The 446,471-nt window shown below is 49.5% G+C and overlaps 22 protein-coding genes across 48 annotated transcripts; 10 read left to right on the forward strand and 12 right to left on the reverse strand.

Annotated features, from left to right (window-relative positions):
* On the forward strand, window positions 213-21,096 carry LOC102171917 (angiotensin-converting enzyme). Of its 2 annotated transcripts, XM_018065326.1 has the most exons (25): window positions 213-461; window positions 1,087-1,254; window positions 1,873-1,966; window positions 2,374-2,517; window positions 2,912-3,103; window positions 3,622-3,719; window positions 4,068-4,240; window positions 4,591-4,814; window positions 5,154-5,298; window positions 5,584-5,682; window positions 5,932-6,054; window positions 6,600-6,811; window positions 7,465-7,601; window positions 8,426-8,584; window positions 8,905-8,992; window positions 10,767-10,910; window positions 11,064-11,255; window positions 14,128-14,225; window positions 14,425-14,597; window positions 16,703-16,926; window positions 17,232-17,376; window positions 18,080-18,178; window positions 19,895-20,017; window positions 20,285-20,472; window positions 20,638-21,096. In XM_018065326.1, the coding sequence occupies exons 1-25, from the start codon at window positions 213-215 to the stop codon at window positions 20,865-20,867; spliced, it is 3,921 nt and encodes a 1,306-aa protein (XP_017920815.1). In that variant the 3' UTR covers window positions 20,868-21,096. The 2 variants fall into 2 exon arrangements, with proteins under 2 accessions (XP_017920815.1, XP_017920816.1); XM_018065327.1 differs by lacking the exons at window positions 213-461; window positions 1,087-1,254; window positions 1,873-1,966; ... (7 more) ...; window positions 5,932-6,054; window positions 6,600-6,811 and adding an exon at window positions 6,818-7,372 and having other exon boundaries at window positions 20,638-20,916.
* On the forward strand, window positions 30,281-40,323 carry LOC106503207 (angiotensin-converting enzyme). Its single transcript, XM_018064017.1, has 12 exons — window positions 30,281-30,439; window positions 30,847-31,005; window positions 31,270-31,357; window positions 31,534-31,677; window positions 32,435-32,626; window positions 32,705-32,802; window positions 32,882-33,054; window positions 33,352-33,575; window positions 33,675-33,819; window positions 35,607-35,705; window positions 36,090-36,212; window positions 40,125-40,323. Exons 1-12 carry the CDS (start codon window positions 30,281-30,283, stop codon window positions 40,321-40,323), a joined length of 1,803 nt encoding a protein of 600 aa, XP_017919506.1.
* On the forward strand, window positions 44,211-68,404 carry KCNH6 (potassium voltage-gated channel subfamily H member 6). 2 transcript variants are annotated; one of them, XM_018065329.1, is made up of 13 exons: window positions 44,211-44,311; window positions 45,128-45,358; window positions 50,700-50,861; window positions 51,068-51,273; window positions 54,494-54,919; window positions 56,542-56,941; window positions 58,328-58,527; window positions 58,727-58,979; window positions 61,844-62,037; window positions 63,731-63,815; window positions 64,332-64,500; window positions 67,070-67,256; window positions 67,547-68,404. In XM_018065329.1, exons 1-13 carry the CDS (start codon window positions 44,236-44,238, stop codon window positions 67,829-67,831), a joined length of 2,874 nt encoding a protein of 957 aa, XP_017920818.1. In that variant the 5' UTR covers window positions 44,211-44,235; the 3' UTR covers window positions 67,832-68,404. The 2 variants fall into 2 exon arrangements, with proteins under 2 accessions (XP_017920818.1, XP_017920817.1); XM_018065328.1 differs by lacking the exons at window positions 44,211-44,311; window positions 45,128-45,358 and adding an exon at window positions 62,235-62,273 and having other exon boundaries at window positions 50,706-50,861.
* DCAF7 (DDB1 and CUL4 associated factor 7) lies at window positions 71,206-102,001 on the forward strand. The gene is made up of 7 exons (XM_005693979.3): window positions 71,206-71,601; window positions 90,011-90,169; window positions 90,837-90,948; window positions 91,324-91,442; window positions 94,632-94,841; window positions 95,768-95,885; window positions 97,109-102,001. The coding sequence occupies exons 1-7, from the start codon at window positions 71,464-71,466 to the stop codon at window positions 97,279-97,281; spliced, it is 1,029 nt and encodes a 342-aa protein (XP_005694036.1). The 5' UTR covers window positions 71,206-71,463; the 3' UTR covers window positions 97,282-102,001.
* On the forward strand, window positions 105,119-124,430 carry LOC102173687 (translational activator of cytochrome c oxidase 1). Of its 4 annotated transcripts, none has more exons than XM_013972089.2 (6): window positions 105,119-105,581; window positions 105,875-105,981; window positions 107,456-107,583; window positions 108,264-108,441; window positions 108,775-108,982; window positions 124,343-124,430. In XM_013972089.2, exons 1-5 carry the CDS (start codon window positions 105,302-105,304, stop codon window positions 108,973-108,975), a joined length of 894 nt encoding a protein of 297 aa, XP_013827543.1. In that variant the 5' UTR covers window positions 105,119-105,301; the 3' UTR covers window positions 108,976-108,982; window positions 124,343-124,430. The 4 variants fall into 4 exon arrangements, with proteins under 4 accessions (XP_013827543.1, XP_013827541.1, XP_013827542.1 ...); XM_013972087.2 differs by lacking the exon at window positions 124,343-124,430 and adding an exon at window positions 110,263-112,384; XM_013972088.2 differs by lacking the exon at window positions 124,343-124,430 and adding an exon at window positions 112,170-112,384.
* Window positions 108,916-176,971, forward strand: MAP3K3 (mitogen-activated protein kinase kinase kinase 3). 3 transcript variants are annotated; one of them, XM_018065331.1, is made up of 17 exons: window positions 108,916-108,982; window positions 124,343-124,464; window positions 126,016-126,108; window positions 135,500-135,540; window positions 140,917-141,016; window positions 146,191-146,304; window positions 153,863-153,983; window positions 163,374-163,507; window positions 167,134-167,207; window positions 169,054-169,121; window positions 169,311-169,403; window positions 170,277-170,468; window positions 170,987-171,135; window positions 171,750-171,881; window positions 172,362-172,491; window positions 172,853-173,030; window positions 174,217-174,666. In XM_018065331.1, exons 2-17 carry the CDS (start codon window positions 124,369-124,371, stop codon window positions 174,443-174,445), a joined length of 1,944 nt encoding a protein of 647 aa, XP_017920820.1. In that variant the 5' UTR covers window positions 108,916-108,982; window positions 124,343-124,368; the 3' UTR covers window positions 174,446-174,666. The 3 variants fall into 3 exon arrangements, with proteins under 3 accessions (XP_017920820.1, XP_017920821.1, XP_017920819.1); XM_018065330.1 differs by lacking the exon at window positions 108,916-108,982 and adding an exon at window positions 116,200-116,514 and having other exon boundaries at window positions 174,217-176,971; XM_018065332.1 differs by lacking the exons at window positions 108,916-108,982; window positions 126,016-126,108 and adding an exon at window positions 116,199-116,514 and having other exon boundaries at window positions 174,217-176,966.
* Window positions 178,376-180,791, reverse strand: LIMD2 (LIM domain containing 2). The gene is made up of 5 exons (XM_018065343.1): window positions 180,655-180,791; window positions 179,803-179,897; window positions 179,574-179,618; window positions 179,354-179,493; window positions 178,376-179,282 (listed from the first exon to the last, which is right to left on the reverse strand). The coding sequence occupies exons 2-5, from the start codon at window positions 179,842-179,844 to the stop codon at window positions 179,123-179,125; spliced, it is 387 nt and encodes a 128-aa protein (XP_017920832.1). The 5' UTR covers window positions 179,845-179,897; window positions 180,655-180,791; the 3' UTR covers window positions 178,376-179,122.
* On the reverse strand, window positions 179,579-210,564 carry STRADA (STE20-related kinase adaptor alpha). Of its 13 annotated transcripts, none has more exons than XM_018065336.1 (13): window positions 202,151-202,186; window positions 200,034-200,091; window positions 197,854-197,882; window positions 192,216-192,318; window positions 191,581-191,702; window positions 190,029-190,137; window positions 189,802-189,925; window positions 187,583-187,754; window positions 186,964-187,068; window positions 184,840-185,081; window positions 184,512-184,554; window positions 183,881-184,046; window positions 179,579-179,618 (listed from the first exon to the last, which is right to left on the reverse strand). In XM_018065336.1, the coding sequence occupies exons 1-12, from the start codon at window positions 202,184-202,186 to the stop codon at window positions 183,894-183,896; spliced, it is 1,296 nt and encodes a 431-aa protein (XP_017920825.1). In that variant the 3' UTR covers window positions 179,579-179,618; window positions 183,881-183,893. The 13 variants fall into 13 exon arrangements, with proteins under 13 accessions (XP_017920825.1, XP_017920824.1, XP_017920823.1 ...); XM_018065335.1 differs by lacking the exon at window positions 179,579-179,618 and adding an exon at window positions 179,805-179,897; XM_018065337.1 differs by lacking the exon at window positions 179,579-179,618 and adding an exon at window positions 210,395-210,515 and having other exon boundaries at window positions 183,186-184,046; window positions 202,175-202,230.
* Window positions 215,964-233,750, reverse strand: CCDC47 (coiled-coil domain containing 47). The gene is made up of 13 exons (XM_018065344.1): window positions 233,452-233,750; window positions 228,052-228,320; window positions 227,516-227,623; window positions 226,834-227,008; window positions 225,142-225,263; window positions 224,788-224,853; window positions 222,896-222,997; window positions 222,583-222,693; window positions 221,590-221,675; window positions 220,234-220,292; window positions 219,827-219,936; window positions 219,429-219,596; window positions 215,964-216,511 (listed from the first exon to the last, which is right to left on the reverse strand). The coding sequence occupies exons 2-13, from the start codon at window positions 228,313-228,315 to the stop codon at window positions 216,431-216,433; spliced, it is 1,452 nt and encodes a 483-aa protein (XP_017920833.1). The 5' UTR covers window positions 228,316-228,320; window positions 233,452-233,750; the 3' UTR covers window positions 215,964-216,430.
* DDX42 (DEAD-box helicase 42) lies at window positions 234,186-269,223 on the forward strand. 2 transcript variants are annotated; one of them, XM_005693992.3, is made up of 18 exons: window positions 234,186-234,429; window positions 243,323-243,559; window positions 245,275-245,425; window positions 251,226-251,287; window positions 252,617-252,653; window positions 253,490-253,639; window positions 256,162-256,266; window positions 257,729-257,848; window positions 258,908-259,084; window positions 259,606-259,734; window positions 260,622-260,721; window positions 261,318-261,365; window positions 261,879-261,976; window positions 263,349-263,625; window positions 264,380-264,606; window positions 265,931-266,041; window positions 267,085-267,186; window positions 267,603-269,223. In XM_005693992.3, the coding sequence occupies exons 2-18, from the start codon at window positions 243,339-243,341 to the stop codon at window positions 268,332-268,334; spliced, it is 2,847 nt and encodes a 948-aa protein (XP_005694049.1). In that variant the 5' UTR covers window positions 234,186-234,429; window positions 243,323-243,338; the 3' UTR covers window positions 268,335-269,223. The 2 variants fall into 2 exon arrangements, with proteins under 2 accessions (XP_005694049.1, XP_017920834.1); XM_018065345.1 differs by lacking the exons at window positions 234,186-234,429; window positions 243,323-243,559; window positions 245,275-245,425; window positions 252,617-252,653 and having other exon boundaries at window positions 251,233-251,287.
* Window positions 269,015-277,045, reverse strand: FTSJ3 (FtsJ homolog 3). Its single transcript, XM_005693991.3, has 20 exons — window positions 276,576-277,045; window positions 276,294-276,399; window positions 275,296-275,342; window positions 275,105-275,184; window positions 274,578-274,677; window positions 274,291-274,485; window positions 274,095-274,210; window positions 273,870-273,974; window positions 273,687-273,787; window positions 273,375-273,455; window positions 273,137-273,283; window positions 272,876-273,011; window positions 271,568-271,749; window positions 271,319-271,436; window positions 270,978-271,234; window positions 270,654-270,742; window positions 270,467-270,566; window positions 270,191-270,374; window positions 270,014-270,108; window positions 269,015-269,930 (listed from the first exon to the last, which is right to left on the reverse strand). The coding sequence occupies exons 1-20, from the start codon at window positions 276,640-276,642 to the stop codon at window positions 269,738-269,740; spliced, it is 2,499 nt and encodes an 832-aa protein (XP_005694048.1). The 5' UTR covers window positions 276,643-277,045; the 3' UTR covers window positions 269,015-269,737.
* On the forward strand, window positions 277,119-281,731 carry PSMC5 (proteasome 26S subunit, ATPase 5). Its single transcript, XM_005693993.3, has 12 exons — window positions 277,119-277,239; window positions 277,787-277,858; window positions 279,353-279,422; window positions 279,638-279,735; window positions 279,900-279,956; window positions 280,034-280,264; window positions 280,550-280,676; window positions 280,764-280,954; window positions 281,058-281,156; window positions 281,237-281,347; window positions 281,437-281,523; window positions 281,622-281,731. The coding sequence occupies exons 1-12, from the start codon at window positions 277,216-277,218 to the stop codon at window positions 281,673-281,675; spliced, it is 1,221 nt and encodes a 406-aa protein (XP_005694050.1). The 5' UTR covers window positions 277,119-277,215; the 3' UTR covers window positions 281,676-281,731.
* SMARCD2 (SWI/SNF related, matrix associated, actin dependent regulator of chromatin, subfamily d, member 2) lies at window positions 281,779-291,327 on the reverse strand. The gene is made up of 13 exons (XM_018065346.1): window positions 290,792-291,327; window positions 286,297-286,481; window positions 286,062-286,104; window positions 285,779-285,901; window positions 284,894-285,049; window positions 284,386-284,481; window positions 284,145-284,246; window positions 283,836-283,997; window positions 283,608-283,705; window positions 283,311-283,446; window positions 283,028-283,150; window positions 282,808-282,909; window positions 281,779-282,716 (listed from the first exon to the last, which is right to left on the reverse strand). Exons 1-13 carry the CDS (start codon window positions 291,005-291,007, stop codon window positions 282,663-282,665), a joined length of 1,596 nt encoding a protein of 531 aa, XP_017920835.1. The 5' UTR covers window positions 291,008-291,327; the 3' UTR covers window positions 281,779-282,662.
* Window positions 302,598-307,683, forward strand: LOC102172482 (intercellular adhesion molecule 5). Its single transcript, XM_013972124.2, is given in 8 exon segments — window positions 302,598-302,655; window positions 302,958-303,224; window positions 304,126-304,446; window positions 304,690-304,968; window positions 305,487-305,756; window positions 306,399-306,641; window positions 306,831-306,989; window positions 307,628-307,683. Coding segments are annotated over 8 exon segments (1,650 nt in total). The 5' UTR covers window positions 302,598-302,600.
* Window positions 317,534-319,301, reverse strand: LOC108638229 (somatotropin-like). Its single transcript, XM_018064051.1, has 5 exons — window positions 319,250-319,301; window positions 318,842-319,002; window positions 318,498-318,614; window positions 318,107-318,268; window positions 317,534-317,834 (listed from the first exon to the last, which is right to left on the reverse strand). The coding sequence occupies exons 1-5, from the start codon at window positions 319,260-319,262 to the stop codon at window positions 317,634-317,636; spliced, it is 654 nt and encodes a 217-aa protein (XP_017919540.1). The 5' UTR covers window positions 319,263-319,301; the 3' UTR covers window positions 317,534-317,633.
* On the reverse strand, window positions 322,827-324,460 carry GH1 (growth hormone 1). The gene is made up of 5 exons (NM_001285586.1): window positions 324,448-324,460; window positions 324,040-324,200; window positions 323,696-323,812; window positions 323,305-323,466; window positions 322,827-323,027 (listed from the first exon to the last, which is right to left on the reverse strand). Exons 1-5 carry the CDS (start codon window positions 324,458-324,460, stop codon window positions 322,827-322,829), a joined length of 654 nt encoding a protein of 217 aa, NP_001272515.1.
* CD79B (CD79b molecule) lies at window positions 336,694-340,665 on the reverse strand. 2 transcript variants are annotated; one of them, XM_005693997.3, is made up of 7 exons: window positions 340,487-340,665; window positions 339,994-340,103; window positions 339,304-339,357; window positions 338,029-338,340; window positions 337,682-337,800; window positions 337,402-337,443; window positions 336,694-337,277 (listed from the first exon to the last, which is right to left on the reverse strand). In XM_005693997.3, exons 2-7 carry the CDS (start codon window positions 340,058-340,060, stop codon window positions 337,179-337,181), a joined length of 693 nt encoding a protein of 230 aa, XP_005694054.1. In that variant the 5' UTR covers window positions 340,061-340,103; window positions 340,487-340,665; the 3' UTR covers window positions 336,694-337,178. The 2 variants fall into 2 exon arrangements, with proteins under 2 accessions (XP_005694054.1, XP_005694055.1); XM_005693998.3 differs by lacking the exon at window positions 340,487-340,665 and having other exon boundaries at window positions 339,304-339,354; window positions 339,994-340,128.
* Window positions 344,591-396,887, reverse strand: SCN4A (sodium voltage-gated channel alpha subunit 4). Of its 2 annotated transcripts, XM_013972591.2 has the most exons (25): window positions 396,831-396,887; window positions 377,442-378,111; window positions 377,234-377,352; window positions 376,995-377,084; window positions 376,622-376,750; window positions 376,055-376,146; window positions 373,552-373,830; window positions 371,786-371,849; window positions 371,397-371,538; window positions 369,657-369,866; window positions 368,889-369,042; window positions 366,434-366,672; window positions 364,317-364,490; window positions 363,132-363,488; window positions 356,260-356,748; window positions 354,523-354,655; window positions 353,702-353,856; window positions 353,011-353,184; window positions 352,810-352,932; window positions 351,084-351,362; window positions 350,747-350,800; window positions 350,407-350,544; window positions 349,786-349,890; window positions 348,857-349,127; window positions 346,606-347,831 (listed from the first exon to the last, which is right to left on the reverse strand). In XM_013972591.2, exons 2-25 carry the CDS (start codon window positions 377,712-377,714, stop codon window positions 346,606-346,608), a joined length of 5,469 nt encoding a protein of 1,822 aa, XP_013828045.2. In that variant the 5' UTR covers window positions 377,715-378,111; window positions 396,831-396,887. The 2 variants fall into 2 exon arrangements, with proteins under 2 accessions (XP_005694057.2, XP_013828045.2); XM_005694000.3 differs by lacking the exon at window positions 396,831-396,887 and having other exon boundaries at window positions 344,591-347,831; window positions 377,442-377,714.
* LOC102178567 (intercellular adhesion molecule 2) lies at window positions 400,383-421,558 on the reverse strand. 3 transcript variants are annotated; one of them, XM_018065349.1, is made up of 7 exons: window positions 421,392-421,558; window positions 413,832-413,965; window positions 412,522-412,626; window positions 410,803-411,060; window positions 409,218-409,538; window positions 408,374-408,557; window positions 400,383-400,570 (listed from the first exon to the last, which is right to left on the reverse strand). In XM_018065349.1, the coding sequence occupies exons 3-7, from the start codon at window positions 412,580-412,582 to the stop codon at window positions 400,531-400,533; spliced, it is 864 nt and encodes a 287-aa protein (XP_017920838.1). In that variant the 5' UTR covers window positions 412,583-412,626; window positions 413,832-413,965; window positions 421,392-421,558; the 3' UTR covers window positions 400,383-400,530. The 3 variants fall into 3 exon arrangements, with proteins under 3 accessions (XP_017920838.1, XP_017920836.1, XP_017920837.1); XM_018065347.1 differs by lacking the exon at window positions 413,832-413,965 and having other exon boundaries at window positions 421,392-421,557; XM_018065348.1 differs by lacking the exon at window positions 413,832-413,965 and having other exon boundaries at window positions 412,522-412,788; window positions 421,392-421,557.
* Window positions 403,520-408,370, forward strand: PRR29 (proline rich 29). 2 transcript variants are annotated; one of them, XM_018065354.1, is made up of 4 exons: window positions 403,520-404,762; window positions 406,782-406,993; window positions 407,136-407,206; window positions 407,381-408,370. In XM_018065354.1, the coding sequence occupies exons 1-4, from the start codon at window positions 404,670-404,672 to the stop codon at window positions 407,404-407,406; spliced, it is 402 nt and encodes a 133-aa protein (XP_017920843.1). In that variant the 5' UTR covers window positions 403,520-404,669; the 3' UTR covers window positions 407,407-408,370. The 2 variants fall into 2 exon arrangements, with proteins under 2 accessions (XP_017920843.1, XP_013827942.1); XM_013972488.2 differs by having other exon boundaries at window positions 407,136-408,370.
* On the reverse strand, window positions 424,968-430,613 carry LOC108638310 (intercellular adhesion molecule 2-like). 2 transcript variants are annotated; one of them, XM_018065352.1, is made up of 5 exons: window positions 430,496-430,613; window positions 429,217-429,480; window positions 427,483-427,740; window positions 425,909-426,229; window positions 424,968-425,248 (listed from the first exon to the last, which is right to left on the reverse strand). In XM_018065352.1, exons 2-5 carry the CDS (start codon window positions 429,275-429,277, stop codon window positions 425,133-425,135), a joined length of 756 nt encoding a protein of 251 aa, XP_017920841.1. In that variant the 5' UTR covers window positions 429,278-429,480; window positions 430,496-430,613; the 3' UTR covers window positions 424,968-425,132. The 2 variants fall into 2 exon arrangements, with proteins under 2 accessions (XP_017920841.1, XP_017920842.1); XM_018065353.1 differs by having other exon boundaries at window positions 429,217-429,321; window positions 430,496-430,612.
* On the reverse strand, window positions 433,221-438,727 carry LOC102178303 (intercellular adhesion molecule 2). Its single transcript, XM_018065350.1, has 5 exons — window positions 438,551-438,727; window positions 436,819-437,076; window positions 435,235-435,555; window positions 434,470-434,574; window positions 433,221-433,298 (listed from the first exon to the last, which is right to left on the reverse strand). Exons 1-5 carry the CDS (start codon window positions 438,609-438,611, stop codon window positions 433,264-433,266), a joined length of 780 nt encoding a protein of 259 aa, XP_017920839.1. The 5' UTR covers window positions 438,612-438,727; the 3' UTR covers window positions 433,221-433,263.

Consider the following 446,471-nt stretch of genomic DNA (forward strand, 5'->3'; position numbering starts at 1 on the left):
GTCCGGCGCCCCTGCCCGGGGCGGGCCAGGAAGCCTCGGTCCCCGCCCCGCTCCGTTAGGCCCGCGCGGCGGCCGGGGGACTTTGGAGCAGAGGAGGAAGCGCGGCGGGGCGGGGAGGTAGGGGTGTGTCGGAAGGCGGCGGCGGCGGCCGGGTTTTATAACCCGCAGGGCGGGCGCTGCGCGGGAGAAGGGGCTGCGCTGCGCACCGCACCATGGGGGCCGCGTCGGGTCGCCGGTGGCTGCCGCTGCTGCTGCCGTTGCTGCTGCTGCTGCTGCCGCCGCCGCCCGTGATCCTGGTGCTGGACCCCGCGTTGCAGCCGGGGAACTTTTCCGCCGACGAGGCTGGGGCGCAGATCTTCGCAGCCAGCTTCAACTCGAGCGCCGAGCAGGTGCTGTTCCAGAGCACGGCCGCCAGCTGGGCGCACGACACCAACATCACCGAGGAGAACGCGCGGCGCCAGGTGGGCGCGTGGGCCCGGGGCGGGGGCGGAGCCCGGGCGGCCAATCACAGCCCGGCGGCCGGGCGCTGGGGGGCGGGGAGTCCCCGCCCCGCGCGCGCGCCCCCGGCCCCGGAACCGAGAGGTCCTGGCGGGGCCCGCCTGCCTCCTCTCCCTCCGCCACCCCCCCCATTCCCACGGGCAGTCGGTTCCCTGGCCCGGTGCTGGGCCCATGGTCCTGCCCAATAAGGAACCGAATGGATGAGGCCACACTGACCCCGAGTCCTCCCAGGCGGCGGCGCCAGGGGTGCCTCCGGGCTGGATCCGCGGCAGTCTTCGCTTAGGGTGCCCGCTCTGCTCTGGGTTCTCCCCCTCTCTGGCCGCACTACCTTCCCCTCGCTCCCTGTACCGGTCACCTCTCATCGCTGTCTGATCACCCTCTCCTCTCCCTGCCTCTCTTCTGGCGCGTTTCTGCTCCACCACCTTCCTGAGGCAGACCCCCCCCCGCCCCAGTTTTTCACCCCCAGGGCCCAGTTGAAGGGAAAGTGCTCCCATCAGCCCCGGTCTCCAGAAGCCCTTGACCTTCCTCCCCTCCCCCAGCGCCATGGCCTCCCCTGTTTACCCTCTCGTGCCCTCCTGGTGCCCACAGGAGGAAGCAGCCTTGCTCAGCCAGGAGTTTTCAGAGGCCTGGGGCCAGAAGGCCAAGGGTCTGTTTGACCCGGTCTGGCAGAACTTTACCGACCCCACGCTGCTGCGCATCATCGGGGCGGTGCGCACCCTGGGCCCCGCCAACCTGGACCTAGAGAAGCGGCAGAAGGTGGGCCTGAAGGGTGGAGGCAGAATTCTCCAGGGTACCCTCCCAGTGCCTACCGTGGTGGTGAGGGGGGCGGGGGTGTCTGGCCAGGAGGGACCCCAGGATCTCTTCTGGCCCTGACTGCAGGGGAAGCCCCTGTGAGCAGAGTGCGTTCCTGAAGTATTGATTTCCCTGGAGATGGGGTGAGAGAAGTTACTTTATATTAAAGCAAGTGTCATGGAGTAGAAAGCAAAATTCAAGTAAACAATGAAAGATGAAACAGGAGTTTTCAGTTTCTCCATAGGTGATTTGTTTTAAGGGCTTCCTCCGAAAGGTGGAGAGGGTATCAAGGTCAGGGAATGAGAGGGATTTGGTCTCAGTCGGTGGTGGCCGAGCTCAAAATTGAACCCTGCTCCCTAGTTCTCAGGACGCCAGTTTCCCATTTCCACAGGCAGGCTCCAATGAAGCGAAACCCGTCCATTCACATTCAGATATGCTCCGAGTGCCACAAGGCAGTCTTGTCCAAGCCACATCCTCCCTCAGGGCATCTCCTCTCTTCCTCCCAGCAAAAAGAGGAGGGGGCTGCCGGATTACCTCTGAGGGCTGTTCATCACTAACATTTTCTCAACTCTAACTCCCCAGTACAACTCTCTGCTAAGCAACATGAGCAGGATTTACTCCACCGCCAAGGTCTGCTTCCCCAACAAGACTGCCCCCTGCTGGTCCCTGGACCCAGGTAACGGGCCTGAGTCTCCTGTTTGTCTTCCGGGGCTTCCTGCCCTTCCCTGCCACCCGACGGCTCCCGGAGGATGGCACATTTCTGCGGGGGGCGGTAAACCCAAAGGCCTGAACCTCTGATTAGGACCAGAGTGCCTGATGCCCCCACACCCTGCTCCTCCAGGCCGACTGACTTCTGGAATCTCCAGCCTCCAGCCCCAACCCCACCCTCACATGTGCTTTTCCTCCCCCATCGCAACTGGCCTTCATCGTCGCCACCTGGTTTTCCCTTACTGGGCCCTCTCATCCCCCCAAGGGCCCTCCGCAGGCCTTAGACCCCACCGTGGCTTTCCTTACAAACCTCCTCCTCTACTGCTGACTTCGAGGCAGCAGTCTCTGAACTGACCCTGCCCACCTGTGTCTCAGAGCTCACCAACATCCTGGCTTCCTCGCGAAGCTACGCCCTGCTGCTGTATGCCTGGGAGGGCTGGCACAACGCTGCGGGCATCCCACTGAAGCCCCTATACCAGGACTTCACTGCCCTCAGCAACGAGGCCTACACGCAGGATGGTGAGCACACCCACCCAGCCTCGGTGTGGGCACGACCCTCCCGTCTCCTGTCTCCACTGAGCCCCGAAACACACAGAGCGGCCATTACAGTGACTCCCTACACTGGCCCAAGGTCACACAGAGAGCGGATGGCCAAGCTGGGCTTTAGCCCCATCAGCCTCACGCTGCCCCTCCTGGTACTCCTCCCAGCTGTAGGGCTTACACGTGTCAGGATCTGTTTAGCTGGAGTTGGAGCAACCATAGTTAGAAAACTGAGTGCAGTCACCCCCAAGCTCTCCCTTGCGTGAGCAGGCATATACACTGGCCCTGAGCCAGGAGAATGGCCAGGCGATAGCTGGGGGGGAGGTGCCAGAGCCTGGGGCCTGAACTGCATCCCCAATGCCACCCCCCCAAGGCTTCTCAGACACAGGGGCCTACTGGCGCTCCTGGTATGACTCTCCCACCTTCACGGAGGATCTGGAACGCCTCTACCAGCAGCTGGAGCCCCTCTACCTGAACCTCCATGCCTACGTCCGGCGTGCACTGCACCGCCGATATGGGGACAGATACATCAACCTCAGGGGACCCATCCCCGCTCACCTGCTGGGTAAGGGCTTGGCCTCACCTCCACACATGGCCAGGGTCAGCCCCATCACGGTTCACCTTTCAGAGCATCGCATTGCTCACTCACCCGCACGTGAACCCATGAAGTCGGTGATCCTTCTCATGATCACTGCTGTTCAGAGGGGGCTTAGGATGCGCAAGGGATGTGGCACAGGGCAGAGAGCTAGTAAAATGCAGAGCCAGGAGCCACCCTGAAGGCTTTAGCTCCAGTGGAAGAGGAGAAAGAGCCCCACTTTATGCCGGTGTCAGGGCTGGGGAAGGGCAGGGACCTGGGAGTCAGAAAGGACCCCAGCTGCATCACCTGGGCACCTTGGCCTCTGCCAGCCCCAGGGAATGCAGAGCACTCAGGAGTGGGTGGGACTGCTGTGTGAGCCCGGCAAGCGGGCTGTGGCCCTGCCGTGCCCCAGGTCCAGTCACCAGGGTGCTGTTTGGTGACACGCCTGGGGAAGCAGGCCCTGGCTGGGCTGGGCACCAAGCTGTCGGCTCCCCTCCTCTGTCTAGGGAACATGTGGGCCCAGAGCTGGGAGAATGTCTACGACATGGTGGTGCCCTTCCCCGACAAGCCCAATCTTGATGTTACCAGTGCTATGGTGCAGAAGGTGAGCTCGGAGTCAGGCCCTGGCGGGGGCCATGAAAGGGAGTCAGACACGAGGAGCTGAGGATCCACAGCCTGCAGTGTGTGTCCCCACCGTGAGCTGGGTGCCAGTTCTTCCCTCAGGACCCCGCTGGGAGGGGAGAGGGGCAGTGAGCAGCAGGCCACTTTTGTGTATCCGCTGTAGCCAGTAGGGGCCTGGCCTCCGGGAAGGGAGGCCACGAAGCAGAGGTGCTCTTTGTGAGCACGGAACTGACCTGAGTGGGGGACCCCAGACACGCCCCCGGGGCAGCCGGGGTGGGCTCTAGCAGCTGGCCCCTGACCCCAGTGTGCCCCCCCACCCCTCCACCCCCAGGGCTGGAACGCCACACACATGTTCCGGGTGGCGGAGGAGTTCTTCACCTCCCTGGGGCTCTTGCCCATGCCACCCGAGTTCTGGGCGGAATCCATGCTGGAGAAGCCAAGCGACGGGCGGGAGGTGGTGTGCCACGCGTCCGCCTGGGACTTCTACAACAGGAAAGACTTCAGGTCTCAATGCTGGAGGTGGCTTGCAAGGCTCCCGAAGGCCGGGCAGCCGGGCCACAGGGAGGCCAGCTCCCAGGCCCACGTCTGTCCCAGCTCCAAGACCGGCCGGGAGGCTGGGTCTCTTCTAGGGCTGCAGCAGGCTGCTTTCACTAGGCAACTCTGACAGGCAACCAGCCTTGTACCTTGGAACGGAGGGGACAGGCCGGGTGTGGCTGGGGCAGGGTGGAGGTCTGCCTGTTTCCACCGGTTCCTGGGAATCCTGGGACAGCGCCCGCCTGGCTTCGTTCCCTCTGGCACCAGCCTCCCCGTCCTGCCCGTCCTTCGCCCTCACCCACGCCCTCTCCCTGCCCCAGGATCAAGCAGTGCACACGGGTCACTATGGACCAGCTGTCCACGGTCCACCACGAGATGGGCCACGTGCAGTACTACCTGCAGTACAAGGACCAGCACGTCTCCCTGCGCCGAGGCGCCAACCCAGGCTTCCACGAGGCCATCGGCGATGTGCTGGCCCTCTCCGTCTCCACTCCTGCACACCTGCACAAGATCGGCCTGCTGGACCAGGTCACCAACGACACAGGTATGTGGGGGTGGAGAGGACCCAGCCCAGCTCACCCAGACCCCTCTGGGTCCCCCAGCAGGACCCCACTGGTGGCTGCTCCCATCTGCCCGTCTCATTTCCGCCTCCCTGCCCCACGTCAGGCAGGTCTGGGGATCCACCCAGGCCTCGAGGCCTACCCTGCATCCCAGCGCCACTGCCCTAGCGTCCTCTTCCAAGCAGGACTGCATGGTCCCAAAGGCTCACGCTCCTTTCTCTACATCTGCTCAGCCTCACCTCCTGCCAGCCTCTCCCCCAGGGGCCCCTGTCCCAGCTGGACTCCCCTCTCCCTCTGACCTATCTCTTCTCATCTCCCAACAGAGAGCGACATCAACTACTTGTTAAAGATGGCACTGGAAAAGATTGCCTTCCTGCCCTTTGGCCACTTGGTGGACCAGTGGCGTTGGGGGGTCTTTAGTGGGCGAACCCCCCCTTCCCGCTACAACTATGACTGGTGGTATCTTCGGTGAGCAAAGAGGGATGGAGAGGGGCCTCATCCCAGGGGCCCTCGCCACCTTCCCGGGTACCCTGCCTCCTGCTTCCCTCCTCTCCAGGAACACCTCCCCCCTCCTCCTTACGGCATTCTTCTTTCCTGCCGAAAACTCCGTCGGACAGGTGGTCATCCCCAGTTCTCCAGGATGGGGAGGGACGGCCAGTGGGAATGCCTGCTTGGCAGCCTTTTCTGCAAAGGGAAAATCAGCCTGTGTACAACCCTCAGGTCCTAAGACAACTTAACCACATCCTCTTCCAGAACCAAGTATCAGGGGATCTGTCCTCCGGTTGTCCGAAACGAAACCCACTTTGACGCTGGAGCCAAGTTTCACGTCCCAAATGTGACCCCATATATCAGGTACTGCCCCCAGTTCTGGCACACCTTAGTTCCTTCCCCTATGCTGGGCCCCCATATCCCGGGCTTGTCCCCATCCTCCCCTGGACCCCCAACAACCTGGAATTTGAGTGGGCCTCTTTCCTGAGCCAAGCTCAGTTCTCAGTTCTCCCCCAAGGCAGCCCATGGTCCAGCCTCTGCCCTGTGGAAGCTAGCTGGGCCCCAGGCAGGGGGGCCTCCGCCATCCCCCTCACGCCCCTCCTGTGCCTGCAGGTACTTCGTGAGCTTTGTCCTGCAGTTCCAGTTCCACGAAGCGCTGTGCAAGGAGGCAGGCCACCAAGGCCCCCTGCATCAGTGTGACATCTACCAGTCCACCCAGGCGGGGGCCAAGCTCCGGTGTGTGGGGGCTGTGGGGGGTTGAGGGGAGAGCTCAGTGAAGGTGTATCAGGTGGGGGCACCACCACCACGCCAGTGGAGGGGGCCCTTCTCCACTCCCCCGCCTTTTCTTTCTCTCATCAACTGCTTGTTGAGCGGGCTTTCTGGCTGGTCGCTTCAGTTGTGTCTGACTCTTTGTGACTCCATGGACTGCAGCCCGCCAGGCTCGTCTGTCCAAGGGATTCTCCAGGCAAGAATACTGGAGTGGGTTGCCATGCCCTCCTCCAGGGGATCTTCCCACCCAGAGATTGAATCTACATCTCTTTCATCTCCTGCATTGGCAGACAGGTTCTTTACCACTAGCACCACCTGGGAGGCCCTTCTGGCTGGCGTGGGGCAAGACAAATGTCCCCCTCTCACAGAGCTCCTAGGCCCTGAGACTTAACGCTGCCATTCTTGCCACCCAGTGGGGAGAGAAGTGGCCAGAGGCGGAGCAGGTGGGCAGGGCAGCAGCCATAGACACTGGCCTGAGACCCTGTGCCCACAGCGCCCTCTCTGCCTGACAGGGCGCTGCTGCAGGCAGGCTCCTCACGGCCCTGGCAGGAGGTGCTGAAGGACATGGTCGGCTCAGACAACCTGGACGTTAGGCCGCTGCTCAGCTACTTCCAGCCGGTCACACAGTGGCTCGAGGAGCAGAACCAGCAGAACGGCGAGGTCCTGGGCTGGCCAGAGTATCAGTGGCGCCCGCCAACGCCTGACAATTACCCGGAGGGCATTGGTAAAGCCTGGGGCAGGGTGCCGTGGGTTCTCAGCTCTAGGTTCGGGACCCAGGCCCCCAGTTCACAGTTCCCAATCAGCTTGTCCAGCCAGGCCCTGGCGTCCTGCCTGGAGAGCCAGGCAGCCTCCTGAACACTCGGCAGGGCCCTGGGATGGAGTGGGCACATCTTTCCAGCCTCCTGGGGAGGGTGTGCCCAGATCTGAGGCCCCTGGCCAGGGGCTGGAAGGCGGGCACACTGCTCTATGAGGTCATACTGCAGGATCCGCTCTTATTGGCCGGGGGCGGGGGCTGCAAGGCTCTGCTCTCCTGCGGCCATGGGCCATGGTTGGGCTGCTCCAGGACTGCCTCGCCTCCTCCTCCTCCTGCTCTGCTGTGGGTGCCCCCTGCTGGTCCCCAGTGAGGGGACCACCAGCCAGGGGACCACCAGCCAGGGGACCACCAGCCAGGTGACAGTCAACCAGGAAACAACCAGCCAGGCAACAACCAGCAGTGAGACAACCATCCGCCACTCAACCACCCATCCCTCAACAACCAGCAGCCCGAAGAAAACCCAGAGCCCAAGTGGGATTGGCTGGGGGGCGGGGCGGGGAGGCCCAGGCAGCGGCAGGAGGGCGAGGGGAGGCCTGTCTGTGTCCCTCTGCTCTGTCCCGCAGACCTGGTGTCCGACGAGGCCGAGGCCCGCAAGTTTGTGGAGGAATATGACCGGAGATCCCAGGTGGTGTGGAATGAGTATGCCGAGGCCAACTGGAACTACAACACCAACATCAGCACGGACAACAGCAAGTTGCTGGTAGGGGCTCCTGCAGCTCAGCACACAGGTGCTCATCCCACAGGGCCCGTCCCCTGAAACCCAAGGCGCTACAGGCTGCCCTCCCATCCCCAACACCAGCCCGGGGGTACACGTTCTCAGAGTTTGTGAAACATCCCCGCGGCGTGTTGAAAAGTGTCCAATTTCAGTTTCAGGGGGGCACACACCCAGTGCCTAACACAGGTTGTCTTTCATTAACAATCTGTTGTTGGTAAAGGAGTAATTTGTGCAGAAGTAAGTGATGCCAAAGTCAGGTTTTAAAAAGACTGAAGGCTCCTGTGTGCCACCTAGCAAGGGCTACACCTGTCCCCCGACCGTGACCCCCTCCGTGTCTGTGTGGCCAAGTGGAGATCATAACCAAGGTGAGCCACAGAGAAATAATACTTCATGAAGACCCATACGCACTGGCCACAGTTCCTTGGCAGTCGACATCTGTTGCCTCGTGTATTCCTCAACAGTCTTGCAAAGCCAGTGACCTTATTCCCATTTTACAGCTGGGACCCTGAGGTTCAGAAGCCACAGAGAGAATGCCAAGCTGCCTCTGTCCCAACAGCATTCAAGATACAGGGTGGGGTTTCCTTCTCTGCCTCTCCCACATGATGTCTTGCTGGATGAGGGCATGTGTACTGCACACAGGACATCACAGACAGTCCGGGCTGAGGAATGTCTTTATAGGCAAAGGCAGCAACTTGATAAAGCCGCCCCCCGACACCCAGCCTCTTCGGCTCCCACACGATGCCTCCTCCTAGGAGCCCTTTCCAGAGCTCCTCCTGGGCCTCATGATACGGCTCCCCCTGTGCCTGCAGATGGAGAAGAACTTGCAGATGGCAAACCACACCGTCAAGTATGGCACCTGGGCCAGGAGGTTCGACGTGACCAACTTCCAGAATGCCACCATGAAGCGGATGATAAAGAAGATTCAGGATCTAGAGCGGGCGGCACTGCCCGTCAAGGAGCTGGAAGAGGTGGGGAACTGGGGGTAGGGTGGGGCAAAGGGGGTGGAGGATCCCAGGTCAGGAGAGGGTCCTAGCTCAAGGGATGGCATGTAGCCTTCATGCTGCTTCCTCCTCCTCAAGTTGTCAAGTCATGACTTCTGCCCACGTCTGCGCACACCTCCAGACTCGCCTACACACACCCTCAGACTCGCTGAGAAGGGAGGGCTTTGGGAGCCCCTTCCCCAACCCATAGCCCAGCAACCCTCCCCCACCTCCCGCCCCACGTAATGGTGCCGGGGCAAAGCAGGGCGCCAGATCTGTAGCTCGCTGCCCCTCTGCTTCCTCCGCAGTACAACCAGATCCTGGTGGACATGGAGACCGTTTACAGCGTGGCCTCTGTGTGCCACAAAAATGGCACCTGCCTGCGGCTCGAGCCTGGTGAGCACACTGGGCAGTGAGCGGGAGGCCCGGGAGGCTGGGGTGCTGTCTGTGAAAGGGAAATGTTCAGTTCTGACTCGGGAGGTCAGCACGCCCAGGAAACTCGCTTCCCTCTTCCACCCGTGGGGCTTCTCTGCCACCGCTTAGAACCAGGCCGGCTTCATCTCTGCGCTGGTTCCCCAGCTTCTGCTCCCTCCGGTCCCATCCTCCCTGTTCCACCCTGTGCTCCGCCCTTCAGAGCAGGTGTATCTCAAATGTTTCTCTCATGGGCTTGGACTCGCCTCTAGGCACCTACCTCCCCTGGATCCCACCCCACCCTGAAATTGAAGCCTCAGCCTGCAGAAGCCATTCCTGCCTCACTCCCTCCAAGGCCGGCAGGAATGGACCAGCTCTGGCGAGTCCTCTTCCTCTCGCAGGAGACTGGCCAGTCCTTCTTAACCTTCCCCTTTCTGAAGGAGTTCAGCCCTGACATCCCAGTACCTGCACACAGAGACCCCCCTCCCGCCCGCTCTGACCCACCTTCCCAGGGTCAGGGAGCCAGAGACATAAACATTTGTCCTGAGGAATCTCCACCCAGAAACAGTCTCTTCCTGGCCCTCCGCCCAACTCCCACTTTAGAACAATCACAAATAGAAAGGGAAATGGAAAATAAACAAGAGAGAGAAACAGTTTTCCTAGGACAGGGTTTGGCCCGGGGGTTGTGTACGTGGGTAGGCACGCAAGTGGGGGTGGATATACGTGTGCGTGTGTTTGTTTATGGACAAGAGTGTTACAGGGAATGTGGCCTCCACCCCCATCAGTCAGCCCCTTGATCTGGGGCTGGGCTGTCAGATCACTGCTGGTAGTAACAATAAGAGCATCCCCAAAACAGAACACTCACATCAGCAGAGGGCAGATGGAAAATTCTCAAAATGTGTTTTCCTTCAAACAAAGCTACCTTGAATGTACCTCCTCTGTGTAGAGTGGATGCTCATAGCGCATCTCAGCGCAGAGCGCGGTCAGCGAGCACTGGATCCCCGCAGGCCTCCGTCTCAGGCCTGGTCGGGCAGGAAGCGGGGCCACCTTCACACCTGACCCCCGTGCTCACAGCCTCCTCCTCCCAGCTCTGCAAAGGCCGTGTCAGCTCCATGTAACCCATAACCCAGGAGGCCACTCATACAGGCGTGGCTCTGACAGGACACGGGTCCAGGTGGTGCTTGAGCGGATCTCTGTACTTGGCCTGCACAGCGGTTATTCAGGCAGTTCAGCTACAGTGTGTGAAAGACACTGGGCCCCGTGGGGACGCAGAGATGAAGGAGGCCCAGTCCCCGATCAGGATCCTCCTGCCCCCAGGCCAGCATTATCCCCATCTTACAGACAGAGAGGTCAGGAGGAAACCGACCAAGAACCCCCATCTTTTGACCTCCAGGCTATTTCTCCCAGGGAGGGATTGCCAGGGGACAAACGGCGAGCAGCAGCTCTGGGGCCTGGGCCCTGGGTTTGTGCCCCAGCTTGGCCGCTTCCTGGCTAGGAGACTCAGCCATGCCACCAACACTTGTGTGGAAGGAGGGTCAGGGCACCCCTCACAGGGCTGTTGCAGCCCTGTAGTTCCTTGAGGTCGCGTCCGGATAGCGCTGAGCCTGGGCCTGGCACCTGTAAGCCCATAGAAAGGGCACCAGCCTGTCTCCAGTTTCCCCCAACCTGTGCTGCCCCTTCCCGTCTTCTCCCAGCTCTGGAGGAGGTGGGAGGTGAGCCAGGAGCTGGGGGCTCAAGCCATCCCCCCCTCCCGCCCCAGATCTGACCAGGCTGATGGCCACATCCCGGAATTATCAGGACCTGGCCTGGGCGTGGAAGAGCTGGCGCGACAAGGTGGGGCGGTCCATCCTTCCCTTCTTCCCCAAATATGTGGAGCTCACCAACAAGGCCGCCAGGCTCAATGGTGAGTACTCGCTGCAGGGTCACCGGGGCCCTCAGAGGGTTCCTCTGAGACCCAAGAGGTGAGGGGGGCAGTCCTTGAAGGAGACGGGGAGTGCTCCGGGGAGGGTCAGGTGTCCAGAGAGCCTGGCCACAGCCCCCACCCCCACCCCCACAGGCTACCAGGATGGCGGGGACTCCTGGAGGTCCATGTATGAGATGCCCTTCCTAGAGGAGGAGCTGGAGCAGCTGTTCCAAGAGCTGCAGCCGCTCTACCTGAACCTGCATGCCTATGTGCGCCGGGCCCTGCACCACCACTACGGGCCCGACGTCATCAACCTGGAGGGCCCCATCCCAGCCCACCTGCTCGGTGAGCGCCAGCGAGATGGGCCGCTGTGCGAGGGCAGAGGGCAGACTGGGAAGGGTCTGCAGGGGACACTGGAGCCTGGGGCAGGGGAATGTTGCCAGGCCCGGAGTGGGGTGGGGGGTGGAGGTGGGGAGAAGAGCCCCCTACTTGCACTTGGTGCCACGTTTGCTATAGAGCCACATGGCACCGGTCACCAGGGATGGGGCAGTGCACAGAGTTCACAGGCCTGTCCTGGGGAGACAGACCTGCCTCCCGGGTCACAGCACCAGGCAGCATGAGGGTGAGGAGGGGGCTGGGAGTGGAAGCTGAGAAGGCCTCCCCAGGAGGGGGCTGTGAACAAAGCCTTGAAGGGCGAGAGGTTCTGACAGCTGGAGAAAGTAGTCATGTCGGGAGAGAGAAGGGTAGACACGATGTTCAGGCAAAGGAGCTGGGAGAGTGTTGCTGTTGTTCACTCGGTTGTGTCGGACTCTTTGAGACCCCATGGACTGCAGCACACCAGGCTTCCCTGCCCTTTACTATCTCCCAGAGTTTGCTCAAACTCATGTCCATTGAATTGATGATGCCATCCAACCATCCCATCCTCTGTCTTCCCCTTCTCCACCCTCCTTCAATCCTTCCCAGCATCAGGGTCTTGTCCAATGAGGTGGCTCTTCTCATCCATCAGGTGGCCAAAGTATTGGAGCTTTAGCTTCAGCATCAGTCCTTCCAATGAATATTCAGGGTTGATTTCTTTTAGGATTGACTGGTTGGATCTCCTTGCAGTCCAACGTACTCTTAAGAGTCTTCTCCAACACCACAGTTCAAAAACATCACTTCTTCGGCTCTCACCTTACATTTTATGATCCACCTCTCACATCCATACATGACTACTGGAAAAACTGTAGCTTTGACTGTATGGACCTTTGTCAGCAAAGTGATATCTCTGCTTTTTAATATCGTTTGTCCTTTTTAAAACTAGGCTTGTCATAGTTTTTCTTCCAAGGAGAAAGTGGCTTTTAATTTCACGGCTGTCACAGCTGCAGTCACTGTCTACAGTGATTTTGGAGCCCAAGAAAATGAAGTCTGTCACTGTTTCCATTGTTTATCTATTTGTCGTGAAGTGATGGAACCAGATGCCATGATCTTAGTTTATTGGATATTGAGTTTTAAGCCAGTTTTTTTCACTCTCCTGTTTCACCTTCTTCAAGAGGCTCTTTAGTTCCTTTTCACTTTCTGCCGTAAGGGTGGTGTCATCTGCATATCTGATGTTACTGATATTTCTCCTGGCAGTCTTGATTCCAGCTTGTGCTTCATCCAGCCCAGCATTTCACATGAAGTACTCTGGATAGAGGTTAAATAATCAGGGTGACAATATACAGCTTTGATGTACTCCTTTCCCAATTTGGAACCAGTCTGTTTTTCCATGTCCACTTCTAACTATTGTTTCTTGACCTGCATACAGCTTTCTCAGGAGGCAGGTAAGGTGGTCTGGTGTTTCCATCTGTTTAAGAATTTTCCGCAGTTTGTTGTGATCCACATAGTCAAAGGCTTTAGAGTAGTCAGTGAAGCAGAAGTAGATGCTTATCTGGAATTCTCTTGCTTTTTCTATGATCCAACGAATGTTGGCAATTTGATCTCCGGTTCCTTTGCTTTTTCTAAATCCAACTTGTACATCTGGAAGTTCTCCGTTCAGGTACTATTGAAGTTTACTTTGAAGGATTTTGAGTTACCTTGCTAACATGTGAAATGTCCCCTCAACTTGGGGGCCCCCATTCTCCAGGGGTTGTAAACTCAGATGCCCTGAGTGCATGAAATGGGCAGTCGGAGACAACAAGGGGTGGAAGGGACTGGGCAAGTAGAGGCCACTGGGTTCCTGTGTCTGTTGGACCATCAGGCCCTGTTCCTGGGGGGCTCCTCACTGTGAACAGAGAGACCAGATGGGGCCACACACCGTTTACAGATCATGAGGGAGACCCCCTTCCAGCTTTGGGTCTAGTTCTTGGCAGCTCAAGAGACCAGCCACCCTCGGTCCCTCTGTGTTTCTCATTCAGACCCCCAAGAAGGAAAGCAGGTGCCCACCGGCCTGGGAGCTGGGCTCAGAGCAGAGCTTGTGCCCCCATCCCATCCTGGCTTCTCACGCACTCCAGCCCTCGCTGGCTTACACCCATGGGCTCCACTTGATGTCAGCTCAAGCTTAGTCTCCTTTGGGCCTGAAGGCGGTAGTTGCTCAGTCGTGTCTGACTCTTTTGCGACCCCATGGACTGTAGCCCACCAGGCTGCTCTGTCCATGGGATTTCCCAGGCAAGAATACTGAAATGGGTTGCCATTCCTTTTTCCAGGGGATCTTCCTGACCCAGGGATGGAACCCAGGTCTCCTGCATTACAGATAGATTCTTTACCATCTGAGCCACTTGGGAAAGCTTCTTTACTCTTGTCTTGCCCTAAATGCTGAGGCATCAACCTCTCCTAACGGAGGGCAGTTGGGTGGTTCTTTTCTTTAATTTTGGTTTTGTGCGGGGTCTCTGTTGTGACACAGGCTTCTCTAGTTGTGGGCTCGCGGGCCCTCAAACGTTCGGGCTCAGTACTTGTGGGGTGCAGGCTTAGTTGCCCCATGCCATGTGGGATCTTATTTCCTTGACCAGGGATCAGACCCACATCCCCTGCATTGGGAGGCAGATTCTCAACCACTGGACCACCAGGGAAGTCCCAGGAGGGTGGTTCTTGCCAGCTGACTGCATAAACTGACCTCAGATGACGTGGATGGGACACAGCAGTGGCTGGTCAGGTTGTGATCAGCAGGACTGGGATCTGGTCCCTCACGCTGTGTGACGGTGCCGAGCCTAAAATGCAACACTGTCTCCCTTCTCTCTGCATCTCGTCCTCTGCCTGCCTCCAGGGAACATGTGGGCACAGAGCTGGTCCAACATCTATGACTTGGTGGCACCCTTCCCTTCAGCCCCCAAGATGGATGCCACGGAGGCCATGATAAAGCAGGTCCGCACTGGCCCCCTCCTCGCACCCCTGCTCCTCCAGGACAGCCCCAGGGCGTGGGGCGGGGAGCCCTGCCCCAGGGGGAGAGGGCCCTCTAATTCAGGAGCTGCTTCCAGCTTGGCCCTCCCCCCGGGCCCTCCCATGGTGGCACACAGTCCATCTCCACCATCCCCAGCTTCTGCAGAGCTCCGTCTGTTTGCAGGGCTGGACACCCCTAAGGATGTTTGAGGAAGCAGACAATTTCTTCACTTCCCTGGGGCTGCTGCCCATGCCCCCCGAGTTCTGGAACAAGTCAATGCTGGAGAAGCCGACCGATGGGCGGGAAGTGGTGTGCCACGCCTCCGCCTGGGATTTCTTCAATGGCAAGGACTTTAGGTGTGTCCGGGCTGCAGGTCCTGAGCCCAGAGGCCAAGGAGACGAGTCCAAGTCCGAGCGGGGGGCGGAGGGTTCGGAGAAGTGGGCCTGGCCTCAGCATGGCCACCAGCTTGTGCCAGGGGAACCCCATCCACTATGCAAGGGTCTCCCTGAGCACTGACCAGCTGCGTCAGCTCAGGGTTCCAGGTCACAGTCCTGGGGGTGAGCCTGTGTGAGCCGCCAGCCAGCCTCCCTATCGGGCAGGCCCTGCGCACAGCGGGCCCTCTCCCTGCTGCGTGTGCCTTGAGACAGGGAGACACCGGGGTGCGGGGCTTCACAGAGATCTACTCTCACCTCTGACAGGGCTCAGGAGCTGTCTGCATTTGTGGACAGCATTTCAGTTACTGCTGTGTATCACGCCAGCCCAAAACCCAGGGCCGTAAAACAACTATTTGACTATGCTCATGATTTTTTATTATTATTTTGAATGTATTTATTTATGGCTATGCTGGGTCTTGGTGGCTGTGCGAGGGTGTTCTCTCGTTGAGGCAGGCAGGGACTCCTCTCCAGTTGCAATGCACGGGCCTCTCACTGTGGTGGCTTCCCTTCTTGCGGCTCACAGACTCGAGTGTGGACTCAGTAGTTGTGGCTCATGGGTTTAGTTGCCCCGTGGCATGTGCAATCTTCCCAGACCAGGGGTCAAACCTGTGTCCCCTGCACTTGCAGGCTGGTTCTTAACCACTGGACCACCAGGGAAGTCTGCTAGTGATTTTATGGGCCAGGGATTCAGGCTCTGCACAGAGGAAGTGGCTCATCCTGCCTTGTAGTGGTGGAGACCTTTGCTGGGGCAGCTCTGATGGTGGCAGAAGGCCGGCATGGCTCAGCGGGGTTTCAGTCCAGGGCTGTGCTCCTGGCTGTCAGCTGGCTTCCCCGGCTTTTCTCTGTGTGGCACATGCTGGGGCAGGGACGCTCATGTGGGTTCCTGCATTCACAAGCTGGGTGCCCGGACTGGCATGGCTGGAGCAGCCGGGGTCTGGCCGGACATGTCTCTCTAGGAGAGCTTGGATGACCTCATGGGGCGGCAGCCTCAGGCGGTCAGATTTCTTACCCAATGGCCGGCATCCACAGAGCAAAAGCAAAAGCAGCCAGATCTCTTAAAGACTAAGTTAGTCCAGAACTGGGACGGGTCACTCCTGCCTCCTTGCTTTATTGGCTAAAGCAAGTCACAAGGTTCAACCAGTCACAACCTAGGTTCAAAAGAAGATTAAGAAGTTTCCAACTCTTGGGAGAAGTGGCAGAGATGGTGAAGTATCTCTGATGAGAAGAGTGGGCTCCGGTCCTGGAACAAAGCAGGCAGGTTCACTGGCTCCCCAGGCCTTGGGCCCTTCCTTAAGAGGCATGGAGACCAGAGCTTCAGGGTGGGGTGCAGACAGACTCTCAAAGGTGAGGGCACCTTGGGGAACCTCACTCGTACAGGGAGTCCTAACAGAAGGTGGGTAGACCCCAACTTCATGTCACTGGGGCAGCTCTTAGCCCTCACCATAGGATAACAAAAAGGGGTCCACTGAGCTGAAAAGCTCTGGTTAGATCCAAGGGTGAATTTCCTCCGCTCACAAAAGGTGGAAAGGGAAGTGGAGCCCCTTCTCGGACAGCTCGGCAGATGTCCCATCAGTCCTGGCCCTGAGAAATCCTGGGGTGATCTGCCTGCTGGCATCAGACACGTGGGGTGCAGAAGAGCCCAGACACCATTGTTTCCTTCAGGAAGCCTGAGACCAGGGAGAGACAGACCGTGAGAAGAGGAACCAAAGGACCCACATCCTGGAAAGTCACTGAGCGTGACTGAGGGTCCCCGTGCCTCCAGAGCACATACCTCGCAGTTAGAAAGCCACACACACAGCAGTGCAGGCTCAAGGTGTTCAGGGGAGCTGGAGGCAGGGGAGAGGCCTAGAGGACCATGCTGTAGGAGTTTCTAATCCCCAGATCGCCTCCATTTCTCCTTTTGGTTTTTCTCCCCATGATGCTGTGTTCCTCGCATGTGATGGTCCTGAGGGCCTGCTCTGCAAGCAGGGTTAGCCGCTGCCTTTGCCCAGGGCTCCTTGTTGTCTCTCTCCCACCCCGTGCTCCAGGATCAAGCAGTGCACCTCAGTGAACATGGAAGACCTGGTGGTGGCCCACCACGAAATGGGCCACATACAGTACTTCATGCAGTACAAGGACTTGCCCGTGACCTTCCGGGAGGGCGCCAACCCCGGCTTTCACGAGGCCATTGGGGACGTGCTGGCCCTCTCAGTGTCCACCCCCACGCACCTGCACAAGATCGGCCTGCTGAGCAGCGGGGACGGCAGCTACGGTGAGCGAGGAACGGGGAGATCCAAGCGGGCAGAGGGGCCGAGAAGGGGCATCGAGCTTGGGAGGCAGAGAGGAGGCTCCGTGGGCCACAGGCAGTGCCAGGACAGAACACAAGGAGCCAGGGTACAGCTAGCGGGGAGAGCAGGGGGGAAAACCCCTCCCAAGAGGCGGGTCGCTGGACCTAAGGAGAAGCAGGTCACCCCGCCCACTCCACCCATTCCACCCACCGCACACCCGCTCAGCCCACTGCTAGGATATGGCGGGAGGCAGGCCTGGATCTGACGTCAGGCTCCCTTCTCTTGGCAGAGGAGGATATCAACTTTCTGATGAAGATGGCGCTTGACAAGATCGCCTTCATCCCCTTCAGCTTCCTCGTCGACCAGTGGCGTTGGAGGGTGTTTGACGGAAGTGTCACCAGGGAGAACTACAACCAGGAGTGGTGGAGCCTCAGGTTCTAGAGTCCTGCTGTAGGGTGTGGGCCGGGGGTCTCCATGGGGTATATGCCGGCACCTGTGTGTGTGTGCACCTGGTGTGTCTGCATGTATGGTGTCTAGGGGTGTGTGTGTGTGTGTATGTGTGTGCCTGTGTTTGTATGTACCTGGTGTGTCTGTGTGTACCTGGTGTGTGTGTGTGGCATGTGTGTGTCTGTGTGTGTGCCTGCCTCTGTGTGCACCTGGTCTGTGTGTATGGTGTCTAGGTGTGTGTGTGCTTGCGTCTGTGTATACCTGGTGTGTCTGCCTGTATAGTGTCTAGGGGTGTGTGTGAGCGATGGGGTACCTGGGGGCAGTGACTCACAAAGGCACGGCTTGCAGGAATTGTCAGCACCCTGTGCAGGCCCAGGGCAGGCACCATATTGCAAATCAAGAACAGCAATTCTCCCAGCTTGATTCTCCCCAAAAAGTGAAAGTGTTAGTCACTCAATCACGTCTGACTCTGTGACCTCATGGACTGTAGCCCGCCAGGCTCCCCTGTCCATGGGATTTTCCAGGCAAAAACACTGGAGTGAGTTGCCATTCCTTTCCCTAGGATATCTTCCCAACCCGGGGGTCAAACCCAGGTCGCCTGCATTTTTGATGGATTCTTTACCATTTGAGCCACCAGGAAGTTCTGATTGTCCCCAAACCCTCCCTCTAATGTGTCTTCCTCCTCCACAGGCTGAAGTACCAGGGTGTCTGTCCCCCACTGGCCAGATCTCAAGACGACTTTGACCCAGGGGCCAAGTTCCACATTCCTGCAAGTGTGCCTTATGTCAGGTAACAGGAAAGGGAGGAGGGCGTCCGGAGGGGCAGCGCCTCCGCATGGTGTTCAGACACCTTTGCTACCCCTTCCAAGAGCTACCTGCTCCAGGAGCTACTGTCAGAGCAACCTGGGGACCCGTGTGTGGTGCACTGCGTCTGGGCCTCTCACCTGTAACCAAGACTGACGCTGTTTCACTCTTGTGATACCCTGAGAGCCCCGCCCTCCAGACGGTTAAAAACAGAAACTTTACTATAGCTGGCTAATGGTTACAAGACCTTGGTTAGTTAGCATGAACCATGACCCACGGCCAGACCTTGCTCTGAGCACTATTTTCTCATTTTTACAGCATTCTGTTCCCTTATACGTATTGAACATATTTCCTGTGACATAATTTGAGTTGTACCTGGGGACCTTCTACCCACTGGAGCTAGGATTAGAGGCCCAGCTGGATGGAAGCCTGTATTGTTGGTGGCACGGGGTCACAGCCTTGGGATTATACAGTACAGGTTCAAATCTCATCTCCATGACTGTTCCCTTGAGTAAATCCCTCCATCTCTGCGAGCTTCCAGCTTCCTCACCCGTGGAATCCCATTTCACAGAATCGTTGCAAGAGTTCATATCTTAGCACACAGTCTTAATACAGAACATGTTTGGGAACTGGTGGCCATAACCCACCATCATTAAATCACCGTCTTAAATGGAATGTGGAAACACAGCAGCGCCATCAGTCGTGCTGCCACCACGTGGATGCACCCAGTCAGCCCCTCTCCCTCTGCGTGCTGCAAGGGAGCACTGGCTGGGAACTGGGAAGTGGGATTAGAGGAGCCGGAGCCCTCCCTCGAGGCAGGGATCTGGGGCAAAGGGCCCCTGTGCTCCCCAGAAGGCCAGTGAAGGAGGGCTTATGTCCATCGTGCCCAGCCTTCCACCCCAGCACCTGGCGCAGTGTCAGCACAGTCAGGACCTAATTAAGCATGAAGTGGGTAAGTTCTGTGCCCGAGTCCAGGAAGGAACAGAAAGCCTGCTCAGAAGCTCCAGGGAGCAGCAGGGGGAGCAGGGAGCCAAGGATAGTCAAGGGCAACTCCACACAGCCCTGACCAGCCAGTGTGCCAGGGTGACCTGCAGAGAGACCCTCCGCCCGCCTTCCCAACGGGCTTCTGAGCTCCCGAGCTGGCACTCACTTTCACACAGAAGCCGGCCCACGTGATGGCTAGCTTCCCAGCTTAGCACAGATAATTCTCCAGGAGGGAGCGGGCAAAGTGATCACCCTCCAGATTCTGACCAGCAGCCTTGGCAAAGCACATACAGAAAAGGCGGTGCACATGACTTGCGCCCAGCCTTCCCATCTGCGCTGCTGGTTCAGGACATTCCAAACCTCCCCACTTTCAGAGAGGCTGCCCCTCCTTGACCGGCAGACTTCTGCAGGGAATTCCCACTGCTTTGGGATAAAGGAGGTCATTTGGGCTGGCTTCCCTGCCTGGTCAGAAGCATGACCCAGTAGGCAACACCTTAGGGACAGAGATGTCGTTTCTGTGTCCCAGAGCAGCCCGCCACATCTCTGATGGACTCTGGCCCACTCTGCCTCACCCATGAGCATCCCTAGCTCTGAGAGTCTCTCCCAAGATGCTCCATGTGGAGGCAGCTCTGTGGTGAGAGGCAGGGAAGGAGGCCTGGATGACTCTGCAGTCCAGGACAGGCTCACCCTGACGTCATGGTCACCTGCCCTCCTGCAGGTACTTCGTCAGCTTCGTCATCCAGTTCCAGTTCCACCAGGCACTGTGTCAGGCGGCAGGCCACCAGGGCCCCCTGTACAAGTGTGACATCTACCAGTCCAAGGAGGCCGGGAAGCTCCTGGCGTGAGTCTCCTCTGGCCTTGCTCTGACCCCTGTCCTCCCCACGATGGCCTACTTCCCAGTGGAGCTCTTCCGGGAACATCCACCATGGCCTCCGCCCGGGTCACCCTTCCCCCAAAGCCCCAGACCCGCCCAGGCCCTCAGTCCCGCGGCGGGGGGGACAGGCTGGGAGGTGGGGTGGAGAGAGCTGATGCGAGACTGGGACGGGGTGGGGCAGGGAGCCTCCCAGCCTGTCCCTCTGACTCGGTTCCCCTCCTGGGGCTCCCCCAGGGATGCCATGAAGCTGGGCTTCAGTCAGCCGTGGCCCGAAGCCATGCGGCTGATCACGGGCCAGTCCAACATGTCGGCTGCCTCCATGATGACCTACTTCAAGCCGCTGCTGGACTGGCTCGTGACGGAGAACGGGCGGCATGGGGAGAAGCTGGGCTGGCCTCAGTACAACTGGACGCCAAACTCAGGTACCGCCACCCACCCCCCTGGGCTCCAGGGCAGCCCCGGGGCTCGCTCAGGGCTGGGGCCCTCCCAAGTTAAGGCAGGCTGGAGTCCGGCCTCCGCGCTCACGGCTGGGGAGCCAGCGGCGCGCCCGGCCCGGCCCAGCGCCCGCTCTCGTTCCTCCCGGCCAGCTCGCCTGGAAGGCCCCGTCGTGGGCTCCGGCCGTGTCAACTTCCTGGGCCTGGACCTGGAGGAGCAGCAGGCCCGCGTGGGCCAGTGGGTGCTGCTCTTCCTGGGCGTCGCCCTGCTGGTGGCCACGCTGGGCCTCACCCAGCGGCTCTTCAGCATCCGCCACCACAGCCTCCGCCGGCCCCACCGCGGGCCCCAGTTCGGCTCCGAGGTGGAGCTGAGACACTCCTGAGAGGAGACCGGGAGGGGCCCTGCGCTGCTCCCGCGCTCACCCCAGCCCCACCCTCCTGCTGCCCCTCCCCCTCCCCTCCCCCTCCCCCTGCCCCCCATCCCCCCTCAGGCCTCCGGACCTCGGGCCACCGTGGCCCCTGCCCCCTGGTCCCCAGAGATCCAGAGTCCCCCCTCACATGGCACCCTCTCCCCGTCTCCCTGTGGATACAATTAAAGGTCCTGCCTCCCCATCGGCGTCTGTGTCCCTCACGGGGAAGCCAGGGACAGGACGGGGAAGCTCCCTCGCTTCCTGCCAATCAAGGGGGTCACTTCTCCCGGGTCTTCATCTCTTTCCAAGAAGAGCCTGGAAAACACCTCCTAGCTCTGGCCCCAGCCCCACCCAGCGCCCAGGCCAGTACCCCCTCCAGCCCGGGCAGCTGGCCCCCGGCCTGCTGTGGCAGGCAGGCCTGGCCAGGCCTGGGCACTGGCCCAGGAGGGCTCTGGGCGGCAAAGGGGAAGCAGACATTCTGGGCTGCTGGAGCCCTGCCCCCGCTATTCCCATAAACGGTCCAGTCCCCAGTCGGAAGGCTCCCAGCTGTCCTCTAGTCCCCCGGGGGGAGCACCTTGCCGGCTGAGGGCACAGAACTGGCCCGTGCCTGCCCCAGCTCCATGTCCACTCACACACGTGCTCAGAGCCACCAGAGTACTGCCCCCAGGGCCCAGGGTCAGGACCCTTTGCCCCAGCCAGGCAGAAGCCGGTGCCGACGCAGGGACTGACTGCCGGGGGACCACCCCACCCATGCCCCCAGCACACGCCCTCACCCCGAGCCTTCCTCAGAGGCCAGCCTGGTTTTGAGAGAGTATCATTTTGAGGGACATTTTAAAATCTTTTATCTAGATGTTTACTGTAGAAAATTTAGAAAATAAAGAAATGTGTAAAGAAAAGCCTTTTATATCAACACCAAGAGTTAAGCACTGTTGACATTTGGTGTATGTATTTCCAGCCTTTTTTCCTCAATACTGTATTTTAAATCTGATCACACTGTATTTACAGCTGTGTAACCTCTTTCCAGGTAGCATGACTAGACAGTCTTTTTCTTAATATTTAAATGCCAAACCTAATGGTCTTTTTTAATGGCCAAAGCCTGGCCCCCCGGGAGGACCCTTGGCCCTGTGCCCCTTCTTGGCTTTGCAGATAAGACTTGGCCCAACCCTAGTATCTGTCCCCCTAGTATCCTTTAGGTCCACAGCTTTTGCCCCCACCCCCCTCCAGTCTCCAGCTGTTGTTGTGTCAGTGTGTGTGTGTATCTGTGTGTTTGTGTCTGTTAGTATGTGTGTCTGCGTTGGTGTCTGTGTGTTCCTGTGTCTGTGATTGTGTGTATCTGTGTTTATGTGCCTGTGATTGTGTGTGTGTGATTGTATTTGTGTGTGTGTAGGGGGGGCACATAGCTGCAATTGTGCAGGCCTATTCCATGGGTCCGGATGTGGAGTTGAGGTATTCCGGATTTGCAAGAGAGTGGAAGTTTATGATTACTTGAGACAGTGGAATTTATAAACATAGCCTCTAAATAGTTCCAAGCCTTCTACCACCCAAGACTTCTTTAATGACCCCCCTCCCCAGCCTGATGGTTTCAAAAGCTGTTTGGCAGACAGAGGTCATTGTCATGACCCCCTTCCTATCTTTATAAGCTTCAGGGGTTCCTGATGCCTGTCAGAGCCTCTGGGCAGCACTCAAAGGTCTGAGCTGCAAAGAAGACTTAACAGCTTTATCCACCAGGGCTTTTGAAATATTAAAAACGTTTAGAGTCCTGTTTCTGCCTCCCTGGATGATCGAGGTGAGGCCGTGCCTACCTGGGGGATAGCTGAGGAGGTGGTGACAACAGGAAGAGGGGCCATTCTGACATTTTCTGCCAGTGACCTGAGAGCTGATCCCTGCCCAAGGCTGCCCATCAGGGACCAGCTCTGATCCATGCGGGCCAGAAGTGATGGTTTGTTCAATCTCCGCACCCTGCCTCATGCTGCCCACTCTGGCTCTGTAGGGAATCGACTGGCTTCAGATTAGGCCTAAGTCAAATCCTATCTCTGAATTTGACCTTGAGCAACTTACTTCCATTTTTTGAGCCTCCAATTTCATGCCTGTGAGATGGTTGCTATGATGGTTCTTATGAACCCTCTCATGATTGCTGCGATTGGTCGGATGAGATAATGTAGAAATTCCTGGTGCCTAGTTTCCTGATCATCATCTCCTGATAAAGATTGCTTCGTAACTGCCTCCCACTTGAAGCATCCCCTCGAGTCAAAGCCCGAGAGAGAGCTGGAAGGGCAAAGTTAGACCAGCCCCCCACCCCCCCACCCCGCAGGGATGGAAAAAACTGCCCAGAGCAGCTCACTGCGAGCTGGATAGACGTTCTTCACAATTCCTCCCTCTACCATCGATGTCCTCCCGCTGGGAGTGCAGTGGGCTCGTTCACCTCTGGGACTGGGCTTCCTTAAGTTCTGGAGACGTTCAGCTGTCACCTCCTCGTCCTCTTCAGCCTCCTCTCCGGGACTCCTGCCAGGCCCTGCTGGGAGCCTCCTACTTTGTCCTCTGTCTCCTCATTCCCGCTCGTATTTCTCATCCCTCTCTCTGTCCTGCACTCCAAGTGATTTCCCTGGCTATATCTTAGCCTGTGCATTGAGAAGACTACTTTTCCGATTTAATTACCATACTTTTTATTTTTGCACTTCTATTAGTTTTGGACCTCCAGTGTCTTCACAAGAGTATATTCTTACTTCACAGATCCTGTTCCTTCTCTTATACTTTTAAAGACCTTATGTGTGTGGATTTATCTCTGGGCTTTCTATTTTGTTCCATTGATCTATATGTCTGTCTTTGTGCCAGTACCATACTGTCTTGATGACTGTGGCTTTGTAGTAGAGCCTGAAGTCAGGCAAGTTGATTCCTCCAGTTCCATTCTTCTTTCTCAAGATTGCTTTGGCTATTCGAGGTTTTTTGTATCTCCATACAAATCTTGAAATTATTTGTTCTAGTTCTGTGAAAAATGTGGCTGGTAGCTTGATAGGGATTGCATTGAATTTGTAAATTGCTTTGGGTAGTATACTCATTTTCACTATATTGATTCTTCCGATCCATGAACATGGTATATTTCTCCATCTATTAGTGTCCTCTTTGATTTCTTTTGTCAGTGTTTTATAGTTTTCTATATATAGGTCTTTAGTTTCTTTAGGTAGATATATTCCTAAGTATTTTATTCTTTTCGTTGCAATGGTGAATGGAATTGTTTCCTTAATTTCTTTTTCTACTTTCTCATTATTCGTGTATAGGAATGCAAGTGATTTCTGTGTGTTGATTTTATATCCTGCAACTTTACTATATTCATTGATTAGCTCTAGTAATTTTCTGGTGGAGTCTTTAGGGTTTTCCATGTAGAGGATCATGTCATCTGCAAACAGTGAGAGTTTTACTTCTTCTTTTCCAATTTGGATTCCTTAAAGACCTGCTTTTTTTTTTTAATTGCTGTAATATATACCTAGCATTTACCATTTGACCTTTTTTGTTTTTTGGCCATGACACAGCATGTGGGATCTTAGTTCTCCGCCCAGGAATCAGACCCATACCCCCTGCATTGGAAGCACAGAGTCTTAACCACTGGACTGCCAGGACCATTTTAACCGTTTTGAAGTACACAGTTCAGTGGCATTGAGTATATTCAATTACTGTGCAGCCATCACCATATCTATTCAAGTCCTCTTCTCTTGGGTACACATCCCAAATTGAAATTCCTGGATCATAAAGTAATTTTATACTCTTTTCCACAGTGGCTGCACCATTTTAGTACCACCAGCAGTGCACAGATGTTCCAATTTCTGCATGTGTTGGCCATCACTTGATGTTTTCTGTGTTTTGTGTTTTGGAGTTTGATTTGTATTTCCCTAATGAATAGTGATATTGGACATCTTCTCAAGTACTTATGATCCATTTAGAGATAATCTTTAGAAAGATATCTAGTGAAGTCCTTTGCCCATCCTTGAATTGGCTTGTTTGTTTCTTCACTGTTGAGTTTGGGGAGCTCTTTATATATTCTGGCTATTAGTCGCTTATCAGATCTAGGATTTGCAAATATTTTCTCAAGTTCTCTTGCTTGCCTTTTTACTCTGTTGTTAGTGTCCTTTGATGTGCAAAAGCTCTTAATTTTAATGAGGTCCAACTTATCTGTTTTTTCTTTTGTTGCCTATGCTTTTGGTATCATATCCAAGAAATCATTGCCAAATCCAATGTCATGAAGCTTTTCCGCTATGATTTCTTCAAAGAGTTTTACAGTCTGAGTTATGTTTAGGTCTGTAATCCATTTTGAGTTTATTTTTGCAGATGGTGTGAAGCCTAGTTAAGTCCCTTTCAGATTTCCCTAATGCCTCTCCTTCTTTGGGTGTGGTCTAATCCATTTCTGTGTCTGGAGTTTAGCACAGACTCTGGAGCCCAGCTATGTGGATTGGAGTCCCGCCTCCACCGTTTGCTAGCTGTGTGACTATGAGCAAGTTTCCCAACCTCTCTGTCCCTCCTTTTCCTCATCTATAAACTGGATGTATTGATCATAGTACCTGCCTCATAGTGTATTGTGAGGATTCATATTCCAAAAGCCCTCAAAAGGTCCCTAGCCCCTGTACAATGTTTAGTGGTGGAGGTCATTACTAACACTAACTGCGTTGGATTTCCTCTTGTACATGGTATTCTTGACCTATGAGCCATCTTCACTGGAATAGCCTTCCACAGGGGAACCATTCCCAGGCACACACCAGGTTGTGAAGGTGTCCTCAGGGTTGGTTTCAAGGTTGTTTCTTGCAGGGTCCTTTTAGAAAAGAAGCCATCTGCTGGCTCCCTGGATGGAGGCATTACTTCCACTGTGGCTGACTATTCTCAGATAGGCACTGATGCTGCAGCCCTTTGGGCATGGATGCATTTTGAGTGCTCATATGGGCTCCCACTCGCTGCTGCATGAGCCCTCCTTGTCTCCCAGGCATCTGAATAGTCCCTTTTCTTCTTTTCGTCTCAGCTCTGTATTTTGCATTTTTAAAAATACTATATTTGACCCCAAATAGCCAAAGCAATCTTGAGAAAGAAGAACTAAGCTAGAGACACCACACTTCCTGATTTCAAACTTTATTACAAAGCTACAGTAAACACAACAGTTTGGTACTGACATAAAAACAGACACATAGATCAATGGAACGGAATAGAAAGCCCAGAAATAATCCCACACATATATGGTCAATATATTTATGACAGAAAAGTCAAGAATATACAATGAGGGAAGGATAGTGTCTTCAATAAATGGTGTTGAGAAAACTGGATGGCCGCATGCAAAAGGATGAAACTGGACCCCTGTCTTATACCACAGACAAAAATCAACTCAAAGTGAATTAAGGGCTTCAAAGTAAGGCCTTGAACCATAAAAATCCTAGAAGAAAATACAGGGAGTAATCTCCTAGACATCAGTCTTAGCCAAGATTGTTTTTAAATTTGACACCTAAAAGGCAACAAAAGCAAAAATCAACAAATGATTCTACATCAAACTACAAAGCTTATGCACAGCAAAAGAAGCCATCAACAAAATGAAAAGGCAACTCCCAGACTCAGAGAAAGTATTTGTAAATCATATACTATCTGATAAAGGGTTAACTATTAAACATACATGAAGAATTCATGGAAGTCCAAACAACTACAGAAAAAAATTTGATTTAAAAATGGGCAAGGATCTGAATAGACTTTTTTTCAAAGAAGATTTACTGATGGCCAAGAAGTACATGAAAAGTTATACAACCTCACTAGTCATCAGGGAAATGCAAATCAAAACCACAATGAGACATCACCTCCCCCTCTTAGAATGGCTCTTATCAAAAAGACAAGAACTATTAAGTGAGAGCAAGGATATGAAGAAAAGGGAACACTTGTGCACTGTTGGTGGGAATGTAATTTGGTACAGCTACTTGGAAAACAGTATGGAGGTTTCTCAAAAAAAATTAAAAATAGATTACCATCAGTTCAGTTCAGTTCAGTTCAGTCGCTCAGTTCAGTTCAGTTCAGTCATGTCCGACTCTTTTCAGCCCCATGGACTGCAGCATGCCAGGCCTCCCTGTCCATCGCCAACTCCCGGAGTTTACTCAAACTCATGTCCATTGAGTCGGTGATGCCATCCAACCATTTTATTCTCTGTTGTCCCCTTCTCCTCCCTCTTTCAATCTTTCCCAGCATCAGGATCTTTTCCAATGAGTCAGTTCTTCTCATCAGGTGGCCAAAGTATTGGAGTTTCAGCTTCAACATCAGTCCTTCCAATGAATATTCAGAGCTGATTTCCTTTAGGATGGACTGATTGGATCTCCTTGCAGTCCAAGGGACTCTCAAGAGTCTTCTCCAACACCACAGTTCAAAAGCATCAATTCTTCAGTGCTCAGCTTTATAGTCCAACTCTCACATCCATACATGACTACTGGAAAAACAATAGCTTTGACTAGACAGACCTTTGTCAGCAAACTGATATCTCTGCTTTTTTGTATGCTGTCTAGGTTGGTCATAGCTTTTCTTCCAAGGAGCAAGTGTCTTTTAATTTCACGGCTGCAGTGATTTTGGAGCCCCCCCCCCCAAATAAAGTCTGTCACTGTTTCCACTGTTTCTCCATCTATTTGCCATGAAGTGATGGGACCGGATGCCATGATCTTCATTTTCTGAATGTTGAGTTTTAAGCCAACTTTTTCACTCACTTATTTCACTGTCATCAAGAGGCTCTTTTAGTTCTTCTTCGCTTTCTGCCATAAGGGTGGTGTCATCTGCATATCTGAGGTTATTGATATTTCTCCTGGCAATCTTGATTCCAGCTTGTGCTTCATCCAACCCAGCATTTCTCATGATGTACTCTGCATATAAGTTAAATAAGCAGGATGACAATATATGGCCTTAACATACTCCTTTCCCTATTTGGAACCAGTCTGTTGTTCCATGACCAGTTCTAACTGTTGCTTCCTGAACTGCATACAGATTTCTCAAGAGGCAGGTCAGGTGATCTGGTATTCTCATCTCTTTAAGAATTTTCCAGACTTTGTTGTGGTCCACAGAAAGGCTTTGGCATAGTTAATGAAGCAGAAGTAGATATTTTTCTAGAACTCTCTTGCTTTTTCGATGATCCAGCAGATGTTGGCAATTTGATCTCTGGTTCCTCTGCCTTTTCTAAATCCAGCTTGAACATCTGGATGCAATACTTGTACTTGGATGCAATCTCAAAAATGACAGAATGATCTCTGTTTGTTTCCAAGGCAAACCATTCAATATCACGACCAGTAATGCTGAAGAAGCTGATGTTGAATGGTTCTGTGAAGACTTACAAGACCTTCTAGAACTAACACCCAAAAAAGATGTCCTTTTCCTTATAGGGGACTGGAATGCAAAAGTAGAGAGTCAAGAAACACCCGGAGTAACAGGCAAATTTGGCCTTGGAGTACAGAATGAGGTAGGGCAAAGGCTAGTAGAGTTTTGCCAAGAGAACACATTGGTCATAGCAAACAATCTCTTCCAACAACACAAGAGAAGACTCTACACATGGACATCACCAGATGGTCAATACTGAAATCAGATTGATTATATTCTCTGCAGCCAAAAATGGAGAAGCTCTATATAGTCAGCAAAAACAAGACCAGGAGCTGACTGTAGCTCAGATCATGAACTCCTTATTGCCAAGTTCAGACTTAAAGAAAATAGGGAAAACCACTAGACCATTGAGGTATGGCCTAAATCAAATACCTTACAATTACACAGTGGAAGTGACAAATAGATTCAAGGGATTAGATCTGATAGAGTGCCTGAAGAGCTACCATATAATACAGCAATCCCACTCCTGGGTATGTATCCAAAGAAAATGAAATTACAGTCTTGATATCTGCACCCTCATGTTCATTGCAGCATTATTTACAATAGCTGAGATATGGAAACAGCCTAAGTGTCCACTGATGGAAATTAAAAATGTAACACATACACACACACACGCGTGCATGTACACGCACAGGAATACTATTCTGCCATGTAAAAGAAGGCAAGCTTGCCATTTGCAACAGCATGGATGGAACTTCAGAGCATTATGCTAAGTGAAATAGGTCAGACAGAGACGGGCAAATACAGTATGATCTCATTTATAGGCAGAATCTAAAATACAAAAATCTGCCCAGTGGCTCAGCAGTAAAGAATCTCCCTGCAAGGAAGGAGACACAGGAGATGTGGGTTCAATCCCTGAGTAAGGAAGGTACCCTGGAGGAGGAAATGGCAACCCACTCTAGTATTCTTGCCGGGGAAATCCCATAGACAGAGGAGCCTGAGGGCCTACAGTCCATGGGGTTGCAAAGAGTCAGACATGACTGAGCAACTGAGCACGTACAACAACAGTAAAAACACCTAAAAACACCCCCAAACAAAACAAAACAAAATTGAACTCATAGATATAGAGATGGTGAATGCCAGAGGCAAGGGTGGGTGGGTGAAATGGGTGAAGGCAGTCAAAAAGTATAAACTTCTTGTTGCAAGAAAATTAAGTCCGGAGGGTGACGTGTATAGCATGAAGATAATAGTAACCAAATAATAACCAAGCAACCAAAACGTACTGTTTTTTAAAATCCTGATAGATGGCCCCTTACCTTCTGTGCCTCCTGACAGCAAACTTATGGTCTAGGGCTCTCCCTTGGGAAACAGGTGTAAGGACAGTGAAAGAGAGGAGGAGCCCTGGGTCGATCATACTTCCCTCAAGAGAGAAAAAGGCCAAAAACTGAGAACATAAGCAGTCAAGTCAGAAGAGCATGGAAAGACAACTGTGCTTCCAGAATCCAGAGACCCAGTGAGGTCTTTTCCTTCCGTCTACCCATTCATCCATCCTCCCACTCACCTGCTCAGACGTAATGGCGGCCTGTGGAGGGAGAGGGTTCATCAATCCCTAGTCAAGATCAAGGGTGGCTCCAATGCCAGGGAGAAGTGACCAAGTAGAGTGGAACAAGCTCTGGTCTAGACATCAAGAGCCCTGGTTGTCCTTTTGGCTCTGCCGCTGACCTGGTGTGAAGGTAGTATGGCTAGACCATTCTAGACCTCAGTCTCCTCACCTGTAAAATGGGGACAGTTGGGCCAGAAGTTAGGTGGGGCCTCTCCCTTTCTGACATTCCGTGGCTGGCCCTTTAGCCCCTGATGTCACAATATGGAGCTGGACCGTGATTGGGCCACAGCGCCCTCCAGCTCTGCTGTTCTCTTGGCCATGGGAACAAGATGGACTTGCCCTGGATCTCCCCTGCTTGTGCTCGTCTGTTGTGCCGTGGCTCAGAGTGACCAGGACTCAGGTGGGGCTACGACCCAAGGGAGCGTGGGGTCAGGCCCAGGGACCAGGCAGGGGCAGGCCCCTCCCAGGACAATTGATGCCCATCTCCGTCTCTGCAGACCAGCTCTACAATGAGACTGTGGCAAAGGCCTTCCTGCAGTTTTACGACCGAACAGCCCAGGTTGTGTGGAACCAGTTCATGGAGGCCGCCTGGAACTATGTCACCAACATCACAAAGAAAAATCAAGAGGAGATGGTGTGGTACCACTTCCACCCCTGCCCCCTTCGCCCTTTGTTCTTCTCAGGGGTCACGGTGCAGGGGTGCTGGGGGGCAAGGAATCACACCTTTTGCCACTCTTCCAGAGCTAGATGAGAGAAGGAAGCCCCAAAGCACGTGTCAGAACAGACGTCAGGCTCCAGGCCTCCTGGAGCCCTGAAAGCTGTCTGGGCTAGAACCTCTAGCTTCTTTTCTCTTGTAAATATCACCTGCTTGCTTTTAGGGAGCAGGTTCCCTCCCTTCTTGCTCTTAGCAAAGTTTCAATGACTCCAAACCCTTTAAAGGGGTTTTGGAAGGAGGTTGTGGGGCTGGGCCCTGGAGTTCACTGTGACACCCTCACCCTCTCCTTCACCCTCACACGACAAATGTGATGACCGTCCTTCCAGCTGTACAAGGACGTGGAGAAGTCCCAGCACACGCTGTACTTTGGCACGCGGGCCCGCCTGTTTAAGGTCGCCAACTTCCAGGACTCGGACGTGAAGCGCATGCTGAGTAAGCTGCTGAACGTAGACAAGGCGGCCCTGCCCAAGGAGGAGCTCCGGGAGGTGATGGACAAGCCCCCAGGTCTCCAGGCACATGCTCCCCACCCCAGGGTGGGCAGGCTGCCGGGTGGGGAGCCGCCTGGGGCTGGAAAGAGGTTGGGGGAGGCAGGGCCAGAGCTTCCTCTGGGTGGGTGAGGGAGGTGAGCAGAGGCTAGTGGGAAGATGGGACAATGCCTTGGCCAGGCCTGCCTCTCCCAGCTGGTGGGACTAGCGCTGGGGGTGGGCCCATGGCTGCGGGCCTGCCCTGGGTGACACCTGTCCCCCCAGTACAACGAGATTCTGGCCTACATGGAGACCACGTACAGCATGGCCCAGGTCTGCCTGAATGAGGGGCCCTGCCTGCCCCTGGAGCCTGGTGAGCACCCGAGCCCACACCCACCCACCCGAGTCTCAGCACAGCCTGTTCCAATAGTCTCCAGATTCCCACCTTCCTCCCAGCCCCAGCTGCACATGGGGAGGGCTACCCACAGCAGGAGAGGGCAGGAGGCCGGGTGGAATGAGGTCCCACCTCGGCTCCTTTTCTGGGTACAGACCTCGAAGAAGTCATGGCCACCTCCCGAGACCAGAAGGAGCTGCTGTGGGCCTGGCAGGGCTGGCGGGATGCTGTGGGTCGCCAGCTCCGCATGACCTTTGAGCGCTACGTGCAGCTCAGCAACAAAGCTGCGAAGCTCAATGGTGAGGCCCCTCACCCCGCACCTGCCAGCCCATCCAGCTGGGCAGCCTGCAGCCTGCATGGGGCTCAGGGCAGTGCTGGGAAGGGTGAAGCCGAGTCTGGGTAGGACCTGGAGACAGGGACCCTGAGTCCTGCCGCTGGGGAGTGCAGAGCTGGCTCACTCGTCGTGTGGATCCACAAACAGCAACTGAGCACTACTCCTGGGGTGTGCCGTTGCCGGGGAGGGTCTGAGGATGCACAGGTGGAAAGACGGGGAAGGTGCCCACCCTCCCCGGGCTTACAGGCCTCTGGGAGACAGACGCTCATTTCCAGTCACCACCCAGGATAAGTGCTGAGAAGGATGGGGCTGCAGAGAGAGAAGAAGGGACCCTGTTTCAGTCAGGTGGGCGGGGAGGGCCTCGCTGACATTCATCCAAGGCCTGAAAGATGGAGCAAGCTGGGCAACAAGAAGCTCTCGGGAGGATCTGAAGAAAGGCAGCCCGGGTGGGTGGGGCTCCAGGTGGAGAGAGGAGCAGACCCTGTCCCAGAGGATGCAGGCCCAGAGGATGCTCAGTGTGTGCTTTGCTAAGTGCCTTTCCATCCCACTCTCGTCCTTTACGGATGGTGACCTTGGGAGGGTGGTGTCTTTCCTGTTTGGCAGATAAAGACCTCGAGGATCTAGGTCAGTTGGCTTCCCTAGCAGGTGCCTGGGTTTCCTGCCAGCCAGGCCAGGCTGAAGGGTGGGTGGGGGTCAACCCTGAGCCCCCTCCCCTGTCCTAGGTTACCAAGACATGGGGGCCTTGTGGCGGTCCACGTACGAGTCCGACTCCCTGCAGGAAGACCTGGAGCAGCTGTTCCAGGAGCTGCAGCCGCTCTACCTGAACCTGCACGCCTACGTGCGGAGGGCCCTCTACCGCTTCTATGGGCCCGAGCTCATCGACCTGAGGGGGCCCATCCCCGCCCACATCCTGGGTAAAGCCCCAGCTGGCGCTCAGTCGGTGGGGAGAGACGGTCTCCCGCCTCCTCTTAACCCTGCCCCTCCTCTCCCAGGGAACATGTGGGCTCAGTCCTGGGTCAACATCTTAGACCTAGCGCTGCCCTTCCCGGAGAAGCCCCCTGAGGACATCACGAAGATCATGAAAGGCCAGGTCAGCGCTTGGGCCCCGGTCTGCCCTGCCCACCCCACAGCCCCCGGGCAGGGTCCCACATGCTGCCTCTTCCCCACAGCACTGGAAGCCCGAGAAAATGTTCCAAGAGGCTGAAAAATTCTTCACCTCCATGGGGCTGCTTTCCACCCCTCCTGAGTTCTGGGAAAACTCCATGATGGAAAGGCCAACTGACGGGCGGGAGGTGGAGTGCCATGCGTCCGCCTGGGACTTCTACAACGGGAAGGACTTCAGGTGCTCACCCTGCGCAGTATCGCCCCCTTCCTCTGCTCCTTCTGCTCTCCACCTGTCTGCCTGTCTCAGCGGGGTGGTGGCCGGGGGTAGGGGGCGGTGAGCCGGCCACCTGGGGGAGATGAGTGTGAAAGCCAAGGGCCTGGCCCCTGCTCGGATGTGGCGCCTGGAGTACCGAGAGCACAAGGCCCTGCTGGTCTCCAGCCCGACCGCCCAGTCCCTTTACAGAGCCTGAGTAGGGCAATGTCTCCCTCTCCCAGGGCATCCCCATCCTCCTTGACCCCTGCCCTTTAACCCTAGGATAAAGAAGTGCACCGAAGTGACTATAAAGGACCTGCTGTCCATCTTCCACCAGATGGGCCACATCCAGTACTTCCTGCAGTACAAGAACCTCTCGGTGATCTTCCGCGCAGGCGCCAACCCAGCCTTCGAGGAGGCCGTGGGGTCGGTGGTCACCCTCTCAGCCTCCTCCCACAAGCACCTGCTCAACAGAGGCCTGCTCAGCCAACAGCACCAGGACAAAGGTGATGGGGACCAGAAGGATCCCAGGCCTGGGGCCCCCGGGCAAGGCCTAAGGGAGGCGGGACCAGAGCCGCCTCCTGACTGCCCCCCGCTTTCCCCAGAGGAGGAGGTCAATTTCCTGATGAGCGTTGCCCTGGAGAAGATCGCCTTCATCCCCTTCGCCTACCTGATGGACCTGTTTCGCTGGAAGGTCTTTGATGGCACCATCGAGAAGGACGTGTACAACCAGGAGTGGTGGAACCTCAGGTGGGGAGGACCGCCATTCTGGCCCCTCTGGCCACGCCTGGACCAGGGTCGGCTTTTGGGGCAGCCTCAAGGGGACCGCCTGCTACCAAAGGGCACCACCGTCTCGCCTCCGGGGGCAGAGCTGGGCGTGTGATGCTGCTAATCTGCGGCCACGGGGAAGCCCTGGGGTGGCATTGGCTGTCTTGTCACCAGACGAAAGTATTCCTGCTGAAGCGGGTAGGGCCAGAGCGTGGGTCTTGGGGGATTGTGTCGAATCTGGCTCCAGCACTCAGCAGGCTCGTAGCCCCTCGAGGGATCCCTGGAGGCCAGCAAGCTCGCACGGTGGTTGCACTTGGGCCCTCCAAGAATGGGATGCTGACCACCAGGCAGGCCTTCCTGCTCCTCCCCTCCCTTCTCTGCCTCCCAGTGGGGCCAGCAGAGCGGGTGTTTGGGGTCTGAGCTCTTTCCTTCCGGTGGAGAGTCCTTATATGACAAGGGCAAGCCCACTGCCCCCTTTCCTATTATCCTGACACACACACATACACAGACACACACACCTGTCTCTGACTGTGTTCCAGGCCTGTCTGTGGGCGGAACTGGCGGTGAAGGAGCCCCCCAGCAGTCGGGCAGCATCAGTCTTGAGTGAGGGGCACCCGTGTCCATCCCATCACCGACCCCTGGCTGTTAGATTGGATAATAATTGCGCGTGCACAAGGCTTCCTCTTCTCCACCAATCCTCAGACCCACCAGCTCAGGTCAGCTGGCCACAGGCACTCCTGGAGGGCCCACATCAGGCCCTTAGGCTGACTTGAGCCTTTACAACGACCCATGGCCACTCTCAGAGGAAGAACAGGTGCCCAGCCTGCGGTCACACTGCCACCCAGGGATGGCAGAGCAGGCTGCCCCTCCCTTTGTCCTCTCACCCTCCGACTCCCACCCCAAATTCAGGACCGGACATCACTGGGGGGATTGGCAGAGTCTTAACCTTGTGCCCCCTCCAAAGGCACCCCAACCAGCCATCTGGACTGAGGGACGTCACCCCCTTCCTCAGCCACACCCACCACCCCCTGAGTGATGGAAACCGGAGGCTGAGGGAGGGGGCAACTCCCTGGTCCTCGAACAGAACCTCGTGGATGAGAGAGAAGCTTCCCCGTGAAGACTGTGCAGGGCTCCAGTGGGCCAACGTGAAACGACGAGCTTTTCCATAGACTTCGTCCACCCCAAAGATGGCTCACGTTATGCCCATTTCACAGACAACACTTTACAAGCAGGCTCGGTAACAATCGACTTTCCCACAGTCACACAGCTCAGAGGGGCAAAGCCAGCAGTTACCGGGGTCTGCCCGCGCCTCTGCCGTGTCCTGCTACCAACTCCCTGATCTCTAAGCCTCGGTTTTCCTCCATACCACAGGGATGGTGCTGTGTTTTCTTCTCAGCACTTCTTACCAGATGAAACCACTTGGTTGGTTGGTCCATGGCCGTCCCCCATCGTTAAGATGAAAGCAGGGACCCTGCCTAGCCCGTTCCCTCCCGTGTCCCCAGAGCCAGGATAGAGTTGAGGGAGCCGGTGTGGAGAACTCGGCATAGTTCCTGCAGAGAGGACATGCTCGATGTTAACTCCTGTAATTGTTTAATTCTCTGATTCCCAATCCCATGTGTTTTCAACTCATTTATTTAATCAATAAAATGCATTAAGTGTCCTCCTCATGCCAAGTCGCTTTGACAGCTGTGCAAATGCTCCAGAAGGAAAAGGGCTCTGGAAATCTTACCAGGTGGCACTTTCAAGCCCCCGATTAACACCACCCCCAGGTTGAAATACCAGGGCCTGTGCCCTCCCATCCCTCGGACGGAGGAGGACTTTGATCCAGGCGCCAAGTTTCACATCTCTGCCAGCTTGCCCTACATACGGTAAGGTCTGGGCCACTCCAGCAGAAGCGGCCTGGGGGCTGGAGGTTCGGGGACACAGGACCCAGGTGGAGGATTTTCAGGAAGGCCCCAGACCCAAATGTCCTCCCCCTGCACGCCTCCCCACCTCCTCCTGTCAGACAGCACACTTTCCTGAGGGCCTTGTCCTGAACACACTGCTTTCACATCAGCTCCCCTGTGGAGGGCAGCGTGATGGGAAAGCGTGTCTGCTGTCCTGAAAGGTGAGCAGCAGGGGGGAGGGGGGGCATGAGTCCAGGTTAGGAAGGAGAGATCCTGCAGCATCCCAGGACCAGCCTCCCTGACGGTGACCACTGACCCGAGCCCACCCCTGCCATGCTCCCAGCCGGCCTCGCCTTCTCTCCCCAGGTACTTTCTCAGCCTCGTGCTCCAATTCCAGTTCCATGAAGCACTCTGCAAGGCCTCAGGCCACATGGGGCCGCTGCACCGCTGTGACATCTATAACTCCAAGGAGGCTGGGAAGCTCCTGGAGTGAGTGCCCTCCCCCTTCCCTTGTCCTTCCCTAACCTTGCTGGAAGCTTGCGCCGGGCTCCTCTGCTCACCTGGCTCCACCCCAGGTCCCCTGCACAGCGCTTCTGTTCTAGTGGAAATTCTTCCCTCTGTCAGACTACGAGAGACTACAGAGTCTGAGAGACTACAGTCTCTCCCATGTTAATCAAAGCCCATTTCCTCTTATGTAGCCCCTGTGGTCAGAGAGATGGTTTAGCCCCTGCTGCTAACATGCACACACACATGCATGCACTTGCTCACGTTGTCAATAAATCGAACTGTCCCAGATGGGAAGCCAGTGTTGGGGTCTCGCCTCTGCCTCCATCTCCCGTCTGAATCCCCTTATTCTTTCCCTGCAAGGTGCCTGCCTAGCTTCTCAGCAGCACTTGATGCGCCCTGGAGTGCACTCTGCTTTGCCTGTCTTTTCTCGGACGTGCCTGAACCCAGTTCCCAGGCTGATCCGGGTTGCTTTTGCACCAGCCTCTTGGCCCACTCTGATCAGCTTGTGGTCTACTTTGACCCCCCACCCGCAGTCTCTTTTCCCCGCTCTTGGTGTCTAGCCCATCCTTTCCATCCCTGCCTCTGTGGTGCAAGTTTCTGGCCCTGAAGGAAACCTGGAGCAGGGTGAGAGGCTGACCTGGGCTGGAAGCCTTTACTTCCACAGGCTGGCTCTCTAACAAGCGCTCTTACAGTGCTTCACATTAGCAGTTCATAACTTGCAAAGTGGATTTTATTATCCACATTTCATAAATGATGAAACTGAAGCTCAGAGAGGTATAACTGCATGTTGCTGATCTAGGAAGTGGCAGAATCATGCTTTGGGCCCCAAAGTGACTCTAGAACACATTATCTTCCACCCTGTTGCTTCCATCAGTTATAAAGGATGCTGTTTTGGTGAAGCTAGACCTGGGCCCTCTGGTCCCAAGATCAGCACTCCAGTCTCCGGGATATGGAGCCCGCCCCACTGACATAATCTTTTTCTCATTGCATTCCAACTGATTTCAGTAGGTCCATTACCATAATCGGTCAAGGTCATGTTGAGTTTTATTCCTGGTTTCCCAGAAGATGAACAAAGCCACTATGTGGTATCCTAATAATTATCCACAACAATTTGGCATCCTTTGAAAATGTAATGAGCATGTTTGTGATTCCACCATGCAGCTTGTCAGTACCCATGAGGCCAGACAGAGTTGCGAGACTGATCCTTGACTTTGCTCCCAGGAGGGCTGCACTTGACATGCCTTCTTGTCTCCCTAGTCTATTTGCTATTTCATCTTTTCATACTCCTGGGATTTATTCTAGCCAACTGCCCAGGTTTGAGCTTCTCAGAATGTGTGGCACAGAAGGGGCCTCTCGGCTCCCTGCGTTCATGTCTCTGGGTGCCCATCATTTACTCACTCAGCAAACATTTACCTGTTCACGTGCCAAACAGCCTGCCCTGCGTCCAGCAGGGGGCAATGGGCCACAGGATAAATCAATAAGCATACGCCAAGAAAGGAGCTGGTGCAGCAAGAAAGGGATTTGGTGAACATGCAAAGAGGGTAAGGAGGTCTTGCCAGGGGACCAAGGAGGGAACTCTGTCCCTCAGTGCAAGAGTACAAGAAATAGCAGACTTCTGTTTTCCATACATCAACTCTTTTTTAAAAACACACTTTAATATTCATTGGATATTTCCAAGAGTACTCTTAAGTTTGTTTTTTTAAAAATAATTTTATATTTTTGGCTGTGCTGAGTCTTCGTTGCTGCTCAGGCTATTTCTCCAGTTGTGGGGAGCGAGGGGCTACTCTCCAGTTGTGGAGATTGGGCCTCTCATTGCCATGGTTTCTCCTGTAGCGGAGCCTGGGCTCTAGGTGCTCAGGCTTCGGTAGATGTGACACGTGGACTCAGTAGTTGTGGCTCCTGTGTCCGAGAGCACAGGCTCAGTGGCTGTGACCCGTAGGCTTAGTTGCTCCATAGGATGACGGGATCTTCCCAGACCAGGGATCAAACCTGTGTCTCTTGCACTGGCAGGCAGATTCTTTACCACTGGGCCATGAGGGAAGTCCAGCATCAACTCACTTTTGACTGAGCCTTTATCCCACTTGATCGGTGAGACATTTGACCTCAGTCTTTCTCATCATTTCCCTACCCCTCTCCACCCAGGACATATAGGCTCCCAGGGTCTGACTCGGTACCAAAGCATGCCGAGGACTTGCCAGTCATCTCCAGGCCTTTTGTGGAAGAATGGGGCAGGCAAGCGCTTGCAGGCGAGAAGGGGAAGGGCAAGATTCTTGGCTGCTCTTTTCCCTGATAGAGTTTAAAACTTGATTTTGCTACTTTTGACTCATCTTCCTAAGTGTGATCACGCTGGGGCAGCCTCTAGGTTGGTGCCACTGGGAATAGAAGGTAGAAGTGGCCTTGGTCCAAGTTCCCAAATTCCCCTGGCTCACTCAGCCAGCCGTGAGGGCCTGATCCTGCCCACGGGCCCATTTCTGCCGCCCTGGAGTTGAGGGCTCCAGGCAGCGCCCAGCTGTCAGCTTTGCAAGTCTCACGTGCTGCCTGTACCAAACCTCTGTCCCACCCAGCCTGAAGGACTGTTTCTGAGTAGGCAGACTCTCAGTGGTTGAGACTTCCCCACCAGATCCTTCCTTTTTTGCAGTACCTGCCACTGGATAAAATCCTCTTACCTAAAAGTAGTTATGGGGTTTCGCTTGTTTTTTTTCCTTTCTATCTTGATGACTTTTCTCCATTTCTCTAGGATCCTAACTACATTTTCCCCCAGTGGTCTCTGCCATGCATGGATCTACTGACCTTTAGTTTCGCCACCTTATTCTTTCCCAGTTGTTTATTAAGCAGTGTATATAAGACTTTGCAAGCTACAAAGCCCTTTTTGCTGCCATTATGTGTCTTCATCCTGACCACAGTGAAATGCAGGTATTAATGGGGGCCGGTTTTACTGATGAAGAAGCTGAGGCTGAGAGAGGTTAAGTTGATCGTCTGTGGCTGTGCAGCCCATAACTAGCACTGCTGGTTCTTGAACCTGAGTCTTGATGGCCTAGATTTCATACTCTAGGCCTCTGGGCCTCTCAGCCCCACCTCTCTCCAGGTCAGATTGGGGAAGCAGGTTGAGAAGTATCACATACACCTCCTGCTGCCTCTGCGGGGGACACTGGGGTAGAGGAGCCTGGAGCCCTGGCTGCAGCGCACACTGTCCCCCTACCTGAGTGCCTGGGCCAAGCCTGAAGCTAGACCCCCTGCCACCGACCACTGGATGAGCCTCGAGGCAGCTGAGAGTTCTGCAGTGCCGCAGGCAGTGCACAGAACACATCCCATGCTTGCAGTCTCGCTAATCCTCCCAAACACTCCCTGGGAGACAGGAAGGGACTGAGCACCTCATGGGAAAGAGTGTTTCATGAATTTAGGCTTATTTGAGTCCAGGATAATAATAATCCTCAAGGCGGTAGTATTAGTAATAATAATAATAGTAATCAGACATTTATTGCCTACCTAATTATGCTCCCAGAATTGTGTTTATTTGGTCAACACAACCACCCTAAGAGGTAGGTTCTGTTATTTTCTCCATTTTATGGATATGGAAATTGAGATTCAGAAAGGTTAAGTACTTGCCCAAGGTCCCACAGCTGAGTCACAGGGTCAAGAATCAAACACAGATGAGTATTATTTCAAAGTTTGAGATTTCTTTTTCTTTTTTTTTAACTGGAAGATAATTGTTTTACATTATTGTGTTGGCCTCTTCCATACAGAGCTTGTGATTTTACCCATTATGCTGAACATCTGTTGGGAGAGTCTGGCTAGCAAAGTCAGACTCAAAAGGTGGGGCTGGGCATACTGAGGGGTCCCAGCAGCATCAGCCAATGCCCCCACACAGCCTCACAGCTGTACTTACACTCCCAGGGATGTCCTGAAGCTGGGCTCGAGCAAGCCCTGGCCGGAGGTCCTGGAGAAGATGACTGGGGAGACCAAGGTGTCTACAAAGGCCCTCATGACCTACTTCAAGCCCCTGCTGAACTGGCTGGTCACTGAGAACGTGCGGCAGGGGGAGATACTGGGCTGGCCAGACTTCAGCTGTTCCTTTGAAGGTTTGATGACCTGACCCTTGTCCTACCTCTGTTCCAGCTCCAGGCCCGACCCTAGCCTGCTTTGGGCCAGCCCCTACCACAGCCCAGCCTTCACCCCTTGCCCATCAAGGAACTTGCAGTGTGACCCTGTCTGTACCTGATATAGCCTCGGCCAAGACCACAGCCCATGCCCCAGCCACTGGCTCAGAGGCTTCCTTGCCTACTGTCCAACTAGACTTCAGGGTGGATCTGAGCACATGGGGTGGGCATCTGACCTCTTGACCCTGCATGGAGCCACTGCTGGGCTCCATGGGGTACATGGCCCTACCTGTGCCATCTGCTCCCCCTCCTCCTCCTGCTCCTCTTTCCTACCCTCCTTCCAGGGCCAGGCCCTCATCTTTGGAAGGCAGGTGCCAGAGGCTAGGGAGAATGCCTGTGGCCATCAGATCCCGTCTGGTCACCACGAGGCACCCTCCCCAGCTCCACCTGCTCCATGCATTTCCTGTGTCTTCCACAGAAAGAGAAACAAGCAGGGCAGCATTCCTGGGGATGGAGCTGAACACTGACCTGGTCAAATCCTGGCAGTGGACGCTGCTGGCCCTGAGCTTTGTCATGTTACTGGCAGTCCTGCTGCTGGGCCGCAGGCTGTACGCCCTGGAAAAAAGCTCACTGACCCAAGACACCAGTACACAAGACACCCGGTCACAGGGCACCCTGTCACAGAGCCCCAGATCACAGGACGCCAGTGCCATCAAGCCAGCATCCAAAACCTACTTTCTGGGCATAGCCATGGAGCCCCACCAAGTTGTCAAGAGACAGTGGATGCTGCTGGGCCTCTGCCTCCTCCTGACGCTGGGCTCCATTGGCCTCATCATTCGGATTTTCACACAGCACAACAGGAAGCCTCCGTGGATGAGAGATGAATGGGGGAGCTGGGACTAGACACCAGTGCAACTGGTGAGGTTTGGGGGCAGGCGGAGGGTGGCCAAATGAAGAGGGGGAGGGGGAGGGGACTGCTTGCCTGCATAGCGCCCAACTGCTATTGGGTGCAACCATGGCAGATCTGGGTATATGGGCAGTTGTGCGTTTGTGAACTATTGTATGTGAGGTCATGTGCATGGGTGACTGGGTGATTCCATGTCTGCCCTGGGTTCCAGACCAGCTGCCTTCTCCTGGGGTTCAGGATCCATAGTTTTAGTGACCCAAGGGCTGTGTCCCTCCAAACCAGCCCCTCACCCCAAAACTGGTTCTTTACATGATGTTTTCTTCAGAAATTCTACTGTGGGGCTGGACAGGGGCTGCAATGCCCAAGGAGTATCTGCCATGGTTAGAAACAGGACACTGCTTCAGTGCCTTTATCAAATGCATGCAAGTAGGACCAGACGCTCCTTGTACATCCGTGCTCAGCTCATGAGCGCTAAACTCTGTATTCTGGCCGGCACTGTGTTGGGCTGCATAATCCAGCCCCCAGAAGCTGCCTGTCAGCTGTCTGAGATGCAAGTAGCCTTATAAACTGCCCCATGGCCCATCCCGGCCCCAGACCAGGCCCTCCCAAATGCAGACAGGGGGTAGCTGGGCACCCAGCCAGGCTTGATTAATGATTGACTTCTTTAATATTTAAACAAAGCTCATCTCCAGCCACTCCACTCCAGAGATGGCCTTGTTCAACACACACACACCTGCTGCCTGGCCTGTTGCCCTGGGGATTGAGTACAGGGCAAACAGCACCTTTCCAGGCTCAGTGGAGGAGGGGAGGATGGGGAGGGAGAGCTTTAAGGAGGACATTGGGGAATGAGTGCTCTAAGGACAAGCCTAGGAAGAGAAAGGGAAGGCTTCTGCTCTGCCCCTCTTCGCCCTTTCTTTCCAGCCTGGGTCTAACACAAGGGTGCCACACCCGGTGTATGGGAACTTACTGAGTTTGGACTGAGGCCCCAGGGGCCCCCGGGAGACTGAAAATCAATGTCTGTCGGAAATTAGGGAAACCTTGAGAGGAAGTAACATCGCAGCCAGAAACCACAGAGGAGGCATCAGGGCTGCAGTTGAGCAAGCGGGAAGGTGGCCAAGAGATGGGACTGGCTCTCTCTAGATTAAAGATCTGAGCCCAGAAGTCAGGGATCAGGGTACAGAAGGACTGGGCCGAGATCTCCATGGAGCCTACCTCTATCCAGGTTTCAAGAGGTCTTCTTGAGTTCTGGCAGAGTCCGAGCACTTTCTGTTCTGACCGCAGGCTCCAGAGCACCCTCATTTGATGTCTCCGTCACTGCTGTTACTTTGCCTTGCTGTAATGTCCTTATTTGTCCTCATTACTAGCTGTCAGCTCTGTAAGGTCAGGACACAGTGAAACATCTGTAGCCAGCACAGGCCATGGCACACAGTGGGGATTTGGAAAATGTTTGAGTGAGTGAGTAAGTGAGTGAGTGAGTGTGCCTCTGCCCAAATTTCTCCTCAGAGCTCAGCACCCCATGCCCTGAGCCCATGAGAAACAGCCCCACCTTTCCTCCACAGCCAGGCTATCCCCCCTGACACGGGGCCAGCCAAGACAACTCTGCCCCCCCAGGAGGCCACACTTGCAGCCCTCCCATCCCCCAGCCACAGTGGCCAACGAGATCCCCATCAGGCATTGTGGCTCTGCATGGCAAAGGCACACCCAGCCCAGGACTCCAAGCCTCTCACCTGGACTCCAGCAAAACTCTCACTGAGCCTCCTTGTCCGTCCTCCCTCCCCCACCCGCCATTGTAAAGTTTCTTTCTTTGGATCTCCGCTGTAAAGTTTCTTTCACTGGAATATTTCCTTCATGTCTAACTGCTTAACAACTTGGTTGTCCATCAGTTAAATCTAGATGTTCAAAATGGCATTTGAGGGTCTTTATCATTCCCTTTTTCTCCCACCTCCCAGCTCAGCCCTTTGCACTGATTCCATCATCGGCCTTTGCCTAAAGTGCATGCCCTGTTGGTGCTTGCCCTCCAAGGATGGCTCCAAATTGGCTGTTGGACCCTCTGCAAAGCTTCAAGCTCACCAAGATGCTCAGTGAACAGCGGTCTCCTTCCCCCACTCCTCTCCAAGGCTCTTTCAGTAAACCTCACCTCATCCCCATCTGCTTATTCTATTGTATTCATTTTCAACCAGCACTCAGACACTTCTATCAGTGGTCACTTGCTAATCTGTGGTTTTAAATCTGTTCTCCCAAGCAGTATCTGTATGCCAAGAGCTCTCAGGCCTCTAAAGAAAGCACCTCATTGAATATTCCTTGTGCATTACACTGCCAGTACCAGGTCCTGGATGGGCTTGCCACTAGGAGGTCTGCACGGGCACTGGGATTCAGTTGAAGGGCACTTGGTAAAGGTCTATCCATACCATTGCCCGAGTCCAGTCCAATGGTCAGATCGGGAAAGAAACCTTCAGCAGAAGACCATCTGAGGCCTTTAACAACCCCTTCGGCTCCTCCTCTCCTCCTCTGCTTGAGAGAGACGGCCTGGCAATGTCCAGATTGGCCCCCTGGTACCTGAACCGGGTCTGAGAGGGCCGAGGGCACAGTCCATTGGGACAGAGCAGAAGCTCCTCAAAGAGGCCCTACCCGATTGATTCCTGGCGCCGGACTCCCGCCCAGCTCCGCCCCTTAAGAGTCAGGGCCCCGCCCCTGCCCCGTTGAGTCTCGGAAAAGTTGCCCCCGCCCCGCGGACCCCGCCCCGCCGCCGCTGCCGCGCGGCTCCTTTCAGCACCGCGGCGCGGACAGCTCCCGGGCGGCCAAGGAGGGAAGGACGCGCGGCGAGCGGCCGGCCGGGGAGGGCAGCAGAGGGGTAGACGCAGGCGGGCGGGCGGGGCACGAAGCCCTGCGGCCCTCCCCGGGGGCGGCGCCCACCGGAGCCGGACGCCACTGAGCCAGAGGACAGGCGGAGAAGCAGGGAGCCGGGGCGCTGCTGGCTCCGGGCAGAGGCCGCGGCCGAAAGATGCCGGTCCGCAGGGGCCACGTCGCGCCCCAAAACACTTACCTGGACACCATCATCCGCAAGTTCGAGGGCCAGAGTGAGTGTGTGCGGTGGGTTGGGGCATGATCTGGAGCCCTGGTTCGGCGGCAGGAGTGGCCGGACCCTTTACTAACTTCGAATGGAGCAGGGTGGGGGGGTGTCTGATGCCAAACGCATATCCTTCCCTTCAATGTCCAAGAAACACCTTTTCCTCCAGCGAGCCCCTACTTTTACCTCCAACGCCACCTCCCTTCTGCTACACGCTGGGCAAAGTGCAGCTCCCCGCTTCACCCTGAGTTGTTTTCTTGCCCGTTCTAAGCCCTGACCTCCCCTTGTATACCTGTCATGCTTCCCTCCTGACCCCTTCTCCGCCTGCAACTTCCTCCAGAGGTTTCTTTTTCACCCTCCTTTTCACCTCCTGACCGAGCCACTCTGGTCTTTCTGGGAGCTCACCCAGGCCGGGCCCCCAGCTGGTCACACCCCTGCTCCCTCTCACCTATCTCTTTCCCTGCTCCAGGAAGACTTGGGCCTCTCTCCCACTTCACCGACCCCATTACTGCCCTGGTATTCCCACAATTCCCAGGGCTGACTCCCCTTCCCCTTCTCTGATCATCGTCCTGCTTCCCCCTCCTTACCACCCCCTCATTACTCCCAGGAGCCTCATGGCCTTCCCCCATGACTCTGGCCTTCTTGGTCTTCCCACCCTCCCCAGACTTGACCTTCCCCTTCCTTCATTTTGATCACGGCTCTGCTCTGCATCCAGATCCAATCCCCCCCACGCACACAACACACCAACCGTTCCCACAAGTCCCTCTGATCTTTCCCTCCCTACTGCCTGGTCCTGGTTGCCATGGGCTTCCACCTCCCACCCCAGGTCGTAAGTTCCTGATCGCCAACGCTCAGATGGAGAACTGTGCCATCATTTACTGCAACGACGGCTTCTGTGAACTCTTCGGCTACTCCCGAGTGGAAGTGATGCAGAGACCATGCACCTGCGACTTCCTCACAGGCCCCAACACCCCACGCAGTGCCATGTCCCGCCTGGCGCAGGCCCTGCTGGGGGCCGAGGAGTGCAAGGTGGACATCCTCTACTACCGCAAGGATGGTGAGGCACCCTCAGGCCACAGATTCTGTAAGGCAGGCTCAGCCCCTCTCTTGTCCAGGCAGAGTGGTCATGGGAAGGGCACCAACCCCGGGGACCAAAGGGCCTGGATGAATCTTGTCTCCTCTCTGGGCCTCTATTTCCTCAGCTGTATGGAGAAAGTGCTGGACCCTGGGTGTAATGCCTTCTGAGGTCCTTTTCAGGGGCCAGAGACAAGGCTGAGCCACCAACTGGTCCTGGCCGCATGCAGGGCCTCCCGCACCATCGTCCCTCCCCCGTGTCCCCGGTCTCCTGGCTGTCCACTCTGTCACTGTCAGCCCCAGCTGTCAGGCAGCTGGGACGGAAATTAACCTTTCCTCATCTCCGTCTGCTCTGGGGATTAGGGGAGGAGTCACCCCCTCAAGGCCTCTGGGGCCAGGCAAGGCATGGGGGCGGCTGGCTTGAAAAGAGGGCTGGGTGTGGCTCAGGGACCCCAGCTCTTTGGGGAGACAGAGTCTGGAGTTTGTGCTGGCCCTGGAGGCTTTTCCAGTTTGGGATATTACTGCCAGCCCAAGCTACTGCAGACAGAACAGAAGCATAGGGCGGGGGCCGAGGATAAGAAATTCTGGAGCCCCTCAAGGCCCTCCCCTCAGTACTTCAGTGTCTCCACTGGGTCTGTGTAGAGAGGAAAGAGATGGGTGGGAATTAGGGTCCCAAAAGTCCCTCTGAAATCACCTGGATCAGTGGCCCCCTCAGCCTGCTTCTGCATCAGAATTACCTGGAACTTGTTTTCCAAAACACACCTTCCCTAGAAAGGGGCTGACTCAGAGATGTGAAATGAGGGCCAAACAGGTGTATTTGGAAAAATCTCCCTGGCAGTTTAGATATTCTGTCAGGTTTAGGAACCACTGGCTTAGATTAATTAATCAATCATTTCATGGGCAAAGAAACTGAGCCCCGAGAAGAAGAAAGAACTTGGCCAGGATTCTACTGCGTGGGTCCCAGCTGGGACTGGACCCCAAGTCTCTGGATTCTTCCCTCGGATATATCTGGTCCGAATAACCCCAAGAGGGGTGAAAGGAACCCAACAGCCTCTGTGTTCCGAGGTGGAACTTTTGGGGAAAGAAGCCCAAGAGGACCCTCCCTGGGGAAGAAAGCATGAGGGCCACTGGAGGGCAGGTAAAGGGCAGGCACCTTTGGACTGAGGCTGAAAGGTGCTCATAGTCATGGTTGCAGGGGCCTGGTGTATGGAGCATGAACTAAGTGTAAACCTGAGCATGTGTGTGTGTGTTTAAGGTGTTTGTGGTGCTTCTTGGGCAGGTCCTGGCTGTCCCTCTGGCTGTAGTGATTAGGGGACTAGGAAGAACCTGGCTTAGTTTGGGAGCACTCACAGGGTTAACGAAGTCAGAATATTTTTAAAAGCTGTGACCTCACCTCCTCACATCATTGCAGAGAGGAGGTGACAGTCAAAGGAGTGAGAAGGGTCCCAGGGGAACAGGATGGGACAGCAGGGAATGACGGAGGCCAACAGGTCCCTCTGTCCCTCTCCTTGACCTCAGAGCCCTTCCTGGGCCTGAGAGGTGTAAAAGCTGATCGTAGACTCCCAGTGATGTCAGCTCAGTGCTCTCAGGGTCTCCTCAGCACCCTAACTGTGCCTGGGCCAGGGGCCGAGGTCGAGGTCAAGCCTTGACCCTCTGAGATCCTCAGGTGCTCAGAACCCTGCTCTGGCATCTTCTAGCAGTCAGAAGGAGCCCTGGAGATTGAGTCTTAGAGGTTTTCTGTGGGTGGAAATGACAAGTTACCCACATACCTGTGCACTATGCTTAGTCACTCAGTCGTGTCCAATTCTTTGCAACCCCACGGACTGTAGCCTGCCAGGCTCCTCTGTCTTCCACATTGCAGGCCGATTCTTTACCATCTGAGCTACTAAGGAAGCCCACCTTGACCCATGATAGTCCAAGACCTTGAGCACCTGGGACCTACCTGAAATTGGTGTGAAACCTAGAAAAGGGACCCTTCTGGCCAGCATTCCCCTAAGAGAAGGATGTGATGCTCAGATAACTTATGTACACCCTCTGGTCCACTCTGACCACGTGATTGTTTTTTCTGTTTTGTTTTTATCATATTCACATGGCCTTTATAGCCTGCTGAAGGGCATCCTAATGGTGGTTTTTCCCTTCCTCGGGTCAATACCTCCTCTCCCCCATCTTCCATTGGTTAGAGGAAGAGTCACACCCCCACCCCCTACAGAATTCTAGCTGATTTATAATCCTCTTTTCCTCTAAAGGGGTAAACCACTGATAGTTCTCCAAGTTCAAGTAGAGAGTCTGTGGCCATACACCTCCACATTGTACATCTGTGTAAAGCTATGTTCAAAGAGGCCAGGCCATTTGACAAAAATTACCCCATGAGACAGGGCTCAGAGACCCCTGAGAAACTGGCTCTGCTGCCATCTACCTTCACAAGGAAAAGTTAAGAACCTAACAGCTAGGAAGCATGGGTATGGCCACAAGACTCAAGCCAATGAGAGTCTGGAGGGAGCCTTGGAGAACAGTCCTACTGCTGCGCCCCTTGGGGACCTGCCAGAGGGGCCCAGCCCTGCCTGCCTGCCTTGGCTGGATCATCTTCTGTGATGACCCCAAACCAGAGAGTCCCCTAATCTCCAAGCCAGACTTGAGGAAGCCTGGGGCTCCTCCAGTGCTCAGCTCCAGTTCAGGAAGAGGGGCATGGGCGGAGGTCTGGGGTCCCAGTGTCTTGTGTACACTCACCCACGAATGCCAGAGACACCCAGCGGGGAGGCAGGGTGGAGCAGCTGCACTCTTAGTGGCGGCCTTTGTGGCACCAGCTCTTCCCTGAGGGCTCACCACATGCCGGATGCAGGGTGTAAGGAGATAGGGACAACAGACAACAAGAGAGCCTCCAAGGGGAGGGGCGGGGACTATGAGAAACTGAAGGAAGGGGCACATCTACGAGGCAGAGCAGAGCCGGGAGCAGTGTGCTGTCCAGAGGGAGAGATGAGCCCACTGTCCAGGGTCAGAGAGGTGGGCCCCGAGAGGAAGCCCTGCAAGAGAGGGCAAGCAGAGCCTGTCGACCACCCTCCAGGATCAGGGCGAGGGCACAGGAACACCACCACTCCCGGGCACCCCCTAGGGTGACACATTCACCCATTTCTGGTCACCCACACTCACTCATGAGCAAGGACAGCTTGTGCTGTGCTTAGTCACTCAGTCATGTTCAACTCTTTGTGACCCCATGGACTGTAGCCCGCCAGGCTCCTCTATCCATGAGGATTCTCCAGGCAAGAATACTGGAGTAGATTGCCATGCTCTCCTCCAGGGGATCTTCCCAGCCCAGGGATCAAACCTAGGCATCGCAGGCAGATTCTTTACCGTCTGAGCCACCAGGGAAGCCCAAGACAGCTTAGGGATCAGGAAAAGAATGCTCTTATCTCGTCTGAATCCTCCTGTCTCCATCAGCCCGCAGGCAGCCAGTGGGTGTGAAGGTCAGGCAGGGGGTGTTACGTGAAGCTGCCCTCCTGCTCTCACTGCTCTGATGGGCTAGTCTTTGGTTCACTCTCAGCCTTAGTTTTCCAAAGACAGCATCAGTATGTACAGGCTGGGTCTTGGCAGCCCCTAGAAGCATAGAGCCTGGAAGCCCTGCCCAGCTCTGCCAGCTCCCCACCAGGCCAGATTTCCGCAGTGCCAGAGTGAGGAGAGAGAATGGCCTTGCGGGTGGTGTTTCAGGCCACTGGCCAAGGAGGCTTCCGGGGTGGGTCCCAGCACCCAGGCCTTGCCATGCCCTGTGCTGATGAGAGTGCCAGGCTCTGGTCTGGGAAGCAGGCCCACAGCCCTGCGAGCCCAGGAGTGGGTCTCAGAGGCGAGCGGGCGGCCTCTCCTCGGTGTGGATGTCTCCCCCGGGGCCAGTGCGGCAGCTGGCAGATGGCTGCCTGGTGCTTGGGAGTCCGGGAATCTGATCCGGGAGATTCTTGCTCCAGGGAGGAAAGTGGGAGGGAGGAGGTGGACAGCTCGGCTGCACCCCAGCACTGAGGGGGTAAGAAGGCGCCAAGGGAAGGGCGCACCAGAGGGTGATCTGGGGAAGAGGGATTCTAATGGACCCCAAAGTAGTAATAGCCTCCTATCCACTCACATTTACACTCATTCTTTCATTCACTCAGCTAACAAACAACACCTGGGACAGGTCATGGCCTCCACCAAACAAGACAGACAAATCTGCTTTCTGCTAGTCATGTTTACCCAAGTCCCCTGCCCTTAGCGTCCTTGGACCTGACACCCATCAACATTGAATTGAAGCACATGGGATGACCGGGTCCCGTGGAGCAGGGCTCACAGGGCATCCACCCAGCCTGCTGCCTGGCTCTAGGGAACATGGCAGTTTCAGCTTGTTTTGTTCCACTCACCCATGGGAGAGGGAGCAAGACCCTGGAGCAGAGAAAGAGGAACCAAAGGGCCAATGGCTGGGTCTGGGCGGCCTGTGATGGCTGCGTAAGTAGCAGGAGAGCCTGTCCCGCCCCCACCCTGCCATCTATCTCCCTCTCCCTCTGCAGCCCCCAGGCCGCTGCCCCACCTGCCTCACCCCTAGTCCCAGCACCTCTGCCTTGAGATGACAGCCCCTTCCTGGTCTGGAGCCGGAGCCTGGCCCTCACTCCAGTGTCCTCGGCCCTTCAAGTCCCCATCCCTCTCCAGACTGTTGTGTATGAGAGCGCAGGGCTCCCTGCGCCATGGCCCCAGCCCTCCCTGATGCGTGGCCCAGCCAGTCCTGGCAGGTCAGTTTCTCAGAAGCCCAGGCTCTGCAGAACAGGGGTCTGAGTACGCTCTCCAGGGCTCCACCATGTGCTACCACGGAGCTTGAGCCCTAAAGTGCCCGCGGGCTCGGTGCCCAGCACTTGATGTGTTCTCGGTGAGTTCCCTCCAGCATCAGGGGAGCAGGACATCTTTGGGGAACAGGAGCACAGGAGCTGAACCCAGGGCCAGCCAGAGCTACTTGGGGGTAGGAGACCCAGCCTCACTTCCCCACTTAATCCACCCCCATCTGCTCAGCTTTAATTACAGCAGAAGCAAACCTCAAGGTTAAGCCCCAAGCTGAGGGCCGAGTGTGGACTTGGGCCCGAGGCTGCATTATCTCCTAATGAGGAGCTTAGCGGCTTTCTCCACCTCTGCTCTGTGGGTGGGGCCCTGCTGGGCAGTGTCACCAACAGCTCTGGCCACTCTGCGGGCCTCTTCTCCCGCCCACGGCTGCTCTCAACTTGACCTTAACCCAGTCCCCTGCCTAGCTTCCCCAGGCCAGGTTCCTGCAGGAGAGGACCCCTCCGGTGACATCCCACTCTCCGTTCCCACGGTGTTTGCAGCTTCCTGCTTCCGCTGCCTGGTGGATGTGGTGCCCGTGAAGAACGAGGACGGGGCGGTCATCATGTTCATCCTCAACTTCGAGGACCTGGCGCAGCTCCTGGCCAAGCGGGGAAGCCGCAGCCTGTCCCAGCGCCTGCTGCGACAGAGCTTCCTGGGCTCGGGTGAGGAGGAGGGCAGGTGGAGCGGGCGGGGCGGGGCATGGGAGGGGGCGGGGCGGGGCGAGGGGGGCATGGGAGGGAGGGGCGGGGCAAGTGGGGGCGGGGCGGGGCATGGGAGGGGGAGGGGCATGTGGCGTTTGGGAGGTGGCAGCATCGGGTGTCGCATCAGGTCCCAGCCGTGACTGCTCTAACCCGGGCCTTGGTTTCAGATGGGTCTCATGGCAGGCCAGGGGCACAGGGGCCTGGAGCGGGCAGGGTCAAGTACAGGACCATCAGCCAGATCCCACAGTTCACACTCAACTTTGTGGAGTTCAACCTGGAGAAGCACCGCTCCGGCTCCACCACAGAGATTGAGATCATCGCGCCCCACAAGGTGGTGGAGCGGACCCAGAACGTCACCGAGAAGGTCACCCAGGTGCGGCCTGCAGGCCAGGGTGGGTGGGGCTGTGCTGGGCCCTACAGTCCCTCCTCAGGCCCAGGCGCTGGACTCCTCTGGGGCTGGATGAACAGAGGGAGCCGGCCTGCCCAGCCCCCTGGTGTCTGGTCTGAGCTCCAGGCCTCTTGTCCTGCTAGAGTCTGATTCTTTAGACCTAAAGGCCCACCCTGAGACTCCCATCCTGACTCCCAGCTCCCGGAGCCAGGGGAGGGTGGGTTAGCAGTGCCACATCCTAGGCCTGGAGAAGCCGGGAGGGGGACCTGGAGGACACCTTGGGACCCACCCAAGGCTCTGCCAGTCCCAGAGAAGGAGAAGCAGAGAGGTGTCAGGGCCATACTGAGAAGAGGGTGGGGAGCCCCAGCCCTGCTCCTGCCCCTGGCTTTTGAGGTGACAGCCAGCCCCTAGGACAGGATGCTTCCGCAGTCCAGGCAGTGGGGAGGGAATCTGGCATCTTCAGCTCCCTTGGCGCGGGTCCCTAGGGAACAGTCAGGAAAGCCTCAGCCCCTCCTTGGCCAGCCCAGGGCAAACTGCCCTGGGTCCTCTGTTCCATCTGACCACACTGTCCCTCCTCCTGGGGCCTGTGCCCCGGTCCCCAGCTGACCTCTCCAGAGGGAAGTGCAGAGAGCACTGCCCAAGGTTCAAGGGGCCTGCCACTCTCTGCTATGTGACCTTGGGCAAGAGACCTGTGCCTTGTCTGGGCCCTAGGGTCCCGTCTGGATAAATGACTTGGACCACATGGTCTCTGAGGGCTCATTTGACATTGAGGGTGCTGGCCCTAGGAGACACTGAGAGGTGCCTAGGCCAGGGCTGAGCAAGGGGGTGCAGGGCGAGGTCAGGGGCCTCCTCCAGCTCCCCTGGGACTTTGCTCCCTGAGGGGATGGAACAGCTCTTTGCCTCCCACCCCCTTTCACCTGAAGCACCCTCTGTGCTGGAGCAGGTAGGCTGGAAACTCCTTGTGACCCAGCCACTCACCAAGTGCAAGAGCCCTGGGGCAGAAAAGACCCAAGCTGTAGGGCTGGGCCCTTGGACATCAGGCGGGGAGTGGGGGGCCAGTGACCAGGAGGCCCGCCTAGCTGTGCACCTGGGGACCTTCGGGTTGGTGATGGGGTGATGGGGGCTGTCAGGCTAGAGAGTTGTGTGGTCCCTGCCCCCACCCAACTTGTCCTGCCCCCTGCCCCAGCCCCTCTTGCCTTTACTAACCCACCCCATGTTGCCCCTAATGAGGGGAGGAGCCTGCCAGAGCTCAGGGCATGGCCCAGAGCAGGGAAGTCACACCAGCCTCAACCAGAACTCAGAGGGCCTAGAGGGCTGTGAGCCCATCCCTGGGCTCCTATGTCCTGACAGCCCTGCAGCTCTGGGGTCACTGGAGAGGCCCCTCGTGCTGGCCCCGGAGGCGGTGGGAGACCCCGGAGATCTGTGGTGGAGGAGGTGGCACCCCAACTAGAAGCCCCTAGGACGGGGACACTTCTTCTGACCCCGCCCTCCGAGTTCTGACCGCCTCCCTCCCTCTCCATGTGCTCTGCTGTTTCCTCCTGGTTGGTCTTGAGCAGCCAGGGGTGGACATGGCCATGATGACCCAAGCTCTCCGTGCTCATTCAGTCCCCTTTAGTTGAGCCCCCATGTGGACTAAGAGAGGGGCATGCAGGATGAGGGAGCTGCTGCTGTAAGTCAGTGGAGATAACTGTGCTGTCAGGAGATTTACAAGGAGCCAGGAGAAAATAAAAAAACATGGGTCAGGTCTGTGCAGGGTCAGAGGAAACTTCCCAGGGAGGCCAAACAGGAGCTGAGGCCAAGGCTGAGCAGGAGGTCCCTGCAGGGTGAGGACACTGTGGCCCCTCCCAGGGGTTTGGATGGCAGATGGGGGACCGTGTGGTTGAAACCAGCCTTTGGGTGGATCTTCCATACTGTGATCCCATTTGCTAATGGACCTGGCTTTCAGGGCCAGAACCTTATGTTGCAGATTTTCTTAAACCAGAACCATCTGCAGGGCCCTATCCTGGGTGTGGGTGGGTGTGTGGTGATGACCCATGGGACACCTTTCAGGCCCCATCCTTGTCAGGGCAGTGTCTGACATGGGATGAGCGGAGAGGAGTGATTATCGAGTGTAACGGCCTGTGCCATCAAGATGTACTAGCTTGGGACTTCCTTGGCAGTCCAGTGGTTAAGACTGCGAGCTTCCAAGGCAGGGAACATGGGTTCCATCCCTGGTCAGGAAACTAAGATCCCGCATGCTGCACGGCACTACCAAAAAATAAAGATGCACCAGCTCATTTACTTAGTACAGCCAACAGCCCCGTGGAGTTTGTGGTCCTTTGTTGTCCCCTTCTGCCAGTGAGGGAACTGAGGCTCATAGAAGTTACAAAACCTGCCCCAAGACAAACAGACAGCAATGTCAGACCCCAGATCAACCTGGGAGGTCTGGCTAAAAAAGGCATGCCCTCTGCTCCCAACTGCCCAGGCTCATGCTGGGCAGAGCCTGGGCATGTTAGGCTGGGCCCTGGTGATTGTATGTTGGCTGAAACCTCAGAGGTGGGGGTCGGAGGGGCAGAGCAGAGGGGGTTCAGAATGCAATGATCAACTCCCCCTTGGACATGTGCAAAGTAGTCAAGGCCACCAGTACCCAGACCCATCAAGGGTTCAGGTTAACTATACACCCCCCAAATTTGATTCCTTCTGTGGAAGGCTCTGAGAGTTGGCCCCAGAGTGGGCCCTCACTGGTCCAGGCTCCGAGGGCCCTCAGGAATGAAGAGGCTACTTTGGGGGTGACTTGTTCCCATGAACACTGACCACTGGCAACTTCCCAAACCCACCAGACAGACTAGTCACCCCTCATCACCCCCTCAATCCGCCTGAACCTGGCCCTCCCCTCTCCCCTCCCCCAGTCCCGTCTTCACCCACTCCAGGCTGGCCTGTTTATGAGGGAGTTCAAACCTGGGGTCACTATGAGACAGAGCTTCCCTGCTCCTCTGGACCCCGCCTCCTCTTGGCACGTCCTTCCAGCACTCCTGTCCCCTTATGAACTGTCCCTGTCCTACGGGCCACACCCCCATCTTTGCATCCCCTCTCCCCTGCACTGCCCTGCCACCCACCTTCTCCCGCATCTCCCACCTTCGGCCTCACCCCTGCATCTCCACCCCTCCCAGAGCCATCTCCCCGGCAGGGGCCACCTGGCTGACCCCTGCCTGGTCCCCACCCCCAGGTCCTGTCCCTGGGAGCGGACGTGCTGCCAGAGTACAAGCTGCAGGCCCCTCGCATCCACCGGGGGACCCTCCTGCACTACAGCCCCTTCAAGGCCGTGTGGGACTGGCTCATCCTGCTGCTGGTCATCTACACAGCCGTCTTCACGCCCTACTCGGCCGCCTTCCTGCTCAGCGACCAGGACGAGTCTCAGCGCGGGGACTGCGGCTACACCTGCAGCCCGCTCACCGTGGTGGACCTCATCGTGGACATCATGTTCGTGGTGGACATCGTCATCAACTTCCGCACCACCTACGTCAACACCAACGACGAGGTGGTCAGCCACCCCCGGCGCATCGCCGTCCACTACTTCAAGGGCTGGTTCCTCATCGACATGGTGGCCGCCATCCCCTTCGACCTGCTCATCTTCCGCACCGGCTCTGATGAGGTGAGCGAACCCCATTCAGGCCGGCCCCCCCGAGGCCGTCCCCCTGTGCCCTGGGTACGGGGAGTACCTGGCATGGGGCACCTATGCCAAAGCGAGTGGTGGGAAGGAGGGACCTCAGACATCTGTCACCTCCCAGCCCTGGAGAAGGAGTATCTGGGGCTTCCCCTAGGCCTGGGTGCCCTCTCTGTGCTCCCAAACCCCGCCCCTCCTGGGACAGGCACTCCTATGCGGCTCGCCCATCCTGCTGACTTCTAAACCACAGTTACCCTGGAAATCCTTGAGAGGCAGCCTGACTGCCTCCTCAGCCCCAGCCCTTCCACTCTGCCCACTTTGCTTCTCACAGCTGACAAGAGGGCATTTTCATGCTGTTCTCATAGCTTCTAGTCCCAGTCTGTCCTTTTGCTCCATCTCCTTGGGATCAGCTTTATTGTTATTGTTGCTTTAATATTTATTTATTTATTCATTCACCCATTCATTTATTTATTTGGCTGTTGGGTCTTAATTGCTGCCTGCGGGATCATCATTGCATCACGCGAGATTTTTCGCTGTGGGGCGTGGACTCTTACTGACTCTCTCGTTGTTGCTTTTGGGCATAGGAATTGTGGCTTGAAGGCTTAGTTTTTCCGCAACATGTGGGAACTTAGTTCTCAGACCAGGGATGGAACCCATGTCCCCTGAATTGCACGGTGGATTCTTAACCACAGGACCACCAGGGAAGTCCTTTGGAATCAGATTTCCACTCAAATAGCTTGCCTCCTGTGTTCCAGTCACACTCCAATCACCTAGCCTGTCCAGCATGGAGTGTCCACTGTGACTGCATGCTCCCATGCCCACCCACCCACTTCCAGCAAATCTATCCCCAAGTGCTCTCCCCACCCTTTCCACCTGCACTGCCCCTGCCTGACACGGAGTGGCCTTCTTACCACCTCTGCCCCAGCCCCACACCTGCCAGCCTCATCCCCTGCATACAGGAGCCAGAACAAGTTTCAGATCACTTATCTGACCCTGACCCTCATTCAATCCAGTCTTCAGAACTTTCAGTGGCTCCCCAGTAGCATGGAATAAAAGCCAAGCTCTTTGAGGAGCCTGTAGCCACAGCAGCACCCCCTGCCCATCTTCCAGGCTCATTCCTCCCCACTCTACCATCTTCTGCTCTATGTTCTCATCTGCAGCACCACCTTTGGTTCCCCAGGTGGATCATGCCATTTCACACATCCATGCCTTTCTTCATATTGCTTGCTCCCTGTGCCTGGAATGCCCCTCTCTCTCCCCCCTGTCTGGAGACCCAGCTTCATCTTTCAAGACTCAGCTCCTGTGTCACCTCCTCTAGGAAGCCTTCCCTGCCCTGTCGCTGCAGACTTTTCCTCCCCTTCCTCTGTGCCCTCCTTAGACTTCTGTCCTGGCAACCATAAAGCTATTTTGAGCTTTAGGCTGAGAGCTCCTTAAGGTCCTACACAGTGTCCCGCTGCCGAGAGCCTGGCCCAAAGCAGGCTTTCCATAAGTGTTTGTTAATGATTATATGACCATACCTGCAAGGGAATAAATGTGGTCCTAAGGGACCTCAAGGTCACAGTCTCTCAAGGGCTGACCCCAGTCCCGGGGCCCCCTCCCTGCCTCTCCAGACCACAACCTTGATTGGACTGCTGAAGACAGCGCGGCTGCTACGGCTGGTGCGTGTGGCTCGGAAGCTAGACCGCTACTCTGAGTATGGGGCGGCGGTTCTCTTCCTGCTCATGTGCACCTTTGCGCTCATCGCACACTGGCTGGCCTGCATCTGGTATGCCATTGGCAACGTGGAGCGGCCCTACCTGGAGCCCAAGATCGGCTGGTTGGACAGCCTGGGCGCGCAGCTCGGCAAGCGCTACAACGGTAGTGACCCAGCCTCGGGCCCCTCAGTGCAGGACAAGTACGTCACCGCCCTGTACTTCACCTTCAGCAGCCTCACCAGCGTGGGCTTTGGCAACGTCTCCCCCAACACCAACTCCGAAAAGGTCTTCTCCATCTGCGTGATGCTCATTGGCTGTGAGTGTCTGGGACCTTACCCAAGAATTCCAGATTTAGTTTTGTAATGAAATATAACACAGTAACAATTTCTGTGATTGGCAGGTCCTAAGTTTGCAACACAATGAATATTTGCATGTGTGTACACTAACTGTGGGCTTCCGTGGTGGCTCAGACGGAATCTGCCCGCAATGCAGGAGACCCAGGTTCGATCCCTGGGTTGGGCAGAAGAAAATGGAGAAGGAAATGGCAACCCACTCCAGTATTCTTGCCTGGAGAATCCTATGGACAGAGGAGCCTGGCGAGCTACAGTCTATGGGGTCACAGAGAGCTGGATACGACTGAGCGACTAACATTTTCACACTAACTATATACAGAATCTATCGCCCTCGATATATGCCAGGGATCAGGGCCAGCTGCCTCATTTTCAGGGCCTCATGCAAAATGAAAATGTGGGGCCCTTTGTTTAAAATATTATCAACTATTTCAAGACAGTGAGAGCAGAGCACTAAACCAAAACCCAGGGCCCTTCTTAGCACAGGTCCACATCTACGAAATGTGCTCACCAGGCACTTTTCTTTTCAATATATGCTTATTTGGCTGTGCTGGGTCTTAGTTGCAGCATGCAGGGTCTTTAGTTGAGGCATGTGAGCTCTTAGCTGCAGTATGTGGGATCTAGTTCCCTGACCAGGGATCAAACTAGGGACCCCTGCTTTAGGAGCATGGAGTCTTAGCCACTGGACCTCCAGGGAAGTCCCTGCCAGGCACTTTTCTAAGTCCTTATCAGAGGTCCATGCTTTGTTCCCATCACTGCTACCTGACAGCCATAGTATGAGCTGTTTGCAGACCAAGAAAATGGACGTCGTAGCTTGCCAGGGGTTACAGAGAGACCCAATTCCAGCCCAGGGGCCGTCTCCCAGAGAACCAGCCCTCAGGGCTGTGTACTCTCAGGCCCCGCACTGTGCTTCCTGCCTTTCCAGACACGTGGCCTAGGAACAGGAGAGGCAGTGTGGAATGTTACACGCAGATTAAGTTGTCATGTTCAGAGTATTTAGAGATGTGAAAGCCCAGAAAAACAAAAACAAGGGGGGGAAAGGGGTGAAAACAGACCAAGAGTTTTCCCTTTATAATATTTTTACAGCTTGAAAGAGAAAACAAATCTGAACTAAAAAAACCCACTGCCCTAGTTCTTTCTTCTTAGGAGTTTGGCCTATGGGGCCCCGGAAGCTGCCAAGGGGCCCAGGGGTCTTTGTCCCCCCCAGACACCCTGACACCGTCCTGGACACTTCTGACCTCGCCCTAGACAGAGGGTTCCCTGGCTGGGGGATCCCAGGGTGGGGGAAGCTGGAGCAGGCCTGGGGGAGATGCTCTGGAGCTCAGCCCCCGCATCCCGCTGCCCTGCCCCAGCCCTCATGTACGCCAGCATCTTCGGCAACGTGTCGGCTATCATCCAGCGCCTGTACTCGGGCACGGCTCGCTACCACACGCAGATGCTGCGGGTCAAGGAGTTCATCCGCTTCCACCAGATTCCCAACCCCCTGCGGCAGCGCCTGGAGGAGTACTTCCAACACGCCTGGTCCTACACCAACGGCATCGACATGAATGCGGTGAGCCCCTGCCCCTCGGGCCCGGGTGGGGCGGGCCACCTCGCTCAAGTCCCAGCTCCGGCGAATGCCCCCAGGGCAGGGCGGTGGGGGGAGACCAAGGTCCCGCAGGCACTGGGCGTCCCCAGAACCCTCCTTACCTCCCGCTCCCCCAGCCCCCGCCCCGGCCGCACCCCGCTGGACACCCCCGCCGCCCCCGCAGGTGCTGAAGGGCTTCCCCGAGTGCCTGCAGGCCGACATCTGCCTGCACCTGCACCGCGCGCTGCTGCAGCACTGCCCCGCCTTCCACGGCGCCAGCAAGGGCTGCTTGCGCGCCCTCGCAGTCAAGTTCAAGACGACGCATGCACCACCCGGGGACACGCTGGTGCACCTCGGCGACGTGCTCTCCACGCTCTATTTCATCTCCCGCGGCTCCATTGAGATCCTGCGCGACGACGTGGTGGTGGCCATCCTCGGTGGGTTGGGCCGGGAGGGCCGGGCTGGGGGAGGGTGGGGTGGGAGAGGTGTCTTGCCTGGACCAGGCTGTTCCCAGGGACACCGATGGCACCTGCCACGTGCTGAGCATGTGCCACGGGGGAGCTTGACACCCAGCTCACGGAATCCTTTACACCAACCCGGGCCACAGGCCCCATTTTCCTGATAGGGAAGTTGAAGCTCAGAGAGGTCTGGTAGGTGGACAGACAGGGATTCCAGGGCTGAGGAAGTCCAGGCAAGCTGCGACTTTCTTGCGCTCTTAGGAAGCTGGGGTGAGAAGGCAGGGGCTTGTATGGGGTGGAGAGGGGGCGGTGGTCAGTGCAGCTGCAGGGACAGCTGGACTTTGGAGGAAGGATAAGGAACTCTGGACAGGGGAGAGATTGGGGGCACACACAGCCTCTGCTGCTCACGTGGGGCAGGTCACTCACCTTGGGCAGGTCACTTGCCATGTCTGAGGTGGTTCTCATCTTCCACACCTCCCCGCTGCCTTCAGCCCTCCCCAAGTCCCTGACCAGGCCGTCAGCCTCCCCGTCCCTTGGTGCCCCTGGCCGGGCTTTCCTCTACCCCTCCGCCCAGTCCTCTCCCTCCGGCCTGCCCTCGCTACATCCTCACCTGGGCCAGCTCCTTGCTGTCATCATCTCAGCCTCACCTGTGTGCCACATGGACCCCAGAGCTCCGTCCCAGCCCCAGTCTCTCCACAGACTGGAAGATTCCTTTCATCTCCAGACATGGCCATCCTTATATTCCATAGGCAGACCAAACAGCTTTATCTTAATCTGAAATCATCATCTTCCCTCAAAGGCAGCTCCATGAGCATCCCTGTCACTATGAACCTCTCACTGCCTGGGCCAGAGACCTGGGAGTCAGCCAGGGAAGTACCCTCCTCCTTTCCTGGCCCACGCCCACCATCCAGGCAGCTACAGAACCCCGTCTGTTCCCTGTATTGAGATCTCTCTGTCCAATACCTGTCTCCTTGTCCCTGCCTGGGCCCAGTCCTCACTGTGTCCTTCCTGGGCAGGTGTCAGGAGCTCCTTGCCCGCAGCCCTGAATCTGGTGTACCCCACACTCCATCTTCCACCTGCCAGTGACCTAAAATTCACATCTGTGCATGGTCTTCTGCTCAAAATCCTTTCATGGTTCCCCATGACCCATGGGGCAAATGTCAACCCCTGTGCACGGCCCTCCACATTCTGGCCACCCCTGGGTCCAGCCACCCTCCCTCTGGTGGCTCATGCTCCAGCCATCAGACTACTTAGTTCCCTGCACCTGCCCATCTGTCCCACCCCTGTGCCTCTGCACAAGCGGCCACTCCACTCGGAGTAGCTGCCTCACATCTGTGCCTGGCAGACCTCAGGCATCCTTCAGTGCTGAGCTCAAGCTCAGCTCCTCTATGAGCCTGTCCCTCGTTCCCAGCCAAGTTTAGAAGTGCCGTTCAGGTGGGAGAGATAATTATTATTAATAATTAAGAAGCCAGTCCAATTTAAGTTTCAGTTAGAGACATGAACTCTCATTTTGTCCTGAGTAGAAATGGACATTAGGTCATAATCCTTCATCTACTGGAAAACCATCACTTTATAATGTTGCCCAAATTTCTAGCTTCTGGGTTTCATATGTGACCCTGGAGAGTCCCTCCCTTCTCTGAGCCTCCTCAGTCCCTCCTCTGTGAGAGACCTTTTATCCTGTTTTCTTGGGGGCACATGTCCTGGCCGCCATCCATCACTGAGCAAACACTTAGCACCCTATGTGCAGAATGGCCAGGCTAGGGGGCTGGACTTTCCTGTGGGAAGTGGCCATCATAATCATGGTCTGTGGCACTCTGGCCCTGGATTCTCTGCCCTGAACCTTGACTGTGCTGCACAGACCACAGCCTGCGTCCTCCACCCGATTACCTTTCTCCTGGAGGACCAGCCCTCCTAGATTCTCACAGCCCAGGCTCCACCCCAGTAGCTCTGTAAGACCTCTCCCCACCTCCAACCACTCCTGGTGGAATGAACCCCTCCCTCTTCTGTAGGCCCGTTGCTCTTCGCTCCTACTTGTTCTGAGGCTCTAGAGATCATTCTATAATCTGTCTGTTGGGGATTTGGGAGGCTCCTTGTGGGTGGGACTTCTGCCCTAGTCATGTTTTTATCCTGTGGCTAGCACAGTGCCTGGCAGCAGAACGGCCCAGCACCCTCACCACCTGTCCCCGCATCCAGCCCACGTCCACCCAGTGACATCGTCCACCCTAAGGCCTTGCATCTGCCTGTCTGGTGCCTCTCGCTCTCCGAGGCACTTCCTCCAGCATCACCTCTGCTCCCCTGGACTGCCCGGGGGCCCAGCCAGGGCAGATATGGTTATAGCCATTTTAGAGCGGGGACACCAGAGTGTAGAGAAGGCCATGCCGGTCACGTGGCCCCACAGTGGGAGTGGGAACCGAAGAGAGAGAAGCCTGAGGTGCTGTCCCAGGGAGCTGGGTGGTCCTGACCCCTCGTCCCCGCCACTCTGCAGCTCCGTGGCCAGCCTGAGAGGAAGAGGTTGGGCAAGGAGCCTTTGGTGTCTCTTCTGCCTGCTGTTCCCTGGGTAGGGTGGGAGGGGCAGTTCCCAAGCAAGTGGGAAACAGAAAGGAGATTCTGGTAGAAGGTGATCCCAAGGATCCTGGAGATAGCGAGGGGACCCACAGGCTGGGGTGGCAAGGGTCTCTGCATACTCCCTGCCCTCAGCCAGCACATCCAGCCTTGTTCCAGGCCCCCGCCTGGCAGGATCCCTGAAGCTGGGTGAGGTCAAGGTTCAGAGATCCTCAGGGAGGCTTCTCAGAAGAGAGTAGGGAGCCAGGCCCTGGAGATTTCCCCGCCCCTCTGGCTGGCAGGAAAGAATGACATCTTTGGAGAGCCCGTTAGTCTCCATGCCCGGCCGGGCAAGTCCAGCGCAGATGTACGGGCCCTGACCTACTGTGACCTGCACAAGATCCAGCGGGCAGACCTGCTGGAGGTGCTGGACATGTACCCTGCCTTCGCAGACAGCTTCTGGAGTAAGCTGGAAGTCACCTTCAACCTGCGGGACGTGAGTCTGGGATGGGTGGGCCGGGTCGGGGGTGGCCCTCAGCCAGCCTGTAATGGGCCATGGCCAGTCAGCCTGCTGAGTGCTTGGCCTGCTTGGCTGGAGAGGACCCGTCTGACCGCTTCCCTTCTTTTCAACCCCGCCTCTTCATCCTTTGTCATAATCACTTCTGTGCCTCCCATGGCCAACATAATGCTAAGTATGAAGATAGCTACCAATTACGGAGCACCAACTATGTGGTAAGCACTGGGCTCCTTCTACACGATCTCATTTAGTTTTCCTGGAGGTGGTGGTATTATCCCCATTTTCCAGATAGGGAAACTGAGGGTCCTAGCAGACAAATGACTAAAGCCACAGTCACACAGTAAATCATATAGTCAGTGGTGCAGCCAAAATGGGACTCAAGTTTATGCACATCCATAGCCCAGGCTTTTCCCACTACATCCTTCTAAGCTGTAAGGGGGGCGGTGGGGGCGGGCAGCAGTGTCTGCCATCCCCAAGCTCATGGTCCAGGTCCCAGAAGTGTAAGCAGTGATAGAGCAGTCTCTCCTCTCAAATTCATCACTCAGTGGAGGAGATTATAATAACCCAAGAAGAAGAAAAAAAAAAAAAAAGAAAGAGCTAAATAGTTCTCTCTTTTTTTTTTTTGGCCTCACCAAGCAGCTTGTGGGATTTCAGTTCCCTGATCAGGGATTGAACCTGGGCCGCAGCAGCCCAGAATCCTAACCATTAGGCCACCAGGGAACTCCCAAGAGCTCCATAGTGAAGAACCAAGGCAGTCTCAAGGGTGTGCAGTGAGACCAAATATCTGTGGAGCTCAGGGTGGCCAAGGCATGGGACAGCCAGTACAGAATAGAAGTGCCCAGAAGGATCTGCATGCAGGGCAGGGCCGGGAACCAGCTAGTGGGAAGGAGGGGGCAGGCGCGCCTAGCAGGGGCCACAGTGGCTGAGGCCCGGGCACTGAGCCCCCACCCCTGGCCTCAGGTGGAGGGTTCCGCTGGCCCAGCCCCGCACCCAGCATCTGGAGGTGGAGCTGAGGCAGGTTTACCTGCTCTGGACGGCCCTCCCCACCCTGCCCTCTACTGTCCTCCCCTCCCCAGGCTCTCCCCTTCCTGCCTGGCCTGTCTAGGAGGCCTCTTGTGAGGACTCTGCCTTGGTGGGGGGCGGGGGGCAGGGGGTGCCCAGCTTCTAGGAGGCATCAGGTGGCCCAAGTGCCCAGTGGCTGGACACTTGAGCAAGAGGGCTGTGGTATCCGTGGCCTGGGACATCTGCAGCCCCTGGGTGCCCCCAAGTCCCATTACCAGGGGGGGTGAGCTGCCAAGGGCATGGATGAGAGCACCCCCGAAGGGATTGGGACTTCCAGACTTCCACCCCTCAGGGGGAATTGTCCTGTAGGCCCAGGCTGAGGGTGGGTGTCCCAGAGCCCTGAGGAAAAGGAAGGAGAAAGCTCCCCTGCCTCCCCCACCCCCAGGCTGCTGCTCAAGGCAGCCTCTCGCGGAACTCCCTGGGGTCTGCCCAGCTCCAAGCCCCTGGGCATCCCCTGCCAGTCCACGCAGGAGAGGAGCTGCCAGGAGCACGCTGGGGGTGCCCAGCCGCCTGCAACCACCCTCCCCTCATTGCCACGGGGGTAGGGGAGGGGAGAGAGGCCCGGTCCTGGCTGTGGTCCCTGTTACTTGAAGCTCTTGTTCCCCACAAGGCAGGCGGTGGTCACCAGCCATCACCCCAACAGGCTCCACGCAGTCAAGACCACCAGGGATTCTTCCTCAGTGACAACCAGTCAGGTGAGCAAAATAGGCCCCTGCCAGAGTCTGCCCCTCCCTCACCTGAAGGCCCTACCCAGCCTTCTGGCCCTTGGCAGGTCCTCCCCATCCTGCCTCTCTTAGGAGAGGCCTCCTCAGGCTCAGCATCGGAGGCCCCTGTATCCCTCCTCCCACTGTGTCCTCAGAGCCTGAGTGAGGGCTGCCCCCAGGGGTGGATACCGGCCCGTCCCCGGGGCTGCACATCAAGGTACTGCAGACCCGCTGGGCGGCAGCTCCCTGGACAGTGAGGCCTGGGCTGGACATCCCCACCCGGGCAGCTCCCCCAGGCTGGGGTCCCACCCTGCTCCCTGGGCTACAGCCTTCTGAGTCCCTGAAGCCAGGCCTCTATGGGGGCAGGACACCCAGGGAAGGAGATCTACTCCTCCCACCCCGTGTTCCCGCAGCAGGTAGGGAACAGGGCCCGGGCTCTGCTCGAGAAGGCCCAGCCTCCAGAACCGGCTGGACCTTGGCTCAAGCTTCCCTCTCCCCATCCTGCAGGTGCAGCCCCTTCCCTGAGCATCTCAGACGCATCTGGCCTCTGGCCTGAGTTGCTGCAGCAAGTGCCCCCCAGGCCAAGTCAGAGCCCCCCAAACCCTCAGGGAGACTCAGACTGCTGGCCTCGGGAGCTAGGCTCCAGGCTAGAGCAGCTCCAGGCCCAGATGAACAGGTGGGTGACCTGTGGGCAGGGATGGGGCAGCCACGGAGGGCAGGCCCGTGGCAGGCTAGGCACGGGCGCCCCCTCCTGGTGCCTCGGGGACATCGCTGCATGTCCCGTGGGTTTGAGAATGAAAGTGAAATCCTGAAAGTGAGTCATTCAGTTGTGTCTGACTCTTTGCGACCCAGGCAAGAATACTGGAGTGGGTGTCCTTGCCCTTTTTCAGGGGATTCTCCCAACCCAGGGATTGAACCCAGGTCTCCTGCATTGCAGGTGGATTCTTTACCAGCTGAGCCACAAGGAAGTCCAGTGATTTAAGAATGGCCAGCCCCTTTTAGCTGCAGACCTCCCCAGCCCTCTCACCGAGGATAGTTCCTTGGATGGCTTGTCCCAGCAAACCTGAAACATGCCAAGCGGGGGGAGAGGGGTGTAACTTCATGCTGAAACAAATTCTGTAGGTCCAGGACTTCCCTGTTGGTACAGGGGCTAAGACTCCGTGCTCTTAATGCGGGGGGCCTGGGTTCAATCCCTGGTCAGGAAACTAGATCCCACATGCTGCAACTAAGAGTTCTCATGCGGCATCTAAAGATCCTGCCGCCACAACTAAGACTCGGTGCAGCCAAATAAATAAACATTTATTTTATTATTTTTTTATAGTAGTTTTTTTTTTTTTTTTTTTTTACTTTATAATACTGTATTGGTTTTGCCATACATCAACATGAATCCACCACGGGTGTACATGAGTTCCCAATCCTGAACCCCCCTCCCCTCCTTCCCCATACCATCTCTCTAGGTCATCCCAGTGCACCAGCCCCAAGCATCCTGTATCCTGCATCAAACCAAGACTGGCGATTCGTTTCTTACATGATATTATACATGTTTCAATGCCATTCTCCCAAATCATCCCACCCTCTCCCTCTCCCACAGAGTCCAAAAGTCTGTTCTATACATCTGTGTCTCTTTTGCTGTCTCGCATACAGGGTTATCGTTACCATCTTTCTAAATTCCATATATATGTGTTAGTATATTGTATTGGTGTTTTTCTTTCTGGCTTACTTCACTCTGTATAATCAGCTCCAGTTTCATCCACCTCATTAGAACTGATTCAAATGTATTCTTTTTAATGGCTGAGTAATACTCCATTGTGTATATGTACCACAGCTTTCTTATCCATTCATCTGCTGATGGATATCTAGGTTGCTTCCATGTCCTGGCTATTATACACAGAGCTGTGATGAACATTGGGGTACACCTGTCTCTTTCAATTCTGGTTTCCTTGGTGTGTATGCCCAGCAGTGGGATTGCTGGGTCATAGTTCAGTTCAGTTCAGTCACTCAGTCGTGTCCGACTCTTTGCAACCCCATGAATCAAAGCACACCAGGCCTCCCTGTCCATCACCAACTCCCAGAGTTCACTCAGACTCACGTCCATCGAGTCAGTGATGCCATCCAGCCATCTCATCCTCTGTTGTCCCCTTCTCCTTCTGCTCCCAATCCCTCCCAGCATCAGAGTCTCATAAGGCAGTTCTATTTCCAGGTTTTTAAGGAATCTCCACCCAGTTCTACATAGCGGCTGTACTAGTTTGCATTCCCACCAACAGTGTAAGAGGGCTCCCTTTTCTCCACACCCTCTCCAGCAAAATAAATAAATATTTAAATATAAAAAAAAATAGCATGAGCCCTTGGAAAGGGGGTGTGGCCTGTGGATGTCAGGGCTGTGTGGCAGAGTGAGGGCTTAGGGGCAACACAGTCCTGGGTTCAAATTCTGGCTTGGTAACTTACCAGCAATACTGTGTATAAGTAACAACCACTCTGAGCCTTGGTTTACTCTTTTGTGAAATGGGGGTAACCAGAATACCTGTGTCAAAGCTTCATGATGAGGGCAGACTGTCTCTTTCTCAAGCACCCTCTGGGAAATAGTGATAAGGAGAGCTAAGCATTAGGCTGGTTTCTTGTAGCTGGGGGGGTGGGGGGCAGGGGTGACTTCTCTGTTCACCAAGGCAGTACAGGTGTGTTTGGGTTATCTTCACCTATTCTATAAGTTGTACTGAAACATCTACTTAAGTTCTTTCCTTAGTACCATTCCTGCAAATTAAGTAATTTGGTACCTACCCTCCCTCCTAAAAAAACTTCACTGTGAGGACTAAATGATGTGTGCAGCTGCCTGATCACTGTGATTATCAGAGTCAGGGATGTACTAAGGGGAATTTGGGTGGAGGCTGTAGATTGTAGGAGATTCTCTGGTGGCTCAGATATTAAAGAGTTTGGTCTGCCTGCAATGCAGGAAACCCGGGTTCAATCCCTGGGTCGGGAAGATTCCCCTGGAGAAGGAAATGGCAACCCACTCCAGTATTCTTGCCCGGAAATCCCATGGATGGAGGAGCCTGGCAGGCTACAGTCCATGGGGTCTCGAAGAGTTGGATGTGACTGAAGCGACCTAGCACTCATGTAGATTATAGCGGGGAGATAGCTTCATCCAGCAGGGACAGCCTGAAGCCTACAAAACTGAGGGCTGCCCTCAGGACCTAAACTGCTCTTGCCAACCGTGACCCTGACCCTGACTGTGGAGTTCTGCCTGGCAGGCTGGAGTCCCGCATGTCTTCAGACCTCAGCCGCATCCTGAAGCTCCTTCAGCAGCCCCTTCCCCAGGACCGCACTGGCTACATCTTGGGAGCCTCCCCCTCCAATGACCTGGCCTTGTTCCCTGCAACCTCAGCGACTCAGAGTCCAGGAACTCAGCTGCCCCGGAGTGACCCACCCCCGGCACAGGTGAGCAGTGGAGGGGACCCCCAGGGGCTTGCCTGGAGGCGGCTGCATGTCTTCCCCCACCCTTACCTTGGTCTCAGTGGTCACCTGGCCCAGGGCTGTCCTCCCTTACGGCCTGAGTCACAGTAGGCAGCCTGGACAGGTGGTAGCAGAGCCAAGACTGTGACCACCGACTCCACATCGGGAACAGGGGCAGCAGGATACATCTCCTGCTGGTTCCCAACCCTGAAGTCAGGGTGCCCTGGGGAGGCTCCCCACCCTGCTTGCCCCCCTCTTTTTTGCCCCCCCGCCAGATGCCCAGCTACGGTGACACGGATGAATGGAGGCCGGAACTCAGGAACTCTTCCTCTAGGATGCCCCCCTCTGCCATGGAAATGGACAGAACTCTGATACTGTCCTCGGAACAGAAGCAGCCCGAGGGGCTCCTGTCACCCCTGGCCTCCCCTCTGTGTCCCTTGGAGGTACAGGGACTTGTCTGTGGTCCCCGCTTCCCCTCCCTCCCTGAACACCTCAGCTCTGTGCCCAAGCAGTTGGAGTTCCAGAGACATGGCTCAGATCCTGGGTTTTCGAGGAGCTAGAGCCACTGTGCCCCAGGATTAAACAACAAACAAAAGAAGCGCTATGAAGGAACTGAATGTGGGTAAGGTGATAGCTAAGGATGCGGGGGAGGCAGCCAGCCTCTAAACTAGCCCTTCACCTAGAGTAGCTACAAACTGCCAGTCCAGGTGACCCCAGATGGTGCAGGTGAAGAGGCTCGTGACTTTCCCCAGCCTCCTCCAGGGCTCTCTTTAGACAGCAGGGCTGGTGGAAGGTGGATGAGCCTCAGGAGTGGAGGTAGCTGCCAGGACAGAGGGCTCAGGGAAGAAAGGAGACATTTCTGATCTTTTCTGTATGAGAGCCTGGCTCTGGGCAGAGTCCAGTCACCTCCCAGCTCAGAACTCTCCCCCACCACGCAGCCAAGCCCCCAGGGTTGGTCAAGACCTCCTGCCAAGAGCCTGGGAACCAGCTAGAGATGGGAGTGTCCTCTGCAGTGGACACATCAGGGCCCAGAACTCCAGCCCTCAGCCACCCTGCCCTTATGGTTCTGTGATGACCTTTGGGACCTAGTGGGCAGTGGAAGGTCTCAGAGCTAATAAAGTCTGCACACTTCATGTTGGGCTGGGTGTGTAATTTGTCTGAGGGTCATCAGGTCCTCGATGGGGCTGTAATCCTGACAGTTGTGATCTTCTTCCAAGGAGCTGTGTGTTAGGGACCTGAAGGTGACTCCACCGGGTCTTGGAGCCACCGGAGTAAGGGGCTCTTAGCTAGGCTGGGGTGAAGGGAAGCAGAGAGACACTGGCATGGTGGCCACAGGGAATCATGACAAGAGCTAACACTTCCAAAGCACTCTACTGTGTAAGAGGATATCGTGCTGGCTGTCCTGCAGATATTGTCGACTCTTTGCAACAAGCCTACGGGGTCAGTGTTATTATCCTCATTGGAGAGAGAGGGATCAGAAGTAGAGAATCACTAAGAAATGTACCCAAGCAAGAGGGGAACTTCTGGGGTGCTGGTACTCTTCTGTTTCCTGATCTAAGTGCTGATTGTATGAGTGTGTTTCAGGTTATAAGAATATGTGCACTTCTATGTGTAAATTATACTTTAAGAAAAAGAATATTTCTCAAAAATATATCAAAAGGAGGACATAATTTCAACCCAGATGGTCTGGTTTGAGGACATGTGCAGTCAACCACTCCACTGAAATGGGTTATTGTTCAAAAAGTCACAGGTCCTGTCCTTTTTCCCTAAAAGAATTTTGAAAATGTATTTCTCCTTTATACATTTTTAGTTGACATCTGAAGTATTCCATGATAACTTTAAATAGTTGCAAAGGACATAATTTCCAGTGTGTTGTAAATATTGACACTTTATAAACTGTTGCATTTATATTGGTCCATTTAGATCCAAATAGCAGTGATTCAGAAGCCAATATTGGGACTTCCCTGGCAGGCCAGTAGTTAAGACTGCACTTCCAATGAGGGAGTGAGGGTTCAATCCCTGGTTGGGGAATTAAGATTCCCACATGCTCTGCTCTGCCCCCCACAAAAGAAGTCAGTGTCATTCATTTTAAAAACAGGAGAATAAGCTCTTCTTTAACACTGTTCCTTTTTCTCTGCTCATGTGTGTGCTGTGCTTTGTCGCTTAGTCGTGTCTGACTTTGCCACCCCATGGATTGTAGCCCTCTAGGCTCCTCTGTCTGTGGGGATTCTCCAGGCAAGAATACTGGAGTGGGTTGCCATGCCCTCCTCCAACGGATCTTCCCAACCCAGGGATCGAACCCAGGTCTCCCACATTGTAGGAAGACTCTTTACAGTCTAAGCCACCAGGGAAGCCCTTGCTTTGCTCATAATTTCACTCTATTCCATTCAAAGTTTACCCAACATGTAATTTACTACCATGCTTGAAAGTATATTGTTGATAACCTTATCATATGTGTTTGTGACACACACACACACACACACATAATTTAAGGGTTACATTTTAAGGGTTACACTTATTAGTACTGGGTTTTTCAAAACAACATAAATACTTCTATTTAAATTTTTATAGAAACTAAAATTTTATTGACATACACCTCTTAAAAGGGGAATTTTTCTCTCAATTAGTTCATGTGAGTGGATAAATATTATTTTTTTGTTACAGTAAAACATAATAAGCCCAGAGAAAGTTGTTCACATAAGGAAGCAGAAGTTACTTTAAGGGGGTTGTTATATATATAACAGTGACACTCAGTTCTTTGAATTCTGAGTTGTGTTAACAATCACATCACTAAAAGCTATACTTAATGATGTGTTAAGTCACTTCAGTCGTGTCTGACTCTTTGCAACCCCATGGACTGTAGCCCGCTAGGCTCTGCTGTCGATGGGGTTTTCTAGGCAAGAATACTGGGCTGGGTTGCCATTTCCTCCTCCAGGAGATCTTCCCCACCCAGGGATCGAACCTGCGTCTCCTGCATTACACAGGCGGGTTTCTTTGTACCACTAGCGCCACTTGGGAAGGCCCATACTTAATGTTATCACCAACAATTCACTACAAGCCTCCTTTAGTTGTTTTGAAAGCAAACCATTGGAAACTATTTAAATTATATACAGATGTTACCTAGAATCAGACCTTTCTCCATTTCAAACTGAAGACACAGATACAGCATTTAGGGCTGGATTAGCAATTGCCTTGGTACCCTAGCGGGAAGGATGAAATGGGGTGGAATAAACAGTGAGAGCCACGCTGGTGTGGCTGCCGCCTGCTGAGGGCCGACCCTAGAATTCCAAGCGTTTTTACGATGACAAGGAGAGCGCACGAAAGCCGGACTGTAGCTGGGCCTGGGCCCGAGTACACATCGGTGTGTCCATGTGAAAACGATGTGTTCGCGGCCTGTCCTTGGGGCGTTGGGGGACACCATTACGGCTTAACTGGGACGCTGGCACGAGCGGGGAATTAAAGAGGTTCGCGTTCCGGCACAGGCCAGGCAGCCAGGCCACCAAACTCAGAGCCCTGAAATACAGCAGGTCCTCCGGTAAGGGAGAATTTTCATTTTTACTCGACAGCGTGGAGTAGCTTCTGGGACTAGCAGCTGCAGTGGGGAAATGAGAGCAAGTCACACACTTGGCCTAGAACTCCGAGCCCCACTGCCTCGCTTGCCAGCCGCTTGGCCACCCACGCCCCCATTCACCCGCACTGCGCCGTTATCTCTCTGACTGACACCTTTGTCAGCCAATGATCTTTGGGATTGTGTAAGCGCCTGCCCCACCTCCGGAGTTGGGCGGGGCAAGTGGCTGGAATGACAAACACTTAGGCCAATAGCAAGGAGGTTTCAAAAGCTTAGGGCACAATAGCCAATGAGGGGAAGGAACCGTTCGAAAAGACGTGTCAGACAGCCAACGGCCAGCGGCGCTGCGGGGGTCGCGTGGCTTCCGTTCCGAGTGGGCGGGGCAGTGTCTCAAACGGAAGGTGGTTGTTGTCCGAGCCAAAGCTGGTTTGAAACTGGGGGTCGGGCCCGGCAGTCGTTGTCTGTTGCCACCGCCCCGCTTCCGGGCTAGGCCGTCCCTGCCCGCCCCCGCCCCGCCTCCCTTCGGACCCCTGGGTCCCAGGCCCGGCTCCCTGCCCGTTTTGCGCCCGGCTCGCAACAGCCCGCTCCCGTCCCGGTCCTCACTGCGGCCCCTTCGCCTCCACCATGTCACTGCACGGCAAACGGAAGGAGATCTACAAGTATGAAGCGCCCTGGACCGTCTACGCCATGAACTGGAGCGTGCGGCCCGACAAGCGCTTTCGCCTGGCGCTGGGCAGCTTCGTGGAGGAGTACAACAACAAGGTGGGCCGGGCAGGGGCTCGGAACCCAGCTGGCGGGGAGCGGGCCCCGGGGAGCGCCCTTTCTGGGCCGGAGCCCAGACCCCAGGACCCTCCTGCGGACTTGCCTTAGCACCACGGAGCGGTTCCTCTGTGTCTGGTCCTGTGCAGAGAGTTTCGCTCTCTTTATCGCATTTAATCCTTGAAACATTCCTGGGTAGTCAGGAGTGTAGTTACCCCCATTTTACTGATGGGGAAACTGAGGCACCGTGTTGCAGCTTACCCGGGTCAGTTATTTCGTGACGGAAACAGGTCTCAAACCCAAGTTTACACCCCAGAGCTATGCCATTTATCACTAGTATCCGCTCCCCTGCTGCACTGCTTCAATTTAGGGGGCAGAAGATGGATGAGGGAATGATGGCTGTGAAGAAAATGCGCTTACGATGGTCATTCCCCTCTGGCCACACTAGATTTCTGTTAGGTCTGGTTATTGCGCAGGCTTTCTCGCCCCCTACACCCACCGGCAGGTACTATTATTGATGGATTTGTCGGGATTGCCATCGCTGTTGGGACCTCGTGTTCCTCCTCTTCACCGCGATCTCCTTTTGGAAATCTTGACCAGTGATCCCGCCGTTGTTTTCCAAATAGAGAAGGATGTTAACTTGGTGTATCTTATCTTGGCATCTTTCTTGCTAATACAGAGATATAGCCTTGAGCAGTAAGTCTTTCTGGACATCCGGAATTTGAGAATCCTTCATAGAAGGTAGTAGGAGGAAACTTTAAGCTGGTAGTGCAGTATAAATTTGTTTTTGAAAGTTGTTGAATAAGTTAGTGGAAGAATTTTCTTTCCTTTGCTCTTTAAATCTCTTCCATTTTGTATTAGAGTAAACGTGGTGATTGATCGTAATCAGAGCGACTGAGAGCCGTGCTTAGCGGTGTTTAAAGCCTGTACACCTGCTTGACACTATGAGCACTGTGACTTAGGAAGAATAGCCTATGTGGATGTTGACAGGCATGGTGCAGGGAAGAAAGGCAGGTGCTCTAGGGTTGGATGCCCTGTCTAGTCCAGTGACTGGCGATGGGGCACTGCACAGGTCAGTTTTATTATTTCTCACCCACAGATTGTTGTAGGCAAGTTCTTTTTTAAACATAAAGGTCCTGTAAAAAACATTTGAACATTGTAACTTTGTTTACAGATTTTCAGGAGCACATCTGTTTCTCTGGAGTTAAGTCTTAACCTTTCTGGAATCCTTTAAGAAATTGATGAAAGTGATGGACTCTCATTACCCAAACATCATATATACATAATTTACAAACAAATCCCAGGGAATATGCACTGATCTTGGGGCCCATCCATTGCCCACAGAAAGCAGAGAGTCCTGACAAGACTTAGCCTTAAAAGACATAGCTTTATTTCCTTTTCTCGGTTGCCTCTTTCTTCCTAATGGCCGGGTTGTGCATAGCAGAGTGGGGAATAGAATTCAAGGTACTGATGTGTGAAGTGAAATAAAACTGTTGTTTTAAGAATACATGTTGGGAAGAAAAAAAAAGTAAAACGTATCTTTCAAAGGGCTTGAGTCTTTCACACTGATTTTTTTTGCCTTGCAAGTTCTTGCAGGGTCATATTTTGAGGGGCGAGGGGGCAAAGTAGAAAAGAATATCTTTATTGCTTTGTCAAGGCAAAAGGGGCCACAGTGGGCTAATGCCCTCATAACTGTGTGTTCCAACCTGGAGGGAGCAGTGAGAAGTTTTATAGAAATGGTTCAAAGAGAGGGTGATCAGCTCGTGGGCATTCTTCCGATGGGTTGTGATTGGTGGGTGGTGAGGTAAGTGGGAGTCAGCATCATCAACCTTCTGGTTGCAGCTGCTCTGGGCTCTGCATGCTTGTGAGAGCATACCGTCAGCTTCCTCCACCTGGGGGGGGGTTTTCAGCATTGAGCCCCAGGTTCTTGATGTCTTATCTCAGGAAGAGTTCGGTGAGAGACAAAGTAATAGGTAAGAAGTGGATTTATTAAAAGAAACACACTCCACAGACAGAGTGTGGGCCATCTCAGAAGGTGAGAGTGGCCTCACAATCTAGGAGCCCCGTTTCCAAGAGGGGAGAAACTGAGCTACACCGTTAGGCTGCTGGTGCAATCAGTGGAGTTATTGGTGTCAAACCTCTGTTGCAGGAACTCCACCCCAAAGTTTGTCCTTCCATTTAGTAACTGTATGGAGCTCCTTGTTTGTGCCAGGCAACACAGGCAGTGCGGTTTTAGGGAGATGCAAACTGCTAATCCTAGGAGCAACAAGCAAGCGGTTACCTCTGTCTTAACTCACTTGCATGGTGTAGGCAATGCAGCATCTTGCCTTCTGTTTTTGTGTCCCCACCTATCTAGGTTAGAGTTCTTAACGTGTGTGTGTGTGTGTGTGTGTGTGTGTGTGTGTGTGTGAGAGAGAGATGGACACCTTTGGCACTTTGAAGCCAACAGACCTCTGTTCATAATTATGTTTTCAAATGCATAAAATACATAAGGTTACAAAGGAAACCATTGTATTGAGCTATAGTTATTAAAAACACTTTTAAAGAAGTGAAAGTGAAAGTCGCTCAGTTGTGTCTGATTCTTTGCGACCCCATGGACTATACAGTTCAGGGAATTCTCCAGGCCAGAATACTGGTGTGGGTAGCCTTTCCCGTCTATATATTTTAAAATTAACTCATTAGATGACATCATCCATTAATTTTGAAGTAGTAGCATTTCAGGATGTTCACTGTGGTGTGATATGAAAAAATGCAGTGATTTCTGTTAGTGACAAATCACAGATATTAATGCCGTGGTGAGTAACTGCCTCCATTTATAATGGATGGAGATGGTAAATTTCGGCTAGAGGTTTGTGAAAATGTGATTTTTTCCAACTCAAGTTCATGAACCTCAAGGTAAGAAGCCCTGTGCCTTGGGGCTGACGGGCAGTAAATCTAGCTGCCACACAGTGATTATCAGGCTCAGTTTTGGAAAAACCTGGCATGGAGGTGCCAGACTTGATGTTTTAGAGGAGCTTAAAAATGATTGGTTGAAATTCTCAGACCGTTGATTCCTGTTCGCTGTCAATAGTGACTGCCGGTAGAAGACAAAATAAATTGACTCAGCAAATTAACATTGATAAAAAAGCCGATTTTCCTACTCTGAGACATTAAGAAAACATGATCATAATTTAAAAAAATTTTTGTGTTAATGTCATCATACTTTCCTGTAGTAAAATTATTTGTAGTTTGATAGAATGAAATCTGTTAGTGTTTCAAGGACAACTTGACTTTTAGGTGTTCCGTCTCCTGAATAAATTTGGGAATTGCCGCAGTGTAAAGAGCTAAATTCTATCATCTACATCTGGATTAAAGAGGCCCATTATTGATGATAATGTTTTATGTTCTGTGTGTGTGTGTGTGTGTGTGTGTGTGTGTGTGTGTGTGTGTGTGGTCTCTGCTGGGGGATAGAGCAGCACTGGTGTTGGAACATGGTTTTCTAAAATTTAGCGTGTGTGTGACTTCTCTGAGGGACTTATACCTTCCTGGGCTTCACTCCTGAAGTTAAAAGACACCCAGGTGATTCAGACACAGGTGGTCCAGGTGGCGCTGCAAGACCATTTCCCTGGAAGTACCTTTCCATCTCCTGACCAGAGGCGGGAATCATTTTTTGTATCTGCATGTGCCTAAATAATGGTTCTGCCCTTCCATCCCATGAAAAGCTCAATCACCGGATAGCCTCTTTGAAGGGGCCTGGGTTGAGATCTCAGTCCTGCCGCTTCCCAGTTTTGCGTGGCCTTCGCCAACTGAAAGCCTGTGCCTCAGTTTCCTCATCTGTAAAATGAGGGTAGTGAAGAAGATGAAAGGAGTTTTAAATGTGATGGGTTTAGAAACTCTGCCTGGCACATAGCGATCACATCACTACTGTACATGTAGCCGAAATATCATCTAGGAGAATGATATGAGTGTTCGGTAAAGGTACGGCGAAAAGTCATTGTGTTCATTCTTTGACTTTTAAAGACCTGGGGGAAAAAATCCCTTGGTTCCTTTGAACCAAACCTACTTTGTGGTCTAGAAGCTTCTTGTTGTTGGACTTGGAGAACCATAATGTGCTAGTTGAAGCCCATTCTCTCTTGTTCTGCCTGGCTTAGACAAGTAACTATAGAAGAATGCTGGCATTTTTCCCGAGTCTTGACAGTATCTGTGGTCTTTAGACAAGTGGCATTTCCTTTGTTTGGTGGAGAAAGATAACTAGCAGTTCCTGGGCTTCTATGCCACTTAGTTGTATATTTCAGGGTGGATTTTGACTAGAGCTGGCAGTGTGATTGGGATTTATTTTGCACTAATAGTTAACTAGCTGACCATTTGTGCTTTAAGATATAGCATCTAGAAAACATTTTTGAGATTCTGAGGAGAAACCGTAGGTATACCTCCTGCTTTCTGAAGACTATCAGTAGTGAGTCTGAGTAAGACTGCCTTGTAATTCAAATTCACATGGGATGAATGCTTGCCTTGTCAGCCTGTGATGATTCCTATGAGATCTTTAATGCTGAGTTACTTTATCTATTTGACACATAATGATTTTGACCCTGGCATACAAGTTTTGATTTCTCAGTATTTCTGGCAGCCTTTCAGGATTCCCATTCATTTGTTCATTAATTCAATAAGTATGTACTGTGTTTTAGGCACAGTGATGATACTTGGTAACCTTCTGTATCCTTTTTAGCAGATGTGAAATTGGCAGCAATAAAGAGAAAGTGTTTTGGTACACATAAGTGTTTTTGATAGCTACTTAGAATTTTGCAGTGCGCCATCTGTCTCTGGCAAGACTGCAAGCAGGAGAATTTAAAGTATCAAACTCTCTGGTTTTAATTTCCTCCTTTTTTTTTTCTAGACAGTGAGAGCACTAATTCCTCCATGAGACCACTAGATAAAGCTTCTGCTGCTTTATTGCTTTTTGCCCTGACCTGGCTCACACAGACTTTCTGGAGATGCTGTGATGTGAACAAGGGGTGAATCTGTGTTCTGTAGGTAGCCTGTAGCCTGTCCCGCCTGGGGCTGTGGGGCCAGAGCTCGTTGGTTAGACTCAGAGTCAGGAGCAGAAGAGGCACTGTGCCAGGGCAGACCCTCTCCACAGACATTGGTCGACAGTCATCAGTCAGGAACAGGCTTGAAGGGAGGACACGGAAAAGGTCAGGAAAAGCTGGTTTATTCCGTCAGAATTTTGCCTTTAGCTGGTTTTGGTTATACTGACAATTGTGGGGAAATGTGCCGCTGACAAGAGGTGGTATTATTGATTTGGATCCCTTTTTTAAAACTACACACACACACGTGCATACTTGCGCACGCACACGCACGCACACACACGCACATGTTCGCCTTTGTGTTCTAGCGCTAGCACTGTGTGTAATTAAAGAGGAATACAGTTTCCTCCATCAAGATAGACACAGCAACTCTTTTAATTTTTAAAAAATATAAGGTATGAGTAGTGTGAGTAGTAATTTATGTTGTTATTCATGAAAGTAATTGAAAGTGAAGACGTGGTCATGCCTCCGAGGAATAAATACATAATGTTTTATACCTGCTTCTTAGGAGATATCTGACATAGTAATCTCCACAGTTTAAGTAAAAATGATCTTGTTTCAGGGTTTTTTTTTTTTTAACGGCATTTGTCTCACATGCTGGGGTAAAGTGTTGTGAAGCAAATAGTTGCAGAAGGGTAGTGGGTGTGGGAGATAGAAGTTCAGCAGGAGGACAGAGAAGACTGGAGGAAAGAAAGGGCAGAGGGGTAATAACCTAAATGTTGACAAGATGATTAAAATTGTACTTTTTGGTTATGCTCCCACAATAAGGGAGTGTAGTGAGATCAGATGGACACAATACAGGACGAGGCCAAGACAGGAGTCAAGCTTGGAACAGCACAGGTCTCCAGAACAGGGTTTTGGTGGGCAACATCAACACTCCTTGGTTTGGGGCAGTGGAAGAGGGTGCATGCCTGGCAGCAGGAGCTTCTCCAGTTCCCACCCCCACCCCAACAACCTTGGATAAGAGGAGAGCTTAGCTGTACAAGGAGACAGACATGCCATCGTCTCTAAAAGCACTGGATTAGGCAGGTTGTGAGAGACTGAATCGTGAGCAGCTTGACAGTTCCTCATCTCTGTTGCCTGGGAAGAGGCAGAAACTTCATGTGTTTATGCTAACTTGGAACAGAGTCCTGGCCTCTTTCCCATAAGAACTTCCTTGAGATCATCTAGAAGGAACTTGCCTCATTCAAAAGGAATCAGCATAGTAGCAACAGCAAGATACTACAAGAAAGAGGAAACAATGGGAAACACGTGTAGGGTAAAGTATCCACACTAGAGAATGTTTTCACCTTAATTGGACATTAATGGCCAGCCCTGCCGCCATGAATTCAGAGAACTTAAAAGAACTCCAAGCAGAGAGGGGTACAGGAGATCAGGTAAAATGAGGCATGGTGACAGGAGGAAATGGAACCACCAGCAGACAGAGTCCAGGAAAACAGTGGAAGAGAAAGCGAACGTTACCCCAGAACTAAAACCCACGCTGGAAAGGGAAGAAAAGTGAATACAGACTCCTGGAAGCAGCGAAGATTAGGGAAGGCAGGTTGAGAAAATGAAGGGGAAACGAACAATTAGGAAGAATATAGTAGATACAGAAAATAAAGAATACCTAACCGGTATAATTGGTGTCTCTGAAGAAGACCAAAGAAATGAAACACAAAATCTCAAATATATAGTTAGACTATAGAAGAAAGGTATGAAGTAATGCCTTCAAACTGTGTATCTCAAGAAAAATGGACACAGGACACTTGGCACTGACAACTTTCTTAGGAAAATACCTACATTTTAAGGGTGAAGAAAGAATCTTTTAGACATCCAGGCAAACCGATCTCTTCCTCTGAGAGGGGAGAAGGAGAAATTAGGATAGCCACAGTTGACGACGGAAGGCAGGGAGCAGTTTGTGCGAACCTGCCACTGTCATAGATCGTACTAATGTAAACACATGAGCATGTACTGACGAGTATATAAGATTATGCGGGAAAAGGAATATACTTTTTAAATAGATAATTTATAAAAATTGACCATGTATTAAGGAAAAAAACCCAGTTTTTAAGTTGAAGGAATCAGCTGATTGATAAAAGATAATACATATCAAAACGTATGGGATGGGATTTCCCTGGTGGTCCAGTGGTTAAGACTCCGCCCTCCTAATGCAGGGGGCCCAGGTTTGATCCCTGATCGGGGAACCAGATCCTACATGCCACAACTAAGACACAGCACAGTCAAATAATAAATATTGAAAAAAAAAAAAAACAAAACACCTCAAACTTATGGAATGTTGAGGAATCTCAAGCCCAGATATGCTAAGTAACTTCCCAAAGGAACATGGAAGGTAATAGCAGGGCCAGAACTGGAATAGTCTGTCTCCAGAGTCTTGACCATATACTGATGTCAAAAAAAGAAAAAAGATTGGGGGGAACAAAGAAGAATGTTTTGGAAACAGAGAGGGGAACACTTGCCTTACCAGATCAGAGTAAACATACTGCAGTTGGTATAGTTATAGCCAATAATACCGCATAGAGTTGATGTAGTCACACAGAATGTTCCAAAGCAAATTTAAGTATCTGTAGAAAAGTAGTTACTGATAAAATTCACTGAGGAAAAAATTAATACATTCTGTGGTGTAACTGGCTTCACAGGTGGCGCTAGTGGTAAAGAACCTGCCTGCCAGCGCAGGAGATGTAAGAGACTCGGGTTCCATCCCTGAGTCGGGAAGATCCCCTGGAGGAGGGCATGGCAACCCACTCTGTTCTTTCCTGGAGAATCCCGTGGTCGGAGGAGCCTGGCGGGCTACAGTCCATGGGGTCGCACAGAGTGGGACATGACAGAAGCAACTTAGCACACATGGCCTAATTAGTTTTCTACCTGCCAGAACAATTTAGAGTCCTCTATTACATGTCATATTTGTTGTCATTGTTCAGTCATGTCTGACTCTCTGCAACCCCATGGACTGCAGCACGCCGGGCTTCCCTGTCCTTCACCATCTCCCGGAGTTTGCTCAAACTCGTGTCCGTTGAGTCAGTGATGCCATCCAGCCATCTTGTCCTCTGTCGTCCCCTTCTCCTCCTGCCTTCAGTCTTTCCCAGCATCAGGGTCTTTTCTAATGAATTGGCTCTTCACATCAGGTGGCCAAAGTATTGGAGCTTCAATTTCAGCATCAGTCTTTCCAATGAATATTCAGGGTTGATTTCCTTTAGGATTGACTGGTTTGGTCTCCTTTCTCAAGGGACTCTCAAGAGTCTTGTACAACACCACAGTTCAACACCACATGTCATACATGAAAATCAATTCCAGACCAAGTATTTAAATGTAAAGAAAAGTCCCACAAACATAGTAGAAGAAAACCGAGTAGGAAACTTGTTCTGGGGCAGTAGGGAGAAGAGAGGTAAGGCTTTAAGCCAGTCATTAAATCCAGGGTCAAGTGAGGCAAAGCTGGACAGGCTCTAGTACCGTTGACCCTTGAACAGTGCAGGTTTGAGCTGCGCAGGTCCACATAAATGGACATATTTCGATGATAAGAACTACACAAGGCCCATGGTTGGTTGAATCCAAGGATGCATAGGACTCAGATACTAAAATATACACAGATTAACCACTCCCCACCTCGTGTTGTTCATGAGTCAGTTGTACATACAAATAAAACATTTTTTGTGTGTGAAAAGATGTGGAAAAAAATCAAAAGACAGATGGTAGGCCAAGGAAAGATACTTTCAAAACCTGACAGCTGGTAGGAGCTAATTTACTCACTGTGATAGCAAAATGAACAAAGCATATAAATAGCCAGTACATAGTAGAGAAAATGCAAGTGATCATGAGACAGGAAAAGACACTCAGCCTCAGGTAGTTAAGGGAAATGACCCTGTGATGTTTCTTCTCACTTTCAAATCTATAAAAATTACGTTTCTTCTTCTAGTATTGCTGAAGTATGGGGAAGTGATCACCTTCGTGATCCTGGGCAAGATACTCCACATCTCTTTTACTCAGTATCTTAATGAAAGTAGAGAGGATAATAGTACCTACCTTACGGATATGTTGAGAGGATTAAATGAGGAAGGTGAAGCCTTAAGTATATACTTGGACCATTATAAGCACTCGAATATTAAAAATGGCTCCTCAGAAGTAAAAATAATAAACAAGGATGCTCAGCTTCAGTAGTAAAATGCCATTCTTCATCTATCAGAGTAGCAAAATGTCAAAGATCATTTTCAACGTTTTCAAAGACACAGGGAAATTGGCACTCACACACTGTTAAATGAAAACGTAAACACATCTGTTATTTCGCAGTTTCTGTGGCATTAATATCTGAAATGGGTGCCGCAGTGACACTTCTGGCAACCTGTCCCAATAGCAGCATTTGCTCATAGTGTACAAAGTATTGTTTATAATAGCAAACCAGTGGGGTGTAACCTCGGGAACTATGAACAGTTAAACTATGGTGTGCTCACCGCAGCTGGCTGTGGAAGAATGAGGCAGAACTCTTTGTACTGACAGGAGATCTCCAATGTGGTGTTAAGAGCACCTCGCAGAAGGTATTTTATGGTCCAAGCCTATCTGTGTGTTGTTGTGTTAACCCACCATAATACACACATACACAGATGCAGAGAGAATCATTTGGAAAGTAGTTCATGTCAGACTGGGTTGAGAGTAAGTAGAATTGAGGGTGAGGTTAATGGGAGACTTTACTGTGTCACTCTGTATTGTATGAGCTGGACATTCTCTTCCGTTAAGTTTTTAATGATAGGCCAAGGAAAAATATTTGCAAAACATGACTGTTGGTAGGAGCTGACTGAATAACAGGGAGAGCTAATTGTTATTCCTGTCAGTACTTGGTTGGCAACGTGGAGCAGAGGAGCTGAAACAAGTTAGGCCGTGGATGAAACAGGAGTCTGAGCAGACACATGAAGTCTCTGGGAAGATCAGGAAACATTAAATCCCGGCCATTTCTTGACTTCTTCCCTGGCTTAGGGACAGCTGTGCAGAGGTTGTCAAACCTAGGTGAGTCAGATCACTGGGGAGGTTCTTAAGAATCTGGACTCACGGGCCCCAGTTGACACTTGTTGAATCAGAATCTTGGGCTAGCGGTGGGGAGCCCAGGCCTTGTAAAGCACTCTTAAGTAAATCTGATCATCAGATTTGGAAAGCATTGCTATTGGCAGTACAAGCAGGAGTCAGACATAGGCCCTGTTCTTACAGCATTTACTAAGTGAAATAGTATAAGACAGTCATGTAAGGGCTTTCATGAGGCAGTGTGGGATGAGTCATCAAATAGATGGAATAGATGAGTACCAAGGGCTTTGCAGGTGGCTCAGTGGTAAAGAATCTGGCTCCCAGGCAGGAGATGCAGGATATGTGGGTCTATCCCCGGGTCAGGAAGATCCCCTGGAGGAGGAAATGGCAACCCACTCTAGCATTTTTGCCTGGGAAATCCCATGGACAGGGGAGCCTGGCAGGCTGCAGCCCCTGGGGTCTCAGGGGAGTCGGACAGGACTGAGTGAGCACGCCTGAGAGGCCACTGTGTTAGGAAGACTGAAGATGGTTTATGAAGGAGGTGAGATGTGATAATATTAAAAGCTCATACACTGAGGAGGGCACCATGTGAGCAGCTTACATGTGAAAGGTGTTACATACAACTCTGTGAGGTATGGGTAATGGGAATATCCTCACTTTACATGGAAATAGATTTGGCAAAGTTAAGTAACGTGTCCAAGGTTCCACGGCCAGCAAGTGGTGAGTAAAGAGCCCTGGAAGCCTGATGGCCCTGCACTTTGTTAATACTGGGCAGACTTGGATCGACAGAAGGACATACGAGGCTTAGAGCATGAGGGCAGTGTAAGGAGAGGGATGGAAAGCACTGACTAGACCAGTGAGAGTGAAGATCAGGTAGGCTGGTCAAAGCCTTGAACACCTGGCTAAGTGGATCCTAAGTGGTACATGTTCCCAGGACCTGATATTTTGAGGTTTGCAGAGAAATCTCCAGTGGCCTGAAGAGCACCTTTTAGAAGTAGCAGCATTTTTCTTTTCTAATTTAGCCTTACAGTATTACCTGCATGGTTAGAGAGAGGTTTTTTTCCTTTTGTGCCTCAGTTAGAACAGTGCCTGGCACCTGACAGTCACTTGGTAAATATTTGAATAAATACCTGAATGTAGTATCTGGCTCAGAATCTACATGAGAGGCTTACTCTTTATTCTGCCCAATGAGCCACAAAATTTAGCTTCTCCTCTAAAGCTAAATTTTAGAGCTCCCTCCCCCACCAAGCGTGATCCCAGTTTTCCCTGTCCCATCGTCCTTTATGTTTTGTTCTCTGCAACGGTTAGAATGTCAGCTTTTTAATTCTTTAAGAACTGTTCATTCTGCCAAATTCACTCTCGTGTCCCTCTCTGGTTATTCCTTGCCATTCTCACTGCCAGTCACCATAAGCCTTTAACTTGCCCACCTGTACCCCTGTAGGTCTCCGGGCTGAGCTCCCCACCTCCAGCCTCTGGATCCGGTCAGTCCTGCCCAGCATTGCCAGGCCCCATACTCATACCTCATACCTCCATGGCCTGATAGTCCGGCGTTTCAGGCGCTTGCACGAGGGAGAGCCACCCTTGCCCTCGGTTGGCTCTCAGGGCTCCCCAGCCCGCTCGGGGCACGTCTCCTAGCGTTCTCAGCGCGGCTGTCTCAGGTGGTTCCTCTTGCTGCCCCCCTGCCCCAGTGGGTCATTCAGTTAGTTCCTCTGCCCCATCTGCCAGTGATGTCTTCTGTTTCTCTGCCTCCTCAGAACCGCTCCACAGACCTGTGTAGTCTGCTCAGATCCCAGCTTCTCTTCACTTGCCTACTTTGAATTATTACTCTTTCCTCTAAACGTCTGTTTATGTCTGTGCTATGAATAAGCAAGTAATCGTATATTACCTGTGACACGTCACTTGTATTGGCCTAAGACAGCCTTGGCAGGGTTGCATTTTCCGGCAATGGGTTTTCTCCTCCTTTTACATCTTCATACATTATCTTCCCTGGCCCATTGTATGATTTTTGGAAGTCTGTAGGTGCTCTATAAAAATGAATATTTAGTGTTAGTTGTCACATAGATTTTATTTTTAAGTCAGGCATGGATGGCTCGATCTATCAATATACATAGAAATATGCTTAGGAATCTACAAAACTACTAAAACTAATGACTAATTTGGCAGAGTTACAGGACCCAAGATTAATAGGCAAAAATCAGTTGTATTTTCATATAGTAGCAATAGCAATTGGAAATTTAATTTTAAAAGCCATTCCATTTATAATAATATAAAAATGCTTAGGAATAAAGTTAATAAAAGAAATGGAAGACTTGTATATTGAATGCTTCAAAACTTAGGTAAGAGAAATTAAAGAAAACCTAAACAAGTGGAGAATAGGTTCTGTTTGTGAGTTAGAAGACCCAATATTGTTAAGACAGTAGTTTTTCAAAACTGATTATAGATTCAACACAATCCCAATCAGAATCTCGACTTTATATATATATATATATATATGCACAGAATTTTACAAGCTACTTCTAAAATTTACACAGAAAAGCAAACATGTAGAATAGCTGTTTTGAAAAAGAATTGCAAAATTGGAGAACTGACAATATCTGATTTCAGGGCTTCACTAGGAAGCTGGTGTGTAGCCAGGATGCTGTGGTCCTAGTCAGTGGACAGGCATATACATCAGTGGGACTGAATAGAGTCCAGAAATAGATGCTTAAATATATGTGCAGTGGATTCTCAACAAGGAGACCAAGGTAATTCACAGGATAAAGGAAGAAGAAAACACAGGAGAAAATATTTATGAGTAGGAGTTGGGCAAAAATTTCTTAGCTCGGACACGAGCATGAACTGTAAAAGAAGAGAAATGATAAACTAATATCAAAATTTAACATTTCTATTCTTCAATAAATTCTGAAAGAAAATGATGGAACAGCCATAGACTATGAGAAGATATTTGCAAAATATAAAACCAGGGACTTGTATCCAGACCATACAAAGAACTCCCCAAGCTCAGTAAACAAAACAGCCTAGTAAAAAATGAAGTGAAAGAAACAGTCTATATGATACTGCACAGTGTGGAGACATGTCATTTTACATTTGTCAAAACCTAGAAGTTGTACAACACAAAGAGTGACCTTTCTCTGCCCAGCTTTTCTGTGAATCTAAAATTATAAAGTTTTGGAGGGGACTTCCTGGTGGTGCAGTGGTTAAGACCCTGAGTTTCCAGTACAGATGGCACGAGTTTGATCCCTGGCCAGGGTAATAAGATCCTGCATGTGGCAGGGCGCCCCCCCCCAAAAATATGTGTTTTTTGAAAGGACAAAAAGAAAGAATAAATATGCATGGCAAACAAGTGGATGAAAAGATGCTCAGTATCATTAGTTATTCAGTTCAGTTCAATTCAGTTGCTCAGTCGTGTCCGACTCTTTGCGACCCCATGAACTGCAGCACGCCAGGCCTCCCTGTCCATCACCAACTCCCAGAGTCCACCAAAACCTGTGTCCATTGAGTTGGTGATGCCATCCAACCATCTCATCCTCTGTCGTCCCCTTCTCCTCCTGCCCTCAATCTTTCCCAGCTTCAGGGTCTTTTCAAATGAGTCAGCTCTTTGCATCAAGTGGCCAAAATATTGGAGTTTCAGCTACATCAGTCCTTCCAATGAATACCCAGGACTGATCTCCTTTAGGATGAACTGGTTGGATCTCCTTGCAGTCCAAGGGACTCTCAAGAGTCTTCTCCAACACCATAGTTCAAAAGCATCAATTCTTCGGCACTCAGCTTTCTTTATAGTTCAACTCTCACATCCATATATGACCACTAGAAAAACCATGGCCTTGACTAGATGGACCTTTGTTGCCAAAGTAACATCTCTGCGTTTTAATAAGCTGTCTAGGTTGGTCATAACTTTCCTTCCAAGGAGTAAGTATCTTTTAATTTCATGGCTGCAATCACTATCTGCAGTGATTTAGAGCCCAGAAAAATAAAGTCAGCCACTGTGTCCACTGTTTACCCATCTATTTGCCATGAAGTGATGGGACCGGATGCCATGATCTTCGTTTTCTAAATCTTGAACTTTAAGCCAACTTTTTCATTCTCCTCTTCCACTTTCATCAAGAGTCTCTTTAGTTCTTCTTCACTTTCTGCCATAAGGGTGGGTGTCATCTGCATATCTGAGGTTATTGATATTTCTCCCAGCAATCTTGATTCCAGCTTGTGCTTCTTCCAGTCCAGCATTTCTCATGATATACTCTGCATAGAAGTTAAATAAGCAGGGTGACAATATACAGCCTTGACGTACTCCTTTTCATATTTGGAACCAGTCTATTGTTCCATGTCCAGTTCTAACTGTTGCTTTCTGAACTACATATCGGTTTCTCAAGAGGCATTCAGGTGGTCTGGTATTCCCATCTATTTCAGAATTTTCCACAGTTTATTGTGATCCACACAGTCAAAAGCTTTGGCATAGTCAATAAAGCAGAAATAGATGTTTTTCTGGAACTCTCTTGCTTTTTCGATGATCCAGCGGATGTTGGTAATTTGATCTCTGGTTCCTCTGCCTTTTCTAAAACCAGCTTGAACATTTGGAAGTTCACGGTTCATGTATTGCTGAAGCCTGGCTTGGAGAATTTTAAGCATTCCTTTACTAGCATGTGAGATGAGTGCAATTGTGCAGTAGTTTGAGCATTCTTTGGCATTGCCTTTCTTTGGGATTGGAATGAAAACTGACCTTTTCCAGTCCTGTGGCCACTGCTGAGTTTTCCAAATTTGCTGGCATATTGAGTGCAGCACTTTCATAGCATCGTCTTTTAGGATTTGAAAGAGCTCAACTGGAATTCCATCACCTCCACTAGCTTTGTTCATAGTGATGCTTCCTAAGGCCCACTTGACTTCACATTCCAGAATGTCTGGTTCTAGGTGAGTGATCACATCGTTGTGATTATCTGGGTCGTGAAGATCTTTTTGGTACAGTTCTTCCGTGTATTCTTGCCACCTCTTCTTAATATCTTCTGCTTCTGTTAGGTCCCTACCATTTCTGTCCTTTATCGAGCCCATCTTTGCATGAAATGTTCCCTTGGTATCTCTAATTTTCTTGAAGAGATCTCTAGTCTTTCCCATTCTATTGTTTTCCTCTATTTCTTTGCATTGATCACTGAGGAAGGCTTTCTTATCTCTCCTTGCTATTCTTTGAAACTCTGCATTCAAATCTTTCCTTTTCTCCTTTGCTTTTCACTTCCCTTTTTTTCACAGCTATTTGTAAGGCCTCCTCAGACAGCAATTTTGCTTTTTTGCATTTCTTTTTCTTGGGGATGGTCTTGATTCCTGTCTCCTGTACAATGTCAGAAACCTCCATCTATAGTTCATCAGGCACTCTGTCTATCAGATCTAGTCCCTTAAATCTATTTCTCCTTCCACTGTATAATCATAAGGGATTTGATTTAGGTCATACCTGAATGGTCTAGTGGTTTTCTCCACTTTCTTCAATTTCAGTCTGAATTTGTCAATAAGGATTTCATGATCTGAGCCACAGTCAGCTCCCGGTCTTGTTTTTGTTGACTGTATAGAGCTTCTCCATCTTTGGCTGCAAAAAATATAATCAGTCTGATTTCGGTGTCGACTATCTGGTGATGTCCGTCTGTAGAGTCTTCTTTTGTGTTGTTGGAAGAGGGTGTTTGCTATGACCAGTGCATTCTATTGGCAGAAGTCTATTAGCCTTTGGCCTGCTTCATTCTATACTCCAAGGCCAAATTTGCCTGTTACTCCAAGTGTTTCTTGACTTCCTACTTTTGCTTTCCAGTCCCCTATAATGAAAAGGACATCTTTTTTGGGTGTTAGTTCTAGAAGGTCTTGTAGGTCTTCATAGAACTGTTCAACTTCAGCGTCTTCAGCATTACTTGTCGGGGCATAGACTTGGATTACCGTGATATTTGAATGGTTTGCCTTGGAAATGAACAGAGATCATTCTGTCGTTTTTGAGATTGCATCCAAGTACTGCATTTTGGACTCTTTTGTTGACTATGATGTCTACTCCACTTCTAAGGGATTTCTTCCCACAGTAGTAGATATTTGGTAATCTGAGTTAAATTCATCCATTCCAGTCCATTCAGACATCCTAGAATGTCAGTGTTCACTCTTGCCATCTCCTGTTCGACCACTTCCAGTTTGCCTTGATTCATGGACCTAACATTCCAGGTTCCTGTGCAAGATTGCTCTTTACAGCATCAGACCTTGCTTCTATCACCAGTCCCATTCCCAACTGGGTGTTGTTTTTGCTTTGGCTCCATCCCTTCATTCTTTCTGGAGTTATTTCTCCATTGATCTCCAATAGCATATTGGGCACCTACCGACCTGGGGAGTTCCTCTTTCAGTATTCTATCATTTTGCCTTTTCATACTGTTCATGGGGTTCTCAAGGCAAGAATACTGAAGTGGTTTGCCGTTCCCTTCTCCAGTGAACCACATTCTGTCGGACCTCTCCACCATGACCCATCCGTCTTGGGTGGCCCCATATGGCATGGCTTAGTTTCATTGAGTTAGACAAGGCCGTGGTCCACGTGATCAGATTGGCTAGTTGTCTGTGATTGTAGTTTCAGTGTGCCCTCTGATCCCCTCTCTCAGTGCCTACCGTCTTACTTGGTTTTCACCTACCTTGGATGGGGTTTCACTTACCTTGGACGTGGGGTCTCTCTTCACGGCTGCTCCAGAAAAGCGCAGCCGCTGCTCCTTACCTCAGACGCCGTGTAGCTTCTCTTGGCCACTGCCCCTGACCTCCAGCGCAGGGTAGCTCCTCTCGGCTAGTTATTAGAGCAATGCAAATTAAAATACTACTTCATGCCTATTAGAATGACTTAAAAAGCTGGCAATACCAAGTGCTGACAAATACATGTGAAACTCATACACTGTTAGTGAGAATGAAAAATGACACTACCACTTTAGACACTGGCTATTATTTTTCCAAAATAGAGTTAAACATATGCTCACAATATGACCCCAGAATTTCACCCTTAGTTGTTTAACCAAGAAAAAGGAAGGCTTGTCAATTAAAACAAAAGCAGGGCCATCGCTGGCAGTCCAGGGGTTAAGATTCTGTGCCTCAATACAGGGTGCACAGGTTCAATCCCTGGTTGGGGAACAGAAATCCCATGTGCCATATCGTGGGGCCAAAAAAAAAAAAGCATTAAAAAAATTTTTTTACACATAAATGTTCTAAGCAGCAGTATTTCTAATGGCCTTAAACTGGAAGTAACCCAAGAGTTCATCATCTGGTAAATGGATAAATGTGGATAAACAAAATCCATATACTGCAGTATTAGTCAGTGATAAAAACATGGCAGAATCTCAAGAGCACCCTGCAGAAGTTGGCCAGTCCCCAAAGACTCAGCACCACGAATCCATCTGTGTGATGTTACAGAACAGGCGGGCCCATAGCCAGTGAGGCTCAGTGGGTGTGGCCTGACTGCAGAGGACCCCAGGAAAACCTGTGGGGCGGATGGAAAGAGTCTGTGTTTTCCTGTGGTTTTTTTTTTTTTTTTTTTCCGGCCCTGCTGCATGCCTTGTGAGAACCTAGTTATCTAGTCAAGGATTGAACCCAGGGCCCCAGCAGTGAGAGCTCAGAGTGCCAACCACTAAACTGCCAGGAAATTCCCCAAATAGTTTATATCTTAATTGTTGTGGGAGGTTATACAGCTCTATACATTTGCAAATGTATACATTCCAACTCATGGAAGTATACAGCTAAAGTGAGTAAATTTTATTATATGCAATTGAACCTAAATAATATCGTTTAAAAAAAAAAAAGATAGGAAGATACTGGTATCTTGAGACAAAAGATCTTGGATCTTGTTCTGGGACCAGGAATCAAACCTGCATCCCTGCATTGCCAGGTGGATTCTTAACCACTGGACAATGACCAGGGAAGTCCCACGATTGCCTTATTTTAGGTGAGACGTTACTTTGTTGGATGGCACTAAATGCCCACGGCACTTCTAGTCAAGGAGTCACTAAAACCATGGCTGTGTGTCGTCAAGGGCCTTGGGCTGCAGGAGAAGAGTGTAAGCAGCTGGGCAGATAATGGCAGCTCTGTGGTTGAATCAAGAGTGCAGAGAGTTGGATTCAGGAAGCCTGTCTTCAAATTTGGTCTCTGCCCCTTACTAGCTCTGCGGTCTTCAGTGTGACTTGGTCCCTCTGAGGCTGGGTTTCCTCGTCTGAGCAGCGGGTTGGCTGGACTAGATGCCCCCTACCCAGTTGTTCTTGACTCTGCAGTGAAGGGTGGTACAGTGTTAGGGCTGCTGACGGGCTCTGGAGTACTTGGTAACTGAGAAACCAAAGTTTACGTGGCTCCATTTTTTGGTGTTACAGGTTCAGCTCGTGGGTTTAGATGAAGAGAGTTCAGAGTTTATCTGCCGGAACACCTTCGACCACCCGTACCCCACCACCAAGCTCATGTGGATCCCTGACACGAAAGGCGTGTATCCAGACCTGCTGGCGACGAGCGGCGACTATCTCCGCGTGTGGAGGGTGAGCGGGCGCTCGACTGGCCGCTGGTGGCAGCTGTGGACTCACAGAGCGCAGCCGGGGCTGGCGGCCGGGTCACTGCAGCCAGGAGAAGCGGGTGTGGACTGAGCTTGTTGGGCTCAGCAGATGTCCTGCTCAGTCTGGCCCAGATTTCCCTGTAGTCCAGCTGCAGTCAGCCGTGGAAACTCAGGGCTAGGTGAACGTGATTTAAGGACGAGAGCCTTCTGTGGGGTGGCGACACCAGCGGCCTCTTATTCTGCTCACAGCCAGGCTATTTTTGAGTACATTGAACGAAATCCCAGGCCACTGCTTCTGTTGTAGCGTAGGAGTGGCCGGTGGGCCTCACCTCCTGTCAGCTGAGCCGTCACCGCAGCTCTCCTATAACTGGGGATGTAGCACCCGGCCAGGCAGGTACAGACACTGATTTGGGCAGGATGAAAAGACCTCTTGCCTTAGAAGGATTTGGGGGTGAAAATTTGGAAAACAGCTGGGCGGAGGAGAAAGCTTGGAAAGAAGTAGCATTCAAGTCATTCCTCTGGGCTGTAGTATTCTTCATGATAAAACTGTCTCCACACGTCTTACATTTACTAAGGTATCATCTGAAAGAGGCTTGGAAGATTTTTTGTGAAGCTAAGACTGGCTGAGTTTGTAAAAATTATTGTTCCTTCAGGTTGGCGAAACAGAGACCAGGTTGGAATGTTTGCTGAACAATAACAAGAACTCGGATTTCTGTGCTCCTCTGACTTCCTTTGACTGGAATGAGGTGGATCCTTATCTTTTAGGTAAGGAGCCAGGGAGAGGGTATCCTGGTGTGAAGAAGCAGAGATACATGTTCTGAGCTGTCTCACTGGGCCTTGAGGTACGTGCAGCCTCCTAAAACGGGGCTGAGCGGGAAAGAGGCCAGATAAGGAATCTGGTTATTAATTCCTCCCGTGGAGTCGAGCTTCCCACGTGTGCAAGTCTCATCTCTCCAGGCAGAGGCTAAGGCCCTGGGTGAGGATTGAGTACATGACGCTTGGGTTCTCCTGGTTCCCTCCCTGTACTCAAGAAGTGCTTGCTACATGTCTCCTGGGCTCAACAGATGAACAGGCACAAGGAGAGGGGCTGGCGTGGGACCTCAACCCCGGCAGCTGCTGACCTACACTGGTTGTTTGCAGGCACCTCTAGCATCGACACTACGTGTACCATCTGGGGGCTGGAGACCGGGCAGGTGTTGGGGCGAGTGAATCTCGTGTCTGGCCACGTGAAGACCCAGCTCATCGCCCATGACAAAGAGGTACTGATGCTGCTCTGCAGGTGCTTTCTCTGCCTTAGTGTGAGGTCAGACCATTGTCTTCCTTTTTTGCAAGTGACATGGAAGATCATTATATAATGCTGATGTCTTCTCATCTAAATTGAGAGCAGTAGTGTGTCAAAACAATGGAAAACAGTATATGTTCATATAAACAACTTATTCTGTAGTCTGTTGTTTTTCTTTTTGTGCCAGAGATTGCTGGTTTTTAATAACAGACTCTCTTAGAGGCAAACTTGGACCTGATGTGATTAAAAAAATAATCTTATAATTTAAGGGTAACACTTACCTTGAAATATGTTTACTTTTTTGGGAGCAGGAAGGCAAGAAGAGGGGAAATTTCCTGGCAGACAAACTAATTGATTAACTCTTCTGTAAACTTGTTTTATGAATTTCTAGTATGTTCACTTAATACTTACATGTGTAATACTATTTGGAATTGAATATGGTTAACTTTGATGGTGATGTTTCTCCTATGTGTATTGGAAGAGCTGAAGGGAGCGAGCTCTAATTGTATTTGCAGAGCCTTCTTCTGAGTGATTTTGTAAAATGGTCATAAATCTTTTAACTCCCAGAGCCACCACGTGCTGGTCCTCCACCAGGGAAATCACAGGATGTCTCCTGTGGGTAGCGTTTCCTTCTCTCTCCAACTCTTGTGCAGCGAGGAGTGTTAATGTCTGTACAGATTAAAAGGATGCGTAGACATTAGGTGAGAGCTGTGAGGTTGTCCACAGACGTTGGTGACCAGGTTATCATTCTTAGAGAGAGGTCGTCCTTCAGCTTTCTGTGCTCCCAGCGCCGAGATCTGTTAAAATCTGCTTAACTGGGTCACCATGAAACAAGGGGCAGAGGAAGAGAGCTTGACCTGCAGGGAACGCCAGGAAGGGCGTCCTGGCACCTAGTGGAGCAAGTTGCTACATTTTGGTTCTGTGACACTTAGCCCGTCGTTCTCTGTCAGGGTCCAACCCGGAAAACTAGAGCTACTCCGCATGTTTAACCTGAGGGGATTTAATGAGGAGATGGCTCACACAGCCGCTGCTGCTGCTGCTAAGTCGCGTCAGTCATGTCCGACTATGTGCGACCCCAGAGACGGCAGCCCACCAGGCTCCCCCGTCCCTGGGATTCTCCAGGCAAGAACACTGGAGTGGGTTGCCATTTCCTTCTCCAGTGCATGAAAGTGAAAAGTGAAAGTGAAGTCGCTCAGTCGTGTCTGACTCTTAGCGACCCCATGGACTGCAGCCCACCAGGCTCCTCCATCCATGGGATTTTCCAGGCAAGAGTACTGGAGTGGGGTGCCAGATGATGGTAAAGATGATGGTAAAGCTGAGGAGCCACACTGGCCACAGTGAGGTCGTCTGGGCAAGAAGAACAGCGAGTTTAACAGCCAGCAGGCCCTGAACCAACACCCTGGCCTCAAAGAAATGAACCTCAGGGTGATTGTCCGGAGAGAAACATGACACCTCCCAGCACCTTTGATTTTTCTCTGTCCGCATCTCTGTTGAAGTACAGACTTGCTCGGAGGTTCTCATTGCTGCTGGTGGGTTGGTGCAGAGGAGGGTAGCGTGTGTCTGGGAGTTGTCACCCGCTCTTGGCTTCTGATGAAATATGTGGGTGGAACACAGAGGAAGGAGCAGTCAGAGTGGCTTTACACGCTTGGCTGTACTGCCCGTGGGCACCTTATTGCTTAGTGATGCTGCCGTGGTGTCCCTGTGCCTGGGAGTCAGAGCGCCAGCTGTGGGTGCACGTGTGGATAAACACGCCCCAGCCCTGATGCAACTGGCCAGTGCCGGCCAGTGCCTGGGTCTGTCGGGTCTTGGAATGGCCAGCCTAGTTTCCTGCTGAACCACTCCTCGTTCCCACCATAGAGAGGGAAGTGCAATTTCTTCATTGTCAGCCAGAGGAAGGGCAATGTATGATGTTGATTAGAAACAGATGCTTGTTAGTCAGTGTCCCCCAGAAGGTAGAACCTCAGGAAGGCTGGAGTCACAGTGTGAGGGACAGGTTCCACTCATGTCTCCCCAGAAGTCAGCTCTTATGGTCCTTGACCCCAGGAGATGGGTTTTTTTTGGCATTTTTGTTTTTCGTTGTTCAACATTTTGTTTTTCTTTTTCTCTCTCTCCGCTTGTCTGGCTCTGGCTTTGTCGGTCTCTCTTTGTCCCTTTCTTTCTCTGAAGCCCTCTGTTGCTCTCTGCCTGTTTTCTCATAGACATTAGTGCAATACAAAGTTTGCAGCAGGTAATAAATGCATGCGAAGAGTTGACTCATTGCAAAAGACTCTGATGCTGGGAGGGATTGGGGGCAGGAGGAGAAGGGGACGACCGAGGATGAGATGGCTGGATGGCATCACTGACTCGATGGACGTGAGTCTGAGTGAACTCCAGGAGTTGGTGATGGACAGGGAGGCCTGGTGTGCTGCAATTCATGGGGTCGCAAAGAATCGGACACGACTGAGTGAACTGAACTGAATAAATGCAGAAGAAAATAATTCAAAACCTAAGTTGTTATACTTATGAACACAAACCAACTAGGAGAAACAGCATTTCCTAGGAGACCAATATTAAACCTCTTTGTAAATAAAGGAATACCCGAGCCTCCCATGATTCAGAGCGGCTCTTACCTCTTTCTTGCACATGGGTCTCAGGTCCAGGTTTCACAGCAGAACTGTGGTCAGAGGAGGGCCACTTCTGCCTCTCCAGTCGATGACCTCAGCCTTCCTGTGGTCATGGACTGCTCTGATTGTACATAGATGAAAGCCACGAGGGCCAGGAAATAAATGTCTCAAATCTCGTAACAGAGTGGCAGGAGACAGCCACTGGTTCTGGCTTCATTGAGCCTGTCCAAGCCGACCGGATAGAATACTTGCTGAGTTATCTGTGCTCTGTTGGTCAGCAGGGTGTGTGCTGTGTTACCGCGGGAGATGGAGGAAGAATACTTGGAAGGCAGCAAGTGAGAGGAAGTCTACCGGCTTCCACCGTAGGATGGTCGTCACTCTTTGGGAAATCGTTGGTGTTAGCACCCTCAGTTTCCAGTCCTCGCAGGCGCGGTGTGGCTTTATTTACCTCCTTCCAAGTCATGAGCAGGGGTTTAGATGAACCAGGGGACAGTAGGTTTCCCTGTGACATGAAAAGGAGGTAACTGACCTGAATCTGACAGTTGCTTCTTACTCACCAACAGGTCTACGACATTGCATTTAGCCGGGCAGGGGGTGGCAGGGACATGTTCGCCTCTGTGGGTGCTGATGGCTCGGTGCGGATGTTTGACCTCCGTCACCTAGAACACAGCACCATCATTTACGAAGACCCACAGCATCACCCACTGCTGCGCCTCTGCTGGAACAAGCAGGACCCCAACTACTTGGCCACTATGGCTATGGATGGAATGGAGGTGAGAACCCCACTTCGGGCTAACCTAGGCCCTGCCACTCCGCTCCAGCCCGGCTTAGTGGATCCAGGAGAGCGGTTCTCAGCTGACGGCAGTTTTCTCCCCAGAGGATTTTTGGATCCACCTGGAGCCGTTTTGGATTGTCCCAACTTCGGAGGGGGTAGGGGGTGCAAGAAGGAGTGGTGCTCCTAGTGTCTGGGAGTTGGAGGCCTGTGGTGCCCAGGACCACTCCCCGCAACACACGGCACAGCGTTACCCCACCCCAATGTCAGGAGTGCCGAAACTGAGAAAACCTGACCTAGAGTAAGGGCCGTGTGTCGAGAACTTACAATACATAGAGAGCTGGACTCAGAGCCAAGGAAAGCAGTATCTAAAAAGTCAACCAAATCATTCACGCTTCTGGTGCCGAGTAGACAGACAGGCAGTTTTCCCTCTGTCGTCTGGGCAGAGTCTTCCAGCCTTAGTGAGTAGACGGGGAAATGGCCGCCGTGTAGCCTGTTGTTTCACAGAAGCAGTCAGTTGTGGGTGCACATGACGCTGTGATGAACTGTGTTTTGAGGAAGCCAGTACCTTTTAGATTCTGCTTTGGGGTTCAGGGGAGAGGGCTCTCATCTGCCCAGCTGAGCAGGCACAGAATTCTGAGTACACCTGATGGCTCATGGTGGATTATTCACATTCGTGTTACCTGCCTGTCCGCCTCCCTTGCAGCCTAGAAGCCCCATGTGGCTTGTGATACAGACTACAAATGGCCCGTGCCTTTGTTTCCTTTTTCCTCAATCTTATAGTTACTTTGGGGACCCCTCTGTCTCTAAGGGTCTGTCAAGTCTACAGATGAGCAAGTTATATGTACACTTTTTTTTTCTCCCCTTGTGTAGTATCTTTTTTTTTTTTTTCCTGTAACCCGCCAGGGTTTCTTGTTCTTTCTGCAGGTAGTGATTCTGGACGTCCGAGTTCCCTGCACGCCTGTCGCCAGGTTAAACAACCACCGAGCATGCGTCAATGGCATTGCGTGGGCCCCACACTCATCCTGCCACATCTGTACTGCAGGTAATTACTGGACGGGGGGTGATGGGAAGGATTACTGGAGGCGGGTGATGGGAAGGGAGGTGGGGGGAGGTTTTCCTCTGGTCTCCTTAGCATCATAATCCTCACTGTATCCCAAGGAAGGTTTGAGAGATTTACACAGAGTGATGCCACTGAGAACCTCCCTATACTAGCATAGCTGAAACAGTCTGAACTCCCAGATGATCTTGTACCCTCAGTGATATCAGAGAATCTGTATACTGTCTACATCGTATACAGTTACAGGCTTGTGTTGCCCGCTGTGTGCCCCCAGAATCCTGGCTTGCACAGGACGTGCATCCAGGAATATGAGAAGAGGGGCAGTCTCCTTGGCTGTAACCTCCACCCTCCTGTCCCCCGCCCCTGCACTGAGCTCTGGGTACCTTGACGGGCCCTGCAGAACCTGACTGGATCTGCAGCATGTGATGTGTAGTTCCCGTTTCACCATCTGCTAGACCCCAAGAGTACCCCTTAAAAATGTGCTGGCCGTCAGAGTTCTTTTATCATAGAAATAATGTCTGGTATTAAAAATTAAACAACACTGAAACAATGCAGAGGTGTATGAAACAGGAGGGTGAAAGTCATCTTCCCTCCTTCCTTTCCCGTTTCCACCTTAGCAGTGTAGTTTGGTGGTTTGGGGCCAATTCAGCATGAATTTGGAAGCATGAAGCTTTTCTTCCTGGGGCCCTCTGCTCATGCCTGTCCATGTTGTTGAAGCACAGCCAGAGGCGCAGGCCCACCCACTTCCTCTCAGCCTCAGGTTGTGGCCTGCCTTCTTCACTGTGGCCCTCGCTGATGCATGTATGTCCGTAGGATGGGGGAAAATCCCATTAAATTGAATCATCAGAGCGGGATCTTTAATGACTCAGGTCCTTTACGTGGCTGAAGATGCCATGTGGGGGTCACATCCCGGCTTTCTTCCCTGGTGTCCGCCTCAGAGGAGATGAGGTGTTGGTCTGAGTCCCTCTGCCATCCCCGCTCTGCTGTGGGGAACGGGCCCTGAGATGCAGAGGTGGAGGGCTCTGCCATTCACTGGTGCGGAGCTCTGTGGCGCAGGGCACCTGCCTTAACATTTCCTCATCATTGAAACCTCCCTCCTTGGGGTTTGGGTGAGTGAGTCTTTGTAAAGTGTGCCCCCGCCCTGATGCAGGGCTCATGACCCTCACTGCCTGAGTGGTGACTTGCCTGCTGGCTCTCTGTGCCCCCAGCGGATGACCATCAGGCCCTCATCTGGGACATCCAGCAGATGCCCCGGGCCATCGAGGACCCGATCCTGGCCTACACAGCCGAGGGGGAGATCAACAACGTGCAGTGGGCATCGACCCAGCCTGACTGGATTGCCATCTGCTACAACAACTGCCTGGAGATACTCAGAGTGTAGTGTCAGTGGCGCCGTGCCCACACGGCAGGGGCTCGTGTGTCTCCCGCCTCTGCCCCACCCCCAGAGTAAGAAGACGCGCGTTTCCGGTGGCCAGTACGTCTGTCATCGCTTTGCACCCGCTGTTAGCAGAAACTGCTCCAAAGTCCCCGGCCAGCCGCCCACCGCTCGCTGTGCCGGACTCAGCGCCGCGTGGCGCCTCCTCAGCCCAGGGCTGAGTGTTTCGATTTCTCTCTCCTTTCCTCATCTCCTTTGGTTCTGCTATTAAAAATTTCTGTATATCTGTTTGTCAGCCGTCATGTTAATGAGCTCTGTGGGCAGCGGCTGTGTCTGTATTCATCTGTCGCAGATGTCTCTGTCTGCCCAAGACAGCAGTCTGGGTCCTTGTCCATGTGAGCACTTCCTGGGAACAAACACCAGTTTTGAAACTGTCTTTCTTCATGTTATCTGTGTCTCTTAACAAATTTCAACTTTGTATATTTTTTAATCTATCGGGCTAATTTTTTAACGAAAAGAATTTTACTCCCTGGCCTCTTCCTTGGTTTTATCGCCCTCCCTGTTGACACCTTCCTCTCCTCCCTCCCTGCCTGGATCTGGCCTCAGGCCCCTGACCCTCCGAGCAGTTTGCCTTTTGAATCACTGCCTGGGCGGAACATACCTGACTGGGAGTCCCAAACCTCCTTGGTGCTCTGAAGTCGGCCACCTCACACCTTTCCTTGGCCTGGCTCTTGTCGAGGGCATTCTGAGCTCCAGAATAGACATGTGACCCCTGCTCTTACTCCCTCAAGTACACACGCCTGTCCAGCCCCCCAGGACCTACTGAGCTAGCCAGGCTAATGGGGGTGCCCGACTCCCAGGGGATGGTGGCAGGAAGGCTGAGCTTAGAGCATGTTTCTGGTACACAGTTTAAGAGTCTTGTTTTTCTCTCCAAATATAAGCCCCCAACCATTCTCTTTCATGTCTTGAACGATAGGCAGGTGTGATGCATCAGCTGAACTTCAGTGTCTCTGTTTAGTTCACTGTGACTGGTGGTACGTTGGCCACCCTTCCGCTAGAGAGGAGAGAAAGCCCTCCTTGGCAGGTGCCCAGTCTGAGTGTCCATCCCAAACAAGATCTCCTCTAGGCCGTGGGAGACAGTCAGCTCTTGCAGAGGATGGATTCAGGCTGGGATCATCCCAGGCCATCAATTAACCAGAGAGCAAGAGAAGCTTCAGAGACCCAGGGCCAGCCAGTTCAGAGCCCCGCAAACCCATCAGCCCCCCCATCCCCAAGTTTCAGTTCTGAGCAGTATTGGACATGGAGGCGGTGGGTGTCCTTTTCCGTTAGATGAATGAGTTCCAGGGAGGGGTCTTGTCTGTGACTCTGGTGGTAGGTGAGTCCTTGGGTGGGCAGAGTTTGGGACACGCCCAGAGTCTGAGGGGAGTCTGGTTTGCCACGCTCTGCCAAGTGCCCGAAGGTTTCTGAGACCCTCTGAGTTGAGCAGCTGGGAGTAGAGAGTAGCAGGCCTTGGCGCCGAAGATCTTGTCCACAGGGGCTCTCACCTGCTCTTGAGAAACAAAGCAGCTAGCTTTGTGTTTCTGGGCCCTTAAAGTCTCTTGGTTGAGTCTCCCTTTTCAGAAGCAGATGGATTGGTATCCCCAAAGTCATAGCTCTTTGCTTTCACACATGGGGGCTTATCCCAAAGAAAAAGCCTCTTTTTCCTTTTCAGTCAGGGTATTTCCCCTTCTACCTTTATTCTTGCTTCTGATTTGGGGGCTCTCCAACTGGCTGTCCACTTGGCCAATCCTCCTGCGTTTACCGCCAGCTTTGCCCTGCGTCATTTTTGGACATGTGACACGAACCAGTTCTTGGTCAGAACCCTCCTTTGCTTGTTCTTGTGACTGATGCTTCCAGGGTCCTTCCCTCAAGGATAGCAAGGCTAAGTTGAATGTTGCTGGCTCTGGGAGGCCATCAGTTCCTTCCTGTGGAAAGGGTCTTGAAATGGAGTCTAGTGGGAGAGGTCGTTCTGGGGACAGGGCTTAACTCAGTGAGCTCTGAGTTAAGATCCCTTCCCTGATCTGCACTTTTGTGGTCTGAGTGGTGAGGAGATTTGTCACCTGGAACTTGAAAGCAACCTGGAGAGGAAAGTTAGTTACTAGGAATGAGGATATTTTGGACAATGTTGCTATTTACCTTGGAAACCAACAACTTTTGATTTTTTTTTTTTTTCCTTTGCCCTGTGGACTCCCAGCCCTGTCACCCACCTTAAGCCCTGAGGTGTGGTCCTCTTCCTCCCAACATCCCATCTGGGCCCAGGTGAGACTCCGCAGCTCACCTGGGGGGAGAGAGATGCACACACGCGGGCATGCATGCACTCACACACACACGCAGTAGCTGAGATGCTAGAATTTTGAAGGCTCCCTCTCCCTCCCTTCATGCCCTGAACCAGATGGCCTCAGGGCTGAGGAGGGGATTTCTGTAGTCTCAGGATTTAGAAAGCCTCTTAGTCAGCCACGCTTCTGGAAGCAGAGATCTGCTGTAGTTTCAAAAGCAAGTGTTGGTTTAATTTGTTTAGGTTCTCAGATTGCCAGCTGGAGAGAAGAGGTGGGAGGCGCTGCCTCTGTCCTTGAAGGTGAGAAGCGCCCTGGGAAGGCTGCGCTGGCGCCTATCGGCTCTGGCTCTCCCGGCTGTCGCCCTTTGATGTGGCCTTGGACTCCTGAGCCACAGCGACCTTTGTTTTCCTTGTCCTCCCTGCGGGGAGGCAGGTGCTGAATATGTCAGGCTTCAGGCTCCCCATCAGAGAGCTGGCAAAAGTCCTTCGGAAGCGTGAGTGTTTACACCCAGGAGAGTCGGAAGCGTTTCTTTCCAGGAAGGAACTAGGCGCACGATGAGGACTTGAAGAGAGAAGATGTTTGATGATGAGGGGAGAATCTCTTATCAGAACCAGGATCAACTCTCGGAGTACTGGTTGAGATTTGAGAAGAAACAGAAAAAAAACTGAGACTCCCAACAAGTTTTTGATGACAGGTGTGGCTGAAATTTTAGGAGGAGATTGAGGATGGGGGAGGAAATCAGTGATGATGAAGAAGAAAATATTCGAGGGCGGTACAGGTCTGAGGTGAGGAAGCAGGCAGGCTGTCATGTGGCCGTGGGGTGAGACTGTTCTCGGGCTGTGTCAACCTTCCAGGACCATTCAGCAGTGTCTGTGATGCTGGGGACAGGGTGACAGAGGGACCCCTTCCTGCTGCATTTCAATCCTGCTGCTGTTTGGTGGCAGAAATCTGCAGGAGTTGAGAGCCCCTCAGTCCTTTCAGACCGTGCCTCTTCTTGGTCGTAGGTTTGTAGACAGCAGAAGCGGAGGTTGCAAGGTCATACTGACTCCCCACCCCGCTGTTCTCTTTCTCTTCCTCTTACCTCCCCACCCCTTGCCCCTGTAGAGCTCTCTTCCTGCTGCAGCCTGGACCTTGAATTCCCAGCCTGCGACATATGTAGGAGCTGCACGGTCTGCCAGCTATGGGAGGCCCGCCTAGTATCTTCCCTCCACTGTCGCCAGCTCCTTTGACTGCCCGGCTTAGGGGAAGGGAGACCATTAAAGCAGAAGCCCCAGAGCGGACTCTGCCCTTTCTTGTCTGTGCTCCGGGATAAGCAAGGAAGGTTATGCTAGTCACTTCAGTTGGGTTTTCCCTGGGAGCAGAGTGGAGCCGAGCAGTCAACTGTGACCCCTGGGCCAGGCTCTCCAAGAAGGGTTGTCCCTGCACTGGCTGGGCCAGCTACTCAGTGTTGCATAGCCCTGCCCTCTTTTCCCACCATGTCATTGCTGCTAATGGTCAAGGTCAAATATATGGCCACATGGAATGGGCCAGGTCCTCTCAGGCTCATTTGTGGATGTGATTTTTTTTTTTAAAGAATGGAAACATGTAGGTGCCTTCCCGAGAGGCTTGGACTGGTGTCTCCAACCAGAAACAGATAAGCTAATCAGAGTATGGACTCAAGAGGAGGGATGTCAGCAGTCTGTGTAACAGCTGGAAAACGTCCACGTACTGGCCTTTAGGACAACCCAGGGGATCAGAACTCGGGATCCCTGCTCTTTAAAAGAACGTTCTCACCTTGGGTTGATAATGCAGTGTGTTATGAAACTTGTGGAGCTAAAGCTTGGACTTGCTGGAGTCGAAGATGGATCATTTGATGTGGTTCCTGTGTATGTGATGACCCCTGTCAGTGACCTTCCAGCCTTCCTCCCCAAGCGTGAATTTGTAGCATGGTTGTACAAATCTCTCTGTAGAAAATGGAGGTTTCTTGTTCTTTGAAGTGTTAAGCTCTAGCCAATCAGTTTCTGTCCCCTTTAGCCTAGTGTGTCTGAACTTAATTTCTCGCTATGTATTTAAACTTTTCCTCTGTATCATAGGTTTTGTGGCATCCCACGGTCAGGTGGAGAGGAAGCTGCCCCTTACAGAACTGTACTGTAACCATTTTTTAAAGAAACATTATTTTCACAGGACTGATTATACACAGGGCTTGTAAAAAAATTTTTAACACTGTGCTGTGAAACCACGCTGGTAAATCTCCATTGAAGGCTACTTCAAAGGCACCTGAAAGTGGAGTGTTATATCTATGACTTTATTTCTTGCTTCCTAAGTATATTAAACCTAATTTTCACCCTTTCATTCTGTTTCAGCCTCCTGTATAAGAAGTACCGTATTTTCTGCCCATCTTACTTTGTAATAAAACTTGAACATGTATAGACTGACTGAATTTCTTCTTGTGATAAATTCAGTTCTTCCCATTCTGCCATGGTGGTCATGTTCCAGAGACACTGGCCAGGCGATTAGACTCTACCTCAGCCCATCACACTATCTGATGGCCTAACTCATCACCTGTAACAAAACAGGGCACCTGCTGCCTGCCAGGGGCCCATGACCTTCAGGTTCCTTGCAGGGGACTGGAAGAGACATCCATATAAACAAATACTGGCCATGTCCAGTGCAGTGACTCAGATTCAGGGTTCCTGGTGGCCCTGCGGAGGAGAGGGTCACCTGTGCCTGGGTGGGAGTCACGGGATCAGGGAAAACTTGATGAGACAAAGTTGCTTGAACTGGGTTTTGAAGACTGAGTTGGAGTTTTCTGGGTATAGAGAAAGGCATTTAAGGCAGAGAGAACATGCAAGTACAGATCTAGAGAGGGTAGATTTCTCCCTCAGTCCACTGGTTAAGACCTCACCTCCCAATGCAGAGGACGCGGGTTCAGTCCCTAGTTGGGGAGCTAAGATCCCGCATGCCTCCTGGCCAAAAAAACCAAAACAGGAACCAGAAGCAATATTGTAGCAAATTCAAAAAGACTTTAAAAACTGTCTACATCAAAAAAATTTGCAGTTGCTGGAGGGAAGGGATGGTTAGGGAATTTGGGGTGGTCATGTACACACTGCTGTATTTAAAATGGATAACCAACAAGGACCTATCATAAAGCACATGGAACTCTGCCCAGTGCTAGGTGGCAGCCTGGATGGGAGAAGGGTTTGGGGGAGAATGGATACATGTATGTGTATGACTGAGTCCCTTCGCTGTACATCTGCAACTATCACAACATTAATTGGCTATACCTCAATACAAAATAAAAAATTCAAAGAATAAAGGAAAACCTAAAAAGTAAATGTTAAGGTACAGACATGTATGAAGGGGTTATGTGAACACGCAGAGGAGGGCATCTGAGCCCAAATGGAGAATTTGGAGAGTTTTCCTCTGGCGGGAAATGATGCCTGAGCTATAAATCTTAGGAAAGACAAAAACTAGCCAGAAGTGAGATTGAACAGCAGAGACACAGGTTTGTGTTTAATACAAGAATTGGGAGAAGCAATCTGGTATTTCTATATAAACTGCAAAGTACAGGGAGGAGAGTGCCTAGCCCCAAGGAGCTTCAATAAAAAAAGAAATGGAACAATTCATAAGTGTACTAAGTATGGGCTTCCCTGATAGCTCAGTTGGTAAAGAATCCGCCTGCAATGCAGGAGACCCTGGTTTGATTCCTGGGTCTGGAAGTTCCCTGGAGAAGGGATATGCTACCCATTCTAGTATCCTTGGGCTTCCCTTGTGGCTCAGCTGGTAAAGAATCTGCCTGCAATGCGGAAGACCTGGGCTTGATCACTGGCTTGGGAGGATCCCCTGGAAAAGGGAAAGGCTACCCACTCCAGTATTCTGGCCTGGAGAATGCCATGGACTGTATAGTCCATGGGGTCACAAAGAGTCGTACACAACTGAGCGACTTACATAAATATACTATTAATTACAGCTAAAAATTCAAAGAACTCAAGATCACTTTACCTGAGGTGGTGACAGCTGAACTGGGTCTTGAAGCATGATAAAGATCTTAGCAGCAAGATAGTGACATCACTCCAAGCAGAAAGGAGCCAAGAAGTGATAACTTCTATTCAGAGTACAGTGAGTAACTCCCTCTGACCTGACTAGTGTTAGGGCATGAGACCAGAAAAATGAGTAGATCTGAGTTTATGGAGATTTTATATAATAATAACAAAGTCTATACCTGTGTATTTTATCCATTATCCCATTTAATCCTGGCAAGGCTATTCCGGCCTCCCTGGCTATTCTTTACTCAGTGGTAAAGAATCTGCCAGCCAATGCAGGAAACGCGGGTTCCATTCCTGGGTAGGGAAGATCCCCTGAAGAAAGAAATGGCAGCCTTCTATAATATTCTTGCCTGGGAAATCCCATGGACAGAGGAGCCTGGTGGGCTGTATATAGTCCACGCCGTGGCAGAAGAGTCAGACAACCTTGAGACTAAATAACAACAAGGCTATTTACAGGTCAGAAAATTGAAATACAGGAAATAAAGGAGCTTGCCCAAGGTTACACTAGTAATAAACGGGGTTTGAACCCACCAGTTCAAACCAGAGGCCACAAGCTTAAGCTGTTTAACACACCAGGTCCTTTGGATTTAACCTCACCAGCTTGGGAGCCACTGGAAAGTTTTCACAGCCGTTGGCTTTGTTTCTTCTATACCTTCTCTTCCTAATGGCCTCAGTGTTCTCTTCTGGGAGAGCAGAGGGAAAACGCAGAGGGGAATTTGGCTCTTGAAAATTCTTCTGTATTTTCCTCCCTCTCCAGGATGGCAAGCGTCAGTTACTTTTAGGGACTTTGTCACTATGGTCATCTCTGCTATTTACATCAGCCCTTACTTTAAGGGCTTCCCTGGTGGGTCAGATGGTAAAGAATCCTTCTGCAATGCAGGAGACCCAGGTTTGATCCCTGGGTCGGGAAGATCCCCCTGGAAAAGAGAATGGCTACCCACTCCAGCATTCCTGCCAGGGAAATCCCATGGACAGAGGACCCTGGCGGGCTGTAGTCCATAGGGTCGCAAAGAATCGAACATGACTGAGCGGCTAACACTTTCACTTTATTACTTAAAAATAAAGCTCTAAGGGCTTACTTTGCGTTTTCAACCGTCCTACGTTGGTAAAGCAAGTAGTAGCATCCTTTACAGATAGTGAAGAGGAAGTTCAGAGAGACTAAATGACTGGACAGATCACATCTCTGCGGACGATTTCCTTACCTGTAAAGTGAAGTGACTGAACTCTCTCTTTGCAACAACAATACATTTATCATTCTAGACCTGCTCAGAGTTGGGAAGCCATTCTGAAGCAGAATCAGTTTCATAATCCAGATACATCTCTAGTAGATCGTTGTGGGACGTAAAGTCCGGCGCTCCCCAGGCAACCGAAGGGATTGAGTACAGGGTTGCCTCTCATAGGTCTGGGTTCTGCTCAGTGGGTACAGAAAAGTACGTACCAAGCTGCGGAACGGCTTTTGCGGGCGGTGGGGACGCCTTTTTGGAACGGACCAGGGAAAGGAAGTGTGTTACACCATCGAGTGTACCCTTTCCCGGCTGCCGCGGGGACAATGCGGCGTCCTTGCAGTTCTCGCTGTCCTGGGCGGGCCTGAGCCTTTGGGTCTCCGGTGACGGGCGGAGGAGGCTACCGGCTCTGGACGGGCTCGTTTCGGTGGCAGACTGACCTTGGCCCAGAGTGTCGGAGCCGATGGCAACTTGGGCTGTTATCAGCTTGAGCAGGGTCGCTGCCCAGTGCTTGTGGCCTCGAGGCCCCGGGGTCCGGGTGGCTCTTCCGTGCTCCGCCCTGGCCTTCCAGCCTGAGCCCCCGTGCTGTAGCGCCGCTGGGGGTCGGACGCTGCACCTCACGGCCGAAGTCCCCGCGGGACACAACAAGTGGTCCAAAGTCCGGCACATCAAGGGTCCCAAAGACGCAGAAAGGAGTCGCATCTTCTCCAAGCTCAGCTTGAGCATTCGCTTAGCGGTTAAAGGTGAGAACCTGGCGGTCACCCACCGCTGGTAGCTACCACCCTCACTGTGCCCACGCTCTCACTTGCCTCCCAAACCCCTATCCCCGGCCTTTCATTTCAAATGAACTGGAAACGTCTCCCAAAATACTTACGCAGCTTTCATTCAAACATCGGACAAAGTGTCCTAAACGAACCGAAATCTAAGCGGTGACTTGTCTCTATTGGCTGATGGAGGGGAGGGGAGGGGAGGGCGTGGATGTCCCTTTTTTCTCATGTCTTATTGATATGTCTCTGCTTACTCTTTTCTATCTCAGAAGGAGGCCCCAACCCTGAGCTCAACAGCAACCTGGCCAGCATCCTAGAGGTGTGTCGCAGCAAGCACATGCCCAAGTCAACAATTGAGGCAGCGCTGAAAATGGAGGTGTGTCCTCAGTTTGAGCTTCCTGTTACTGATCACAGCCCCTACCAAATACATGTTTGGAAGGCCACCACCCTTTAAATTATCAGAGAAGCGATATTGTTGACACCCTCAACTTAGAGCCTTCTGGTTACTCTTGGTCATTAGTTATGGGAGCACAGTCAGGAATAGGATGTATAGATGGTGTACAGAACTGCAGCCTAAGACTATTGAGCTGAGTTGTGAGGAGCTGGGGGAAAAAGAGAGGGCAGAGTATGAGGTTAGGTTGAGGAAGGGTTTGTTTTTCTGATATTGATACCTTAAAGGAGAAAAGCCAGTAGAAATAGAGAAGGTGCAAATGACAGTGATGATGGGAGGGGCTGGGATGTAGAACCCAGGTGTGGGAATTATCTTCAAGCCCAGGTGAGGAGACACCTCTTCTCTGGGATGGATGGGAAGGATTTGAGGAAGTAGTAGTCATCTTAGTAACTAATAGTTATTGGGTATTTGCTCCAGGCCAAGTTCTTTTTATTTTTTTTCTGGCTGCATCTTGTGGCTTGTGAGATCTTAGTTCCCCAACCAGGGATGGAACCCGTGCCCTCTGCACTGGAAGCACAGAGTAGAGTCTTAACCACTGGACCACCAGGGAAGTCTGGAGGCCAGGTTCTTTGATAAAAACTGTGTGTGCATAATTTCACTGAATCCTTGGAACAACCTCAAGTTGGTAACTGAGGCACAGAAAGATTAGGCGACTTGACTAAGTCACACAGAAAATGACCTACTGGGAACCAGACAGACCCCAAAGCCTATTTTCGAACCATCCTGCACACTGTCTTCATATCAGGTGTGTGCAGATAAGGCACACACCTTTCCCCCGCCTGGTGGTCCTTTATTTCCTTTGTGAAAGAGGGAGAGAAAAGTCATCAGTTGAATGTTCCTGGGAAGACGGCAGGGCAAGGGGACAGAGAGAGAGGTGAAGATAAGGTGTGTGGGCGAGGAATGAACAGAGGCAGCATGGGGTGTCCCCATGAGATTGGTCCCTGGAGCTTTTGATTGTTTGAATTTTGAGGCCATGCTATTCGATGAGGCCCAGGTGTGTGATTTCTCTTAGCAGTACACAGCAGCCCAGGGGTAGTCTCACAGGGGTTTCATGAAGGATAAAGTATAGGAGGATGAGTTTTAGTAGGAGTGATCGAGGGGTGGATGTGGGATTCAGCTGGGGAAGGGAGAAACCAAAACTGGGAGATGAGTGATTGATTATTCAGGGACAAGATAAAGAGATTGCCTTCCAAGGAAGGGATAGAATTCCAGTTACCTCAAACATCGATCCCAAGAGCCTCCTCTCAGAGAGGGAGGACAGAATTAAAGCCTTAAGAGCCTAGGCGTCACCCCAGAGAGCCCATTCCATGGAGTCAACTTTGTGGTGTTTGTGGTGCCTGGGCTGGCATGGAGGAGGGAATTAGGAAACAGGAAAATGTGTTTGTGTTATCTGTTGCAGAAAACCAAGGACATGTATTTGTTGTATGAGGGCCGAGGCCCCGGTGGCTCTTCTCTTCTCATTGAGGCGTTATCTAACAGTAGTTCCAAGTGCCACTCGGACATCAAACATATCCTGAACAAGAATGGGTAGGTGTGTGTCTGGGGAGAGTGGAAGGGGACAGAGTCTCTAGGTTCTGATTCTGGGAGAGGTAAGTACTGTCGTTCCTGGTGGGGTTTCAGGTTTTACACACATGTCATCCTTAGCAGAATCCAGATGGCATCATCTGTTCTCCTTTAATGTGTTCTGTAGTGGGCGGGATCCCAAGGACAGGTGGAGAAGGGGTGCTGTGTCCAGTTGTCTCATCTGTCCATAGAATGTCCAGGTCTTGAAATGTCCCACCAGCAATGTACTCTCAGTTGTACAGGAATTGATGAGCAGTCTTTGCAGCCTCCAAACTCCAGTCAGGGCAGAAAATAGAGGGTTGGGGACTTCCCCTGGTGGTCCAATGGCTGAGACTCTACACTCCTCATGTAGGGGGCCTGGGTTCGATCCCTAGGGGAACTAGATCCCACATGTTGCCACTAAAAGGTCCGGCATGCTACAACTAAGACCTGGGCAGCCAAATTTATTAATCAAAATAAAACAGAGGGTTAGTGTTATGTTCGGATTATTCCCTTGCCCAGAGGTAGCCGGATCTTCTTCAGGAAGAGAGCTGCTTCATGTCTGGTTATACTCCAGGGGTAGGGTGGGAATGAGTGCTGGGCAGTGCTGTGTGGAGGCTAAGTGTCTAAAGGGATCCATTCTGGCCCATTTCCTCGCCTATTAGGGGAATGATGGCCGAAGGAGCTCGGCACTCCTTTGACAAAAAGGGGGTGATTGTGGTTGGAGAGGAGGACAGAGAGAAGAAACCTGTGAACTTAGAGCGTGCCCTGGAGCTGGCAATAGAAGCAGGAGCTGAGGATGTCAAGGAGATCGAAGACGAAGAGGAAAAGAACATTTTTAAAGTGAGTAGTAGCCATGGTGTCTGGTGGACTTCTGAGAGGGCCCTGATAGACATGTTAAGTATTCTTCTCTCAGTCTCTTCTGTCCTGAGCCCAGGGGACAGGTGAAATAAAGAGCTCACATATTGCACAGATAATTTATTAAGTGAATACTGGATAGGACTTACTCTCCTGAGGACGAGAAGGATTCAGAAGGCTGAACACTCTGTTTCTGCCAGTGAAGACTTAGACCCAGTGATACATTTCAGGAATTTCATGCAGGTGTTTACAGACTTCTGTCCAGCTTTGTCATGTTATCTCCTGGCTCCTTACCTCCTGACTTTGCTTTGTCCCTAGTTTATTTGTGATGCCTCTTCACTGCATCAAGTGAGGAAGAAACTGGACTCCTTGGGCCTATGTTCTGTGTCCTGTACGCTAGAGTTCATCCCCAACACAAAGGTGCAGCTGGCTGACCCCGACCTGGAGCAGGCTGCCCATCTCATCCACGCGCTCAGCAACCACGATGACGTGATCCATGTCTATGACAACATTGAGTAGCCAGACTGTACGTGTCCCCAGGCGGCCTATTCTGTAGCACAAGCTTCTGTAGTGTCCCCTGAGACTCAAGCAGATCGGGGGTGGGGGGCTGGTTTGCCTAGCAGGTTAGCAAGCATAGACCTGCAGTTTTGCGGTCAGCTGACTCGCTACATGTCCGTGAAGCCTCTTTGTCAGCTCTGCTGGTGTCTGAGCCCTCCTCGGTGAGTCCCCCACATCCTTCTCGATGTGAGGGGTGTGGCCAGTCAGCTAGTCAAGTTCTGTTCTCAGGAATCTGGCCCTTGTGGAAACAGTAGGTGCCCTGAGGGTCCGTGTACTAGAAACTACTCTTCAATAATAACAGTAATTATTGGCCTGAATAGCTGCCCTGCTGTTGTGTCACTTGACTTTTCCTGGGTTTGTGTCCAGTTGGTGGGACCCTCTTGACTTTAAGTCTGTGGGCTTAGTTCCAGTACTCCAGTCCCAAGACTGTATTTTTTTGATTGACCATAGAAACGTGACTCCCTCCAGGTGCTTTGTGTTCTAGTGCTGGTCTAGAATCTGTCATTCTTTCACATACCTAATATCAATCAAACCTGGTACCTTCTGTGTACCAGGAACTGTACTCACAAGCTGTTCAACTGATGCCTTGTGCTGGATCTGCTCTAAGACATTGGACCTCAGGGAGAAGACACAGGATCTCTCTCTCCTGGAGCTGTCTGAGGGCAATGTGAACTGCTGTGCACGCATCCTTGTTCTCTTCCTGTGGCCTCTGTATCCTTCTTCTGCCAGAGAGCTTAAGGCTCTAGCACAAAGGGTGCCAGTGTAAGGGACTCCCAGGCCTTGCTTTGTCCAGGTCCGTCTGTGACGTCCTGAGTGCTTTCACTGCTGAGTGAACCTATCAGTGGGCTGCATTCAGGAAAAGAAACACCACGCTGGTTTTGAAAGCTGTCTGATGCCCAGAATGCCCAACTCTGGCCCCTCTTGATCCCTGATGCCAGTTGGATGATGGGGCACTGGGAACTGGGAAGGAAATGAGAACAGAAAGAAGGGTGAAGAGCTGAGTCAGGAGCCTGGCCAGATGGGAAATAACTTCTAGGTTTAGACACACCAGGAGTGCCAACCACCTGTGCTGGAGCCCGTCAAGTATGTGGGGCCTGGAGTGGCTTTTTGGTCCCCGTTATTCACCTTCTTATAAGTTGGTTAAGGCAGTTCTGCGCTCAGTATAATTTTCCTGAAGGAGCCTTAGGTAAATTAGGATGGAAAAGAACTAAAACCAAATTTGCTCTAAGTGACAGCTTCACTTTCTAGGAAAAACAGATGACTAATTCCATGATGACTTCAACAGCTGGAGAGTGAAGCCTGGGGGAAGAAAATCAATTAAATAATCCATTGTGGTGCCAAGGCATGCGCTCTTATGCCTCATTTCATAATGGTGGTACTACCTGGGATTTTTAGTTTTTATAGGAGATAACTCATCTAAATATCTGAATAGCATATCATTAAAACAGGGCAACATAAAGTTTAAATGCCACGTCCTAATTTACAAGATACTTTGACATTTTATTTATTTGACTTTCAAAACAAACGTATAAAATAGTCAGCCCAAATATTTTATGCACAGATGATCTCATACCAAGCAGGTGAAAACTCTGTCTTGCGTTCATAGACCTTGGTTTATAAAATAGCTCTGTTTTGTGAATGTGCAATATAGATGAATTTGGAGAAATGTGATCATTTCTGACATGAGTAGTCTTGTACTAAGGAAGCCTGCTCGAGAAGGGAACTTGGTTACTCATGTGAATAGTCCTCTGATCTAATAGATAGGATTTGTTACTGTGAATTCTGTAAACCAGTTTGTTTGCATCAAGACATGCTAGACAGCTCTGCACTGACCCCTGGCGGTGCCCTGCAGTCTTCTTGCAGTTAATATGGAAAAGGCAGAAATGAAAGCTTACTCAGACCTGTTCTGACTCTAGATCTGATAAAGAGATCCTTAGCTACATAGGTTAAATAGCTGTTTAACTGAAAATTTAAGTAAAGATTGTACGAGCTGTTTTGCCACTAGAAATTATTTTTTAAAGAATATTTTATGTCAGAGAAAACATTTACAATATAATGTTAAACGAAAAACAAAGATTAAAAACTATATGTATAGTGTGGTCCAAATTTTAAAATCTATATGATGCTGTGTATATGAAATTTTAAGAAAAGACTAGAAGGAAGTATACCAGAATAGCAAAACTGACTATCTCTGGGTGGTGATGTTATAACTGAGTTTTATTTTCATGTATTCCATTTATTAAGGAAGCATCTTTTAAAAAGAAGAAAACTAGTCACATTATCTTCCTACTAAGGAAGCAACATGTGAGCACCTGCGATTTAGGTGACCTTGAAGTCGAAAGAATGGGGTCTGGTCCTGGCTTACCTTATCTTCGGTCAGTGTCTTAACAACAAAATCATTTAGCACCTTGAGCTGGCTTGGGCTCACTTTCAAGTGTCCTTTCAGTGGGCTGAAAGTTATCAGTGACAGGCTTTGTCCATAGCCTTGACTCTCACTGGGAAACGCTCATGTAGTATGTAGCTGCTGCACCTCTGCCAGGGGCCCCGGCTGAATCAGACTGGAACAATGAGGGCTCTGCCTCCAGCTAACAATGGAAATTCAGTTGTGTGGTTACTTTTATTTTTTTCTCTTGAAAACATATAACATAGATGTCATAGAGTTGTCTTGAGAATTAAATAAGTTAATATATGCTAAGCACTTAAAACAGTGCCTGGCAGTAGTAAGTATTCAATATATGTTGGCCTTTCTTCCCACTAAGTATCAATGAACATTTTTTAAAAACATTTTTTAATTTTACATTGGAGTAGAGTCAATTAACAATATTGTGATGGTTTCAGGTGGACAACAAAGCAACTCAGCCATCCATATACATGTATCCTGAATGAACATTTTTAAAAACTGAAATGTGACCATCCTATGTTTATCTGCTTTGTAACCTGCCCCCCACCCTCTCCTTCCCCTTCACAGTATATCCTAGATGCCTTTTGGTATTGGGATGGAGAAGTCTACTTCTTTCTTTTTAATAGCTTCATGGTATTTTATTATTATTAGTTAATGTGTCAGTTTATTTAATTAGTCTCTATCAATGGATATTTGGATTGTTTATCTTACAGAAGATGCTACAGTAAATACTTCCTTTTTTTTTTTTTTACAGTGAATACTTTCTACCTTTGCTCCCTTGCAAAGTATTCTTCACGATAAATTTATAGAAGTGGAATTACAAAACACAAAGCAGTTTTTCTTTAGACGTAAATGTCAATATGTAAAAATGTGAAGATGTAAAAACAAAGCAGAGAACCTAACTGATTGAACTGGTGATCTGAATATATTCTATGTTACCTCTGAATTAAAAGAATTTTCATCAAATCAGGTGATAGGTTTTTTGGTGTATTTCTCTGTTTTACACCAAATTCACTGAGCTATCCCTTCAGAGAATTAATTCATTGGTATTTGTCGTTCCCTGCCATGTGTCCTGCGCTCTTGAGAAGTGGAAAGGAATGTGCACAGCTGGTGTGTGCGTGGCTGCTTAATGGGACCAGTACTTGGAGGCCCTGAGCTCTAGTGCTGGGTCATGAAACTTGGGGTCAGGGATGGCTCAGGCGCTTAAACAGAAGCACCTACTCAGTGTAAAACTAGGGTGATAGGCCTGAGAAGGCCTGGCCCCGTTGGGAGGCTTCGCATGGGGAAAGTGAAGGGGGAGGAGAGAAACAACATAGAAAGGGAAGATAAAATACAGAGCTAAAGGAAATAACAACAGTTAGCAACATCCCCATCAGAGGTTCACCTATTCATTCAACAAATATTTGTTTTTTGAATGTGCCAGGAAAGATAATAGGCCATCTCTTTTGCATAACACAGCTTCTATTTTTTGTTGTTGTTGCTTTTTTTTTTTTTTTTTTTAGAGGATAGTACTCTCCTGAGACGTGGGAGCAGGCCAACCCCAAAGGAGAGGCCCAACTCCTGTCTTTATGCTTACTTTCTTAAAGGCAGTTACAGTAGAGTAAGACAAGTGCTTTGATGAATAAAGTACTAGGTGCTCTGGTGCCCAGATTTAGGGCTTTCTGCCTGGAAAGGCTTCCTGAAGGGAGCAATGTTTAGGGCTTACTTCTTCCCTGAAAGAATGAGGGTGGGGGTAAGAATGGAGGAGAAGGGTGTTCGAGACAGTGAATATGCAAAGGTTAGAGGCAAGAGAAAGTCATATTTGAGGAACTACCAGTGGTTCTGTGTGGCCAGAACAGAGAATTTGAATGGTGGGGTTGTTGGAGTTGGGAAATGGAAAAACTTATGGCTGGAGAAGAAATGGTTCCAGGTCCTTAACTACAGTGATGTATTTGACTTTTCCTAAGGGTAATGGGGACTGTAAAATCTTTCAGGAGATCATGGCAGGCTCAGGGATCCATTTTAAAAGGTCACCCTGGATGGGAGTGATCTTGCGAAGCTGTTACACTGAATACTCCGAGTAATAGGCTTGGGAGGTTTGAACTAGGACGGTGGAGCTGGGACAGGGAGGGGAGTGGACAGATTGGAGACATGGCCACAATTAGCTGTGGGGGAAGGGAAGTGGAGAGGAAGAACTCTTCAAGTTTGATAACTCAAAAGCATCCAAGCTGGGGACCTGATGATGGAGAGAGCAAATGAGAACATGGAGGAAAATGATCAGATCAGTTTGGACCTGAGGAATTTGAAGGACCTGCAGAATACTCAATGGGTGATGTCTCTGAAGTTCAGAAGAAAGCCCAGTAGGGTGACTGCAGCGAGGGGATGTTTGAGATGGCTGGTTCAGTGACAGACAACAGAAATGGAGTCCTCAAAAAAAAGCAGTTGCTAGGAAGGTAGAGGGAAAATCAGGAGGCTGTTTCCAGCTAAAGACTTCTGTTGCTGTATTGCATGCACTGCTGTGTGCGAGGCACTGTTCTAAGTGTTGGTGACCAGGCAGTGAACGGAACACAGTCCCTGCTCCTACACGGCTTATGTTCATTGTCGTCGGAGCAAACTGTATAATTTCAGGCTCTGTGAAGAAAAATACGGCAGCATATGGAAATACAAAATGTTGGAGGGGAGAGGGCCTATCTTGGATGGTGTGGTTAGGCACTTTTGAGAGCTGACATTTGAGCAGACCTGAATGAAATGCAGGAATTAGCTGTGGGAAGAGCATTTCTAGGTGGAACAAAGGGCGAGTGCAAAGGTCCTGAGCCTGGTAAGCTCAAAGTATGGAAAGAAGGCGAGTGTGGCTGGAGTGATCTGAGGGAGCTGGAGAGGTGAGGTGGGAGAGGATGGCGGGGGCCAACTCCTGTTGGGCCTGGATGGCCATGACAGAGTTTGAGTCTATTCTGTGTGTGATGGGAAGCCCTCGGAGGGTTGAGAGCAGGGAGTGACATGATGTTAATTACATTTTACAAGGATCACTTTGGCTGCTGTGTGGAGCATCATTTGTTAGGTGGCTGCAGAGGAAACATGGAAACCAGTTAGGAGGCCAGGGCAGTCACCCAGTAGGTAGGGTGGTGGCTTGCACCAGGGTGTAAGTGGTGAGAAGTAATTGGATTCAGATACATTTTTAAAGGAAAGCTGAAAAGACTTGCTGGATGATTGGATAGAGGAATGTTAGAGAAAGAGTGAAATGAAGGAAGATGCCTCCTTGGTGTGTATTTTTACGACTGGGAAAACAAGAGCAAGGTTTTGTGGGGAAGGGGCAAAGAATCAAGAATTCAGTGTAAAACACATTAAACTGGAGTTGTATTTTAGACATTCCAAGAGATGCTGCTGAGTAGACCTTTGAATACAGGCAAATATTCCTAAATCTAAGATGTGGATTTAAAGGAAGAGGTCTAAAGTAATTCTTAAGAGATTTGATACCCAAGGTAAAGCCACCACTAAAGGTTCTTGGTTGACAGTTGAAAGCGACATCAGAGGAAGATGTTTTTGGCGTCTGATTTATCTTACACTGAACAGGGGCCCGAGGAAGGGAGCCCGGATTGTGGCGGCCTTGGAATCTGAAGATGGAGGTGTATAACATGCTGAACAGTGAAGGCTGGGAAAATTAATTATGGTCATCTCTATTTTGAAATATCATGCAGTCAAGTACAATCGTTTTGGGACAATATTAAGTGGCACGGGAAAACGGGGTAAAATTTAAGCACACTACAAAACAATATGAAGCCGTTTTTATCAAACGCTGTATATTCAGGTAGGAAAGAGACAAAGTATCTCTGGGGTGGAGTTTCTATTTTTTTCAATTTTAATACAAAGAGCTTGTGTTGCTTTTATGACCAGAAAAAAAGTTTTCTTCCCGAAAGAACCTCACTTAATGGTTTCGGCCCTGGCCAGCAGATTCCTAGGACCCACTTCCCGGCACTACCCCAGCCCCTTGGGGTGTGTGACTGTTGAGACCTAGGAAAAGGCAGGCAGTGGTGAACCGCTCCTGCCTCCGGGCAAGCGCAGCCTCTGGACCGGAGGACTTGCTTGGGGGTCCAGCGGCAGAGGTGGCCACACGCCGGGAAGCGCTCAGAGCCAGAACCCTCCCCGCTTATTACGCGCCGGTGTGGGGACACCGAGGGGCAGGACGTCAGCCTCAGGAACCGCGGAGAGCTGGAAGGGCGGGAGGCAATGGGGCCCCTCCAAACGTCTTCCTAAACTCCAGCCCCAAAGTAGCCGGCGAGGAACCGCGCCAGCCCGCGCGCCAGCCGAGACTTGGGTGACTGACAGGAGGTGGGAATGTGGGCGGAGCCTCTAGCGCGAGCTGTGATTGGAAAAACCCACACCTCCGGGGAGAGAGGGCGGGCAAGTTTGCGAGGGATGCGCAGAGGAGGGTGCTCAGAGCCTTCTACGTGATTGGCTAGCAGCGGAGTGAACCGGGAGCTGTTCCGATGATTGGCAGAGGGTAGACAACCCTCCGAAACTGCTTTGGCTTCGCCTATTGGCATCCTGCGAGAGTAGGCGGGATTGGTTCATCGAGGGGTGCCGTTGATTAGCTGGCGGCTGAGAGTTAGGGTGTTGGAGAGAGCTGGGGGAGGAGGGGCGGTGGGGGCAGCGACTTCTTCCTTGTTATTGGGTGGTGAAGTGAGTGAGGGGTGGCACCATGGGCCAGCGGCTGGCTAGGATTGGCGAGTACTGGGGTGAGTGACAGGCAGGGGGGCGAGCTGCGCGACCAGCGGTTTGTTTTTCGGAGCGTTCCTGAGGTGGAGAACGGCGGCCGGACGGAACGACTTCGGGACTGAGGGACTGGCGGTCGGGCGGGCCGAGCGGCGCCGCCGAGGCCGGGCTGGGCCGAGCCGAGGAGCGCCGGGGATGTAGCGGGCCACCCTGCCCATGCCACAGCGCCCGGCCGCGGGCGGAGCCGGAGCCGGAGCCTGGGGAGGCGGCGGGGGCCCCGAGCGCAGCCCGCGCCCCCCGCGCGGAGCCAGGCCCGCTGCCGTCCCCGCCGCCCGGGCCCCCGGCATGCAGCTCCGGCTGCGGAGGTGACACTCGGGCCCGAGCCGCCGCCGCCGCCATCGCCACCATGGGTGAGTGTCGCCACCGCCCCGGCCTGTGCCCGCGCTGCTTCGCGTCGCCCCGCCCCGGGCTGAGGGGAGGAGGACTCTGGGCCGCCGCCTGACAGGCATGGACAGCCCGCCCGGCCGGGGCTGCGGACCGCCGGCGCCCGCCCGCCCCGTTCGCGGCTTAGCGGCTTCGCGGCCCGGGCGGGGGTTCTGGCTCCCCCGGCCTTCAGGGGCGGCCCCGGTCCGCAGAGCCCACTCGGCCGCCTCTTTTCTGGCCGCGCGGCCAGCACATCCCGAGGAAGCGGCAGCGGGTCGAGGGCCCGTGCTCGGCGGAGCAACCCGCTCCGGGCCGCGCGAGCGGGACCCCGAGCCCGAGGGCGGGGGAGCGCGAGCGCAGTGTGGGGCCCGGGCTGGAGGCTGGTGCAGGCCTAGCTGCTGTTGTGTCTTTTCCTTGATTTGCTTTTTTTTCCTGCCTGTGTCATTTCCTTCCCTTTGCTCACACAGGCCGGCCTGTGAGAGTTCCCGGGGCTTGCTCTCTAGCCCTGTGCGCGCCCCAGCGCAGGGGGGAGGGCGTGCGGGGAGACAGGCTGCGAGGTGATTAAAATGGCAATCACTGTTATCAACCGCGCGGTTGAGAAATGCGAGCTGCACGCAGATTGCTGGAGTTTGGGAATCGGCTGCCAGTGATAATACACATCCTACTCTTTGAAAAATCTCGTTGCAGTGTTTTACATCTAGTAGTTTAATCTAGCGGTGTCCCTGAAATTATGTAACTTTTGAAAGAGAGAAGCATTGACTACACAAAAGAATCTCTATGAAATCATTTCCTTTTTAATCGATAGTTGCAATTTCTGTTGTGAAGATGTAGTCTAAGGAACGTTTTAATGTCTTCCACACGCAGCATTTGAACTGAATTATATTTCATGTCCTTTGTGGTGATTTAGCAGACGACTATTGGAGTTCACTAAGTAGCAGTAACATGTCCGATGTACTTTGCTTCTCTTGTTGGATCAGTTATTTTGATACAGTTGTCTGCAGTGGCAAGTTTTGCAAAGTATTTGTTATTGTCCTAATTAATCAAGGGGTAAACTTCAGTTAAGGGATCATTTGCACAGCCACTGATTCCATCTGTGAAGAGGGAACATTAATGTTTGCTTTGCCCTATGGCAAGGTCAAGTCGTTTTTGTAGGAGGCTAAGTGTTTGCTGTGTCACATTGGGCAGATAATCTTTTGTGGCCCATCTTTACACTCTGGCTTTGAATGAATTGCCTTGTTCTGTTCCATGCTGCCCCTCTGCAGTAAGGAATGGGTTCCTTCATTTATTGGGCTGTTTCCTTCCCATGCTTTATTTCAGAAGTGCTGGCTTTTCTGGGCAAAGTCTGTGACAGTAAGCAGAAAACGAACTCAGTGAGGCCTGGTATTTATTGAATAAATACGTAATTCAACAAATACTCGTTGAGCATTTACTGTAAATGGGGTACATAATTCTTCTTGTCCTCCCCAGGTTTCACACATTTATCTTGTGCTCTGGAATTTGATGATCACACTAAATCTTTGAATTGATTTGTGAACCTACATTTGTGATAATCTTTCTAATCAGTCTTTCCTTTTTATCCTGCTGGGACAGGCTTAAATCCCAAAGGGGAGTGTGAATACTTAAGGGTGTGCAGACCTCCTATTTTCCACTTTCTCGAGTTGTATCAGTGTCCAGATATGTTGACTACATTTCGTGCCTAATGATAAAATAGAGGTCAGCCTGTTTTCACATTTCAAAATCATTTCAAAAAATGTAAATGTGTGAGCATATGGAGAGACAGTGATGGGGACGAAAGGAACTATGTAGATAGGGTCCAGAGCCCCAAAGGAAAAAGGACCAAAAACTCAATATCTTCTCATTTGGTCCCATGTCAGTTTTTACATGAAGAAAGTGAGACAGTGAGGGGGAAATTAACTTGTCTGGTGACTGCAGTATATTAATCGGCAGACAAGCTGATTTAAGAACCCCTGCCTGGCTTTCTTCACCACTCTTCCCTCATACCATTCTCACTTTCTTTTAAGTAGATGACCTTGGCATGCACCTAGAACTAGTACTGAATTCTCTTAGAACCTGACCTTCAGTTTGCTTTGTATAGGGCTCAGCAAGGGTGTATGTACAAACACACACGGAGTCTCTCTCTTAAGTACTGGTTTCCATTTTGGTGATATAAATGATGAAAAGTCAGATTCCCAGGTTAGCATGCGTTAGTTGCTGTATGTAGTCCTAAATAAGTTCAAGGGGTAATAAGGGAGAAACATAGACTTAGTAATATTTTATTATACTTGTTAAACTCCAGCCCAGGAGGAAAGGGGTAAAACTAATTTGAGTTCCTGCCCTTCAGGTTCCTTGGTTAACAGTCATATTTTCCTGAGCTGTTCTAAGCCCCAGACTCAAGCTTGTTTGACAGCTTGGGTTGGTAATGAAAACAGGTCAGATTTTATATTGGCAGTTAGCCCCAGTAACTTTCTAGTGGAAATTACACTTATCCTTGTAAATAATAGGAAATGCTCTTTTTGTTTGTTTTTGGCCTTTTTTTTTTTTTTTTGGCTTTGATATTATGTGGTTATTAAAAAAATTGAAAATTGACTGGTCGTTTTTTCTTGGTCACACCAAAATTCCCTCCTGGTTTTAGTAATTATAGTGGCAAATGCTGCTAATTACACCTAAGGTTAATTTGCTAGTGTTTACTTGGGCTCTATAAATGCAATCTAAAGTTTGGTGGGAAGTATTACTGAAAAATATGTAACAACTTGGAAACATTACAGGAACGTGAACTGAGTGTAGGATTTAGGATGGTGTGGTTCTGGTTTGATAACTTGGTTTGAAGTCAGAATCATTGTTTCAAGGCTGTTGGAAGCTCCCAGTTATACCAGTCTCAATTCAGTTTGGCTAGAATCTGACTGCCTGTGTAGATCTAAGTAGTTGGCAACTGTTTGTTAATTGAAATTGGGATCATAGTTTAATGACTCAACATGGCTTTGTCACGACTAGACTTCTGATGTTTTACAAAATTATGGTTGGCTTTAAAACTGAATTTTAGGCATTTATAAAAAGTAAATATCAGTCCAACTGGGCATGACTTAGTGAAATACACAGAATAAGAAGCAGTTTTCTTCGTTCTGACTATCTAAGCTATCCATTTTTCCTTTGCCCCTTTTATTGAACATCTCTTCTGTGTCAGGTACAGTACATGGCCCTGTATATGTATTTATCCTGTATTTAAGAAGTTATAGTTAGGTAAGGTGAACCAGAAACATATAAATAAATAAGTGGTGTTATAGATACCTTGTCAAAACTGTAAAGATACATTGGATGGAGAGATCAATTCTGTAGTTTTGAGATTGACATGCATTATCCTATAGTCCTCAGACCTCAAAGGTTAAATTTCATTAAAATAAAATATGATGGTGATGTATGGATTCTTATGAGGAAGCAATAGCTTACTTTGTAATATGTATTTTTAAATTTTAAGTCATCAACTAATATTGAAGGACTCTTATATCACAGAAACAGAAAAATAAACCCCAGAATTTTACTTTGAGATCTAGCAAAGTTTTCAGCCAGGACCTTGAATGAAAAAGGAAAAATGTTTGTTGGGAATTGAGGATCAGACCTTTTTGCTTATACTTATACTAGGAGATGATGTTTGCCCGGAGGGACAGGATGGAGGAGAACCGTGCGGGTATGTAGCATGTCATGAACAGTCAGCCAGTAAAATCAGACTCACAGACACTGAGGCACAGGGTCTCCAGAGTGAGCAGTGTGATCGGATGATCTGACAAAGTTGGGTAGAGTAGAGCATTGCCAAGATGAAGAAATCATTTAAATGAAAACAGAGATTAAATTTGGGAGTTGTATGTATGGGAAAAAGAGTGTCTGGCATCATGCGGGACAACAGTGTTTATCCAACGACGTGTTGCTTCTGGAAACTTTTCTGGGGTTTTAGCCAAGGGAATTCATAAATGGGAGTGCCTTAAGACCCTGCTTTTAGATAGAAGTAATAGCTCAGTCTGGAAGGGTGACTTCCTGCTGGGGTTAATGAGCGAGGAGTGTGTTTGCCTGGCAGCCCCCACGCCTTAGGTCAGGATATCAGAAGAAAAAGTACTCGCTGCTGGATAATTACGGATAGCTATCTGCTTGAGACTGCTGACAGAGCTTCCACTTTTTAAGCCTGGATTGCAAACCCTGTTTCATAGAGCCCTTCTTTTTTTCTCCTATGAATACTCCTCACCCCTAGATCTTTAACCCTCTAATCTCTAAAGTTAACTTCTTCCTTTGTGCTTCTTTCTGGTAGCTTTGAAGTGTGTCATACCACCCCTGTCCTTTGGAAATCTTTTCAAGGTTATAGCATACTCTTACCTCTGCCTCAGCTTGTTCACGTGTAAAGTTCATAAAGGAATTATTGATTTCCACTACTTCTAATCTTCAGCTTCTCGATTCCCTGTCAAGATGTTTCTGCCTCTATTACCCTATTGGACCTGCCTACCCCTGCTCTTCTTTGGTCTTAGCTTCTGTGGTGTTACTTTTGTCTGTTTGTTTCTGCTTCTCTTAAAGACTTCTGTGCTGGCACATCTTCTTCCTACTCTTCTTGTTGGCGTGAGTATTCACTCAGGATCAGTCCCTGAGCCTATTTTCTTTTCCTCCACTGTTCACTTGCTTTCATGTCCCTTCTCCTCCTCAGTTCATTTATAAAGCTCTCATCCATAGCTGGAACAGCTTTCCTTTCTTCAAAACAGAAAAAAATCTTTATTCTGTAAAATTATCTATATAACCCCTTGCTACTCACGTTGTAAAAAAACTTTTTCACACATGTGTTTATGTATTCTGGTTTGTATCTTGTCTAATTCGATCTCTTTATTTGCATAACCTTGTATTTGTGTGTTGTCTGTCTTTTTACCCCTAGAGTTTGATATCGAATGTGTAATACATGATAGGTAGTCAGTAAATGGTTATTGTTAATGATTAATAAAAATTCTAAAATAAAATTAAGTATTAGGATATATTGTGGCCTCCAGTCTTTTCCCATTAACCTTTTTTTCCCCATTGATGATGATAATAGCCAGCATTTTTTCAGCATTAGGTACCATGAGGAATAATTTATAAGGTTTCTTTTTTCCCCTCTTAAGTCTCACAGCAGCTCTGTGTAATGATACTTTTATTATGTACATTTTACAGATGAGGAAATTGAGGTTTAGGGAGAATAAATGATTTGTCTAAGGGCTCCTTAAAACCCAAGTCTTTCTGACTCCAAGGTCCATATAACTGTTGCACTCTAAGAAAGCTATTTGTTAATTTCTTTCTTTTTTTTTTTTAAGGAATGCGTACGGTAGCACAGATAATTCAGTTAAAATCCCAATCCAGGAAGAAATGCCTGAAAGAACCACTTGATATGCTTCCCGTCTTTATCCATCTCCTCAGTTTGAAGTATCAGTTTAAGAACCAGTTTGCCTTTAGAAATGTATGCTCTCTTGACACAACAGCAGATTCTATAACTATGTTTCACTGTGTCAGTTGTCCTGGATTCCAGGAGATAGAGCCAAACCATTCCTCCAGTGTGTTCTCAGCGCTGGAACTACCAAACAAGTTTATCCGTTAAGTAATGCCAGGAATTGGTTAGCTTCCTGGAAACAGAATTTGTCAACCTGATAAACCAGCTCTTATAATAGCATCATCTTATACAGAATTAGAAACAATTTCTCTAGTCATGCTTGTCACAGATTTGATTTGAAAAGCATGTGTGTATCTGTGTGTGAATATACACATCCATTTTGTTTCAATATCTGAATTGAGACAGCTATTCTCAGCTCTAAGGCTGGTTTCCTTGATACTGAAAATCACATGCACTCTCTGTTAAGACTGTCAGTGGATGCTCCTCAGAAAACGCCCATCTAGTGCCATCTAGTCATGGTCATGGAGAGCCCAACTTCCTGTCAAGTGCGTGCGTGTGTCGCAGTCGTATCTGACAGACCCCATCGATTGCAGCCTGCCAGGCTCTCCTCCACGGGGTCTTCCTGACCCACGGTTGGGCCTGCGTCCCCTGTGTTGGCAGGCAGACTCTACCACTGAGCCACTCTGGGAAGCCCTCATTTACTATTATAGTTGGTCCAATAATTTCATACATATATAATATTTAATGATATACAATTTTATACATATATATTTAATTATTTATGTTAAATTTAATAGAAGTGCGTGTGTGTATGCTAAGTTGCTTCAGTTGTGTTCTTTTTGCGACCCCATGGACTATAGCCCACCAGGCTCCTCTGTCCATGGGATTTGCCAGGCAAGAATACTGGAGTGGGTTGCCATTTCCTTCTCCAATATAAATGCGTGTATTTGTATTATATGTATATAAGCCAGTCATTCTAGTTTAGGTGTTATACTCTAGTTTTAAAATCTTGGTTTGGGGGTTAAAAAACAAAATCCAAGCAAGTTCTCTTTAAGGAGCCTACAGGTAAATTGTGAGAAAATATAAAATAATTGATGGGATGTATGAGTTTTAATTTTTTAATAAGTGTCTTTGTGTAAATACCCACTTCGTCCTCATTCGTTACCTCATTTACTTCATTCATTTTGTACTACAACTGTATCACTCATACTTTTGTATGTATTTTGAAGTGGAATTAGTAAGGAAGCTACTCTAATGGTGTTTTTCTTCCAAGTCTTAAATCTAATTTTACTTTTCTGAGCAGACAGAGATCTCTCCATGGGTACCCTTCTTCCTACCTGCACCTCCTCAGAGGGCAAGTAGGGCACCTGAGCAGATTTGGTCCAGGATGAGGGGAGAGGCGAATGAGGCCATTTACTTCCTGTGCTTCGTGCTGGTCTTTCCTGTACACAGGGCATTAGAATATTTTCAAGGGGCAGGGATAAAGGGCAGAAGATAGGCACACTCTGTGGGTGGGGTCTTGTGCTTGCTTCTTTTAAGGTGTGCCCCAAGTCTGTGACTCACTTGTCAGGAAAGCAAGTATAACAGCTCATTCCTCATGTTTCTTTGCAGATCAACAGACCTGTTTGTTTCAACCTCCCACTGCTATTTGAGTGGACAAGGATCTCTTGAAGGACCTGGGAGAATTTGGCAAAATGTGGAATTGGCCTGGTTTTAGGTTCTCGGTTTTGGCCAGTTGTCTTCAATGCATGAGAACTCTAGTGCTCTATGCTATTTCAAGAAAGGGGGATTAAAAGTAATAGCAATAAGGCAGAGACAATGCACTGCTTGCTTGGTTAGGGAAGAAAAACAATAGAACTGCCTTTCGACTTCCCTGTGGGAAGCAGAAGGCCTATAAACTTGTAAAGAGTTGGGAAGGGGCATTCAAAGGCTAGGCTTGTGAAGCAACTTCTGTTTAGAGCAGCACCCTTGCTTGGTACCTTTTAAATGTGCTCTCCTATAGTACTTGAAGAATAGGTCTGTGACTGATTGTCTCATAACTGACTCTCCGTGGATTCACCTTTCTACTCAGTTCCCTGCTACACTGTGCTCTGTTGTTCTTCACTTCACTCCAACTTTTCATCTATTTTTCCTGGTTGAGTTTCTCTGGCACTGGAAGAATTGGTTTGTTTGAGCACCTCTCTCGCTCCCAGTGAATAGATAGATATTACTGCCAGAAATCCGATTGGAGAGCTGTTAGAATCTATTAAAATTCAATTTGCCAGTTATCCTCTTTTCACAGATAGCAAATTTATGTCATTTAGTTACAGGACCTGTCATTTCACCTGGGCAAAACTCCCTGAGTATGAGTCATACAATTTGTGAAAGTACTTTCTTTTGTGGTCTGTTTTAAAGTGTCTTAGCCCATGTGCTCTCTTTCTTTGCAGATGAGCAGGAGGCATTGAACTCGATCATGAAGGACCTGGTGGCCCTCCAGATGAGCCGACGTCCCCGGGTGCCTGGATATGAGACCATGAAGAGCAAAGACACGGGTCACCCAAATAGGCAGGTGTGTGCAGCTGTGGCTGTTAACTAACTTTGTTGGGGGTGAGTTTCAGATGGGAAATATGTTACAGGTTTAAATGCTGTTGGCCCCTTCCTTTCACAGTCTCTTGAATGGTAGGTAAGTGATGTATACCCACCAGGTATGGGTCATGATCTGGAGTCCCAGTGCCTTGTGCATCTGACCTGGTAAATAGTATTTCATTTGTGAAGAATAAGAGTAATTTCTTTGCTAATTATGAGGAGTATTCATAGAATTTTTCCTTTACTGATCATTTGGCAAATATTTTATCCAGACTCATGATATCTAGCTTAGAAGGTCTTTAAACAGTATATTCTCAGGAAGAATTAATTGATTTTAGTTTATTTAAATGTAATTAGGAAGGGAAATATATTTAATAAAACATCATATATTCTGAAAGGTAAGAATGAGTGATTTTGTTATTATTGTTATTTACAGCTGTTTCCCCTTGTTAACTCAGGTAATTGAGAGTGCCTGTTTTATTGAGAGCTGTGTGCTTTCTTAAGAAAACAGTTTCTATTTTGTTAACATTGCCGCTTGTACACTGGTGAGAACTTTCTTCTGTTCAGTGTTGCTGACCTCCTTGTTTCCTGGGTCCTTTGGCAGAAGAGAGGCGTGAGTGAGGGGGAGCCTTCCTTCCTAGTGGGCATCGGAGGGTTGTGTTCAGTGTGTTTGATGATTTCCTCCTTGTGGTTCTCTTGGTTGTCAGCTGACCTTCTCTCTCCTCATATGCACCTTGTCTACCAGTTCTTTAAAAGTGCTCTTGGTTCCTGGAGAAAGTAGAAGGAGCTGAAACTTTTTCTGTCTGAGGTCTGCTAGATGTAGCCTCCCAGAGTATTTCCTGCCTTTAGGAAAACTGGGGACCCCAAGTCCTTTTGTTTCAGTTATAGCGGAAGGAATAGTTTAGAGAGCTGCTTTTATTTTTTGTGGTTACCTTATAGAACTGGGGGAGCAACAGAATAGGGCCCATTCTTGTACTGCTTTCGTACATTATTCTGATTGTGTGGGTTCTCCCTTGCTGTAACCTTTCTATTCAAAGCTGCTTTTGGAAGGAACATTTTACCAGAAGCGAATCCCCTCCCCCAGACTTGAGCCTAATGACCTCACTTTCCTTCCTGTCTTCCTATGTGGAGTGTGCTTGCTAATGCTGCTCCAGTCAGCTGATCCTTCTCCAAATGGGACTGTTAGCATGGATATCAGTTAGTAGGTGAAAAGGGGAAGCTTTCTTGAGTTGGAAGCCCCGAAAGAACCCGGCCGAGGAGTGAAGTGGTCTGTTACTGTTTAGGAATCCTGCTCAGAGGATGCTAAAGCTACTATTAGAAAATCCTGATCTTCTACTGTGCCTACTGCTGTGTTCTTGGAGTAAAGGCAGTGGTTATAGCAGTAGAAGCCTGTGAAAAAGATTGACTACTCTCAGGAAATAATCTTAACAAGAAATACTAGTTATTTGGATCCACAGTTTACTTGAATATCATCAGACTTTTTCTGCAGCATGAAGGATACAAATTATTAACCTCAGTTTTTTTGTTTTTAAAGAAAAAGCACAACAGCAGCAGCTCAGCCCTTCTGAACAGCCCCACAGTAACAACAAGCTCATGTGCAGGGGCCAGTGAGAAAAAGAAATTTTTGGTAAGGAATAAAATTACCCATTAAAGCTGAAATGTGCTTTTAAATCTTGCAGTGCTGGAAGTGTATGGAATTCATATCCTGGACAAATTGTTTTAGTGGATTTGTAGGGAGCACTGGTTACTCATTACCTGTGTTCTGTTACCATTTCTCACAACAGTATTATTCATAAGCAGCCTGTATCACTGCTTAACAGTAAATTTCTGTGGTGATAGAAATGTTCTATATTTGTGCTGCCCCAGTGTAGTAGCCACTGGCCATACGTGGCTGTTGAGCAACTGAGGAACTGAGTTTAAATTTTTAGTCAGTTTTAATTATTTTACATTTAAATAGCAACATGTGGCTATTGGCTGTGGTCTTAGCACAACTTTATATAAGGGACTATTGATTTGTTGGGCAAGAAATTGAGTACATCCTTGGAGATGTGTATATTCATCCTCCATGGACTGGTCATGAGTTCATGGGTTTCTACACATTGTGATAAACTCATCAGTGGGAAACCTATCTAATAGTCTAATCCAGGGGCATGGGGTTCTGGGGAGAATGTGAAGCTGTGGAACTGTCATGGCTGTTTAGAAATTGAAGCTCAAAGTTTTATGGTAACTTTAGGTGAAAGGACAATGAAAACATCAGACTAGCTTCTGCTGTTAATAAAGTCAAGGTTGTAGAATGGTCACTTCTGGGAAGTGTAGCAGATGTTCAGCTTCTGACCAGGAGAAATATTCTTCAGCAAAATCCTGAAAGCGGAAGGAGAGAGAAAGTCTTAGTGAATGCATTTCCGAGGAAGTGTGAGATGGGGTAAGATGGGGGTGGTGAGAGCAGAGGGGACAAGTGTTTACAGCCTGATATAATGAAAAGAGCCCAGCCTAAGAGTCTCGAGATATTAATAGTTTGTTACTGTAGGACTTTACAGTTTACAAAGTGAATTCCCTTTTTAAAAATTCTTGCTTTTGTTTATCTGGGCCTGGGATAGGAATAAACAGTTTCCTCATTACCACTTCTGCCAGAACGTCCATGCTTAGGAGGAGAGAGGACTGAAAGATCAGAAACCTAATTTAAATGGCTAGGAGATGCCAAATTGGTCTAAGAAATGTCACAGTGGGCTAAAGATTCAGGTTGCAGAGTCCCGGTTGAAAGAACCCAAGTATTTTGGCCAGTAGGAAAGATGTTTGTTTGGGGATAGATTGGTGCTCACAGGGGCAAGCAGCAGCCCTCCTGGGGCTCAGACTTGGCACGACAAGGAATGCCACAGGAGCTGGGACTTCAGTGACAGAACTGGTTGGGACTGAGGCCTGGAAGAACGGGAAAGCCTAGTTTAATATCTCTGCTTGGCAAGACTTCAGACATCCTCTTCCCCGAGTAAACAAACTAGGCGATTAATTGAAAAAGGGAATGATTTGAGAACGGCTAAGTGTTCTGAGCAGCTATGGAAGTATAGGGGCATGACGTGCTTGGTTATCCACCTGTTTGCTAGAAGTTAGGATCTGTGCGGTTTGTGTTTTCCCATTAGGTCCCTGGAAGCCTACCACCTGGTTAGAGCTGGCTGCACATTTTTGGATCAGTGTGGCGCACCCTAGGTTGGGGCCCATGGACGGCTCTGTAGGCCGTAACGTGCAGACTCTTTAGAAGTCATCACTTGCAGTGCTTTAGCAACAGGTGCTATTTTTCCAACTTGACAGCTTAGTGTACTGAAAGGAGCCCAGAAGTCATTGAGTTGTTAATAATCCATTAACGTGGAATTTTACAGTTTGGAGAGTGCTGTCAACAACAACAATTAACAGCAATAACAACAATATAAGCATGTGTGTTATAGTTTAAAAATTCTCAAAGTGCTTATGCAAAGGTTTTAAGTAGAGCCAGGAAGCAAACCCAGGTCTTCTGACTCCTGGTCACAGTAGTTTTACCTACTGTAAAAGTAGTACTGTGTAAGTCTGATGGCCTTTCTGAACCTCAGTTTTTCTGTTTACCTCTGGAAGTTGTGAGCTCATAGAATATAAAGCGCTTTATACATTGGAGCACAGGGCACGGGTGTAAAGCGGTAGTGACTGCGTCACTTCTGTTGTCATGGAGCTGAAAAGGTTAAGGATTTCTGCCTTTATTGGATTGACATTACTATCAATCAGATGGTCCTTTGTAGACTTCTGCAGCTAACCTAACATATGAAAATCCCAGTGAAGGAAGAAATAGAATCCTTATTACCACAGGTTCCTGTTTTCCTTGAATCTTATCACAGAGGTAGGTAGAGGCTTGCACGGAGATGTTTACTAGTTGGTTCTTGAGAATGAAAAAGTTGTTTTCTTCATAGCAGGCACTAGAAGGGCAGGCTCTTGGTATCAGCTCTAAAGGAGGAGAATTCTGGGAGCTGTTCTGCCAGCAGGGGCAGGGACTGAGAGGACTGTCTTTTGCTTTTTACTGTGATAGACCTGACTCTTCAGGACTTCCTTTCTCTTTCAAGAGTTATTGATAAGATAGGCTGGCTAGTTTGAAAATAAAACATACAGTGTACAAGTCTCATATTCTATTTCGTAAGAAGCTTCCTTTTCTGTGGTATTTTATTAAGTAGCAGTAAATGATGAATATACCATTTCATCATTGATTTTATTCACATCCTCACTGAATGTCTTGTGCAGTGCTAGGACTGGGGACTGAGAAGGAACTGGGGCAGGGAAGACGGTTGCTTTATAATCACCTCTTCCACTGATCTCTTAGGACTTCTCTGAGTCACACAAATAAAATTATTTTTGGTGCCCTTTTCTTCTCATTTATTTACTATCTTTGGCAAAATTAGGGCTCCAGTGCCAAAGATGTGGGAGCCAGCAAAGGTACATAGCAATGTGGGAGAATGGGAGCGCTACAGAATCAGAGAGAGGGTGCCAGAGATACTGGCTCGTGGGGGCCTTCGCCAGAGCAGAGGTTCACAGACCTTTGTTTAATAAACACTTTGATTTTTTTTTTTTTTTAATTCTTGAGAATCTTCCTGGATTACATGTTCAATTGTTGAGTTCAGACTTTGAGAAGGTCTTTTCTACTTAGGTTTGGTATCGTTGATCACTCCTGTTGCCCGTATGCCGTTCCCAGATTGTAGCCCAGCCTGGGGGCCTGCACTGCCTTCTCCTGGCTATGGCTCTTACTCTTTTGCCACACTGGCTCTGGTGGGCGGGGGACTTGAACCTCCCTAGGCCTGAATTTTTGTACCAGTGCTTTTTTCTCAGCAGCTGTGGCATCTCTCCATTCACTTCAATGTGAACTTATACTCAAGCTTCTTAGACAAAAGAAATATGTTATATTCCCTGTACCCTAGGAATCACACAGTCTTATTATAAACGAGAAATATGTGAAAAAAAGAAACTAAGATAGGATGTGACTGTGCCTAAATATATGGTACAAATTCTGAGAGGTGAAGGCGGCCAGGAAAGTGAAAGGTGGGCCAGAACTTGGGCCAGAGGAGTCACAGAGCCATCTCCGGAGAAGGTGGCACCAGAGCCAAGCAGTGAAGGATATGTAGGAGTTTAGTCAGGTGGTGCAGCACCCCGGGGTGGGAGACTGCATTATTAAAGGCCTAGGGGAAGGAATGCATATGGCATATTTCAGGAAATAGGGTGCGCATTGAGCTGGCTGGAGAGAGGGTTCCCTTTGAGAACAAACAATGTGAGATGATTAAACTAAGTAAGCATAAGTTCCAGGGGGCTTTGAATAATAGTTAATAACTTAGACTTTATTCTGTAGGTCATGGGTATCGCGGATTAGTTTTTGAATAAAGAAGGGATGTGGTGAAAGCGGTGGCTAAGATGATTGAGACTGTGGAGGCATGTAGAACGTGCTGGAAGAGGGGAGCTGGGAAGTGCAGAGGCTGCTTCAGGAGTTCAGGAGGGGAAAGGGACTCGAGGTGAGTGAGGACTGAGAGAATGGGAAGCAGTCTCATCCGGGAGTCTCTGGAGGGGAGAGCAGGGTCTTGCCATCTGCTGAGAAAGGGAAAAGAGGGAACGAATCAAATGGAGCTCAGAGGTTTGAGCCTGTCGCCAGTATTATAAGTGGCACCGTTGAGAAGGGGGACTAGTTAGGGAGGGTGGCTGATTCAGACACATGACTAGGTTGAGTTTGCAATTATAGCGAAAGACTGAGCTGTGTGCGCAGGTATGTGTGTGCACTGCTTTTGCAGTTCTGAAATCCAAAGAGTACTGCCAACTAAAAGGAGCTTTTTAAAATTTATGTATTTTAAAATTTCCGGCAAACTCATTTGGCAACAAAACTTGGCCTGAATGGACACAGGGCTATTTACAGTCTTTATTTATTGCACTTATTGTGAATATTCATACTTTTCAATACAGAAACTGACTTTTGCTGTTAACAGGTAAACCGTGAATCTCAGTGACTGTACAGCTGTGTCCAGTGCAGGGAAGGAGGCGACAGTGTTCCCCACAGCCACGTCAGGACCCTGATTGAGGGTGGCTCCTCTGACCTGGAACATGTGGCTGCCAAGGAAGAGAGTGCAGAACTCAGCTTTGTCCCTAGCTATTGGTCAGAACTAGTTACAAAGCCCCAAAGTAACTTCCGAGAGGCTTAGCAGCGTAGAGGAGGGCATGAAGTGTTTGTGTCTGCCTCTGCCATGGGAGCGCCACCTGTCACCCTCCCTCAAGAGGGGCATCACTTAACATACAGAACACCAACCACTGTTCTGAAACATTTTTGGCTCCCAAGGGTTTGGCTAAAGGAAAATGGACCTGTATTTTCATTTTTTGAACATGTGTATCAAGTACCCTTCTCATAGCTTTCCCCAGTTATTTCATTTAATTATTTTGATAATTCCGCGATACAGATTGCCACTGTTTGCACTTTGCAAATGAAGAAACTGGGTCACAGAGAGTCATGTTCAAGGTTATAACGGGGAGGTTATAGAGCCAGGGTTTGAAGCCAGACAACTTGACTCTAGTGTTCCATTCCTTACAACGACTTACCTGTCTCGTTTACATGGCAGACAGATGACGTTTTGCTTGAGAAGCTGGGGCTGGACATAGAGATTTGGGAATCTTCTATTTAGAGGTGACCTGATTTTTTAATTCCTACCAAGGAGAAGAAGTGAAGAGAAGGAGAGAAATCCAGAGGCCAAAAGTTCAAACCTTGAGGCACAGTCACGTGTTGAGGGGAGGGGTGGGAGAAGGCACGAGGAAGAGGAACCAGCAAAGAAGCAGAAGTGGTTAGAGTGGTGGCAGGTTCCCTGGCTTGAGACAGAGGCACAGAGGCAAGGAGGACACAGCCACCAATGCACAATGCCTCAGAGAGACACAGAGAACGGTTGGCAGGAAGGAATCGAATCCAGTGAGCTTTACTGAGCTTTCTTGTCCATGGCTTGTTCTAGTCAGCCCTGACAGGGGAAACCCAGGGTTAGGAACTTGGCAGATTTGGGCACACCATGTGGTACATGGAAACCAGTCACGGGCCGGCATCCTGATCTGGAAATGCTGTAGCCACATCAGACACAGGACTCAGAAGACTGGGCGTCTTTGTTTACACTGCTTGCTAATCACAGGCTAGGTTAGTCTTGAGTAGGAGTGATTTTTGGTTTGAGGCAAAAGTTTAATTCCTTTTCTGACTGAATTCACGTCAAATAGCATTTGGATTATGTCCCATCATGAAATAAATGCAGTTCCTTTAGTCCCACAAAGGGACGGAGGGAGTTCCTTCCTAGGTGCATCTAAATATCGCAAGTCCCCCGCATATGAACCTTCAAGTTGTGAGCTTTCAAAGATGCGAATGTGCCCTCCTATGTTCAGTCACGTAAGTTAGTTCACATGCCTGGCGTACACGCGCGTGCATCCTCTACCAACGGCTGTGCTTTTGTGTGCTGTACAGTACTGTATGCAGTAGCACAGTATCTTTATTTCAAGCCCAGGATGTGCAGAAACAAGTGTGAAAGCAGCGGTGATGTAGCTGGTGCTACTGTACTTCTCAAGGTGCTGTACTATGAGATTAAAAATGTGTTATGTTACATTATTTGTGTGAGAAGTATAAACCTACTACAGTACAGACTATATAACTGACTGTGTTAGTTGGGTAACTAGGCTCACTTTGTTGGACTTGAACAAGTCAAACTTATGAACGTGCTCTTGGAACGGAACTTATTGGTATGTAGGGGGCTTAACTGTAATAATGTTGTAGGTGAAAGGTGTGGCACCCTACCTGTAGGGGCAGACAGGACTGCAGACTGGTGGAGACGTGGGGTCCTCTAGAGCTGGTGTGAAACTGGACAGTATGGGAAGCTGGAGGTGGCATGGCTGAGCGCGGCAGCATGAGGCAGACACTGTGCTTTGGAAGGCCCTTCCCATGGGGACTTCAGGGGAGGGAGAAAGGGAAGACAGTGGCAAAACTGCTGTCACTCAGAAAACCTTGAAGCCGCATAACTTCCTCTGTAGTGTGGCACATCTTTCCACGTGTGCGTGTGCACGCTCACACATACACAGTCTCTCTCACCTAGAATGCAGACCAGGTAGGGCACCCTGCCTTCCCATTTCACCTTCTTTACCTCCAACCATGCACAGCCCCAACCAGAGCCTCCCCTACAGGTTCCCCAGGCCTCATAGCTTCCCGCAAGGTCACCACCCTGATCTGATGCCGACTCCATTATTACTTCATCTCCTCCATGAGTTCTGAAAAGTAAGGTTTCAGAAGATGCTGTGATAGTTTCTTCTTTTCAGTGTTCCCACTGAAGCCCTGCATCTGTGAGTAAAATAAGCCTCCCTTGACTGTGTAACACTTAGGTTGTAGCCTATCTGCTGCTGCCGCTGCTAAGTCGCTTCAGTCGTGTCCAACTCTGTGCGACCCCATAGATGGCATCCCACCAGGCTCCACCATCCCTGGGATTCTCTAGGCAGGAACACTGGAGTGGGTTGCCATTTCCTTCTCCAGTGCATGAAAGTGAAAAGTGAAAGTGAAGTCGCTCAGTCGTGTCCAACTCTTTGCGACCCCATGGACTGCAGCCTACCAGTCTCCTCCGTCCATGGATTTTTCAGGCAGGAGTATTGGAGTGGGGTACCATTGCCTTCTCCTTGTAGCCTATTTAGGCTTCTTTTAAAGCATTATGATCTTGAGAGAATTTATTTAACTTCACTGTAACTCAGTTTCTCCTGTAAAATAGGGATCGTAAGAGTTCCTGTTGTGAGGGTTAGTTTAATTGATGCATGTAACATACTTAGAACAAGGCTTAGTATATAGTAAATGCTCTATAAATGTCAGCTACTGTCATATTATTGGTAATGGATAAAGTGGTCCATATGTTAAATCGAAGGATGAGTGGGCTGTATCAGGGTTGTATTTTGAAGAGCTGTCACAGTGCAGGCCTGTTACTCCAAGGAGCTTTGCTGTCTGCTGTTCAGTATGTGAATTTTAGGGGAGAATCCCAGGGACAGGGGAGCCTGGTAGGCTGCCATCTGTGGGGTTGCACAGAGTCAGACACGACTGAAGCGACTTAGCAGCAACAGCTCTTTGAGCCTCCATTTCCTTGACTTCAAAATAGTTAGTTAGAGTCTGTATTCTTATATTTCAATTCAGTGACTCTCAAGATGTGTTCTGGGACCCCTAGCAGGTTCCCAAGAACTTTTTGGGTGTCCCTCAGGTTAAAACTATTTTCATAATAGTACTAAGATGTTCCTTGCCCTTTTCACCCTCATACTCTTAAAAAAGTACAGTAGAGTTTTCCGGAGGCTACCTGATCCATGTTATCACAGCAGTTTGAAAGCAGAAGCTGATCTGAGAGCCCAGCCGTCTCCTACGAAGCCAGCATTAAAGCGTTTCCCACTCTCTTGCTTCACTTTTTCTTTCTTTCTTTTTGTTTCCCGGTATTCTGGCCACACTTTATGGCGTAGAGGATACTCCCCTGACCAGGAGTTGAACCTGTGCCTCCCCAGTGAAAGTGCCAAATCCTAACCACTAGGCCACCAGGGAACTCTGTCTCACTTCACTTTTTAAAAAACATACAGTTTTTAAAATGTGTTTATGTTAACACATAATGGTTTTAAATTATTTTTAGATGAATAAAATTTGTTTTCCTAGTTTTAATTTGTAATAAGGCAAATATCTATAGATATTATATACATAAACAAAAGCTTTTAGGGGTTTTTAGAGTATAGTTAGAGTCTTTAGAGTGTAAATTTTTAGAGTGTAGGTTAGAATCATCAGTCTAGTTCATTTGACTGGAAGAGAATTCTAGCCCTCCCATCTCTTGGAAAGGGGAAGTCCTTTGTGCACCTACCCTGCCTTTCAGCTTTCTCCTTTTTCTGTCACTTTCTCTGCCTGCTCTGTGTTCTTCATCTTCAGATATCCTGAAACCCTCTTCTTTCTTCAAAGCCACAGTCTTTTGCCTGTCTCAGTATTATTTTCATTCACTGACTATGAACTCTTTCTTACCTTTATCTCTGTTGCTTGGTGGTTTCCTGACTATCTTAGTTTTCTTTTTCCTTTGTACCTGTTCTTCTATAATATCTCTTCTCTTTTCCTGTCATTTCTAACTCCCTCAAGTTATTTGCTTGACCTTTATAGTATCTCTTCCTCCCTGATTTGTTCTTTAACCTTCTAACACCCCTTCCTTCCCTTGTTCCTGTTGCTTATACTCAACTCTGTTTTTCAATCAGTGAATTCATTTAACAAATATTGGTAAGCACGAACATTATATACCATTACATTTGCTTGTCCCTGGAGCTACGGAATTAAGAGAGGCATGATCCCTGTTCTCCCAGAGCTTAAAGGGTACCCTGATGGTCATCTAGGCTAAAACTGGGGACAGTTATAAGGTATTTGTCCAGGGTGCCACTCTACTCCCACTTAGGGCAGCCGTGATAGGGTAGGGAGATCACTGGTACCAGTGGCAACCATTTATTGTGTGTCTACTATGTATTAAGTATTATACTTAAACATTTTCTTGTTTAGTTCTCATAACAACTCTGTGAGTTAGGTATTTAGCCCTATTCTGCAGATGGAAGAACTAAGAGTTATAGAGGATAAGTAACTTGGTTGTGGTCGTGTAGCTAGAATTATCACTATGAAGAGTTCTTTTTCCGTTTAGTTACGTCAGCCAAGAAGGAGTAGTATCCTGGCCCAGAGGTGGCGACACAGTGGGAGCAGCTCCAGAGCCAGTTGTGGAAATAGAGCTTGTGAACTTAGAGATGACACGTCAGAGCAGATCTCCTGAGCTGGGCAACCCCAAGGGTTCTTGTCCCAAGACCTTTGTTGCCCCAGAGGTTAGAACTCTGTGACAGGAGTGCCTGTCAGGGCAGAGAAGCTCCAACAGGAGCCTCCAGGCATGCTGCCTAATGTTGCTGAAGGGCTGCCTGAGGCTACCTGGGTGGGGCAGGAGTGACACAGGCCAGAAAACCCGCTAACCTGTCTGTCCTTTCTTTGGCAGAGTGACGTCAGAATCAAGTTTGAGCACAACGGGGAGAGGCGGTAAGTCTGCCTTCTGATGCGTGGATGTGTCCGTTGAGCCCCATTTCTCAGAAAGCGTGCAGCTTATGGGGGCCATCGCCCTGGAGTGACTCCTGTGGGGTCCCTGGCTAGGTAATGGGGTTGATGGGGCAGAAAGGGGAATGCTGCATCCTTGGTTTGGCGTATTGACTGAAGCTTGTTTCTGGTCTTAGAGCTGCTGGTCTGGTCAACTGCTAATGTTTTACCCTTTTGCTCTTATTCTGCTGCTGTGAGGTCCACCATTGTGCTGGGGGAGGAAGTCAGGGCTCCAGCTCCACTGAGTCATAGCTTCCAGACATGCTGACCCTGTGCCAGCTGTGGGCATCAGAGGGAGAGGAGGCTTCTCCTGTGACGTGCTACCATTCCTGTCCTGAAAGAGTGTACCTGGTTTTGTCCACATCAGGGGTCATGTTGGGTGAATTGGTAGTTTCTTTAAAATGTCTCTAGGTCATGGGAAGCTGCATTAAGTCCCTCAGTTGTGAAAGATTTCAGCTCATTTGAGGACATAGAAAGAGAGAGTTCTCAGTCTGCATTCTGCATCTTACCTTGGGGAAGTGAAAGTACTGTTACAAAACCCTTGTATCCTTTTCCCATTGTCAATATTAAGGTTTTTGTAGGAGGTCAAGATAGAAGTTCTCAGTGGAGAAAAATATGACTTCACTTAATTTCTCAAGTTATTTTAAGGAAAATCTTTAAGAAAGCATATAGAACTCTGGTCAGGGGATGTTTGGGACACTTTGTGTGCATGTGTGTAGCATGTATACACACAAGCATGCTTTTCAATATGTTTCTTGCTCTTTGCCTTTCTCCCTCGTTGATAACTGCCCTGCCCTTTTTCCTTTACCATGAACATTTGGAGGGCAAAGAGCACACCTATGAGGATAAGATCCTCCTATTTTACCAGTCACCAGAGGACCTTGCATGCTTCCTCAGTCTCTTCAGTTGTGTCCAACTCTTTGCGACCCTATGGACTATAGCCTGCCAGGCTTTTCTGTCCATGGGATTCTCCAGACAAGAATACTGGAGTGAGTTGCCATTTCCTTCTCCAGGGGATTTTCCTGACCCAGAGATCGAACCCACATCTATTTCGGCTCCTGCATTGCAGGCAGGTTCTTTACTGCTGGGCCACTGGGGAAGCCCCCAGAGGACCTTAAGTGCCTTCAAACGTTTTTGTCCTGAAAGTTCTCTGCTGCTGGCATCTTTCAGCCCACTCTGAAACTAGCTCTGGATATCTGTGGCTCTGCTTTCCCTTAAAAAGATACATTCAGAAGCCTGCAAGTTGGTCAGAGGTGGAAACATTGTGCAAAGGGCCATCTGCAGAGCCAGGGCCTGCTGCTGCTAGGTAAATTCTAGGGCTGTTCCAGGCCGGGAGGGAAGAAGGTTTTCTGAGCTCTGTCCCCAGCTGTTCGTTCTAGGACCTGCCAGTAGCATGGAAGTTAAATTGTCACTTCATTGTTGCTGCTTTTCACACTTCTGACCGGACTGGATTTTGGAGGGATTGCCAAAGTCAGAGCAGCCAAGAGTTTTCAGAAGTAGATACAAAATCAAAGGCTCGATTGTGTTGGAGCCTAATTACGCAGTTACGCTCTCCTGAATTCCTGTTCCCTAAGTGGTATATAGTTACAGTGAGCGGACTTACACTGAGAAAGTGTGTGTGTTTAGTTTCAGAGATGCTGCCAGATCGAAACCACAAATATGTAAGGTGGTCAGGCAGGAATGGCCTTTTGAAGCCCCGAGCAGCAGTGTTGGTATCAAGATTTTGAGAACTGCATGCTCTTTTTATGGAGCTGTTTTCTGGAGCCGTGGTGTTTCACTGTTCGTGTACTGTGTGTGGAATTGAGGACTCTGTAAAGTCTGTGCGGCAAAGCCATGTACAAGCTGCTCTGTGCCAGACAGCTCTGGTTTCATGTATTTCATATCTTAAAGATTTGGTTGAAAATATTTCTGTGGGCTTTCTTTACTTTTTACAGGACTAGGAACAGGATCGATTTAAACGTTGTAGGTTCTTATAGACTTAGAATTTACAGAAAAGAGGAAAGAAAGAATAGTGACTTTTCCCCTTCGTCATTGCCAGATATCCATTCTGGTGGGCTGAGTTTCCCTTTGCTTTGGATGGGTGGGCATCAAACTCTGAACTTTCCTCCCTCTTAGCCTCAGGAGGGCAGAAGAGGACTGTAGACTAAGATCTCCCTCCTTGGAAATTATATTGCTGAATGTATTAGTTTATATCCACCAGGAAATCCATCCATATTGTAATCCTTATATTCCTTCCCCACCTCAAATCAACCATCCCCAGCATTAATCAGGTGCTGTCTTTAAAAAAGAGAGAGAGAAAGTTAAGTGCTACCTAGGTATGAGTTATCTAGATATGTGTGTTTGATTGATTCTTTTGAGAGAATACCTTTCTATTTATTCCTTATAGTAAATCATATCCCCTTCATCAGGACCTCAGCCACAGTTCAAAAGGGGCCTGCCTTTTGAACTGGTGGGGATGGTTGTGCTGGGTGTTAGACCTGTCTCTGAAGTACTAGCCTGAAGATGCCAGTTATTTAAGGTGATGGTGGCAGCTTAGATCTTAACTAACCTGGGAGTCCTGCTTTCTTGACTTTGATAGGACTTTTGGACTGCTTTTAAATGGTTTTGGAAGTTTTAAATGGTTCATCACCAAACCAAATGCAGGAGAATTTATCTGAGCCTGATCTTTTTCTGACAGTGTTAGGGACATCTGAGTGATCTGGTATTTTATTCAGAAAGGCGGACCCCTTTTGAACCATTGCTGAGGTCCTGATGAAGGGGATATGATTTACTATAAGGAATAAATAGAAAGGTATTCTCTCAAAAGAATCAATCAAACACACATATCTTATCTATCTTCTTAATTATTATGGAATTTAGTAATTCCTTAATTACAAAAGAATTAATAGAAAGGTATTCTCTCGAAAGAATCCATCAAACACTCATGTCTAGATAACCCATATCTAGGTAGCACTTAATTTTTTCTCTTTTTTTTTAAGATAGCACCTGATTAATGCTTGGGATGGTTGATTTGAGGGGGGAAAATATAAGGATTACAATATGGATGATTTCCTGGTGGATATAAATCAATATATTCAGCAATATAATTTTCAGAAATGAAGGTAGTGACAGATGAAGGAAAAGTTATAGAGAAATTATCTTCCTGAGATATTAGGCTTTGTGTGAAGGATTATACTAATAGCCTATCAACGTTGTTCAGTAAAACTTCCCCTCTAATAGAAATGTTCTGCAGAAATCCCTTGGTAGCTGAGAAAATTGGTTCCAGGGCCCCCCTGTGGATATCAAACTCCTCGGATGCTCAAGTCTTTTAGATGAAATGGTGCAGTCTTTGCATATAACCTATGTACATCTTTGTGTATACTTTAAACCATCTCTAGATTTCTTATAAACCTAAGAGAATGTAAATGCCACGTAAATAGTTGCCAGCATGGGGCATATTCAAGTTCTGCTTTTTTGGAACTTTCTGGAATTTTTTTTTCCAGATATTTTTGATCTGCATGTGTAGACCTGGGTATAAAAAGGGGTGACTTATAGCTGTGTTTTCCAGTATCTAGTGAGCACTTGAATGTGCTGATGGGACTGAAAGAGCTGATTTTAAATTTAATCAATTTAAATCTAAATAGCCACATGTGGCTAGTGGCTACTGTATTGAACAGCTCAGTTCTAGATATGACTTTCATGATGCCCACTGATTTCAGCCAGCCAGATTTCATGAAAATCCAATGGCTTACCTATCAAATTACCCATGACATTTTTCACAGAACTAGAACAAATAATCCTAAAATTCATTTGGAACCACAGAAGGCTAAATTGCCAAAGCAATCTGAGGAAAAAAAGAAAGCAGGAGGCATAACCCTCTCAGACTTCAGACAAATTTAAAAGCTGCAGCCATCAGCAGTTTAAATTGTTGCTGTCAAATTTGTCTTCTTCCTTTTGACTTCTGTATTTTATGTAATTTTATATAATGCTTAGGAAGACCTTCCCTACTCCAACATTTTTTTAATTCTACATTTTCTTATATACATGTACATATGTAGTATGCATATGTTTCTTTTTTATGTTCTCTTCTGTTTATCTCTTTATTTTTGTTTAAATAAGTTTTAAAGTCTTGGGTTGGACCCTTATGATACGGTCACTTTTATATGTCAAACATTGTTGACTATCCCCAGTATCCCTAATACATTAAAACTTTTTATTTAAAAAATGTCAAATGCACACAAAAGTAGAGAATGTGAAACTGAACCTCCAAGGATCTGTTACCCAGCTTCAACATTATCAACATTTTGCCAACCTTGTTTCATCTATCCCCACTTGTAAATTTTGTTGTGCTGTGTAATGACAAGTTATTTTAAGACCTCTTTGAACATGTTCCTACTCTTCCATGTGTTAATATTTATAGAAATTGTTCTTTAAACAGACCTAGTGAGTCTCTCTTGGAGAAGGCAATGGCACCCCACTCCAGTACTCCTGCCTGGAAAATCCCATGGACAGAGGAACCTGGAAGGCTGCTGTCCATGGGGTCGCTGAGGGTCGGACACAACTGAGCGACTTCATTTTCACTTTTCATTTTCATGCATCGGAGAAGGAAATGGCAACCCACTCCAGTGTTCTTGCCTGGAGAATCCCAGGGACGGTGGAGCCTGGTGGGCTGCTGTCTATGGGGTCTCACAGAGTCGGACACGACTGAAGTGACTTAGCAGCAGTAGCAGTAGCAGTGAGTCTCTCTAGAAAAATATCAATATCAATACTATTTATAGGCACACATGTCACTGGTTAAGAAAACTAATCAGGCATATAACCAACTCAAGGGGAATTCCTGTGACTCAGTGGTGGGAAATGTCAATTCTTAGGATAATCAGCATTGAGACTCCTGTGGCATCTCAAAAATGAACAGTAGAAAAGACCTTTCCAAGTCCTGGATGTGAGTCATTTAGGAGTTAAGACCATGTTTTCAGGACTGTGGTTCCAGTCTCCAGTTTTTCTTCCTAATAGGAATATTTGGAACATAGCTTTTAAAGCCAGGTGTCCTGCCATGATACTGAACTGTCGTTGACTGAAAGATCTGAGCTGAAGTGGTAGAACATTGATTGAGATTGAACACTGATTTAGCTGCCTGTGGGTACTATTAAAAAACCTGAGAGATGCGCAGAGAAAGGGTGAAAAGATAAAGGCAGATAAGAGAAGAAAAAAATACAGAAAAAGGCAAGCTACATGAAAAATAAAAAGAACTCTTGAAAAGAAAGGAAAATATCACTCAGGAGTCATAACTTCTAAACCCTGCATTTAAAATATGCAGTTAACCATGCTTCTGTTCTCTTTCAGAATTATAGCATTCAGCCGGCCTGTGAGATACGAAGATGTGGAGCACAAGGTGACGGCAGTGTTTGGGCAGCCCCTGGACCTACATTACATGAACAATGAGGTGCGAAAGGCAGCTGGCGGGGGCATGGGGAGCACCTTGCCTGCCTTTTCCTCTCTGCTTAACTGAGAATCTCCTAGTTTGTTCTTCTGATGTCATCTGCAGGTTTTCATTTTCTGGGAGCCTCTTTTGTTAATTCCGATAATTCTGGGATTTTTCTTTTTTACTGCGTGGAAGATTGCACAGCTATTTCTATTCCCTCTGCTCATTCTAGGCCAGTAGCTCTAATAACTCCATGGTGGAGTCAGGTACGGGGATCAGGATCAGAGCTTAGCATTGCCTTGCTATAGCAGAGGGTTCAGCAGGGCTGGGGATGTGGTGAAAATTGGTGGGTAGGACTGTCAACCTCTATTGACAGTCATAAATGTTGGATTCTTCTCAGAGTTTAGCTTCTGATTGTAGCTGGTGTCAAACATTAGCACCTCATCTAATCATTTCTTTAAACGCTTACTCCTCCTAACCCCACCCAATGGTCCTTATTTGTGCATACTTTGAACATCACTCAGGAAGGAATTCTTTTGAATGTCAGTTACTTGGCTGCTTTCCCAGCTCCAAGGAAGGTACTAGAGGCTGTAGTCTGCTTAGGTTGATGCTTTGCATTAGTCTGAAAGGCAACGTATTTGTGCCCAGTAAAGAGCCTGCACTTTGAGGGGCTTCCCTGGTGGTCTAGTGGCTAAGAATCCATCTGCCAATGCAGGGGACATGGCTTCCATCCTTGGTCTGTGAAGATCTCACATGCTGCGGAGCGACTAAGCCCGTGCATCACCGCTACTGAGCCTGCAGTCTTGAGCCCACAAGCTGTAACTAGTGAGCCCAAGTGCTGCAGCTGTGGAAGCCCGCACACCTAGAGCCTATGCTCTACAGCCAGAGAAGCCCTTGCAATGAGAAACCTACATGCTACAGCTGGAGAAAGCGATGAAGACCTGTCACAGCCAAAAAATAAATTAAAATCTTTAAAAAAAAAAAAGGGTTGATTCATCCCTTAGTTGAAAATAAAGGCTTAAAAAAAAAAAGCTTGCTCCTTGAGGGAACTAAGTTGAGGGGAATAGACAGGAAAGCTGGGAAATCTCATGGCTCTTTGAGAGGTCTTTCCCATGTAGTTTTATTTTAGTGGTTGAAAAGTTAAGAATTTCCTCCAGACTCTGGGGCTGAAATCTGTAGAAGCTGAGATTTGTTGGCTAAAAACTTTCTGGTCCTCTTTAAACAAAATGTACAGCCACAGTTCGGTACGCATGCTTGCTCAGTCACTTCAGTCGTGTCTGACTCTTTGTGATCCCATAGACTGTAGCCCACCAGGCTCCTCTGTCCATGGAATTCTCCAGGCAAGAATACTAGAGTGGGTTGCTGTGCTCTCCTGCAGGGAATCTGCCTGACTCAGGGATCGAACCCGAGTCTTCTGCGTCTCCTGCACTGCAGGCAAATTCTTTACGTCTGAGCCACTGGGGAAGCTCCCCAGTTGGGTATATGCTGCCATATAGCTAACAAAAGTAAGACCATATGAGCTTTTGCTTTTTGGATAAATTTTAGAAATACAACAAATTTAGAAAGTCAATAACACTATGGTTAATAAATAAAACAGATGTAAGCATTTCAAAGTATGTAAACTAACACATTTTAAATACAGGATATCAGAACCCCCAAAATATAAGTGAAAAATCCATAGAACAGTTCAAGCATCCATGACTGTATGAGAAAGTGAGGCTAAAATCAGCTAGCTAGTCAGCATTCAAGAAGGCGTTCTTTAGTTAGGAAAGATTTTTCTGGATGATTTAGCACTACTTGTTTCTCTTTCTGTTAATATTTCCATTAAGAATTCCGTATGTCCCCAAATCCATTTTCAAACTCTTTTGCCAAGGAAGTGACTGCCCAGAATGTTGGACATTCCTTTATTCAAATGTTTATGCAGATATTGATTCTAAACCAAATATATATATTTTTTAAGAGTCAGTGAAGACTAAAGTATTTGAGCATTTATTTTTCATCAGTTTTTAACTGTTGTAGTTTCTGTTTTTGTTTTTTGACCTCATTTCCCAGACCAGGGATTGAACCCAGGCCATGTCAGTGAAAGCCCAGAATCCTAACCACTAAGCCACCAGGGAACTCCCATAATTGTTATTATATTCAATCATGCATGTTTTTCCGTACTCTGCTAATGTCAATGACTAAGAGTTGACTAATCTTATTAATTTCAACTCTCTCAACCTATTTTTCTTTGCCCTCTAAACCCTCCCTTGTCAGGACTTGTGAACCACAAATGAAAAATCTTTGATTTTATTTATGTTTATATTTTTGTTAAAATAGCTTTTTTGAGATACAATTCACCTACCATATCACAGCTTTTATTTTTAAATTTATGTTTTTAAACTGTACAATTCAGTGATTTTTAGTATGTTCAGAGTTGTGTTAACTATCAGTACTGGATTCCAGAACCTGTTTATCACCCCAGAGAGAAACCCTATACTCATTAGCAGTCACTTCCCACTCCCCCTCCACTGCCTAGCCCCGGGCAACCACTTATTTACTTTACATCTCTCTGGATTTGCCTATTCTGAACATTTTATATATATGGAATGACACAGTATGTGGCCTTTTGTATTTGGCTTCTTTCACTGAGCATGTATTCAAGGCTCATCTATATTGTAGCATGTATCGGACTTCATTCCTTTCTATGGCTGGATAATATTTCATGATACGGGTATACCACATTTTGTGTATCACTTCATTCACCTCTTGATGTTTTTCTACTTTTGGCTATTATAAATAAATAATGCTGCTATGAACATTTGTGTACCAGTCTTATATGAACAGATGTTTTTAATCCTCTAAAATATACCTAAGAGGAGAATTGTGGGTCTTGTAGAAACTCCGTATCTAACTTTTTGAGGAACTGCCCAATTTCCTCATATTGGCTGGTACCACTTTACATTCCTACTAGCAATATATGAGGGTTGCAGTTTCTCCACATTCTCACCAGTACTTGTGATTCTTTTTTTTTTTTTCTTTTTTAAAAAAATTATAGCCATCCTAGTAGGTGTGAAGTGATATTTTATTGTGGTTTTAATTTTCATTTCCTTAATGACTAATGATGTTGAGTATCTTTTCATGTACTTATTGGCCACTTATTGATTTTTCTTTGGACAAATACATATTCAAATCCTTTGCCCATTTAAAAAACTGGATTGTTGTCCTTTTATTGTTGAGTTGTAAGAGTTCTTCATATACTCTGGATACTAGATCCTTATCATATATTTGCAAAATTGTAGCTTTTTTTTTGGGTTGTTAAAACATGCTCCAGTAATTTCTTTATCTTCTCTTATCTCCACCCAACACTAGCCCTTATTTATCCTTGCTTTATATGTTACTCAGAAATGAATTCTTTAAAGTGATATGATCTGTAGAATTTCATCCCATTCCATGGGTTATTTTGAGATTTTATTTTAAATACCATTTTTTACTATTTGTTATTTCCTGGCCTAGGATTTAGAGTTCTCATTTCCTTGTATTATAAATTGGGAACCACAGAAATTAATTGGATTTTTGCTTGTGTTTGCCACAGAGGTGTAAGATCTGACATTCGTTAGGTCTTAAGGCATAGCATACTTCTGCATCTTTTAATACTAAGTACTCATAGTATTTCAGAAGACTAAGATCATGGCGTCTGGTCCCATCGCTTCATGGCAAATAGATGGGGAAACAGTGGCTGACTTTATATTTTGGGGCTCCAAAATCACTGCAGATGGTGATTGCAGCCATGAAATTAAAAGACGCTTACTCCTTGGAAGGAAAGTTATGACCAACCTAGACAGCATATTAAAAAGCAGAGACATTACTTTGTCAACAAAAGCCCATCTAGTCAAGGCTATGGTTTTTCCAGTAGTCATGAATGGATGTCAGAGTTGGACTATAAAGAAAGCTGAGCACTGAAGAATTGATGCTTTTGACCTGTGGTGTTGGAGAAGACTCTTGAGAGTTCCTTGGACTACAAGGAGATCCAACCAGTCCATCCTAAAGGAGATCAGTCCTGGGTGTTCATTGGAAGGACTGATGCTGAAGCTGAAACTCCCAATACTTTGGCCACCTGATACGAAGAGCTGACTCATTGGAAAAGACCCTGATGCTGGGAAAGATTGAGGGCAGGAGGAGAAGGGGACGACAAACGATGAGATGGTTGGATGGCATCACCAACTCATAGACATGGGTTTGGATAGACTCCCGCAGTTGGTGATGGATAGGAAGGCTTGGCATGCTGTGGTTCATGGGGTCACAAAGAGTCGGACACGACTGAGTGACAGAACTGAACTCAATATCTTCTGCTTTTTAGTAGCGAGTAAGACTTATCTATATCCTCGAGAATCTTCTCTTTAATACTTCGGTGGAATGAAAACAGAGGAAGTAATTTTTGGTTCTAGTCATGGATTTTGTTTTTAACTTTTAAACATTAAGATATTAAACCTTTCTATGTGGTCTAAATTTGTGTTCTTATTTGAGTAATGTTTTCATCCTCAGTCCTCCCTCTCTTCCTCCTCCTCTGCCTTTTCTGCTTATTTTGTTAATGTCAGCACAGAGTAGGGTGGGACATGCTTCTACTGCTCAAGTTGGGAAGAATTATGGGGGCTAAAACTGTTTGGGACTTGATGCTTTGGAGTAAAGAGTATTTTGAGAGAGGAAACTCTTCTCAGAAAATATCTTGAAATAAAGTACTAATGTGCTACAGCATGGATGAACTCAAAAACACTAAGCAAAATGAAAGAAGCTGGATGCAAAAGACTGAATTGAATCGAACATACACGAATTGTGTGATTTCGTTTATATGAAATGTCCAGGAAATGCAAATCTCTAGAGACAGAAAGTAGATTGGTGGTTGCCTGGGGCGAGAGGTAGGAAAGAGGAGTGACTGTGAATGGGCACAAGAGATATTTTTAAAGCAGTGAAAATGTTTTAAAATTGAATTATGTGATGGTTGCGCAACTCTGTCATTTTCCTAAAACTTACTAAATTGTACACTTAATGAAGAAAAAAAAGAAAATATCTCTATGGCTTCAATTAGGTCTTTGAGGACTCCAGAGTATGCATTGAGATTGTTTTTCTCCAAATTTATTTTTAGTGTTTATTTTCTAATTTTTGCAGATTAAAGACATATTTTATATGATTTCCTTTTTCTGTGTCCTGTGTCACAGCTCTCCATCCTGCTGAAGAATCAAGATGATCTTGACAAAGCAATTGACATTTTGGATAGAAGCTCAAGCATGAAAAGTCTTAGAATATTGTTGCTGTCCCAGGACAGAAACCATGTAAGTAGCTCCTGCCCTGAAGACACAGCTTGCTGTCCTTCAGGAGTTCACGTTCTTCCTTGACAGAGTTTTGTGTTCCTCTGTCACTGCTAAAGCGAGAACATAAGTGTGGTCTAGCCCACTGGGTCAGCAGCCAGCTAGCCTTCTGCATTTGGTTTTACTGCAAAGCCAGACCATCAGTGTCAAAGTTGCAGCTGAAGGTTACTTGGCTTGTGGTGTGGGAGGAAGGAAAGCATTTTATGATAAAGGAGAGGATTCTTTTTCTCTATAGTTAATGTGTTTTTTTAATTTTAAACTAGACATGGACCCCAGCAAGGGAGATTTGCTTAGCGTGGGGGTGCTGATTAGAAAAGGCTTTCAAGGATTTGAGACTGTCATGCTTTGTGAACCCAACTCCCACAACTCCTCGGCAACTGTGACTTTCCCCTGGGACACATGTAGAAAACACACTTTTCCCTTCTGTTCAGTGGGAAAAAGTTCATAGACTAAAGAGCCTCTGGTAAGTTAGCATCTGCTGCCTTACCAAACGGCAGCAATCTTAGGGATCTTCAGAACTTGGGGATTTTTCCTTATAGTTTCCTTTCCTAAAGAATCCCCAAGGGCCTACGTTTCACAAGAATGCTTGTAATCTGTATCTGTCTTCTGTCTGATTCTTCTACCAGTTTTCTTCACATACACATCCCTGAAGTTTTCTTTGGTGTTCTTTCCTTTCCGTATGCTTGAAAACAGCCAACTGTGGACAGCTAGTGTTGCTGCCTGAGAACTGTGGATGTCCTATACCGGACAGAATTTAGAGGGAATGGTGCTTTATTTTTGAAGAGACTTTAGAATGTCTCTTGATTAGGGAAAGACACAGAAGAATGTAGTTAGGAAGCCTTAGAATAAAGATGTTTTCTAATACTACAGAAGTGTCCTTGCACACGAGACTGGTCTTCTCTTTCCCAGTGTCTTTTTTTTCTGAGTGTGTTTTGGGAAGTATTCTGAAGTGAAATGTAAACTTTATTCCTTCATTTCTCTGTCCCGCTTCCTTCCTTTCTCCTTGAAGTCCTTCCCCGTTGCCCATCTTGTAAGATCTAAATGTAGCCTCACACCCAAGGGTTTTCACTAACTATCCTTCTTTCAGCTCCCCAGTCTCATCTTTCCAAGTTCTTCAGCATACTTCCCTTCTTCTGCAGTTCTTTCTTCCTTTTTCCCAGACCATGGTTGTCAGCCTTTTTTAGGTTCTAGCTTGATTTACCTGCTACAGTTTGGTCAGTATTCTTGACTGAGGCCATATTGATTATTCCCCTTTCCTTTAGTCTTTGGATATAATTTGCACACTAGTTTATAGGTTGCTTAGTAATTGCCCTAAAGTTGTTGTGTATTTGTAAATTTTATCCCAGAAGATTGTAAGGTCCTTGAGAACTGGAGCTGTATCTTATTGTTCTGGAGCCCATCTTCCTAAGAGAGCAACAGTGACTACTTGAAATGTTAGCAACAGTCAAGTAGAGACCATCTTTAGCAAACCTCTTCTTTACAGAAGAAGCTGGAATTGAAATTTAATGACGTGATGGTTTAACTAGGAGCCAGCAACCCTGATGGTGATCCCTCCATTCCACTGATGCGAAACTTCAGACAACTGATTCTATACATTTGCCTCCGCATCCATCAAAGGGTGCACTCAGCTGCAGGTGCTACTACAGCACCCAGAGCTGTATGAAAGGTGACCATCTGATCTCTGACACTCATGGCATTATATTAGATGTTGCATGAAATAAATTCCATATTGATGCCTCTCTTTGTAAGGATGTATATTTTAAAAATTATAAAGTCAGTGCAACTTACTGTAAAGTTAAAATAATAAAAAAGGATTGTCTTACATAATTCTAGCACCAAAACATTGATTTTTGCATATGTTTCTCTTTGGCCATATGTATACACACTTTTAAGTGTTGTCATGGTATTTATGCAGTTTTCTAATTTAATTTTTCACTTATTGTCATGTACATTTTTCTGTTAATATACAGTCTTCATGATTATAATTTATAAGGATGCAGAAGTCCCTTGAGTGGATAGACCATAATTTTATTCAGTAACCAGTTTTGCTACTGTTAGAATGCTTAAGCTGCTCCTATTTTTTGGCATTTATAAAGATTTACATTTAAGACTAACAGTATTGGTGGTGATGAAATCTTTCCTTGGGGACTTCCTCAACTAGACTTCAGGCTTCTTTGTAAACAGAAGTATCATGATCCAAAATTGCTATGTGCTCAGGTGTTGGAGAAGGCAATGGCACCCCACTCCAGTACTCTTGCCTGGAAAATCCCATGGATGGAGGAGCCTGGAAGGCTGCAGTCCATGGGGTCACTAAGAGTTGGACACGACTGAGCGACTTCACTTTTACTTTTCACTTTCATGCATTGGAGAAGGAAATGGCAACCCACTCCAGTGTTCTTGCCTGGAGAATCCCAGGGACGGCGGAGCCTGGTGGGCTGCCGTCTGTGGGGCTGCAGAGTCGGATATGGCTGAAGTGACTTAGCGGCAACAGCAGCAGCAGCAGGTGTCCTACCCTTAGAAGAGTGCTTCTCTGTAATGAAATCTCACTTTTGTTCTTCTAGTTTCCAATCTGTCGTAGACCAGTTCTTTTTAAAAAACGCAAAAACTGAAAAGTGGACAAATTAACTAGAGACAAAACATAAGCCCACGATTTTTATTGTTAGATTCAATAGGCATAAGTCACTCTGCCAAATTGTTACCAAAGTGTTTATTAGCAAGTTACTCTTCATTTCAGTACTTAAATTGTAGAGGACTGGTTCACCACAGGTTGGAGCCTGGCACCAGCCCATAGATCATACTCTACATAACACTTCTTCAGGACACCACATCACCCCGGTCTTCATCCCCTCTTGATGATCACTGTCAGCTACTTTGTTCTCTATAGTTTCCTTCAATTTTAGCAGCCTATCACCTCATTAACCTTTTGTTACCATCTGAACATCTGGTTCCATCACTACATGGGAAATAGATGGGGAAACATCGGCTGACTTTAATTTTTTGGGCTCCAAAGTCACTGCAGATGGTGACTGCAGCCATGAAATTAAAAGACGCTTACTCCTTGGAAGGAAAGTTATGACCAACCTAGATAGCATATTGAAAAGCAGAGACATTACTTTGCCAACAAAGGTCCGTCTAGTCAAGGCTATGATTTTTCCAGTGGTCATGTATGGGTGTGAGAGTTGTACTGAGCACTGAAGAACTGATGCTTTTGAGCTGTGGTATTGAAGACTCTTGAGGGTCCCTTGGACTGCAAGGAGATCCAACCAGTCCATTCTAAAGGAGATCAGCCCTGGGATTTCTTTGGAAGGAGTGATGCTAAAGCTGAAACTCCAGCACTTTGGCCACCTTATGCAAAGAGTTGACTCATTGGAAGACTCTGATGCTGGGAGGGATTGGGGGCAGGAGGAAAAGGGGACGACAGAGGATGAGATGGTTGGATGGCATCACCAACTCGATGGACATGAGTTTGAGTGAACTCCGGGAAATGGTGATGGACAGGGAGGCCTGGCGTGCTGTGATTCATGGGGTCGCAAAGAGTCGGACACGACTGAGCAACTGACCTGAACTGAACTGAACCTTTACTTCCCTTCTCATTCTTGTTTTTAAATGTACTGTCTCTTCTCTGTGGATTCCTTTTTTATTGGTCTTTCTATGACAGATTTTAGCCTTTCCTCTGTCTTCATCCCTCAGCAAGGTGGATAGTCATACTCCTCCCATCTCACCTGGCCAAAGCCATGTCTTAGACTTCAGTATTGTTTTCACTTGAGAACACTTGGATTTTGGTAATCACAGAACTTCTGTTAGTCTGAGGAACGTTTCTCTAGCCTTGATTTTACTGCCATTTTAAGATACTTGACCACCTCCCTCCTTCAGTAGTTCTCACTGCCCTAGACCTCTGCCTTGGGCCATCAACTCTCAGCTGTTTGCTATTACAGACTGCTTTTCTAAGCATGTGTTCATCTAACTCTTAATTTATCCTTCTAAAGCTCTTGACCTTCGTATAACTTTCCAGATTTTCCACCGTCATAAGATAATCTCAAACTCAGCATTATCTTGTCACTTATAAATATTATAAAAACTAAATATCCAGGATACTCTAAATGATAATTCTTCTTATTTTTCTAAGAATAATGGGGCTAGTGCAGGAAGTTGGAACAAAACTTGGTGGCTAGAATATTTTTAGTCTGGCCCTGTTTAAAAATCATTACACATTTGGGAATTCCCTGGCAGTCTTGTGGTTAGGACTCCATGCTTTCACTGGTGAGGGTGAGGGTTCAATCACTAGTCAGAGCACCAAGATCCCACAAGCCAGTAGCACGGCTAACAAATAAATAAAAATTATTACATTTTACGTGTCTAAGGTACTTTATTTTCTCATTTGATTTTTGTGACTTTGAGGGATCCTGGTTATTGCTAATCTATACCTAGGGAAACTGAGGCCTAGAGTGATTTGCCCTGGGTGAAGCAGGTAATAGTGACAGAGTTGGTCTCGAGCCCAGATGTTCTGACTGCAGTCCAGTACATATGAGACACCATCCAGGAAAAGGATCTTAGAATTATTGTAAGATCCTTTATTATTAGGATTATTATAGTAGTCTTTGGAAATTATTATAGTTCTGGAAATCCTCACCCAGGTTCTCCCACAGTTCATTAGAAGCAGAACAGGAAATGTAATGTTGCCCATGAGGAAAACCTGTGATATGTGTCACTCTCTCCCCCTTTGCTTCCTTTCTCAACTTAGAAGGGAACTGGGCTAAGAAAGGTCCAAGACAAGACAAATTTTTATGAAGTTGGGATTAGTTTTTTACGTGAACAGCCTAAAATGCCTGGAACTCTAGTCAGGAAAGGGAGCTGAAGTATACATTCCTTTAGGCAAAGTCTGTGTAGCACTGAAGAGTGGGGACAGTAAGAGCACAGATCTGTTCACCTCATCTCAGTTTGAATGAACCCCTTGAGTATGAGGATTATCAGAGAACAAAAAGGAAATAAGAATTTAAGAAACATAAACATGTCATCCTTTATTCAAGTTGTATAGCTTCAAAGCAGATTTTTTCAGACTTTTAATAAATTCATGTGTGTTAAAAACTGTGAATTTATTGAATAATCTGGATGCTCCCACAGTGATCATAACTATCATGGTCTTCCATGCAAATGTCTCTTGGTGCCACCATTGAAACAGAGGGCCACTGAGATCCAGAGAGCCACTTCTCAGCTCACGTTCCATGAACCAAACTAAACCAAGCACATGGTTACCCCTTTTTTCCCCCTGCATCATTGAGTTCAACTGCTCCTTTTGTCTGATACACTAAATCTTTTATCAAGATAATTTGTGGGTCAACTTTTATAATCTTTTTTTTTGCTGATCTCCTGGTTTCCAGTGACTGCAGTCTGTGCACATGGTTCCCTGGTGACATTTCATGTTGTTTGTGTCGGCCAGAGCACACTGCTACCCACAGAGTCTTTCAGTGAGGTTTTCACAAAATGGTCGAGTGCCTTCTATTTGCTGTTTCTAGAATGTTCTACCAGCTACACACTTTGCACCCATTGGGACTCCTTTCACTCTCTGCAGGCACTTTTATTTTTTCCTAGTCCCACCTTCCTCCCTCTCTTTCCCACTTCTAGGTCTTGTTCCAGGTTCCTTGAATCCTTGCTGCATCCTCATTTTTGTTTACCATGTCTTTCTCTTGTCATTCCTAAAATCAGGGTTTTTCGAACTTGACCGAATATTTCCAACACTTGGGGGAGATTTTAAAAATACCAGTCCTTGGGCCTTACCCCCAGAGAGTCTGCTGTTGTTGGTCTGAGGTGTTAAAAACCCCACAGGCAGTTCTGCTGGGTAGATGGGGCTGAGAACCACTGCTTTAAACCAAATATGACTCACCTCCCAGGACCTCACTGCTCTGAGTGTGGTCCAGGTACCACCTCATCAACATCCCCTGAAAGCTGGTCAGAAATGCAGATCCTCAGTCTCACCCCAGACCTGAATCAGAATCTTGCATTTGAACAAAGTCCCAGGCGGTTTGTGTGCACGTGGCAATGTGAGAAGCCCTGCTCGGAAACCTTCGCTGATTCCCTTCATCTGTTTTCCAAAGTGGTGCTGCAGTCAGCCTTTCCTCTTAGAAACCTATGCTTGTGCCAGCTATTGAACCTCATTTCCTGTCTCAGCTTTTAGATTTGAAAATTGAGAGACTAAGATTTATATTCTTCAGTAATTTCAGATTGTGTTGCCGAGATGTACGGAGTTCCCACTCCGTGTCAGGCCCTGTGTCTCAGCAGGTGTCCTTGAAGTGCTCTGCACAGCTCTTCTCTTTCTGACTGCAGGGCTGTAGCCTTTCTGTGCCCCTTACTGACCTGCTTCCCCAGCGTGTGGCTTTGATTGTTTTTTCCTTTCTGACCCTTGGCGGAGAGCTATTGCACATCGGAGGCTTCAGCAAGAACACTCACTTCCCCTTGGTTCTGACTTCCCGTTAGAGCAGGACAGTGTGTCAGGACAGCCAGCATGTGATCAGGTCTGGCGCGGGGAGACCAGAGGAGGCTGCTTGGCAGCTGGACCCTACCCCTGAACGCGTGCGGGAAGCCTTTTTCCTGGAGGACAGGATAGTTTGTTTTGGTCGCACTTTTTTTTTTTTCTTATGGGAGGTGGGTGTGAGAGAGAGAAAAAGAGAAACAAGTAGAAATTTTGACCCAAGTTATTTATAAATTCTGAGCTCCCACTCTCCATAGCGCTCTACTTATGAGCACAGCCTGACATCACTTGTTCCCCTTCAGGCTTCAGCTGTAAACTTTCTTATGCCAGGCCCCCTTTTATTGCTTTGTTTTCTCTCTAGGGCTTACCTCGTGGCCCATCTGAGTCAGTGCAAAGTGGGGTGGATGTAGCAAGGCTGCTGACCCTGTCCTGAAGTCCTTGACCTCTGGCAGCATGGTACCTGTGATAGTCTTTCTGAGATGAACACAGTCCCAAGATGGTTCACACGTAAACTCCAGGAACATGAAGTAGCCAAGCTCGTTGTACCCTAATTTTCAGGGAGCAATGATGGTGGGGGAAGAAGAAGCATATCACGTTATTTTTAAAATGTTGTATCAACCAGAGTTTTTGATGCAGAGGTGGCCATCATTGTCCACGGTGAACCCCCACACAACAGGTGATCTCGCTGCTGAGATAATCTGCTTTTCCTGTTGTTCTCCCCAACCCTTCAGAGAGTTTTGTGAGAGGATATTTACAGCTGTTTTCTGTTTGGCACATTGCTACAGGAATGCCTGGTGTTCCTGTGTGTCTGGGTCATCACCTATTACATTGGAGCACTGGGTATCAGTGCTGTCTGTTAGTGAAACTGTAAAATGACGTTGAGCAAATAGTGATGGGCCAGATCTGATTGCGGAGTGAGGTTTTGGGGAAAGCTGAGAAGCTCATGCACTGAAAGCACGAAGGTGGCTGAAAGCATGGTAAAGTTCCAGGGAGGGGCGAGGGGGCATTTCTCAGCCTGCCTCCTTAGTGAGCTGCCTTTTTCCTCTTATCTTGCAGACCAGTTCCTCTCCCCACTCCGGGGTGTCCAGGCAAGTGCGAATCAAAGCTTCCCAGTCTGCGGGAGATGTAAATACCATCTACCAGCCCCCTGAGTCCAGGAGCAGGCACCTCTCCGTCAGTGAGTATCTCATCCCTTTTTTTTCCTCTTATCTATCTGCCTATGTTTTTTTAAAATATTCTTTTAAAAAATAATTATTAATTAGAAAACAGTCATCAAACATAATATTGACTGCTGCGCTGTTTGGAATAATCTTCCATGCCTTTCTTTGGGGAAAAGAAATAGGGATATGATTGGGATGGAGTCCTGACCCTTATGCTGTCTTGCTGTGGTGGGGTAATCAGGTCCTTTTCAACAGCCCCGAAAAAGTGATCTCAAACATCTGTTTGAGGACCTTCAGTGGCAGTGGACCCTCACTTCTGACCATACTTTCCCCAAAAGACTAAGGACTTGTGGAGGTAGAAGTCAGGTCCAAGTTTGAGTTTTGATATCAAGCCTCTTGCTTATGGTTCCAGGAGTTCTGATACTTCACGGAAGATGCAGACCAACAAAACTCCTGGAGCGTCTTAAGTTGTCTGGGAGGACAGGAGACTACTAACGTAATATGTACAGTTGGCTCATTAGTAAGAAAGATATGTAGCTGCTGCCAGGCCTTCCTGGGAAAGAAATCTAAATCAGGTCTGTGCATTACACCAGGCAGTCCAGTTTTGCTCTGGATTCCTTTTTCCACATTTGAGGAGAAAGCTCTTTTTTTGAATTGTGTAATTTGTTTCAAGGGGGAAGTCTGGCCTTGTCAGCATTTGCATTGAGGTTGCTGCCCTGATGTTGCTGGAACCCCTGCTGCTGTCCATACAGGTTCTCTCTGGGCGGGTAGAATTGCATCAAACTGAACTGCTCTCTGGAGATCTGGAGCGGAGCTGGCAGCAGGGCGGGACAGGGTGGGGGGCTACATTCTGAGCATCAGTCCTGTCATGGAGCTTGTGTGGGAATGAGAAGCCTCCCCAGGGAGCAGCAGAAAGATTGTGCTGCTGAGGCACTGACTCTGCCTCACTGAGTAATTTCTGGAGCCCGAGCAAACTCTGGTAGTCAGTGTTGCCAAGCTGGCAGTCCATATATGCATTTCATATTTCCATAGCCTTGTGGATGATTGGTGTACTTACAGTAAGCTGGTTGAGGGGAGAGCAAGTACCCCAGCAGGGAGACCTTATCCAGAGCATCTCTGGCCCTAGAATCCAGGTGTCCAGGAACCTGCATATCTCTGTTAGTTTCGCCTCTGTTCTAGAGCCCTTGTAGACACCAAGGGGCTGCAGCGGGGCAGCACTGCTCCTTTGTGGAGGAAGCAGTGAGTACTGACGCTGGGCAGTGATCTGGCCTCCTGCTCCTAAGCAAGTGCCTGTGACGTGTGTGCAGGTGGGGGCTAAATGTAAATGGTTGATCATTGTCGTAGGGGCCCGATTTGGAATTTCCTTGTCTGAGAGTGCTGAGGAGTAAAATTTCTACAAATGAGTTCTGTCTATATACAGAGTGGGCAACACAGCCTCCCAGCATGCAGAGATCCTGGGTTCCTCCCTTCAGCCAGCATTATATCCCAGGCTCTAGGCTGGTGTGGGGCTTACAGTGGAGGCGCCTGGAAGGCCACGGGTGGTATGGGGACACAGAGGAGGGAGAACCAGCTCCGCCCAGGACTTTGCTTTCACAAGAGAGGGAACATTAGAGATGACAAATGAGGGGAAGATTTACTGAGCATGAAATGTAGACAGATATTCCGGGCACAGAAAGGGGCATCTGCCAGGCATGATCACCAAAGAAGATGGTGGCTTCTGAGAACACCAGGTGGTTCTGGATTATGAGAGAGACTTGCAAAGCTGGGATGTGGCAGAGGCTATGTCTCACTAGAATGACCTGGAATTTTAGAGGTTATGGAGGATTTCCATAGGCCAGGATGAGGGGAGAGGTCATTTCAGTGATCTGCTGGTGGAGATCCCACGTACCCTTCTGACTGGACTGATGTCTGTGAAGGAGAAATAGAGAAGGATAAGAAAGGATGTCTGCCATGACCAAGGAGCCTCAACTGCACGTGGACTTGCTCTGTGGGCGGTGGGCAGCTGCTGGGAGTGTTCACCCCTGGTTCCCACCTCTGTTCTAACACTTATCACATTATCTTATGGTATCTCTCTCCCTGTCAAACAGCATTTTTACTCATTTGTTCATTTAGGAAATAATTACCTAGAGTATCTGCTGTGTGCCGGAATCATGGAAATCAAAAACACAGTTCCTGTCCCTGTGGCCCTTATATACCTGTAGGAGGTCAGATCTCACTTGTCGTGATGTGATTCATCTCTAATTATAGGCTGTGACCAAAAAGGTGTGTGGTGGTGTTAGCACATATAACTAAAGGATATAACCTGATTTTAGGGCCAGTGAAGCCTTAGGCTGTGACCTAGAGCATGCATGGGAGTTATTCAAAAGGACAGGGAGGAGAGTTCCTGGCTTCGCTTGCAGAGGCCTCACGCAAAGGGGAGTGCCATGTGTTTCAGAAACAGAAGGAAGCCCTGAGGGCTGGAGACCTGAGAACCGGGCAAGGAGGATGGGCTGAGGCTGAGGAGGAGGGGCAGAGCCTTGTGGACTGTCAGGTAGATTTCAGTCCTATGTTGAAGGCAGTGAAAAATCCACTGTAGGATTTTTAAGTGAAGGGGAATGGGTGACGTATTCGGATTTTTATTTTGGAAAGATTTCTCTAGCTACATAAGGGGTGGAGAGCCGATCCAAGAGGGTCAAGCATGGCTCCAAGGGAAAGCCATATTAGCCTATGTGGTGGTCCAGATGAAAGAAGACAGTAACGTGGATTAAACTAGTAATGGAAGGTAAAGAGGAAGGACCGGGTGGATCTGAGACATTTAGAAGGTAAAGCCGTTAGAACATGGCATTGTGGTCTGGGGAGATGGTGGGGTGGTCACTGAGATCCATTTAGGATCTGCAAGATCAGAACCTATTATTTTCATGATAATACTAAGACATCAATTGGCTTTTCACTCATTCTCTCACAAATAGAGGAATTTTCCAGAGGTTACCTGCTTGGGGGTAGTATCATTGCTCTCTGGCTAATGGAATGTGTGCTTGTGTATCAGTGTGTTTTAAACTTTCTGACCCTAATTTCTAATACAGTGAATATCAACTGGTTATAACCCCCATAAATAAAAGATCTTTGGTGTCCTCAATTTTAGAAGTGAAAAAGGGTTATAAGATCAGAAGGGTTAAGAACCACTGTGGTATTGGATTGCATTTTCAGGTGTTGAGAGAGCAGGATGGTAGGTTACTGGTTTATGGATATCTGGCAGTGCCTTTCACCAAGACAGAGATTAGAAGTGAGCCTGGTTTCAGGTGCTGAGAAGGGCATGAAATTTTAGGCAGGTTGAATTGGAGATGGATTTGAGTCAGCCAAGAGAAGACAGCAGATGGGTAGCTAACTCTGCAGATCTCTAGCTCAGAGGGGAGAAAACCAGCGGTAGAGGAGAAAAATGGATGTTATCAAGTTGAAGCCGTGGGCCCAGATGAGAGTTTCTAAACATACTCTAGAGTAAGAAGAGAAGAGGCCCTAGGACTGAGCCTTAGAAATCCAGACAGTGACCGTTAGAGGAGGATGAACCTGTGGAGGACACAGGAAAGGAGTGGCCAGAGAGGTAGGAGGGAGAGTATGCCAGGGTGGGAAGGAGGCCCTCCATGGCGCCAGCCAGGTTGGAAAGGCCAGACCAAGAGTAAAGACTTGTCCTTTTCACCCACACATCTGATTGCTCGCTCTGCTGATCATGGGGTAGGGCCTTCTGGAATAGAAGGAAACAGAAAGAGAGGAGTTAGGGTTTAAGCATGAGGGACAGGAGAAGTCCTAGCCATGCAAATGGGGTCAGATGAGAAGCCTTAGCAGTGCAACCCCCACCAACAGGAGGGTCTCTTGGCCTGCCTTCCCCACCAACATCAACATAACATGTGGGTATTGAGCGGAAAACTGAACATGCAGGTCATTCATCTCCCAGTGCGGCATTTTCAATAATGAGGAAGTGCAGCGAAGCCCAACCCAATTTGAGACAACTTTCTTTATTTGAGATTAGTCCTTATTTTGAGTTGAGATTCTGCCTTCTCTCACTTTACCCATTGACTCTAGTACTGCCCTCTTGAGCAGCACAGATAACATCTTTCATATGACAGCTTTTCAGATGCTTGAAACAAGCTATCATGTTCACCTTTGGTTTTTTCCCATCATAATATACATACCTTGAATTCCAGTTTTTTTCAATCTCATTAGCTTAAAAAAAAAAAAAAACAAAAACAAACCACGCCAAACCAAAAATAAAACCTATTAGATAATATGTTAACCCAAAAGAGAGACCCCTGGGGAAGATCTCCAGACAAGGCAAATGGAATTTTGTGTCCTTGCCCCTGGAGATTCTACCCACCGTTGGCACTGAGAGCTCGAGCACTGTTTCTTCCGTAATACATCAGGTGATGCCCTGAGGCCCTCAGTAAAGGACTCAGCCCTGCCACATCTGACTCGCATTTGGCCTAGCGCCTCTTAAGTGCCTTTGTCTCTGTTCTCATTCCATTTTGCTCCTCTTCTTGCCACTGCGACCTGCAGTGGGCAAGCCAGATTGCAACCCCTCAGGAGTGGGTAGGTGATGAGTAGAGGCAATCAGTTCTTTTTCAAAGGGTTTGGCCATGAAAGAAAAAAAAAAGAGGTGGGCTAGTGGCTTAAGGGAGTGGCAGAAATAAGGTCAGGCTATTTTTAGGCTAGAGATCTGAGTTTGTTTATGAAGGGAGTCACAGAGACAGCTGAAAAGGAGATTGGAGGCGGTGAAGAGGGGACCCTAGGGTCCTGCTGAGAGTCAACGGGGGAGTCCAGGCCGAGGGCTTAGAATGCCTGGGTAAGGAGGAAGGCAGCCCTCGTCCTCGGAGAGGAGTGTTGCAAGGATGAGATGCCTTACAGTGACACCTGGACAGTAACGAGTTAGAGAACTGCACTCAGGGCGGACCTCCAGCCCTGGCACAGATCTACAGGAGTGAGCTGCAGAGGCAGTGACCACAAACGCAGAAACAAACGGCCCGCTTCCTTCACTCCCACAGGCTTTTTCTCCTTGCTTAAAATTCTGCAATTCTGGATGAGACCAGAAACTGTGCAGTGGTAGCAGCAAGTTCAGAACAAAACGGGAGGTTTGCAAGTTGAGACACAGGGTGTTGGGGCCTCATGGGATGACAGTATCGAGGAGCTTTGTTCTGTACAGCCTGGGCCAGTGTGAGGAAATGGGGATGTATTGGTTAAGGTTTTCATTGATGAAGAAAAAAAAAGATTGGATTCCTCCCCTCATCAGCGCCCCAAGAGAGAACCAGGTTTAGAGAAAATAGTTGATGGCCAAAAACAGCTATCTCTTTGTACTTGTAGTGACCTGCACATTAACACTGACCCAAAGCCCTAGAACTCCCTGTGGAGGCAACTTCCTGACTGCATCAGCTTCCTGACAGGAGTCTCCTATGAGAAAGGCTCAAGTCTGGGAGCCTCTCTTTCAGCTTTGAGTCAGAGAACAGAGCAAAAAACTCAGCCATATCCTGGGTAAGAGTTTTGCTCCAGCTCTGCTGCCCTGGATCAAGGAGGAATGTGGCCAGCCGGCAGCGTGAGTCCTGTGTAGAGAGGCTTCGTGGGAAGCTGCGGCCACCTTAAACACAGGATTATCAGTCTGTTCTTTTGCTTCAGCTGGTAATGACGGGGGCCCCTTGGCACGAGTGGCCTGATGAGACTAGAGCAGGAGCAGGCTGGAGTGCCAAGGGAGGGTGGCCCAGACAAGCCACTCTCCCTGTCATGCCCGCTGGGACCTGGGTTGCCTGCATCCGGCCTGGCACTGTGCTCATGCCGCCTGGCTCGCTGCAGTCCTACTGGTAAACATGTGAGCATCAGTGAGTCTCTATGGTCAGTATCTTGTCCTGCTCTGGTCCCTGTCTCACTCATCCTCAGTGGCTGTTGTGTGTGTCATTAGCCCCTAATTTCTGAAATGAAGATAAAAACAAAACTGAAAATGCTCTGGAGCAGTTCTGCCAACTCCTGATTTTTCCATTCGCTTCCTCTGATAGCCATTGGTTTGGGGAGACTTCCCTTTCCTGCCCCAAGCTGTGGGCCTGTGCACAATAGCCCCTGGCCCACTGCCCATCAGATAACAAGGCTGGCTCTCAGCAGGCAGCAATGTGTATTGGAAAAAGTGAAAGTCTCTGGCTGGAAATAAAAGCTCAGAAACCCTCTGCTGTTTTCCCCCAGCCCCTCCTGGGTCTGTAGTGCTGGCTTCATGTGAGCTAGTCCCATCCCACCTGCAGAACCAGGGGAGAGTTCAGTGGTAGCTGGTAGAGGAGAGAGAATGGGTGTCGAGGAGCCATGGATCTTTTGTCCCAGGAGGTCTCACCCTAGACACTCTGTGTGACAGACTGAGGGTACTTGGGCCTGTCTTGGGATAGTTTGGACCAATGTGTGGGATTTCATCAGTTAAGTAAGAGTTTTTCTTTCTCTCTAATCATAAGAGACATCTTTTGTTTGTTTTAGGTCAAATATGTAATACCTTTTCACTCTGGAATATATTGGTCAGGGTTGAGTTGCACAGAACAGAATCCACTCTGACTAGTTTCAGGAAGAAGGCATTTAAAGCACATTCTGGCTTATAAAATCACAAAGCGTGAGAAACAGACTCAGTAAGTCTAAAAATGCTGCAGAGCTCCTCTTCCTCCTGTAGTGAGGAAACCACCAGATCCAGAATTAGGGCCCCTCTGCTCTGTCCACACACCACGTACACGGGGATCCCTGCACCTGTGTCTTGACATCAGGACAACTGGGAACCACAGGTGAGGCCTCTGCTAACGCTGCAGCAGAAAAACCAAGGCTTCCGGGACCGTGCCCAGAAACAGCAGGAATTTCAGGAAGCCATCTAAATCTACACAAGTGCATCAACTGGCTGAACCTAAAGGAGGTCTTAGAATTAATCGCTTCTAGCTGATTAACTTCTGAAGTACAGGAAGGCACCCTGGAAGGGCAGAATGTGTCTTGAGTCTAACCTGTTATCTCCTCCACATATAATGAAGGAAACAAATGGAATTCTAGCATGTAGGTGTGTACCTATGCTACCACATTTCATTTGTAATTTCCAAAAAAGGCAATAAGGTAGATAGTTTTTCCCATTTTCCTAAGTGAGGAAATTTAGGTGAGAGTTTAAATCATTCAGCTAATGAGTGACAAAACCTGCTCTGAACATCTGATTTTCAAGCTTAGGCTTTTCTCACTATACCTTGCTCACTTCTTTGTGTTGCTTCTGCTGCTGACAAATTGTTGCCAACATAGGACTGGATTTCCATAGGACTTGTGAGCTACTAGAATGTTATCCAAGGCTGGAAGTGGGAAGCAGGCAGTTGGCTAATGTTTGTAAGCCAAGTGTTAAAAAAGTGAACTGTGCTGTTTGGGGTTGTCTAGTCAAGGCTATGGTTTTTCCAGTAGTCATGTTTGGATGTGAGAGTTGGACTGTGAAGAAGGCTGAGCACTGAAGAATTGATGCTTTTGAACTGTGGTGTTGGAGAAGACTCTTGAGAATCCCTTAGACTGCAAGGAGATCCAACCAGTCCATTCTAAAGGAGATCAGCCCTGGGATTTCTTTGGAAGGCATGATGCTAAGGCTGAAACTCCAGTACTTTGGCCACTTCATGTGAAGAGTTGACTCATTGGAAAAGACTCTGATGCTGAGAGGGATTGGGGGCAGGAGGAGAAGGGACGACAGAGGATGAGATGGCTGGATGGCATCACTGACTCGATGGACGTGAGTCTGAGTGAACTCTGGGAGTTGGTGATGGACAGGGAGGCCTGGCGTGCTGCGATTCGTGGGGTCGCAGAGTCGGACACGACTGAGCAACTGAACTGGACTGAACTGAACTGAAGGCTTAAGAAAGCCACCTTTTTTCCATGGTTACACTGGAATTTTATGGTATAGTGGGGAGAGAAATGGCTGGCTGCCTGGATCTTTGACATCTGACCCTCTCAAAAATGGAGTAGCTTTCTAATTCCCATTTGATTTCCTCTTCCCTCCATCTTGTTGTTGCCTTTGAGCCCTCCGTTGGCCAGAGGACATCTTGCATCCAGCTTACAAGTGACCATGGACAGAACAGCTCTGAATCTGAGTGTAAATGTGGCCCTGAGTTTCTCTTGTGCTGTTGAGGAATCCCCATATTAGCCTCGCTCCTGCTCCTTGCAGAAAGGCAGTCGTGTTCCCCCATGGGTGAATCCCCCCAACTCCTGTTTGGATTGCTTCTGGGGAATGTATGGCCTGGCCAGCTTGGGGAGAAGTTTTTGTTTCCATCTCTGTGTTGAACAGTATGCCTGCCCTTTCTGGAAATAAATTACAATCTCAAAATGGCCTTGCCCAAACTGAACTGGGAGTCACAAAGGCTGTTTTCTGGCTGCAGCACTACCGTTGAGTCACTCACTATATGACTTTGGGCCTTGGCTTCTGCTTCTGCACACGGTGGATGAGCAGTGCACCTTCACTGTAGGAGTGTTGTGAGGATTAAAGGCAAAGTAACAGAGGAAAAAAAAGAAAAGGAGGACTTTCCTGGTGGTCCAGTGGTTAAGAATGTGCTTTCACTACAGGTTGTGTGGGTTTGATCCCACATCAGAAAACCAAGATCCCACATGCTGTGCGGGTGACCAGAAAAAAAAAAGAAAGAAAATGACTAAATTTCTACTCTGAACAGCATCAATTTCTGCCAGGGCTTAGAAAGCTTGAGCAGACTCTTTCTTCCATGGGTTGTTTGAGATCACTTGAAAGGCATGGTTTAGGCACCTCCTTATCTCAGAATTTGTAGCTGTGAGTGAGGTGTTGAAAGTGGAAATCCAGCATAATTCTACACATGTTTTCAGAGCAGTTTGGTTTCAAGCCTCTACTTTAGAGTCAAGTGGGGAAGCCAGGCTACCGAGAGTGTCAGGTGCTTCCCACCTGAGCTACCTAATCCAAGTGGTTCTTGGAGAGAGTGTGAGTTGATGCATCCAATAAGAGTTTGGAATACCAACTCCTCTTGGTGGCGAATTCATTAAAATATCTTCCCTACAAACCGAATGATCCATATATTCTGAATGACTGACTTTGTGTAGAAGAATGAAGGAATCACTTCTTTGAAGGATGTTGAAAATAGTAGTTTTAAACTCCTCAAAGACTCTCTTTCAAAGAGAAAGCCTGCCACCATTCTTTGACTTTTCTCTTAAGGAGTTTTCTTCCTTCTTAGGGACCTTGGATTAGGGGGAGAAGCTGCCTGGTTCAGGATGTTTCCCTCAACCCCAGCACTTTGCTAGGAGGAGGCCCGCCCTCTCTTCCAGGATGTTCAGAGAGCCAAACGGGCTCTCCACCACCAAGCAGATGCTGGGTCCAAGCTGGCTCCGTGTCTGCTCCTCTCAGGCTGTGGGTCCTGGGCTCTCCCATCAAGGGTCTTGTTTCTGTGCCCTAGGCTCCCAGAACCCCGGCCGAAGCTCGCCTCCCCCTGGCTATGTGCCCGAGCGGCAGCAGCGCATCGCCCGGCAGGGCTCCTACACCAGCATCAACAGCGAGGGGGAGTTCATACCGGAGACCAGCGAGCAGTGCGTGAGTATAGTCTGGGTTATATATAGAGGGTGTGTGTCCTGGGATGTGTCAGACCAAGGTTATAATGGGGGGTCCTCAGTGGACATGGTGTGCAAGTGAGGGACTTGAGTCCCATCCAGTAGCTCTTTTGTAAACCAGGCCTCCCCAGGTATGGATGTTTCCTTTCTAAGGGCCAAATATCAATTCCTATCAAAGACAGGGTTTCCCTGATAGCTCAGTTGGTAAAGAATCCACCTGCAATGCAGGAGACCCCAGTTCGATTCCTGGATCAGGAAGATCCACTGAAGAAGGGATAGGCTACCCACTCCAGTATTCTTGGGCTTCCCTTGTGGCTCAACTGGTAAAGAATCCACCCGAAATGTGGGAGACCTGGGTTCGATCCCTGGGTTGAGAAGATACCCTGGAGAAGGGAACAGCTACCCACTCCAGTATTCTGGTCTGGAGAATTCCATGGACTCTATAGTCCATGGGGGTCACAAAGAGTCAGACACGACTGAGTGACTTCCACCAGAGACAGGAGCTAAGCTACCTGGCCTCCTTGGTGCTGGACGTGCGCCTGATGGCTTTTCCCTCTTCTGCGGTCCTCTCACTGGTCTCACACAGGCTGCAGAACACCGCTCTGCTGTTTGGGTACTCCTTGAGTCTGAACGTATGACCAGTCCTAAACACACAGGTTGTTTTTTTTCTTTTCCATCAGCCAGCTTTTAGTTTTGCTATTGCTTTATGAAAGGTAGGGAGTATACCAGTCCAAAGTAGGACTGGCTACTTTGGGTGAACTTTTATGATAGTAGACAACTAAATTAGTTATCTGTCGCTGTGTAAAACTACCACAGGCTTAGCAGCACAAACAGCAGACATTTACTCTTTTACAGTTTCCTGGGGTCTAAGATACAGGCACAACTTGATTGGGTTCTCTGCTCAGGGTCGCACAAGGCTGCAGTTAAGTGTCAGCCAGGCTGTATTTCTTCCTGAAGCTTGGGGTTCCCTTCTAGGTCCACATGGTTGTTGGTCAGTGTCTTGTGGTTGTAGCATGGTGGCCCCTATTTTCTTGCTGGCTGTCAGCCAGGGGCCCCTCTGAGCTCTTGCAAGCCAGCTGCAGCTCCCAGCGGTGTGGCCCTCTCACTCCCAGGCTGCCAGGAGAGTCTCTTGCTCCAGTCTGCAAAGATGGAGTCTGATGTAGTATAACACAATTGTGGGAATGAATATCCCATCCACTTTGCTGTGATCTATCGACTAGAAGCGAATTACAGGTTCTACCTATACTCAGGTGAAGGGGTTCTGAAAGATTGTGACTCAACTGAGGGAAGGGGCGTCGGGGTGGGGGGTCATCTTAAGGTGTGTTCACTACAGTAGCTTACCCATTTTGATGGTTAGCTTTTTAAACTTCTGGCTCACTTGATGAAAATGTCACTTTGGCTTAGTAAACTCAGCAAGAATGAGATCTCTGGCTTCATTCTAAAGTTTTTTCAGTGAGCTTGCTTTGATTGCAAAGAAAAAGATACGTCTTCTAAACTTTTGGAATTTGATCTTGAAAGGAGAAATTTCTTAAAGGTAAAAGCATCCAGTAGAAGGCCAGCACCAACACATGGGGGATTTTGCCAAAAAAAACTGATTCTTACAACTTTTCCTAAAACTGATTCTTATGACTTTTCCAGCATTGTTTCAATTGTACAGGCTATGAGAAGCATTTTTATACAGCTTCTGCTCTCTTCTGTAGCCTTGCCTTCCAGATAATTTATGTTTAGAACAGTGACCTAGAGTGCTTTTATCTGCAGAGTCCCCTCTTGGTTATCTTACTGACCATCCTTTCCTTTTTCTCTAACCAGAGTGCTTCTGGACATCAGCTGTACGAGGGGTAACTTGGGTGTAAAACCTCAGAGATTGTTAATGAGTTTGATTGCCTTTGCTCTCTTTCCTTCCCCATGGTCCTATATCCTGGTCCTTTTACTTCTTTACATTACCTTCATGGCCCTGGAAGGCATGGGAGTATTAGACTTGTAGTGAGGAGAGGCCTTTAGAGAGAGGCCATGGAAGGTGGCAGCGGGGGAATGACTAGGTCCTTCTTCAGTGTCCGCGTCTTTAGCAGAAGAGAATTGCTGCTGGTAATGGGCCATTCAAGATAAATCTACTCAACAGAGACCAAAACAGCATGGTATGTAGTGAAAGAATATCCGACTGGGACTTTCTTGAAAAGTGAAACTAAGATAAGTTTGTTTTATTTTTTCTTTAATCAGATTTGAGCAATGGCTGCATCTATTTGCTAATTTTCAGAATGAACAAAGCATGGTTCAGGCTAGGTTTTTTTTTTTTGGCTTGATTTTTCTAACAAAATTTTGCTAATGCAGCATAACTTCCTTCCCTTTGACTTCTGCAGCACTGTCATGAAGAGGGTGTTTATTTTTGGCTGAGCGGCATATGGGATAATAGTTCCACTGGGGATCGAACCCACGTCCCCTGCAACGAAAGCATGGAGTCTTAACCGCGGGACCACCAGGGCAAGTCCCGAAAAGAGGGTCCTTTTTTTATTTTAAACAGAAATCTTCACAGGGTTCAGTGTGTTTTCCAGTGGCCTCTCTTAAACCTTTGGTATTCTTCTCCTTCATCACACCTGTCATGTTGTTATTCTTGCTTGTTCTCTCTTCCGTTATCTGATCTAACTGTGCCAAATATGTACTTTCTGGATTGGGAGCAATTCTTTCCCATGTTGGTTTTATCCACTTGGGGAAATCTTATCTCCTTAGCAAGATTTTGGGGATTTTACTTTGCAATTAATTTGCCTTGATTGGCAGTTTTTAAAAAATCACATAGGACAATATACGGGTGAAATTATGGGTGAGAGGGTCTCCAGCATTAAATGGGAAGAGATCATTTGACTTGGAAACCAATTTTATGAAAGTTGTTCATGGATTCTCATAGTTCTGATACTCTGCTTCTCTATGTAATGCTTGACTTTGGATCTCAGATAATGAATTCTCTGACAGTGAACACACCCCTTCACTGCCCCCCCGCCCCCAAGCAAAATGAAGGGAGATCAGTTGGATAAAAGGCTGATCTGAAGGCTTTTTGTTACTGCATTTGACCAAGGGCCAGCGAAACGTTTCAACTCACATAGGTACCTGTTGGCCCTGCCTGAGAACCAGGAACCGGGAAACTTGTATTCTGTGTCAGTTGTGCACTGACTTGTTTCGTGACTTCAGACAATACTCCTCCCCTTTCCAGACCTGCAGTGGCTCATCTGTGAAACGAGGACACTCCTTGTCTTTGTAAATTATAAATTATGGAGTGTAAACAGAAGCATCACCGTCCTACCCACACACACTGGAAGCCTCTGCAGGGTAGCACCGTCTCCAGCACCAGGCTCCAGCATTCACAAGCCAAGAAAATGCCAACCAGAGAAGCAGCGTCTCTGCTTTGCTGTCCTGGCAGAGCGCCTTGGGATGCCAGCCAGGCATTTTTCTCACTCCTGGAAACTTGCCTTTCAGACTGTGGGGGAGAACGGTACCTGCCTAACCATTCTTCCCACTGCCCAGGCAGAGAAAGGGCACTTTCATATTTGGGGAGAAAAAAAAGGACCGTTTGCTGGTCTTGGCTGGGGCTGGGGCTTTACTGTATGCCTTGCCTTGCAGATGCTGGATCCTCTGAGCAGTGCTGAAAACTCCTTGTCGGGAAGCTGCCAGTCCTTGGACAGGTCAGCAGACAGGTATGGGATTGTGGCTAGTTCGGGAGTTGGTGCACAGGCATTTTTGGAACTGATGAGCTAAGGAAATAGAGTTAGCTAGTGTGTGTGTCCCTGAACTAGACACTGGTCTGCAGGCCCATGGCTAGAACCTCATGCTTTTGGAAAAGAAACTTCTCGCTAGCATTCCGAGCCTTCTCCTTAATTTTCCAAACACCAGGAGAATGTTCTGTTTGTATAATTAGATGGATGTAATAGGTCATAATAGCAGCTCACATAGAGAAATGCTGGCTCCGTTGTTTCCAGCACTTTTTGTGTTTTGACTTCCCACATACTACATGGTAACCCTGGCCTCATTGCTGAGGTCTGGACTGAGAAGCAGTGGACCTTCGGTGTTTTGGGGACAAGATTGAATTATTACCTGTAGGTTTAATTTCATTTTTTTCTTTCCTCCAAGTGTTTCTGGTGGAAAAAGAAACTGGGGTATAAAAACCAGAAAACAAAATAATCCAGACTGCCTAGCTTACCACGCTGCCTGCTTGGTGTGTAATCTTATATACCAGCTGTGTTCTTATTACACTTTGGGAGGGAACAAGTGCTGTCCTTTACACACCCCGTAGTCTGTGGAGCTGGTTCATCAGTCAGCAGGGGTGTTTAGAGATGGCTTTGGCATTGATCCAGCCAGTCTCTCTCTTTGACCTCATCATGCCCAGGAGCACATTTTGACCATGTCTGGCTGGGCTTAGGGCTGTGGTCAGAGGCCACTGAACAGTTCGGAGGGTTTTCTTCTCTTTGTGGAACTGATTAATTGCTCATACGGACAATCACCTTTGACCCTGGCCATGTCTGTACTGTGTCTCTTCTAACAGATCTGTGCTCTGATGAGCGTGGTCTCCCTCCAGGCATCATAGAGCACAGTTACAGTTGCTTGTTGGCATCCAATTTGAAGCCTTATTTTAGGCTTTCCAAGCAGAAGAGCAAGAAGGCACTGGTAAAAGTCCCAGAGTTGTTGCTGCAAACTGAGGGCTCTTCCAGGACAGGGACTAACTGTGGCTGTGAACTCTCTTCTGAGTTTTGTGGCCACGCTGGTGGGGAGGGGAGGTGTGGGACAGGACCACAAAAAGTCTGGCAGTTGGGAAGTAGAGGACAGTCCCTGAACCACTGCCTTGAGAGTTTCTGAGTTTTGATCTTCTCCAAAGGCACTCACACATGAGGGAAAAGGACCGTTCAGGTGGATGCTGGTAAAGATGACTCTCTTGATTCTTGAGTTTTTCCTGTGGCCCCCTCCAATGGTTTGTTTTCATCTCCTTGGGAGTCAGACTCAGTGACCTGGACTTACTTCCTTGGGGCCCAGCATAACCGAAGGTCAGAGCTTTCATCTTCCCTTCATGGGACCTGGAGCCATATAGACCCAACTCCACCAAATATTAGTCGAATGCTTTGGACAAGTCCATTAACCTCTCTGTTCCTCAGTTTTCCATATCTCTAAGAGGGGATAGTGATGATTAGTCTGAAAGGAAGATCCTGGATGTTATTACTGTTTTTATGACTGCCCTGAGCAAGGGATCGTTTGCATTCTTCCTGTTACCACAGTGGGAGGAAAGGGTAAGAGACAGCACTCTGCCCCCCAGTGGAAATCGGGAGCACTGGAGGGCCTCATTATGCAGGGTCCTGTCAGATGTGGGCCTCAGACTAGTGAAGAGAAAGGAAGCATAGGAAAGTTCTCTTGAACTCTGCTTCCTACTGTATAATGACATGGATGGAAAGGAGTCAGAAAAAAGCAGTGTGTCTGGGTATCCTGCCCTCTGACCTGGTGAGCTACTTTGGAGGGACCCTGAAATCTGCTATGTGATTCATTTTGTTTTTCTAGCCCATCCTTCCGGAAATCACGAATGTCGCGAGCCCAGAGCTTCCCAGACAACAGACAGGAATTCTCGGGTGAGTTCTGCAGAGGGTGGGTGAGCACTGCAAGGTGTCTGCCCTGGACGGCTCAGGGGGGAAGAGAAGCCAGGGCTGTATTTACTCTTCCTGGGGCCTGCTGCTCTGAGGTCTCACGTGACCTGGAGGCTCCCCTGAGGCACTCACCAGGGCCTGTCGGGCAGCCAGTGACCCCTTTCTCTTCCTTAGATCGGGAAACTCCGCTCTATGACAAAGGGGTCAAAGGTGGCACCTACCCCCGGCGCTACCACGTGTCCATGCACCACAAGGACTACAACGATGGTGAGTGCGCCTCTACGCTGCCCCCTGCTGGCCACCGTAGGAACAGCCACCGGAAGGGGGCGGCCGAGGCACTCCAGGCCCCAGGTTTCCTGAGGAACTGCATCCAGGCTTGAGGCAGTAGAGTCAGGGTTTTTTAAAAAGTTCAGTTCAGTTCAGTCGCTCAGTCGTGTCCGACTCTTTTGCAACCCCATGAATCACAGCACGCCAGACCTCCCTGTCCATCACCAACTCCCGGAGTTCACTCAGACTCACGTCCATCGAGTCAGTGATGCCATCCAGCCATCTCATCCTCGGTCGTCCCCTTCTCCTCCTGCCCCCAATCCCTCCCAGCATCAGCGTCTTTTCCAATGAGTCACCTCTTCGCATCAGGTGGCCAAAGTACTGGAGTTTCAGCTTTAGCATCATTCCTTCCAAGGAAATCCTAGGGCTGATCTCAAAAGGAGGATGGTATTGTAGATGGATACTGCCTCCAAGAACTCAGTCCTTTGTCTGAGGGCACGGAGTGCTCCAGGCGCCAACTCTCCACTGCCCTCTTCTGCCTCAGGCAGCAAACAGAATGGAGTGTCCACAGAGGTGTAGGGTTATGATGCCAAGGAAAACAGAGAGCAGCCATGGGTTGGCCCCACGGTGTTGTGGGGCATGAGGGCCAGCCCTGCGCTTTCCCTTTGGCTGATTTCCCTAAACTCCTTGGCTGCTTGCTGATTCCTACTTTTGTCCTGATCCTCAGGATGCTTGAGACATCAGCCATTCTGGCCAGAGTCAGGTGGGAGGGAAGAGAGGATGGACTGGAGCTGGTGTTATGACCTGGTTGGCACATTTGGCCCTGTGCTCAGGGTTCTGACTTGCTCTTCTCTGGCCCCTGCACCCCTTCAGGCAGAAGAACATTTCCCCGAATACGGCGTCATCAAGGCAACCTGTTCACCCTGGTGCCCTCGAGCCGCTCCCTGAGTACAAATGGCGAGAACCTGGGCCTGGCGGTGCAGTACCTGGACCCCCGTGGGCGCCTGCGGAGCGCTGACAGCGAGAATGCCCTCTCTGTGCAGGAGAGGAGTGTGCCCACCAAGTGTGAGCAGTGCGCCCTGGCTGGGGAGGGCCTGCCTAGGGGATGCTTAGGGCGGGGGGCCAGCGAGTCCAGTGGGCTGTTGGGCTCGGCGGGTGGCTGCCCTGGCCCATCCGTACCCGGGGAAGAGCCTGAGGGGCCGCAGACCCCCTGGACCTTAGTCCTCACTCCACTGCGTGATGAGGCACTCCTCTCTGGCCTTTAGTTTCTCCACATTTAAATTGAAGAGTGATCTCCTTACTCCCTGACAGAATGAGCTATCGGGGGCCTTGGAAGTATGAAGGTGTTTAATCAGTTCAGATAAGCATTTACCCGTGATTTTAGCCAGTCCTGTGCTTCTCAGGGCATGGGCCTTGAGATCTGATTGGCCAAGACCCTGAGCCTGTTCCAGGTGAGGGTGGAGATGCTGTGCTGAGGTGTGATGATGCCGGGTGAGGGGCAGCTCAGGCCTTCGGACAATGAGGCAGGATGTCGGGAAATAAGTGTGTAAACTCTGATGCTCTTTCCTTCTGTTCTCCTGTAGCTCCCAGTGCCCCCATTAATTGGCGCCGGGGGAAGCTCCTAGGCCAGGGTGCCTTTGGCAGGGTCTATTTGTGCTATGACGTGGACACCGGACGAGAACTTGCTTCCAAGCAGGTGCAGTTTGACCCAGACAGTCCTGAGACAAGCAAGGTACTGCCTTCCCTATGGTCTGACTTCCAATTCCTCCTTCTCAACAAAATGCCTGTCTTGTTGCACAGACTAATTGCTTGAGATGCTACAGGTTGTTTCTCCCATCATTCTTCCTCCCAAGCTCCTTTACCATCTACCCCGGTCCTAGGGAGAGATTAGTTGGTGTCAAAGTACCTAACCACCCAGACTGGTTTGGATGGCCAGTGCCACAACGAGCAGCTCCTGCCCCCCAACCCCCACCTCAGCAGACAGATGCCACTCTCTCCCAGCCCCTGAGCCAGGAATGACCCTGTCTTTGGAGCTTAGCTTGGGCTGTGGCCTTCAGTCCAGTTTGAGTGGACAAATTCAGCAGTTACCTGAACTCCTTAACTGCACCCACAAACCCATCTCCCGCCCCACCATCTGCTGTCTTCCAGCATGGGAGTGCCCAGTCCCACGGCTTAGCCAGCATTGTGGGTAAGCGCCAGACAGTCGAGACATTCCCCGTTTTCTCCAGCCAAAGTTCCCACGGCAGATGGGCTCCTCTGAGGCCACTGGCTAGGGCAAGCTGAGCTGACGCCAGGCAGGTAGAACTGAGGCCTGCAAGCCTCGGTGACCGCTGGGCCCCTTCCCAGGAGGTGAGTGCTCTGGAGTGCGAGATCCAGTTGCTGAAGAACTTGCAGCATGAGCGCATAGTGCAGTACTATGGCTGCCTGCGGGACCGCGCCGAGAAGACTCTGACCATCTTCATGGAGTACATGCCAGGGGTATGTGCCCCGTGATGCAGGCAGACAGCACGAGAGGGACTGTCGTGGCACTGGGGCTGTGGCGAGGGGTCCCTTTGACATGAGTCTGGTGACCTGAGACTCCAGAGGCTCCAGGGGAAAGGTGAGGCAGGGGCAGGACGTGGAGTCAGCAGGCCCTGCGTCTAGCTGCAGTGATGGTGTGGGGTGAGAATTGTCCCAGGCTCTTCTGACCTGAGGCTTACAGGGCAGCTGCACTGTCCAGTAGGTACTACCTTTATGTGGAGCACACAGACCACCCTTCTGGGTTTGGGTCACCCTGGCCTAAGGGAAGGGCTGTCTCATACTTTTCTCCAAGCTGACTGACAGCCCTTAGCCAAGTGCCTGGCCTGTCACAGATGGGGACTGGACCTCAGTCCCTCGGTGAGCACTGGGGGCTGGAAGTAGCCTTGCCCCCTTCCCTCCTCCTTCCTGCAGTGACCCCTCTGACTCCTGTGGCTTTAGGGTTCAGTGAAAGACCAGCTGAAGGCCTACGGCGCTTTGACAGAGAGCGTGACCCGGAAGTACACCCGGCAGATACTGGAAGGCATGTCCTACCTGCACAGCAACATGATTGTTCACCGGGACATCAAGGGTGAGCGGGGCAGGCTCTGGGCTCCCCATGACCTGGGAACTCAGGGACTCTCCACCTGGTTGTTGTGAGCTTTCTGAAAAGTGAAACCCTAATGGCTTCCTTGGGGGACTGGTGTGAAGATCAGTTAAGTGATTTGGGGAAACACAGTGAAGGGCTCTGCAGATGCTGGCTGTGGTGATTGTTCACTGCTGTAGGGCAGATGCCTCCTACCACTAGCCTGTTTGCTCTGTGCAGTTTCATTCCAGCTCACAAGGCCCCCATCCTACCCAGCAGCCCTTTGGACTGGGAGGGAGGGACAGAAGGAGGATGGTGGCAAGTGCCAGGGGTCTAGGGCCGCAGCCTCTGCCCTTTCACGCCTTAGGAGCCAACATCCTGCGAGACTCTGCTGGGAATGTGAAGCTGGGGGACTTTGGGGCCAGCAAGCGCCTGCAAACCATCTGCATGTCCGGCACGGGCATGCGCTCAGTCACTGGCACTCCCTACTGGATGAGCCCCGAGGTGATCAGCGGTGAGGGCTACGGGAGGAAGGCAGACGTGTGGTGAGTGTGCTGCGGACACGCTGGGGCCCTCGGCTCCCGGTCTGGGCTGTAGTGGTTCCAGCTTAGAGATGGGGCTGGGGGCTCTGCAGTGTGGTAAGAGTGAGGGTTGGCCTCTGGCCAGCGAGGCCAGGTTGCAGGCTCCCTGTGGGCAGGGGTGGTCTGCAGCAATACACACAGCAGATGTGTTGTGTTTTCACTCTGAACAGCAACTGTTTGTTATTGCTGAGAACTTAGGTCATGGTAAACATCCCTGGAGTGTTTGCTAAATCCTTGAAAGAGCTCGGATCCCATCTGAAGGCCTGGGTGGGTCTCTAAGCAGCAGTAGCAGGCTTCGGCTCCCTCTACTAGTGCTCAGATGGCTTGCAGCTGCTCTAATTTTGTGTCCATCCTCTGAAAGGTCCTGAAAGTTATGAGAGCATCCCTTCCTCTTAGAATGTTACTGTGGCGGGAGGAATAGTGGTCCCTGAAGATGTCCATGGCCTAATCCCAAAGGGATGAGTAAGTGTTACCTTGTGTGGCAGTAGGGCCTTTGCAGAGTGATTTTTAAGAATTTTGAAATGAGATGATCCTGGATTATCCAGATGGGCCCAGTACTCATAAAGGTCCTTATAAAAGAGGGGCAAGAGATTAGAGTGAGTAGTAAGAGGTGTGACAAAGGAAACAAGAAGTTGGTGTGAGACAAGAAGGAGCCATGAGCCGAGAACGCAGGCAGCCTCTAGGAGTGGGAAGAGGCCAGGAGATGGGCTTTCCTCTGAGAGCCTCCACGAGGAACTGTCCTGACTGGCCCACTGACTTCAGCCCAGTGAGACTGCCCTTAGATGTCTGACCTCCATAGCAGTAACACACTTAGGCTGCTCTTTTATGCCACTGGGTTCGTGGTCACTGTTAAAGCAGCAGTAGGAAACCAGTACCGTTATTTCAGAGCACTTTCTACACATGCTCAGTGGTTCCCCCCGACATCAGGAAGCAGCCGGGTGGGTGCAGGTTGATGAAGCCCACGTGGACGAGGTTGACGGGGCTGTGAAAACTCTTCTGGCCGTGGACGCCCTCTTCAGGGGTGTTAGCCTCCAGCCTGGCCCATCCTGCCTCAGTGTGTTTCGAGAAAGGCAGCTCCTTTCACAGCAGTGTGCAGGGCGGCTGGGAGCTTGGGGCTGGCTGCGGGGTGACACAGGGGTTCTCTCTCCAGGAGCCTGGGCTGCACAGTGGTGGAGATGCTGACAGAGAAACCACCTTGGGCAGAGTATGAAGCCATGGCTGCCATTTTCAAGATCGCCACCCAGCCCACCAACCCTCAGCTGCCCTCCCACATCTCTGAGCACGGCCGGGACTTCCTGAGGCGCATTTTTGTGGAGGCCCGCCAGAGACCTTCGGCCGAGGAGCTGCTCACACACCACTTTGCACAGCTCGTGTACTGAGCTCTCAAGGCCACACTGCTGCTGGCCGCCCCTTCTGCATGGGCAAGGGGCTGCTGGGGGCTCAGCAAAGTTGCTGCTTCTCCCAGGCAGGGCCACGGACCACGGAGCTGAGTCCAGCCAGCGTTGTCTGTGCCGTTTTGCTGCTGGGGCCCGGGGCCAGGGAGGGTGGCTGCAGCCTCACGGACTGGGAGCCCCCAGCCTGCCAGACCCGAAGCGCCAGCGTCCTCAGCTCAGCCTGGAGTGGGGAAGGAGCTGGAACAGTGTGCGAGGCATCCAGGGCCCCACCCTTGGGGCTGTGTCTTGACATGGCCATCAGCACCAGACCCCAGAGAGTCTGGGGCACAGGATGGACACAAGGGTCTGAATAGTGTTACTTTCTTTCAGAGTGTTACTTTGTTTCTCCTCCCCATGTCTGGAGACCACCAGGGCATCTCTGGGCTGGATGAGCCCACCCAAGCCTGAGGTAAAGCCCAGCACCCCACAGCCAATGGAGAGCAGAGGCCGGGGCTGCCCTCTCCCTGGAGCCCCAGGCCAGCTTTGCCAGCCCCTGTCCTTTACCAAAGATGAATGAAGCAACTGTTATGCTGCCTTATTCAGGGAAGGAGGAGCCTGTCCTGCCTGCCCCCATGACCCTGCCCCCCACCCCCACCCTCAAGCAGGGGCCTGAGATGTGGAACTACCCCCCCTGAGGGGAGACCCGGTTTTGTCAATGCAACTGTCTGTGTTTTACAAGTTGGAGTCACTCTTAACGCTGTACCCAGTTTCTAAACTGGAGACTTCGTGTGCCCTCTGGGCTCTGAGTGCCCCTGCTGTGGGCTGGGGCCTTGGGCCAGCTTGGGAGGAGCTGAGGGTCATCGCCCCAGGCCTTGTGCTCCTGGCTGGCACCTATTCCCCCACCGGAGCAGAGAAGAAGACAGACAATACGGTGAGGGCATCTGAGCCGGCTGGCTACCCTGAGCGGAGCGCTCCGCAGGCCGGGGAGTTGTATCAGGCTGTCTGCGGGTTGTGATCTGCTAGCCCAGGGCTCTGCCTGGTAGAAGGGAAAGCCTGTGTGATGCCACGACTTGTGTCTGGAACCTCCAGCTCTGCTCCTCCGTGGCCAGCCTTGCCCATCCCCACGAGGTCTCAGCCCCTTTCCCTTCTCGCTCCCCTGGGGGAGGAATGGCAGCAGGGGTCAGGGAGCCAGTATCTTCAAGCAGCTTAGAGTTGGCCTTATTTACCTCAGCCTGGGCGCTGGTCCTTTCTTCCGGCCCCTCCCCTCCAAAATGTGCCTATTGCTAGAGCTCCTCCCTCTCGACACCCAGTTTCCTTGGGAGTTGTTGTTAAAAGAGGAAAAAAAAAAAAAAAGCCAGTGCCCAGGGATGGGTGTCTCCAAGGAGCTGGGGATTTGTGCCAGGCAGCTCATTGCCAGCCATGCCCACTCCCCCACGGGCACCAGAACAAGCCAAAGCCTTCGTTGTATGTTGACGATGCACTTTTATGAATGTAGTTTCTATCGCTGTTTTTAGCCTTTTCACATCATGTAATGTGAGGCTTTGTACTTGTTAATTTATATCTCAGATCATATTTGATGGTTTTTATATATATCAATTCTAGACTGTTACAGGTGGACGCCTCGAGAGAGAGAAGAGCAAACGAAAGCAGCTGGTTTTGCAGGAATGTGTGTTGCACGGTGCCAGTTGGGCCTGGGCCCCTGTTTCCATCCTTGCCCCCCAGGGGCCTCCATCAGGCACCCCAGCCGGGCCCTCTGAAGACAGTGAGCGTATGCTCCTGCCTCCACCTCGGCTCTTGCCCAGGGAGGGGACCGGCCCCTTGTCTCGACCAAAGCTGCCGATTGGCAGCTCGGCCTCTCCACAACCCCGTCCTAATGGCTGTAGCATTCTTCTTGGGGCCCCAATCCCCAGGCCCCGACCCCAACAGGAAAGTGGTGCCGGTGCCAGATGAGACGACTCTGTGTCCCAGGTTCAGGCTCTCACAGAGCCCCACCCCCGGGGTCTTACCTCACAGGGAATGTGTTTTTAAAAATGAATTTGCCAACAAGCCAACAAATCCTACACTCCAAAAAAACAAGACCCTGATTTTTTTTTTTTTTTTTTTGTGCCAAAAACTGTGGACATGCTGGCTCAGCATCCTCAGGACCAAGCTGTTGCTTAATTTTAATTTATTGTTTTTTTATTAAATAATCCAGATGAAAAGTTGTGGGGCCTAGGATGGCCTGGCCCAAAGGATCTGAAGGGCCATCTCCTAGCAGCCCCAGGCTGGCTGTGGGAAGGGCCATGCCACCATTTGCTTATCATTCCGTGGGGTATGTCGGCCTTGGCCAACCCAACATGGAGAGGCCAGGGCTGGGGACAGTCCACTCTCCACTGCCCTCCTGCCCACCCCAGCTCTGTGTGTCTGAATTGTGGATCGTGCAGAAGAACCTGCGGCCATAGTTATTTGACTATATCTTGACCGAGGGCTTGCAGTGCAAAGCCAGGCCAGTGTCGCGCATTACTTACAATAAAAGGGATCATTTATACTCAAGGGGTCCTGTGGCAGTGCTTTTGGTTGCGGGGTGGAGGCAATAAGTTTACCTGGGAGAGACCAGGTTATGCTCGTCAACAAGCTTGTGTTCCTCAGCAGAGAACTTGAAATGACTCCCAGAGGGGTCCTGGGTTGGTGGGACTTGGCTGGTACCGCTGCTAGCTCAGAGGTGGCACCCTCTTTTCCTCCCTAAATCCTCGGAGATGTACTGAGGGTGGTCCTACCACAGCTGACTTCCTGAGGTGACACTGTCAGCTCACCCGACTTGGGCATCACTGTGGCTCAGTTCCCAGGACTTCTGTAGCACCCACTACTCCTCCCAGCCCCGGGAAGTCCTTGCTGACCGGAGTCACATCCTTGCGGGGCAGGTACCGCCACGAGCCACCTCTCTTCTTGGGTGATCTGATGCTGTTGCTTAGCTCTGAGCAGAGGAAGACTCTCCTCATCCCCAGCTGAGGCCTCTGGTTCAGAAATTAAGAGCTGCCCTGAGTGAGGCTCTCCACATTCCCCTCATGCTCTGAGGACCCAGGCTGAGTGCCTACTCTGCTTCCTGTTAGCTCTGTCACTTCCAAGGGCAACACAGCACAGTGGCCTGTCTACCACCGGAGCTCGAGGCCCTGCTTCCTGCCCTGTTTTGTGGGCGCGAGGTCACTTAGGAACTTAAGGACTTGCATAGGGTTAGGGTTGGGTAATCCCCCAGGAGTCTGCCCGCTTGTTCTGCCAATTTACACAGTCCAGTCAGCTGGGGGAAACCGAGACAGTCGGGTCTGGGGCAGGACAGTCCAGACTTCCTGTCTGTATTCTGAGGGGTGGGGTCTTAGGTCCTCCTCGTTTGTGTCACTGTAAACTGGTGTCCCCGAGAGAAGCAGAAGAGCTATTTCTCCTTCGACTACTTGGGATGGTGACCGAGTGCCCCATTCCCTGGAGCTGGAAAAGCAGAAGGAAGAGGGACCCTGAAGGGGCACACTGACTCCTTGCTGAGGAAAGGGCATATAGACTAAGCTCTTGGACACAACTTACTGGATCTGCTGGTTCACACCATCCCTTCCTGATTGCCAGGACAAACAGGATCTAGGTAAGGACTCAGCAAAAGTGCAGTGAGGCTCAGCACCGTCACCCGCTGACAGCCTGGCCTTGGGCAACTCGGGCTGAGACCCAGTGGGGTTCAGTCCTCAAACTCACTGAGTTTGGCAACATGGAGACCTGGTCGGGAAGAACACCCCCTTTTCTCAGGCTGCCTGATAAGATCCCTGACACTCATCACTCTAACCACCAGCCGCTGCCACCAATCAAGGCCAGGAGTGCGTTGGCCTGATGCTCTTCCCCTTCACCTCTTTGTGGTGTTTCCTTCCTGCCACAAACTGACCACCCCCCCCTCCATCGGCCATATAATACAGAGTCAGAATCTGTCAAAACACGTTTAAAATAGGATTGATTACAACAGACAACAGTCAAAACCGGCAGAAGTGGGAGGAGGGGGAATGTGGCCCCGCCAGCCCCCACCAGTCCCTGTGGCTCTCAGCTTGGCGGGTGCTTTCCCTTCCGCTGCTTCCGCACTGTGGTGTGGTCCCGGCCCTAACAGGCATGCCCAGCCTCACCTCTGCAGGTGGAGGGGGCCCAGAGCTGTTCCAGTTCCCCTCCCCTCCCCCACTGGGTCCTGGGGGACATTTGGAGAGGTCCAGCAGGGGGCACTGGCTCACCTTCCTCCGGTCTCCATGGCTCAGGACCAGGCTAAGGGCAGAGGTAGATGGGGAGACGTGGGGGCCACACGGGCCCCTGGGTGGCAGTGAGGGAGCTTGGGACCCTGAGGGGGCATGCTGACTCCTTGTTGGAGAAAAGGCACCTAGATAGGGAAGCTGAATTTGAGGGCCTCCCAGGGGAGCCCTGGGGTGAGGTGGGGTAGGCTGAAAGAAACAGGAAGTAGGGAAGTGAGCAAACCCCAATCCTGGTTCCCAAACCCCCACTGGCTGAGGAAGAAGGAAGGCATCCCGGAGCAGAGCCCTGCCCCTGCAACCCTCTGCCTGAGCGAAATGGCCTCATCCTCTTTCCACCCTCACCCGGGGCCCGGCCGTCCAGTCTCTCTCCCACCGTTCCCGCTGCCGGCTCCAGGCCCTCTGTGGGGGGAGGAGGGAGTGGACAGCCAGAGGGGCCTCAGGCTGTCTTGGTGCCGGGGTCCACCTCCTTGTGGGCCCAGAGCTCCTTGTGCTGCTTCCGACCAAAGCCTTCGTCGTAGTTGCCTTTGCTCTTGAACAGCTGCTGGAAGTGGGGCTTGCAGTAGAACTCCCCGTGCAGTGCCGCGTAGCTGCCCAGGCTGCAGAAGCAGAACACTGGTCAGGTCCCGCCGGGCCAGCAGGGCTGGGGCGGGGTCAGGGCGGGGCGCACCTGAGCTTGGTGTGACAGTGCTTGCAGCAGAAGCAAGAGCTGTGGAAAATGAGCTTGTCGGCCACCAGCCGCTCCATGGGGTACACGGTCTTCTGGCAGGCAGTGCAGGTCTCCTTCACCTGGGCCCGAAGGCTGAAGGACTGTTCCAGGAGAGACGCCATCAGCGGCCTGACCGGCGCCCACCCCTTCCTCCCTGCACAGCCCAGCCTCGGAGCCCTACCTTGGAGCGCTGAACCGTGCTGCTGGAACCGCCACCTTTGGCTTCCTGAGAGAGAGGGCGGTGGCGCAGGGTCAGTTGAGGAGGGCCCTAGACCATCACCAGCCCAGATCCCAGGGACACTCAAGGGGGAAGGGGAGGGAGACCGGCAAACAGGCCGCTCCTGTCCCTTCACGCTCAGGCCAGACACCTGCAGGGATGGAGTGCCCTCCCACCCCGGCTGAGCACCTACATGGGAGGGGGTCGCCTGGGCGGCTCCGGCGGCCTGGAACATGGCTCGTTGGAGGCGATGGAGGCCCCGTGTGGAGACGCGGCACCCGCTGGGTTCTGCAAGGGGAAGTCGGTTGGGAGGGCCCTACAAGCCCTTCCCAGCCCGCAGGGTGGGGGTAGAGGTGTTTACAGGCAGGGGGCTGGGGGGCTGTGGTTGGGACTTTCCCTAAGTCATTTCCTGTTGCTCTGGGTCTTGCCACTTCCGCCCCTCACCCACCCCCCGCTTCGCCCGCTCGGCCTCCACGCGGCTCCCCAGGGGGCAGGGGTCCCTGAGTGGAACCATGTGTCCCGGGAGGAGCGGAGTTAGCGGGCAGCGGCTCGGGGAGGGGATCCGCGCGGCCGCCCGAACGCTTCGCGGACCCGGACGCCGCCTGGCGCGAGGGGAGGTCAGAGGAGGGCGGCCCCAGTGGGGCCGCGGCCAGAAGCGGCTGCCCCCGCCTGACCCCAGCCCGAAGCTGCCCAGTGCGGGGCCTCGGGTACGCTCCGCTCGGCGGACCCAGCCCCTGGACAGCGCCCGCGGGCTGGGCCACCCGCCCCGCCCCGCCCCGCCCCGCCGAGCCGCCGCCCGCTCCTCCGCTCCGAACCCGCGTGGACCGGACCCCAGACCCAGGACCCCGGCGGGCCCAGCCGAGGGGACCTCAGCCCTGCCCGGGGGATGGACGCCGGCCTCAGGACCCCGGGCGAGAGCGACGGACTGAGACGCTCGGCGTCGGGACCCCGTGGGCGGCGGCCCTTGCGTCCACAGCCCCCACCTGGGCCGCCCGAATCGCGAGCCGGAGGCCGGCCCCTCCCCCGGCCCGCCCGCGGGTCTCACCGGGCCCCGGCCTGGGCCGCGGGGCGGGGGTCGGTCTCCGGGGGAAGCCTCGGGTGCGAGGAGCGCGCGGGGGCGAGCTGCCGCCGCTGCCAGTGGTCCCTGAGCGGCCGCGGCCGCCGCCGCCTTATCGCAGCGCCGCCCCCGCCGGCCCCCGCCCCGCGCCCGCCCATTGGCTCCGCCGCGCCCGGTGCCGCCTCCGGGGCCCCGGCGCCGCTGCCGACCCCCTTTCTGCGCTTTGTCTTCCCCTCGCTCGGCGTCCCCCGCCTTTGTCTGCCCCCCGCGCTGACCCCGCGCTCCGCACCGCCCCTCCGGCTTCGCGCTCGCCCGCCTCTCGAAACCCGCCGCCCCGTCGGCCCGCTCTGGACCAAGGCAGGGGTCGGAGCCGGAGGGTCCGCGCCGGAGGCCTCGGGGCAGGGACGAGTACAGGTGGAGACGACTCGGCTGACAAACGGCGCTCCCGACGAGGCGGGGCAAAGGATAACTGGGCGCCCCTGGCCTTTGGCTGCTTCCATTTCCCCGCTCCGTGGGCCCTGCCGCCGTCCCCGCGCGGCTCCCACGCCCCCTCAGACGCCGAGATGGCAGGGGCGGCCGGGCACGCGATCCCGCCACAGGGAGGACCCTGGGGGCCCCCGGGACCACCAGCCCTCAGCCCCTGCTGGCGCCCGGCAGCCTGCGCCTGCGGCGCCCGTTGCAGCGGCCCTCGCGAGGCCGCCGTCCCAAAGGGACTCTGGGGCCCGACTTTGTAGGCTTAGTCACCCCCACTCCCGGCTCCAGCGCGCACTGCTGCCTGAGACTCGGTCGAGGGGACCCCCTCCAGGGAAAGATTTCCAGCCTTCAAACAAGCAAACCCGGGTTCAACCAAACCTCATTTGACACAGGGAGCAAGGCCTGACGATCTGAAGTGACTTGTTCAAGTAACAAAGCCGAGCAGCAGGGTTGGCTTCAGAGGTTGGGCCTCTGGACCCCTGTCCCTGTGGCCAAGCCGGTGGGCACTGCAAGTCCCGGGTACACAGGAGGCCAGGCACCTAACTCCTCAGCTCCCCAAGGAGCACAGGGGAGCCTGTCCCCGTGGCATCTCTGCAGGGACGCCAGGGACTGCTGAGCTGCGCCTGCCATCCGGCTGGAAGCTGTTTCACAAAGCACAGCCCTAAACATAGCTCCTGCCCACATGGTGGCAGGAACAGAAGGAGCGGCTCCAGAGCAAGGCCCACACACTGGTCAGGAACAGAAGGGCTCAGCGCTGCCCACCTGGCAGGGGAGAGGCAGGCCTCGGGCGCCCCAGCCCCAGGCTGTTCCCATGGCTGTCTCAGGGCACCCTCCCTGTGGCTCACTTTTCTCCTTAGACCCCTGTCCCTCTTTGGAGGAAGATTTACATTTGGGTTGAGCTGCAGCCCTCAGGCCTCCCCGGATGGGGTGTGTGAGAACTGAAACTGTTAAGGGGCCTCTCTTTTCCCGCCGAGTTCCACACCTGCCTTCAGATTCTCAAGGGGGTTGTGGCGAGGTGAGAAAGGTGAAGCCCTGGGAGGTGTGGGGAGCAGCGCTGGGCTAGCCCCTGGGCACCACCTGGCCCCTCGGCCCCTCTGCCCTGCCCAGGACCATCCGTGTGCTGAGCTGCAGCGGTTCCCACAGAATCAGCACTCCAGGCACTGAGGATGAGCTGATGGCAAGGTGAAGCAAGCAGACCAGAGGAAAGAAACACGCTAATAATGGTGCAAAGAAAAGGGAACTTGAGGTTTAACGAAAAAAAAAAAAAAAAGAGCTGGGCAGGAGGGGTGGAAATAAATGTGAGCTGGCCTGCTCACTCCCTCCATTTCAGGGCTCCCGGTTCCCTCCAGAGTGCTGCCTTCTCCTTAACCCCTGTAACTGGGTAAGAGGTCTTCTATTTTTCTTTTTCAAAGTTTTGTTATAGTTTCTCAGAAAAGGGAAAGCAAGGGCATGCTTGGGGATGAAGCAGCTACAGGGAAGAGGGAGGGGCACTTCCCTGATCTGGCTAGAGGGGCGCACGTCAGGAGGAAGCACCAGGTCAGGAGGAAGCACCGTGGAGGAGACCCAGGTCATCCCCTGACCCCTGGCCCAGACTCCTGGCCAACAGCCAGGATGGAGGGGAGGACTGCGTCTGGGTCTTGGATTACCTGCTCTCTTGAGTATTAGTTTCCAAGGTGAGGAGACACCATGAGTCCTGTTGCAAAACAACCCCCTTCACCTCCTTTCCTGCCAAAAGGGAGCCTCTTCTGCCTGGCCTCCACTGGCCCAGACGTGGTCCCGAGGAAGGGCCAGCACTCAGACCCTTCCTGCTCCAAAGTGTTTTGATGGCTACAGGCTAAAATGGCCCCAACATGAGATAGTGAAAGACAAATCTATCATGGGTTTTAAAGGAAATGTGTGTTGTTGAGGCTGTCTCGTGAAGGAGGTCACCGCTATGCCTCCATGGACATGCATGGAAACGCTCTCAGATGGCAGAACCCAGGGCGGGATGACTTGTGTCCGAGCCTGCATGGCCAACGCACGACAATGTCACTCTCCAGTGGATTCTCTGGAACTTTTTAATTTGTTCTGGCAATGAAACTAACATGGCCTTAGAACTTAAGCCCCTCAGGCTGGGCAGCACCAAGGCAGCCAGCAGGGGTCAGTTAGATGGGCTCCTGGTGGGAAAGGAAGGAGCTCCCCAGATGAACCAAGGTGAGGTGTCAGGGGCCGAGTAGAAGGAGGATGGACCACCCAAGCCTTAATCTAGTGCTTAAAGAGAAAAGAATACCCTGTCCTTCAGTTATTAGGGAGAGGCCTGGGGGAATGGGGCAGGGTCCCTCCATGGACCTATAGGATCTGAGAGTAGGGGAGAAGAATGGAACTAGGTTGATGGGAGAGCCAGCATACGAAGCCACAGCTCCCCAGGCAAGTCTAACCCTGGGCTTGGACTTCACAACCCCACGGCCAGGACAGGACAGTGGCTCTCCCTTCTGCAGAGGTCAGGTTGCCTGAGCTCACAGGACAGGGAATGTTAGATTTCTGGCCCCTCCTGATCCCTGGGTATTGGGGTTCCCTCATGTCTCAAAAGCCTTGAAGCAGTAAAGTTTCTCTCCAAGAATTGCCTTTCCAGTCCCTAAGCAGCCAGCTCTCCTGGTGGAAATGTCCTTTCTGCCCCATCTGCCCCCAGGAGGGTGGGAATGTGGCTAGCCCTCGGGAAGGGTCCCGGAGGCGCACGCAGCCCAGGATGAAGAACAGGCACCTTCTTTAGAGGCTCAGAACTCCCAGTCGTCCACCTCCAGCTCTTCCAAGTTTGTTACCAGGCCGAAGATCCCACTGTGATCCTGAGACTGTCTGCCTTCAAAAGTGGTGATGGGGGTGACAGGTCGGAGTAACTCAGGCAGAGCTTCTGAGGCACGTCGCTTGATCTGGGGAAGAGAGTTGCGGGTGGATCCTGTTTCAGCCTCAGGACATGGTGGGGCAAGCGACCATGGCTCAGGGACAGACAGGGGCTAGAGGCAGGAGTCTCTAAGGGGAGAGGAAGGAGCAGCGCCTGTAATGGACTTTGGAAACACAGTCATGTCTCTGACCCATCGGGAAAATCCAAGTGTTAGTCATGCAGCCATGTCCAACTCTTATTGCCACCCCATGGACTGTAGCCTGCAAGGCTTCTCTGTCCGTGGAATTCTCCAAGCAAGAATCCCCTTCTCCAGGGGATCTTCCGACCCAAGGACTGAACCTGGGTCTCCCACCCTGCATGCAGATTCTTTACCATTTGAGCCTCCACCAGGGAGGAGGAGACAATATCTAAAGACCCAAAACTAAGGGGACTGAGGGTGGAAGCCACAAGCAAGGAAAATCACCAGCAGGGGGCCCAGGGAAGGCTACTGTACCTGCTTGAAGAAAGAATGGTTCAGGAGGGTGCTGGCGCTTGGTCTGCAGAGGAAGGAGAGAAGAGGCCAGCATCAGCCCTGTGTCATTTCCAGAATCCTGCTGCTGCTGCCTTACCCTCAAGTGCCCCTCTCCTTCCCTCGGCTCCTCAAGAAACAATAGCCAGAGTGACCCAACTGGCTTCCTGGCAAACCCTGGGCCACCCGCTCCCACTGTGGGGACTTCAGACTCCTCCGGGGAACCCAGACCTTTCCCGGACAGATGCATCGTCTCCAACCCCCGCCAGCCCAGGGTTCCCTGCAAGGCCCACCCTAAGCCCCGCAGGTGCACCTCATGTCCGGGTTGCGCTGAAGGCACTGCTCCACAAAGTGGTGGAAGTGGGGCGAGAAGGTGCGGTGGTAGGGGTGGGAGGGCGAGTCGCCATTGGAGGTCCTGGGGGTGCTGGGGGCCAGGCTCTCACTCAGGCCCGAGTTGGCCGCGGAGCGTGAGGTGCTCATGGTCAGCTCCTCAGCGGGGATGGTGCTGGTGTCCAGCAGGCAAGGCACCGTGCCGTTCAGCTTCTCCAGCAGCATCTGGGGAGGACAGAGCCAGGGCCGGGCTGGAGGGGCCCCCAGAAGGACCACAGAGTTCCTTCACAAGTCCACTTTTCCCCAAACACACGAGTGATTTGGGGGCAGCAAAGACAGAAGTGGGAAAAGGCCTGTCACTGTCTTACTTTGATTTTCTCGATGCTGTACCTAGACAGACATCCACACCCTCTTGTCTAGTCCACCAGAGCTCATCTGGCTGCGAGACTCACTTTTCTGAAACATGCATCTGATGCTACCACTCCTGTGCTCAGAAGCCTTTGACAGTTCTCCACAGGCCCTAGGACAAGAATGGAACACGCTGGCCTGGCCCGCAAAGGCCCTCGTGACCTGCCTGGGCTTCCTTCTCCAGCCACGCCACTGGCAGCCCCGCAGAAGCACTCATACTTCAGCCATACAACTACCTCCTGTCCTCAGATTCTGTTCTTTCTTGACTGGGCCTGTCACAGGCTGTTCCCTCTGCTGAAAAGTTTCCTTCCACTGGAAGCTCCCATTCTTCACCTAGTTAATTCCTATTTGCCTTCAAGTCTCAAGTGTCGCCTCCCTGAAGCTGCCCCAGCTTCCCTCCTCTAGAGCGGCCCTCTGGCCCCTCCTCAGCCGCCCGTGTCCCCACAGGGCAAGCCATCTGTGGGCTCAAGGAGAGGCTTACTCAACGGGCACAACCCCCTGACCCCGGCCCCCACCGCCTCCTTCCAGGTCTAGATCATGCTCCAGGAACTCTGGGCCCAGGTAATCCTTACCCAAACGACCCAAGTCCACTTCCTGGACTTGGCAAGACCTGGATAAGTCTCTTCCCTAAGTCCAGCTCCAAGGGAGACAACGCAGACTCCTGGCTGCATGTGCGCCAAGAAGCCAAGGGCAGCAGGCAGTGCAAAGGGGCGTGAACAGGGCGGGAGGTGGGAGGGAGGTTCAAGAAGGAGGGGACCTGCGTTCACCGACAGCTGATTCATGCTGATGTACGGCAGAAACCAACACACTATTGTAAAGCAATTATCCTCCAACTAAAAATAAGTAAGTTTTAAAAAGTGGAGGAAGCATGAACAGGAGGAGGCTGGAGGTTGCAAAGGTATTGGCTGGAAAGTGGTAGCACTGAACCTGAGAAGTCTAATTCTAACTTAGAAATCGGCCTTCTACAGCATCACCAACTCAATGGACATGAACTTGAGCAAACTCCGGGAGATAGCGGAGGACAGGGAAGCCTGGTGTGTGGCAGTCCATGGGGTTGCAAAGAGCTGGACATGATTTAGTATCTGAAGAACAACAGCTTCCAGGTATACTGATCAAAGTAAAAAAACAAAACACATTTTATAAGCTTGAAAAATTTCTCAGGGACTTTCCTGGCAGTCCAGTTGGTTAAGACCACACTTCTACTGCAGCAGGCATGGGTTCAATGCCTGGCTGGGGAACTAAGATCCTACATGCCATGTGGTGCAGCCAAAAGCTGGGGGGGTATCAGTTTAAAAGTAAAAACAGACACCTGGTATGTAGGCTCCAGGCCTGTGATTATGAGCAGTGCTTACTTCTATGACCCCCACCTCCTGGGCTCCATTTCCACAATTATCACAGACACAAGTAAACAGTTACACAAGTTACGCAACTATCCCCCCCACCCTCCCCCCCCACCACACACACACACACACACACACACACCCTCCCCCCACCACACACACACACACACCCTCCCCCCCACCACACACACACACACACACACACACACACACACACACACGGGCTCTTGAAGGAAAGGCCTGGGTTGTTCATCCTAGCATCTCAGGCTGGTGTCCAGAGTGTGCAGGTCCTCAATAAGCATTTGTGGGAGGCAGACAGGAAAGGAGGACAGAAGGAAGATCCCTAGCTGCAGGCTCACCTGGGTGGCAGGCATGTCTTTAAAGGGGACGTGGCCATTGGCCAGCTCACAGGCCGTGATTCCCACACTGTAGATGTCAGACTTGGCATCGTAACCCTGGAGATTCTGTATCAGGAGAGAAAAGCCACAGGTCACTCCACTGGAGCCTTGGTCGTTGTTCTTAGACAAAGAAGCAGGTGGAGCAGAAACTCCCCAAATCGGGACGAGCTGCGAGGCTTCCCTCACCTGTACACTGAGGAGTCGCTGCTATTTTGGAATGAACAAGTGTCTGGCTAAGGCCATGTGGGAGCAGGAGGAAGTGCTCTGCTTAGCACAGGGATGCAGAGCGCGCCAAATGCTCGAGAACTCGGTGCTCTCTCTTCCCATAAGATGGGAGCATCTCTCAGTGCAGCTCAGGACCCGCCAGGGGTAATGACATCACCTGCCAGGGACACAGCATCCCTGTGCCGCAAGGGGCCTCCCAGGTCTACCGGCCAACAGGAGAGCCCTCTCTCCAAGAACCCCCAACTCAGCTCAGAAGCAGAGGGCACCCCTCATCCCTAGAATTTCCTGAAGGCCTCCTTGGGGGCGGTATCACAAGTTGGTGGGGGTGGGGGCTCCTGAGATCCAGGGCACCGACCTGCTGGAGGACCTCTGGGCTGAGCCAGGGCAGAACCTTGATACTGTACTTGGGGAAGTCGTGGACCACACGCTGCCGCTGCCCGTGGCTGATCATGCTGAGGTTGCTTCGTAAACCTGACAGGTAGACCTTCCCATCAGCGGAGATCAGAACGTGGCTGGCTTTGACGCTCCTGTGGGTGGGGAGGGTGTGTCACTGGGCGGCGGAGGAGGCCCTCACAGCACAAAGCTTTGTCTTCACACACTAGACCCAGCCAGCTCTCCCCCCTGGGGTGTGTATTACACACATACATACAGATCACTGCTTCCCTGGTGGCTCAGTGGTAAAGAATCCACCTGCCAAGCAGGAGACTCAGGTTGGATCCCTGGGTCAGGAAGATCCCCTGGAGAAGGAAATGGCAACCCGCTCCAGTATTCTTGTCTGGGAAACCCCATAGACAGAAGAGCCTGGTGGGTTACAGTCCATGGGACTGCAAAAGAGTCGGACGTGACTTAGCCACTAAACAACATATATATACATATAATATGTGAGTACACATACACATATATATTATATATACATGAACATGTATTTTTGTGAAAAATTTCAAACATATGGAAACAGAAAAAACATCATGACCCCATTTACACATTACCAGGTTTTAAAACTTATTTATGTTTTGTTCAAGTTCTCTTTTCTGCTCACAGACCACTCTTCCTCTAGTGACTTCCTCTGCTGCCTTTAATCTGTACTTTCTGTCTGTAGGTGTTCTCATAAAGTGTACTGCTGTTTCGCACGCATTTTGTTTTGACCTAACGGTACTGTTAGGCAGCCCATGTTTCAGGGTTATGTTTCTGAGCTCCACCGTGCTGCCAATGGTATACACCTCACTGTTGCTTCTAATTGCCACCTGCACTCTGGAGTGGGGTCTGACATTTACTAATCCATTCTTCTAGGAAGGGGCACTCACATTGACTCTAACCAGCACGAATATGAATACAGACGTCTATGCACACATCCCCTGAGGGGCCTGTGGGAGGGCTTCTTTGGGGTGTGCACCCAGAGGCAGCACCGATGGCCCCGGGTCTGAGTGACGCTGACTGGCTGCGTGGGGCCACCTTCTACCATCTGGATGGGAGGCCCACCTCCTCACCGCCCTAGTCCTCACCCAGCGTCTGAATCCCTGCCAGGGCCCCCATGGGCGTAAGGTGACATCACCTTGTTTTCATTTGATTTTCTGATTCTTGCTGAGTCATGTGTGACTCTTTGTGACCCCATGGGCTGTAGCCCGGCAGGCTCCTCTGTCCGTAGGATTTCCCAGGCAAGAATACTGGAGTGGGGTGCCGTTCCCTGCTCCTGGGGATCTTCCCGACTCGGGGACCAAACCTGAGTCTCTTAGGTCTCCCGCACTGGCAGGCGGGTTCTTCGCCACTGCGCCACCTGAGGAGCCGCGCTGAGTGTCTGTTCGTATGACCATTATCAGTCTTTTGGGTTTTCCCTTGTATGAACTTCATATCCTTTGCCCATTTTTCTATTGCTTCGCTATCTTTTTCTTACCGATTCACAAAATTGGTTTTGGACAAAATGAACAGCTTCCACACTCTAATTCCTCTCTTAACTTTGTCCCTGGTGCCCTGTATTAGAGAGAAAGCTTTAATCTTGATATAATCTAATCAAATCCTTTTTTTTGGCCTTATGTTTTTTGTGTGTAAAACATTTAGAAGTTATGGTACACCTCAGGGCACAAAAATATTTCCTTGCATTTCCTTCTGTGTAAGCCTAGAGCTTGCATTTAGGCCTTGCAAACATCTGAACTACTCCTCTGCACGTGGAATTAGGGAGAGGTCCTGGTTGTACCATCTTCCCTACCCGGAACTGCTTCTCCCCAACACCATCTACTGAGCCATCTGTCTTTTCTTGAGCCCCCAAGCTGAGGGCTGACTCCGGGGAGCACACCCCAGCAGGGCCGCTCCAAGGAGGGAAGGGGTGGGTGCAGAGGCCCACGCTGGCTAGTCAGTCCCCTCACACAGTCCTCAGGAAAAAGCTGCTCGGTAAAGAGAAAGCCAGCAGCTTCACACGGACAGGGCAAACGCTCCGCGCCCCCAGCAGAGGCAAGGGCCGGACTCGTGCCTCGGTTTAACCTCTGGCTTGACTGACTTCAGCCTTCAGCCGTTCCTTTGAGGGCTCACGATCCCAGACACCGCTCGTGTAAAGGGAGAGAGGCCGGCGAGAGCGAGCACCTGTGCACGTAGCCCATGTGGTGGATGTAATCCAAGGCCTTGAGCGCCCCCTGCAGGATGTAAGCGATGGCCAGCTCGCTCATGCCGTCCATGAAGTGCGTGCAGATGAGGTCCTTGGCCGAGCCTGAGGAAGAGGGCCGACGGGACAGGGAAGGGCGGCGGCACGTGAGCGAGCTGCTGGCAGAGCGCGCAGAACCCCTCTCCGCCAGGACCCCCTGCCCACTCACCGTATGCCATGAACGACGTGACGACCCACAGCTCGTTGTCCGCGATGAAGGTGGCTCCGTAGGGCAGGATGTTGGGGTGGCTGAAGAGTTTAGAGACATGGAGTTCCCCCTGCAAGCATTGGTGAGCTGCAGTCAGAACCAGGGGCAGCAACGGCCCTGGTGGTCCTGTGGCTCAGACTCCACACTCTGCAACGCCAGGGGCCCGGGTTCGATCCCTGGCCAGGAAACTCAATCTCACATGTTGCAACTTACAGTTCGCATGCTGCATCTAAAAGAGGCTGCATGCTGCAACCTGGTGCAGCCAAATAAATATTAATAATAATAATCAAAAAGAACCAAGGGGCACCGAGGAGAACGCGCAAGATGGTAGTGGCAGTGCAAACACTACGGGGACCGAGAATCCCGGGAGCCGCCGGAACCGGGATGACAGGAGCCAGGCTCTGCTGTCTCTGCAGGGAAGTCGGCCCTGCTCCGCCAGCTTCTGCCTAGCTCTGGCTCTGCCAGCCAATCCTAAAGGGCCTGAGAACCATTCCCCACCGCCAGGGCAATGGCCGAGACAGCAGAGGGTGGCAGGGCACTGCCTCAGAGACAAGAAAACAGACTGCAGACTGAAGACTCGGGAAGTTGAAAGCTTAGCTCAACCGCAAGGGCCAAGGCACACCACTCTTTAAGATAAGAAAGCAACAACAACAACATGTTTGCCTATTACAAAGGCAAGTGTTGTTAGAGATGGGAATGTGGAAAGAGCACACTAAGAACAACTACTAAACGTTAGAAGAGCTTTCTCCAGCGACCTCCGGTTGAGAGCTCCTTTCCTCAAAAGCAGCTATAGAAAGCATAAGACTGATGGAATTCTAAAGTAAATTTGGACAAAAGATGTGAAAAAAAAAAACTGGACAAAAGAACTGCAGAAACTCCAGGGTCCTGGCCCCTGGGAAATGAGCCAAGGCCAAACAGCCAGCCCCTTCTAACCTGTCCACAGCTCTACAGAATGAAGAAAAGAATCACAGAGCCCAATGCGCTCTCGAACAAACTCAGGTATGTTTTTTTTTTTCCAAATAACTGAGCTAGGATTGACTTTCTGTCCCACCCTGAGACCCACAAACCTACTCTGAACATATGAACTGGTATTAGAGCACCTTCAGATGAGTTGGATTCAGAAAAGCGCTGTACCTGAAGAAGGGGAAGGGGCCCAACCAACATTGACTCAGGCCCTCCTCCCTGCACCAGAAAAGAGACTGAGTGTGGAGCTTGTCACTTACTAGTGTGTATGTGACCAGGGGTGAGTTACTTAGCCTCGCTGAATAACAAATACATGAATAAATGAGCCACAGAGAGTCTCTAGAGAAGCGGGAAATACACATCGGGCTGAGCAGTGGCACACAACCCTTAACACCAAATGTCTGAGATCCTTCACCGAGAGCTTCCTTACCTTCTTGGCTTGGTCCACTTTCGTTTCCTGCCAGCTATTTCAGAAGACAGATGTAAACATCCTTGTAATTACTACTGGGACTACAGCCCCCCTCCAAGTGTCACAATCATTTCTGATTACCTGTAAGAACGTCACCATCTCGTTGGAGCAAGCCTCGAGGTTAATCCTTCGTACCGTCACATACTCCCCTGTTGGTTTGTACCTTGCTAGATTCACTGTCATCAGGTCCTCGAATCCTTTGCCTAAAAGAAAAGAAGGCCGTAAACAGGGACAAGAGCAACACCAGTTTTCATCTTCTTTAAAGAGACTTGATTTTAGAATGAATATATGTATATGAGTAACTGAAACGCTTTGCTATACACCTGACATTAACACAACATTGGCAATCAACTATTCCCCAATTAAAAAAAAAAGACTTGATTTTAAAAGAAAATTCAAGTTAAAACTTTCACTTCTGTTATGTCTTGATTTTTTCTTCTTCTGTCGGTTCCTTCTCAGACAACTATTCTAACTGATGATGGCCCAGGACACCAGAAGCGTGCAGAAGAGAACTGAAAAAGAGCTCCTCTCCTGAAAACGTGATTGATCTCTTTCTCCATACCTCAAAGAAGAAAACCACAGAAGACCCTCCCCAAAAAGCCAGCTTTGTCACCACATATCCTGCTAACTGGCTGACAAGCTTCTGGCACACGTTCATCTGAGGGTGCTGAAAAGACCAGTGCAGTCCCCTGGAGCATGACAGTCCTGGACGTTACCTATAACGGTGAGCAGCTCATAACACCCTCCCTCTGGCAGGAAGCTACTCATGATCTCCGGCTTAGAGAAGGGTGCTATCGACTCTGAGCTCGCCTCATTGGTCTGCAGGAAAAGAAACACGGGTTAGTGAGAGAAGCTTGGGCACAGGCGTGGGAATGGGGAAGACAGTAATTCAGACCCATGAGGAGACTGGCATCTAAACAAACATACAAATTTGGACTCTGGCGCAGTTCCAGCACTGTTTGATGAGAAAGGTAAAGTAAAATCTCACCAGTGCAGTGCAGTCACTGGCACCAATATTAAGAGTACGTGTGAGGGCTAACTACAAATATGGATGGGGATGAGGGTCAGGTGTAGTTGACAGTTGATTTGCTTGTCCTTCTCAACAACTGGCTCATCTCATAGCTAAAAGCTGTGGCTTTAGCTGGGTCATAGCTAAAAGCTCTGAAATTCTTACCTGGGAAAGGATGTCCAGAGAAAGGCATATTTAGAAAAGAGAAGGGAGATGGGTGGGTAGGGGGTTCTCTTGGATTTCCAGCTGCATTAGGGTCCTATTTTTAAGATCCTGATTTAAAAAAATTCCCAAAGATCAAACGTTGAATCTCACTACTGGCCATAAGAGTCTCCCTCTTGAGCAAACCGAGAGGCCAGCCAAGGGATTTCCCTGGCAGTCCAGTGGCTAAGACTCTGAGCTCCCAATGCAGGGGATCCAGGTTCAATCCCCAGTCAGGGAACTAGATCCCACAGGCCACAACTAAGACCTCATACAGCAAAATAATTTAAAAAAAAAAAAAAAGAGGCCAGACTAGTCATTCCCTGACATTTCCAAGGGAAGCTAGAAAACAGCTAACGCATGGGGCTACAGGCAGGGAACAGAACCATCGGGTCTTGGCCCTCATCCCAGGGAGCAGAAGGGACCCGCTCCCCGTGCACTTCAGCTGCAGATGAAGCTGGGTCTCAGCCACTTCGGATGCGGGCATCACAGATGAGGTCCCGATGGGAAATGCCCAAAAAAGTAAACGGCAGGCCAACAGCTCTTCCTTCAGTTCAATAGGCTCAGTGTCCTTCTTCCAGATCTAACTTTATCTGTATTATTTAAGGCCTATCAGTACTTTTCTCTTGGATCCTCTTTTCTTCAGATGTGTGTCTAACTGAAAAGAAGACTCTTAGACCAGCTCGTATTTCATAGGCTGCGTTCATAAACCTGCCCTCTGATTAGGAAAAGGTCTTCAAAGACTCAGAGGCTCTTGGCTCAGCATGAGCCAGCAGTGTGTGAGTTGAGAAATGTTCTGGTATCACTTTATGGGGTGTCCCTGACATTTGAAACACATCTGCTTTCAAAACAACTGATGCTGCCGGGGGTGCAAGAAACCAAACGGGATTTTGTCTCCAGCAGTGCTTACACTAAGAGGAACCCAGTCAAGCAAAGTTGAGCCTTGTCAGCAAAGTGCAGTCTTCATTTAACCGACTTTACATGTCTAAGGTTCACCTATACTGCTGTATTTAGCCACAGTGTGTAACATTCACCTTTTGAACAACTTCAGTCTATCCTCCCAATGATGATGGGCTTTTGGGGTTGCTTTTCAGTGGCTGTTATGAACTGTGCCACTAAAAACACACTCGAATGGGTCCCTTGACACATACATGCACGAGTTACGCTAAAGCTTATACTGGGCAGTAGAACTGGAGGTCACAGGGTATACAAACATTTGACTTTAGGAGAAAAATGCCAAATTGGTTTCTAAAAAGGTTATATCAGTTTACACTCTCGCCAGCAATACTCTTGCTCTTGTCAACCCAGCTTTTCCTCAACACTTGGTGTATTTGGACTTAATTTTTGCCAATCTCTTTGTGGGTTTGATTTATACTTCCGAATGCTAATGAAGTTGAGCATCTTTTCATGTATTTACTGGCCATGTGGATTTCCTCCAGAGTGAAAATGCTTCTGTCTCTTGTCCATTCTTCTATCATTTTTTGCTTTCCCCAAAGCAGGCCCCATGGAGCACTGATCCTGGCAGTTAATGCATAAAAAACAGTCTACACACCCAGTTAAGTTACAACATGCAACACACTCCATCTCATGGACGATCACAAGGGGTGCACGCATGTTAAAGGTTTTGAGAAGTTCTGCAGTTTTGACAAAGACTAACACTGTTTAACCGAACATATTTCTCAAAGCTGCCTTGTGTGTCTTACATCTGTTAAATCTGGGGGAAGATAATTTGGGAAAGGCTATCTGAAGCAAAACATATGGGATAATGCTAAGACTCAAGGCTTAGGGGCCAGGGAGAGGCTGAACTTGAACTCAGTCTGTCACTTGTGTCGTGACCCTGGGCAAGTCCCTCTGACCCCTGGGATCTCCGTTATCTCATCAGTGGAATAATTCCCACTTCACGGAGTTGGAGTTGCTCAGACGATGAGAGGAGGTGAAGTGCACAGAGCTCAGCGCTGCTCGGTGGATCACAGGTATTCGGTAGACATGAATCCTATTCCCCTCCCTCTCCTGCTGTCTACTTTTTGGTCGTTCTCCTGTTCCACAAAGAAGGTGGAACAGAGAAAATGGAGAAAACAGAGACTCCTAGAGCTTGATCCACGGTTAAGATTGGTTTGCTTTTGGTTTCTGCACATAGCTGTGCTTTCAGATGCTTTGAAAACAGATTCCAGGATCACTTAACAGCTACTGCAGCTTCTTCAAAGTCTCATCTTCAGACCAGATACTGGTTACTACACGCCAGGTGCCTCACGCAGCTGAGAGAGATTCAGACCATCAAGGAACAAAACAGAGTAGCGATCTGAGCAAAAAGCCTAAGCCGAGAGCTGCAAGGTGGCGACCCCCAGCTGTGGAGAATCTCAGCGGCAGGAGGTGCTCATCGAGGAGACAGCCATCATAACCTTGAACCTGAAACCTGCTACACATATTCTCACTCTGCTTAGCTGTTCTCTCAAGTATCAATCTACCCTCAGGAAAAGCAGGGTCGCCAGTTAACAGAAAATCCAGGGGGCTGCTTTCAGACCCAGCCCCTACTCTGGCCTCCGAGGTCCACCTGACTCGGCCACTGCCTCACTGCCCGGACTCGCTGCACCTGACCCCCGTGAGCAAGTGGTCGTAGCAAATGCACGCCAGCTGTCCCTTTGGATCACGCCTGACCTGCTCCTTCCCTGCTCTCCCCATCTTCTCATCGATGCTTCCTCACCTCCGAGGCTGCAACTTAATGTCATCTATTCTAGTCAAAGGAAAGCAGGCTCCCAGTCACTTTATTACGTCACCTCGCTTCTTCTCCCGCACTGGGATCACTGGGATTTTCTTTGTGGGGATCACTGCAGCTTGTCTACTGTCTGTCTTCTATGCTAGAATATAAGCTCTGTGCAGACAGGGCCTGTCTGTCTCTTCACCGATGTATTCCCCGAGGCACAACCATGCTGGCATCTACTTAAAAAAGAATCATTTATGGGACTTCCCTGGTACGGTGTGGCCAAAAAAAGGAAAAAAAAAAAGAAAACTTAAGCCAACATTTGAACTCAGGTTTTCTGCCCATGACCTTGTTATTTCCATGGGTTGAAGAGGAGAAGCAAACGTACCAGCCCGTTCCACTGGAGACAGTTCAACAAACAGACCTAGGCTATGAATGCCAGCCCTCCTACAACACACCCTCTAGCTCCTGTTACCAGGGAACTCTGCAGATCAGAATCCGACACCTGCATGTGAGAAAGCACTGTGTATTTTAGCAGCTAACAATATGGCCCCGATGAGAACAAATCTAGAGCGACTGTGTTTTAAGGTCTCTCCTCTGATCTCTAGGCAAGATGCCTTGTGTTTCTAATTTGAAAAAGAGGACTGTGAAAGACACTTGAGTCCTGAGATAAATTTTTTTTAACATGCATTTTAAATAACTCCCTTTAGAAAAACTACAGATGGGATACTTTTTCTTAAAACTACCCACCTCCCTTCTCTTGCCAAGAGTGCATAGAAGACATACTACCTATGCCCTTAAAGCCATACTTCTGTTGAGCTTAGGTAAGGAATGATTCATTTAATTACGCATATGATTAGCTTGTAACCTGACAAACGTATTTCAACTGTTGACTACAGAAAAGTACTTTAAAGTGTTTTAGAAAACGGAATTCTTTAGGTGACTGGGCATATGAATGAGTTCACTGGGCAGTTTGGAACTTTACGAAATGAACTAGTGCTGACTGCTTGGCCCCTCGACCATTCTGTCCCCAACTGCCTGGAAATGACCCTAAAATGGAGGCTTTCTGGGTTGCGGATGTTCTACAGTCTGAACTCAGAGAGAAACTGATCTTTATTTGGGAAAACAAACAAAGGCAATAATATTTTGAAAGGAAGAGGTTTGGTCTGATTTTCCCACAAGAAAGGCAGGTTAGTCCATTATACTGTTTCAGATCTGGACGAGGTCAAAATTCAGATGAAAAGGATGAGATATGAAGTTCATTCTCTTTAAACACAGCATGGCATAGTTTTATTAGCGTAATGTGTAATCTCAAATTGCCTAGAGAAAGAAACTAATTCGATCAAAGTCTTTTCTTATTTCCCCTACTGTGAAAAGTAATTTGTTCATTCTGAAGCATTTGAAAAATACATAAGCTACTGATATCGAGAAATGACCATTAAGTAACTTTGTTTAAAGAATATAAACCAAAATGCAATAAAGCACACAAAGACATTATCTGTGAAATGCCCAACAAATAAGTACATTCAACCTCCCACAGGTTTCACACAGGATGACTTTTGGTAAAATCAGCAGCAGGGGAAATATAAAAACTATATACACCTGGCGCTGTACTGAGGAAGAACACCTAACTGTTCGTATAGGGCACGTTTTTGGTCTCCTGACTGGAAAATATTCGGATCTGACAGACAGGCACTGCCAAGCAAGCTTCACTCAAAGATAAACTCCTAAAAAAAATAAACTCCTAGACAGCAGCATTATCTTTCACCCACCTTGGAGCTGCCTGCAAAAGGCACCAAGGTCGTCACTGGAAAAGAGGAAGAGGTCTATGGAGAAAAGGACTCTGATTCTCTCTGTATAAGACACTGATTCACCGTATCAGAAACAGCTTGGTTTGCTGCTGTTATTCCCATTGGTAAAATAAAGTAGAAGAGTCAGAAGTGGGGCAGGATTCTTAAAACTTCTGCCAATAAAATATTATATTTTCTGTTTTGTATATTAAAATCTGGGGGTTTGTTTTTAAAGTAGATTTGAAGTCCTGCCTTATCATCTAGACAGAGATCTATATTCTCTCTGTGGACTGAAATCTATTATTAATTGACTAAGGACAGAAAATATAATGCCACTAGACACTGCAAGATAACCACACTAGAGTGTTGAAACTTTCTCTCTCTTCTGTTTTGGAGAGGGCGGCCAGGTGATTGGGAGAGCTAGGAGGGGGAGGAGAGAGAAAGAGTGCCTGCGATGTTTTTTCAGTTTTCAAAGTACACATCAGAATCCCTCCAGGGTGAAACCTGAGTCCCCACAAGAAGAATGATATTGCAAATAAAACTCAAGGGCAGACGAGCAGAAATGTAAAATGATAAGCCAACCAAAAAACCAAAAGGAGCCCCACAAGTCAACTCCATGCAACAGCCTTGGACCAAGAGCCCAGGAAGCCACTCACTTTTCTCCGGGCGTCACCCGCAGGCTGCTCTGGAGTAGAGAGATTGGTTGTTGGCATTTTGTGTTTTCGGCAGAAGACACACCCACATTCAGAACAGCAATTACTACACTTAGAACTATATTTATTAATAGAAACCACTTAAGTCATTTATAGCAAAAACTGCCTGCAGTGCTACATATAAACACACACACACAGAGATTCACAGTAAAAATGCTGCTGATACACAGGGTTTTAAACATGAATCTATGGCTCTTCAAAACTTGGCAAGACTCTTATTCTACGGGTATTCTTTACTGAGTACGACTCAATTGCTATAGTTTCAGTTATACAATTACTTTCCATCAGCAAGCAATATTACTTTCAATAGGCTGGTTTCAGACTCTTACACTTTTATAAAAATTCATTATAAAATTATAGACATTGTTGATTTCCCAGGGAGTACAGGAAATAAAAAATAGATTTGCCAAAAAAAAAAAAAAAGACAAAAGAAGTTTTAATACAGCAACCTGTGTTTGTGGGACCATTACTGAATTTGATTCTTCAGTCAGATACATCCTGTTCTGAATGAAAATAAAGCAAAGGCTTTTGGGCCCTCTGCTATGCCTGGTGAACATGAATAAAGCATTGGACAGCTTAAATAACTTTCTGCTCCAAAAGAGGACAACTTCTGTATCTGTGCTTTTTATTTTCTCCATTCTGAAAAATAACCGAAGTAAAGATTCTAACTGCAAAGGACTGGAATGATTACACATCTCCAAAATATCTGCAGAGTAAATTAGCCTCAATTTATCAAAATAAGATTTTTGTGTGTGTGCCATGGATCAGTTTCCTGGTATACAAATGGCAGGAGTGGTTGCTTAAGACAGGCTTCTTACAGTCAAAGAAAAGAAGCCAGGTGAACAGGTGAAAGGAAATGAAACCCAGTCTTCATAGAGCAGAAGGCAAATCCCAAGCTGTATCAACCTGAATATACACTTCATTAAGCTGTAAACAATATACAGAACAATTTCTTCATCTTCCTCAGATCAGAGACTAGGCAATTATCAAAAGACACCCAGAAATCCTACACTCAAGATACCGAAATCAAAATCCATTCATCTAATTCACATAATCAGAATATTTTAAACTAATATAAACTGGACTTCCAACTCAATTTTCATCAGTGCCAGTATTTACTTTTAAACCATCGTGTTACCATTAGTGACGGGAAGAAAATGAGAATGGGAGCAGATATAGTATTTCTGCTCCATAAGCCTTGCTTGTACTGTGTAGATTATTTTTTGTTTATAATCAAAACAAAAATAACTCATCGTTTTTCTAAACTCTCATTTGTCTTTTACACAACCCTTCGACAAAGTTCATGAATAATTCAACTCCAGAAGTTTTCTGAGTGGCATTAGGGAAAATAAATTAATAGGTACCACCTGGTAACTAACGTGTTTGAGTTTTCAATTACTCAAGGCTTTCAGGGTATTTTGGATCAGTTAACCAACATAATCTGATAAGCCATTTCCTTAGCTATAGGAGCTAAAGTGAGTATCTATGGTGTTCAGACACAAAGAATGGGGCTTTATTACTATTATTTTTATAGAAAAGGAATTTTCCTTGCCTTCAATTAAGATCACAGTTCCCAAAACAGCTCAAAAAACAGCCAAAGGGAAGAGGTTGGGTCTATTAAACTTCCAAATTGTAAATCTACTTTACTTTGAATCAACATTTAGGATTTACAATAGGAAGTTAGTGCCTTTGTCCTGACAGATTTTTTCCTTTAGTCTCTTTTAAGTCTCATGAAAAGATGAGTCAACTAGATTCATCATAAAACCATAACTTTTATATCACTGCTACCTCTGTCCTGATTATAATTTTATTTTTTAAATCTTCAAGGCTAGAGGCTTTTAAACACCTATTTTTTTCCTTTTAAGTATTTCAACTTGACAAATACTTAGAAGAAACACGTGTGCTTTTAAGTAAATACTGGCTTTTTAACAATTAAGACAGGCAAAGGACAACTAACTGCCAGATTAGCCCTCAAATTTGGGGGGAACCATGGATTCAAAAAAGAGCCAAATAAATATAACAACTTTCCCTTGGAATTGCTAATGTCTATAAATTGATTGTAATCAAGAAAAGGGTAGTGATATTTATCCTGAACTGATGGCTAAAAGCCATACTGTACTTACCTCCAAATAGTTCCAAATCTCTTAAGCCCTCAACAATGAACTTTTCCGAGACCCACCGCTAAAGAGGAAAACCCCAGAGAGAATTAGTACTTCTTCCAAGCCACAAAAAATTAGCGATCAGCCATTAGAAAGACAAAAATACAACTATGAACACTGAATCATGCAGTATAGTTAGGCTACATTACTAAGGACAAGTTTTGAAAAGAAACTGGGATTCAAATCGACTGAAAACAATAGATTAACTCCTTGCTCTATTCTTCTTTGTCTAATTTGGTGAGCAATTCTTAAATCTAACAGACGACAAGTATACTGGCCCTAATAATGAGGACTGTTTTTGTCCTTCCTGTATATAAAACTGTCAGTCCATGGCTGTCTACTATAGATGCTTTGGGTCATTATTGCCAATTTGAAAAAAATATGATAAATTCACAGCACAGAAAACAGGGATGAAACAGGGTTTCACAAGCCCCTAGTAGTTTGTAAAAGGAATCAGCCAGCTACATATTCTTTTATCCAGTAGGAGTTCTAAAGACATCATCAACATTTATATTTTCTACCAAGTTTACAAGGATTGAACTAGCATGACTGATCTATGGTTTATATAACTGGCCTATTTCAAACGAGTATGGGTTTCCATCGTACCAATCAGAGGTCTGGTTTCACCTGAATCAGGCTGAAAAAGAAAAGCAGCTCATACATAAAAGCCATGGGAACAAGGCTGCATTTCACTTAAGGCTGGTATTACCTTGAATCAACATTTAGAGTTTACAACAGGAAGTTAGTGGCTTCCGTGTGTGCTCAGTCCCGTCTGACTTTGCAACCCCCTGGACTGTAGTGTAGTCCGGTAGGGTCCTCCGTCCATGGAGTTCTCCAGGCAAGAATACTGGAATGGGTTGCCAGTTCCTTCACCAGGGATCTTCCCCACCCAGGAATCGAACCCACATCTCCTGCACTGGCAGGTGAGAACCTTTACCACTAGCGCCACCCGGGAAGCCCATCGGCTTGAGGGTCTTCTTTCCACTGGGTAGAGTTCAGGCCAAGGAAGGATTCTGTATTTTTTTTCCCTCTTAATAGCAAAGTTTATTCTTTCCAATATAAGTTTTATTCTTATCCACATAAACACAAGAAAAAGATAAGGAACATTCAGAAATACGTTGCAAAAAAAAAAAGTTACATAATAAGGACTATGAATTGAAACTATACCATCATTCTCTATCCTTCTCTGTATCAATTTTTTTCCAAGTAAAAGAGCAACACCCTAAATAAAAAACTTGATATAAAATATTCATATGCACTGTACCACAAAATATAATTTATACCTTAATATTTAAAGAAAGTGGTATATTCAGGTAATTCCCTGATGGCCTAGTGGTTAGGATTCCAGGCTTTCACTGCTATGGCCCAGGTGCAATCCCTGGTCAAGGAGCTGAGATGCCACAAGCCACAAAAGAAGGTGGTCTATTCACAATGTCTCATTTTACATATACACTGTTAAAGAATTTTAAAATGATTACTACTGCATTTAAATACTTGATATTAAATGCTTACGAAATCATGGAAGCTAAACCCAGTATTTGTTCTGAGGTCATTTTAGCTAGTGAAGTTCTCAGGTGTAATAAATTTTTTCAAAGAGTCTTCAGTTAAAACCTATGATGGCAGTTCCCTGGCAGTCCAGTGGTCAGGACTCCGTGCTTTTACTGCTGATGGCCTGGGCTCAAAAAAGTGTTCCAATGATTACAATTTGATGCTGATTTTTAAAACCCACAAACTCACTGAAAACGCGCAGGACACAGACAGATCATTAGTGGGTGCATATCTGTGATGAGAAGGGCCAGCAACTCATTTAATGTGTGACTGATACTCATGAAATAAGCCACCTTGTTTCTTTTCTACCAGACGAGCTGGTGGGCATATGATATTCTGTGTCTCCAATCAGCGTGCGCCTGCAAGTTCTGTTCTTTGCAGTGGAGGCTGCAATGCCTGCCTGACTTTCTACATCTCTCCCTTCTACATGATTCTGAGCATCACATTGAAAAAAAAAAAAAGTCTACAATATCTGCTAAAACACACTGCTTTTTGGAAAATAAAAATAGTAAAGGCAGAAGAAAAACACTCACCCTAATTCGCTCTGGTTTACTTACAAGAAAAGACATGAGTTCCTAACGTGTAGACCTACTTCAATTTCAAAAATTTAAACCTAAAAGGAAAATAGACACAAGTTGTTAGTCAAGTCCACTTTTGTAGAAATATCTGTTGATTAACAAAAACTTACTGAGTCTACCGTCCAAAGCACTGAACTAAACCTACAAATTGCTAGACTATAAAGACATTTTAGAGAAACTTTCAGTGACAATAAACCTTTCAAATACATTCTGAAATACTGCATCTCTGTAAGGAAAATGAAGTTTGTTATAGGTTTTTAGAAAAATTTTTAATTTCTCTTGACCCCTTTGTAGAAGCAATTACCTTTAATTCTTTTGGTTGCTTACCCTTCTTTTTAATCATCGTTTTTACATGTTGTTTACATGTGATGACTTACCCATTTTAGACATTTATCTACTAACTTCCCACCATGGTAGGTGAAAACTAGGCTCTCCTACATCAACTGCACCCTACTTTCCTGCCTTCATTCTCCCAACATAGTTCTGACATAAATTCTGGTTAAAACCATGGTCCAAATTTACATTACTATGACTACACCAACACGGTTCTTGTGTGCTAAATTGCTTCGGTTGTGTCCAACTCTTTGTGACCCCACGGACTGTAGCTGGCCAGGCTCCTCTGTCCATGGGATTCTCCAGGCAAGTATACTAGAGTGGGTTGCCACGTTCTCCTCCAGGGGATCTTCGTGACCCAGGGATCGAACTCCTAAGGAGTCTCTTATGTCTCCTGCGTTGGCAGGCAGGTTCTTTACCCCTAGTGCCACTTGGAAAGCCCGAGGACTTGGTTCTTAGCACAGGCAGACAGTTAGAGACGACTATGTCTTTTGTCTTATACACTCATTCTCCCACCCCACCCCCAGCAGAGTTAATAACTGCCTCATTTTTTCACTTGCTTGTTTTTCCATGTAGTTATTAACTTTTTCCAAATACCTCAACATTTCTACTATTAGTCTTATCAATGTATTTTTCCATACACTCAAACTCATTCATTGTAATTTTTCCCTGGGGACTGCCTTCCTGAGGCCCTCCATCCTCTGGCTATAATCTAGACTAGCTACAAAGTATTCAGCCTTTTTAATGTGGAAATGTGGGTCTTCCAATTCTGGGGAATATTATTTTTGTAGCAAGAAACAGCAACAGAAATTCTAATAGTTAAAGATGTACTTCTAGGATTATCCACTAAAGTTATATTTCACTCCTACAACTTTCTACTTTCCAGGAAACTTCTTCAAAGTTTATTTTCCAACCTTTTTGCTAAGTTTCATATTTTTGTTACCCATTCCCAGGACCTTTTGCCACTTCTCAAATGTATGTTTTTTCATATCATCCTGATTTTGTTTTATGTTTGCTATTTATAGTTAAGAATTTATATCTAGAATGGCTAAAGCATAATACATCATGACCAAAGAGGATTTAGTTCAGGAATAAAAAATCAGTTTAACATTAAAAAATGAATCAACATACACAAAATTGTTTGTGAAGCTGCTTGCAAATAAAGAACAACCAATTTTAAGGAATTTTTTAAAATGATGTAATTTTATCTTATTAACTGAGTAAACAAGTAAAAATACAATCATTTCAACAGATGGAGAAAAACCATCTAACAAAATTCAAAACTAAGCCACAAGTTTTTTTTAAAAAAACCTCTTAATTAGTCAACTAGGAATAGTCAAAAAAGAATAGGATAGAAATGGGATTTAACAAGTCAACTTGGTAAAAGATACATATAAAAAATTTATAGCTAACATCTATTAATAGTAAGAAGAATGAACGAGTTTCCTCTAAGGACAGAAATAAAGCAAAAACGTTATCACTTCTTTTCAACACTGTAATAGTGGTCTTGGCCAATGCAAAAAGGCAAGAAGAAATAAAAGGCATACATACGGGAAAAAAAGATGTAAAATTCTTTATTCATAAATAACAAGACTGTATACATAGAAATCTAATGGAAGCCACTCAGTCATGTCTGACTCTTTGAGACCCCACTGACTGTACAGTTCATGGAATTCTCCAGGCCAGAATATTGGAGTGGGTAGCCTTTCCCTTCTCCAGGGGATCTTCCCAAGCTAGGTCTCCTGCATTGCAGGCGGATTCTTTACCAGCTGAGCCACAAGGGAAGCCCAAGAGTACTGGGGTGGGTGGCCTATCCCTTCCCAACCCAGGAATCGAACCGGGGTCTCATGCATTGCAGGCAGATTCTTTACTAACTGAGCTGTTAGGGAAGCCCTACGTAGAAACCAAAGTATTCTATAAGAAAAATCATTTAATTTATAAAGAAAATTAATTTATAAAGATCGATTATAAAACCCAGTTGTATTTCTATATATAGCACCAACCAATCAGAAAATGAAATTTTAAAAATACCATCAATAAACCAATGAAAACATAAAATGATTAGGAATAATTTTAATAAACTATGAGTAAGACCTGTAAAATGATAAAACACTGCTAAGAGAGATTAAAGATGATCTAGCTAAAAGATATGCCATGTTCATAAATTGGAAGACTCAGTATTATTAAGATGTCAATTCTCTCCAAACTGATCTACAGATTCAGTGCAATGCTTATCAAAATCCCAGCAGACTTTCAAAAGAAATTGATAAGCTCAGGCTAAAATTTACATGGAAATATGAGGGACCTAAAATAGCCAAAATAATTTTGAAAAAGAAAGTCAGAAGACTTTTATTACCTGAACCCCAGACTTACTTTATTGCTAAAATAATCAAGATGGTGTACTTTGGTCTAAGGATAGATATATGGGTCAATGAAACAGAACAGAGAACCTAGAAATAGACCCATACATATATGGTCAATTACTTTTCAAGAGAATGACCAAAGTAATTTTATGGGGAAAAACAGTCTAGATACAACTTGATATTTATTTAGAAAAAAACGAACCTCAATGCTGACCTTATACTGCACACAAAAATTAACTTGAAATGGATCATAGAACTAAAGAAAAAGTTAGAACTACTAAAGAAAAGAGAGGAGAAAATCTTCATGATCTTGGGATAAGTAGAGATTCAAAAATAGAACATCAAGAGCATAAAACATAAAAGAAAAATATGACAAATTAATCTTTATCAAAATTTAAAATGTCTGCCTTAGAAAGACACCACTAAGAAACTGAAAAGATTGGGAGAAAACATACTCTGTGTGCGTGCGTGCGTGCGTGCGTGTGTGTATCTACAAAGTACTTTATATACAGAATATATAAAGAATTTCTATACTCAATAAGATAACCCAGTTTAAACAATGGCAACACATCTGAACAGAAGATAAAGGAGTGGCCACTAAGCACATGAAATGATGTTCAACATTACTTGTCATCAGGGAAATTAACATAAAACCACAATGAGATACCATTAAACACCCATCAAAACAGCTAAACATAAAGACTGACAATACTAAGTGTTGACAACGACATCAACCAGCTGGAACTCTCGTACATTGCTGGTGGGAATGCAAACAACTACGGCCCCTCTGGAAAATAGTTTAATAGCTTCTTATGACTCAATAATTCTGCTCTAGGTCATCTACTCAAGAGAAATGAAAACATATCTTCTCATTAGCTTGTATATGAATGTTCATAAAAGCATATTCAAAATAGCCCCAAGCTGAAAACAATTCAAGCATCTACCAACTGGTAAATAGATTTTAAAAATGTGGTACAGGTCAGGAAGCAACAGTTAGAACTGGACATGGAACAACAGACTGGTTCCAAATCGGAAAAGGAGTACGTCAAGGCTGTATATTGTCACCCTGATTATTTAACTTATACGCAGAGTACATCATGAGGAATGCTGGGCTGGAGGAAGCACAAGCTGGAATGAAGATTGCCAGGAGAAATATCAATAACCTCAGATATGCACATGACACCACCCTTATGGCAGAAAGTGAAGAGGAACTAAAGAGCCTCTTGATGAAAGTGAAAGAGGAGAGTGAAAAAGTTGGCTTAAAGCTCAACATTCAGCAAACTAAGATCATGGCATCTGGTTCCATCACTTCATAGCAAACTGATGGGGAAACAGTGTCAAACTTTATTTTTGGGGGCTCCAAAATCACTGCAGATGGTGATTGCAGCCATGACATGAAAAGACGCTTACTCCTTAGAAGGAAAGTTATGACCAACCTAGACAGCATATTAAAAAGCAGAGATATTACTTTGCCAGCAAAGGTCAGTCTAGTCAAGGCTATGGTTTTTCCAGTAGTCATGTATGGATGTGAGAGTTGGACTATAAGGTAAGCTGAGCACCAAAGAATTGATGCTTTTGAACTGTGGTGTTGGAGAAGACTCTTGAGAGTCCCTTGGACTGCAAGGAGATCCAAATAGTCCATTCTAAAGGAGATCAGTCCTGAGTGTTCATTAGGAGGGCTGAAGCTGAAGCTGAAACTCCAATACTTTGGCCACCTGATGCAAAGAACTGACTCATTTGAAAAGACTCTGATGCTGGGAAAGATTGAAGGCAGGAGGAGAAGGGGATGACAGAGGATGAGATAGTTGGATGGCATCACCAACTCAATGGACATGAGTTTGGGTAAACTCTGGGAGTTGGTGATTGACAGGGAGGCCTGGCGTGCTGCAGTCCATGGGGTCGCAAAGAGTCATACACAACTGAGCGAATGAACTGAACTGAACAGACACCAATGTAATACTACTCAGCAATAAAAAGGGACAAACTGGTGATACAGGCAACAATTTCAGGTTAAGGGGGAAAAGTAAGACACAAATCTACACACTCTTTCCATTCACGTAAAATCCTAGAAAAAGCAAAAGTACGACAGAAAGCAGGTCTTGGTTGCCTGGACCCAACAGTAAGATAAGGGACCAACTTCAAAGAGACACACAAGAACTTTTCAGGGTGATGGAGAAGTTCTCTATCTTTATTGAATGGTGGTTATGTAAGTGTACTTGTCAAAACTCAACAAATTGTACACTTGATATAGGTATATTTTGTTACAGGTAAATTATATCTGAACAAAGCTGATTTTCAAAATAAAATTACTAACATAAATACTCAGATATGCTTTTGAAGATCTAGAAAAAAAATCAGCCATATTTCCATTCTTTTTTTCAGGTGGGCTAGGGTTGTGAGGGGCTTCCCTGGTGTCTCAGCTGGGAGGAGAAGGGGACGATAGAGGATGAGATGGTTGGATGGCATCACTGACTCGATGGACATGAGTTTGAGCAAGCTCTGGGAGTTGGTGGTGATGGACAGGGAAGCCTGGAGTGTTGCAGTCCATGGGGTTCCAAAGAGTTGGACACAACTGAGCGACTGAACTGAAGGTTGTGAGGGGCTATGTAATCTGCTAAGAGATGTGAGAGGAGGGAGGTGAAAAAAAACCAGAGAAAGGAATGTTAGTTAGAAACCAGTATAATTAAAAAAAGAAAAAGAGGGAATACAATTATTCTGGGCCACATCTGTGGTGATATGAGCCTGCGGCAGAAAGAATATTGAGAAATAGATGGGGATGGGTGGGAGGGAGGCTCTAGAGGGAGGGGATACATATATATAATTATGACTGATTCATGTTGTTGTAAGGCAGAAACCAACACAACATTGTAAAGCAATCATCCTCCAATTAAAAAAACAGACGGATAAGGACAAAGAAAAATAAGTTAGTAAGGACACCATAAGTCACTGAGTCTATCCGCCACTCTTTGGTAGAACAGCTTTATAAACACCTGGAGTCTCTGCTTGAAAACTCACTACCTAATCAGGGAACCTGTTCTACCTGTGAACAACTCTGATGACTTTTTTGTGTGTTTGCCTGAGTAACTGCGAAGAGTAGTGTGTCAAAGACAAAACAGGAAAAGTCAGAGATGGAAGTTATTTTCGTGGAAAGATGAGTTTGAGTTTTTAAGTTATGCTGCAGTTAAGAAACCAGTTTTATATCCCAAGTGGAAATAGCGTTTAGTTAGAAAAGTAAGGCTGATGCTTAAAAGAGGGGTTAGAGATGGCTCTGTGGACTTGGGAGTCAGCAGCTAAAGCTGTACGAGTGACAGAAATTCACTTCAGAAGAAAATGCTGAGAGAAAAGCAGAAAGCTGGGAAGTAAGCATTGGGATAAGTTCATATTTAGGACATGGAGCTTCTTTTAGGACATGGAGCATGAAAGGCAATGGACTTCCCAGGTGGTGCAATAGTAAAGAATCCACCTGCCAATGCAGGAGAAGACAGAGTCAAGGATTTGATTCCTGGGTCAGGAAGATCTCCTGCAGCAGGAAATGGCAACCCGCTGCAGTATTCTTGCCTGGAAAATTCCACAGACAGAGGAGCCTGGCGGGCTACAGTCCATGGGGGCCACAAAGAGTTGGGTACAACTGAGCACATCTTCAAAGGCAGGTAGGAAACGGAACCCAAAGAATAAACTTTAAAGACCCTGCTTCCCCTCGGGGACCACTTACACTTTTCCAACCTATTCATCTTTTGCCTGTCCTTTCGCTATAGGAAGTCCTATCAGACTGCCCCACCCCACCCGGGTTAGATGCTTGACCTGTGTATTCAATCCTTAGACATACCACTCTCCCAACGGCCTATTTATCATTTTCTGTCACTAGAGTCTGTGGAGGCAGGGAATGCATCTTGTTTACAACAAGGAACAGCATTCCCAGGGGCGACTGTGACCAACACTTAATATGGACACTCTTGTGTCTGTTAAATTAATAATAGTGAGAATAAAGCAGCAGACACTTATGGTGAACTTAGCATGTGCCAGCATCTGTGCTAAATGCTTCATGGAGATCAGCTCACAATAAGTTATTAGTGATCCTCATTTTACAGATCAGGAAATTAGGACTCAGGTTAAATGCCCAAATTACACAGAGATGGGACTTCCTTCGCAGTCCAGGGGTTAAGACTCCCTGCTGTCACTGCAGGAGGAGCAGGTTCAATCCCTGGTGGGGAACTAAGATCCCACATGCTGTATGACATGGCCAAAAAACTAAAATAAAAACCACCACCAGTAACCGAAGTTACACAGGCAAGTAACAGAGGACTGAGTCGGTCTATTCCAAAGCCTGTGCTCTAGAAGCTGTAAATGATAACAGAGAAGCTTAGGGAGAAGCCTCAAGACTGAGTGTAAAGATGTAATGACTGAAAAGGCATCATCTGATTTGATAACGCTGACCAGATGCTAAATGGTATAGAAAGGAAAATTTATTTACCTTATCAATTTTTCTTTTTCCCCTATTTTTGTCACTGGTTTTCTAAACTTCTTCCACGTCTGGGATTACAACTATAAACACTGCATTTGGGTCACAACACCTCTAAGAAATCTAGTTAAAGGGCAACAGATTTAACCAGTTCAACACTTTATCTTATGGCTGAATAGGCTTGAGGCAGATAATCAGAAAAGATTTGGTTTCTTCAACTTTCAGGGACAAGAAACAATGTTGGGGATCTCTACAGAAAAGCATAGATCAGTCAATGAAAAACTGTCTTAATGCCACAAAAACATATTGGAATTCGGTTCTACCCCAACAAATGTTACAATAAGAAAAGGATCAATTGGCACGTCTTTTCCTCTTTGGGAAGAAGTTCGAATATCGTAGGATACCTTAGCAGAAGGCTGGGCAGAAAAGTTGGTTCCCCATTTCCTGAAAACTTGAACAATTTTATTTAACCACTCCCCTCCCTCGCGCTCACCTCCCTACCCCCATCCTGCATCTCCGCCCCAAGGTGCTGTGGGCACTTAAGCATTTTGGAAAACAAGACAATTAGAAGCTCTGTTTAGGCTGATTCAGGGAATTCCTGAGCTCTGTCCTTCTGAGGGCTTCACCTACTGCTGCCTGTGCCGCCTGGGAAGAGATGCGGGTGAGGGGGGCGCGAGCGGGGTGCGGGGAGAGGATACGCCTCCTCTTCGCTACATCAGGACAAACTGTCACCTGGGCCCCAGGTTTCCCACCTGGAAATCAGGGGGGAAGGGGAGAGGAAAAGCAGGCGCTCGCCTCTTCCGCCCGGCCACTCCGCTGCGGTGTCTCCGGGCTAGGCCCAAGCCTATTCTCTTCTCGGGCTACAGCCCCTCATTGCGGGAATCGAGAAGGATTCGGGTTTACGTAAAGGGGGCCCGCGGAGGACGAGGGCGGCGAAGGGTGGCCGCTACGATGAAGGCCCGCCCCTGAGGAGATGGAATCGGCGTCAGGGCGAGGAGGAACTGATCCCCGGAGCGCACCAGGCGGCCCCCGCCAGCCCGGTACCTGGTCCTGGAGTTAGCAAGCAGTCCCGGCCCAGTCTCAGCTCCGCCTCCTTGGTTTAAGGCCGCGCTGCCGCCAGGCCGGTTGCTGGGAGGGAGGTACGCAGCGTGCCATGCGCAGTAGAGGGACGCGGGGAGGGCTGGTAGAGGAGAGCTCCGCCCCGCCCCGCCCCGGCAGTCTCTGCCCGGGCGCGGCAAGTGGGGACGCTCCGCCCCGCCCCGCGCGGGAGAGGAAGCCCCGCCCCGCCCCGGCCCCTGGGCTCGGGCGCGGCCCGTGGGGAAGCTCCGCCCTGCCCCGGCCCCCTGGCCCCGGGCGAGGCTCGTGGAGAAGCTGCGTGGTTCCTGTGTCTCCTCGAGTGCGGCGGGGTTTTTCACCAGATTACGCGCAGCGCAAACCTGAGGGCATTCGGGCTCCAACAGATGAAACCTGTGTCCCCGCGTGTGGAAGCCAGAGACCTAGCTTGTCCTTGATGTGGTCTTCTTCGGGGTCTGAAAAGGGCTCTGTGAGCCTCGGTCCCGGAAGGAGGAAGGAAGTGGGATGATTTCAATAATGAAGAAAGAGTCAAGGGGACTAGAGGAAGGCAAACCAACGCTGGCTGCTGACTTGGCTACTTTTTGGCGGGTTCTTTTTCCTTTCCTGTGGTAGGACTTAAGGAAAAATCAGTCTCGCACTTTCTTTGAAGATGTCTTAAACACCCCTCACTTTGGCCTCTCGGGCACCAGACTGACAAGCTACAAAGGGGAAACCCACCCGTTCTCTGTGCCGCCTTCTATAAAGGGAAGAAAACTGCTCAGCTATCTTTTTTTGTCCTGAATCCTTCCGTACCCACGACTTTGAGACATGTGCTGTTTGCAGAAACCTGTTAAGTTTGCCTTTCTGGGGAGGCTAGCCTCAGCCAAGGGATGCAGGGCTTGAGAAAGCAATGAAGCAATGAGTTGATGGAGCAAGACTTCCGTGAGCCCGCGTTTTTTTTTCACTGACTTGCTCCTCTCACGGAGGCGGGGGTGGTAGTGGGCTGGATCCAAAATTGGATCTACACCATCTAAGATCCTTGACACAGATTTATACCGGTTTAACTTCCAAGATGGGTGAGTTCACCTACATTCAAACGGACTGGTGGAAATTTGATGCCTAAGTCAATGTGAACTTTTTCCAGTACAACTCAGGATCTTACTGAATTTTGCACACATCAGTCTGATCTTATTGCTTTAGCATTCCCAAGCAGTATTCTCACTATTCTCTCATTATCAAATAAGATCCTTACCCACAGCAAACTTGGTAAATTGACAAAGCAAGATAGTAGCAGAAAGTGAAGTAAAATCCTTGTGATGTTCTTTGGAAAAGATCATTTTGCCACGTTCAGTTCAGTTCAGTTCAGTCGCCCTGTCGTGTCCAACTCTTTGTGACCCCATGAATCGCAGCACACCAGGCCTCCCTGTCCATCACCATCTCCCAGAGTTCACTCAAACTCACGTCCATCAAGTTCGTGATGCCATCCAGCCATCTCATCCTCAGTCGTCCCCTTTGCCATGTAGTCTTTGGAACTAAGAGTACTAGAGGAGTCAGTGCCTGAAAAGATGCCAAATTTAATGCAGCCACCAGGATAGGGAATTTAAATAAAGAAGTACTTCCCATCTGATACCCAGCCCTGTAGCTACATCATTTTCTAGCTGGATGTCAGTCGATCAAGGGGGCTAAAAGATCTCACCATCTTCATGACTGCCCACAAAAGCTAGTTTGAGAATCTTCTGTCTAGACTGTTTAAAGGAGCAAATTTCCTTGTAGAAAGGTCTCCTAAATCCAGATAACTTAGAAAACTGATGTAATGAAAGGCCAATTTTTAAGGTGTACAAACTCAGTGTCTTCTTGCTTTGCTTTTGACTTAAGAGTTCTGGGGTGCACAAGCTTTGTAATGCTTCTCACTTATGTATAATAAGGGCTAAAACTCTTCAAGATTTCTGGAGACTTCTGAAATCTGCTTGAAGTCCAGAGGAATGGAGATGGGACTGATGAGCACTGACTACAATGCCCTCTTCAAGACAGCACATAAATTAACTGTGGGAACAATAAAACAAATTGCCTAGAATACTGGAAAGACAGCTGGAAGTGCTTATGATGTGTAGTTTAACAAGTTGAGCAGCATTATTTAATTTATAGAGTATTTTATATGTCTAAGCACTTTATGTGTGCTAAGTCACTACAGTAGTGTCTTAGACTCTTTTCGACCCTAAGGATTTGTAGCCTGCTAGGCTCCTCTGTCCCTGGGATTCTCCAGGCAAGAATACTGGAGTGGGTTGCCAGGCCTTCCTCCAGACCAAGGAATCAAACCTGCATCTCTTGTGTCTCCTGCATTGGCAGGCGGGTTCGTTAGCACTAGTGGCACCTGGGAAGTCCTGAGCACTTTATACCTATGATCTAATATGATCCTCTGAACAGGCATTTCAGAAAGGTGAGAGTAGATGATGCCCACTTACACATGAGGAAAGAGACTTGTTACAGCACTACGACAGCACCTGGGTCGCAACCCACAAGCCCAGAGCTCTTTCCTGAAGCAGAAAACTGGCTTCAATTCTAGCTTTGCTTCAACCTTGGTAAGTAATATAAGTACATGCAAGAAAAAAGCAAAAGAAAGCTATTTGAGCATTTAAGTTGAAAATGTGATGGGAAAGCAAAGTTGGTAAACAAATAACCTAAATACTTATATGGAACTAAATACTTTAAAAGGCCTGGGTGTCTTTTAAAGAAACAAAAGTTACACTATTTGGAAAAGCAAATAGGTGGAATGAAAGAGGACAATTAATTTTAAAAGATGAAAATAAAACCTAGTAATATCCATTAAAAGCAATACAGCAATAGACATGAAGTTCTTCCTTTTAAGTGAAGTCGCTCAGTCGTGTCCGACTCTTTGCGACCCCATGGATGGTAGCCTACCAGGCTCCTCTGTCCATGGGATTTTCCAGGCAATAGCACTGGAGTGGATTGCCATTTAAAAAACCATAAAACTTTTTTCTGAAATTTGTATCATTTCTCAGGTCACTGCTGAGATGATGACATTCAACTTGCACAAAGATAAAACCATCACACTTATCCAAATGCAAATAAGTATATCTTTGGCCCATCACCAAATTTCAGAAACTAAGAAAAGCAGTATTTTTCACTATTGTTTTAGCAGTCTGTAATAGAAACCACTCTTACGAGTGTAACTGTCTCCTCTCTCTTATCTCTTTTCAAATTATTTAAAATGAGTAGAGGCCAGAACTTAAAGAAAAATAAGCTGGAATGATAACGTACAGTATTTCATCCCTTGCACCAAAACCAATAGGTCCCTGTACAACACTGGTCTAAATAATTGTCTTATTTCCAATTCCTATTGGATGGGTGGAATGAGAATGCCAATTGTCCCATTTAAAGAAAAGTTTCACATTGGTGCCTGACAAGGAAAGGTTCTATCATTAAGGAAACAGAATTGTAAACTACCCGCCTCCCACCCCAAATAAACTCTGTCATGTTTTGTGTAGACACACGTTATATCTGTAAGTTAGAGAACTCTGAAAGGATCTGCTTGGTTTCCACTGAGAGAAAGAAAAGCAAAACAGAATAAAGCAAAAATACACCACTTGGAGAATAAACCTAGATGATACACTTTTACAGTGCTATCATTTACACGAGAATTTTGCACGTATTACCTCTTGGTGTTGATCTACATGTGAGGCAGGTAGAGAAAATAATTACTATCCTTACTTTGTAGAAGGAAGAACGAGACTCAAAGAGGTTAGTGACTTACCCAAAGTCAAAGGATTAGTAACTGGTTTTGCTGGCACTAAAACCCAAGTCTTTATCTTCCAGTCCAGCACTTGTTGTGGTACTGCTAAATGCCCAGGCAATGCAGACAAGACTGGAAGGCTTAGTGGTTTTCTAACATGTGACAGTCAACAACATTCTCCTTTCTTTGTCCTCTCAGTCACAGGAGAGACAATGGTGTCTTAACTTTAGTGGGAGACTTTGGGGGAGAAGCCTGTTAATAGGGCTCTAAAAATAGAAAACATTCTATAAACAACTGGTGGGAATTAGGAGGGGGGTCCAGTGGTTAGGACTCCATGCTTTTGCTGCCAAGGGCATGGGTCTGATTCTCAGTTGGGGAACTAAGATCCTGCAAACCGTGTAGCAAGGCCAAGAAACAAAACCAACTCCAAAACCAAAACCTGCTAACAATTACAGGGAAGCCTGGTGTGCTGCAGTCCAGGGAATCACAAAGAGCTGGACACGAATTAGCAACTAAACAACAAAAGGATTATTGTCAGTGCCAACTCTTTTAAGGGAAAAGCATTTCAGTGCTGACTTTTACTGAACAAGAAGGACATTCCTATGGGCTTATACTCTTGTAGGGAAACCCCAGAAAAGTAAAGGCGGCACTCTGAGACTTTTGTCAATTAGTTTAATATATGTCCATAGGTAGTTCATATTAATACTTAAATTACAAAATTAGCTGCCATGGTCCAAATGTGTGGACCTTTAAGAAAGCTTTTATTAATCAAAAGATAGCTAAGCATATCAACTTTGATTTCTAAAACGCAGGTTAAAGGTTTGTAAAACAAGGCTAATTTGAGAATTATATAGCATTAAGTAATTCAACTTTATCTTATTTTTGTTATCTTTAATAACTTAATTTCATGAACTGTTAAAAAAAATATTTCATTTGCATCTCCCAGCTTACACATTTCTGCATTGACCTAGAGAAAAACCCATGTGGAGAGTTTCCATGCAGTTAAAAAGGCGGCAGCACATGCTGTTTTCACAGCAACTTGTTATTGCCTCGGAACACACTGGCACATAAAGCATCAACAAAAAATACCCACCCACCCCTCTCCCACAAAAAACCCAACCCTTTCCCAGCCCCAGCAAAAATTACCTGGTACAAGCAGTGACTTAGAAAATGCTTTCTCAGTAGGAAGCATTTATAAAATGCAGAGATCTGAACAAGCTAAATGCTCGTGCAGAACAGATGGGCCTCTCCCCCGAGAGTTCCTTCCTCAAGAGGCAGGAAGAACTCTCTGTAGTTTAGGAAAGCTCATGTTAAAAAGTATGCATATTCATGGCTACTTCTTTGAAGAAATATACCCAGCCTCAACTGTGGAAGAGAGAAAAAGCAGGAGAAGCACAGGGCCACAGCCATAACAGAGTACAGAGCTTCTCCATGAACATCCGACAGGCTGCAGCAACCACGGAGAACGTTTGTTGACTTCACGCAGACCACTGATCTCACCGAGGCGAAGCAGGTAATTTTTCATGCATTTGTTACTCAAGAAAACATACAGCCACTTAAAATACAGCATTCACATTGTCATGAGCTCATTGTATCAGGTAAGGAGAAAACCGTGCTCCTATTCTTCCTATCCTAGAAGTTTCCATGTACACTTAAGTATCCTAAAGCCTACAGATCTCCTAGATACTGTCATAAGCACCTCCCACCTATAAACATATACTGAACTAGACTGCTGAGTCCCTGAAATTTCAATACCACATACAGTGTTCTAAATTTTATTTTTTTTCACAAGTTTAATGTAGACACAGAAGAGAACACCAAGAAATGTTTATTGTGTAATTCCAATTGTTATTTGTGGAACTGTGGTTTATAGTCGATCTTCATTGCCATTTCAACTGCCTAGCTTAAACAAAAAAGCAACAATCTAATAATATATCTATAAATTTCATGATATTTCTTCAAATATCAAGCACTAAAAGTACTGATGATTCATGTTGTAATTTTAAAATGTTTTAAAACTACACAGATTTCATATATCATTCCTTTTATAAAATAATCAAAATAATTTGATTATCTGGAAGAAAATGAGTGAAACAGCCTCCTTCCAATGTATCTATAACCTCTGTAAAACTCCAAGCCAAAACGGAACAGGTGATGAAATAAGGAAACTCTCAGTCACTGGGAAACTTTAAGATGAGAAATGAACTGGTAGCTTTTGTTTCCTGTGAATTTTGAACTTAAAGGTGGCATTAGGACTTAGCTCTCTGGGATGGCTATTACATGGCTTTCACTTTGATTTGTTTCATCTTCATTTGCTTCTTCTCCAATTTCTTTTGCTCACGCCTCAAAGCAGCTTCCTAAAGAGAAAGAGGGAATCCAAACTAAGATTTAAGTACTTGTTAAAAAAAAAAAAATCAGAACTGAATACTGCCTATACTGTTTAGGCTAACACCACAAATAACATTTCAGAAGATAAGTTATAAGAATTGCTAATATGTATGTTGGTTAATGAAAACTTAACTTGAAGTAAAGGTAACTAAAATCTTTAGAGGGAAATTAGACAGTTATTTTGATTTTTCCCAAATACAAGAAACAGTAGCCCAACTTTCATCATAACATATGTATCTGCAAAGGATTTGTATGTCAGTTCAAAAAACCTTAAGACCTTGTTTGATCAGGTTATTAATTATAAATCTCTTCTTATTAGCATAGCCTTTACACCCAAGCCCAACACCTTTCAATCCATAATGTCTGATTGAGAATTTTTATCACGTTTTTATTTAGGAATTAGGAGTCTGCTTGAGCGTGTGCTCAGTCGCTTCAGTCGTGTCCGACTCTTTGTGACCCCATGGACTGTAGCCTGCCGCGCTCCTCTGTCCATGAGAGTTCCTAGGCAAGAATACTGGAGTGCGCCGCCACGCCCTTCTCCAGGGGATCGTCCTGACCAGGGACTGAACCGCTGTCTCTGGAGCCTCCTGCACTGGCAGGCAGGCTCTTTACCGCCAGCGCCACCTGGGAAGTCCCAATATCTGTGTATACGTTTCTCTACATTTTTCAAATTAAATATGGAACAAAACAAAACAAGCACAGCTCCACCAGCAGTGGCAAGAAAGTCAAGGTCAGATGTATACATGAGCCATTCAAGCCAGAAATTCATTACAGAATTTTTTTTTGGGGGGGGGGGAAGGGGGTAAACTCCTTTCCCATTTAATTCATTGGATCTTCTCATAAGATAACTAGGCCTAGATATTACAAAGTGGTGGTTCTAAAAAAAAATACATGGTTTATACCTACAAGCAACTTACAACCTGACTTAAGTTCTGGGCCCCCCTTTTTCTTAAGCCTATTAATAGTTTCAAACCCTAGAAATATTTGGAGAACTTTTTTTTTCATAGAAAAATGAAAGGCATTATCTATTAATGAGTCCATGTAGATTCTTCCTGCGTATCTATTAAAAAGCCAATTATATTTATAAAGAAGATTGCACAAACACAGAGCTCTATTTTCAGGCGAAAAATATCCATCAACTAAACCAAACCAAATCAAACAAAAAATGATAAGAATAGGTAGGATGAGAGGAGGCCTGTGGTATTCTGGTTACTTCGCTCAACGGCATGACTCTTCTTGGCAACTAAAGTACCATACGAGGGCTCACTTTTTCTTAGCAGCTTGCCTCCTCCACTTCCAAGTATTTTCTTCAATCCTTGAGGTTATTCTCATTAAAATTTGCATTTCTCAGTACTCTGTTTTTCTCTTTCTTTGACTAGCATTTATGAGGTTTAAAATTTTACAGCTGGACTATGGCATCTTAATTCACAAAATATGAGAACATGCTAATGTTTGAAACACAACATTCCACAACCTAAAAACAGACGTTTCTCCAAAGAGGACATAAGATGGCCAATAAATACATGAAAAGATACTCAACATCACTCATTATTAGAGAAATGCAAACAAAACCACAGTGAAGCATCACCTCACACTGGTCAAAATGGCCATCATGAAAAAATCTACAGACAATAAACGCTGGAGAGGGTGTGGAGAAAAGGGAACCCTCACGTACTGGTGGTGGGAATGTAGAATGATACAGTCACTATGGAGAACAGTATGCAGATTCCTCAAAAATCTAGGAATAAAACCACCATATGACCCAGCAATCCCACTACTGGGCATATACCCTGAAAAAACCATAACTGAAAAAAAAATATGTACCCCAATGTTCATTGCAGCAGTATTTACAATAGCTAGTACATGGAAGCAACCTAGATGTCCATTAACAGATGAATGGATAAAGAAATTATGGGACACATATACAATGGAGTATTACTCAGCCATAAAAAGGAAAGCATTTGAGTCAGTTCTAGTGAGGTAGATGAACCTAGAGCCTGTTATACAGACAGAAGTCAGAAAAAAAAAGAATTTCATATATTAACACACATGTATGGAATCTAGAAATACAGTACTGACAAACCTATTTTCAGGGCTGGAATAGAGACACAGACACAGAGAACAGGCTGTGGACACAGCAGGGTAAGGAGAGGGTGGGGCAAATTCAGAGAGTAGCCCTGAAACACATGCATTATCGCATGTAAACCAGGCAGCTAGTGGGGAGTCGCTGTATAACACAGGGCGCTGAGGGGGGCACTGTGACATCCTGGAGAGGTGCGATGGGGTGACGGAGGCTCAAGAGGGAGGGGACCCACGGATACTTCTGGCTGATTTGTGGTGTTGTATGGAAGAAGCCAACATGATATTATAAAACAATTATCCTCCAATTAAACATAAATTTTTTAAAAAATCCTAAAACAAAAGCAACTCTTAAGTTTGAGATTCTAACTGTGTACAAAATAAAAAACAAAACACAAAGAAAAAATATTAGAATTCTCTAATCTATAATCAAAATAGAAATTTTATAAAACAAGTTTATTTGGACCGTAGGTGCATGTGTTGGCTTTTATTAAAAGGCCTAATTTCTTTCTACCTCAGTAAGTGTTTGGCCTGAAAGATGATAGTGGAACTTTCAGAAAGGGCTTGTGCTGGGAGCAGAATAATTCGTATCATTCACCAGGATCGAGACTCAATCTAACACGGTTTGAACAGGGAAGATTATTCCTCCTTTTTTTTCATATTGCTAACTGTCCCAAATGTTGAGAAAATGCTAAGCTTTTAGCCTGTGCACATTCCTACACAGAATCACATTTCACAGCCAAGATGGCACCAACAGGCATCCCCTTATAAAGGTTTTACCCCAGCGATAAGAAAAGTGTATCTTACCTCCAGCCTGCGCTGCTTCTCGGGATCCTCCTCATTCATGATTCGCTCCTTCTCGGCTCTTTTCTTCTCCTCCCGCCGGGACTGGGCTGCTTCCTGCCTCTGCACGTGTGTCAGCTTCAAGAAGTTCTCCTCCACTCGAGCTCGGTTCTTGTCTGCTTTTTGTTTGCCCTTTCCCCAGGAAACAAAGCAATTCATCAGAAATCCATTTCAGTCCAGCAGAAACAAAATCCCATGCAGTATTCTTTCATAAAACCACTCCCACCGAGCAGTTTCAAGCCAGCTAGCAAAGATAAAATCACTGAAATAAGCAAAAGATGACCCCCTCCTCCCTGCTGCCCCCCAACAGTGGGAGGGAAACAACAAAAAGAGGCTCCAACTTATAATAAAAATAGTCTTACTTCTCTGTTGAGTCGGAACTTTTTGGCTTTATCAATGGAATAAATCACCATGTTCATCAGGGGTAGTAAAGCCTCCATATCCTTTGGGTAAGTGTTACCTGAGCCAGGCACTGGAAAACAAAACCATTCTCCTTTTGAGTTAACGGTAGCATTCAGACTTCTGGTATTAACTTTTTCTTTTTATATTAATAGGCTCCTTTCTCCAAGTTTCTTAGACAGCTAAAATGCAGCAGCAAATAGAAATTAAAATATATACAAGGATCTCTTATTGAAGAAACCTAATAACCAAGATGCTGGTTTGGGGTTAGTTTTATTGTAGTTTTTTATTGCTATCTTTTAGAAAGAAGCCATATTCTCCGTAAGATCATCTCACAGAAAACAAAGAACTCAGGAAGCAGAACACTTACCATTAAATGTAAACAATAGTGTCCTCTTAGTATCAGGCAGCTTTAAAGGCTGACCCTCCCTGTCATAAAAGAAAAGGCTATTTAGAAAGAACATAAGAGAGAGACTTTCCATGCACATAAGTCACACAGTTCACTTAGATGAACAGATACCTGCAAATAATCAGCACAGTATTTGTCTTGGCATCCCCAAGTCAAATACAATCTCAGAGCCTGAAGGAGCTTTACAGGTCATCTGGTCCTCTTGTCTATCTGATGGATGCCTTCCCAAGTGATCTTTATTCTATCCTTGAACACCTCCAGTGATGTCCCCTCCAGGCAGGATATATTTCATCTCACCTGGGGAGCCAGAAATGAGCCTATATTTAAGTATGAGGCCCATATTTTAAAACCTTTTTATTTTGATGGATTTTAAGTTTTATTTCCAACTCTTTATCTTCCTATAATGAAAGCTATTTTTTTGAGTCAGGATCAGAATAAATTTAGAAATAATCTACTGTAGCATATAATAATTCATTTCTGACTCACCAAAGATTCCTCTTGTAATCTTTGACTTTCAACCTTCCATACCCCCACCCCATATAAGATGCTCCATGAATCCACAATGTGATACTTTGCCCACAGTATTATTACTGAGTTGAGCAAGGTAAAGATGATGTAATACCATCTAGAGGCATAAGCAATTTTGATTATCTTCGTGATTTTGATACAAAACTAAAATCCAAACTGGCTTTTTTAACTGTACTCAACTCCACAGTCCTTAGCCAAAAATTTAGGTCAGAACCAATTCTACACCAAGGGTAAACTTAAATGTGCTCTCCTGAGACCAGATGTAAAATCAAACATCAAATTTAAGTCCTGAATATGTATGTCTGAACAATGTTTTTATAAAGCCAGAAACTTTACAAGCATTAAAGGTGTCTGATAATATACTAGAAAGAATATAGTCACCCAACCATTAAAGAAGGAAGCCAGGAAAGGCCATGAATTACAAAATGCTTACATTTGCAATCAATCAAACACAAGTCAGACATCACAGATTCACATCATAAATTAAGAAAAAAACAAAACACCCTAGACTGTAAAAGACAGAGATTACTAGTTGTATTTTCTTAGTACCAGCCAGTCTGTAAGACTCTCCTTTACCTCACTGAGTGGGTGGTGCGTACGTGCAGAGGCACATGCAGACAGAGGGGGCTTATTCGATTGTTTCCCATAGGTTTTCAATTACCTTCACGATGCATACAGTCAAAGCAAGGAAAACTCATTTGGGAAGGGTAATTGCAGAAGCACCTTGCAAGTATTTCAACACAGAAAGCTAGCAAAGAAAACTGATCAATATTTTTATCTCATACGTACTCTTGCAGAATTTTTGGACCAGAGAACTGGTCTGAAAAATGAATGGATTCAATCTTGTCAGCATAGTGTGTAAGAAAGTGAAGCATCTGAAATAAAGAAAAGAAAATTATTTTTTTTTAAAAGTAGGCTTGATACAACTCCCTTTTTTCATTAAGATATTCATTCTTTAATCCTCCTTACTTTTGCACGATGTCATGAAGCCTAAAGCTTTACAATGAAACTAGTACCTTTTTTAGTCACACCAGTGATCAAAAGTGTTCCTACTGAGCAACTGAAAATTCATCCAAAATAACGTTCAAAATACAAATGAAAAAAGCAACCATACCCCACCCCCCCCCCAAAAAAAAACAAAGAAAAATACAAATGAAAGCATGAACATAAAATCTAAACTATTTTCAGGGATTCTTCACAACCATATTACCCAGAACTTACATTTAGAACTGTCTTTTAGCTATCTTATATTTTTATGATAGTAAGATGTGCTGCTACCATATATGACCAAGAGAAAAAAAATAGTTTATTTCTTTATTTATTTGGCTGTGTCAAGTCTTAATTGCTGCATGCAGGATCTTTAGTTCTGGCGTGTGGGATCTAGTTCCCTGACCAGGGATTGAAGTCAGGCCCCCTGGGGATTGGGAGCACAAAGTCAGCCACTGGACCACCAGGGAAATCCCTATACCCATTTTCGATTCTAACTGAAACTTTAAAAAAAAAAAAAACTAAATGACATGGTGATAAGGATGAAAGTTGTAGTTCTTTCCCAAAAAGCCTGAATGCCATTAGCAACCCTAGGGACAACTGATTCTTGGTTTAGAGAGAACTTCTTGGCTAATAAAATTGCCTTTTTGACAAGTCAGTCTAGTGTTTAAGGCAGGTATTTTAATGGTTGTGTGGGAAAGGAAGATAAAATGGTGAATTTGTACAGTGTAACTTTCAGGGAGACTGCCCTGCACATGGCCAAGGTCTGCAAATGTATGTTTCTATTATCTTTACCTTTGTGTCCATCATTCCATCTGTGACTTCTCCCATCTCTGACAGGATGGCCAAGGAGTCAGGCAGTCCATACTTCGCTCCTGACTTGGGTTTGTCACTACAAAACTCACTCTAGAGGAAAAAGCGGTTGAAAGTAAGACACGATATTTTATTATGCACAGGAACTTCTTTTCTCAAGAGAATAGGTACTGACCTGTTTCAAAGTGATACAACTGGTCAAGTCATATAATTATCTTATGCCCTGAAGTTGAACTTTTATGTAATAAAGGACACCATTTCTATATATTGTTTGAGTTAGAAGAACCCGACATACCAGATCTTGCATCTCTTTCTGTAGTCGCACCAAGGCTTTCCGAGTACCAACAGCAAACACGTAGGTATCCATGTCTTCATCATTCATAGTTACTTTTATTTGCTTAAAAAAAAACAAAAAACGAAAAATCCCTCACCTATTAGGTTCTATGATAGGCAGATTTCTAAGAGAGCCTCCAAGATTACTGCCGACTGCCACATCCTCCCTGTGAACATGAGCAGGACTTGGGAATGTGGTATTATTGCTCCCATGATACTGTGTTACTTGGAAGATGGTCCCTAATCAGCTGACTGAGTTAATCAAAAGGGACACCGCCCCCCACCCCAGGTGGACTGACATAACCAAGGGAGTCCTCAGGAGGGACTGGGCCCTACTTAAAGAAAGAGTCGAAGTGTGAAAGGGCAATGGAGCGGGACAGGGAGGTGGACGGGAGGGAGGGGTGGGAGTCGGACAGACCACACGGCAAGTGCCTGAGAAAGGCCTCGAGGAGCTAAGAATGGTTCCCAGCAACAACTAGCAGGAAAATGGGAACCTACAACCACAGGGAGCTGAATTCTGCCAAAGCCTGAATGGCCCTGGGAAGAGGGGCCTAAGCTCCAGATGCAAGGCAGCTCTGTGCATTACCCCACCCCCATACCTTGCCCCACGCCTCTCTTCCATTTGGCTGTTCCTGAACTTCATCCTTTACAATAAACTGGTAAGTGTCAAGTGTTTTCCGGAGTTCTGTGAGCTATTCTGGCAAATTATTGACTCTGAGGGGAAGGCTGTGGGAACTCTATAGATTTATAGCTGGGCAATCAGATGTCTAGTGGCCTGGGACCTATGAAGTGTGGGCAATCTTGTGGGTCTGAGACCTTTAACTTGTAGGTCTGGCACTAACTCCAGGCAGACAGTATCAGAACTGAACTGAATTGCTGGCCACCCCGCTGGCATCCGGAGAGTCAGAGAACCGGTTGCTAGCCCTGGAAGCCAGCAACTCCCCAGAAGCAAGTTACACAGTTTTTAACACTCTACCCTAGACCAGAGAGATAGAGTTATAAGCCTGGAGAGTCTGGTATGATAAAACATGGTCCCATTTCTTTTATTAACTCTTCAAAAGTTTAGCTCAAAATATACTAGTATATATAAGGATGAAGGAAATGTTAACAGAAGGAGATATGGCAAAGATCTGACAAGATGCCAGCTGCTAAAGAAAAGGTTTTCTACCCTTTGATCACTGAGGGGAAACTACACAAAGTAACATCTTAAGCAGAACTGTCCTGACAAAAGGGCTTAAAAATACAAAGAACTTCTTGTTTGCTGAGGTTGTTTATCATTGCAGGGGGAAAAATAAAAAAACAAAACCAACAAAAAACGGTAAAAGGCTGCCTGGCTCAGAGGAAAAGCAAAGATTAAATCTACCTCAGGAAAGAACTAAAACTGATTACCACAACACAATAAAGAATAATTTCTATGAAAAAGATGCTGATGATGCAGCAAAACTTCCTCCTTTGAGTTTCAATTGATGAGGCTCTAAAAATGTGTGGATTAAATCATCTGTGGCCATATTAGAAAAATAATATAACAAACAGTTTTGCAACACAAAAAAGAGAGCTTTTAAATAATAATTGAGTTTCAGCCAATAAAAATATACAAAATATTGTATATTACTGATACAGCCCTTATTAACCAGATATTATTTGTAGCTCCTGGGTCACCCCCACATCCCCAGTTGCAGCTAGGTGCACACTGAGTGGAACATGATCTGTCTAAACAGAAAATGTTCCATTTTGGAGGGGACAAAGGACACGAGTTGTCACAAAGTCCAGGTATAATCCAGGCAAGAAATGGAACAAGCTCTAAGACATGAAGACGCCAATCTGTACAGAGAAAACCAGGGGACGGATACCTACCACTTGATCACTCACTGGCCTCATCATCCGGGCCAGGACATTCAGTAAGTCCTGCCTCTTGAGGAACTAGAAAACAAGAAAAAAGAAACCCAAGAGAACAATTGCAACTTCTACTTGCTATAAGGAACAGACCTTAGAAGGGAACTCACATGCTTTATGGAATACACGCTACATTAGCCAGTCAGTAAAAAGACAATACTTAGTTATCTGCTTGCATGGCGTGCACGATCTTAGCTCCCTGACCAGGGACTGAACCCAGGCCCCCTGCAGTGGAAGCGCAGAGCCCTAACCACCAGACCACCAGGTAATTCCCCAAAGACGATTTTTCGATCTCATTTTAAGTTCCCCACTTACCCTCAGCTGGATAAGCATCCCCTCACAGCACACCCGGCCAGAACACCACAGGTTGTAAATGTGCTCATTCTCCTGGTTCAGCTTTCCTGTGCTGGTGGCTTCCTTGTTGGTTCCATCATCCCCTGGGGGTAAAACCACTCACCATGATCCGTTGGCAATGTTGGGCCTAATCACCACACTCTCTTCTACTCTGACCCCAACATGATGGTAACTTTAGGTGAGCAATACTTTGCTATCTTATAGAACTCTACTTTACACATAGATTACAAGAGATGGGCATTATTCCTTTCACTTCTTATTGTCACCATTCAAAAATTATGGACTCTAGTATTACTTGTGTGTCCTTATCAGTTAATGACATCCAGCTTGGAGTATAAATATCTCAAGAATAGGTACAAAATGGAACAAAGTCAATTTAAGTGTCTGCCAAAAGTTTTTTAAAAAGAAAGAACTAAAACAAAATCTATGTACTAAATAAAAATATTAACTAGTCAGCACTCTCTCATTCTGTCTCTTTTCAGTTAACTTTATCCAAGTTTGCTTTTTCAGCAGCAAAATAAAAGCGGTATTAAGAGTTGTATTTTAGAGCTAGTGTGTGTTAAAGTGTTAAGTCACTCAGTTGTGTCCGACTCTTTGTGACCCCATGGACTGTAGCCCACCAGGCTCCTCTGTCCACGGAGTTCTCCAGGCAAGAATACTGGAGTGGGTTGCCATTTCCTTCTCCAATTTTAGAACTAGAGAAAGCTAAAATTCTAGTCATTTCCCCTCTTCATTTAATTCATTAAGTGTACCAAAAAATGTATCCAACCTTACAAGGTAAAGCAGACTGATACACCAACTAAAAACATATCAGAGGAAGTGAAGACATTAAAGGCTGCTTTTCTTTTTCCTAATTTTCAGGTCAAGAAGTACTGAAAGAGTATACTATTGTGGAAAGCATGGATTTTGGAAGCAGGTAGACTAGGTTCTCATGGCTGCAACTGAATAGCTTAGACAAGTTTTAACATCTCTGGCCTTCAGTTCCCTCTTTAGAAAAATAGAAACTATATCCAAGTGAAAATTTTGTTCTAAAGATTGAATAAGAAACAATTTATGTATGCAAAGCACTCAGGAAACATAGTACACAGTCCCACTAAAGAGCAGAAGAGAGGGAGACTTGCTCACTATCAAAGGGAAATGAAGTGTTTAAAGCCAAACAGAGGCGGGGTGAGTTCACCTCAGCCCCTACTCCACACAATGCGGGGCTTCCTCTAAGGCACCCCAGCATACACCTCTGCATGCATGCATGCTAAGTACACCTCTGCAGTGGATCTCAAACCAAAGCGCCGAAAACCTGAAGGAATTCTGAAGGACTTCTAAAAGATGAAATGAAAGCATTTCACAAGCTACCAAAAATGTCAAGACTCTTTGCTGTTGGCTAGATTTTTATCAACTTGTTTTGATAACACTGATTACCTCAATTGTATCAGAAGCTGCATAGCAAATGATGAATAATGAAAGAGGAGAAAACTATTTCATATATGCAATCTATTCATTATGCAAAATCTAACAAAAAAGGGATCCTTGAGAGTGGGAAAAAAGCATCCTCTCCACAGTGCAGGAAAGCAGTTAGATGCTGATTCTGAGAAGAAGAACCTGTTCTTACCGCGTAGTTTTCCAGCAGGTAGCTAGACCTGCATTAGCTTAACTTACCTACTAAGGTAAAGTTGCTCTCCAAAAGCTCCCTGTGAGTGTTAAACCAGGCCTGAGCAAGGCGACTGTTTTTATTCTTCCCGATGATATAATTCATGATGTAGGCAAGCAGACCAGTCACCATCAAAATCTCTAGATAATAACTCTCCCAACTGTTCTGGAGGTGTGCAGGAACCTGAGGAAGGACAGTCATGCCATTCAACGTTGCCTGAGGCTTTGAAGGACAAAGCTAACTCAAGGGATGAAGGAGAAGGAGACTACCCGTATGTGGAAGTGGACACTTTAGATAACAGTCACTGAATATGGTTATACTTCGGAAAATGGCCCATTTTGGTGTTCTAGGTCATTTTTGGAAAAGATTCTTTAAGGAAATCTGAGGATAATCAAATGAGATGAAAAGCTGGAAACCCCTCTGTATTTATCTTGATTCTGAGCCCCATCCCCCAAATAAACCCAAAGTCTATCCTCTTCATTCCTTGGTAGATAAAACTAGGAAGGCTAACATAAAAACGCAGGGGTTGCTTCTCTATGTGCACAGTGTTATCAGAGGAACTGATGTCAAACTCTCTCATGGCTCCCAGGATTACATCGATGCCAGCTGCATGTCACTAATTATATTTCTGAGATTAATGACAGCAAGATATTTTGTTTGTCAGTTTCGGATTCAAATCTATATACCTACATCAACAATTGTTATTGGGTCTTTACTTTTGCTAGAAGAAGTATCTGGTTTGTCTTCATAACCTTCAAATTCTTCATCATCATATGGTTCACTCTCGGTATCTCCCTCCTACAAAAACGAGGCACAATCTGTTTCCCCCATAAATGTCACGAGCCATTTTATCTCATTTTTACAGGCACCATTTGTAGAGGAAAACAGAACATGAAAACAGCAAGCACAGGACACAGAGATACGACATATTTTAAACAAACGACAATTCTCCATGCATTTGAACCCTGGGTTCTAAATGACATAATTTCCACCCACCCACACACCAATATACATCTAGCCCACTCCTTCCCTGCTTTCCATAGAGGAGAAAAATACAATCCATTCTTTGTTGAATATAAAAGGTGGCAGCGAACCACAAACATTTAGAAGAGCTCCACCTGCTGAATAAAAATGAACACACAGAGAGCAAAGGTCTCCCTAAGTGCTAGTTACATCAGGTCCCATCCTTCTCATTTCCAGAGAAATCAGTGAAAAAGCAGCTTTACCTGGGTATCTGCATCTTCAAAGTCTCCTTCTTGGCTTTCATCCTGCCCTTCCAACTCCACAGTGGTCTCATCTTCATCATCTTCAGTGGTGATCACCCGTTGAGGAGATTCAGTGGCGGAATCTTCCACAACATCCTCAAATTCAGCAAAGTCATTATCATCATACTCTACGATGTCTTCCTCATCCTCAAAATCATCAAACTTGGCTTCAGAGACACTCCCAAATATCAAAAGGACGACACAGAAAGCATGGAAGCCTTTCATTGCACCTTAAAAATGAGTCAAAAAAAAAAAAGACAAAACCAAAAAACCCTGAATGGACTGCTTTTCTACATATACTGATCACATTTTGTAAACAGTTAAAAAATAAAGCTAAGATTCTGCCACTTTTCTTATTGAATACTACTCATTTCAGATAGTATTATATAAACAACAATAAGGTGAGACTCAAGAGGCCTGGGATCTAGTCTGGGCTCTCTCACTAGTTATCTGTAAAATCTTGGACAAGTCATTTAATTCCTTTAGGTTGCGTTTCCATTTATGCTGTGTATTTAGGAAGCTTTTTTTTTTGTTTTTTTGAGTGCCTATAAAAAGTTTTACATAGAAACTGGGAAGAGGAATAATAAAAGAATGAGATGCAACTATTTACTAGTTGTAATAAAAATAATACATAAATAGAAAAGCTCTTCAGCATTAAATCAACTTTATATGTGCAAATCATCATCACCAACAAAGCAAATGTTTAAGACACAGAGTACAACGCATTATCCTACAGGCTTTACAAAGAGCAACTAAATTTAATCCTCTTAACAACCCTCTGAAGGAAGTAGCTTTATTAACAGGCCCATTTCATATAATGAAATCTGACTGGCAACAAAATGTGCCAAATGACATGAAACTATTAAGGATAACGAAATCATCTTACCAAATGTGTAAGGTTTTACAAAAAAAGGGGAGTGCATGTGAGACAGAGTTTGAACAGTAGCTAAATTTCAACCACCAAATCTATTCAGGCTATATTTCTAGCCCTCCTCTCTTTTTATCTAAATACCAGGCCTACATCACCAAACGTCGAACAGACACATCCATTTTGATGCCTTACAAACTTTTTCTGTATAGTATAATAAATATCAGGTAGTAAATATCATAGGCTTTGTGGGCCACATACCTATCTCTGTTGCGTATTCTTCTTAAAAAAAAAAAAAAACTTTAAAAATGCAAAAACAATTCTTAGTTTGCAGACTGAGGCTGCATCCTGACCCTGCCCGAAAGTCATCTCAAAATCAACAGGCACTTGAATTTCTCTATTTTGATATTAGTATCAGTCCCATATTTCTAGTTCTTACTTGTTGAAAAGAGCAAGATACCTAATTTCTCATCTTCTTTTCCCTTTGAAATCTAACCAGTCACCAAATTCTGGTGTTTCTTTCTTAGATTTCCAAAGCCACCATGATGACCCAAGTTATCACCACCTACTCAAGAAGTACAGTATTATTCTAAATGGTCTTCCCTGTCTCAACTCTCTCCCTGCTTCTCTCTAAAAACTACCATTCTTCTTCTTAGACATGACTATTATTTTATAAGGATTCAATAACCAATGAAGGCTAACCAGTTCCTGTAGAATAACATAAAAACCCCTCTGGCTTTCACTGCTTTTCATAAAATACTCCTACCAAAGCAAATCAAACATACTGTCAATGAGCACATCACTGTTTCAGATGCTATGCCAAGAGAATCTAGCTTTAAGGATATGTGTTACAGCATGACAGGAAAAATCTAAAACTGGTTAAATCATGCATATATACAAAAACAAGCTTACTTTTTGTTCATTAATGAATGAAGTTAGAACCCAACCCATGTTGTTTTAGAAGCAAATACTCAAACAAAAAGGTCTGGAAGGTTACACATACATCTACATACAAAGAGCAGTTATTATGCATGATAGGAGTATGGGCATTCTGCATGATTTTTCTATTTTTCTAATTTTTCTATGATGTTTTTATAATAAAATGTTCTTTACAAAATAAAAGGATAGTTCTCGCACTCAAGAAAAGGCACTGTAATGTGAGGAACAGCTATAGTACAGAGGCAGGAAGCAGCACATTTTAGAAGTCTGGAATGACAGAACATTGGGTTTGCAGACCCAAATGGGATAAAGGAGGCTAAACAGGCCAGCACAGGCCAGATCTTGATGATGCTGCTGTTTAGTGGCTAAGTTATGTCTGAGTCTCTTGCGACCCCATGGACTGTAGTCCACCAGGCTTCTCCCACCATGGGATTTCCCAGGCAAGAATACTGGAGTGAGTTGTCATTCCCTTTTCCAGGGGATCTTCTAACCTGGGGAATGAACCTGAGTCTCTTGTGTTGGCAGGCCAATTCTTTACCATTGAGCCACCAGGAAAGCCCAAGAACATGATGGTTCTTATTTAAACACCACACTAAGACATGTGGATAATGAGAATCAACTAAAGGATTTAAGTAACAGAGTGCCACAATCAGATCTGCAATGTAACCCTGACAGCTCATACACAATCAGAGAAGGGCACCTGAGGCGGGAAAGACTGGAAGTGGCTGAGACAGACGGAAGATAAAACATGACTGAACTGGCAGTGCTATTGGGAATGAACAAGAAAATAGATTTGACAGGTATTTAAAAACTGTATTTGTCAACATAAAGGGACTGAACATAAAGAATGTGGGAAAAGAAGATCCTGGGTGATTCCAAGTTTTGGCTTGATTAACAGCTAGACAAGGTCGTCCTTGAGATAAAGAACAACAAAGGAGGGGGGGAAAAATGGGGGGAAGACAATAAATTAAATTTAGTACCAGCTGAAAGGTTTGGAGTATTTTCAAGCAGTATGTTAGATGATTAACATTTCTCTCTTAATTGTCACACTCTCAAAAGGTATTATAACTTATTTTACAAAAGAAGAAAAAGAAGCAGTTTGAAATATAAGCCTGGAGTTCAGGCTATGAGCCTAAATTGGAAATAAGATGGTACGAGAATGGATCAGATCCCCAGGGAGTATGAAGAGTTAGATTAAAAAAAAAAAAAAAAGGCCCAAACATCTTGAAACAAATCATAACAGCTAAAAGGTGGGTGTCGTAGGGAGAATCAGAATGGGAAACTAAGGGATGGATGGAGAAAAAGAGACTTTGGTTCAAGTGCTATCATGTTACAGAAGCCAAAGGAGAAACACATCTCAGGAAACAGAGGTTGGTTTCAATTGCAGCAGAAAGTTCAAGTAAAATATGGACCAAAAATTTCCAAATGTTAATGAGGAAGTCACGATTGGCAACTGCACGGAAGTGGTGCAGGATGCAGGGAGCTGAGCACTGAGTGAATGGGTGGTAAAAGGGAGCACAGACTAATCTCTCAAGCCACGCTGGCGTTGTGAATATTCTGTATCTCATATTTACAACACCATAAATTCATAAAGGAAATTGGTTCACTATCAAAGACGATTGCCCAATACCCTCCAACTCACGGCTGCTCAAGCAATAGTCCTAGAATCGGACGAAGTTCATAAATTTTGAAAGGCACCAATGATTTGAGAAATGCTACCAAGGAGAGGTCAATATTTTATCCTTTCCAACATTTGATCTTTGAGGTTAGCACCAGGGGACATTTTACAAGAAAACACAGATGCCTTCTTGACAACAGTCTCGAAGAGGTTTGCGCTGTGTCTCCACACACTCTTCAGCTTCATGGGCAAAAGTGGAAAAAGTATGAAAAGGAGCACCTATGTCGGTGGAGTAAGATTTGCTTTAACACATCAGCTCTGGGCTTCCCTGGTGGCTCAGTGGTAAAGAATCCACCTGCCAATGCAGGAGACATGGGTTCAATCCCTGATCCGGGAAGGCCCCACATGCCTTGGAGTAACTAAGCCAGTGCGGCACCACTACGGAGCCTGTGATCTAGAGCCTGGGAACTGCAACTACTGAAGCCCACAGGTCCTAGAGCCTCTGCTTGGCAACAAAAGAAGCCACTGCAATGAGAAGCCCAAGCACCACAAGCAGAGAAAAGCCCTCCCAGTATCGAAGACCCAGCAGAGCCAAAATATAAATAAATAAATAAAATTAAAAGCAAAACAAAACATCAGCTCTACCATTTGCCAGCTGTATGATCTTGGGCAAACTACTTAAATCCCTGTTTCCCAGGTACAAAAAAGGGAGGTCCATTCACTCCATGCCTCGTAGGGCTACAGTGGATGTGACAGGAGATGGGCGCCTGGCACACGTAAGGCCCTCAATAAATAGCAGTTCCTACTACTTCCTTCCACTGTGCCTTATGAACGCCCTGTGACACGTAAAAATACTTCATCTTTAGTATTCCCTTTTAGATCCGTGTTTGAAACTTTTTGAAATAGAGAAGCTGTATTACAGGTTAACATTGGCACAGTCAGCCTGCCTGCCTGCCTGCCAAAAGGTCTGTGAATTTCCACTTAGCATGTTTACACCACAGAAGCACTTCTAAGATAACTCAGCACTGTAACAGAGCCCCTTTAAGGGTATTTAGGTTAAAGTTATCCAAGCCATCTGTGCCTTGGCCTTCAGTCTCAGAAGTCTCTCTGCAGGCACCTGTCAACTCATTTCTCAAATGCACAAACCCTGCCGGAGGAGCAGACCCAAGACTCCCTGGACAGGCCACACCAGCACTGACAAGTCCTGTCTGATTTCTTCTCCTAAGCTTATTCCGCAATCTCAGCGGCTGGTTTAGTCGCTAAGTCGTGTTCGACTCTTCGCAACCCCATGGACTGTAGCGCCAAGCCCCTCGCCCATTGCATTTCCCAAGCAAGAATACTGGAGTGGGCTGTGGTTGGGTTAGGACTTAAAAACGAAAGATGAGTGTTAAGTGTGGAAATCATTCCTTGTTGGCATTTTAGAGTGGGCCTTCTGACAATGGCCAGACCCTAAAGCTTCTGGAGATCATGGAGACATTCCAGCCTGTCTCCTTCCACACGCTGGATAAAAATGTCTTATGTTAGACACCTGCAGAGAAGATTCACCACCGAGGTTGCTGCTTCTGTCTGTCAAACCAGCTGGGTCTAATCTCTCCCCAACGCGGAGAATTAGTTCTCTGCTCCATTATTCTTGCTGCACGCTCCAACTTTGCTCTGCGGGTTGGCATTTGCTCAGAGTTCTGGAAGTTGCCCAAAACCGTTAAAGTCACCCCGAAGAGAACTCCCAACAGAAAACAGGGATTTGGGGTGGACAAAGTTTGGTATGTTCTTAAGAAAATCGGGAAAGGCGAGAAGGCGCGAGGATCGAGGCATGTCACCAAAAGGCTGGACTTAGGGGCTGGACTGGGAATAGGGACCCAGGTAGGCCACGCAACTCAGCGTCACCGCTCGGCCCGGCCAGGCCCCACCGACCAGCGCGTCACGGCCCGCGCCCTACCTGCACTGGGGGCTAGAACCCGGCCCACTGCTCCTGCGGCCGCCGCCTCTATCCCGCTAGCCTCTGGTCCCGGCCACCGCCTGCAGGGTCAACGCGATTTCACTGCCCCGACGCCTCTAGGACACAGCCTGACCAGGCAGCTCAGTCACGCCGCGCCACTCTTCACGTAGCCTCCGCCAGCCGTTACGTAGAATGCGTGAGGCCGGCCCGCGCCTGCGCGCGGCACGGGGCCGGGACACAGCCCTGGGGACAGCGCGAAACCGCCTGCTCCCCCGCCCAGATGAGGCGAGGTGGGGCGGCCGGGAGAATTACATAAGCACCGCCCCTGGGCCGGGGCTGCCGGCGCCTATCCCAGTGCTCTCCGCTAGGGTTCAGTCTAGTTGTCATCACGCTGAACCCGTGCTCCGGAAGTTAAAAGTCACCATGCTCTACAAGACCACGTGTCCAGGGGCACGAGGAGAAATGTCGCCCAGGTCGTATTTGCTAAGGAGCAGAGTTTAGGGAATCGGCAATTTCATGTGCATGTGTTTTCCAATCGAGCCCCTTTTGGGGGATTTTTTTTTTTTGGCGGCTCCCTGCCACTACTACTTTTCTTCACTCCCAGACCCACTCCCTATACGGGCCATGAACACTCGTCACTCAGAAGCAATGGCTGTAGGAGTCTGAGGCGTCTGTGCGGTATCCGGGAGCCTTAAGGCCCAGAGCCCGCGGCGCCTTCCGGGAGCCGTAGACCAGGCTCCGCCCTTCGCCCGCGCTTTCCGCACTGCGCATGTCCGGTTTTGTTCCCCTCCCCCCTCCGTCAGCAACGGGCCAAGAGGCGGTGGCGGCGGCGCCGGCGGCGGCGGCAGCGAAGGGGGCGGAGAGGGAGGAGCGCGGCGGGACGGGGCCTGGACCGCGCGTACTTCGGGCCGTGAGGTTCTCTCCGAGTCAGCGGTAGCAACAGCTGCCTCTGCAGCCACAGCAGCAGGTTTGCGTGAGGTGGGTCTGGACGCGGGGCCGTAACCCCTTGGGGGCACCACAGGCAACTGCGGGGCCTAGTGAGGGCCAGGGAACCGCGGCCTCTCTTAACAAAGAGTCGGCGGAGCTTCCAGGAAGCCGAGGCGCAGGGGCCCGGGGAGGGGTAGGAGTGCGGGACTGAAGACTCGAGGAGCCTTTCGAAGCCTCGTCGCCCTCCTACGGCTCCCGCTTCTCCCACAACTCTTAATGAGGCCCAGTTGGCGGCTTTACGGAGGCGGCGATCGCCCGTCCGGGAAGCGATTTGCAGGGTGCTGGGCTCCGGGAGGCATAGGCACGGGGAGGATTCTGACCCGAGCCAGCAGCAGTTAACAGATGCTAGTTTCCAGATCGGGGGACCTTCCAGGCCAAAGTTGCCAAATCTGAAGACAGTGAAAGGCATAGTCTGTGATCTTTGTGTAGCTTTGACTGTATCTGTGACTAGCATCAGCCTCCTCACAAAACTTTTCTGCTGCCTGCTAAAGAGCCTTTCTGATGTGGGTAAATAATTTATATGGAGTTGCAAGCTTAGGGCACCAATAATATAAGGAAGAAAGATCATACTTATCGAGACTTCGGGGGAATCGTAGCTTTCTTATCACCTTAGCGGAAGCTTTGCCCCCTCACCCCTTTGGGCGGTCATTCAGATTCCTCTGGCTTCCCATACATTTTGGTTTTTTGTGAATGATCTTTGTATATATCTATTTTCTGTATACACACCACCGAACTCCTAAAGAGCAGAGATTCTGTTTTAATTCGCTTTAACTTTCCAGAGCCAAGCCCAGTGGAAGGTCTTCCATACCAAAATTCATGTTTAGACTTTAAGTGGTTAAGGAAAAAAAATGTATGTTGTATTTTCCTGTACCCAGAAGAGACATACTCTGGCCTAATATGCAGTTCATTCACCCAAGAAATATTTTTGTTGATAACTTCTGTGTGCCTGTTCCCTACCTGTGTGCTTGATTTGTGACCCGACCCTCCTGAAACATTGTAGTGAGGGGAAGAGAGAAAACAAATATGTAAATTATACTGTATGTTAGAAGATGATTAATGCCTTAGGTGAAAAAAAAAATAAAGCTGAAGAGAGGAATGGGGGGATGTTGCATTTTTAAACAGCATGGTCAGGGAAGTGTTTACAGACAAGCTGATGTTTAAGCAGACTAGATAAGGAGGTGAGGGAGTGAGCCCATCTAGTTTCTGGAAGAATGATCCTTCCAGGCAGAGGAACCAGCAAGTATAAAGACCTTGAAGAGGACAATGCTGGCTTGTTAGAGGAACAGTTAGAAGACCAGCATGCTTGGAGTACTGTGAGCAAAAGGAGGAATTACTAGGAGATAAGGTCAGGGAGGGGAACAAGGCGTTGCAGGGAGCACCAACCAGGACCTTTTAGGCTGTTGTGAAGATTTCATTTTTCTTCTGCCTGAGATGGAAACTGAGAGTTTTGAGTAGGGGAATGGTAAGATCTGACCTACACTGTTAATAATTTAGTGCAGTTTGTGGAAGAGTACAGTTCTTTATGTTTTAGTTTTTATCGCATCTTTATGTAATCAGCTCTTAGTTTCTTTAAGCCAGCAGAGGGAAAAGAGATGCTTCCAAAACAAGTGTAATCTAGCATTTACTTATTTTGGCTTTAGAAGAATGTGTTGGAATTCTTGGGTTTTGTACAAATTCTTGCTAAAGAATCAGATTTATAGTGTGTGAGTTATTCTCAAGGCAGATTATTAGATAGAGTAGACGGTGATCAACTGTCACTAGAAATCTTTCTCCTACTCCAAAAACACAATGATAATGAAAAAGTAACATTTTATAATCATTAGTTTTTAGTCCACTATTCTTAAAGTCATTTGTATCTTATTTTCCACCATTTCTCAAAACATAAACTAGCCAAATTGTCTTCCTTGTGTTCCTACACTTATTCTAATTTCCTAGACTTTGCTGTTTCTAGCTTTCCTCCTTGCATCATACTTCTTTACTCAGCTTATATCTTTCTGTGTTAAAAAAAAAAACCAAAAAACAAAAACTTAATCTTCTGGGTTCTAGCTCTCTTTTGAAGCCTGTCCCCATTTGTCAACTTGTAGTGATCTCTGACATCTTCAGTGTCATGTGGCACCAAGGTATGGAATCTCTAAGTCGAAAGAAACTTGAGAAGTCTTAACTTGATATTCTGCATTAACCAATGGAGAGATTGATTTCTGGAAAGAAAAAAAAAATGATAAAACATGACAGCTAGTACACATTGTGCACCATTTGCCAAGCTTTGTTCCAGGTGTATTTTTGTGTGTGAATTCAGTTTTTCACACCAACCCTATGAAGTAGGTGATAGTCTCACCATCTTATAGATGAGGAAAGTAAGGCCAGAGAAGCTGAATAACTTCCATGAAGTTCGCATCAAGTTAGCTGGCAAAGCCAGTGTTTAAACGTAGGCAGCTTGGCTCCACGGTCTGTGCTGCTTTACTGTGCTGTTAAGATTTTCTACTAAATCACATTTTAGTGCCTAAAACAGTACCAAGCAGGTATTGATACTTTATGCTGTTCTTAATTTTTCTGGTTGGCCAAGTTGTGAATCTCCCTAGGTCTCCTATACGTTGAATAAACATGAATGATGAGTATATTCTCTGGAAAACAGAAGAGGAAAAAAAAAAGAATAAGCCATAGAGTTTGTGACATGGAGCTGGAGAGAGAAAAAAAGAACACAGATAGTTTTGAATAGATGTTGGGTGTTTTAAGACTAGAATAGGAGTTTAATGAAGGAAGTAGCTTTTCTCTGGGAAATTATATTCATGTCATAGTTCTAGGAGTTGGTATTTGAGATGGGCGTTGAAGGATAGGACTCTGGCAGATAGATAAAATGAGAGATCTGGTGGGAACAGAATGCAGGGAGAAGGAAGAGCATTTACCAGAGTGCACGTAAAGCACATTGCCACAGCGGAGAGTCTCATTCCAGCCTGATGGAGTAACTGGAGAGCTGTTGAAGGGAATGACAGGATCAGAAGTGTATGGCCAGAAGGTGAGGGGTCAGGGTCTGGAGAAACCCCGAAAGAGGTTTGAGTGCTCACCTCCTTTGAGTGTGACTTTCCCTAGTTCCAAAATATTAACAAACACCTGCCAAAAGAGGTGGGAATTCTTATTTTCTCTTAGTGCTATTTATTTCTGAACCACTGTTACTTCATTTAATACTTTACCTCATAGGGCTATTTCCCTCACTTCTTGTAGGTTAAGGAAGGGAGAGATGTTGTCCCTCAGTACCGGGCACAAAACAGAAAGTGATTATTGGTCTACATAAAACATGTTTGTTATTTCTAAGACCCAACTCACATTGCTCTCTTTAAAGCAAATGCTCATACATTTTGCTTATGGTTTTATTAGCTAAATCTTTTCGAAGTAAATGTTTTATTTTTAAAAAGCACTATTTTTTAAAGAGAAAAAATGTAACTGAAATTTCACAAGTATATTTGCATTTTAGAGTAGAAGCTGAGGTCTGGACAGCATCATTCTCCCTCATAAACCAGATAAAATAACAGTCTAAAAATACATGTGTGGTTGAATTCTGATTCTTTGATTTTCAAGCGTTTTTTTTTTTAACTATTGTAAAATAACACATGAAAAATCGAAACCATTCTCAAGTGGGCAGTTCACGGACGTTAAGCACATCCACATTGTTTCGCTACCATCTGCACCATAGTGTCCACAGAACTTTCACGTTAGAAAACTGAAACTCTCCCCCCATTAAGCAGTAACTCCCCATCCTCTCTCCTCCTAATTCCTGGCAGCCACCCTTCTACTTTGCCTCTGAGTTTGACTAAGTACCTCATGTAAGAGGAATCATACCATATTTGTCCTTTTGTGACTGGCTTCTTTCTCTTATTTATTTCTGGCTGGACTAGGTCTTCGTTGCTGTGTCCAGGCTTTCTCTGATGGCGAGGGCTGCTCCAGTTGAGGTGTGTGGGTTTCTCACTGCGATGGCTTCTCTTCTTGCAGTTCCCAGGCGCTAGGCACAAGGGCATAGTGGCCTCAGGGCATGTGGAATCTTCCCGGACCTGAGATCGAACTTGTGTCCCCTGCACTCGCTGGTGGATTCTTATCCTCTGTACCACCAGGGAAGTCCAGCTTATTTCCTTAACTTGACGTCCTTAAGTCTCATCCACGTTGGTAGCATGTGTCAGAATTTTCTTCCTTTTTAAGTCTGAGTACTATTGCTATATATTTATCTTGCCACATTTAGTTTATTCATCCATCTGTAGACACTTGGGTTGCTTCCACCTTTTGTCTTGTGAATAATGCTACTTGGAACATGGGTATAACAAATGTCTGTCCCTGTTTTCAGTTCTTTTGGGTATGTACTCAGGGGAAGAAATGCTGTATCATATAGTTCTATGGTTAGTTTTGTAAGAAGCCACTATAAAGGGAGCTTTGAGAAGACCCATGAATGGTGGACTACATTAATAATATCCTCACTATGTTTTGACTTCCTTATTAACTGTTGAGTAGATTTCTCTTCTCTAGTGTTTGCCTAGAGAATGCAAATTACTTTTCATAGACTTATAACCTAAGCAGAGGAGGGCTCATTAAAAAAAAAAAAAAAGATAAAACCAAATAGAGATTAGGTTGGCCATCTTGTGCTTCTTATATCTGCTACAGTCCCTCAGACCTCTGATTGTTGAGGACCCGTAGCCATACACATGGACCAATAGTAGGAAAACTGTTCAAGAAAGTAAAAATCAGTGGTGTCTGAGGATGACCTGCTCAGATTTCATCAGGACAGCTGGTTGGCTACATAAGCAAGGCTTGTAATAACAGGAGATGATGGGTTTCACAGATACTGGGATGAAGTTTGAAGAACCTGATATTTATCCATTCAAGGAAAACTTTTTGAGTACTGTATACACCAGGCACTAAAGGTACTACTATGTTGGACAAAACAAGAAAGTCCTTGCCCACATGGCGCTGACATTCTAGTCAGTGGGCTGCAGAAAGCACAGTTGTTTGGCATTGCTGAAGACAGTTAATTGGGGAACATGGGCAGTGTGACCTAGATCACACTAGTGAAAGGTGTGGGGGCACTTAAGGGTTCTCAGTCTTTGGGATGACCCACATCTTGGAAGAGTTAAAGTATTGCATATTTTTAAGCTATTAAGCAACTCTCACCTGCCCAAGGTCATGCTGCTTGCCTGTCTGCAGAAGTTGAATTTTTAAAACCGAGTATTTATTTCTCTTGTAATTTGAGCCCTTTGGTTATTTAGTGGGATTAATTTATGCCCATCCTCTTCTCCTGTCCTCAGCCTAGGGGGAAGTGTTATTTACTCCCTGTTAAAGGTTTTGGTCTTTTCTCTTCAGCTCTCGGCAACACCTTGTTCCTGTGATTTTTCCTGTCTTCCTAAATCTTCAGTTTGTTCTATTTGTGTTGGCCTTTCCTCTCTAGCATATAAACATGGTTAGATGTCTTCCTTAAACAAAAAGCAAAATTCCTCTAGTTAACATCTCACACTCTCTTTCACATTGTTAAACGGCCTAGAAAGTAATCTGTACTCCTCTTGGCCTTGTCTTCACCCTCTACCCCTTACCGATCACCACTTAACTTTTTCCCTACTGCTTCAACAGGGGCTTTTCAGTTCCTCCCCCCCCCACGCCCCCCACGCCCCCACGCCCCCCCCCCGCCCCCACACCCCCGCCCCCGCCCCCATCTCCTCTTTTCTTATTAACATTGAACATTTCTTTCTGCTTGTAAAACTTAGCACCATCTATGTCACTGTTCTCTGCTACCCTCTCTCTCTCTTCTTTGTCAGGTTTTCACGTGAGCTTCTCATCCCAATCCTTCCTAAGTATGGACCTCCACTAACACCTCTTTTCTCGCTCTCTCTGCCCTCTCTGCTGGCTTATCTACATCAGTAACCTCAAATGCAGGTATCTTGTGTGGGACCTATAACTCCTTCACAGATCTCTCTCTGCAGTTACAGACCTTACTTGCCAGCTATCCTGAGTGCTCCCATAAGTGCTGTGAACTGATCTCACTTTCTACCTGCTTCTCCACCCATGACTTTTCTGGGTTTCCATCTCTGTTAATGGCACCATCATTCACCCAATCTGTAAAAGCCAGAACCCTCCAAAATTATTCTAGACTCTTTCTTCCTCCTCAGCTTCCACGTCTGATTTGGTCATTCTCCCCAGTTGATTCTTCCTCATAAATACCTCAGTATAACATCAGATCTACACTCCACCCTTCCTCATAGCCACTTCCTTAGTTTTGTAGTACCTTGATGTGGTTTATCTGCATTTTTATGATAATATCCTAACCACTTTCCTTTGTCCCAACTTTTCATGCCATCTCTCATCTGATCTCTCTAAAATGGTGATCCAAAACATGTCCCCTTTTTTGCTTAAAATTAATGATTCCTTACAGCTGGCAGAGTGTATTTTTGCATGGTGTATTCTTAGCATAGTATACCAACCCTGTATCTGGGCCCTGTTTGTCTTTCTGAACATGTGCCCTGCAGCTTTCCCAAATGTCTTAGAGAACTCTAGCTGCACTAAACTATTTCCAGCCCTCTGTGGTAGCATTTACAGTGCCTTTGATCTAAACTTCTGTCTCTGACACTTCTTCCCTGGTCTAGTGCCTCTTCAGGTTTAAAAAGTTGACACCACTGTCATCTCCAGAAAAACTGCCTTGTCCCCCATTCATGGTAGGTTGGGTACTCTTCTCCTGGGCCATCGATGAATGCGCTTTGTGTAATACCTCTACACATCATTTCTTTTTGTAAGCTGCCTAAAACTCACTGAATTCCTTGAGAATGGGACTCTATCTTTTCATCGATGAATGCCCAGCACCCAATACAGTGCCTGAACTTTCTCAACAGGCTTTCAATAAGCCATGAGATTGTTCATGTAATTCTTAAAATCTACCAACGTTTGTTTTTTCCATCCTTCCTTTACCTATTTCAATGGCTTGTTTATTATTAGCCTTTTATTATGCATTATATACACAGGAAAAGGGATAAAATTCAGAATCTATAATTTAATGGATTAATTATTAACAGCCTCTTATTATGTATTATATACACTAGGAAAAAGGTTAAAATTCAGAATCTGTAATTTTTGTTGCTTAGGAACAGCTCTTGGAAGGCCAGGCTCACAGATTGGTTAAACAGTACTCTCAGATGCTAAAATTTTCTGGCTTGTAAATCTTCTAACTAAATATCATCTCACTAGAACTATATTGATTCCTCTTAAGGGATTCCAGAAGAAGGCAGGAAATGGTCTTAATTATGTTTGAGTAAGCTATTGCTTATTAAATGCTTACTCGAACCATGAATATTTTCTACGAAAGGTCCAAAATGAGTAAAGACAGTCCCTACCTGGAACTAAGGGTAGAGATTGACATAGCATAAATCAAATTTAATACTAAACAGACTGAACTAAGTACTGTGTAACAGCAATAAAACAAAACCAGTGAGCGGGGTATAGAGCCAGAAGAGCAGAGCATATTGTTCCTGTTCCTAGTCACTTGAACAGTGCCATCGTAAAAAGCAGTTTTTGCAACTCTTTTCTCACTGACTTCAGAGTCTTTTATAAAAATATACACTTTTCTTATTAGTGGTAAACTTTAATACAGAGAAAAAAAGTAAAATTCAAATAATTGGTATTAACATTTTGATAAATAGCCCTCCAGCTATCTTGGTACAGGTAACATATTTTTATGTTGAATCATACCACCGACCTTGTTTTATGCCCTTATCATGTTATCAGTGTATAATGGACACTTTTCCATAAATGTGAAACTTAAAATGCACTTTCCCTTTGATAAGCAGTTGTGTTTTTAAAAATTGAGCCTAAGGAAATAATGTATGGACAAAGATATATGATAATTTCACAACTTAAAAAAAAAAGAAACAGAAGTAGAGAAATGTATTTATTGACATAGTCATGTGTATCATAAGGTGAAGAAATCGGTAAAACAATTTGTAGAGTATGGTTTCAGTTTTGATCTTAAATTGTGTGTGTGTATACACATATGCATAGAAAAAATAGCAAAATATATCAGCAAAATTATGTATCTGGGAGAGGAGTTTCAGGTAGTGTTAAATTTTGGTCTTTTTTGCTTTCTGAGTTTTCTGGTATTCCGTGAAACTTAGGTAACTTGTTTCATTAAAAAATCATTTTTTGAAACCAAGGCTACTAAGATAAAAAATTTTATTTTTAAATGAGTTTGATTGATGCTCAGGAAATTTCTTTGTAATCTTTAACAGAAGGCTAACTGAAAAAGATATTCAACTGGCAATCAAATCTTTTTGAAGGGTATGATATAAAATACTGAATTCCTCTTCAGATTGAAATCTCAGTAAAATAAATTATGCTGTCTTCAGTGTTTCAGAAAATGTGACTGTTTCAGGGGAAGAGGAAGGGAGCTCAAGAGGGAGAGGTGTGTATGTGTGTGTAAAAGTATGACTGATTCCCAGAGAGAAAGGGGGCTCAAGATGGAGAGGAGAGTGTGTGTGTGTGTGTGTGTGTGTGTGTGTGTGTGTGTGTGTGTAAAATTATATCGATTCACATTGCTGCACAACGGAAACCAGCAATTTTGTGTACAACTTTACACAAAATTGTAAAGCAGTTATCCCCCAATTTAAAAATGTATATCAAAAAAAAGAAAATGTGACTGTTTTATTAAGGTTAGCATATTGCATATCTGAAGTCCAAAGTTTAAATTTTTTTAATTGAAGTATAATTGATTTACAGTGTTGTGCCAGTCTTTTTTCTTCCAAAATTGAAATTTTAATTGAGAGGCAAATGTTTAAAATTGTAGGTAAAGGTTGGAAGAGACATAAACATCAGTGGGCTGCTCACTTTATATAAAGTTAAATTTGTACATGTGTCTTGTTCCTAACAGATCAGTCACTGACACCATGAACTGGAATAAAGGTGGCCCCGGCACTAAGAGGGGCTTTGGCTTTGGCGGCTTCGCCATCAGTGCTGGGAAGAAGGAGGAGCCGAAGCTCCCGCAGCAGTCCCATAGTGCCTTTGGGGCAGCCAGCTCTGCCTCTGGCTTTGGAAAGTCGGCTCCACCACAGCTCCCTTCTTTCTACAAAATTGGTTCTAAACGGGCCAACTTCGATGAAGAAAATGCGTAAGTGGTAATAATATCTGGTAATTTAGCAAGGTTAGTCTTTGAGGTATTCATTCCATCAAAAAAACTGAAGCAGAAAAACCATTTGTTTCTCAAATAATAACACGACTTCTTAAATTGGTTATCTCACTGAATTGCATTGTTCTTAACGAGTTAAATTGTTACATTCACTCATTCATAAGGAATATAGTACTCATGTGGTACTTTATTTTTCCTTGTTCCAAAACAGATTTGAGGCCATTGAAACCTAAATATGGCTTAAGTGTTTTATTTAAAATTAAATTATTTAATTTACATGGGTTTTAATGTTCTTCACTGAAGTTTTTTATTTACAGCATAGAAGTTGTTTGGTAAACACAGGCAGTTGTCAGAACTGGTAGAGACATAGTTTAACTCAACACTGAACTCCTTAAAACTGTTACAGACTGTTGCGTTGTAACATCTTATAGTGGTAGGAAAATCTCAGATTTTTGCTCACAGTTCTCAGGAACCATATTTACCAGTTACCTTTTCTAACTTGATTGTGTAATAAGGTGATTGTTGAAAAGCTGGGGTTTGAAAGTTTGAGCTCTAATTCTTTACAGATTTTAAGGTTTTTTTTTTTGCCAGGTCTAAAGAAATCTTGTACTGCTATCATTCTAGCCTGGTCATTACGCTGTTGAGTTTTTTTTTTTTTTTTAAACCCTCAGGATCACAGTTTTTAAAGTATTTAGCAGCATTTAAAAAAATTGGTATACTATTTAGCAGTTAAGTTCATAAGTAAGTGTTTAAGATTCAGCAAAGTCCAGGATCATTATTCTAGAGACCAGTTTACCAGCTCAGGGATGCATTAAATGAATCTACTGTATAAATAAATACGCATTTGTGTGTGTGTGTATAGAATATAAGAATGGTTAGAGCTTTTAAAATGAAGACTTGAAATGCTTTGAAGTTTAGGCTGTAGTTTTGATCTCTTTAATATTCTGTTGTATTACTCTTTCATTTAATTCTGGGATAAACTCTAAACAGTATTTTTGTTTTGTTTTAGTGTATAGCTATATCGATATTCTTTTCTGGGATATCTGTTAGAGGGAAAGTGGTACTTTTTCCAGATGTTGAAGTTGTTTCTGAATACTTAACATAGTATGGTGAGGAAGTGTGGTTCATGTACAATGTTATATAAGTTTTGAGTGTTCAACAGAGTGATTCACAGTTTTTAAAGGTTATACTCCTTTTATAGTTATAAAATATTAGCTATATTCTTGAGCATTTATTTTCAATTCTAGAAGTTTTTTTGTTGGTTCTTAGAAAATAGCCCAGAACTTTTTAAGAAAATCTCTAGCCTTATGAATTTAATCTCTCTTTAAAGTGTGGTGAAGAATAAACTAGGCTTCTGATATTTCATACAAAAGTATTTTTTCCATAGCATATGCTTTAATATTTGCTGTATCTATTCAACAGTGATATGCTGTTGATAATTTTGTATTGGAAACCCATCCCTTTTGACAGAACTAGAAATGTAATTTTTAATAGACACTACTGAAATGGAGAATCTGCTGTGTTTTTTTTGCAGTATTAGAATTTGGCATATATCAAGTGATACTTAATAATTGGGTCCTAAGCCAAAGGACCAAAATCTCTTAATGGTAACATACACCATAATAAAAATTTTGTTAAAGATTCACCCACCCCCAAATTAAACATTCACTTTATCAATCATGCATCTTAATTTTCAGATATTTTGAAGATGAGGAAGAAGATTCTAGCAACGTTGATTTACCTTACATTCCTGCTGAGAACTCACCTACCCGCCAGCAATTCCATTCCAAGCCAGTAGACTCTGACAGTGATGATGATCCCTTAGAGGCATTCATGGCTGAAGTGGAGGCAAGTATCAACTCTGTTACGTTAACATTTTTAGCAATTAGAAACAGGTCAAATTAATCTAGTGCTTTAGTCCTCAGACAGAGTGTGTTCATTGGCCCTGTGTTGAGAGAATTTTGCTCTTGTATTCCGTAGTTTGTTAAATATCCTTCCATGGCCCTGTAGCATTTTCAGAGATGATTGATGCCTAGGAATTTAAACTGTAACCCTTGAACATAGTGGCTCAAGAGTGCGTGTGTGTGTGTGTGTGTGTGTGTGTGTGTGTGTGTGGTGTGTTTTATTTTAATAATTCTTGGTATAGTCTTAAATGGATACTATCTTACTCAATCTAGCTTTTATTGAATACATATTTAAGGTAATTAAACTTAAGCAATTTGCTAAAATTACACATTCTGTATTCAGTATTTTTGGTGTTTGTGCTAAAATTACACATTCTGTATTCAGTATTTTTGGTGTTTTGTTTCTTTTTATCCATGTTCGTGACCTTGCTATAGAAATTGAGGCTTGTGACCTCTTCCTCCTTAAAACTCTTCTCACTAGGCTTTTTGTGATTTTGTATTTTGTTCTTTTCTCCCATGTCTCTGACTTTTCTGTTTAATTACTTTGTATTATGAAAAATTTCAAACACATAAAGTAGAATAATAAGATGAGTTCCCATGTACCCTTCACCCGGCTTTATCAGGTAACACTGTGGCCAGTCTTTTGTTATCTGACACCTCCCACCCCCTTTTACATTATTTAAAGTAAATCTCCAACATAACATTTCATCTATTGGTGTTTCTATGTCTTTAGCTCTTAAAAAACAACTACCATATGATTACACCAAAAAAAAAAACCCCTTACCTAGCCATGTGACTGTTATCTGTCATTCTTGTGATTCTCGTCCAATTTCTCATATGATGTTTCTCCTGCAGTTCTCTTTATTAACATGCTATCTTCAGGCTTTATACATTCCTTTATAATAATAAAAATTCCTTAGTGACCTCACCCACTTCCAAAATTAACTTCTGTGTGAATAAATTAATATCTTTAGATCCATAGTCTCTCTTTAGTTTCAGCTCTGCTTTTCTAGAAACATATTGGCCATTTTTACATGAATGTGTCCCCCTGGTCACTTTAACTTTTTTTTTTTTTTTTGGCCCCAATAAACAGCATGTGGAATTTTAGTTTCTTAACCTGGGATTGAGCCCTGGCTCTCCACAGTGAAAACACAGTCCTAACCACTGGACTGCCAGAAAATTCCCACACTGGCTTTAATTTCTTCCTTTAAATAGCCCCTCTTTTTTTTTTTTTTTCAATTTTATTAAGGTATAGTTGATTTACAGAGTTGTGTTAATTTCTTCTGTACAGCAAAAAGTGACTCAGTAATTGACTGAAAAATTCCATGTACAGAGGAGTCTGGCCGGCTATAGACCATGGGCCCACAAAGAGTCAGACGCAACTGAGCATAGCACACAGCACATATACTCATCAAAGATACTGGCCTGTACTTTTATTTTTTGGTAGTGTCTTTGTCTGGTTTTGGTTTCAGGGTGATAGTGGCTTCATAGAATGTCTTTGGGAGAAGGCAATGGCGACCCACTCAAGTACTCTTGCCTGGAAAATCCCATGGGTGGAGGAGCCTGATAGGCTGCAGTCCATGGGGTCGCTAAGAGTCGGACATAATTGAGCGACTTCACTTTTACTCTTCACTTTCATGCATTGGAGAAGGACACGGCAACCCACTCCAGTGTTCTTGCCTGGAGAATCCCAGGGACGGAGGAGCCTGGTGGGCTGCCGTCTATGGGGTCACACAGAGTCGGACACGACTGAAGCGACTTAGCAGCAGCAGCAGAATGTCTTTGGGAGTGTTCCTTCCTCTTTGGTCTTTTGGAAGAGTTTGGGAAAGATCAGTGGAAGTTCTTTGTGTTTTTGGTAGAATTCCCCAGTAAAGCTGGTCCTGGACTTCTGTTTGTAGGGAGTTTTTTACTTATAGATTTTATTTAATTTCTAGTGTTTGGTTTGTTCAAGTTACCTGTTTCTCTCCTTCATTCAGTTTTGGTGGGCTGCATGTTTCTAGAAAGTTGTTTGTTTCTTCTAGGTTGTTGAATTTGTTGGCATCTAATTATTCATAGTATTCTCTTATGGCTTTGTTGTTGTTGTTATAGTTGTGATTTCTTCTCTTTCATTTCTTATTTGGGTTCTCTCTCTCTCTTTTTTTTTTTCTTTTTTGCTGTGTGGTATGTGGGATCTTAGTTCCCTGACCAGTGATGGAACCTGTACCCCCTGTATTGGAAGGCAGAGTCTTAGCTGCTGGACTGCTGGGGAAGTCCCCTCTTTTTTTTTTTCTAGTAACTGATCAAGCATGTTTATGACTTGCTTCATTTATTCCTCAGAATAACAAAAGTGAATAGGCAGAAAAACGATTTAAAAGTTCTTAACTGATAAAAGAAAAAACGGAACCCTAAGAGGAATCACTTCTCCAAACCACATTGGCACTGTGTGGCAGAGCTGGGATGCAGATCTAATTTTCCTTGGTTAGCAGTCCTGAGAACCAGCTCTTGTCCAGAACGTAGTGCTGCCTTCCTCTCCTCCCCTGCCAGGCTCTGTCAGTCTCTACAGTGTCTCTTGTGTCTGTTTCTGTCTCCATTATGGTCCTCTTCCCCTCTACCTTAACTCTTACTGGTCTAAATCAATTCTCTCCCTTCTTTAGGCTCTCTGCTCTCCTGTCCATGTCGTGTGCAGCTGCGGAGTAATTGGACTGAAGCATGCTTCTTGTCATGTTACTCCTCTTACTCGGAAACTGTCACTTCATTGGTTATGAAGTAAAGTCCTTCTAGATCTCTCAGTTACTTGTTACCTGAAGTCTTCAGCCAGAATTCATCTCTCCTCTAAGGAGGCAGGGGAGAAAAAGAATCCAGTAAAGATGTGGTTTTGTTTGGTGTACAATGCTTTTTAAAAACAGGAGCCAACATTTTTAAGATCCGCAGATTTTTTTTCTATAAGATCAGTCTCCTGAAAAGTGAAAAATGTGGCAAGACTAGGACTGCATTCTTGGGTGGCAGAAAACACGCTGCTGCTGACAAAGTAACTGCCTGCTTCGGGCAAGGCAGGCTTTTTCTACTTCGCCCATCAGTCCCTATTGTCTTCTTGACACTGAGGCCATTGCTTAGAGCCTTTTACCCTCATATTTGTGTTGTAATTTTCTTATAGTGGAGAAGTAGTTTTCCTGAGTGTGAGTCTGTTGTCAAATATCCAAAAATAAAACTCAGGGCTATGTGTTAAAAGAAAAATTAGAGGATGCTTCTTTAGAATATTCAGGGCCTCCTCTGGTGGCTCGGTAGTAAAGAGTCTATCTGCCAAGCAAGAGATGTGGGTTTGATTCCTCGGTCAGGCAGATCCGCTGGAGAGGGAAATAGCAACCCACTCCAGTACTGGCCTGGGACATCCCATGGACAGAGAAGCCTGGAGGGCTACAGTCCATGGGGTCACAAAGAGTCGGACACAACCTAGCAGCTAAACAAAAACAGCTTAGTAAAATGCAAGCAATACGTGTCTGTATCAGAAGAATAGAACTTTTCTTATCTTGGCTCACTTCATTCATTGTGTCCCACCTTTGATTTAGAATGTATTACTTTCCAAAGAGTGTATACCTAAAAAGTAGCAGAGCCAGGATTCAACTCCAAAGCCCATGTAAACTCCAAAGCCCATGTTCTTTTTGCTGTATCATTCAGCATCTGAGTTCTTGTGTTGTGTATTTCTGCATAATGCTTACCAGAACTACTCAGAACATACCTGTGCTTTGCAAGATGGTAGCAATTTTGTAAATACAGTGTGTTAAATGATTCTCTCTAGAAGTAAAGGCAATGGATAAATGGTTTGTTTTGTTTGAGATATCATATACATATTGGTTTAGGTTTCTTTTTAATCTTGATATATGGACGTTTCCCAAAGGACTGTGTTTGTCATTATTTTTTCAGATCCCTAGTGATGAATTAGAATAAAAATCAACTCTTGATTTTTTGAGATTTAAATTTAGATTTAATTTTTGGTAGTGCAAGCTGGCATAGCCCTTCTTGAGTAGGAGTATCCAAGAATGGTCCAGATTCTCTTGCTTGGAACTTCAAGTAGTTGAAGCTGTTTGGAGGTTAAATCTTTTTGATATAACATCATTCTTCCAGATATTTTCTGCAGTAGTATCCAAAGGCATTTTGCTGATTTTTGGACAGAGAGATTGGATGTTATCTGATCTTGAGGAGAGTGTTGTTGCCAAGGTATTGCATTAATCCAAATCAAAGAAGTCAGAAAAACTCACATTGCTTTACAACAAAAAAGAGTTAGCAGAATGTGTTTTAACCTTGGCAAAAAGTAGTTAATTCTTCTACCCTTGATTTTCATGTATATAAAGCAAAGAATTAATTTAGATCAATAATTATCAATTTGCTATATAAAAATTACCTATGAAAAATGGGAAAACTACATGTATTTAAGTCCACCCCAAAGGGTTCTGATTTAGTAGATTTATTTGTTGTCTTTCCATTGCTAAGTCGTGTCTGACTTTGCAGCCCCTGGACTACAGCATGCCAGGCTCCCCATCCTTCACTGTCTCCTGGAGTTTGTTCAAACTCATGTCCATTGTCAGTGATGCTGTCTGTCCAGCCATCTCATCCACTGTTGCCCGCTTCTCCTGCCCTCAGCTTTTCCCAGCATCAGGGTCTTTTCCAGTGAGTCAGCTTTTCCCACTAGGTGGCCAAAGTATTGGAGGTTCAGCATCAGTCCTTCCAATGAATATTCAGGGTTGATTTCCAGTAGGATTGATTGGTGGTCTTGCAATCCAAGGGACCCTTAAGAGTCTTCCCCAGCACCACAGTTCAGAACACCAGTTCTTGGGTGCTCTCAGCCTTCTTCATGGTCCAGCTCTCACATCTGTACATGACTATGGGAAAAGCCATAGTTTTGACTCTACGGACCTTTGTTGGCAACATGATGTTTCTGCTTCATAGCTTTCCTTCCAGGGAGGAAGCGTCTTTTAATTTCATGGCTGCAGTTTATTTAGTGCACGGTTTTTCAACCTAAGGGCATTTAGGGCTGGATAATTCTTTGGTGGGCTGTCCTGGGCATTGCAAGATGTTTAGAGGCATCTATGGCCTTCACCCACTGGATGTTAGTAACCGCTTCCCCCACCCCAAGTTGTGCCAACCAAAAAATGTCTCCTGATATTGCCAGATGTCCACGGAGGATAGAATCACCCAAGGCTCAGAACCACCTTTCTAGAGCCAGATACAGAAATCTGCATTTTTTTACTAGCCCCTTCCCTGGTGGCTCAGAGGGTAAAGCGTCTGCCTACAGTGTGGGAGACCCGGGTTCGATCCCTGGGTTGGGAAGATCCCCTGGAGAAGGAAATGGCAACCCACTCCAGTACTCTTGCCTGGAAAATCCCATGGACCAAGAAGCCTGGTAAGCTACAGTCCATTGGGGTCGCAAAGAGTCAGACACGATTGAGCGACTTCACTTTCACTTTGGTAATTATATCATTAACTCTTTGAAAAAAAAGTCAATCTAGCATTTTTGCTAATTTTTCTACACATGGTATATTTGCAGATAAAAACTGTGAAATCTGCATATATAGTCAAGTTTTTAGAACATGGGTATTTCTCTCTAAAAAATAGTTGTCAAAAAACAATTTGATTGCATCAAAGTGCAGTTGTCAAAATGCATAGCTAAAACTGTGATGGTACTTGTTTGAATCTAAAAATTCTTTATAAAGAAATTTTCCTTTCAGTGTTTTTAGTTGGTGATTGCATACGGCCTTTTGTTTCATTAGGATCAGGCGGCTAGAGACATGAAGAGGCTTGAAGAAAAGGACAAGGAAAGAAAAAACGTAAAGTAAGTTGTTTTCTTCTCCTTCAGAAAGGTTACATGAAAATTGCTACATTATTGCAAAGCCTGTTCCCCCAAAGTTTATAAAGAAAAATTAAACTACACAAATGTCCTGACTTAAAGTTATTACCTTAAATAATATTTCTGTAGGTAATAGAGATGACTGCATTTACAGTAATTAAAAAGCATTCTCTTTGGTATTCAACTGTAAATAGTTTTTAGTAACCACAAGAGCGAATTACACAGGGAAGCAAGAAAGCATCATTACTAGTTTGAGTTCATTTTTCTGAGTTTTGTCCCCATAACTAATATAAAATAGGCTTATGCATATGTGATTGATTTTTAAGATGTAACAGTAATTATATACAAAAACTATGTATATTATTAATAAATAATAAAACCTGATTTGAGAGTGACATGCTTTAGCAACTAGTCAGAGCTTGAAATACTTTATTTTCTAGGAAAGAGAATTCTCCTCTTTCCCTTGCTGAATATGCTTTTCTTAAGGCTTTTGCTACCAAGCGCAGGCAGGCAGGTTGGACTTTCCCCTCTGCTTGGCAATCAGTGCTCAGCCCCTCCCAAGGCTCCTGTGCCAGACGGAGGGTCTGCCCTCTCTTGGGTGCTTATTGTGTGTTGCGCTCCCTTCCAGCTCCCCTCCACTGGTGGTGTCGCTTGCCCTAGGAATAGCAAGTGCTCTAGAGTAGGCAGAAAGTCTGATTAAAAAGCAATGGTTGTGGGAATCAAGCAACTATACTTTTCATAGTTCCTGAGAGATGCAAGTGGTGAAGGTCCACTTCTCCACATGAACTGTTTTTAGTCCCAGATTTTAAAAAGAGTTGATGTAGTTTTTCTCTCTGTCCCTGAGGATTTTGGCTGAATGCAGTTACTCAGAGCTAAAAACTCTGGGGCACATTAAGGCAGTTGTGACCATCTTTAGTGTATACCAAATGCAGGTGTTCTTCTTGTTTCTGTTTTTTAATACAAAATCCTTTTCACAACTGCAGTGTGTTTGTTGTGTGGGATATACAAGGCTAGGGCCCTTGGGTATCTCTCTTCACAAGTTTTTCCTCCCTATATTCTTGTTAGTATTGATATATTTGATGTTTCTAGGGGTACCACATCATCCCATTCAAAAGAAATGCAAACTGCAGCTTATAGTGTGAAATCAGACACACATGGTGGATGGATGGCTTCCAGTGTGCTTACTGCTACTTTGTTATTGTTAGTGTTGAAAGTTCCTGTCCTGTATGGAATTCAACACTAATGTGCTATAAGTATGGAGCTGGGTATGTGGAACATTTGCAGGGAAGTTTGTTTCTCCGCTTGTTTTTCCAGGGGTATTCGAGATGACATTGAAGAGGAAGATGACCAAGTGAGTTCCTATGCAGTATTTCTATCTTTTACTCTCACCCCACAAAGTCTGTCCTGGGGACAAGCTAGAGCTTGTCTTGACTGAAATGGCCATTCCTGACATTCAGCAGGGAATGTCATTTGACTTGCTCCTTTTCTCCCTGTGTGACCAGTTGGTAATATAAAGATTCATGTGGCTTTCCCCCATGTTGAAGATGGAAATTTTGGTCAAGTACGATATCAAAAACAAAGATGAGCTTTACTCAGCCTGATTTTTTTTAATCCAAAATTAATGTTTATTCTGATAAATCAAGAAGTAGAATAGGGTGGGATCTATAGACAACCTCTAGTAACACCTAACCTTGACCTGTTTCTAAGGGTTCTGTTTGTGATTCTTGTGTTTCAAGATGGAACATTCATTAAATGACAGTCCTTTAGTATTTTTTTTCCCCATTCAGTTGTGGGATGGAGAGAAGGGACCCAGAGTGAGCCCTTTCTAGGTTGGTGACCCTTCTAATCAGTGTCAGCTTCCAAACTTGGATTGGTAAAGCCACAGCATGTGTTCCACAGCTCTCAGCAGGGTAGGTAGTAGACACTCCACCCCAGGAAGGCTGTGGAACTGACAGTTTTATAAGTCTTCTGTTAAGCAAGCTGAATCACTTTATGGTAGTAACTCATTTCCTCTGATTGTCCCTCTGAATACTGCTATTGTTAAAGGAATCATTGCTAGTAAGAGTCTTGTCTTACTGGGTAGGTATGTAAACTGTGCAGTCATCTGGTACGCTGTGCACACTAATTACAGGAGCAAAAATGTTCTGTTATACTTGGGTATGATTGTGATCTTGTGCTTTCCTGCAGGAAGCTTATTTTCGGTACATGGCAGAGAATCCAACTGCTGGTGTGGTTCAAGAGGAGGAGGAAGATAATTTGGAATATGATAGTGATGGAAATCCAATTGCACCTTCCAAAAAAATAATTGATCCTCTTCCTCCCATTGATCATTCAGAGGTACAGTATTTCTTGCTGAATTTGACTTTTCTTTCAAGCTGATGCAGTTTTCCTCAGCTTTAATATTTAGGTTTTCCCCATAGCAGAGTACTCCTCTGATTCGTACTCCTTATTGTGTCATGAGAATATTTCTGGGATTTTGTCGTATTTGCCAAGTGATTGAGTCAGAAGGTGGCTGAATGGCTGAGACTTTGTAGCCTGTACTGTTCAAGGCACAGCTGAGTCTCTTGCTCACATTCAGTTTTAGGTGAAGAATTTTTTTCAAGCAATTGTACTTGTTTTCCATACCATCACTTACCATCTTCCTTTCACTGTGGGTCCCTGGGCCTGCATTTGCTTTTTAATTGCTGTAAATCTTTACCATTTCTCCCAGATCTGGGGCAGATGAAAGGCTGTTCTTAAATCAGGAAAAGGAAATGAGGATATCATTGTACTCACTTGGGGGAAAAAATCAGTATTTCATCCAGGTTAAATATCAGACTAGAGCTTGCATACCCTGGTGATTCTAGATCTAGAGCAGTGGTTTTCAAAGTGTGGTCCAAGGACACCTAGAAGGATCTTTTCACGGAGTCTACAGAGTGAGAAGAATTTCCCTGGTGATGCTAAGATCATCTGTCTTCTCCACTGCGTCAGCGTTTGCACTAACGACTGGAAGCAGTGCTGGTAGGTTAGCCTGAATCGGGACAGCGGCGCCATTTGTCCAGTAGTCACTGCATTCTTCCCTGCGTGACTATCACAGGGCCGAAAATAAAAGCCAGCTTCACTTAAGAATGTCCTTGATGAAACAATGACAGTTACTTAATCTTGACTCTTACATTACTCTTATATTCCGTGTGACAAAATGGGAAAGGGCAGGTAAACATTTTTATTGCAAGCCAAGATAAGACAGTTGTCTCAAGGAAAGGCACTTAGGTGTTCAAGTTGTGAACTGAGCTAGCTGCTTTTTTTCATGGAACACCATTTTCACTTGAGAAAATGAATGACACATCAAGGGAAACAAGAGTGTCTCTTGTCAGCGATAGAAACTTGAGTTTTCAGGCGGAAATTAGAATTTTCCTTCCTTGGCTTTAATCAGAATAATACGTTGCAATCATTTGAATGCAGTAGGAAATAATAAGATTTGGAAAAATGTGAAGCAGTGTTATAAAATAAAAGTTATCTTTATTAAAGCATATATGTTAAAGTGTCATGGGGTTTGTTATTTTAACATGAATTATAAATTTAAAATTTTTCTTATTTTTAATACAGTAAATAACACTAGATAATAACCATGTTTTAAATGAAATCTCATTGTATTTCTGTTAAGTGTAAAGGGTACCTGAGACCAAAAAGTTTGAGAGCTACTGGTCTAGACTAGAGTGTGGGTTATATTCAGTTTTTTAAATTTTCCTTTTGTGCAGCTGTTACCACTTAAGGAGTTGGCATTTTACATGTGGCAAATGAAGCTACATAATGAAATCTATCTGGGAAGCTGCATCCATGATAAAGAGTGAAAATATAATAAGGAAAAAAACACAAGTATTTGAAATAGTTGTTTAATAAAATATTTGAGATACTTGACAGAGTACTCAAACTTTATCCTGCCTGGGGTATATCCCATAGTTGTCCTAATGTAATGAGAAGTCTGCCAGAAGAGTCCAGAAATGAAGAAAGAATACCCTTTCTTCACATTCTTCTTTTTTTTCCTCTTATTTGGGGAAAAAAAAATTGTGTGTGTAAAAAAACTTCGATATTTGTACATTTTTGTAAATAAAGACAAAAATTGTTACCCTCATGGACCTTCTGTTTTGATAAGAGAACTGAAGAAAAGGGCTTGGTACAGCATTGTGGGGAGCTTAATAAAGGGTCCTGTTAATAACTCTAAAGGAAAACTTAGTTCTTTCTTTCTCTTTGTTGATAGTACCATAGAACGATAATTAATTTTAAGCTGTATCTAGAATTATGAAAATTTTGACCACCTATCAAAGGCTTAAGTTCTCCTTTAAAAAAAAAAAAAAAAAACATTTACTGTAGACATATCGTGTCAGAAAGAGAATCATTTGGCCAGATTCATATGTGGTAATATGCTCGTGTTTTGTTTTCTTAGTACAGTAAGCTATGAGGGGAGTAGTAGAAATGACTTCTTCCCTCTTTGGAATTGGAAATGCTTGACAGTACTTTTTTTTAAAGTTAACATAAACATTTCCATGTTTTTAAAAAGAATGGAACTCCTTAGAAATATTATCAGAGGCCTAGATCTAGGTGAACAGCTTACCACAAAGCATATTTTAATGTTACAGGGTAGAATATCTGAGTCCTTTGGCATTAGAGATTCCTTAGTCTGCATCAAGGCTGTTCAAACAGGAATGGGAAAAAGTTCTGGTTGTACTTTCAGGATTTGTGTCATGAATAAGTGAATTCCTTTTTTCTCTCTAGCTGGTTATGGCTTTACTTGTATTTGTGAAAGGTGATTTTGCATTAAAATCAAACTTACAGGATTGAATCTTGAATTCTAGACTAACTTTGAATAATTGGACCTGCAGATTGACTATCCACCATTTGAGAAAAATTTTTACAATGAACATGAAGAGATAACCAACCTCACCCCACAGCAGCTAATAGATCTCCGGCATAAGCTCAACCTTCGGGTAAGTCAGCTAGTAAGGCAGAGGTTCATATTAATGTTAATTAGTCCAGGGTTAGTAGTGTTGCTTATCCATACTGAAATAATCTTGAATTTCTTCTCCAACAGTCCCTCAACTGTCTTTGATAGAGTAATAATTAGACCCCGTGGACTCTTATGTCTTGATTTTACTGTTTTAGTTTTACAGCTGTTTTAGGATAGGATTTTTTTTTATTTGATATATACACATGAGTTGCTATATGTATGTGTTCAGTCAACTTTGTGTAGTTTTTTTTCTAACTGTGTGTTGTGTTGGAACAATAGGTCATATGACCTTAAAACCAATCAGTAAGTGTTTCTGATAGCCATGAGAGCAATGTGCTAATTAAGAACTGTTTTGGGCGGGCTAAAGGCAAGTGGTCCCCATCTTTAGAAAGAGGAGACAAAATTAACTGATGTGAACAATATGGGAAGTCTTAAAATATTTCAAGATTAAGATGCACTTGCTTTTCACATTATATACGACACGATTTTTTAATTAGATGAAGAAATTAACAACTTTACAAAATATGCATGCACTAATATCAGAATAATAGTTTTAAACTGTCCACTAAAAAGCTTTGGGTTGTACGTTGGCCACATTTGTTTAAGGTGCTACTAGATACGAAGTGAAACATATGGGTAGTAAAATGATGCCTGCTCTGGTGTGGACAACTTTCTGGCCATACCAGTTGCTACGTGATGTTTGAACTTGTTTCCTGAGGGTTAGGTGGTTGAGTGGTTTTGTGTGTGTGTGTGTACATGCTTGTCTGTTTTCTAAGAAGTACCCCTTAAAGAAAACTGAAGTGAAACGCTGATTGGAAATAGCAGCATTACCCCAGAAGCATTGAAAGCTTGGTACTGTTGGAGTCAGCATGGAGGTGGAAGCCCTTTCCTCACCTGGGTACCGTTCAGACACTCAAACGTGGCAGTGTCTGCATCTGCGCTAAGCAGAGCACTGTCTTCAGGCATGACTGAGATTGGAGACAGTAGATAATATCTTTATAACCAGTGGGTTATAGGTGTGTCTGAATTTGGAGCTCATTTGCACTCTATTTCTAGAGTAAATTTTATTTTTTCTACCACTTAGTTAATAGTTATACACATGGAAAAAATATATTGACTTTTTCCAGTTTTTTGAACATGACAGAAAATTAAGACAGAAAATTAACTGTGATTGAAGAGATTTCAAGGCCCGTAATCATTTAAAATAACATGACCATTATCTCAGAAATATTTATTTTGGAGTTTTTTTTAATGCCAGATTTAGGTCCGTTATTATTTGAATTTTACCTTTTCACACATTGTAAGCTATTAGGTATAGACTTAGGTTTTCACTTCTTCATATTCCAACTAAACACTGGAGAGCTACAGGTAAATATTGTTGACCTTCAAGTGCTATTTATTTTGAAGTATAAGTCATTCCTGCAAGTCATCTTTATCTCTAGGTTTCTGGTGCTGCACCTCCTAGACCAGGAAGTAGTTTTGCTCATTTTGGGTTTGATGAACAACTTATGCACCAGATTCGGAAATCTGAGTACACACAGCCTACTCCAATACAGTGCCAGGTAAGTAAATATGGGTCACAAAGAGTTGGACATGACTGACTGACTGAACTGAACTGAAGTAAATACAATGAAAGAAAAATGAAGCAGAATGACATTGTGATCTTTTTTTTTTTTAACTGACAAAGCAACAAAACACTTTAATACAGAACTGTATTGACATGGATAGAACTTTTGAAACCTTTAAAAAATTAAAAAAAAAAGCAGAAGTGAATATTTTACCACTCTTTAAGTTACTGACTGCTGTCACCTGAGATGGACCACATTCTGTCCATGGAATGTGAACCTCTCTAAATAAACTGCTTTCACTTCACTATGGCTTGCTTTTGAATTCTTCCCTGTGTGAAAGCCAGGGGCCCTCATTTGGTGACTTGTCTTAGGAACTCAACTGAGTGAGACCTAGGACGTGAGGTGTTCTTCTCCCCTTTGTCACTTTTCTTCAATTATAAAAATGTAGCCCGCTCTGTCCTCGGGTCAGAGCCCTGTTATCTGGCCACTTGTATCTTTCACTAGTGTGCTGTATTAATAAATCTACTTCTTACCTATTTTTAAAAGTTGCTAAAGGACTAAGAAGTGTTCTTCTGTTTCTGATAAATGTCTTGAAAATATGATTTGAAGAAAACTGTTCATTAAGCCTAAACTAAACAAAAGTTTGTGTGTGGAGAAATATAGCACTGTCAATTAAGAGGATTCCTTTGTCCATGGCCTGAAACTTCTCATTTATAACTGAAAGTAATAGCTTCTGTTTCCCATTTATAAATGGATTTTATTCTTTTCCACACAGTTCAGTATGTGGATGAGACATTCTATACCTTCATGGTGAGGGGGGACAAATTTTTTTTTTTTTTAATTTTAGCAATGATAATGTTTCCTACAAATGAAGTTTATGGGAATCCAGATGTTTCATTCTCCCCCCCGCCCCCAGGTATTTCTTGTTATTCCATAACCAGTGTGCATAGCCTAGGACATTTTTGTCCCATTGGAAATAAATGTCATTATTAGTCTGCCTTCAGTTCATCTTTAAAATGAAAAGTTTGGATACTACTTCTCTTTTTCCTCTAGGGTGTACCTGTGGCATTAAGTGGTAGAGACATGATTGGTATTGCCAAAACAGGCAGTGGGAAAACTGCTGCCTTTATCTGGCCCATGTTGATTCATATCATGGACCAGAAAGAATTGGAACCAGGTGATGGACCGATTGCAGTGATTGTGTGCCCCACTAGGGAGCTCTGCCAGCAGGTATGTGCTTTGTGTAGAGTGCCCCCTTCCATATATCAACTAATGAGGACTAATCAGCTGGGTAGAATCACCAGGAAACTTTGTGTTTTTTTTAATAATTGTATGAAATACACAAAATTTAGTATTTTAACCATTTCTAAGTGTACAGTTCAGTGACATTAAGTAGATTCACATTGTTGTGCTCTCAGGAAACTTCCAGAAAATATTGGACGTTATGTATTTTCTGTATAACCAATTGATTTGGGAACCAATTGATTTGCCTTTTGTGCGGTGAAAGGCAATAACAGGGTCAGGAAGAGAAGTGAAAAAGAATAGTCACAACAAGATTTTAGATAGTCTTTTAAGATGTGATAATGGTACCCTGTTTATTTTCTTTATGAATAAAATTGTGCTTGTATTTTCTACCTTTTGATTTGCTATTGACATCACATTTTGTGTGTTTTTCATAACTCCTCTTTTGGACTGTGACAGGTTAGTGTCACAGAGGTATTTGTTCATATGCCATCATGTTACCTTTGTAGATCCATGCAGAATGTAAGCGGTTTGGGAAAGCATACAATCTTCGATCAGTGGCTGTGTATGGAGGAGGGAGCATGTGGGAACAGGCCAAGGCCCTTCAGGAAGGGGCAGAGATTGTTGTCTGTACACCAGTAAGTATGTCTTAGGTTTAAATAGCTTATCAGCCTCTCTCGGTATAGAAAAAAATGTCAGTTGTTGGAAGGCATTTCCCCTGAAATGTGGTGAAGCAGGGTTGAGAATATTCCGAGGCAGTGATAGCTTGTGGCTTTGGTTTAATTTTGGTTGCTGGACTAAAATAGCAGTCTAGTAAGATTCTCTGTATGCTACAAATTTCTGTCTGCATCAAACAGTTTTTCTTAACACTGTCCTGGAAAATAGATCCATGCTTATGGAGAGCCTGAGTTCAGAATATGGTCAAAACTGCCTTGAAGATTATAGTTTAAACATTAAGACCCATCAGTAAGGCTTTAACTTTGGTCATTTCAGAAAGCCTCACAAAAAATAGTTTTCACAGTCTTTCTACAGTTTTAATCACAATTAATGTAAAGGAGGAAGCCAGTGAGTTTTCAGATTTTCTGTTCTTTGGGGCACAGCAATGCATAAGATTCAAGGCTGTCAGACTAGTGTATATTGCAGTCTGAAACTGGAGTGTTATTTTTGCCAGGAGCAGAACTCTAGAAAGTTCTTGTAAATACATTTAATTAAACAGCCCTCAACATTGGCAGGTTTCCCTGTGGGATCCACCAGCCAAGGATTGAAAATACTCAAGGGGAAAAAAAGTCAAGAAAGCAAACTTTTCCATATGTTGGCAACTGTTTATGTAGCATTTACACTGTGTGTTATAAGTAATGTAGAGATGATTTAAAATATACAGGAGGGTGTGCATAGGTTGTATGTGCAAATACTGCTTCATTTTGTTTAAGGGACTTGAGCTTCCTCATAGGGGATGAGGCTGGAACCAGTGTCCGGCAGATAACTGGGATGACTTGACTTACTGTTCATTTTCTGGCTCTCTTAGGGTCGACTGATTGATCATGTGAAGAAGAAAGCTACCAACCTTCAGAGAGTCTCCTACCTTGTGTTTGATGAAGCAGATCGAATGTTTGACATGGGATTTGGTATGCTTTGAGTACCAGATTCTCCTGTCTCTGTCTTAAGGACACTAGTTTTTTCCATGTCTTTCTAGACTTAATTTTTTCTCTGTGTGAGAAGCTAAAAATACTCCTGGGTAGGGTTGGACTGTAGAGATAGAGCTAAGACATTAGCTATTTTTAGGAGTTCTTTCAGAAAAAGTATGTTAGGCTTAACTGGGTTGAGGACGTTTGAAAGTACCTGTGAATATAGGGAGAATATTCTAGGCTTTATTTTTATTCATCTGCCTCTGATTGTGGAGGTCAAGGTCTGTGTTATTCGGGAGGTAGGTGTCATATCCTTCCAGGCCTTTGCTTTCCTGTCCTCCTTGACTTAACCAGTTGTGTGAAAATTCTGAGTAACTGCCTTTGTTGAGTGGAACACCACTGAGCCTAACCCAGCTAGGTGTTGGACTAAGTGTTTCTGAGTTTCACACTGAGTGACAGGTCTGGGAGTTCCAGAACTTCCTTAATTCTTGTAATGTCTTTGTAGAAAGATTTTTGCTGTTAATAAATGATTTTCCAGGTATCCCAAACTGTCATGCAGAGTTATAATACTGATTTTACTCTTCTGCTTCTTCCAGAGTACCAGGTGCGATCCATAGCAAGTCATGTCCGTCCTGACAGACAGAGTACGTATGAAGCAGTTTCCTTGAGCCACATTTGTGCTCAGAATAAACACCTATTTATTTTGTAACTCTCAGTTATGGCAGTAAAAATAATCATGTTTGTACTGGTGAGGAACCATAAAGGGGAAGATAATGACAGTCTGTCTGAGCTAGACAGGACCTTAGAGATCACCAGATAGAACTCACTCATTTTTATAGATGATAGTACCAAGACTGAGAATTAAATGACGTGCCTCAGTTCATAACGTCTTATCTCTGGCTAGAGGCAATACACAGTGCAGATCCGCTGATTTGAAGTCAAGAGCCTTTTTCTGAACCATAATGACAGCAACATCTGCCTTAACTGAAAATGTGTAAAATGAAAATAATGGTAATTTTGTTTTCCTTAGCGAATTAATTTTTAAACTTCAGTGGGCTTTCATTTTTCAAAACCTGAGCAGTGAATGTCAGTAGGGAGCTTGGTGGGTATTCAGAAAAGAAGTGATAACTGTTTCTTTAACATGGTTTACCTTTTAGCTCTCTTATTCAGTGCAACTTTTCGGAAAAAGATCGAAAAGCTAGCCAGAGACATCCTGATTGACCCCATTCGTGTGGTACAGGGAGATATTGGAGAGGTAAGCCTGAGTAGGGCAGATGGAGTCCCAGGGGGTTATTTTTCACACTGGTAACATGGATTTCTTTTCTCACTATTGAGAGAAAAAACGTTACACACTTACAGATGAGGCACCGTGTTTCAAATTTGCTTTAAAAGCACAAGGGTTGGGGGCAATAGGTGAAATATGTTTGGCAAAATGTTAATAATTGTTGAAGTCTGGTGATGGTTACATGGGAGTTGATTTTGTTCATTTTATTTATTTTGAATGTTAAAATATTTTCCACAATAAAAGGTTTTTTTTTTTTTAAATTTATTTTGGGGAAGAAAAGAGCAAGTCTTGTCTGAAAGATGCTGGTCATCTTCAGTGATTGTGGGAGGTGGCCTTCACTGTGTGGAGCTGGGAGATTTGAAAGGCCTGTTGAATTATGTTTTGTTTTCCTCACCTATATATATGCCCTATGTGGAAAATTTCTCTGAATTGTGATTAGGAAATCAAATAAGGCAACCTTGAGAATTCCTTTATATGCTTAGTATGCTAGTAAAGTTCTGTGCTGCTTCTGCTAAGTCACATCAGTCGTGTCCGACTCTGTGCGACCCCATAGATGGCAGCCCACCAGGCTCCCGTCCTTGAGATTCTCCAGGCAAGAATACTGGACTGGGTTGCCATTTCCTTCTCCAACACATGAAAGTGAAGTCACTCAGTCGTGTCTGACTCTTAGCGACCCCATGGACTGTAGCCTACCAGGCTCCTCCATCCATGGGATTTGCCACGCAGGAGTACTGGAGTGGGTTGCCATTGCCTTCTCCAAAAGTTCTGTGCAGTTAGCTTTTAAACATTGTCCACTTTGATTGCTGAGTGCGGGTATGAATTGTACTAGGAGCTCTTACTCTATTGAGAATAGTCTGAATAGATATGTAGAAAAGTATTGCAGAGCATTGGGGCTTAGAGATTATTTAGGTATATGTACACATGTGAGTAGAGGGCTTCCCAGGTGGCACAGTGGTAAAGAAATGCGCCTGCTAATGCAGGAGACCCGGGTTCAATCCAGGATTGGGAAGATCCCTTGGAGAAGGAAATGACAACCCACTGCAGTATTCTTGCCTGGGAAATCCCAAGGACAGAGGAGCCTGGTGGACCACAGTCCATGGGGTCGCAAAGAGTCAGACACCACTGAGCACGCACGCGCACACACACATCAGGGGAGGTGGGGAGCACTGTGATTTGCGACGGGATGTAAAATTTGAGTTGCACTTAACTTGCTGAAGGAAAGCCCAAGGATACGGGGATTGTTCATGGTTCTTCTAGACGCGGGTGGAAAGTGTGGTGTCGGGTTCTTACTCAGGTGCCCTGTGGCACAAATGTTGCCATCATCTTTTTCATTTCTTTTCAGGCAAATGAAGATGTGACTCAGATTGTGGAGATCCTCCATTCTGGACCTAGTAAATGGAACTGGCTCACCCGGCGTCTAGTGGAGTTTACCTCTTCAGGGAGTGTCCTCCTGTTTGTTACTAAGAAAGCCAATGCTGAAGAGCTGGCCAATAACCTTAAGCAGGAGGGTCATAATCTTGGCCTGCTCCATGGTGACATGGATCAGAGTGAAAGAAACAAGGTTATTTCAGACTTTAAGAAAAAGGACATCCCCGTCCTAGTGGCCACAGACGTTGCAGGTAGGGTGTGCATTTCCCCAGTAACCCTTGGTTCCTGTGCTGTATGGGTTGCTCTGTCTGGCTATGTAGACCTGTAATATCTGAAGAGGCCAATTGAAGGCACTCTGCTGGCCTGGCTGTCCACACCCCTTGAAGCAGCAGTTCAGAGCATAGTGATCATAGTCTGGAACTCTTGAGTACCACTTCCCACTTAATATTCCTCTCTGAAAAAAAAGAATCCCTGCATTTGGAAGACACTTGAGGATGAAACTGTTACATCGTAACAGATACATCGTAGGCTGTGTCCCTGAATGTAGTAGATGTCTTAGTTTGGTTATGTCGTTTGACATATTTCACTCGAGATCAGAAAAAAATTTTGAAATGTGATTTTTGAGTTTGTTCTGATGAGTTTTAATAGCTACACTTAAAAACTTGGTATTTTCTCCCAGAACGGTGATCACTTCTCAGCCTCAAGACACGTTTGATGTTGGTTGTAAATTTTTTTTTTTCCAGTTTGTTTCTGGTCAAGAGAGAGGCCACGGCAGGTTACTGGTAGTAGAAGATAGATGTCCCTCCATACTAAGTTTACCTACCGTTGTAGAATCTATAATAGTAGCGTTCCTTTTAGAAGGGTGGCTCTCATACCTATATCTCAGCACATCAAACCATGTGCTTTGCTTAGATAAGAGGAATGTGGCTTCTTAGGTAAGCATTTTGGGTGACTTTGGTGTTTTGACTTCTGATAAAGAATAAAAGAATTTTTATTTTATTTCAGCCCGTGGTCTGGACATCCCTTCAATTAAGACTGTCATTAACTATGATGTGGCACGAGATATTGACACCCATACTCATAGGATTGGCCGCACAGGACGAGCGGGTGAGAAGGGCGTGGCATATACCTTGCTGACACCCAAGGACAGCAATTTTGCAGGTGACCTTGTTCGGAACTTGGAAGGAGCCAATCAGCATGTTTCCAAGGAGCTCCTAGACCTGGCTATGCAGGTGAGTGACTGGACATACTTCAGTGAAAAAGCTTCACTATGCCAGAGGCAGGGAACAGAAACATGACAATAGCATTGGGCAGGCAGCACTTACAAGGTACACATTGGTACTGTGGGGCATTAAAGCTCATCTGATTTGCCTTCTCCTTCTCTCAGCAGCATACATGTTGAAAACCTATTCCTTTCTTGTGCTGAAATCTGTCCCTTGGATTTCTTCCTTCTTGCTGCATATCACACTTGTGAGCAATTTTACTGTCAAAGTTACTATTCCTCTCACTGCCCTTTACCCCAGTTTTTTCTGTTGGGGGCTAAAAATGTATGATGTCTTTTTTAAAAAAGCATTTCACTACTTCTCAGACCTTTGACTACACTGGTTATTGATCCAAAACTAAGTGAGGCATTCTGCTGAATTAAATCTTGAGTCATCTTGATATACACAGTTCCCAAATTGCCAGTGTATTTGGGATACATGTTCTGATAGTAGAGACTTCCGTGTTTTTCATATTCATAGGTCAGCCTACAGAGCTGTTCACCCGTAATGCAGCTGAACTGTGGTCCTACTGCCCATGCTTCCTGCCCTGGGAGTAAAGGACCAGCATTTCAGGGGAGGGAAGAGTGGTGTTTCCTTCCCTCTCTTGGAGAGCCAGTCCTGAACTAAGGTTTTGAACCAGACCTATGTTGTCTTTGGCGTTTTCCTAGATCTCATTGTGTTTCAGGCTTCCTGTGCTGTCAGACTGATCAGCTTCTCTGATCAGCACCTTGCCACCTTTTTCTCTCCTGGGGAGCCAATCCTAAACTAAGTTTCTGAACCAGATATATTTGTTCTTGGCGTTTTCCTACATCTCATTGTGCTTCAGGCTTCCTGTGCCCTCAGATTGATCAGCTTCTCTGATCAGCACCTTGCCACCTTTCAAGTACTTTTGACTGTAACTTGTGATAGTCAGATAAAGCTCTTAAGCTCCCCCAGAGATTTTATGTATAGATTGTCTGAGAAATAGAAAATAAATTCATTTTCCATGAGGAAGTTAGAAATGGCCAGAGGAATTGCTCTACAGTTGAAGTGTATTGTAATCATTGCCTTTCCTGGAAGCTCTGAAGGAAGAAAGGAGCAGTGAAAGGAAGCCTTAGCTAAAGGCTCCTGACAAATCTGATGGATTAAGCTACCAAAAAGAAGTTAATCTGTGGTTCCTGTGAACAGTTCCTCCTTTGCTGTAGATACATTGGCTAAAGATTCTCCCTCCCGTTTAGTTTCCTCTTTGACTTTGTTCTCTTTCTCTGGGTGCCTCTTCCTCCCATGACTTAACCTTGAATTGTGTTTGCTGCAGAATGCCTGGTTTCGGAAGTCCCGCTTCAAAGGAGGGAAGGGGAAAAAGCTGAACATTGGTGGAGGAGGCCTGGGCTACCGGGAGCGGCCTGGCCTTGGCTCTGAGAGCTCGGTGAGTGGAGACTAGAGCAATGTCCTTCAGGCTGGTCCTGCATCTTTCATGACGTTAGGACTCTTCTTATTTACCTGAGTCTCAGTGAGTTCAAAACGCTGTCATCTGCTGACTTGAGTCTGTACAGTGCTGGTTCTTAATGTGACTTTATATTAAAGAAGTAACTGTGTGTCCTTGACTAAGTGTGCTCAGGAAATCAGTGTAGATTAGCATTGGTTCTCAAAGTGTGGTCCCTGGACCTGCAACAAATGCAGTCTCATGGCCCACCCTAGACCTGGTGAATCAGACTCTGGAGGTGGGGCCTAGCGGTCTTTCTACACGCCCTCCAGCATTGGCCTCAAGCCAGACGGTTCCTCTGTAATTCAGCTGTATCTTGGAACTAAACGCACAAACAATGCTACACTCTCTGGGAAATTGGTTCAGATACGAGAGCTAGCTTTTCTCACAAACCAAGGAAGAAAGCTGTCAGTCTATGTGTCTGGATCACTGTAGTTAGCTCGGTATCTTGGTGAAGGAGTCTGTCCCCGTGTCACAGTGACGCTGCTGCTGTGGATCATGCAGGTGATAGTGGTGATACCGAGCGCTTAGTATGTGCCCGGCCAGTTAAAGCAGCCACACGTTAACTCAGGCTTCACAGTCACTCAGAGTAAATACAGCTGACACACTGAGGCACCCAAGGTTACACTGGGAAGCATCGAAGCTGAGGTTCAGACTCTTCAGGGTTTGGATGTAGAGCCTGAGCAGTTAAGTATGTGCTGCGCTGCCTTGTGGCCTTTTCAGCTTTAACATAATTTTTACACAGTTACATAAATGTAATGTTTATGCCTATAAATAATAACAGGTGATCAGCTTTGGGCATAATCTGACCTCATTTCTTACTGTTAGGGTGGGTTCTCAGAAATAGACTTAATGGGTTGAAAGGCATAAAAAAAATCCCACACCCATTTCAGCTCCCTCTTGAGTTTCCAGCATATTGAGGCCCTTCTGTGGCAGTAGGCTTCCCTGCTCACTCTTCCTTTCTCATGGTTGTGTTTATTTTTTAGGACCGAGGAAGTAACAACAATGTAATGAGCAATTATGAGGCCTACAAGCCCTCCACGGGAGCCATGGGAGACCGGCTGACGGCGATGAAAGCAGCTTTCCAGGTGTGAAATCAAGCACTCGGGCAGGGGTGAGGGGCACTGGTCTTCCCGAGATGGCAGCTGGCCTTGTAGACTAGATGCTGGATTTCCCGAGGGCCTTCCGCCATTTTCAGTTCTGAATATCGGCTTAACTGCAGCTTACCTAGAGCTGCAGGTGTAGAGGCTGGACAAACCCCTGTTGCTGGTCATCTCCTTCAGGCATGCTCAGGGCCCTCAACCTAAAACAGTTTCAGTGTTCCCTCCCTGCTCTAACAAACATCAAGGTGCCAAGGCTCTTGTAATCTGGTTGAGTGATTGCTGTTTTTCAGCTGAGACAAGTTTGCTTCTGTGTCTCTTCTGTACCTCCAGTTAGCTAGCTGGGCCATTACATTTCTTAAACTTACTGTCTTACCCACTGCTGTTCTCTCTCTCTCTCTCAGTCACAGTACAAGAGCCACTTTGTTGCTGCCAGTTTAAGCAACCAGAAGGCTGGAAGCTCTGCGGCTGGGGCAAGCGGATGGACTAGTGCAGGGAGCTTGAATTCAGTTCCAACTAATTCAGCCCAGCAGGGCCACAGCAGTCCTGACAGCCCCATTGCCAGTGCCACAAAGGGTATCCCAGGCTTTGGCAGTCCTGGGAACCTCAGCAGTGCCCCGGTGACCTACCCTTCTGCCGGAGCTCCAGGGGTCAACAACAACACAGCTTCAGGGAGTAACAGCCGAGAAGGGACTGGGGGTGGCAATGGGAAAAGAGAGCGATATACTGAGAACCGGGGTGGAAGTCGTCACAGTCATGGAGAGAGTGGCAATCGGCATGGCGATAGCCCACGGCACGGAGATGGGGGTCGCCATGGAGATGGGGGTCGCCACGGAGAGGGATACCGCTACCCAGAGAGCAGCAGCCGTCACGCTGACAGCCGCCGTCATGCTGATGGTCATCCTCACGGAGAGAACAGGCATGGAGGGGGCGGAGGCCGACATGGGGAGAGCCGGGGTGCCAGTGATGGTCGGAACGGTGAAAGCAGGAAGGAAAGTTGTAATCGTGAAAGCAAGATGGACCCCAAGGTGGACAGCCCCAAGGTGGACAAGATGGACAGCAAGACAGATAAGACTCCTGATGGTTTTGCTGTCCCCGAGCCGCCCAAGCGCAAGAAAAGTCGGTGGGACAGTTAGAGGGTTTGTGCTGAGGTGTGAAGTCAGTTGTCTTTATTTTTAGATTTGGTAACTAGGTGTCTCAGGGCTGGGTTGGGGCCCAAGGTGTAAGGACCCTGGGCCCTTAATGGACAGCTGGAGTTTGGAGACGTGACCCATTCACCTAGGGAACGTTTCAGGTATTTTCTTGGGAAGCTGCTTTCGTCTTAGAAGCAGCCAGAGTTGGCAGCTTCTTTTGGCTCTGGGTGAGTGTCACCAGGGGCAGTTGAGGATAACTTGGGAGAAGGGGCCTTACAGGGCGCAACACTCACTCTAGGTTTATATTGTATGTAGTGCATATTTTTTACTAAAGTGTCACGTTAAAAACATCAACAAAATTTTCTGTGGCCAGGCAGTCCTCATCTGAGGCTGGATTGATTCTGCAGATGAGTCCCTGGAGGTGTTGGGGATGTGCACTGAAGCGCTTCCAAACCTCTGCAGGGGAGGTGGGGGGAGGGGAGGGGCCTGATGCTACATGCGAGTTGATGCTCAGGTTTCCCAGCCAGGTTAGTGTCCAGCTCTGAGACGGGAAGCAGCAGCCTGCCAGACCCAGAGACCCTGCAGCTGAGGGGTAAAGGCGATCCTGGAAACAGGACTGCTCTGGGCCTAAACTGTTGCTAAATTTAAAATGAAAAAAAAAAAAAAAAAAACCCAACAACAGCTTTTAAAGTGTCTTCTATTTCATTGTATTTTTTTTAACTTGCCACAATGGTAGAAAAATCTTTTGCTGAAATGATTTTGATGATTTTTGTTCTATCTTGTTTATAAAAGGAAGAGAAATACACATACTTCAAATTTTGTGACTTTGTGAGGGTTTCTTTAAGATGTGCATTCCCTTCTGCTTGCTCTAGTAAATGTTTTACTACTGGGACCTGTGGATTGCTCATCATTTCTACTTCACCATGAGTTGGAACATGCAAGTATGTTCCTCCCGGTTTTATTCAGATGATAATGGGGGAAAGCTTGAGAGCCACTTGCCCAGGCATAGGCTGCAGTGGCTGCCACTGTGGTGGGGAGCTTCCCTTATGATTCAGAAGTGGTGGGACTCCTTGCCCAGTGCCCCACATCCTTCACAGAAGGCTTGTGGGCTCTGATAGACCCGATGGCGTTTTTAGTGGGGCTTTGATGGGAGCCCTTTCTTCCAGTCGGTCAGTATGATGCCCCCCTCAGTGCACAGGACCACAAGAGTGCAGGTAGCTGGAACCTGCCTTTAAAGACTGAGGCAGGCAAGGGCAGGGCTGGCGCCCAGGAGGCCAGAAGGAGCCCTGAGCCCTGCTCGCCCTCGCACAGTCCCTCAGGCAAGGGCAGGGCTGGCGCCCAGGAGGCCGGAAGGGGCCCTGAGCCCTGCTCACCCTCGCACAGTCCCTCAGGCCCGGCGGCCCCGCTCACTTCCGCTTGTGCTTTTTCTTCTGCTCCTTCCTCTGCTGTGCTCTTTGGTCCTTCTTCATCCTTGAATCCACCACCTTGAAGTGACCTCTGACCCCAGCTGGCCGGCGCACTTTGCGGCCCACACCTTTTTTGGCTACAACATAGGTGACCTGGCGTTTCTCTTTTCCAAGCCCGGCTTTCTTGTAGAGACTGTAAGCGGAAGACACAGGTTAGAGGCTTCCTGCTGCTCCCTGGTTCCGTGCACCTTTGTGGGTGACCCCCCGGCCCCTCACCTTCGAAGCTGCGCCACTTTCTCCCGTTCTGAGATGTCCACCGTGTTAACCACAGCTTCTGCCTTCTTCTTAGTCTGCTCCAGCTTCTTGAGCATCTGTTGGGGGAACCTCACAGTCAGGCCAACCTCTCCTACCCCTGCCCAGCCCACCCAGCATCTCAGGCAGCCCCAAGCTCACCCTCCGTTTCTTTCTGGCCTTGGCCTCGGCCACTTTCTTGATGGGCCGTGCATTGATTTCGCGCCAGCGTTTCCGGTAGTGTTCCACTTCCTTCTTATCGACGGGCAACTGTCGTATCCTGTGCTGCTTTTCCTCCTGCACAAACCAGTCTGGAAGCTCTCCTTCATCCTCATTGAACGTGTACCTAGGTGGAGAGAACACCACATCAGGCTTTCACAGAAACCATCCCTCCCACCCCCTGCCCAAGTCAATTCTTGTGACTTCCTGGCCCCTCACCGGCTGAAGGAGTCATCTATGAGGTCTCTCTTGGCTTTTTTGGAAGAAGCAATAACTGCACCTAGAGCAAGGCCTTCAGGGTCCAGGATCCGATGTTTCACTAGGGAGGGAAGCAGAAGGTCAGAGCTCAGCCCACAACACCCACCTCTCCGGTGGCCTTCCCTCCCACTCAGTGCAGAGCTCTCACCTGGGTCCTCGATAGGCACCACCTCAAACCCATCATCGTCCTCTGACTTAGGCCCACGGCCTCGCTTCTTCCCACGCTGTGATTTCCAGCTGTGCAAGAGGGGAAGGACATGCACCCATGTCCCACCATAACCCACGCCACCCAGACCCAACCCTAGTTCTTAGTTAAAACTGCCTGGGGAACTTCCAGAAACCTTGCCCCTCGGGCTGTACTGCAGATCACTTAAAACAACCATCTGTATTCAGTTCTCCAGCTCCAGCTCCCAGAGGATGGGCCAGAACCACGGCTGCTCCTTGAGCCCTCCTGTCAGCCACCACCACTCACCTCTCGTCCTCGCTGCTGCTGTCACTGTCAGAGCTGCCGTCGCGCTCTTCCTCTCCAGGCCCAAGGGCAACCTCTGACCCCTTAGCCCCCGCCCCCTTAGGGGCCTCACCCTGGCACGGGGGAGGCTTGTTTTCGGTCTCCTCACTGGAAGGCGGTGGTGGCGGCTGCTGCCCCTTGCGACGGCTCTCAAACAACAGCTGGGCCTGACTGATCTCCAGGGCCTCATCGGCGTCGTCCTCAATCCCACTGAAGCCGTCCTGCAATGGGGGGATCGTCAGGCACCCCTCTCTGTCCCGGGGAATGCCAGCCCTGGTCTGTCTCGGCCCCTAGCCTCTGCTTACCTTGGAGAACCACAGGCTGGCCTGCTCTTCCTGCAGCACCGCCTTTTCCTCCAGTGGTACCAACAGTGGATTCTCTTCTTCCTCCTCTTTATCATCTTCCACTTCAGCAAATCGTACACTGTAGCCCCAAGGTAAGTGGGTGTGTCAGGGCCCTGGAGGGCTTGCTGCCCCCCCACTCCCACTGAGGACTTGAGCTGAGGGTGCCCATAGACACCTCCCCAGACACATACACACACACACGCTCCTTACCACTTTTGGTCCTTTAGACTCTGAGGTTCTTTGACTCCTGCCAGCTCCTCTGGATCGAGGTCACTATCCAGAGATGCGTCGTCGTCATCCTCACCATCTGATATATAGATGTCATCTCTTGGCAGGTCGGACAAAAATGTGTCTGCAGCACTCATGTCCCCCTGCGTTACCTCCTCTAATAACTGAGGGACAGAGACAGAGGTCAAGGGCATGACAAGGAGCATACTCCTCCCTGTTCACCATCTTAGTTTAGTCTCAGCAACGCTAGAAAAACACTGCGGCAAGTACATTACCTTCTTTTATAGACAGGGAGGTGACGGGGTTAACTGTTTAAAACACCCCATCCTAGGCCACGTTACTTAGCGTTCTCTTCAATTAGTGGAAGGACCAGGTTTATGGAAAAGCACCCCATGGCCTAACTGGTGCCAAACTTTAAAATGTTTTAAAATCACTGGTTTTCAAATTACTCAGAAGGCACCTTATCACTGGGGAATATCTACAACTGTTGTTTCCACTGAACAAAGGAGCCCAGCAACATACATCTAACAGAAGAACTGTTTCACTTATAAACCACTTGTCAACTCCAAAATCTGTTCTCATGGCAAAGACAGCTATTTCCTGACTTACACACCAGGAATCACACCTAACCATCTTTGTTTATTCCTTCCTAACACCCTAGTGGGTGGCTTCTGTTAATATCTTTTACAGATGAGGAGACAACATGCGAAAGCGGTGGTCCGCTCTAGGACCACCATGCTCTCTGGCTCCGGTTCAGTGTGACCCGGCTGTTACCTTGCCACACAAGAGCCACAGAAGCTCATTTTATTTGTGATGCTGCTTTTACCAGGAAAAGCAGACTCTCTAGCATTCAGCAGAAACCACCGTCCAACAGCCTAGTGCAGCCAGGTGCTGACTTGGTCTCAGTGAACTGAGCAACACTGTGCCCCGCCTCCCTGAGGCGGACCCCCCAACATATGCGCTGGTAACCCAGCAACCCTGGCTGCCTCGCCTATCACCTAATCTGGCAATGAGAGCCTTGTGGTTCTGATACTCTAGTTCAGCAAGGATAAATCAATCTACGTCTCACTCACAAAGCTTCCTACCCTACCATTATTTTAGGTGTACGTCTCCTCCTGGTCCTTGAAATACAAGGCTCTTGTTTTTTCCCTGCCTCCCCTCACCAAGTCATTTATGGGCGAGGACAGCAACCACGAGCCATGATCATTCAGTGTACCGAACCAAAGGCCTCCACCTCCAAACACCCACACAGGTCCTCCCATCTCCTGCGTGGGCCCCACCCCGCCTCACCTGGTGACCCCGGATGGTACGCAGGGAGAACATGCCAGTCTCTCCCTCGTCTGCGATGGAAACCCCAGGAAGATCCATCTTCAGCTCCACGCGCTCCCGCTGCTTCCTCTGCTCGCGCAGCAGCTTCTTCTTCTTCCTGAGGGGCGGGGTTGAGGAGTTACAGCTGCCCAGCTCTGGAGATTCCCTAGCCAGGCCTTCACACTCTCCCGCATCTTCACCCACCAAGGGACTCGGCCGTGGTGGTCCCCCAGCTCCCCTCACCTCTTTAATTCTGCCACCTCCTGGGCCTTCATCTCTGCCAGGGTCCGGTTCAGCTGCTCCTCCTCCTCCTCCTCCTCAGATGGCTGTGGCCCAGTCCCGGCTGCAGACTCCTCCTCCTCTCCTTCCTCTTCCTCCCCGGAGCTGAGGCTGACACAAGTGTCCCAGAAGCCGGTTATCTCCACGGATGCCTCCCGCCAACACCCGCTCAGCACCTGCCCTGGCTTAGCTCCCTCCTCACCTGATGTCCAGTGCCTTTGCTTGCTCTTTCAGCTTCTTGGCCACGTATCGCCGAAGCTTCGTTCTCCAGTTCAGCAGGGACCTGCCCCAGAAATACCATTCCTTACCCTACTGTCACCGTCCCAACCTCCTCCTGGTTTACGTCCATACCCCAAACCTCACGTGTGAGCCTCATAAGTCCAAGGACTCAGGCCCCGACCCCGCACCTCCAGCACAGCAGCATCCTGTTCCCCAAGATCCAGCATCATGTCCCTCCCAGGCCTCCCCACTGCCCTCGGGGCTCCCAGAACTTCCGCCCACCCCCAGCACGAACCTGAGCTCCTTGCGCCCCAGCACTTTGATGTCCTGACAGCACACCCGAATATCCTCGGTGGTGGCTGGATGCTGGGCCAGCTCGTCGTCGTCTAGTGAGATCTGTTTGGGCGGGGGAGGAGTGGGGAGATGCTCAGGCCCTGTTTCCAGGTCTCCCCCACAGCCCTCGAATCTGGGGACTCACTTCACTGGCTTTGGAGAGGAAGTCAACAGGGTTGGCAGCTCGGAGGAAGTCAGTGACGGAGGTTCGGTGATAGAGAGTGAGGTCGCCCTCAGCGTAGCCTTCAGCCTTAAGAAGGGAAATAACGAAAGTTGAGCAGTCAGTCCCTTCGGGCTGTCTGTAGGACCCACCAGGCCCAGCCTCCCCCAAGTTCCAGGACCTGAGAGTGGGCCCACTCCCCTAACACACCTTTGGCTTCTTCTTAGTCACCAATTCTGTAACAGTCTTGGCCTGAACTTCAACTTCCTTGAAGGCAAACTTGGGGTCAAAGAATTTACTGTCAACCTTGTCAGGAGCCAGGAAACCTAAGATAATAGGATTCATGAGCAAGTGTGCTTTGGTAGGTAGCAGATTGAATCAAGAGAACGAATGAAGTTACACCCACCCTGGCAGACTACAAAGATCTCCGCAGATTCATGGCGAGAGGCTTGGGGCTTGGTGGCCTGGACGCGGCGGAAGAGCTGCTGGAAGATCCACAGTAAGGGCTGATAGTCACGGGAACGGAAAACCTTTGTGATGAAGCAGCCACCACGGCCCAGAAAGTCACAAGCCAAACGCAGAGCCATCAGCGTCAAATGGGCTATGGGACAGAGATGGTAAGCTGAGGACCTCTGCAGCCTGAGAGGGCATGCCCGCCTCCACCCTTATCTCCACGTCCTCTGACCCCGGCACCTTGTGAGTAAGCATCATGGGCCCAGCTAGCCCCGACATTGGGGGCCCCATCATTGAGCACAACATCAACCTTCCAGGTTTTCAGCTCCTTCCTCAGGGCCTGCAGAGAAGGAAGAGATTACTGCAACTGAAATACAGTCATGGCTATGAACTGAATCACTGGTTCAGCCATCTGTCCACCCAATCATTTGTTGAGTGCCTGCCACAGGCCAATTCCTGTGCCGTGGACAGGGGATACAACGATAAGCAAACCTATCTGTCCTCGTGGAGCTTAGTTTATAGAGAACCTGCTGGAAAGGATTTCATGGAAATCTCTGCACTTCCTCTAATTCCAAAGACCTATTTCTTGAATAAACAAAGGCTGGATGGACACACTGTCTTTTGGGCCTTGTCACAGAGATAATGTGTGGGCACTGCTTAGGGCATGGTAAACATGAAAAATGTGCTTTCAGGGGCTCAGGGTGGGAAGAGGGATGGATGCAGATGTCTACTTATAAAAAGGATGGGAAAAAGAAGGTTCCTATTACCTGCCTACAGCGTTCTGTTGTGATGTCCTCCTGGAGGGTCACCACATTGGGAAGAGGCTTGATTGGGACCAGATCCACTCCTGGAAGAAAAGAGGGCAGAGGATTCCAAAAGGCTGCCTCGAGCAGGGAGGAAGGAAAGGCAGAACCACAGTGTCTCACTCTCCCACCCCCCCGGAACACCGGTCACTCACCCACAATAAGGCTGGATACAGGCATAAACTTGGCAGCTACTTGCAGCCTGTAAAAAAAAGTACAGATTTTTTGCAGCCTGTAAAAAAAAGTAAAGATTAAAATACCCTCGACCACCTCTCCCTCTCCCCTGACAATCTGATCTCCCACCCTTAGTGTTGGGAGTCTCTGGGACCTGGGACCTTTTGCTGCAGTGTTTGCGGCTGAACAAACAACTTCTCAAGTAATAAAATACAAACAAACCACAAGTGACTAAAAATAACTGTATGCATGGCCAGCTGGGGTAAATTTTGGACAAGATACAAAAGACCAAAAAACAAACAAATCCACTGCCACTTATGAAGAGCTAGGAGCAAAAGCAGGGTCCTGCACTTGCCCCAACACTCACCATCACCAATGGGATGAGCAAACGACCGAAGCCACTCCTAAGGCTGGGCTCCTAGACACACAGCAACCCTCACCCCGTATAAAGAATCAGCTCACACCCCTCCAGGAGCTAGCAACCAAGGGAACGTGTTACTTGTTCTCACACCCTCCTGCTGCAGCAGGGGCCCCAGTAAAGCTTTGCCTGTATTTCCTGTCTGGCCCCTAATCAATTTCTATTGATTGGGGAAGGCAAAGAACCCTGGTATGGGAAAGAATGAAGGCAGGAGAAGGGGACGACAGAAGATGAGATAGTTGGATGGCATCACCAACTCGATGGACATGAGTCTGAGCAAGCTCCATGAGTCGGTGATGGACAAGGGGGCCCGGTGTGCAGAAGTCAAAGAGTCGGACACAACTGAGCAACTGAATGCAGCTGAAGAACCCTGGCCAGTACCAGCCAAACGTATGTACACGTTCTAAATCTTCCCTCCTGAAGCTTACAGTTCTGGGGAGTACAGAAATTTGAGGCTGGTATTACTGTATCCCTCCCGCCCCTCAACGCCAATTCTCAGTCATCCAAGGCTGGAACCCAGAAAGTTTCCATAAGGAGCGTCAGGTGCCAGGTGTTACCCACCATCCACCCGGTGCAGCGCACAGGTCCAGCAATGCTCGGGCTTTTTGCAGAAATTGAAAGCGGCGATTCAGCTGGATCAGCTTGAAAGCAGAGCGGGACCGGTAACCTGGAGGCGGCGACAAAATTCTGTAACAAGGTCCGCGAAACGCTTTCCCAGCGGGATTTCTACGGCCTCCCGACCCACTACCACTTCTGCGGAAAAGAAACTCAATATTCGGAAAGCGGGGCGAACCGACCGAGGTCGGTGGCTCGCCTGCTCTGACAGCACGAACCCTGACTCACCGGTCTCCTTCGCCAAGTGATAGAACTTGTCCCGCCGGCTCTTCCCGACTTTGCTCTTTTTGCCCATGGTATAACGTGGGGGCACCACTCAAGCGGCAGAGAAAGCAGAAGTTGGAACGTCTCTTCCCGGAGCACTAGATTCCGCCTTCCGTTTCCCACTCGCTGTCGCGGAGACACTCGGAGTCTTACTCGACACCACTCACCTGCAACCAGCACCGTTTTCTCCACCTTGGAGAGGCACATGTGGGCAGCAAACGTACTTCCGTTTCCGCTTGCGTCGCTCGCGTCCCGGCTCCAAGTTTTCCGCCATTTAGAGCGTGGCCACAAATATTTTCTCTGTAATCCTTCCCCAGGTTTTATAAGTTGGAAGCTGACACCAGGAGAAATGGCGCCAAAACCGAATTTCTAGAGAATAACTTTAGGAGTTCTGTGCCTTTTACACCAAAGATCCTGACCTAGGGTAACCCCGTCGCTCCCCTCATGTGCCTTGTTATTTGTTACCGTCCGTCCTCACACCCCGCCCACTGACCCGGAACTGTTCTCTGCCCGAGTCTTTGGTACCCCCCACCCCGCAAGCGCCGGCTTTGCGCCTGCGCGCCAAAGCGGCTCTGATGCCGGCGATCTCCGCGGAAGAGGGAAGATGGCGCTTGACGGACCAGAGCAGGTATGGCGGCGGCGACCGGGCGGGGACCGGGGCTGGATGAGAAGCAGGTGCGATCCGAGGTGGGCAGCCGGCCGGGGCCAGCGGGTCGGGGGAGTCCGGGGTGGGTGGGCCAGTCTAGACTGGGCCCTGCCTGGGACCGGATCTGCTGTGTCAGCGCCGCCCGCGGCGGGTCACGGCAGGGCCGGGAGTGGAAGACCGGGTGGAAGCCGATTGAGTGAGGAGTGGTGAGAACAGTGGGAGCGGTGAGAACAGCGGGAGCGGGAACCCACTCTTGCGGGATTCGGGGGCCCCGTGCTTCCTGCTGGCTGCTCCTGTACAAATAACATCTCGGGATTGTGTAGCGTTCCCTGGTGCGCTGTTGCTTGATCCTCCTGAAAGTCTTAAGAGGCAGGCGGCATTCTCATTCTGTTTTAGTCTTAAGGAAATGGTTGTGAAGAGATGGAGTTAGGGACGAGAACACAAATGTTAAATCTCCGAAGTCAACGTGGAAATAGCTTTATTCTTTGGATGTTTAGCCTTTTGGTTAATAATTACACTGTGTCCTCAGATGGAGCTGGAAGAGGGGAAGACAGGCAGTGGACTCCGCCAATATTATCTGTCCAAGATTGAAGAACTCCAGGTGAGAACGGACTTCAGAGGTCCAGAGGGAGCTAGAAGGGGGATGAGCAGATCTCTACAAATCCATGTAATTCCACTGCGATGCAGTGGAAAAATTAGTATTGATGACAAGTTAATAGTATAAAATATATGAAATTAACTGTCTCATGTTCCCCTGAAATCCCATCTTTTTGAAGATAATTAATGTTCACAATTTCTTACACATCTTTAAGAGTCAAATTTTAACGTAAAAGTAACCCCCAGCCAAAAGTCGTTCCTTTTAGAAACCCGAATGAAACAGTTTCTTGTGAAGAGAAGACACAGGGTCAGGAAATGACATTTATCAGAGAAGGGTTGGGGCAGAGTGAGAGAAGAATTGAGTCTGGAAAATGCTGATTCCATGGGACTGAATGAAATGAAACTAAACAGCCCAGTGCTCTAGTCTAGAGAAGCAGCAAGGACCATAGAAATAAGGAAAATAACATAAACTGGATGGAGGTGCGCCACAAGGGAAAATTCTAAACTTCAGGTACATTTGTGGGTATCGTATTTGGTTTGTCATTTTTGAAATGCTTTACCTGTATGACAAAGGTCCATATAGTCAAAGCTGTAGTTTCTCCAGTAGTCATGTACAGATGTGAGAGTTGAACCATAAAGAAAGCTGAGCACTGAAGAATTGCTGCTTTCGAATTGTGGTGCTGGGGAAAACTCTTGAGAGTCCTTTGGACTGCACGGAGATCAAACCTAAAGGAGTCAATCCTAAAGGAGATCAACCCTGAATATTCATTGGAAGGACTGATGCTGAAGCTCTAATACTTTGTTGACCCAACATGAAGAGTCAACTCATTGGAAAAGACCCTGATGTTGGGAAAGACTGAGGGCAAGAGGAGAAGGACGCGACAGAGGATGAGATGGTTGGATAGCATCACTGACTCAGTAGACATGAATTTGAGCAAACTCCAGGAGATAGTGAAGGACAGGAAAGTCTGGTGTGCTACAGTCCATGGGGTCACAAAGAGTCAGACACGAGCTAGCAACTAAACAACGTGTGCTTTCCTTTGTTCCTTATGTTAATCCTGAAAAGAGCCAGGATAGGGGTGCTATACCCACTTTCGGTTTTGTAACAGATCTAGACCTTTCTCATGGTTTTCATTGGCTTTACTCAGCTGATGATTGCCAGCAATGGGGCTGGAACTTAGGATTCTGACTCAGAAATCTTCTTCAATACCCAAGTTCCCACTCTGAGAAACTGTTAATCAGCTGTTACCTTGTCTCCATTAGGGTTCCTAGACCAGTTTTAGACAGACAGCTCCCCCCACCCTGCCCCCGTGGTTGTCCTTTGCTCCAGAGGCGCTCTTGGAGGACAGGGTCAAGGTTAAAGTCATATTGGAGAATCTGAATGGGGAATGCAGATGCCCTGTGCTTTCCTCACTCAGCTCATATCAGCCTATGAGGGTCTTGGCCAAGATTTTAACCTCCTCCTATTTTCTACCCTTTGCTTCTTGTTCTCCAATAGCTGATTGTGAATGATAAGAGCCAGAATCTCCGGAGGCTACAGGCACAGAGGAATGAGCTTAATGCAAAAGGTGAGGAGGGAAAGATGGGAGGGCTGCATGGAGGCAACTGGTGTGAGCTCTGAGTGTTCCGTGTCCTTGAAGCGAGTCTTCACCTAAGTGCCCATTGCTTCATCTCTCTCTTGAGTTTCATTGTAATCTCCTTAAACACGTGAATTCTGGACTTTGTTTTTGAGTCCTTCCCTTCAAAACTTCTGATTGATCATGGTGTCTTGCTTTCCATTTAGTTCGCCTGCTGCGGGAGGAGCTACAGCTGCTGCAGGAACAGGGCTCCTACGTGGGGGAAGTAGTCCGGGCCATGGATAAGAAAAAAGTGCTCGTCAAGGTAAAGGCAGCAGGACCCGGCACCAGCCACCTGCCTCTGCTTTCCCGTACCGTTGTGCGCCGTGAGGACACTGTTCTCACCCTGGTGTAAGATTCATGGGTCTTCTGGGTAAGGTTAGTGATTTGGTAACTGTCAGGGACGGTCATGCCCCCTTGTTTCTGTAGGTGCATCCGGAGGGCAAGTTTGTCGTCGACGTGGACAAGAACATCGACATCAATGATGTGAGTGCAGCCCGGGAGTTGGGAGGTGGGGGTCAGCTCTCACCACACCACTTCCTGAACCTCTGTCCCTTGCCCAGGTGACACCCAATTGCCGGGTGGCCCTCAGAAATGATAGCTACACTCTGCACAAGATCCTGCCTAACAAGGTGGACCCGCTGGTGTCCCTGATGATGGTGGAGAAGGTGCCAGACTCAACTTACGAGATGATTGGTGGATTGGACAAACAGATCAAGGAGATCAAAGAAGTGATTGAGCTGCCTGTGAAGCATCCTGAGCTGTTTGAAGCACTGGGCATCGCGCAGCCCAAGGTGAGCAGGGCTTCTGTGCCAGGGCCATGCTGCTACTGTACACTTGCTCCAGCCGGGTAGACTGGAGCTTGCTTCCACTGGTCCTGCTCACCCAGGGGCTGGGGGAAGAGACGCTACCAGGCCATCAGACAGTTTGGGTATAAGCTCCAGAAAGGACTTTGACATTTACTTTTTTATCTCTAACGTCTAACGTGAGATCTGGCACAGTGCAAACACTCCATAAATGTTCCTTGAATGAAACATGGGGGCCAGCTTCCTTCCCTGAGCCCCACCCTTGCTCTCTAGGGGGTACTGCTGTATGGACCTCCAGGCACGGGGAAGACGCTGCTGGCCCGGGCTGTGGCGCATCATACAGACTGCACCTTCATTCGTGTCTCTGGCTCTGAATTGGTACAGAAATTCATCGGCGAAGGTAACTGTGGTCAGAAACATGAAACTAAGCGGGGGTGAGGGGGCGGAACTCGTTGGCTTATTGACACCCTGCTTGGTCTCTGGACAGGGGCGCGGATGGTGAGGGAGCTGTTTGTCATGGCCCGAGAACACGCTCCATCTATCATCTTCATGGATGAAATTGACTCCATTGGCTCCTCGAGGCTGGAGGGGGGCTCTGGAGGGGACAGTGAAGTCCAGCGCACTATGCTGGAGCTGCTCAACCAGTTGGATGGCTTTGAGGCCACCAAGAATATCAAGGTACGGTGGGGTCGGCTTGGGGAAGGACCAAGGGAAGGCCCTGGGTGAGGTGCAGCCTGCCTTAGGAAGGGCTTAGCTGACGCCACCTGCTTTGTCCACTCAGGTTATCATGGCAACCAATAGGATTGACATCCTAGACTCAGCACTACTCCGCCCAGGGCGCATAGACAGAAAAATTGAATTCCCACCCCCCAATGAGGAGGTTTGTAATAAGCAGCATTGGCAGCAGCCCCAGCTGTGGCGGTAGGCCTTGGGCTCAGGCTTTTCCCCTCCCATCGCTAGGCCCGGCTGGACATTTTGAAGATCCATTCTCGGAAAATGAACCTGACCCGGGGGATCAACCTGAGAAAAATTGCTGAGCTCATGCCGGGAGCGTCAGGGGCTGAAGTGAAGGTAACAGGAGTGCCTAAGGGAAAGGGGGCAGAGGCAGGAAGCACTGGGTTCAGGGCACAGCGGCATCTCCACCTTCTTTCCCTGCTCAGGGCGTGTGCACCGAGGCTGGCATGTACGCGCTGCGGGAGCGCCGAGTGCACGTCACGCAGGAGGACTTCGAGATGGCAGTAGCTAAGGTACAGGGCCACACCTTTCTGCCTTTGCTGGTGGTGACTCGAGCAGTGGGGTCGGGCACGTGTTCACTGGGTCTCTAACTCAAATGTTCTCTCTCCAGGTCATGCAAAAGGACAGTGAGAAAAACATGTCCATCAAGAAACTATGGAAGTGAGGCAGATGTCCTTTGTGTGGATCCCTCAAATAAAGCTCTACCGGTCAGGACCTTGAGGACTCGAGTCTGTTAATCAGCAGCTGCACTGTTCAATCACCAGGTCTAGGTACCACCAATAAACAAAGATTTATTTGGAAATTTCCAAACCTGCCAGAAGTGGCGTTTGCCAAGCCCTCGGCCCACCCTCCTTAACAGGCTCCAAAGAGCAACAACAGTCCTCCCCATCTCCCACTGCCCTCCACCGAGCACACACACACCCACGCCTCAGGCCACGCCAGAGAATTAGGGTGCCCTCTCCCTAGGAGGCGTTACCCTGGGCCCAAGAACTGGGGTGACAGCCCTCTGGCATCGCAGGAGATGATGGCGGCCAGAGCCGCTTGCATAGATTGAGAAAAGAAAATAAGGGACCCCCAAGTAGGGCTCCCTGAAAACCCCCAACACACCCCCATAAAAAAAGTGGCTCCCGCATAGAAAATCCTGCTCCACAAATAGTGCAAATAACCCGAAGGAAAGGAAATTACCAGCAGCAAGGCTGGGCTGGTAGGAATGGCAAAGAACTTTGGTTTGGAAAGGCTGGGAAGAAAGGGAGCCATGCTCCTCTTCCTCACCCCGCTCCCTGGAGCCAGCGTGGACACTCGCCCCAAGGGGGTCTGTAAACAAGCAAAGCCAGGGGCCTCTGGTTCCAAAAGGTCTCGGTTAAAATGTCAAAGCAGAGCCTCCAGGTCCTTCTCAGGCCTGCCTGCAGGGGGCATAGGAGGCCTCTCGTGAACCCAGTTAAAGCCAATGTGTAAGTAAGAAGGCTTTGGAGGACCAAGCAACAAGGAATCCTATCACTACACTTAAGAAACTAAAGCCGGGGAGCCGAGGGTAACTGGAGATGCCCCTCACCCCCTCGTTATCCTACGTGTCTGCGCCCCAGAGGGTGGTCCCCTTCCAGGCTGAGGGCGTGGCTCCAGGCTGGGAAGAAAGGAAGGGGTCCCTGAGCAGTTAGGTCAGGCGGATTCCCAGCACCTGTTCCAGTTCCTGCCTTCGCTGCTGCACCTGGAGCAGGGACAGACCAGCGGCTCAGGCCCGGCTGCCCACCCTGCCCTCCGGTATGCCCTCCAGGCCAGCCAGGGCAGAGCCGCCTCACCTTGGCAAAGATGTGCCTCCCTACTGCTTCCTGGGCCCAGGGCTGGTGGTAGAAAGCTGCTCGTCTCTCCTCCTCCGGGTTCCCAGTCACATCAGTGATGATCTGTAGAGCACCAGGAGCAGAGCTGAACGCAATTCCCACCCCTGAGCCAGAAGAACGGTGCTGGGAACAGAACCCCCAGAGCTTAACGTGGGATCACCCTCAGGAAAAAGGGGCACACCTTGAGGTCCCGGCGCTGGGAACGGAGCCACTCCTGGATGAAGTCCTGGGGGTCAGTGCTAAAACTGAGCATGAAATCCCTCTGGGTCTTCAGCTGGTTGATGGACTCAATAGTCTCGTGGATCTGGGCAAAGGGGTACGTGTCAGACTGGCTCCCACCCCGACAAGGTCTGCTTCCAGCCCCAACCCCAAAGGACTCAGGTCCCATCCCAAGGTGCTATATAAACGGAAATGCCCGACACCTGCCCATGCTCACTGGGGGCCCAGAGGAGGTTGGGGCCCACCTTGACATCAAGGGAGGCGATCTCCTGCTGATTGGTGGTAGAGGCCAGAAAATTGCTCATCTGGGCCTTGAGCGGGTCATCCACCTCCACGTCAATGTCGTAACAGGCTGTCTTCTTCTGGTCGTTAGGGTCCACGCTACACGGCACACAGGAGAGGGAGCTACTTCCCTCCCGCCCGCCCGGGGCCAAACCACACACACCCAGGGAGCAAGAAACCAAACGTGCTGCTTCGCTTTGGCTTTAATTGAAGTCAAAGGTAAACCCCTGAGAGCAGCGTTCCTCCCCCTTCCCATTTACCTGATGACGTGGTTGATGACAATCGGGTCTGGATGCTGCAGCAACCCTGCCAGCTTCATGGGAATCTCAGAGAAACGTAGTCGGCCGCAGCTGAAGATCTGGGGAGGGCGCCAGAGGGTCGGTGACGCGCTGGTGGGCACATGGGGAAGTGGCCCGTCCCGGGGCAGTGTGGCGCCACAGGCAAGGCAGGCGGGGGCCGGAAGGGGAGGGGGCGGTGTCCCCGCTTACCTGGCGGAAGTAGCGGTTGCAGTTGATGTACTCGCGCTCGTGGCCGTCCTGCAGCTGGTTGTGTTTGATGTAGAGCCACAGGGCCTGCATGATGGCAGCCCTCGTCTGCGTGTGCACCCCCAGCAGCCTCGCCAGGCGGGGGTCCAGCTTGTACTGCGGGGGCTGGCATGGACAGACGGGAGTCAGAGGAGGGAAAAAAAAACCCAAAGCAGGCTAGGGCAGGCACAGGAAGGGTTTCCAATGGGCACCTGCCCCCGCCCCAGATGACAGTCCCCATGAGCCCAGACGTGGCCTCAGGGCACTCGTCACCTGATGATCCAGCATGAGCAGGAGGGTGCACTTGACGTTCAGGTCTCCAGGCCGTTTCACCTGGAAGCCGTCTGTCTCCTGGGTGGTGGGCATCCGGTGCCACTGGCAGGAGGAAGGAGAGTCAAGCTCATCACCAAAGGGGCGGGCAACATACGCACCCGGCCCTGCAAGGGGACTGAGGCCATTCCTCTGCCCTCCGGGCACGGCACCCTGTGCTCCCAAGCCCCGGGCCCGCTCTCACCTCTACCAGGTGGTTGTCCGGCCCGTACAGTTCCTTGTCCAGCTCGATGACGAGGCTCTTAAAGAAGGAAGAAAACTTCCGCTTCTGTTTACTAGGCTGGGGATGTAAAGGGGGTGAGACAGGGGTGCCACTGAAGGTTCAAGCCTAAGCCACATACTAAGCCCCGAACAGAGGAATATTGTTTCAGTCCTAAAGCTCAGGGTACTGAGGATTCTCAGGCCCTGAAAGAAGCCAGGAAAAGTGAGACCTGAGGCACAGAAAGGGGCCCTAGGCAGCCCCGCTGTCAGCCAGTAAAGGACCGGAATTAGCAAGGGCACCCCTTCCTCAGGACACTCTATCGCCATCTGCAGGAAAAGCACTGTAACAACCACACAAACCTCCCACCTCTGGACTGGGTGCTGTGCCCTCTCCCTCCAGCAGGATGACCCTGGAAGTGCCTAAGTGTCTGGCCCAAGTCCGAAACCCACACAGACCACTGCCCCTCCAGACACCTCCTTCCCCAACTCACATCATCCAGCAGTTTTCCCTCTACTCGGAGTTCCCAGGAAGCCACCTTGTCCCCTGCAGGGGTTCCTCCAGGGGTCCCTGTGGTTCCTGCACTGTCACCTTCTGCCTTGCTGGGACTGAATGTATTGGAAATATAGATCCGCAGCTTTCGTTTTTGCTAAAGACAGACAACAGGTTAACTAGACAGGGACCAGCTGCTACCCAATCCTCCCGTCTGAACTCATTTCACACCCATACAGAGAGTGCTATGGGTCAGGCGCCTAGTGAGGCCCTGGGAACTGGGCGAGGAAATCTCATCCCTCACCTTCAAGGGACTCACAACTTTATGGGGAAACAGATGCAGTACCAAAAGGTCCAATACAGGGCATCGGCGGTGTGACAGATACACTGAGGGTGCTATCAGAAGTCGCTGGCTCATAGTTTAAGTGAAACCCAAACACTCATTGTGGCTACAGAACATCGTCTCCCGGAAAGCCTCCACCATTCAAGGAACTGTTCTCTAGATAAAATTTCTCTAGGGACGGGGAAGACAGGAACTATCCTCATCTACCCTCCAGCTTTGCCTTTCAAACTTCTGACCATGATGTACAATATTAATGTTTTAAATTATAATCCAGGATCTGCACATATATGCAAATATATGAATCAAAAATGTCGTAATTCCTTTGCTACTGTGAAGAATGATCATTTCTACAACCCTAATGTTCCATTAAAAATAGGCTGGCCTCACCACATCAAAGCAAATTCATGCTAAATGGGCTGTATCCTATAGTGTAAAACATCCTGCTCTAGCCCATCAGAGACGCCCACTTGGCCCCTGGAAAACAAGCCCAGGGAGGGGCAGAGAAGCTTGGCGAGGCCCAGGAGCGGCTGGGGCTGCACACACCGTCAGAGGCTTTTTGATGGCCTCCTGGATTTCCATCCGCTTTCGAGCAATGGTCTGGTCCAGCTTCCGTTCAAAAGCCAAGAGGTCCATGTACGCCTGAGACTCTGGGACAAGCTCCCGAATCTGGAAGTGTGGAGGGAGCAAGGATCCATCAGCTCATTTCAGCTGCAGCTCTGGCTCCTTCCTCACTTCCTCCCTCACCCCAAGGTGAGGGGAGACTGAGTCCACCCTCAGCCAACCAGCCCTTGGGTGGGCCTCTTAGGCCCTCTCCCAACATACTCACTCGCTGAGGTAGAACTTTATCTGCCATCTTCCTCCTCTTTAACCTAAGAGGACAGAAACCCAACGAAGAGGTCAATGGTCCAAAGGACCTCCCCGCCTCCCCACCTCTCCAGTCCCCAGGACCTTCCCAAGACAACCAGGAGTCTTCCTCAGTCATCGCAGCTCTTAGGACACACGGAAACCGTGTTACTGCCAGAGCTACGCTAGACGGGGTAGAAGAAACAGGAAGGTCTTACCCCCGGCGCTGGGCAGGCATCGGGGGCTGGGCCTGAGGCACAAGCAGGCGTTTTCGGAATGGGTCCATCATGGTGGGTGGCATGCCAGGTCGAAGTGGAGCAGCTGTGCCAAAGGGGGAGCCGGCAGGGGGTCCCACCTGCAAGCCAGCCATGGGCATCCGGCTCCCTGGGGACATGCCAGGCCGCTGGGGGAAGTGAGCCAACGGGGGTGCATAGGTCAGGGGTGAGGCCCAACGGGGCCCATAACCCATTCCTTCCATCCCTCTCCTCAGCCGGGTCCAGTCCTGAGCAGCACACCACGGGGCCGCCGAGCCCAGGCAGGAGTGCCAGGAACAAAGGGGAGCAAGCGCCTGAGAGCAGAAGTGTAAACCACACCTGCCCCGCCCCCTTCAACCGCCCTGGCAGCCGTGCCAGCGAATGAGGCCCGCAGAGCCCAAGGGGTGGGAGGAGAACCCTGCCTGCAGGGAGAAGGGCCTGGGGGAGTTTTTCAGGGCCCATTGCCACTTGCAACCACCTTCTGGCCCCAGCAACACTCTGCCTGGCTCCCTGGACCAGCCGGCCTCAAGGCTCTCAGATGGTCCCACCGAGCACTCCATCCTCTCCTCCCCCAGCTTGAGGCAGAAGCCAGGGGCAGTGTCGTAGCCAGGCGGCGGACTGTGGCTGTGATGCGAGCAGGCTGACGGGGCACAGCCCCAGTGCCCATCCCCAGTCACCGGCCTGGTGGTGTGACTGAGCAGGGAACGGCAGTCCAAAGGGCTGGCAGGCCCATCGGCAGCGGCACCGCAGGTGAGCAAGCTGCAACAGGATGGCTTGGAGCCTGTCCCGACGGGTGGGGGCAGCCTCAGGCAGAGTACACAGGCCATCTGGTCGCCATATGGCCCCTACTCACCACCCAGAACTGGACCCTTCTCTCACCTCTCTGCTGCCCAGCCCCCAACCTCTAGGCCTGAAGATTCCAAATGGAAGCTGTGGCTCCCCAGTGGTCTGCGGAAGGGAGAGCAGCTGGCACCTGGCCTCTGCCTGCGGTCCGCACGCCACCTGGTGGCTGGGGCTGCTTGGCAATGCCAAGCTGGAGAATGGAGATAAGATTAGCCTGGGATGCAAGGATCAAAGTCTTAGGATCAGCAGAGGAAGCTGGGTAGGAGGTGGCTTCTTTCAAAACCTGCAGAAGGGATTTCCCACTGAGGTCCGGCTCCCCAACATTACTGTGGAACCCACTGGGGAGGAGCCCCCACCCCCTTTCTTGTGGCTGCTGCTGCCTGCAAGGCCTGTTTGGCAGCTCTGCCTCGCACACACTGTCCCTGGCAGCTTCACAGGGCTGGCCCCAGGGCCCAGATTATGCAACCAGCACAACCAGCCAACCAAGCCAGGCTGGGTGGGGATTCACACCAAATCAAAGGACCCCCCCCCCGCCCCCCCAACCCCCTTCCCTGCCAGCATCACAGAGATGAGATTCCTACTCCAACTCTTCATCCCGCACTCATCCCACGTTCTCACCAAGGACGGTCAGTTTCTTGACCAGAGGCACACACAGAGGCACACACAGAGGAGAAACACGACCCAAAGACAGGGGAGGGGAGAAGGAGGAGGGTGGGAAGGAAGCGTTTGGGAGGATGGGGGGCCTCTGGAGTCCTACCACAAGTCTCCTCATCAGGAGGAGGCTCCTGTGAGCTTCGGAGAGGCAAAGACAGCCTGCTTCTCTGCCTTAATGAGCCAGAGCTACACAGCTAGAGATGCTAGAAAAAAAACTCAGGGTGGCCACAGCTGAGAGCCTGGCCCCCTCGCACCCTAGACTCGAGTGTTTCCCACCAGCGCCTGAGCTGAGGGGGTGGAACGACTGAGGCAGGGAACCTGCAGAGTGGGAGGTCCTGAGCACCACGCAGCCCGCCTAGGCAGGTGCTCCCGGAACAGGAAGTCTCAAAACCAGGTGGCACAGGCCGGGCCTGGAGGAAGCCTGCGAGGCCCCCCAGCTCGCCCAGGGCCCCAGACTTCTCCCAAGGTGGGAAGGGGCCCCTGGAAAGGCGGCTTACAGTTCCTGCAGTCCCAGCTCAGCCTGGCCAAGCTCCACACCTGGGCTCTGAAGCACCAGTAATTCCTCCTCTTCTAAAAAACAACCCAAGACTTAAAAAAAAATAAAAAAAGAACAGAGCCCTGATCTCTTAGGCTCCCTGACCCCTTTCCCGCAGCAGGGCTAGGGAGGCCTGGCTCCATGCCCTGAGACTCAGATGTGAGCAGTAACCTCCTCTCCCTTAGCCCAGCACAGCCCATGTCCTCAACCGGACTCTGGATCCACCGCCCAGGACAGCAGGGGTGGGAGGCCAGTCTGGCCCCTGGTGCCTCTGAAGGCTGGGCCTAAGGACCAAGAAGAAGAGAACCTACCTCTGCAGACATACAAAATATTTTCAACTCTCTGGCGTGAACCCAGCAATCTGTGTTCTTTGCAGGGGTGGGGGGGGCGGTGTAGTGTTTGTTTTTTATTTTAATATTATGTTTTCTTTAAGCTCCTTAGTAGACCGTGACCCACAGCTTGAAACACTCTGTAAAGAGGTGGGGTCATCACTTCCCTTCGACCAGTAAGCTCCCCTATTTGCCCAACGTGGGCTTGAGAGCCTCACTCCTCCAGCTCACCTCACATGCCCCAGCAGACACACCCCCTGCTCCTCAGATCTCAAGTCCCTTCTCCCAGAAGTCACATAACTGGACTTGGAAAGAGGCCACATAGGATCCTCCTTGAAGTCAGCAGACATGAACCGGGCCCTCCCTCCCCCCACATGTACACACATGCCCCTTCCCTGAAGGAGGAGGAGGCCATGAGAAGCTGCAGGGGAAGCCCAGGGAGGCAGAGGCTCCGTGCCTTCCCCAAGGTCCCCTCTCCTGGAAGCCTGGGGTACCCAGCCAGTTAGCTCAGCCTTGCCACCAGTCCAAGGCCACTCCCTCCAAATCACTCTGGAATCCGTCCTCTCAGGGCTTTCCCCAGGCTTAGGAAATTAGAGAGGCTCCTATCTAGTCCTTGGAGCCTTCCCCGGGGCCAACGGCCCCCAGGGAGGCTCCTCAGCTAACTCACCTAAGAGCTGGAATGACAGACCCAGGGATCCCTCAGTGACACCCTGGGCCCATGAATCCCCTGGAGTGAGAGCAAGATGGGAAAGATGAATCCCAGCTGGAGTCTTGGGGACCAGGTCTGTCTCTGTCAATAGCCAGATCCTTGGTTCAGAGAGAAGAGGGAACATGAGGTGCAAGAAGGAAAAATCACCGTCCCAGTGAAGCATCTCTTCACAAAGTGGGGACCCAGGGCTCCTACTCTATGAGGAACCACTTAGGGGACCTTTACCTGGGGGCAAGAGGGAAGGGAGACATGAGAATCTCCCAGCTGCCCTGAGAGATTAGCAAGACTTCCGTGTCAAGTGCTGGGGCACACAGATTGGAATATGTTGTTGTTTAGAACCTAAAGGCTAATTAAAAGTGGAGAGAAGGGCAGGAAAAAGGATGAGGGCAATTCCCAAGCATTCTGGGGCAACCAGAAACAATGAACTTGGGGACTGGTAAGCCCCACCCCCAGTGTGAGGCTGAGTTCCTCACACACTGACCCCACAGTTTCTCCATGGCCTTTGAAGCTGCAACCTGAGAAGTCCTCTGCAAAGCCAGACCCAGAAGGGGTCAGACAGAACCCTTTGAGGCAACTCTCTGCAGGCTCCTCCAGCCCCAGACCAGCAGTACTCAGTGGTGCCTCTCTGTTCCTCCAGACTAATCAACTCCTGGACACTATGACACCAGGCAGAAAGCCAGAAAGTCTGTCCAGAATGGGCTAGGCTTTCCTCCTTCCTCAGGCCTGTCCACCACCCTCTCTGATCTAACCCAGAGGCATCCCTGTGTGAAGGTGCCAGGGCCTGGCCCAGTAGTAGATTCCCCTTGCACGGGCTGCAATCCCCATCCTCTGCCTTCTGTGCCCCTGGGAAGCCAGGCCCTTCTTCCTCCTCCTTAGCAGCTGGGAGCCATCTCAGACACGCTAAAACTCTGCCAGTTCCCAACTAGGGGGAGAAAAAAAAACCCAGAGCAGACTTGGAGTATGACCAAGACCAATGCAGGGTAACCCTGCTTTCTCAATGAGGGCTCTTTCCCAAAACTTTCTCATCACTTCCCAGGACCCTTTACCCGAGAATCTATACTAGATTTCTCATTCCACCCGTCCACAACTCACTAGCTTCGACTACGCCTCCATCTCTCAGTTATTCAGAATCCCCGTTCCAAGGAAGACCCCCAGACGCTCCCAAATGGTTCAAACCCTCCACCCGAGTCGCTCTTACCTTCTCCCTCAAATCCTCCACCACCACCTGGCCGAGCCCGAGGGTCCCTGCCCTTGCCCCCCACCGTGCCCCGTGAAATCCGCATGCAGAGCCTCTGTGCCCCCTATTCAGGAGGCTGCCCCAGGGCCCTCACTAGAGGCCCCCAGCCCCGGGAGTGCTCGAGGCGCCGCCCGCCCATCCGCCCTCCTCACCTGGTACTGCGCCGCCGGGCCCGCGGGGCCCATGGGGCGGAAGGCAGCGGCCCCGGGGCCCCCCACGCCTCCAGCCGGCCCAGGCCCCCTAAGCGCCGGTCCGGGCAGCATGCCGGGTCCCGCTGGCGGAGGCGGCGCTCCCAGGGCCGCAGCAACCGCGCCGCCGCCAGGGCTCAACGGGGGCAGCGGGAACCCGCCCGCGCCACGGCCCGACATCGCTCCGTCCCGTCCGGCGGTGTCTCGGTCCGGACTCCGGGCTCCGCGCTGAGTTCGCTCCGCACTCCGTGCTCCGGGACTTTCCGATCTAAATTCCGGGTTCTGGGTTTTGTTGATCCGGATTCCGGGCTTTCCTAATCCAAGTTCGCGAGTTCTTCAGAAACCCACTTTGGGGCAGGGCCGATCTTGATTCCGGTCCTGCCCGAAAAATTCCGGATCCGGGATCTGCTACGGGCCCGCTGCCTCCCCGGGCCTCCGGAGGTTTGGCCGCCAGCGTCCAGTTACCCAGAGGCGGTAACTAACTCCCTGCCCCGCCTAACCCAGCCCAGCACCAAGCCCCGCCTATACCTAGTCGCCCAATGCGAGGATGTCTCCTCAAATCCCGCCCCTCGCGAGACCCGCCCCCAACAGGCACCGCCCCTAACTGCCGGGCCCCGAAGCCCCGCCCACATCCCTTGGGTCGGCCCTCCACCGGAGGGGCGGGAGCGGAAGCTGCGCACGGAAATGCGGTAGGGGGGGTCAGAGGTCGAAGGTCAGGAGGTAAGAGTACGGTGTAAGAGTAATTGCTGATTTCTCCTCGGTGCAGCCGAATCCCCGAGGTACCGGGTCACGCTCCCTGAAAATAGTTTTGTCCTCGTTTCTACGTTTTTAGAATTAAAGACAACGAGCTGCTCTCTGTGGCAGGGCAGCTGCCAACTTGACTTTAAAAGCCAGAGCTGCCAGCGGACTTGGCAGCTTCGGACCCGGTCCACTGTGTGAAGTGTTGAATTGGCCAAGCGCCGAGCTCTTATCGCCTATTTTGAATGTGCCTCTGCCTCCCATTAAGGAAACCTAGTAATAACTTTACTCCACAGGAGATGTTCCTAGGCAAAGGAATTTTGCATTCCGAGAAGGCTCCTAGAGTTAAATAAGGTCTGTCTCCAAGATTTATAGCGACTTTCAAAAGTTCAATAACTTCAGAAATCAGCCCTAAGTCAGAGGTACTCAAAAGGGCTTCAGCCTTGCCAGGTGTTCTATGACTTTCTCTCCATGATTCAGACCAGTGCTCCTCAAACTCTAAGGAGCATAAGAAACAGCTGGGCTTTTGTTTAAAATGCAGAGTATAATTCTGTAAGCTTGGGTTCTAGGCTAGGGATCAAGATTCTGCATTCCTAACAAGCTCTCAAGCAATGCTGTTGCTACTCAGTACACTTTGGAGTACCGAAGATAGAATTTTTCATTATATAAATTCTCTGTTTTATGTTTTCATCCCCAACCAAGTCTTGCACCAAAGCACCCTAGATCCTGTTCATAGTGCAACCCTTTTTGATTAGTTCTGCACATCTCTACTTCCTGGTAGCTTTATCCTTCAGTGACCAACCCTGCTGTTGCTGCTGCTGCTCTCCTGTCTTCTCAGAGATTCTCCTCTTTCTCCCTAAAAGTGGGTTACCTGCAAGTCTGAGAACAAACCACTGGAATTGTTCCACCAGGTCCCCTCCCCACCACTGCAAAGTGGGTAAAGAATTCTTAACAATGCAGGTGATGTCCATTTCAGCCCTTTCAAGCTGCTAGACCAACAGCAGTTCCAGAGGAAGTAGTAGGGGTGAATCCGCTGGGGAGCTATTCCAAACTATCCTTGCCAAGCCACCCCCCTACACATACACACACACAACCACTGGATCCCTGTGCTGTATTCAAAAAAAGACCTCCCAGGTAATTCTGGTTCAACCCTCTGTGTATGTGTAAACAAGTGAATGATCTTCAAGTGCAATGAGATAAAATGATAACATCAGCAATGAGTTAATTGCTATGAAAAAAATATCCTCAAGGTTTTAGGGGGAAAACATATCTAAGACATGGTAGAAATTGAGAAAGATTTCCTAGACAGTAGGGAGAGAATAGCAAACATTTATTAAGCATTTACTACACATTACCTTATTTAATCCCTACAATACATATAAATACTACTTTTACCTCTGTTTTAGAAATCAAGGCAGAGAGATTCAGATACTTGCTTGTTCTTCCTGTGATGGTGCTGAGATTTAGTTCTGGTTCTAATCTGGCCTGAGAATCCACAATCCAGGCATTTACCACTGTATATGATTTCTTGTTGGTAGTTGTTGTCGTTCTGTTACCTCTGGTCTGTTATTACCTGCAGAGAAACAGTGCTCCCACATTCATGTCTTCCATCACCTTCACTAGTGGGTTTTAAACCCACTGGGGTCCTTTGGGTTTCTCAGCGCTCTTGTGGAGAGTTGAAAGTGAGGTTGAGAGGGCTGAGCTAGGAGTTCCTCCCTTGCTCCACCTCCATATCCCTGCTGTAACCAAGGAGCTCTACTTTTTTTTATGTTGACTGACCTTGAAAAGATATCTTTGGCAGAAAAGGTTCCTAAAATGTTAAAAGACAATGGCTTACAGAAGAGTCTATAAGCATGGCACAGTTGACTCTCTATTCTCTGTCCTCCTCCTATCTCTATAGCTTTATTCCCCATCAATATCCCATGAATTCTACCATCAAATCACACTGAACCTGCCCTTCCCTGAACATGCCTTTCATGCTGTGGTTCTTCTATGATGTCACTAAAATATAAGCTCGTTTAAGGTGGGGACTTTTTTGCTGCTATGTCCCCACTGCCTGGAACTATACCTGGCATAGAGTAAAGTACTCAATACATATTTATTAAGTAAGTGTTCTTCCCCAGTTCCCTGCTATGTAAGAGTCTGTTTATTCTTCAAGACCAGCTCAAATGTCACTGCCTCTGCAAGTCTCCGTCATTTCTGATCCCCATTCACCAAATGCCATTGTCAATTTGCTATTCTCTTTTCTGTTTTTCCACAGCACTCTAAATTTAAGAGTACTCATCCTATTGTGCTGTGACTTTTGTTTGGGGCTCTGTCTCCATCCACACATTCCTGCAGCGTGAACTCTAGGACCGTGCAGAAACAATGCCTGCTCAGGAAATAACTCTGATAAAAGTTACCTCTGCTTCCCCATCCCAGGACTCTGTTTCAAGTTGTTTCCAATCAGGAGGTAATCCATCATGGTAGAAGGTTAAAACCAGCTTAACCATAACAGTTCTGAAGGCAGGAGGAGAAGGGGATGACAGAGGATGAGATAGTTGGATGGCATCGTTGATTCAGTGGACATGAGTTTGAGAAATTTCCAGGAGATTGTGAAGGAAAGGTAAGCCTGGCGTCCTCCAGTTCATGGGGTCACAAAGAGTTGGACATGACTGAGTGACTGGACAACAACCATAACAGTTAACTTTGACTCTCAAATCTTTCTTGAGCTTTACAGCCTCACTCCTGTGGAAGTATTGTATTGACTGTGACCCTCCACCTGAATTCCTGGATTTTTCTTTGTTTACTCCCTACTCAGATCTTATCCTTATCTTGACTCTGATGGATCGCCAAGGTTGATTCACTTCATACTAACTCCTTATGTTTAATCCTTAATCTATAAGCTCTTCTGATTCTGGTTAAGGCTATATTGATCCTAACTAGCTATTTAGCCTCTATTAATAAGTTGCCCTGAGTCAGGTATTTCCAGTCCCAGGAATCAAAAGCAGGTAAGAGAGAAAGAGGGGGTTTCCCAGGTGGCTCATTGCTAAAGAATCTGCCAGCAATGCAGGAGACATGCTTTCAATCCCTGGATTGGGAAGATCCCCAAGGAAATGGCAACCTACTCCAGTATTCTTGCCTGGAGAATCCCATGGACAGAGAAGCCTGGTGGGCTAGAGTCCATGGGGTCACAAGAGTCGGACATGGCTTAGCAACTAATCAACAACAAAAGGGAGAGAGAGGGTCTTGAGGGATCAGGGAGGCAGCAGATTTGGAGAACATAGAAATCAAAAAAAGTAGTCAAATGAGAGATACAGGTACAGGAAAGGATAGTTCTCTAGCTGGAGTTTCTTCTGCTTTTGTCAGGTTCAGACCTGCTGCTTCTATAACCCAGTCACGTGACCATGAACTACCTGAGCCAAAGCAATTCTACACCTGAAGGAATGACTTCCACTTCCCTAGGAAAGCACCGTTCATAAAAAGGAAGGGTGGGCTGGAGTGAGCTCTCTTGCCAAAATTCAATTCACTAAGTGATCATTTTATAAAATTATCAGAACTTTAAAAACAGCTATATTTACATGATACAGCTATTTTTATTACATGGGATTATATAAATAGCCTTAAACATGTTGAAGCTTAAGATTTTAATTGAAGAAATTAAAGTTAAGGATGATATGCTGCTGAGGAACTGGAAAAAGCATAGTAAAAATATAAGCATATGACAATATAGAAAATGACATTCAAAAGTACCTGAAAAAAATAAGCTGAAAGAAGTCCTGCCAACTATAAGTGCTGAAACTTTTAATTTCTCACAAGCACTGATTAGGATGTTGACTTGGTAGCACTTTGCAGAAAGAGTTAACATAAATGAGCAAAACTGTTCAAAGCCACAAAAGAGAAATGAGGGTGGCTTGAAGAGGTTACTGTGATAGAGCTTATGAACTAGACTTACATTTGATATGCATTAACAGACTGGTTCCAAATAGGAAACGGAGTACATCAAGGCTGTATATTGTCACCCTGATTATTTAACTTCTATGCAGAGTACATCATGAGAAACGCTGGGCTGGAAGAAGCACAAGCTGGAATCAAGATTGCCAGGAGAAATATCAATAACCTCAGATATGCAGATGACACCACCCTTACGGCAGAAAGTGAAGAGGAACTAAAAAGCCTCTTGATGAAAGTGAAAGAGGAGAGTGAAAAAAGTGGGTTAAAGCTCAACATTCAGAAAACGAAGATCATGGCATCCGGTCCCATCACTTCATGGGAAATAGATGGGGAAACAGTGGAAACAGTGTCAGACTTTATTTTGGGGGGCTCCAAAATCACTGCAGATGGTGATTGCAGCCATGAAATTAAAAGACGCTTACTCCTTGGAAGAAAAGTTATGACCAACCTAGATAACATATTCTAAAGCAGAGATATTACTTTGCTAATAAAGGTCCGTCTAGTCAAGGCTATGGTTTTTCCTGTGGTCATGTATGGATGTGAGAGTTAGACTGTGAAGAAGGCTGAGCGCCGAAGAATTGATGCTTTTGAACTGTGGTGTTGGAGAAGACTCTTGAGAGTCCCTTGGACTGCAAGGAGATCCAACCAGTCCATTCTAAAGGAGATCAGCCCTGGGATTTCTTTGGAAGGAATGATGCTAAAGCTGAAACTCCAGTACTTTGGCCACCTCATGTGAAGAATTGACTCATTAGAAAAGACTCTGATGCTGGGAGGGATTGGGGGCAGGAGGAAGAGGGGATGACAGGATGAGATGGCTGGATGGCATCACCGACTCGATGGACGTGAGTTTGAGTGAACTCCGGGAGTTGGTGATGGATAGGGAGGCCTGGCGTGCTGCAATTCATGGGGTCGCAAAGAGTCGGACATGACTGAGCGACTGAACTGAACTGAACCAGGAAAATAAATTTGTAAAGGGCCAAAAACTAAAAACAGTGAACATGCTAAAAATTAGGTAAAGCAACAGAAGCATCACATCACAAATACATTTTGCTAGAAATAACATACTAAAGTAATGTGTTACACAACTGAAAAAACATTCTCACATGAAACTGAAATTTGTTTTCTGATACTGAAAAAAAAATAAGAGTTTTCATGTAGAATATTAAGTATTTCTATGTGCTGAGTCGCTTCAGTTGTATCCAACTCTTTGCAACCCTATAGGCTATAACCAGCCAGGCTCTTCTATCCATGGGATTCTCCAGGCAAGAATACTGGAGTGGGTTGCCATGCCCTCCTCCAGGGCATCTTCCTGACCCAGGGATCAAACCCGAGTCTCTTACGTCTCATGCATTGGCAGCCGGGTTCTTTACCACTAGCGCCACCTGGGAAGCCCCAAATAGTGACTTTTTAAAAAGTTGTATTGAAATATGATTGACAACTTCACATATTTAAATTGCAGTTTGATAAATTTTGGTATATACTCTATTTTCATAAACTCTTTAAGTTACTCTAAAACTTGAGACAAATGAAATATTTCTTAAAATATTCCTATGAAAACAAAATAGAAACCTTCAATTAAAACTTCTCAGAAATCTCCAAATGCTTTAAAAACTAACCCGTACAATAGTAATTGTTGGGAACTTTATGAAGAGGTAAAAGAAACACTTTTTTGAAAAACAGTGTTAGGGGTCATCCCCATTTTGGCCTTTTGAGTCATCTGGGGTTAGGATAAGTTGAAGGTATGTGTCTGACAAGCACAAATCTTCCACTCCTGCTGATAGAGGACACCAAGGGTGGGGATGATGCACCAAGCTTGTTGCCTTAAAGAGGATGGTGGTGATATCTTTTCTAGACAGATCCAGAGTCTCATCCTCGCCCCTACCTTTGGCAACAGTGGATGAAGAAGCAGGGGAAAACAGAAAGCAGTCAAAGAGGCTGGCATCATAAAACTAGAAGTCTTCTGAAGGAGTTACATCATACCTCCCCACAAAGAAAATTAAGGTATGAAATCACCACTCTTCACAGACTCCTAGCTCACTCAACTACTAAATATTTATTTAGTGCATGCTATGTGCAATCACTGTTCTGAGTGCTAAGGTGACAGCAATAAATAAGATAGATGAAAATCATGCCCTCGTGTTTTGACACAAGATTCTAGAGAGAGGAATTCCTTGGTGGTACAGTGGATAAGAAATTCACTTGCCAATGCAGGGGACACAGGTTTGATCCTTGGTCAGGGAAGATCCGACAAAGATTCCACATGCCACGGAGCAACTAAGCCAGCGCGCCACAACTACTGAGCCTGCTCTCTAGAGCCCTCAAGTCACAGCTACTGGGCCCATGCACCTCAACTAATGAAGCGTGTGTGCCTGAGAGCCCATGCCCTAAAATGAGAAGCCCGCGCACAATGAAGAGAAGCCCCTGCTCATTGCAACTGGAGAAAGCCCTGGTGCAGCAATAAAGACCTAGCACAAACAAATAAAAAATAAGTTATAAAAAAAGATTTTCTAGAGAGAAAATAATAAACAGGTAAATAGATATATACAGTGATGTACTAGTGAATGTTTACCAACCATTTCTCAGAAAAATACAATCAAACCCTAACTTGTAACATCTAATATATATGTTATATACGTATATGTACATATATGTATATAACATATGTACATATACATAGATAACTTATATGTATATATACATATATATATACTTCCACCATTATATGGAGAAGGCAATGGCACCCCACTCCAGTAGGCTGCCTTCTGTGGGGTCGCTAAGAGTCGGACATGACTGAGCGACTTCACTTTCACTTTTCACTTTTCACTTTCATGGATTGGAGAAGGAAATGGCAACCCACTCCAGTGTTCTTGCCTGGAGAATCCCAGGGATGGCAGAGCCTGATGGGATGCCATCTGTGGGGTCGCACAGAGTCGGACACGACTGAAGTGACTTAGCAGCAGCAGCCACCATTATAATAAACCATAATGGAAAAGAATATGAAAAAGAATATACATAGTTTATTCTATATACATGAATATGAATATATCCAGAAACTATCACATTGTAAATCAACTATACTTCAATGAAAGAGTTTTTGGTTTTCAGGTAACCAACCAACATCACTAAATGCAGACTTGGGAAGAGAACAGGTCACCCATTTAAGTTGGTCGCTGGATATTTAGCTCAAAGTCAGGTAGTGGTTAGTGCTACAAAGAAAAATACAGCTCGGCAGTTTGAGTAATCAGGAAAGGCCTTTCTGAGATTGGAAAAGGAAAAAACTGATGACCATTTATTGCACACCTATGTTTAGTGTCAAAAGCAATGGTAGGCACTTTCATATAACCAAACTAAATGCCATTCCTGTTGCCAGAGGAGGACACTGTAAGTTACCTACATTTCCTATAGTCCTAAAGCTAGTAAGACATTCATGGACAAAATTATTTCGCCTCAAAGCTTCTATTCTATCCAACATTCTCCCTGAAACTGTGAGTAGGGAAAGAGGAGGTAGTGGTACTAGGGTACTAGAGAAGTAAGCACTTGAAAAAACCTTCCAAATCTTCAAATTTCCATCAAGAAATTTAGCCCACAGCTTAGGATCAGTCCAGCGGCTACGGGAGAGCCAGAGCCGCAAAAGGACGCCGAAGCAAATGGCCTAATTTCGGCTCAGGGAAAGGGTTTTGAGACATGACCCTCCGGAGACGTTCCACGTGGAAGTTGACAAAAAGGTCTCAGGGTGGAAAGAGGCAACAAACTAAGATTTATAAGCTCACCCCAGTTTTTATGGCTTATTGATAGGACCTGACTGGGGCAGGGTGGGGAGGAAGGGCGCACGCACATTGGGTAGGAAGTGAAGCCTGAACCAATTTCTCTCAAGCGTGTTACTTTTCTATGTGAGGAGTGGGCTACAGAAACGAGGGAAGGCACTGGCAGGGCACCCCTTTCCCAGTCCACCCAGGAAGAGCCGGGAAAAGTCCCTGGTGGGCTTCGTGCGAGTCACTAACTTGGACCCAACGCCAAACCCGCACTGAGGCCCAAGGCAGGAACAAAGCTGCGCGCGCAGACCACTCCCACGCGGGAGTCTCACCTGTTCGGGCCGCACCACCCCTCGAACAGGCAGGGGTACCTACAATCCCTTGTTTTGCTTATAGGGCCATTACTTGCTACAGCAACCGTTTACCTTTTGTTTTCACGTTGTTTTTTGCAGTAAGCATTATCTCGAGTCAAATATGTGCTCTCTGCCAAGCAGGATACAGGCAACCCTACTCTCATCTTCTCCGTAACCCCCTCCGGTCGTCTTAGCTTCCTGCCTCAGCCAACCCTCGCTAAGCTTTTGCTCAAACGTCACGAGTTTCTAGGCAGAATAGGCAAATCCTCCGGCTAGGAGCGTCGTCTTGCGCCCCCGCCCGGCAGTGCCTGCCCAACGGTCTGAGCGCGTGGCCGGCTCTTGAAGGCGTAGCGGTCGAAGCCGCGGAGCGGTTAGAGCAGCGGCTGGAGCAGCGAGGAGCGGCCCTCAGTGAGATTTTAGGTCTTGTTTTCTTCGTTTAGATTCCTGTCGGGGTCTCCTCCCGGCTTTCCTGTCAAATCTGTGGGAATCTGACCTCTTGGCGGGCTTTGCCTCCTCACAGTCGGGAATCATTGAGGAGCATTCACTGAAGTATGTTTCCCACATAGTTACAATTTTAAAATACTATATGCTTTTAAAGGCCTTCAGGGCCTGTGGGGCAGTGCACACGCTTCTCGGGAAACTCCACCTGAGGCAGAACTGACCTTTATACTCTCTGTCTGAACGATGGGCACAGCCCCTCACTCATATATTTGTCAATATTTTATTTAGTTCATTCATTCATTTTATAGTCGTTGAACGTCTGTAACCGTTCTGGGTGGTTGGGATCTATCAGTGAAAAAGGCCCTGCCCTCAGAGGGGCCTTACAGTCCAGGCCGGAAGTAGACCGGACTCCTAGGCCTAACGGATCAGGAGGAGTGTGTTAGAAGGTGGTGCTGCTGAGGGAGAAGATAGCAGCCGAAGCGTCCGAGGGTGTGCTGGGATATGGCCTTGGAAGCTCGGGCTTGAGGGCCTTGTTGCAAAGATACACTGAACTGGGTGAAGCAGTGTTCAGGGAGGAAGAAGTGAATTCCAAGCAGAGGCAAGAGAGAGTGATCAAAGAGTAGGATGTGACTCAATCTGTATAAGAAACTGCAAATACCCTTGGGATGTAAATGGATAGTGAGCATCCCAAACTTGGGCGGGAAGTCCAGTTCAGCTACACAGCCAAAGCCATCCAACAACCCTGAAACCCTACCCTGAAAGGGCGGAGTTCTAACCCCTGGACCAGGGAAGTCCTGCCCACCATTCTCCTTGCAGCCTTTTAGTGGCTGGAGTACCCGCCAGTGTACTCCCTCCCGTTGCGCTCAGCAGAGTATATTGTTATTTGTATTTACATTTGTCTTTCCCACTAACTCCCAGGAATTCTTATGTAACAGGATAAATCTTGGTAACTTCAACACTTTACTACAAGCCTGGCTCAATAATTGTTTGCAGAGGTTTCCCAGGCAAGAATGCTGGAGTGGGTTGCCATTTCCTTCTCCAGGGGATCTTCCCGACCCAGGGATCGAACCCGGATCTCCCGCATTGCAGGCAGACGCTTTAACCTCTGAGCCACCAGGGAAGACTCCAATATAAATATAAGTAGCCCCAATTGGGGATTTTGTACTTTTTTCACAGAGCTGTTATTACTCAAAACTCTTGTTTTGAGATTTCCTTCACAGTCTGGTGTTACTTTATTATCTCTCCCATAATAGGAGATCTTCCTTTGAAAGAGACATTAAGTCACTCAAAGTTAAGTTTGGGGAATAAGATGAGTGAATAATATCACTTTTGCATGAAGAATAATAGAATAGCTTAATAAAAGACTGATTTTTTCTTATGTAGCTTAAAATCTAGTTCTAGATCACTTTCCAATTTTGAATAATGGTGTCATTACTGGATTAAATTTATAGCCTGCAGAAGTGATTGTTTTGAATGGTAGCGTTTACTTGGGAGGGTAAATTTTGATATGCCTATTGTTTTATGTGTGAATAAAAGAGACCCCCAAAAAACCCTCTTTCAGACCAGCATACAGGTAATAGTAGTCTTGTACAAAACCTAATGTATGAAAAAATGCAGAATTATAGGGCTGTCATTAGCTTATGGAATATGCATTATGCGCTAGATGCTGTGCTAGGCGCTGCAGAAGCAAAGTAATAAAATGGTCTTTTGTTCTTAAGGAATTCCTAGGACAGTTATGATTACATCATTAAAATAACCCACTGAGGTGAATTACATTTTAAGGTAGATAGCTTCAGAAATCACTTGGAATCAAGTGTACAGATAATGTGTAATAAGTAAGGGATTATGAAGTGAAATAGCATTAGTCAAGAAATTCCTTTCTTAGAAGAAATTAGCTTGAATTGGATTTTGAAAGAAACTCTTGGTATAGATTGGCAGAGAAAAGAAGTAGACGTTTAAGACTTAACTCAGCCAAAGTGTAATCGAAGTGTTGCTTGGTGAGCCTGGAGGCAGATCAGAAAGATGGATTATTTTGAGGGATATTTCATGAAGCCTGATGAAACATTTCTCCCATAAGAGAACAAGAGTCTAGTGAACATGTTTTCTTGATTCAGGGTCACTTTCCACTGGACAGTGCCAGATAAACACTGCCAAATTTCATCTCTCTAAAACTCATTTTTCATATTTCCATGCTGACAGCCGTTTTGTATTGACTGAAATAGAAGCAAACATGTAAACAGATAAGTGCAATACAAACTGATACAGGAATCTCATTTAATCTAATACCCCTTCATTATTTCCCATATTTTGCTGTTGTCTTTTTGCTGTGCACATGAACCAAACTGAAATGGATAGATGAAAGAATTTCTTTTAATACAACCACAGCATTGATACTCTTGCTGCAGTTTCTCCAGACCATGTAGGTTTTCAGGAAAGGAGGTAACTTAACAATATCAAAGAAAGAATCTCCTACTTCCTTTTCTTCTTTATTTGGTCACTTTCTCCAGTATTGCTGCCTTCTTTCTTCCTCTCCAGCTTTTGGCCCTTCTCATCAGGATGGAAATGCTACTGTTTGGTATCTGGGCCCTGCTGGTCTTGATCCCTGACCCAGGTGAGGCTCTCTGGGAAGGTTTCTTTAGCTTCTATGGGCATGATTTTTAGCAACACCATAGTTTCCACAGGGACACTAATGGAGAAATCAATCCCTAAAAGATGACGGGGGGTGGGATGGTGGTAGAGCTGGGATTCTAACTTGTTCTTTCAGGGCCCTTTTCTTGTCCTGTCCCCTGTTCCTGTTTATTCAGAGTGGGTTTCCTATTCTCTAACCTGTAAATAGGTAGACTAAGCTCTGCATTCTCTTTAAGTCATATGGTCCTCACCAGAGACTTTGGCATGACTGGTTGACCTTTTCAGGAGCTTCAGAAGAGCGATTTGAGGTTTCTGTTTGGCCAGATCAGGCCCTTGTAAAGTACGGACAGTCCCTTACCGTCAACTGCAGCACTACCTGTCCAGACCCAGGACCCGGTGGAATTGAAACCTTATTAAAGAAAACCGAGGTGGGCAGAGGGCCTCAGTGGAAGAAGTTTCTGCTGGAAGATGTCACACAGAATTCCATCCTGCAATGCTTCTTCTCTTGTGCAGGCATCCAAAAGGACATAAACCTTGGCATCACTGTGTACCGTGAGTGGAGCTGAGGGCTGGGGAGGAAGGGAAGCATGGGGGAACAAGACTACTATGCCTTATATAGGGAATAGTTAGAGAATTTCTTTTAGGGGAAAGAATTGGGGCCTTTACTAAAGATTTTTGTCATACTATAGGGATTCTCTAGCCAATTGTTTCTGTTTCCCTTTGGTGTAGGCTTTTAAATTAGGAGCAGACCGTAGAGTGCATCCTGGCATCTGGGCTTGAGAATATGTTCAGATACAGGAGGCATATGCTAATGATGCTGGTCTGTAAATTACAAAAAAAAGTGTAAAATTAGTGTTGAATTGTCACAAATTCTTAGAATAAATAGGGATTGGAGAAAAGAGGGGCTTTATAGGCTGGGGTAGTTGGAGAAGTCTCCACAGAAAAGGAGGCTCTTAAACTTCACCCCCGTGTATGGTTAGGATTTGAAGGGATGGGAATGGGTAAGGAGAATCTTTCAGGTGAGGAAATAGCATTGGCAAAGATGTAGCCATGAGTGTGCCCTCCGGGGTTGGAGCTTGGTTAGCTATGGTGTAGTTTTCATGTGATGCTCAGGAGCTTTTCAGATGCTGCTCACACCTCTGAAGCACTTCTGGTAAGAGAGAAAAGCTCTCCAGAATGGCAGCAGAGGGGCCCCTCCAAAGCAAAGGGGGTCTCCAAAATGGCAGTCAAAGCAAGGGGCCTCTCAGCAGTCACATGTCTTGGCTATGACTTTAGCCCCCTGCAATGGGAAGAAGAAGCCTAACTCATCTCATCCAGGGCAGAGAGCTGATGCTGTTCATCAGATGGTTTAAGAGTAGCAGTCCTACCTTCTATCACAGGCTTCCTGTCCTCTTACTCTTTTTCTCTGGAGAGGTGAGTATCCTCTCATCAAATCTATCTCTTGGTCTTAAAGAGCCACCAGAGCAGGTGATCGTGGAGCTGCAGCCTGCATGGGTGGCCGTGGATGAAGCTTTCACGGTAACATGTCGTGTGCCCAGGGTCACACCCCTGGAGAACCTCACCCTCACCCTTCTCCAGGATGACCGAGAACTACGGCGGAAGAAGTTTAGGAGCTTAGCTATGGCTTCCCAGAGAGCTGAGGTCACCATCAATGTCAAAGCCCGATGGGTGGATGACAGGTGCAATTTCTCCTGCCGTGCAGAACTGGACCTGAATTCACGTCGTGGGGGGCTCTTTCACAGCAGCTCAGCCCTCCAGATACTCCGAATCTTTGGTAAGTCAGAGCCCAGGTGTGGAGGGAATCCCGGGGCTCATTTTCCTCATCTTACCTTGGCCTTTAGGACTCATTTCCCATAGGGTTTAGGATGCGGGTGGAAGGGTAATTGAGCTCCTTTACTTGAGTTTTAAACTCACTGTAGGGAGCAGAGAGCTTTTAGCCACAGTCCCTACACTGTGGGGTCTTATACAATTTATCATGGCCTTTCTCTTTTCTTCAGTTCTCCTCATTTCTTGGCAGAATTTCCTCAGAGCCCGCAAATCCGGGTCTCTTCACTTCTGGAGGTTGGGATGGCAGAAACGGTGAGCTGCAAGGTGGCTAGGGTGTTCCCAGCCGAAGAGGTAATGATCCACATGTTCTTGGGAGACCAGGAGCTTAGCCCCTTTCTCTTCTGGGAGGGAGACACAATATGGGCCAATGCCACCATTCGGGCCATGGAGATTGGTGATCAGGAGCTGTCTTGCCTTGCATCTCTGGGTCCAGTGGAACAGAAAACAAGCCAGCCAGTGTATGTCTATAGTAAGTGACCTGCCTCTTCCCTTCCCTTGAAGGTTCTCTGCCATTGAAAACTTCCATAGTGAAGGCTTGGTTATTCAGCTGCAGGTGTCCCCATGAACCTAAGTGAACTCTGGTCTTCGTCTTCCTCAGATAAGTGCAGGGACGCATTGAGGCAGCAGTTCTATCCAACCATCACCCTGTTTTCTTAGACCATCGTACTGACAGAGTGATTATGGATGCTTGAACTTATTCCTAGGTACAGTGATTTGAGGTGAGAAAGAAATCTGTAAGATGAAAAGACGTTTTGTTCTCCTTGCCACAGAGCCACAGCCAAATAGGCTCACGTGGCATTTGTTACGGAGAAGCTCTCAAATTTCCAAAACCATCTCATTGCTCCTGCAAGTCAGCATAGAAGCAGTAATGGTATCCAAAGCCTTTCCCTTCTTGTCTGCCTACCCGAGGGTTACCACCAGCAGCTGAGTACAGAAGTCGCTGCCAGTTTTGAGAAATATGTTTGATTCTCTTTCCTTTCCTTACAGGCTTCCCTCCACCAATCCTGGAGATGGACGAAATGTACCCATTGGCAGGGACAGAAATTAACGTGACCTGCTCGGGGCATATTTTAACATCCTTTAGCCCTACTCTGCGGCTTCAGGGAGCGCCAGATCTTCCTGCGCCTGGGGAGCCTGCCTGGCTTTCACTTAATGCCAGTGAGGAAGATGATGGCCGGAATTTATCCTGTGAGGCCTCTTTGGAGGTTCAGGGTCAGCAGTTGAGCAAAACCGCTGTGATCCAACTCCATGTCTTGTGTGAGTAGAAGCCTGATCTTTCTTGTCAAAACATGGATTGTTGGTCTCACATTTCCAGAGATCTTAGCCAATAGCTGCATTGTTAGAGTTGCCACATTTTTCTCATTAAAAAAGAAAATCAAAGGAAAAAATAAAAAGTAAAGCTCAGCAAGCTTACCTTACCCATGGGAAAATGAGTAGGGAGAAACCTGGGGGAAACTGAAACAAAAGAGAAAGTGATCAGGCTGAGGGCCAAAGGCTGAGAACATAGGGAATAAAAACAGCTGGAGCCTATGCTGAGGAGGGTAATTTCTTCATGAAAACTTGTATTTTGAAAAGTAGAAAAATCCTTGTCTCTGGGTTCACCCCTACCCATGATATCCCTCACAGAGAAGCAAAGATGAGGAGCAGGGACCCCAGGACCACCACTGAGCAAGCTCATTTAGTATTAACCCATTAAAATGCCCTGTTGCATCTCAGATTCATCCAAGGAGGAAAAAGTGTAGTTCAAAGCAGGGAACTGATGGTCCTCCCCTTGGGAAAGGAAGCTGTTGGGTGGAGGGGACACATCATTTGGGTAGGGGAGGGAGAAGGAGCTAATGCATGGTGGTCATGAAGAAACGTGGCACACTGAACTGACTCCTCTGGGGACTCTCTTTCCAGACAAGCCACGATTTGAGGAATCTGGTTGCCCTGGCAACCAGATCTGGGTGGAAGGGATGGTGCAGATGCTTGCCTGTGTCCCAAAGGGAAACCCAACACCAGTCTTGATGTGTACCTGGAATGGCACAGTCTTTGACCTTGAAGTGCCACAGAAGGCAACCTGGAACCACTCTAGAACCTACTGCTGCACAGCCACCAACCAGCTGGGCTCTGTCAGCAAACATATTGAGGTCCTTGTTAAAGGTGACTGCGGCTCCCCTGCTGCCAGGCCCAGGGTGGAAATCCCTCAGGGGGTTGGGATTCTTAAGGAGACAAGAAAGAGCTCAGTGGGCTGGGGAGGGTGAGCCTGACACACAAGCCTGGTGGGCTGGGGCAGGGTGATTCTCCTGCCTGCTAACCCTCCCATTTCTCTTGTCTTCCGTGCTTTGGCAGGACTGGATAAAGGAGTCAGTTCTATCATCTTGGTGATTTTTAGGGTCGCCTTTGTAGTGGGTGTCATCTACATGGCACTGATTCGAAACATTTGGCCCTGAAAAGTGGAGAGGAGGAAATTGCCCTATAGGCAGAAGGAGAAGAACAAAGAAGAGGAGAGCCAGTTTGCTGTTCAACAAGCAGAAAAGCACAATGAACATAATTGTTTATTAGAAAGTCACTTGGTTGAAGGCAACCTCTACCACTGGTGTTTCCTAAGGGAGGGAAGGTGGGGCTGGAAGAGAAAGGGAGATGTTATCTTCTGTCCTGTGGTCCCATGAAGCAATATTTCTGGTCCTCATCCTGTGGATCCAGTCCAGCCACAAGCCCAACTCCTGTAAGAATCCAGTCCCAGTGTTCAACTAGTGAGCGGGCCTTTTGCTCCTTGTGTGTTCTTCATCAGTCGACTCTCAGATTCAGAAAAGAAGTGCCTTGTCATCCCCATTCCCACTGCCCTTTGCTCCCAAACATCAGATGGAAGAGATAGCCAGAACTATCTCTGAGATACAGTGCATTTCTCATGGTTTCCTCATGACTAAATGGGAACCAATTTCTTAGTCTAGAGACCCGTTGGAGGGTAGTCAGTACCTAGCAAAGGGCTGGGAATTAAAAGCCTGTTTCTGCCTATATATTACACATTCTGGGCCCCCCCAATGGGGAATTCTGAAATACTGGCTCCAGAGCTGAGCTTGGTAACATCATTAAGGCTCAGTGGCTAGTCAGGCTTCAACTCCCTAACCATCTGTTGTGTGCCCTAGAAGAGTATACAGATCATAAGAAATTCCACATTGGGTCAGACAAGCAGCTGTCCTAGCCCAGTGTTCTGTCCTTGAAGTGGAAGATAGAGTTCTTCCTTGAATTGGGCTCTAAACATCTCTGAATTACTCTTTAGAAATCCATTATAGAGTAAATCATCTGAGTTCATATTAAACATTTTTTTTACCTCTACAAGCTCTTAGGGTAGAATCCCAATTTATTCTCCTTTTCCATATATAAGTATATATTTTTATATGTCTGCAAACTTTCCTTTAAGCTTCAGGAAGACTCCTCATATGATAGTGTTCACCATATGATAGAGGTTCCTTTTCTGTTCATTGGAAAGATTGTATTCAACCCTTAGATAAGATATAAAGATTTCTAAAACCAATCTTTTCTCCCAAATCAGTTATGTATGGGTCGTTGAAGTGTTGGATATGATAAAAATAAAAGTGATTTTATGTTATCTGAAACTAGTTTTCTTCCGTGTGTGAAAGTTTTATTAAGTCACATAGTTGCATTTTGAGTAAAATTTCTAAGAAAAGAATGTTCATAGCCAGCCCAGGGCAGGTGGTGTAGTTCAGGAAGTAGCATTTTTGGCTTGCCTTCAAAACTAAAGTTCAGACTTCCAGATAGAGGGCAACAGGCTTCCCCAAATTGAAGACACCACCTAGAAAGAATACAGCAACAAGCATCAAAGTAAAAATAGTCTCATTCTTCCCAGACCTTCCCTGAGTCTGAGTTGTGGATTAGGTATAAAATAATCCTTTGGTTTTAATACACACAAAGCAGTGGTGATACACTGGTGAACAAAGCCCTGTCCCTGCCACTAGAAGCTAGAGCTTGTCAACAGCAAAGCACAGTCCTGTGAATGGGGCCTCACAGACCCTTGGGAGAACACCTAACAGGGTCAAGGAAGGCTTCCGGGGGGAGCTGGGAAATACCTTGTTTGAATTTGTACAACAGCAACCCTCCAAATGACCTCCGCTTCCATTTTTCTAATTAGTAGGCACTGCTCTCTCATCGTGTGAGTAATAGCAATTATCCACTTTTCTGAATTGAGCGCTTGGGGAAGTAAGTTAGAAAACAGGTTCGAGAAAGGAGTATAGAGTTACGTCATCCAGGAATCTTTACCCACTTCAGTGTCCTGGCATTAGCTGCATCATGTGCAAACCCCACCTCATGAGCCCAGAGCTCCATGGAACAGTGAGTCCTAAACGGGAGGGAGGAAAGGGTCTTTCAGGCTCTTTGGTCCACCTTAGCGGAGGCTTAGCCTGCCTCCTGCCTTTGCTTCTCACTGCCACGTGGTGTCACTGTTGACAGTGTCCCTCCCAGCCCATACAGATCCAGATTCCTGGTGGGCTGCTGCTGATCCTCCAGGGAGGATGATCTACTGTTCAGGTCCAGCTTAGGGGACACCTTGCATGGGGTTCTTAGAGAAGGGTACTTTGGATGCCTTGTTCCCTAAGTCTCCACAGATTTGGGTAGGCTCTTTCCCTTGTAGATTCGGAACTTCTACTTCCTTTCTCTCCCCAGAGGAGGTGGTCCCTTTTAGTCAATTCTTAAAGCACAAAGGATCTTCTTACATTTCTTTTCTGGAACAATTGAGCTAGTCTCTGCTCACCCTACTAAGGGCAGTGTCTCCAGGAAACCCCACTCCCTGAAAGGTTTTGATTATACTCCTTTTCTGAAAATAGAGCAACCAGCTCACACTTAACTGCATTTATCCTGATTTTCTCCAGGTGAAGAGCTACGTTTAATACTCCAAAAGTTTATCCTGTTAGAAAAGTCAAGGCGACTTTTTTTTAGACCTGAAAAAACACAAATCTTCAGTGGGATAATAATAACATTTACGTAGTATACAACTATATTTGGAAAGAGATGACTTAGTGCTTATAAATACACTAGCACGGTGTCATATTTGTGTATTCACAAGTATTAGTTTGTACTATATAATGATGGTGATAATCAATGAACTGAAAGCAAGAGTCAGAAATCCATGACAACCACTGTTAATGTACGTGAGCAAAAGTCGTTCACATCATCAATACTTCCTTACTCTTTTTCCCACTGTGTTCTCTCTTCATTTTTTTCTACTCTGTTTTCTTTCCTCTACTTTTTCCTTTTTTTTAAGTTTATGTTCCCTAAGATTTAGGACTACTGGTAGGATGTCCAGTTGTCCCAGTTTGCATAGAGCTGAGAGGGTCCTGCAATGCGTCTTTTGATGCTAAAATTGGAAAAGTCTCATACAAACTAGGAAGAATTGTTCATTCTAATACTGGTATCCCTCAAAATGTTTCTCAGCTTTGCCAGGGCATTCTAACTCAAAGAAGTCACAAAACAGTATCATTTTTGCTTCTCCCAGAAGCCCAGGGCCCGTAAATCTGAGGAGGACTCATGAAGAAAGGGAAAAGTGTCAGTTCTCTCAAATGTATATAAAAGGACAAAGCTCACTGCATGTATTTCAGCAATAGTGATGGAAAGGATTCAGGATGGCCATTTCAGGGTAAACTTAAAAGATTAAAGGAAGTCAGGAAAACATTATTCCAAAGGGTCTAGGATTACTGGAGCTCTATCTATTGAATTCTTTCTTATGTACATCTCACTAATCATAGGGAAGTTGTTTTCATTTAAAAATATTTTTAAAATTTTAAAGTTATGCATTAGGATGTAATATACAACATAGTGACTATATTTAATACTGTATTGCTTATTTGAAAGTTGCTAAGAGAATGGATCTTAAAAGTTTTCATCACAGGATTTCCCTGGTGGTCCAGGGGTTAAGAGTTTACCATCCAATGCAGGAAATTAGGGTTTGATCCCTGGTTGGGGAGCTAAGATCCCACATGCCTAGTGGTCAAAATACCAAAACATAAAACAGAAGCAATATTTTTAGAAATTTAATTAAGACTTTGAAAATGATCCATCTTTTAAAAAAGTCTTTAAAGACAGTTCTCATCACAAGAAAAAAATTTGTAATCATGTATGCTGACAGATTTTAGCTAGACTTATTGTGGTGATCACTTCATAATACATACAAATATGAGATCATTGTATGAAACATACATATATCTGATGCATTAAAAAATATATAAACTAATGCATTATATGAAACTAATACAATGCTTTATGTCAATTATACCTCAATGTGAAGATTTAAACTGAGGTAAAATATACATAACATTTACTGCACACTCATACTGTTGTGTAACCTGTCCCCAGAACTTGTTTTCATTTTGCAAAACTAAGAGCCTGTTAGGCAGCTCCCTGTTGACCCTCCTCCCAGCCCCTGGTAACCAGCATTCTACTTTCTGTCTCTATGAATTTGACCACTCTAAGTACTTCCTATGCGATGACTCATCTAGTATTTGTCTTTTTGCTCTTGGCTTGTTAGAACTTTTAAAATTGACTGGTTGTGGACTTCCCTGATGGTCCAGCCTTCCAGTGTAGGGAGTGCAAGTTTGATACCTGGTCAGGGAGCCAAGATCCCACAAGCCTCCTGGTCTACAAATCAAAACATGAAACAGAAGGAATATCGTAACAAATTCAATACAGACTTTAAAAACGATTTTTAAAAAGCCTATTTATTTTTAAAAATAAATAGAAAATAAAATTAACTGGCTAGAACTGGAAACAGAAAGTGCCGAAACTGGCCCAGGTCTCTCGTCTCCTTTTGTTCCATTTTACCAAGCTCACATGTGGACACGTGCAATTCATCTTTGTGGTTCAAACTCAGTAATTCTCCACCTTCTTACTCAGGGAGCATTTTAAAATTATCTTGTCCAGGTTCCACTCCCAGATTCATTAAATTTAGAATCTCAGGGATTCTAGGCAAACATCCCAGGCCTTTCTAATTTGCATTTAAGATTGCCATCCAGTGCCTAGCTGGAGAGCTGAAAGGCAGATGTGTGTGTGTGTGCTGTGTGCTTAGTTGCTGCTGCTGCTAAGTCGCTTCAGTTGTGTCCGACTCTGTGCGACCCCATAGACGGCAGCCCATGAGGCTCCCCTGTCCCTGGGATTCTCCAGGCAAGAACACTGGAGTGGCTTGCCAGGTACTTAGCTGTTTGCAACTCTTTGCAACCCCGGGGACTTCAACCTATCAGGTTCCTCTGTCCATGGGGATTCTCCAGGCAAGAATACTGGAGTGGGTTGCCATGCCTTCCTCCAGGGGATCTTCCCAACTAAAGGATCGAGCCCAGGTCTCCCGAATTGCACTCGGATTCTTCATCATCTGAGTCACCAGGGAAGCAGATGAATAGCTGGCAAATCAGAGAGTTTAGGGAAGATGATCTTCAAGGTCTCTCTTTTTTTTTAAATTATTTATTTATTTATGGCTGCACTGGATGTTCCTTGCTGCGTGGGCTCTTCTCTAGTTTCAGTGAGCAGGGGCTACTGCTCGTGTTGTTCAGGTTTCTCATTGCAGTGGCTTCACTTGCTGTGGCGCACAGGCTCTAGGCGTGCAGGCTCAGTAGTTGCAGCTCCCAGGCCCTAGAGCGCAGCGGACTTTAGTAGTTGGAACATGTGGGCTCGTCAAGTTCTTTTTAAATTCAAAAACTTTGCAAAATCAACTGGCATCTTTCTAATTCTCAACCAGCAGTGGTTGAGTTGTTTCAGCTAGGCTTAGAAGGAGAGGAACCAGAGCTGTCTGGAGTGTGTCTCTCCCTGCAGTTTACTGCTGTCTTGGCAAGCCCACTGTCCTGTCCTACTCTTTCCCACCCCATGGATTGTAGCCCAACAGGCTCCTCTGTACATGGAATTTCCCAGGCAAGAACACCGGAATGGGGTGCCATTTCCTACTCCAGGGGATCTCCCCAACCCAGGGATCAAACCCAGGTCTCGTGTCTGCCTGCGTTATCAGGCGGGTTCTTTACCACTAGAGCCACCCAGGAAGCCACATAGAGGCCTCTTACTGGTGGCTATAACACCCCTTTCCCGCCGCATTTCATTTAACACATACTTCTTAATATGGCTCACTTTCCCTTTAAAACACTTATTCAAGTAATAGATAATAGTATTTGTGCTCAATACATCAACTTCTAAAAGACCTTGAGATTTGCAAATAATTCTAAAGTCAAATGGGGACATTACAGGGATATTGATTTCAGCTGAATGTAAGAGATACTTTACTGAAACCTGAGGGGTTTAATAGAATAAATTGCCTTATGAATAGTGATTCCCTTGACACCAGTGCTACACAAGTGAGTATGACCTGTGAGATATACTATAGCGTAAGAATCCTAAATTAGAAGAAATTAGGATGACCTGTGAGGAGGCCCTGTGCATGCGTGCTAAGTCATTTCAGTCGTGTCTGACTCTCTGCGACCCCATGAACTGTAATCCCCCAGGCTCCTCTGTCCATGGGGATTCTCCAGGCAAGAATACTGGAGTGGGTTGCCATGCCCTCCTCCAGGGGATCTTCCAGACCCAGGCTTCGAATCCATGTCTTCTGTGGCTCCTGCATTGCAGGTGGATTCTTTACCACTGAGCCACCTGGGAAGCCCCTGTGAGGCCCTCCTAAATCCAAAATTCCATGATTTTTATTTATTTATTTTGGCTGCACTGGGTCTTAGCTGTGGCATGTGGGATCTTTTTAGTTGCAGCATGTGGGATCTAGTTCCCTGACCAGGGATCAGACCCAGGTCCCCTGCATTTGGAGCTTGGGGTCTTAGCCACTGCACCACCAAGGAAGTCCCCCAAACTCCATGATTTTAAAGTCAGACAATTAAAGATTGACCTGAAGCAGAGGGATGGTTTCTGAGCTAAGAAATGGAGCTCCAGGGTTCTGATTACTCCAACTTTCAACCATTCCCCAAGTATATTCACACTAATTACTAAATGTAAGAGATCCCAAGTGAATACACATGTGTGCCATTTGGAAGAAAATTCATTACAGCATGTAAGAACTTCCTAAAAGCTTTTTAGGAAGATTTGCTGATTATTTTCATTGTAGAAGAATTATTGATTTTGTAGCATCATGTTTTCGGAGAAGGCAATGGCACCCCACTCCAGTACTGTTGCCTGGAGAATCCCATGGATGGAGGAGCCTGATAGGCTGCAGTACATGGGGTCACTGAGAGTTGGACATGACTCAGTGACTTCACTTTCACTTTTCACTCTCATGCGTTGGAGAAGGAAATGGCAACCCACTCCAGTATTCTTGCCTGGAGAATCCCAGGGACAGAGGAGCCTGGTGGGCTGCCATCTATGGGGTCACACAGAGTCGGACACGACTGAATCGACTTAGCAGCAGCAGCAGCAGCAGCAGCAGCAGCAGCATGTTTTACAAATATGGATAGAAATAACAAAACATAAGAGAAAAAGAAAAAGAAGAGATAATCCACAATTTTAGTCAGAGATTTTACAACTCATTTTTCAGTACTTAAGGAAGTAAATAGGCTGCCTCCCCAAAAATCATCTTTGTTGTTAATTTCTTAATTTTCATTAGAGGACATTCTCCATATTAATTCAATATTGTTAAATGCTTTGATACTTGTTTTATGTTCCAATACTTGGAAATTAAGCAACATAATTCTAAATTGCCATAGTCAAAAGAAATCCCAAAGAAATTTGGAAAATATTTGAACTCGAGGATAATGAAATCACAAAATATCAAAATTTGTAGCATGTAGCTAAAGCACTGATTAAAGGGAGATATCAATAACATCAGATATGCAGATGACAACACCCTTATGGCAGAAAGTGAAGAGGAACTAAAAAGCCTCTTGATGAAAGTGAGAGGAGAGTGAAAAAGTTGGCTTAAAGCTCAACATTCAGAAAACGAAGATCATGGCATCCGGTCCCATCACTTTATGGGAAAAAGATGGGGAAACAGTGGAAACAGTGTCAGACTTTATTTTTGGGGGCTCCAAAATCACTGCAGATGGTGACTGCAGCCATGAAATTTAAAGACGCTTACTCCTTGGAAGAAAAGTTATGACCAACCTAGATAGTATATTAAAAAGCAGAGACATTACTTTGCCGACTAAGGTCCATCTAGTCAAGGCTATGGTTTTTCCTGTGGTCATGTATGGATGTGAAAGTTGGACTGTGAAGAAGGCTGAGTGCTGAAGAATTGATGCGTTTGAACTGTGGTGTTGGAGAAGACTCTTGAGAGTCCCTGGGACTGCAAGGAGATCCAACCAGTCCATTCTGAAGGAGATCAGCCCTGGGTGTTCTTTGGAAGGAATGATGCTAAAGCTGAAACTCCAGTACTTTGGCCACCTCATGCAAAGAGTTGACTCATTGGAAAAGACTCTGATGCTGGGAGGGATTGGGGGCAGGAGGAGAAGGGGACGACAGAGGATGAGATGGCTAGGTGGCATCACGGACTCGATGGACGTGAGTCTGAGTGAACTGCGGCAGTTGGTGATGGACAGGGAGGCCTGGTGCACTGCGATTCATGGGGTCGCAAAGAGTCAGACATGACTGAGCGACTGAACTGAACTGAACTGAACTGAACTGAACCATACTTTTAAATCTTATATTTGTAAAAAGTAAAGCTCTAAAGTTAGTAATCTAAAAATCCACTTAAAGAATAGAGGCTTTTAAAGAAGAAAACTTAAAGTGAGTAGTAAAGTAGAAATAATAAAGTTATGAGCAAAATTTAGCAGACAATAGAGTTACTTTGAACATCTAAGCATTAATTTATCGATCACTGGTTACTTAGTCAAGGTGCTTGGGTGACTAAAAACAACTTTAAAACTGCCCTTTGAAGTGTATTTAGAAAGAACATTCAGGCTGCCATTAGGGAAGCAGAATGTGATTCAATTCCTTTGGAAAAACACAGAGCACTCCGCAGTTCAATGCAAAAATAGCTGAAGCTTCTTACCTGCCGTAATGTGTCAATCACTTTAGAAACCTCATTTCATTTACTCCTCACCCAAGCCTTATAAGGCAATACATTATTATCTCTATTTTGTAGGTGAGCAAACTGGGTCTTGGGGAGGTTAAGTAATTTCTTCCTGAGCATAAGTTCAAGTCCAGGTCTTCCTGACTCTTTCCCTTGTTCCAAGCTATCCCAATCCATTCCTCTAATAACAGATTGCTCACTGACTGCTTGAAGAGCAAATGTGTTTGGGTTAAATTTTGCCCTTAAAATGTTTCAATATGAATTAGTTGCCAATGTTTAAACATTTGATTTTACATGAAAGTGTGGATACCCTGTCTGTCTTGAAGAATCAGAAGGTCTGGCAGCCCTGCATCTGAGGTTTTTTTTTTTTTTTTAATTTATTTATTTGGCTGAGTCAGGTTGTGGCACTCGGGATCTTTAATTTCAGCATGAGGGATCTAGTTCTCCAACCAGGGGTTGAACCTGGGCCCCCTCCATTGGAAGCACAGAGCCTTATATGCTGAACCACCAGGGAAGTCCCCTGAGGTCTTTTAATTAGTTTTGGCTGTGCTGGGTGTTGGTTGCTGCAAGAGGGCTTTCTCTAGCTGCAGCGAGCAGGGGCTACTCTACTTTCTAGTTGTGGTGAGCAGGCTTCTCACTGAGGGGCTTCTCTTGTAGCACAGCACAGGCTGTAGGTGTGAGGGCTTCGGTAGTTGTGATATACAGGCTTAGTTGCCCTGAGGCATGTGGAATCTTCCCAGATCAGGGATTAAACCCATGTCCCCTGCATTGGTATGTGGATTCTCAGCCACTGGACCACCAGGAAAGTCCTCCTGCAGTCCTGAACGCAGGATAAGGCAATGTAACAAGGCTGGGTGGGCGGCATCCTTAGCTGGGGCCTGAGACTTTAGGCTGCCCCGGTTCCTACCCTCTGTGCTATGTCCTTCACAAGCAGGCTAAGGGCTGGTTGCTATTTCTCCCTTCACATGCAGCCCTTGCCACTTATGTATATAACCTGCCTGGCACCTGTTGGCACTGAATTTGCAACCCCTCACTTAGAACTGGGTCCCAGGTGGCGCTAGTGGTAAAGAACCCGCCTGTCAATGCAGGAGATATAAGAGACGCTGGTTCAATCCCTGGGTTCGGAAGATCCCCTGGAAGAGGAAATGGAAACTCACTCCAGTATTCTTGAATGGAGAATCCCATGGACAGAGGAGCCTGGTGGGCTGCAGTCCATGGGGTTGCAAATAGTCGGACACGACTGAAGCAACTTAGCATGAACACATGCATTTAGAGTCTCTCTTCCACATCTCTTGACCCAGTTCAGATCCCAAACATTCTGGTCCTATTGGTCCCAAAGCCATTTTTGCATGGTTCCCATTTCCCACAGGGCTTCCCTGATGGCTCAGAGAGTAAAGAATCTGCCTGCAATGCAGGAAACTCGGGTTTGATCCTTGGGTTGGGAAGATCCCCTGGGGAATGGCAACCTCCTCCAGTATTCTTGCCTGGAGAATCCCATGGACAGAGGAGCCTGGCAGGCCACAGTCCGTGGGGTCACAAAGAGCTGGACACAACTGAGTGACTAACACACACACATTTCCCAAGGGTAGTTGGGCCAAGTGTGTAGTCACCTTAAAATTTCTGCACAAAACTAATTCTACGATTTCTCTCATCACTTCCTCACATGTTGGAGGCATTTTCTCTCCCTCTGTACTTCATAGCCTGTCTTGCTTTAATTTCTTCCCACTCTTGGAGGCTAGGTTTGGTTTGGTGGGCTGATGAGGGAAGGAGAAACCGCTCCAAGCACTTTAGCGGGTGGGACTGAAGGCAGAGCCCTCCTGAGCTATGAGTGTCCTATGAGTGGGGCTGGAACTAAGGACCAGGGGCGAGGACCGGGTGTGTCACAGAGAAGGGGATGTGCCTGCTTCCTTCTGGCCCAGGAAGAACCGGGTCAATTATTCAGCACCTGGGTACCCATAGAGCCCACAGCATCCCTGCTATTGTCTTCCCAATCCTCCCCCTCGCTATCCTGCCTGACCCCACCCCTTGAATAGAATGACACCTACTCAGACAATGTGATGCAATTTCCTCGCTTTATTAGGAAAGGACAGTGGGCACTGGAGTGGCACCTTCCAGGGTCTAGGAAGGCACGGGGAGGGGTAACAACAGATGGCTGGCAACTAGAAGGCGCAGCTGGCCTCCCCGAAGCGGCGACACTTCATGACCCTCAGGTACGTCTCCGTCTTGTGCAGGTCCTTCCGGAAGCAGGAGAGCAGACCGTAGTTCTTGAGCAGCGCGTCGTCACTGCGCATGTTTGTGTCAAATTTGTCATAGGTCTGCTTGAGGATCTGCCCAGCCCGGGGGGTAACATCTTCCAGCTCCTGCCAAGGGAGGGAGAGACAGAGAGGCCGAAGGGCCCTCAGGAGCGGCTCCCTCCTGCCCGCTCCATTTTCCACCCTCCCCTATAGGCTTGGAGAAGGGCGAGGAAGGAGGTTTCAAAAGGGGAAGAGGTTTCTCCTGGGTCAAGGCTGGGCTGCTAGAAAGAGAGAGAGAGAGCAGGGATCTCTCTCCCCCAGCCCACGTGTATTCTCCTGGGTTAGAGGGGGTGAGCATGGCCCCCAGCATGGAAGGGACCCAACAACGCCATCCTCACCCACATCAGGGCCAGGATGCCTTCCTCCAGGTCCTTTAGCTTCTCATAGACACGGCCCGAGGTGCCAAACACCAGGCTGTTGGTGAAGACTCTGCTGAGGAACTGCAGGGGCCCAAGCCACGACTGGATAAGGAGCAGTGAGATGTGAAGCAGCTCCAAGTCCTGCTGGCAGATGGGTGGTTGGTGGGTGCCGCGGGCTCGGGGCAGCCCTGCAAGGTCGGCCTCTGCCCGAGGACCTCCTGCCACCACCACCAACCATCATCCTCCACTGCCATCCAACACCCTCTGCCACCTCAGGGAGAAGGCCACCCCAGGCCCGGTGCAGAGAGCTGGGGCAGCCTACTTAAGATGAAGGAGGTCCCCTGCTCCTCGGTCCTAGGTGGCCACTCACTGATTTCTGCTGGGCCTCGTTCTTGCTCGTGGGGGCTGGGATGGTTTCAGAGAAGCAGAAGGCAACCTGGGTGTTTTGGATGGAGTATCTCTGTCCCTCCGGGATGTAGGTGCGCTCCTGGGGGGAGAACACACCCACCCAGGTCTAAGCTGGTGTGTGGTTCCCCTCACTGCCTTATTCGGAACCCTCCCCACCCCACACACCCCCATTTCTACTCCCCTGACCACATCCTTACTTGGATAAAATACCACTGAGGTCCTCAGTTCCCTCCCATTGTGTGGAGGGGGTGCGGATTCACCCCTTCCTGCCTCCCCACCTCTAGGACACATCTCTGGGGAGCTTACAAACTCTTTGAAGGTGTCAGCAGCCAGTTGATGCAGGTGCTGAGCCCGGAGCACAGCGTTGGCAAACAGGCTGGACAAGGACATGGCTGGGAAGGCGCCCACCACCTGAGTCCAGGGCAGGCAGAGCAGGGTGAAAGCCAGGAGCAGGGAGGTCCGGGGGCCTAGGGAGAGACCAGGAGGGCCGCGACGGAGGGGCCCAGAGAGCTGGACGCCTGATCTCCTGCCAGCCCCCGCCTGCCCTTCCCTCCAGGGACTGAGAACATTTCAAACTTGGCCAAATGTCTGGGTGCAGATACCTATGTTCGCATTCAGAAGCCCTAAAACCCAAAGCTGTGGACACATCCATCGGCAGTTCTCCCGCATCACCCCCTTAGGACACGCTAATGGAGGGGATTTTTGTGAGCTTACCTGCAGCCATCATAGCTGGTGAGCTGTCAGCAGGACCCTGAGTCGTCTGGTGAACTGGGTCCTGGGATCCTGGAATTGGTCCCTGCTGGGCCCTTGTCTAACTCAGTTAAACTATGACCCGTGCTGTGTAGGGCCACCCAAGACCGATGAGTCATGGTGGAGAGTTCTGACAAAACGTGGTCCACTGGAGAAGGCAATGGTAAACCACTTCTGTATTCTTGCCTTGAGAATCCCATGAACAGTATGAAAATTCAAAAAGATATGACACTGAGCAATGAACTCCCCAGGTTGGTAGGTGCCCAATATGCTACTGGAGATCAGTGGAGAAATAACTCCAGAAAGCAGGAAGAGATGTAGCCAAAGTGAAAATGGTACCCAGTTATAGATATGATTGGTGATGGAAGTAAAGTTTGACACTGTAAAGAACAATATTGCATAGGAACCTGGAATGTTAGGTCCATGAATCAAGGTAAATTGGAAGTGGTCAAACGGGAGATGGCAACAGTTTACATTGACATCAACACAGATATCAGAGAAAAACGGACTGGAATGGGTGAGTTTAATTCAGATGACAATTATGTCTACTACTGTGGTCATGTATGGATGTGAGAGCTGGACTGTGAAGAAGGCTGAACGCCGAAGAATTGATGCGTTTGAACTGTGGTGTTGGAGAAGACTCTCGAGAGTCCCTGGGACTGCAAGGAGATCCAACGAATCCATTCTGAAGGAGATCAGCCCTGGGATTTCTTTGGAAGGAATGATGCTAAAGCTGAAATTCCAGTACTTTGGCCACCTCATGCAAAGAGTTGACTCATTGGAAAAGACTCTGATGCTGGGAGGGATTGGGGGCAGGAGGAGAAGGGGACGACAGAGGATGAGATGGCTAGATGGCATCACGGACTCGATGGACGTGAGTCTGAGTGAACTGCGGCAGTTGGTGATGGACAGGGAGGCCTGGTGCACTGCGATTCATGGGGTCGCAAAGAGTCAGACATGACTGAGCGACTGAACTGAACTGAACTGAACTGAACTGAACCATACTTTTAAATCTTATATTTGTAAAAAGTAAAGCTCTAAAGTTAGTAATCTAAAAATCCACTTAAAGAATAGAGGCTTTTAAAGAAGAAAACTTAAAGTGAGTAGTAAAGTAGAAATAATAAAGTTATGAGCAAAATTTAGCAGACAATAGAGTTACTTTGAACATCTAAGCATTAATTTATCGATCACTGGTTACTTAGTCAAGGTGCTTGGGTGACTAAAAACAACTTTAAAACTGCCCTTTGAAGTGTATTTAGAAAGAACATTCAGGCTGCCATTAGGGAAGCAGAATGTGATTCAATTCCTTTGGAAAAACACAGAGCACTCCGCAGTTCAATGCAAAAATAGCTGAAGCTTCTTACCTGCCGTAATGTGTCAATCACTTTAGAAACCTCATTTCATTTACTCCTCACCCAAGCCTTATAAGGCAATACATTATTATCTCTATTTTGTAGGTGAGCAAACTGGGTCTTGGGGAGGTTAAGTAATTTCTTCCTGAGCATAAGTTCAAGTCCAGGTCTTCCTGACTCTTTCCCTTGTTCCAAGCTATCCCAATCCATTCCTCTAATAACAGATTGCTCACTGACTGCTTGAAGAGCAAATGTGTTTGGGTTAAATTTTGCCCTTAAAATGTTTCAATATGAATTAGTTGCCAATGTTTAAACATTTGATTTTACATGAAAGTGTGGATACCCTGTCTGTCTTGAAGAATCAGAAGGTCTGGCAGCCCTGCATCTGAGGTTTTTTTTTTTAATTTATTTATTTGGCTGAGTCAGGTTGTGGCACTCGGGATCTTTAATTTCAGCATGAGGGATCTAGTTTTCCAACCAGGGGTTGAACCTGGGCCCCCTCCATTGGAAGCACAGAGCCTTATATGCTGAACCACCAGGGAAGTCCCCTGAGGTCTTTTAATTAGTTTTGGCTGTGCTGGGTGTTGGTTGCTGCAAGAGGGCTTTCTCTAGCTGCAGCGAGCAGGGGCTACTCTACTTTCTAGTTGTGGTGAGCAGGCTTCTCACTGAGGGGCTTCTCTTGTAGCACAGCACAGGCTGTAGGTGTGAGGGCTTCGGTAGTTGTGATATACAGGCTTAGTTGCCCTGAGGCATGTGGAATCTTCCCAGATCAGGGATTAAACCCATGTCCCCTGCATTGGTATGTGGATTCTCAGCCACTGGACCACCAGGAAAGTCCTCCTGCAGTCCTGAACGCAGGATAAGGCAATGTAACAAGGCTGGGTGGGCGGCATCCTTAGCTGGGGCCTGAGACTTTAGGCTGCCCCGGTTCCTACCCCTCTGTGCTATGTCCTTCACAAGCAGGCTAAGGGCTGGTTGCTATTTCTCCCTTCACATGCAGCCCTTGCCACTTATGTATATAACCTGCCTGGCACCTGTTGGCACTGAATTTGCAACCCCTCACTTAGAACTGGGTCCCAGGTGGCGCTAGTGGTAAAGAACCCGCCTGTCAATGCAGGAGATATAAGAGACGCTGGTTCAATCCCTGGGTTCGGAAGATCCCCTGGAAGAGGAAATGGAAACTCACTCCAGTATTCTTGAATGGAGAATCCCATGGACAGAGGAGCCTGGTGGGCTGCAGTCCATGGGGTTGCAAATAGTCGGACACGACTGAAGCAACTTAGCATGAACACATGCATTTAGAGTCTCTCTTCCACATCTCTTGACCCAGTTCAGATCCCAAACATTCTGGTCCTATTGGTCCCAAAGCCATTTTTGCATGGTTCCCATTTCCCACAGGGCTTCCCTGATGGCTCAGAGAGTAAAGAATCTGCCTGCAATGCAGGAAACTCGGGTTTGATCCTTGGGTTGGGAAGATCCCCTGGGGAATGGCAACCTCCTCCAGTATTCTTGCCTGGAGAATCCCATGGACAGAGGAGCCTGGCAGGCCACAGTCCGTGGGGTCACAAAGAGCTGGACACAACTGAGTGACTAACACACACACATTTCCCAAGGGTAGTTGGGCCAAGTGTGTAGTCACCTTAAAATTTCTGCACAAAACTAATTCTACGATTTCTCTCATCACTTCCTCACATGTTGGAGGCATTTTCTCTCCCTCTGTACTTCATAGCCTGTCTTGCTTTAATTTCTTCCCACTCTTGGAGGCTAGGTTTGGTTTGGTGGGCTGATGAGGGAAGGAGAAACCGCTCCAAGCACTTTAGCGGGTGGGACTGAAGGCAGAGCCCTCCTGAGCTATGAGTGTCCTATGAGTGGGGCTGGAACTAAGGACCAGGGGCGAGGACCGGGTGTGTCACAGAGAAGGGGATGTGCCTGCTTCCTTCTGGCCCAGGAAGAACCGGGTCAATTATTCAGCACCTGGGTACCCATAGAGCCCACAGCATCCCTGCTATTGTCTTCCCAATCCTCCCTCTCGCTATCCTGCCTGACCCCACCCCCTAGAATAGAATGACACCTACTCAGACAATGTGATGCAATTTCCTCGCTTTATTAGGAAAGGACAGTGGGCACTGGAGTGGCACCTTCCAGGGTCTAGGAAGGCACGGGGAGGGGTAACAACAGATGGCTGGCAACTAGAAGGCGCAGCTGGCCTCCCCGAAGCGGCGACACTTCATGACCCTCAGGTACGTCTCCGTCTTGTGCAGGTCCTTCCGGAAGCAGGAGAGCAGACCGTAGTTCTTGAGCAGCGCGTCGTCACTGCGCATGTTTGTGTCAAATTTGTCATAGGTCTGCTTGAGGATCTGCCCAGCCCGGGGGGTAACATCTTCCAGCTCCTGCCAAGGGAGGGAGAGACAGAGAGGCCGAAGGGCCCTCAGGAGCGGCTCCCTCCTGCCCGCTCCATTTTCCACCCTCCCCTATAGGCTTGGAGAAGGGCGAGGAAGGAGGTTTCAAAAGGGGAAGAGGTTTCTCCTGGGTCAAGACTGGGCTGCTAGAAAGAGAGAGAGAGAGCAGGGATCTCTCTCCCCCAGCCCACGTGTGTTCTCCTGGCTAAGCCAGGAGAGGGTGGGCATGGCCCCCAGCATGGAAGGGACCCAACAACGCCATCCTCACCCGCATCAGGGCCAGGATGCCTTCCTCCAGGTCCTTCAGCTTCTCATAGACACGGTCCGAGGTGCCAAACACCAGGCTGTTGGTGAAGACTCTGCTGAGGAACTGCAGGGGCCCAAGCCACGACTGGATAAGGAGCAGTGAGATGCGAAGCAGCTCCAAGTCCTGCTGGCAGATGGGTGGTTGGTGGGTGCCGCGGGCTCGGGGCAGCCCTGCAAGGTCGGCCTCTGCCCGAGGACCTCCTGCCACCACCACCAACCATCATCCTCCACTGCCATCCAACACCCTCTGCCACCTCAGGGAGAAGGCCACCCCAGGCCCGGTGCAGAGAGCTGGGGCAGCCTACTTAAGATGAAGGAGGTCCCCTGCTCCTCGGTCCTAGGTGGCCACTCACTGATTTCTGCTGGGCCTCATTCTTGCCCGTGGGGGCCGGGATGGTTTCGGAGAAGCAGAAGGCAACCTGGGTGTTCTGGATGGAGTATCTCTGTCCCTCCGGGATGTAGGTGCGCTCCTGGGGGGAGAACACACCCACCCGGGTCTAAGCTGGTGTGTGGTTCCCCTCACTGCCTTATTCGGAACCCTCCCCACCCCACACACCCCCATTTCTACTCCCCTGACCACATCCTTACTTGGATAAAATACCACTGAGGTCCTCAGTTCCCTCCCATTGTGTGGAGGGGGTGCGGATTCACCCCTTCCTGCCTCCCCACCTCTAGGACACATCTCTGGGGAGCTTACAAACTCTTTGAAGGTGTCAGCAGCCAGTTGATGCAGGTGCTGAGCCCGGAGCACAGCGTTGGCAAACAGGCCGGACAAGGACATGGCTGGGAAGGCGCCCACCACCTGAGTCCAGGGCAGGCAGAGCAGGGTGAAAGCCAGGAGCAGGGAGGTCCGGGGGCCTAGGGAGAGACCAGGAGGGCCGCGACGGAGGGGCCCAGAGAGCTGGATGCCTGATCTCCTGCCAGCCCCCGCCTGCCCTTCCCTCCAGGGACTGAGAACATTTCAAACTTGGCCAAATGTCTGGGTGCAGATACCTATGTTCGCATTCAGAAGCCCTAAAACCCAAAGCTGTGGACACATCCATCGGCAGTTCTCCCGCATCACCCCCTTAGGACACGCTAATGGAGGGGATTTTTGTGAGCTTACCTGCAGCCATCATAGTTGGTGAGCTGTCAGCAGGACCCTGAGTCGTCTGGTGAACTGGGTCCTGGGATCCTGGAATTGGTCTCTGCTGGGCCCTTTTTATACCCTGGCTTCTTCTCTCTCCCTTTCCCCCCACCTGTGTGCTCTATACATTTATGCAAGGACCACTGGCAGCCTGTGCTAATGGATAATTTAGAACCTCCTCTCACTCATCCTGTTCCCGTTCCTTCTCTGGGGTCATGTCCCCCAGGCTCGTCATCATCCCCTCTCCACTGCCACCAGCCTGAGGGCTGTACACACAGGGTCTCAGCTTGAGAGCCCACCCCATAGGTTTTCTTTTTAAGGGGGAGGTAGCAGAAACGAATGGGCTTCCCAGGTGGCTCAGCCATAAAGAATCCAGCTGCAAATGCAGGAGACTCAGGTTTAATCCCTGGGTCAGAAAATCCCCTGGAGAAGAGAATGGCAATCCACCCCAGTATTCTTGCCTAGAAAATCCCAAGGACAGGGGAGCCTGGCGGGCAACAGTCTCAGTTCAGTTCAGTTCAGTTGCTCAGTCATGTCCGACTGCTTGCGACCCCAGGAATGTAGCACGCCAGGCCTCCCTGTCCATCACCAACTCCTAGAACTTGCTCAAACTCATGTCCATTGAGTCGGTGATGCCATCCAACCGTCTTACCCTTTGTCGTCCCCTTCAGCTGCCTTCAATCTTTCCCAGCATCAGAGTCTTTTCCAATGAGTCAACTCTTCCCATGAGGTGGCCAAAGTATTGGAATTTCAGCTTCAACATCAGTCCTTCCAATGAATATTCAGGACTGTTTTCCTTAAGGATGGATTGGTTGGATCTCCTTGCAGTCCAAGGGACTCTCAAGAGTCTTCTCTAACAACACAGTTCAAAAGTGTCTCTTTTTAACTTCAGCGCTCAGCTTTCTTTATAGTTCAACTCTCACATCCATACATGACTACCAGAAAAACCATAGCTTTGACTTAGATGGACCTTCATTGGCAAAGTAATGTTTCTACTTTTTAGTATGCTGTCTAGGTTGGTCATAGCTTTTCTTCCAAGGAGAAAGCATCTTTTAATTTCATGGCTTCAGTCACCATCAGCAGTGATTTTGGAGCCCTCAAAATAAAGTCTCTCACTGTTTCCATTGCTTCCTCCTCTATTTGCCATGAAGTGATGAGACCGGATGCCATGATCTTCGTTTTTTGAATGTTGAGTTTTAAGCCAACTTTATCACTCTTCTCTTTCACTTTCATCAAGAGGCTCTTTAGTTCTTCACTTTCTGCTATAAGGGTGGTGTCATCTGCATATCTGAGGTTATTGATATTCCTCCCAGAAATCTTGATTCCAGCTTGTGCTTCATCCAGCCTGTCATTTCACATGATGTACTCTGCATATAAGTTAAATAAGCAGGGTGACAATATACATCCTTGATATACTCCTTTCCCAGTTTGGAACCAGTCGGTTGTTCCATGTCTGGTTCTAACTGTTGCTTCTTGACCTGCATACAGATTTCTCAGTAGTCAGGTAAGGTAGTCTGGTATTTCCATCTCTTTAAGAATTTTCAACAATTTGTCAAAGGCTTTTCGACAGTCAAATGCTTTGGTATAGTCGATAAAGAGAAGTAGATGTTTTTCTGGAACTCTCTTGCTTTTTCTATGATCCAACAGATGTTGGCCATCTGATCTGTGGTTCCTCTGCCTTTTCTAAATCCACCTTGAACATCTGGAAGCTCATGGTTCACGTACTGTTGAAGCCTGGCTTGGAGAATTTTGAGCATTACTTTGCAAGCATGAGAGATGAGTGCAATTGTGCAGTAGTTTGAACATTCTTTGGGATTGTCTTTCTTTGGGACTGGAATGAAAGCTGACCTTTTCCAGTCCTGTGGCCCCTGCTGAGTTTTCCAAATATGCTGGCATATTGACTGCAGCACTTTAAAGCATCATCTTTCAGGATTTGAAACAGCTCAGCTGGAATTCCATCACCCCCACCAGCTTTGTTCGTAGTGATACCTTCTAAGGCCCCCTTGACTTCATATTCCAGGATGTCTTACTCTAGGTGAGTGATCACACCATCATGGTTATCTGGGTCATGAAGGTTTTTTTTGTATAGTTCTTCTGTGTATTCTTGCCACCTCTTCTTATTATCATCTGCTTCTATTAGGTCCATACCATTTCTATCCTTTATTGTGCCCGTCCTTGCATGAAATGTTCCCTTCGTATCTCTCATTTTGTTGAAGAGACCTCTAGTCTTTCCTATTCTATTGTTTCCCTCTATTTCTTTGCATTGATCACTGAGGAAAGTTTTCTTATCTCTCCTTGCTATTCTTTGGAACTCTATATTCAAATAGGTATCTTTCCTTTTCTCCTTTGCCTTTAGCTTCTCTTCTTTTCTCAGTTAAGGCCTCCTCAGACAAACATTTTGCCTTTTTACATTTCTTTTTCTTGGGTATGGTCTTGATCTCTGCCTCCTGTACAATGTCATGAACCTCCATCCATAGTTCTTCAGGCACTCTGTCTATCAGATCTAATCCCTTGAATCTATTTCTCACTTTTACAGTACAATCATAAGGGATTTGATTTAGGTCATACCTGAATGGTCTAGTGGTTTTCCCTACTTTCTTCAACTGAAGTCTGCATTTGGCAATAAGGAGTTCATGATCGGAGCCACAGTCAACTTCTGGTCTTGTTTTTGCTGACTGTATAGAGCTTCTCCATCTTTGGCTGCAAAGAATATAATCAATCTGATTTCAGTATTGACCATCTGGTGATGGCCATGTGTAGAGTCTTCTCTTGTGTTGTTGGAAGAGGGTGTTTGCTATGACCAGTGCATTCTGTTGGCAAAACTCTGTTAGCCTTTGCCCTGCTTCATTTTGTATTCCAAGGCCAAATTTACCTGTTACTCCAGGCAACAGCCTTGTCTAACTCAGTGAAACTATGACCCGTGCTGTGTAGGGCCACCCAAGACCGATGAGTCATGGTGGAGAGTTCTGACAAAACGTGGTCCACTGGAGAAGGCAATGGTAAACCACTTCTGTATTCTTGCCTTGAGAATCCCATGAACAGTATGAAAATTCAAAAAGATATGACACTGAACAATGAACTCCCCAGGTTGGTAGGTGCCCAATATGCTACTGGAGATCAGTGGAGAAATAACTCCAGAAAGCAGGAAGAGATGTAGCCAAAGTGAAAATGGTACCCAGTTATAGATATGATTGGTGATGGAAGTAAAGTTTGACACTGTAAAGAACAATATTGCATAGGAACCTGGAATGTTAGGTCCATGAATCAAGGTAAATTGGAAGTGGTCAAACGGGAGATGGCAACAGTGAACATTGACATCAACACAGATATCAGAGAAAAATGGACTGGAATGGGTGAGTTTAATTCAGATGACATTTATGTCTACTACTGTGGTCATGTATGGATGTGAGAGCTGGACTGTGAAGAAGGCTGAACGCCGAAGAATTGATGCGTTTGAACTGTGGTGTTGGAGAAGACTCTCGAGAGTCCCTGGGACTGCAAGGAGATCCAACCAATCCATTCTGAAGGAGATCAGCCCTGGGATTTCTTTGGAAGGAATGATGCTAAAGCTGAAATTCCAGTACTTTGGCCACCTCATGCAAAGAGTTGACTCATTGGAAAAGACTCTGATGCTGGGAGGGATTGGGGGCAGGAGGAGAAGGGGACGACAGAGGATGAGATGGCTAGATGGCATCACGGACTCGATGGACGTGAGTCTGAGTGAACTGCGGCAGTTGGTGATGGACAGGGAGGCCTGGCGTGCTGCGATTCATGGGGTCGCAAAGAGTCGGACACGACTGAGCGACTGAACTGAACTGTGAGCAAGAATCCCTTAGAAGAAATGGAGTAGCCCCCATAGTCAATAAAAGAGTCGGAAATGCAGTACTTGGACGCAATCTCAAAAATTACAGAATGATCTCTGTTCATTTCCAAGGCAACCCATTCAATATCACAGCAATCCAAGTCTATGCCCCAACCAGGAATGCTGAAGAAGCTGAAATTGTATGGTTCTGTGAAGACCTACAAGCCCTTCTAGAACTAACACCCAAAAGAGATGTCCTTTTCATCATAGGAGCTACAGTCTATGTGGCCTCAAAAGAGTCGGACCCCACGACTGAGCTACTAAACAACAACAAGCAGAAGGGAGTATCCTGAGCCCAGGCACATCGCTGGCAGGGTGTCATTGTGAGGTTGTTCCCCAGGTGAGGGAGGCCCGAGCTGGTCCCCTGAAGGAAGTGTTATCTCAGGATGGAAGTATCTTGAGAGCTATGTGGATGCTTCCTCACTCTCTACCCACTTCTCCTCCCTGCAATGCTCCTCTCCATCCACCAGAGAGAATGTGTGTTTGGGGAAAAGGAGCCAAGGATAGCAATAGATTCTGAGGTTTCTGGGCACAAGTTCCTCCTTCGCTCCATCACCTTCCTCCTGCCACCTGATCCAGACTGAGGTGGATGCAGTGCTAACCCGTGACCGTTAGAGGGCTTCAGTCCCACACATCCCTCTTCCTGAACGTCCCCGCTCTGGTAGGTGGGTGGGGGCAAAGGACGGAAGCTTGAGGCATAGCCCCTACTCCTCGGATGTGCTGCAGAAATCCCAGGAACAGACACTGACCACAAGTGCTTGCTCCCGTAGCCCTGTTACCATCAGAGAATCTCAGCTGGAAGAGCCCTTGAAGGCTTGAGTCCCACCCCCAGCGCTGAAGCATAGCATCCTGAAAAATTGCTCTCTCTAGTCATTGTAGTCTCCTCCCAGTCTTTCTCCTCCTCCATTTAGTATCTGTATGGAGCTTATCAGGCTGTGAAAAGCATGCCCATGCAGCCCATATTAGACCTTCAGGATCATCTTGTGAAGGAGGTATGGTTATCACCCCCATTTTACAGAAGGGGAGACTGAGGCTCAAAGAGGCATACTTACAAGAGCTACTTCAGCCAAGACAGCAAATCTTCAAATGCCTACTCTTCTCATTGCAGCACTCCAGGTCCTTTCTTCAAAGCAGACTCAGTGGGCACCACTCTGCGTTTTTAGCTTCCTGATCACAAGGATCCTGTCTCTAGTCACAAGAGTCTCTGCCTCATTTTGTCCTCCCTTCAGAGCTTGTCATTTTCCAGGTGAGACCAGCCCACAGACACGGGATGTGTGGCAGAGACCACACAGCAAGGCAAGGCCTGAGTTAGGAAGGCTAGAACTACAAACTTCCCACCTCTAGGTGCCTAGAGTTGGGGCTATTTCAGCATCCAGAAGTCACCAGCATTGAATTGTCCCCAAGGATAAGAGCAGGAAAGAACATATTCCCCTCCATTTAAACCTTCCACCCCTTGAGTCTAAATACATTTAGCACTTGACCCTGTGGGAAAGCAAGAAAGAAACAAACCTTTTTAGAGGTGGTTAGTGATGGTGTTGCCAACCAGAGTTGAAAAGTTATACCCTGTGGTCCAGAACTTGAGGGCTTGCACCTTGTGACCTTCCCCTTTTAAGATCAGAAGACAGAGCTCTCTTTTTTTCCTGTCATTCGTGAACCATCACCCAACCATGCCCCTGATTCTTTATCTGCTACCAAGGGCACTGGGACCTGTGGGAACTGTCCCAGGCTCAACTGTAGGAGGACCGGAGGGGAGTGTCATGAAAGAAACAGTCTCTGGGACTTCCCTGGTGGTCCAGTGGCTAAGACTCCATGCTTCCAATGCAGGCGTCCTGGGTTCAATCCTTGGTTGGGAAACTCAGTCCCACATGCTGCAACTAAAGATTCTGCAAGCTGCCATTAAGACTCCGTGCAGCCAAATAAATAAAAGAAATTTATTTAAAGAAAGAAAGAAACTGGCTCTGATGAAGGTAGGGCCACAGGAAAAGTGTGTGCTCAGGCTCTGACTCTTTGCAACCCTATGGACTGTAGCCCATGAGGCTCCTCTGTCCATGGGGTTTCCCAGGCAAGAATACTGGAGTGGGTTGCCATTTCCATTCCAGGGGATCTTCCTGACCCAAGGAGCGAACCCACGTCTCCTGCATTGGCAGGTGGGTTCTTTACCTCTGTGCCGCCTTTCCTCTACTTCTGGTGCCACCAAAGGGGAGGAGCCAGGTGGAAAGTAGGGGAGGGTCTCCGAGCCCCACGCAGCATTCTATCTCTTCTGCCACTTCCTCCTTCCAGGCCACCCGGGGGAAGCAGCACTGAGGTGGAAGCTCCCATGACGGGCTTCTGGCTAATACTGGGGGGACTAGTACATGAGCTGTGGACCACAGGAGAAGCCTCAGGCCTTCCCTAGGAGTGAGGGTACCGGAGCCTGAGTTGGGGATTGCTCGAGAGCCACACAAGGTGGGCACGGTGAGGAGAGGTGACTCCAGGCAGGGGACTGCCAAGAACAGGTGGGACCAGTCAGAGCAGGGGAGCATCTCCTCTCACCAACCCACTTCTGCTTGGCCCACAGGATCCTGGGGGCCCCTGGGATACACCTTTCTCAGAACTGGAAGGTGTGGGGGTGGATACTGGTGATCCTCTTCTCTATAAGGTCTTTTTCAGGATCTTTCGTAACGAAGACACACACATAAGTCATTGCTGGTAGAAGATCAACTTTGAATTAGACTTGGGATTTTCCTGCCCATGCTAGGGAGTCACTCATCCTTTCTTGGGGCATGACCTGGGGCCAGACCCACAGCTTCTCCAGTTTCAGAGACCGCCAGGCAATGGCCTCTGCATGGTGGCCGGTGGGCAGAGGCTGTGATCAGCATCTCCAGGGCCAGGCCCATAGGGTTAGAGATGAATTCCGCCATCATCTTGGAATCCATGAATTTCAGCATGTTTGGCAGCCCTTCATATTGTCAGATTCGATTGTCTCTGGGGTTCTCTGTACCCATCATGGATACTCACAGATTTACTCTTGATCTGAGTGTTAGTCACTCAGTCATGTCTGACTCTTCAAAACCCCATGGACTGTAGCCCACCAGGCTCCTCTGTCTGTGGAATTCTCCAGGCAAGAATACTGGAGTGGGTTGCCATTTCCTCCTCCAGGGGATCTTCCCAACTCAGGGATCAAACCCAGGTCCCCTGCACTGCAGGCAGATTCTTTCTGTCTGAACCGCCAGGAAAGCCCACTCTTGATCTGAAAGTGGCCCCTTCCAGGTTTCAAGAACCCCTCCAAGGTTCAAGTCCACTTGGCTTGGGGCCATCTCATTATTTAGAGTCATACTTGCCTTGGTCTTCGAGAGAGCCGCAAAAGGGCTGGAGGGAGCTCTCCCCGTTTCTCTCTGTCACTTGAGGTCCATGCTTCCCATCTCTAGCTCTGTTCTGCCTTCCTTGAATCCAGAGGCTGGGATTGCCCCCAGGATATGCACCACTTCTTGGACTCCAGCACAAGTCTGATGGCTGAGTGGATCACAGCTCATTGGGTCAACGTCTTTAAGAATGTTATGTGGGGATTCTCAAAGGCTTCTCCAGGGGACATGCGTAAGGCCAGCATTTCTGAGCACTTTCCATGTGCCAGGCGCTGTACTGAGTGATGTGGGGAGGATTGTATGAGGCTATATCCTTCATGCAAGGATACTCAGGCTCAGAGATAAGTAGTTTTCCTGGAGTGATAGCAGCCCAAGGTCCCAGTCTTTCATGGTGCCAAGCTGCTTAGAAGCCTCACCTAGGAAAGATGGTAGCGCTGCTGGGCATGGACAGAACTATCCTTAGTGCAGAGCTGGCAGGGCGGGATCAAGTCCCCACTCAGAAAATGTTCAATAGGACTTCCCTGGCAATCCAGTGGTTCAGTTCGGTTCAGTTCAGTTCAGTTCAGTTCAGTCATTCAGTCATGTCCGACTTTTTGTGACCCAGGGGTTAAAACTCCCTGTTTCCGGTGCAGGGGACATGGGTTTGATCCCTGGCCAAGGAAGATCCCACATGCTGTGTGGCATGGCCAAAAAGAAAAAGAAGATGTTCAAGGAGCTTCAGCCCAGAATGAGGTCCACAGGTACAGGTACCAAGACAAGCAGCAGAGAGAAAGCCACCTGATGCAGCCCGATTTAATGAACCAAGTCACATCATCCTTCACACTTGTGTTGCACGTTTCAGTGTACATCACATTTTCACTTCCTTTATCTCATCGGACCCTTAGGTTTGCCAGAGGATTCAAGCATGGAGGAAGGGCCCAGGAGGGCTCTGGAGTGGGGGTGGGGAGGATGAGGGCAGGCACCCCTGTGAGTCGATGGGGGTGTTGTTTACAGTGGGTGAGGATCTCTGAACAATCTAGAAGTGCAAAACAACCTACATCACTGGACCTACTGGGTAATTTCACCTCGGGGATGACTCCCCAGGGGGACAAGCCCATTGAGAACGAAGTAGTAAGTACCGGGGTGTGTCCAGCAGCTGTGGGAAGTCTGAGGTGCTTTCCTGATTGGTGCTGTCAACTGGAAATAACCTCTGCCTCCTTCACCTTATTCTGTGGTTGTTTGTGAACATCTTACCCCCGTAGGGGAAGGTAAGCTCTTTGAGGCTGGGTTCATGCCTTTCATCCCTCCATTCATTCACTCATCCTCTTATTCGTACATTAACCAATTCAATAAGAAGTTGCCGCACCTTCCATGGGCCAGGCATCCATGTACCAGGCAGATGGGCAGATAAACAAAGGACACCACCTTTTCTCTGCTGGAGTTTACAGTCTATGGGAAAGAGAGACAATAGCAAACAAATAAATACCTAACAGTAACATGTATCCAGAAATTCCACACTGTGAAGACTACCATGAAAGAAAGAGCTAACAGGTGAGAGTATAGCTCTGGGGAGAAGGGAGGGACTTGGCTCCTGGAACCACATTCCCAGGCCCCAGGAAACTCAACAGGCATCCGCCGAGTGGATTGAATGGATGGAAGGACAGTGTCAAGGAAAGAAACTCAAATATCCCCCCGGCCAGGAATGGCCAGGCAGGTCATGCTGTGTCTGTAGAATGAACTTCGCATAACAAGTGTGGAAAAAATGATAACGTGGGATCTTGCAACACACAGCAATACACACCTGAACAAATTCAAATGTCAAAAGGGGACGGGGTGGCATGCATATGCTGAGGGCAAGCACACAGATGTTCAGTAGACCCACAGCTCACAGAACCTGAGCCCCAAACGGGACCTCACGAGGCGTCTGGCCGCCCACTCCTGCCACGTGAGAAAGTGATCTTAGGGCTGAACAGAACAATGTCTTTTATTATTATTGTTTGAAAAGTGCATTAGGATCTGTATAAATGTGTTTTAACAAACTACACTCTGAATTCAGGGTTTCAGGCTTTGCTGTTTTGTGTTCTCTGTGGGGTCACCTAAGTTTCCAAGTAAAGGCTCTGGGCTGGGAGAGGGCCGCCAAGGTCTCCCCGACAGACGAGCTGGGTTGGTTTTGGTTTTTGTTTGTATCTGAGTCAATAGCAGTTCCCGAGGATGCTGTGACCAGGTGCAGCAGCGTGGAGAGCAGAGACAAATCCAGAAACTTCACAGTGTGTGGACTCTGAATCTAGCTGCTGAGGTTGCCTGCAGAGAGCAGAGCGCAGCAGCGCAGGACCCCGAGCCCCTCACCCTCACTCCCCCGGGGCTGAATGGCTTCTGAGGCCTTTCACAGAAAACCCAGCCAGGCTGTACTCCTGCTGGGGGTGGTCCACAGACACCCAGACAGCCTCAGCTTTCCGAGTTTTGTTTTTCTCTCATCTCTGATTCTGCTGGAAAAACACCCAAACCCTCTGGCCTGAGCGCCCCTGACCTAGCAGCACCTGCAGACAGGGGGCCGGAAGTCAAGCTAAAACGGAGGAGGAACCAGCTTGTGCTTCCACCAGGCCCCCGAGGGACTGGGCTGGATTCCCCCAGTGGGCAGCGGGGCATGTGCCCAACAAGGGGGCCTCGGGCTGCATTCTGGGAGGAGGAAGGCTGAGGAGTGGCCAGACATCCGGGCCTCTTAGGAAGGAGCGGGGCCTTCGGGACTCAGGAACAAGGGGACACATTTGGAGATGGTTCCCAGGACAAAGCTGTCCCAGGGTTCTCTCCTGATGGCCCTCCTCCTCTGGCCCAAGGCCTCTGAGCTGCAAAGTCCTTCAGGGGAGGCAGCTGTGATATAGTGGAAAGAATGCCACACTTGGAGTCTGAAGGTCTGTGTGTGACTTGTGGCCAATTATGGTAATCATCTCCCTGGGCCTTGATTTCCTCTTTTGTAAAGTGGGGATGAAGCTGTCCCCTTCCAGGGTTATGCTGGGGAAATATCATATAAATGAATACGGAAGTGCTCCATAAAATCTTATTGGCAGTGAAGAGATGCTTCATATATAAAAATCTGGGGGACCCACTGAGAGAATCTGATTCATGTTTTGTATTTTGGATGTGGTGGTGGTTATTCAAATTTGTACATGTGCTAAAATTTATGACAAGAAAACTTTACTGTAGGATAATTTTCTAAAAACCAGCATCTGGTTCAACTTCTTTCCTTTGGAGAAGTTTTATGATTCCCATTTTGTAGAAAAAGCAACTGAGATCTGAGATAATTATCACTTCCACCAGCATCACTCAGCTTTGTTACCACTGCCTATCAATTCTGGGGGCCAGGGCCCCACACGACAGACATGCAGACACCCGCAGTGTAAAAGCCTCTAAAACAGAACAGGCCATCGAGGGCTTCTAGATCGAAACCATGAAATCAGTGCCCTTTCAGGGTGTCTGGTGGACAAGGCAGGCCTCCCTGCTCAGATGACTCTCTGTCAACAGTACCTCAAAGTATTAGGAAAACAGTTATTCAAAGATATTTAATTGTCTTTCAAAAAAAGCCAATCCTCCCTAGACTGAGGGCAGCCCCGAGCAGGGGGAGACCCTGCCTGGGGGGAGAAGTGAAGACTCCATCCCACCCCCAGCCGGCTGCCCAGGGTCCCTGGTGGAGGTCAAGGACAGAATTAGCCCCACTATGCAAAGCAGCAGGAGAGGAAGAGCTCCAGTTCAGTGGAGGCAGATGCCAAAACAAGTGCGTTTCCTCTGGCAGCCCAGAGACCAGGGAGGAAGGAGGCCTGGCCAGGCCGAGCCCCAGCCTGGCTCAGCGTGGTCACCGCTGATCAAAGCGGAGATGGACCTTTACCCCAGGCGTAGGGTCCTTGGCCTCCTGCCTGCCTCACCTGCAGTTCCAGGTGGAGCTGCTTTGACTCATCCCTCCCTATGCTGACCTTGATTCTCCAATTAAACTGGCAGCTCCCTGAGGGCAGGGATTTCTCCTACCTGAATCCAGAACATAAGTGGCAAATCCAGAGCATGGTCCCCCCAAGGTCAACAGGAAGTGGAGCTCAGCCTGTCTCTGCACACAGAGGTTCACTGCACTTCAGCTCCTAGCCCTGAGCTGCTCCCAGTCGCTCCCGCAGCAGGCGGGCTGGGGATCGTTTTGCCTCTGATTTTATGCCAGAAAGTCTGAAGGGATTATCTGACTAAGAATCCCCAGGTTTCCTCGCCACAAGGCCTCTTGATTTAGGAATCTCTCTTGCATAGCTCTGGGGCAAAAAAAAAGAAAAGAAAAAAAAAAAATATATATATATCTATCTCTCCAGCATCTCATAGTTTATATCTGCAGCATCTCATAGTTTAATGTTTGACCAAAATCAGATCCATACCTATACATTTATTGGATGACAAAGAACAATTTTTGACTGTGAAAAGTTAAAGTCAAAGTTCGTAAGAAAAAATATATGTACATATCTCCAGGCTTGGTGGAGGAGAGGAGGTGTATAATAGAGGCAGGGAAAGCCCTGCCCTCAGGGACCTTCTAGTTTAACTGGAGAACGAGGCCAAGACGGGCAACGCAAAGTTGTAGCTATATCAGAGCTGTGGAGGACGGCGTCCAAACAGGGATCAGGCAGGGGCTGGGGTGTTCTGGGAAGGCTTCCTGTAGGTGGAGGACCTTGAAGGACAAGAGGACTGGGTGGGTAGGGGAGGGTAGCTCCTCTAGTGCTGAGACACTCAAGTCCTGCAGGACTCAAGCGCTGCTTGTCGGCTGAAGAGGAGGCAGGACACGGGCATCCCCACCAAGCAGAAGGACCAGTCCAGTCAGACCTTCACTCCATTCGGGGTCCCGCCAGTGTCAGAGCGGGGAAAGAAAGCAGACACGACCACAGGTCCCAACCGGGCCTTCAGAGAGAGCCGGGCATGAGCTGAGCTGGACCTCCCCACCCCCAGGCCCGTGGGTGCCCGAACGTTTGTGCCCAGACAGGTACCCTTATCCACCCCAGAACCACAGACGTCACAAGCCTGTTTCTCAAGAAACACTGTTTATTCCACGGGGGGATGGGCTCAAGGCCAGCAGCTCCCTGGGGTGGGGGAGGGCGGGAGAGAACGGGAGAGGGACGAAGCTCTCACGGCCCGTCTGCGGCTGCTTGGGGTGGGCTGTGACCCTGGCCCGGCTCTCCAGAGAAGCCGGGCTGCTCTGAGTCCGCTTGCAGGTTCCAGACAAGTCTCTGCCTTCCCTGGCCTTCACAGGGCCACGGATCCCCCACACAGCACCCCCGGAAGGCGGGGTCCAGTCTAGCCCCCGAGGACCCCCTTGCTCCTAATCACTGCCCTGCAGCCCTTCTGCGCCAGTCCCTTCGGTGAGAGATGGGGACCAAGGGCTGGAGGGGCAGGTGGGTCTGGTGGGCCTGCTTTGGAGGCTGATGGGGGTCCAGGAAAAAGAGGGGGACAGCACTGAAGCAGTCACTAAGGCCCAGCGGGCTGTGCCCAGGAGCATGGGGAGGGCCGGCCCCTCACTCCTGGCCTGGGTGCTCACCCACCGACCACTTCACCTCTCCTGTCCTCAGAGTTACTATGTCTTCGTAAGTGGCTGTCTGGTCAATGTCCAGGCCCTGGAGACATGAAACGGAACTCAGGCCTTGAACACTCCCCTGGTCGCACACTGATGGTGCCTCTGACTGCCCCCCTCGGCCCTCGGAGCTTCCAGGAGTATAGGGGGTCCACCTTGCCCCTTACCTCATAGGTGTGATCTTCCTCCATCCCAGCCTTGCTGTCATCCTGGCAGGGGAGGGATGGAGAGCAGTGTTAGCTTCCCCCACCCACTGCTGGGCCAGGCTGGGGAGGGCCAGGGAGATTGGTCTTGGGTGAAGGGTGAAGGGTGAAGGGTCAGGGTCGAGGGGCACTCTGCGAGAACAGCTGATGAATGAGGGAGTGTTTGAATGGGTGAGTCAGTGGGTGGGCTCTGGGGCTGGGGGGACGGAGACCCTGCCGGTGCCTGGCCGGCCCCCACGGTCACCTTGTCCAGCAGCAGGAAGATGGGCACAATGATGAAGAGGATGATGAGCAAGGTCTGGATCATGATGATGCCGTCTTTCAGTGTGTTCCGCCGCTTCAGCTGGGCCAGGGTGCTGAACCCTGGGGGGAGGTGGGTGGACGTGGTGAGGCTTGGTGCGACATGTACCCACTTTGGGCCCGGACCCCTCAGGACCTGCTTCTCCACGGCTCCCCCAGGTGCCCGGGGTCACAGCCATCCCACACGGTGTGGCCCTCCCTCCTGCTGGTGGAGGGCTGGGGTGGGGTGGGTGTTGGCGGGGCCCCAGGAGCGCCCCGTGCTCGCCCTGGCTGGTGGGTGCACACACACACCCATGACCCGGAGCTCAGTGCCGCAGCCGTGCTCTGTCCTCGAAGTCCCCTTGGTGCACTCCTGCTTGCAGAAGTAGATGCCGTTGTCCTGAAACTGGACGCCTAGGATGGTGAGGATGGCCTCGGAGTTGCTGTGGTTCTGGAGGATGCGGCCCTCCTCCGGGAGAAATATCTTGGGCTCTGAGTCCGGCTTCGGCTTCCGGAACCAGCTCACGACACCCATATCCTCCAGGTGGCACCTGATCTCCACTGTGGAGCCCCGTTTCTTGGCCACGAAACGTGGGTGCTGCCAGATCCGGGAACAAGTGTTTCCTGTGGGTGTCAGGGCTGGGGTCAAAATCCTGCTCCTTGTGTTTTGGACCGCTGGCCGACCGTGGCCTGCCACATCCCCCAACCATGGCCCCTGTCCCGGGCAGCAATGACCCCTGGCTTGGTCTCCTGGCTTGCCCTTGTTTCTCAGAGTGTGGGACAGTCATGAGGCAGAGGTGTAGGGAAACTGAGCCATGTGAGGAGCCGCAGGCCAAACAGCTGGACCCCGCCCCTTCCTAATGGCCCACTCTCCCCATTTGATTTTCCTTTAGAAGGGCCTGGAACCTTCCAATGCCTTTCCATGCCCATTACAGCAGCCTGATGCAGGCCTCACCTTCTGAGGCCAGAGGGCCCCCAGGACAGCCTCTCACCTGGCCTGGTGCTCTCACCTTTCCCTGCCCACACCAGCCCCCAATCCTCAGGGTAACCCCGCAAATCCTCAGCCTGGCAATCAGAGCTCCCGCATCAATCTCCTGCCCATGTCTCTCTTGTCACCCCTTCTGCGTGGTCCTGCTCCTCTTTTTATTCCTATGCCTTTCTCAGCTTGCTACACTCCCCACCACCCATGTGCCCCAGGAAGCCTCCCTCCTGCTTGGTCCCCAGTCAGGGGTGCCCTAGGAACCCCTAAGCTCCTGCAGCCTGTAGGGGGCCCCCACGGTTGCAGGCTCCTGCTGGGGCTAAGCCCAACTCCCCAGCCAGACAGCCCAGGCCTGCATCCCCAGTGGGATCCCCTCCTCCCTGATCTTTGGGACTCATGTTTGATGTGGGTGACCCTGGAGGAGTAGGGGTTGGAGGAACTTTAGAGCCAGGTCTTACAGAGGGAGACAGACCCCCAGGAGGCCTGGGGATGGGGAGAACCCAAGGGGGCCAGGGCGCCGGGACAACCATAGGGCAGCTCGTGGACAATGACCCCCACGTTGGACACAGACATACTTGCTCCCAGAAGGTTCAGGGGAAGTTGCTGACCTTTGGGATCCCGGAGCAGGTCTTCTGTTTTGGCCGCCAGCACCGTCTCACCTGCTGGGTGGGAGGAAGTGGGCGGGGCTGGTCCCTCGGAGTTGGCTGCCTCGCCCCTGTGTTCCCGGACCCACTTCCTCCCCCCAGGACATTAGCTCCAAGACCCCTGCCCTGGAGAGACTAGAGCCGGGTGGGGTCACCAGAGGATCTGATTCCCAGCCCCGCTTCTGCCCTCGGCCTTTGAGTGGGCTCCTAGATGAGACGAGAGGGAAGAAGTTACCCCTGGAGGGCTCTACTGCCTTCCAGACCAGGGCGCCGTGTGGGGAGCGGGCCTGTCCCAGGTCTGCTGGGGGGCGGCCTTTCCACCGCCTCCCCAACCCAGGGCCCTGCAGCACCTGGGGGTGAACAACCCTCTCTCCATTCTTCCTCCCCAGCCTCGCTCTTCTCTGAAGTCAGAGCCACCAGCCCCTTACCCCCAGCTCAGCCTGACCCCCTCCGGGCTAGAGAAGGGCTGGGGGCCGCAGACTCCAGAGACCACCAGCCCCTCAGCCTGGCTGATTCCCACAGACCCGGTCCCCAGGGCTGTCAGAGGGAGACAGGAGGCAGCAAAAGTGAGAGACGAAGGCGGAGGAGGCGAGAGCAGGAGGCAGAAGCAGTGGAAAGAGCGAGACCAGGGCGCCTCTGGGCCCCTCGCAGTACCTGAAAGGAGCAGCAGCCCCAGCACCAGCCAGTTGTTGAGCCCGGGAATCAACGCCGGCCCTGCCATGCTCACCCTGTCTCCAGCCCCAAGCCCGTGACAACGGAGGCTCCTGGGGGAAAACGTGTAACTGCCTGGGCTGCAGTCTGCCTCCTCCCCGCCTCTTCCCCACCAGGCCCCTTCCTGCCATGCAAATTGGGACCCAGGGGAGGCACCAGCTCTCTGGGGACCCTGGGGGAGGGCAGGCTTTCTTGTCAGCTGTGCCGCTAAGACCCAAGGGTCACCCCGGCTCGGGCACTGCGGCTGGGGTCCGCGGCGGATGCCTCTGGGAGGCAGGGGCCCCTGAGGCCCCATCCCAACCCCCAAAGTCATGTCCTGGGGCCCGTTGGCCTCTCAGTCCAGAGTTCCAGGCACTTAACTGAATCTACATGGGTCCTGTGGATGGATGTGGTCACAGCCCTTCCACCCCGGACCAATTTACACTCTTTAACTTACACATCCAGGAAGGACGGGGTAGGAGTGCTGAGGGGACAGCTATGGACCCAGAGCCCAGCCTCTTGGCTAGAGTGCAGGTGGCCATGTTGGCAGTTGATGGAGGCTTGACCTTGTGTAGGAAGGGAGCCACAGAGGCTCTTGAGCAAGAACAGGCCAAGAGCGGCAGCCACTCGGGAGAAGATTTGGTCCCGGCTCTGGCGAGAGGCCCCACCTCGCTCACTTGTTGGCAGAGTTTGCTGGGAGCTGCCAAAGACAGTGGACTTAGGTGTCGATGGCTTACTGAAAACCCACCACTCAGCAATCAGTGGACTCTCAGGGCACAGAAGTGTTATCCACAGCTCCACGGGTCTGGAGTGGAAGACAAGAGGCTGGTCTGGGGGAGCCTGCAAGTTCTGAAACAGAAAGTCTCTCTGGTTTTTTCTCATCGGTCAGCAGGGAGGCGGATGGAACCACAGAGTCTAGGAGCTTGTCTAAGCTGAACTATGTGCCCCTGCCCCTGGGTCAGACACAGCCCTCATCCCTTGGGGTCTCGGGGGGGGGGGGTGCCCTTGTTCAGTGCACAACTTGTACAGCTGCCCATGGCAGGCATGCATCCCTCAGCCCCACAGCTGAGTTTGTGAGTTTTATGTATCATGGCACCTTCTTTACTTTCTCTTGGCCCCTTGCTCTATCTCTTCCTTCACCCCCCAGGAGGGGAAAGAAGATGCTGAATCCTGTGTCCTCTGCCCACATCTCACTCTCTTCACCACCCGCTAGTTTTCAAGCAGCCTGTGCTGCAAGCAGGTCTGAGTTCCGGGAGACATGGACCCACCACCCAGGCCAGGGTTGCTGGTGGAGAAGGCAGAGGTCTGGGTGCTGGCCCCCTCAGTCCTGGGCATAGGCCTCACCTGGTACAGTGGCATCCCCACTCCCCACCCGAGGAGCACAGGTTGGGGCCGGAGCTGTGGGAAGTGGGGACAGGGGAGTTCAGGTTCCATCCGAGAAACAGCTCTTCCCGGCAGTCCCAGATGTTCTTGCTGGTTCCAGATGTTCCAAACGAAGAGAAAAACATTTCTCTGAAAAGGTGTCAGATGTTCCGTTCACAGAACAAACAGCCCAGGAATATAAACATCACCTGAGGTCAGCATGGGGACCACAGGCCCCTGGTGCTGGTGGGGGTGGTTGGAGACTCCCCCAGAGGAATGGGGGGAAATTCAGCCTTCCATCATCCTCCTGGTGATGGAGGGCTTGGTTAGCTTTGGGGCTGGGGGCCCCCGAATTTGGGAGAAAGGTGGAGAAAGGTTGGGGTGCGCCCGTGTGTGTGTGTATGTGTTTGCGTGTGCATGTAGCTGCCAACACGGGTGTACTGCTGAGTTGTGGGGTGGGACGCGGTTTGGGAGCTGGTCTGCGGCTGAGGGTGCCTCTGGGGGGCCATGGAGGTTGGGGATGCAGCGGGTACCCTCCAGACATACACACATGTCTGCATTTCCTGTGGGCAGCAATGCAGATGTGTCCTTTGGACCTCATTCCCATTCATGCCAGGCAGGGATCTATTTTCAGGAGGGGGTGGGGGCCCCACCGTCTACAGGGTTATTTGTCACAGGTGGGGCCGTGCTGTTCCGTCCGCAGTGACAACAGCACCGAGCTCCTTCCGAGGCTGGTGACGCTTTTTCTTTCCTGGAACAGGAGGCCTTGTAAGCCCATCTCCGCCTCTGCCCCCGGCTGCCCTGGGCCATACACCCCGACATCTGGCAGCTTCCACCCCACCTTTCCAGGAAGGCAGCATCAAAACAAGAGATGGAGGTATAGGGAAAATGGACAAGGAGCTCAGGGGCAAGAGGGCAGGGACCCCCAGCATCCCTGGGAAGTGGGGGGAGGGCAGAGCCTCAGTTTGGAAAGAATGACCTCTGCCCCTCCCCTAGCCCTTCCTTCCTCACTGACTCTGCTTGTGTGACCAGGGTAGCTACTGAGTAGCTACTGAGCATACACGCCTAGAGTCTGGGCTCTGCAACAATAGGAGCCGCTGCAATGAGAAGCCTGTGACCTGTGACGAGGAGTACCCCCTGCTTGCCACAACTAGAGAAAGCTCTTGCACAGCAACGAAGACCCAGCACAACCCAAAATAAATAGATAAATAAGAGAAACCAAGCCAAGTCACAGAACACATATCTGAAAACAAAAAAGAGAATGCCGGTTTGACCCGTAACTCTGCAGTACACCAGCCAGGAAGCCTCCCCCAGTTACCTGGCGATTCTCAACAAAGGACGGTCCTGCCCCACACTGACAGCTCTGGAAGTGCTCCAAGGCCAAGGGATTGAGGCGAACCCAGCTCTCCTGTATTGCAGGTAGATTCTTTACCATCTGAGCTACCAGGGAAGCCCTTCCTGGGCCATGGTGGTTTAGTTGCTAGATCGTGTCTGATTCTTTGCGACCCCATGTACTATAGCCTGCCACGTTCCTCTGGCCATGGGATTCTCCAGGCAAGAATACTGGAGTGGGTTGCCATTTCCTTCTCCAGGAGATCTTCCTGACCCAGGAATCGAACCCAGGTCTCCTGCATTTCAGGCAGACTCTTTACCGACTGAGCTATAAGGGAAGCCCCCTCCAGGGCCGTGGCCATGGTCAAATGACCAGTGGACACCACTGGCATTCCTGGGCCAGGGGCAGTGAAGACACAGCAGTGGGAGGGGCAGATTTGTCCTGCCTTACCTGCCAACAGCGCCCCAGTTAAGCAACACCCAATCTTAACCTCTCAGGGACCAAGTTTCCTTCTCTAGGCAAAATACAAATAACTGTAATAAAACCTTCTTTGTGTGTGCTCAGGGGCTTAGTTGTGTTGGACTCTCTGAGGCCCCCTGGACTGTAATCTGCCAAGCTTCTCTGTCCATGGGATTTCCCAGGCAAGAATACCGGAGAAGGGTTGCCATTTCCTCCTCAAGGGGATCTTCCTGACCCAGGGATGGAGCCCAAGTCTCCTGCATTAGCAGGTGGATTCTTCACCACTGAGCCACCTGGCCTTTGCAGGGCAGTAGTCAGCCTTGAAGGGCCTCTTGTACCTGAAGTGCATGGTGACGTGGTGGAAGCACAGTCCACCCTCAGGAGGCGGTGAGTAGCACTGATATCTGGGGGAAGGACATGGTCCTGAATAGGAACCTCGGTTACATTTATCACCCAGGATTGTACCTTTTTCTTCTACCATTCAAGGCTCAGGGGCAACATAGTTCGGGGCACTCTCAAGTTCTCCTGTCCTTGAGGACGGAGAGAGCCCCAGCCGAGGTTTGGAGAAACTTTAAGTGAGAAGGGGTTCAGCACCCCCATGGGGGCTCAGAGAACCCTGCTGGCACCCCAACCCCGCAGGCAAAGACATCCACAGGGTGGGAAGGGGCTCGAGGACATGGCTGAGGGAGGTTGAGGTGGCCTGTGGGTGCCCCTCCCCAGGCCCCAGGGGAGCCATGTAACCTCAAGACTCAGGAAAAGGGGATAGGGGATACAGAAATCTCGAAAGGGACCAAGTATTTACTAGTTTAGAGGAATACAGCCCTGGCTGTCAGAAAGCAGAATTAAATCTAAACTTATATTTCACTCACTGGGATTGTGGCCTGAGTTCACTATAGAATATTTCTCTTTGCCATAGGTCCATGGGATGCTGGGTCCTCTGGGGTCAGAGGCAGCATCCTGGGGCCGGGGGGATTGGGCCTCAGGAAAGGGAAGGGCCATACCGTGGACCCCCAGGCCTTGGGTGAGGCAGAAAAGTGATGGGAGCTTCCAGAGAGGAGGGTCTGGGCACACAGGTCCCAACACCTATTTGCTGGGTACTATTGTGGGCAGGGAGGGGCAGTGTGGGTGCTGCCTGTTAGTGGGGTGGGCAGGGCTGAGGGAACGACTCCTGACCTCATCTGTCCTCTTGAGGAGGCTGGGTTCCAGCCTCCTTTCGGAGGGGGCAGGAGACAGCCGGACTGAGCCCGAGGAGGGAGCTGAGGCCCTCCTTATCCTGCCCTCCCCAATTCCTGGCAGCTCCTCAAGGCTTCTCCACTTGTTTCCAACCCCCCAGCCCTTCTTGTCGCCCTCAGCTCCCGTCCACATCCGCACGCAGAGGTACAGAAGGAAAAAGCGAACCCATCCGAGGCACCGGGAGGTTTATTATAAGAACTGTACAAAGGAGCCTTCTGCTGGCCTGGCTTGGGCCTGTTCCCACCCGGACAAGGTGCAATGGCCGTGGGTCTGCAGAGGCAGGAGGCCTGGACCCCGTTCAGCCATGCTGGCTCTGTACCCGGCCCAGTGGAGAGAGTTCAGTCCAACAGAGGCTGAGGCTCTGGGGCCACATTCGTCCAGGCCCCAAGGAGAAGGAAGGAAAGGACGTGGGCAGGGTGCTGGTCGGAGAGGAGGCTGACCCCTGGAGGAACTTCTGAAGAAAGAGTCGGAACTGCTGCAGGAAGAGATGGAAGGAGCAGGGGCCTCCTTCCAGAGAGGACCCAGGCAGGGCCGGGGAGCAGGGCTGGGCAGTGGGTGTGAGGAAGAGAAGAGAAGGCAGTAGGGTGGCCTCACAGGCGGTGGAAGAAAGGAATGCCCAGGCAGAGCGGGGCAGACAGAAAGGAAGGCTCCGGCCTGTGGGCGTGCACATAAGCAAACACACACACATGTTGTTTGGAGGTTTTGCTGCTTCCTGAGTTTTAATCAAACTGTTCACGAGAAACAAGAAGAAAAAGAAGAGGAACTAAGTGCAGCGGGGGTGGGGTGAGGGGCTCAATGTGCAACCCTTACCACATGTGTTCACACTCACATACACACTCACAGCACAGGTACACTTCCACGGACTGGCCGACAGAGAAGACACACGCATACTCACTGGTTAGGCACTCCAGCACACAGATATACACATAGACAAAAGCATGTACAGGTTCTATGGGACACCGTGGTTCACAGACGCACACGCACACACACACAGGTGAGTAAATCCAGTGACCCTGAGCTGGCATCTCACCCCCTCCTCCAAGCTCGGCCTCTATCTATTCGCGGGAGCCCAGATCAGTGGTGCCAAGAGACCCACTGCACAGTTTCCAGTGGCCAGAAGTTGGAAGCTTGGGCCTGAGCCAGGTGAGCGGTGCCCACCTCAGTGTTGAAATCTCGAATGTGAGCTCAGCTAGAACATTCCTAGGATCACTTTGAGGAGGGGAGGAAGGATGAGGCAAGAGGAAGAGAACGGGGTGGGGGTGGGGTCAGGAGGGGACCCTGGGGCTAGGGAGGCTGCCCAGAGCCCAAGTGCTGATGGAGGAGGAAGACTGGTGGAGAGGGAGGGAATCTTCTTCCCAAGCCCCAGCATCCCCGACCCCACCTGAGATCTGGGTGCTCAGTCCAAGGAAGCCCCCAGTGCAGCGATACACTGGTGGGATCCAACCCCTGCTACCTACCCCATCGTGCTTTCTAGAAAAAGATAATTCCCAAGGGGAATCTTCCCTTCTGCTCTTCTCCCAGGGGCCAGCCAGGGAGCCGGAGGGCCTGGGCAATGGATGAATCGGGAAAGGATTCAGGGGCCACAACCCAGCCCAATATCTCAGCATCCAGTGGCCTCCCCGCCTCACCCCCTCCACCTGGTATGTGGAGCTATTTCTGAACCAGGGATGTTTTCCTTCTCCTGAGAATTCCTGAGCAGGCAGGGTGAGCCTCATCCCAGAGGCTGGACAGGGTGGCAGGCCCTGGGCTCAGGTGTCTGCTCTCACTGAGGTTAAGACTTCCTTGTCCCAGAGGGAGCTGGAGGCCTGAGCCACTGCCTGCAGAGAGGTCAGTAGCCCTTAAGACTCTTGGGGCAGAAGGGCAGCCAATCCCTCCATCACAGGCCGGCTCCTCCCAAGTGGGGAGCAGAGACTCTGATGTTCTGACCTCCCTCAGGTCTGTGAGGAGGGCAGCAGGGCCCACAAGGAGGTGAGAGCAACTTGAAGGTAAATATCGCGGAGGCAGTGGCCTCGGCCCAGAGTGGAGGCCTCAGGTACAATTCCCCCCTTCCACGGCCTGGGTGACAGCCCAGCAAGGACAAAGCCTGTCCCCACCAGGGAGCTGGGTCAGTCCCGGACGCAGAGCCCTAGCTCCCTCAGCAGCAGGCACCAAGGGGGTCCTTCGGGGCTATGCCACCTCACCACCACCTGCTAGACGAGAGACTCTTTGACCCCGGGGCGCACCGTCTGCCCCAGGGGTGGGGCTGGAGGGAGGGGTGTTTCGGAGGGGCTGATGGGCCTGAGCCCCACAGCAGGTCCGGGGGCCCCCGTGGAGCCCCTCTCCTCCTCTTTGCTCAGCACACCGCTGTTCCCGTTGTTGGGGCCGTACATCTTGCTCATGGTGTCGGCGATCAGCCCCTCCTTCTCGGGGGCCCCGTCCCCGCCGCCGTCATGGTTGTGGCGGTACATGTAGGAGGCCTGCTTCACGGAGCGCTGCAGCAGATGCCGGCGGTAGGCCCTCTGGATCTTGATGGCGCACACTTCCTCGTGCTTCCTCTTGAGGGTGGTGGTGATGGGCTCGTAGGAGACCTTGGAGGGGTTGGCAGCCATGAACTTCTCCTCCATGGTCTCCTTGAGGGCGTCCATCTCCCCAGAGTCGCCTAGAACCTCCTTGGTCAGGGCAAAGAGGATGTCCAGGCAGTGGATCTTGTCCCCCGGAACCATGGGCAGATCCAGCGTGATGAGCTTGATCTTGTTGGGCTTGGCGATCCTCAGCGGCTCCTGCAGGGTGTCCACGAAGTCGGAGAGGCGGCTGTAGTCGATGAACTGCGTGGCGTCGGGGTCGAACTTCTCCCACGTCTCGTAGAACATCTCGAAGTCGTCCTCCCCGAGAGGCTCGCTGCTCTCCTCCGTGGCCACGTTGAAGTTCTCCAGGATGATGGCAATGTACATGTTGACCACGATGAGGAAGGAAATGATGATGTAGCTGCAGAAGAAGCAGATGCCGATGGAGGGGTTGCCGCAGTCGCCCCGGATGCTGGTGCCCGGGTTCTCCAGGTTGGGGTCACAGTCGGGGGGCCCGCTGTTGAGGATGGGGTTGAGGAGCCCATCCCAGCCGGCCGACGTGGTGATCTCGAAGAGGCAGATGATGCTGTTGCCGAAGGTCTCGAAGTTAAACATGTCGTCGATGCCAGACTCCTTCTTGACGTAGGCGAAGTTGGACATGCCGAAGATGGAGTAGATGAACATGACCAGGAAGAGGAGGAGGCCGATGTTGAAGAGGGCGGGCAGCGACATCATGAGCGCGAAGAGCAGCGTCCGGATGCCCTTGGCCCCGCGGATCAGCCGCAGGACCCGCCCGATCCGCGCCAGGCGGATCACACGGAACAGCGTGGGTGATACGAAGTATTTCTGGATCAGGTCGGAGAGCGCCAGGCCTGCAGGGAGGAAGTGGCGAGGAAGCACTGCTGCCCTGGGGGTGGGCGGCAGGGTGGGGAGCAGGGGAAGGCGCGGCTCCATGGGGCATGGAGTGCTGGGCTCGTCTACCCCAGGAAGGAGCAATAGAAATTCATCGCTCCGTGCACAGCCCGAGTGGCCTGACCCATTAGACTCTCCCAGGCCTCTTGGGGTCCTGGGCTCCATCTCTGCCCTGACGCAGCCTGGTGGAGGTGGGATGTGCCAAAGTGGATGGGAGGGTGGGTAAGGCCCATTGCCAAGGCTGTTCACAGATGCCATGGATGAGAGGGAGGGGGAGAACAGCTCTGGGTGTGTGAAGATGGGCATGTCGCCTACCTGGTTTGTGACTCAGTTTCCTCATCTGTAAGATGGAGGTGACAATGGTCCCAGTCTCAGGACATTTGTTAGGAACAATTACTAATTACACAGTTAATACTATGAAGTGCATGGCCTAGTTCAGGCAAACTGTAAGTGATGGATAAATGATAGCTAGTTACTGTCATAATTACACACACCTCTCCTGTGCGTAAGGCTCCTAGAACCATCTTCTTCTTTTTTTAGACTTTATTTATTTGGCTGTGATGGGTCTTAGTTGCAACATGTGGGATCTTTAGTTGTAGCATGCGGGATCTAGTTCCCTGACCAGGGATCAAACCTGGGCCCCCTGCATCAGGAGTGCAGAGTCTTAGCCACAGGGTCATGAGGGAAGTCCCGGAACCATCTTCTTACGTCTTTCCCGAAGCACATCGGCACCTGAACATGCATCTCCAGGTCAGGTGAATGCTTCTGCAGCTGTAGCCGTGTGTGCACAGGTAATGGGCTGCCTGGGAACCCACCGTCTGTGCTTCTGTGTATTTGGTGTAGACACCGGGCGCAAATGCATGTGTGTGTGTGTGTCTGTGTGTGTGTAAAAGCCTACCAAGTGCATGAGCAGGTGTGCGTGTAGACACGAGGAGGGGGACCCCGGGACTTCCCGAATGACTTAGCCCAGCCTGGCCCTGCTCACCCACAATGGACAGGATGACAACCACGAAGTCGAAGATATTCCAGCCGACGGTGAAGTAGTACTGGCGCAGGGCCAGCATCTTGAGCACGCACTCGCCCGTGAAGATGATGATGAAGACCATGTTGATGTTGTACAGGATGTCCACCTTGAGCTGGCTCTGGTCGTCCGTCTCCACCATCATGGTGACCATGTTGAGGCAAATGAGGATCATGATCGTGATGTCAAACGCCTGCTTGGTCACCAGGTCGTACACCATGCCCTGGACCTTGTTCTGCAGCAGGGGTGGGAGTGCAGGGAGGCGGGCGGGTGGGGACCGTGGTCAGAGCAGGACGTGGGCCGGCAGGAGATGCGGGAGGACGCGACCCAAGAGTGTGGGGGGCGGGGAGGCGAAAGAGAGAGAGAAAGGAGGCGTGAGGGCCGGTGGTGGAGTCGGCCAGGGCCGCGGGAGGCGGGGAGGCCCATGGAAACGGGCCATTCCGTGGGGTCTGTGGGCCTCCTTCCTCTCTCTGGGAACTTCTTCCCGAATTAAGGGCCCTCAGCAACCCCTCATCCTTCTCCCGAAGTGGTTGCTCACGGGGGGAGCTGTCTGGACATCCTCTTCCTCCCCTCTCCAGGGGCCCTTGCCCCCAGAGGCCACCAGCTAAGGAGCTGAATGGATGCTGGGGGAGCTGTGCAGGGTTGGGCAAGGGGTAAACCAGTGACTGGAGTTCATCAGGCTGCTGCTGCTTGCCTGTACATGACGTGTGTCGTTACGGAGAGGTGCTCCTCCCAGCAGATGGGCCCAACCTTCCTGAAGGGGGCCCCAGCCTCACACCAGGGACACAGCCTGGTGGGCAGAGAGCAGGCTACCTTTTGCATCCCCCGCACAGGGCCCCCTTGGGCAGGAGCCTCATATGGGCTGTAGGGGGAGGGCCCCAGAGGGCTGGTACCTGGGGCCGGGGAATTGGCTTCTGAGGCTTCTTGGAACCAAGCTTCTTCATGGCGTTATAGTACTTCTTCTGTTCCTCTGTCATGAAGATGTCTTTCCCTCCAAAGTACAATGGGATGGAGCCCGTAAGGTTGGAGAGTCCCCCTTCCCAGCTTCTAGGATTTCCCTACCTCAGACATCACCTGTAAAGCCCTCCCCCATCCCAGCAGGGGGCCCTGGTGGGAAGAGGGAAGGAGACATGCCTAGAGGGCCAGAGATGGGGCTTGAAGGAGGCAGGGAAGGGGGACGGAGGGGTCCAGAGAAGCGGGGGTGGGTGACAGACAGAGGGAAGGGGCCCGCGCAGCCCTCATGGCCCGTTTTGGGCCACCTTTCATCAGTATTTCACTGGGTCCTCAGAAGGAGCCAGCAAAGTAGGCAGCATGAGCCTCATGAAGGCAACCAGGGTCCACACTGGCCTCGTCACTGGTTCAAGGTCACCTGGTGGGATCGGAACCCAGGCTCTGCCTCGATCGGGTGCGCGGACAGTGTTTGTGAACATACGGAGGAAGGAGTGGTCAAAGCGGGTGGGAGGAGGGGGCCCAGCGAGGGGAGGACCCGGGGGGGAGGCGGGCTGGACACTCATCTTCTTCTTCTGCTGGTTGAAGTTGTCGATGATGACGCCAATGAAGAGGTTGAGGGTGAAGAAGGAGCCGAAGATGATGAAGATGACGAAATACAGGTACATGTAGAGGTTCACCTCGTACTGCGGCTGCTCTTCCTTCTGCAGCGGTCACAGGCCAGGGGCGGGCATGCGGGGTGGGCTCAGGGCACACGCTGCCTGCTCCCTGTCCTGCTATGAGCCCACCCACCCCTGTAGGCGGTGGGGTCCCCGGGGCTCCCGAGGAGGCTGCGTGGGGTGGGGATGGATCCGAGTCCTCTCCCCAGGCTCACTCACCAGCCACATCTCGGGGCCCCCCACTCACCTCCCGGGAGTCCACGGCAGCATACATGATGTCCATCCAGCCCTTGAAGGTGGCCTGCGAGAGTGTGGTTGGTGTGAGGGGAGGGGCTGCTCCCTGCTTCCACCATCCATGAGTTTCCCTCCCTGCCCACCCCAGAAGCTGCCTGCTCCAAGTCCCCCTGGGCAGGCATCAAATACAGACCATCAAAATACAGACAGGTATGGACACGACCTCTGGGTCCTCCAGCCCTGGAGGCAGGTGGGAGATTCCCTAACGAGGAGTGGCCGTGGGCTCAGTCCCAGTGAGATTCCAGGGGCATCTCCACCCCCGCCTCATGCAGGGGCCGCACATCACTCACCACCTGCAAGAGCGAGAGATAGCCCAGACCCACGTTGTCGTAGTTGACCTTGACGTTGAGCCAGCGGACCTGGCCCGTGTGCATCAGGCTCTCGCACTCGGACTTGTTGTTGACCTCGGAGATGTCGAATCTCACGGAGGTGGTGGTGTTGATGCAGTAGTAGAACTTGCCAGCAAACAGGTTGACGCCCATGATGCTGAAGATGAGCCAGAAGATGAGGCAGACGAGCAGCACGTTCATGATGGAGGGGATGGCTCCCAGGAGGGCATTCACCACCACCTGGGGGGCCGGGGTGGGGAGGAGGGAGTCACTGCCACATCCTCTCCCGGGCAGCAGGGTAGGGGGCATCACCCAGCCTCCTCTGGGAGAGGGCTCCCTACCCACACCAACCAAGGGACCAGGCAGGGAAGGCTTCCTGGAGGAGGGCTGGTCTGAATGAACGCAGGCTGCAGGAGAAGTCTACTGGGCTTTTTGTGGGGGTGGGGGATGGTGGGAGCAGGGAGCAGGGAGCAGGGGTAGGGGGTTGCCGGCCTGCTGGCTGAAGAGGGCTCTCTGCTTCGCTGGAGCCAACAGCCCAGGGTGGGGAGCTGGGTTTCTCTGGAAGCAGCCCGGCCACGGGTCACCAGGCAGGAGACAAACACTCTTTCCTCAGCCCCCATAGGAAACTCAGTCCCCGTGACCTGGCCCCCTGGCTCATCTGCTCACAGGATTAGACACAAAGACCCAGAAAAGAACGGAGCCTTTGAAGCAGCAGGAACCTTGGGGACTGGAGCTCTGTGCCCAGCCAGCCCTGGCCACACAGGCCAACCTCATTGTTTCCGGCTGAGCTGAATCTGAGAATTATCTGTTTTCAAGGAGAAGTGGTTTCATGACCTCCAGACAAAATGAGTGGAGTAAGCCCGGTGATGCCCAGGGCAATGCTATTCCTGGCTGGGGCACCAACCAGCTGTGCGGCCAAGGCCAGGTCATTTTCCCCCAGTGGGGAGGGGTCCCTGGCTGGGCTGAGCTCTTGTATGGAAGACACCAGGCTGAGTGCCCTGCTGACCTGCAACCATCTGCCTCATGGAAGTCTGTCCCCCTCCAGAGTAGGCCTTGCTCTTAACAGAACCCCTACTTCCAGCCTTGGCCGGGGAAGTCCCCTTGGTCTTGCCCGAACCCTGTATTTACCTGTCACTTCCGCCCTCAGGGGGCTGAGGGACGGATGGGCAGGCTCGGAGCCCTGGGGGGCCCCAGTCTGAGGCTGGGGAGAGTCACCTATAAACCCACAGACCTTTCCTTCCTCGCCTGCCTGGGTGCCCTCAGGCCCCTCCTGGGAGCGGCTGCAGCCTCTGCTGCCCCCTAGCGGTGGCAGAGAGGAGTGAAGGAGGGGGCTGCGGGCAGGAACCCGCACCTGGGCTGGTGTGTGGGGGTGCCTTTTGTTGTTGTCGTTGCTCAGTCGCTCAGTCGTGTCCGACTCTCTGCGACCTCATGGATGGTAGCCCGCCAGGCTCGTCCGTCCTCTACCACCTCCCGGAGCTTGCTCAAATTCATGTCTATTGAGTCAGTGATGCTATCTAACCATCTCATCCTCTGCCACTCCCTTCTCCTTTTGCCCTCAGTTGCCTGGGGACCCCCCAAACCTGGACTCCCAGTGGTGGCCAGAGTACAGACACGCCCCCAGCCCCCTCCCAAGCTGTGGCTGCTCCCCCAATCCTTAGCCCTACTCACAGTCCTCCTCGACACCCACCCTCATGCCCTCGAATCGAGACAGTGCCCTCAGGGGGCGCAGGGCCCGCAGTGTCCGCAGGGATTTGATGGGTCCCAGCTCCGAGTAGCCCAGCCAGTTGGCCACCAGGCTGATGATGGAGACCTGCAAACGGGAGGGTGGGTGGTCAGGGAGCGCCTCCGGAGCTGGCGGTGGGGCCGGGCTGGAGTGGGGTGGACTCACGTCCACAATGAGGAAGTCGAGCCAGCACCAGGCATTGGTGAAGTACACCTTGAAGCCGTAGGCCACCCACTTGAGTAGCATCTCCAGGATGAAGATGTAGGTGAAGACCTTGTCGGCATACTCCAGGATGGTGCGGATGACTCGCCGCTGCTCGATGTGGATGTCCTCGAAGGCCTGGGGGCACCAGCAGGTGGGTGACCAGGGCCCGGAGGCTGGGGCAGCCACCATGTCCCTACAGCTGCCGGTTCCCAGGGGTCTGGCACTGGCGTCAGGTTAGGGGGGGCAGACTCCCTGTGCCCATCAAGGGGGTGAGCAAGGGAGTTCCTGGTTCGGGGAAGCCCCTCAGCTCCCCTTCCCCAGACCTAACGATAGGAATGTTCACTAACCTGCAGGGGGGTCTGCTGTGACACAGGCTGGCCCCCCACCCCACATTCCCTTCCCACCTGCTCCCTGGTCGGGACCTGTAAGCCAGGGAGGCACGCGGGGTCAGAACCCATCTTCCTCTCTGTAAAAATGAGCGCAGTCTGCCACACACCCTGGAAGCACTGAGTTCTTCAGGGCTCTCTCTCTGGGTTCCGGCCTGTCCAGCAAGTGTGCCTCCCATGGTGCGGCAAGGAGGGAGCCCTGGGACGGCCTGCTTCCGGCCTGGCCCCTGCCCCTGCCCGTGCCCAGCCCCCAGGGCGGCACCTACCAAGGCCCCACTGCTAAGCAGGATCATGAAGACAATGAAGGTCTCGAACCAGTTGTGCTCGACGATCTTGAAGCAGGCCCTGCGGAGGGTCCACCACTTCTTCCCTCGACCCTGGGAGATGTCCACGTAGAGGAAGGGAAAGCGCTGCACGCAGGCTGGGGAGGGAGGGAGGCAGGGGCACCCGTCATGGGCTGCCTGAGGAGCATGGTCAGCCCACTTCCCCCCCTCCCCATCCCAGGATGTGCCCCCTCCCCATCCTGACTGCATGCAGAGACACGCCAAAGAACAGGGGTGCAGGCCACCCACGCAGGTTCCACAGCTTTCAGCTGTCCCCATCCTCCCCCATGTCCCCCAGGCAGCCTCCACTCTGCACAGCCCAAACTCTCTGGGCAAAGAATGTTTTGTAAGGGCCAGACAGGCCTCTTTCTGGAAGACAAAGCTGAGGAGGACAGCCTTAGAGAAGCCAGTGCTGAGTGCCTGCTTTGTGCTGGCCATACTCAGGGCTCTAAGGGGATTCTGTGCAGTAGCCTGCAGGCTGCTGGGACTGTCACCCGGGGCACACACGGCAGGGGTCAGAGGGGGCAGGGGCTCAGAGGCATCTGCTCTGACACCGCTTCCTGGGGTCACATTCTCCCGGGTGCAGAAGGGCAGGGTACAATCGGAGGAAGAAGGCCCTGATCGCTTTTGGTGACTTGCCTGTCCCCAGGCCATCCCCGAGGAGACGGTGAGCTGAGGCTGAGGCTCGCCTCGGGCCCTGGCCTGGCCTGCCCCTCTTGGGGCCTGCCGGGCTGGGGGAGGCACCCCGGCGGGCTGGCCCTCACCTTCGGTGAAGCACTCCTCAGGCTGCTCTCCCTCGGGGTTCTCCTCGGCCTGCTCCTCGGGGTCGTCCTCAGGGGGCTTGTAGTCGGCAGTGCTGCAGACGGAGGAGTTCCCATCCAGGGGCTGCAGCGGCTTCTGCGGAGGCCACAGGGTCATGTGACCCCTGGGTCCTCCCGCCATGTGGGGCAGAGGGGGTCCAGATGGAAGCCCCAAGGGGAGGGCCCAGAAGGGAGAAGGGGAAGCGGGGGGTGGAGTGGGGGGAGGTGGAGCAGACTCACTCATTCATTCATTCAGCCCTGGATTGTGGAGCCAGCACTGGGTCTGTGCAGAAGGACCCAGGCTTTGGCCCTGACCTCGGGGCACTTGGATTTAAAGAGGCTCAGAGATGCTGGCTAGGGAGGGAAGGGGTCAGGATGGAGCAAGGTCCGAGCCTTCCTATGCTCTGTTCAGCTGAGGAATCCAGGAAGATGGGGGAATCCAGAAAGGGTGGGGGTGGGGGCCTGGTACTCCAGCCTGGTCAGACCTCCCTCACCTCCTCCTGGCCCAGCCTCCACTCCTCAAGGGGCCCCTTTTATGGCTGGGGTGAGGCCCCTGAAAAGGAAAATGGAGAGGGTCACGGGGTGGTGGCAGGGGGCAGCTGTCAGAATGGTGGCCAGTTGACAGAAAGGGAAACTGAGGCACGGGGCATTAGGTCGGGCAGGATGCCCGCTGAGCCACTGGCCCTGCCTGTGCCCCCCACCTCCCACTGCCCCTCGGGAGCCATGCCTGCCCCCTCCAGAGTCCCCAGTGCCTTGGCCTGGCTGCTGTCCGGCTCTTCTCCACCCCCACTCCTCATACCGAGGTTGGTGCCACGTTTCCCGGGGTATTTATAGCTTGGCAGCCGCTCGGCTCCCTGGTAAGTAAGCATGCCACGTATTTGGGGGGAATAAGGAGTCAAGAGCTTTCAGGGCAAAGTTTATTCAGGCTCTGGTGCCTGCTGGGCCCAAGCTGCCAGGGTGGGGGTGGCCAGGGGGCCCTGCCCTAGCTTATGTGCTGATCCTTCCCCTGATGGGGCTGGAGGGTGGGTGAGGGGCTCAGCCTACCACCAGGGCCTCCCCAACCCTCACAGGGGAGGGGCAGGGGCAGGGGGTGGGCATCAGGGCTCCAGCTGAGGCTGGGGCCCAGCTCTCCAGTTCTCCTTCAGCTGCACCCCACTGGATCCCTGACCCCCTCTTCCCAGTGTCTCCAGCCCAGACCTGGCACTCTGGCCCATGCTGGGAAGTTGGGACCGGGTCCCCACCACCACCAGGGGGCGTCTACACAGAAATAGATGATAATAGCAAGAACTTGGTAGGGGCTTCTTAACCCGAGGGCAGGGTTAAGAGAGGCCCCTTGGGTTCCAGCCCTGGATTCAGGCTTCTCAGGTGAGAATATGCGATCTCACAGCGCCACCTACTGGTGAGAGGGGACAGAGGAGGAGCTGCAGGGCAGGAGAGCAGGGAGAGGCCTGGGGTGTTCAGACAAGTGGAGCAGGTCATAATAATGGTATTTATAAGTCATCATTCACAGAGATGCTCTGCACACAGCATCTCATCTAATGCTCACAGTAACACCACAAGGTAGGTACCATTACCCCACCTTACAGATGGAGAAACTGAGGCTTGGAGAGGGCTTTGTGCCACGTTCAAGGTCACACACAAATGTAGAGTTGTGACTGTCTGATTCCCGACCCCTGAATCTGGATCTTGCTACGGGCTTACCTTGACATCCTCAGGCTCGGAGAAGGTGTCAGTTTCCTCCTCTGTGGGCATCTCCAGGTCAGACTCCTCGGAGGCGATGGGCACATGGATGGTCAGGTAGGGGTTGTTAATGAAGTTGAGGTGGTCCAACTCGATGCTGGGGGGAGGGCCGTCAGCCAGGCCCATGTGGTTCAGGATATGGTGGTCCTTTTTGAGGTCCTTGCCATCCTCCTCGGGCGGAGGCTCCTTCTTCTCATCCTCAGGGGCACTTTCCGGAGCCTCGCCGGCCTCCCCAGCCTCGCCGATGCTTCCGAGGCTGAGCATGATAACCTTGGGGCTCAGGACCTTGCCATGCAGCAGCCCCACGAGGAAGGCTTTGGCGAACCCGATGCCCCACTTGATGCGAGCGATGGCAATCTGCAGGTTGTTCATCTCGCCATCCTCGTCCGAGGCTGCCAGGCTGTCGGCACTGAAGGAGCTGAGCAGCAGGGCCAAGAACAGGTTCAAGACCTGGAGAGCAGGAGGTGAGGGGGAGCCTGAGCTTAGCTCCGGGGCCCCGAGGGTGCCACCTGCAGTCCACATGAGGGTCCTTGGGCCTCCAAGTCAGACCTGCCTCTTGGTGGGCATTAAAGAGGGGCATCATCTAAGAGAGGGCTTCCCTGGTAGCTCAGATGGTAAAGAATCTGCCTGCAAAGCAGTAGACCTGGGTTCGATCCCTGGGTTGGGAAGATTCCCTGGAGAAGGGAATGGCTACCCACTCCGGTATTCTTGTCTGGAAAATTCCATGGACAGAGGAGCGGTGGGCTGCAGTCCTGGGGGTTGCAAATGGTTGGACACGGCTGAGTGACTAACCATCAGCAGAAGCACCTAACAGAACCCGCAAAACTGCTCTTGGAGCTGAGAAGTGCTACTGCCACGCCCACTTTACAGATTAGGAAACTGAGGCTTGGGCACAAGAGAGGACTTTGCTGATCAAGGCAGAGGCAGGGTTTGAGGAGGCCCACTGGGTGACAGAGGCTCTGTCCTCCACTTCCACTGCTAGAGGAAGCAGGTCAAAAACTAGGGCTCACATCTCCAAGCTTCTAGGACTTATAGGGAGCCTGACTATTTTGAGCCTTCTCTTGTCTTGTAAGTGGGACTTTTAATAGTCCACGGGCTCCTGGTACGTGCTCCTGCGTCCTCAGTGGTGTCTGACTCTTTTCAACCCCATGGACTGAGGCCAGCCCGATTCCTCTGGTCGTGGGATTCTCCAGGCAAGAATGCTGGACTGGACTGAGTTGCCATTTCCTCCTCCAGGAGATCTTCCTGACCCAGGGATCGAACCCACGTCTCCTGTGTCTCCTACATTGGCATGTGGATTCTTTACCACTAGTGGCACCTGGAGTTCCCAGTACTCAGACCTATGTCCCCGGTTGCTGTGGAAGGACGTCCGATCTGCCTCAGCTCACTCCCTTTCCTTCCCCCGGGGTTCCCTGCTCTACTGGCTCTCCTCTCTTATCCCCACTGAAAGGGACGCTAAGAGGCTACTGGTCTACCTTCCTCGGCTTTATTTTTTGGTGGATATTTACTGAGCCTCTCCCACTGTGCGTGGGAATGACTGGCCTCAGTTTGCTCCCAGCCTAGAGACAGACATTTGATCAGACGATTACAATGCAGTGGGTTTGCACAAAGTAGAGACTGGGGTTCACAGGCTTTGAAACCATGCCGCTTGGCTTTGAACCCCAAGTGATTAGCTGTGCGTCCAAAGGCAAGTCCTATTGCGGCCCTGTGCCTCGGTTTTCTTATCTGTACAATGGCAATGATTCCAGTACCTACCTCCTCACATTGTTGTTGTGAGGACTGAAAGGTCAATACAACTAGAGCGCACAGCAGGCACTCAAAACGTGTGGGCTGTTATGTGTGCGGTAATAGAAGGTTTTACACGGTGGTGGGAGGAGTGCGATGAACTCTGAGGCCAGCTCTGCATTTGATGAATGAGGAGCCTGAGTTCTCCCAGAGAGGTGGAGTGACTTGCCTAAGGACACACAGCACATTCAGAACTAGAATCTAGGTTTCCTGTCATTGCACAGCGTGGTGTGTGTGTGCTCAGTCATATCCTACTCTTTGCGACCCCATGGACTGTAGCCCACCAGGCTCCTTTATCCATGGGCTTTCCCATGCAAAAATACTGGCGTGGGTTTCCACTTCCTACTCCAGGGGATATTCCTGACCCAGAGATCAAACCCAAGTCTCTTGCATCTCCTGCATTGGCAGGTGGACTCTTTACCACTGAAGCTCCCTGGAAAGCCCTGCACAACTTTAGAGGACATCATTTATTTAGACTACAGTGTGAATGGCCACCCCAGAAGCTGTGCAATGCAGTGGCCCTGTCTTCCACCAACCCACCTCCCAGGACAGTGAGGAGGACGGTGCAGCCTGACTGCGGAGAGGGAGGTCCTGGCTCCTGCCAACCAGAGGCAGGGGGGCCTCTTATTCTGGGGGCCTCAGGGTGGGGCTGAGTGTGCGACTGGACATGAAAGAAGTAGGGTCAACTGCACTATGCCATTTTCTATCGGATTTGAGTATCCCCAGATTTTGATATCTGCAAGGGGTCTTGGGGGCTTGCCCCCCAAACGAAAAAGAATCTCCTGCATTGCAGGAGAACCAGTTCGATCCCTGAGTCGGGCAGATCTCCTGGAGAAGGAATACCCCAGTATTCTTGCCTGGAGAATTCCATGGACAGAGGAGCCTGGTGGGCTACAGTCCATGGGGTCAACACGACTGAGCAACTAACACACAGGGGGTTTTGGAACCAATTCCCTGAGTGACCAGGGGAGGACCGTACATGTGAATCTGTCTGGCTTTCACCAGTGTCCTCTAAGGTCTTTGTGTCATTGTCTTAACTATCATGTTGACATATCTTTAAAATAATTATAGGGAGGGAAGTTCGAGAGGGAGGGGATATATGCATACTTAAAGCTGACTCACACTGTTATACCGAAGAAACCAATGCAACATTGTAAAGCAATTATCCTACAATTAAAAATAAATAAATATGAATGGGAGCAGGAAAACTTAGAAATATATATGTGTCTATACTTATTGCTCATCTTCTCTCTCTGGGGCAATGGGCTGGGGGATTCGCTCCATCACCACGCCTTTTGGCTACCGTCCTGCCTTTGCCCCCCACCACAATGTACTGGTCTTTCTTTCCCTCTCTGGGGGGAGGTGTCCAGTTGCCAGAAACACATCTGAGATGGGAATTAGCTGCTCTCTGGGTCACCAGGGTTTGCACACGGCTCCTGCCTGGGACAGAAATAGCTGCCCCAGGCAAGGCATGGGGGGTGGGTTAAATTAGGGAAGGGGGATGGACATTAGGTTCCCCAGGAGCGGGTTCCGACGGGAGGGTTCCATATGACCTGGTCATTTCCTCTTCTTCACCCTCAAGGAAGTACCTGCGTGCCATGGACACTGGGGACCTGGGTCCCCACCCTCCCTGGCAGGGTGCCCCATGCCCTCTGGCAGACACTTGCTTCCATGAGGCCTGGGAGGGTGGTAGGCGGGGCCAGTGCCCAAGGAGCTGGCAGCGCGCCTCCCCGGGCCGCTCCGCTCCCTTTGAGCAAAGCGGGAGAGCTGCAGAGCTGGGCCTGAGAAGGGTGTCAGGGTGTGTGTGTGCGTGTGTGTGTGTGTGTGATGGGAGGCGTGGGGGCACACACTGCTGTGCAGTGGTTCTGGATTCTGGGACCTGACTCCTTGGGTTCACACTGAGCCTCTGCTTTCTTGTCTACAAAATAGAGATAAGACAGCACATCCCTGGGACCTCCCTGGTGGTCTAATGGTTAAGACTCCGAGCTCCCAATTCAAGGGGCCTGGGTTTGATCCCTGGTCAGGGAATTAGGTCCCACATGATGCAACTAAGAGTTCACACGCCACAGCTAAAGATCACGCATGCCTCAAAGAAGATGAAAGATCCTGTGTGCTGCAACTGGGGCCCGACACAGACAATTAAAATTAAGTATTATTAGATATTTTAATATTAAAAGCAAAACAAAATCCAGCACACACCACATGGAGGCTGGTGAGCATTAAGGGATCAATACCCGGGGCCACCCTGGTGGCTCAGTGGTAAAAAATCCACCTCCCAGTGCAGGAGACACAGGTTCAATCCCTGATCTGGGAAGATCCCATATGCCTCAGAGGGACTAACCCCATGCACCACAGCTATTGAGCCCAGGCTCTAGGGCCTGGGAGCCGCAACTCCTGAGCCTGTGTGCCGCAGCTGTCGAAGCCTGAGTGTCCTACAGTCTGAGCTCTGCAACAAGAGAAGCCTCTGCAATGAGAAGCTCACACGTTGCAACGAAGAGTAGCCCCTGCTCGCCATAACTAGAGAAAAGCCCCCAGGGCAATGAAGACCCAGCAAAGCCATAAATAAATAAATATATACAAGTTTTTAAAAAGAGAGAGCTTAACATCCGGAAAGTGCTCAGAATGCTGTATGAGCATGAGCAGAGGTCGGTCGTCACCACTGGTACTCTGATGCTAGCTCATCGTTAGTATCACTAATGATGATATTGATGCTATTGCTGTTGAGAGTACACGGACTCAGTTTCTAGCCCAGGCTCAGTTTCACACTCGCTGTGTGGTTCTGGGCTGCGCCTCCGGGGAGCACAGAGCCAACATTACCTGCCTCACGGGGTTGTCAGGAGCAGTAGGGATAATGCACGTAAAGCCCCTGGCGCAGGAACTGGCACGTGGCAGGAGCCCAGTGCCTGGCGTGTGGCACCAGTTGGTGGCAGGTGTGGAATCTGCCACTGCTCCCTGGATGCCTGTAACTTTTGAACTCCCCTGGCCTGTGGGCCAAGCACTTTGTTGAGCACTTAGGTCGGTGTAATCCTTCCAACCACCAGCAGAGTAGTCACTACCCGCCTCATCCCCATTTTCCCGATGAGAAAAACTGAGGCCAGAGAGAGTGTAAATAACTTGCTCAAAGTTTCCCAGTCAGAAAGTGGCACAGCAGGGGGCCTGAAATGTTTTTGAGTTTACATGTACACAGAAACCACTGCAACCCTTATACTGGCCCTCACAAACATCTATTCAGAGCCTGCAACACCCCCATCAGGAATCCTGCCCCCAAGTCCTGCTGAGGCATTTCCCTTACTCTCCTGGCTCCCTAAGACCCCCTCCTAGGAGCAGTCGGCCTGGGTTCTGCTGTCTGGCTGTGTCGGACCCCATCCCACCGTCCCCTCCTCAGTCGCGGTAACTCCCCTGGCCGCCGGTCCGCCCCTGCCCCAGCAGAGCTCAGCGTTATCTGAGAAGCGCTGACGGAGCAGCTCAAGGATTCCACCGGCCTTTGCGGAACGTGGGGACGTGCGTCTTCCTACCCACTGTTGCCCAGGGTGGCATCGCCCCCGCCCGGGGCAGCCGAGCACAGCTCTCCTGGCAGGGGTGACCCCGCCCCGAGGAGCAGGGTCGACAAGGTGAGGAGAAACGCCTCCCTCCACCCGGCCACAGAAATTCTGGTCAGCTGGACCACGACCTCACATCCCATTTCTCCTGGGCCCCTGCACCCCCTTCCCTCCTCCAGCGCCCCACCCAGAAAGTGGCAGGATAGATGCAGTTCAGGCCATCTCCACATCCTCCCAACACACGGGGCCTGATTCCCAGGAGCAGAGGATGAGAGGGGAGGAGAACAAAAGGGCCAGGAGTTCCTGGTACCGACCCACACTGTGCCTTCTTTCATCACGGTCAGTCCCCCCGGCCACCCACCGAGGCAGGTGCCCCCAACCTCTGGGATATAATGCCTGATGATCTGAGGGGGAGCTGATGTAATAATAATAATAGAAAGACGGTGTTAAGTGTTAGTGGCTGTCGTGTCTGACTCTTTTGTGACCCCATAGACTGTAGCCCGCCAGCCTCCTCTGTCCATGGAATTCTCCAGGCAAGGATACTGGAGTGGGTAGCCATTCCCTTCTCCAGGGGATCTTCCTGACCCAGGGATTGAACCTGTGTCTCCTGCGCTGAAGGTGGATTCGTTACCATCTGAACCACCAGAAATAAAATGCACAATAAATGCAGTGTGCTTGAATCACCCCAAAACCACCCCCCACCCTACGCCAGTCCATGGAAAAATTGTCTTCCATGAAACCAGTCCCTGGTGCCAAAAAGGCTGGGCACCGTTGCCCTGAGGAGTCTACCACTTTTCTCCCATGTGGAGTTAGAGAACCCAGCCGACCAGAGAGCAGTGATTCGTTCAAGGTCACAGATGGCGAAGGAGCTGGGACTGGAACACGGGCCAGTCTGACTCCGGTTATCATGTTACTTTCCCCAAAACACTAGGTCTCAGCTACTTGCACAGGACATCACCCAGAGCTCATTAGAAATGCAGGTCTAGGGGGCCTGGCTCAGAGCTGCCTCATCTGACTCCCGGGGGCTGGGACTGGGAATCTAGGTTTTGAGAAACTCACGAGAGCTTTGAAGCAGGTTAAAATTTGAGAGCCACTGGGTTAAACCATACACAACTGCCATCTAGGGTCAGAAGAGGAATAAAACAATCACGTGTCGGCGATTTTACACAACACAGATTCATAGGAAAAGAACCCTTCAACAGTCCGATTTAAGGGAAACAAAGGATGGACTTCCCTGGTGGCTCAATGGTAAAAAAAAAAAACCCACCCGCCAAGGCCGGATTTGATCCCTGGGTCAGGAAGATCCCGTAGGCAAGGAAATACCCACTTCAGTATTCTTGCCTGGGAAATCCCACAAGCAGAGGAACCTGGTGGGCTACAGTCCATAGGGTCCCGAAAGAGTCAGACACAATTTAGCAACTAAACAACAGCAACAAAGGCACGGACACGCCTTGGACACCTGGGCTTTCCGGGTGAAGGTATGGGAGCCGCCCAGGCGGACTCACTCACCACCAGGTTGCCGATGACCATGACCATGAGGAAGACGGTGAGGCACATGGCCTGGCCGGCCACCTCCATGCAGTCCCACATGGTCTCGATCCACTCCCCGCACAGGATGCGGAAGACGATGAGAAAGGAGTGGAAGAAGTCGTGCATGTGCCAGCGGGGCAGGCTGCAGTCCGCGGCGATCTTGCACACGCACTCCTTGTAGCTCTTGCCAAACAGCTGCATGCCCACCACGGCGAAGATGAACACGATGATGGCCAGCACCAGCGTCAGGTTGCCCAGCGCCCCCACCGAGTTGCCGATGATCTTGATAAGCATGTTCAGCGTCGGCCATGACTTGGCCAGCTTGAAGACCCTCAGCTGCCGGGCAGGGGGAAGGCAGGGGTTGGTGAGACCCAGGGACCCCTGGCCCAACCCTGAGGCAGCCACGACCAGGGACTGAACCCAGACTCTCAGCGCAGAGTCCTACCCACTGGACCACCAGGGGTTTCCCAGAAAGAACTCTTATGCATGGCTCCAGCTCCTACCCCCTGAGGGATATGGGGCCTCAGTTTACCTCTCTGTTAAATGGGAATGCTCGCATCCTACCACCTCATCCTCTTCACATGATCAAAAGAAAGAGTCCTCGTCTCTTACATATAAAAGCTAAAACATTTACAAGTGAAATAAAATCTCAGGATTTGCTTTAAGATACTCCCCCATAAAAAGTGAGGGGACAGACAAAGCAAGAACTACAGGGTATTAATGGCCACTGGAGCCAGCTGAAAGGCACACAGAGGGGGATCTTTCTCTATATTTTTGTGGATGCATGAAAGGTCCCTACGAGGTGGTGAAAAGGATGCTAATTTAGAGTCCCGATCCCACTACTGATGAACTTCCTGAGGCTCAGTTTTCAGGTCTGCAATATGGGCTGAAGTCCCCATCCCACTGCCCACCAAGTTCACTTAGGAGTCAAGTCCAAATGGCAGCTCCTGGGCTGCCATTCTGGTCTACCAGCAGCCCTGTGTGATAAGGGGGAGGGCATCTTTCTCCCTTTTGCCAGTAAGAGAAGTTCCGAGAGGCAGAGGGGTGCACACTAGGGCAGAGGGGCCTCCTTTCCAGTCCTCTGGCTTCTTGGGGGTTTCTGCTTGTGTCCTCCAAGCATCCACACCCTACCCTCCCTCGCCCAGGCCCCGGGGCCTCACGTACCAGACGGAAGGAGCGGAGCACCGATAGCCCCTGCACGTTGGCCAGGCCCAGCTCCACCAGGCTGAGGGTGACGATGATACTGTCGAAGATGTTCCAGCCCTGCTGGAAGTACTCGTAGGGGTCCATGGCAATGAGCTTCAGCACCATCTCGGCTGTGAAGATGCCTGTGAAGACCTGCGGGGGGTGGGGTGTGCAAAGCCTCAGGGGCACAGGGCCTCCAGAGTCTCCCACCCCACTCTTAAACCTCCGGGCAGAGCCCTCGAGGCCAGAAGAGAGGGTGACAGAGCCCCGAGGGGGCGGGCATGGTACATGTGTACCCATGGCCCACAGCGGTGTGTGAATGAACAAGGAGCTGAACAGCCATGCCACCGGGCAGAGTGGGTACCGCTCAGAGACCGGGGCCCATCTCTTCCTGGCCTTGTCACTCCTGGGGTCTCAACCCACTCCTAATGATATTTGACACTCGTAGAGCATTCTGTGTTTCATGCTATGGCCTCATCAGTATCCTGATCTCCGTGAAGCTGGGAGGGATGATCACCACGTCCATCCCAGAGAAGAAAGACTGAGGCTCCGAGAAGTCAGTGACAAGCTCTCGACCACGCTGTCCATATGGGGTCAGGTCTCCAACCCAGGTCTTGGGGTGCTTAGTTCAGTTTCCTGTCTCTACACCCTACAGCCTCTCTATCCTAGTTTGCGGGGGTGGGGTAGGGGGTGGTCCCAGGACCCAGAAAATCTGGGTGGATTCTGAAATCTGGGGGGGTCAGACAGGAGGTGAAGTTGAGGATCAGTGAGAACCAGAGCTGATCCCCCACAATCCTGGACTTGTCTGAGGGCTTCAGAGCCCCTGAAAGCTCCCTGGGCATGGCCCCCGCCCTCCTGCCAGGCACCAGCTGCCCCGGGTCCACAGCCTGCCCGGGCACATGCTGAGCCCCGCCCAGGAGCTGTCCCTAACCATAGCAGGTGCCCAGACAGCAGCAGAGTGTGGGCAGGGGATGGGCAGGCAGCAGGCCGGGCCCATCACGCACACCCCAGCAGCTGCGCAGCGAGTCCCGAGCCCGCCCTTGCCCCTCCAGCCCAGCCTGGTCATAGCTGCCTCGGGCATCTCCGTGGGGTAGATGTGCCTGCCTCAGGGGCTGGGGAGCCCAGGGTCTGATTCCCATGCCGCCCACCCCAGCCTCATCTTGCTCCAGGCCTCACATCTTACTTTCCCTGGGCTCCCCTCACCCTCAGGGTGCGGGAAGCATCTAGCCCATTGGCTGCCCTGGACAGATTGAGAAGGGAATTGGGAAGGGTGGGGCCGGGCTGGAGGAGGAGGCGGCCGGCTTTTTCCCTTTGTCAGGCTCCACCGGGGCTGGCAACGAGGTGATAATGCTCCTAATGGGCAGGGATAAGCAGGGGGATCAGTGTGTGTCAACAATAGTGGAGCAGAAAGGGCTGAGAGGGGAGCTGGCCTGGTCGTGCTGGAGAAATGGAGTGGGCAGGGGGCCTCAGGGCTAGGGGACGATGCCCTGGGGCCTTCAGGGTGAGCTGGGGCCTCTTGGGCCTGGGTGCCCATGGCTCTACGCCCTATCTTCTGGGTCCCTTGGCCTCGCTTAGGCCCCCAGGCTAAGTCACTTCAGTCATGGCCGACTCTTTGCAACCCTGTGGACCATAACCCGCCAGGCTCCGCTGTCCGTGGGATTCTCCAGGCAAGAACACTGGAGTGGGTTGCCATGCCCTTCTCCAGGGGCCCACAACAACCTCTTAAAGTGGAGAGGCTTGCCATCCAGCACTTCACTCCCCATTCCCAAGCTCCCACTCCCCCATCTCTGCCTCCAGGGCATGACCTGGACTCCAGAGCCCCTGGAGTCCTGATCTTAAGAAGCCAAGTACTTCATCCCCACTCTCTCTGCCCCCAAATACCCCGAAACCCAAATTCCACAGATCCCCATGTACCCCATGTACCTCCCCTGGTACATCAACTCATGTCCCTGTATTCCCATATGCTAGGAAAATAACCCCAGCCTGTCTCTTTATGCCCCCTAATCGTGCCCCTCATTTCCACACAGCCTGTGGGCCCTGTGGCCCCTCTCCTGTCCTGCCCAGTAAGGACCACCTCTCCCTTGTCCCCTCCGTACCAGGTTGCCCACGTTGAGCACGCTGTCAAACTGTTCTGTCATCGGGTAATGCTCCATGGCCATGAAGAGGGTGTTGAGCACGATGCAGATGGTGATGCCCAGGTCCACAAAGGGGTCCATGACAATCAGGTGGACGATCTTCTTGAACTTCACCCACGGGGTGCAGCAGTTCCATATGAGCACTTTATGGGAACATTTGTACCACCATGGTGGGCATTTCTGGTGGGCCTCTTCCAGCTCTGAAAACAGATGGCAGATGAGGATCCGCTCCTTCACCTGCTCCTTCTTCCGCCTCCAACTTTGAGCCCACCTTCCAGGCCCCTCCCCTCAGAGCTCCACACCTCAAGCCCCGCCCTCTCAGGGACGCCCACCCCAAGCCCCGCCTCTCAGTGGGTCACCCTCAAGACCCACCCCTAGACCCCGCCCACATGGCCCCACCCTCAGTGCTCCGAGCCTCCAATGACCAGTCCCTTGAAACTGAAGGTGTTCAGTTCAGCTCAGATCAGTTGCTCAGTCATGTCCGACTCTTTGCGACCCCATGAATCGCAGCACGCCAGGCCTCCCTGTCCATCACCAACTCCCAGAGTTGCTCAGTAGTATCCGACTCTTTGAGAGCCCATGGACTGTAGCCGGCCAGGCTCCTCTGTCCATGGGATTTCCCAGGCAAGAATACTGAAGTGGGTTGCCATTTCCTTCTCCAGGGGATTTTCCCAACCCAGGGATTAAACCCTGCATCGCAGGCAGATTCTTTACTGTCTGAGCCACCTGGGCAGCCCCATGAAGAGCCATGCCCTCAGAAGCCTTAGCCCAGGCCCCCTCTCCCAGTGCTCTACTTCAGCTCCACATTTTCAGCACAAAATCCCCCTATGCCATAGGGTGACTTCCATCCACTACCTATGGCCCAGGGCTGCCGGCCCACGATCCCGGCTAGGGAGGGGCCCAAGGGCCTCGGGGAGAGGCAGGAGGCCACTGCAGAAGGTTGGGTCCCAGTTCCAACTGTTGCTGGCCAGAGCCTCTGAGGAGCACAGCGAGTCCTCCCTGGGGGCTCTGCCTCACGCTGCCGCCGGCTCCTCTACACCGGACCCTGCCAGTCCTTTCCCACCAGGGCAGCTTCCTGGAAACATGCCCTGTCCCTACCGCTCCAGCTCTAAACCCCTGCGGCTCTGTCAGGCCCACGGATATGCTACATCTCCTCCAGGTCTTCCAGGCCTCTGGTGCCCATGGGAGTTCTCAGCCAGGGCGTGATCTCATTTAATCCACGAAAAATGTATGAGGTAAGAATATTAGTGCCCCCATGTCAGAGATGAGGAAAGGGAACTGGAATCAGGGGCTGTCCCATAGACATGTGGGTTTGAGGGCCTGAATGGGACACCCCAGGGAGGGGACAGCTGAGCCTCTCCCCCATCCAGCAATTAGTACACCGGACCTCCCAAAGGCTGCAGGTTCTGACAGTAACACCCCCACTCCCAACCCAGGTGTTACTGCAGGTGCCTCAAATTGTGTCTGAGGTCCCAAACTTCCCACAGTGGTCCCAGAAAGGGCAGTGTTGAGTGATCTCCTTGGCTGGCTCTGCCCAGCATCCCCTGGGGTGTTCTCTGTCAGGGCACAGACACCTGGATGCCCTTCAGGCAAGGTCAACTGGGATAGAGGTTTGCAAAGTCCTTCAAGTTCTTCCTGCCAAAAGGCAAGACACCTGGGGAGGGTACCCAATCCTTCTGATGTCAGATTTCCCTGAATCTTCCTTTCCTGCATCATTTCCTCCTCCTCCCTCCCTCTCATCCATCCACACACCTGTGTCTCTTCCCATTCATTAATCTTTCAGCCCACCCACCCATCCATCAAACCATCTGTCCATCCATTCACCCATGCATCCATCCATTCACCTACCCATCCACTCACGCATCCATCCACTCACCCATCCATCCCCCCACCTACCCACTCACTATCTGTCCATTCATCCATCCATCCTTCCAACCATCCATCCATCTGTCCATCCATCCATGCGTATGTCTACCCACCTCTCCTTGTTACCCTAACCTAGTCTCCTGAGGCCTGGGGGGCAGCATGGGTTTTTTGGGGGGGTCTGTGGCTCTATCTGGGCAGAGTTTGATTTTGACCTTTAGCTTTTACCCAGAAGATATTTGTGGAACAGGATCTCCAGTTTCCGGAACATTGGGCCTTCCTGGTTAGTATTCTTATCCTGTCCTTTCCCGTTGCCTTGGCAGCCCAAAAGGCCTCCCGGAAGCCCCCAGTTCCCGCCGCAGCCTGGCCTTGTGGCCAGAATCAGGCCAGGTTAAGCCAGGACTATATTTATCACGGCCATTTCTTCGATGCCAATATTAAGTTACTGCCCTGAAGCTGGGCCCAGCCAGGCCCTCCCTGCCCCCACCCCGGGAGCCCGAGTGGCCCGATGGCCAGGGTGGGCAGGATGGGTCTGGGGATGCTGGGCACTCACCTTCCATGGCATCAGAAATACCGCTGTCTGTGCCGCAGCTTGGCCTCGGAGGCCCCTTCTCCCCTGCTGATGTGTCCAGGCTGCCGTTGCAGTCTTTGCCGTGTGCTGGGTCCCCGTCCACCTCCCCACCTTCCAGAGCCTGGGCAGCCTTGGCCTGTGGACCAGCAACGGTGATGGACATAAAGTCCATCGCCAAGCCATGGGAATGAGCTCTCAGAGCTTCTTCCTGAGTCCTTCAGGCTGGGGACCTCTCTTTTTGGCCTGCACCCAGTCTATTGCAATAGGGGTGGTTGGTGGCAGGAGGTGACAGGGTAGGGACCAAAGTGACTGAGGACCCTCATCCCTGAAGACCCTTCCTTCTCTGAAGCCTTGACTGACCCTGCACTTCAGGAGGTGATGGGTGAATGCACAGCTGCTCCCTGGGGGCTCATCAGCACCCACCTTTCCCTCAGCCTGGACCCAGACACTGCCCATAAAAAAATCATAAAACCATAGGCATTTGAGCTGGAAGGCTACTTCAGGTTTAACTACTCCAGATTCCTGGTTATGTATGGGAAAACTGAGGCACTGAGCTACGAAATACTCTTTCTACTGCCTGGGAGCCTCCCACCCCACCAAACCTCCACCTGAGCCTTCTGCTCCCCATCCCCTGTCTCGCAGCCCCCACCCCACACCTCCCCGTGCCCCTCAGCCTACCCAGGGTACCCGGGCTGAAGGGCAGGGAGACCCCCTGGATCTTCCCCTCCCCCCACCTCCCCAAGTCCAGACCTTCTCCAGCTCCTCCTGCTGTTTTTTGAATTTCTCCAGCATCTGCTGAAACTCCTCTTCTTTCTCCTGATCCTCGGCCAGGGTGGCCTCGTTCTGCTCAGCGTAGGCCATGGCTACCACAGCCAGGATCAGGTTGATGAGGTAGAAGGAGCCCAGGAAAATGATGACCACGAAAAAGATCATGTAGGTCTTGCCGGCTGCTCGAAGGGTCTGGAGTGAGGGAAGGGGAGGAAGTGTCACGTGGTACCCTGCCTGCTTTCACTCAGGGCCCCCCTCCATACAACCATTGCCCAGAGAGGCAGACAGGAAGGATCCCTCACGGAGCCTGGAAGTTTGAGGGCTTTTGAGGCGAGGTATGGCTTCCCAGGTGGCACCAGTGGTAAAGAACCTGCCTGCCAGTGCAGGAGACATAAGAGATGTGGGTTCTATCCCTGAGTCAGGAAGATCCCCTGGAGGAGGAAATGGCAGTTCACTCCAGTATTCTTGCCTGGAGAATCCCATGGACAGAGGATCCTGGAGGGCTACAGCCCATGGGGTGGCAAAAAGTCAGACACGACGGAAATGACTTAGCACGCACGCACATAGATAATTATGTCATCTGCAAACAGAGACAGCTTTCTATCTTCTTCTACGGCCACCCTTGATGGGTTAAACCACATTCTGGGGCATTTCAATATATGAACTTGGGACCCAGACCTTCCTGGGCTCCTGACTCAGAGAGCCCTGAGGACCCTGGCCAGACATCTTGAGATCAGAGATCCAGGATAAAAAGTTGGTGAATGTGGGCTTTGGGATCAGCTTGAATCCTAGCTTCCCCATGATGCCTGGCATCTAGTAAGAGCTCAGCAAATAGACGCTATTGTTGTTACTATTAGTACAGTTATTTATTTATTTTTGGCTGTGCTGGGTCTTTGTTGCTGCACACTGGCTTTCTCTAGTTGCGAAGAGCTGGGGTTACTCTAGCTGTGGGGCACAGGCTTCTCGCCGTGGTGGCTTCTCTTGTCTCAGAGTGTGGCTCCAGAGCATGGCGCACGGGCTTGGTTGCCCCCCATGGCTTGTGGAATCTTCCTGGACCAGGGATCAAACCCATGTCCCCTGCATGGGCAGGCAGACTCACTTTCTTCTTTTTTTTTGAATATTTATTTATTTGGCTATGCCAGGTCCTAGTTGTGGCCTTTTTCTTTTACTTTAAAATTTTTATTTATTTTTCATTGAAGGATAATTGCTTTACAATATTATATTGATTTCCGCCATACATCAACATGAATCAGCCACAGGTGTACGTAGCAGGCAGATTCTTAATCACTGGGCCACCAGGGAAGTCCTATTACTCTTAGTATTAACATTGTCGATGTTAGAAACATTACCAGGCACTGGAAGGCATTGTTCTTCAGACTCAACCTGCCCACTTGCAAACTGTGGAAGGTAAATCATTATGGGCAGAACTGGTGTCTAAGCAGCCCTACTGGTTACTGTGAGGAGGCCTGGGAGTCTGTGCTAAGCTTAGATCTCAGCTCCTAAGCAAATGAGGAAAAGGAAGAAAAGGCTGGGGCTCAGATCTGGGCAGGAACCAAATGCCAGAGGTGCCAAGAACCCATATATAGGGCCACTGTGGGGGGGGGGGTCCCATGGAAGGGATGGCTTTGGTAAGGGTCCTACAAAGCCCCGAGGAGGCCATGGAGATGGAGGGAGGTAGGGCTGTGGGGCTGAGGGGCAGGGCAGGGCAGGGGGCCGCTGTACCAGCTGGAAGAGGTTCTCCCAATAGTCCTGGGTCATGAGGCGGAAGAGAGCCAGGAAGGCCCAGCTGAAGGTGTCATAGCTGGTGTAGCCGTAGTTGGGGTTCCGCCCGGCCTTGATGCACTCATAACCCTCAGGGCAATGCCTGTGGACAGGATGGGGACTGGTGTTAGGGAGAAAGGAGAGCTCCAACTAGGGGCCACATGGGGGGCACTCCGAGAAAAAAAAATCCATCCTTTAGTCTTATCTGCATCCTGAAAACAAGTGCATGCTCACGAGTTGTCTTTACACCTCCATCCACCCCAGGTTCTCATCCCCAATCATCCCCCATCTTCTGGCAACCCTGGGGCCACTGTTTCCATTCACCCCCCACCCTCCTGGGTGTCACTCACCCAGCATCGCTGCTGTTCCCACAGAGCAGGGCGTCGTTGGAGCCCTCCAGGAAATAGAAGTTCCCTGTGGGAGTCAGAGGTCACAAAGGAAGCATGTCAGCGCGTGGACACTGTGGGCAGAGTGCCCTTTGCACATCCGTGGACACATCTGTGTGGACCATGGGCACCGCCACGTGGATGCTCTTGGGGCGCCCCTTCCTGCTCCTTTTATTTTTTTTTAATAATTTTTATTGGAGTATAGTTGCTTTAGTTGTGTTAGCTTCCACTGTACAGCAAAATGATTCAGCCACACACACATGCATACACACCCATTGCCACGTACACTCTCCATATATGCGTGGAGTCCCTTTTGGACTTCTTTCCCACTCAGGCCACCACAGTGCATTAAGTAGCATCCCTGTGCCAGACGGGCTTCCCTTGTGGCTCAGCTGGTAAAAAACCTGCCTGCAATTCGGGAGACCTGGGTTCGATCCTTGGGTTGGGAAGATCCCCTGGAGAAGGGAAAGGCTACCCACTCCAGTATTCATTCTGGCCTGGAGAATGCCATGGACTGTATAGTCCACGGGGTCGCAAAGAATCAGACACGACTGAGCGACTTCCACTTTCGCCTGAGTGACACAGCATGTTCTCATTAGCTATCTGTTCTCTTCCTTCTCCTTTAAGGGCAGCTCCAAGTCCTAAGCTCTCTGGGTAGACACATTTCACTGTCAGCGCAGTGCCTTGTATGGGGTATAGTGGGGGTACAGAGGGAGATGGGGGGACATGTATGTGTGTGCCTGGGGCTACCACGTACCTGAGCAGGACTCCCAGTGGAGGGGTGAGTGGGGAGCTAGAATCCAGGATGCCACGTTGAAGAAGGTGGCATTTCTAAGCTGGCGAGTCCATGTCCACTTTCTAAGCTGCCAGGAGGCACCGTGTGGACTAGGAGTGGCTCCATGAGAACGCTGTCTTGTGTGTGTGCACCTGTGAAGTCTGGGTATGTGAACGGGATGTGGGTGCCTGTTGCTGGCCCTGCCGGGACGATGGAGGAGAACAAGGAGCCCGCACATAGGGATTGTTGCTTTTCCTAGCCAAAGCTTTAGGATTTTCCAAACAATTTGGTGTTTGCTGTTACCCTTGTTTGCTGTAAACCCTTTGAGAGGGTAACTGTTGGTATCTAGTTGCTAAGTTGGATTCGACTCTTTTGCATCCCCATAGATTGTAGCCCACCGGGCCCCTCTGTCCATGGGATTTCCCAGGCAAGAATACTGGAGCGGACTGTCATTTCCTTCTCCAAGGGTCTTTCTAACCCAGGGATCAAGCCCAGGTTTCCTGCATTGGCAGGTAGATTCTTAACCACTGAGCCAGCAGGGAAACTTGAGAGCAGTGTTGTGGTCTTTATTTTATAGGTAAAGATTCTGAGAGTCAGGAAGATGAAGTGACCTGTCAGAGGTTACCTGAGCTGTTAGTGCTGGGTTCACACTCAAGTCTTCCCCATGATCTTTTTCTAAAAAAATTATTTATGTATTTGGCCACATGGGGTCTTAGCACATGGGACCTTCATTGCAGCATGCTGGATTTTTAGTTGCAGCATGAGAACTTAGTTGGGGTAAGTGGGATCTAGTTCCCCCACCCAGGGATCAAACCCGGGCCCCCTGCATTGGGAGCATGGAGTCTTAGCCACTGGACCATCCGGGAAGTCCCTTCCTCATGTTCTTTATCTCACATAAGGGGCTGCCAATGGGGCTAGGAAAGACCCCACTGGCCTCCCCACCCTCCCTTCTTACCTTCATCATTGATGTAGGCATCCCAGTCAAAGGTAGAGTTGCTGGCCCAGCTCTCCTGGCCGTCCCAGGTGTCGTTGCTGTACCAGGTATCGTTGCCGTACCACGTGGTGTTGGTGTCATTGAAGGGCGGGGGCCAGCGCACACACTTCTGCCGCAGGTTTCCCATGAAGAGCTGCAGCCCCACCAGGGCAAAGACGCTCAGGCAGAAGACGGTGAGGATCATCACGTCCGAGAGTTTTTTTACCGACTGGATCAGGGCCCCCACGATGGTCTTCAGCCCTGATCACAGAGAGCGGGAGAGTGTGGCAGGGGGTAACTCACCGACTCAGCCCCTCCGAGCCTCTGCCTGCTCCATCTCCTTCGGGCCTTGGCTTACTTGGGGCGCTACTTCCCTGAAGCCTTCCTAAATTAGCCCCATCCATCTCTGATTACAACCTCCATCTCGAGCCTTCCAGTGGCCACCGAATCTCAGCCACTAGAAGAATGGACTATGAAGACTCCACAGGGTGTTGTCTAACACAGGAGAACAACAACACTCAGGCACACGGTGTAACTTCATACATGTCACTAAGTCAGGACTCCCAAAGTGTTCATAGAACACTAATCTCACAAGCTGCGCCCTTCATGAAAGGGGTTCAATCGTGCTTTTGGAAGGCACTTCCATAGTTGCTCAGTAATAAAAAATCTGCCGGCCGATGAAGGAGATGTGGGTTCAATCCCTGGGTCAGGAAGACCCCCTTCAGGAGGGCATGGCAGCCACTCCAGTATTCTTGCCTGGAGAATCCCATGGATAGAGGAGCCTGGTAGGCTACATACAGTCCATAGGGTCGCAAAGAGTCAGACACCACTTAGCGACTCAACGACAACAACAACCAACCCTGTGATACCCTTCTGGAGGGTCTTTATGTAGATTATCCTACCAGAGGCTTGGGAAAGTTCTGCAGAAACAAAAACTTTTTAATACCATGTTTCAGCTTATTTGACACAGAACCCTTTCTCTTTTAGCCTGTTAACACCCAAGGAAGAGCAGGGTTCACTCTAAGAAGCTCTAGGCTGACTTTGCAATATTATTGCATTCTGCCCCTCTGAACAGGCAAAGGCATAGGCTCAGATCCCATCATTTATGGAAGAACCATAACTTCTTCCTTGGGCCTAATCAGGGTGTCTCTCGCTTCAATATTTATTTCCTTTTCTTATCCTGGTATGAAGACAGATGCTCAGCGGCTTCATCATAAAAGCCCTATGGGCTCTGAGGATGCCGCAGTGTGGTCCTGAGAGCAGGTATTGTGGCCTTGACTCAGTGGCTAACATGCCGAGTTGCCTTCTCTCTGGGCGTCCCTCCTTCCTCAACTGCAATTCACAAGGGCTTTGGACTAGAGAAAACTAAGGTGCTTCCTAGCATTAAGACAACTTCCCTGTCTCCCAGAGCCTGTTCTCCATGCCTTTCAGATCATCTTTCTCTCCTTCTGGAGAAGGAAATGGCAACCCACTCCAGTATTCTTGCCTAGAGAATTCCATGCACAGATGAGCCTGGCTGGCTACAGTCCACGGAGTTGCAAAGAGTTGGACATGAGTGAGTGACTACACTTCTCTCCTTTAATGAACCTTCTCCAGTTTCTTCACATGCTTTTTTGAGGGTCTGGATGATCCAGATTCTATTTATTTCGTGCTTTTCTCGATGCATTACTTTGGAACTGCCCTGGCCTCATGGCTCAGCGGGTATGTGACGTGTTCATTATTGAGCTCCCAGGGTGTGGACTTTCCGTCACTGAGTCCCTCTGTGTCTCTCAGCTGGAGCGCTCTGCTCTGTCCAGTGTTTATTTTATTTAAAGCATGAACCCTATCCCAGGGCTTCCCTGGTAGCTCAGTTGGTAAAGAATTCCCTGCAATGTGGGAGACTCAGGTTCGATCCCTGGGTGGGGAAGATCCCCTGGAGAAGGAAATGGCAACCCACTCCAGTGTTCTTGCCTGGAGAATCCCATGGACAGAGAAGCCTGGTGGGCTACAGTCCATGGGGTTGCCAAGAGTCGGACACGACTTAGGGATTAAACCACCACCACCTCCCAGTGCCAGGCATGGCTCTAAGCACCTTATTGCTATCAAGGCTTTGAATTCTCATAGTAACTGAGTGAGCAGGACTGTCATTATTCACAGTTTACAGATATGGAAACTGAAGCAGACAGGGAAGCCATTTAACCAAGGTCAAAGTCAGGAAGTGGTAGAGATGGGAGTTGAACCCAGGCAGTCTGGCTCCAGAGTCTGTGCTCTAACCACCTTGCTATGCTGCCTCTCAAAGCCCATCCTCCCATTTGGGGCCTCTTCTTCTCCCTGTAGACACACTGGACCCCCCCACTCTGTGTCCAGGCTTTGATGAGGGTGCTACGCCACCTGGGAGGGTTATGACCCTGGGTCAGGCTCCCAGAACTTGAGTGCCCCATTCCAGGCATGGGTGAGGGGGCAGGCCAGCTGGCCCAGGCAGAGGGTCCCTGCTCCTCCCCTGTACCTGGGATGACCGTGATGGTTTTCAGGGCCCGCAGCACCCGGAAGGTTCTCAGCGCTGAGATGTTGCCCAAGTCCACAAATTCCGTCAGGTACCTGGATGGGGGGTAGGTGTGAGGGCTGCGTCAGAGCCAAGGGGTGGGTGATGGGGCAGAACGAGGCCCAGAATGAGGATTCCCAAGGAATCCTTGTATTTGGGGTTACCGTGGAGATGCAAGGGGACAGGTCAGGGACCATAGGCTCCTATCGGGGCCTGGGTGGGAAAGACACTGCAGGGGCTTTGCTGAGGAGTGGGGGAGTGGCAAGGGTAGCCCAGCTCTCCCAGTGGGTGGCGGCCTGGGGGCCAGGTCACATGTACTGTGTGGAGGGGCACCCGGATGGACAGCCTCCAAGTCAGACCCCGAGAGTGACAGCTCCTAGAAAGGTGCAGCCCACTGTGCACGCCAGACCACAGCCCTGCAGCCCAGCCTCGGACAGTCACCCAGCCCACTCAGCTGCCCTCTCCAAGGCCTGGCCCCCTCCCTTCCCTCGCATCGGGCTCTGGACACCCCCCCCCGGGGCCCCTGCTCACGCCATCATGATGACGCTGAAGTCCAGCCAGTTCCAGGGATCCCGGAGGAATGTGAAGTCATCGATGCAGAAGCCTCGGGCCAGGATCTTGATGAGGGACTCGAAGGTGTAGATCCCTGTGAAGGTATACCTGGCGGGGAGAGGGCGGGCCAGGGCCAGGATGTGGGTGGCAGAGGCGGGCCTCCTGGGACGGAGGACCCAGGGGGCTGAGGACATCAGTGAGAGGGCCGGTGTGTGCCACTCTGGGGACCTAGGGTGCTGATGGCGTGACAGGGGCAGTGTTTGTCCCCCTGGAATACAGAGCAATGGTCACTTGGGGCGTCCTCTGAGTGGAGACACTGGGGAACTGGGGGAAGTGGGGGCGGGGCACTTACTCCACGTGCTTGGACCAGGAAGGCGGGTCACTCATGGTCATGAACACGCAGTTGGTCAGGATGGTGATCATAATGAACATGCTGAACAGCGTTGGGGGGAGGGTCAAGGAAAGTGAGGGAGCAGGTGGGGAGGAGAGGAGGACAGAGGGCCTCCTCACCCAGAGCGCCCCGTTCTTGCCCATCCCTGACCCCTGCCTGCCTTTCCCCACCCCTGTGCTCGCCCCACTCCGCCAGGATATGAGTGGATGAGCACCTTGATGGCGCAGCGTCTGACGATGCTGAAGGGGCTCAGGAGGTAGAGAGCAGGAGTGGCTGAGAAGCGGAAGATGGACTTGCCCTTGTTGAGCACGATGAAGGTCTGCAGCAGGGAGAGAGCTGTGAGGCCTGGGACAGGCAGACGGATGGACCAGGGACAGACAGGTGGAGGGAGGCATCCCTGGCGCGGACCTTCTTGTCGCTGTAGTAGGGATCCAGATCCTCCAGGGGGATGCCGATGACCTCCGGCGGGGGGTCCCCGTAGATGAGCGGCAGGTTCTTGCCAGCCTCCATGTCGCTGCGTGGCTTCCGCTCGGTATCCTCGATCTCCATCTGCTTGTTCCGCAACTGCCGGGCCTCCTCCTCCAACACCCGGCGCTCTATGGCTGCCAGGGACTCCCGGGTGAAGGGGCGTAGGCTCTCGGGGCCCAGAGGCACCACCGTGGGCAGAGACGCATTGGCCATCTTCGCATCCTGGGCTCAGGGGCCAGCAGGGTGGCGGGCAGCTGGGGCAGCTGCAGCGTGCAGCCCCCGGGGTGCTGGGCGGCCACCCCGCCCTGGGCCTGCGGTCCCGCTACTCACCTCCCACCTGCCCTGGGGCCAGGGCAGGCAGGTTGGCGAGCAGGTGCTGTCGGAACTGGAGGGTGTGCCTGCGGGCCTGGGTGCTGCTTTTGCACAGATGCTGGACACAGAGCATCACCCCCGCAGCCCTGCACCACACTCGCCCCAGTAGGGGGTTGGCTCCCCTCTGCACTGACAGAAAACCAACCAGGTCCTCTTCTCCCTCCGGGACTCGTGGCCAACGCCCCCGTGCCTTCAACTGCCTCCTGGGCCCGAGTTCTGGGAACTGTGTGGCTTCAGCCTACGGGGAACAGAGAAAACCACAGCTGGCTATACCCCTGTGACCTCGACCCTGCAGTGACGCAGAAAGGAATCGGATGTGAGACGTGAGGGCAGACCCAGAGGACGGGCCGAGGTGAGGGGCCCGGCGGGGTCAGCCTAAAGCAGGAACGGCAAACGGATTTCATCTTGAAGGCTGATGTGGATCAGCTGCTCTTGGCTGCCTGGCTGCTGCTGCTGCTAAGTCGTTTCAGTCGTGTCCAACTCTGTGCGACCCCACAGACGGCAGCCAACCAGGCTCTGCCGTCCCTGGATTTCTCCAGGCTGCCTGGAGATGTGGGCAAAGACCATGTGGGCTGGAGACAGACTCGGTGCGAGGAGACTGCGGGGATTGATTAGTAATGTCTGCCGGGGGCATGAAGGTGGAGAATGCGTGTACCTGCCACTGTTCACCATATCCTGCTTGGAGGGAGGAGACAAGGAAGATGTGTGAACATGTAGCACCTTGTCCTGAGCTTTGGGGAGGTGTGATGGTGGATGGGGAGCGGGAAGAAGGAAGATTCCCAGGCTCTGGGGATAGCTCCAAAAGCTTCCTCCTCCATGACCCATGGGATCTAACCTATGGGCAGGGAGGGGGAACTGGAGCAAGAAAATGCAAGGTGTGTGTGGGGGGGCACGTCAGGAGAGCCTGCAGGTGTTAACATGGAAGAGCAGGACACACAGGTAAGGTCCTGGGGAGAAAGAGATGGACAGTTTCGATGGTGGGGGCAGGGCGGGAGCTCCCAGGGACTGCTTTTGGCTGGTGGCCCCTGTATGAACCAGGCAGATAGACGGGCGCCTGCCAGGAGCCTTGGAGGCCATAAGAGCTACGCACTGTGTCTCCTGGCCAGTCTCTTGGTTGCTACTACTCCCCTCCTCCCCCAAAGCCTTCTTGAGCCTGTTCTTTGTGGAAGGGAGGCGGTGGCGGGTCACTTATGGCAAAGGCCCTGGGGAATGACCCACATCAGGAGACGGACGCAGGGACACCCCAGCCACCTGGTCATACACAGCCTTCCCAAGGACCCCACGGACAGAGGCTCCAGAGATACCCAGGGCTACACCAGAGGGCAGCTCTGTCACAGTGGGCCCAGAGGCCTGAGCAGTGCCCAGGCCAGTGCGGGCACTTCCTCAGGCTTGGTCAACAGGTGGGGAGGGCGGCCCAGGGAGCGGCCAGAACCATTGGCCAGAGCAGGCCACGCCCCCCGGCCTGACTGCCCAGCTGCTCCCTCCCATCACCCTGGGAGTCGTGTTTCCACGGGGATGACTTTGCTCATTCCTGCCCACCCCGCCCCTCAGCTGCTCATCGGCCCAGTCATGTGCATGGAAATGTGTTTGTGCACGGACACGCACGTGTGCACTCGTGCACACACAGAAGTGCGCATACCCAGCTTGAAACCTCTCCTCACACTGACCCCACAGTTGTACCCACCACTTGCCACACACCTTCTCTCCTTCATCCCCATCACTGGTCCCACGTACGTGTCCGAACAGAAGACATTGACCTGCCAGATGGCCCTGAAGAGACCATGGCCAATGAGCACCCTCCTGGTTCATGGGCCCCGCTTGGCACAATTCTCTGGCCTGATGCTGCCCCCTTCCTCCTTTGCAGGAGCCCAAGTGAAGGAGATCAAACCAGTCAATCCTAAAGGGAATCAACCCTGAATATTCATCGGAAGGACTGATGCTGAAGCTGAAGCGCCAGTACTTTGGCCACCTGACGGGAAGAGCCGACTCATTGGAAAAGACCCTGATGCTGGGAAAGATTGAGGGCAGGAGGAGAAGGGGATGACAGAGGATGAGATGGCTGGATGGGCACCAACTCAATGGACATGCGTTTGAGCAAACTCCAGGAGACAGTGAAGGACAGGGAAGCCTGGTGTGCTACAGTTCATGGGGTCACAAAGAGTCAGACACAACTGAGAGACTGAACAACAACATCAGAGTGGGATGACAGAAAACCAGGGACAAACAGTCCAGCTTGGGCCCCAGCGCCGGTGGAAACTGCTGGCCAGAGTCTCCAGAGCCCCCAGCAGTCAGACCGGTGGTCTCTGCGCAGCTGACCCTCCCTCGAGCGTCTCCTGGCCATAGCCCCTCCTTCTGTTTACGTGCTTGTTTATTTTGCCTGGTCTTTTGAGACACTTGTCTGTGTGGCATGCATGGTCTTCACTTGTGGCGTGTGGGATCTCGTTTCCCATGCGTGCATGCTCAGTTGCTCAGTCATATCTGACTCATTGCAACCCTATGGACTGTAGCCCGCCAGGCTCCTCTGTCCATGGGATTCTCCAGGCAAGAATATTGGAGTGGGTCGCCATTTCCTCCTTCGGGGCTCTTCCTGACCCAGGGATCAAACCCATGTCTCCTACGTCTCCTGCATCGGCAGGTGGATTCTTTACCATTGAGCCACCTGGCAAGCCCTGACCAGGGATCAAACGCAGGCCCCTTGCGTTGGGAGTGCTGAGCCTTAGCCACTGGACCAGCGGAGAAGTCCCCACAGCCTTTGTTCTTGAGAGAGGAATGTGGCCTCCCCATCAGGCTGCTCTCTCTACATCTGCTCTGTGAGCGCTTCCTTCCTGCCCCTGGAAGACGCTCTTCTCCAAGGCCTGGTCTGCAGCCCTGTTTTTGGTTGTTTTTCGCAGCAGGCGCCTCTCCCAGTGCCCTTCTCCTCTGCTCCGGGAACAGTCACCATCCCCCTCCTCTCATGGTTGCTGCTCACGCTCTGCACTGGCCCCGGGACAGGTCAGGTCATGGCTCCTCTTCTTGTGTTGCCTTCGCAGTTCTTAGGTCAATGGTGGCTCATGCCCTGCTTGTGTGATGGGTGTCTGTCTCCCCGACCAGAATCCTCAGAGACCAGGGCTAGGGGTCACCCTGAACTGGTGCCTGGCACATTGGCACGGGGCCCACAGCCAGCACAGCTAGCCTGGCACTTCCTCCTGCTGGCCCCTAGCTGGCCCCCAGTGGACTCCTCATCCCTCCCTTTGGAATTTGCACTTGGTCCTAAATTCCCTGCTTCCTCCCTCCCTCTTCACCAGCCCTGGAGCCACTTAGCGTCTGGATGTTGTGTTATATCAGTGGGTGGATGGCCTCCTTGGCTAGGCCAGTGGAGGCAAAGGTTTTGGTTGGTGATGGCCAAAATCATCCCAGTGGCACATCTGGTCAGTTCCCAACCTCGCCGAGGCTCCCTCCAGCACCCAGCTGTCTCTCCATCCTGCTGGGGGTGCTTCATCACCCCTCACCTGCTCCATTCAAACAGCCTCCCACCTGCCTCCCTGCCTCCCACCTGGCTCTCCTCCAATCCACCATCCCCATTTCTTTAAAAAAAAATTATTTTAATTTATTTATTTGGCTGCACTGGGTCTTAGTTGCAGTGTGGGGGATCTTTAGCTGTGGCATGTGGGATCTAGTTCCCTGACCAGGGAACGAACCCAGGCCCCCTGCATTGGGAGAGTGGAGTCTTAACCATGGACCACCAGGGAAGTCTCTACCCCCATTTCTAAAGTCATAAATCTGTTCCGGTCACCCTCTGCTTAATCCTTCACTGGATTAATAATGCATCCATAACCGACAAGGGCCTGCTATAAAGCACAGGAAACTCTGCTTAAAGTTACGTGGCAGCCTGGATGGAACCGGAGTTTAGGGGAGAATGGATACATGTATAGATATGGCCGAGTCCCTTTGCTGTTCTCCTGAAACTATCACAGCATTGTTAATCGGCTAGACCCCAATGCATTATAAAAAGTTTATTTAAAAGTGCGTCTGCATTCCTCCATGTGGCTCCCAGGCCCTCCATGATCCGATCTCTACCTCGTCACCCAGCCCTTCTCTACACGCACCCAGCCCCTGGCCATGGTACCCCCATTTTCACAAATGGGCCACACTGTTTTTCACTGAAGCCCGTGCCTCCTGCAGCACTCCTTCTTTATGTCACCCTGGAGAGCTTTAATTTGTCAGGCTCAACCTACACACGAACCACCACCTCCAGGAAGCCTTCCCTGGTAACCTTGGCTGAGTGGATTTCCCCTTTGGATCACCTGTGTGCCTGATGCTGAAGAAGAGTTCATCAAATGAATGAATGAATGAGAGGGCCCTTCCACCTGAGTTATTTCTTTGAGCCCACTCTGAACTAAAATCATGAACAGAACCTGGATCTCCTCTGATATGGCTGCTTTGAGCACTCCCCTCCCCCACCTCCTACAACTCAGCTCAAGTGCCGGGTTGTGTAATCCTTGAGCTTCTCCTTGTCTTCTGCCCTTGACCCTGAGATTTCTCCCTCTCCATCAGCCCCTCAGACTTCACCTCCCTCCTCTTCCAGCCTCAGTTACAAGAGCCATCATAATCCCCCCTTGAAAATACTGTTGGGAGACCAAAGATTCTATTTTTGGAATCCTTCCAGACTTCTTGTGTACCTTTTCATCTGGCTCTTCATTTTTACCTGTTATTATCCTTTATAATGAAATGCTTTTGAACTGTGGCTTTAGAGAAGACTCTTGAGAGTCCCTTGTATGGCAAGGAGATCAAACCAGTCAATCCTAAAGGAAATCAACCCTGAATATGCATTGGAAGAACTGATGCTGAAGCTGAAACTCAAATACTTTGGCTACCTGATGTGAAGAGCTGACTCACTGGAAAAGATTGAGGGCAGGAGGAGAAGGGGGCAACAGAGGACAAGATGGTTGGATGCCATCATTGCCTCTGCTAAGTCGCTTCCGTCGTGTCTGACTCTGTGTGACCCCATAGATGGCAGCCCACGAGGCTCCCCCGTCCCTGGGATTGTCCAGGCAAGAACACTGGAGTGGGTTGCCATTTCCTTCTCCAATGCATGAAAATGAAAAGTGAAAGTGAAGTCGCTCAGTCGCATCCGACTCTTTGAGACCTCATGGACTGCAGCCTACCAGGCTCCTCCATCCATGGGACTTCCCAGGCAAGAGTACTGGAGTGGGTTGCCATTGCCTTCTCCATCATTGCCTCAGTGGACATGAGTTTGAGCAAACTGGGATATAGTGAAGGACAGGGAAGCCTGGTGCACTGCAGTCCATGGGGTTGCAAAGAGTTGGACACGACTTAGCAACTGAACAGCAATAGAATGCTTACACTGTAATAGTAAAAATTATTCCCTTAGGGGGCTTCCCTGGCAGTCCAGTTTTTTTTAAAAAAGAAAGAAAAGAAAAGAAAATACCCTTAAGCATAGTCTTCTCTCTCTTTCCACCCCTCACCAGGGGCAACCTTCATCTACCTGGTAGCCCAGCTATGCTCTGCCTGAGTCAGGGCCCTGAGCTGCTGGGTGCTACTGCTGCCAAGGCGGGACCTGGCTGGGTTCACATTGCCTTTGTGATTATAAGCTCCAGGTTTTCCCCGAGTGCCACCTTCTAAGGATAGGTTTCCCTGTGAGTCTCACTTTTCTTCTTTTTGAGAACTATTTCGTGCTTTCTCTTCTTTCCTCCAACTATCCCCTCCCCATCCTCCCCACAGTGCTCCCAGCTGATGACTTAGTCTCCGTCTTCACACACGGGATCCATCACACACAGTCAAACCAATGGACCTAGCCTCACTGCCCGCCTCTTCCTCCTCCATCCTACCAACAGAAGAAGCAAGACCAGGACTTCCACTTCGGCTTGGGCTCCTCACTCCACTTGCCTTCCCAAGGACCTCCTTCTCTATGTATCGTCTCTTTCTCCCACCACCAGCCCCTCCCTCTCAGTGACCAGGCTTTCCCATCTTCAAAATAATGGTAGTGGTGACAAAAAGCACCCTCCTGCCTCCACGCCTCCCTTCCTTCTTTTTAAAGAGATATTTTATTTTTATTGATTTATCTGGCTGCACCGGATCTTAGCTGAGGCACAAGGATCTTCGATCTTCGTTGCGGCAGATGGATTTTTTTTTTTTTTTTTTTAGTTGTGGCATGCAGGATCTTAGAGTCATGGCATGTGGGATCTAATTCCCTGACCAGGGATGGAACCCAGGTCCCCTGCATTGGGAGTATGGAATTCTCACCTCCCTTCACGCTCGCTCTATTTTTCTGCCTCTCTTCATGGACGGACTGCTTGGAAAGTGTCTACACCAGCTGTCTTTACTTCCTTACCTTTTATTCCCTCTCCAACCCACTCCAACCTGGCGTGTGTCACCTCCCCCGCTCCACGGAAGTGGCTTTTGTCAAGTCACTAGCAGTCTCGATGCTGCCAAGCCTGCTGCACACGTTTCTGTCTTCACCTCCCTCAACCTCTTAGAAACATTCAACCCAGTTGGCCGTGGCCCGCTTCTGGGCAGGCTCTACCCACCCAGCCTCCATGACAGCTCACGCATGCTTTACTTCCTGCCTCTCTGGCTGTTCCTTCTCAATGTCCTTTGTGTTTGTCCCTCTTCCTCTCCCCAGGGCTCTGTCTGGGTCTGGATGGCATCACTCCTATGACTGTAGGTAGTGTTATAGGAGTATGGCAACTCTCTCCTCTGAACTCTAGACTGAAATACTCAACTGGCTCCTGGACCCCACTATGTGGATAGTAATAGGCATGCAACCAGTAGCATCTGGAATGAAACATATGCCCACTGACCTGCTTTTAGCACAGGGAACTCTGCTCAATAATAGGTAACAACCTAACGGGAAAAGAATTTGAAAAAGAAGAGATACATGTATATGTATAACTGAATCACTTTGCTGTATACCTGAAACTAACATAATATTGTAAATCAAGTATGCTGTTGTTGTTTAATCCCAAAGTCCTGTCTGACACTTTTACAACTCCATGGACTGTAGCTTGCCAGGCTCCTCTGTCCATGTGATTTCCCAGGCAAGAGTACTGGAGTGGGGTGCCATTGCCTTCTCCAGCAGATCTTCTGACCCAGGGATCGAACCCTCATCTCCTGTATTGGCAGGCGGATTCTTTACCACTGAACCATCAGGGAAGCCCCAAATCAACTATATTCCAATATAAAATAAAAAGATAACAGAAATATATTCTCAAAACAAACAAACAGATAATCCAATTAAAAAATGGGCAGAAGATCTAAATAGACATTTCTCCAAAGAAGACATACAGATGACCAAAATGCACATGAAAAAGGATTCAACATAGCTAGAGTCTAGAGAATTAATTCTGGAGAGGGTGAGGAGAAAAAGACACCCTACTACACTGTTGGTGGGAATGTAAACTGGTACAGCCACTATGGAGAACAGGTTTCACTCCCAAAAGGGGTTACAATCAACTATTAAGCTTGAGGACACAGTCCACCCAAGACCACCCACATTTCTGATATCAACCGCAAGGTTAGGTTCCTCAAGATCACTGTCTTTTTCACCCTCTTCCTCTACCCAGGAGATGGTACCACCATCCATCCAAGCCCCAAATCTGCTCAAATCAAAAGCTGAGATGTCTTTGTGAATTCTTCTTCTCCCTCATCTCTATATTCAGCCTGTCCAAAGTTCTATTAATAACATCTCCAAAATTCCTATAACCTCTGTTTTCCCCTACCCACCCTGGTCCATATCACAACATTTTCTTGCAATAGCTGCCTGCTTTTGCCTCTGCCCTCTCCAAACCAGTCTAGTAAAGCAGCAGGTGCTGGTTTATGTAAACATTTAAAAAAATATTTTATTTATTTATCTGTGCCAGGTCTTAGTTGTGGCATGCAGGATCTTCTATCTTCACTGTGGCAGGATCATTAGTTGTGGCCTGTAGGATCTAGCTCCCTGACCAGGAATCAAATCTGGGCCCCCTTCCTTGAGAACATAGGATCTTAGCCAGTGGACCACCAGGGAGGTCCCAGCGGGTACTGTTGTAAAAATAAGAAGCTAATCATATTGTTTCTCCTGCTTAAATTTCTCCAGTAATGGCCTATTGTGCTTAGAATAAAACCTAAACTTCTTTTGGTGGTCTCCAAGGCCCTGGTGATCCAGCCCCTATCTATACCTCTTCACCTTTGTCTGCTGATCTGTTCTCCCTACCCACTCTGCCTCAGTCCTTCCGGCCTCCTTACAGCTTCTTGACCACTGAACTCAAGTCTGCCTTTGGATCTTTGCTCTCTCTGGAGCTCTTGTCTCCTATCTCTTCACATGGCTCTTCCTGCTCACTTTCCCATCAAGCCTCTAATGTCCCTTCTCCAAGAGGATTTCTCCTCCTCATCTCTCTGTCCTAGCCCCTTGTACTTGCCATGATGGTGTATTTTCCTTGACATTATTTATCATAATTCATAATCACTTGTTTATTGGCCTAATTTATTTGTCTATCTCCTTCACCAGACCAAAATGCCGAGAGAGCAGGAACTCTGTCTGTCCAGATCACCACGGCTGGTCCCAGGCCTGGACACTTCGCAGATACTCAGTGTGTGGATAAGGCCTTGGATATAGATCTTTCTGAGAATAATATGGATTCTGAAAGGTTTCATCCATCCATCCACCCAGCCATCCTTCCATCCACCCACCCAGCCAGCCAGCCATCCATCCACCCACCCAGCCATCCATTCATTCTGTTCATAAGTCAGAAGCTGAGCTAGCCCTGAGTAGGACACAAAGATGCACCAGCTACACATCCTGCCTTCCAAGAGTTGATAGCTGGGGAGATGGGCACAGAAGCTCTGATATGAGGAGACAGAGATGTTCGCCCTAAAGAAGGGAGCAGAAACGAACACAACATTATAAAGCAATTATATTCCAATAAAGATAAATAAATAAAGAAGGGAGTGGATTGTGCTACGGGAGTTCGGGTGGCTGGAGTGGTGACTTCCAGACCAGGGAAAGGAAAGAAGTGCCTTTTCAGTTGAGTCACAAAGGATGAGGAAGTTATGGGCGCAGGGAAGTGAAAGGGAAGGACACTCCACGGAGAAGGGACAGCCGGAGGAAATGCAGAAGCCGGACCTAGGGAGCTGCGCTGTGTCAGTCTTTGGAAGGCTTGGAATCCGTATGGGCTTTTTTAAAAGATTATTTATTCCTGTGTGCACTGGGTCTTTGTTGCTGTGTGGGCTTTCCTCTAGCCGTGGCTGAGTGGGGCCTACCCCCTAGCTGCAGCAAGCAGGCTTCTCATTGTGGTGGCGTCTCTCGTTGTGGAACGTGGGCTCAGTAGTTGCTGCACATGGGCTCAGTAGCCGCGGCTCCTGGGCTCTAGAGCACAGGTTCAGTAGTTGTGGGAACATGGGCTTAGTTGCCTTGTGGCATGTGGGATCTTCCTGGAGCAGGGGTTGAACCCATGTCTCCTGCATTGACTGGGGGATTCTTTACCATTGAGCCACCAGGGAATCCCTGTTTATGGGCTTTGGGGAAGTGGGCTGGGCAGCTAGGCCAGGGCCTTGAAGATCACATCTGGAAGTCTGGACTTCATCCCCCTGGTTTGGAAAGCCCCTCCCAGGGGTGCTGGGTTGCTTACATTGGCCAGTGGTTATGTGCCCCCTGCTCACCCTAATAGTGTGTCTAGAATAGAATGACAAGCTGGGCTATTTGCAGTGGCACCAGCGGAGAGTGAAAAGACATCTGGGGTATACACACAGCGACTTTCTGGCAGGGACAAGTACTGATAATGTCTCATGTCAGTGGGTTGGGTGTCTTGCAGGCAGAGTAACGGGAGCCATGTGACAGCTCAAACCCTCCTTCCGCCAGCCAGTCTCTGGCCTCCACCTCAGAGATGTGGTGTTTGAGGGCCTGGGGGAACCTCTTCTCACGGAAAATTTTTTAATTTTTTTTTTTTGGCTGTGCCAGGTCTTAGTTGCAGCACTCGCCGTCTCTGATCTTTGTTGCTGCTTTAGTTGCAACATGTGGGATCTAGTTCCCTGACCAGGTATCGAACCTGTGTCCCCTGCATTGGGAGTGTGGAGTCTTAGCCACTGGACCATCAGGCAGTGCCCCTCCCTGCCCCCCGAATTTAAGAATGTTAGATTTGCAAGGACCAGAGACATGGAGTCCAACTCCCTCATTCTGCAGATGGGGAAACTGAGGCCTTGAACGGAGCAGTAACTCCCTACTTCCCAGACCACACATTTATTCCTTTAACAAACATTTCCTGAGCATCCACGCTATGCGGGGCTCTATTTGGGGAACCAGGGATACAGGAGTGGCGAAGTCCCGGTCCTCACTGAGCTTGCATTCCCGAGGGAGAAGGCAGATAATAAATAAGGAAGCAAATAAGATAATTTTAGAGAATGATAAATGAAAGGCTCAGCCAAGACTAAAACCCTGTTCCCTGGGCACCAGAACTCAGTTAGGAAGTGAGAAGCTCCGTCGGAGACTGCGTCAAAACGGAAGTTTGGGCGGAAGTCGGGGTTAAAGTCTTGGGAACCTGGAGGCAAGGGTTGTGAAAGAAGGGTCCGGAGTCAGGGAGCCAGGCGAGGGCCAGCTGTCCCCGGGCGGGGAGGACACTGGAGGGCGAGGCAGCTCTTCTCTGGAGCGGGTCCAGCCCTGCATTGTCTCTCTCTGTGGGGCTGCCAGGTCGGAACACCCAATTCCAGATATAGTCTGACCGCAGAGAGAGAGAGAGGCTTTTTCTCCTTGGCCTGGACACCCATTGTGTTCATTCATCCCAAAATGGCATTTACATTTTCAGCAGCCCACTTACAAGGGGAGTTTACAGACACCCCTGGAGTTTTCATCATGAACTGTGGCCATATCAGAGTTTCACCATCCTGTAATTATGCAACTGACTTTTCTCTTTTAAATCCAGGTGGAGCTCAACAAAATATTAGCAAATCAAATCCAACAGCATATAAAAAGGACTATACAACCAAAGGGGATTTACCCCAGGTATGCAGCACAGATTCCACACTATAAAATCAGTTAATTTTTATAATTATTTATTTATTTGGCTCTACTGGGTTTTAGTTGCAGCATGCCAGATCTTTTTTTTTTTAAGTTGTGGAATGTGGGTTCTAGTTCCTTGACCAGGGATGGAACTGGGCTGCCAGCATGGGGAGCACAGAGTCTTAGACACTGTGCTAAGAAAATTAGCACAGGAAAGTTCCAAAAATCAATTAATGTTAATCTGTCATATCAACAGGCTGAAGAAAAATCCTATAGTCATATCAATGAATATAGAAAATGAATTTTACAAAATCCAACACCCATTCATGATAAAAGCTCTCAGCAAACTAGGAATAGACGAGAACTTCCTCAACCTGATAGAGAACATTTTCCTAAAAAATCCTACAGTGGACATAGTACTTAATGGTGAGAAACTGGAACTTTTCCCATTAAGATCAGGAACAAAGAAAGGATGTCACCTCTCTCCACTCCTTTTCAATATCATACTGAAGTTCTAGCTAATGCAATAAGACAAGAAAAGGACACAAAAGTTACACTGATCAGGAAGGAAGAAATAAAATTGTCTTTGTTAACAGATGACATGATTGTCTTTGTACAAAACCCAAAAGAATCGACCAAAAACAAACAAACAAATCCCCTCTTGGAACTAATAATGATTATAGCAGAGTTTCAGGATGTAAAGTTAATATAAATTCAGGTGGTGGTGTTTAGTCACTAAGTCATGTCCAGCTCTTTTGTGACCCCATGGACTGTAAGGTCACCAGGCTCGTCTGTCCATGCGATTTCCCAGGCGAGAATACTGGTTGCAATTTCCTTCTCCAGGGGATCTTCCCAACCCAGGGATTGAACCCACGTCTCCTGCATTGGCAGGAGGATTCTTTACCACTCAGCCACCTAGGAAGCCCAAATTTGAGTGTAGGATTTTCCATCTACCTCCACTTAAGTGCCTCTCATTCATTGCACCTCTTAACCTGCAATCTTTTGTAAAAATTTGATTCTCCCCACTCAGTTCAAGACCAATCCCTCACAGCTGAGTGCCTATGATCCTAATTGTCCCAAATTACTGGCCAAACAAAACTCATGACAGACATCCCCACCTCCTGCCACTTATATGCTTCTAGAACCTTTTCTCTTGGGACACCAAGCTTCCAATGAGGGTCCTTCACACCACCTAGCTGCACTGAATTGGCCTGAAACCCCCCAAGGAGCCTCAGCCATGCCCTGCCAGCTTGGTAACAGTTGCTGTGGGAAACCTCCGGAAGACTGAGAATTGATGAGACCTGCCCCTCACAGCCTTCCCGTTCACTCTAGGGCCCATTTCCCAGGATGCAGAGATGGTGGATGACTTGCTGGCCTTGCTCAGCACCATCTCTCTTGCCAACCAAGCATGCCCTTCATCTCTAGTAAAGCTGCAGTCCAGGCTCAGGCTGTTTCTCTCTGGATTGAGGGCAAAATTACCCAGAGCTGCAGCCAATCCTCAAGCTTCACCTGCAGTGAGGGCTCAGACTCAGGACTTTCTGGGAGGCTGAAACAGATCAAACTTTCTCTGTCCTGGCCAAAGACAGCACCGGGCATCCTGGTGGCCTACTTCCCAAATTCCTGCATTTCTGCTGTGGCCCAGCACCAAGAATGCAAAATGGATCCCTTCCTCCCGTCCCCCTAGTTGTAAATCTCAAATCACAGCTTTTTTCTCAGCGGGGCAGGCTGGGGGTAAGGACGGGAAGAGGGTAGCTGTGTTGTTTCTCTGCCAGCACTTAGGGCCTCAGCCTTGGCAGGCCAGGGGCCTGGAGGAAGTCACTCCAGATGGCCCTCCCCTCTGGTCTGACTCTCTGTGGAGGAAATCTGCTCGAAGAGGTCTTGGAGGACAGCCTGGAGCCTAATGCAGAAACCTTTGGACACTCCAGAGCTATGAGAGTTCCAGAAACCCTCATGGTCACACCGTGAGGGAGTGGGAGGGTTACCCTGGACAAGGGGTGGGCTAACGCTGATGACACTTTCCAGTTGGGGCTCACTGGGTTGAAATAAGCCTCCCTTTTTCAGGCACCTGATTTAACCAGGCTGATGATTTGTCCTGCCTATGGGGAAAGAATGATCGTAGTGTGGCCACATTTATTAAATGTCACGCGAGTGTATGTTCCTCGGTTCTTTGTCTTGTCACAACAAAGATTTAGAGTGACGTTTCCACTTAGTGTTTGCCTGGAGATGGGGTTCCCAGGAATGGGTTTTCCCTCCCAAGTGAAGTGAAAGTGAAAGTCATTCAGTTGTGTCTGACTCTTTGTGACCCCATGAACTATAGTCTATGGAATTCTCCAGGCCAAATTCTGGAGAGGGTCACCTTTCCCTTCTCCAGGGGACCTTCTCAACCCAGGGCTCCAGCATTGCAGGCGGGTTCTTTACCAGCTGAGTCCCAAGGGAAGCCCAAGAAGACTGGAGTGGGTAGCCTATCCCTTCTCCAGCGGATCTTCCCGACCCGGTAATCAAACCAGGGTCTCCTACATATGAGGGAAGCCCCCCTTCTCCCAAGACTGAGCCTTAAATCAAAGGAATTGATCTTATCTCAAGGCGTAAATTCCAGGCCTCATCAGCATCAGCTTGGGGAAGATTCTATTAGGAGTGGGAGTGGGGTGGTTCCTCTGACCCCCAAACCTCAGTGCATTCACTGGTCAGCCTGACGTGTGGGCCTGAGAGGTGGAGGCCCAATAATTATTTTTTTTCTATATATATATATATATATATATATAAATGTATATTTCATTGAAGTATAGTTGACTTAGTGTTTCAGATACCCAGCAAGGTGATTCAGTTATAATATACACCTATCATTTCGCAGATTATTTTCCATTATAGGTTTTTACAAGATATTGACTATAGTTCCCTGTGCTAGACAGTAAAGCTTTGTTGCTTGCTGTCTATCTATTTTTTTTTAATTAGAAATCCAGCACTGAGAATTATTTCTTGCTCGAGAGCAGTCATCCGTATGTTCATTTGGTGTTAAATGCATGCCAGGCACGGTCTCATCATCCCAGCTGCTAAGTCGTGCAGCCAGGATTCGAATGTGGCTCTCGGAGGGGCCAAATCCACGTGCCTGCTACTACAAACACAGCCTCCCTCTGGCACTCCCAGTGAGGGATGGTGCTCGGCCTGGCTGCCCTCCCCCAGCCCGGGGCACGCCCAGGTTGCAGTCCCATCCAGCTTCCCCCTGGGCTGGCCTGATCCTCACCTGTCTGTCCTCTTCAAAGGACAGACCAGTCCTTGGGCCAAGCCCCTGAAAGGCATGGGCTGGGGTGGGCATCTGGCAAGCCCTGGCAGGCCCCAGGCTCAGGCTTCCTGGGGCCTCGAGTTGGGGGTTGGGAGTGGTGGGGATTAAGGGCCCCCACCTGTAATTTGGTAAAGAGCCTTTGTCGAGGTCTGGTTTTTCATTTGCACCAATCAACTGTAAAATACCCTCCCAACTTCCTCAGCAGCCAGCCTGCTCCTACACAAACACACACACACACTCGCTCACTCACTCGTTGCTTCTATGAGTCATTTCCCAGCTGCTCCAAGGGGTGGGAAGGCTAATTAGTTCCACCCAGGCCTGAGGCTTCCTGCCCTCCGCTAGCTCTCTCAAAGGTGCCCCCAAGCATGGTGATGGGGGCTCCACGGTTGGTCCCCCTCCAAGTTGTGTGTGCACAGCCTCGTCTACACACACATCCAGAGCCACCTTGCCCATCCTCAGGCAGACTCACCCCTGCACACAGGGCTGCCTCCCCTCACCCTGCGGGTTCCCACCTAGGTCAGCCCCTGGAGCTGTTGGCCTCTGATCTCTCTGCCACGCACTCTCCCCACTCCCAGGCTATGGCTGCCAGGCCTTTTTCCTGCCTTAGGTCTACCCAGAGGGTGAGAAGAGGATGGTTCGAAACTGATTCTGAGCCTGGAGAGTTCCAGGGCCTATCTGGCCCCGCTTCCCTCCATCAACCCCTAACCATCCGGGTAGCATAGGCTTTGACCCCTTTCACCCCATACTTGGGCTCTAGGTCCCTGCCAGGCTCAGGGAATTGGACGAGGAGCATTAGGAAGAGCAGCCTGCAGAACCTGAGCCTATAACCTAAACCCCCAAGCGGCATCCCGCCCCTTCAGCAGCATGGCTTTGCCACTCAGAGAATTTGGTTCAACCCCAGAAACTGCTCCAGGGATGTTTTCTCACCAGTGACCCTGTGGAAGATCCTTCTCCCAAATTAGGCCAATCAAGAACTTAACAAGCCTCAAAAAAGATAAGACTCACCTGCAGCTCTTACTGAACTCTGAGCCTGGGGTAGGGGGAGGCTGGGGTAGGGGCAAGCTCGGCTTTGTCCTTTACTCTCACAGAGCTTAAGGCAATACCTGTAAACCACACACTCTCATAAGGGGAGCTCTGCTTTCAGTATAATAAAAGCATCTCTTGGTAGGAAAAAACCCACCTCCTCCCAGGTATGTAGGGTACCCAGAGCTGGACAGGGTCTAATGCTTCCTACCAGGCACTCCCAACTTGTAACTTCTTCTCCCCTTCTGTGACTCCCAACCCCCCAACAAGGAGACATTTATTTCAGAGTCATAACCTGATAACAAGCGTAATAATGAATTCCTGGTTAACACTTATATACTTGCCAAGCACTATGCTGGGCATTTCACATGCAATGAGCTCATGTAATCCTGACATGATCCTATTGTTATTATTCCATTTGGCAGATGAGGAAACGGAGGCACGGAGAGGATAAGGAAGTTGCCAGGTGTTATTTATGTAGTAAATTGGGGCTGGAAACCTGACCCCGGGGGCTCTCGGAAGAGACCCTGGCTCTGAACCACTAAGGTATATCATCACCCCGGTCAGTGTCTAAACTGGGCCATGACCTTCTAGCACCTATGGGGGTGGAGGAGGGGCTGGCACCTGGTTTCACAAACCAGTTCAAAAACAGAGTGGGGTCTGGTGACTCTTGTGGGTTTTGCACTGAAGATTTCTGCTAGGCCTCCCAGCAGAGGGCAGGGAGGCCTGCGGGCGGCCGGGGGCAGCCTGCCCTTTGAGGGGCACCATGGCTCCCCTGCCATCCCCACTGCCCAGTGGGCTCCTCGAGCCCCTCCCACTCCTCTGGCTGTCCCATGCCCTGCCGCCCCTCCCGCCACACACACACAAGGGCTGTTGACTGAAAACTGTAGGGAATAAAAATAGCTGTGCTGATGAGGCAGAATGGGGGCCAGAGCACATGAAAGGCCTGGGGCTGGGGTGGTGGAGGTGCAGAGACCCTGGGATTCCCCAGCCCCACAAGCACCTTCCAGTGGAGCCATGGGGAGTCCGGGCCTGTTCCTGCCACTGCAGAGTTGGGGACCCCTAGGGATGCAACCGGGGACCCACTGCCCCCAGGGTCTCGGGGGCGAGCTCTGCCCCAGGGAGTAGGGGCCGTGGCCCCTCACAAGCCTTGTGCCCCAGGTAAGTGAACCCTCTGAACCTGAGCCTTCCCTCTAAGAGGACTCGAGGGACAGAGGTCTGTGTCATGTGGACTGGGGCTGCTGACGCTCCCTCCTCCTGCCCCCGCCTTCTCTCTACCTGCTCTCCAAGGCCCCTGGGCTCAGATCTTTCCCTCTAGGCATCTCTCCTATCACCTGGAGAGAGTGAGCCTTCCCACTCTGGTCTGGAGGGTCCAATCCCTTCTCTCCTCTCTGCCTTGCCTCCCCTGGGAGCCTTCTCTAAACCCACCCTTTCCTGCCATCACCCACGCTTTTCTCTGATCTGGTGGACAGAGTTGCCCCCAAAGGCAGGGACTTTGTCAGGACCACCTCCAGCATCTGGCCAGGAGTTCAATGCCTTCAGCATGAGCTTCAGGGCTCCCCCACCCTTGGGCCTGGGTGGGTCAGGGCAGGGAAGCCGGCTGGGCAGACTTTGACACTCAGGCCAGTCTAGAGCTGGAGGCGACCCTGAGTCCTGAGCCTCCACCCTAAGCAGGTCCCGATACAAAAATGACAAGGAAGCCAGGCAGGGATGGGACCACCTAGGAAGGACCCTTAAGTACCTTCCCCAAACCCCTCCCATCCCCTGAGAGCTGCCAGGCATGAAGATGGAGTGGGCCTTGGGCTATGTCTGGGCCCCTGCATCACCCCACATAGGGAACGTGGCTCCAAATCCTGGTGCAGTGTCTATAATCATCCACACCACTGGCCATGAGCAGGGGACTAGCTGTGACCCTGGAAGAAGCTGGAGGGTTCTGGGAGAAGCAGCCCTCTGACACCTGCCCCCAACCCCAGCTCTGCACACCTGGGTTCAGTCACTGCCACTCTAGTCGAGTGACAACAACGCTCACCTCTTGCTCTGCCCTAACTTCTGTCAGCCTCCTCCCCTCACCAGACTAGACAGACACGGAACCTGGTCTCTCGCTGCCCTCCCCGAGCTGGCGCATCTTTAGGGGCCGAATTAAATGGCCTTCAAGCCTTCCCAGGTGGCTCAGCGGTAAGGTACCTGCCTGCAGCGCAGGAGATACAGGAGACGCAGGTTTGATCCCTGGGTTGGGGGATCCCCTGGAGGAAAGCATCGCAATCTACTCTAGTATTCTTGCCTGGAGAATCCCATGGACAGAGGAACCTGGTAGGCTACAGTCCATGTGGTCGCAAAGAGGCGGACAAGACTGAGCGACAATTACATCATGTCAAGGCTCCCCTGGGCTCTAGCCTTCCTGGGCTCTGGGGCAGACGCCTGCAGCAGGCAGTATAAGTCGGAGGCGGACCTGTCTAGTCTCCACCTGGAAAGCCATCTCCCCACAGCGGGGTGTCACAAGCTCTCATCAGGACCTGGCCCCCTGCCCTGACCCCATGCCCTGAGCAGGGTGAGGGGCAGTGGGACACAGTACTTGATGGGGCGGAGTGGGAAGGGGCTCAGGCCCCCCTGCCCCTACCAGTACATTCTTGGAAGCCTCCCATCCCACCCCCCTCCCCAGGCCTTCTAGATGCGGCATCTTCGACCTTTTGAACAAACTCCTCCAACACACACAAAACATACCTCCCTTCAGCTCCATGAGCTTCCAAAAACACCTTCTCTCATCTCTGCTCAGACCATCAGGCCTTCTTGGCCAGCTCCTGCCCACGCTCCCTCCTAGGGTCCTGGGTGCCCAGCTCTGCCAGCGAAGGGCGGGGGTGGGGGCTGTGCTCTGCCCTGGCGTCGCACCCCTGCCCCTTCACCTCCAGCACCATGACCCCAGCCCCAGTCTCCTTCTGAGTCCCGCAGAGACCCTTCAGTGTGGCGGCCCCATTTGGGATGCCCCTCACCCTGGACTCTCTGGCTCCCTGTCCCCACACCCCCTTCACTAAGAGGAGCTGCTCCTCTGCCCATCTCCCCCTCGGTTTCTCCAGGAGAGGAGCCCAAGTGTGCCCCGCGGCAGGGAGAGGCAGGGGCAGCGGGCAGAGCCCAGCCGGCCTCTCAGCCCGAGATGTGTCCTCTGCTGGCATCTCGCAGATTCCTGCTCCAGCAGAGCAAAGGAGCCGCCGCCACCCCCCAGCCGGCCTCCCGCTCTCCTCCCCGCCGCCAGCCCTGCCTTCTGGGCCACTGAGATCAGGCCGAGCCGAGTCACTGTTCTGGGCCCTCCACCCTCCTCCCCTGAGAAACTCAGTCCCATCTCTGTCCCTTGGGTCACCCCGTCCGGAGCCGAGCCTTAACCCCTGGGCCGTCTGTGATCAGGACGACGACCCTGGCTGAGGGCAGGGCTGGCCGGCCAGACAGGGGCACAGGCCGACGGGGCAGGGAGAGGCAAGCACAGGGATCCGGCCGGGGTCGTGGCACAAGGAGCTCGGGCAGGGTGTCCGCGGAGCAGGGCCCGGCGTGGGCAGGAGGACAGTGGTGCCTGGAGCAAAGCGGTGACTTCCTCAGAGCCAGGCTGGGCTGGGGGCCAGGGCACTGGGCCCCTGGGGGTGGCCTGCCTTTGGGGTGCCTGGCCCGGCGGGGCTCAGGGCGGGGACGCGGTACTCACTGTTGGACGGGAGCAGACGAGCTCGGAGCGGCGTGCCCACCTCGGGCTGGGGCTGAGACTCTGGGGGACTTGGCCGGGGGGCCGGCCGGCGGGGACAGCTGCTGCCGCTGATGTCACAGGGTCATGAGTGAAACCTGAGGACCCGGCCAATCTTCAGGTGGGAGCCTGGGCCGCGCTTGCCTCATGGGTGCCCGGGGCTCGGCTTGGGACTGCCTGGGCTGGGGGGCCGCTGACCCAGAGCGTGACACACTCAACACGTCCGTCCACTCTCTCACACACACGCACGCACACACGCCCACTGTGTGGGCATGCGTCTGAGCCCACAGGCTCATTCTTATACAGGATTCTCCTTTCACACTCGTTCCCAGAAGCACTCCCAGGACACACACTGGCTGGCACACTCTACACACGGCTGCGTTCCCCCCAGCCCACTGTCACACTCATGCATGCTCAGCTGGACATGTAAACTATACCCTTCACACAGTCACACAAATGCTTCCACTGCGTGTCACACTTATTCAAATGCATACCTGCTACTCACATAGGCACGCTCCTACGCTCACAGCAGGTTTGTGCACAGAAGTGTATTATTACACGCATGCAGCCACAGGCACTCTTCTGCCCAGATGAGCACAGATGTTGCATATCCCAGACACTACAGTTGTATCGAGTGTGTACACACACCACTGTCATGCCCATGCAACTGGGCATTTCAGGCCTGTTATTTATATCTGGGTGTTTGTCTGTGCCCACGTAACATGCTTCCATTCACATGTACATAGGGCCACCTATATGTACCTATGGTCATTATATTTTTTAAAAATATTGATTTTATTTATTTATTTGATTGCACAGGATCTCAGCTGTGGTGTGTGGGGTCTAGTTTCCTCACCAGGAATCGAACCTGGGCCCCGTGCTTTCCCCACTGTGCGGAGTTTCTTGCCCCTGGACCACCAGGCACGTCTCTGGTGACTAGGATTTTATCAAGTGTGTGTCTGTCTATATGCCCACACCCACATCTCACACCCATGAGCTCCTCCCCCCAACACAGCTGCTTAGCTGGACCACACAGCAGCCCTGAGGGTCATTTCTCAACCAACACTGCCCCACCCCACTGACTAGACATCTGTGCCTCAGAAGTTGGGGAGGGGAGGGAAGTTGTTAGTTTAGCCCCCTCCCCCACTTCCACTCTGGGGCTGTGGTGACCTCTACTGGAGGTGTCTAGAAATGACCCATCTCTTGTTGCTCATTAGCTCCTGCCCTGGGGCAAACAAGAGAATCTCTTGAGTGAATCCACAGTAACCGTCCCCCAAAATGTCCCCCAGTCTCCCATATCCCTCACTGCCACTGACTTTTCTGGCAGCCAGACCTCTGTCTAAGCTGAGCCAAGGCCAGAGTGACCTTTGCAAGAGGCAGAGGGAAGCCCGGGGAGCTGGCCCCAAGGCGCCTCTCCTCCCAGAGGCTCTCTGCGGTTCCAGCTTTAGCACAGTCCAGCCTCTCCCTGGGGGCCAGGCCTGGCTGTGGTCTGAGAAGTTCCTGCTCTGCCCAGACTTCGAACATCTCCCAGTGAGTCATTCACACCCTCAGAGGCGTGTCTTTAGACCAAGGTGGAAGCCTTGGTGTTTTTGCTGCAAGGTTCTTTATCCTGCGTTGCTCACTGACCTGACAACCGTTTTCCATGTGGTTGTATTGCTAATGTAGTCCAGTCTCTGCCGGCCCCAACTTCTTTGCTTCTTCTGGCATTCAGAGAAAACATGAGATTTTATCTCCCATCCTTCGCAAGTCGTCTCCCTGAAACTGCTCCTCGGGGGTTTCTCTCGCCACTCCCAGTCCTGATGCAGCTCCAATTTGCTTTGCTGCTGGCCACCGTCTGGAATTCCTGGTCAGTGTTCCCTTGATAGCACATTGCTCCCTGTCCGTGGGCACTGGAGGTGGTGGGAGGCAGCTGTCATTCCCAACTATGGCTCTGCCCTTTAGGTCTCTGCCCAAAGCTCTGTGGAGTCAGACTTTCTTTAATGAGGAATTGAAGTTAGTGAACGGAACTATAGCACAAAAGGCGGCAGGGGTTGTATGCATTCGGTCGTATGGGTTGTGCACTGCGCGATTCTGGGAACCAATCACATCTATAGCCATTATAGATTAGTATATTTAAGATGATAGTTTTCTAGCAGATGGTGGCAAAATATCTCGAGGAAGGGGCTAATTTTTCTGATTTGCATAAGGTGCCATTTGGATTAGGGATGGGGCTCATGGGAAAACAGAAGCTGTGTGTTAAATACGACTTTTTTTCCACAGCCCAAGGAGCATGCATACCTGTCTATTGATAACAATATTCTTCCTTTCTTTGGGGAACTGCTCTTTCCCTACTCCAACTATGTGATTCTGGCTGAGCTGCTGATTACAGGACAGCCACCTTGCCCTGGCCACAGAGATGGACATTGTCACCTAGGTCTGGCCAATCCTCTTGGCCACAGTGGTTGGTCCAAAAGCTGGATATGTGCCTCGACAGGGTCAGTCAAACAGCCAGTGATAGTCCTTCCTGGGGATTTATATGTATCAATACAAAAGAAAGATCTTCTCTCTCTCCGTGGGATTCTCTAAGTTTGTCTAGAGTAATGAAGCACATCTGAAGGTGCCTAGGGGATGTCTGTCCGAAGTGAGTCTATTTATAGGAAGGGGGGACATCATACAGATGGGAGGGGGACAAAGAGGGTGGATTAGAGGAACCTGAAGACACCTGAGTCAGTTACACTATCAACCAACTCCATCACTGTCCTGTATCACACGAGCCCCAAAATGTTCCTTTTATTTAAACTGATTTAGGTTGAATTTCAGTTGCCCACAAGCCAAAGAATTTTGCACACTAGAATCCTCTTTCAGAAAATCCCATCCTGACCCACAGAAACTGGCCCCAGCATATCCTGTCCCATCTCCCACCCCTTGGCCTGAGCAGTCAATTTCTTCCCTGAATCATTCAGTCAAGGGTGACTTCCAGGGAGTTTGGCAAGTGCTCCCCCATGGTTGGGGGCACCCCAATTCCAAGGAGCCCAGAAGGGGAGGCTTCTGGACTCCATATCATAGCTCTGTTCTGGTGGGTGAGACCTTGAAACTGTGACCCCAGCACACAGCATCCCAGTCCCACTGGTGCAATCTATGTGTGCGTGTTAAGTCTCTTCAGTCGTGTCCAACTCTGCAACCCCGTGGACTGTAGCCCTCCAGGCTCCTCTGTCCATGGGGATTCTCCAGGCAAGAATAGTGGAGTGGGTTGCTGTGCCCTCCTCCAGGGGCTCTTCCCGACCCAGGGATCAAACCCAGGTCTTTTATGTCTCCTGAATTGGCAGGTGGGCTCTTTATCACTAGCACCACCCAGGAAGCCAGATCTACATGTTTATAAGTCTCCTAAGTACCACCAGGGGCCTTTTGGATAACCTCCCCCCTCCCCACCCACCACACACACACACACACACACACACACACATCTCACAAGGATAACCACAATTTGTAGAAATAGCAGAGTTGGAGCCTCTAAGAGGAAAAATGGAATTTCTTTACTGTTACAATTCCAAGACTTCTCTCCACAAATCCATTAGTCTTGTAATTCTGCAAACTGGTATTTAACACCTCTCCTTCAACCGTTATATTCTAATTCCTTCCAACTTGTGCCTCTTTAGGAACTGGGCCCTTCCAAAAGAGCCTGCCACTAGGTCAGTCTCTCTCCGCGTGGCGCCTCCTCATCTGTACTGAAAAGAAATACGGACACTTCCAGTTAAATTCTTTTTTTGTAATTATTATTAATTAATTCTTTGGCTGTGTGCCTCTGTAGTTAGGGCCCACGGGCTCAGTTGCTCGGTGCTGCGTCGGATCTTAGTTCCCCGAACAGGGATTGAGCCCACGCCCCCTGCACTGGCAAGTGGATTCCTAACTTCCCTGGACCACCAGGGAAGCCCCTCCGCTTGAATTCTTAAAAGGACCCTCGTCTCTCCATTTCCATCTGAGGAAGAAAGGAGGGAGCCACGTTTTCCCATCCAATGGTTTTTAATGGCTGCACACTCTTCCTTGGAGTGAATTGCCTCCATTTACATAACCACTTCCCTATTACTGCTGCTGCTGCTGCTGCTAAGTCGCTTCAATCTTGTCCGACTGTGGGTTGCCATTTCCTTCTCCAGTGCATGAAAGTGAAAAGCAAAAGTGAAGTCGCTCAGTCGTGCCCGACTCTAGCGACCCCATGGACTGCAGCCTACCAGGCCCCTCCGTCCATGGGATTTTCCAGGCAAGAGTACTGGAGTGGGGTGCCATTGCCTTCTCCCAACGTTCAACTTTCAGCTCTTAAAAATAACACTGCAATGGACACATTTGAGTAGGAATCTTTTTTCCATGTTTAGCTTATTGCCAGGAACAGATTTACCAAGACAATGGGGAGGACTTCTGGTACATGTTGTCTTGGGACATTAAAAAAAAACACACACACAAAACTGAACGTGTAAATAAGAGTCCCCATTGAGAAAAAAAGGAAAGGGACTATGTGGAATGTTCAACACCCCAGACAAAATAATAGTAGGCAGGGTGAAGAGTCAGGAAGTCAACTCCATTGTTGCACATCACAGCGCTGCCAGATAACTGTGTGGCTTTCCCATTATTCAAAGAGCAGGGGCTTCTGTTTCCTTTGACAATGAACTCTAATTGGATATCAGAACCAGATTGTTTGACTCAGCCCTGTCTTCCAAAATACAAGCAGTCTCACATAAGGTTAACATACAATCTTACATGTGAGGTATCAAAACGATCACTCTTTCTGCCTCTTTCCCACAGCCCCCTCCAGCCCGCCCTGGGCTTCCTTTACAGGGAAGGAAGGAGGCTTCCTTCCTGGCCTCCCTGCCTCCAGCTTTGCCTCAGTTTAATCCACGGAACTTTACATCCCCAGACAAATGTTCTTCAGTGTCTACTTTGGTATTTGTCATCATGGGACACAAATTCATCAGAGAACTACAAGAATAGATTTCCCCCAGAGCCAGAAGCAGCCTGGGCAGAAGACATGGAAAAGGGGTGAGACTGGTGTTTGAATTCCCCCCAAAGCAGAGCCTGAAACAAGGACTTGGGAGCAAGGAGTTCATTTGGAGGGCGATCCCAGGAGGCACTGTGAAGTGGTGAAGAAGCGGGGAGCCTGGCAGGGGTGGGCCCCCCTCTCTCTCGCTCTCTCTGCCTCTTTTCTTCTCTTTTGTTCTCTCTCCACACACACATGCACATTTATCCATATAATTAAAAAAGAAAATAAGATCTTATGCCGCTTTCTGATTGCCTTGCTCGACTCTGTTGGACATCGTTCCACGTCAATTAGATATATTTTGTACCAAAACTTTCAATGGTGGAACAACTATTCCACTGGGAAGACACATCCCATCAGACATCTATTCTTTCAAATTCTGGTTGACGTAAACAGAGATACGACAAACAAGATAAATCTTCCTAAAACATAGCTATGTACACATCATCCGCTTATTTCTCTCCTGCAAAACCCACCAAGAATTTCCCATTACCCATACGGCAAAGCCTCACTTCTATAACTTGGCCATGGAGTCTGGCCTGGGTCTGCCTGGAACGTCCCTCTGCCCAGCTCCCCTCACCCTGCCAGGCATTTTGAGCCACTGGATCTTTCTAGGTCCTGTCCGTTTGCTCTGGCTGTGTCCCCAGCCTGGGCTGCCCTGTCCCATCCATTGGCCCCATTCTAAGGGTCTCCGCTTCCTTCAAAACTCCATCCTTCAGCGACAGAGTCATCTCTTTCTCATGATCCTTCCTCACAGAAGGCTTTGCATAGGTCACATTGTGCCCTCGTTTTTCACTTCCCAACAATGCTGGAACCAGCAAGGATACACCGCTGCGCCCAGAGTGCTCAGAAGGAGCACACACAGGCACCTCCTGGGCACAAGGCTTGGTTCTCTCTTTCTACCTGGAGTAAGGGTGGGCCTGAGACCACAGTGCCCCATCTCAGCTTGGTCATGGCTGTTGAAGCCAGAAGACCCCTGGGGACAGCTAACACACTGCCCACAGTACCCCGTCTCCCAGAGACAGGGACGAAGATTTACTGAGGAGGAGGTGTGAATGGCCTTTCTGGTTCTAGACACCAGGACTGCTGGGAAGGAGAACAGAAGAGAAGTGGAGGGTGGGGGAAGGGCAACTCCAGGGTGCTAATCCCAGCTTCCTGTCTGGATTTTCTTCCACTGCTGCTCAGGGCCTATCTTAGGATGGTCACAGCTGCCGAAATAGATCTCTCCCTTCACCTGTTCATAAGTAAAGAAGACCTTGATAACTTCCTGTCGAAAGAATGCATGCTTTGGTAATTTTTAAAAGATAAGGGACAATAATGGGGCCACTGATGTTAAACTCCCCACTCTCCACTTTGGAGAAATGGCTCACCTTGACCAGGGACCAGGGAGCAAACAGGGACCAGCCTTCTCTGCGAACTTGGTCGGTGTTTCCTTCCATGGTCTGCTCCAGAAGCCTCTCTTGGCCTGCAGGCCGTCCCTCTGACTCAGAGTATGTGCCTGTGCTCAGTCATGTCTGACTCTTTGCAACCCCCATGGACGGCAGCCCGCCAGGCTCCTCTGTCCCTGGGATTGTCCAGGCAAGAATACTGGAGTGGGTTGCCAAGCCCTTCTCCAGGGCATCTTCCCAACCCAGGGATTGAACCCCTGTCTCCTCTGTCTCCTGCACTGCAGGCGGATTCTCTACCATTGAGCCTTAGAGCAAGAGATGTGGAGCAAACCCCCGGCCCTCCTTGCTCACCTGCCCCTCACTCCCAAGCCTACGGCTGTAAAATTCTCTACTCCTAACTCATCATCCTAGTCGATTGGGCGCTGGCCCTGAAAACCAAGTGTGCGGGGTGGGGTGGGCCTCCCCAGTCACTCATTTATTCATTCAACAAATACCACCCTCCCACCGCGCCCCGGCTCCCCAGGCCTGGTGCTGGGGGATGCCCAAGGGTGTGAGATACAGCGGAGGATGAGACGCGATGTCCAGAGAGCCCCAGCGCAGGGATTTGGCTATGGACATCTGGGAGAGAGTCCGGCCTCCGGAGCTGCGGGAATCCCCGGGAACCTCTCCTCCTTAGAGTTGGAGAGAGCCCAGCAGGAGGCGGGGACTTAGGGCGAAAGCCCGGGGCACCAGAGCGCAGGCGGGACCTGGAGACCTGCGCATGCGTGGGAGGAGACTTTGGCGTCCTCCAGTGTCGTCAAGGTAACCGTGATCCCCGCAGTTGGCCATGGCCTCAGGGATGGGAAGGAGCTGGAGTCACCCCGCAGCACAGACCGCAGCCCCAATGGTGAAGGCTGAGTCAGGGAGCGGAGCCTGCCTTTATCTGGACGACCTTGTGGGCAGGCGAGGGTCAGGGGCTGAGTTGGGGAAATATTCCTGGAGGTTCGAAACCCTGGAGGGGGTGGTGAAGAGAGAGATCCCAGCCGGAAAGAAAGAGACTTGACAGAGAACTGGGAGGCCGTGGGGGCGCAGAGGGCAGAAGCTCCTGCAGGTTTAGGGGCTCCCCATCCCTTCCCCGCCTGCCTGACTGATCCCCTCCTCCCCCCAGCCCTGGGTGACCATTCTGCAGCCCCTCCCGTGGACCATCCCACCTCCATCCCCGCAGCCAGGCCGCGTGAAGGAAGGTGAGACTCCGGGAGTACCCCATTTTGTACCCTGCTCTGCCCGGCACATTCTCTGGGCGCCACCTGCCCCCCCCCCATCCAATCCCGGGCAGGACTCTGGGGAAATGACCCTGGCGTCGCCAGCAAGGGCAGGAGAAGGGCTGGCGGGGGCCTGCTGAACTCCGGTCCCTTAGATCTGCTGGAGCTGATGATGCTACAGAACGTTCAGATGAACCAGCTCTTTCTGAGTGGCCAGGTGGCAGCTGTGCTCAACCAGGGGCTTTCCTGGACTAACTCACAGGTGCGTTGCCTGGGGGTGGGGGTGGACTACCAGAGCTGCCCACCTGCAGGGACAGAGGTGGGCAAACATTTGGGGTTCCCTCTATCTTGAGGAAAAAAAGGAAAATCAGGCGACAGAAGAGCCAAAAGTCAGCCCACATCTATGTGGCTTCTCTGTTTGGCATCTATTACATGCCAGATGGCCATGCCATCCTCCATGGAGTAGAGGTAGGGGGTCCCAAAATCCAGACCACTCAGGTCTTGTGTCAAAGATCCCCCTGCAGTGCATCGCCCGCTGGACTCCCAGGGACAAAGACTCCACTGTACCCTGGCACTATAGGGTACCTGATCAATTACTAGGGGCTCAATTGCTTTTGTTGAACAAGTGACTGAAGAAATGGATGACTATGAATACAAGGCAATTTTGGCTGTGACTGGTACAAACTGTGAGGGCCACCTGGTTGGGGTTCCTCAGAAGAGCAGGTGGCCTTAGAACCAGCCCTTAAAAGCCAGGTAGAGGAATTCCCTGGTGGTCCAATGTTAGGACTATGAGCTTCCACTGCTGGAGAGCCCGGGTTCAATTCCTGGTCAGGGAACTAAGATCCCAGAAGCCTTTTGATGGGGCCAAAAAGAAAAAAAAAAAGCCAGGTAGGATTCTGATGCTTGAAGGAGGTGAGGGGTGTACATTCCACCATCTAGGTGAACAGCGACGAAGTCAGAGACAGGATGGAGGAAACCTTGTGTACTTGTGCGCGCGCTCATGCGCGTGCGTGTGTGTGTTGAGGGGGGTACATGGGGGGAGCTCTAAGGCGGAGCCTTATTTAGCAGATGCTAGGCACCCTGAGAGGTCTGGAGGAGTGACAGCTGGGTGGAGAGAGGAGGCCAGTCAGCTTGGAGGGAGCAGAGAGGAGGTTCAAGGAGGGGCTGGTCAGAGGCAGAGGGAGACCCTGAGGAGCTGCTGCCATCTCATCCCTTCACCCCTCCCCTGCCAGCCCTGGAGGTGGGGGTGGCCCTGGGATGAGCACCCCACCTCAATAGGGGCATAAGTGGATCAGAGACTGGGGCTTGAGATGGGCTGGGACCCGGAACTCTTTAGAGAAGTGCTTGCACCTGGACTAACCATCAGTGGAAAACAAAGAAACTAAAAATAACTGCACGCATGCGCAGCTGGGGCACTTATGAACAATAAGCTACAGAAAGGTCACAAATCAACTGCCGTTTCTGAGCTTCAGGGAGCAAAAGAAGGGTACTGCGCATGATCCCTGCACCCGGCACCACCAAGAGAGTGGGCGGACCACTTAAGCCACACCTCCAGCCCAACCCACCATCAGCCCTCACTCTCTCCACGTTTAAGGAACCAACCCACTCTTCTTGGGGAGGGAGTTTGGGCACCCGACGACTCTCATTCTCACTCTCTGGTGCGGCTTGAGGCCCAGTGAATTATCAGCTTGAATTCCTTGGCTGGCTTCTTATTAAAATCTATTGATTAAAGAGTTGTATCCGACTCTTTGTGACCCCATGGACTATATAGTCCATGGAATTCTCCAGGCCAGAATATTAGAGTGGGTAGCCGTTCCCTTCTCCAGGGGATCTTCCCAACCCAGGGATGGAATCCAAGTCTCCCACATTGCAGGAGGATTCTTTACCAGCTGAGCCACCAGGGAAGCCCAAGAATACTGGAGTGGGTAGCCTATCCCTTGTCCATGAAAGAGTCCGATGACCCTGGATCGGCAACAGGGTGAGGCCAGTGGGACTCCTGGGCCCAGCTCTGGAGCCATATTTGGATCCCTCCAGTCCCTGCTTGGCCACTTAGGAGCTGGGTAACCTTAGAAAAGCTGCTTAACCTGTGAGCCTCAGTTTTCCCACCTGCAGAATAAGGAATAAATGTCTCCAAAGTGCTTGCTTGCTTGTCTTAAATGCTCAAAAAACAGTAGCCCTTTTGAGCTGTGTATCTGAAGAAATAATTCAGAGGAATGGAGGACCAGGGGCAGGGAGAATCTGACGCTGTATTGTCTCCCCTCCCATCTTGCACAATCCCCAGGTCTCCTTGGAGGTTCAACAGCAGGAGGAGAAGGAACCCCAGGAGGAGGGGCCTCTGGTTTTCCACCACCACTACCTGCCCTGCACCATGCCTGCCCTGGGCCCCCTGCTCCCCTGGTCAGGCCCTCTCCTTTCCACTCCCCTACACCAGCCCCGCGTGCAGGATTCAGCTGAGATTCAGCACCACCCTCCTGCGCCTGGAAAAAGGGGGGTGTAAGTGACGCCGGGGGTCTGGGTGCTGCCAAGGCTTTGTTCTGGGGGTGGAAGAACTGGCCAGGGTCTGTGGGTGGGGTCAAGTTGCAGAGGCCACTCTGAGAACTCTGATGGGGGGTTTCTTTTCCCTTCCCCATCTAAGGAGAGCGGTGCCCCCACCCCCACCGCCCAGTGCCACGGGAACTGTGGGTGCAGATGTACCTCCAGCTTCAGGTAAGGACCAGGTGGTCCCTAGGCCAAGGGGCAGATCCGGAGGCGGGGAGGGCCATGTGTCCCGAGGTGGGGGGCATGTCGTATTGTCATCACTAAGCGGGTCTGTCCCCTTAACTCTTCCTTGGGGCCCACTGAGGCAGGGGGCAGTCATGATGAGGATGCTTCTCCCCCCAGACTATTACGATGCCGAGAGCCCATAATGAGGACAGACAGCAGCCCTGGGGCCAGGCCAGCTTCATTGAAGAGTTGGAAACAGCCGCCCTGGAGCCCCCATGTCGATCTCATGCCTAACAACCACTTTCTACACCTGGCAACCCTTTTTACCATCCCCATCCCCAGCCAGGCCTCTCCTCGGGGTAAATGAGTCCCATCTCCACCACACGGAGACCTTGAACCAACCTGATATCTGATCCATGGTGAGAGCCCCTTAGAACCCCGTCCAGGCCCCAGAAGCCACATGAAAGGCCAACCCTATCCCATTGATCGCTGCCCGGCTGGCAGAGGCCTGGGAGACGGAGCCCTCCCTCGACCTCCTCCCCTTCCCCTCTCTCTGTATGACCAGGGCTGCGGGGTCTCCGTTTGGCCCAATAACAGAACTGGACGTAAGAGGCGAGGACAGCTTTTGTTTCCATGGCTCTTGGAAGGCCCAGAGTGGCAGGGGAGGCCTGGCGGGGAGGTTCCTGGAGCCAAGCCATTGGGCCCCCACACTCACCCCTGGATGCTGGCTCTGTTGGCAGAAGAGAGCAGTCAGAGCCATGTCCTGGAGGGCCACGTGGGAACAGAGTGTCTCTCTGCCCCTTTGGGCCAGGGCGGGTCTTCCCACCCTCCCTCAGGAGGAAGGAGTCACTCAGGGTCCCTTCAGGCTGGGTGCCGGGTGCCCGGGCGGGTAGGCCTGGGGGCACACCAGGGTCTGGGTTTGCTGGGGCTCAGGAAGGCCTCTGAAGGAGAGGATGGAGGGAGGCTGAGGAGACATTTGGAGACAGAAGTTCAGCCAGGCCTGGTGGCTCCCCTTCCTGGCCATTCCCAGGAGGAGACACGAAGGCACGGGGTTAAGCCCAGGTGTTTGTATTGAGGCTGCTTCACATGGTCCCTCCCCCAGGCCTGGACCACAGCCTAAGGAGCCACGCTGCATTCAGTGGCTGCCATGACAGTGGCCGCGCTGCTCACAGGGTCTGTGCCCGGTGGCTCCCTATTAGCCTTCTCCAATGGTCTTGCACCGCGTAATAACCTGTCCGCCCCCGGTGCCACTTCTGGCTGAAGACAAAGCACAGGAAGACGAATGTCACAAACACGAGCAGCAGCACTATCACGACCGCGATGATGATCACCATCTGGGTCTTGGGCTCGGGCTCTGGGGAGGGAAGGGCTAGAGGTCACAGAAGTCCTCTGGTCCCAGGTGCCAGGCTCCAGAGGGCCAGCTGTCTACCCGTCACCCAGCCAACCACCCCTGGGCAGCCTGCTGTCACTCTGCATTGCAGGGATGAGTGGCAAATGGTGTTATCACTGGAGGGAAGGAGGACCGGGGTCCGGGCCACCAGCCGGCCTCTGTGAGACCATGAGGGCAGATGGACTCAGACAGTGCCTTGCCATGTGCTGCCAGACCTCATGGTCTGCTCTGTGGCGAGGTCCAGACCAAGCCCCTCCCTGGGCAGAGATGAGGGAGCTTTGGCCAAACTCCCTGAAGACAAAGAGGATCTTGACCATCTAGGGTCACAGAAGCGGGACTCCAGGGGACCTTAGGGGTTAGTCTGGTCAAATTTATCATTGCAGAGAGGGGTCAAGGCCAGAGAGAGGAGCTTGACTTGGTTAAGGTCACCCAGCTCACTCATGACCAAGCAACTAGTCAGGGTCCAAGCCAGGAACTTGCCAGGAGTTCCAGGGAACCCCAGGGATCAAGTGTCGTTTCCCTGAGTGCCTCCCCTGAGCTGGCAGAGAGCGGGGCAAAGGCGTTTTCTTCCCCTGAGGGCTGAAAATGAATGTCCCCCTTCCTGATCTGTGGGCTCCCCCTCACCTTTGACTTCAAGCCTCTGGGGATCTGAGACTCTGTGGACGAGGCCACCACCGCGAGAGCGCAGGTCCATCTGGGCCTTGCACGAGAAATTATGGTGGCCGTCTTCCCTGTGAGCTGTGGTGTTATGGCTGACCAAGGCATCTTGGGGGGAAGGTGCTGTCCCCACAATGGTCTGATTGTACAAGATCTCAGTACCACGGAGCAGGGTGACAGTGAGGCCTTCGAGGGGCGCCACGGCGGGGACCCTGCACTCGATGGTGAACAGTGTCCCTATGACCACTGAGGTGGGCCACAGCGTCAGCAGCACTTGCTTTGGAGGGTCTGCAGGAAAGCGGAAGGGAGGTCTGCTCAGGATGGGGATGCTGCTCCGGCAGGCCCCACCCGGCCCAGACCATCCCCTGTGACCACAGTGTCCTCAGGAAGTGGGCTGGTGCGGGAAGGAGGAAGCAGTTCAGGGTGAAGGATGTCTGGGTGGTAGTTTCAGGGACCTGATGACTTCTGGAATGGACAAGAAAGGAGGTGCCCTGGTGTCTACAAAGAAAAGGTTCAGAATCAGTTCAGTCAACTAGAAAGATAAAAGTTTCGGCTGTGTCTCTTTCCTTTCCATAAATTCAATGGGAATTTCAAAAATTCAACAGTTGGATAGTTTTGTTGAGAGAGACTTAGAAGGGAGAGCTCACTGGAATGGGGCCATGAATGGTGAGGGTCTTCAGGGGCGGGGGCCAGAGTCAGACCTGCCTTGGTTTTCAGGATCAGGTTTAAAACTGTCTCTATCCCTTAGCTATTAAGCACCATGGTACCCTGAATTCTCTTTAACAAAAAAGAAAAAAAAAGATTTGTTTCTTTGGTTATGCCAGGTCTTAGTTGTGCTATGTGGGATCTAGTTCCCTGACCAGGGATCAAACCCAGGTCCCCTGCATTGGGAGTACTGAGTCTCAGCCACTGAACCACCAGGACATCTCTCTGGGTTCATATTTAAACTAGAATACCTAGCCCCCATTACCCCAGGATAATATGGTAGAGTTCAGACATGTTTATACTCATTTGACCCACTGATGACAGTTCTGAGTGATACCCTGGGTGCCAAGCTTCTGGGAGAACACCGGTCTCTCCATGGTCTCTGTGGCTGGTGGGCAGGTGTGTGTGTGTGTGTGATGGTCACACATTTGCAAAGGGCCCTCAGAGGGATATAAAACCTCGACCTTCTCTCCAGGAGGTGAATGGGTCAGTGGTGGTTGTGCCAGCCATCTTGATGGGGTCCCTGTTGCTTGTCACGGAATGCAGGGTGTTCTGGTGATGCAGGTGCTCTGCGGCTGGGAGGGGACTGTGGAAATGACTTTTAGATTTGTCTAAACCTTGCTTGGATTGTCTGCCTCTGAGCAGATCTCAAAATTCTGGTTGCTGGCAGGGTTTGACGAGGCCAAGGGAGGGAGTGAGCAGATTCTGAGCCCGTGGCCTGGATCCAGGAGCCCGGGGAGGTGGGGACCATAGGACAGTGCCCAGGAGCAGTGACAGAGCCACTCTGTGTGGGTTTGCAGACCCAGGCTCTAGCCTCGGGGAGCAGGGCCCCGTGGGCGACACTCACAGAACACGGTGATGTTGAAAACTTTCGTCTCCTGCCTGTCGCCGCAGGTGAAACTGCACAGGAGCTTCTCATCCTTGGAGATGTTGGCGACCTTGAATAGCTTCCACTGAGCCTGGCTGTCCAGGAGAGTCTTGTTTAGGTGTGTCTCCAGAACAAGTTTCTTGGGGTCCGTGCAACTGGCAGTACAATTAATCAACTGAAACTCTCCAGACCCCACCATCAGATGCTCTGGCCCCTCGAACGCCTTCACACGAGACCCTGGAAGGACAGAAAACACTCTCACAAGACTCTCCCACCGCCCTGCCCGGCGGGGCTGCCCACGATGCGCAGTCTCATCAACGGGTCCCTTCTGCTCCTCCCTCCGTTCAGACATTACTGCCTCTGGTCTAGACTAAGGGGGATGCGCCCTAGCTATCTCCCTGTCCCAACTGCTCTTCCAGCTTGTCCCCTCCAGGTGAGTCTTCCTCATGCACATCTCCTATCCCTATGGAGATTATATTCGAACTCGCCTCCAGCCCTAATGACCCCTCCTCTGCTAAAGCCTCCCTGAACTGGAGGTGGATCGTGTCCTCTGAGGCCCCGTGTCCATGAGTTCGGCTCCTCCCCACTCCTTCCCTCTCTTCAGCAAATCCCTGTAGAACACCGGCTGCGTGGCAGGCACTGTTCTAGGCTCTGGGGAGCCCTCAGAGACGGAAGAAGTTCAAAGCTCGCCCTTGTGGAGCTTGGGCAGCCGTGAAGGATAGAGTAACCACAAGCGAACTAGCCAGCCTGCCAATTGGTGGGAAGCACCCAAGAAAGGAAACAGGGAGTGGGGTGGGACTGCCAGGTTAAATACTGTGCTCAGAACAGGTTTCATGGAAACACTGACATTTGAGGAAGGAGTAAGGAAATGAGGGGAGCTTGGCTGCCAGCTGTCTGCAGAGGGAAGAAAACCCCCAGCGCCAAGACACTGGGCAGGGAGGACACCAGGATGGCTGGAGCCCAGCGAGGAAGAAGGCCAGGAATCTGAACTGATCTCGGCCAGCTGGGCCTGTGTTCCCGCCACACCCACCCGCCCCTACCTAGCCCTCAGCTGGGGAAAGAGAAAGGTTCTCTAGGGAGAGAAAGAGAGCTGCTTTGAATCCCGAGTTTGCCAGCTCTGTGGCCTTGGGCAAAGTGCTTTTCTTTTCTGAGCCTCAGTTTCTCCATCTTTCAAATGGGCTAGTAATCCCTTTCCTGCATGGTTGTCAGGAAGGCATGTGACAGGTTTTCCAAAACAGAGTGCTCACACCTAGAAGCATTCTCCTTCACTGTCTCTTGGACCACCCAGAAGGGGCTTCATTTGCACTTTGGTGGTCAGCAGAAGACGATGCCCTCCATTGGCCTCTGCTGTCCACTGGGCCACCTCTGAAGACCGGCTGGGACGTGCCCTCACTTTCCCTTGAGCCCCAGCCTCCTTGGTCTCCCATCAGTCTCCACGACCTGCCACATCCACACACCCTGAAGCTATGGGGCCTGTTCAACCCAAAGTGTGAAGGCGAGGTCCCCCATCTGCTGCCCCGGGGTCATGGGGTCCTGGGGAAACCAGGCTTGCATAGCATCCCACACATGTGGCGGGCAGCCGCTGTGCTCAAAGCCTCAGTGACTTCGGGACCCGGACCCCCTTCTCCACACAACACCAGGGGAACAGGCACCCTAACCTCTGGCTGGCACACACCTATTCTGGACCCCCAGGCTCACCTCGGCAGCAGAGCAGGACAAGAAAGGCTGTGAGCATTCCCCAGCCACCAAAAGGGGACATCTCGGGTGGCGTCCGGAGGTTCACAGGGAACAGCTGAAGACTGCCTGCAGAGAGGTGAAGGGCTCCGGTCAGGCAGGCGGCAGGGGAGGACTTGTGTCTGCAGTCCGGAACCCCCAGCCTTCTGTAAGCTGATGACCGTATTTCCTCTCATTATCTGAGTGGTCTTGGGCAGGCCACGTGGAAGGCCAGCTCCCAGGGCAACAGGTCTGCAAGAAGTTGGGCAGAGGAAGCCAGGAGTCAGCTGATAAGAGGGACTTACCTAGTCCTCCTGGCACGGTCCTGTGTGGGGTGGGGTGGGCACCTGGGGCTCGTGTGTGTGATGTTTGCACATGGGGCCCCAAATCTGGGGAGCCCCGACTCCCACAGGACACTTTATTGGTGTCAACAAGGGAGGGACTTTCCAAGTTGGAAAGAGGGTTTGGGAGGCGATAGCTGGACATTCTCCTCCTTCCTCTGGCCCCCTCCCCTTTTAGATTTCTGGTGATGCACAGGGTCCCCAGGCACTTTCTTGTCTCTTTTCTTAGCTAAATGTGATTTCACGTTACTAATTCAAGGAGGACAGAAAGTGAAATTAGCATTTCATTGATGCCTATTCTCTTATGGACTAAGTTAGGTTTTAATACATTGTCTCATCATCACACCAAATCTACCAATGTTGATTGTGGATTTGGAGAAGTTCAGGGCTCAGGTGAATTATAACTTGCCTAAATCACAACAATATTAGGTGATGGAACTGCGGTGAGAATTTAGGAATGAGGAGCATTTGGTTGGAGAATTGGTGGTTGCCAGGGATTGAAGGGAGGGAGACACGGACTGAAAGAGCAGAGAGGACTTTAGGACGGAGAAGCTGCTCTGTTTGCCACGACAGTGGTGCATACGTGTCAGCACACACTTGCCCAACCCCACAGAATGTAGACACCAAGACTGAACCGTAGAGTCGACGGTGGTCTTTGGGTGATAACGACGTGTCAGTGCAGGTTCATCAGTCATAAGGAATGGACCCTCTGCTGGGGGATGCTGGTAACAGGAGAGGCTGTGCATGTGTGGGGACAGGAGGTATGTGGCAAGTCTCCTCTTCCCCTAAATTTTTCTCTAAGCCTAAAACTGCTCTTCTAAAAAGAAGTCTACTAAAAAAAATGAAGATAGTGGAGGACAGAGGAGCTGGTGTGTTATAGTCTATGGGGTTGGAAGAGTCAGCACGACTTAGAGGCTGATCAGCAACAACAGAAAAATAGCTCAAACACAGCACCTTGGAAGGCAGCCTCCTGGGTCAGGATGCTTGTCAGCTTCGGATTGTTGTTGACAATGCAGGCTTGTATGACTTCCCTGCAGGTCCAGTCATTCAGACTCTGCTTCCAAGTGTTTGATCCCTGCTCTGGGGAACTAACATTCCATATGCGCATGTCATGGCCAAAAATAAAGAAACTGCAGGTTTTTAAACTCAGTTTTTAGCACGTTTAGAGGAATTAATTTACTCGGTCATTTCTAAATTTTTATCTCAAATTACATTTTTAAAATATGTATATACTTGGGTGCACCAAGTCTTAGTTCTGGCATGTGGGATCTAGTTCCCTGCCCAGGGATGGAACCAGACCCCATGCACTGCGAGCTGGAAGTCGTAGCCACTGGACCTCCAGGGAAGTTTTTCGGATTACCCTTTAGAATATTTAAAACACAAAACCCAGTTCTACATTGTTTATGAGACACATCTAATGAATAAGAGTGTGGAATGGTGGAATGAAAAAGGATATACCAGGCAAAAGCTAACCAAAAGAAAAGCGGGGAAAGGTCCTTTCATATCAAAGAAAAAGGAATTTAAGACAAAAAATATTTATTAGGGCTACAATGAGTACCTAGATTAAATGGTCAGTTCATACAGAAATTATAATTGTTGTAAACTTGTAAGCACTTAGCTTGAAGGAACAACAAAGAGATAAAACCATCATCATAGCAAGAAATTTTAATACAACATCTCTCTATTATGAATAATGAAGCAAATGTGAAAAGATGCTCACCATCATTCATCATGAGGGAAAGGCACATCAAAACCACAATGAGACATCACCCCACCACTGTCAGAATGCTTATCATCAAAGACAACAGATGAAAACACTGGCAAGGGTGTGGAGAAAAGGGAGCCCTCGTGTCCTCTTGGTGTGATTGTAAATTGGTGCAAATGCTGTGGAGAAACGTGTAGAGGTGCCTCAAAAGTTAAAAATAGAACTGACGTTATGATCCAGCAACTTCACTTCTGGGTATTCTCCTGAAAAACACAAAAGCACTAGTTCGATGACATAGATGTGCACCAATGTCCACTGTGGCATCATTTCCAATAGCCAACATGAGAAAGCCACCTGAATGTTCATCCATAGATGCTTGAATAAAGATGTGTTTGGTATAGCTACACAACGGAATATTATTCAGCCATAAAGAATGAAATCTTGCCGTTTTTGACAGCACGGACAGACCTAGAGGGTATTATGCCAAGTGCAATGACTCAGACAGAGAAAGACAAATACCAGATGGTCTCACATATGTGCAGGATCTGAAAACCAAAACAAACAAAACCAGGCTCCTACGGATAGAGACCAAATGGGTGGTTGCTGGAGGCAAAGGGGCTGAGCAGGGTCCAAAATAGATGAATGGGATTAAGAGGTGCAAAGCACCAATTACAGAGCAAGCCACAGGGATGCAATACAGCATCAGGAATATGGTCAGTAATATTGGAATAACTTTGTATGGAAGCAGGTGGATGCTAGACTTATTGTGGTGATATTCGCATAATGTATGCAAATACCAAACCGCTGTGTAGCACACCTGAAGGTGACATAATACTGTATATCACAAGCCAGTCTAAAAGTTTAAAGTAATGTATGTTGCCATTCACAAAAGAAGAAGACTACAGATTCATAGAAACTGAAAGCAAAGCAGTGGTTGCCACGGCCTGGGAGCAGGGGGAAATGGTGAGTTGTTTGTTTAATGCATACAGACTTTCAGTTTTCTAGGATAAAAAAGTTTTGAGATTCGTCATGAAAAAATGTGAATATAACACAACCAAATGTACATTTAAAAACAGTTAAGTGGGGTATTTTGTGTTAGGTGTATTTTACTATAATTGAAAATTAATTTACACAACATTGTAAATCTTCAATAAGCTTAAAAATTAAAAAACATATAAATAATTTATGCCAAGAAATATGACACCAAGCAGACCAAGTCTTAGAAAAAGTGGTTCAGTGCAGTCGCTCCGTCGTGTCCGACTCTTTGCAGACACGCAAAAAGCACCTAACTTGATTGAAGAAGAAATAAAAAGCCTGAATAGTTCTACAACGATTATAGAAATTACATCCATAATTTGAACTCTCCCCACAAAGAAAATATCAAGTCTAGATAGCATTACAGAAGTTTAAGTGGGGATGATTCTAATCTTACAAAAACTCTCTCTGATAATGAAAATAGCAGGAACACACTCTCTTTCTAGGAGGCAAGAGTAACCTTAATACCAAAATGAGACAAGAATAGGATGAAATAGAAAAATTAAAAGCCAGTGTCACTCATGAATAAAAAGGCAAAATAAAAATACAAACAGACCAAATCTAGGCGTGTATTAAAAATATTAGACATCATATCCAAGTTAGGCTTAGCTATGAAAAGTTGGTCTCACGATAGAAGAGAAAGCTGCCAATGTCATGTGTTATTGTTGGGAACAGTGAACTGCGGTGCTTTATGTCTCAATACTTCTGCGCTCCTCTGAAATCATCTGTATTTACAGCAGATAATTTCCTGCACCCTGAGACTCATCTCATGACCCCACCTCAAGTTTATACCATGCTTCTGTTTTGCTTTTTTGCCTCAGGGTCTTCTTCAATGCTTTAGGAGTCACTTAGATACCTGTTAGTGTTTCTTAGAAGCCTAGGACTGTCAAGTTCCCTAACATGAAACCCTCAACCAAGGAGAGGCCAAGAGCTAGGAGAAACGTGTTCCAGCCTCTTTGTTTAGGGGAGGCAGTTCTAGCCAGCATCCTGTAGACCTATCAGGGATTCTGGAAGGCTTGAGCCCCCTTTGCTCACACCTGCAGCATCAGCTCTGCATCTTCTGGTGGCTTTCTCTCCCCTGTTCCAGTCTTATTCCTTCACTCCCTCCTTCCTGGCCTCGATAATTAAGTAATCCACCTGAAATAATCTACCTGAACTGAAGTCCTGTTGCAGGCTCTACTTTAAAGGAGTCCAAACTAAAACCTGATGTTACAGATTTAAGAAGAAAAAACATGATCATCTTAACAGATCTAGAAAAAAAAAATGATGATAAAACCTCATAGCAGACGAGAAGGAAATAGCCTTAACATGACAAAGGAAACTTAGAAAAAGTTTGCATATGTACTATTATTTCTTTAACATCTGTATTACTTTTTTTAATGAGTAAATCTTAGGGGCATTTCCTTTAAAATCTGGAGCCAAACAAGATACCCACTGTCTTTGCTTCTATGTTAACATTTTACCAGAGGTCCTAGACAATATAGTAAGACAAGAAAAAGAAATTAAAGGCCTAGGGATGGGAAAAGAGCAAAATCATCAATGTTTTCATATGATATGGTTGCCTAGATAGAACATTCAAATGAATGATCAGACAAATGATTCAAAATAATCAGAGATTTTAGCAAGATAGCTAGCTGTAAGATCAATATCCAAAAAGAAACTGCTTTTGTATATAACAGTAACATACAAAAATGTAATTTAGGACTTCCCTGGTGGCCCAGTGGTTAAGACTCTGCACTTCTACTGCAGGGGCCACAGGTTTGATCCCTGCTCAGGGAAGTTCGGCACGCTGCCAGGAGTATCTAGGGAAATAAAGTAGTTTAAAAAGCACACTATGAATGCAATCCCTATCAAGCTACCAGCCATATTTTTCACAGAACTAGAACAAATAATTTCAAGATTTGTATGGAAATACAAAAAACCTCGAATTGCCAAAGCAATCTTGAGAAAGAAGAATGGAACTGGAGGAATCAACTTGCCTGACTTCAGGCTCTACTACAAAAGCCACAGTCATCAAAACAGTATGGTACTGGCACAAAGACAGACATATAGACCAATGGAACAAAATAGAAAGCCCAGAGATAAATCCACACACATATGGACACCTTATCTTTGACAAAGGAGGCAAGAATATACAATGGAGTAAAGACAATCTCTTTAACAAGTGGTGCTGGGAAAACTGGTCAACCACTTGTAAAAGAATGAAACTAGATCACTTTCTAACACTGCACACAAAAATAAACTCAAAATGGATTAAAGATCTAAATGTAAGACCAGAAACTATAAAACTCCTAGAGGAGAACATAGGCAAAACACTCTCAGACATAAATCACAGCAGGATCCTCTATCATCCACCTCCCAGAATTCTGGAAATAAAAGCAAAAATAAACAAATGGGATCTAATTAAAATTAAAAGCTTCTGCACAACAAAGGAAAATATAAGCAAGGTGAAAAGACAGCCTTCGGAATGGGAGAAAATAATAGCAAATGAAGCAACTGACAAACAACTAATCTCAAAAATATACAAGCAACTTATGCAGCTCAATTCCAGAAAAATAAACGACCCAATCAAAAAATGGGCCAAAGAACTAAATAGACATTTCTCCAAAGAAGACATACGGATGGCTAACAAACACATGAAAAGATGCTCAACATCACTCATTATTAGAGAAATGCAAATCAAAACCACAGTGAGGTACCACTTCACACCAGTCAGAATGGCTGCGATCCAAAAATCTGCAAGCAATAAATGCTGGAGAGGGTGTGGAGAAAAGGGAACCCTCTTACACTGTTGGTGGGAATGCAAACTAGTACAGCCACTATGAAGAACAGTGTGGAGATTCCTTAAAAAATTGCAAGTAGAACTACCTTATGACCCAGCAATCCCACTTCTGGGCATACACACCGAGGAAACCAGAATTGAAAGAGACACATGTACCCCAATGTTCATCGCAGCACTGTTTATAATAGCCAGGACATGGAAACAACCTAGATGTCCATCAGTAGATGAATGGATAAGAAAGCTGTGGTACATATACACAATGGAGTATTACTCAGCCATTAAAAAGAATTCATTTGAATCAGTTCTGATGAGATGGATGAAACTGGAGCCGATTATACAGAGTGAAGTAAGCCAGAAAGGAAAACACCAATACAGTATACTAACACATATATATGGAATTTAGAAAGATGGCAATGACGACCCTGTATGCAAGACAGCAAAAAAGACACAGATGTGTATAACGGACTTTTGGACTCAGAGGGAGAGGGAGAGGGTGGGATGATTTGGGAGAATGGCATTCTAACATGTATACTATCATGTAAGAATCGAATCGCCAGTCTATGTCTGACGCAGGATACAGCATGCTTGGAGCTGGTGCATGGGGATGACCCAGAGAGATGTTATGGGGAGGGAGGTGGGAGGGGGGTTCATGTTTGGGAACGCATGTAAGAATTAAAGATTTTAAAATTAAAAAAAAAAAAACATTGAAATAAAATCCCCCCCCCAAAACAGCACACTATGTATAGTAGCCAAAAGATAGAAGTAATACATATACAGAAACAAAAAAAAGCAGAATATAAGACCTATAGTCAGAAAGTTATAAAACACAATTGAAAGACATTAAACACAATTTAAATAAATGTAGAACCCGCCCATGTTCATGACTAAGGGATTCCATATTATAATGAGGACAATTCTCTTCCTATAGATTTAATGCAATTCCAATAGATCCCAATAAGGGATTTCATGGAAAACAAAAGATGATTCTAAACCTTATTATGGAAAGAACAAAAGGACCAAAACACCCCTAAAGAAGAATAAAATGAGGGGATTTGCCCTACTAGATATGAAGACTTACTATAATATATAATTTCAGTGTCGATGTAGACAAATTAACCACTGCAACAGTGAAAAAGTGCCCAGAAATAGTCTTGCGTGAAACTCACACACCTGACAAAAATGGCACTGTGGATCACCAGGGGAAGAAGGATATATAAATGAATGATGCTTGATCAACTGGTTAACTATATGGAGAAAAAAGATGGGAAATATATCCCTACATTGCTCTCTTCATTGGGAGGGATTATCCCTACATTCCTCACCTGGAATGAAGAAATCAATTCTATCTAATTTAAAGATCTACATGTAAAAGAACACTTTAAAAACTTTTGTAAGAAAATATATACTTAGTCACTCAGTCGTGTCCTGTAGACTGCCAGGCTCCACTGTCCATGGGAATTCCCAGGCAAGAATGCTGGAGTGGGTTGCCGTTTCCTACTTCAGGAGATCTTCCTGACCCAGGCCTCCCCTCCTGCAGTGGCTCCTGAGTTGCAGGCAGATTCTTAACCGCTGAGCCACCGGGGAAATCCATAAGAACATACAGGAGAGTATGTTTATGTCCTTAGGGCAAGGAAAGATTTCCTAAGCAAGACCTCAAGATCACCACTGCTAGAATAAACAACTGATAATTGTGAGTATATTAAAGACATCATGAACATTTCAAGGAAAACAAAACCTCTCAACTAATGAAAAGATGCTTTTACTCAGTAAGAGCCAGGGAAGTTAAAACCACAATGAGGAACCACTTCATATCTCCTGGATTGGCAGAAGTTAAGAAAGTCCACACGACCAATTATTGGAGAGGCTGTCGGTCAATAGGAAATCGTATATTGCTGGTGAGGGTGTATTTTGGTTCTCTGAGAAATAATGAGGCATTATCTTCTAATGCTGAATAGTGTTATATCCTATAACCCACAATTCCACCCTTAGATATATGCCCTACAGAAACTCTTGCGCTAAGAAGCAGACGACCTGTCCTGTTCTTCATCTGTGTGACCCTGAGCAAGTCACTTTAATCTCTGTGTGCCTCAGTTTTCTCTTCTGTAAAACGGGATTAACCATAGCACATGCCTTATGGGAATGGTGTGTGGATTAAACTATTTAAATGACAATATTAAAAGGTATTCAAAACAGTAGCTGGCACACAGAATAGGTTCTACAACTATTTCATAAAATGAAAATAAATGGATGTGATAAAGCACTAAAGTAAAGAAAGAATCAAGAGAACAATAACCACAGACTTTGAGAGGGAGGCTATTTATGTCTGGGTGGGAGGTGAGTGGCACAGTAGGTAGATGGAAGGTTTGGTGGTAGTTCATCCTCGAGTGCTGGGTTCCGGGCTGATCGTTAGGTTATCTCACTGCGCAATGCACATGCGTGTTACATAGATGTGTTCAGTATGTGTCACATATTACATTTTACAGAAAGAATACAAAGGGAAAAGAGAAACTCCTACATATCTAGAAGGAAGAGGCTCCTTGGAAGTATGAGCCACAGGATAGGAAAGTCCCTTCTAACCAGGTAGGACTTCATTGAATGGGATTCATCAGGAACCTTGGGTGTGACCCCAAGAGGCTGGGGACTATACTTGTCCCCTAAGCATCAGCTCTGAGCTCAGTCCAGATGACCTGGACACATGTGGGCCATGGCGGGAAGGCAGCCCACGCTTCTAAGAGGGTGGTGTGGTTGACAGAGCAGGAGAGAAAGAGAAAGGACAAAAACAGGAAATAACCACGGAGCAATAGGCTGCTGGACTCAGAGAGATGGCTGACGTGAGCGCCTCATGCAAGGACCAAGGAGCTGGAGGAAATGTTGAAGCAACTCCAGCCCCTGGGCTTATGGGGAGACAGGGAGAGACAGAGAACAGGGAGAGAGAGGGCTTATCCAAGCCCTTTCCACTCTGGCAAGAGGGAAGCAGGGAGCATCACCTTACCTGTATCAGCTAACGGGTACTGCCGTGATGGGGAAAGAGGGTGGCCGGCGTCCACTTCCAGCAGCCGTTGTTCCCTGGGCTGCTGCTGGTTCAACAAGTATTGCCTGGTTTTTGACTGATTTCCCTTCTCAGAAGTCACGTGCTTCCTGTTTCAGCTCTGACCCCTACTAACATCACTTTCTGTTTATTACCTCTTGTTTTAAACCCCGGTAAATAAATACCGGGGCTTCCCAGGTGACTCATTATATACAAATCTGCCTGCCAATGTGGGAGCCAATTCCTGAGTCAGGAACATCCCCTGGAGAATGAAATGACACCCCACTCCAGTGTTCTTGCCTGGGAAATTCCAAGGACAGAGGAGTCTGGCGGGGTATAGTGCATGGGGTCCCAGACAGTCAGACACGACTGAGCATGCACGCATGCATTCAAGGGACCAAGACAGTTGAGGCCACACAAGCTGAAGATCCCCTGGTTGGGGATCTTAGTTCCTCAACCAGGAATTAAGCTCAGGTCACAGCAGTGCAACTGCTGCTCATGACTGGACCAGCAGGGAATTCCCTCTGCACTTTTTTTTTTTTTGATGTGTGGTTTCTGTGCTCCTGGGGGCCTTGGATGAAGGAGACAGATCCAGGATGAGCTGCCCACTGAACCCCTGCAGGAGGCTTGTCTACATCAGGGAGCAGGGTCTTCCCTGTATATGACATGCCCAACCACCAAACACTTCTACTTACAACTAAGAACAATTGTGTTTTGAGATCTTTTCACAGCCGCCACTTCACCTAACAATTAAAAACACCCTCTTCTGGCAGAGTAGCTTTGTACCAAGAGGCAGAGTTTCAGAGCTGGTGCTAGACAGCCAGCTGGGCTCACCCACAAGCAGAGGTTTGGCTCTCACAGGCCTGCCCCTCAATGCCTGCCACTGAAAGTCCTGGCTTAGGAAAGACACAAATGAGTATGCGTCTGGGACCAAGACAGGGCTTTCCTGGTGGCCGAGTGGTAGAGAGTCCACCTGCCAAAGCAGGAGATGCAGGAGGCTGGGGTTCCATCACGGGGCAGGAAGACCCCCAGAGGAGGGAATGGCAACCCGTTCCATACTCTTGCCTGGACAATCCCTGGACAGATAAGCCGGGCGGGCTCCAGTCCACGGGGTTGCAAAGAGTCGGGCATGACTGAAGCGACTGAGCACCGCCTAGACAGGACCAGGGGCAGGGAGAGGCTGACGCTGTGTCCCCTTCCATTTGCACAAAGCCCAGGCCTCCCTGGAGGGTCAACAGGAGGAGGAGGCGCGACGCCAGGAGGAGGCCCTCTGGTTTGCCACCACCACTAGCTGCCCTGCCCGACGCCTGCCCTGGCCCCCCAGTTTTCCACCACCAGTAGCTGCCCTGCCCAACGCCTCCCTGGGCCCCCGGCTTCCCTGGCCAGACCCTCTCCTTCCCCTCCCCTACACCAGCCCTGCTTGCGGGACTCGACTCAGGCTCAGCACCACCATCCAGCATCTGAGAAAAGGGGAGCTTCAGTGAGGCTGGGGGTCTAGGGGCTGTCAGGGCCTTGCCCTGGGGTGGAAAGAGGTAGCCAGGGGGCCAGGGGTGGTATGGGGAGACCTGTGGGTGAAATTGCTGAGGCCACCCCAGGAACTCTCTTGGGGGATCTCTTTTCTCTTCTCCATCTCAGCAGAGCCGTGCCCCCAAACCCACCCACCAGTGCCGTGGGAACTGTGGGTGCAGATGTGTGCCCGGCTTCAGGTAGGGACCGGGTGGGTGGTCAGCAGGGCCTAGGCCAAGGGATAGATCAGAATGCTGGAAGGGCCACATGCCCTGGGGTGGTGGGGGGTGGTCTTATTATCATCACCACAGACAAGGTTCTGTCCCCTTAACTTTTCTTCCTTGGGGTCCACTGAGGCAGGGGGTAGTCACGGTGAGGGTGCTTCTCCCCCCAGCTTACAGTGAACGGTGTCAGAATCGTCATCTCCTAAGAAGATTTAGCTTAGGGACCAGAGACCAGGCTTGATCCCTCAAGAGCTTTTGTGTAGCAGGGTTTTATTCAAGTATGAAAAGCACAGAGAAAGTTTCTGACATAGACATCAGAAGGAAATGGGGAGTGCCCCCCTCGCTAGTGTTAGCAAGGGAGTTATAGACTTTTTAAGTTAGTTATTACAATAAATCAAAAGAATGTCTTTAGGTTTTAAAGATCTTGGTAGACCCTCTCCCATATTTTACATTTTAAGATAACAGAATTAGCCCGCTGCCCTCAAGCAGGTTACCTTGTTGTTATATAATCCTCAGCACAGAGTTTAAATTGAGTTGTTTGTTGTAATCATCAGTTCCTGGGCTTAAAGAAAAAAGCATTTTATGTGACTAAGGACTTCCCTTATAGCTCAGTTGGGAAAGAATCACCCTGCAATGCAGGAGACCTGGGTTCAATTCTTGGGTCAGAAAGATCCCCTGGAGAAGGAAATGGCAACCGATTCCAGTATTCTTGCTTCTTGCCTGGAGAATCTCAGGGACAGAGGAGCCTGGCGGGCTACAGTCCATGGGGTCACAAGAGTCGGACACGACTTTGCGACTAAACCACCAATACTATGTGACTAAGGTTAAGGAATGCAGAGAAAAGAAGATGTTTGTTCTTTCCTCCTCCTTGAGAATTCCAGACCCCTTTCTCCTCCTTGGGGACCCCAGACTTCTTATCAACCTGTCCAGGAATTAACTCTCATTACTGTGATGCTGAGAGCCTCATGATATAAGAACAGACATCAACACTGGAGCCCTCACCAGCTTCATCACGAAGCTGCAAACAGCCCTGGAGCCCCCGTGACCCTCTTGTGCCTAACAACCCCTTTCTACACCTGGAAACATTTCATACCCCCCCATCCCCAACCAGACCCTCTCCCCGGTGTGAATGAGTCCCATGTCCACCACATAGAGACCGTGAACAAACCTGATCTCTGATCTCTCATCCTTAGAGCCCCATCCAGGCCCCAGAAGCCACATGAAAGGCCAACCGTGTCCCATTGATCGCTGCCTGGCTAGCAGAAGCCTGGGAGATGGAGCCCTCCCTCGACCTCCTCCCCTTCCCCCCTCTCTGGATGACCAGGGCTGCAGGGTCTCCATTTGGCCCAATAACAGAACTGGATGTAAGAGGCGAGGACGGCTTTTGTTTCCATGGCTCTCGGAAGGCCCTGAGTGGTGGGAGAGGCCTGGGGGGGAGGTTCCTGGAGCCAAGCCATTGGGCCCCCACACTCACCCCTGGATGCTGGCTCTGTTGGCAGAAGAGAGCAGTCAGAGCCATGTCCTGGAGGGCCACGTGGGAACAGAGAGTCTCTCTGCCCCTCTGGGCCAGGGCGGGTCTCCCCACCCTCCCTCAGGAAGAAGGAGTCACTCAGGGTCCTTTCAGGCTGGGAGTCTTGTGCCCGGGCGGGTAGGCCTGGTGGCACACCAGGCCCTGGGTTTGCTGGGGCTCAGGAAGGCCTCTGAGGGAGAGGGGGGAGGGAGGCTGAGGAGACATTTGGAGACAGAAGTTCAGCCAGGCCTGGTGGCTCCCCTCCTGGCCATTCCCAGGAGGAGACACGAGGACACGGGCTTAAGAACAGGTGTTTGTATTGAGGCTGCTTCACATGGTCCCTCCCCAGGCCTGGACCAGCCTAAGGAGCCACACTGAGTTCAGTGGCCGCCATGACAGTGGCCGCGCCGCTCACACGGGCTGTGCCCGGTGGCTCCCTATCAGCCTCTTCTAAGCGGCTTGCACTCAGGTGTTTCGAGTCTGCTGTCGGTACCAGTACAGGAGCACGAGACACACAACCACAAGCAGCAGCACTATCACGACCGCGATGATGATCACCATCTGGGTCTTGGGCTCGGGCTCTGGGGAGGGAAGGGCTAGAGGTCACAGAAGTCCTCTGGTCCCAGGTGCCAGGCTCCAGAGGGCCAGCTGTCTACCCGTCACCCAGCCACCCACCCCTGGGCAGCCTGCTGTCACTCTGCATTGCAGGGATGAGTGGCAAATGGAGTTATCACTGGAGGGAAGGAGGACCGGGGTCCGGGCCACCAGCCGGCCTCTGTGAGACCATGAGGGCAGATGGACTCAGAGGGTGCCCTTGCCATGCGCTGCCAGACCTGATGGTCTGCTCTGTGGCGAGGTCCAGGCCAAGCCCCTCCCGGGAAGAGATGAGGGAGCTTTGGCCAAACTCTCTGAAGACAAAGAGGATCTTGACCATGTAAGGTCACAGAAGCAGGACTCCTGGGGACCTTCGGGGTCAGTCAGGTCAAATTTATCATTGGAGAGAGGGGCCAAGGCCAGAGAGAGGAGCTTGACTTGGTTAAGGTCACCCAGCTCACTCATGACCAAGCAACTAGTCAGGGTCCAAGCCAGGAACTCGCCAGGAGCTCCAGGGAACCGCAGGGACCAAATGTCGTTTCCCCGAGTGCCTCCCCTAGGCTGGCAGAGAGCGGGGCAAAGGCGTTTTCTTCCCCTGAGGGCTGAAAGTGAAGGTACCCCCTCCTGATCTGTGGGCTCCCCCTCACCTTTGACTTCAAGCCTCTGAGGATCTGAGATTCTGTGGACGAGGCCACCGCCGTGAGAGCGCAGGTCCATCTGGGCCTCACACGAGAAGTTATGGTGGCCGTCTTCCCTGTGAGCTGTGGTGTTATGGCTGACCAAGGCATCTTGGGGGGAAGGTGCTGTCCCCACAAAGGTGTGATTGTACAAGATCTCAGTACCACGGAGCAGGGTGACAGTGAGGCCTTCGAGGGGCGCCACGGCAGGGACCCTGCACTCAATGGTGAACAGTGTCCCTATGGCCACTGAGGTGGGCCACAGTGTCAGGAGCACTTGCTTTGGAGGGTCTGCAGGAAAGCGGAAGGGAGGTCTGCTCAGGATGGGGATGCTGCTCAGGCAGGCCCCACATGGCCCAGACCATCCCCTGTGACCACAGTGTCCTCTGAAAGTGGGCTAGGGTGGGCAGGAGGAAGCAGTTCAGGGTGAAGGATGTCTGGGTAGTAGTTTCAGGGACCTGATGACTTCTGCAATGGATTGGAAAGGAGGTGCCCTGGTGTCTACAAAGAAAAGGTTCAGAATCAGTTCAGTCAACTAGAAAGATAAAACTTTTGGCTGTGTCTCGTTGCTCTCCATAAATTCAATGGAAATTTCAAAAATTAAACAGTTGGATAGTTTTGTTGAGAGAGACTTAGAAGGGAGAGCTCACTGGAAATGGGCCATGAATTGTGAGGGTCTTCAAATGTGGGGGCAACAGTCAGACCTGCCTTGGTTTTCAGGATCAGGTTTAAAACTATCTCTATCCCTTAGCTATTAAACTCCATGGTTCCCTGAGTTTCCATTTAAAAAAAAAAAGATTGATTTCTTTGTTTGTGCCAGGTCTTAGTTGTGCTATGTGGGATCTAGTTCCCTGACCAGGGATAAACCTGGGACCCCTGCATTCGGAGTGCTGAGTCTCAGCCACTGGACCACCAGGATGTCTGTCTGGATTCATTTTTGAACTAGAATACCTAGCCCCCATTACCCCAGGATAATATGGTAGATTTTGGACATCTTTATACTCATTTGACCCACTGATGACAGTTCTGAGTGATACCCTGGGTGCCGAGCTTCCGGGAGAATCCTGGTCTCTCCATGGTCTCTGTGGCCAGTGGGCAGGTGTGTGTGTGTGTGATGGTCACACATTTGCAAAGGGCCCTCAGGGGGATATAAAACCTCAACCTTCTCTCCAGGAGGTGAATGGGTTAGTGGTGGTTGTGCCAGCCCTCCTGATGGGGTCCCTGTTGCTTGTCATGGGATCTGGGGTGTTCTGGTGATGGGGGTGCTCCCCAGCTGGGAGGGGACTGTGGAAATGACTTTTAGATTTGTCTAAACCTTGCTTGGATTGTCTGCCTCTGAGCAAATCTCAAAATCCTGGTTGCTGGCAGGGTTTGAGGAGGCCAGGGGAGTGTGTGAGCAGATTCTGAGCCCGAGGCCTGGATCCAGGAGCCCGGGGAGGTGGGGACCATAGGACAGTGCCCAAGAGCAGTGACAGAGCCGCTGTGTGTGGGTTTGCAGACCCAGGCTCCGGCCTCGGGGAGCAGGGCCCGTGGGCGACACTCACAGAACACGGTGACGATGAAAACTTTCGTCTCCTGCCTGTCGCCGCAGGTGAAACTGCACAGGAGCTTCTCATCCTTGGAGATGTTGGCGACCTTGAATAGCTTCCACTGAGCCTGGCTGTCCAGGAGAGTCTTGTTTAGGTGTGTCTCCAGAACAAGTTTCTTGGGGTCCGTGCAACTGGCAGTACAATTAATGAACTGAGACTCTCCAGACCCCACCATCAGATGCTCTGGCCCCTCGAACGCCTTCACACGAGACCCTGGAAGGACAGAAAACACTCTCACAAGACTCTCCCACCGCCCTGCCCGGCGGGGCTGCCCACGATGCGCAGTCTCATCAACGGGTCCCTTCTGCTCCTCCCTCCGTTCAGACATTACTGCCTCTGGTCTAGACCAAGGGGGAAGCGCCTTAGCAGTCTCCCTGCCCCTGACTGCTCTTCCAGCTTGTCCCCTCCAGGTGAGTCTTCCTCATGCACATCTCCTATCCCCATGGAGATTATATTCGAATTCGCCTCCAGCCCAAATGACCCCTCCTCTGTGAAGGCCTCCCTGAACTGGAGGTGGATCGTGTCCTCTCAGGCCCCGTGTCCGTGAGTTCGGCTCCTCCCCACTCCTTCCCTCTCTTCAGCAAATCCCTGTGGAACACCGGCTGTGTGGCAGGCACCATTCTAGGCTCTGGGGAGCCCTCAGAGACGGAAGGAATTCAAAGCTTGCCCTTTTGGAGCTCGCACTGCCGCAAAAGACACTGAGTAACCACAAGCGAACTAGCCAGCCTGCCAATTGGTGGGAATGCCCAAGAAAGGAAACAGGGAGTGGGTAGGTCTGCCACGTTAAATACTTGCTCAGGACAGGTTTCATGGAAACACTGACATTTGAGGAAAGGAGGAAGGAAATGGGGAGAGCTTGGCTGCCAGCTGTCTGCAGAGGGCAGAAAACCAGCAGCGCCAAGACCCTGGCAGAGAAAACACCAGGATGGCTGGAGCCCATGAAGAAGGAAGAAGGACAGGAATCTGAACTGATCTCGGCCAGCTGGGCCTGTGCTGTGCCCTGTGTTCCCGCCACACTCACCCGCCCCCACCTAGCCCTCAGCTGGGGAAAGAGAAAGGTTCTCTAGGGAGAGAAAGAGAGCTGCCTTTCAATCCCAAGTCTGCCAGCTCTGTGGCCTTGGGCAAAGTGCTTTCCTTTTCTGAGCCTCAGTTTCTCCATCTGTCAAATGGGCTAGTAATCCCTTTCCTGCATGGTTGTCAGGAAGGCATGTGACAGGTTTTCCAAAACAGAGTGCTCACACCTAGAAGCATTCTCCTTCACCGTCCCATGGACCACTCAGAAGGGTCTTCGTTTGCACTTTGATGGTCAGCAGAAGACGATGCCCTCCACTGACCTCTGCTGTCCACTGGCCACCTCTGAAGACCAGCTGGGACGTGCCCTCACTTTCCCTTGGGCCCCAGCCTCCTTGGTCTCCTATCAGTCTCCACGACCTGCCACATCCACACACCCTGAAGCTATGGGGCCTGTTCAACCCAAAGTGTGAAGGCCAGGTCCCCCATCTGCTGCCCCGGGGTCATGGGGTCCTGGGGAAACCAGGCTTGCATAGCATCCCACACCCGTGGCGGGCAGCCGCTGTGCTCAAAGCCTCAGTGACTTCGGGACCCGGACCCCCTTCTCCACACGACACCAGGGCAATAGGCACCCTATCCTCTGGCAGGAACACACCCAGTCTGGACCCCAAGGCTCACCTCGGCAGCAGAGCAGGGCAAGAAAGGCTGCGAGCATTCCCCAGCCACCAAAAAGGGACATCTCGGGTGGTGTCCGCAGACTCACAGGGAACAGCTGAGAACTGCCTGCAGAGAGGTGAATGGCTCTGGTCAGGCAGGCGGCGGAGGACTTGCAGCTGTAGTCTGGAACCCCCAGCCTTCTGTAAGCTGATGACTGTATTTCCTCTCATTATCTGAGTGGTCTTGGGGAGGTCACGTGGAAGCCCAGCTCCCAGGGCAACAGGTCTGTAAGAAGTTGGGCAGAGGAAGCCAGGAGTCAGCTGATAAGCGGGACAAAATTAGTCCTCCTGGCACGGTCCTGTGTGGGGTGGGGCGGAACCCGGGGCTCATGCGTGTGTGATGTTTGCACACGGAGCCCCAAATCTGGGGAGCCTGACTCCCACAGGACACTTTATAGGTGTCAACAAAGGAGGGACGTTCCACGTATGAAAGAGGGTAAGGGAGGAGTTAGCTGGACATTCTCCTATGTCCTCTGCCCCTCCCCTTGTGGGTGAGCTAAATTAAAGAAAGAATCAAGAGAACACTAACCACAGACTTTGGGAGGCTGGTTATTTATGTCTGGGTGGGAGGTGAGTGGCACAGTAGGTAGATGGAAGGTTTGGTGGTAGTTCATCCTCGAGTGCTGGGTTCCGGGCTGATCGTTAGGTTATCTCACTGTGCAATGCACATGTGTGTTACATAGATGTGTTCAGTATGTGTCACATATTACATTTTACAGAAAGAATACAAAGGGAAAAGAGAAACTCCTACATATCTAGAAGGAAGAGGCTCCTTGGAAGTATGAGCCACAGGATAGGAAAGTCCCTTCTAACCAGGTAGGACTTCACTGAATGGGATTCATCAGGAACCTTGGGTGTGACCCCAAGAGGCTGGGGACTATACTTGTCCCCTAAGCATCAGCTCTGAGCTGAGTCCAGATGACCTAGACTCCTGTGGGCCGTGGCGGGAAGGCAGCCCACGCTTCTAAGAGGGTGGTGTGGTTGACAGAGCAGGAGAGGAAGAGAAAGGACAAAAACAGGAAATAACCACGGAGCAATAGGCTGCTGGACTCAGAGAGATGGCTGACGTGAGCTCCTCATGCAAGGACCAAGGAGCCGGTGTAAATTTTGTAGCAACTCCATCCAGCCCCTGGGCTTATGGGGAGACAGGGAGAGAAAGAACAAGAACTCAAGTGTTCATTGACAATCTATCCCAAATCCTTTCCACTCTGCCAAGAGGGAAGCAGGGAGCACCACCTTACCTGGATCAGCTCACGGGTGCTGCCGTGATGGGGAAACACGGTGGCCGAGGTCCAGCTTCCAGCAGTCGTTGTTCCCTGGGCTGCTGCTGGTTCAACAAGTATTGCCTGGTTTTTGACAGATTTTCCTTCTCAGAAGTCACGTGCTTCCTGTCTCAGCTCTGACCTCATACTAACATCACTTTCTGTTTATTACCTCTTGTTTTAAACCCCAGTAAATATATACCTGGAGAAGGCAATGGCACCCCACTCCATCCAGTACTCTTGCCTGGAAAATCCCATGGACAGGGGAGCCACGACTGAGAGACTTCACTTTTACTTTTCACTTTCATGCATTGGAGAAGGAAATGGCAACCCACTCCAGTGTTCTTGCCTGGAGAATCCCCGGCACGGGGGAGCCTGGTGGGCTGCCATCTATGGGGTCACACAGAGTCGGACACGACTGAAGTGACTTAGCAGCAGCAGCATCAAATATATACCGGGCCTTCCCAGGTGGCTCATTGTATAAGAATCTGCCTGCCAATGTGGGAGCCAATTCCTGAGTCAGGAACATCCCCTGGAGAATGAAATGACACCCCACTCCAGTGTTCTTGCCTGGGAAATCCCAAGGACAGAGGAGTCTGGCGGGGTATAGTGCATGGGGTCCCAGACAGTCAGACACGACTGAGCATGCGCGCATGCATTCAAGGGACCAAGACAGTTGAGGCAACAAATGCTGAAGACTCCCTGGTTGGGGATCTTAGTTCCTCAACCAGGAATTAAGCTCGGGTCACAGCAGTGAAACTGCTACTCATGACTGGACCAGCAGGGAATTCCCTCTGCACTCTTTTTTTTGATGTGTGGTTTCTGTGCTCCTGGGGGCCTTGGATGAAGGAGAGAGATCCAGGATGAGCCGCCCACTGAACCCCTGCAGGAGGCTTGTCTACATCAGGGAGCAGGGTCTTCCCTGTATATGACATGCCCAACCACCGAACACTTCTACTTACAACTAAGAACAATTGTGTTTTGAGATCTTTTCACAGCCGCCACTTCACCTAACAATTAAAAACATCCTCCTCTGGCAGAGTAGCTTTGTACCAAGAGGCAGAGTTTCAGAGCTGGTGCTAGACAGCCAGCTGGGCTCACCCACAAGCAGAGGTTTGGCTCTCACAGGCCTGCCCCTCAGCGCCTGCCACTGAAAGTCCTGGCTTAGGAAAGACACAAATGAGTATGCGTCTGGGACCAAGACAGGGCTTTCCTGGTGGCCGAGTGGTAGAGAGTCCACCTGCCAAAGCAGGAGATGCAGGAGGCTGGGGTTCCATCACGGGGCAGGAAGATCCCCCAGAGGAGGGAATGGCAACCCGTTCCATACTCTTGCCTGGAGAATCCCTGGACAGATAAGCAGGGCTGGTTCCAGTCCACGGGGCTGCAAAGAGTGGGCACGACTGAGCAACTGAGCAGTGCACAGACAGGATCAGGGGCAGGGAGAGTCTGACGCTGTGTCCCCTTCCATTTGCACAAAGCCCAGGCCTCCCTGGAGGGTCAACAGGAGGAGGAGGCGCGACCCCAGGAGGAGGCCCTCTGGTTTGCCACCACCACTAGCTGCCCTGCCCGACGCCTCCCTGGGCCCCCGGCTCCCCTGGCCAGGCCCTCTCCTTCCCTCCCCTACACCAGCCCAGCCTGCAGGACTCGACTCAGGCTCAGCACCACCATCCAGCATCTGAGAAAAGGGGAGCTTCAGTGAGGCTGGGGGTCTGGGGGCTGTCAGGGCCTTGCCCTGGGGTGGAAAGAGGTAGCCAGGGGGCCAGGGGTGGTATGGGGAGACCTGTGGGTGAAATTGCTGAGGCCACCCCAGGAACTCTCTTGGGGGATCTCTTTTCTCTTCTCCATCTCAGCAGAGCCATGCCCCGACCCCCACCCACCAGTGCCATGGGAACTGTGGGTGCAGATGTGTGCCCGGCTTCAGGTAGGGACCGGGTGGGTGGTCAGCAGGGCCTAGGCCAAGGGACAGATCGGAATGCTGGAAGGGCCCCGTGCCCTGGGGTGGTGGGGGGTGGTCTTATTATCATCACCACAGACCAGGTTCTGTCCCCTTACCTTTTCTTCCTTGGGGTCCACTGAGGAAGAGGGTAGTCATGGTGAGGGTGCTTCTTCCCCCAGACTACTGATAGCTTACAGTGAAGGGTGTCAGACTCGTCATCTCCAAAGAAGATTTAGCTTAGGGACCAGAGACCAGGCTTGATCCCTCAAGAGCTTTTGTGTAGCAGGGTTTTATTCAAGTATGAAAAGCACAGAGAAAGTTTCTGACGTAGACATCAGAAGGGAATGGGGAGTGCCCCCCTCGCTAGCGTTAGCAAGGGAGTTATAGACTTTTTAAGTTAATTATTACAATAAATCAAAAGAAAAGATCTTGCTAGACCCACTCCCATAATTTACATTTTAAGATAACAGGATTAGCCCGAAGGTTTTCAGGAAGGAAAAACTGCCCTCAAGCAGGATACATTGTTGTTATATAATCCTCGGCACAGAGTTTAAATTGAGTTGTTGTAATCATCAGTTTTTGGGCTTAAAGAAAAAAGCATTTTATGTGACTAAGGACTTCCCTTATAGCTCAGTTGGGAAAGAATCTCCCTGCAATGCAGGAGACCTGGGTTCAATTCTTGGGTCCGAAAGATCCCCTGGAGAAGGAAATGGCAACCGATTCCAGTATTCTTGCTTCTTGCCTGGAGAATCTCAGGGACAGAGGAGCCTGGCGGGCTACAGTCCATGGGGTCACAAGAGTCGGACACGACTTAGCGGTTATACCACCAATACCATGTGTGGAAGGCTAAGGAATGGAGAGAAAAAAAGATGTTTGCTCTTTCCTCCTCCTTGAGAATTCCAGACCTCTTTCTCCTCCTCCTTGGGGACCCCAGACTTCTTATCAACCTACCTAGGAATTGACTCTCTCACTACTATGATGCTGAGAGCCTCATAATATGAGAACAGACATCAACCCTGGAGCCCACACCAGCTTCATCAGGGAGCTGCAAACAGCCCTGGAGCCCCCGTGTCCCTCTCGTGTCTAACAACCCCTTTCTACACCTGGAAACCCTTCTTACCCCACTTCCATCCCCAACCAGGCCCTCTCCCCGGTGTGAATGAATCTTGTCTCCACCAGATGGAGACCGTGAACAAACCTGATCTCTGATTTCTCATCCTTAGAGCCCCATCCAGGCCCTAGAAGCCACATGAAGGCCAACACTGTCCCATTGATCGCTGCCTAGGTGGCAGAGACCTGGGAGATGGAGCCCTCCCTCGACCTCCTCCCCTTCCCCTCTCTCTGGATGACCAGGGCTGCGGGGTCTCCATTTGGCCCAATAACAGAACTGGAGGTAAGAGGCGAGGATGGCTTTGGTTTCCATGGCTCTCGGAAGGCCCTGAGTGGTGGGGGAGGCCTGGCGGGGAGGTTCCTGGAGCCTAGCCACTGGGGCCCCCACACTCACCCCTGGATGCTGGCTCTGTTGGCAGAAGAGAGCAGTCAGAGTCATGTCCTGGAGGGCCACGTGGGAACAGAGTGTCTCTCTGCCCCTCTGGGCCAGGACGGGTCTCCCCACCCTCCCTCAGGAGGAAGGAGTCACTCAGGGTCCCTTCAGGCTGGGAGTCTGGTGCCCGGGCAGGTCGGCCTGAGGGCACACCAGGCCCTGGGTTTGCTGGGGCTCAGGAAGGCCTCTGAGGGAGAGGGGGGAGGGAGGCTGAGGAGACATTTGGAGACAGAAGTTCAGCCAGGCCTGGTGGCTCCCCTCCTGGCCATTCCCAGGAGGAGACACGAGGACACGGGCTTAAGAACAGGTGTTTGTATTGAGGCTGCTTCACATGGTCCCTCCCCAGGCCTGGACCAGCCTAAGGAGCCACACTGAGTTCCAGTGGCCGCCATGACAGTGGCCGCGCTGCCCGGGGGAGCTGTGCCCAGTGGCTCCCTATCAGCCTCTTCTAAGCGGCTTGCACTCAGGTGTTACCTGTCCACCATCGGTACTGGCACAGGAGGACGAGAGTCACAACCATGAGCAGCAGCACTGTCACAGGGGTGATGAAGGCCACCATCTGGGTGTTGGGCTCGGGCTCTGGGGAGGGAAGGGCTAGAGGTCACAGAAGTCCTCTGGTCCCAGGTGCCAGGCTCCAGAGGGCCAGCTGTCTACCCGTCACCCAGCCACCCACCCCTGGGCAGCCTGCTGTCACTCTGCATTGCAGGGATGAGTGGCAAATGGTGTTATCACTGGAGGGAAGGAGGACCGGGGTCCGGGCCACCAGCCGGCCTCTGTGAGACCATGAGGGCAGATGGACTCAGACGGTGCCCTTGCCATGCGCTGCCAAACCTCATGGTCTGCTCTGTGGCGAGGTCCAGGCCAAGCCCCTCCCGGGCAGAGATGAGGGAGCTTTGGCCAAACTCCCTGAAGACAAAGAGGATCTTGACTATCTAGGGTCATAGAAGCAGGACTCCTGGGGACCTTCGGGGTCAGTCAGGTCAAATTTATCATTGGAGAGAGGGGTCAAGGCCAGAGAGACGAGCTTGACTTGGTTAAGGTCACCCAGCTCACTCATGACCAAGCAACTAGTCAGGGTCTAAGCCAGGAACTCGCCAGGAGTTCCAGGGAACCCCAGGGATCAAGTGTCGTTTCCCCGAGTACCTCCCCTGAGCTGGCAGAGAGCGGGGCAAAGGCGTTTTCTTCCCCTGACGGCTGAAAGTGAATGTCCCCCTACCTGATCTGTGGGCTCCCCCTCACCTTTGACTTCAAGTCTCTGGGGATCTGAGACTCTGTGGACGAGGCCACCGCCGCGAGAGCGCAGGTCCATCTGGGCCTCGCACAAGAAGTTATGGTGGCCGTCTTCCCTGTGAGCTGTGGTGTTATGGCTGACCAAGGCATCTTGGGGGGAAGGTGCTGTCCCCACAAAGGTGTGATTGTACAAGATCTCAGTACCACGGAGCAGGGTGACAGTGAGGCCTTCGAGGGGTGCCACGGTGGGGACCCTGCACTCGATGGTGAACAGTGTCCCTGCGGCCACTGAGTTGGGCCACAGCGTCAGGAGTACTTGCTTTGGAGGGTCTGCAGGAAAGCGGAAGGGAGGTCTGCTCAGGATGGGGATGCTGCTCAGGCAGGCCCCACCCGGCCCAGACCATCCCCTGTGACCACAGTGTTCCCAGGAAGTGGGCTGGGGTGGGCAGAAGGAAGCAGTTCAGGGTGAAGGATGTCTGGGTAGTAGTTTCAGGGACCTGATGACTTCTGCAATGGACAAGAAAGGAGGTGCCCTGGTGTCTACAAAGTAAAGGTTCAGAATCAGTTCAGCCAACTAGAAAGATAAAAGTTTTGGCTGTGTCTGTTTCCTCTCCATAAATTCAATGGGAATATCAAAAATTTAACAGTTGGATAGTTTTGTTGAGAGAGACTTAGAAGGGAGTATTCTCTAGAATGGGGCCATAAATTGTGAGGGACTTCAAGGGCAGGGGCCAGAGTCAGACCTGCCTTGGTTTTCAGGATCAGGTTTAAAACTATCTGTATCCCTTAGCATTTAAACTCCATGGTACCCTGGTCCCCTTTAATAAAAAAGGAAAAAAAAAAGATATTCATTTCTTTGTTTGTGCCAGGTCTTAGTTGTGCTATGTGGGATCTAGTTCCGTGACCAGGGATCAAACCCAGGTCCCCTGCATTGGGAGTGCTGAGTCTTAGCCACTGGACCACAGGGACATCTGTCTGCGTTCATTTTTGAACTAGAATACCTAGCCCCCATTACCCCAGGATAATATGTAGATTTTGGACATCTTTATACTCATTTGACCCAGTAATGACAGTTCTGAGTGATACCCTGGGTGCCAAGCTCCCAGGAGAACCCCGGTCTCTCCATGGTCTCTGTGGCCAGTGGGCAGGTGTGTGTGTGTGTGATGGTCACACATTTGCAAAGGGCCCTCAGGGGGAGAAAAGACCATGACCTTCTTTCCAGGATGTGAATGGGTTACTGGAGAGTGTGCCAGCCGTCCTGATGGGGTCCCTGTTTCTTGTCACGAGATGTGGGGTATTCTGCTTATTGGGGTGCTCCCCAGCTAGGAAGGGACTCTGGGAAACGATGTTTAGATTTGTTTAAGCCTTGCTTGGATTGTCTGCCTCTGAGCAAACTCAAAATCCCAGTTGCTGGCAGGGTTCGAGGAGGCCAGGGGAGGGAGTGAGCAGATTCTGAGCCCGTGGCCTGGATCCAGGAGCCCGGGGAGGTAGGGACCATAGGACAGTGCCCAGGAGCAGTGACAGAGCCGCTGTGTGTGGGTTTGCAGACCCAGGCTCCGGCCTCAGGGAGCAGGGCCCGTGGGCAACACTCACAGAACACGGTGATGTTGAAAACTTTCGTCTCCTGCCTGTCGCCGCAGGTGAAACTGCACAGGAGCTCTACGTCCTTGGAGATGTTGTCGACCTGGAACAGCTTCCACTGAGCCTGGCTCTCCAGGAGAATATTGTTTAGCTCTGTCTCCAGAACAAGTTTCTCGGGGTCCGTGCAACTGGCAGTACAATTAATGAACTGAGACTCTCCGGACTCCACCATCAGATGCTCTGGCTCCACGAATGCCTTCACACCAGACCCTGGAAGGACAGAACACTGCTCAGCAGATACCTCCACTGCCTTGCCCCATGGGGCTGCCCACGATGCGCAGTCTCATCAACAGGTCCCTTGTGCTCCTCCCTCCATTCAGACATTACTGCCTCTGGTCTAGACCAAGGGGGAAGCGCCTTAGCAGTCTCCCTGCCCCTGACTGCTCTTCCAGCTTGTCCCCTCCAGGTGATTCTTCCTCATGCACATCTCCTATCCCCATGGAGATTATATTCGAACTCGCCTCCAGCCCTAATGACCCCTCCTCTGCTAAAGCCTCCCTGAACTGGCGGTGGATCGTGTCCTCTCGGGCCCCGTGTCCGTGAGTTCAGCTCCTCCTCACTCCTTCCCTCTCTTCTGCAAATCCCTGTAGAACACCGACTGCGTGGCAGGCACGGTTCTAGGCTCTGGGGAGCCCTCAGAGATGGAAGAAGTTCAAAGCTCGCCCTTGTGGAGCTCGGGCAGCCGTGAAGGATAGAATAAACAACAAGCGAACTAGCCAGCCTGCCAATTGGTGGGAAGTGCCCAGCAAGGAAACAGGGAGTGGGGTGGGGCTGCCAGGTTAAATACTGTGCTCAGGACAGGTTTCATGGAAACACTGACATCTGAGGAAAGGAGGAAGGAAATGGTGGGAGCTTGGCTGCCAGCTGTCTGCAGAGGGAAGAAAACCCCCAGCGCCAAGACCCTGGGCAGGGAGGACACCAGGATGGCTGGAGGCCAGCGAGGAAGAAGGCCAGGAATCTGAACTGATCTCGGCCAGCTGGGCTTGTGCTCTGTCTTGCGTTCCCGCCACACCCACCCGTCCCCACCTAGCCCTCAGCTGGGGAAAGAGAAAGGTTCTCTAGGGAGAGAAAGAGAGCTGCTTTGAATCCCGAGTTTGCCAGCTCTGTGGCCTTGGGCAAAATGCTTTCCTTTTCTGAGCCTCAGTTTCTCCATCTTTCAAATGGGCTAGTAATCCCTTTCCTGCATGGTTGTCATGAAGGAACCCGACAGGTTTTCCAAAACAGAGTGCTCACACCTAGAAGCATTCTCCTTCACCGTCCCCTGGACCACTCAGAAGGGGCTTCATTTGCACTTTGATGGTCAGCAGAAGACGATGCCCTCCATTGGCCTCTGCTGTCCACTGGGCCACCTGTGAAGACCGGCTGGGACGTGCCCTCACTTTCCATTGAGCCCCAGTCTCCTTGGTTTCCCATCAGTCTCCACGACCTGCCACATCCACACACCCTGAAGCTATGGGGCCTGTTCAGTCCAAAGTGTGAAGGCCAGGTCCCCCATCTGCTGCCCCGGGGTCATGGGGTCCTGGGGAAACCAGGCTTGTGTAGCATCCCACACCTGTGGCGGGCAGCCGCTGGTCTCAAAGCCTCAGAGACTTCGGGACAAGGACCCCCTTCTCCACACAACACCAAGGGAACAGGCGCCCTAACCTCTGGCTGGCACACAGCCAGTCTGGACCCCTAGGCTCACCTCGGCAGCAGAACAGGGCGAGAAATGCTGCGAGCGTTCCACAGCCACCAAAAGGGGACATCTCAGGTAGCGTTTGCAGGTTCACAGGGAACAGCTGAGGACTGCCTGCAGAGGTGAAGGGCTCCGGTCAGGCGGGCGGCGGGGGAGGACTTGCAGCTGTAGTCTGGAACCCCCAGCCTTCTGTGAGCTGATGACCTGGCACAGTCCTGTGTGGGGTGGGGCGGGCACCCGGGGCTCACGTGTGTGTGATGTGTGCACACAGGGCCCCAAATCTGGGGAGCCTGACTCCCACAGGACACTTTATTGGTGTCAACAAAGGAGGGACCTTCCAAGTTGGAAAGAGGGTTTGGGAGGCGATAGCTGGACATTCTCCTCCTTCCTCTGGCCCCCTCCCCTTTTAGATTTCTGGTGATGCACAGGGTCCCCAGGCACTTTCTTGTCTCTTTTCTTAGCTAAATGTGATTTCACGTTACTAATTCAAGGAGGACAGAAAGTGAAATTAGCATTTCATTGATGCCTATTCTCTCATGGACTAAGTTAGGTTTTAATACATTGTCTCATCATCACACCAAATCTACCAGTGTTGATTGTGGATTTGGAGAAGTTCAGGGCTCAGGTGAATTATAACTTGCCTAAATCACAACAATATTAGGTGATGGAACTGCGGTGAGAATTTAGGAATGAGGCGCATTTGGTTGGAGAATTGGTGGTTGCCAGGGATTGAAGGGAGGGAGACACGGACTGAAAGAGCAGAGAGGACTTTAGGACGGAGAAGCTGCTCTGTTTGCTACGACAATGGTGCATACGTGTCAGTACACACTTGCCCAACCCCACAGAATGTAGACACCAAGACTGAACCGTAGAGTCGACGGTGGTCTTTGGGTGATAACGACGTGTCAGTGCAGGTTCATCAGTCATCAGGAATGGACCCTCTGCTGGGGGATGCTGGTAACAGGAGAGGCTGTGCATGTGTGGGGACAGGAGGTATGTGGCAAGTCTCCTCTTCCCCTAAGTTTTTCTCTAAGCCTAAAACTGCTCTTCTAAAAAGAAGTCTACTAAAAAAAATGAAGATAGTGGAGGACAGAAGATCTGGTGTGTTAATGTCCATGGGGTTGGAAGAGCCGGCACGACTTAGAGGCTGATCAGCAACAACAGAAAAATAGCTCAAACACAGCTCCTCGGGAGGCAGCCTCCTGGGTCAGGGTGCTTGTCAGCTACGGATTGTTGTTGACAATGCAGGCTTGTATGACTTCCCTGCGGGTCCAGTCGTTCAGACTCTGCTTCCAAGTGTTTGATCCCTGTTCTGCGGAACTAACATTCCATATGCGCATGTCATGGCCAAAACTAAAGAAACTGTAGGTTTTTAAACTCAGTTTTTAGCAGCTTTAGAGGAAGACATGGTCTGAGTCCTTTCTAAATTCTCATGTCAGATTACATTTTAAAAATATGCATATATTTACTTGGCTGCACCAAGTCTTAGTTCTGGCATGTGGGATCTAGTTCCCTGACCAGGGATGGAACCCAGACCCCATGCATTGCAAGCTGGAAGTCTTAGCCATTGGACCTCCAGGGAAGTTCCTCGGATTACCCTTTAGAATATTTAAAACACAAAACCCAGTTCTACATCGTATGGAAGCAGGTGGATGCTAGACTTATTGTGGTGATATTCGCATAATGTATGCAAATACCAAACCGCTGTGTAGCACACCTGAAGGTGACATAATACTGTATATCACAAGCCAGTCTAAAACTTTAAAGTAATGTATCTTGCAATTCACAAAAGAAGAAGATTACTGATTCATAGAAACAGAAAGCAGAGCAGTGGTTGCCAAGGCCTGGGGGCAGCAGAAGTGGTGAGTTGTTTGTTTGTTTAATGCGTATAGACTTTCAGTTTTCTAAGATAAAAAAGTTTTGAGATCCATCATGAAAAAATGTGAATATAACACAACAAATGTGCTTTAAAAACAGTAATGGGTATGTGTTAGGTGTATTTACCATAATTGAAAATTAATTTACACAACATTATAAATCTTCAATAAGCTTAAAAATTAAAAACTTATAAATCATTTATTCCAAGAAATATGACACCAAGTAGACCAAGTCTTAGAAAAAACAGTGCAGTCGCTCCGTTGTGTCCGACTCTGTGGACACGCAAAAAGCACCTAACTTGATTGAAGAAGAAATAAAAAGCCTGAATAGTTCTATAACGATTATAGAAATTACATCAATAATTTGAAATCTCTCCACAAAGAAAATATCAAGTCTAGATAGCATTACAGAAGTTTAAGTGGGGATAATTCTAATCTTACAAAAACTCTTTCTGAGAATGAAAATAGCAGGAACACGCTTTCTTTCTAGGAGGCAAGAGTAACCTTAATACCAAAATGAGACAAGAATAGGATGAAATAGAAAAATTAGAAGCCAGTGTCACTCATGAATACAAATGCAAAATAAAAATACAAACAAACCAAACCTAGGAGTGTATTAAAAATATTAGACATCATATCCAAGTTAGGCTTAGCTATGAAAAGTTGGTCTCACGATAGAAGAGAAAGCTGCCAATGTCATGTGTTATTGTTGGGAACAGTGAACTGCAGTGCTTTATGTCACAATACTTCTGCGCTCCTCTGAAATCATCTGTATTTGCAGCAGATAATTTCCTGCAACCTGAGACTCATCTTATGTTCCATGACCCCACCTCAAGTTTGTACCATGCTTCGGTTTTGCTTTTTTGCCTTAGGGTCTTCTTCAATGCTTTAGGAGTCACTTAGATACCTGTAGTGTTTCTTAGAAGCCTAGGACTGTCAAGTTCCCTAACATGAAACCCTCAACCAAGGAGAGGCCAAGAGCTAGGAGAAACATGTTCCAGCCTCTTTGTTTAGGGGAGGCAGTTCTAGCCAGCATCCTGTAGACCTATCAGGGATTCTGGAAGGCTTGAGCCCCCTTTGCTCACACCTGCAGCATCAGCTCTGCATCTTCTGGTGGCTTTCTCTCTCCTGTTCCAGTCTTATTCCTTCACTCCCTCCTTCCTGGCCTCGATAATTAAGTAATCCACCTGAAATAAATCTACCTGAACTGAAGTCCTGTTGCAGGCTCTACTTTAAAGGAGTCCAAACTAAAAACTTATGTTACAGTTTTAAGAAGAAAAAACATATGATCATCTTAGCAGATCTAGGAAAAAAAAATGATGATGTTCAGTATTCTTTCATGATAAAACCTCTTAGTAGACGACAAGGAAATATCCTTAACATGACAAAGGAAACTTAGAAAAAGTTTGCATATGTACTATTATTTCTTTAACATCTGTATTATTTTTTTAATGAGTAAATCTTAGGGGCATTTCCTTTAAAATCTGGAATCAAACAAGGATGCCCACTATCTTTGCTTCTATGTTAACATTATACCAGAGGTCCTAGACGATATAGTAAGACAAGAAAAAGAAATTAAAGGCCTAGGGATGGGAAAAGAGCAAAATCATCAGTGTTTTCATATGACATGGTTGCCTAGATAGAACATTCAAATGAATGATCAGACAAATGATTCAAAATAATCAGAGATTTTAGCAAGACAGCTAGCTGTTTGATCAATATCCAAAAAGAAATTGCTTTTGTATATAACAGTAACATACAAAAATGTAATTTAGGACTTCCCTGGTGGCCCAGTGGTTAAGACTCTGCACTTACACTGCAGGGGCCACAGGTTTGATCCCTGGTCAGGGAAGTTCTGCACGCTGCCAAGAGTATCTAGGGAAAAAGAGTAGTTTAAAGGCACACTATGTATAGTAGCAAAAAGATAGAAGTAACACATATACAGAAACAAAAAGACAGCAGAATATAAGGCCTATAGTCAGAAAGTTATAAAACACAATTGAAAGACATTAAACACAATTTAAATAAATGTAGAACCCGCCCATGTTCATGACTAAGGGATTCCATATTATAATGCAGACAATTCTCTTCCTACAGATTTAATGCAATTTCAATGGATCCAAATAAGGGATTTCATGGAAAACAAAAGGTGATTCTAAACTTTATTACGGAAAGAACAAAAGGACCAAGACACCCCTAAAGAAGAATAAAATGAGGGGATTTGCCCTACTAGATATGAAGACTTACTATAATATATAATTTCAGTGTTGATATAGGCAAATTAACCAATGGAACAGTGAAAAAGTGCCCAGAAATAGTCTTGCGTGAAACTCACACACCTGACAAAAATGGCACTGTGGACCACTGGGTGGAAGAGGGAGATAAAAATGAATGATGCTTGATCAACTGGTTAACTATATGGAGAAAAAAGATGGGAAATATATCCCTACATTGCTCTCTTCATCGGGAGGGATGTATCCCTTCATTTTCACCTGGAATGAAGAAATCAATTCTATCTAATTTAAAGATTTACATGTAAAAGAACACTTTAAAAACTTTTGTAAGAAAATGTATACTTAGTCACTCAGTTGTGTCCAACTCTGCGAGCCAGTGGACTGTAGACTGCCAGGCTCCACTGTCCATGGGAATTCCCAGGCAAGAATGCTGGAGTGGGTTGCCATTTCCTACTTCAGATCTTCCTGACCCAGGCCTCCCCTCCTGCAGTGGCTCCTGAGTTGCAGGCAGATTCTTTACTGCTGAGCCACCGGGGAAATCCGTAAGAAAAACGGGAGAGTATGTTTACGTCCCTAGGGCAAGGAAAGATTTCCTAAGCAAGACCTCAAGATCACCACTGCTAGAATAAACAACTGATAATTGTGAGTATATTAAAGACATCATGAACATTTCAAGGAAAACAAAACCTCTCAACTAATGGAAAGATGCTTTTACTCAGTAAGAGCCGGGGAAGTTAAAACCACAATGAGGAACCACTTCATATCTACTGGATTGGCAGAAGTTAAGAAAGTCCACACGACCAGTTTTTGGAGAGGCTGTCGGTCAATAGGAACTCGTATATTGCTGGTGAGGGTGTATTTTGGTTCTCTGAGAAATAATGAGGCATTATCTTCTAATGCTGAATAGTGTTATATCCTATAACCCACAATTCCACCCTTAGATATATGCCCTAGAGAAACTCTTGCACTAAGAAGCAGAAGACCTGTCCCGTTCTTCTTCATCTGTATGACCCTGAGCAAGTCACTTTAATCTCTGTGTGCCTCAGTTTTCTCTTCTGTAAAATGGGATTAACCATAGCACATTCCTTATGGGAATGGCGTGTGGATTAAACTATTTAAATGACAATATTAAAAGGTATTCAAAACAGTAGCTGGCACACAGAATAGGTTCTACAACTATTTCATAAAATGAAAATAAATGGATGTGATAAAGCACTAAAGTAAAGAAAGAATCAAGAGAACACTAACCACAGACTTTGGGAGGGAGGTTGTTTATGTCTCGGTGGAGGTGAGTGGCACGGTAGGTAGATGGAAGGTTTGGTGGTAGTTCATCCTCGAGTGCTGGGTTCCGGGCTGATCGTTAGGTTATCTCACTGCGCAATGCACATGCGTGTTACATAGATGTGTTCAGTATGTGTCACATATTACATTTTACAGAAAGAATACAAAGGGAAAAGAGAAATTCCTACCTATCTAGAAAGAAGAGGCTCCTTGGAAGTATGAGCCACAGGCTAGGAAAGTCCCTTCTAACCAGGTAGGACTTCATTGAATGGGATTCATCAGGAACCTTGGGTGTGACCCCAAGAGGCTGGGGACTATACTTGTCCCCTAAGCATCAGCTCTGAGCTCAGTCCAGATGACCTGGACACAGGTGGGCCATGGCGGGAAGGCAGCGCCACGCTTCTAAGAGGGTGGTGTGGTTGACAGAGCAGGAGAGAAAGAGAAAGGACAAAAACAGGAAATAACCACCAAGCAATAGGCTGCTGGACTCAGAGAGATGGCTGAAGTGAGCGCCTCATGCAAGGACCAAGGAGCTGGAGGAAATTTTGTAGCAACTGCAGCCCCTGGGCTTATGAGGCGACAGGGAGAGAAAGAACAAGAACTCAAGTGTTGATTGACAGTCTATCCCAAGCCCTTTCAACTCTGCCAAGAGGGAAGCAGGGAGCATCACCTTACCTGTATCAGCAAACGGGTGCTGCCGTGATGGGTAAACAGAGTGGCCGAGGTCCAACTTCCAGCAGCCGTTGTTTCCTGTGCTGCTGCTGGTTCAACAAGTATTGCCTGGTTTTTGACTGATTTCCCTTTCAGAAGGCACATGCTTCCATTCCCAGCTCGGACCCCTACTAACATCACTTTCTGTTTATTACCTCTTGTTTTAAACCCTGGTAAATATATACTGGGGCTTCCCAGGTGGCTCATTGTATAAGAATCTGCCTGCCAATGTGGGAGCAAATTCCTGAGTCAGGAACATCCCCTGGAGAATGAAATGACACCCCACTCCAGTGTTCTTGCCTGGGAAATCCCAAGGACAGAGGAGTCTGGCGGGGTATAGTGCATGGGGTCCCAGACAGTCAGACACGACTGAGCATGCACGCATGCATTCAAGGGACCAAGACAGTTGAGGCAACAAATGCTGAAGACTCCCTGGTTGGGGATCTTAGTTCCTCAACCAGGAATTAAGCTCGGGTCACAGCAGTGAAACTGCTACTCATGACTGGACCAGCAGGGAATTCCCTCTGCACTTTTTTTTTTTGTTTGTTTGATGTGCGGTTTCTGTGCTCCTGGGGCCCTTGGATGAAGGAGACAGATCCAGGATGAGCCGCCCACTGAACCCCTGCAGGAGGCTTGTCTACATCAGGGAGCAGGGTCTTCCCTGTATATGACATGCCCAACCACCAAACACTTCTACTTACAACTAAGAACAATTGTGTTCTGAGATCTTTTCATAGCCGCCACTTCACCTAACAATTAAAAAAACCCTCCCCTGGTAGAGTAGTTTGTACCAAGAGGCAGAGTTTCAGAGCTGGTGCTAGACAGCCAGCTGGGCTCACCCACAAGCAGAGGTTTTGCTCTCACAGGCCTGCCCCTCAGCGCCTGGCACTGAAAGTCCTGGCTTAGGAAAGACACAAATGAGTATGCGTCTGGAACCAAGACAGGGCTTTCCTGGTGGCCGAGTGGTAGAGAGTCCACCTGCCAAAGCAGGAGATGCAGGAGGCTGGGGTTCCATCACGGGGCAGGAAGATCCCCCAGAGGAGGGAATGGCAACCCGTTCCAGTATCTTGCCTCGAGAATCCCATGGACAGAAAAGCCTGGGGGGTCCAGTCCACGGGGCTGCAAAGAGTCGGGCACGACTAAAGCGACTGAGCACAGCCCTGGAGCCCCCGGGTCCCCCTCGTGCCTGCCAACCCCTTTCTACACCTGGCAACACTTCTTACCCCACCCCAGCCCCAACCAGGCCCTGTCCCTGAGGTGAATGAGTCCCATCTCCACCACATGGAGACCTTGAACCAACCTGATCTCTGATGCGGGTGAAAGCCCCTTACAGCCCCGTCTGAAGGAGTCTTTTGGGTCGAGAAAAGAAAACAACAGTTTCGAAGGCCGTTGCTGAATCATCTAACATCGGAGAAAACAAAACAGAACTTTAGGTCCCGCCCTGATGCTCCAGGCCAGTTCCATCTATCTGTGACTTATCACCCTCTGTCCAGAAACCTCCTACCCCCACACATGCCTAGAAGACTTATCATCCCCTGTCCAGAAACCTTCCACCCCCTACAACTGCCCGGAGGACTTATCACCGCCTGCCCAACTACAAACGCCATCTCAACTAAAGAATACCCAAAACATCCCGCCTGATTAATGTCTCCCTTATCCCTTCCACAAGCCTCCCTATGAATATGGGGCCTCCCTGATCCCTCTCCGCACTCAGCCTGATCGTTAGGCTGGCTGTCGCCCCTCCTTGCCTGAATAAAGGTAACCTATTTCTATTGAGGTTGTTGTTCCGCTTTCTGCCTCGGCCCGAACTATACCTTACACAGTCCA

Source organism: Capra hircus, chromosome 19 (genome assembly GCF_001704415.2).
Source record: "Capra hircus breed San Clemente chromosome 19, ASM170441v1, whole genome shotgun sequence".
Lineage (NCBI taxonomy): Eukaryota > Metazoa > Chordata > Mammalia > Artiodactyla > Bovidae > Capra > Capra hircus.

Excerpts from the sequence above, each read along its gene's own strand:
- SMARCD2 (XM_018065346.1), bottom strand. The coding sequence starts at position 291,007 with ATGTCGGGCCGTGGCGCGGGCGGGTTCCCGCTGCCCCCGTTGAGCCCT. Across the intron at positions 284,247-284,385 it reads CGGACAACCACCTGGTAGAG|TGGCACCGGATGCCCACCAC; the intron begins GTGAGAGCGGGC and ends TCCTCCTGCCAG. Across the intron at positions 283,151-283,310 it reads TCGCCTCCCTTGATGTCAAG|ATCCACGAGACTATTGAGTC; the intron begins GTGGGCCCCAAC and ends CCCTTTGCCCAG.
- LIMD2 (XM_018065343.1), bottom strand. The coding sequence starts at position 179,844 with ATGTTCCAGGCCGCCGGAGCCGCCCAGGCGACCCCCTCCCAT. Across the intron at positions 179,619-179,802 it reads CCCAGGCGACCCCCTCCCAT|GAAGCCAAAGGTGGCGGTTC; the intron begins GTAGGTGCTCAG and ends CCTCTCTCTCAG. Across the intron at positions 179,283-179,353 it reads CACTGTCACACCAAGCTCAG|CCTGGGCAGCTACGCGGCAC; the intron begins GTGCGCCCCGCC and ends CTGCTTCTGCAG.
- PSMC5 (XM_005693993.3), top strand. The coding sequence starts at position 277,216 with ATGGCGCTTGACGGACCAGAGCAG. Across the intron at positions 279,423-279,637 it reads GAATGAGCTTAATGCAAAAG|TTCGCCTGCTGCGGGAGGAG; the intron begins GTGAGGAGGGAA and ends CTTTCCATTTAG. Across the intron at positions 281,157-281,236 it reads TCCCACCCCCCAATGAGGAG|GCCCGGCTGGACATTTTGAA; the intron begins GTTTGTAATAAG and ends TCCCATCGCTAG.
- DCAF7 (XM_005693979.3), top strand. The coding sequence starts at position 71,464 with ATGTCACTGCACGGCAAACGGAAGGAGATCTACAAGTATGAAGCGCCC. Across the intron at positions 71,602-90,010 it reads TGGAGGAGTACAACAACAAG|GTTCAGCTCGTGGGTTTAGA; the intron begins GTGGGCCGGGCA and ends TTGGTGTTACAG. Across the intron at positions 91,443-94,631 it reads TCATCGCCCATGACAAAGAG|GTCTACGACATTGCATTTAG; the intron begins GTACTGATGCTG and ends ACTCACCAACAG.
- LOC108638229 (XM_018064051.1), bottom strand. Across the intron at positions 318,615-318,841 it reads CTGACACCTTCAAAGAGTTT|GAGCGCACCTACATCCCGGA; the intron begins GTAAGCTCCCCA and ends TTCTCCCCCCAG. Across the intron at positions 317,835-318,106 it reads GCATCCTGGCCCTGATGTGG|GAGCTGGAAGATGTTACCCC; the intron begins GTGAGGATGGCG and ends CTCCCTTGGCAG.
- PRR29 (XM_013972488.2), top strand. The coding sequence starts at position 404,670 with ATGATGCTACAGAACGTTCAGATGAACCAGCTCTTTCTGAGTGGCCAG. Across the intron at positions 404,763-406,781 it reads TTTCCTGGACTAACTCACAG|GTCTCCTTGGAGGTTCAACA; the intron begins GTGCGTTGCCTG and ends CACAATCCCCAG. Across the intron at positions 406,994-407,135 it reads GCGCCTGGAAAAAGGGGGGT|GAGAGCGGTGCCCCCACCCC; the intron begins GTAAGTGACGCC and ends TCCCCATCTAAG.
- GH1 (NM_001285586.1), bottom strand. Across the intron at positions 323,813-324,039 it reads CTGACACCTTCAAAGAGTTT|GAGCGCACCTACATCCCGGA; the intron begins GTAAGCTCCCCA and ends TTCTCCCCCCAG. Across the intron at positions 323,028-323,304 it reads GCATCCTGGCCCTGATGCGG|GAGCTGGAAGATGTTACCCC; the intron begins GTGAGGATGGCG and ends CTCCCTTGGCAG.
- MAP3K3 (XM_018065330.1), top strand. Across the intron at positions 124,465-126,015 it reads CGGGTCACCCAAATAGGCAG|AAAAAGCACAACAGCAGCAG; the intron begins GTGTGTGCAGCT and ends TTGTTTTTAAAG. Across the intron at positions 153,984-163,373 it reads GAGCAGGCACCTCTCCGTCA|GCTCCCAGAACCCCGGCCGA; the intron begins GTGAGTATCTCA and ends TCTGTGCCCTAG.
- CD79B (XM_005693997.3), bottom strand. The coding sequence starts at position 340,060 with ATGGCAGGGCCGGCGTTGATTCCCGGGCTCAACAACTGGCTGGTGCTG. Across the intron at positions 338,341-339,303 it reads CCTGCTCCGGGATCCCAAAG|GAAACACTTGTTCCCGGATC; the intron begins GTCAGCAACTTC and ends TGACACCCACAG. Across the intron at positions 337,801-338,028 it reads CACTGAGCTCCGGGTCATGG|GGTTCAGCACCCTGGCCCAG; the intron begins GTGTGTGTGTGC and ends ACCTCCCCCCAG.
- LOC108638310 (XM_018065352.1), bottom strand. The coding sequence starts at position 429,277 with ATGTCCCTTTTTGGTGGCTGGGGAATGCTCGCAGCCTTTCTTGCCCTG. Across the intron at positions 427,741-429,216 it reads TGCCCTGCTCTGCTGCCGAG|GGTCTCGTGTGAAGGCGTTC; the intron begins GTGAGCCTTGGG and ends CTGTCCTTCCAG. Across the intron at positions 426,230-427,482 it reads TTTCATCGTCACCGTGTTCT|ACCCTCCAAAGCAAGTGCTC; the intron begins GTGAGTGTCGCC and ends GCTTTCCTGCAG.
- KCNH6 (XM_018065329.1), top strand. The coding sequence starts at position 44,236 with ATGCCGGTCCGCAGGGGCCACGTCGCGCCCCAAAACACTTACCTGGAC. Across the intron at positions 50,862-51,067 it reads ACAGAGCTTCCTGGGCTCGG|ATGGGTCTCATGGCAGGCCA; the intron begins GTGAGGAGGAGG and ends CCTTGGTTTCAG. Across the intron at positions 64,501-67,069 it reads CTCCAGGCCCAGATGAACAG|GCTGGAGTCCCGCATGTCTT; the intron begins GTGGGTGACCTG and ends TCTGCCTGGCAG.
- LOC102178303 (XM_018065350.1), bottom strand. The coding sequence starts at position 438,611 with ATGTCCCCTTTTGGTGGCTGTGGAACGCTCGCAGCATTTCTCGCCCTG. Across the intron at positions 435,556-436,818 it reads TTTCAACATCACCGTGTTCT|ACCCTCCAAAGCAAGTACTC; the intron begins GTGAGTGTTGCC and ends GCTTTCCTGCAG. Across the intron at positions 434,575-435,234 it reads CCAGAGACTTGAAGTCAAAG|AGCCCGAGCCCAACACCCAG; the intron begins GTGAGGGGGAGC and ends TTCCCTCCCCAG.
- STRADA (XM_018065336.1), bottom strand. The coding sequence starts at position 202,186 with ATGTCTTTTCTTGTAAGTAAACCAGAGCGAATTAGG. Across the intron at positions 192,319-197,853 it reads CGGGTGACGCCCGGAGAAAA|ACCAATGAGGCGAGCTCAGA; the intron begins GTGAGTGGCTTC and ends CTTTTCCTGCAG. Across the intron at positions 187,755-189,801 it reads CACATGGGCTACGTGCACAG|GAGCGTCAAAGCCAGCCACG; the intron begins GTGCTCGCTCTC and ends CCCCACCCACAG.
- LOC102178567 (XM_018065349.1), bottom strand. The coding sequence starts at position 412,582 with ATGTCCCCTTTTGGTGGCTGGGGAATGCTCACAGCCTTTCTTGTCCTG. Across the intron at positions 411,061-412,521 it reads TGTCCTGCTCTGCTGCCGAG|GGTCTCGTGTGAAGGCGTTC; the intron begins GTGAGCCTGGGG and ends CTGTCCTTCCAG. Across the intron at positions 408,558-409,217 it reads CCAGAGGCTTGAAGTCAAAG|AGCCCGAGCCCAAGACCCAG; the intron begins GTGAGGGGGAGC and ends TTCCCTCCCCAG.
- CCDC47 (XM_018065344.1), bottom strand. The coding sequence starts at position 228,315 with ATGAAAGGCTTCCATGCTTTCTGTGTCGTCCTTTTGATATTTGGGAGT. Across the intron at positions 222,998-224,787 it reads GGCCAGTGAGTGATCAAGTG|CAAATAAAAGTAACTATGAA; the intron begins GTAGGTATCCGT and ends TTTTTTTTTAAG. Across the intron at positions 216,512-219,428 it reads AGAAGCAGCGCAGGCTGGAG|GAAGCTGCTTTGAGGCGTGA; the intron begins GTAAGATACACT and ends CTTTCTCTTTAG.
- LOC102173687 (XM_013972089.2), top strand. The coding sequence starts at position 105,302 with ATGGCAACTTGGGCTGTTATCAGCTTGAGCAGGGTCGCTGCCCAGTGC. Across the intron at positions 107,584-108,263 it reads CATATCCTGAACAAGAATGG|GGGAATGATGGCCGAAGGAG; the intron begins GTAGGTGTGTGT and ends CTCGCCTATTAG. Across the intron at positions 108,442-108,774 it reads AGGAAAAGAACATTTTTAAA|TTTATTTGTGATGCCTCTTC; the intron begins GTGAGTAGTAGC and ends CTTTGTCCCTAG.
- DDX42 (XM_005693992.3), top strand. The coding sequence starts at position 243,339 with ATGAACTGGAATAAAGGTGGCCCCGGCACTAAGAGGGGCTTTGGCTTT. Across the intron at positions 263,626-264,379 it reads AGTGGCCACAGACGTTGCAG|CCCGTGGTCTGGACATCCCT; the intron begins GTAGGGTGTGCA and ends ATTTTATTTCAG. Across the intron at positions 264,607-265,930 it reads TCCTAGACCTGGCTATGCAG|AATGCCTGGTTTCGGAAGTC; the intron begins GTGAGTGACTGG and ends TGTTTGCTGCAG.
- LOC106503207 (XM_018064017.1), top strand. The coding sequence starts at position 30,281 with ATGCCCATCTCCGTCTCTGCAGACCAGCTCTACAATGAGACTGTGGCA. Across the intron at positions 31,678-32,434 it reads CAAAGCTGCGAAGCTCAATG|GTTACCAAGACATGGGGGCC; the intron begins GTGAGGCCCCTC and ends CCCCTGTCCTAG. Across the intron at positions 32,627-32,704 it reads CATCCCCGCCCACATCCTGG|GGAACATGTGGGCTCAGTCC; the intron begins GTAAAGCCCCAG and ends CTCCTCTCCCAG.
- LOC102171917 (XM_018065326.1), top strand. The coding sequence starts at position 213 with ATGGGGGCCGCGTCGGGTCGCCGGTGGCTGCCGCTGCTGCTGCCGTTG. Across the intron at positions 1,255-1,872 it reads ACCTAGAGAAGCGGCAGAAG|TACAACTCTCTGCTAAGCAA; the intron begins GTGGGCCTGAAG and ends CTAACTCCCCAG. Across the intron at positions 20,018-20,284 it reads GAGGCCGGGAAGCTCCTGGC|GGATGCCATGAAGCTGGGCT; the intron begins GTGAGTCTCCTC and ends GGGCTCCCCCAG.
- FTSJ3 (XM_005693991.3), bottom strand. The coding sequence starts at position 276,642 with ATGGGCAAAAAGAGCAAAGTCGGGAAGAGCCGGCGGGACAAGTTCTAT. Across the intron at positions 273,788-273,869 it reads TCCTCTCCAAAGCCAGTGAA|ATCTCACTAGACGACGACGA; the intron begins GTGAGTCCCCAG and ends CCGCCCAAACAG. Across the intron at positions 269,931-270,013 it reads AAAGTGGCGCAGCTTCGAAG|TCTCTACAAGAAAGCCGGGC; the intron begins GTGAGGGGCCGG and ends TTCCGCTTACAG.
- SCN4A (XM_005694000.3), bottom strand. The coding sequence starts at position 377,714 with ATGGCCAATGCGTCTCTGCCCACGGTGGTGCCTCTGGGCCCCGAGAGC. Across the intron at positions 350,801-351,083 it reads ATCTCTCGCTCTTGCAGGTG|GCCACCTTCAAGGGCTGGAT; the intron begins GTGAGTGATGTG and ends ACACTCTCGCAG. Across the intron at positions 349,891-350,406 it reads TCAACCAGCAGAAGAAGAAG|TTTGGAGGGAAAGACATCTT; the intron begins ATGAGTGTCCAG and ends ATCCCATTGTAC.